Source organism: Heptranchias perlo, chromosome 25 (assembly GCF_035084215.1).
Source record: "Heptranchias perlo isolate sHepPer1 chromosome 25, sHepPer1.hap1, whole genome shotgun sequence".
In the NCBI taxonomy this organism is placed as follows: Eukaryota; Metazoa; Chordata; class Chondrichthyes; order Hexanchiformes; family Hexanchidae; genus Heptranchias; species Heptranchias perlo.
In genome coordinates this window covers 40166278-40595630 of record NC_090349.1, presented here as the reverse complement: position 1 = coordinate 40595630, position 429353 = coordinate 40166278, and the positions used below count along the sequence as shown (strand labels likewise).

Here is a 429353-nt window from a genome sequence, read left to right as displayed (position 1 = left end):
CTTTGAGGAAAGATTGAGTAGATTAGGCCTATACTTTCTGGAGTTTAGAAGAATGAGAGGTGATCTCATTGAAACATATAAGATTCTAAGAGGGCTTGACCGGGTAGGTGCTGAGAGGATGTTTCCCCTGGCTGGAGAGTCTAGGACTAGGAGATATAGTCTCAGGAAAAGGGGTCGGACATTTAGGACTGAGAAGAGGAGAAATTTCTTCAATCAGAAGGTCGTGAATATTTGGAATTCTCTACCCTAGAGGGCTGTGGATGCTCAGTCGTTGAGACTATTCAAGACTGAGATTGGTAGATTTTTGGACTCTAGGGGAATCAAGGGATATGGGGATCGGTTTGGAAAGTGGAGTTGAGGTCAAAGATCAGCCATGATCTGATTGTATGGCGAAGCAGGCTCGAGGGGCCTAATGGCCTACTCCTGCTCCCATTTCTTATGTTCTTAAGTCTGGATCCTATTGGAGACTTTACACTTTCTTTGGCCTCTGGTGTTACAACAGGTTCGTTTCCTGGGGTTAAAGTTCACTTTCACCTGCATCAGACAGGAAAAGGCCAGTCCATGCCCTTTCCCCTTTGCCCTTTCGATATGTTTGCTCAACAAATTCCTTCCCCTGAAAGAATTGTCTGGCGAGATGGATGAGCAATTGCCTCTCCCACCAAAAAAAATACTTGGCCGCTTGAGGTGCCCCTCCCCCTAACTCAGGATCTCTCCACTTTCCAACCGTACAACCAAATAGTCATGTTCTTCTGGAAAATGCATAGAGTGATACTGAATCCAATCCCAACACAGCTCAGCAAACCCCTCCATCCAGGAATTGGATAGTGCAGGAAATAGACAGGCCACCCATACCTTGTAACAGCTGAACCTCAATCCATACCTTGTATTGGTTTGACCTCAATCGCAAGGTTGTGGGTTCAAGACCCACTCCAGTAACTTCAGCTCATAATCCAGGCTGGCATTTCAGTGTAGAACCGAGGGAGTGCTGCGCTGTCGGAGGTGCCGTCTGTCAGACGAGATGTTAAACCGAAACCCCATTTGCCTTCGGTCGCCCGTCCTACTGACTGTCCATTTCTCTTGCACCTATTTGTGAAGTTCACGGGGATGTTTTCTTACATCAAAGGCGATGCGTAAATGCAAATTGTTGTTCTAAACAACCAGTCGGGGAACTGATGGAATCAGAGACCCACGAAAATGTGACCCCATGAATGTTTCAGATTAGGAGGGGTGACTGAAAGCTTGGTCTAAGAGATGGGTCTTAAGGAGGTCTTTAACGATGGAGAAATTAAGGAAGGGAGTTATTCCTCAGTTACAGTGCCCACATGTATTTTTTTCGTATCGTGACTGATGTTCGTTCTGAGCCCTGACTTTTGAGTGGGTGCCCTGTTCAGGAAAGAGCGTTTCAAGGTTGTGAAGGAGAACAATAGAGGACTGATTTTGCGCCAGTGTTGAAATGCCAAGTCTGAACAGGAAAGGGCATCGCTCTGGCACTGCCTGATGCCATCAGCTGGCACTGCAGCTCCGCGATGAGTGATCGGTGCTGCCGACAGACTCAGCTTTCTTATCCACCAAACAAGACCCTTTTCATTAACTCGGGAGTCATTGAGAATCAGACGGAGGAGCAGAAGTTTGCATTTCATCTCCTCGTCGGAACTGTCCGTGAGATCTGAAAGTTTCTCTGTACCTGAGAAGTGACCGTGAGCTGACCCCCTATATGCTTTAGGAAGGTTGTGTCACATTGGCACTGGAATGCAGTCTCTAATCTCCAATTCAAACCACACCTACACCCTTGACAAACAACAAATCCTTTCCTCTCAATGAACCGATTTTAATAATGGAATCTTGCATTTTTGTTGAGGTTGTGAGACGGAATGGCCTGCTTTAGAAATATGAAATCCCAGGTTTTGAAAGATTATTTAAAACACACACACCACATACCACACGCACTCTCTCTCTCTCGCCTTTGAGTCAGAAGGTCAAAGGTCATGGGTTCAAGCTCCAGAGACTTGAGCACAAAATCTAGGCTGTCACTTCAGTGCAGTACGGAGGGAGTGCTGCACTGTCGGAGGTGCCGTCTTTTGGGTGAGGCGTTAAACAGAGATCCTGCCTGCCCTCTCAGATGGGCACAAAAGGTCCCACGGCACTTTTTGAAGAGCGGGGGAGTTCTCCTGGTGTCCTGCCCAATATTTATCCCTCAACCGTCATCAGTAAAACAGATGATATGGCCATTATCTGGTTGCTGTTTTCGAAGACCTGACTGACTGCAAATTGGCTGCCGTGTTTTCCCTACATTACAACAATGACTAGAGAAACATTAACTGTAAAGCACTTTGGGACATCCTGAGATTGTGAAAGGCGCTATATAAATGCAAGTCTTTATTTTTCTTTTCCTATGGGGAAAGAGTGTGTGCACTTCATTGCGGCCAAACAGAATCTCTCTTTATGTGGATTTCTGAGTAGTTTGGCTTGCAAATTGTTAAACGTGACAATGGGTTTCTATGTGTATTATAGGCAAAAAAGGTGTTATACCAGTTCGATTTTATGTACTAATCTGAGTCTGCCTCCGTGAGAGAGAGTGTGTGTGTGTCTTACAGCTTTTAAATAAGAAATTCAGGCGGATTAACCAGCCTTTTTGGGAAAGCATTATACAGTCTTGGGGGGAAAAAAGTGAAGAAATTGCATATTCTGGTTACAACTGATCTAAATCACAGAATCCGTACAGTGAGGCGGTCGTGTGTCAACACCGCGGCTACAGATCAGACCGACTAGACGGTGGTGCCTCTGATAAACTTCTTGCTGTTTTGTTCTCCGATGTTGCCAACTCTTTTGCTCACTGAATTGAAAAGCCAGTGGGGGGTGGTCTCTCTGAAACACTGCGCTTTGAAAGATTTGCACTGAGTAATGCTATTGCTAGCTCGAGTGTATAATGTCGAGCCATGTCCCTGGGTCCAATTGGTCTACCCTTAACCTCAAGTGTTTACAGGAGTTTGACTAATTAAAACTGCGTCGTTTACCAGCACAGAGGACTGATAAGCTTTGCAGAACACATGCGCTCCAGCCTTTAGCTCAGCTCCCTCGAGGCAACTGCAGCAACCCCCCCCCAGTGTTAATTGTACTGATTTTTCGGAAAATGGGCACCGTGCCTATCCTGCACCAGCCTCTGCCGCACTTTTTCAAGGGCACAAATTCCCTCACTGCAGCAAACGTAGGAGTATTGCAGCACCGCGGATCTTCCACAGGGCACTGTACTGTCTCATTGTGAAGGACAGTGATGGCGAAAGGCGGTGACAGAAAGGGGGAGCAGAATTAGACAAGAGGCATTACCCCAAACATGAACAGTAGCTGAAGACATTTAGTCACAGTTTCAAGCAGTTCTCACTGGCACCCTTAAAAGAAAAATCAGAAAGCAGCACAATCTCCACTCTGAGATTCAGTTTATCTAAAAGGCTCACATTTATACCTTGCTTTTCCACGACCTCAGGACATCCCAAAGGGCTTTAAAGCCAATTAAGTACTTTTTTTGTCAGTGTAGTCACTGTTGTAATGTAGGAAACAAGGCAGCCAATTTGTGCACAGCAAGATCCCACAAACCGTAATGAGATAATGACCAGATAATCTGTTTGTAGGTGTCGGTTGAGAGATAAATATTGGCCAGGACACCGAGGGGAACTCCCCTGCTTTTCTTCGAAATAGTGGCCGTGGGACCTTTTACATCCACCTGAGACGTTGATGTAAATACTGGCAAATAAAATTAAGGAAAACCCAAAAATGTTTTATAAATAACATAAAGAGCAAGAGGATAACTAGGGCCTATTAGAGACCAAAAAGGTAACCTATGTGTGGAGGCGGAAGATGTGGGTATGGTTCTTAATGAATACTTTGCATCTGTCTTCACAAAAGAGAGGGAGACAATGCAGAGATTGTAGTTGAGGAGAAGTGTGAAATATTGGATGGGATAAACATAGTGAGAGAGGAAGTATTAAGGAGCTTAGCATCTTTGAAAGTGGATAAATCACCAGGCACGGATGAAATGTATCCCAGGCTATTAAAAGATGCAAGGGAGGAAATAGCAGAGGCTCTGACAATCATTTTACAATCCTCCATGGCTACAGGCATGGTGCCGGAGGATTGGAGGACTGCTAACGTTGTACTGTTGTTTAAAAAGGGAGAAAAGGATAGACCGAGTAATTACAGGCCAGTCAGCCTAACCTCGGTGGTGGGCAAATTATTGGAATCAATTCTGAGGGACAGTATAAACCATCATTTCAGACAGTCAACATGGATTTGTCAAGTGAAGGTCGTGTCTGATTAACTTGATTGAATTTTTTGAGAAGGTAACAAGGAGGGTCGATGAGGGTAGTGCGTTTGATGTAGTCTACATGGATTTTAGCAAGGCTTTTGACAAGGTCCCACGTGGCAGACTGGTCGAAAAAGTAAAAGCCCAAGGGATCCAAGGGAAAGTGGCCAATTGAATCCAAAATTGGCTCAGTGGCAGGAAGCAAAGGGTAATGGTCGACAGGTGTTTTTGTGTCTAGAAGGCTGTTTCCAGTGGAGTTCCTCAAGGCTCAGTACTAGGTCCCTTGCTTTTTGTGGTATATATTAATGATTTAGACTTAAATGTAGGGGACATGATGAAGAAGTTTGGAGATGATACAAAAATTGGCCGTGTGGTCAATGATAGTGAGGAGGAAAGCTGTAGACTGGAGGAAGATATCAATGGACTGGTCAGGTGGGCAGAAAAGTGGCAAATGGAATTCAATCTGGAGAAGTGTGAGGTAATGCATTTGGGGAGGTCAAACAAGGTAAGGGAATACACAATAAATGGGAGGGTACTGAGAGATGTAGAGGAAGAGAGGGACCTTGGAATGCATGTCCTCAGATCCCTGAAGGTAGCAGGACAGGTAGATAAGGTGGTTAAGAAGGCATACGGGATATTTTCCTTTATTAGCCGAAGCATAGAATATAAGAGCAAGGAGGTACTGCATACAGTTCTGATCACCACATTACAGGAAAGATGTGATTGCACTGGAAAGGGTACAGAGGAGCTTTACAAGGATGTTGCCAGGACTAGAGAATTTTAGCTATGAGGAAAGATTGAATAGGCTGGGGTTGTTTTCTTTGGAACAGAGGAGGCTGATGGGATATTTAATTGAGGTGTATAAAATTATGCGGGGCCTAGATAGAGTGGATAGGGAGGACCTATTTCCCTTAACAGAGGGGGCATAGATTTAAAGTAATTGGTAGAAGGATTAGAGGGGAGCTGAGGAAATGTTTTTTCACCCAGAGGGTGTTGGGGGTCCGGAACTCACTGCCTGAAAGGTTGGTAGAGGCAGAAATCCTCATCACATTTAAAAAGTACTTGGATATACACTTGAAGTGTCATAACCTACAAGGCTACGGACCAAGTGCTGGAAAGTGGGATTAGGCTGGGCAGCTCTATTTTGACCAGCACAGATATGATGGGCCAAATGGCCTCCTTCTGTGCCATAACATCTCATCAGAAAGACAGCACCTCAGACAATGCAGCACTCAGTGCTACACTGGAGTGTCGGCCTAGATTATTTGCTTAAATCTCTGGAGTGGGACTTGAACCTACAACCTTCTGACACAGAGGTGAGAGTCCTACCAACTGAGCCAAGGCTAACACTGGGAATTGGAGTATAATGTATATATTAATATAATTTATATGTTATCTATATTAGAATATATTATAGCTTTATAATATAGCTCTTTCAAAGAGCCAGCACAAGCATGATGGGCCGATTGGCCTCCTCCTGTGCTATTCCTACTATGATTATAAAATAGAATTTAGAAATTAGTTTTCATCATATGGTCCAAGTGCCAAGCAGGCATTTGCAAACTGTTCCTCGTTCTCACTGATTCGATTCATTGCCGATCAGTTTAATCTCAAACCCCACGTTTCCACTTGATTTATCAATGAAGTTGTAAAATGTGCAAGAAGCACGTGACGTGAGAGCTGAGGCGATTCCCCGCGGCCCTAAAGCCCCTCGTTCGTGAAACGAGGCTTATTGTTGCATTGGACGGGAAAAGGGATCAGAAACAAAAATAACAGGGAAATACAAAGAGCAAGGATGATCCCAATGCATTCATCTGCCTCCACTAACTGTGAATTGTGTTCCTCTGGGAGATCCAGAGCCGACCAGGGTCCTGCAAGCCTTTCTGTCCAGCCCTCAAGTATAAATTCAAAACTATAACTGGGAGCAGGAGGTCATTTAAGTTCAAATCCTGCACCCTTACTGTAGGTTTATTCATTGTATGTGTAGAAAACGCTGCTTCCGTGCAGCAGGTCTCGTCTTTAAGAGTTAGAGGGAATTCAGTCAGTCGGTTCTAAATGAGAATGTATCCAGTCCCCCTCTCAAAAAGCTACAAGATTTCCTACAAATCCGTTAAACTCGTCATTTTTGAGCTAATTTCTGCGCTCCATTGCGTCAGTTTCATTCTAGGGGGCAATAACGGGCGTTGAAATAGGTCTGAAATAGCTAGAAATGCAACAGAAAGAAAGAGTTTCACATTTCAGGTTGAAGATTTCCAGTATTCTCAGCCCTCTTTTTTCCCCCTCTTAATCTCGACCCAGTATTGAAAAGCAAAGCAGAATCCTACGGATACTGGAAATCTGAAACAGAAAATCCTAGAAAACACTCAAGGGGTCAGACAGCATCTGTGGAGAGAGAAAGAGAGTTAATGTTTTAGCTCGATGACTTTTCTTACATTGAAATATGGTGAAAGTTTGGCGGTTCAGATTCTAACTCTGACACTTTCCAGTACTTGCCAGTGAAATGCATCGTCAGCTTGAACAGGCTCGTCAGGCAGTTCGCTTCCTTTCTTGGCCCAGGAACAACAGATAGAAATAGGACAGCAGATCCAACCGAGTTTATACAATCTGGTCATTAAAATGATCTCTGAGACCATTTAAAACAAATGCAACTGTGAAACCCATAGGATTAAAGGGACTGTGGCAGCGTGGGTACGAAATTGGCTAAAGGACAGAAAGCAGAGAGTAGTGGTGAATGGTTGTTTCTCACACTGGAGGGAAGTATACAGTGGTGTCCCCCAGGAGTCGGTACTAGGACCACTGCTTTTATTGATACATATTAAAATAGTAACGATGGGCTGAATGGCCTCTTTGTGTGTTGTATGATTCTAAGTTGCAACTGATACAACGAGGAATAGTGGAGGGGAAACTTTGTAACAGCATCTGAAAACATTTAGTCATCTCAAACATACTTTATCAGGAAACAGTGTTACTGAGATACTGTGGGGACATGATTATCCCAGCTAGGGAAAAAAAGAAAGAATTACATTTATATAGCGCCGTTCATGACCTCGGGACATCCCAAAGCGCTTTGCTACCAATTAAATACTTATTTGAAGTGTAGTCACTGTTGTAATGTAGGAAACACAGCAGACAATTTGTGGACAGCGCACGTCAATGTGATTCTAATTAGTTACCCCTTTCAAAGAGCCGGCACAGGCAGGATGGACCGAATGGCCTTCTTCTGTGCTGTATGATTCTATGATTCCCTCTACCATGCATCCGCTCATAATCTAAACAATTCTGAGGGAGGTATTGTCAGCCATGCCATCCTCTGGGTGTGATGTTAAACTGAGATTACAACAGCCTATTCAGGTCAATGTTAAAGGCCCCGCTGTATTATTCGAAGAAGAGCAGTGAGTTCTCCCAGTGTCCTGACCAACACTCCTCCCTCAACCAACACCTATTATATATTAAAAAGAACAGATTTACTAGTCATTCGTGTTGCTTTTTGTGGGATATTGCTGGTGCAGAATTTCTATCGAAAGAGCTGGCGCACGCACGATGGGCCGAATGGCCTCCTTCTGTGCTGTCAGATTCTATGATTACAGTTTCTCACAAAATGAACATAGCTGATGTATTTGAGAACAACTTTGAAATACTCTATTATACAATAATAATAAAAAATCATATTACTGAAAAATCAAACGATTTATGAGACAAGAAAACGCAAGTCATTCCCCTACATTACAACTTCAAAAGTAATTCATTGGCTGCGAAGCGCTTTTGGGGCGTCCTGGGCTGGTGAAAGGCGCTACACAAATGCAAGTTCCAATCAAAGGGGGTCGAGATGCAAAATGAAACGCCAGGGGCGCTAGGACCAGAGGGGGAGCCTCATGTCAAAAGAAGGAGGGATAGAACAGCTCTATTCAGCGAATCCAGACTGCTGTCTGTCCGCATACACACACTCTCAGCGCGGATAATGTGCTCTACTGACCCCTGTGGCCCCAAGTCATTTCTTGTGGAGAGAAGAGCCCTCCCCGTTTGCTGAACGCTCACATTGTGCAACTTAACTGTCCCATCCCAACGTTTTGTGTCAACCTTGCATCCACATATATATAATATATATATTTAAAAACGGATTCAGCCACGGAGAACTTTCACCAACTTTATATGTGTAACAAAAAACTCGTGTGATTTTGTGTATATGTGTGTGTGAGGGAGGAGAGGGGGGGGGGGTTAAAAGAGATACGATGGGAAAGCTTGCAGTGACCAGGGGTTATTTGGCGTTGTATTGTGGTGCGTTCACACTGACGGTGTGTCTGAGAGGAGCGGTCGGCGGCTGTTTCGACAGGGAGAATCCCAAGTGCTGCACGGGCAGGAATAACGACTGTTGGGATTTGACGAGGAGACGGATGGTGTGTTACTGCGATGCCTACTGTCACAAAACAGCGGACTGCTGCGAAGATTACGACGCGGTGTGTCAGATTTCTGGTGAGTGATCCCACGTGCAATACAATTTTTAAAAATCCAGAGCAGACTGCTGCTAGGTGGGGCGTTTTGAGCTTTAGCTTGAGAGTGAAGGTTGCAGAGAGTTAAAATAGAGTCTGATTGTATTTCTGTTTTTGCATATTATTTTCATATATAAAAAATGACCGTTTGCGACTTTATAATTGCACTTGTAACAGCTGTGTGACTGTTAGTAATGATGTTTACATCCCTCATATTTCTGTCAAAACTTTTAATTACACTGCAGTTTTTTTTAATTAAGTGGAGTTTGTTGGTGCATGTTTTTTGGTGTAAGGTCGTTAAAATGTGGTATTGTTTGTGTGTGTTTGACGTAAGCTCAACTAATCTCAACTAAAAAATGGGAGAATGTCTGTCTGTTTTTCTCTTTAATTAACGACCTGGTAACTAAATTATGTTCTCGTATCGCACGTGTACCTGCAATTTTTGTTCATTGAATGATGTATTGAAAGCGGGGCCCGCTGAAAACAATAGAAAAAAAATCTGAAATGAAATTTATTTTACAAATGAGACATGTGCTCCTTTTTTAAAAAAATAATGTAACTTAAGACACGTTTACACACTCCACAGTTTGGGTTACAGGGGGTGGCTGTCGGTGCTTGGCTCCCTGCCTTTAAACTGTTCCCCCAGACCCGGCAGTAGATTGGTACACTCACACGTTATCATAGAATCTTATGGAGGAGGCCACTCGGCCCATCGTGCCTGTGCCAGCTCTTTGAAAAAGCTATCCACTTAGTTCCTCTCCCCATAGCCCTGCAACGTGTTCCTCTCCCCATAGCCCTGCAACGTGTTCCTTTTCAAGTATTGATCCAATTCCCTTTTGAAAGTTACTATTGAATCTACTTCCACCGCCCTTTCAGGCAGTGCGTTCCAGCCTACGGTGCATCCATACAGGGGCCAGCGAATTCAGAGAGAATCACTCCCAAATGAGAGTCGATTCACGCTGGCATGAACTCCATCTGAGTCCATGTGCGCAATGAAGTCCCTGATGCCACCATCCGCATGCACAAAATGGTTTAGTTAATGTTCAAACCACTGACATTTCGTTAACATTATCCCCCAAAAGGATAACTAATTGGGGGAATTAGCTGAGGGCTGAGTAACAGTTCTCGCTTCCCTATACCAATGGCATTCAGGCGTCACATTCTACAGCTCTCAATCCCCTCTGTCACCCTCCCTCTCCTTAAAACCTCCCTCGGCTCAGCATTCAGTTTCCCCTTACCTCGACTGTGAAGCGCTTTGGGGTGCTCTTTTTTTTTTCCTACTTTAAAGTTGGTACACAAATGCAAATTATTGTTTTAAATTATATCTGCCTGCAACAACCATATATTTAAAGTTCTATAAAGAGAAGTGTGAAAGAAATGCAAGAAAATAAAAACAAGGCTTGACTTTTGAAGTGAATCCGACCCTTTATAAACCTACACATCCTTGTCAATAGTCTGTGAGTGGTAATTATTGGGTTCTGCATAGCGACCTGACATAACTTTAAAAGAAGGCTTTCATCACCGAAAATCCGCTGCTGCAATTTGCTCACAAAACTCGAGTTTGTTCTGTGAAGATTTTTTTGTTGTATGTTTTGTTTTTTTAAAAAAAAATCAGTAGCTGGAATGTCGCGAACTTACCTCCTTTAACCCGGGTCAGACTGAGTGAAACTTACCAGGGTGAAATGTAAGAAGGGAGAGAAACAAATCAAAAGTGTGTTTTTTTTAAGTGAAAGAATCCAAACAGTTTTCCCGATGATAAATCTGAAGAATTGATGTTTTCATTGATTGGAAGATTTGTATTTTGAAAGACCCGCCCCTGTTTGATAGATTCGTGGCCGATATCTCATCATTAAAAAAAAACCATATGGGGGCGTTCTCTGTCTCCTCCCCCCTCACCCCAAGGGGAATGTCCATCGGAATCACAACTCCAATCCGTGCGTGGACATCGTTCGGGTTAAAACAGCCTGTAGAAATGTCCCTTTTTATTTAAAACAAAACGCTTGCCCAGAATTCAGGGAACTGAAATAACGCTGCATTATCCACGAAACATAATGAACCGCACCTATCAGTTGAGAAGGTGCATTAAGTTTTTTTTATTATAAGGCTCCTACATTTTAAGGCAACATATCACGAACTACACGGGTGGCTGCCTCCCCACGTTGTGTGTGTCAGTGAAAGTGGAGAGATTGACGGGGCGGTGGGTTGGTAGCAGCGTGTAGAGTCCCTCTCAATGATTAAACCCTCCGACTCTTTACTCGCAAATGCAAAAATCAGAGGAAGAAGAGTGAGGAGTAGAGTTTTTTCTGGTGCCGACACAATCTAGCTGCGTACCCTGTCCTCCTTGCAATTTGCCCTCCCCTGTACGCCTGTCCCCCTTTCGCAGAGGGCTCTTGAGTGTAAATGAGATCTGTCAGCACGCCCATCAAGTCTAAGTGCCGGAGGGCTGCCGTTCAATGGTCGTTAAAGTTCACTAGCCGGTCGCATTGTGCCGCCCTGTGGCGGTGTGAGTGGCGAGGTGTGAAATGGGGCCAATCTTGTTGTTTCATGCGCGGAGACCCAGACTAAATAGTAACACGTGGTGAGAGTGGCGCACGGTAGAGTGAACTGATAGAATGCACAGATGTGTGAGTGTGTGTGTGTGTGTGTGTGTGTGAGAGTTTTTGCTGTAGCCACTGGTTTCCAGCCCACATTAAATCATTACATCTGTTTCCCCTCATTTCATTGAGATTTTTGAGTTTTTTCCCCCTTAATATCATCGAAATGGCAAAAATCTTGAATTAAATCGTTCCTTGTTAGCGGGGAGTTTGCAGTTTTACCAGGCCTGCATTGTATCATGTGAGTAAAAGCGGGCTGCTGGCTTCTTAAAGCTTTAAATGAAACCCCCTAACCCCTATCTTTAATTGTAAACAATTTTACAACACCAAGTTATAGTCCAACAAATTTATTTTAAATTAAATTCCACAAGCTTTCGGAGGCGCCCGACGAAGGAGGAAGCCTCCGAAAGCTTGTGGAATTTAATTTAAAATAAATTTGTTGGACTATAACTTGGTGTTGTAAAATTGTTTACAATTGTCAACCCCAGTCCATCACCGGCATCTCCACATCATCCCTATCTTTAAGGAATTGAGGGGTGTTACAATCTAGCCCCCCCCCCAATGGGTTAAGGAGTGTTACATTTCCCTGTCACCCCCTGCCTGTAATAGGTTGAGGAGGTGACAAACTTGTCCCCACCACCCCCCCCCCCCCCCCGCCTGTAATGGGTTGAGGGGTGTTACAATCCTGTCGCCCCCCCTGCCTGAAATGGGTTGGGAAGGTAACAATCTTGTCGACCCCCCCCTGCCTGTAATGGGTTGAGGGTGTTACAATCCTGTTGGCCCCCCTGCCTGTAATGGGTTGAGGAAGTGACAATCTTGTTGCCCCCCCCCCCCATCGCCTGTAATGGGTTGAGGGGTGTTACAATCCTGCCACCACCCCCCCCCCCCCACCAGCCTATAATGGGTTGAGGGGTGTTACAATCCTATCGGCCCCCCTGCCTGTGACAATCTTGTCGCCTCCCTATTACTGGGAATGTCACCTGGCAGCTCTGTCTAATGGCCCAATGGTAAGTGCACTGGGCAATTGGGCTGTTCAGATTTCCTCTCACATTTCACCCACTCTTACACTGGCCCCTGACTGACCTCTCTCAATGCTGCTGTCCATCTGACCACTGGGGAGTGGTCAGCAGCAGTCAATGACGATGGACCTACCTTCCTTGGAGCTAGAAGTTGGAGCCCAGCACCTATTTTGTTCTTGGGTTGTGGATGAAACTGGCTCGGCCACATTTATTGCCCACCCCTAATTTGCCCTGAGAAGGTGGTGTTGGGCTACCTTCTTGAACCACTGCTGACCTTGTGGAGATGGTGTCAGGTAGTGAATTCCAGGACTTTGATCCAACAACAATGAAGGAACAGTGATACACGTCCAAGTCAGTGTGTGACTTGGAAGTGATGGTGTTCCCGTTACTTTGTTGCTGTCCTAGATTGTCGGTGGTGGAGGTTACAGGGCTGGGAGGTGTTGTTGAAATGAGCTTGGCGAGTTGCTGCAGTGCATCTTGTAGATCAACAACAAATTGCATCTACATAGCGCCGTTAACTTAGTAAAACGTCCCAAGGTGTTTCACGGGAGCGATTATCAGACAATATTTGACACCGAGCCACAAAAGGAGATATTAGGACAGGTGACCAAAAGCTTGGTCAAAGAGGTAGGTTTTAAGGAGCATCTTAAAGGAGGAGAGAGGGGTGGAGAGGGTCAGGAATGGAGATCATACATACTACAGCCACAGTGCCCTAAGAGTGGAAGAGGTGGGTATTGAGTCCAGCGGCAGAGGCTCTAATCAAGCAGCCTGCTCTGTACTGGATGGTGTTGAGCTTCTTGAGTGTTGCTATAGCAGCCATGCAAGCGAGTGATGAGTACACCATCGCCCTTTTGACTCAAGTCTTTGTAGATGGTGGTTGGTGTTTGAGTGGTCAGGTGGTGAGCCACTTGTTGCAGTGTATGCACCCTCTGCCCTGCTCTTGGTGCTGCCCAGGTCTGATCCCTGGTGTGCACTGAGTTAACCGAAACCAACCAGGGCAATAGGTGGGACACTACAATTGAACTCCATGCCCCTTGGCTCGGGAAAGAAAATTCAGCCGGGATTCCTGCTCCTTGATGGCTATACAGTGACCGCTGATTGAACAAAGCATGTGTGCGGACGTTGGACGAGAGGGGTTCGGTCTTGCTGCGATGCTTCCTACAGTTGAATAGCCTGCTGACGCTCACCACGTGAGGAGTGGTCGCTTGGGTGAATCAGAGGGGGACAAGCACCCATAATCTCCAAATCCAAGTACAAGTCAGGAGTAGAGGGATCCGGGGGTAGGGGGAGGGAACTGGAGGGTTGTCGAGAACTGGGCATGTCCCTGACTCTGCCTTCCCCCCCCCCCCCCCCCCCGATCAACAGCAGTTTGAGAAGGCCGGGTAACAGCAGCTGCCCCCCTGATGTTGCTGTTTAAATGCTGCATGGCTCACTGCAGTATAATTGAGACATTAGTGGCTGCAGCATCAAAGTGTGGAACGAATCCAATTAGCATTTTACAGCCCACGCTGGTCCGCTTATGTGAACAGAAATTTGAAATTCCCCAAACCAATATTATTTCTACACCTGTTGAGTTCGCTCTCATTAACCAAGTAACTTTAGCTGTAAATTCCTGTCAAGTGAATTCTTTTTTTTGTCTGGTTTCAAACTTATTTGGACACAGTCGCTTTCTCATATATGGTGTTGCAGGCGCACTGGTATTTCTAGAGTTTGCCACAGAACAGCAGCTTTGTTTTTAGTGTATGTTGCCTTCACCTGGGTGCTGGGCAGCACCTTTCCATTGGCCAAGCAGCCCGCTCCCAAATCTCTACCAGTGCCGCTTAAAGCTGCAGTGGTGAGTGATGAGCCTCTCTTCAGTTATTACACTCCCCAACTGTACCTTCACATAGGAAGCTTGGCTGGAGGGGATGATTAGCTATAGAAATGTCCCAAATTACTTCCATTTCACTTTAGTTCTGACGTTCCAATCTCGGTAAGTTCATTTGACATGGAGTTGACTTGTATCGATTCTTAGAAATGCTGGCTGCTAAAGTATATGAGAAATCCCGTTTTAACTGAATGATTTCACGATGTGTTGCACCCACAGGAGAGGAAGTTTCAAAGAAAGTTATGAGCTTAAATGCAATTGACCCCTTCGCAACTTATGTCACATCCATACAAAATCTGTAACTCCCAGTAACTGATGATGTGAGCAACATCTGTCAGTTGCACGAGTTGTCCTTTCCTCCTCTCCTCCCTTGACCCTCCTCCTAAAGGCATTTGACCCATGTTAGGGTACGGTTCTGCAGACACTTTCCACCCTCTGCTACCTTCACGAGAGAGCCTGGACAGCAGTGTGTTTAACTTCCGGGATGGAATCCTATCTTGTCCTCATCTGGGCATCAGGGGTTACTGATGCTAATCGTATTCTGCAGATCTACTCTCTACAAGAGGGGAAAAAATAAATCAGAGGATAAAAGCTCCGATCAGCAAAGTCGGTGTGCGAATGTCTAATGTGCTTATATGCCATTACTTTATGCTCTATTTTTATGCAAGCATTAACCTGTTTATTTTAAATGAATTAACATTTGTGTAAAAAGTGCACACAGGACAAGCATATTAAATATTAATACATTAATTGGAAGCTCTACCTCATAATCTCCACGCATTAACTGTCTAAAAGAAAAAAGGACTTGCATTTATATAGTGCCTTTCATGACCTCAGGACATCCCAATTACAGCCAATTAAATACTTTTGAAGTGCAGTCACTGTTATAATGTAGGAAACGCGGCAGCCAATTTGCGCACAGCAAGGTCCCACAAACAGCAATGTAATAATGACCAGATAATCTCTTTTAGTGATGTTGGTTGAGGGATAAATATTGCCCAGGACATTGGGGAGAACTCGTTTTCGAACAGTGTCATGGGATCTTTTACATCCACCTGAAAGGGCAGATGGGGCCTCGGTTTAACATCTCATCCGAAAGACTGCACGTCCGACACTCCCTCCGTACTGAACTGAAGTGCCTGCTTTATGTGCTCAAGTCTCTGGACTACTCTTGTCCATGTGCTACATGCCACCCCCACTCTGTCCTGGCAATCTGGTCCTCAAAATCCAGGGAGCGCAGCCCCATTTCTGCTCATATTTCTTCTTTGCTAACTTGTCCTGTTTGAATTTTGTGGGTGTGGAGTTTTGGAAATAGCTGTTTTAGCATTGTTGGCTCATTTGGCATTAAGGTCTGTTAGTATCAGCAGTTTGAGATTAATGGGAACATGGATTTAAACTTTATATTTGGCCTCTGAGGTTCCATGGGGAACACCTACACAGCACATGAAGACAAAAGCCTGGACACTGCTGCTCCAAGTATTGCTTGTGGGTTGGCAATTTTGCACTTGTAATCTGGCAATCACAGATTAAGTTTATTTTTAAAAAACATGTTCTATACATTTAAACATCTGGATCATGTTTCCTGTTAATTTTCTTTTCTCCATTGAGAACATACCCATTTCTATCAGCCTATCCCCTTAAGGACTTCAGTCAAGGAGATTGTTCTGATTACTCAGCACTGTCTAATGCATCAATGTCCTTCTGTAGATCGGGTGCTAAAAGTGAACACAATATTCCAAATGCAGTCTTACCAATGAGTAGCGAGATGGTTGGTTAATTTTAAGTAAACCACCACCTTTCCTCTTCAATTGTAAACAATTTTACAACACCAAGTTATAGTCCAGCAATTTTATTTTAAATTCACAAGCTTTCGGAGGCTTCCTCCTTCGTCAGGTGAACGATGTGAAAACCTGACGAAGGAGGTAGCCTCCGAAAGCTTGTGAATTTAAAATAAAATTGCTGGACTATAACTTGGTGTTGTAAAATTGTTTACAATTGTCAACCCCAGTCCATCACCGGCATCTCCACATCATTTCCTCTTCAAGGCTAGGCATGGTGTTATAGAGTGATGACTTGATGTAATTCCCCATATGATTTTATGCTTCTTATCCCATCGTTAATATCATAAAAATATTTATTAAATCTGCCAACTTTAAAATACATTCACTACAGTGTTATCTGCCAATAGCACAGTGGTAGCAATATGTTCAACATGCCTTGTGACATTTTTCTGCTAGATGCAGTACTTAGGGAGTACAAGATATTGTAAAACGGGTGAGAGCGAATCGGCAGCCCGTTTTACACCTCTCCCGATTTACCGGGGAAATAAAAATGGGGAGAGATGTAAAACGGGCTGCCGATTGGCTCACCCATTTTACACTATCGCACAAAGTCAAGATGTACCCCAGTCTATTTTAAGTAAAAACATTAAACACTGGAAATACGCAGCAGCTCAGTAAGGAGAAGAGACAGGCTACTGGTGTTTTGGGTGGGTAATCCTTCATCAGGGCCTTAGGAAAGAATGTAGGTCTTCAAAATGGCCACTGAATTACACGTGGGCATTCTGATCCAAGTACCCCCACCTTCTAACCCCACGTCACCTCAACGTGACACTTGGCCCTAACTCCTCATGCAGTGTCGCGGGAGATTGATTAGTGATATAATAGAAATTCTTATGCCTGTTGGTAATTCCTGTCAACTGTTTTCATTCTAGGTTCCTATGTCTACATGTATAATGGAAACTGTCTATGTAATCTTATGGGCGCCTCCACTGGCAGGAGGGTGTAAGTACAGCTTGACAAGTTTGGGAGGTTCCCTTATAATGGAGGGCATTAGAATTTATAATGGCAATATAAAAATACGGACAGAATGTATGAATTTAAAATAGTAGTTGAATTGTTTCTGGTGCCCTAGTCCAGTTAAAAGTTAGAGAAGAATTTATATCGCACCTTTCACGACCTCAGGATGTCCCAAAGCGCTTCAAAACCAATGAAGTACATTTGTAGTGTAATTGCTGTTATAATGTAGGAAATGCAGATGCCAATTTGCAGACAGCAAGGTCCCACAAACAGCAATGTGATAATGACCAGATCATCTGTTTTAGTGATGTTGGTCGAGGGATAAATATTGGCCAGGACAGTGAGGAGAACTCCTCTGCTCTTCTTCGAATAGTGCCATGGGGTCTTTTATATCTACCTGAGAAGGCAGACGGGGCCTTGGTTCATCTGAAAGACAGCACCTCTGACAGTGCAGCACTCCCTCAGTAGCGCAGTGGAGTGTCGGCCCAGATTTTGTGCTCAAGTCTCGAGTGGGACTTGAACCCATGACCTTCTGACTCAGAGGCGAGGGAGATTGACTGGTTAACATTAAAAAAAACTCTCATTTATCCTCAGTGCAACTGTATGTGAAAAACAAAAGGGTAATTGTCCACTCTCCCCATGATTCTCTGTAGAATTGCAACCTGTCTTTTGACCAAGCTGTTTGGAAACCACATTCAAGATATAAGCTACTCCTGTAACAAGATCATTAGCACATCTGTGTCTTAGTGTCATCCAAGACTTTGGTTAAATGATGTCATAACAGGAAAGAGTCCGTCATCCTTAAGTAAAACGAGATCCTATCTCTCAATCAAAACAGGACTGAGAATATGGTTTTTATACTTTCTCAAAGTTTATGTCTGCCATGTGAGACAGGGTAACGTTCTCACAATTTCATCTGGTTTCCTTCATGTGATACATAGCTAAATAAAGAATCGGCTCTAATCTTACAGACACCATCTTTTGAAACAATACCAAGTATGTTAAGATTAAACAGGGAAGTATTGTCAGTGGGCAATTGTTTACACAGCCTGGAATATCACCAATTTCATCAGGGTGCACAAGAAGGTTAGTCACAGTGTAAGGCATCATTTAACTGCATTCTTCCACCTTTCAAACTAAATAAACTCCAACTAGCAAAACCTGAAGATTTAAATTGGTATCCTCTGATAGCAATGCATATATGATAAAGCTGACAAACTTAATTACCATTTTGTCAATTCATAGTCATCCCTCCCAATACAATTTATGATACTTAATGGATGGCACTTTCTGTTTATGATATTTTTGTCTGATTTATGCCAGATAATATCAACTCGTGTATTGAAGTTTGCATTGTCTATGTGACTGTAGTTTCCTCTCTCATCAGGAACTTATTAATTTCAGATCAGTTTCAATTAATCAAAGTGACCGTCCAGCAATGTTCATATATTTGGGGTGATTTCCAGTTGGAGAGATCAATGCATTACCACAATAACATTTTTAAAAGAAAATAAAATTGATGGGGATCTGGGTGAGCAGAACACCCTGTCAGATCCAGCCCACTGGGATATATGTCTCCTCTGTCTGATGGTTGTGAGAGTCTTACACTGGTCTCAACCCAGTTCCGACTTAGCGGCCATGGGTGCACAGGAAAAAATCGTCACTGCCTCACTCGAAGAGGCTGACAGGTGTGGTAAATTGAAATGGCACAGTGTGTCGATTGCTGTCCTCTTCTGAGTTTTGGGGTGAAGACATGTTGTAGGTGTACAGTAGAGGGAGCTTCACTCTACTCTGAACCTGGCTGTCCCTGATGCGGTTGATTGAGGTTGACATTGATTTTAAAGAAGTGGAAAAGTACTCTATTCTACAGCACTCACTAATTGAATAGGATGAAATGGAGATTAAAAACCCTGCTATATTATGGATAAAACACAATCTTAACATATAATGAGTGACTGGACCAGTAGTGACTAAATTGACGCTATTCACAAATTGTGGGTCTGTTTAATAAAGCTAAATCAAAAAATACATTACAGCTTCCCAGTAGATCGTCAGTTTATTCATTGAGTAGTTATACCGAGGCCCCGTTTCCCCTCTCAGGTGGGTAAAAAGATCCCACGGCACTATTTTGAAGAAGAACAGGGGAGTTCTCCCCGATGCCCTGGGCAATATTTATCTGACAGCCAACATCACTAAAACAGATGATCTGGTCATTATCACATTGCTGTTTGTGGGATCTTGCTGTGTGCAAATTGGCTGCCGTCTTTCCTACATTACAACAGTGACTACACTTCAAAAACTTCATTGGCTGGAAAGCGCTTTGGGACGTCTGGAGGTCGTGAAAGGCGCTATATAAATGCAAGTCTTTCTTTACTTTTTAGCTGAGTTACATTGATCAGGGATTTCCCTCAGTTCAATCATTGATCTGCGCTGAGTTAGTTGAATTCAGTCAAGGCGTTAACATTAGCTTCTGGAATCTTGGTGTAAGTTTGCATTTGTGTGATTATCAGGTGAGGACATGGTCTGGCCCAGCTGTGGTACCTCATCTGGATCAATAGCCTATTAAAGCTCACTGTTGAGCTGTACATGAGGTCAGTTGGGTAAGATACCAAATGATGGCTGGTGCCCATGGAATCACATCCCTGTAAGGAGTCACTACCTTCAGGAGAGGAGAGGAGAGGAGAGGAGAGGAGAGGAGAGGAGAGGAGAGGAGAGGAAAGGATGGGAGAAAACTGGCCAGTGGAGAAAAATGGATGTGTTTCTCCTGAAGTCAGGAAGAACTTTGGAATTATGTAGAGTATATGGGCCTCGTGAGGACTCCTATTCTTTCATAAGCATGAACGGTCTCAAATTCCCTAGCACTATGGCTGTGAGTGAGTTGTGAAGGACTTTCCCCATGATTGAGTAAACAGTAGTAATGTGCCCTTTGTTAATGTTTAATTTAGTTAACGAACAAGGCTTTGAGCTTTAATATCATTCAATCCAGGGATGTGGGATTTCAGTTATGTAGAGAGAATCATAGAAGTTACAACATGGAAACAGGCCCTTCGGCCCAACATGTCCATGTCGCCCAGTTTATACCACTAAGCTAGTCCCAATTGCCTGCACTTGGCCCATATCCCTCGATACCCATCTTCCCCATGTAACTGTCCAAATGCTTTTTAAAAGACAAAATTGTACCCGCCTCTACTACTGCCTCTGGCAGCTCGTTCCAGACACTCACCACCCTTTGAGTGAAAAAATTGCCCCTCTGGATCCTTTTGTATCTCTCCCCTCTCACCTTAAATCTGTGCCCCCTCGTTATAGACTCCCCTACCTTTGGGAAAAGATTTTGACTATCGACCTTATCTATGCCCCTCATTATTTTATAGACTTCTATAAGATCACCCCTTAACCTCCTACTCTCCAGGGAATAAAGTCCCAGTCTGTCTAACCTCTCCCTGTAAGTCAAACCATCAAGTCCCGGTAGCATCCTAGTAAATCTTTTCTGCACTCTTTCTAGTTTAATAATATCCTTTCTATAATAGGGTGACCAGAACTGTACACAGTACTCCAAGTGTGGCCTCACCAATGCCCTGTACAACTTCAACAAGACATCCCAACTCCTGCATTCAATGTTCTGACCAATGAAACCAAGCATGCTGAATGCCTTCTTCACCACCCTATCCACCTGTGACTCCACTTTCAAGGAGCTATGAATCTGTACTCCTAGATCTCTTTGTTCTATAACTCTCCCCAACGCCCTACCATTAACGGAGTAGGTCCTGGCCCGATTCGATCTACCAAAATGCATCACCTCACATTTATCTAAATTAAACTCCATCTGCCATTCATCGGCCCACTGGCCCAATTTATCAAGATCCCGTTGCAATCCTAGATAACCTTCTTCACTGTCCACAATGCCACCAATCTTGGTGTCATCTGCAAACTTACTAACCATGCCTCCTAAATTCTCATCCAAATCATTAATATAAATAACAAATAACAGCGGACCCAGCACCGATCCCTGAGGCACACCGCTGGACACAGGCATCCAGTTTGAAAAACAACCCTCGACAACCACCCTCTGTCTTCTGTCGTCAAGCCAATTTTGTATCCAATTGGCTACCTCACCTTGGATCCCATGAGATTTAACCTTATGTAACAACCTACCATGCGGTACCTTGTCAAATTTAGAGATTAGAGAAGTTGGGATTGTTCTCCTTAGAGGAGATAAGGTTAAGGGGAGATTTGATAGAGGTGTTCAAAATCATGAAGGGTTTTCGATAGAGTAAATAAGGAGAAACTGTTGCCAGTGGCAGAAGGGTCGGTAACCAGAGGACACAGATGTAAAGTGATTGACAAAAGAACCAGAGATGACATGTGGAAAAAAAATTTATGCAGCGAGTTGTTATGATCTGGAATGCACTGCTTGAAAGGGCGGTGGAAGCAGATTCAATAATAACTTTCAAAAGCGAATTGGGTATATATTTGAAGGGCTATAGGGAAAGAGCAGGGGAGTGGGACTAATTGGATAGCACGTGCAAAGAGCTGGCACAAGCAGGATGGGCCGAATGGCCTCCTTCTGTACTGGATCAGTCTCTGATTCTACGATTCTATGAACACATGAAATGTGCCGAACATAGTGGATTCTACTACTAAAGGTGGAACGAAGGAGGCCAGAGTTGGAAGATTGGAGGGCATGGTGTTTGTATGTCAAGCTGCAGCAGATTGCAGAAGTAGGACGGGCAAAGCAGGGAAAGGATTTTTAGATGAGGATTTTGAATTGAGGAACTGGAAGCCAGTGATGGTTGGCAAGGAACAAGGGGGTTAGGGGAGGTGGAAGTTAGTGTGGAACAGGATGCAGACCCTGGAGTTTCCCATGCTCTTTTCAACCTTGGTGTGATGCCCTGCAATTCGCGTCATGGCCCTTTGCCTACATTCTCCGTTTAAACAGCTGCCCTTTGCAATATTGATCAAGCGATGATAGTTTCCTTCTAGTCAGTGTTTTGGGAATAAAGAGGATAATTTTACATGTCAATTACAAATGACAAAATTCATCCCAACTTGTCATGGTTTTGCAGCCAACATGGAATTTAGATGAAGTTAAAGGGAAATTTAATATATTTTGACTGTTTGACATGTAGTAGTTTGGTTACCAGGCAGTGGTTTGTGCCCTTTGGTGAGCACATTGAAGGCTATTTGTGTTGCACTAAATTATTCCAGATTCACATAGCAATGGGTAACATGTAGCAGGTTACAAACAAATAACTATGAGAATCTTTGCTCCACCTAGGGTTTGAATTTTCAAATGCAAGTCTAAGAGTAGACATTGTGGGATCACATCATGGAGTTCTCATGTGGATAGGAAATCGAATGCCCCCTTTCCGATGCTTCTAACCCTGTGGAGAGTTCCCGTATTCATGCCTTTTCCAATCGATGAATGGACATGGATCAGGAATTCCTGAGTATGCCTTAGCTATGGGATTTCCAATGCCAATGATAGCCTTTCAATATTGAGACACTCCCTCTGGAACAAACCCACTATTCTCTCCTCCTCAGTGAGAGGTTTCTGTTGGTGGAGTGCACCGCCTGTCCCACTCTGTGTCCTATGGCTAGTGCAAGCTTTGGCTTCAAACATTAGCGCCATGTGGTTTGAGACTGGGTAATTTGGCTGTTCTGCAGTGCATTCTCTCTCATCATGGCAGGTATGATACAATCCACATAGCCCTCTTACTTTCACTTGTACTACTTTTACTTGCAAACTTCATTCAGTGTGAGTACAATATTTTTTACATACAGAGTCGACACCACCTGTACCTGACTTGAATGTAGCGGACAATCACATATAGAGGATAAAACCTCAAATCCCATACCAATGCAATAGATTTTAATGGATAAATCCATTGCTTACAATGGATGGTAATGCCATTTTAATCAGAGAATTAGCTTTGGTTGTAAGAAAAAAAAATAACTTGCATTTATTTAGCGCTGTATCATCAGGACATCCCAAAGCGCCTCAAAACCATGAGTTATTACTTTGAAGTTCAGCCTCTGTTTTTATGTAAGCAAACCCAGCAGCTAATTTGCACACATCAAGGTCTGACATATATGACAATCAGTTAATCTATTTCTGGTGGTGTTGGTTGAGGGGGATGAATATTGGTCAGGACACCGGGAGAGTTCCCTGCTCTTCTTCGAATAGTGCCACGGGTACTTTTACATCCACCACAGAGGGTGGGCGGGGCCTCGGTTTAACATCTCATTCGAAAGACGGCACCTCCGACAATGCAGCACTCCCTCAGTACTGTATTAAAGGTTTGGCCTGGATTCTGTGCTCAAGTCTGGAAGTGGAGCTACCAACTGAGTCAAGCTGACACCTTAAAGTAATTCATTTATCTGATTTGGGAAAAGAAGTTTCGTACAATTACTGTAAAATTAGATAAGGACACCTTGGTGGTGGTGGTGGTGCCCTGCCTCCGTACTCCCCACCTCCTCCCCCGACCGTGATACCCTCCTCGAATACTTACCATGTGCCGGGGACCCTTCCCCTGGGCCTCCAGCTGCCCAATTTTAACAGCCAGGCAGCCACTTCCCGCCCGACCTCCCGGCCGTTTTGGCGTGTTATCGAGGCCCGAGTCTGCCTACAGCCGCTCGCTTTGCCGCTTTCCCGCCTGGGAGCTGCAATCGAGCCCTGTGTGTGCTGCTGCCATTTTGCCAGCGGGTTGTGACTAGCAGGGGTGTGGGGAAAGAGCAGGGGGGGAGTGGGACTAATTGGATAGCTCTTTCAAAGAGCCGGCACAGGCACGATGGGACGAATGACCTCCTTCTGTGCTGTAAGTTTCCAAAATGATGAAAAGCATTTATCTGAATTCTTGATAAGAAGCAAAATACACCCCAACAATCCTTAACTCTGAATTTAAAGAAGTTCTTACTGTGTCACTGTAAATTTTCCATTTCCCACACAAGCTATCTTTATAGTTTCTTTGATGGAGGTTGCCAATTTAGTGTTGAATCGTGGGCAGTGTTATGCATGGACCCATGCCAACTGCCAAGTCAGTTGATAGTCCAAATGCATTTCACTGAGGACCCTCACAGCTGGTGTACAGGAATTCTTTATTGGAATAGTGTTGGCTAGATTTGGACCCAGTACTGAAGAGAGTTTTCTATCCCCGTTCGCTGAGGTAAATTTATCGTAACTTTGAACAGAAATAATTCCTCGTATTGATTTCTGAGGTGAATTACAACACACAAATTTGCTTGGCTTTTCCCGCACCAAACCTCTTCGGTAGATGGACAGCAGGAGAGTTGGGATTTGGTTTCATCTTCCACCTCCTCCCACCCCCCCACCCCCCCAACCAAATTATCTGGATTGAGCCAAGCAAGAGTGACATTAACCAGCCAGGAATAAACCTGTCTAACATCCCAGCTGCCAGCTTCAGAGGGAAAAAAACCCTTCAATTTGGCACAATCCCATTTTCCCGCCCACTGGACTTGTGCCAAAAATAAGTACTCCATCTGATTTTCCATTTGAAACATTGCACTGACACAAAAGCCTGATAATGCTGTAGATCTGATGTGAAAAATTCAATGCAACATTAAGTTATACTTGGTATGTCAGCGTTGACTCAGTGGGTAGCACTCTCGCCTCTGAGTCAGAAGATTGTGGGTTCAAATCCCACTCCAGAGACTTGAGCACATAATCCAGGCTGACACTCCAGTGCAGTACTGAGGGAGTGCTGCACTGTCGGAGGTGCCGTCTTTCAGATGAGACGTTAAACTGAGGCCCCATTTGCCTGCTCAGGTGGATGTAAAAGATCCCATAGCACTATTTTGAAGAAGAGCAGAGGAGTTCTCCATGGTGTCCTGGCCAATATTTATCCCTCAATCAACATCACTAAAACAGATTATCTGGTCATTTATCTCATTGCTGTGTTTGGGAGCTTGCTGTGTGCAAATTGGCTGTCACATTTGTTACAGTGCAACAGTGACTACACTTAAAAGTACTTCATTGGCTGTGAAGTGCTTTGGGCCATTCTGAGGTTGTGAAAGGAGCTATAGAAATGCAAATTCTTTCTTTCTATACAGTGATTTGCAAGTGGATGTGGAAATGGCACTGTAGGGGTTTAACTTTTTTTTTGAAGTGAAGAGCTCCATATTTATTGAATTCTCGGTAATTTAATCTAACCCCAGAGATTCAGATGATGATATTCTGAAGTCCTCTTGAGTAGGTTATTATCACGCAATTTGTTGAGTGGAACCATTATCATGTATAGATTGATAAGATTTGGTGTAACTAATAATGTTTACATGCACAGATATAATTAAATGCAAAGTACAGTACACAAAATGAAATCTACAAGTGGCACCACCCTTGTACACTTTGGATTGTTTCTGTGATCTCTCCTGCATCTGATGTTTGAGGTTGAGGTTAAAGCAGAGGTCGTGAATGAGCCAGTGGACTTTCCTCACTCTTAAATTCCTGTCCCCTTGAGATAAAGTCCAACATTCCAATAACCTTTTTGATTATTTTTTCTACCTGTGCACTAGCTGTTAGTGATTTGTGTACCTGGACACCTTTGCTGTTCCACAGCTCCAAGTCTTTCACTATTAAGGATATATTCCAAGTAGATGACCTCACTCATCCCCACATTGAACTCCATCTGCTATAGTTTTGCCCACTCACTTAGTCTGTCTGAGTCCCTTTGTAACTTCCTCCTCCCATCCACACAACTCACTGTGCCTCCTAATGTAATGTCACCTTCAAACTTGGATATAAAACTCTCTCATCCTTTATCCAATTCATTGATATTTACGGTGAAAAGCTGAGGCCCCAGTACAGATCCATGGGGAACACTGCTGTGTCAACCTGAGAACGTTCCCTTTATGTCTACTCTCTGTCTCCCACCTCCCAATTATCTACTCATGGCCATTCACCTTAAAAAAGGGGCTTCAGTTTATCATCTCACCCGAAAGACAGTACCTCTGACAATGTAGCACTCCCTCAGTACTGAAGGGTCAGCTTGGATTCTGTACTCAAATCCTGGAGTGGGGCTTGGGAGGCAGGGAACCTTCTGACTCACAGGCAACAGTATCATCAACTGAGCCAGGCTGGAAGAAATGTCACATAGAAAACCTCGTCCAATCTTAATTGATTTTTTTTTGGTGATGACCTATACAAGATCAGAAACTCACTATGTATGGATTACTAGGTGCCAACCTCCAACCTATAATTCTGTGATGCAGTTTGTTTGGTATGACCAAATCCACTATGACACCAGACCTCTCCGCCCCACCTGGCTCTCCCCACCCCCAGTGTTGTAGTGCATGCTTGAAACACACTCAGATTGTGTAGATAATGTTGATTGCACGCATTTTTTTGGCCTGCAAGCCAGAAAATCCTCTTTGCAATGATCCCAGCCTACTGACCTGATTAATGACCGTTGATGCTGTCTCATGTCTCTGTATAGCTGGAAGGGTTCCTCAGCTGTTAAGCTTTCTGCTCTGAGTACTTGCACAGCACGGGATGTTATGAAGATGCAGTCATAACCGCCCTGGCTGTTCCAAGCGGACCCACAGATTGCTCTAATTCCCTAAACCACCAAGCAGGATGATGCATGTGCTTTTTGGCCAAACTCCCACAGATATGTAATGAGAAGATGGCTAAAGAGCATCCTACAAATTGTTACGCAATCAGATATTTCCACCATGCTGTATTGCTTAGACCTGGCGTGCACTGCGTTATATGGTAACCATCAAGGACAAGTTGAAATCTTCACATTTCATGTGAGATCCTATCAGGCCAGGTCAATGGTCACTAATGTCTTCTGGGCCTCATCTATATACATCTGTTGGGTCTTAAAAGAACTGGCAGGTTTACAGGTTAATGGGTACATTTTACCATTATGTTTGTTTGTTTTTAATGAGAGAAGATGAGGTAGAGAGAAGGAGGATTTCGACCAGACTGAGAGACAGAAGGAACAACAGGAACTCAGAAAAAGCTTGGGGCTAACTGATTACGCGCATACTTCTTAAGCTTTTTAGTTGAACGCAACTGAATCTAAAAGTACTTTATTGTCCACGGGCAGGCAGAAAGAACACAAATGTGCATTTAATATGGTGGGTACAGTGTAGGAGTATCGCAAGTATTCGCAGGCCAGTGATATCACAAAGGGGATCAGCCAGTGTGCCAGGGAAGTTGCCCAGGCTTTGGGCAGCAAAGGCACTGAGTATACTGATATCCTGGCCGAGTATCCCTGTTCCTTCAACATGCATCACCTGCTGCAAAAGGTGCTTTGGCGTTTGTCTAATCTGCATTTACATGGCACTAACGGAAGATTAATTTGAGATTCGCACCACATGCAAAAAAGAAAGACTTGCATTTATATAGCGCCTTTCACGACCTCCGGACATCCCAAAGCGCTTTACAGCCAATTAAGTGCTTTTAAAGTGTAGTCACAGTTGTGATGTAGGAAAGGGCAGCCAATTTGCACACAGCAAGGTCCCACAAACAGTAATGTGATAATGATCAGAAAGTCTGTTTTAGTGATGTTGGTCGAGGGATAAATAAGGACACCAGGGAGAATCCCCTTGTTACTCCCCGATATAGTGCCATGGGATCTTTTAGGCCCACCTGAGAGGGCAGATGGGGCCTTGGTTTAACGTCTCATCCGAAAGACGGCACCTCCGACACTGCAGCACTCCCTCAGTACTGCACTGGAGTGCCAGCAGTAGAGCTGAGGCCCTGTTCTAAAACAAATTTGTTTCAAAGAACCAAAAATTCCTGAAGTAAATTCCATAAAATAATCATTTGTATTTTCAACTGGCTAACCAAAGACACGTCAATCAAAAGACATCGTTATAAGATACAACTTCAGTAATACAATTTCCGGCATTGACTGTTCTATTTTAACCAAAACCTCAACTGAGTGGATGGAGTTTACACAAATGTTTAATTTTCTTTCGCGCATCAAAGAAGTAAAAAAGCCCATTGCTTTTTGCTGCAGTTGTTCTTGTCAATAGTTGACTTCAACAGCAAGGTCGAAGGTCATGCAAGAAGAAATTATAAACTGCTGGCTCGTGTCTCATCCCATTTGGGGAAAAAAAATTTCCATGGCAACCTTGAACAGCTGCACTCCCACTGCACTGAGTCCAGTCTCTTGAGAATCCAGAGTTAAGATAACGGCCGCCACCAAGCCACAGATTGTCAAAACTGTGTGTTAAATGAGCAACACATACAGACGTCGTATTGTGATGAGGTTTGCAAACCTTAACCTGCTCTGCTGGACAGCTTTGTTTAACCTAAATACACCCTCCACTCTTTAATGCTTGCCAACAATATCCCATTAAAGAATGGGTTCATTCAAAGATTTTTTTTTTGGTTGCGGGGGGGAAAGGAAGTGGTTTGTTCCAACTGGTGTATGATATGTGTAGATTGGTGGCATTGTCATCGTTCAGCTTCCTACGCAGAGGTCTTGATGTGTAGAAATTCAGTCAGAGAATGATTGTTACGTCTCCTATAAGGCAGGAGGTGTTCACTTTTTTTGAAGTGAGTGTAGATTGATAAGTACCATTTCGGACACCCCCTCACATGCTGCCCTGCTTTCCATTTTTATCCCACTCTTCTCCTTAAGGCATTGACTCTTACTGGGATATAGTTTAATCGTCAGGTGAAGCCTTCCAGTACTTCGTCCAACTGGTCATCCTTCAACACTTGGCCTAGGAGGTGGGTGCTAGCAGACTATTTGACCATGAAGGATATCGCACCCGACCACCACGCATTGTTTTAAATTCATTCTCGGGATGTGGGCGTCGCTGGCAAGGCCAGCATTTGTTGCCCATCCCTAGTTGCCCTTGAGAAGGTGGTGGTGAGCTGCCTTCTTGACCGCTGCAGTCCGCGTGGTGAAGGTTCTCCCACAGTGCAGTTTGGTGAGGAATTCCAGGGTTTTGACTCAGCGACATTGAAGGAACGGTGATATCTGTCCAAGTCGGGATGGTGTGTGACTAGGAGGGGAACTTGGAGGTGGTGTTGTTCCCATGCACTTACGGCCTTTGTCCTCCTAGGTGGGGGAGGCCGCGGGTTTGGGAGATGCTGTTGAAGCCTTGGAGCACCCTGAAGCAGGGTCACTGGATGGCAATCAAAAGAAGTGAGAATGTTGGCTGAATTTTTTTATTAAGCAGGGCCGGGGAAACCAGGTATAGTATCCCAACTGTTATTATGGCTCACCCTTGTCCTTTAATGGTGATTGACACTTGGGTGGCACTGCCATGGTAAACATTTGTAAACAATTTTACAACACCAAGTTATAGTCCAGCAATTTTATTTTAAATTCACAAGCTTTCGGAGGCTTCCTCCTTCCTCAGGTGAACGTTGTTGGAAATGAAATCCTCGAAATGAAATCGCATTTATAAATCACAGAACAATGCTTGGTGATTACAGACAGTTTTTTCAACCGCCCGTTGCCAAGGCAATCAGTGTGCAGACAGACAGGTGTTACCTGCCAGGTCTCACAGAATATACAAATCACCAAAAAAAAACAACAAACAAAAAAAAAACAGATAGAGAGGTAGAAACATAGAAAAGACAGCAACTGACCCGTTATATTAAAAACAGATAACATTTGTTCGCTGGTGGGGTAACGTGTAGCGTGACATGAACCCAAGATCCCGGTTGAGGCCGTCCTCATGGGTGCGGAACTTGGCTATCAATTTCTGCTCGACGATTGTCTCGATTGTCTCGAAGGCCGCCTTGGAGTACGCTTACCCGAAGGTCGGTGGCTGAATGTCCTTGACTGCTGAAATGTTAATTGCTGGACTATAACTTGGTGTTGTAAAATTGTTTACAATTGTCAACCCCAGTCCATCACCGGCATCTCCACATCATGGTAAACATTAGCCCACAATGATAGATAATTCCAATCTTTGGCTGTGTCAAAAGGAATTGGAAGGACGACATTCACTTTATGCACTGGGCACGTGAGACGCCAATAATCGGCCGTATCTATTTTGTCTGTAATTTCCAATACATTGAGGATTTTCATATTTAAATATTTCAGGCATCTAAATCTTTTAAACATCTGAAATGAGCTTAAAGTTTCTGAATCTGCTCCCCCAGTGACCATCTTGTGCTGTCGAACCACATTCTCAGTAATGCAACGGCCTTTTTACTTTTTAAAAACTCCCTATAATATAAATTTAGAACTGTGCTCAATCTGATCCAAAAATAAAGTGAGGGAGGAGAAAGGAGTTAAGAGAACAATTTAACATTGTCATACGATTTTACGCTTTTCCTTGATTTCCCTGCCAATATTTCTTACTGACAATTACCAAATGCTGTCTGAATGAGATTCTTTCTTCAGAAGGGATGCCAAACTTGTTTAATAGTACTTGGAACACGCTCCTGATTGATACCCTTTATCTTTATTCCAAACATACTCGATTTATTTGACATCTTCCAGAACTAAATAATGACACATTTGGCATTTTTTCACATTGAGACCGATAAACAGTTCCCTGCATTAACCAAAACACATATCACAAAAACCTTACAAGCTGTTCCGGGAGCTCTAATTGGATTCAGTTGGGCTGTTTACACAATAAGGCTTGTCACGCAAAATGAAAACTGGAAATGCAAATTTAAATGGCTTGGCATCAGAAAGAAAAAAGATAAGTTAGGGTTTCGGTTGCAGGTTTTGCATCGTAACAGGTGTGGACCAGTGTGGATAAGATCCTTCACCACCTCCGAGGGGAGACGTTACAACGAGACCTGTCTGCCTGTTCAGGCGGATATAAAAGATCCCAAGGCATTATTCGAAGAAGTGCAGGGGAGTTGTCCCCGGTGTTAGAACATAAGAACATAAGAAATAGGAACAGGAGTAGGCCAATCGGCCCCTCGAGCCTGCTCCGCCATTCAATAAGATCATGGCTGATCTGATCCTAACCTCAAATCTAAAGAACACAAGAAGTAGGAGCAGGACCCGGCCACTCAACCCCTGGGCCCGCTCCGCCACCCATAGGGCCTTGACCGATCCGAACTCAGCTTCATGTCCAATTTCCTGTTCTGGCAAACACTTATCCCTCAACCAATATCACCAAGCCGATTAACCAGCCATCTACCTCATTCGCTGTTTGCCAATCGCACAAAATTAATTAATTGATTATGAAGTGCTTTGAGACATCCTGAGGATGTGATAAGGTGCGATATAAATGCAAGTCTTTTTTTTTATGGGTCTAGCCAAATAAAGAGGGGAGGATAGCAGGTTAGGAAAGAAAGACTGGCATTTATATAGCGACTTTCAGTACCTCAGGTTGCCTTAAAGCGCTTTATAGCCAATGAAGTGCTTTTTTGAAATGTGGTCAGTGTTATAATGTAAGAGTTGAAATATCATATAAATAGATAGCTAATGGGTTTGATAGAATATTAATAGAATAAAATGTTGGAAAGAGGCGTGCTCTATATTTAGACCCTCTCAGACAGGTATTTGAAAAAACCTTGGAAAGATTAAAGGAGTGAGTCAGACATTGCTGCAAAAATGGAGGGAATAGGGAAAAAAAAGGACCACTTAAGATGCAATTGCTGTTCCTGCTTCTGCAGTCTTTGTATCTGTGTCGTTCGATTCCAATTTCTATCTTATCAAGTTTCACTCTTGCCTTTCGCATGCATTGCTGTCTGTTCATGTTTTTGCCGATTCTCTAATTAGCCTGTTTTATTGAAGGGTTTTCCAATGCGTCATTGTGTACACAGCATTACAATGGGAGCCTTGTCGGTTGGTTGGATGTTGTTTGTGTGGGTTCTCTGCATGGTATCAGTGTTACTGAGACCGGCAGCCCCGAGAGCAGCCTGACATCCAGACAATTGCATAACCACAGCTGAAGTGCGTCAGCCTCGCCAGAGTCGCTGCGAAAGTCGGGGATGTTGGACATCCTGAGGCAAGGGGTGGAATGTGACGTGCACTGCAGACACCTCAATTAGGGTTGCCAACTTTGGTTGGACGTTTTCCTGGAGGTTTCATCACATGATGTCCCGCCTCCAATCGACCTGCCAGGTCAAAGGGGCCGATTTTCGGATGGCAGAGTGGGTGCGTTGAGGGCCGGTGGGGAGGGCTCGTAAAATGGCGGAATCCCAGAGCGGTTTCGGAGCCCGGCTCCGACCCGCTGACTTCCGGGTTCCCCAGTGACGCGTTCGGGTGCGCGCGAAGCTCCCGAATGCGGGACTCCCTCCGGCAATTAAAGCCGGCAGGATGCTGCTTTACATAGTTGGGTAGATAGTTGAGGTACTTGAGAGACTTCACTGAGTGGAGATTTTGGCAGGGGTGCAATTTTGAAGGATCCTCGGCGTGTTTCCCGTGCTGTGGGGAACACTCCCTGTTGGAGCAGACGTGTTTCAGCCAGCAGCCAGTGGGAGATGCAAAGGATTATTTGACAGGTGGGGGGGAAAACGTCATTTATTGCAGCAGGGCACTCTGTCACTTCAGACAAAGTTTTGGCTGCATGACCTTTGTCTTTTTACTCAACAGTCTTAATTTATACCCTAAACTCTGCTGTGCAAACACATTTACCTACTTTGCGGACCCCCTCAAACACACGCCGTCAGGATGGGGGGGGCGCCATAGCTGCATTCATCACTCCACCCGAGGACGAGCAACATCACCAGCCTCGCCAGGCACACCGTCCACCTCCGCCACGTGGAGCTCCACAACACAGTGCTGTGCCACAGGCACCTGCACAACAGCACGGAGGGCAAAAACAGAGAGAGCGATGTCGCAGGAGGCACTACCCTCGCCACAGGGTCTAATCGATCGCACCCATATAGCAATACGAGCACCTCCACATGAGCCAGGACTGTTCATCAACAGGAAGGGCTCTCACTCCATCAACACTCAGCTCATCTGTGACCACCGCAAGAGATTCCTTCACGTGTGCGCCAGATACCCGGGCAGCTGCCACGATTCCTTCATCCTCCGGGAGTCCAACATCCCGCCCCTCTTCCACGCACCGAACACACGCAAGGGCTGGCTCCTCGAGGACAAGGGATACCCCCTGCACACGTGGCTCATGACCCCTCTGAGGAACCCCACCACCGAGCAACAGCGTCGATATAACGACAGCCACATCGTTACTACAGTTGAGCAGGTTATAGGGCTGCTCAAGAAGCACTTCAGGTGCCTTGATCATTCTGGGGGAGCGCTTCAATACGCACCAGACAGATTGGGAAGCATTAAGGTCGTCTGTTGTGCCCTGCACAACACGGCACAACAGAGAGGGGTGCCGCTGGAGGAGGCCCCATCCACATCTGCCACCCACATTGAGCAGGAGGAGGAGGACGAGGAGGAGGAGGCAGAGGAGGAGCAACCCATGGGCAGAACAGCGGCTCACCTGGCTGCTCGTGAGGCCAGGGAGTCACTGATATGTGAACGGTTCTCCTAACATCAGACAGTGTGAAGAGTCCAGTCCTCACCACCTGGACAGGGGAGCGGCCACACCAGCACCCTCCCCTGCCCCCTGCACAAAACAGACCTGCAACTCCACATACACCCACTGTAGAGTGACCCAATGGGTGGCATCAAGTGTGGGCGTTCATGGTGAACCTCATGAAAAGGCCTTGTTACACAAGCCAGTCAAGAATGGCCAAGATGTGGCAGTAATGGTGACAATAATAATATTTAATGCGCCATTAACAAAAATTAAATATAAATTAAAAGCATGACAAACCGACAAACACCCTTGTGCATCCCCTTTGTGCTCACAAAACTTTCGCTTTTTGCTTACGACTACTCCTACGTGTTGCATCCCCTGAGGCTGCAGCAGAGGTAGTGGCAGGTTACTCTTGTTCATGCCCTGACCGATTAGATGCTTTGGGCCTACACCCTCTGGGTTTCGGTGCCCGTGAGGGCCCCTCCAAAGACTGCTCCACCTGCACCTGTGCAGGGGCAGACTCAGCCACCTGGAGAGGAGGCAGCATTGCGGGTACTGGTTGAGAGGGGGGCAACGGGTGAGATGTGGGGGTGCTTTCGCCATCTTCCCTCCCCTGGGCTAGGCCCACACCACCCCTACCACTCTGCTGGACGACAGTTTGGAGGACATGTGTGACGCCTTGTAAGGTTAGTGCTAGTGTATCTGTCTGCCTGTTTAAGGCGGCAGAATGTTGTTCACCCTGAGTCCAAAGGGCCGTTGTCAGGGCCTCAATGGACTCATTGGTGAGCCGTGCTTGAAGCTTGATGGAGGCTAGGTTCCCTCCATCGCAGACATTCCCGCACTCACCCATGACACTATCTCAGAGATGCCCTCACATCCCTCTGACAGTATCTCAGAGATTCCCTCCCGTACCTATGCCACCATTCCACTCATACAGGAGATGGACTCTTCCATCCTCTGCGTGATTGTGGAGAGTGCGCGTGGCACCTGTTCCAGCACCTCGCAAATGTGCTGCTGCCCCTCGATCATTCTCCTTTTCATGGATGGCCCCCAGGGTTCAGCATCTGTGTCCAGCTGAGCAGAGCCTGGAGAAGAGTGCGTCCACCGATGCGGACTCTCCACAGCTGCCCCTGCCACCAGTGTCTGCTCGTGCTCACATATGTGGTGACTCACCATGTGCAACCCCAACTAAGTGAGGACGGGGACCCACCGAGGTGTGTGTATCTGCGCTGGTGGATGGCTCGCTCAGATGTGACGGTGCCCCCTCAGAGGCCAGCAGGTCCTTTGAGGAATCGCCCTCCACCGTCACGGCGGTCGCTGAAGGCCCTGTAAGAGAACAGAAGGCAATATTAAGCACGATGACAGATGTTGAGGTGCTGAAGATGGCAAGGCATGTTAACATCATTTGCTATTGTGAGTGCTGAATGTTAAAGTTCTGTCACCAGCCATTTGTCGGGTGGCAGTCTCGGCCTCCCCGATGGACAGGCACTCGAGGGTGCGGCTCACTTCAAGAGCCTCCTGCTCTGTGTCCGTGAGGATGACCTGATGTTGCGGCCCCCCTCCGGTGTTCGCCCTCTCCCGTGCATTCTGGGCTCTCTCCTCCTATAAGGGGAGAAAGTAGAGAGGTGTGAGTGAGGGATGGTGACGTGGCCAACCGCTGAATGCATTGGATTGGATGAGGCTGACCATGAAAGAGATGCATCAGAAGGTGAGTGTGAGACAGAGCCATGACATTGTATGAGGATTGGGTTGAGTGGTAGTGGTGGGATGAGTACTGGGGAGGTGAGTAAGTGCAGGTAAGTTGAGGATGAGCTTTGAGTGGGTGTGAGGAGTGATGTGATAGAGTAGTGTTGTACAGAATGAGTTGTGGGGTGGGGGCGGTGATGTGGAAGACGGAGTGTAGGAGAATGGCTTACCTGGTTAGGTCATTGAAACGCTTCCTGCACTGGATCCATGTGCGGGAGACGTGGCTGCTGCTGCTGACCTCCTCTGCCACCTCGAGCCAGGCCTTCTTGGTGGCAGAGACAGGCCACTTCCTCCCTTCTGCTGGGTAGAAAATATCCCCCCTCCTCCTCACCCCATCCAGTAAGACCTGGAGTGGGGCATCAGTAAATCTGGGAGCAGCCTTTCCCCTGGGCTGCTCCATTCTATAATTTTGGTTGTTTGCTGCAGGAGCAGCATTGGAGGAGTGCCCCTTTAAATAGGGCTCCTCCAGCTGACAGCCTGTGATGCGGGTGCGCAGTCCGCCCGCTGCGCAGGTTTCCGACGGGAAACCCGGAAGCCACGTTAAGTGGCTCCAATTTACCCGCGACCGCGTGGGGAACGGACGGATTTCACTGGGCGGGTTACCCGCACGCCCAGTCCCCCCCTCGCTGCCATCCCGCCTCCCTGGTAATATTGGGGCCAAAGGATCTTTTTTTCCCCAACTCCAATATTTTTTCATAACTAATAAACAATTGTTTAATTGCCCCTATGATTTTTCTCCCGGGTTTTGCTCGCAGCAGTGTCCGGGAGATTGATCTTTGATTTCTGGAGACTCCAGGACAATCCTGGAGGGTTGGGAACCCCTAAGCTCAATGAATGTAGAAATTGCAGATAAATGAGCTCCTGATGACATTGCGGAAATGCTTATGTTTTCAATTTTTTTTTTAGATATCCGTGGACGTTCTGGCAAATTATTTATAAATTCTTGCTAAAGCAGTGGGCTCCACAAGAGATTTCGGCTTCACGGCATTAATTTCAACTGTTTCCTCAAATTTCATTGAGTGTGAATCAAACTGAGGAGTGAGGGGGTTGTTTTAGCATCAACGTAACTAAGCTAGAGTGCCCTCCTTCCATGTCCTAGCCCTTAGCACGGCTGGAACTGTGTATGCATTTGAAGTACATGACTTGTGAGCTCACAACAACAACTTGCATTTATATAGCGCCTTTAATGTAGTAGAATATCCCAAGGCCCTTCACAGGAGCGATTAGCAGACAAAATTTGACACTGAGCCACATGAGGAGATATTAGGACAGGTGGCCATAAACTTGGTCGAAGAGGTAGGTTTTAAGGAGCATCTTAAAGGAGGAGAGAGAAGTGGAGAGGTTTAGGGAGGGAATTCCCGAGCTTAGGACCTAGGCAGCTGAAGGCACGGCCGCCGATGGTGGAGCGATGAAAATCAGGGATGTGCAAGAGGCAAGAATTGGAGGAGCGCAGAGATCTCGGAGGGTTGTAGGGCTGGAGGAGGTGACAGAGATAGGGAGGGGGCGAGGCCATGGAGGGATTTGAGAACAAGGATGAGAAACTTAAAATCGAGGTGTTCCCGGACCAGGAGCCAGTGTAGGTCAGCGAGCACAGGGGTGATGGGTGAACGGGACTTGGTGCGAGTTAGGATACGGGCAGAGAGTTTTGGATGAGCTCAAGTTTATGGAGGGAATTATTAGAATCTTCTCGCAATTGCAACCATTGGGATGAAAGGTGTTGGTCAGTAACTCATTCTGTACCTTCTCAGGATGAAATTCTTCCCAAACTCCAATCGTGACAGGGCTGGGTATTGCTGGCAGCTGCCTGAAATCCAGCAGTGTCGTTGAGTAACTAGTGTAGAGAACTGGTCTATGGAAGCTGAGACTAATATTTGTGCCACATTTACAATGGCTCCCACAATCGAGCACAACTAAACTGACTTTAAGACAATAAAGCTCCTCAACTAAAAATAGGGCCCCCCCCCTCAAAAGTATTTAACAAGACATCAAACCAACTGTGATATAAACCTGTGTGTTGCCCATTTGGTCTCATGACTTGATGTAATTCCGGCTGCAAAGAGGCTCCCTGGTGATTTTGAGGCCTCAGGCTTCATTTAAACGTGGCACGGTGAGCGACAGGGCCGTTAAGCAGGCTCGCTGAAGCCTCAAGATCAGGCCGGGTTGATCGCCAGCAAGATAAGTTATGAGGGGGTGGTGGGGGGCTCGCGATCACGGAGGCTGTGGGTCCCTGGGCGGCAGTGGCCCAGATTATTTTTCAACACTTAGTTTGGCTGGGCCTCTTCGCTTCCATCTCTCATGGAATTGGTCGGAGTGAGTACGATCCAGGCTCCGACCTAAAATGGCGACCGGGATCTTATTTACCTCATGGGACCCCGCGATTCCCGTATTAAAAGGGGCCTATTGCCTGGAGCAGGCGGGCACTTAGGCCCCTTTCAAAATGGCGGCGGTCGCATCACCGGCATTGATGGTGGCGGTAAGGCCACCCGCTCCATTTTGAGGCCGTGAACGCCGGGCGAGGGGGAGCGAAAAACGCACACGTGACTGCAAGGCAACGAAGCACCCTCGAGCAGACATTTTAGAGCGGAGCGGAATCCATCTTAACTCCGGGATTACCGCAGCTTTTTACACGTGTATGGCGCCCTCACAATTCCTGAACTTTACACCTTCCTATGTGACATCAAACCACAACAAACTCGTTATAAACAATCCTCCAGACTCAATTCACCAGCTGATGCCACACGCAGGATTTCACACCACAAGAGAATTAACTAATTACGTTAGAATCATAGAATCATAGAAGTTTATAATATGGAAACAGGCCCTTCGGCCCAACATGTCCATGTCGCCCAGTTTATACCATTAAGCTAGTCCCAGTTGCCTGCACTTGGCCCATATCCCTCTATACCCATCTTACCCATGTAACTATCCAAATGCTTTTTAAATGACAAAATTGTACCCGCCTCTACTACTGCCTCTGGCAGCTCGTTCCAGACACTCACCACCCTTTGAGTGAAAAAATTGCCCCTCTGGACCCTTTTGTATCTCTCCCCTCTCACCTTAAATCTATGCCCCCTCGTTATAGACTCCCCTACCTTTGGGAAAAGATTTTGACTATCTACCTTATCTATGCCCCTCATTATTTTATAGACTTCTATAAGATCACCCCTAAACCTCCTACTCTCCAGGGAAAAAAGTCTCAGTCTATCCAACCTCTCCCTATAAGTCAAACCATCAAGTCCCGGTAGCATCCTAGTAAATCTTTTCTGCACTCTTTCTAGTTTAATAATATCCTTTCTATAATAGGGTGACCAGAACTGTACACAGTATTCCAAGTGTGGCCTTGAAGTTGTACAAGACATTAGTAAGGCCACACTTGGAATACTGTGTACAGTTCTGGTCACCCTATTCTAGAAAGGATATTATTAAACTAGAAAGAGTGCAGAAAAGATTTACTAGGATGCTACCGGGACTTGATGGTTTGACTTATAGGGAGAGGTTGGATAGACTGAGACTTGATTAAGAAGATGAGGCCATTTTTTTTCTCTCGTCCCTTTGAAGTATTACTAACAATTAAAAATCTAGACCATAGCAACTTTCTCAATTAACTCTTGACTGCCCACTGCTGGTATTTTTCTTTACATATTAAAAAGAAATAGCACAAATTTCGCAGTTTGTGACAGGAATGCTTTTACCAAATTGGACACCCAGTGTCGCTGTCAGGAGATTGATGGCCTGTCTGGTATAACGTGGTTCGATGCAGAATAAAGCTCTTCCTACTCACAATGTCAGAAGAGCAGCCCCTAATGCACTCATGTCACGTTTTCTATTGCCCACACCGGCTACCCTGTGACTTATATGAATGAGACTGCCAGTTGGTGCAGGTCCTGAGCCTATGCCGACTAGGGACTGGGCTGAGAATGGTAAATCTCCTTGCCCATTAGGCCCTTACACCAGGTTTTAAACCCAGGTTTCAGAGATTAACAGAAACTGTGCTATTCCCACAGTGCCAACCAACAAATTTTGCTTTTGAGTTCATACCATAGTAGTATCATAGTAGGTACAGCCATTCAGCCCGTCGTCCTGTGCCGGCTCTTTGAAAGAGCTATCCAATTAGTCCCATTCCCCTGCTCTTTTCCCATAGCCCTGTAAATTTTTTCCCTTCAAGTATTTATCCAATTCCCTTTTGAAAGTTGCTATTGAATCTGCTTCCACCGCCCTTTCAGTCAGTACATTCCAGATCGTAACAACTCGCTGCGTTTAAAAAAAATGTTTCCTCATGTCGCCTCTGGATCTTTTGCCGATCACCTTAAATCTGTGTCCTCTGGTTACCAACTCTTCTGCCACTGGAAACAGTTTCTCCTTATTTACTCGGTCAAAACTGTTCATGATTTTGAACACCTCGATCAAATCTCCCCTTAACCTTCTCTGCTCTAAGGAGAACAACCCCAGCTTCTCCAGTCTCTTCACATAACTGAAGTCCCTCATCCCTGGCACCATTCCAGTAAATCCCTTCTGCACCCTCTCTAATGCCTTGTTAGCCTTCTAGAAGTGCAGTGCCCAGAATTGAACACAATACTCCAGCTGAGGCCTAACCAGTGTTTTGTAAAGGTTTAGCATAACTTCCTTGCTTTTGTACTCTAAGCCTCTATTAATAAAGCCCAGGATCCCATAGGCTTTTTTAACAGCCTTCTCAACTTGTCCTGCCACCTTCAAAGATTTGTGTATATGCACCCCCAGGTCTCCAGTTCTTGCATTCCCTTTAGAATTGTACCACTTAGTTTATTTTGCCTCTCCTCATTCATCCTATAAAAATGCATCACTTCACACTTCTCTGCGTTAAATTTCATCTGCCACGTGTCTGCCCATTTCACCTATGTCCTCCTGAAGTCTGTTACTACATTGTTTACTACATTTCCAAGTTTCATGTCATCTGCAAACTTTGAAATTATACCCTCTATACCCAAGTCCAGGTCAGTAATATATATCAAAAAGAGCAATGATCCTAATACCGATCCCTGGGGAACATCGCTGTATACTTCCCTCCAGTCTGAAAAACAACTGTTCACCACTACTCTCTGCATTCTGTACCGTAGCCAATTTTCTATCCACGCTGCCACTGTCCCTTTAATCCCATGGGCTTTAATTTTGCTAACAAGTCTACTCACTTGTACTCACAACCTGTCTATACTGGAGAGCAAATTATTTATGTTCAAATTAGACTTTGAAGTTTAGAAATTCTTGCCTTTCTCTGTTGGATGTTGGAGAGGGGAACTTAGTACAACAACAACTTGCATTTATATAGCACCTTTAACGTAGTAAAATGTCCCAAGGCACTACACAGGAGTGTTATCAGACGAAATTTGACACCGAGCCACATAAGGAGATATCAGGACAGGTGACCAAAAGCTTGGTCAAAGAGGTAGATTTTAAGGAGCATCTTAAAGGAGGCGAGAGAGGTTTAGGGAGGGAATTCCAAAGTTTAGGGCCTAGGCAGCTGAAGACACGGCCGCCAATGGTGGAGCGATTAAAATCGGGGATGCGCAAGAGGCAAGAATTGGAGGAGCGCAGAGATCTTGGAGGGGTGTAGGACTGGAGGAGATTAGAGATAGGGAGGAGCGAGGCCATGGAGAGATTTGAAAATAAGGATGAGAATGTTAAAATCTCATTTACAATATAGGTCAACAAGCACAGGGGTGATGGGTGAATGGGACTTGGTGCAAGTAGGATACAGACAGCAGAGTTTTGGATGAGCTTAAGTTTATGGAGGGTGGAAGATGGGAGGCCAGCCAGGAGAGCATTGGAATAGTCCTGTCTGGAGGCAACAAAGGCCATGGATGAGGGTTTCAGCAGCAGATGAGCTGAGGCAGGGGCGGAGAAGGGCGATGTTACGGAGGTGGAAGTAGGCGGTCTTGGTGATGGAGCGGATATGTCATCTCAGGGTCAAATAGGACGCCAAGGTTGCGAATGATCTGGTTCAGCCTCAGACAGCGGCCAGGAAAAGGGATGGAGTCGGTGGCTAGGGAACGGAGTTTGCGGCGGGGACCAAAAACAATGGCTTCGGTCTTCCCAATTTTAGTTGGAGGAAATTTTTGCTCATCCAGTACTGGATGTCGGACAAGCAATGTGACAAATTAGAGACAGTGGAGGGGTCGAGGGAAGTGGTTGTGAGGTAGAACTGGGTGTCATCAGCGTACATGTGGAACGCGATGTGTTTTCTGATGAGATGATGCCGCTGAGGGACAGATGGTTTTAAATAGAAACTCAAAAGTCAGCAACTTGTGTACATCAGGTAAGCAATTTAAAGTTGGCTTCTCTCCATCAAAATAAATTGTAATTAACTTTACCATTCTTCTGTGTCTGCGTCTGTTCTATATGAGTCTAGCAATTACTGTTTGCGATATTAGCAGTCTAGAGCTTAACATGCTCATTCTTTACTTGGCCATTTTAATGGATGCATTAACCCGCTTGTTTTAAGTGAGCTAATGGCTCTGTTGAAAAGCAGATGTCATACTGAAGTGTTCATCCAACCATCACCAGTTAGGGTCGCCAACCCTCCAGGATTGCCCTGGAGTCTCCAGGAATTAAAGGCTAATCTCCAGGGCACTGCTACAAGCAAACCCAGGAGAAAAATCATAGGGGCAATAAAAAATTGAGTATTTTTAAAAATGTTCTTTGGACACTTCTGTTTATTGGTTCGAAAAATATCAGATATGGGATTAAAGGCTGTTGACTGACAGTGAAGAATTATCCAATTGGGTAACGAAGAAGATAAGGCGATGGACATGTCCAGGAATATGTCCAACCAGAGTTGGCAACCCTATCACCATTAGTCATTTCTCACTTACGGAGGCAGATGACGATGACCTCCAGGGGAAGTAAGTGGAAGAAGTTAGTGAACTCGACAGTGTGAATGAACAGAATCATCGGTACAGACGCAGTCATTCATTGGCTCTAACTAAGCACGCTAACTCAGCTCTGTCCAGCATTACCTGCTTCAACCCAGTCCTTTCAGTGGTGCTGTCAGCACTGACTGATTAAACAGAGCCAGAAAAAAACAAAACGCATCCTAAAAGCACATCCTAATTTTCCATCGTTGTTTTAATTTAACAAGAAAGGAATTTAATAGAATTTAGTGATTTGTCCTTGCCGTAAAATCCGGGGAATCACTTTAATTTCAGGTCGCCTTGGCTCGGCTGGACGGAATGGTGAAGGGTCATCCTGATCCAACGACCAGACAAACCGTGCCAGACCGGAAAGGACCAGCTGGTCCATCCAGCCTTTCCCATACAGCCGTGATGTTCACAATGAAGACACTCCATTTTAAATTTTGTAATGTAATGTCTATTTATGCCATAAAAACGCATTCAACAAAACAGAAAATACAGAGAAGGCCTCAGTGAGGAGAAATGGGGGAAAAAAACTCACTTAAAGAATCGCAATAAAAAAACAGAAAAGTGACTTAGTTTCCTGCTGCGCCTAAAATTCTGGGCGCAATTTTACACCCGTTTTGAACCCGCTTAATTGCAGGAAATTTACGTGTAAGGCTCTTTAGTCTGGGGGCGGAGAATAATAATGAACCGAGATGCGTTCGGGCGCAGGGATCGATGGACGGGTATACAAGATCGAGGAAATTCGGGCGTAGCGTAATTATGTGCGTAACACACTTGCGCCTGAATTTCCTCGCTCTGTTACGCCCGTTTTTTTTGCATTATGCCCCAATTACGCATGTCTCTGGGCACAAATACACAGGAAATTCCACCCCGGGCAGTCTCTATCTGGTTACTACTGGGCAAGGGCCCGCAACATGAAACTTCCCCTCATTCAATGAATACTAAATTGGCGACCCAGGTTGGCAATGGAAAAATGCCACTCTGCTATAGGAGGTGGTGCTCTTCTGAGGTTGGGACTGTGGCTCACTATTGGGGCAGAGTAGAGGGAGCTTGATTCTGCATCTGACCATGCTACACCTGACCTAGGAGTGCTTGACGCAGTCATTGGAGGCCCAAGACCAGCTCTGAGCACTTACACCCCTCACTTTAAGGACAAAAAAAGGCCAGAATGCTTTTTTAAAAACAAACAATAATTCACCTGCAATTTTTTTAATGCATCCATATTTTGACTTGTAGAACCTCAAGTTTGATTCAATAATGAGGAGACAGTTCCCATATCAGCGATGAAGCTCCACGCAGTGGTTGGTTACAAAGTTTTTGTTCAAATTGGTTCCGTTGACTTGACTTAGCGGAAGTGGCCATTAACTGTCTGTGTGATGAGCAGACTTTTATCATTTACAGTTACACTGCGTGGGACAAATTAAGACGATGATTGAGCCTCTTTATGTTGTAATCGCTGCTGTTCCACTGCTGGGGCTGCAACACATGAAATTAATTCAATGTTGTATCCTGGAGGCGGTGGAGATGATGGGAATTGCTGTTGGCAATAGCAGGCCGAGCTGTCTTAATTCTCCGCTTACTTTCTCTGTTGGAGAATGAGACCTCGGTCAAGCTCGTAGTTTATGTGCAGTGCAGCTACAAGGGAGGACTTGTTCGTGTCTGTCTCATGACACGGCCGTTTTATAAAAGGACATTGGGGTCAGCTACACTGCAACTTGGAAAATGAGGAAGAAAATGGACAGCACATTGAGACAGTGCCTGCACCAACCATTTAAAAATCCCTATTCCTAGTGGGGAGGCCCAATCTCCAAAATAAGAGTGAGATAAGATAAGAACAGAAGAAATAGGAGCAGGAGCTGGCCGTACGGCCCCTCGAACCTGCTCCGCCATTCAATAAGATCATGGCTGATCTTCGACCTCAACTCCACTTTCCCGCCCGATCCTGAGATAGACTGAACATTGCTCAGTATCAGCTTAAGATGAAGCAGGAAAGTACAGTGGGGTAGATTTTGACTTTGTGCAATCGTGTAGAATGGGTGATAGCAAATCAGCAGCCAGTTCTACATCTCTCCTGATTTTAATTAGACTTCATTTGCTCCCATTGACTTCAGTCAAAAATCTATCCCAATGAGGTAAAAAAATTATCGTATAGGACAGAGACCATGAGTCTATGTGTTTATGCTGGCGGTGTTTCTCTTTTCCATTTCTGATTGACTTTTATCTTTCTTCTTCCCCCCACCTTTTATTTTTTGCTGGGTGCTTTATCTCTTTTTTTTCCCATTGTCCTATCTAATGTTCTTTATTTCTTTCTTTCTTATTGTGTTTGTTTTACATTATATAAGTGGATTGGATGGAATGTTGGCGCAGTGATGCTCATCGTATGTTCCAAGCCTTCTGTCTGATTATGGAGTGAGAGTTGCTGAGCTGAGGTTGGCGTCTCTTCATGGGATGGAGAGAAAATCAAACGGGAGTAGTCATCAACGAAAACTTGCATTTATATAGTGCCTTTAACGTAGCAAAATGTCCCAAAATGGTTCGCAGAGGCATTGTCAAAAAAGTAAACTGGACACCAAGTCAAAGAAGGAGATATAAGGAGGGGGTGACCAACCACTTGGTCAAAGAGATGTGTTTTAAGGAGGTCCCTAAAGGATGAGAGAGGTGTAGAGGTTTAGGGAGGCAATCCCAGAAAGTGGGGCCTTGTCAGCTGAAGGTACGGCTGCCAATGCTGGGGTGAAGGGAGGCACAAGAGGAATGGCGGGGTCATGGGAGGGCTGGAGGAGGTTACGGAGATAGGGAGGGGGCGAGGCCATGGAGGGATTTATGCACGAGGATGAGAACTTGAAATGTGAGGTTTGGGGAACCAGGAGTCAAGGTAGGTCAGTGAGGACAGGGACGATGGTGAGGGCTAGGGTACGGGCAGCAGAGTTTTGGTCATGCCTCGTATGAGCTGGCAAAGGAGGCCAGGCCCAGAGGTTCGGCAGTGGGCCACGGTCCACTCTTTCTGCACCAGAGAGGTAATTTTGAGAAGCTCTGCTCCTTAAAACCTACCTCTTTGACGAAGCTTTTGATCACCCCTCCTAATCTCTCCTCCTTTGGCCCAACATCCATGTTCCTCATACCTCTTGTGAAACGTTTTCTTAGGTCGTTCTTCCATGTTAAAGGCGCTATATGAATGCAAGTTGTTTGAGTGGAGCCTCACTAGACGGGAGCGTGGGTCTGCGTTAGCGCTGGAGTACGATCGGCCCAATTCTGTGGCCTTTGCTTCCATCCAGCGAGGCTCTAGCAAAATTCCCCCTTAGAAGCCTGAGTTCAGACCGACTGAACACTTGGGAAAATCTTAATTGCATTGTAAAAAAAACAATAAAAATATTTTAAAAACTAATAACTTTTGGTTTCCTTTAATAAATATTGTTTTTTTTCCTGTCTGTCTAACAACAACAACAACAACAACTTGCATTTATATATAACCTTCAACATAGTAAGACGTCCCAAGGCGCTTCACAGGAGCGATTATCAAACAGAATTTGACACCGAGCCACAAAAGGAGATATTAGGACAGGTGACCAAAAGCTTGGTCAAAGAGGTAGGTTTTAAGGAGCGTCTTAAAGGAGGGAGAGCGAGGCTTAGAGGTTTAGGGAGGTAATTCTAGACCTTAGGGCTGAGGCAGCTGAAGGCACGGCCGCCTAGCACACATAAGGGTCTCCTTGTAATGGAGATTTAGACTGAGGACAGACTCACTTGGGAGTAGACACAGACTCGAGAGCAGGAAAAGTTGAGGCCAGGACTTAAACTGCACCAGCATGTGACCAGCCACCGGAAACAGCCAGAAGAGGAGACGGTGGGAAGTGTAAAAGCAGAAGAATGTAGCTGATGATCCTGTGGAGGGAAAACTGGGATCCAGCTGCTTGAACTCGTTTAAAATAAACCACACGTCCAGGGCCCCTTGTCCCAGGATTTGTGATTCCCGGTGCTGAGCGTCAATCCGAAAGTCTCATGGAAGTGATTGACACATTTCCTGGGATAGTACTTGACGCTGGGACGTAATTCCTTCTATTTGACGCTGCTTAATTCCGCCACTTGACATGGAAATAGGAACAGACTGCTGGTCCCACGCTGAGAACGTTTGAGAACATCTAATAATTTTTTTATGTTTCCATGCACTTTTAATGTCTTGCTAAACAGAAGCCCTGGCATCTCCTGCAATGAGGGAGGGAAAGAGAACAAGAGGAGGCCAACCTGGGCAGTTGCGTCTGTGAGCACGTAACCTCAATATTAATTTCACCGAGGGCATATTCCGTATGCACTGATATTGGGGAACGTCAGCCGTGGCTCAGTGGGTCGCACTCTCGCTTCTGAGTCTGAAGGTCATGGGTTCAAGTCCCACTCCAGAGACTTGAGCACAAAATCCAGGCTGACACTTCGGTGCAGTGCTGAGGGAGTGCTGCACTGTCAGAGGTGCCGTCTTTTTGACGAGATGTTAAACCGAGGCCCCGCCTGCCCTCTCAGGTGACATAAAAGATCCCACAGCCACTATTTCGAAGATGAGCAGGGGAGTTCTCCCCGGTGTCCTAACCAATATATATCCATCAACCAACATCACTAAAACAGATTATCTGGTCGTTGCTGTTCGTGGGATCTTGCTGTGCGCAAATTGGCTGCCATGTTTCCCCGACATAACAACAGTGACTACACTTCAGAAGTACTTCATTGGCTGTAAAGCTGTTTTGGGATGTCCTGAGGTTGTGAAAGACTCCAGTCCTGAGGTGCTCCTAGACAGTTATTATGTGTAACCTGTAGGGTTTGTTCGATGCAAACCCTATATAACAAACAAAACAAAGACTGTGGGCATTTATTAAAAAACCACCCAGCATCTGGATTATGTTGATGGAAGAGAGGAAACCATGACTACTGGTAACAAATTGAAACAGATTAAATCCAGACCCACTCGTGGTTTTCAGAATTGATCCCCAAACCAAAATCCCGTAAACTGTTATGAGCCAGAACATCATGTAAAATGTGTGTCACAGCATTCAAAATATCGGTTTGATTTTGCAGTTCATGTGGATCTAGTGTTGCCAACCCTCCAGGATTGTCCTGGAGGCTCCAGTAATTGAAGATTAATCTCCAGGACGCCACTGGGAGCAAACCTTGAGAAAAATCATTGGCATTAAAAAGAATAATTTTCTTTTGACTCTTGTTTGTTTCTTAGTCATAAATATGTTGGAGTTGGGAAAGAAAAGGCTGTTTGACTGACAGTCAAGAATCATCCAATCCAATGAAGAATCTGTTCACTTTCCAATTGGCCGTGGGAAGGCAGGGCACCACGAGGATGGACATGTTGGGCAACCAATGGGGGGAGTGTGGGGGCGGAGCAGTTGGATGGAGGAGGTCATGTGATGAAACCTCCAGGAATACATCCAACCAGAGTTGGCGACCCTCAGTGGATCGACCAATCTGATGAGTAAATGCCCATCTTAGCACAAGTGATTCTCATATTCAGACAGATAAACTTAATAAACCTTTTCAATTGCTTGGACTATCTTTATATCATTACAATATACAGACAAGTGTTTATGATTTGTATTAATTATCTTATTTGCAAATGTAAATTCTGTTATTTGGATACCAGGCTCCAATACGATGAATAGTATTGGTGATTTTACGCAGTTTATGATCAACCTGATCCAGGGAATAGGGATGGAAGACCCTTTTCTCTGCAGGTACGGTTGTGATTACATTGCCCACTGTACTGGGGGGCACAAGTATAAACTCACAAACAGGTGTCTTCAATTGGATCAGGATCATTGCGTAAAACAAAAAAAAATTGGCAAAAGCATTTGTGCCGTAGAAAGGGAGAGTGGAGGTGTTTACGATGTATGTGTGATAATTAAAGAGGGACCAGTGTAGGTGCTTACGATATATGGGTGATAGAGTAAAGAGGGACCAGTGTAGGTGCTTACGATGTATGTGTGATAGAGTAAAGAGGGACCAGTGTAGGTACTTACGATATATGTGTGATAATGCGAAGAGGGATAGAACAGTCCAGCTTCTGTCAAGGTCGGTGTGAATGTGGTTTCATATTGGGCACAAACGGGTTAATATTGGGTTTTAATCCTTAACTTGGTGTCAGTTGACCAGCACTACTGGAAGTACCTCATCTCTCCTCTTTTCGACCCTATATCCCTCGACCCTATTCCTAGATTTCTCAATGAGAAAAATATTGTTGCAGTTAAAATAAAATCCCGTTATGGGCCTGAGCCTTTAAATCCTGGTGCATCTCATGCTCCAATTGCTTTGTGGCTGATGCTGTTTTGCTTGTAGATGCTTTCGCCTTATCTTTATGGTGTGTGTAGGGGGCCGTGTTTTACTAAGCGAATGTACGATAATGGCATGTTTGTGTCGTGCTCTCGATTTTTGTTTCCTCTGAAGTTATCTTGTGTTAAAACGCGAGAGCCAGTGCAACAGGATGTGAGGGGTCAGAGTTTGCATGTCTACACGGGGTGTTGGCTGTGGGAGGCATTCCCAGAGAGAGCACAATGTACCTGATTAGTGTGCTTGACCCATGCTGGGTGTAACAATACTCACCAATGTTTGGGTTATATCTCAGGTTGACGTGAATAGTTCTGTGATGAAATGTAGCCTTGAAACCGCTTATTGTCGTGGATCAAGGGTGTATTTGTGTGTGGTCTGTCCAGCTAATAGTTGAAAAGAAATCTTTTAACAGTATTACTTAGAGAAATTCAAGGCTAAATTAGCGCCAGGCTCTGCCAGTCGACAAGGCTCAGCGAGTGTAGCTGTAGTCACAAGGTCAGGACCAAGCGCCTTGAAGTGCAAACATATCAAAGCCAAATTTACATAGAATTACATGGAATTTACAGCACAGAAACAGGCCATTCGGCCCAACAGGTCCATGCCGGTGTTGGTGAGTTCCACATTCTAACCACTCTCTGGGTAAAGAAGTTTCTCTTGAATTCCCTATTGGATTTATTAGTGACTATCTTATATTTGTTGGCCCGTAGTTTTGGTCTCCCCCACAAGTGGAAACATTTAGATGCAATCAGCTTCTAATTTTTCTTCTTCTTAAGAAATTGGTATTTTCTTTAGCATGGAATAGGTACCAGGGCAGGTCTGTGTCAATACAGTGATGGCTGGCCCAACTCTGCCATTGGGTGTGCATCATTCACCCTGATTACTCCACCATGGCTTATGTATAAAGGTGTTTAAAAGTCAATATGCCACCCCCACCATTATTCCTGTAGTCTATTCCACTACCTTTATACAACAAAGACACTTTAATTTTCCAAACAGACACAGCAATTTTTCTTAAGGGACAGTGTGAGTCGTAACAACAACAACAACTTGCATTTACTTGGCGCGTTTAACATAGTAAAACGTCCCAAGACACTTCACAGGAGCGATTATCAAACAAAATTTAACACTGAGCAACATAAGGAGATATTAGGACAGGTGACCAAAAGCTTGGTCGAAGAGGTAGGTCTAAGGAGCATCTTAAAGGAGGAGGAGGAGAGAGAGTTAGAGAGACAGAGAGGTTTAGGGAGGGAATTCCAGAGCTTGGAAGATGGTGACACGGAATGAGAAGAGACCATTCAACACGTTCCTTCCACCGCTTCCTCACTGGTCCAAATTCAGATGACATGGATTTGACCTCTTCAACATTTTTTAAAGAAATAAATGGGGATACTGGGCAGAATACAGAGTCAGGACACTGTCCTTTCAACTCTGGTGCCTGGGTTCAAATTCAGGCCAAACTGATAGCGTGAAAGTTCTGGTAACCGCCAGGGTCCTAAGTGAAGTAGGACTTGGGCAATCTCAAGCCAGTTCCTAGTGGATATGAGTCAGTGTCAGGAAACTGAGGATGGCTCTTTAAGGAGATGGAAATGCTGCATTGGTGCAGTAGGGAATGAGATTAGAAGCTGAGGCAAAAGACGCATGCAGATGAACTTGAAAATATTCCAGTAATTGTACTGGATATTGACAAAGGTTAATATACAAAACATGGTTAATATACACAGTATCACTACTGAGCTAGCCAAATAAAATCGGTTTATTTCCAACTAACCGGCACTGCAGCAATGAGTCCAACAAGCAAGAGGAGAAGTGTCACAATCAGGAGCCCTGTGAGAACAACCCTAGCAACAGGTGGCATCCCAGCATCCCAAACATGGATAGATTGATAGCCCTGAGGATCATCTCTAGTTGAGATTGAGTCAGACCACTGTGTCATCATAGAATCATAGAATCTTACAGCACAGGAGACCATTCGGCCCATTGTGCCTGAGCCAGCTCTTTAAAAGAGCCTTCCAATTAGTTCCACTCCTCCCAGCTCTTACCCTGTAACCCTGCATATTTTCTCGCTTCAAGTATTCATCCAATTCCATCTCCAGGAGCTTCTCAGGTGAGTCGTAAAGGATGTAGCAAACCATGAACCTCTATCCTGGCAGTATATGTTCAATACAGCTGCCATTCTTGCAAGCAAGGCTGGGCCCCCTTTGATAGCCAAGTGGCATTTTGGGTTCAACTTACTTTAACATTTAATAGATTAGATCTATATCTCAGTAACCTCATCCAGCCCTACAACCCTCCGAGAACACTGCATTCCTCCAATTCTGGCCTCTTGTGCATCCCCCATTTCCTTTGCCCCACCATTGGTGGCCGTGCCTTCAGCTGCCTGGGCCCTAAGCTCTGGAATTCCTTCCCTAAACCTCTCTGCCTCTCCACCTCTCTCTCCTCTTTTAAGACGCTCCTTAACATCTACCTCTTTGATCAAGTTTTTGGTCACCTGTCCTAATGTCTCCTTCTTTGGCTCAGTGTCAATTTTGTTTTGACTGATTACGTTCCTGTGAAGCACCTTGGGACATTTTACTACTTTAAAAGGTGCTATATAATTGCAAGTTTTTGTTGTATATGTTTTAATAACTTGCATTTATATAGTGCCTTTAACACAGTAAAACGTTAAGGACAACTGGCTTAGAGATTCACTGTTGGGGTTAAGTAGAGGGCGCTTTCTGCATCTACATAATCTTTGACTTTGTCTGTGAGTGGTGCAGGCTGATACTTGACGCAAAAGTGAAAAAAGTTGATATGCACATCGTAAATAATCCCCTCCCCCAGTGTTACTTACAAAAGCAGAGAAGTTATGTTAAACTTGTATAGAACCTTGGTTAGACCACACTTGGAGTATTGTGCCCAGTTCTGGTCTCCATACTATAGAAAGGGTATAAAGGCATAAGAGAGGGTGCAAAAAAGATTCACATGGATGATACCAGAACTGAGAGGATATCCTTATCAGGAAAGGCTGAACAGGCTGGGGCTCTTTTCTTTAGATAAGAGAAGGCTGAGGGGTGACCTGATAGAGGTCTTTAAGGTAATGAAAGGGTAGACGTAGAGAAAATGTTTCCACTTCGGGGAAGTCCAAAACTAGAGGTCATAAATATAAAATAGTCGCTAATAAATCCAATAGGGAATTCAGGAGAAACTTCTTTACCCAGAGAGTGGCAAGAACATGGAACTCGCTACCTGAAGGAGTAGTTGAGGCAAATAATACAGATGCATTTAAGGGGAAGCTAGATAAGCACATGAAGGAGAAAGGGATAGAAGGATATGCTGTTAGGGTTAGATGAAGTAGGGAGGGAGGAGGCTCGTGTGGAGCATAAATGCCGGCATAGACAAGTTGGGTCGAATGACCTGTTTCTGTGCTTTAGACTCGATGTAACTTGATGTAACTCATTGTAATACTTGTTCCATTGTATTCATCAAAGACTTCAAGAAGGTTTTGTGTGAAAATAGTGATTTCAACACATGAGAAACCAAGAAAACTGATCAGTTAACTAACTGTTTCCTCACAGAGCATTGACCAGTCCTCTGCAAGTCAGCTGTACTTAAAAAAAAAAACAAATCTGAGGTGAACCCTAGAGTGACTGCACCCCCCATGACAGGGCTTTGGAACGGGATGCAGGTGACTGTTTGCAAATAATTGGGATATTGCGAAGCAGATCTGAAAGTTTCCTTGTGCAGCTGACGCCTAAATTCTCGCGGAATATTGGGGCTTCCTGAACTTGATCTGCGAATAATCCTGCTGCAGTATAATGGTTGACAGCTGCACAGCTAAATCAGAGAGGTAAATCATTCCCTTCTTCCTATAATCTGCAGGCTTTCCAAATCCTTCACCCAGCCATCGCTTCATCGATTTTCCTCATCTTTTCTTCCACTCTTTCCCGTGTAGGAGCTCTCCTGCTCTATGGGCCCCAGCCATTCACCCGAGTCCCTCAAGGAGAGGGGTAGCATTTTTAGCAGGGGCGTGAGTTGCTTTCATCCATAGTGTGCGGCCCAAGGCACCATGTAATAAACGCTGCTTGTTTCTTCCCAACACTTGGTTAACTTGGTCCTCACAGCAAATAGGCCGTTTCTATTAGCAGAACTAGGGGGGTAATTTTGACTTTGGGCGATAGTGTAAACTGGGCGATATTGATTCAGTGGAAATGAAAATGGGGAGATTATAACGGATGGTTGAATCAATATCACCAGTTTCACACTACCACCCAAAGTCAAAGTGACCCCCCCCCCTGCCCCAGTTTCCTGTTCACTGAAACCCACACCTTAATGCATGCCACGACTGGGATACCATGCCACATGACTACCGATTACCTGTTTACCATACATTATGCACTGGTGACCATGTGGAATGGCCACCACATTCTTCTCTCCACTCCGAAAGCCAGTAAATATTACATAGTCAGACCGTTATGCTTCAATTCTAATTAATAGTTCGACCCATTTGCCGGTAAAATTATTATGCAGAAATAGGAAAATGCAGCAAGTGACTAGCAGTACAACACTTGACTTACACAACACTTAAACTGTCCCAAAACAGTAAAGAGTTCAGAATTTTAGCAGTAGCTTTTAACTGAGCAAGGGGACACAACCTTAAAATTAGAGCTAGGCTGTTCAGGGGTGATGTGTGTTTATGATTAAAAGCGTTGATAGGGTAGATAGAGAGAAACTATTTCCTCTGGTGGGGGAGTCCACAACAAGGGGGCATAACCTTAAAATTGGAACTGGGTCATTCAGGGGTGATGTCAGGAAGCACTTCTTCACACAAAGAGTAGTGGAAATCTGGAACTCCCTCAAAAAGCTGCTGAGGCTGGGGGTCAATTGAAAAATTCAAAACTGCGATTGATAGTTTTTGTTAGGTAAGGGTATTAAGGGTTACGGAACCAAGGCGGATAGATGGAGTTAAGATACAGATCAGCCATGATCTAATTGAATGGCGGAACAGGCTTGAGGGGCTGAATGGCCTACTCCTGTTCCTAAGTTCCTCTGATATAATAATACTTGGCTGATGACTCCCTCTTGGCTGCCTCATATGGAATAGGCAGCATGAAGCAGGGAACTAAGGATCCCAGTTCTGCCGCCCAGTTATAAGTATGTCCTTTCTTTGAAGTTGGCTGCACTTAAGCAACCTGGAGCATCAGCAGTACAAAATATAATCCAATCACTACATGTAAAAGATCCCATGGCACTATTCGAAGAAGAGCAGGGGAGTTCTCCCCAGTGTCCTGGCCAATATTTATCCCTCAACCAACATCATTAAAATAGATTATCTGGTCATTATCATGTTGCTGTTTGTGGGACCTTACTGTGCATAAATTGGCTGCTGCGTTTCCTACATTACAACAGTGACTACACTTCAAAATACTTCATTGGCTGTGAACCACTTTGGGACATCCTGAGGTCATGAAAGGCGCTATATAAATGCAAGCTCTTTCTTTCTAACAAGGCTTATTCACACAAAAAATGTATGTACATCTTAGCACAAACTTATATACAGACTTAAATAAAATTGAAGTAAATGAGCCTCCCTCTAAGGCCACACCTTAATAACCAACAAGCTACAAAAGCCATTACTACATCAACAGCCAAGCAGCAACTAAAAGCACTGCTAATAATGACTGTCCTAATCATTCCTGGCCACTGGTATGGGCTTCTGTTAATCACGCAATGAAACATAGAGAACCCAAAAGCCCACTGGTCGCATGTTTACTTCTTGTTGAAGGAGCTTGGGGAATCATTGAGTAACCAGGGAGGTCCCAGCCTGCCATTACCCCAATACCTCAAGAGACAACATTCTGCCTGAAACCCCACACGCAACAGTTGCGCAACGATGCTACATAACCACCAATGATCCTTTTACTATGTGTTATACACCGTGACAGAGACAAGGGACAATCCTCACCAGGTAATGTTACCAAACTGTGCAGTTATGTAAAAATAGAGCTATGGATATGTGTCTGTAGGTGGCATGTAATGCAATCGGCAAGGAGATTGAACCTAAGGAAGCCTATAAACCTCCTAGATTCAATAACACCCTATAAAAAAATTCTAACCTACATTGATCATATTAATGCCATATTCATCCCACTTGTAGAATCCACTTGTGATTTTCATTATTTATGATATATGAGATCTTCTTGACTCATAGAACAGTTTGAAATACACCAGATCTCCCATATCCTCCATCACTTTCTCTGACAATTGTCCATCTGTTTGAATTTGCCAACCCCATCCACCTCCATTATCTCCCAGCGCAGCTGTTCTATAATATTCACCGTCCTCTGAGTAAAGCAGCTACATTTAAACAGTCTGTTCAGCTCTTTTCTGAGCCCGTTCCCTCTGAATTTGGATTGTACCTCAACAATTTCGTATGCCCTGCGCTTCATACCCTAGAAATGACTTGACGATATCAGTGGATATTATTTTAACGGAGTCTTGGAGATTCTTGTCGTTTGTGCTACAGCCTCGTCTCTAGATCCCCGAAAGCTTAACCTGCAGTGTCCCTTTAACCGCCTCCCCCGTCACTTGCGTGGCTTTGCGGAGGCGTTGCAGCTTGAACTCGGAGATGATGAGGAAATGCTTTGTTCGAAAAATATCTTTTTTTCCCTTTATTACCACAAATAGGCAAGGAGATGACTTAATTGAAAGCAGGTTTATCTGTCCTGGAAATTGCTTTTCTGGTGCGCTGCCAAGTTAAAAATAACTTGCAAAAGATTACTGATTAGTTGCGGTAAAAAGCATTCGGGACATAAACATATTCCTAGAGTGTCCTTGTTTAAAATTAATCAGGGAAAGAAACCATAGTGAAAAATGACTCTCTGAATGTCGACATTTTATTTACTTTTTTGAACTGCTAAACTTGTTCTGCACCTTTCTGAATCCTGCACACTATCAGAAAACATTGTATAGTGCCTGGAAAAAATGACTTGCGATAAATTCTAACATTCTGAAATGCAATTAGGACAATATATGAATCTTGGATGGGATACAAGAAAAAGCTTGTCCTTCAAGTCCTACTCCAGAGACCTGAGACATAACATGGGCTGACACTTCCAGTGCCGTTACTGAGGGAGTGCTGCACTGTCGGAGATGCCGTCTCTCGGATGAGACGTTAAACCGAGGCTCCGAATGTCCTTTCAAGTGAACATAAAAGATCCTGTGGCCACTATTTAAACAGGGGAGTTCTCCCCGGTGTCCTGGCCCATATTTATCCCTCAACCAACATCACCAGGTAACAGATAATCTCGTCAATTATCTCATTGCTGTTTGAGGGACCTTGCTGTGTGCAAATTGGTTGCCCTGTTTCGCTACATTACAGTGTAGGGAACAGTGACTACACTCCATAAAGAGTACTTCATCGGCTGTGGGAATGAATATCGGGCAGTTGCAAAGGTGGAAGTAATCAGTTTTGGTGATTGACAGGAAATGGAGCTCTGGTTGGAGAAGGATGCCAAGGTTCGGCATGATCTGATTCAGTCTGACCAAATGGGACAGTGGCAAGGAGCGACAATAATTCCCATTCATCACATTGCTGTTCACGGGATCTTGCTGTAGAAAATGGCGGCTGCGTTTGCCTCCATAATAACAGTGACTGCAAAATAATTTGATTGTATGTGAAGTACTTTGAGACGTGTGAGAGACATATTAAGGGGTCTTTCTTTATATCACAGCTCATTTAATCATTCATTCAGAAATGTAATCGAAAGAAACACTCTTAACAGGATTTTGAATTTAAATGTTGTGCCTGGGTGAATGATCCTACACAATGGAATTGAATGGGAAATGGTTGATCCAATGGACTCCATGCATAGATTCAGATTGTGCTAGGAACAGGTATGATTTATTCAGGGTCAATTAAATCTATTGGCTGATTTTGAGAACTACAGAGCAAAAATTCCAAGTCTTTGCTAACAGCCCGATGATTAACTTTTCTTTTCCTTAATAAAGTTATTGTACGACTATGAGATTGTCCTATTAACTGTTGTGGGATGTAGTAAAGTCTTACAGTTGTTCATTGATTGTCCTTGGAAACTCAGCATTTGTTTTCCGGAAGCCTTTATATCTGTACGGACAAGGGATGCAATGTTGGATCCTAGATATTATAGCACTGAAGACCATTTGCCTACGAGCTCCTCAATTAAAACTATCAACTCCAATCTGTTTCACCAAACCTTTTACAAAGATATGAAATTAATGTGCAGGAAAAGACCAACTGGTCCATCAAGCCTGGCCCACACCATGATGGCTGGAGCACATGACTAAACATTTCTTCCCTCTCCCACTCTCCTCCCATCCCCCTTAAAACCCCTCCCCTTCCCCCCCCCCCCCATGTAATCTCCTGGGAGAGGCAAAAAAAGTGAAAAAACCCAGGGCCAATAAGGGAAAAAAATACTCTGGAAAATTCCTCTCCAACCGCCTCAGGCGATCGAAACCAGTGCAGGAGATCACATGGACCAAGTATTAGAATATAAATAACATTTATATATTTCTTTTGAAATACTTATCCGATTCCCTTTTATGTCATGTTATTGTCTCTGCCTCAGTAACCACTTGTAGTAAAGCGTTCCTTATTATAATAACCCACTGTGAACACTTTTTTTTTTCTAATTTCCTCCTTTGTTGTTCTACCAATAATTCTGGGTCTGTGCTCTTATCGCATATCGACTTCTGAATGAGGATTTTGTTCCAATGAGGTAACATCATAAAGGCTGAAAGAGGCCATAGATTGAGCTGTCGGTTTATGGTCTCCATGGTTACGCAGACACTTGACAGTGAATCTTGAAGAGCCGAGGAGCCAAATATTGGCTCATATGTCAAGATTGGAGAAGGAGGAAAAACACTTCCAGTATGTTATTCGAAGGGTTTGGGGTTTATACGGAGATGTTTCCAGCGCCTGAATAAGATGTATCGCTTGTGCACAGAGAGAAAAAGCATTGGTTGTGGCTCATGAACAGACAAAACTGTAAGAGCTACTCATCAATGAGCTCCCAGCATAGCCCACTGCCTTTAAATTAAGTAAGCTACTTTTACATTATAATGATTTGGAAACTAGTAGATACCAGGGAGGGGGTGGGGGAAGGAATCTTTTTGGTCAGGATTTTACACAAGATTTGACTTGCGACAAAAAAGGTCTACTTCAAAAGGTGTGTCAGCAGCTCCGTTCATCAATTGACTGAAGCATGAACTCATGCACGGTGCCAGGTTGTGTAATTGCCAGCGTACCCAGCTGTTTTGTTTTTACTGATATCGATTCTTCATATCTTTATTGCCTCCTCTTTATCTCTTGGATTTGGAGCTCCCGGCATCATTTCCTCCCAGAAAAAAAAGGCTTCAAGTGGAATTTCCCAAACAGCTTTTTTAAATTAGCCGTTGAGATAGTTGTGTAGGAAAACAGGGAATGTTAGTTCCTCTGTGATTCGGCTGACGCAGAAACATTAACGTATTGTGAACCTTTCAACTCATGATTACACAATCATAGGAGGGAAATTCTTGATTGAAAGGCGTGACAGGTATCTGGACAGCGTGACCTTTGACATGGTTTAACCATGGCGCCCCAGCAGCTCAAAGAGTCCAGCCCTCAATTTCCCAATCAGAGCGTCGCAGCCAGAGTCTTGAATATGGGGTAATCTGAACTCCAGATTTGGAGAGTCCAAAATGTTACATCCGAATAAGACTTGGATTTCAAACCCGTCGCAGGTTTTGACACTGCCATCTGACACATTGTCTGCTTCAACAGCAACTTAGCCCAGAGGCTGAGGTTAAATCCAAACCCATTTTCTCAACTCATTCAAATGCTCTGTAACTTCCTCCAGCCCTACAACCCTCTGAGAACTTTGCGTTCCTCCAATTTTGGCCTCTTGCGCATCCCTGATTTCCTTTGCCCCGCCGTTGGCGGCCGTGCATTCAGCTGCCTAGGCCTTAAGATCTGGAATTTCCTTCCTAAATGTCTTCACCTCTCTACCTTTCTCTCTCTCTCCTTTTAAGATGCTCCTTAAAACCTACCTCTTTGACCAAGCTTTTGGTCACCTGTCCTAATATCTCCTTACGTAACTCGGTGTCTAATTTTGCCTGATCATGCTGATGAAACGCTCTGGGATATTTTACTACTTTAAAAGTTCTATATAAGTGCAAGTTGTTGTTGTTGCTGCTGTTGTAACCCTTCATCAGAACAGACTTTTTTCTTCTCGTTCACTAAAGGCAAATCTTTAATATATAAAAAAATATTAACTAAATACATTTTTATAAATCAACCACATTCAGCACAATTGTATTTTTACAATCAGAGAACATGCCCATAATAAATACGGCTATAATATATTTTTGAGATTCAACTTCGTAATACAGACATATAAAAGGTAACTTTCCGACTTTCTGCTACTGGTGGGGGAGCCTCACCCTCCTGGAGCACGTACCGGGAATTCTGCCGCGTACTGCACGCAATTTTTCAAACGTAGGAAATTACACCTCTCTTCTAACCTCGGTATTTGAAAATTTGCAAATCAAAAAGCTCTCTCTGTGAACTTCTTAAGTGTAACTGACTGCTAAGCTCTTCATCAATCTTGAGTTTATTCTCCGTTTGACTGGTCTTAAGAGATTTAGTGGGCCAGGGTTTTGAGGTCAAAGGACACTGATTCTTCAAAGTAGAGGTGAAAGGAAAAAAGTGAGTAATTGTTTTGGAGGTCAAGCATTCTCTTGTCTGTGGATGGACCAGATCTCAGGATTAGGAAATCCTGGGCTAATTATATAGACCGACCATATCATAAAGAGACGAGACAGATAGGGTGAGAGGGAGAAAGAGAGAGACCAAAAAAGAGGATAGAATATGATTTACAAGTACTCTTATTTTGCAACAAGACCTCATGCTGTATAACTAACAAAAATGTTCATGCTGTAATGCATGAAATATTTGTGAGAGGTTATTCAAAATCATATCAGTCTTGGAAAATTAATTCAATACTCAATCTTTTCTTCCGCAAATGGCAATTGATGCTAGCTCAATTGCTAAATTTAAATCTGAGATAGATAGCTTTTTGGCAATCAAAGGTATTAAGGGATATGGGCCAAAGGCAGGTATATGGAGTTAGATCACAGATCAGCCATGATCTTATCAAATGGCGGAGCAGGCATGAGGGGCTGAATGGCCTACTCCTGTTCCTATGTTCCTATGTTCTTACTGGGTTGGATTGAACCAAAGGACATCACATGTCCTCGAAGCCCAATAGAGATGACATCATCCATCTTGCACACTGCAGGTTAACCTGGTGATGCCTCCTTTAATATGGTACTTGCATGGTGGCAGGCTTGTTAACTGTAATGATCTTCCAGACCATCCAACAATTCGCCCAGCTCTTGGGCTACAAGCCTAGCTCTTCCATTGCATTTGGCAGCACTTCTTTTGGCACATAAACAATTCACTCTCTGTCTGTCATTCTCTCTTTCAGGCACCTTTCATGACCTCAGGAGTTCCCAAAGCACTTTATAACCAGTGAAGTACTTTTGAAGTGTAGTCACTGTTGTAATGTAGGAAATGGAGCAGCCAATTTGCGCACAGCAAGCTCCCACAAACAGCAATGAGATAATGACCAGATAATCACGTTGGTTGAGGGATAAACATTACCCAGGACATCGGGGAGAACTCCTCTTCTTTGAAATAGTGTCATGGGATCTTTTACATCCACCTGAGAGGGCAGACGAGGCCTCGGTTTAACATCGCATCCGAAAGACAGTACCTCCGACAGTGCAGCACTCCCTCAGTACCGCACTGGGGTGTCAGCCTGGATTTTGTGCTCAAGTCTCTGGAGTGGGAATTGAATCCACAACAGATGGTCGGAATGTTTACGGCAGTGTAGATCCCAATTTCTGATATGTGCTCTCGGCGGGCAAGATTCCCCGCTGGGAGTGCAAAGTCAGCAAATTATCCCTTAGAAGTTGTGTAGTGATTTCAATTCCCATTATGATATATTTTTTTAAAAAGTTCTTGCTCTCAGAGAATATCTAACTGAAATGAAAGAAGATAGAATCATACAGCACAGAAGGAGGCCATTTGGCCCATCGTGCCTGTGCCGGCTCTTTGAAAGAGCTATCCAATTAGTCCCACTCTCCTGCTCTTTCCCCATAGTCCTTTTCAAATACATATCCTATTCTCCTTTGAAAAGTTACTATTGAATCTGCTACCACAGCCCTTTCAGGCAGCGCATTCCAGATCATAACAACTCGCTGCGTTAAAAAAATTCTCTTCATCTCCCCACTTTGGTCCTTTAGCCGATTATTTTAAATCTGTGTCCTCTGGTTACTGATCCTCCTGCTAGTGGAAACAGTCCAAACCCCTCTTAATTTTGGGCATATTTACTAAATCTCCCCTTAACCTTCTCTGTTCTAAGGATGTGGAGATGCCGGTGATGGACTGGGGTTGACAATTGTAAACAATTTTACAACACCAAGTCATAGTCCAACAATAAACAAATAAAATTGTTGGACTATAACTTGGTGTTGTAAAATTGTTTACAACTGTTCTAAGGAGAACAACCCCAGCTTCTCCAGTCTCTCCACATCACTGAAGTCCCCCACCCCTGGCACCATTCTGGTCAATCTCCTCTGCACCCTCTGCCAGATGCTTATGTAAGGTAAGGGAGCCATAATTGGTGCAACTGTACTCTCACAAAGTATTTATATAACTCATAACCTTCAGAAAAAGGCTGGAAAAGTAAGTAATTGCATGAGTTTTGTCACAAACAATGAATCCTGATTGTTATGGAAACGGAGGCGAGGCTGTCATCAGATGTTTCTGAATAGTACTTTGTTGATCACAATCACGGATAACATTCACACTAAAAAAAATCCCCTCTGAGAACTCCTTGTGTAACTTTATTGAAGTCCAGCTTTGTTTGGCTCCCGTTCTAAAGATACATATCGTCGCAGCAAAATTATTAAAAGCAGATTTTAACGCTTTTTCGGTTCAGGTTCCCTCATCCTGTCCGGCAGGGCTTGAAGTTGGTGGATTGGGTCCTTTTCATTTATCTTGGAGGACTGCTGGGCGTCAGGCGGGTTGCCTCATTTAAACTTGGCATTGAAAAAAATCTAAGAGCCACGCGTGACGTAAAACAAGACTGTGAACATTGTGCACATGATTGTGAATTCTGAGTACCAACATTTGAGGTTCAGGACTTTTCTCCTTCTCTGTCACCGTGCGTGTTGGGTTTTGAGGAGAGGACAATATCCGCAGGTCTGACTGATATGCAAATATATAATTTAGGAAAGTAGGACCATTCTGCCCCTCGGGTCTGCTCTGCCATTCGATTAGATCAAGGCTAATTAACCTTAACTCTATTTTCCTGCCTTGCTCCATATCCCTTGATACCCTTGCCTATAAAAATCTATCAAGTTCAGTCTTTAAAGCTCCATTTGTCCTAGCATTCACACCCTTTTGTTAGGAGAGAAGATCTCTATTGCCCTTGTGTGAAATATTACCCTTTGTGTGAAAGTTCCTGTTAAAGAAAGACTGAAAGAACTTGCATTTCTATAGCACCTTTCACTACCTCAGAACGTCCCAAAGCACTTTACAGCCAATGAAGTAATTTTGAAGTCTAGTCAACAGTTAATGCTGTTATAGAGGTCATGTCCGATGACCACTGGGATTACACATGTGGCTTTTTATTGGTCGAGTATTATCCTGGAGCTTTTCATTCACAAAAGTAAAGTCCAAATTTCTAAACACAAGTGCCTGCTGGTGTGTAAATCATGTGCTTCAGGGCTGAGGACAGAACAGTCATGAGTGACGCAAAGGACAACAATGCTTACCCGTCAACTGGCAGGGGTGGTTTGGCTGCTCCACACTGAGGTGCATCACTGCCTCAAATAACCAGCATGGCAACACACGGCCTTAACAACAGCACCTTTTAAAATCAAAATTGGAACAATCTCAGAACGTGTTTTGTTCAACAACAACTTGCATTTATATAGCGCCGTTAATGTAGAAAAATGCCTCGAGGTGCTTCACGGAGCTAGAATCTGAGCACAAATTGAATCTGAGCCAAAGAAGGAGATATTAGGAAGGGTGACTAAAAGCTTGGGAAAAGAAATGGGTTTTAAGGAGGATCCTAAAGAAGGAGAGGGAGGCGGAGAGGTATAGGGAGGGAATTCCAGAGCTTAGGACGTAGAGGTCAGAGTCAGAGGAATGCAGAGATCTCGGAGGGTTGTACGGCTGGTGGAAGTTACAGAAATAGGAGGGGCAAGGCCATGGAGGGACTTAAACATGAGAATTTTAAATTTGAGGCATTGGGGAACAGGATGACAATAGAGATCAGTGAGCACAGGGGTGATGGGTGAGCGAGACTTGGTGTGGGATAGAAGACAGGCAGCAGAGATTTGGGTGAGCTGAAGTTTATAGGGGGTGGAGGATGGAAGGCCGGCCAGGAGAGCATTGGAATAGTCGAGTCTGGAGGTGACAAAGGCATGGATGGAGGTTTCCGCGGCAGATGGGCTGAGGTAGGGGCGGAGACGGGCGATGTTATGGAGGTGGAAGGAGACGGTTTTTGTGATGGAGAGGATGTGGGATTGGAAGCTGAGCTCAGGGTCAAATAGGAGGCCGAGGTTGCGAACAGTCTGGATCTGCCTGAGACAATGGCCAGGGAGGGGGATGGAATTGGTGGCGAGGGTACGGAGTTTGTGGCGGGGGCAGAAGACAATATCTTTAGTCTTCCCAATGTTCAACTGGAGGAAATTAAGGCTCATCCGAGACTGGATGCCGGACAAGCAATCTGACAACAGAGAGGCAGTGGAGTGGTCGAGAGGGGTGGTGGAGAAGGAGAGCTGGATGTCGTCAGCGTACATGTGGAAGCTGCCCAGATATCTTTAGAAGGTGTAGCTAAGCAGCATGTAGATGTGGAGGGGACCGAAGGATAGATCGTGGTTGGGGGACTCCAGAGGTAACAGCGCACGGCGGGAAGAGAAGCCATTGCTGGAGATGCTCTGGCTACGATTGGATAGCCAGGATGTGGAGATGCCGGTGATGGACTGGGGTTGACAATTGTAAACAATTTTACAAACACCAAGTTATAGTCCAACGATTTTTATTTGAAATCTACAAGCTTTCGGAGGCTTCCTCCTTCCTCAGGCACCTCCTTCCTCCTTACCTGAGGAAGGAGGAAGCCTCCGAAAGCTTGTAGATTTCAAATAAAAATCGTTGGACTATAACTTGGTGTTGTAAAATTGTTTACGATTGGATAGGTAGGAATGGAACCAAGTGAGAGCAGTCCCACTGAGCTGGACAATGGAGGGGGAGAATGGTTTGGTCGACCGTGTCAAAGGCTACAGAGAGGTTGAGAAGGATGAGGCGGGGAGTGCACCACGGTCACAGTCACAGAGGATGTTATTTGTGACTATGATTAAAACCATTTCAGTACTGTGACAGTGCAAAGAATTTTGTAACATATTTTTGGCTTCCGGTTAGAAATGAGTGTTGATGATAACAGTGGAGGAACGCCCAATACTTTCAGATGACATGCATTCCTCCGCTATTTAATGGAGGCTTTTAACCCAATTAAAGTAAAAACAGCAGGCTGAGGACAGCAGGATGAGGAGTGTAGAAGAGCATGCCAGGAGCAGCACCAGGCGAACCTAAAAATGAGGTGCCAACCTGGTGAAGCTACAACTCAGGACTACATGCATGCTAAACAGCGGAAGCAACATGCTATAGACAGAGCTAAGTGATTCCACAACCAACGGATCAGATCAAAGCTCTGCAGACCTGCCACATCCAGTCGTGAATGGTGGTGGACAATTAAACAACTAACGGGAGGAGGAGGCTCTGCAAACATCCCCATCCTCAATGATGGCGGAGTCCAGCACGTGAGTGCAAAAGACAAGGCTGAAGCGTTTGCAACCATCTTCAACCAGAAGTGCTGAGTGGATGATCCATCTCGGCCTCCTCCCGATATCCCCACCATCACAGAAGCCAGTCTTCAGCCAATTCGATTCACTCCACGTGATATCAAGAAACGGCTGAGTGCACTGGATACACCAAAGGCTATGGGGCCCAACAACATCCCGGCTGCAGTGCTGAAGACTTGTGCTCCAGAACTAGCCGTGCTTCTAGCCAAACTGTTCCAGTACAGCTACAACACTGGCATCTACCCGACAATGTGGAAAATTGCACGGGTATGTCCTGTCCACAAAAAGCAGGACAAATCCAATCCGGCCAATTACTGCCCCATCAGTCTACTCTCAATCATCAGCAAAGTGATGGAAGGTGTCATCGACAGTGCTATCAAGCGGCACTTACTCACCAATAATCTGCTCACCGATGCTCAGTTTGGGTTCCGCCAGGACCACTCGGCTCCAGACCTCGTTACAGCCTTGGTCCAAACATGGACAAAAGAGCTGAATTCCAGAGGTGAGGTGAGAGTGACTGCCCTTGACATCAAGGCAGCATTTGACCGAGTGTGGCACCAAGGAGCCCTAGTAAAATTGAAGTCAATGGGAATTAGGGGGAAAACTCTCCAGTGGCTGGAGTCATACCTAGCACAAAGGAAGATGGAAGTTGGAGGCCAATCATCTCAGCCCCAGGACATTGCTGCAGGAGTTCCTCAGAGCAGTGTCCTAGGCCCAACAATCTTTAGCTGCTTCACCAATGACCTTCCCTCCATCATAAGGTCAGAAATGGGGATGTTCGCTGATGATTGCACAGTATTCAGTTCCATTTGTAACCCTTCAGATAATGAAGCAGTCCGTGCCCACATGCAGCAAGACCTGGACAACATCCAGGCTTGGGCTGATAAGTGGCAAGTAACATTCGCGTCAGACAAGCGCCAGGCAATGACCATCTCCAACAAGAGAGAGTCTAACCACCTCCCCTTGACATTCAACGGCATTACCATCGCCGAATTCCCCACCATCAACATCCTGGGTGTCACCATTGACCAGAAACTTAACTGGACCAGCCATATAAATACTGTGGCTACAAGAGCAGGTCAGAGGCTGGGTATTCTGTGGCGAGTGACTCACCTCCTGACTCCACAAAGCCTTTCCACCATCTACAAGGCACAAGTCAGGAGTGTGATGGAATACTCTCCGCTTGCCTGGATGAGTGCAGCTCCAACAACACTCAAGAAGCTTGACACCATCCAGGACAAAGCAGCCCGCTTGATTGGCACCCCATCCACCACCCTAAACATTCACTCCCTTCACTGTGGCTGCAGTGTGTACCATCCACAGGATGCACTGCAGCAACTCGCCAAGGCTTCTTCGACAGCACCTCCCAAACCCGCGACCTCCACCACCTAGAAGGACAAGGTCAGCAGGTACATGGGAACAACACCACCTGCACGTTCCCCTCCAAGTCACACACCATCCCGACTTGGAAATATATCGCCGTTCCTTCATCGTCGCTGGGTCAAAATCCTGGAACTCCCTTCCTAACAGCATTGTGGGAGAACCTTCACCACACGGACTGCAGCGGTTCAAGAAGGCGGCTCACCACCACCTTCTCGAGGGCAATTAGAGATGGGCCATAAATGCTGGCCTTGCCAGCGACGCCCACATCCCATGAACAAAAAAAAAACTATTCTGAATGTGTTGTGTTCATCTGGCTGAACATCTCCAAGAGCAATTACTAACCATATATTTTTAAAATACATTTTTTGTTTCAGTAGCAAGTTCTGCCTGAGAGGAGTCATAAATGTGAAGCTTAATGACTGTGCAAGCGAGGTGGGCTGGGTGGGCTTGTTCTTCATTCCTCCTTAATGTTCTTGAGTCCAGATGAGAGTAAGCAGAGAACAAAACCCCACAATCCTAATTAGTAATCCATTCCTTTTGATGCATCTTTACCACTGATAACAACAACAAAGGAGACAGATAAAATGGAGAGGTGGATTTAAACAGTGTAGATAAACTTAATAGCCGTTCTGAAATGTCACTGATTTATGAAGCAATAGAACTACTGGAAGCTTGTTTTAGTATCTGATTGAGGCTGGAATTCCAGCCTGGAGGAGACTCCATGTAGTAACCTAGGGATTCTTAGCAAATGCCGATATCCCAAACCCCAGACATTCAAACAAGGGGCTCCGTGTTTGTTTTGTACCTAATAATTACACCAGCCCTGCAATACATTCCTTCACTGCTGCGCCATTTCCAGTTAAGCCTTTCAGTGGTAAGTTTGATGTAGTTATAACTTTACATCCAACTCGCAAATTTGATTCTATGATTTTCTTAGTTTTGAGGAGGCATCGGATGCCAGGATGATGAGTTGAAGATCCTAAAAATGGTACTCGCTCTGCCCTCAACCCTAATTTTCATCACTCCACTATTGGCCTTCCAGAGCCCAAAGCTCTGGAATTCCCTCCCTAAACCTCTACCTCTCCTCCTTTAAGACGCTCCTTAAAATCTATCTCTTTGACCAAGCTTTTGGTCACCTGTCCTAATATCTCCTTATGTGGCTCAGTGTCAAATTTTGTTTGCTAACGCTCCTGCGAAGCGCCTTGGGACGTTTTACTTTGTTAAAGGCGCTATATAAATGCGAGTTGTTGCTGAATTTTAGGAAGTCCTCCGGCTTTTTTCCCTTCCTCTCCTAATGGAGCTAACACCTGCCAGGGAATGGTTCCATAACTGCCACTTACCCTTTGGCACTTTGCCCAAATGCTAATATTCTAACCGTAAGATCAAAAAAAAGTTACAAAGATTCCTTGCACTGAACTGGCTTTAATGAAGGGCACAAATGACATTCTCTGTGATTATGGTGCACTCTCCCTCCCTTCTACAGCCTCTCTGTAGTCTTTGACATGGTTGACCACACCATTCTCCCCTCTGTTGTCAGCTCAGTGGGACTGCCCTTTTCCTCTGTTGGCAGGGTACTCACTGCCAAGACTGATACTGTACCCATCTATCTGACATGCACACTGTCCAGCAGGAGCACAATCCTTCCTCGGCAAGGGACACTAGTGCCTCAATTGTCTCCTCTAATTCAGCACAGACTAGGGATTGATCTGTAGCCCCTTGGTGAAGTTCATAGGCAGTAGATGATAGAGAAGATATTTGCATTTATATAATTCCTTCCAAATCCCAAAGTGCTTTACAGCCAATAATAGTGACTGTTGCTTTGCAGTTAGTTGGCACACCACAAGGTGCTGTGGGATAGTGCCATGGAATCCTTTACATCCACCTGAATAGGGCCTCGGTTTAATATCTCATCATGACATCTTCGACAGTGCAGCATTCCCTCAGTGTTTGCCTTGATTACACACTCAAGTCTCTGGAGTGGGATTTGAACCAATGACCTTCTGATTCAGAGGTGAGAGTGCTACCCACTGAGCCACACAGCTGATACTTAGCTGTGGGAGATTTAGGGCTTGATTTATTGTGCAGCAACTTCTTGACAGGGTTAGTCTAAAGCGTAGAGAGAGCCCAGTGACAGCAATGCTGGGCAAAAACAGGAGGTGATTAATTCATGAATTCCTCAGTCGGGATTTCTCGTGCTGTAACGTTAAAAATCAGTTTAGTTTTAGTTTTTTTTTATTCGTTCATGGGATGTGGGCGTCGCTGGCAAGGCCAGCATTTATTGCCCATCTCTAAGTGCCCTTGAGAAGGTGGTGGTGAGCCGCCTTCTTGAACCACTGCAGTCCGTGTGGTGACGGTTCTCCCACAGTGCTGTTAGGAAGGGAGTTCCAGGATTTTGACCCAGCGACGATGAAGGAACGGCGATATATTTCCAAGTCGGGATGGTGTGTGACTTGGAGGGGAACGTGCAGGTGGTGTTGTTTACATGTGCCTGCTGCCCTTGTCCTTCTCGGTGGTGGAGGTCGCGGGTTTGGGAGGTGCTGTTGACGAAGCCTTGGCAAGTTGCTGCAGTGCATCCTGTGGATGGTACACACTGCAGCCATGGTGCGCCGGTGGTGAAGGGAGTGAACGTTTAGGGTGGTGGATGGGATGCCAATCAAGTGGGCTGCTTTGTCCTGGATGGTGTCGAGCTTCTTGAGTGTTGTTGGAGCTGCACTCATCCAAGCAAGTGGAGAGTATTCCATCACACTCCTGACATGTACCTTGTAGATGGTGGAAAGGCTTTGTGGAGTCAGGAGGTGAGTCACTCGCCACAGAATACCCAGCCTCTGACCTGCTCTTGTAGCCACAGTATTTATATGGCTGGTCCAGTTAAGTTTCTGGTCAATGGTGACCCCCAGGATGTTGATGGTGGGGGATTTGGCGATGGTAATGCTGTTGAATGTCAAGGGGAGGTGGTTAGACTCTCTCTTGTTGGAGATGGTCATTGTCTGGCACGAATGTTACTTGCGACTTATCAGCCCAAGCCTGGATGTTGTCCAGGTCTTGCTGCATGCTGGACTTGCGGGACCTATGTAAACCTACCCTGTCGAGAAGGCAATGCAGTTAGGGAAGAAAATGACTAAAAATGTAATACAATTGAACAAAGAGGCGGTCAGCCCTCCAAGTGAACTGAGGTCATGTAATGTTTGCAACAACTTTTAAAATTGTGATAGGATGGAATCTTCTTTAAGATTTATTACAATCTCAGATACTAAGGGCAATTTTAACCTAACTCGCCAGGCGGGAAACCCATGGGATTGGGTGGAATGTCAGTTTTACACCCCGCCCAATATTAGTCTCCATTGATTTTGATGGAGAATAAAATCGGGCGGAGTGTAAACCCAGTGTTGCACCCGATCCTGTCTGTTTCCCGACGGGCGAGTTAGGTTAAAATTGCCTCCCATATGGTCATTAAGTACACACGGTACTTTCTCACACCGTGGGGGTCATTTTAACCTAGCCCACCCAGTGGGAATGAGGCTGGTTCAGGTCGAACACCCGGTTTACACCCCACCCGCCCAAAAGTGCGTAAAATCGGGCGAGGGTGTGAACGGGCACCCGATCCGAACCCGCCCCATTCCCACCCAACGGGTTAGGTTAAAATTGCTTTCCATCTCCCTGCAATGACCAGCAATGAGGATATAGTTAGATATGTACCGAAAAATTGAGAGGTTCATTCGTACACCAGAATCCAAACTTACAATATAGCCACTCACCCTCCCTCCCACTCAATCCCTGTAGATGCTGAGACCCTGTTTGTAGTTCCCACTGACCCATCAACAAACTCAGCACTGATCAGAGATAGAACTTTGGTGTTAGCCGTGGCGCAGTGGGTAGCACTCTCACCTCTGAGTCAGAAGGTTGTGGGTTCAAGTCCAACTCCTGCATATAATCTAGGCTGACACTCTTAGTGCAGTACTGAGGGAGTGCTGCACTGTCAGAGGTGCTGTCTTTCAGATGAGACATTAAACCAAGACCTATCTGCCCTCTCAGGTGGATGTAAAAGATCCCATGGCACGATTTGAAGAAGAGCAGTTGTATTCTACTGGTGTCCTGGCTGATATTTATTCCTCAACCAACCTCATTAAAAACAGATTATTCCATAATTTATCTTATTGCTGTTTGTGGGATCTTGCTGTGCGCAAATTGGTTGCCGCCTTTCCTACATTACAACAGTGGCTAAACTTCAAAAGTACTTAATTGCATGTGAAGCACTTTGGGACGTCCTGAGGTTGTGAAAGGCGCTATATAAATGCAATTCCTTTCTTTTCCTGGTCTGTGTTGCTCTGTACTACATGCACTGTACGGCAGTGCATTTACCTATCGAGTCAGCAGCGGCGAGCTCCTATGGAAACATCCTCTCTATAAAACCGTAGACGACCTTGCGCTGAAATGATGGCTTGATGCTGAGTTACCACAGAGCATCTGTTCTGGACTTGCCTTTTATACAGAATAAAAATCCTCCCGTCAAATAAATTACTTTGTGAGTACATCTGCTTGGATGAAGCATTTAGTAAGAGAGAAAACTTGGAAGTTAACAACAGGCTGCTCACAAAGTTGGATGTGTGTTGGGATGTTGCCTTGTGGTTTTACTCACATCGTTTTCAGTCAAGCCTCCATTGCCCGCACTGCTGTTATCCCCCAGCCCGATTATGTGCAGAATTTTTTGTGAGACATGGCTTTGTTGTACAGCTTCTTTTAACTTGGTGAATAAGACTACATAATATTTCTCTTCTTCCCTTCCTTCCCATGCCCAAGGTATTGCTGTGCTATCCATTAAAATGGACTTTTATGGTCCTGTAAAGTTCTATGTTCTCGTGGGCGATGGCACATATAGGGGGAAGGGAAGGGGTTAACTGTATAGTGATGCATCGTGAGTAAACATGGTCTACATAGGAACAAGAGTCAGCCCCTCAGGTCTGTACCGCCATTCAATTAGATCATGGCTGACCTATATCTTAACTCCAGCTATCCCCCTTGGTTCCGTTGTCCTTAATCCCCTTGCCTGACAAAAATCTATCAATCTCGGTTTTGAGATTTTCAATTGACCCCCAGCCTCAGCAGCTTTTTAGGGGAGAGAGTTCCATATTTCCACTCCCCTTTGTGTGAAGAATTGCTTCCTGACATCACTCCTGAACGGCCTGGCTCTAATATTAAGGTTATTCTCCCTTGTTCTGGACTCCCCCACCAGAAGGAAATAGTTTCTCCCTATCTCACCTATCAACTCCTTTGATCATCTAAAACACCTCAGTTAGATCATCCCTTAATCCTCTATACTCAAGGGGATACAAGCTTAGTCCATGCAACCTGTCCTCACAGTTTTAGCCCCGGTATCATACTGGTGAATCTGCTTGCTTGATTGCCTTAGTCGGTCAGGGAGGATTTTCCATTTTTATTCCTGAAATTGGTCACAGGTTTTATCTTTTTTGTGCCCCCCCCCCCACCCCGTACCACTAACTGTGGAGTTTGGTGGGTGAAGTTACACTGCCTAATGGGTAGGGCGAGCATCAGAGTGCTTGATGGCCCTTTCTCACCCTTCCTTTTCATATGTTCTCATACATCTAAGACCAACATCTGGGGAGTCTTAATTATCTGCCAATTTCCATTATCCACCAGGGAGGGAAGGGTTACATCGAGTTACATCGAAACTTCGGTATAGAAACAGGCCATTTGGCCCAACTGGTCTATGCTGGCATTTATGCTCCACACGAGCCTCCTCCCTGCCTATTTCATCTAACCCTATCAGGATACCCTTCTATTCCTTTCTCCCTCATATGTTCATCCAGCTTCTCCTTAAATGCATCCAAGCTATTCTCCTCAACTGCTCCTTGTGGTAGTGAGTTCCACATTCTCACCACTCTCTGGGTAAAGAAGTTTCTCCTGAATTCCCCATTGGATTTACTAGTGACTATTTTATATTTATGACCTCTAGTTTTGGAGTCCCCCACAAGTGGAAACATTTTCTCTGCGTCTACCCTATCGAACCCTTTCATTATCTTAAAGACCTCTATCAGGTTACCTCTCAGCCTTCTCTTTTCTAGAGAGAAGGAAAAAAAAAGGGCCATCTCATGGCAGATAATGGAGGTTCTACCATAAGCAGAAGAAGATAGATGTTTGTGTTTAGTGAGATGTTCCAGAGCTCACCCTGCAGCCTGTCTATCTGTAGAGGACAGATCTGATTTTTTTTTTTGTCCGTATGGATGAAGTTTCGTGGAACAAATAATTTGAGATACAAGCTCGGTGCCAAATTTTACATATGCCAAAGTTGTACCATTGCCAACAGTGACACACAGTGCGACTGACACACAATCTGATTAATATGAAGAACTGTGCACCATCCGCACAGAGTGATAAATGGCTGGAATAATTCACCAAATAAGGAAATAGAGGTAAATAAATTGGGGTTATTCAAAGCACAATTAGAAGTAGCAGTGAGTCAGACGATGTCAGGGAGGGATAGGCTTTAGTGGGCAGAACAGCTGTTTATCATCATTGACTTTTCTTACATTCTTAAATAGCATACGGAGTTTTCCCAGAGTTGAGACTCTTAAATCACCAGTGGGTAGAACGGGGATTGTCACTGTGACCTTTTGCTTATAATGATTTGCCCTGTCAATGTGAATGTGCACAAGCAATTTAAGGGGAAGCCATGCCTGCTGTCTCAACGGAAATATAAGCAACAGAGACACACAGTGAAAATAGTCTAGGCATACTGTGTGTGTGTATATATGTGTCTGTGTGTGCGTGTCTTCCTGTGTGCGTGTGTATCAGTGTGCTTGTGTGTCTTTCTGTGTGTGTGCCTGTCTGTGTATGTATGTGCATGCATGTGTTTGTCTGTGTGTTTATATATATATGTGCGTGTATGTCTGTCTGTGTGAGTCTGTCTGTGTGTGTGTAAATCTGTCTGTGTGTGTGTATGTGTCTGTCTGTGTATATATGTGCATGGATGTTTGTGTGTGTGTGTATGATTATATATGTGCTTGTGTCTGTGTGTGATATGTATGTACGTGTGTGTGTATATATATTTTATATATATATATATATATATATATATATATATATATCTATCATCATCTTAATAGAATCTTTACTTTAAAGATAGTCTAAACACCACTTTAACTCCAATTTATTTACTTCCCCAAGTATTCCAGCCCGTATACTGAGAGAAGGAGCATTATCTTACGATCAGGCTAAAATGACATCATTAGCAACAGGCTCCATGCGGTGTGGGGCCAGCCCAGCTTGTTTTTGAATTATTTGAGTGATTTTCTTTGCATTTAACCCATTGAGACTGCTGTCTGTTTCTGCACCATATTCAAAAATAATACAGGAGTCTGTCCCTTTTGTACCAATGTACCTGAGTCAGAAGGTCGGTGGTTCGAGTCCCACTCCAGAGACTTGAGTACACGACCTAGACTGACACTTCAATGCGGTACTGAGGGAGTGCTGCACTGTCGGAGATGCCATTTTTCAATTGAGATGTTAAACCGAGGCCCCGTCTGCCTGGTCAGATGGATATAAAAGATCCCATGGCAATATTTGAAGAAGAGCAGGGGAGTTCTCTCTGTGTCCTGTCCAACACAGGATAAAGGACCAAAAACTGGTCCTTTATCTTACATGTTCGTTTTGGAACCTGCTATGCACAAATCAGCTGGCACGTTTGTCTACATAACAGTGGCTACACTTTTTTTAAAAAAAGTAATTAATTGGCTGTGAAGTGCTTTGGAACGTTCCGAGGACATGAATGGTACAGTATAAATACAAGTTTATTCTATCATTCTTGCATGAAGTCAATCGAATAGTAAACATGAGTAAACTTTTAAACAAAGTCACAAAGACTGAGTGGTGTAGTGGGAGATACAATGAGCTTTCACATCTGGAACTTGGGTTTAAATACGGCCCAGATTGACAGTCTAAAAGTCTCCTCATTCCGCAGGCTGTAAGGGAGCTGCAGTAAATGAGACTGGGCAGCCAAGGTTTGGTTCCTACTGGTTATGGGTACAAAGCACAATAGTGCAACAGATTCAGCACTGAATTGGTAGGTTTCCCACCTGGTTCAACTCTCACATATCCAGTCGTAGAGAGAGGATCACCTGCAATGGCTTCTCTTCCCACCCCCCGCACCGTTACCTCTGGAGTCCCCCAAGCATCTATCCTTGGTCACCTCCTATTTCTCACCTATATCTCCAAAGAGATGACATCAGGTTCCAGTTGTACGCTGATGATATTAAGCTCTACCTCACTCTTGACCCCTCCACCGCCTCTGTGTTGTCAGCCTACTCGTCCGACATCCAGTCCTGGATAAGCCGCAATTTCCTCCAGTTGAGCATTAGGAAAACAGAGGCCGTTGTCTTCGGCCCCGCCACAGACTCCGTTCCCGAGCCATTCTGAGCTTATGGGGAGGGGGGGCTGCTGAGGCAAGTTGTCGGGCAGAGCAGAGGGAGTTTCAAGCTACATCTCACCTTTCGATGCCTGACGCAAGAGTGTTTGATGCCGCACTGGGTGCCTGACATGGAAAGTGCTCCGTTCCTAAGGCCTTATCATCTCTTACCTGGGGAGCACAAAAAAAAATTAAAAGGAGAATCTGGATAAATTTGACCTCAAGAGAAAAAGCTTCGGAGAAAAGCAAGTGGCCTAATGACCGGAATCTCCAAAGCTTCCTACTTTAAGCATTAAGAATATATATATATATATTTGCAACTGTGCTTTGTTAAAACTTAGAGACTCAGCAACATCTTGTGCTTAGCAAATCCACCGAAAGTGGGAATTAAGCATGACCCCTTAGTAAAATAAACATGTCTTTCTAAGTAAACAATAGGAGAGATCTCTGGTATCTGGCCAGGCAACTGTGAGCTCAGAAAAGTTGATCACCTTTCAGACGGAGGCTGTCGGGTTTTTTTTTACTGCTTTTGGGCCCACAGGATGACATCGTTACACTTTGGAGAAGTTTTTTTTTTAACCCTGCATCTCAAAGCAAAAGCAGTGTAGTTTTTCTGTTCGACATTCCCCTTATTAAAAATACACAGGAGGTGCTTGAGTCACTGGAGCCTTCAACTACACTTTGATTTCAATGATATTTAAGAGATAGAACTCGTCTGCCGAAAGTCGGGAATTGTGGGACATAACTAGGGTTACCAACCTTCCAGGATTGGCCTGGAGTCTCCAGGAATTGACAATTAATCTCCAGGACACTGCTACGAGCAAACCAGGGAGAAAAATCATAGAGGCAATAAAAAAATGTGTTTTTTCATTTTCTTTGAACACTTTCATTTATTAGTAATAAAAATATTGGGGATGGGGGGAGAAAAAGCTGTTTGACTGACAGTCAGGAATCATCCAATTGGATAATGAAGAGTCTGTTCGTTCTCCGATTGGTTGTTGGAAGGCGGGGGGCGTGCGAGGATGGACATGTCGGGCGACCAATGGCGGGAGAGTTGAGGGGGGGCGGGACAGGTGGAGGTGGAAGGTCATATGATCAAACCTCCGGGACTACGTCCAACCAGAGTTAGCAACCCTAGATGTAACTGGTAAAGACGTGAGCCAAAGCACGTGTCCTGAGGCTCAGATACTGTGTATTGATCACTTGAGGTCATCTCTCATGGTTTCTGACATCTGCTGATTGTGTTACTGCTTTGTAGTCTGCTGTTTATTATTAGTGGTGTGAATGGGAACTCGGTAATCCAGAATTCAGGAATTGACGAAGATTAATCCAGACAAGATGCTAAAATTGCAGCATTTCGTGTTTTTATTTCCGATTTCCAGTGTTTCAGAGTTCCTTTTATTCTCTCTCTCTCCCGCCCTCTGACTCTCTCTCAGTCCTCCTATCTCTCTCTCCTCCTCTTCATTTACTTTATTTTATTTTTCTTTCTCCCACTCTCCTCTCTCCCTCCTTCTTTCTCTCTCCCTCTCAGACCCTCTATCTCTATGCCCTCTCCTTCCTTTTCCTTTTTCTTTCTCTCTCCCCCTTTCTCCCTCTCAGTCTCCCTATCTCTATGTCCCCTCCTTTCTTTTCCTTTTTCTTTCTCTCTCTCTCCTTCTCTCTCTTCCTCCCTCCCTCTTTCCCTCTATCTCTGTCCCCTCTCCTTCCTTTTCTTTCTCTCCCCTCTTCCTCTCTCTCTTTCTCTCTCACTCCCTCTCCCTCTCTCCTCACCTCCTTCGGTTTCTAAGCAGGAACTGAGGTGGATTTATTAGCTACCTTTGCGCCTCAATTGTGGCCAATTTGTTTTTAAGCAACTCCCCAAAGGGAGGAAATATAACGCACTAATGTGGATGTCATTTGCTGATCATTAGTGAGGATTTGGCCTGCTTTGTTCTGAGGAACGGTAGACCCTGGTCGCTATGAGCCAAGAACAATATGCTGTACCAGTCTTAAGCGAAACGTGCAAAATAAAATTATAGTGGCGGAGACTTGACTGCACTAAAAAAGAGTAAATTGGGAGTGATTTAAAAATAAATAAATAGCTAACATAAGAGTTCTTCAGCGGTGGGGCCAGGGGGTCAGTTAACCAATTTCCCACACGAGGTAAATCTATTTGTCTGCAATGCAGACCTCTCAATTCCACTCGCCAAATCTGCCTAAAACATTCTGCTCCTTCATTTGAAAAATGCCTTGTGTAAATTGTTTAAAGATAACCCTGACTAATACAAATGGAGCTCACGGAGTTCCATTAAACATTTCATTTCTTCATGGGACTTCACTGAAGGCAAATTCCATGGCAACGTCTAGGAGCAGCCCCCGGACCCCAGGCTCTGGATCTGCTTATGGTCAGCATTGGTTGCTGTTAATGAAGCAAGGGACCTTGAGGCTCCCTTCTACCCAGAGTAACAAGAGCTCAATCGGACTCTTGTATAAATATTTAAACTGACGATTAAAGAGGTTAACTTCAAACAAACCGCAGAAGAGAAACATTTCCAAGATATCATGGTCCTGGTGTTGTGGGCTGTGAGACCTGGATAGGTAAATGTTCCTACGCATGGCCCGACCATATCTAGGAACACAGGAAGAGGAGTCAGCCCCTCGGGCCTGTTCCGCCATTCGATTAGATCATGGCTGATCTGTACCTTAACTCCCGCCTTGGTTCCGTAACCCTTAATACCCTTACCCAATAAAATCTATGAATCTCAGTTTTGAAATTTTCAATTGACCCCCAGCCTCAACAGCTTTTTCGGAGAGAGAGTTCCAGATTTCCACTCCCCTTTGTGTGAAGTGCTTCCTGACATCAGCCCTGAACGGCCTAGTTCTAATTTTAAGGTTATGCCTCCTTGTTCTGGACTCCCCCACCAGAAGGAAATAGTTTCTATCTATCTAGCTTATCAACTCCTTTAATCATCTTAAACACATATTAATGTTTTAATATGAGCTCATGATGTAAATCACATATCGGGACTGGTTTTTTTTTTATTCGTTCATGGGATGTGGGCGTCGCTGGCGAGGCCGGCATTTATTGCCCATCCCTAATTGCCCTCGAGAAGGTGGTGGTGAGCCGCCTTCTTGAACCGCTGCAGTCTGTGTGGTGACGGTTCTCCCACAGTGCTGTTTGGAAGGGAGTTCCAAGATTTTGACCCAGCGACGATGAAGGAACGGCGATATATTTCCAAGTCGGGATGGTGTGTGACTTGGAGGGGAACGTGCAGGTGGTGTTGATCCCATGTACCTGCTGCTCTTATGCATTGGTAATCACACCTTTGGGATCTGAGCTTTAATCCAGCCCAGTCTGATATGGTGAATGTCTCTAAGGGTCCTACATGTAGACAGGGTCCTACTTGGTCAATGCCAATCCATGGATCTGGTGCGGCACAAAACTGCCCCTAATTCAGTGTCCTTTAACAATCATACCCAGGATGGCTGGGGTAGAACATGGAACAACAATTGGTTCAGTAGGGAGTGATCTTCTGAGGTTGGGGATGAGGCACATTGTTGAGGTAGAGGGACCTTTCCACTGCATCTTGCAACCTGACCTAGCCGTGCTTGACGCTGACACTGGGTTGTTCAAAATGGGAAGTGTTCCATTCCGCAACACTTCAAAATCCCTCATTTCGTGGAGCACAACCATTCGCCAAATGAGAAAGAGTGTGGGCCTGAGTGTCACCAGACTCCCGGGAAAGAGCATAAATAGAAGGAACCCCCCTGGGAAAGAGCATAAACATCATTATCGGCCTTTACTCCATTTCCCTGGGATTCTTCCAGTCTCATAGGAACATTAGAAACAGGAATAGGTCATTCAGCCCCTCTAGCCTGCTCTGCCATTCAGTTAGACCATGGCTGATCTGCACCTCCATTCCATTTACCCACCTCCATATCCCCTGACGCCCTTACCTAATGCAAATCTATTGCTCTCAGTCTGGAAGCTCCAATTGTCCCACAGCATCCACAGCCTTGTGGGCGAGAGAGTTCCAGATTTCTACCCGCCAGAGCTATAGCAGGAGACCAGCAGAACCCCTTTGGAATTTCGGGGCCTGTGTCTATTTCTCTCACCCTCCACCCTCCCCCAACCCAATCTCCTCATATGACAATCATATTTACTGTAACGATATCAGAACTGAGACATTATACCTATCTGGAAAGACTCAACAGGCTGGGGTTCTTTTCTCTAGTAAAGTGAAGATTGAGGGGTGACTTGATCGAGGTCTTTAAGATTATGAAAGGGTTTGATAGGGTAGACGTAGCAAAGATGTTTCCCCCTGCAGGGGAGACCAGAACTAGGGGCCATAAACATAAGATAGTCACTAATAAATCCATTCAGGAATTCAGGAGAAACTTCTTTACCCAGAGAGTGGTTAGAATGTGGAACTCGCTACCACAGGGAGTAGTTGAGGTGAATAGCATAGAGGCATTTAAGGGGAAGCTAGATAAACACATGAGGGAGAAAGGAATAGAAGGATATGCTGATAGGATTAGATGAAGAGGGGTGGGAGGAGGCTCACGTGGAGCATAAACACTGGCATGGACCTGTTGGGCTGAATGGCCTGTTTCTGTGCTGTACATTCTATGTAATGTTTGTCAAGTCACTATCTCACCTCTTAGTATCGTTGATTTTCCGAAGCAAAAGATGAGCGGGTAGATTCACTTAAGTGACAGTCACAGAAGGAATCTGGTCTCAAAGGGAACGTAGGCTAGTGGCAGGGATACAACACTGTAGTGCTGATTCTCTGAGCCGTGCTCCCTTTGAGCATAGAATCTTACAGCACATAAGGAGGCCATTTGGCCCATCGTGCCTGTACCAGCTCTTTGAAAGAGCATCACTCCCCACTGGGAGCACAGCATCGGTGCAGTTTACCAGTAACTGTCTAAGTTTAAAATTCTCATTCTTGTTTTCAAATCCCTCCATGGCCTCGCCCCTCCCTATCTCCGTAACCTCCTCCAGCCCTACAACCCTCCGAGATCTCTGCGACCCTCCAATTCTGGCTTCTTGCGCATCCCCGATTTTAATCATTCCACCATTGGCGGACGTGCCTTCAGCTGACCAGGCCCTAAGCTCTGGGATTCCTGCTCTGGTGCATTCCTGCTCCTCCGGGGCCCACAAAAATAATTCAACTTTTAATTACTTTTGACCGGGCCTCTGCTCTTCCATCGCCTGTGGAATTGGTTGGGGTGTCCAGGGTCCGACCAGTTCCGACCTAAAATGGCAATGGGGGTCCTATCTACGTCATAGGACCCTGATTTCCATATCAAAAGGGACCTTTCGCCTGAAAAAGGCAGGCGCTTTGGACACCCGGCAGTAGGCCCCTTTCAAAATGGCTCCACCCGCATCGCTGGTGTTAAAGGGACGGGAAGGCTAGCGACTGTTACCGCCTCGTTAACGCCAGGCGAAGACAGTGAAAAATCATCTCCAATGTGTTCATTGTTGAACGGAGCACCAACTGAAGATATAATGTAGCTCCTTGCAAATGTTGTTTTTAGTTAGCTCTCAAACCCAAGGCTGGATTCAGCCTCCACCAGGTCCCAGGTGGTCCGTCATTAATTCTAGGCACCGTACCAGCCTGAGAACGATGACGGGAAGCATCTAAGGACTAAAAGTTTCCCAGAACGGCCATTTGTGAAATATAAAACAATGTGCACAAGTAAGCTTAAATGGACTTTCTTTTTAAAGGAATGTCAGACACTAGGGGGAAGAGGTAACCTCTGAATATTCTTTCGAGCAGCTTGTAGAAACGATAAAGGATTACTGAGGCACCTCTATGCCGTCTGGAACAGGACACGAGCGTATTTGAAAAACTTTTGTGCGCTGTGCCATTTCGGTGTGTTCAACCAAAACTGGGAGAGTCAGTCTGAGGGGCCACAGCTGTGACCCATTGCAGCAAAGTCTCACTGGTATTAAAGATTTCCTTAAACGTACTGTAATTCCCGTTTGCAACAATGGAAATATGTGTTCGGGAATAATTGCTGACAGTTTCTCGCACTTGAGGCCGATGTAAAGTAAACAGAATTAGCAAGTAAATGTCAAGTGAGAAATTAAACTGACGAAAGTCTTCTGTGCATGAGACTCAACTGAAGGCTGGGGAGGGCCAGCTTTGGATCCAGGATTATCGCTTATTTTGCCCTTGTATAGTTGAATTTTAAAAAGAATTGCCTTTGCACCCCCAAATGGTGCTCAACTTGGGAACTTGCCAATGGAGCCTAGGACAAAATCGGTATCTTTCCGTATTTTATTTCATTTTTTTTTAATGTGGTGTCAGATAGGGTAAATCCGATTTGGAAAAGGAATTGGCATCAATCAGCTGTGTCTCTGGGCGGACTCTGTCCTTCTGGGACAGTGGTAACCAGCTACACAATCAGACCTGGACCGCGTACTCAATGGGAAACATCTGTCCTAAATACGGTCTCATTGCCCATTGCTCAGGGACTAATTTAAGTCGAAAAGTTGCTTGGGGCGATTTGAAACGTTAACATGTGTGGATTGACAGATCTAAAAATAGATGATTTCTAACCTCCGATTGCTAAACCCTTTCGGGGAAATGTGTTGAGGAGGGCAGTGAGCCACTGTGGCCAGATTTTGTCACTCCCCTCATTCTGTTCGTTTACATCAAGCAAATGGCTACAACATGAAAGACATCCCATGGTACAAATCACAGCTCTGGTGCCTCAGCTTTCACATTATTTATTTCAAAACCTCCTGAGTCCTTCATTTGTTTTCTTCTTTCTCAGCTCTTCTATTCCCCCACCCCCACCCCTGCCCCTGCCTTTCTTCTCCTAGCCTTAGTTTCAGTGCTGCCACCCACCACTGGTGTGTTCCAGGTCGAACTCAATCCATTCAACTCCACCAGTGACACCACACTTAAGTCCATAACCATACGTTGCACTTAACATATTGAACCACTCCATTACAAAACAGTACGATCATCCCCACTCACCAAGAGAATGCCAAGGGAGATTTGCTTGTATTAACACTGGGTTATAAGGCTCCTGTGTTTATTATTGTGAATTATGTCTGCTGTACATAGGAACAGGAGTAGACCAATCAGCCCCTCGGGCCTGTTCCGCCATTCAGTTAGATCATGGCTGACCTGTATCTTAACTCCATCTACCCGCCTTGGTTCTGTAGCCCTTAATACCCTCGCCTAACAAAATTCTATCAATCTTAGTTTTGACATTTTCAATTGACCCCCAGCCTCAACAGCTTTTTGGGGGAGAGAGTTCCAGATTTCCACTCCCCTTTATGTGAAGAAGTGCTTCCTGACATCGCCCCTGAACGGTCTAGCTCTAATTTTAAGGTTCTGGACTCCCCCCACCAGAGGAAATAGTTTCTCTCTATCTACCCTATCAACTCATTTAATCATCTTAAACACCTCAATTACATCACCCCTTAATCTTCTGTACTCAAGGAAATACAAGCCTAGTCTCTGCAATTTGTCCTCATAATTTAAGCCTTTTAGCCCCTGTAATTATCTGTTTTGTCTGTTTTCCTACAGTGGATTGAAAATTAAATATTTGCGGGGTGGAATTACAACCTGCGATATTAGTACGTTAATACATCGTATAGCACAATTTCATAAGGTAGAGATTACTTGGCTGCGGAGGGGGTGGGGGAAGAGAAGTGTCCAGTCACAATGCTCCAGGCATCATGAGCGCGGGGCAGGCTTGATGGACCAGCTGGTCTTTTCCTGCCCGTATGTTCGACCCAGGGCAGTGCATTGGGCCGATGGGATGGGGTAAGACATTGGAGCGCCAAAGCATGGTCATGGACTAGTGGGATATGGGTTGGCTCCCCCTATTGCTCACTGCACACCATAGGTTAATAACTAGCTGAGTCTAGGCACTTCCCCATGAGTAGGGAGGGTAGAGAGTCATCCCTGGACTACATCTTCTAAGGGCAGATTTAGAGTGGAGAGGCCTGAGGAGAGATATCCACCCTCTATTCCACTTGCAGTCAGTCCAAAAGACCAGGGTATGAGAAGACAAAATACAGGGGCTTAACTCTAAACTGATTATTTTTTCAAAAAGTGGCCAAAATGCCAAAGGCACCACAAGAATTTTTAGCCTCGCCTCTCCCGGGATAGTTCACTCCATTTCCTGTGAAGCATAACATTTGTTCACCCTGGTCAAATCTTTGACATTTATCTGATCTTCACAGGGCTAAAGGGTCTCAGGAATAACAAAATAACACAGCATGTGTTGGGAAGGAACAGCAGGGGAAACAAAGCGACTGAACAAGGTAGATCTCTCCCCCCCACCTTCCGCCTCACCGTTCGGTGTCACTCCCCGCTGAATAATGGAAGTGTCCGTGTGTCAAGGTGGCCTTTAATATTACATTAGAAGTGCAGCTGCTTGGTCCCAGAGGAGTGAAAACCAATACCAGTTCAGAAGGAAATACTAAACAAAGAGCTTAACTGTTTCATTTGCTCCCTTTTTTAAATCAAGAGGTGATGCTTTCAGTGGCAACCATTCAGTGACAAGCTTAAGTTAAAGTTACTGACTGAAAGGGGCTGTGACAGTACTCCATTTTGGGCAGGAAATGTGTTGTTCTTTGTAACAAAGGGTTCTTTCAACAATCTTCAATCATATAGTTCCATGGATATATTTATTCACGAAAAGAAAGAAAGAACTTGCATTTATATAGTGCCCTTCACGATCTCAGGGCGTCCCAAAGCACTTTACAGCCAACAAATTACTTTCGAAGTTGGGCAACTCCTGCTTAAATAACGTTTAAATTCCCGATTTTAATCGCCGCACCATTGACGGCCGTGCCTTCAGCTGTCTAATCCCTAAACTCTGGAATTCCCTCCCTAAACCTCTCCCCCCTCTCTACCTCTCCCCCCTCCTTTAAGACGCACCTTAAAACCTACCTCTTCACCTATCTTAATATCTCCTTATGTGGCTCGATGTCAAATTTTGTCTGATTACCCTCCTGGGAAACACCAACGTTAAAGGCGCTATATAAATGCAAGTAGTTGTTGTTATATAGCACCTTTAACGTTGTAAAACATCCCAAGGTACTTCTCAGGAGCATAATCAGACAAAAATTGACACCGAGCCAAAGAAGGAGACATTCGGACAGGTGACCAAAAGCTTGGTCAAAGAGGTAGGTTTTAAGGAGCATCTTAAAGGAGGAGAGAGATGTGGTGAGGCAGATACGTTTCCTTTAAACGCCCTGGTACGTGTGCAGAAGAGGCGGCCTGTGATGTTTTATGAGGCAATTAAACACCCCCAGGAACAGCAATTCTTTTGTTGGCTGCACAAACAGTGCAAAACGCGGCCGACGGGCATCTACGGGGGATTGAGGGACTAGGACTGGGTTCATGGTGTATGTAAAGTAAAAAGGAAAGACTTGCATTTAAAATGCACCTTTCATGACCTCAGGACATCCCAAAGCACTTTACAGCCAATGTAACATGGGAATGTAATATCGGCTGCAGCATGTCTGAATGGGACAGGCTGGATGGACCAGTTGGTCTTGCCCATTTCGTGTCTTCATATGTCTGTGTATAACCTAGGCTGACACTTAAGTGGTGTAATGAGGGAGTGCTGCACTGTCAGTGGCGCCATCTTTTGAGTGAGGCATAAACTCAACGCCCTGTCTGCCCTCTCAGACGGACATAAAATATCCCACGGCAGCACCCAAAGAAGCACTGGGGAATTCTCCCAACTTCCTGACCAACATTCATCCCTCAACTAATACCACTTAGAAAACAGATGATCTGACCATTTAATTGGCTGCTGCATAATGTTTGGGATATCCTGATGTCGTGCAAGGTGCACTATAACTGTGAAAGGCATGATATAAATATTCCAGGGGGGCAATTTTAACCCCCAATAATGGGTGGGCTGGGGTTGGGTGGGTAATAAAAACAGTTGAATTCTTCAGCAGGACCACATCCCGACTCCAATACTCCCACTTCCGGGTTTAACCCCAGTCACGTTTGGATGCGCGCAACAGAAACCCGGAAGTCCCGTCCCTACTTAAAGCCGGCGGGCCGATACTTAAAGGGGCAATGTACCTCACTGCGATAGTTGAGGCACTTAATTATTTGTATATTAGAAATGTCAAACAAATTTACCCTTACCTGTTCAGGGTTTCCCATCGCTTCTGATTCACGTCAGGTGAAAGCAGGCGGGAAGGGCTGAATCCATGAGGTGAGGGCCTTTATTACACTGCTCGTGGGCCCGGAGGAGCAGGAGTGCTTCATCCAGGCCCAACAAGCTCACCTGGTGCGACAGGACGCCCCCCCACCCCCGCGACCGGCCGATCCTCCCCTCCCGATGCTGGACCCCCCGCCATGATATCAAGGCCCACTCGATATTGTCCACATCCCTCCACCTCCACAGTGGATGTCCAAAGGGACTTAGGGGTTCAGGTACATAGATCATTGAAGTGTCATGAACAGGTGCAGAAAATAATCAATAAGGCTAATGGAATGCTGGCCTTTATATCTAGAGGACTAGAGTACAAGGGGGCAGAAGTTATTCTGCAGCTATACAAAACCCTGGTTAGACCGCACCTGGGGTACTGTGAGCAGTTCTGGGCACCGCACCTTCGGAAGGACATATTGGCCTTGGAGGGAGTGCAGCGTAGGTTTACTAGAATGATACCCGGACTTCAAGGGTTAGGTTACGAGGAGAGATTACACAAATTGGGGTTGTATTCTCTAGAGTTTAGAAGGTTAAAGGGTGATCTGATCGAAGTTTATAAGATATTAAGGGGAACAGATAGGGTGGATAGAGAGAAACTATTTCCGCTGGTTGGGGATTTTAGGAGTAGGGGGCACAGTCTAAAAATTAGAGCCAGACCTTTCAGGAGTGAGATTAGAAAACATTTCTACACGCAAAGGGTGGTAGAAGTTTGGAACTCTCTTCCGCAAACGGCAATTGATACTAGCTCAATTGCTAAATTTAAATCTGAGATAGATAGCTTTTTGGCAACCAAAGGTATTAAGGGATACGGGCCAAAGGCAGGTATATGGAGCTAGATCACAGATCAGCCATGATCTTATCAAATGGCGGAACAGGCACGAGGGGCTGAATGGCCTACTCCTGATCCTATGTTCATATGTCCCCCCTTCATCCCTCCAATTTCTTCCAAGGCTCATGATCTCTCTCTCACTCTCTCTCCCTCCCCCCTCTGCGATTCGTGGTTCCTTTCCCCCTCCCCGACAGACGGCCAGCCTGTCAATCTGGCTGCCTGGTGCGTGGGAAACCCAGAAGCTCAAATACTCGCCTCCAATTGAGTTGCGATCGCAGATTGCGACGCACTCACTTGACTTCCGGGTTCCCCACGCGAATATCTACCCACGCGCTGGGTTCCTGGCTCCCAGCTAAAATCATGCCCCGGGTCTCAGTATAGTCCCAGCGATAATTCTGTTGTGTGGAACCTGTTGTGTAAAAGAAACTGGGGCCCTCATCTCTGCACCAAGTATGTCAGACATCGATCATCCACTGGCTCAAGTAAATCTGTTTTTGGAAATAACAAGCAAATCAACTAGCTTTTCACTGGTATCACCATGGCATGAGTGTTGCTGAAGTTAATGATGAGATTCAAGAGCAAGCTGCAGCTATTGAATGATTAATCCAAGCCATGGGGGCTTTGAGCACTGTCCCACAGTTAACAGCTGGGTCCTTACTGAGAGGGTGGGATACTGTTACAGGCCCCTCGGCCTTGGGAATGGAATGCCACAAGGGCATGCCTGTTAGGGTATAACCCTCATTATTTTACACAGGTTTTGCTGCTTTTCCTGGAGATTAACAGGTTTGATGTCCAGTTCCCATGGGATTGGAGCCGAGTACGGGCCATTTCAGCTCCACTCCGCAGGGCCACAAAGTGAAGTGAAAGTGTTTTTGTTCTGACTGACCTTGGCTGTTGGTGCTTACACTATCTACTGAGCTGCCCTCCACTCCCTGACCAAAAGGATGAGGCTGTTTCCAAGCCTCCGCCAATGCTGCTCTCCGCCCAGCCATTGGGTTGAGCGACTAAGGTTCCTCACCCTTTGGTTTATCTCTCCTCCCTCCTCCAGTTTTCTGCCCTTGACCCTTGCTGGCACTGACTCAAACCTGGGTGCAGATCTACAGGTGTTGCCCTGCCCTCTGACATAATTTAACCCACTAAGCCTCAGTATCATTCTGAAGAGATTTAGGGATGGAATTCCTGGACCTTCAATTCACCAGCTGAGCTGTGGTTGGGGTTTCTCCTCCCTATCTGGGGAAAGGCCCCCGGACTCCGCACTGACCCTGCACCTGAGACCGGACGTAACGGAGGAATCGCAACACGAAACATGCTCAGCGTGTACAGATTGCTCGCTGATCTACATTGGCTCCCGGTCCGGCAACACCTCGATTTTAAAATTCTCATCCTTGTTTTCAAATCCCTGCATGGCCTCGCCCCTCCCTATCTCTGTAACCTCCTCCAGCCCTACAGCCCTCCGAGATCTCTGCGCTCCTCCAATTCTCTCGCGCATCCCTGATTTCCTTCACTCCTCCATTGGCGGCCGTGCCTTTAGCTGCCTAGTCCCTAAGCTCTGGAATTCTCTCTCTAAACCTCTCCGCCTCTCTTACCTCTCTCTCCTCCTTTAAGACGCTCCTTAAAACCTACCTCTTTGACCAAGCTTTTGATCACCTGTCCTAAGATGTGGCTCGGTGCCAAATTTCGTCTGGTAACGCTCCTGTGAAGCGCCTTGGGACATTTTACTACATTAAAGGCGCTATATAAATGCAAATTATTGTTGTTGACTGATCAGTGACTGACAATGGCCACACATTGACCTCTACTTGAGATCGCTGATACGTTAGGTAAACCGAATCCAGCCGTACAGTTATGGAGAGGTCCCCAGCTCAGCAAGAAGGGAGAGTGGAGGAGGAGGGGGATTCATGGCCCAGTCTCTTGTGCATTGAAGCCTGTGGACAGATTGCACTCCCTCCTGATCTCTTTACTGGGGAGATGGAGTGTGTGCGAGACTCGAGGAAGGGGGGAGAACATACCGTCAAAAAATTAACCACGTCGCCAAAGATGCAACACCGCGTTTAATTGTAAGACCAATGTCCTGATCACTGCCTTTTTCCTGCCTGCAGCTATTGACTGTATAGTGGGTCCCTGGGGTGCCTGGACTGAGTGCAGTTCACTGTGCGGCATAGGGAGCAGAGACAGAGGTCGGCAAGTCACCATCCCCCCCAGAAATGGAGGAACGCCGTGTCCCGATTTGAAACAACGACGGGGTTGCTATGGACACAACCCTGACCGATGCCACTCGGTTAAAGGTACAGTACTGTTTTCCATCTAATGTTAGTCCTTTAACACAGTGAGCACCACTTTCAGGTTAACAGCAGAGTTTCTGCTGCCGATTTAATAAATGTTTACTAGGCTAGAGATGTGTACTCCACTGAGACCTGTCTAGAGACTGCCCATATAAAGAGAATGCCTTGTTAACCTCATAGAGACCACCCTAAAACATCTCAATTAGATAGAAACATAGAAAATAGGAGCAGGAGTAGGCCATTCGGCCCTTCGAGCCTGCTCCGCCATTCAATATGATCATGGCTGATCCTCTATCTCAATACCATATTCCCGCTCTCTCCCCATACCCCTTGATGCCTTTTGTGTCTAGTAATCTATCTAGCTCCTTCTTAAATATATTCAGTGACTTGGCCTCGACAGCCTTCTGTGGTAGAGAAATCCACAGGTTCACCACCCTCTGAGTGAAGAAATTTCTCCTCATCTCAGTCCTAAATCTCCTACCCCGTATCCTGAGACTGTGACACCTCGTTCTGACCGCCACCCCCCCCATCCTCCCTGCATCCAGTCTGTCTAGCCCTGTCAGAATTTTATAGGTTTCAATGAGATCCCCTCTCATTTTTCTAAACTCGAGTGAATACAGGCCGAGTCGACCCAATCTCTCCTCATACGACAGTCCTGCCATCCCAGGAATCAGTCTGGTGAACCTTCGCTGCACTCTCCCTATGGCCACCCCTTAATCTTCTGTACTCGAGGGAGTACAAGCCTAGTCTATGCAACCTGCCCTCATAATTTAACTCTGTTAGCCACCAGGAGTTAATAGTAGGAGGGAGTTTGTCCTGCACCCATTGACGACAAGGCCCATGTGAACAGCAGTGTGGTAACCCATCCAGCTGGGTTGTCAGACTTGGCAGAGCTACAGCTTTATGCTCTGTCCAGTGTGAAACTCGAGTGAAGGCAGCATGGCGAGGGTGGGAGTGGAGGGTCCACTCGGGATGGATGGGGGGGGGGGCGGTCCCAGTGGGGGGAGGGTCCCTCCTGCCTGATCCGTCGCCCTCCGATTTACTGCAGCTAATTTTTTCTCCAACTCCTGGAGAGGGAGCTGGTCGCTGGAACGAGGGGTGAGGCAATGCCGTCCCAATGACGGGGGGAGAGGGGAAACAGGAATGATATTCGGCCAGGAAGTCTCAGATCCCGAAGTAACTCAGGAATGTCGTGAAAGTGAAAAGGAACTTTAAAAACAAATAGGGGAACCGAGCACTATGTGATAGAGTCGCCTTTCAGTAAAGAGCAATAGAGTTTCCAACCGAGTAAGGGGAAGGAAAGGTGACATGATGATGAAGGGTTCAAATTCCAGGTGGATGCGGTAAGGATGTTCCCAAGGATGGGTGAAACTAGAACTAGGGGGCATAATCTTAGAATAAGGGGCTGCTCTTTCAAAACTGGGATGAGGAGAAACTTCTTCACTCAGAGGGTAGTAGGTCTGTGGAATTTGCTGCCCCAGGAAGCTGTGGAAGCTACATCATTAAATAAATTTAAAACAGAAATAGACAGTTTCCTAGAAGTAAAGGGAATTAGGGGTTACGGGGAGCGGGCAGGAAATTGGACATGAATTTCGATTTGAGGTTAGGATCAGATCAGCCATGATCTTATTGAATGGCGGAGCAGGCTCGAGGGGCCGATTGGCCTACTCCTGCTCCTATTTCTTATGTTCTTATGTACACGGTAAAAATAAGGAATAAAAAGAGAGGCAGCACTTCCAGACCCCAAAGTTAATCTCTCTCTCTTTTACCTTTCCAGTTACTGATGGACCTGCTGTGCTCTTCCGGCATTTTCTGTTTTTATTTCAAATGTTTCAGTTTCGTTTGAGTTAAACTAGACGAGGGAGAAGCTGGGGTTGTTCTCCATTGGAGCAGAGAAATTAAGGGGAGATTTAATAGAGGCGTTCAAAATCATGAAGGGTTAATCAGAGTAAATAAGGAGAAGCTGTTTCCTCTGGTGGCAGGGTCGGTAACCAGAGGACGCAGATTTAAGGTAATTGGTAAAAGAACCAGAGGCGACATGAAGAAAAAACATTTAACGCAGCGAGTTGTTATGATCTGGAACGCACTGCCTGAAAGGGCGGTGGAAGCAGATTCAATAGTAACTTTCAAAAGGGAATTGGATAAATACTTGAAGGGGAAACATTTGCAGGGCTATGGGAAAAGAGCAGGGGGAGTGGGACTAATTGGAAAGCTCTTTCAAAGAGCCGGCACAGGCACGATGGACCGAATGGCCTCCTTCTGTGCTGTAAGATTCTATGAAAAAAACGAGGAAGTCAGGCGGAGCTTTCCCACACAGAGTACTAGAGTTGTGGGCCGAAGATGCGGACAGTAGATGCGGGTTCGCTACAGAGTAGAGTTTCTGCAGCTATTGGATGGGAGGAGGAGGCAGGAAATTCGAGGCTGAGTGTTAGTGCTGAACTGCCATTTGTAGCGCACTGCCCAGTATCTTCCGACTGGGCTGCACCGGCTACAAGAAGCTGCAGCTGCTGGAGCGCGCAGGCCTCGTTAAGGCTTTGAAAATTATGCTTAATATCGAGCTTGGCTCATTGGTCTCACTCGCGCCTCCGAGTCCGAAGGCCATGGGTTCAAGTCCCACGCCAGGACTTGAGGACATAGTCCAGGCTGACACTCCTGGTGCAGTATTGAAGGAGCGCTGCACTGTCAGATGGTGCAGTCAGTCGTATGAGGAAATTAAGCTGAGGCCCCGTCTGCCCTCTCAGATAGACGTAAAAGATCCCACGGCACTTTGCAAAGAACAGCTGGGGGGTCCTCCTCAGTGTCCCGGCCAATATTTACCCCTTGACCAACACAGGTTACTTGATCGTTCACCTCGTCGCTGTTTGTGGGATCTTGCTGTGCACAAATTGGCTGCCGCGTTTCCCTACATAACAACAGTGACTGCACTTCAAAAGTAATTCATTGGCTGCGAAGTGCTTTGGTACGTCCTGAGGACGTGAAAGGTGTTATGTAAATGCAAATTCTTCCTATGTAAACGAGGGTGAGGGTTTCTTTTCCCTGCGCCCCTCCATTTTGCATGGTTAGATCCTGAAATGCAAAGTTCTCGCTGATCAATGGTATATAGCTCACTCCCTGGCCTCAAACCTGAGCTTTCTGAGGGTTTGCCTGCCGTGGTTTTCGGAGCGATGGTGGATTTCTGTTCTTTAGAACCGTCGGAGGTGACTAACAGGTTAAAAGTAAAAGTGTAATTGCCTCCTGGCACATTCTGAACTTAAATCTCTTTGCAGAGGTGGCTAAGATTTTGCCTGACTCGTACAAAAGGAACTTCAAAGATCCGTGGAAAAGGCCTCATATGATGGCAAAGGAGCAGAAACCAAGGTAACAACAGCTCAGCCGAGATCCAGGCTTTCAATATTTTGCCATCCTGGCCGTTGAAGAGACAACTAACTGGGGTCTTTTCTCATTATCGGCAACAACTGCATTTTCACACATGTCTGTTCAATTGTTGGAAAAGAAATCCAACAATGTTAAAATATTTTTTTTCTCTTTGCTTTTGTTTTTTTTTTAACAGAACAGTTTTTTTGCTGATGGCGTAATCAGGGGCCTTGTTTTGGTAGAGTCGCCTTGTCCTGCACTGTGGTGATAAACTAACGTCGTCAGTCTAAGAGGCTTTGATGATTGTGTTGCTTCAACTGTAGTTATTTGTTCTGGTCCTTTGCACAACCGGGCAGAAGGCAGTGTTGAGAGGAGAGTTGTGGCCCATCTGTCCATTGGTGATATGTCTTCAAAGTTTGTTACTCTATTTCTACTAGGCCGGAATCAAACTCTTCTTAAGAGTAACTAGCAGTTGATTTCTCTCTCTCTCTCTCTCTATATATATATATATATATATATATCTTGCTATCTCACTCTCTATTTGTCTCTCTCTCTATTTCTTTCTTTCTCATTCTTTTATTTTTATCATATAATTAAAAGTCTTGTTAATGCACACACTTCCTGCTGTCACGATTTTTGATATTTCCTATGTAAACATTCAGACTGGAAATTCTGTAAGTAAACAATTGCCTGTAATGATGTAGTTGCCGGCTCTGGCCAGTAGGTGATGCTGTGGGGCGATTTTTCTGAAGTCAGTCTCTCAACTTCCTCACCATCTTATATAAAATAAACTTGCATTCATCAACTGACCATGGTTAAATGCCTTGGGTAATTTACGTGCGTGTGTTGTATATTTTCTCTCTCTCTCTCTTACTATCAATCTCTCTATGTACAAAGTTTGATTCTTTTGACCCCGAGCCGGGAAGGGGGAGGTGGGGGGGTCAAATTGCGTACCCGGAGGTACGGGTTTCCCGGACGTCCTTACGACTTTGATGTAAAGACGTCTTTTTTTGTTTACCGTCCGACTGGCTGGCCTGATTGACAGGCTGGCCTCGGTCAGACAGGAGAGCAGCCAGAGAGGAGACGTGAAACGGTAAATCTTCAGGTAAGTCTTTGATTGTATGGATGGGGCGGGGGGGGGGCGCATGGGTGGACAAGGGGGCATGGGTGGGCACAGGGTTGCATGCAGGGCAAAGGGCACGTGGGCATAGGTGGGCATGGGGGCACAGGTGGGAAGGGAGGAGTCAGTCATGTGGGGAGGGATCAGAGGTCAGTCACGGGGGGGTTGTCGGGATCGGGTGTCATTGCGGGGGTCCGCGATCATTGGGTGTCGGGGTCAGGGGTCATCACGGGGGTCCTTGATCATTGGGGGGGTCAGAGATCGGGGGGGCGGGGTCCGTGATCGTGGTGGGGGGGGTCGTTGCACGTAGGCTTGTTGGGCCTGGGGAAAGCACTCCAGCTCCTCCGGGCCCACAAGCTGTACTATAAAGGCTCTTACCTTCAGTTTCGGGCCTTCTCACCTCCTTTCACGCGGCATGAAGGAGAAGGCCCAGGAATCCCGGCCCCCAGAGTTTGAAATTGCAAAATCTGTAAAAATGCAGGCCCGCAGCCTCCTTGAAAGGTTTAATGACCAACCTGCCTCCTGAGAGCGGGTTGGTTGCCCACCTCCTTGTACCGCCCGGGTGAAAACTGGAAATGGGTGGGTTGGGGGCGGGTCTGAAATGGTTGCATTTTTCAATGCCCCCCCCTTCCCCAACCCACCGTTTTTCAATGTTACAATTATGCCCTTTTTGAGTGTGACATCTGAAATATAACACACAGTTCACAAATTCTAGATTCCACATTTCAAACCATCACACATTGTTACAGGTACAAAGAAATTTTTTTCAAAAAATGTATAAAAAGAGAAAGAAAGCCAATCATTTCCTGCTGTTTTTTTTCTGTCGTTGTTAACCTGAGTTCTGCCCAAGGGCAGGGGTCAGAATTTATAAGCAACTGCCAATGTACAGAAATTCTACGCAGCAATTAGCCTCTCAGTGACCAGAGATGTGTCTATTTGGACCATTTCCCACAGGAAGTACTTGACCAGTGATTCACAGAGCTCGATCTTAGCAACTAATCATCACGATCATACTCCAGACCCCAGGCTACAACCATGAGCAATGCCACGGGAAATCAGCCAGTATTGCAGAAGGAACATTACAGAAACCTTTGGTAAGGGTGTGCAGTGGAACTCCACTCTGCTGTTTGATGTGATGGTGGTTGATGGGCTAATGCCTGATTTCCCTCATGGTGACACTCCAGTGCAGTACTGAAGGAGTGCTGTCGGAGGTGCCATCTCTCAGATGAGACGTTAAACTCGGGCCCCGCCTGCTCTCTCAGCTGCATGTAGAAGATCCCACGGCACTATTTGAAGAAGAGCCTGTTGGCCTGGGCAATATTTATCCCTCAACCAACACCCATTACTTGGTCATTCATCTCGTTGCTATTTGTGGGATCTTGCTGTGCGCAAATTGGCTGCGTGTTTCCTACATTACAACAGTGACTACACTTCAAAAGTACCTCACTGGCTGCAAAACGCTTTGGGACGTCCTGAGGTCGTGAAAGACGCTGCATGGATGCAAGTCATTTTTTCTTTCTTTCTCTAGCCCAGGGGATGCTGAGACTAATTTTAGCTGTCTCAACTACAGCTAAGATTAAGCAACTGAAGTTGCAACCCTGGGACATCCTGCCCTGTAGATGGAGTGCACCCGCAAGTCGGGCTTTCTGTATCACGTGGTGGAGAATATAAAGTATACGCAAGGGCAGGTTTTGTGAATTCATGCTCCCAGTGGAAATCGTGATCTGCCAAGAGTGCATATCGGGAATTTGGGTCCAAAGGTCCTTGTAGGATTTTCCGTTCATGAAAGGATAGAAAATCCTTTGGGACCTGTCGATCTTGGAGGTTCGAATTCCCAACCTGGTTTCCCAGCGGATAAAGATCCAGACCGGGAGCTGAAATTTATATAAAAATCGACTCTATAATGTCTTCCGGTCCTTGTCTCTGTGCCAAAGCAAAATCTGCTGAACGACTCGCTGTAAGCCGACTCTTCAAAGTCATCGAAGCTCGTAACTGGAGCCCAAGTTTTTCAGTTAATCTGCATTAAAACCTCACCCCCACCTTTACTGGGCTCCTGAGACGAAGAAAAGAAAGGGAAGCAGTTTGAAACAGATGAAAGCTTAACCTTCCCTGAGGTTTGTTGAGGGACGGAAATGTACAACATCTTTCACAGCATATGCCAAAGAGTTTATCCTATTATGTTACATCCGTCCTGCCGAGGCATTCCCCGGGCTAGTTCTGTGACGGCGAGGGCTTTTTTAAAAAAAAAGTTCTATTGATTCTGTCGGTACACCTGTTCCCAAACAGTTCCACCAAAGTGTGTCCCTGTGTCTCAGCCACACCAGATTCTCCCCCCCCCCCCCCCTCCGCCCCCGACAAACCATCGAAACTAATCAAAAAGCAAAATCCTGCCGATGCTGGCAATCTGAAATTCTTAAAAACACAGAAAATGCTGGAAGCACTCAGCGGGTCAGGCAGTATCTGTGGAGAGAGAAACAAACAAGAGTTAATGGTTGAGGTCGATGACCTTTTATCAGAGCTGGAAGATAGGAACAGGAGGAGGCCATTCAGCCCCTCGAGCCTGTTCCGCCATTCAGTTAGATCATGGCTGATCTGTCCCTTAACTCCATCTACCTGCCTTGTTTCCGATTTAATACCCTTGTCCGACAAAAATCTATCAATCTCAGTTTTGAAATTTACAATTGATCCAGCATTTGGAGATAAAAATGTTAAAAATAAACAAACACAGAGCCAGGGAAAAGTGAGGGGGTGGGGGTCAGGAAATTAATCTTTTCTTTTTAAGGTGCAGTAGTTTTGTTAACTCCCAGTGATATGCTGCTCAGAATAAATTACCGTAATTTTCCGCACATATATACATCATATATATATCTGCCCACCAAATGGTCCTGAGACCCGTTATCCACGAGCGCACGTTACAGATTTGCTGCGGTGCGTGCGGTCTCCCTGATTGGCGGGGCTGGCGGGCGAGGCACTCCCGCCAGCTGATCGTGGTCAGATACTCTGCGGATTGTAGGGCTGGCCCTCAGCAGTCTGGATGGATGCCAGGCTGGGAGGAAGCGCAGACCAGGAAAATGACCTCCTCTATACCAGGGCCACCTGTACACAGTGTGATTTACACACAGCAGCAGTCAGTGATTGCAGATGCCTTGTGCATATCCACCCGCGTCACAGCTGTGAAATTATTCAGTGCAGATATTGGCCTAATTGAAGTGGAGAGAGAGAAACTATTTCCTCCGGTGGGGGAGGCCAGAACGAGGGGGCATAACCTTAAAATTAGAGCTAGGCAGTTCATGGGTGATGTCAGGAAGCACTTCTTCACACAAAGGGGAGTGGAAATCTGGAACTCTCTCTCCCCCAAAATGCTGTTGAGGCTGGGAGTCAATTGAAAATGTCAAAATTGCGATTGATAGATTTCTGTTAGGCAAGGGCATTAAGGATTACGGAACTAAGGCACGGAGATGAAGTTAAGGTACAGATCATCAATGATCTAACTGAATGGCGGAACAGGCTCGAGGGGCTAAGTGGCCTACTCCTGTTCCCAGGATCCTACACAGGCTCAGTGTGTTGGTCTACAGACCAACTGCTGTGTTAAAATAACAGAGAAAGGAATTTCAAACAAATGCATTGACGATTGAAGCAGTGATATTCACAGGTAATTTTTTTTTATTCGTTCATGGGATGTGGGCATCGCTGGCGAGGCCGGCATTTATTGCTCATCCCTAATTGCCCTTGAGAAGGTGGTGGTGAGCCACCTTCTTCAACCGCTGCAGTCCGTGTGGTGACGGTTCTCCCACAGTGCTGTTAGGAAGGGAGTTCCAGGATTTTGACCCGGCGACGATGAAGGAACGGCGATATATTTCCAAGTCGGGATGGTGTGTGACTTGGAGGGGAATGTGCAGGTGGTGTTGTTCCCATGTACCTGCTGCTCTTGTCCTTCTAGGTGGTAGAGGTCGTGGGTTTGGGAGGTGCTGTCGAAGAAGCCTTGGCGAGTTGCTGCAGTGCATCCTGTGGATGGTACACACTGCAGCCACGGTGCGCCGGTGGTGAAGGGAGTGAATGTTTAGGGTGGTGGATGGGGTGCCAATCAAGCGGGCTGCTTTATCCTGGATGGTGTCGAGCTTCTTGAGTGTTGCTGGAGCTGCACTCATCCAGGCAAGTGGAGAGTATTCCATCACACTCCTGACTTGTGCCTTGTAGATGGTGGAAAGGCTTTGGGGAGTCAGGAGGTGAGTCACTCGCCTCTGACCTGCTCTTGTAGCCATAGTATTTATATGGCTGGTCCAGTTAAGTTTCTGGTCAGTGGTGACCCCCAGGATGTTGATGTTGGGGGACACACCTCTATAACTTTCCTCTATAACTTTCATGTCACACTATCTTTATTGTGATAAGGGACCCCCTGTATAAGACTTGCATTTCAGTAGTGACTTTCACAACCTCAGGTCGTCCCAAAACGCTTTACAGCCAATGAAGTACTTTTTGAAGTGTAGTTACTGTTGCAATGTAGGAAATGTGGCAACCAATTTGTTCACAGCAAGGTCCCACAAACAGCAATATGATAATGACCAGATAATCTCTCTTTAGTGATGTTGGTTGAGGGATAAATATTGGCCAAGACTCCCTCCGAATAGTGTCATGTGATCTTTTATGTCTACCTGAGAGGGCAGACAGGACCTCGAGTAAAAGTCTTATCTGAAAGGCGGCACCTCCAGCAGTGCAGCATTCCCTCAGTAGGAGTATCAGCCTAGATTATGGGCTCAAGTCTCTGGAGTGGGACTTGGAGCCACGACCTTCTGACTCAGTGGCTGACAGCTGTAAAGAAAAGTTTGAAGTGAATTATTGAACATATTATACAGAACCAGTAGATCTCCCCTGGACTTTGCCCGCAGGAAATCAGAACGAGGCGACTCTCAGCGTGTTCGTGACACTGTGGGTATAAGTCTGGGGATCGTCTGGAGCTTCTGAAGCTCCATCTAGTGGTAGACGTGTGCGGCCGAAGGCGTGACTGTGTCAGGCAACTTTATAATGGGGAAAAAAAAATCCTATCGAGACGCCACCTAGTGGCATGGTGATGCACAAACGAGGAGTATGTGGCCTGGATCGGAAATTTAATGGGCCAGATTTTGCTGTCAAAATAACGGTGGGGCTAATGGCGCTCGCTGATATTTACGTGCAAATGCTACGGCAGCTTCAGGCGAGGGGCAGATGCGCGGTTAAACACGGATTTCCAGACGTTGCTGTCCGAGATGCGGCGCTCCGTCGTTAGCTTCGCGAAAGCGGCACCTCGGCGTCTGCCTCACCATTCAAATTCGTAAAATAACATGAAGTCGCTGCATTAGCACAGTAGTTACGAACTGAACTCGCCACAGAAAGTTAAGTCTTGTCATTTCAAGCATAAGTAGCCTTTTAACAACGTGATAGTTGTTAATTACTGCCAATCAATCTCTCTGGTGCTGAAAATTAATTATTACAATTGTTGAGTCTCATTCCTTCAGGTTTTAATTGTTGGAGATTTTAAAATGTAAAACTTAAAATATAATTTATTTTTACTTTTCCTTTCTGTCATTTTTTTTTCTCTCCCCTTTAATCCAGTCTTTCTTTCCCTCTCTTTATTTCTCTTTCTGTACCCGATTTGACACTGAATTCACCCACTCGAATTTACACTTTCTCCTCAGTCTTTGCGCTGTTTATTTCACAATCCTTCAATCTGATCGGTTAAGAAGATACCCAGTTGCTTGCCCTGTTCACTCGCTGCGCAGATGCCGTTAGATGCCCTGCTACAGCAAAATTTAGTCCAATATATCGTAGATAAGAAATAGCTCTGAGTTTAATGAAGCTTCAGTTCAAACTTGAGCTTTATGCACAAACTTTATTTCATGCCATGCATTGGTCAATGATATAATTGCTGTTTTTGGCAGTCTAAAGGGACTAGATAATGAAGAACATGACAAACTGTTTCACCTTGACCGGAACAGTAGAACCAGAGGACACGGCCTGCGCTTGAAGGGGGTAAATCCAAAACTAATCCGGGGAAACATTATTTCAATGAACAAGTGGTCAATCTGTGGAACAGGCTTCCTGGGGAGATAGTGGAAGCAGTTAGTGTTGATTCATTCAAATGCAAATGAGCTAATCAGGAAATAATATTTTGGGATACTGTACATGGGTAATTTGAGACATGACGTGTGGTGAGTGTAACATGTTTGGGAGGAACAGGTGACTTTGGACCTGCGGTTCCCAAAGCTCTCCACCACTGGGGGTTTTCCTCACCTCATTTCTGGGTCTGTTGTAGACTCATTGACAGAGATTGATTGCTATGATTAGTCAACAACTCCATTATCGTTGTATCATGTGACTACCGGGATGGGAGAAGGCGAACTAGATGGACTGTGGTCTTTTTTTCATCTAGCAATTCACATGTTCCTATGAAGTTGCTTCTTTGATGTTGGATTACGAGTGAGGCAATCTTTTTTGTTTGTTTCTGAAGGAGGAGACGTCCATCATTTTCATCATGATGATGTAGGGGTTGAAATCTTGCTCTGTGATATTAGTAACAAACGGATTAACTTGTTTATATGAAATCTTGCTGTGTGATATTAATAGCAAACAGGTGAACATGTTAAAATCATCATTACAACAGAGGAAGTTTATCTATACAGATCACCACGTTTGTTACTGATATTAGCTCTGCAGTGAACAGTGTCGGTGTGAGTTACATCGTCACGCTGTGAAATTGCTCCCTAACTTTTTTACACTCTTGGCCATTAACGCCCATATCAATTTCAGGGAAATGTTACAAAACCTAATGTAACAACAGTTTCTTGGGAAAACTATTTCAAGGAATTTCCAATGTTTCTGAGGGATTTGTCGAATTCCAACAGTCTGTGAGGCCAAAATTGGGGAGCAGGTTGTTGAAGGGCAGTGGGGGGGGAGTTTGTTAGATTCCAGTCAGGATGAAAGAACTTCATACGACCTCCGATGACCTCAGTAATCATTAGGTTTCAATACACTTGACAGGGAGAGCAAGAACGGCAAGGTCAATTTGCAAACTATTCACACGCCACTGTGGTCCTTGTGACGTTGTTGAAATCTCGATGACAGGCGCCATGTGGCTCCTTGTGACCGTGTTCTTATCACGTTTCCTTACTACAGCCACAATTGCAGCAATAACATTGTGATAACATTGTCCTGTAGGGCATTAGGTCGCTGGAAAAGGAAGCAAATGATATCTTGGCTGAGATTAAATCCAGCTGCTCTTGTGTTTCATCCCATGGGACATTCAAAATCGGAATTAATCCATTCTCCCAACTAATAGCTGAATAATGCTTTAAAACGTGCCAGATGGGATTGCAGTTGGGCTAAAATAAAATCTCGAAGCAGTCCATGCACTGGGCTTTTTACCTCACCTAATTTGTTCGTCTCCGCTGGTGTCAGCCATGGCTCAGTGGTGGCACTCTTGCCCCTTTGAGTTAGAAGCTTGTGGGTTCAAGTCCCATTCGAGAGACCTGAGCTCTAGAGCAGTACTTGAGGGAGTGCTGCGCTGTCGGTAGTGCCGTCTTTCGGATGAGACGTTAAACTGAGACCCCATCTGCCCTCTCAGTTGGATGTAAAAGATACCCTAGCACTATTTTGAAGAAGAGCAGGAGAGTTCTCCCTGGTGTCCTGGCCAGTACTTATCCCTCAGTCAACATCACTAAACACAGATTATCTGGTCATTATCACATTGCTGTTTGTGGGATCTTGCTGTGTGCAAATTGGCTGCCACGTTTCCTACATTACAACAGTGACTACACTTCAAAAATACTTCATTGGCTGTAGTGCGTTGGGACATCCTGAGGTCGTGAAAGACGACATATAAATGCAAGTCTTTCTTTGGTATCATCTTAATGAATCTCTTCGGCACCATTTCCATGGCCTAAAGTAAAGCCCCCAAAACTGGACACAATATTCTAATTGCAGCCTATCCAAGGACTTGTACAGGCTCAGCATTACCAAGGTCGCTGCTCAGACACTGTCTGTGGAGAAGTGGTCTGATTTAGGTACATCCTGAGGCCAAGTATAGAGTATCATTGAGGTATGTTTCTGTAAATTGGTAGCTCCTTACTCTCTACTCCTGTTTTTATATTTATGGCAAATAAGGTTATAAAAACCAGCAGAAAACGACTGGCTTTCGTTCTTTCTGAAATATGCCTTTGACACTTTGAGGTGTGATGTTTGAAAAGTGACAGCCATACAGTAAATGCAAGACCTTTCTATCATAAATGGCGAGATGGCAACAGAATTGGGAGAGGGGCTTCAGAAACTTGCTCCACAACACTGCCTACTGGCCAGAGCCTGCAATTACATCGTTGCAGGCAATTGTTTACATACAGGATTTCCATTCTAAATGTTTACATAGGAAGTTTCAATGTTAAATATCGAGATAAAAGCGTGACCAGAAATTGTGACAACCGGAAGTTGGACAGGAAGTGTAGAGATACACAAGAGTTTTTTAAAATAAAGTATAGACATATGGTTGCACAAGATTTGATCATTGATCTTTCAGACTTGCTAGCAGATCTCTACAGGTTAGTACAGTATGTCACGCAGCGCCTTCCAGTACTGAGATGCTGTGACAAAGTCACTTTAACATTACAGACGAGATAGGCTAACCATGACACCAGGCAGTCTCCGTCCTCCCCGTACAAACCTAACATCAGCTTTAAATGTTTCCATTTTATAAATATCCAATATTACATAAGAGCATCATATCTGAAACTTGTTGGACATGATAATGGAGTGACCCCAATATCATATCTGATCAGTGATCCCCAGAAGATGTTTTATTGTGTACAGGTTGGATCTTCCATTTGTTTTTATGAACCACTTTCCCATTTTCCCCTTGTTCTCCAGTTCCCCGCCCCCCACCCCCTTCTCCTCCCCTGAAAGCTCTGACTGATTCTCAGGGTGGTTCCACAGATGCCAGGTGCTCTCCAGTACTTCACCCAAGTGCCTGTTCTTCACGTAAGAGCATAGACTCTGAAGCCCGGATTTTCTGCCGACCATTATTTTAACTGCCGGCATTAAAATAACGTTGATCGGAAAATACATGGGTGTCGGTGCACTGTTTGACTGAGGGGGGAATCACAGATAGTGATAAGGAGTGGGATCCCTGGCTCACCTCCCCCACTCCACCTTGACTCAGGAGTGATCAAGCCACTTGTTCCACTCTTACTACCTCTAGGGCTGGTATCAGCTAACTCAACACAGACTGTGTAATCGAAGCCAGAATCTTCCTTTTTGTTGACGTTTCATGCTCCCTACTGCCCATTGCCGTTGTCAAGCGAACTGTCAGGGGAGCAGTGCATTAAATATCAATGACCGCGCTTCATTAACTCAAGCCCATTTCACCAAATGTTCTCACTCCAAACACACAAGGGTCATGTTGCAACTTTATTTGCTAAGTTCGTACAATACCCTGTTTGTGCTGGAGATGTGTGGGCTGTTTACTGGGAACGTTTGGGGCCTGTAAAGTAAAGGCATATCAAACGTAATGAGTGCCAGACTCCCTTCACTCCCACTGTTAAAGTCCAGACACTTTGGTTCTGAATATGAGCTTGATGATATGTTCTGAAAGTTTTCTCACGTCACCTGAAGGTGGTTGTCTCCAGCTAACCCGTTTAAAAATACCAGTTTTTGCAACATTGGAAGTTAGTGCTATCTCAACGAATTAATAAAGGACCAGGGCAACCCGCCAAGGATGTTAACTGTTTCATAGCCTTGGTTTTCTGTATCCTTGGTAACCAGTTGTAGATTATTTCTTGATGAAATCTGACCTAATGAATCTCTCAGTCATTGACTCTCTTGTGTGTGGGTTCTCCACATGCCAGGGACATGAAACACATTCTTTGCCCAACAAAAAACTCATTTTGCCTCTCTCGATGCCTTAAATGGATGTAGAGAAGTTGCCAGTTGGGTTTTCACCAGGCTTTTTTAGGTAACTGTACCACTGGTTCAATCGCTGCTTCCCAGCCCCTGCAATGACCGAAGCTGATCAGATGTATGGTGGACCACTCAGCTTGTTCTCTAAATGGCTCCGTATTCAACAACAACAACTTGCAGGGACAGCCCTGTCTCCATAGCAGCCTTTTGCTGTCATGGAAGAGGAAGCAAAGGAAATTTACCAACGCAACTAACAGGCTGGGCAGGAGTGTGGGAGATCACTCCCATCAGCTTCAGAAAAATCCTTCTAATTGTGGGACAGTTGATAGGCTACTACATACTACATGTGATAACTGGTACCAGGGGATCAGTTGAAGCCTGTGGTCTAACTTTATTGTTTGGGAGACAGTTGTAAATTGCTTTGCTCTCACCGTTCATGACCTTATCTGGAGCTCTATAATATACATTGTGCAATAAAACCCAATATCAAGTCATGTACGGCACAGTATTAACTTCAGGTCAAGTCATGTACATATTGACATATGAGGAGGGCAAGAAAAGGCCAAAAGGCTCATGAATGCTGGTTGGGATGGGTGTTGTGGGAAATGGGAGTGTCACATTGGCATGAGAGGATGTGCTCAACTGTAGTTGGGGCTGAGACATATTGTTGGGACAGATACATGGAGGTACTGCATACCCTCCACCTCGCCCTGTTGCATCTGAGCTGAATGTATTTCTAGGATGCAGCACATCTTGAAGTTTGGATAACATTGAGAAGCATCCTGATATCTGAAGCCGCTTTAATCATTCCTGGATACTAGCTACGCCTGCCTTTTTGTGGAATATGTGGAACATTCCTTGTTCCAGTCCTACTCAGGTCCCCTCCCTCACCTCTTTTTCCGGTACACTGATGACTGTATTGGTGCTGCTTCCTGCTCTCACCCTGAACTGGAAAATTTCATCAGCTTTGCTTCCAATTTCCACCTTTCCACCTTTCCCTCGCCTTCACCTGGTCCATCTCCGACTCCTCTCTTCCCTTTCTCGACTTCTCTATCTCCATTTCTGGGGATAGGCTGTCAACCAATATCTATTATAAGCCCACCGACACCCACAGCTATCTTGATTACACTTCCTCCCATTCCGCTTCCTGTAAGGACTCTATTCCCTTCTCCCAGTTTCTCCGTCTCCGTCGCATCTGTTCCGACGATGTCACCTTCCACACCATTTGTCATCCTTTTTCCTCAACCGAGGATTCCCCTCCACTGTAGCTGACAGGGCCCTCGACTATTGTCCGTCCTATTTCCCGCACTTCTGCCCTCACCCCTTCCCTTTCCTCCCAGAACCACGATAGGGTCCCCCTTGTCCTCATCTTCCACCCCACCAGCCTCCACATTCAACGTATCATCCTCCACCATTTCCGCCACCTCCAGTGCGATCCCACCACCAAACACGTCTTCCCCTCCCCTCCCCTTTCAGCATTCCGAAGGGACCGCTCCCTCCGCGACACTCTGGTCCACTCTTCCATCACCCGCTCTCCTCCCCACGGCACCTTCCCGTGCGAGCGCAGGAGATGCAACACCTGCCCCTTTCACCTTCTCCCTTCCCACCGTCCAGGGCCCCAAACACTCCTTCCAGGTGAAACAGTGGTTTACTTGTACTTCTTTCAATTTAGTTATACTGTATTCACTATACAGTACAGTCTCCTCTACACTGGGGAGACCAAATGCAGATTGGGTGATCGCTTTGCTGACCACCTCCACTCAGTCCACAAGCATGACCCTGACCTGCGGGTCACTCGCCATTTTAATTCCCCGTCCCACTCCCACTCTGACCTCTCTGTCCTCGGCCTCTTACACTGTTCCAATGAAGCTCAACGGAAGCTCGAGGAACAGCACCTCATCTTTCCTTAAGGCACTTTACAACCTTCTGGACTCAATATTGATTTCAATAACTTCAGATCATAACCACTGCTCCCACTTATTCGGACAGCAGGTGCTGGTAATGGTTCTGCTGTTGCTATTCACAACTACTCTAGACCAATCTTTTGTTTCTTAACCTGTCCCATTACCACCCTCCTTGCCTTGCACCATCATCCCTTTTTTGTCATTTAATCACTCTTGTCCTCCACCCTATCACAGACCTTCCCTTTTGTTCTTTCCTCCCCTCCCCCCCCCCTTTCCCCGGCTCTGTATTTGCTAAAAAACTTTAACTCTTTAACATCTTCCAGTTCTGACGAAAGGTCTTCGACCTGAAACGTTAACTCTGTTTCTTTCTCCACAGATGCTGCCTCACTTGCTGAGCTTCTCCAGCATTTTCTGTTTTTATTATCCTGGATACTTGCTCTCTGTGTGCGTCAAGTCACCAACAACTTTAACTAGAACCCCGCGACCAAAATAATGACCAGGACGAAACGGCCACATAGAAGCAAAGACTAGACAGGTCTCCGAGGGGCTCGATGTATAAACAGCGGCTGGAAGCTTTTGGGTTCAACCTCTGGTCTGTGCTGATTTAGCTGATCTCTCCCAGGGCACCAGTTCACACGGTCATTTCAGATGATGTGGAGATGCCGGTGATGGACTGGGGTGGACAAATGTCAGGAATCTTACAACACCAGGTTATTGTCCAACAGTTTTATTTTAAAATCACAAGCTTTCGGAGATTATCCCCTTTCACCTGATGAAGGGGATAATCTCCGAAAGCTTGTGATTTTAAAATAAAATTGTTGGACTATAACCTGGTGTTGTAAGATTCCTTCCATCATTTCAGATGAGAACAGTCATTCGGCCCATCTTGGTCCATCCTACATTCCCCCCATTGCAGCATCAATTTTCAAAACAATTCCAGAGATCTGTCATCCATTTTGAGTACGGCCACCACATTAGCCTGTCTGGTAACTCCCCAGTGTCCAGTGATTCCCTCATAATAATGATGATCGGTGCCTCACAAATCTCCTCCCTAATCTCTGAGGCCTCTGGGGTAAAAACCATCTATTCCGGAGCCTTTTTAGCCTATCTAGGGCTTCCATCCTTTCTATATGGATGTCATTACTTTTGCTTTGGGGTGCTGCAGTTGCCTTCAGTGTCCCTGGATCAGATATGGGGGAAGAATTCCTGCTCCAGATCACTGTCCAGTGACCCTTGCTGGAAAGGGGAGCTGTGTGAATATTGAATGGGGACAGGATGCCCTTCAGTAGGCTGTTGGCACTTGCTGTCTCAGCTCACATATGGATGTCCAGTGATGCCTGACGTCTTATTACGTGAGCTCCTCTCTCTGTTCATCCTTCTTCCAGATGGATCTTGGTTCATTTCCCAGCGTAGTCTGAAAACAATTCAGAGTTTCCTGTCACAAGTTGATTGCTGACACATTGACCTTTACCAGTTTTTGAACACAAGTCCCAGATGTACATCTACGTGAGGCATCTGGCTGATCTAAATTCATTCCAAGGCTCAAAAACAAGTGTGTATAAAAAGCCACAATCTGTCCACTTAACAAAACAGTAGTACAAACCATTAATGTAGTTACTGAGAATCCACTAGATATAGTTATAAAGTACAGTACAGCCATTCTCCTCACCCTCAGCCTGCCAGCTATTGCTCTCAGTATCAGTACAGCAAGCTCCCGGGTTTTTCAGTCTCCATAATGCCCAGTCTCGTTCCAAGCGACACAGTCCACTTAGTCTGTTACGGTCCTGTTACAGGGACGTAATGCAGCTCCCACGTTATTACAGTCTTTTTACAGGGATGTAATGCAGCTCACACACTGTTGCAGTCCTGTTACAGGAGTGTTGTGCAGCTTCCATACTGTTACAGTCCCGTTACAGGAGTGTTGTGCAGCTCCCACACTGTTGCAAGGATGTAATGCAGCTCCCACACTGTTACAGTCCTGTTACAGGGATGTAATGCAACTTGCACACTGTTACAGTCCTGTTACAGGAATGTAATGTAGGCCCACCCCTACATTGTCACAGCTCTAACCTGAGAGTCGTTTCAGACAGTGAAGGCTCCTCTTGGTATTTTTAGGACACACTAGGTGCTGTCTTGGCTACACTGTACGTAACTTTATTCTGTTTATGTTTTGGGACGTGTAACCTTACCATAACCTCGCTCAGTCCCCTCAAATATGTGAGATTGGAACGTCCGGATTTCTTGCTATTTTCCATCATAAAACTGGAATAAATTGTAAACAGGAAATCAGATTACCCACTGATAATAAAATAAATGATGTGATTGCTCCCAGTGGTATGGTGTTAATTGCTGGGGATTCAGGCTGTGAGCAGTTTATAAATAATACCATAGAGACAACTGCTGAGCTGGACCTGTCCCAGTGCACAGGGGGAGTTTGTAAAATTACAGGTTGACTAACTTACCCTGGTCTGTGTTCTGAAAGGATTATCCCCAGATCTAAACTTACCTTTTGAAGTTGGATGTACGGTTTCTAAACCAACTTAAAAACAGCAGCTTCTACATAGAAGTTAGAACGTGGAAACAGGCCATTCGGCCCATCGGCCCATGTCGGTGTGTGCCCTCCACACAAGCAAATAGTCCTAATCACATTTACCTGCCATGTTCCCATTTCCCTTTTATTCCCCCTTTCCTTCGATCACCTACCTAACCTAGACTTAAATGTTGACGTGCTTCGATCACTAGCTCTGGGGGTGCATTCCACAGCTCACACAAAATGTTTCTTCTGCTCTCTATCTTAAATCTCTTGTAGCTAAGTTTCAGCCGTGGCACTCTCGCCTCGGAGTCCCACTCCAGAGACTTGAGCACAAAATCTAGGCTAACGCTCCAGTGCAGTACTGAGGGAGTTGCCGCATTGTCAGAGGTGGTGACTTTCGGATGAGACGTTAAACCGAAGCCCAGTCTCAGGGATGTAAAAGATCCCACAGCACTATTCGAAGAAGAGTAAGGGATTTTTTTATTCAGCCATCGCTACAAGTGAAGCCAAGTGGAAAACTCGGGCGCGAGTTCAGTGGGTCTGACAGGAGCAGATATTTCTCATACCCTGTCATTGGCCAGCAAAGATCTTCCATAGTTCTTGTACTGGAAAATGATGAATTTTAATAAGTGCTTTTGTAAGGTTTTATAATTTGTCTGAAGGTACCTTTTCCTCGCTGTGACGTTCTGGAGGTGGAACTAAGTTTTTTATTTCCTCAAGAGTTAGAAAGGTTTGGCTATTGCAGTATATGTATGGATATCTGCAAACTACCACATACCCGTCAGTCCAAACATGGGTATATTTCCCTTTAATTGTACAAACAGCTTCACTTGTGGTGTAATATTCAGCGAGTTCAGGGACGAGCAGAGAGATTTAGGGGTCCATGTACAGAAATCACTAAAGGCTAGCGGACAGGTACAAAAAATAATTCAAAAGGCTAATGGAATGTTGGCCTTTATCTCAAGAGGGCTGGAATACAAAGGGATGGAAGTTATCTTATAGCTCTACAGAGCTGTGATTAGACCCCATCTGGAGTACTGCATTCAGTTCTGGGCACCGCACCTCAGGAAGGATATATTGGCCTTGGAGGGGGTGCAGTGCAGATTCACCAGAATGATACCAAGATTAAAAGGGTTAAATTATGAGGACAGGGTACATAGTCTAGGCTTGTATTCCCTTGTGTATAGAAGATTAAGGGGTGATCTAATTGAGATGTTTAGATTAAAGATTTGATAGGATAGATAGAGAGAAACTATTTCCTCTGGTGGAGGAGTCCAGAACAAGGCAGCATAACCTTAAAATGACAGCTAGGCGGTTCAGGGGTGATGCTAGGAATCATTTCTTCACACATAGAGTAGTGGAAATCTAGAACTCTCTCCCTCAGAATGCTGTGGAGGCTGGGAGTCAATTGAAAATTTCAAAACTGAGATAGATAGATTTTTGTTGGGTAAGGGTATTAAGTGATATGGAGCATAGACGGATAAGTGGAGTTGAGATACAGATCAACCATGATCTAATTGAATGGCAGAACAGGCTCGAGAGGCTGAATGGCCTACCTATGTTCCGAAGAGTTTGTTCGTATGGGATCTGATTTCAATCTCTGTATCTCTGGGCAGTTGCGTCACTTCACCAGAAACCAAGAACCCACTGGGGGTAATTCTAACATTGAGCAGTGATGTAAAATGAGCCATATTGAATTAGCTGCTCATTTTACACCTGGCCCGATTTACTCCCCGGCCTGATTTACTCCCTGTCCAATTTTTACACCCAGCCCGATTTACTCCCTGTCCGATTTTTACACCTGGCCTGATTTACTCTCTGTCCGATTTTTACACCCGGCCCGATTTTTCCCTTCCATTGACTTCAATTGAAATGAAAACCGGGCTGGGTGTATAACGGACGACCAATTCAATATCGCCAATTTCATACCGTCGCCCAAAGTTAAAATTACCCCCTGTGAGTTCTGACAGAGGGTCGCATCAGAAATGTTAACCTACCTTTTCTTTTTCAGAAACTGACTGACCTGAGGTGTTTTTTCCAGCATTTTCTGTGGTTTTTTTTTTCACATTTCCAACACTGATGTTTATTTTAACCTCCATTTCTTGGACTCATAACTTTGAACATAGTAAGAAATTCTCTGAGAGTCAGCCGTCGTTGCTCTCAATTTCATAAGCTCTGCCCCCTGGAGGTTTGGATGTGTATTAACAAAACCTCAGCAGTGACTGACACTTTTTTTCATTCCTTCAACTTTCCCTCCATATTTCTGTCCTTATTCCTCCTATCCTGGAGTGTGTGATTTGGGGTTACGGTTCTGTATATCATTATGGTGTCTGGATAAACTATCAACAATAATAGGCAGCAATGGAGGTCATCAACTAAACAACTGGGCTTTTTTTCAAAATCAGTGCCATTTTGCAGGCTGTTATCTCATTAAACTGCAAATCCACAAACATAGGCATTTGTCTGTACACTACCCAGCCCTACTCAAAACCAAGTAGCTTTGATACGTGCCCATCCTACAACAGAATTACCTGTCCCTGACTCATTCAGTGCAGCAAAACCTACCTAAGCAGTCAAACTGGTGCAAAGGGCTGCCCTACCTTGGCCTCCGGAGCCCCCTGTGTTGGCAAAGCTCTCGTGCTGCCTGTGGCCTTCTCTCCTTAATCCGCACCTTGTCTAGTAGTCAATCCAAATGGCTAGGGCTGGATTCCTGGGGCTAGGGCTCTGATGGTTCTTGGCCAGTTTGAGATGACGCCAGGCAAAGACGTTCGTTCTCTGACTACTGGGGTTTTTTGTAACTTTCCAGTCAGGAGCCTCTTCTTTTATGACCTGGGGGGGGGGGGGTGGATGAGAAGCAGGAGGAAAGTCATGTTGGCCCCTGACCCCCTCCCCCCAACAACAAAGTTTGTTAAATTCTTTTCAAGCAAAGTCTTGTGGGGACAGTATACCTGGCCAACTCCTCTGGGGATCAGAGAGGCACGCCTTTAGTCCATCTCCCTTCTCCTTTGCATCAGAAGAGACAAGGGCAAGGTCAATGATTTGGATAGAGATCCTTCGTTATTTCTGATGAAGGGTTCCTACCCTGAACTTAACCTGTTTTCTATTTTATACGCTGATGGACCTCTGTGTACGCCCAGACATTCCTGTTTTCCTATTTATTCCCTCCCCTGCCCTCGAATGATTGCCACACTTTTGATGAAAGATCCTGCACTAATACACTCACTCATTCCCCCTCCTTTTGTCTCCCCCGACAGTTACTGTGCTTATTTCCGAATGAAGGAGGTGAGTGCCTCCTGCCGTCTTGGGCTCTGGACCAGTCACCTGTTTAGGGAGAAATACGTGTGCACTGAGTGCCAAGGAGAAGCCATGGGGAGCAGAGATCGGTGTGAAGGTGATGGGATGGAAGGAACCAGGTAGGAAGCAATGTGTCTGATGTTCATCATGATGCACTTTTAATTAAAGAAAGGGCAGTCTGTATTGGGTTCCTATAAACTAAAGATCTAGGGATTTTAATTGAAGATTTTTTTCATGAAACTGATGTTGAATGACTCTTGCACAAATTTCTGAAATTGTTGCCTTTATTTTATCAATACTATTTAACCAATGTTAAGACTTTTTGTCTTCAGTATTGGCTCTTTCACATTCTCCTCAGGGACTCTTACAATTCCAATTTCACTTTGTTCTGTCAAAACTGAGGTGTAGTACTTACTGAATATCCCTGCCATTCCTTCACTCTCAATTACAAGTTGCCCCCTATATCTCTAAGCTGTCTGACTTCTTTGACTACCTTTTTACCTTTTTTACTTCTATATGCTCATAAAAGGCCTTGCTATTTCCCCTAGATCGCCGGTCTTTTATGTACTCATTCTCAGCCTTCCTAATCTCCATTTTTGCTTCCCTCTAAACACTGTTTATATTATCCACCATATTTAACATAGGCCTCAGTTTAAAACCTTATTTTTGCGCTCATTTCCGTATTTATCCATTGTACCCCAGCCTTTGGCACACTGCATTTACTCTTAATCGGGATGTTTTTAACCTGTATCTATCCGTCTTGTATTTAAATATCTCACGCTGCCCACTGTTTGGTCTGCCAATTTTTCATTCAGTTAATCTGGACTGGATCTCATTTCACTCCACTGAAATTAGGTCATTTCCAGTCTAGCACTTTTATCTTGGACTCTTCCTTTTTTTAAAAAAAACTATTTTTAATGCGAAGCAATTAGTTTGTGGTCATTATTTTCCAAGTGTCCTCCTACCTTTAGGTCACTTCCTCATCCAGCTTTGTTCCCTGGAATCGGATCTAGCATTGATTAAGGAACGAGTCCTGGATGCAGTCTATGAGACCCACCCCTTTTGACCACAAACATTTATCTTTTCCCGGTCCACCTTAAGATAGATAAAGTCCCCATTATTAGGACTCTATTATTACTGCGAAACTCGCTCCAAATTTCCTACAAATCTCATCCTCAATTTCTTTCCAATTATGTGGTTATCTATAATATGGTAACAAATCTCTTATTACTTCTTAACTCAACCCAGACAGACTCTGTCTGATAAAAACTGATTCCTACAGCTGTAATCGTCAATTAACAAAGGCACCCCTCCTCATTTTTTGCCTTCTCTATCTCTTCTGAATATTTAGTTCCCAGCCCTGTCCAGGCTGAAGCCAAGGTCATAACAGCACATCCCTCCATTCTCATTAGTGCCTTTGTTTTGCACCATATGAATCATGTTACAAATTGGACTTCTTCCCATTTCTCATTTCATTTTCATTTGTGCTTAAAGCAAATGGCAGCTTTCATAGACGAGCCTGCGCTTTCTATGAACTGAAGCTTGACCTTCTACACAAAATATCTGGGATAGCATTGCCACAGGGTAAATAATGAACCCTTTCTACCATTGGGGTATGAACTTAAAATAATATAGCCCATCCACTGGATGCTACTCATCTCTCTGATCCAATGGAAAACACCATGCTTCCATGCAGTGTGGTTCAGGCTAAAATGATTAATTAGGTTTATTACAAAGTAAAATTATACCGAACAAAAATAGACCATCAGGTTAGACAGCAATACGTTACATAACTTTAAATGATTTTCTGAAACCAAATGGCAAATTGTTTCAAAATTCTTGAATACCTTTTCGCAGAATTCTTAAGTAATTCTTAAGTAATCATGGGCACGTCAATCTCTCTGCGTTCCAGCTCACAGCTTATGTGGATATAAAGACTAGTGTCACATAAACTGAAGCAAACAGCAGCTTTCATAGCAAATGTCAGTCTGCTGTACCTTGGGAGATACAACTGTCCATTAAAAAAAAAATCAGACAGAAGATGGCTTGCAAACTACATAGATTGAAAGCAATACTCTACTTTAACCAGGAGATAGTAACTCTGACACAATGTGCACTCAGCTAGCTTTTAAAACAAAACTTATTCATTGTCTCTTCTTGGATCTATAATATATAAAAAAAATCTTAGATCTGAAATATAAGGCGGGGGGGGGGGGGAAATGAGGAAAAAAATGTTTACGCAGTGAGTTGTTGCGATCTGGAATACACTGCCTGTGAAAGCGGTGGAAGCAAATTCAATAGCAACTTTCAAAAGGGAAATTGGATATATACTTGAAAAGGAGAAATTTGCAGGGTTATGGGGAAAGAGCAGAGAAGTGGGATGAATTGAATAGCTCTTTCAAAGAGTCAGCGCAGACACAATGGGCCGAATGGCCTCCTTCTGTGCCCTATGATTCTATCTGTGTGCTCTTCCTGTCAACATTTTCCTCATAAATTCCTATGTCCACATTTATAATGGAACCTGTTTAACACCGCAAAACAAGTTCTGAAATCCAAATCCTTGTGGTGTTCCCTCTGCATAGACTTGAAGCTAGCCACAGGAAACTGGGGAAAGGTTTGTGTAAGAAATGCTTTAATTTGGGAAATGGTGAACGGGGTAAATCCATTTGCTGTGGTTGAAAAAAACATTAGTGAAGTACATCATGTGCTGGAACATTAAACATGAGTGGGGCTGGAATGAACGACAGGACCTAAATACTCCAGGATGACCTGATTTCGATGCAGGAAAACACACTTGTCTCACTTGCCCAAATATGCCGGGGACCGTTCCGATTTGGGATCAACCAGTTTTCCCCACTGTCAAGGTGTCTCGGCCTTGCTGTTTTTGCTGTCTGCCATTCGCAGCCACTTCCACACTCCCATTATATCTATCTCCACCCCACTACCTCTAATGGTTGAGTCAGTCACACGCTAATGGAGGCAGATCTTACCCATAATGCTCAGCGGCAGCGAAACCACTCCATAAAGTATTAGGTTTGCAGACACTTCCCTGAGACTTTTTTTTTGCCACTTAAAATAATGGTGAATATGGGCAAGTTTAAATGAGGTCTTTGAGAAGGATGTCTCAAAAAACTGCCTTTCAGAAGTATCTGAAAATGGAAGAGAAGGAAGGCGCTTTATTAAAAAAAATAACTTTCTGCGCAAGAAGCAAAGCAAATACATTTCAATCGATGACAAACCAAACCCTGTTTGCATACCCAGTAAAAAAAAATGTGTAACTCAATACAGCCCCTGTTCACAAAGCGCCTGTCACAATTACCATGAGTGATGGAGAGGCTCTCTTCGGCTTCCTCGTGGTTTAAAAGGGGCTCTTTTCTAGCATAAACTATATTATTTACTCAGTTGACAAGTTACTGGAGGAGCAAAACTGAAGGCTGATCAAAGTAAGGGGTGGGACTACAGCCACTGACCAAACCCTGCTGTCGTCAGCCCATGTCTGCCTCGGGTACAGATAACAATTCCCATTCAGTCTTAATCTGTAATTCCACTTGGAACACAAAGTGCTCAGTATATAATGTAGGCATTGATCAGTGAACCATATCAAGGATTCTGAAGCAGGTCAGCATTTAATTTTATCCCGCTGTTTGTTTCTGCGTTTAATGATTACCACGTTAGTTGATGGAGATATGCTTGGTTCAGTTTTGCTGATGATACCGAACTAGGTGGGTTGCAAATAATATGGAACAAGTGGGTCAACTATAGATGGAAGTTGGGTTGGTGAATGACAGACATCACTTGACAGGGATAAATGCAAAGTGATGAGAAGGAGGAAGGGGAATAAACAATGGGAATATAAGCTAAACAGTGGTCTACAGGACACAATACAGGAGAGGGATCTGGCATATTTTACTGAAACCATCAGCAGAGTGAGAGGTAGTAGCAAACAAAGAATTGCTACAGGACTAGAGCATTGAATCCTGACTCAGATTTAGGCTGCATTTACACTTAAGCTAAACCGTTGCACATCAGTGCTACAGTTGCTTTGTAAACTACAAGGGCATGCTAGTGTACTGGTTATGTTACTAGGACTGGTAATCCAGAGGCCAGGACTAATAATCTCAAGAATGTGAGTTCAAATCCCATTATAGCAGTTTGAGAATTTGAATTCAGTTTTTTTTAAACAATCTGCAAAAGTGACCACGAAGCTGTTGGATTGTCGTAAAAACCCAACTGGTTCACAAATGTAACTTTGAGGAAGGAAACCTGCCGTCCTTACCCTATCAGGGCTTGTGTGACTCCAGTCCCACACCAACATGGTTGACTCTTAACTGCCCTCTGAAGTGGCCCAGGAAGCCACTCAGTTGTATCTTAGAGCAACTAAGGATGGGCAATAAATTCCAGTGATGCCCACATCCCGAGAATGAATTTTTTTTAAAAAAATGAACACTTAAAATAACTTCATGTTTGTGTTCCTGGTTTCTTAAAGTTATTTCTGTGGGGTTATTTTTTTTCCCCCCTCTCTAGAACATTCTGGACAGCTACCTCCATCCCAGGCTGCCAAGGATCGTGGGTGCGTGAATCTCTGCGCGGAAACTGCCGCTGTTCCCCGCAGTCACTGATCTTCGTTTAGTACGACTTTGGACGTGGCACGCAACCTCACAGAGAGACACAGAAAGTCATCTTTTGGGGCCTACAAGAGCGAGAGGATCCTGTGCAGACCCGTCGCCACTTTTGGACTCCTCATTTGACAATGAGATGAGAGAGAGAGAAATAAAATGGATGAAGGAGAGACTATATAATCTTGCTGCATGCTTTTTACCTCAGTATCCTTCTACGTAAACACGTGCAGAGACTTATATCCTCACGTCAGAACTATGACATTCTAGAAGCACAAAGAGAATGGCTAAGAACCTTCCAACCTTTTACCTCTGAAACTCTGCTGAAAGCTACCTCCATAAACACACCTGCGTTTATTAAAAAAAAACTACACACACACCAAAAAAAAATGTATTTTCCTTTTAACCGTTTTCTACTATTTGTCAAGTTATATTTTTTGTGGTCTATCCATATGCTATGTAACTAGGAACAGCAAAGATGGGAAATGTCTAGATACAAAGACTGAATATTATTTAAAATTACTTTTAAATAAATCCATTATCATTATGATACCGGCTGTATTAATTTTTTTTTCAGGCCTCACTCACGCCGCTATTCCAGTACGATACCTCAATGCTTCGGAGAGCCGGTCCTGTTGGGCTGACTCTGCTGACGGCTTGCTTGGACCCAAGAAACGGTAATTGCTGTCAGCGATATCAGCAGCTGAATGCTGAACTAGGGTCACCAATCCATCCAGAGGCAAACTTGGGGAGAAAAATCATGGAGGCATTAAAAGAAAATTGTGTGTGTTTTTTTCATTTCCTTTGAACGCTCATTGGCTATAAAAATATTGTAAGATTAAGGGGTGATTTGATCAAAGTTTTCAAGATATTAAAGGGGAACTGATAGGGTAAATAGAGAGAAACTATTTCCACTGGTTGGGGAGTCTAGGACTAGGGGACATAGCCTAAAAATTAGAGTCCGGACTTCCAAACCTGCGACCTCTACCACCTAGAAGGACAAGAGCAGCAGGACATGGGAACAACACCACCTGCACGTTCCCCTCCAAGTTACACAGCATCCCGACTTGGAAATATATCGTCGTTCCTTCATTGTCGCTGGGTCAAAATCCTGGAACTCCCTTCCAAACAGCACTGTGGGAGAACCTTCACCACACGGACTGCAGCGGTTCAAGAAGGCGGCTCACCACCACCTTCTCAAGGACAATTAGGGATGGGCAATAAATGCCGGCCTCGCCAGCGACGCCCACGTCCCATGAACGAATAAAAAAAAAATTAGGAAACATCTCTACACGCAAAGGATGGTAGAGGTTTGGAACTCTCTTCTGCAAACGGCAGTTGATGCTAGCTCAATTGTTAATTTTAAACCTGATATTGATAGATTTTTTGTTAACCAAAGATATTAAATGGTATGAGGCTAAGGCGGGTATATGAAGTTAGGTCACAGATCAGCCATGATCTCCTTGAATGTTGGACCAGGCTCGAGGGGCTGAATGGCCTACTCCTGTTCCTCTGTTGACCGGGTGGTTGGAGGTGGAGGTCATGTGACGTCCAACCAGAATTGGCGACCCCTATGCTGAACACATTTGTATAAAGTTGTTCTGTTCATCATTTTAAATGAATTAACTTCTCTTAAGATAGTAGAGGAACGTCATATGAACATATTAAGCACTTGCCTCTTAATATGGCCAAAAGTATTTTTCAAAAAAGTGCTCCGATTGGCTCAGTTTTCATTGAGGATGTTTGTGTGGCTCAGGGTATTCTCATGATCAAGGCAGTGCCACACAGTTCACAAACTGAATTGGTAGTCACCGAGTTCTCCTCATAGACTTGACAGGTCTATGGCCATTTTCTTCAAAATCAACAGCAGTTAAACTGAATATCGACAAATTATTAATGATCCCTTCAGGTTAAAATTCCTCTGAGCTGGCATCACGTTGAGAGGAAGTGGCTTCCCAGTGGAGACATTTGGGGGTAGATACTCGGGCATGCTCATTTTTGGGGAGCTTGGGGCATGATCCCTGTGCCTGAATGGTGAGGCCAGAGGTGCACCAGATATTGGGCCTCAGGCCTCGTTTTCATCAAGTCTGCGTGGTGCGAAAAGTGAATGAAGGACAGGCCGCTGCTAGAGTTGCAGCTGGTCCTCAGGTAAGTGAGGATTGAGTTGGGGGGGGATTGGAGGCTCGGGTGGAAGGAGATCGGGCAGGGGGATATCGGAGGTCAGGGAGGGCGTTCGGAGGCCGGGGCCTAGGGGGGCCTTGTCAGTGGCAAAGAAGGTGCGAACGGCCCTCAATTTCTACGGCTCTAGTTCTCTTCAGGCAGGCACATGGAACATCGGCCAAGGAGCTGTGAGGACCTCCATTCAACTGGTAACAGATGCCCTCTTCTGCAGAGTCCCTCACTTCATCAAATACGACCTGTCCCCTGCCCAGAACGGAGAGCGGAAGTATCCGATGAAAGGCCTTCGCCAACCAATCACACCATTCCAGCAAATTCCAGTCCACACGACTGTTTCTCCAGGGATACCTAAGACCTTCCTCCAGAGTTACCGTGGGAGATCAGGATAACACCGCTCCCCACCATTTAGAAATTCTTCCCCGAGACAAAGTGGGAAAAACTCCTGTTAAAATTTCCAGACTCACTGTTCAAAATTTGTCCAGTTCAAAATAGGATAGCCAACTACCCTTTGACCCCTGCAGACAATGGCACTAAAATGGAGAATGTCCAGACCTTCCTCACAGGCAGACGTTTGAATAACGTGTTAACTCTCCAACTGCCAACGACGACTCGCATAATTTGTTCAACCAAGAAAAGAACTGCGGGTATTTAGCAACGGAAGTGTTAAGTCAACTGTCATCAGAATTAGGGTTACTAGTGAAAAGGCCCATTTATTCCACTAGCCCCAGATAATTGAAGGTGTCAGCTGTGGTGCAGCGGGTAGCATTCTCGCTTCTGAGTCAGAGTGTTGTGGGTTCAAGTGTCACTCCAGAGACGCGAGCACGAAATCTAAGCTGACGCAGTACTGAGGGAGATGCTACACTGTCGGAGGTGCCATCTTTCGGATGAGACGTCAAACCGTCTGCCCTCTCAGGTGGACGTAAAAGATCCCATGGCATTATTTCGAAGACGAGCAGAGGAGTTCTCCCTGTGTCTCGGACAAAATTTATCCCTCAGCCAACATCACTAAAACAGATGATCTGGCCATTTATTTCATTGCTGCTTGAGGGACCTTGCTGTGCACAAATTGGCTGCCGCGTTGCCTACATTAAAACAGTGACTATGTTTAAAAGAAAAAGTACTTCATTGGCTTTGGGACGTCCTGAGGTCGTGAAAGGTGCTATATAAATGCAAGTTCTTTCTTTCTAAAAAAAATGCAGTTGAAATAAAAAAAATTCCAGTCATAACATAACTCTGGAGTCGGAGCAGACTGTGAAAAATCGCTGCGTTCATTGGAGCACAAAGCCTTTTCTTCTCACCAGTATCACCATGTCAGCGTTACCCTTTCTTTTCCTGTTATATACAACACTGGAGAAAGATTTGTGTCAGCCATGGCTGATGAACCTGGCTTAACCTTTCCTCGTAGCGAGTTCAGTTCAGGAAAGAGAGGGCGAGCCATCTTCTGGCTCCGTGCCTGATGGCTTCTGACAGCAGTGGATTCAGTGATTATCGCTGCTGAAAGGATCGGGGACATTCCAGTCCTCAAGGCCATTGTCGTATGACAGGCCCTGTTTGCTTTCACGAAGACAGTTAAGTTTAGGGTAAAGCTGCTTGGACTACTATAAAGCATGACACTGACTTCCGATTACAGCTTCATTTGGACGGTTTCATTAGACGAGCTGCATCTTTCAACAGAATTGGAGTTCCTTTCTTGATATCATCGACGGAAACCAATACAGTAAAACAGACATTGCTGTAATCAGAAATCCATGCTGAGTTCCGAATCAATTGGTTTTGAGTTGAAAATTGTGGTTTTTGTTTGTAAAATATAGACACAACTTGCATTTTTATAGCGCCTTTAACGTAGTAAAATGTCCCAAGGTGCTTCACAGGAGCGTTATCCGACAAAAAAATTGACACAGAGGCAAAGGAGGAGGCATTAGGACAGTTTGACCGTAACCTTGGTCAAAGAGCTAGGTTTTAAGGAGCATCTTAAAGAGAGGCGGAGGGGTTTAGGGAGGGAATTCCAGAGCTTAGGTCCTAGACAGCTGAAGGCACAGCCGCCAATGGTGGAGTGAGGAAAGGCGGAGTTGGAGGAACGCAGAATTCTCGGAGGGTTGTAGGGCTGGAGGAGGTTACAGAGATAGGGAGGGGAAAGGTCACGGAGGGATTTGAAAACACGGATGATCATTTTAAATTTGAGGTGTTGGTGGACCGGGAGTCAATATAGGTCAGTGAGCACAGGGGTGATGGGTGAATGGGACTTGGTGCGAGTTAGGATACAGACAGCAGAGTTTTCGATGAGCTCAAGTTTATGGGGGGGGGGGGGGGGGGAAGAGGAGATTGGAGGCTAGCCAGGAGAGCATTGAAATAGTCAAGTCTGGAGTTACCAAAAGCATGGATGAGCTACTGTACTCATATTTATCTGTACGTGCCTGTTTGTTGTATATACACATCTACAACTAAGATTACATTAACGGTGACATCTTGCCTGCACATTGTTCAATCACTACATTAATTCATTTGGCCTCTGACCCCTCAGTTAACTTAGACCTTGTATGAATAATCAGCAACTAAACATGGTTGCCTTTTAACAAAAAAAAATCACCATTTTAAAAAAATTTGTTCATGGGATGTCGGTGTCACTGGAATGGCCGCATTTATTGCTCATCCGTAGTTGTTCTCAGAAGGTCATGGTGGACCTTCTCCTTAAATTGGTGCTCCCACAATAGCGTTAAGGTAGAGAATTCCAGAATTTTGACTTATTGACAATAAGGAATTGACGATAGATGTCCAAGTCAGGATGGTGTGTGATTTGGCGGTTGGACTTGGCAGTGATGATATTGCTACCCTTATCCTTCTTGGTGGTAAAGGTCCCAGTGCAAGCAGAGGCTAGGAAACCAAGCTCAGTGAGTTGCTACAGTGCATCCCGTAGATAGCATGTAAAGCAGACACAGTATACTGGTGATGGAGGGGTTGGATATTGAGCTCAGCGACAGGGGCACTAATCAAACAAACTGCTTCACCTTGGTTGATGTTGAGCTTCGAGTTTTGCAGCTGCACCCATCCAGGCAAATGGCGAGTGTTCCATCACACTCCTGACTTGGAATATGCATAATTTATTTAGGGCAGGGATTGATACCTGGAAGTCCATGTATGTGCAGGTACCAACATCAAATAAATTTCATTCTGGCTCCACCATATCTAACAGTCCCCATGTACTGGAATATTGCGGGGGGTTTAGTGGACTGCGTAATATTCTGTTGTTTTTTTCCCCCTCTTATACCATCTTTTACTTTTCTTTCCCGCTTTGGGTGGCCCTGGCTCACATACCATTCCCTGAACACAGGGGACAGCAGTAATTGGACGCCCAGGCTTATGCTAATCCTGGTCTGAAATTGGCCATCTCTCAGTGACCATGCTGAAAGTTAGAAACTTACCACATGGTGAATTCATACATGCCAACTGCAAGCTCTTTAAGCCGTCAGTCAGCTTGTCAGCATTTTACAAGAGGGGGGGAAAAAATCAGCTCTTTTCACTGGTGTTGGAAGCTGTCACCATCAATCAATTAAATCATCTGGAAGGTGGAATTGGAGCTGGACAAAAGCAAATATGCTGGAAGGTGAAGCTGGACGTTACTTTCTCCCATTGTACGTGGTGCACAAACTTTTAAAATGAGTTATTAGTTTCTGGGTGTGTTTACTTAGTGTCTGTCCCCCCACAGAAGTTACACATAACAAATAAGTTGCTAAAATGCACTTTCTAAAAGGGTTTTATCTTGCTCAAAAGTGGCATGCCTGCCTAGTATCTTATGTAAAAATTTATTTTCTTCAATACTGGTTGCAGCTGTTCTTTTAAAGATAAGGTGGATGTTTCCTGGTGTGAATACTTAACTCTGATAATTCCTGTCACTGTATGATTGCTAAGTTTTGGAAGTAAATAGGGAATGAGTCAAAAATTAAAATGGTCTGGATAGCCCCAATTGAAAATCATTCTCATGCCTGCAGCACTCACAATCCCCTTGAGTAATTTCTAAATCACCACTGCTGCTAACTCTGCTTTTGTGTCCCACAATAAAAGTGATTGAATGTTGGATAGACCTGCAGCATAGATTATGCTACACCTGTGTCCCACTGCACCTTCAACCTAATTCCTGGTCTTCAGTATCAGGTCCACGTTCAGAGCTGTTTGCTTTTTCAGAACTGGTGGCCAGCTTTCTAGATTGGCATATATGTGAATTGCTGCACTGAACCTGCACCCTATTGCTCCAGTGTACATGACTTGAATTTAGATTTAGGACATAGTCTTATTCTTAACATTCTTTCCCGACTTCACCACAGGCAAATTGGGGCCTTCGTACATTGATTTTACACTCATACTGCAGTTTAGATTGAACCATAGGCAAATGTAGGCAGTCACTGACTCACTTTACAATAAAATCAGTGATGCTGTCATCGTCCTCAGCCAACAGAACTGAGCTTGTTTTGCAAACCCGGTGAAATAAGTTAGAAAGGTCATTTTCCAAGAATGTGCAGCATCACATTCCTAGCTTTTATTTTCCCCCACACCTAATAAATTGCAGAAACATACCTTTTTTTTTGGACCCAAAAGCAGTACACCAGAGAATATCGGCAGATAATGAAAACGGATGTGGAGACCGCTTTTAAAAAAAAACCGTACCACTGCCAGAAGCAACACTATGGAGAAATGAAGGATCAATGTTCCTGACCTAACTGCATAAATGTATATTTTTCAGTTTTATTAAATTTGGCTTGTACAAGTCCTAGGCCTCATGCTATCAGCAACCTGTCACTTACAATGGCCGACACTTCTACCCTGTGCTCAATCAGGGTGTGCCATGGGTGTATTAATCTTTGGCTGACAGGGATTGTTCTAATTTTTTTTTTTAAGTGTCTAGTTTTTAAAACAGTGAACTATTTGCATTCCATATGCCCAGCTTTGTGAAATATATGGCTTACAACGAGGGAGTTGTAAAAACAATTTTTAAAAAAAAACATGACATTGTACATGGGGAGTCCAGACCAAGGGTAATCTTCTGGTGAAATAGGGTTAGAGGGTGTGGGATAATTGGACCAGTCTCCATTTTCAAGACATACATTCTGCCTCTATATATATATATATATATATATATATATATAAAAAAAAAAATTGATTTTACATTATTTATAGTTAAATGGCAAAACTTACAGCAAATGGGAAGCAGGGAAATAATTGATTGAAGCATTGGCATTTCTCTGCAGTTTCAACTCGAGAGCTGGGAAATGCCAGACTGAGGCGCTTCAGTGCCACCACTGGCAGGGGGTGTAATTACAGCGTGACAAGTTTATCAATGCTGACATAGGCATTTATTACAGCAATTTTTAACTTCATCACAAAAGGCATCAATAGTACAAAAACAGGACATCGTAGCAGGCAACATCATGATAAAGGGAGATAAAGACATATCTTTAGTCTCTCCATAGTAATGGGGAGATGGCAACGACAAACAGCAGACAACCAAAATGGAATAGCGCATGATCGGTAGACAAATTTCAACAAGTACTCAGCTATGCTGTGTGCTTTTACGTTCAAGTTTCCTCCAGACTGACTTGCTGTTTTCCCCCCTCTACTATAACTAGCAATGATGTGGAGATGCCGGTGATGGACTGGGGTTGACAATTGTAAACAATTTTACAACACCAAGTTATAGTCCAACGATTTTATTTGAAATCAAAGCTTGTAGATTTCAAATAAAATCGTTGGACTATAACTTGGTGTTGTAAAATTGTTTACAATAACTAGAAATGGTTGACAGAAAGTGCATGCAGATGGTTTTGAATATATTAATGATTGTGAATGGCAGGACTGGTTGATTGGCTTTTGCATGTTAAACCTCAGACCTAATCCAGTTCAGAGATGGTTAAAAATCTCATCTCCCTGCTTGCACCATGGGTCATAAATGAAATGTGTTTGGGGCAATTTCAATCCAGGACCTAACAGTCATTAGTCCAGCTACTAGTCCACAGCACAAACTATCCACAATTCAGCACTAATTGGCAAATTTACTCACCGAAGTCATGGATGGTTGGTGCAGGAAATGGAAATGTGTCAGAGTTCAGGAGATGGTCTTCTGAAGCTTGGGTTAAGGTGTTGGGACAGAGTTGGGGAGAGTCTTGTTCTGCATCTATCATACACATTACCTGGGAGTGCTTGATCCTGTGACTGAAATGGATAAGTGTTATATTCCCCAACATCAACATCCCTCAAGTGCAAAAATTCACCAAAATATCAAATAGGAAAAGTATAAATTAGTAAACATGACACATGCAATGTCACAAACTATTTGGATTAGGTTTTGAAGTGTTAAGTATTTCCTCAAATGTGAAATCATGGGCATGAAGGCTGTTCAAAATTAATTCGAAACTTTGGTAATTTTGGTTTGACAAAGCCCTTCGTTAAAAATGAGATACATATTGCGACATCACCGAAGTCTGGTTTAGAATGACTAAATAAAAGTCTCTTTACTCTGCCCCAACAAGATGCTTTAACCCTAACCTCAAGAGCAGGCCCTATTACAACAGTGGGATTTTGTAACTTCCTACACCAGCCAGCCTTATACTTCCCTGAGTGAGCCTGAAACTGACTTGAGGGAAACAAAGACAGAGGTGCACAGAGAAAAAAAAATGATTAATTTTAAAAAGTTGTTTTCCCTCAAACAAGCAGAATACTGTGAATATATTTTAATCAATTGCCTAAGGGATGAGAACAATGAGTTGTTGAATCAAATTAATAAACTTCTGAATTTAGTTTGGGCAGCACACCTATAATCCAAACAAAGTCTTTATAGGAGGTAAAGTGACAGGTATGGTACTGACCCTGTTAATCTGTCCCTGTACAATATGCTGCCTAGAAAACTGGGTAAAGTCCCTCAAAGAGAGTGTGGGGGGTGGAGGAGATTAGGACAGAAATGCACAGCTGCTATTCTCCAAGGCCACCAACAGACTTAAGGAGAAACATTTGGTTGATTGTTAACAGAATTACTATGATCTGGGGTAGTCCCAACACTTGGGGCACAAAATGAATTTCCTGCTTTCCCTTAAACTCTGATCGAATGAAAAACATGGCAGAATAATGACAGCTTATAGTCATTTATCTCCTGCTCTGAACACCTGCATAAGTTCTGTATAAAACAAGCAGTGTAGTCATCAGTCACGGTGACATAACTGCAAGGGTTACTGCATCCTCTTTGGATTTATAATAGCAAAGCACACAAGTGCTCACTTGTATTAATATGCACACATGGGTTATCTATACAAATATTCAATCCTCTATCAAAAGACTGACTTGGGTTTGAACCTAGATTAAACAAGCACCTGTTTCAGAAACTCTACATTTCCTCAGGAGCATAGAGAACATGCTGAAAGTTTTTTTAAAATTTACTCCAGGTGAATAAAATGTATTAAAATTGTGACCCAGTAGCTTTTTGGGGGAACGTTAATGTAGGCAAGAGGTCTGAACTTAAGCTGGTCTTCACACCAACAAACTGTCTTATCTTCTCAAACTCTGGACGAGCACAGTAATTAAACATAGTGTTACTTTAAATTGTTGTTCTTCTCTGGCTTAAAATAGGATGTTTACATCTTTTAGAAGACATTTATCTTTTTTTAAAAAATAGAAGTTGAGCACCTCTGATAAATTGGGCGATCGACTTTACCAAGTTCTTAAGCAGAGCCAAATGCTGCAAAAAAATGTTTTATTCAATACAACTTGCATTTATCGAGCATCCATTACATATTTGCTCCTGAAATTGTGTTTTTAAAATGAAAACAAAATACACTGCTCAACACAGTACTAAACACAGCCATACAGATCAGGGAGGACCCAAGCTCAATTCAGTAGGTGTGGATTTTTGATCTCAGCCAATGCACCATTTGAGATGTTGCAGATCTGATTCACCTTTTCAACTGGGGGACAGGGGAGGAAGTAGAACAGCTAGGAATGGAAAAGTGCAGCACTGTGGATGTTAGGTGAAAAACTGATCAGGCTTCACGGTGATGGTCTCCACAGTCAAATAGACTGGTTTCTCACCAATGGAGTATCAGAGCAGCACTGATACCAATAGATCTGTACCTCAACAAGAGTCAGTGGCTTCAGCAGAGGATGGGGGAGAACTTGGGAAAAATCAAAATAAAAGCCCAAAGAACTAGTGATATTGTCATCATGTAAAGTTACCAAGGACAAGTTTTTGGAAAGCAGACTTCCTTAGATACAACAACTGGATTCTTGGCCAAACTACAAAGGGAAAAATCAGTTGCACTTTTGCCCTCTAGGACATCCACAGAAGAGGCCAACTGTATTCAGAATGAAACAGCATTAGTGAGGCCTACAAGCTTTTAAATTCACCAAACAGAACTTACGCAAGAACACACAAAACAGGAAGCAGTCTATCACATGGCTGATATTTTTCCATATTTATTACTACTCCATAGCAAGTTCTCATTTATATTATGTTCACAGATCAGTCTCAACAAAAAGTATTTAAATAATTGAGAAATTCAACCTACCTGGCAGAGAGAAAAAAAAAATACACTGCAGTTTCAATAGGTGATGCCCGCACCAGATTACATTTATAAAGACGAGAGAGAGGTTTTAAGGTTTTATTGCACAAGACAAAAGTTGTATCATTTCAAACTGGAAGTTCAAAAACAGGAAAGGTAGTAAAAAGTAAATATTTACAGTCCAGTAATAAATCAAACATTTCATTGGAGTGTAACATTCTTTCGTTCTTCAAAGTATTTATGCAGTAGGTTTGATACAATTAAAGCAGTGTCACATTATAAAGTTTTGACCAGGAACCCTATAGCTTGCATGACAAGAAATTTCCCCTTGTATATGTTGGTACAATATTCCATACAGGCTAGAACATTTGGCCTATTAAAATAATAGAAGGCACTCAATTAGCTGTATATAGCTTTATCATCTAAACACATATCTACTTGAACAGTATGTGAACGGCACCCTTCCCAGCTTGGCAAAGTGCTACACTATTATCAATCTAAACAATGTGTCCGAATGCATTAGCCGTCAAGGTTATAGACCCAAGATCTACAAGTCCTTCTAAATAGTCCAACATTTTGTAGAGGAACTAAAAGTCAGCACTTTTTCAAAATACTTCTGGTATTGCAGCACGCTTAATTAAGACTCCCCTCAAGTGTCTGGCTCAGATAAATATATGTAAAACAAAAACTGAGGTCAAACCAGTTTACCACGCGAGCAGTCAAATATATTTAGTTTGGATTGAGCGGCAAGTACTTTCAGGTTCTCAAATATTCACAATATTTCTTCAGAGAGTTGAAAAATCAATCAGCTGCTGATTAGATAAGCAGTGCCAACTCTTGCAAGTGGATGCTAGACCACACATGACACTATACAAGTGTACAGCTAACAAAATTTTCATTCATTTATCTGTGTTTTGTGTTTCAATGGTTTTTGAAATAAGCTTTAAAAAAATCCAACTAGGTTGTACAGATTCTCATGAAACCGATCCAATTTAAATAATGCATGTTTGGAGAAAAAATATGAAAAATAGTGGTTAGTTACCAATTTGGCTATTTAAACTACAATATGGTTATCACATTTACGCAATAAAATGTTCACAAAGAAATAAAAGCATTAAACGGTTGGAACAGGAATAAACCGCATTTAGTATTTGAAAATTATTCCTCAAAATTGATGAGATTAAAGTTTGCATACTTAGCTCTTCGATTAAAATTACTCCCAGCATTTTGTTCTTGCAAGTCCAAAGCAACTTTTAATTCTAAAATGATTTCTCTTAATCCATTTGATTCCCCAAAGACATTAAAGCTAATGAAGCTTTTGTGCTTAGTGAGGTTACTGCAGCCAAACAGAAATTTGCAGTTTTAAAAAAATCTTATTCCACCTTGTGCAATTCGGAACCTACCAATTATGTAAAGGTTCACAGAAGAGTGCTAACTGATTTTATACTAGAAGTGGTGATTTCTTTTTCTTTTTAAAGTGAGAATTTGGTGTTTTAAACAACTATTTCTAATCCCATACCAGCCATACAAACCACTGAAATTAAAAAAAAGGACAAGCATGTTGCATTCCCTTAATTGTTCATTTTTCTTTGAATGCAAATCTGAGCTACAGTACATCTTGAGATGGAACAGGTATTCTATGTAGCTTTATCAAATACAGAAACCATTTGAAATTCACTCCATTGCTAAATGGGTTTTGTGGGGTTCTCATGTTCTAGCAAGGGCCTACTGTATTCCCCATGCTACCAACTATTTCCAGATAGATTAATTTACCAGCGCAAACTTTTGAGCCCCACACAAAAAAAATCTACCACCTCCAGGGTGGGTTGTGCTTCGACCTCTTAACCCCAACCCTGACCCAATTTACAAAGGTTAATGGGTAATAGGCAGGTGTAATGAGTTTGCACAAATTCCCTTTGAAGGATAGGAAACAAATTTGTTGCGATGATAGAAAAATTGTGGAATCTTAAGGACAAAGATTTTGATCCCCGACTAGTTGCCTTAGTCAACTCTCCTGTTTCCGTTCACCCTTTTGTGAAGAACAGACTTTGTATTTACAGAATAAAGTATGCAGTGAGAAAATAATCTGCAATAAGAAACAAGAGTTTTTGAAAGGGATCCTTCATTCCTCAGTAGGCTGACACCTTGGCACTGGAGCTATAATAAGGCAGGTACAGAGCGGCCAAGTGGTTATAACCAACAATGTGGTCAGATTCACAGCATTTCAAAGTGCAACAGCTGCCCTGTTGAATGGTTAAATAGCAGCATCAATAGTGACCATGAAGTCCACAACCTTGATTATTCAGCCCTTTGGGTTGCACGATAGAAAAAACTTGAAGGGACAATGGCAAAAAAAAAACAAACCCCACAAAATGGCCTAGATGTTAAATGCACTCTCTGTTCATTGGTAAACAACATAAAATGGGAAGTGAGAAAGCCAGTATATTCTACAGAATAGCCAGTCTTCATTTAAAAGTGCATTCCGCAGTGAGCAAGTGACAAGGTACGCATCTATCCCCATACGGCATTTAGGATTGTGACAATTCAGTGAACATGTTTCCCTCTCCTTTTATAAATCTTCTCAAAATTATCTTAAAAGCACATTTTTCTTTACAAAAACAGTCCCCTTGAAATTTGCTCGGAGCTCAGTTAACAGCAGTCAGCAGGAATGCTTTCCCTGATTTAAGAAAATCCTGATTACACTACAGGAAAAATAAAAGATCAAATTAACAGCTTCAAGTGGACCTGGTCTGCGAAGATCTCCCTTGGTGGTGTCAGAGTACACCTACCTCATATGAGCAATGAGTTTTGTTGTGTTCAAATGTTTACATATACCACAGCTTGTGATTCTAAAAAGGGAACAAAGTACTTAACATTAAAAAAAAGGCAGTTTCCATCAACACATACAAAAATCCAACAGGTATGCTTTGATATGGATAACTACCATTAACTGATGCAAATGTATTTATTGGTGTTAGATATATTAATCTTCATAAAAGCTTTGTTTACAATTGATGGTACGCCATCAAAAGTCACAGATTACTTAATACACATATATGCACAGTATCTTCACAAAATAAGCTAATCACAGACTAGGAAACAATGAAGGGGGGTATGCTGATTTCAAAAGCAGCAGGCAATATCTAAACCAGCTAAATCTAGTGTCTGGACAACAGCACAGAACTGGAGGCTGGTGTTGCTGATTTTTCAATGATCTCATAAGGGCTGGTCCTAGCCCCATTCCATCAACAAAGCTACCACTAAGAGTATCGAAGCAAGTGTAGCAAAATGTGTCCAAGTTTTGTATTAGTAACAAAACACAAAGTTTAGATAACACACAATTTCTGTCTTCTATACAAATTGGCACAGATCTATTGGATTATTGAAAACTAAATTAAACAGAGTAGGTGTATTAATATTGCTGCTTATCTTTAACTCCTTTGTATATTACATCATATTAATCAGTATTTACTTCCTAATGACAATCTGAATGTAGATACCTAGGATACATAATTTAGAAAAAAAAAAATCAGGCCCCGTGGTAATACATTCAGAAACATTTCATTAATAATGGATTCAATTTCTTGGAAGGGGGTGGTTTGTGTATTTTCTCTTAAACCCTGCTCACAATCATCTGAATAAAAAAAAGTGTTATTTCTGTAAGATCGGTTACTTCTGAGATGAACGTAGAAAAAGAAAGACATTTGAAATCCAATGCGGCACTTTAAAGTTTGCGAATCTGTCGATCAGTTGCTATAATCTTAGAATTCACGTGTTCTGCCTTGGTTGTCAAGCGGTCAATGATGTCATCTTGGTCGCCAATTTCTGTCTGCAGGCCAATTGCCAGACCCTTCAGACGACCCAGGCCAGAGGAAATCTCATCTGTGATCAGAGGGAAGAGACAGATGGAACCACTGTTCATGCTTGGGCAACAGTCACTAGCAAAGGGGAACAAAACCCACAATTTCTCCCCCTTCGGGATGAAAAACCTATGATGCAGCATTTTTTTTTCAAAATTCAATTAAATTGCAAGTCAAAGTGCAATAAGAATGGAACAAAATGCAATTGCCACTGTACATACAGCATCTTGATTTGTGGGTAAAACATTCATTGTACAGAGGGTCATTTGAAAACAGGATTAAGTGGCACGCTAGCACAGTTAATGTAAAACACAGACTGGCATTCATATAGCACCATATCACATCATTTGAATGTTTCATACTATACTCGGAGTGCAGCGTAGGAAAACAGGGCAGCTTTACTGTACGAGCAAAACAAGATGATCAGTAAGTTAATGTTGCTTTCTTTTCCTTTTAGCTTGGAAGGCTGCACTGGGCAAGACATCTCTTGCTGGCAAGGAAACAAGTACCCTTCTCGGTACTTTCCTATAACAGTGTAGTCGAGACTGGGAGCTCAGGATGGGTACATAGAATTAGATGGAATGTGCAGCACAGAAACAAGCCATTCGGCCCAACAGGTCTGCGCCAGTATTTATGCTCCACACGAGCGTCCTCCTACCCCTCCTCATCTAATCCTATTTGCACAATCTTCTATTCCTTTCTCCCTCATGTGTTTATCTAGCTTCCCCTTAAATGCATCTATGTTATTTGCCTCAACTACTCCATGTGGTAGCAAGTTCCACATTCTCACCACTTTGGGTAAAGAAGTTTCTCCTAAATTCCCTACTGGATTTATTAATGGCTATTTTATATTTATGGCCTCTAGTTTTGGACTTCCCCACAAGTGGAAACATCTTCTCTACATAAGGCAAGGCAGGGCCACTGAAGCTTTAACCTGTGGAGCCACTTCCTGGTACCAAGTTATGGATCCCCAACTGATCCTTTGCACAGCAGGTTACGGTCTGTGCTGCAGAGACAACGCACTTGTTCACAGGGTGGAAGTGCAAAACATGGGCGGGTCACTACACAATTCCTAGCAGCTGCTTTCAGAACTGTATGGGGCCAGGAGTTTGTGCCCCACCCCCAGTTCATCACAGAGAGCAGAAGGGGAGAAAATATCTTAAATAGAGGGGCACTCAATCACTTCAAAAAAAAAATTCACAAACCATCGGAATTTGATACAGCAATACTCTTACAGACACAGAGCTTGAAATTAAAAGTACAGAAGCCTTGGACCAGTAGCTGATAAGTCTGCTGACATCAGCAAAGGTCAATTGGGGGGAAAAAAGGTCACTGATCATTAAAAATAGAAATTAAAAAGGATTGGTCATTTGGATCATTAGAATGCGCGTGTACACACACACAAAATGAAGGCACAATGGCAAGACTATATAGGCCAGCAATACCTTACCTAGATTGTTATCTATCTGCTCATGATAAGTACGAAGAATATCGTTCTTATGGTAACTGTTATTTTCTGCAGTAGTAGAACTGCTACTGGCCCCAAAACCTAAATGGAAGAGAAAAGAAAAATTAAGCTCACAAAAATCAAACCAAGACAAATTTTTACAGTTTCAGCAATTCAAAATTTTAGCCTAAGCTAATGTTCCGGAGACTGAATTTCTTTCCATATAAAACCTATGAATCATTTGTTACAAGATACTTTGGTTACATATACTGATTTTGCAGTTAACTTACAAAAGACTGTAATGACTCCCACGTATCTTTAAAAAAAAACAGGTTCAAAACAAGAGGGAAAAGTTCATTGCCACATGTTCTCTTTAGCCGGCATGGTTTAATCTCTATAGAATTCTCCCATTTGGCTGGTTGTTCAGACTTAATCTGCAGAAAGCACAGTTCAAGCTGAAAAGCACGGATGTCCCTGTTTCTCTCCCCCTCTTCAGTCCCCAAAATCCAAAACACGACACCCCATCCAGGGAATCCGCAAACTTTCCTGACTGAGGTGAGCAGGTTAATGTGACAGACAAGCGAAGTCTTGGCCCAAGGTATTTGGGTGCCAAGTACTCATCTGCCTCACAAGGATCCAAAAACATGACTTCTCTAGTTAAGATTCAATACTAGTCCCCATGACATGCAAATGGAGAGAAGGCGGCAAAAGGAAGTTTCTCAGAATGGAATTGTATGGGGAGCAGTATTCCACAGGGATTTTTGTTGAGTTACTCTTACTATAATACAGCTAATCTGGATTGAAGCAATATCAACATTTTCTGAAGACAGCAGAGGATAGATAGGTGGTAGATGCAGTTTAATATAGAAAAACCTGAAGAAATGTATTTTTGGAAGTAATAGGGAAAGGAAACAATGACAGTTTGAGTAGACAATCAAAAGGGAAAACAGAATCCTTGGTTTAATACTCCAAAAGCATAGAATAACAAAAGCGAGGAAATAATGTTGAACTTGTACAAGACCTTAGTTAGGCTGCAGTTAGGGTAACATTCACAGTTTTGAGTACTCCATTATAGCAAGGATATAAAAGCAATGGAAAAGGTGTCACAGATTCACTAGCAATTTACAAGAGATATGGGGCTACAGTTTTAAAGGGATACTTGAGAAGTTTTCCATTAAAGCTGAGAATTTTAACGGGTGACCTGATAGAGGTCTTCAAAAATGATGAAGGGTTATCATGTGTAAAGTTCAAGATTACAATGTTATTGGTGGAAAGAGTAAGGGGGCAAAAATTAAAAAGAGAGGCTTAAAAAAACATTTTTACACTTAACACCATCAGAATGTGTAAATCTCTGTCCCCAAATCATTATTGAAGCAGCGACCATAAATCCCAAGAGGGAATTAAATAGTTGCTTGAAAAACAAAGACCATTAAAAAGGGTCTGTAGACGTAGTTGGAGAGTGGGGTCAGACTAGATAGAGGAAAACATGTGCAGATTTGATAGGCCAAGTGGTGTTTCTGTACTGCAAGATTATTCTCCTGTACATACATAAATGAAAACTTTTTTAAAAATCACTCCAGTGATAGATAATATCGACCATTCTAATTGCAAAACACCTGAAGTAATTATAAGGCTGTAATGTAATGGCACGGTTCAGAGCAGAGAAAGCAAAGTAAGGAATTTCTTCACCGTACAGTTTTGAAGTGTGTGTGTGTGTGTGTGTGTGTGTGTGTGTGTGTGTGTGTGTGTTCCTTGATGCACAAGGATATTCACATATTAATAACTGCAATGTCCAATTTTTAAAGATTATAAAAGGGATTATGAGCCAATTTCTTATTCTGATAAAGAAATAGTCATCCCAACTAATTCAAGTATGAAGTTATGGCTCATTAAAGCTCCGCTCGTGATCAGTTTTCTTTGAAACTGCGGTATCAATTTCTTGATTTAATTAACCATAGCAAAATAAACACTTAACCCCCACATGGGTTAAACTCCAGTTAGAACATTACATTCCACAAACTAATGCATAAACTATGTACTCGGTGCAATTTAACATCTCCTGAAGTCGCTGATTCTGACTGGAATATAGCTCCCTGAGCACCAGCTGCCTTCAGTCAGTCATTCAATCTTCCTGCAAGCCAAACATGTGTGTTTGCAGGCAACACAAACACTAGGACCGGGTGGGAATCACAGCCAAGTCCAATCCTGTCCTCGCATTCTAGCATGGATCACTGGATAAGCAAGTCAGGAAAAGGGCACAGAGGCTGATGTTCCTTTGATCTAGTCCAGGAGTACTGAGGCTGACTGTAGCACTCCTAATGTGACCCTGGCTGAGATCATCAACTTAGTACAGATGCAAATTGAACTAGAGATCTTCTGGTGTAATTATAACTAACGTTGGTTAAAAATTAAAGAGATCTCTCGTGACAGCATCTCTTAGGACCACCTAATGAATCTAGTTTACATACCCAATTTTATAATTAGAATAGGCAAGATGTAGATATTTAATTCAAACTGAGTTTCTAAGTGTGGAACATATACTATATTATGTTGGTATGATGTGCATGGGTGCCATCTAGTGTTGTAAAACAAAAATTGCAGCAGCACAATCTTCAAGTTCGTTATACAAGAGTTTATAGTTTGGTAAATTAGAATAGTTACCTGGGAGTGAGTTACAAGACTGCAATCTAAATCAAGTAATCTATAAAAGCCAAACCATTACAGCAAAATCTACATGGTTTAGAACTCCCAAGATTAGATTAGTCTTGAGTCACTCCCAAGTGGCATGTATGGCAGGGTTTATTTTGAGGGGAAGTTCCTTTTAGACCATTTTGTATTGCTGTTGGATGCATGAATATTTCAAGTACTAGATGTGCAAGTATATTCCTATTATCCAGTGTTATCTAGTCTTACTGCATAGTAAGAGTCTATGAGAATTTAATACTGTCTAAATGTAACAACTGACAGTTAGCAGAAGAAATCACAAGTAGGACTAAGTAAATTATCAGTGGACAAGTCTCTTGCAGGTTTGCTTGGATTTCAACAACTACTTGCATTTATAGTAGTAAAACATCCCAAGGCGCTTCACAGGAGTGATTATCAAACAAAATTTTACACCGAGCCACAGAAGGAGATATCAGGACAGGTGACAAAAGCTTGGTCAAAGAGGTAAGTTTTAAGGAGCACCTTAAAGAAGGATAGAGGTAGAGAGGCTGAGAGACTTAGGGAGGGAATTCCAGAGTTTAGGACCTAGGCAGCTGGGCAAGGCAGTTAATGGTGGAGCGATGAAAATCCTTCCTGTAATAGATTCTCTTTTTGGGTGCCCCGAAAGGAATGTTAAAGGACTAATAGCTGAGTCAAAAGTCAATGTAAAGGAGGAACAAGTAGAATGGGTAATGTCACCACTGGTCAGTGAAAGAGAGAAGCCTAATGTTAAGGAAATGAAACAAATAGGGTTACTGGATGGTCCAAAGTTAAAAGGAAGCGGAGCTTCTGACTATGTCCTCTCAACCACCAAGATCACCTACTTCCACTTTCGTAACATCGCCAGTCTCTGCCTCAGCTCATCTGCTGCTGAAACCCTCATCCATGCCTTTGTTATGTCTAGACTCAATTATTCCAATGCTCTTCTGGCCAGCCTCCACCTTACCACCTCTAAACTTGAGCTCATCCAAAATTCTGCTGCCCATATCCTAACTCGCATCAAGACCTGTTCACCCTTCACACCTGTAGTTGCTGACCGACACTAGCTCCTGGTCCGGCAACGCCTCGATTTTAAAATCATCATCTTTGGTTTCAAATCCCTCCATGGCCTCACCCCTCCCTATCTCTAACACCTCCAGTCCTACAATTCTGGCTTCTTATGCATCCTGATTCCCATAGCTTTACCAATGGTGGCCATGCCTTCAGCTGCCGAGGCCCCAATCTTTGGAATTCCCTCCCTAAATGTCTCTCCTTCTTTAAGGCGCTCCTTAAAACCTACTTTTTTGACCAAGCTTTTGGTCGCCTGTCCTAATATCTGCTTATATGGCTTGGTCAAATTTTGTTTGATAATGCTCCCGTGAAGCGCCTTGGGAAACTTTACTAAATTAAAGATGCTACATAAATGGAAGTTGTTGCTGTACTAGAGGAAAGACTCTGCAAAGGAAATGACAGGCAAGAAGCTAAAACGAGATGAGACAAGGAAGCAGCAACAAGTCTCCAAAACTTGCTAAGAAAAGTGGATAACAGTGTGTCATAGCATGTCGAACACTCTACCTAGAGCTTCAGTTGCGCATATTGAGGAAAGGATAGAAGGACTACTGAAGGCATTCGGAGCAGCGCCAACGGTGGCGACCCACACAGGGTTTACAATCAGGAGGTGGGGTGGGTGGAGGAAAGGAGGTACAGAATTTGGGTGGCCTAGGAATCGATGTTGGGACCACTGCGCTTTCTAATTTACAATAACGTTTTGGATTCAGAGGCACTCAAGGATCACCTCAAAACTTAGAGGATATTTCTGGTGTCTGGCAAATGAAATGAGCTTGTTAGGAAAATAGGTGACATAAAAAAATGGATTCAGGATAAAGGGAATGATTTAGGAAAGATACACTGCAAGAACCACGCAACGAGCAATGGCATAGAGGCAGCTATGGTAAACCATTTAAGTTAAAACTGGACAGGGAAGGGCAGGGTGGTAACTGGATCCCATACGAGACTAATAAAAGAACGGATGCTAGCCAACAGATCAGCAGGAACTCAAGAACTTGCAGAAAGTGTCAGACACCGAAGGCAAAAAGGAGGAAAATCTTAGAGATACAGGAATGCTAGAATCATTTGCAACAAAATGTCTGAACTAGAGATTGTTGTAACAGCAGGGAACTACAATATAATAGGAATGATAGAAATATGGCATACCCCAGTAGATGGAGATGAGTAGGTTACAGAATTTCAGGAAATGTGGAATAGATAAGCTCTATATGCAAGCACACATGGTAAGTAAGGGAAATAGATTGTGTGAAAAGGGAAAAACTATCAAGTGAAATAGTCTGGCTGGAGGTGTCCCCTAGTGGCCCATGGAAGGCCCACTTAGTGGTGTACCTAGACTTCCGAAAAGCATTGGAAACCTTGTGAAAGGTTACTGTGGGGATTCAGGGCAAAACTTGAGATGGATAAGAAATTAGCTGAAGGGTGGAAAGCAACTGTTACTTGTTACACAATGTAAATTTATCAAATTCACAAATGATGCTGAAATAGGACAGGCAGTTGATTCAGAGGAATCAGCTCAGGAACTAAACAGGAGTTGGGCAAAATATGACAGGGGGCAGAACAATGACCGTATAAATTTAATATGGACAAGTATACCACACACAAGAAAAAAAGTGTTGCATAAGTACTTCACCAATGATGTTGAAATTATAAAGGGTGGAACTTGGAGATCTAGGGGCATTAGCAGACTCAATATTCAACATATCCAATGACGGTGGAGCAGCAAATACAGCAAAAGAACACTCAACTAGATAGCTAAAAACAGTACGATGTAGAGGAATGATGCTCAAACTGTATAGTGATCTGCTCAGATCACAGCACCTGTGTCTAGTTCTGGTCACTGAGGCACAAGGGAGATATTCAGACCTCACAGGCAGCTCAGAGAAGAGGCACAAGGCTGATCCCTACTCTCAGAGGGTCTGTGTTAGGAGGAATGACTGGAGAACTGTGGGGCTTTTCTACCATGAAAACAGATGATTGAGGTGATATTGTTGATATAGAAGATAACATATCATATGGAAAAATTAAATTCAATAAAATTACTTTGAACTAAACCATGAGCAGGATAAGGAGACAAAATTGGGATTGATGCCAGGAATTTATTTACACACAGACACAGAACAGATTTCCAAGTAAGATAGCAGATGAAACCCTGGAATCATTTAAGGGACAGAATTTGATTGGGGCAGGGTGGGTGGGGGAAGGATATTACAATGGAGAAAAAATAAATAAGCCAAGATGGACTAAAAAGTCTTCTCTCATTTGAACTTGTCCTATCAGTGGGATTAGCTGTGTACACTGAATTCCCCTGAAATCTCAGTCAAACAGACAATCAACAGTGTCTTAACCAGTAAAGCACCCATTGTCTTTCAAGGCTCTATTAGGTCCCATGCTACTTCTGCTGAACATTAATGATATTAACATGCTAGAAATTCCATCAGGGAACAAAGCTCATTCTGCCTGCAGGAGGACCTGACCTTCACAAGCCAAACCTCTATTCCATAGCCCTCTGTCTCTAGCCTGATGCGCAGTGGATACACAGAAGGTTTTGGAAAGGAAATTTAACAGATAACACGTTGACCATGAAAAGCACTAAAACCCACTCTGTTTTTACACTAAGTTATAAAGAGAGAATTGCCCATTTTAAGGTATGCGAGAAAATGAATACTTTAAAAAGGATTAATGCAATATATTGGATTTTGAAACAATCCTTTATCTTGCCATTCAAAATGAATTATTCTCCAATCTCACACAAATGTCTAACACCCTCAGTATCGTTCTCTTGCAATCTAGACAGACTTTCTTAAAACCAGTCCATTTATTCTTGGCTGCACAGTGTGCAGCAGTTTTTGCTCCCCATTCGTAGACAACGTTACTAAATGTTGCATAGCACAGATGCATTTAAGGGGAAGCTAGATAAACACACGAGGGACCACGGCATAGAAGGTTATGCTGATAGGGTTAAATGAAGAGGGGTGGGAGGAGGCTCATGTGGAGCATAAACATGGCATAGACCTGTTGGGCCGAATGGCCTATTTCTGTAATTCTATGCAAATGTCCACCCTCCAGTTTATTTATTAGACAGGGAGCCTCACTGCCGTCATCCATTGTCAAAACTGGTGATGGCTCAACTAATTTATCCAGTAACAGACATACAGAGCAGCAAGGTTGCAGGTTTGATCCTTTTACTGATCCATTTGCAGTTAGGTGACCTCAGCCAGAGTAGCAGAGTGTCCGAGGAGCAGGAGCAAGGAGGAAAAAAGAAAACCAAAGACATTAGGAGCTACCTCTGTTGGAAATGTGAGCGCAGATTTGGATCGGCCATCAATGCTCTCCTGTCAAATAACTGACAATCATCATCAGTTTACAAGGGGGTGAGGTACTGAAGGCAAACAGTACTCGTGCCTTCAGGAGGGGCAAGAGAAAACTGGAGGTGGCCGGGGAGAAAAAGAGTTACAGAAACAAAAAGATCGTTTGACAAATATTTGTGTGTAAGCCAAGTGCACTGACAAAACAGGAGGCTGGAACTGTATTTAATGGTTTGAGTGCTTGACCCCTTGGAACTTTAGGATTCTTATTTCCCCTTTAAATATGGCCTCATTACATGCACTTTCTTCATCAGTTAGTGCATCGCTGCTTTCCTAATATTCTTTAATCTAGTACAGAGTGCACTGACACATCCTTTAGTTTTTCCATTCATTGGTACTAAAACACAAACATCATATTATTGACGTAGAAATGATGCATCCAGATGTCAGCCAAGTGCCAGATATTATAAAATGTGCATCTCATGTCAGTCGGTGCTAGGGCAGATATTTGGAATGTAACCCCATCTAACTCTATAAATGAACGGAGTGCTCTCTAAAGTCATTGTATTTGTGCAAAAACTTACCTGACGTGTCTAGTTTCCTCAAGTTTGGATGGTTTGCTCGGTACTGATCTTCCTGTTGCTTACTTTTATCCAAAACGTCTTGCAATCTGCCACACAGAATAAAAAAAGGGACTTGCTTTAAATATTGAACTAGTTCATTAATGTAGGAAACCGCAATGTCCATCTATGTTGACTCGCTACAGGCTCTAGAACTAATATGGAAATTTTTTTTTGTTACTTTCTCAGACAGATTCTATTCTACACCCTATAATTTGTATTTAATGTATTTAAAACAATCTGGCCTTTTTTGATGGGGGTAAGGGGGAAAAAAAAATAAAGGCGGGCAGGACGAATTTTTTTAAAATATTCAATACAAGGTTGGGTGAATTTTACTGCCCGTAAAAGGTGAAGGTCATCAGAGCCAGGAATTAAACATTTTTCCATCTGGCATCAAATAATCCGAGGTTAGATAACAGGTAAACTTCCTGCTGCACTATCCTAACCTCAGAAGAGCACCAGTTCCTACATATGTTGTGCAAGATCCCCATATACTACACCAATCATCCGTACAGCCAGTCCGATTAAATCTATGGGTTGGGATGAAAGGAGACCTACAGTATTGAGGTGGAAATTGGGAATGGAGAAAAGCGATCTAATATCGTCAGGACATCCAGAAGATCATCCAAGTAAAGCTGGTGTACAAATTTAATTACAGACCCACTACTAGACTTGGGTGTAAACTTAAGACCTACTGAATTCAACAAACCCGAGCACACATGGGACCTCTTGCAGTGACTTGGTTACTAGCTTTCAATTATCAAACTAATGAAGTTCCGCTCACTGCAGAAGCCTAAATCAATAGATAGATAAAAATTGACATTTAAAACTCTAGTCTATATTTTCCTCTATTCACTGATAGTGAAAAGGTTGTACGAGTACAAAGGGAAGTTGATTTATACTCATACTAACATTTATACCAACAGGAGCTAAATAACATCCTCACATATACAAACCATAAAGCTTTAAACCATGGCTTTGTCGATATCTACTTCTCCACAATGTTTAATGTTGCTCTAACTCTTCTGTTTTACACTGTCTGGACAGTGGCTTTATAACAAAGTAATCAGATAAGTGAGTCTTCTGCAAGGGATCATTTTGAGTTGCAGTTGTATAGTTTTAATCACATTGCTCACTGTTCTGGATGGTGCCAAAACTGGATTATGGCCTTCATGTCTGAGCAAGTTTTGCTTAATATATGGGGAGTAGAATCCATTGCAATTATTGAAATTACACTCATGCAGGACAAAAAGAGGTGGCAATGCCTTAAAAATGTCTGAAGGAAAGCAAACCAGATACAAACCAAAACATACTCATCAATCATTAGCCTAATCATGATTTCTGCTGCCTTCAAAAGCACTTCCAATTTAATTTACATAACATAATATTTAAACAAATTTTATATTTTCAGCCTTGGGCTACACTGGAGGTGATTAAGCAGGAATGGGAAGAGAAGCCATTGCTGGAGATATGTTAGCTCCAATGGAGAGGCAGGAGTAGAGCCACACAAGAGCAGAAATGGATCATGGAAGAGAGGAGATGGAGGAGGAAGTCGTGGTTGGTCAAATTGAACACCATGGAGAGATCAAGGGGGTAAACGCATAGTGGTTGCAGCCTTGAAGAACACTGTTGGTAACCCTGTCTCCGTGCTGTTGTGACCACAGAGTTGAGAAGCGACAAGGATCTTGAAGAGGAAAGGGATGGGTAAGTTGGGTGAGGACTGAGGGTTGACCTTGGGAAACAGATATAACATGCTGGCAAATACAGGGAAGAAAATGGCTGCAGGGACACCTGGGATCTCCTTACAGGCACCTTAAGGTAAAGGACCCCCAGTCTGTTGATCTTTTTAAAATTAATGTCATAAAAGCAGAAATTATTGGTTCAGATGACATTCTCGATTGAAGAACAATTAGAATTAATCTTCTGCTCAAAAAAATGAATTAAGTGGACTACATGAGTGAGTACACATGTGCGTGTGAGCATGAGTGCACAAGGGTACTCACTTGGTCCGAGTTTGACTTTCGGATACTGGAGAGGCTTGTGGTTCAGAGTTCTTAGATTTGAAGTAGTTTGTAATGCCACCAAAGATGCTCTTGATGCTGTTGATGTGTCTCTGGCTAACTTTCAAATCCTGGTCCATTTTATCCATCATTTTATCTGCTCGCTTCAGTGCTTCACCTTGTCGTATTAGTTCCTGTGTAGAAAATAAAATAAATCTACAGTAGCTAATATTAGACATTTTATAAGAAGTTTGAATATGCTGCCCAGGGTGATGTAAATCTCATTAAATCTGAACTTTAAAAAGAGGAAGTTAATGATTTTAAAAATACACGGTATGTACCAGTAGAGTAGCAAAGAGCTCAAACAACCTACAAAAGCAGCAGCTGCAGCTTAGAGGGAGCCAGAAAAGTCACTGAAGGATAAACACACTCATGAGTAGCTTTGTTTCTCAGTTCACAAATGGAAGTAATGCACACCAGGTTTGTTGGTAAATGGAACCCTCCAGTCCAGTATCAAAATAACAAACATATTTCTTTAAAAAGTGGATAAACATTGTCAATTTGCTAAAATTCTAAACAGCATCAAAAGCATAGAGATGGATCCCAGTGTGATTTCCAATTTCAGAAAGATTGTGCTCAACAAACCTGATAGTTCTTTGAGTTGACAGATCTGGTGAATGGAGGAAATGCTGCGGATGTTGTGTATATGGACTTTGACAAGGTACCACATAGAAGACTAGTGGAGAAGATTAAGAGATATGGAATGAGAGAAAGGGTAGCAGATTGGATTAAAAACTGGTTATAAAGGGAGGAAACAGAAGAGTTAAAGGTAGTGGTTATAAGTGGGTAGCAGCCTCCCAAAGGGTTCTGTTCTGGATCTGCCTCTATTCACTGCATTCACCAACAATTTGGTTACTGGGCAAGAGGGTGTGGTGTCCAAATTTGCAGTCACCAGTAAAATAGATGGCGTAATACATAATTCTAGAGGATCAAAAGGATATTAACAAGATGGTGAAATGGGCAAAAAAAGAGATGGAATTCAATGTCAGTAAATGTGAGGTGGTACATTTTGGTTAAAAACAATAATTATACTTTGAATGGGGGAAGGTTAGGTGATGGGGAAAAGTGAAGGGATTTCAGGTTCACCAGGTCTTCAAATAGGAATCTCAAATGGATAAGCGCCATAAAAATAGCTGGACTTCATGGCAAGTGAAAAAGATCATAAAAGTTGAGATGTAATGGTGAATCCATATAAATCTTTCTAAGACCACAGTTTTGAGTACGGTGTGCCGTTTCAGCCACACTACAAGGCTATTGAGGCAGTAGAGAGGGTGCCGCACAGATTCACTAGGATGCTACCTGATATGAGGAATATAAAAATATGAAAACTTGAAAAATGGGGGCTGTTTTCATTAGAACAGAGAAAATTACAGGGTGATTTGATAGAGGTGTTTAAAATTAAAGGGATGGGACAGAGTAAATAGGATCAGACTGTCTCCAATGATTGAGTGGTCTAGAACAAGGGGACATAGACTTAAGATTGAATACAAGAGACTTAGGACAGAGAGCAGGACTTTTTTTTTTAAAAAAAAGGGTTGAGGGGCTGTGGAATGCACTACCAGGGTTAGTGATTCAAGCAGCGAGCATGTCAACATTTAAGAATAGTTTAGATGGATAATTGAAGGGGAAAGGAATAAAGGGATATGGGAACAGGATAGGCACATGGGATTAGGACTGCTCCTCGTGTAGAGGGTAAACACCAACACAGATTGGTTAGACTGAACGGCATGCTTCCGCGTTGCAATTTTTATGTAATTTATTGATTTGTCTATAAGCATACTAATCAAACTGTAATTAGCCTGTTAGTTTGGAGTTACAATTTTATACATACTGTATGTGCAAGAGTTGGGTGAACCAGATATTAACTGTTCCCTCATTTCTGTGACAGGTATATGAAAGCTGTAAGCCTGTACTCACAGTTGTATTGTATCCAGAAACAACTATATGGAAATATTAGCTGCACCCAAAGCTGGTTACACGTTACCTAGACAGCAGTATGTAAGTTTTTGTCCCAGCGACATTCCAATTTATGTTCTGAGCCCATCATCGGTAAATGACTGAACCAACATTAAAAGGATAACACTTCAATAGTAATCTACAAAATGCACTTAGCATTCCTTTACAGAGAAACACATGCTCGGCAAACAATTAAAAGGTACTGTTTCTCTGACCTTCAACTGTTCTTATATAGAGAGATATAGACTTTTTAGAAAGATGCACCCCATCTTATGATGGTTCTGTAAGCATGTTGAACATAGAATCATACAGCACAGAAGGCAGCCATTTGGCCCATCGTGCCTGTGCCAGCTCTTTGAAAGAGCTATCCAATTAGTCCCATTCCCCTGCTCTTTCCCCAGTGCCCTATATTTTTTTCCTTTTCAAGTATATATCCAATCCCCTTTTGAAAGTTACTATTGATTCTGCTTCCACCTCTTTTAGGCAGTGCATTCCAGAACATAACTCGCTGTGTAAAAATTATCCTCATTCCCTTCCCCCCCCCCCCCCCCCCCTTTCCTGGTTATTTTGCCAATTATCTTAAATCTATGTCCTCTGGTTCGCAACCCTCCTGCCAGTGAAAACAGTTTCTCATTTACTCTAACGAAGCCCTTCATAACTTTGGACACCTCTATTAAATCTCCCCTTAACCTTCTCTGCTCTAAGGAGAACAATGCCAGCTTCTCTACTCTCTCTCCACATAACTGAAGTCCCTCAATGTTAGATATGTATTTATAATGATTTCCTTGCTGTAAAGATATTTAGACTAATGCCTTTCAGATTTACATTTAAAGAGTCAATACACCTACAGAAATCTGAGAGATGGCCATTTGTAAATTATAACAGGACATTTTCACAGTAGACCACCAAATTATAGGGTACAATTGGTAAGTTAACCTAGGTTGGGAACTTTTTAAAAAGAAAAATGAAGAGCCCCATAATGTCAATACCCTCCACTGCTTGGTATAACTTCCAATATTCATTTGGACTTTATCTAATCAAAGGGTTTTGCTTATCTTTGCTAGCTTACGTGCAACGTACAGCACAGAAACAGGCCATTTGACCCAACTGGTCCCACACTACTTGATGTAGCCCTATCAGCATAACCTTCTGTCCCTTTCTCCCTCATGTGCTTATCTACCTTCTCCTGAAAGTCATGATGTGGAGATGCCGGTGATGGACTGGGGTTGACAATTGTAAACAATTTTACAATTGTCAGGAGGAAGCCTCCGAAAGCTTGTGAATTTAAAATAAAATTGCTGGACTATAACTTGGTGTTGTAAAATTGTTTACAATTCTCCTGAAAGGCTATTCACCTCAACTACTCCTTGTGGTAGTAAGTTCCATATTCTAACCACTCTCTGGGTAAAGAAGTTTCTTCTGAATTCCTTTTGGATTTATTAGTGACAATCCTATACTTACGGCCCCTAGTTTTGGACCCCCCCCCCACCACCTCCAAGTAGAAACATCTTCACTACATCTATCCTATCAAACGCCTTCATAACTTTAAAGACCTCTATCGGGTCACCCCTCAACCTTCCCTTTTCTAGAGAAAAGAGCCCCAGCCTGTTCAGCCTTTCCTGATTGTTATAAACCCTCAGTTCTGGTATCATTCATGTAAAAAAAAATTTTTGCACCTTCTCCAGTGCCTCTTGTAATATGGAGATATCAGAATTGTGTACAGAACTCTTAAGCTGTGTGAACTTTAATGGGATTCAGCACAGCAAGATCCCAGGAGACGATGAAGCTCAGTCAGTAAGTTTGTGAAGCCCATGGGATGGGTGGGGGGTGGGCTGGTAATTAAGGACAGGCCGTCACAGCCCCGGCTCTCACCTCCGCAGTCTCGGCGCCCACTTGCTCGGACTCGTAAATCAAGGCCACGCTGCGGCCGCTGCTCTGCACGGTTCGGTCGGCGCTCCTCATCACCTGCTGCCTCAGGTACCACTGCCGATTGTCCGCCTCGCTTCTCCCACTGCTCGCCTCGTCGTCCCACGGATCCTCGTCCGCGTTGTTGTCCCTCCGGCCGCCGAAGCCTCGGCCTTGGCCCTGGCCCTGCTGCTCCTCCTCTCCATCCTCCTCGGCGAAAGGGTTGTAGTGGTTGGGGTACGCCGACATATTTTCGGGCGGCCTACAAGACCGTAAATACCCTCGTTATTCGACCCGAGTTCAGCGACGACTAAACAGGACCGAAGATTCTCGGTTCCTCGGGAATCTGAAGTCACCTGACAACTGGTCGACGCCCGGCCCCTTCCATCTACTACGTCACCGCGCGTTATGTCATCAGACTGAAGCACGTCAGGGCGCGGCCATGATTGACGCTGGCAACCAGGACCGTCACGTGACCTGAAACCCTCCTTTATGTATGATATTATGATGTATAATTATGGATATGTATCCCAATCTCTGCACTTGGAATATTATGGTACTTAAAATAGAATCTAACACGATTTTTTTTGTCTGCTTTTTTGCAATGGGCCTGCTGCCAACTATGTTTAAAATATTAACATATGTTAACTCATAAACATATATCTAACAAAACGAATCATTACTCATAAAAGGTCCCATAGTGAACGTTTAACTGGAGATATATATTTATTTCTCTTTCAGATGCTGACGGATCTGCTGAGAAGTTTCAGATTTTCTCCTTTTGATCAATTCGACCTCAGGGTTTTTTTTTGTTGTTGTTGTTGTTTGTTATAAATTGCTGCTCCTTTCCCGCACGGGCAGATTGCGAGATTGGAGCTCTTTGGCGATCCGTAGAGTGTGGGAGGAGTCTCTCCGGGCTCGGGTTTGATTGGTTGCCGGCGGCTGGGCCAGTAAACATGGTGGACATGTCGGGGAAGGGGGCCGGCCGCGGCTTCTACTTCAACACCGTGTTAAGCTTGGCCCGCTCCCTGGCCGCCCAGAAACCCGCCTCCATCGACAAGGTGAGTATTTACCTCGGCGGCTTTCATTAAACGGCTTTTTTATTTAATTTTTTTTTACCTTAAGAAAAAAAAAGATAAACCGCGGCCTCTGTGAATCCGATCCCGGAACGCTCGAGCGGCGAGACCGCTTCCCAGGGGCTTGCGGGAGCTCCTGACAAACATCTCCTGAGACACAACTTGTAATTTAATGAGTGGAAATATTTTTTTTTTCTGTCCAGTTTGGTTTTTTTTTAGTTGTCATTGGGTTCCCCCCCCCCTCCCTCCAAATCCTATTCAGACCGCTTCCACACATATATTGTAAGGAATCTTACAACACCAGGTTATAGTCCAACAATTTTATTTTAAAATCACAAGCTTTCGGAGAGCTTGTGATTTTAAAATAAAATTGTTGGACTATAACCTGGTGTTGTAAGATTCCTTACATTTGTCCACCCCAGTCCATCACCGGCATCTCCACATCATGGACACATGTATTGTGATCTGCTTTGCTCTCCTCTTGCCGGTGCAATGCACTAATGGTTGTAAATCTGAATATTTACAGATGTTAAATTAATCATTGCGGGGTGCGCGTTAGTATGGAATGGAATGAAAAGAGCCACAAGGCTAATCCCCAGTGTTAGGGGGTCTTAGTTATCAGGAAAGACTGGAGAGATTAGGCTTCAGTCTTTTCTTTATTCGTTCATGGGATGTGGGCGTCGCTGGCGAGGCCAGCATTTATTGCCCATCCCTAATTGCCCTTGAGAAGGTGGTGGTGAGCCGCCGCCTTGAACCGCTGCTGTCCGTTTGGTGAAGGTTCTCCCACAGTGCTGTCAGGTAGGGGGATCCAGGATTTTGACTCAGCGACGATGAAGGAATGGTGATATATTTCCAAGTCTGGATGGTGTTGTTCCCATGTCCTTCTAGGTGGTAGAGGTCACAGGTTTGGGAGGTGCTGCCAAAGAAGCCTTGGCGAGTTGCTGCAGTGCATCCCTGTGGATGGTACACACTGCAGCCACAGAGCGCCGGTGGTGAAGTGAGTGAATGTTTAGGGTGGTGGTTGGGGTGCCAATGAAGCAGGCTGATTTGTCCTGGATGGTGTGGAGCTTCTTGAGTGTTGTTGGAGCTGCACTCATCCAGGCAAGTGGAGAATATTCCATCACACTCCGGACTTGTGCCTTGTAGATGGTGGAAAGGCTTTGGAGTCAGGAGGTGAGTCAATCGCCGCAGAATACCCAGCCTCTGACCTGATCTTATAGCCACAGTTTTTATGTGGCTGGTCCAGTTAAGTTTCTGGTCATTGGTGATCCCCAGGATGTTGATGGTGGAGGATTCGGTGATGGTAATGCCGTTGAATGTCAAGGGGAGGTGGTCATTGCCTGGCACTTGTCTGGTGCGAATGTTACTCGCCACTTATCAGCCCAAGCCTGGATGTTGTCCAGGTCGTGCTGCATGCAGGCACGGACTGCTTCATTATCTGAGGGTTTGCGAATGGAACTGAACACTATGCAACCATCAGCGAACATCCCCATTTCTGACCTTATGATGGAGGGAAGGTCATTGATGAAGCAGCTGAAGGTGGTGGAGCCTAGGACTCTGGAAAGGAGGTGTTTGAGAAGTTATCTTCTAGAAAGAAAAAGGTAAAGACTTGCATTTATATGGTGCTTTTCACAACCTCAGGACGTCCCAAAGTGCTTTACAGCCAATTAAGTACTTTGTAATGTAGGAAATGCAGTAGCCAATTTGCGCACAGCAAGGCCCCACAAACAGCAATGTGATAATGGCCAGATAATCTGTTTTAGTGATGTTGGTCGAGGGATAAATATTGGGCAGGACAGAGGGTCGAACTCCCCTGCTCTTCGAATAGCGCCAAGCAATCTTTTACATCCAACTGAGGGGGCAGACGGGGCTTCGGTTTAACGTCTCATCCGAAATACGGCACCTCTGAATGTGCAGTACTAGATTTTGTGCTCAGGTATAGAGGTATGCAAAATACTTAAGCAAATAGAAAAGGTAAATCGAGAATATTGTATTAAATTAAACTGGGAGTATAAGTGGGATCAGGTTCAAGCCAGTAAAAGGTAAATTTAAGACTGACATCTGGAAGGTCTTTCATGCAAAGAGTGATCAACACATGGAATATATTTCCAGATAGAGTAGTGGAGGTGAAAACCCTGGAATCATTTAAGAAACACTGGATGTTGCAATCGGGGTACTGTAGGGACTTTCTGGATGAATGAGCTCGGATGGGCAAATGATCTTCCTCGTCCATACTTATCTTGTGAAAATGTGTGGAGCACATTTTGAGATGTTTATTCTGGTAGATAATGGTCCCTTTAGTATTATTGTGATTGATCTGTTCCATTACTTTTTTTGTGATTTTATTTAGTTGAAATTGATTCAGAGATGCATTGTTTGGATTTGCGGATCCTTGTGCTTAGAGGTACCATTTTCATGTAAAGTGTTTTGTCGTGGGTTCTCTTCATGGCTCAAAAGCAGTCCAGTATGGACTGAGCCTTGGCTCTGTGGTAACATTCTCATCTATGAGTTAGAAGGGTTTGAGTTCAAACCCCACTCCGGTGACTTGAGCACATAATCTAGGGTGACACTTCTTGCAGTACTAAGGGATTGCAGCACTGATAAGACATTATACCTCTATCCTTTCAGGTGGATGTAAAAGTTATCCCATAGTGCTATTAAAAGAAGAATAGGGGAGTTCCTTCGTTGTCCTGGCCAACACGTATCCCTCAACCAACATCACGGAAAACAGATTATCAATTTATCTCGTTGTTTGTGGGATCTTGTGTGTAAACTGGCTTCTGCATTTCCCTACATCACAACAGTGACTACATTTCAAAAGTGCATAATTGGTGGTGAAGCGTTTTGGGGTGTACTAAATACAAATTTCTTTCTTTCTTGAGCCATACAGACTAGAAAGGTTCCAGGTTCGATTCCCTGTCTGTATGGAGGTAGCTAACCTCAATCAGGGCAGTGGTGGTGGGGAAACTGCATTTGGCATCGGTGATCTGGCGCTAGTAATGAAAACAATCCCGACCTGATTTACAACCCTCTTAGATTGACAATAGTAGGAAATACATTGGAGTCTTGTATAATGGAAGCAGCCAAGAAACATCTGAGAAGAATAAAAGCAGATTGAAGATATAGAAGAATTGCAGAGGATTCAGAGAGCAGTAACACCAACAATTCTATGTTTTAGATTTGTGACAGTACTATGAAGAGAGGCAAAAGAAAGCTAAATCTGTTCTTAGAAAAAGTGGGGAGGGGGGGAAAAGAGGATATGATTCAAGATTTTAAAATGATGGGAATAGTTCAGGAGGATATGGAGGAATATTTTGTACAAAACTGTGATAGAAGAACCAGAGTTCATGATTAAGTACTTAGAAAGCAGCAAGTTAAATTTTACAAAAATTCACCTCTTCGCGGGTAGTAATTGATTTATGGAATAGACTGCCATGTAGTGCAGTGAATACTGACTCTGTTTTAAATATAGAATCACAGAAATTTATGGCACAGAAGGAGGCCATTCGGCCCATCGAGTCTCTGCCAGCCGAAAAAGAGCCATCATGCCTAATCCCACTTTCCAGCACTTGGTCTGTGGCCCTGTAGGTTACGGCACTTCAAGTGCATATCCAAGTACTTTTTTAAATGTGATGGGGGTTTCTGCCTCTACCATCCTTTCAGACAGTGAGTTCCAGACCCCCACCACCCTCTTGGTGAAAAAATCCCCTCTAATCCTTCTACCAATTACTTTAAATCTATGCCCTGTGGTTATTGACCTCTCTGCTAAGGGAAATAGGTCCTTCCTATTCATTCTATCTAGGCCCCTCATAATTTTATACACCTCAATTAAATCTCCGCTCAGCCTCCTTTGTTCCAAAGAAAACAACCCCAGCCTATCCAATCTTTCCCCATAAATAAAATTCTCCAGTCCTGGCAACGTCCTTGTAAATCCCCTCTGTACCCTTTCTAATGCAATCACATCTTTCCTGTAAGGTGGTGACCAGAACTGTACGGAGCACTCAAGCTGTGGCCTAAATAGTGTTTTATACAGTTCTAGCATAACCTCCCTGCTCTTATTCTATGTCTATCTAAAGGGGAAGCAGATCAATTCCTAATTCAGCAAGATTTGGGAGAGGAAATAAGTGAGTGGATGAGTCCTGATAAAAGGACCCAGGTAATGAATAGTAAAAGTGATCTTTTCTTCCCGTATTCTTGGTTTTTTGTGATGTTTCTGGTAATACTTTGGATACAGGAAATCAGGAAATGATCTTTTCAGCCACAGATTTCATTTGGAAAATGAAACAAAAATAATCATTGCAGAAATAGAAGACCCATTATAAATACCCTTGAGATACAGTTTCCGTTCTGCAAATGAGCTGATGATGAGTAATTATTTATAGATTTTCACTAAAGAAAGTCTACTCATTACAATTAAAAAATCCTTAATCGTTATTGGGTTTCCAGAATTCTATATCATTTTATTAAAACCCATGAAAAGTTGCTAATAGGTGTCTGAATTTGAATTACCGAAAGCTGTAATAGTACTGGGCAGGAATAAATAGAGGATATGTGTCAGGCAGAAGTTAAGTAGGATGATTATCCTGTGAGCTGATGTCACTGTGTATGTACAGTAATTGCAGGTATGTTACGTATCAGACATTGAATAAATATTATGTTAGGACAGTTATTGAATAAAGGCTGTTTGCAACAAGTAACCAACGTGTTTTTATACCATAATAAACAAAAATATATAAATACAGTATAATTTTTGAAATATCAAAACTATAAGTAAATATTTTGAATTTATTACAGGATTAATGTGATATTGAAAATGTTGTGATGTGGAATAGATTTTGGATTAGGAATTGAAAATGAAATAAAACCAATGGCAGTCACTGTGCTCAAAGTAATTCATTATGTGAATTTATGCAATAAGGCACTATATAAATGGAAGTACTAAATGTACTCGTACAAGATTAGAAGTGTTTAGAGTTGAAAGTAGGGGCAAGGTCATGTTCTTTGAGTCATTGTAATGGTTGGTACTATAGCTTAATCTGGGAGTACAGTCTCTCCTCCTGGCCCACTTTTATTTTCCTGCCTCTTGTGGATTCTCCATTGTGGCTTGTCTCTTTCTGGCTCCTGGTCTCCCATATTCTTTTGCAAGCTCCTCATTTCCTCGCCCCTGTCAGATTGCACTGGTGGCAGTGAGTGGAACAAACACTGTGCATTAGAGGAAATTTCCCATTCTCTGTGGAATGGTGGTGATTGATGATACATCTTGTACATGCATCATAGACTTATCGAATCATTCAGCACAGAAGGAGGCCATTCAGCTCATCGTGCCATGCTGGCTCTTTGAAAGAGCTATCCAATTAATCCCACTTCCCTGCTCTTATAGCCCTGTAAATTTTTCCTTTTCAATTATTTATCCAATTCCCTTTTGAAAGTTACTGTTGAATTTGCTTCCACCACCCTTTCAGGCAGTGCATTCCAGATCATCATAACTCGCTGCGTAAAAAAATTTCTCCTTATCTTCCAGACCTTCCAGCTTTGAAAAAAAGTGGGGATGTCCTATACATGAGAATATTCAGTATTTCTGTTGCTTTATGTTCTTTGTTGAGACAAATAAGCTTGAATTAACTTTTTTTCTTACAGGTAGAAAAGTTATTATGCATGTCCCCTGTGGATTTCCATGGCATTTTTCAGCTGGATGAACGGCGCAGAGATGCTGTTATTGCTCTGGGGATTTTTCTGACTGAGTCAAACCTTCAGGTAAAAAGGATTTGTTCTGTAAATATTTTGATACGACTGGAATCTCCTGGAGTTCATGTGTTTGTACCCGGTAACAAATTCTATAATGAGCACTGAAGGGACTGGGGCATTTTAAATTGTTTGATTTGACCCAAGTCTTTGAATATGTCTTTTATTAGAATCCTCATCTTGGCCTTAATGTTACCTAAAAAGCACTTATGACCCAACTCCTGTCACTGTTGAAAAGTTGCTTTGGTTTGTTTTTTGGGAAAATTCTGTTTCATGTAAGTTGCATAAAAGTGTACATGTTATATTATGGACAAGTTATTTTTTACCCTGCTAAACTTTCCAAAAATGATTATACCTTTTAAAAATAGTAGTAAATTGCCAGTGACATTGCTCATGATCAGTGATGAATAGAAGTTGTTCTTGATAGTGATGGACATTGGAGAGACAAAAGAAATTCACCCCACAGCACCACCAAGTGCCAAAGCCTGAAATTACATCGTGACAGTTGACATAGGCAAATTGAATGAGAAACGGAAAATTGAATGAGAATCATTGACATAGAAATTTAACAATGATAAATATTAACATGAACGAGTGACCAAAAATAGTAAGAACAGGGTGGGGTGCTAAGCAAGAATTTTAATAATATATATTCTTGTGTTCGAATGTGCAAATTTATTTCCGAACTTTGCACCTGTCAAATTCTATTATTTTTGCATGTACGAGCCATTTGTGTAGCTGTGTAGTTAGTGCTGCTCCTGTCAGTGCATTTTGTCCAATGCTCAGGATGTGGGCCGAATCTTGTTAGATTTATATTGCCAATTATGCTCAACTTGGCTAAACTAACCCAGAATTGCATGTAATTCTCTAACTAACCTTGACTGTGTATCATTTTTGCCTAAGTTTTTGACAAAACTCAGCTTGTCCCTTGACTACAAACAACAATTGAATCTGGAATTCTAATTTTGACCTCCTCCTGTTGAGAAAAAATTGCTGAAATGATGGAGTTTTGTATCTGGAAGTCTTTGGCATGTTGTATAAATGACACTTTGATAATTGTATATTTTTATTATAAGCTGACCAGTCTGGACACATTTCAAACTTCCCATGCACTCTAGTTGGAAATTTTTGCGTAGTTAGATTTTAGTTTAAATCAAACATTGGATGCAATTGTGTATCTTAGCTGTGTAAAATATAAGTTATGTTACGTTTTACTGAAATAAAATGTGGCTGATTATATTTGAGAAAGTCGCTGCCTATGAATGATATTTCCCACATTAGAACCATAGAAGTTTACTGCACAGAAAGAGGCTATTTGGCCCAACTGCATCTTTGCCAGCTTTTTGTTAGAGCAAACTAAAGCTCATCCCACTCTTCTGTTCCCTCCTCATAGCCCTGTATCTTCCTCTGATGCAAGTATTTATCCAATTTTCCCCTTAGAAGATGCAATGATCTTTGCCTCAGCCACTCTCTGTGGCAAGTGTTCCATGTTCCAACAACCCTCTGCGTAAAGAAATTTTTACTAACCTTTTGTCTTAACTTGTTAACCTCTCATCACTGACTCCCCAGCCAGAGAAAATAGTCTTTCCCTATTCCCTCTATCAAAACCTTTCATAAATTTAAAATCCTCTATTCAGTCTACTCTCTGCTTCAGTCTCAACGCTGCAAATCTCCGCATAACTATAGTTTCTCATCCCAGGCATTGTTCTGCTGAATCTATGCCATATTCTTTCTATGGCTTTAATGCCCTTTCTATAATGGAGTGCCAAAAACTGCACCCAGGACTTTTTTACTGTTGTATTGTATATTGCATTTATTAAACCCAAAATGCTGTTGGCCTTTTTTATGGCTTTATCTATTCGCACTTGCACTTTGAGGGAATTATGTATTTGAGCCCTTGTGTCTCTCTGTTCATCCACACCCTTCAATGTATTTCCATTGAGTGTATAGTTGTATTCCATGTGTTTTTCTCCCCAAAAAATATTATCTCGCACTTACCCATATTAAATTGCCTGCCCATTCCACTGACCCACCTATGTCTTTCACTGTCCCCTTTAGGTTTTGCTAAACCTCCTGCTTCAGTGCCGTCAACTTGTGAAATAATTTGATTTGGTCAGATGTAACCAATTTGTTATTTTTCATAGCATAAAGAAACTGTGGTCCCTTACCTACTACGGCTTCTTAAGGGGTTACCGAAAGTCCATTGGATCGAAGACAGTTCAGGAAAGAAAAGTCGAGGTAATGGGATTTCATTTGTGTTACCTGTTACAATTGACAAAATTCAATGTTTGGAATACTACTTAATGTAAGCCCTGCCATGAATTTGTATACATAACAAGCTTGAAATATGAGAACTAACTTTTATATTCCTTTTTCAGTTTGGTTTGCACAGTAGGATTGTTTAAATGGAATAAGTAACTAGGTTAACATTTTAATATGATTCTAAATAATGGTACTAGCTCATCATAGCGGTAGTTATTTTTTTTATTGAATGCTAGTTAATCTCCCATGGAGTTGCACATGGGGAATCAAGACTATGTGTAGTCTTCAGGTGAAGTGGGATTGTGATCAAGAGAAATTGGAATGGGGTGTGCAGACGTAATTCAGTCCCCAATATAAGGTCATGCATTCTTTCTTTGTGTTTATATTCCCACTATAAATAGCTCCTATATCCACATTCATAATTACATCCTTGATATCCATCTGGCAGCTTTCCTGGTCATTTTTCTAGTAGCAGCCCACAAATTACTGAATTTTTGGAATTCATTTTCACAATTTTGCCATGCAGGGACTTGAACTCATGGGGCCCGAATTTAGCAGGCTTGCGGGTTCCCAGCGGGTGGTCCTCCGGGAGCGTGGTCAACACGCTCGGCGAAATTAGTGGGTTGCCCACGCGATCGTAGCAGGCAACCCACTAATAGGAATCAATTACCTGCTCCTCCGGGGTCCACGGCGCTGGCCTGCGCGTCGGTCGGGCTGCGCATGCGCAGTACGATCTGTCAGCTGGAGGCTCTCTAGTTAAAGGGGCAGTCCTCCACTGACAGATGCTGCAACCAATGGGACAAATTGCAGCATGGAGCAGCCCAGGGGGAAGGCTGCTCCCAGTTTAATGATGCCTCACCCCAGGTATCATCAGATGGGGTGAGGAGGAGGGGGAGGACACAGATCTTCCCCCCGGCGGGCGGGAGGAAGCGGTCTGCCTCTGCCACCAAGAAGGCCTGGCTCGAGGTGGCAGAGGGGGTCACCTGCGCCACCAACATATCGCCCACCTGCATACAGTGCAGGAGGCGCTGCAATGACCTAAGTAGGTCAGCCAAAGTGAGAACACGAAGTCTTTCCCCTACACTCCGTCTGCCACAACACTGCCCCCACCCCACATCTCCTTCGGCACCGCCAACACTATTCTGTCACATCACCCTTCATACCCACTCACACCCCATCCTCATCTTACCTCCACCTACTCACCTCGCCAGTACTCACCCTGCCACTAACACGCAACCCAATCCTCATACAGTCTCATTGCTCCATCCCATACTCACCCTCTCGTGCATCTCCCTCACGGCCAGCCTCACTCAACCTGCCACCACCTGTGCTGCAGCCACAGGGCATGCATCACATGTGCAGTAGGCAGCGTAAGGCAAACGTCTCGTCAGCATGAAGGGGGTGCACAAGGGTGTCTGAGGGTTTGTCATGGGTGTTACCCATATTGAATTTCAGAGCAACAAACAGCACACATTATATTGACACCACCACTGCCATGTCTCCGCGAATCCTGTCCGTTGTGTCCAATAATGCCCGCTCCTGGGTATCACTGAGGACCCACCACTGATGCCACCCATCGTGTTACTGCAGAGTAGGTGCAGGTGTATTTGCAGGGCTCGTCCGCACAGACGACTGAGAGACATCGGCGGTGTAGCCGGCTGCACCCTGGAAGGATGCGGAGGAGAAGGTGTGGAGGGCAGTGGTGACTTTGCCAGTGACAGGTAAGCAGTTGGTGCTGGGGCCAGCCAGGAGCAGCTCGGCATGAAAGACGCTGCAGATCTCCACGACTACATGTCGAGCGAATCTGCGCCTCCCTGTGCACTGCTGCTCGGAGAGGTCCGGGGAGCTGCGCCTCGGTCTGTGGACCCTGTGGCGAGGGTAGTGCCCTCTGCGACGCGTCTCTCTCTGCGGTAGCCCTCCCTCCTGCTGTGCAGGTGGGCGTGCAACAACACCGTGTTGGGGGGATCCACGTCTCTGCGGCGGACGGCGTGGACTGCGAGGCTGCTGGTGCTGGTCATGCTCTTCGTTCTCTGAGGGTCTCCACACACCACCCAACTGGCAGGTGTTGGTCTGAGGGGTTGTGCAGGGTAGGTGTGTGGGTCCTCGGACTGGGGCTGCGGTTTCGTGTCGGTCTGTCCTCTGGCTTGGCGGGGGGTGGTGGAGGGCAGGGGTTGCCCTGTGTGACGCGGTGGCCTCCTGCGTGGGTGAGGGCTGTCCCCCGTGGAGTGCACCTTGGCACCTGCCACAGGCTGCTGGCTGCAACACGCCTGGTTGGAGGGAGACTGTTTTCCCCCAGTGTGGGAAACTCACTGCCTTGAACCGAAAATCCCACACTTCCTCTTTTGACAGCTGCTTCAGCTCATTAACTGACCACAACGAGCAAGGTAAGTACTCTCGAGTGGAACCCCGCTGGCTTTAATTGCCTGCGGGATTCCCACCAGCGGGGCTTGCGCGCGCAGCCCCGCACGTCAGCGCGGTACCCGGAAGTGGCCGGGATTTCGTCGCGATCCGGTCACGTGACCGGATATCTGGATTTTCGGGGCCACCCCGCTGGGAACCCGCCGGAAACACGATCCTAAAATCGAGCCCCTGATCTCTGGGCTGTAGTCCAGTACCATAACCACTTGGCCACCGTACCCTTTTGGAACTTATAATGGAAAAGGTTGACAGGAAGTGTGTACAGGTGTCAGATTTTTTTATATCAGTGTGTATAATGTTCCTGTCTGCTTTTTTTCCACTGAAGTAGGTATTCTAGATGATGACAAGAACAGACAAAAATGCTGCATGGTAGAGCTCTGCTTTTAATGAGACAAACACAGCACTGGTCCATGGATTACCTGTTGCTAATACGTGGGACCCACAGTTGCTTGTGGCTGCTGTGCGAGAGATTGTGGCCCTCTTTCCTGAGGGATATTGAGTCTTGTAACACTTGTTCGTTGCACTGGAAATAGACCGCAGCTTTGGCTGGGCAAAGCTCTATGCTTCTATTGTAATAGAGGTTGCACAGGATGTGGTGAAAGCATGTGGTGGTGTTTCAGTTTGTCCACAAATAGGAAATGAATCAAAGAGGAGGATCCGTTGCTTTAATAAGCTGGTGTTATTTCTTAACCCGTTGATCTCTGAGGAATGCTTCTGTTTTCTGCAGTTTGAATGTGAAACCTGCAGAATTAATAATAGGTGTAGATACATTTATGAGCCTGAACGGTGCATGAACCATTTCTGTTTCCTTTGTACTGTCAGCTTGGCTCAATGATGGCGCTCTTGCCTCTGAGACAGAAGGTTGTGGGTTCCAGCCTCATCCAGGACTTGATCACATAATCCTGGCTGAATCTTCAATGCAGTACTGAGGTAGCACTGCACTGTCGGAGGTGCAGTCTTACAGATGATACGTTAAACTGAGGATCATCCACCTGTTAGGAGCATAGGAAAAGAAGTAGGAGTAGGCCATTCAGCCCCTTAAGCCACTTTGGAGCCATTCATGGCTAATCTGTATCTTAATCCATTTACCTGCCTTGGGTCCATAATCCTTAATACCCTTCCCTAACAAAAATCTATCAATCTCAGTTTTGAAATTTTCAATTGACTTTGCGTCTTCAGCTTTTTGGAAGAGCGATCGCTCCTTAATCTTCTATTCTCAAGGGAATACAAGCCTAGTCTATGCAATTTGTCCTCATAATTTATCCCTTTTAGCCCTGGTATCATTCTGTAAATCTACACTGCACCCCTTCCAAGGCCAACATATCCTTCCTGAGATGCGGTGCCCAGAACTGGTGCGCAATACTTCAGATGGGGTCTATCCAAAGCTCTGTACACCTGTAACATAACTTCCATCCCTTTGTAATCCAGCCCTCTTGAGATAAAGGCCAACATTCCATTAGCCTTTTGAATTATTTTTTGTACCTGTCCACTAGCTTTTAGTGATTTCTGTACTTGGACCCCTAAATCTCTCTGCTCGTCCACAGTTCCTAGCTCCTTGCCATTTAGAAAATACTCTGATCTATCTTTCTTGGGTCCAAAGTGGATGACCTCACACTTTCCCACATTGAATTCCACCTGTCACAATTTCTACTCCCCTCTACACTATTGACTGTGCCGCCTAACTTAGTCTCGTCAGCAAACTTAGATATACATCCCTCTATTCCTTCATCCATGTCATTTATAAATATAGTGAAAAGCTGAGGCCCCAGTACAGATCCCTGGGGGACACCACTAGTCACATTCTTCCAATTTGAGTACATACCTATTATCCCTAATCTCTGTCTCCAACCTCCTAACCAATTTCCTATCCAAGCCAATAGGTTGCCTCAAATTCTATGTGCTTTTATTTTTGTTCTCTTATGTGGAATCTTGTCGAATGCCTTCCGGAAATCCATAGACATTTCCTTATCTACCATGTTTACCTCCTCAGAAATTCAACTAGGTTCACTAGACGTGACTTTCCCCTTACAAATCCATGCTGGTTCTCTCTGATCAGGTCATATTTGTCCAAATGCTCAGTCACTCTGTCCCTAATGACAGCTATGCATTTCTCTAGTTTTGTATTGTTAGGATTTTTCCAATGCCTTAATTTTACTCTTGTGTGCTTGAGCATCAGAAAGCTTAATTGGAGTTTATTTCTGAGCTGCCCTATGCTAGAATTGTAACATAGTTTAGACCGGATAGTAACTAAGTACTTGTAATTCCCCTGTATTAACGACATGTTTAGCACAATGTTCTCTAATTAAGAGAGACGTGCAAAAATAAATCTCATTCCAAAGTAGTTACTTTAAACATCTGAGGGAGGGGGAACAGCCCCATCTTTGTTTACCAATTTTTAACCCCGGAGTATCTATTCTTTAAAAGGGTACTTTTGTTACTCAACATAGTTGGATCGAACCCTTACTGACTAAAAGGGACTTTAATCACTTGTAACTATTTAAAGATATTCCACACAGTTTCAGTAATAGGCTTTGGTGTTCTGTAAGAGGGGTAAGGACAATTCTTCTCCAATGTATTGTGGCAATAGTCATGGGAGGGGCTCAAAATTGAATAAAGACATAGGGAATTGGCCTTTCTATAAATGAGATTATATAATTGTATAATCCTTCCTTTAGACTAAACATCTGGCATCATCCAGCAAACATGAATTTTTGTAAACATTTATTTGGTTTCACAGTCCATCAGCAAGCTAAGGTTGCAAATTAGTATTGCAACTATCATTATTTTAATCATGTTCTAATCTTTGAAAACATTAGTACAGTAATGACAGTAATTGCAGTAAAGCAACATTGCGAATGGGAAAGAGTGTCTCAAGGAAATAATGTGCGGTGTAATGCCAAAATACTCAACCATGTATATATTACTCGGCACATGATTTTTTTTTGATTTTCATAATTGAGCAGCGTCAGACTTCACATGAGAAGAACAATTTTGATTGAAGTGGGTGGAAGAAAATTATGATCCTGTGATCATTTAAAATTGCACCAAGAGTTAGTATGTGTTGTATCTACTCTCCAGTCATAAGTCATAGAATCATAGAAGTTTACAACATGGAAACAGGCCCTTCGGCCCAACATGTCCATGTCGCCCAGTTTATACCACTAAGCTAGTCCCAGTTGCCTGCACTTGGCCCATATCCCTCTATACCCATCTTACCCATGTAACTGTCCAAATGCTTTTTAAAAGACAAAATTGTACCCGCCTCTACTACTGCCTCTGGCAGCTCGTTCCAGACACTCACCACCCTTTGAGTGAAAAAATTGCCCCTCTGGACCCTTTTGTATCTCTCCCCTCTCACCTTAAATCTATGTCCCCTCGTTATAGACTCCCCTACCTTTGGGAAAAGATTTTGACTATCTACCTTATCTATGCCCCTCATTATTTTATAGACTTGTATAAGATCACCCCTCAACCTCCTACTCTCCAGGGAAAAAAGTCCCAGTCTATCTAACCTCTCCCTATAAGTCAAACCATCAAGTCCCGGCAGCATCCTAGTAAATCTTTTCTGCACTTTCTAGTTTAATAATATCCTTTCTATAATAGGGTGACCAGAACTGTACACAGTATTCCAAGTGCGGCCTAACTAATGTCTTGTACAACTTCAACAAGACATCCCAACTCCTGTATTCAATGTTCTGACCAATCAAACCAAGCAAGCTGAATGCCTTCTTCACCACCCTATCCACCTGTAACTCCACTTTCAAGGAGCTATGAACCTGTACTCCTAGATCTCTTTGTTCTATAACTCTCCCCAACGCCCTACCATTAACGGAGTAGGTCCTGGCCCGATTCGATCTACCAAAATGCATCACCTCACATTTATCTAAATTAAACTCCATCTGCCATTCATCGGCCCACTGGCCCAATTTATCAAGATCCCGTTGCAATCCTAGATAACCTTCTTCACTGTCCACAATGCCACCAATCTTGGTGTCATCTGCAAACTTACTAACCATGCCTCCTAAATTCTCATCCAAATCATTAATATAAATAACAAATAACAGCGGACCCAGCACCGATCCCTGAGGCACACCGCTGGTCACAGGCCTCCAATTTGAAAAACAACCCTCTACACCCACCCTCTGTCTTCTGTCGTCAAGCCAATGTTGTATCCAATTGGCTACCTCACCTTTGATCCCATGAGATTTAACCTTATGTAACAACCTACCATGCGGTACCTTGTCAAAGGCTTTGCTAAAGTCCATGTGGACCACGTCTACTGCACAGCCCTCATCTATCTTTTTGGTTACCCCTTCAAAAAACTCAATCAAATTTGTGAGACATGATTTTCCTCTCACAAAACCATGCTGACTGTTCCTAATCAGTCCCTGCCTCTCCAAATGCCCGTAGATCCTGTCTCTCAGAATACCCTCTAACAACTTACCCACTACAGATGTCAGGCTCACCGGTCTGTAGTTCCCAGGCTTTTCCCTGCCGCCCTTCTTAAACAAAGGCACAACCTTTGCTACCCTCCAATCTTCAGGCACCTCACCTGTAGCGGTGGATGATTCAAATATCTCTGCTAGGGGACCCGCAATTTCCTCCCTAACCTCCCATAACGTCCTGGGATACATTTCATCAGGTCCCGGAGATTTATCTACCTTGATGCGCGTTAAGACTTCCAGCACCTCCCTCTCTGTAATATGTACACTCCTCAAGACATCACTATTTATTTCCCCAAGTTCCCTAACATCCATGCCTTTCTCAACCGTAAATACCGATGCGAAATATTCATTCAGGATCTCACCCATCTCTTGTGGTTCCGCACATAGATGACCTTGTTGATTCTTCAGAGGCCCTACTTTCTCCCTAGTTACTCTTTTGCCCTATGAATGGAAAGTAGACACAACACATACTAATCCTCAATGTTTGGCCAGATTGTGTTGTTCTTATGAAACTATAAACCAGTCCAAACTGTGCTTCTGTAGCTTGTAACACCATGATACTGATTTGAACTGAAGTTCAACGTGTAGCCTTTTTTGATATAAATGAAGAATTTGTCGCATTGTACCACCACGTTGGCATAACATATTGATGACTTATGAATGAAAAGTAGCTGAAGACACAGTTTAAATATTACAGTTCAGTGGGAGAGTGGGGTGGGGAGAAGAACTTTCAATTTTTTTTTTTTTTTTTATCTTGCAGGAAAGCTTCCTGTCGCCGAAAACTTCAGCTTCTGTTTGGTGACTCTACTTTTCGATGTGGCCCAGAGGGAAGCTCCGTTAAGGGTACAGGTGAGGGCACTGTTCTTGAAACCTCAGAAAAATTACTTTTGTTAGAAATGACTATAGTCTTGGTAACCAGTAACCAATTGGATTATGTGATGGTGCACACTTTTTTTAAAGAGTTCCAGTTAGAAATTGATGGCTATTACTGTTAAACAGTTCAATTGACACAAGCTACTTGTCAGAAAAAGACAACATTTTTTAGTTCTTTACTGTAATAAGTAAGATTAACACTTCACAATTCTAGTTGCATTTAATGGGGATGCCTGCCTTAAGAACTGTTTTGTCTTGTGGTCCTGTAATACTATTATGAATAACAATTTTGTTCACTGTAGATGTGGATAGTGTTTATTTCAATAATTAGAAACATGTATAATGAACTGATTAATTGCAGGAAGTAATTCTGTAGTACTTATTTCATTTGGAATAACCTCTTTATTACTTTATAAAATCCAATTTCTCATCCCAACCCATTTTTTACATAGCTGCTCCCCTCCTTTTAATTGACAGAGTAGGCAAACTGACTGTGTTGTGACTGAAATAATCTTAGACGACTGTTCACATGCCTGTCCACTATCACTGTAGTTAGTAGCTGCACTAATACAAAGCTTGTGTGTACTCAGCACTGATTATATGTGGCCAAAAGATTTCTGGTGTAATATTTGCTAATTGAATATGAATTGATGCCCAATGATAAGTGCTAGATGGGATGTTTCCCTGCAACACACTAGGCCATCCAGTAATGGCAGTTTATTGAGTTAGCTTTCTCTCTCCCCTATCGTGCCTCATTTCCACTTATCCTTTACCTTAGATTGGAATTCTTGAGTATTTTCTGATGCCAATGCTGTTCTGTATCAAAGTCACAAATGAAATTCAGCATTGCATTCAGCAACTGAATTCAGCAAAGGAGGACAAAGAGATTGATTAAGGGGGGGGGGGGGGGGAATAGAGAATGAGAGTAAACTAGCAGGGAACATAAAAACTGATTGTAAAAGCTTCAATAAGTATATCAAGAGAAAAAGATTAGTGAAGACAAATGTAGGTCCCTTACAGTCAGAAATTGGGGAAATTATAATGGGAAACCAAGAAATGACAGAACAATTAAACACATACTTTGGTTCTGTCTTCATAAAGGAGGACACAAATAACCTGGCAGAAATGTTAGGAAACCAAGGGTCTACTGAGAGGGAGGCACTGAAGGAAACCAGTATTAGTATTTTTTTAAAAATAGTGCTCGGGAAATTAATGGGGCTAAAGGCTGACAAATCCCCAGGGCCTGATAATCTACATCCCAGAGTACTAAAGGAAGTGGCCCTGGAAATAGTGGATGCATTGGTGATCATCTTCCAAAATTCTATAGACTCGAACAGTTCCTACAGATTGGAGGGTGGCAAATGTAACCCAACTATTTTAAAAAAGGAGGGAGAGAAAAAACAGGGAATTACAGACCAGTTAGCCTAACATCAGTAGTGGGGGAAAATGCTAGAGTCTATTATAAAAGATGTGATAACAGAACACTTGGAGGGCATTAACGGGATTGGACTAGGTCAGCATGGGTTTATGAAAGGGAAATCATGCTTAACAAATCTACTGGAGTTTTTTGAGGATGTAATTAGTAGAATAGATAGGGGAGAACCAGTGGATGTGGTGTATTTGGATTTTCAGACGGCTTTGATAAGGTCTCACACAAGAAGTTAGTGTGCAAAATTAAAACACATGGGATTGGGGGGAATATACTGGCATGGATTGAGAATTGGTTGACAGACAGGAAACAGAGAGTAAGAATAAACGGTTCTTTTTCCGGGTGGCAGGCAGTGATTAGTGGGGTACCACAGGGATCAGTGCTTGGGCCCCAGCTATTCACAATATATATCAATGATTTGGATGAGGGAACTAAATGTAACATTTCCAAGTTTGCAGATGACACAAAGCTTGGGTGGAATGTGAGTTGTGAGGAGGATGCAAAGTGGCTTCAATGTAATTTAGACAAGTTGGGTGAGTGGGTAAGAACATGGCAGCTGCAGTATAACGTGGATAAATGTGAGGTTATCCACTTTGGTTGTAAAAACAGAAAGGCAGATTATTATCTGAATGGTGATAGATTGGGAAAAGGGGAGGTGCAACAAGACCCGGGTGTCCTTGTACACCAGTCGCTGAAAGCGAGCATTCAGGTGCAGCAAGCAGTTAAGAAGGCAAATGGTATGTTGGCCTTCATTGCAAGAGGATTTGAGTACAGGAGCAGGGATGTCTTACTGCAGATATACAGGGCCTTGGTGAGACCACATCTGGAGTATTGTGTGCAGTTTTGGTCTCCTTATCTGAGGAAGGATGTCCTTGTCATGGAGGGAGTGCAACAACGATTTACCAGACTGATTCCTGGGATGGCAGGACTGACGTATGAGGAGAGATTGGGTCGACTAGGCCTATGTTCACTAGAGTTTAGAAGAATGAGAGATGATCTCATCGAAACATATAAAATTCTAACAGGACTAGACAGACTTGATGCAGGGAGGATGTTCCCGATAGCTGGGGAGTCCAGAACCAGGGGTCACAGTCTCAGGATACGGGATATGCCATTTAGAACCGAGATGAGGAGAAATTTCTTCACTCAGAGGGTAGTGAACCTGTGGAATTCTCTACTACTGAAGGCAGTGGAGGCCAAGTCATTAGATGTATTCAAGAAGGAGATAGGTATATTTCTTAATGCTAAAGGGATCAAGGGATATGGGGAAAAAGCGGGAACAGGGTACTGAGTTAGACGATCAGCCATGATCATTTTGAATGGCGGAGCAGGCCCGAAGGGCTGAATGGCCTACTCTTGCTCCTATTATCTATGTTTCTATGAAATCCTATGTGACTGACCATGGTAAACTACCCCTCATCCACCTTGACCTGTCTGCAGCCTTTGACACGGTTGGTCACACCATCCTCCTTCAATGCCACTCCACTGTCGTACAGCTGGGTGGGACTGCCCTCGCCTGGTTCCATCCCTATCTATCCAGTCATAACCAGAGAATCGCCTCCAATGGCTTCTCTTCCCGCTCCTGCACGATTATCTTCGGAGTCCCCCAAGGATCTATCCTTGGCCCCCTCCTATTTCTCATCTACATGCTGCCCCTCAATGACGTCATCCGAAAACACAGTGTCAGGTTCCACATGTACGCTGACGACACCCAGCTCTACCTCACCACTTCCTTTCTCAACCCCCCCCCACTGCCTCTGATTTGTCATGCTGCTTGTCTCGATTTTAAAATTCTCATCCTTGTTTTCAAATCCCTCCATGGCCTTGCCCTTCTCTATCTTTGTAACCTCCTTCAACCCTCCAAGATCTCTGCACTCCTCCAATTCTGGCCTCTTGTTCATCCCCAATTTTAATCGCTCCACCATTGGCGGCCATGCCTTCAGCTGCCTAAGCCCTAAGCTCTGCAATTCCCTCGCTAAACCTCTCTGCCTCTCTACCTTTCTCTCCTCCTTTAAGCTGCTCCTTAAAACCTGCATCTTTGACCAATCTCTCCATCACCTCTCCTTATGTGGCTCGGCGTCAAATTTTGTTTGATAATGCTTCTGCGAAGCGCCTTGGGACGTTTTACTACATTAAAGGCGCTGTATAAATGCAAGTTGTTGTTGCGTACTGTGAGACAAAATTAACGGCATCAGTTTTCCTTAAAGTGGAAAAGGCAGCTCCACCTCGCAGTTCAGCTGTAAGGACATAGATTGTGTTTTCAGAATGCATTGTCTAATTGTGATTTGCAATCTTTAATGCACAGATTTCAAAGTGTAAAATGAATCTATAAAATCCTTTTGTATTTACAACTCACTTTCAAATGAAAGAAGTAAGAACGTTTAGTAAACCTCTCAAATTTAGTTTTGCCATTTTTGATTTGTTTTAAAAAATAATTTTACAGATTCTGGAGGCTATACTGGATGTGATGGAAATGCTGTTGGGAATGTGTCTAACACCTCAGGCTCAGGATAAAGGTATTTATGTACTGCATTTAAATGCCCTCTGAAACACCAGACCTATAAGATCTGGGATGTGGCTTTTATGAAGAAATTACTAACCACAATTAACATGAAACAGTACACTGGAATGGAAAACTTGGATTCAGGAAAGTTCTTCTGTCTGACCTAGGATTCAATGATGAAAATAAAGATGAGGGTGTAAAAAGAAAATAAGAAATTTAGATAATATTTTTAATAAGATGGTGATAGGAATTCAACAAATTACCAGTGTGGGTGGTGGAACAGAAAACCAAGGCAGAATTTTTAAAAAAGGACTGGATGAATTCCTGTTAGGAGAGGGGATACAGGCGTATTAGTCCCAGAATCACAGGAAGGAAACTGATGGGTGATTTGAGAGGGTAGGCTAGATGGACCAATGGTCTCCTGCCCAAAATGTTACCATGTTATGTAAACTTGAGCAAATTACTGATAAACTGTAGAACGTTTCAGTACTGAGAACATGAGATACACAAGAGAAATGGCCCATGTGCTCCTCGTTTTTGCTCTGGAATTCCCCAGAGTCTGCTCACGCTGACAAGTGTGGCCTGCACTTGATTATCAGGCTCATGGTTTGCTTGTATCCACCCAGGTCACGAATATCTCACTTAAAATAGTCAAAAGCATTTCTATTCCTGCACCAAATTGCTGCATATCAGCAGTAGTCACTGAGCTTGTATCACTTACACTTGGGAAGTATTTCAGAGGTCAAAACCATGAGAAGTTCTAAGCTTTTATCAAATCTGACAGTTCCACTTTTCGCATGCTAAAGTTAATATGACAAGATTTCACTGAAATGTCCCAATTTTTTTTATTGAACTATTGCTGAAATACTAAGTACAAACGTCAGCAAGTTCCATACCTGCATTCTGTTGGTTTGCTCTGTATTAATAATAACTTTTGCCGTTCACAGAATACTTGTGCAGATACACAGTGCCATGCTTGATTGGAATTGGCAGAGCGTTTGGACGTTACAGTAACACAGATGAATCTCTTCTTTCAAAGCTGTTTCCCAAAATAGCACCACAATCACTCAAAGCTCCTAATGAGACAGATGGAATGAGGCGGCGGTCCTTCAATGATTTTCGATCAATCCTGCCCAGCTCCCTTCTGACCGTCTGCCAGTCTTGCGATAGCTTACGACACAAAACCAACAGTGCGACGAGCATCTCCCAGGTTAAAAAAAAGGCTACTTTGCTTTCTGATTATAATTAAATTTAGGTGGAGCAGGAAATGGTGTACACTTCAGAAACTTGGGAAGTATTTCAAGTTGCAAAAGTAAATTTTAAGCCTTTTTTTTACTATTTTCCTCCAAGTAACTTTTGTATTTTAGAAGAAAATAAAAATACTGATAAATTAACATCTATATTGGGAAAGAGAAGTTCTTTTCCCCTACAGAAATATAAGCAATAGCTTCTTTGCTGGCTCCATTGCTAAGTTCACTGCTTAATGTAGAACAAAAGCAATCATTTTAGTGCCCTAGGTCTGTGCTGTTACCCAGGGTGTTGGTGCAGTTGTTTCAATTCAGCACTGCATTTTGCAGTTTTTTGCGTATCTTCATTGTTTTTTTTTTAATACTGCAGGCAAGCCCTGAACGCATAACTGCAGTTCCTACTTCACCTGGACGGTCCACGTTGCAGTATTTTGAAGGTAAGACTTAATGCTGCAAAGATTGCATCAGCATTTTTTAACTAAAACCATGGCTATTTAAAATTTACTGAACCCTATCACCTATGTTGTAAAAGTACAATGGCAATGAATGTGAACATATACAGTCAGTATAATTCAAGATAAAATCACTGAGTATTTCAAAATGCACATGTTAATCAAGGACAGCCGATACAAATTTGTTAAAGGCAAGTCATGTTTGACAAATTGAGTTTTTTTTGTTGAAGAAGTCACCAATTGGATAGATAAAGGGTGTGCAGTGTAATGTATTGTATGGATTGTCAGAAGGCATTTGGTACTGTGTCTCAGGAGAATAAAATTCAGGTGCAGGTATAAGAGGAAAAATCACAGCATGAATAGAAAGTTAGTTAACAGACAGGAAGCAGAGAATTAGAGTAAATGGATGTTAGATTGGTTGTGCGTACTGTGCGTAGTTTTGGGTGCCCTATTGTAGTAAGGACATTAAAGCCGTGGAGAGTATTTGGTATAGCTTCAGCAGGATGATGCCAAGCATGGGAAACTATAGTTATTAGGAGAGATCTGAGTTATTGGCACTATTTCCATTGGAATGCAGAAGGCTAAGAGGATATTTAATAGAGGTTTTTAATATTGTGAAGCGTTTTGGTAAAGTGAGGAGGGAAAGGCTTTTTCCTCTGGTTGGGGAGTTAGTGACGGAGGGTCATGAATATAAAATTATAACTAGCAAAGAGCTAGCACGAACATGAATGGCTGCCTTCTGTACTGTAAACATTTATGTTACTTACCAAAAGAGTCATTCCTCTATGTGAATGCATTTTTCTTGCAACTGTGTTAAATGATTACATTGGGGTTTTTGTTTGGTGGGGGCGGGAAGCGGTTAGGTTAGCTTCTGTTCTGCTGGGTAATTAGGAATTGTTGCTTTTTGTGTTACAGGTTCGTACCTCCCCGATGGCAGTGCTTTGGACCCCCAATATTACTTTTCTACCATCAGCTCAAGTTTCTCCGTCTCCCCATTGTTCACTGGCTGCAGTACAAAGGAATTTCATATTCCACTAGAAAACCTCCGACAGCTACTTCAAATGGTGTGTACATTCTCGAAACCCATCTTTTTGTTCGAGCTTTCATACATCTCTCCTGCTATGGTCTACTCTCTGTATCTTTATCTCTTTCTATTTATGAAGCCTCTTATATATTTTTGTTAAAAGGATGAATAATTCTAGTTTTTTGGTACTGTATGAATGTACTCAGCTCAGCTATATATCTATATATTAAGTCTTGTATCTGCGCACACTTCCTGTTAACTTTTCCATTATAAATTCCTGTGTCAGTGTGTATAATGGAACCTGTCTATGTAAATTTGTCATGCTGTAACTGCACTCTTTCTACTACAGGCAGCTGGAGCATCACCACTGGTGGGAGGGTGTAATTACAGCGTGACAAATTTACATTGACAATTTCTAGTAGAAGTGTAGACATAGGAATTTATAAACATAAGGACAGAATTTATAACTTGAGAAGGGGGACTGAATTATGTCTGCAAACCCTCATCCAATTATTCCCTGGCTTCTAACACTGCTTCACCTGAATACTACTTTGTCCTGATTCCCCGTTTGCATGCCTCAGGAGATCAACAAGTAAATTTAATCTGCATGTCTACCTCGAGCACCAGAAGCAACAGTGTAAACTAGGAATTTCTTTAATTCTATTTTTTTACCTTTATTTTGGTTTTGTTGAAGGAACACTCGAGGGTAAGAGTCTGCGATGATCTTATCCTGGAGTTTACAGCTTAAAATCATCTACTTGATCAAGAGAAGAAAGAAAAACATCTATTTTAGATACAACAAGTGAATGTTTCTTTTTTGTTAATGACTGGACTTCAAGTTATAGGAAAGAAAAAGTCACAAAACTGTTCTATACTGCATAAACCCATGTATAATATTTGGATGCCATACCTGACCACCTTTTTAAACTGTGCACAAATTTCTATTTGATTGTAGAATTATTCAGTAGCCTCAGAATAAAGTGCCGAATAAACCAATGTAGTTCAATTAAGATTTTAAACAAAATGAAAACATCAAACAAGGGCCTTAGAGATGTTAGGAAATTTTCTCATCTGCTCTCAGACAAGTTGCCAACTTGTTTTTATGCTATTCTGGGTCTAGATTTCAAGAAAATACACCATTTTAGTCCATTTAGGCATGGATTGAGAATTGGTTAATAGACAGAAAGCAGAGAACAGGAATAAACGGGTCTTTTTCAGGTTGGCAGACTAGGTCGGAATGTGAGTTGAGGCAGATGCAAAGAGGCTTCAAGGGGATATAGACAGGCTAAGTGAGTGGGCAAGAACACGGCAGATGGAATATAATGTGGAAAAATGTGAAGTTATTCACTTTGGTAGGAAAAACAGAGATGCAGAGTATTTTTTAAATGGTGAGAGATTGGGAAATGTTGCTGTTCAAAGGGACCTGGGTGTCCTTGTACATGAGTCACTGAAAGCTAACATGCAGGTGGAGCAAGCAATTAGGAAGGCAAATGGTTTGTTGGCCTTTATTACAAGAGGATTTGAGTACAGGAGTAAAGATGTCTTGCTGCAATTATATAGGGCCTTGGTGAGACCGCACCTGGAGTATTGTGTACAATTTTGGTCTCCTTACCTAAGAAAGGATATACTTGCCATAGAGCGAGTGCAGTGAAGGTTCACCAGACTGATCCCTGAGATGGTGGGATTATCGTATGAGGAGAGATTGAGTAGGCCTGTATTCTCTAGAGTTTAGAAGATGATCTCATTGAAACATACAAAATTCTTACAGGACTCGACAGGGTAGATGCAGGGAGGATGTTTCCCCTGGCTGGGGAGTCTAGAACCAGGGGTCACAGTCTCAGAATAAAGGGTAGGCCATCTAGTACTGAGATGAGGAGAAATTTCTTCACTCAGAGGGTGGTGAATCTTTGGAATTTTCTACCCCAGAGGACTGTGGAGGCTCAGTCATTGAGTACATTTAAAATAGAGATCAATAGATTTCTAGATATTAAAGGCATCAAGGGATATGGAGATGGTGCAGGAAAATGGCAATGAGGTAGAAGATCAACCATGACCTTGTTGAATGGCCGAGCAGGCTCGAGGGGCCGGATGGTCTAGTCCAGCTCCTATTTCTTATGTTCTTAACTATTCTGATATCATGTACTTTGTAACAGTGCAATTGTGAAATATGGGAACCATTTTTTTTAATGATTCCTATTTGACTTGAACATTTTGAAGATCTTTTATATTAGCAGGGGGAGCTCTTGGATTCTTTTTATGGAAACATCTCCAGGGGTGTGCTCAGAGAACAATGGTAGTTTGTTTCTGGTCTAAGATGTGCCCTAAATGTTGGATTTCAGCTTTTCTAATAGAAAACAATTGATTTCCCCCACTGGTGACAGAGTTCTGTTCTTTGAGTTGCCCAATTCATTTTATGACTGAAGAGGTTTCTTTATTTTTTCGCCCTAGGTTAAACGGATCGTGGCTGAGTCAGTTTTGAAAACACTGGATGCAACGTTGACAGAGGTTACTGAGGTAAAGAGTCACACGTTGCTTTGGAATTGTACAGTTTACTACCGCTTTATTAATCCAGTTTAAAATTATTTTTAATTCAGGGTTGCCTAAAATGATAATGAGAGGAGAGCCAGGCTGCGCACTATCCTTTCATCTCTAGGAACTGGGTTCAAATCCGAACCAGAATGATGGGACAAAAGTCTCCCCTACCTGCTGATTGTTGGGGTCCTATGCCAAATTAGTTTGGGCAGTCTTAATCCATGTCCTAGTGGACTTGGGTCCATATCACCTTACTGCTCCTACTTGGCACTAAGGACTAGATTTCTGGCGATTCAGGGTCAGTGGCAGAAAATTTAGCTGAGATTAACCATCTCTAAAGGAGGTCACAGGATGCTGGAATAGAAAAATATCATGCGGGGTGCTGTTCTGAAATTGGGGGCCAAGGCACAATGCTTGGGCTGGGCAGAGCAGAGCATTCTGCAGCATCTCAAAACCAGTTTCTTCCGCAAGCTCATCCACATTCTGTTCCTGGCTGCCAGGGGTACAGACGAGGGACAGATGTGTCTGGCGGTCCTTGATACACGTTACTGGTGCAGAAAATCACATCAAGTGCCCAATACCTGGCAGTCGCAGACAGTGTGGCACTGGATTTTACCCTCCATTTTATGCCATGGTTTTCAACATCTAAATCATGATTTGTCAGCTGAATGTGATGGTTGCAGATCGATTCATTTACCTTCGGATTTTTCTGTGTTTCACCTGTGCTTCAGGTGTTTGGCTGGGATTTACTTTTTGCTCACTGCATTAGCTGACTATACTGATTGTAGATATAGCTGGAAAGTGGGAGCGAGCCACAGACTAAGTCCTAGCCACAGTATCTGAACTGCAGCAACAAAGCACAGAAAATACTTGCAAGGGGAAAACCCCACTATGCTTTCTGCAACTTAGAATCGCACAGCATTAGAACTGTGACTATTGCTGATCTGGGAGTGTGTGCCCGAAATGGAAAATCTATTCCCCAGCAATTGTTGATATTACCTTGATGAGTGCAAAATTCACCCAAAAAGAACCTGTCTCTTGCAGAAGGGGGTGATTTCTTTTGCATCTGTTAACAGTTTGGCGTACACTGGATAAGCCCATACCTGATGGAAGTGTTGAATTCCATTGTACTAGTCACATCGTTTTCTGTTTTATACAAATAATCATAGAAGTTGTGACCTGGAATGCACCGCCGGAAAGGGTGGTGAAAGCAGGTTCAATAGTAACTTTCAAAAGGGAATTGGATAAATACTTGAAAAGGAAAAGTTTGCAGGGCTATGGGGAAAGAGCAGGGGAGTGAGACTAAGTGGATAGCTCTTTCAAAAAGTGGGTACAGGCACGATGGGCTGAATGGCCTCCTTCTATGATGAGCATAAGTATGTCCCAATTCTTTTGACTGGATAATGTACAATATCTTCAGTCCATTTCCAAATATAATCTCTGCTACTAATTAATTTAAATGTTATGGAAAGAATCCTGACTGGAAATGTTGATTTTCAAAGATTCTAGCTAAATAGAATCAAAACATGTTTCATTTTCTGAAATGAACATAACCACGTTCTTTATATATATATTTTGATATTTAGGCAAATCCTAATTTGGATCTGTACTATCGAAACTTCAGTGATCCTCTTTATGTGGTGGTGTTTAAAATGTTGAGAGACACTTTGTATCACATGAAAGGTAAGCTTCTCTTGCCATTGGTATTATTTGTTAAATCTTTTTATTGAGTATCCTTGCAGACTGACTTGAATGAGTATACAAGAGACTTTCTGGAACTTCTCATAATCAGCCTGTTTTCTGCTGTATTTTCTGGCAATCAAGGTCTATTGTATGGGTGGATTTTGATTCACTCTTTTGAATGGGCTGATTTAGTCCCTGTTGGGGTTAAGGAAAGGCAAAGATAAGGAGGGTGGGTTAGGAGGGAAGTCACAGTTTCCATCCAGCATTAAAGGAATGCCAGCAAAAAATAATATACGCAGACAGGCATTTCTTCCATAGTCACCCAATCCCACAGCAAAAAGAATGCAGGACCCTAGAACCCTACTCCATCCTCCAGAGAGCGTGTGATCTGGATTCTGAGGCACAGTATCAGTTTATAATTCCCTGTGCAATTTGTTCTTTTTGAATTCCAAGGGAGATGTTAATATGAGAAGTACTGTTTATTTTATATTGGCTGATTTCCGCTATGGCATTGCTCATAGTGAATCAAAGAAGATGGTGTTTTATAATGTGGGTACTTTAAACAGTGACAGCTACCTTCTCTCCCAGTCCCTGCAGAGCAATTAGCCTGTAATGGACCTCAAGGTGTGCCCATTTAGAGAAATTAGACTTTTTCAACCAATTCTCACTAAAACAGATTATGTGGTCATGTATCCCATTGCTGTTTCTGGGACCTTGCTGTGCGCAAAAGTCGTGAAAGGTGCTATATTAATGCAAGTTCCTTCCTTCCTTCCACATTAAACACAACTCTACCATAGAAGAATAATACATTGAATTACATGTTATAACGCTTCTTTTGTTATAAAACAGCATGAAGTCTGCATTACCACAAGCAATGTACGCAAGATCCACTGATTATAAAGAACAATGTAGACGGCAGCATGTTTCAAGCACTTAATATATCTCTGAATTCAGATGACAATGATAAATCGTGCAAGCTTGTTCTTGCAGTTTAGAAAAGCTTGTGAAAGTTCTCTGTTGTAACACAAGCCAGCCTACCTTGTTATCCTAAACATAACCTCTAAATGCTGCAAATATAAAGCAGGAATGTGCTCATTGACCACCTAGAATTTACGATGTGTGAACAACGCCACATTCTCATTACTCATCAGAACCAAATTTAGAATTAATCTTTTTGAACTACAATAATAGAATCTTGTTAGGTTACTTACCATAGGGCACAGTTTGTTTATAGTGTGCAAATAAGTGAAAGGACGTAAATAACAATTCTTTTCATATGACTCTTTTAGAGGGGGAGCAGGTACAGGTGAAATTTAAAGAGAAATTGACATATTTGTCTCTGCATAAATTTTGAGCAACCCACACAGGGTATCAGGACCCTTTTGTACATTCCTGTTTGACAGTAGGTTGTTGCTGTAATTGGGAGAAATTATGCTTTTAAGAGCTTGGTTAAATTGAGTAGACAAAATCGCTTTCTTTAATGTGCAGTCAGCATACATCACTTTTGCCCCTACAGATCTACAGACTGCATTTGTGAAGGAGGTTAACGATTTTGTGCTCGAGCAGTTTAACAGTAGCCAGTCTGAACTGCAGAAGATCTTGCATGATATGGACTATTTCCATCATGAGTTTAACCCTCTGAAACTCAGGTGTCAAGCAAATGCAGCATGCGTGGACTTAATGGTGTGGGCTGTTAAGGACGAGCAAGGTAGAGAACATTTGAAGCAGTCTAGAAATCTAATGTTTTCTGTTTATTTTCTGTACAGTACTGATGCATTTTTTTCTCATTTGATTGGCTTGATCAAGTTGAAAATATAGACCAAGTTTTGTGTTGTGGCCACAGAAGGTTAAGTATTTGTACAGCTCCTTTTTTTTCCTGCTATCAATGCAGAATGGCATCTTTTTTTACTTTCCTTAAAGGACTCCCCTTACTGGGGAACATGTCCACAAGTGCTGGCAGCCCTTTATTACCTTGACTAATTTGGCCATTCTTCATGTGTGGACCTGGACACTCAAGTGTGGGTAAACCAATCAGCTATAGAGGGGAATCATAGCTGAGATCATAGAATCACAGAATAGAATCATAGAATAGTTACAGCACAGAAGGAGGCCAATTGACCCATTGAGCCCATGCCAGCTCTTTGTAAGAGCAATCCAGTTAGTCCTATTCTCCTGCTCTTTCCCCGTAGCCCTGCAATTTTTTTCCCTTCAAGTATTTATCCAATTCCTTTTTGAAAGCCACGATTGAATCTGCTTCCACCACGCTTTCAGGCAGCGCATTCCAGATCATAACTACTCGCTGCGTAAAAAAGTTTTTCCTCATGTCACCTTTGGTTCTTTTGCCAATCACCTTAAATCTGTGTCCTCTGGTTCTCGACCCTTCCACCAATAGGAGCAATTTCTCTTTCTTTAGTTTATCTTGACCCTTCATGATTTTGAACACTTCTATCAAATCTCCTCTCAACCTTCTCTGCTCTAAGGAGAACAATCGCATCTTCTCCAGTCTATCCACGTAATTGAAGTCCCTCATCCCTGGAATCATTCTAGTAAATCATTTCTGCACCCTCTGTAATACCTTCACATCCTTCTAAAGTGCAGTGCCCAGAATTGAACACAATATCCAGTTGTGGCCGAACCAGTGTTTTATAAAGGTTCAACATAACTTCTTTGCTTTTGTACTCTATGCCTCTATTTATAAAGCCCAGGATCCCGTATGTTTTTTTTAACTGCTTTCTCAACCTGTTCTGCCACCTTCAAAGAGTTGTGCACATATACACCCAGGTCTCTCTGTTCCTGCACCCTCTTTAGAATTGTACCATTTAGTTTATATTGCCTTTCTTCATTCTTCATGCCAAAATGTATCACTTCGCACTTCTCTGCATTAAATTTCATCAGCCATGTGTCCGCCCATTCCACCAGTCTGTCTATGTCCTCTTGAAGTCTATTACTATCCTCCTCACTGTTTACTTCCAAGTTTTGCGTCATCTGCAGACTTTGAAATTGTGCCCTGTACACCAACGTCCAAGTCATTAATATATATCAAAAAAAGCAGTAGTCTTAGTACCGACCCCTGTGGAACACCACTGTAAACCTTCCTCCAGTCCGGAAAACAACCATTCACCACTACTCTGTTTCCTGTCACTTAGCCAATTTCGTATCCATGCTGCCACTGGCTCTTTTATTCCACGGGCTTCAATTTTGCTGACAAGCCTATTATGTGGCACTTTATCAAGTGCCTTTTGAAAGTCCATATACACAACATCAACCGCTTTGCCCTCATCAACCCTCTCTGTTACCTCATCAAAAAACTCAAACAAGTTAATTAAACACAATTTGCCAAATCCGTGCTGGCTTTCATTTATTAATCCACACTTGTCCAAGTGACTATTAATTTTGTCCCAGATTATTGTTTCTAAAAGCTTCCCCACCACAAGGTTGAACTGACTTGCCTGTAGTTGCCGAGTTTATCCTTTCACCCTTTTTTGAACAAGGGTGTAACATTTGCAATTCTCCAGTCCTCTGCTATCACCCCCCCAGTCCTCTGGCACCACAGATCTATTCTATCTGCCACTTTCCAGCAGGGATTGTTGGATAAGCATCAGCAGGAGGGAAATCCTGGCTGATATTTTTTTCGTAGTGAATATTGACACAGTGGTGTCAGCCAATGAGTTGGAGGCAGGGCTGGACCTGAGAGTCTCCAAACTTGTGACCGAAACTACAGCAAACAGAGTCTCCCGATTACAGCAGGATTATTTCTCCAGCAAAATGCAGTGAGTGGAGGATAGTTACAAAATACAAATGATGTGTGTAAAATCAATCCCAGCCACTTACAGCAGTGCGGTCTCCAGGCTTGATTGAGGGGGCAGTAACCCAATCATCTCCATTCTGGCCAGGACATGTGGTGTCACTGTATACAGACGTTTTTTGTTTCTGCCAGAGATGCTGCGGCCGATTGGAACACTTTGCTGCTGCCTCGGCTGAGATCAGCTAACTCGGCACAATCCAGTGATCGAACATGACTCGGCACCACAGCATTCAGTGCAGTTACCAACCGAGTCATTGAGGAGCAGTTGGTAGTTATGACTTTTGACCTGAATTTAACATGAAAGAGAATATTTTGATTTATTGGCACCATCTTCCTTTTTGATGGGACGGGTTGAATTCCACTTCTCTATAGGCTTACTGAAGATTTATTTTACATGAAATTATAAAAGTAGTATCTTTTAATTTGTGTAACTTTTATATTGATTTAGTGAACAATTTGCTGATATCCTAAGATATAACAGGACTGTTTGTGAACAATTGTTTGGTTATTTATTTTTATTTTAAAGGTACAGATTTTTCAATGCAATTTATGGATTCTGTAATACTTGTGATGAGTATAAAACTATGATAGTAACATGCAGTAAAATACATGTCTTTAGTTACAATAGTGTGAAAAAGAGCAAATTCTGTTTCTTCAGATGTTTGTTTTGTTGAATTCTTTTAATGAAGGTGCGGAAAATCTCTGCTCAAAGCTTTCAGAGAAGTTGCAGTCCAAGACTTCAAGTAAAATCATTCTGTCCCACATGCCCCTACTGATTTGCTGCTTGCAGGTATGTATAAATTTTAAAAAATTAATATAAAGGATTTATATTTTTCGCTGTGCTTTCCTGTTAAGTGCCAGCTGGTAGCACTCTCACACCTAAAATCAAAAGGTGTTGGGGTCAAGCCCCCACGCCAGGGATTGGAGCACCTAATCTAGGCTGACACTTCACTGCAGTACTGAGGGAGAGATCCACTGTTGGAAGTGCTGCCTTTTGGATGCGACGTTAAACCGAGGCCCCGTTTCCCTGTAAAAGATCCAATAGCACTTTTTTCGAAGAAAAAGGAGTTCTCCCTGTGTCCTGGTCAACAATTATTCTTCAACCAACACTACCAAAACAGATTAGCTGGTCATTTATCTTGTTGCTGTTTGTGGGATCTTGCTGTGCAAATTGGTTGCAGTATTTGCCAACAGAAGCAACAGTGATTGCACTTCAAAAGTAGCTCATTGACTTTGGGATATGAAAGGCATTGTATAACTACAAATTATTTTTTGTATAAATACAAATTTTTCCTTTTCTACTACTCGTCTGTCTTCCTGTTTCAATTGAGGGTGGGGATGGAAATTTTATCCTAAATCTGCCACCAGCAGTCTCCGATTGGTTAATGGGAGGTGAATTTATATTTTTCTCTCTGGGTGAAATTGACAATTACCTGACTTTCCCGATGTGCAGTGGGAACCCTGGCCATCTTTTCTCCTCCCTAGCCTAGAAACCAGTTGTAATGTCCCATCTACTGACCTGGTTGAGATCAGTGAACTCAACCGACCATGAATCAAACGTGGGAATTTTGGCTGTCTTTGGATTAGCGCTGTACCAGGCAATTATTTACCCACTCAGCCATCCAGAGAGTCTGAAAGTGATTTATTAATTCATCATAAGATTGGTGCCACTTCCTGAAAAATATACATTCAGCCCTCTTAGTCTCCTTCCCTACAAGCCTCCCCCCCCCCCCCCCCCACTGCTGCCCCATGTTCCTAAGTCTCTGGCCTCTGCTGCATCCTCTCTTCCCTTCCCCCTCACCATTGCCAGCTGTGCCTTCAGCCACCTAGGCCCCACGCTCTGGAATTTCGTCCCTGAATCTCTCCTTGTTTCCGCCTCCCTCTCCTCCCATAACACTCTCCTTAAAACCCACCTCTTTGACCAAGCTTTTGGCCAACCCTCCTATTATCTTTTTCTTTGGCTCTGCATCTGTTTTTCAATTGCGCTTCTGTGAAGCGCTTTGGGGTGTTTTTCTATGTTAAAGTCACTACATAAATGCAAGTTATTGAAGAATAAAGTTCAGCTCATCTACATTGCATTTTATCAGTATCACAATTATGTTAATTGTGCAACTGATAATCTAATGACTAAAAACATTTTTCCTTGTTTTCTTTTAAAAGTGTGCTAGTTTCACTCTTTGTTTCAACATAAGCCTTTAAAATATATTCGTCAAGCTCTTGTAGTGGTGCACATGGGGAGTCAGGACAAGTGAAGTGGGGATAGAGAGTGGCTGATATCTGGACCAGGGCGTATAAATATAATTCAGTCCCCATTTTGAAGTCATACATTCTGTCTTTATTTTTATATAATACTCTGATTTGATAACTATAGTTAAATAGCAAATATTATGGTAATTTGGGAAGCAGATAAATAGAGTTGGTTGGAATATGAGTTTCTCTGCAGTACATTTGAGGAGCAAAGAGATGAAAAACTGGGGCACTACAGTGCAACCACTGGTGGGAGGGTATAATTACAATATGACAAGTTTACATAGTCAGTTTCCATTATAAATGTGAATAGGAATTTATAATGTGAAATGTGGATACACAAATATAATAATGTGACAACAGGAAGTAAGGTTTTGTAGACCGTAAGGGTGTATAGCTGCAAGATTTTTAATATAAGTGATACTACACTACACCCATAGGCACTGCCAAAGTGATCACACAAAAACATATTTTGCTGTTTTAACATGTTTAATGAATTGGCAGTGTGATAACCTTCCAATGCACTTGTTTTTAATGTGGTGTAAACAATTTTTAGAGAATGTAGTTTTAACTGAAAATTACATAGACTTCAGAAGCAGAAGCTTGAAGGGCAATCAATTTTTAAATGGTTTACTTTGCCTTTGAAGTTTTTTGCTTGCTGGAACCACCACACATTTGTGTGCATGTTTAGTGTTGCTTGCATTTTGCATTTCAAAGTATTTTCTTTCATCTGACCAGGGTCTGGGACATTTGTGTGAGCGATTCCCTGTCGCAGTTCATTCTGTCACAACATCGCTAAGAGATTTTTTGGTGATCCCTTCGCCAGTACTTGTCAAGGTGTACAAATACCACAGTCAGTATAATTCAGGTAACTGGATACTTAACACACTGCAGCTATAATCTGTTGCAAATTTGTGGAATGTTATAATGGCCTTCATAAACAAAGTACCTCAACGAGAAAATATTTCAACAAGGAAATTATTTTCATTGCCAGAAACATTTAGTGAAAACAGAGGGAAAAGGCCAGCCTAGAATGTCCTAAGCAACATGCAGTATGTAGTGGTGAAAATTGGTTCTTCATTTTGTTATACTCTATAATTTGGGATGAATATTTAAATACAGCAGACATTTTATTTGATGTTTAAGAATACAGAATTGCTATAAAAGGCACAGAAGGTTTGCTGAATAATGTACATGATCCATACTCCATTTCCTAAGAGACTTTTATACAATAATCTGTTAGTATTGTCTATAACAATGCACTTTTGTTCTTCTAAAGGTGGTACTGACATTAAGATAAGTGTAACAAATGAGCACTCAGAGGCAACAGTGTTACCCTCTAAGAAAAACCAGCCATCTATGTATGAACAGCTGAGGGACATTGCTATAGACAACATCTGCAGGTAAGAAAAACCCACGCCATCTATGCAGGAACGTTACTATAAAAAGAAAGAAAGAACTTGCATTTATATACCACCTATTATATCCATAGGATGTTCTAAAGTGTGTCACAACCAAGGAATTACATTTGCAATGTAGTCATTATGATGTAGGCAAGCACAACAGCCAATTTGCACTTACAGCATAAACAGCAGTGAAATGAATAATCAGTTAATCTGTTTTTGGTGGTGTTGGTTGAGAGGGAATGTTGGCCGGGACACTAGGAGAATTCCTCTTTGAATAATGACATGGGATTCTTTACGTCCACCTGACCAGATAAGGCCTCACTTTAATGTCTGATCCAAAGGATGACACCTCCAACAATGCAGCACTCCCTCAATACTGCACTGAAATAGCCACCTAAATTATGTGCCCAAGCCCTGGAGTGGGGCTTGAACCCACAGCTTTCTGATTCAGATACAAGAATGCTGCCAGCTGAGTCAAACTGACATTTGGATAACAAATTAGACAACATATTCCGTTCCCTATCTTAGCCCCGCCTCCATATCATTCTGCAACCTCTCTCCTATTTACTCCTCAGCACACATCAGGCATATCTCTTCTGAGACCCATCTCCTGCTCCCTTGATCCCCCTCCCCACCCAGCTCCTGTCCAACTATGTCCTCATCCCACTGCTAACTAAGATTGTAAATGGCTCCCTTAGCACAAACGGTTTCCTTCTGCGTCAAAACCACAGTCATTGACCCCTTCCTCAAAAAAAAATTACCTCAGTCCTTCTGCCCTCTCCAATTACAACCCATATCTAACCTCCCTTTCCTCACCCAAGTTTTTGAATGTGTCATCTCCAACTAGTTTTGTGTTCAACTCTCCCAAAACTTTTTTTGATTCCCTTCAGTCTGGCTTCTGCCCAGCCAACAGGATCAAGACCATCCTAGTCAAAACTACCAGTGACATCTTCTGTGCCTGCTACTGTGGCATGCTGTCCCTCTTTGTCCTCCTTAATCTCTTTGCTGTCAACCACTCCTTTCTCTGCCACCACCTTTCCTTCAAGGAAGGAAAAATAAAGTTGCAAGATGAGTTACTGGATAGGAATTTTGAACTAGGAGATTAAAGGGAAAAAAAATGAACTTGCATTTATGTAGTGCCTTTCACAACCTCAGGATGTCCCAAAGCATTTCGCAGCCAGTTAAATACTTTTGAAGTGTAGTCCTTGTTCTTATGTAAGCAAACGCAGCCACCAATTTGCATACAACAATGTCCCACAAACAGCAGTGAGATAATTTGTGAAGATAATCTGTATTTTTCTTTTAGTTGTGTTGGTGGTGGGATAAACTTTTAGCCACAACACCGGGAGGGCTCCCCTGCTCTTCTTCAACTTGTGCAATGGGATGGGAGGGCAGACTGGGCCTTAGTTTAACGTCTTATCTGAAAGATGGCACCTCTGACAGTGCGGCACTCTTGAGTTTAAACCTCAGTCTCGACTGGTACACTTGGATTTCTAATGGGAGTGAGGCTTGGGTGCTGTCTTTGGAAAGATTCACAGTTCTTTATACTTGTGAGGTTAGCTGTGTTAGTGTTAATTTTGGGGGCCAGATTAAAAAAGTGTTGTTGCTATGCTTACACTATTATTTTGCTGGTTAGGTGCCTTAAGGCAGGATCAGTTGCAGACCCAGTGATTGTGGAAGCATTCTTGGCCAGTCTATCCAATCGTCTGTACATATCCCAAGAGAATGATAAGTGAGTAACAACAAACTTCTTCTAATCTATTGTTCCAGTTATGGGCTAAACCATTAGATATGCCTTTTTTCATCTACATCTAGCTCAAAATCTGGAAACAAGTGGGTGCATATAGGCCACAAAAGTCCATTTATGAATACTGTCTGCAAATATACTTCATGAAAAAATATTTCTAGTGAAGCAAATCTCTCTAAATGTTTTTCTTTGAAGGGAAAATTTTATCAAGATTTTACAATGGTTGATATAGAACTTAACTCATTCTCTCCATGATAGATATATATATTTTTAAAAACATGCTTACTTGAATTTTCAGTATTAGAACAGGGATGTTATGTTTGGGTAACATGTTTGGTGTTGATATGGAAAATTCAGTGACTTAGAGAAAATTCCATTCTGACAGGTTGAGGAAATTCTGGCATCAACTGCAAGACCTACATAACTTTGTCTTTCTTTATTTTTACCTTTGTGTGTTTGAATCAATAGTACAACTGTGATTATCTGTTATAATGGAGGGACTTCTCCTGCCCAGCGGGTAATTGAAATTGGCAGATAATCGAGACGCCTGGCATCCCTGCTCCAACTGGTTTCATGAATGCACCCTATCTGCCCTAACCTGTAGTTGTCCCAGCTATGGATTAAAGAGCTGCACCAAATCCCCGACTAGACTCGAAGTTGCAGTTTAGTGTAGAAATGAACCTAAAAGACCCAATGCAAAGTGGCAATCCAATAGTTAAAAGACACGACTCTTTCAGAACTGAATCCCCCTCAATCTGATCTGAAGTTACAGCTGAGCAGTTACAAGATTTGACCTGACCTCAAGCCCTGACTCCTGCTCGTTTGGGTTATGGATAGTTGCAAACCAAAATAATTGGAGGGTGAATAATTTTTTTAAAATTTGTTCACGGGATGTTGGAGACGTTGGCAAGGTTGCATTTGTTGCCCTTCCTGATTGACCCAGAGAAGGCAGTGAGCTGCCTTCTTGAAACACTGCCGTTCTTGTGGTGATGTCGCTCCTACTGTATTTCAAATATTAGATATTAACCTCTGCATTCTATAAATATGCCTTGCCACAAGAACCTACACAATCCCAATTAGATTATAGGATTGTTTAAACATTTATCCCATGTGCTGCCTCTTGTATATTGTCTCTTGTATACTAGTGGAATTTCATGTCAAATAGCTGATGGTTATCGCCTTGGTAGATTAAGTGAATGTTAATTTTGCAGCTTGTGATTCAATAGTCAAATTTCATTTTACTGCCTTTTCTGGTTCCTTAGTTAATCTGTCTGACCTGAACTTGACTGTAAACACTTGTTTTTTTAAAGAGATTTTTATCTTGTGACCCTCTCCTGTTTCTGAACTGGTGTGAACACAAGTGTAATTAAAGAGGATCAGTGCAGAAAAATATTACATTGTGGCAAGAGGCTGTGGTTTCTGTAGATGTGCAAGGCATGTCCTGCTACTTCTTAGGGGCTTAACTACGAAAGTTTATTTGTGTAGAATTTTTTGCTGTAAGTGAGTGGTAATTTGAGTACGATGTTTTTTTTTCATTCAGTTAACTAAGTGAATTTGAACATTAGAATTTTATTATGACTGAGTCACTATTAATAAGTTGAAGCATGTTCAGTTTCTTCTTGGATTTATTTCGTGTTTTCTGCCTCAGGGATGCCCATCTGATTCCTGATCACACAATCCGTTCCCTCGGCCACATTGCTGTGGCATTGAGGGACACTCCAAAGGTGATGCAACCAATTCTGCAAATCCTGCAGCAGAAGTTCTGCCAGCCTCCATCCCAGCTAGATGTTCTTATTATCGATCAGCTGGGCTGCATGGTCATCACTGGGAATGTAAGTGAAATGGAGTGATTTGTCACAATAATTTGTACTGTAGCATAGTTATTAACAAATGAAGTCAAACAACCAGTGGAGGTGGTTTTCAAAATTAGCCTAGGCACTAGTTGAAGGTTGAAGTCTCTTGACATTCAGCGGTGTGGAGACCTAGGGGGTAATTTTCAACGTCAGCATCTGGGCGGTAAGTTATCAGAGCGGATCGATGGGAATAAAAAAGGGGCGGTTTCTTTAAGACGTGGATAATCCGCTCTGCCAATGTACTGCCCAGGCGGTGAAGTTGGAAATGCCCCCTCCCGCCCCCCCCCCCCCCCATCCTAATGTCAAATCCTCTCCTCAAAAAATAGATGGCTTTCTCTGACTGGTTTGTTCTACAAAATAATAAGGAAAAATGCATTCCAATAGTCTCACTGTGAGCCTATGACTGTTGTTACATAGAACTGCCCTAAATTATGGTAGCCTATGTTTGGAGAGAACCAAAATCTATCTACAAAAAATTGAGTCTGTCCATCTGTTGCTTTCCTACAATCTGATTGGACTTTTTGCAGAAGACAAAATGTTTTGTGATCTGAGTGGTCCATTAGTTGAAAGAAAGAACTTGGATTTATACAGTGCCTTTCACATCCTTGAAGTTCCAAAGCTTCACAAGGAGTTAATTACTACCTGAAGTGGAGTCACTGATGTTTTGTGGACAAATTTTTGAAGCCCCATTTTCTGCAATCTGATTCGTCCAACAGCTGAAGCTAGCAATGATGTCCTGTCTTCGACATTCTGATTGGTCTGCTAGCTGAATGTGAAGTAGTAATTTTTGTTCTCAATAACTAAAGGATGAATTATAAAAGTACTGCTGCACAAATATTTCTAACAGCAAATTAAAAAAATGATTTGTTTTATTTAATTTTCCTATAATTTTTCCAATATTCAACTTCTTCATCTCCCAAAAAACGTCTTTTTGTTGTTTAACGATTTCATCAGGTGAGATGGTGGCTTCTCATCTGCACCGTGCTTAACATATTGGGTGATAGTATCTGCAGCCCTCTTCATCAAACAGTATGTTTACAGTTTTCAATACAGTCAAGAGATCAATGCTGATTCGTTTCCATATGTATCGATTATTTGTTGCTTAATCCTTGTTCCTTAACCTAGTTTTACTTGTGCTTATTGACCGTTGTCCAAGAGAATAAGTTGGGGAGAGTCCATGAGCAGTGTAAATTGTATGTAGTTGGTTGGAAGGGAGCCAACATGTTTATCTTTCACATTCTTGACTTCAGTACTGTTCCTAGAGTTCCATATCTGGGCAATATTTCAGTTTAGGAACACTGAAATAAAGTATTTACTTTGGGAGACAGCAACAGGCTGACAAACTCTTGTTGCATTTTTACAGCAATATATTTACCAAGAAGTGTGGAACCTCTTTCAACAAATCAGTGTGAAAGCCAGTTCAGTTGTTTACTCAGCAACTAAAGATCACAAAGATCATGGCTACAGGTAGGGTTTGTGAAATATTGCTGCAAACATTGTGCAAAAAGTATTTTTTTTCCCATTTCATTCAGCTTGTCCTGTTGAGATTTTTAAAAAATCAATGGAAAGTTATAGCATACACCGTTAAATCTGAGAGTCTTCAATTTTAGCCACTTAGACTAAAACTTGGGAAAAGCTGAATTAACCTAAGCATCCAAACAGCCTATTTGTTGGCCAGTTTTTCTCCTCTCTTTAGGGCCTTGTGTCTTTCCCCATTCCCTGCCAAAAGATGGTGGACAGGTGACCTGCATCTGTATTTTTTGCCCCAAACATTCTTGAGCCAAGACCACCACCTCCCCCTGGCAAACTACCGGGAAGTACTGTCCTCTGCTCAGCACTTTATCCCGATGGTGTGCTGGAGATTGGAAACTCAGTGTTAGAAAATTGCAGAGCCATGTTTTTGTTATTTGTTCTTGGGACGTGGGCGACATTGGCAAGGCCACATTTATTGCCCATCCCTAGTTGCCCTGAGAAGGTGGTGGTGGGCCTTCCCTTTGAACTGCTTGTGGTGATGATGCTACAACAATGATGTTTGGTAGGGAATTCCAAGATATTGACCCAGCGATGATGAAGGAACAACGATATACGTCCAAGCCAGGACGACATGTGACTTGAAGGCGACGGAGTTCCCACAACATTGGTGTTCTTGTCCTTCTCGATGGTAGAGGTCAAAATAGCCCTGGTCCTACCACTTTGTTCAACAGTGACTAAGCCCATGGGCCATGAGTCCTGTGAATTGTGCCCCCGAAGCCCTGGCAACTTGTTCTATATTCACTTAATAGTTCTTAATTGTTGGTTTGTTCTGTTTGAATGTTGTGGGCTTAGAGATTTGGAAAAGACTGTTCTTGGTGCTGTTGCCTCATTGGTGGATAAATTCTAAATCAGAGCAACAAAACCTGTTAGTATCGGCAATTTGCGATCTATGCTTCATGTTGAAATGTACATGTAATGTTAATATATTGCACCTGTTTCTGTAATAGAAACGTAGCGATTTCACCATAGAACAGGGTCATTTGCCCCACTACATTCTGAATGGCCTCCTTCTCTCCTGTGATTTCTGTAATTCATTGACTTCAGTGTATAACTTGCTATGAGAAGCAACATTTTTCAAAAACACTTTATAAAATGTGTATATAATTGGGCTAATGAATATGATGTTTTCATGTAAATTGTCCTGACTGTTTGTTTGTTTTAGGCACTGTTCCCTGGCAGTTATCAATGCCCTCGCCAACATAGCGGCTAACCTGCAGGGGGAGCAACTAGTGGATGAACTTCTAGTCAATTTGCTCGAGCTTTTTGTACAGCTGGGTTTAGAAGGGAAAAGAGCCAGTGAAAGAGCGAGTGAAAAAGGTCCCGCTTTAAAGGTAAGCAGCAGGCTGCACCTCCCACAGAAATGGCTCCATTTAGAATAGTTATGGAAGATATCCTCGCACGATCTTTAAAGGCAGTTATTTGTACGTTTGTGTTAGAAAGCATTTTGTAACTAAGTTAAAGGGCATGTGCTTTGCTTTTAAAGGAGATATCAAAATGATCACTTGGATTGGCCTTTGGAATATCCCTGACAGTTATGATAATGTTGGAAACTTTATGATGTCTCATGTAGTCAGTAAAGTCTGGATTTGGCAGTGTGTGGGTGTTTATATACCTAGGCAAGACAACATTTTTGAGGTCTCTTGAGTTCCTTCTTTAGATAGCTGGAATTTTTAATCTTGCCAATGCAACAGGCTGCAGCATCATTCCCCTCTCCTTCTCCTACAAGAACTGTATCCAGTTCTAAGGACTCTGTACACTACTTTCCTTATACAACTTTACACCACAATAATTCAAGATGAGTTGATCGGTATGCAAAAATTGGAAGTTCTATTTATTTGTTGCCTTCGCTAAAACCAGTTTCTGTGTTTATTACAATTTAAAGCTTACGAAGATTAGAGAACGCTATGGTGTAGCTTTTGAAGTTGAAAACTGTTTCAGTTCATTCTTTCTATGACCATCCTACTAAATTTGAAAACTTAAGAAGTAGAAATCATCTTGTCAAACTTTTATTGGTTCTCTTTTGGGCTCCATTTCACAGAACAGGATGCAAGAACAATGATTTGAATGATTGATTAAAATATTTTTGCTATTAATTCTAAATTGCTTGACCTGACTCAGCGATTATATATCCAGTACTAATAATATGAAGTATTATTGCAACTGATGAATCATTAATCTATTTACTTAGTTAGCAACAAGATACGTGTCTTGCCACTGGTTGATGTCAGACTTTGTTCCTAAAATGTTGATGGTTTTTCTCAAAAGTCAAATTAAAAGAAAAGACATGTTTATCGTTTATCCTTGTCACAGTTCTCAGAAACGTACCAAATTGCTTCGCAATGAAATGATTCTTACGTAGGCACGTGCATCAGATAATTTCTCAGTTTAACGTCTCATCTGAAAGATGGTACCTTTGACAATGCAGTACTCCCTCAGTGCTGACTAAAATGTTAACCTGGATTATGTGCTCAAGTCCACGGCTGGGCTTGAACCCGCAATCAACCGACTCAGAATGCAATCAACTAAGCTAAACTGACATTTGATTAAGCTGTTTGAATGGAGAATACACATCCCACCTTCCACCCTCCGTAAACTTGAGCTCATCCAAAACTCTGCTGCCCATATCCGAGCTCACACCAAGTCCCGTTCACCCATCAACCCTGTGCTCTCTGACCTACATTGGCTCCCGGTCCGGCAACACCTCGATTTTTAAAATTCTCATCCTTGTTTTCAAATCTCTCTATTGCCTCGCCCCCTCCCTATCTCTGTAACCTCCTCCAGTCCTTCAATCCTCTGAGATCTCTGCTTCAAATCTGACCTCTTGCACATCCCCGATTTTAATCGCTCCACCATTGGAGGCTGTGCCTTTAGCTGCCTAGGCCCTAAGCTCTGGAATTCCCTCCCTAAACCTCTCCGCCTCTCTAACTCTCTCTCCTCCTTTAAGTCGATCCTTAAAACCTATCTCTGACCAAGCTTTTGGTCACCTGTCCTGATATCTCCTTATGTGGCTCGGTGTCAATTTTTCTCTGATAATGCTCCCGAGAAGCGTCTTGGGATGTTTTACCACATTAAAGGCGCTATATAAATGCAAGTTGTTGTTGCAAACCCAGGATCATGTTCCATGTTGAGTAACAAATGCTCGAGAGGCTCGGCATTGTGAGGAGAATGAATATTACTAATTTGGTCCTGTTGCTGTAACGCGGTGGTAATAATGGCTGCCTTTGAGTCAATTTGCATCACTTACTGTATTAATGTACAGTTGGAATGTGACACAGTACAAGTCTGCTGTACTAAACTGACGATAAACCATGTTGATTTTGTCATGATAAAAATAAATGTTAACAGACCCACTCTCTAAACAGTGAATGAAATAACTGATTTTGTTCAAAGTTTAAGATTCCAGGTTAATAATTAGCATCATGGCACTAAGTTCATCCATGGTGGGTTGGTTTTTTAAGTTTGCAAATGTTTTTATCTGATTTTACAGAAAAATGTTTTTCTTTGTTTTTTCTCAGAAAGTGGTAAGAATTTGAAATCCAAGATACAAGAAAAATCGCAATGTTGGAAATCTAAAATAAAAACAAAATGCTGGAAATTCATAGTGGGACAGTTAGCATCTAAAATAGTAAAGATAATAAACAGGTTAATGTTTTTGGATTTAACTCTTCGATATTTGAAAATCTTTTCCCTCCTAGTTGAAGGGTTAGGTCTAAGGCCTAGAAATTATGGCAACAGAAGAGCATATTGTATACATGTATTTTTAATAAAGGGAATCATCCACTTCCCACACCTCAGTAAAAGTAATCCAAACAAGTAACTAATGGACTTTAAACTATTTTCTTGTACTTTTTTGCCCCAGATAAAGCTGCTTTGTTTTTGAAACATAAATCCACAAAATAGTTTTTTTTCTTCTGTGCTAAGTGTAATGCAGCTAGTAAATTATCTGATGCCACAGTCCAGCTGATCATGAACATGGAATCTTACCATTTTGCTTCGACATAAGATTTCAACATCCACATACCCTTCCAATCAGAGAACTACAGCAATGCCTGCCTAACTTGACTGACTGTTGCTCCCTAAACATCTGGATCATGACTTTGTCCTTCCTAGATACATGCAAATGAATCTTTAAAAATAAACTGATCTTCCTACAGCTTGCATTGATTGCTATTTGCACTGTTTCTACCAGCAAGGAATCCAAGCATTTCTCTCAATTATTGTATTTGTCCATTTTTGGCATTCACCTGCATACCAACATTAACTGCACTTTAAAGCAATTCATTGTGAAGCACTTCAGAACACCCTGTGAGAAATGATGAAGCACTTTATAAATACAAGGTTGATCTTTCTTTGTGAGCTCAAGAATTATTTGAATGCAGTGAGTGTCAGTCACATTGGCCATAAGGAAAGGAAGAACTTGCATTTATATAGCGACTTTCATGACCAAGGGACGTCCTAAAGTGCTTTACAGCCAATTAAGTACTTTTTGACGTGTAGTTACTGTTGCAATAGAGGGAAATGCAGGAGCCAATTTGTGCACAACAAGCTCCCACAAGCAGCAGTTTGATACATGACCAGATAATATGTAGTTAGTGATGTTGCTTGAGAGGTAAATATTGGCCAGGACACCGGGAGAACTCATCTTTGAATAATGTCACCTGAGAGGGCAAATGGGGCCTTGGTTTAACATCTCATGCAAAAGACGGCAGTTCAGCACTGAAGTGTCAGCCTGGATTATGTCCTCAAGTCTAGGAGTGGAGCTTGAACTCATGACCTTCTGACTCAGAGGTGAGGTGTTACCACTGAGCCAAAGCTGACACCTCACTAATATGTCTGTGTTATTTCCCCTCTGCTGCAATTGTCACACTTCCACTAAGGCCTTCCTGCACGGACTCCCATCATCTGTGCTTTAGCCTCACACACAGTCTTTTCCCAACTCTGAATCATTCTTTCAGTGGTCCGGGTACTGTGCCTCACTCGTGCAACGCACTTTCCCTGCCCATTACCTTCCCTATAGAATCATAGAAGTTTACAACATGGAAACAGGCCCTTCGGCCCAACATGTCCATGTCGCCCAGTTTATACCACTAAGCTAGTCCCAGTTGCCTGCACTTGGCCCATATCCCTCTATACCCATCTTACCTATGTCGTGATACACGCTTTTACTTGTAAATGGAACACTTCACATTAGTTCAGGATTAGTTACTCCATCTTCCTGTCCGATGCCCAGTACGTTCCAGAAGAATGAATTCAAATTCCAAACAGTTTATTTTAAAATTGTGTTTTGCATTTAATTTTGGCTTCCTCATTTATGCCAGTTGCAGAAAAATCTTTTCTGTAACCATTCGTGATCAGTACTCTGGTATCTCCACCTTGTGTGCAGATTTTTTCAAGGAAGCTTCCAGGAAAATGCCTGCAATATGCAGTACAAATTAGAATGTGGGTGTTTCTTTGCAGTAGTAAAAGCTAGCCCTGTAGACCGGCTAGGCATCTAAACAAGCGTCTGTAATAAAGTTAAATCAAATGCACAAGTAAAGCAACTTGCTCTTGAGATATTTTGAGGTCCCTTTGCCTATTATTGTCTTTAGAGTCAGCGCAGGGGGGTCATGGAATTAGACAACCAATGCTGCCGTTTTAGCTTTCATTACTGTGAACTCCCTGTACTGATGATAAAGCTCCAGTTAGAGACATCCCTATTTTTGAAACTCAGAGGCGGGTCCAGCCTAAACTTGATTCACCACCTCAAAAAAACAATGCAATTGGAGCAGTTGTTTACTGCATTTAGTGACTGCTGGTCACCACGTGTTTCAGCCAGCCTTATTTAAACCTCCATTAAATATATCTGCTCAGAAATCCCCAGGACTTTATGGGTCGGAGTCCATTTGTGGTAATTTTAACTCAGCAGAACCATTACCCGCACTAGCTGACAGAAAAAATGGGAGCAATGGTTACGATCTGAAGTTATTGAAATCAGTGTTGAGTCCGGAACGTTGTAAAGCGCCTAAACGAAAGATGAGGTGCTGTTCCTCGTGCCCTGCACCCTATCACAGACCTTCCCTTTTGTTCTTTCCTCCCCTCCCACCCCCACCCCCCATCTTTCCCTGCTCTGTACTTGCTCAAAAACTTAAACTCTTAACATCTTCCAGTTCTGACAAAAGGTCTTTGACCTGAAACGTTAACTCTGTTTCTTTCTCCACAGATGCTGCCTCACTTGCTGAGCTTCTCCAGCATTTTCTGTTTTTATTTCAGATTTCCAGCATCTGCAGTATTGTGCTTTTGATACAATACGAAGCAACCTATTAAGGTCTTACCATCCACCTCCATATAGCGGGTAAATCATGTTGGCACCAACGCACCCGATATAACAGTGGGCACTGTACCACAAAATAGATGAATTGTGGAATATTTTGATAGTTATACAAGTAAGGGTCAGTAATAATTGAACATAACAGGTAGATGTCAAGATTCCATCTTGAGGCATCCTGAAATCCTTGAGATTTGTGAATCTGAAGACGTTACTTCACAGGAGTGCTTAGCTCAGTATCTCCAGCATTCTTTTTGACATTTAAACTGACTTCAGAATTGCCTTTCATGGGATGAAATCATGTAGGGACTAAGTGCCAGACATTCTGACTAGACACCAGGAAATACTGTGATAGCCTTCTTTGTGTTGCGTCCAAAGCTATAATACCATGCGATAACTACAGATGGCCCAGCTTTAACCTTTTCTCTGCAGGGTGCGAGCGCCTAAACTTGATTCACCACCTCAAAAAAAACAATGCAATCGGAGCAGTTGTTTACTGCATTTAGTGACTGCCGGTCACCACGTGTTTCAGCCTGCCTTATTTAAACTTCCATTAAATATATCTCTGCAAAGTTAACATTTATTACCAACGAGCAGCTTAAAATGAGCTTGAAACCAAAGCTGCCTTTCGAATTGACCATCTCGTCACTTTTATTAGCTTTTTAAAATGGCTAACCATTATATATCCCACAGGTTGGCTAAATTAGTCATCGTTGAAAGCATTATTTTCTTTGGTTGGTATGTTTGTAAAATTGGTGAGAAATATGTAGTGAAAAGTATGTTACAAACACATGGGTACTTTCATAGTTACTGTTATAGAGACTCATTTTTTTGAGGTTTCAACAATTTTTCTGAGACTTTAACGGAGCTTCAGCACATCCCAGGGAATATGTTTACGGTAACATTGTTAGGATAAGTTTATTTCAGACTGAAGCTGAAATTAGATATTGCCGATAACATGTTAAGAGAAAAGATGTATTCTTGAACAATACGTCAGTACTGATTGAAACTCCTTTGTTTCAGGCTTCAAGCAGTGCAGGCAATTTGGGGGTTCTTATTCCAGTCATTGCTGTGGTAAGTACCTTTTGAAAGTTTTCAACCAAAACCATGCATTTTATGTATAGTCATATTTTGATAGAAACTACATACCAATAAATGGGGCTAGGTTTTGGTTGTATCTATATATGAAAAGTATATTTAATTTTAATTATTACAAAAATTAGAATACATTAAAATGTCACATAATTAAACACCTCTTGAAACTTCCCTATTGTACTAGATTTGAGTCATTGAAAAACAAAGGCCAGCAGAAATTTGCACAAGAAAGCAGTATTTCCTAAGTATTGTGGTAATTGGGATAATAGAAGTGCTGTTGAAAAAGGAAATGATCTTCGGAGGCTGGGTTTGAGATGTCTTGTTGGAGCACTGTCTCAGCATCAATACTGGTGTATGCAACGTGAACCGATCAAGAAACACTACCAGCAATAAGCGCAACACAGAAAACCTGTGTCATTCAATGTGGTCTGCTATTTGCAATCAGAAGGAGCACCAAAAGCAATGGATGTTGCAAATAGCTGGAGAGTGTTTTTCTTATTTTAAGAAGAATGCTTTCTGCTGGAGCTGTTGCAGTAATGCTTCTCCATTTTGTAATTCTGCCTGAGCTGTTTTGGTATTTGCAGAGTTGATGGTTAGATTTTAGGTAGAAAGTCAATGTTTAATCTTGCAAAACAAGTAAAGAGCAAGAGTTACCGTTTTGTTTTGTAACTTTTGCCAGTCATTGACCTGGTGTAGCCATAGCACAAGATGGTGAGCAAACAGTTTCTAATCGTGCTTGTGAATTTATAATCCTGTTTAGTGAGGAAGGCTTTCAGCATTAAAAGGACTTTTACATAGCACCTTTCACAGGTCCATGGGTACATTTACATTTCAAGTTTAGCTTCTGTGCAAAGCAGTTTGAGCTTTGCACTGATGCTAAACACGTATAGTATAAATCCGGTGTTAAAGCCTAAACTGGCTCCAAAGTGAAACAGAGTGAGACTCCCTCCTCCAGAGAATCTCAGTCTGCTTTTCCTGGTGTTGGTTTGGGCCCTGACATCGGATTCAGGCATCATTTATGTAGGCCAATCTAGCACCCAATTTGCAAGCAGCAATGCAGTGATTGACATGTTAATCTGTTTTTGATCCATGTTGATTGGGCAGGATACCGGGAGAACACTCTGCTCTTCAAGTAGTGCCATGGGATCTTTTACATCCACCCAAACCACCAGAAGAATTGTCCTAGTCAAAGGACGGAACCTCCAATAACCCAGTGTTCCCTCCGTTCTACAAAGTATTGTCGGTCTACGTTATACAGTGAAACCCGAGTGTTGGGATTAAACCTAAAAAGTTAGGTATAGGCGATAGTTCAAGTAACTGGGTCAAGCCGACACCCTTGGGTGTAGTAGTTGAATGGATCGGATGAAAATATAACCTCTGGAGAAAAAAGTTGAAGGATAAGAATATGTTCTTTAAAAATTTGGTTTCATAGCCCCTTCCATGCAGCAATGCTCATTTGCTTACAGTTGTTGCATTCTTATACATTTGTGTTTATAAGATTTTATTTTAAAATCATTTTTTTGAAAAACTTTGCCCATTTATTGGCAGTTTTACCATTTTCTTTCGTCGGCCGTTAGTTGTTCTGCGGGTTTGTCACCCGACCTATGTACAGCAGACATTCCGTACGGTGCTCATATATGAGAAATAAGAAGGGTCTCTTGACAGCAAATTCATTCTGTGAGGAAAGGGGCATAAACCCAACTGTTGTCACAGATGCTGCTGTAGTTCCTTCTTCATTCACTGTTATTGATCCTTGGTGTTTGAACTGAAAGAATTGAAACATAAATGATCATGTTAATTACTGTGGATGGGGTGATCAGTTATCTCAACTCTAATCAGAACAAACTTGTATTTAAAACCTGGACAGAAGTACTTCAATCTTTCCAATTGTGGGTTTTAAGGCTGTGGGGTTGAGTTGTTGACTTTCGAGCCAAGAGCTTTCTTAAATTTGTAAATCTCTTCATCTATTTAAAACTTACCTGCCTTTCACCTAGAAACACAAGTTGTATTGAAACTGCAAACGCCACAAAAGCAAATCTTTTCCTTCATCCACAAGGCCCATCCCTGCCCCAAGGGAGCTGGTTTACATCCACTCGCAGGCCCTAACATGATTGCTTTCTAGCCCGGTATGTGAGAGGAAAACACCTCCTTGATGAAACTGCCTCCCCGGATGAGTGTGACTAGCCTAATCTGATGAGTGCTCCGATCTGATTACCCCAGCACTCCTGCAAGACTTATAGGCTACTGCCATCTGTGGCCATTTTATTAAGTCCGTACATTTGTGTTTGTGGTCCATGTGCACAAGGGGAAATATTACCAGGTTAATGCCCAGATTCTCCTGAGTTGATATTCCAGTAAAGTCTGCTTCTCCTCCGAAAGATAATGTCAATCCCAAAGTCTTCAAGTATGGTACCAGGTCATAGTGTTTCACCAGATTGAATCTGGGGAGCATAACTTTTCTTGTTCTTAAAAAAAAAAGAAAAATATTTATGTTTGAAAGTGATTTTAAACGAAATTGAAACACAGTTCACAGTTTTTATAGCAAGTTTCAGAGTGTGTCTGTCTGTCTTTCCTTTCTTATGATTTTTATGGCATTTTGATTACTTAAATGTTATTTGAAAAGGCACCTTAGAAAGAAACAAAAATCTGATTCAATATTTGTATAGGTGATTTCTAGAGATTATAGTCTTTTCGTATTAGCTGTCATTTTATTCTCTGCTCATCAAGGTGAGGGATAATAATGCTGGGGGTGGAACGAATCCTATTCCAAGCACGCAGTGTCAGCATTAAGCACTCCCAGGTCAGGTACAACAACAGATGCAGAATAAAGCTCCTCTCCTCTGCCCCAACAAATGCCATAAGCCCAGCCCTGAGTGGCATTTTTTTCCTATTTCCCACACCAGCCATCTTGTAGCTTCTTTGAATGAAATTGCCAGTGAGTGACAAATTATAGAAAGAAGAAAGAAAGACTTGCATTTACGTAGTGCCTTTCACAACCTCAGGACATCCTAAAGCGCTTTACAGTCAATGAAGTGTAATCACTGTTGTAATGTAGGCAACGTGGCAGCCAATTTGCGCACAGCAAGGTCCCACAAACAGCAATGAGATAATGACCAGATAATGTTGGTTGAGGGATAAATGTTGACCAGGACACTGGGGAGAACTCCCCTGTTATTCTTAGGAATCGAGACCATAGGATCTTTTACATCTACCTGAGAGGGCAGACAGGACCTCGATTTAACGTCTCATCTGAAAGATGACACCTCAGACAGTAAAGTACTCCCTCAGTGTTGCACTGGAGTGTCGGCTTGGATTATGTGCTCAAGTTGGGTTTGAACCCACAACTTTCTGACTCCAAGGCAAGAGTGCTACTAATGAGGCCCAGCTGACCCCTGTGAGAGTGTGCCTTGCAGCTCCTCTCGCCCTTTTTAAAAAAAAATCTTATTCGGGTCTGGTCACAAAACTGTCTTATTAAATGTTCACATTCCCTCTCTCTCTAAAAGAAAGACCGGCAAAGATCAACTACTCCATTCAGACATGGCACAGTCGACATGTACCATCAAGTCCTCATGTCACACATGCTCCTGGGAGAAGCAAAAAAAAATGCTTTAGACCGGTTTAGGAAGAGACTCGGGGAAATTCTTCTAACTCCTGCAGGCAATCAAGCAAGCTCCAGGAGACCGCAATAATTGATATCAATACTTATAGAGACCCCTTACCTAACTTCTATAACTTGAGCTGCCTGCGACTCTTTCGGAACTCATCCATCTCTTCCTTTTGAAGAACTTTAGTGAAACCATACTTATAGTACATTTGGTAATCTGTTTCTGAGGTCATTGACTCTCTTGGAACTATTTCTTAGCATCTAACTTAACTCTGTTTTCATATTTTATACTGATGCCCCTAATCTATTCATCCTTATCTAGCTCAAATAATATATCCACTTGAACAGAATCTATTCCCTTCATCCTTTTTAAAAAATCTCAATCATATCACCTTGAAGTCTACGTTTCTCCAGTGAAACAGCCTCCGTTCCCTTAGCCTTTCCTGATGGTTAAGAGCTCTAAGACTAGCTGTTATTTTGCTAGCCTCCTTTGGACCTTCTCCGGGGGCCTTGATATCCCATGCTATGTGAGAGGACCAAAATCGGACACAGTATTCTAGATGGGGCCTTATGTAAGGTGACTGTTGTATTTCTAGTTTTGCATTGTCCTAGTTATATGCCCTATCGCCCTATTCCCTTCGTTGATAGTCTTGCAACACTAGTTTTGGGTGTTCAGTGTTTCGTCAACTATGACCATACGTACTGCAGTGAATGGAATGCACGTGATGCCCTGCCATTCCTTAGATTTTGTCTTTTAGTGACAATATTGGATTAACTGCCTTCAGCAGCATTCTGCACAACCTAATTTCCTTGATGAAAAGCAATTCCGCTGCCCTTCTCCTGTCTTAACCAATTTAAAGTGACAATGTTATAAAATGTTCTAACTAGCTCCCTTGGTCAAAAAGTCCTGCTCTGCCAAAGTAAGCTCTGCCTGAAATTTCCCAAAATTAGGAAACAACGTTAAGAACAGCCCTTTCCAAATCCATAAAATTCAAACAGGACAAACCAACGAGTAAGAAATGTAGGTGCAAAATCCACAGGATGCATGGGCTTCGTGGCGCATGTTGCCAGGACTCACGGGCCATAGTTTTGGCACCCCTCGTATAGTGCCTCTCAGACTATTTAGCTTGTGATGTAGGACCTCATCATTCTAACTGTAACCCTAACCCTAATTAATTCTCTACTGAAAGTAATGGAACTGGATCTAATTTATTACAATTTCTATAAATTTTACAAGCCTAATTTGTATTGGGCGCAGATACACTTAATAAAAGGGGGTCTTTGTAGAAGTGAGTGTGCTGTCGATCACTGTTAAATCTATTGCACTTTACCCAGTCTTGTGTGCCTGTGCTCAACTTTTTTTCTATTTTACTGAAGTTCATCTCTCTTGGGACTCTAAAGTGTAAACAGTACGTGTTTGAGCGTACAAAATGTACCTGTTAGTCATACTGTTTAACCACTTCACCACCACCTCAGACGTCAGCTGTTTTTCAACGGTCCTCATGCCAGAGAATTTCCGGGGCACCACGATCAGCATACTGATGTTCCCCACGTACGGCAGCTGGAGAATGTCGCATTCAAGCTCGTGATCTGCAGCTGCCAGGAAGTTTCCTTTTGTTTGCATCATTGGCACTTTCACCGTCTCCTTTTCGTTCAGCCAGAACGAACCTTTGTATGTCTTTTCAGTGGGAAATTTAGTTTCCCAAGTCCCTGTTTGACCGGGGAAAATACAAAGGAAAAAAGCTGACAACTTCCTGGAAGGAATGTTACATTAGCAGCATCTTTACGTTTGAGCTCAGCGTTTCAGATTTTAGAATACCATTGCAATTTCCATATTGTTTGTAGAGAAGTTAGCTATGTAAAATTGAATATTATATAGTTTAAAGCTTAAATCTGTTTCCTCTACAAGTAATGTTAATAAAAATGCCTGAGTGATATGATTAGCTTTTATGGGCAATTAAATGCTTAATAATTGAACCATGATAATCAGGAATAGCATACTTTACGAGTTTAAAGTTTTGTTCCTTTTTAGAGAGTTCATGGCATTGTGCCACCTACTGCATGCAACATCTCAGTTTCAGAGCTCTTTTATTGCCCCTTTTGAAATCCTGAACAATTGGCTGACTTAGGAATACAAGAGTAGGCCATTCAGCCCCTCCAGCTTGTTCTGCCACTCCAGTAGATCATGGCTGCTCATTTCACTGGGGAAATCAAACTACCAAAGCACTGGGAATATCTGTCCTTTGCTTTAGGACAGTTGATTTGTTTGTTTTATTGGTTAATGGGCGGTTGGATAGTTGGGAGTGCAGTGAAATGCTGTGCGTTGGATTGGTCTTAGCCAATGGGCTACACTGGCTCCAGTCAGCCCCACTTAAAGGAGAGGAAGAGTACTTTCAACATAAAATATTCCTTTTCCCGATCTGTTTAATATGAAAAAAATAGTTTAAGCATTTCCTGGTATTTTAAATCATATTCAGATTTGTTATTTCTGTGCTGATGTGTGCCAAAGGTGCATCAGTGAGAGGCTCAATATGGAAACCAAGAAATTATCATTGGGCATATTCCCTGATGCAGATCGGGGAATTATTTTTATCAAAGTAAAATTAGGATTTGGATGGGTTTATTGTGAGCGCAGTGGTACTTGTGCATATTTGTATCTTTAAAAACTGGAATTTAACTAAGAAAAATTATGATTAGATTACTGTGCAGATATGAATGAAAAGTTGGGTTAGTATTTTTGGCATTATGATGAATGGAGTCTACTGTACCACCAAGTACAATGAGGTGAAGATACAGTTTCACTTTGAATTGAGAAGCCATGTGCTAGCTGAATTTATAACTAAATGAATTTACCTTTCAAGTACAAGCAGTTCAGAATCATGATTAGAGTCTGTGGATCTATCGTTTTTAAGGCTTCCTTAATCAGTCCTTTGGTGAGCTTCAAAATGCGTTGGTTTATTTTACTGATCAAAATAGGGTCGGAAAAATTGGCTGACTGAGGCTCAACAAAGTAATAGGTTTTCATATTTCGTGTGAAGTTGCCTAGAATCTGTGTGTCCTGCCGTACAAACAGGCCATTAACAGCCTGGAGAGTGTAACCAAAGTTATGGCGAAAGAGGCGGTGGGTAAGCCTGCGGAAGAGATTATGAACGGTCATTATGTCGTATTTTACACTTGCGTTTACAAAATCCGCAAAACCAAGTGCATGGAATAGCTGCTGATGGGTTTCATGTTTTGCGCCTAAAGAAACCATGCCCAGGGTGATTGAAATGCCGACAGGAGCTAGCAGTATGTTATCAGAATGATCAACAGCGTTCCTGATGCTTCTATAAAGACCAAAAGCAAAGTTTGCGTTGACGGTGTTCAAGCGTTGAATCCTGGTTTTGCCGTGGAATAGCTGAAGTAGTTTGGCTCTTTTGGCCGCGGGATCTGCAGGTTCAAGTTCCGTGTCGATTTCTGGTGCGCTTTCTATCTCGTCAATTTCATCAATGTAGTCATCATCCTCCTCTGCCAACAGTCTATCAAAATCCAGGTAGTCGTCCTCCTCCTCTCCTTCTGGAAGGAGATCTTGCGTTAAGGTATTATCTTTATGGAATTGTATTTGCATACTTTCAATGTCGGGATCTTCACTGTCCAAATTGGTTCGAGGCCTTAATGGTTCGCCTGTCGCCTTTGGGTTGAAGTGTTCATCTAAAGGCTTAACTCCACAAAACATAGGCACTGGAATTAGGTAGACACTCAGTATGAGGAGTAGGAATCTCATTTTACAGGCTTTGCTTCTGTTGGTGCCAAATAAAAAAAATTAAACATTCAGTTGAATAACGAGAATGGCTGCAAACAATAATCTATAGGTTGGTACGCCAATATATTTTATACTGCACTTAAGTGCTTCACCTGATACTGTAAGTATAGATTGTCTTAAGTATACTTCGCCCACACTGATTTATCTGTAGTGTAAAATATACCAAAACTTCTTGAGGAAATTGGTTGATTTTGGAAGTTATACCATACAGTAGTACAGTATTCTGATGCTGTCCATCTGACTTTTTTTGAATTGTGAAAAAGGTTTATAATTCTAAGGGTATAAAAATGTTTATTCTCTCAAACAGCTATGAATGACGTATCTATAATTATGTAATTTTTATCACACTTAATTATCTGGTTATAAACATTGTAATGGATAAAGAGAAAAATAAGTTTTTTTTAAAAATGCAGTCATAAAATCACAATTTAGTTTAGTGTTGTGCTAAAGTGCAGTGATAATTCCAACCGGCAAAAAATATATAATAATTTTATGTCTGCGTGCATTTCCTGTTCACAAAACCTTACTTTCTGTAACATTTGTCTCACTTTTGTGTCACCGTTTCCCATTATGAATTCCCATGTCTGCGTTTATAATGGAAACTACCTATATAAACTTGGTCATGTTTTAATTCTGTCTTACCAATAATGGTAGTGCTTGGCATCTCCCAGCTCTTCAGTCTGTACTGCAGAGAAACTCCTTTTCTCCAACCAACTTTACTTCTCTGCTTCCCAATTTGTTATGAATTTTGCTATTTAACTAAATAATAATGTAAAATCTAAGTATTACATAAACGTAAGAACAGAATGTATGCTTTTAAAATGGGGATTGAATTATGTCTGTGCGTCCTGGTTGATTTTTATCTTCCGCCTTCCAACCCTGCTTCACCTGCAGATTACACTAGCTTTTGACTCTCCGTATGCATCAGAGAGATTAACTTGTATTATTTTAAAATTGGTACATGGGCCACGCAGTCAATTGAAAACTGCTATGTAAACATTTACTGTGAAGATTCCAACGTTAAGTTGTCCACGCTTTTTATGTTTCCCTGTGACACCAGTAGGTGACACTCTAGTAAGATGCCCATAACAATTTATCACTTGCCTGTCACAGTTGACTGTCACATTCCCCATCACACCACGATCTAGTGCTATATTAGCACAGTGGTAGCACTCTCACCTCTTGAGTCAGAAGGTTATGGGTTCAAACCCCATTCCAGTGAGTTGAGTACATAATCTAGGATGATACTTTAGTGCGGTACTCTGAGTACTTCATTGCCATCTTTCAGATGAGACATTAAACTGCCGGTTCAGGTGGATGTAAAAGATCCCATGTCACTATTTTCAAAAAAAAAGCAGGGGATTCCTCTGGTGTCCTAGCCAACATTCATCCCTAAACCAATGCCACCTGGTCATTTATTTTCTTGCTGTGCATAATTGGTTGCTTACAAAACAAGTGACTACACTCCAAAGGTAATTGGTTGCCTCTGAAGTGCTTTGGGGATTCCCGAGGATGTGAAAGACACTGTATAAATGCAAGTTTGGTGTTTTTCTCTCTTTCTCTCCTTTCTTCCTGTCTTTTGCTTTCATTGTATGTCCATAGCTATACACACAATAGTCTTGCATCTTGCATGTGAAAGCATTGCACATGCAAAATTTGCATCACATTTGCACCTAATTGCCTCAAATATATTTGTAAAACAATTGAAACTGAACAAATAAGGAACCTACCAATAATCAAGTGGCATACTTAAAAAAAGCAATTAAAATATTAAAAAGGACAATGGAAAGGTTAGTCTTTTTGTTCTGGTCTCTTCTGATCTTGCAACTTTCAAAGGGAAGAACTGAGGGTTTTCTAGTAGTTGCTATTTTAGAGGCAAAAGTCATGTTGGCAACTTTAATTCTCCTAACGTCTGTTCGTCCTCCAAGCAAGCATATCCTCTGCAATTACTCTGTGACCATAAATGCACAGCCAAGTTAAACACAGCTTGATCTAGTTACAGGGTGGCAGTGCAGTGGAACATGTTACCCGGCTGGTGCGTGCATAGTGAAAGATGAAGAAATTTATCAAAGCAGTTTCAAATTTTTTTTCTTGTTTATTTGAGAGTTGAACCTTTGCTGGATTTTTTTTTAATCCACTGCATGGGCGTAGGGAATTCATGAGAAACCCCTATATACCCAAAGAGTGGAACGTGCCACTACAAGGAGTAGTTGAGGCAAATAGCATAGAGGAATTTAAGGGGAAGCTAGATAAACACATGAGGGAGAAAGGAATAGAAGGATATGCTGATAGGGTGAGATGAAGTAGGGAGGGAGGAAGCTCGTGTGGAGCATAAACACTGGCATAGACCAGTTGGGCCAAATGGCCCGTTTCTGTGCTGTAGTTTCGATGTAACTCGATGTAGTTTGGTTTTATTAGAGGATTAACAGCCAACAACTCCCGAGGACAAAAATTACATAGAATTCCATCGAATTTACAGCACAGAAACAGGCCATTCGGCCCAACTGGTCTATGCCGGTGTTTATGCTCCACACGAGCCTCCTCCCTAAGTAAAATGGAAATTGTGTTGATTTCTTTTTAAAATCTTATTGTTCTAATACTTTGCATACTCTATTTTAAAAAGTGAATCTGATTCTACTTACCAAATATACGAAAGGATTTGAGATCCCAATTGTGCACAAAAGAGCACTTTTCTAACTTAATCCTTGCTGTGAAATTCAAATATTTTTCAATTTTAATAACTGTTTGACTCCAATAATGTTCGCAGGTTCAATTATCAGGGCTATTGATTTTTTTAATATTTGTAATCTGAAATAAATTGGTCTTAATTAAAATGGGCTTACCTGCAGGCACTATGTAGAAGAGCAGTCTTGTACTGTTGAAATCTTCAGGCTGTATGTTTTTCCAAAAAACTCTGCACTTAAAGGTCTGCCCTGATGCCACTGTGTATTGAACCATGGAAAGCAAACAAGCCTAAATCAAACAGTTCAGGACATGTAACACTGTCACTGGATAAGACCTTTCCAATCAATCACTTCAAGTTGGCGTGTTAGGTGCACTGGCTCGCATCTTGTACTTGCACATGCTTAAGCATTGCGACTTGGCTGAGTGGCATAGGAACAGTTGGCCTCAGGACTTCTAATCTAGGGTGGCGAAATTCAGGCAAGGTTCCTGTTCCTGATCAGGTTCAATCACTCCTACTGGAAAGTTCTGCATTGGAATGTCGAGTGAGGACAGGATTGAGTTCCGTTGTGATGCCCCCTGCAGTTGAGCAGCCCATCAGTACTCACTGCCTTGGCCACTTGGGCAAACAACTGGAGGACAGGAGAGATGGGGAGACTATTGACCAAAAAAAAAAGTTCTTGAAAGAAGTGTAACCATACGATGATGTTCTAATTCGGTTACAGGGTTAATTGCTTATCACCGGTTTCAAGGCTACAGTTCATCAAACGTTTTTCATTAACTTTGTATGTAAAGCAGTTTAAAAGTGACTCAGTACATTTACAATCAGTGGATACACTGACTTTGCTTTGGAGTGCGCCCCGCAAAAAAAATATTCATATGGCCTCCTTTAAGTCACCCTGAAGTTAGTTGGCAGAAGTAAACTACTTGAAGTAGCTGCATTTACTGTAACATTCTACATCTGTAACACATGTGCTTCAAACACTGCAGCAAAATCTTTCCACATTAACCTAACACAGTAAAGTCTGATTGGGAAAGGCACTGTACACTGTTTATGTAATGAGGTGACTGTCTGGGTTGTAGAGTGGGCCCCATTAGTTTGGAAGTTAAGTGATGGACTGATTCAGAAGTGGCAGTAACAAATTCCAAATATATTTCAGGTAAAGTAAAGCTTGCAGCATCAACCACTTCAGAGGTAGTGAAGTAAGTCATTAATCTGAGCTGAAGAACAGAAAATGCTGGAAACACTCAGCAGGTCAGGCAGCAGCTGTGGAGAGAGAAACAGAGTTAATGTTTCAGGTCGCTGCCTTTTCATCAGAACTGGAAAATGTTAGAGATGAACAGCTTTTCAACAAGTAATGAGCCAGGATAAAGGGAGCGGGGGGGGGGGGGAGGGGGAGGGAGGAAAAGAACAGTGGTGAAGGTCTGTGATAGGGTGGAGGGCAGGAGTGATTAATTGACAAAAGGGATGATGGTGCAAGGCAAGGAGGGTGATAACGGGACAAATGAAGAAACAGAAGATGGGTCCAGAGACGGTGTAAATAGTTACAGCAGAATAGCAGAGGGAGGAGGAAAGCGTGGAAAATCTGGCAAATAGGAGAAGGCCCCCGTGGCCCGGGAATGTGGCAGAGAAAGGCAGGTAGACCCCAGGGGTGCTGACCACCCAGCCGGCCGTGTAACGATAGGAGATCACCACCCCAAGCACGAGCCCAAACCTCCACTCCCAGTGGCTCTGGTGCAGCCATCCTCCATTACCAGCACCTGCTCTCCGAGAGAAAATGGGAACGGTGATTGAGATCTACAATGGAGGATGGCTGCATGAGATAGGAATAGGAAAAAATACTGCAAGTTGGTTAAACCCTCAACTGAAACACGTTGCAGGATAAAAAACCTTCTCTTCGCCCTGCATCTTCTCCTCCCCAATGATACTTAAAAGAAATTAGAATGCTTCTGTAGAATCCCCAGTCTAATGCACTGCTTTTGCATTATAGAATGGATACATTATAGAATGAATACATTAAGATGATGAACGGACTAGTCTTTTTAGGAGTACTTGTTGAATGTGCTTCCTTTTTTAAAATTAAAAATAAAATTCCACAATGATTTCAAAAGGCCAATTTGCTTTCTTTCCTCTCTACGGGTCAATTCATCGTGCCTGTTCTGGGTACCTGCTGATGAAAGATAAGAGGGGCTGATTGAGAAGAAAAGATGTTTGTGTCGAAGGTTATTTTGGACTTGACACATAAATATTCCTGCCTGCTCAGTCAGCTTTGTTATCAGTGCACCCACTGTGAACTCCAGCTTGTTTGTGGGAGGTGAAGGCATGATAAATCAACCTCTGATCAGAATGTAATCAGCAGCTGACCTTGTGATCATCAGATAGATGTGCTCCTGGGCAGTGCTGCTGGCAAGGTAGTTATTCCCACAGTCACCACCTCCCACAGAAGAAATACCCCATTGCTGCACATGCTCTATCTTGCAGCTTGACCCAAAAATTGCCAGTATTGACCCTGTAAAGGATGTATTTTTTTTATATAGAAAAGAGAAGGATGAGGGGTGACCTAACAGAGGTCTTTAAAATTACAAAAAGGTTTGATAGGGTAATCGTAGAGAAAATGTTTCCGCTTGTGGGGGAATCTAAAACTAGGGGTCATAAATAGAAGATCGTCACTAATAAATCCAATAGGGAATTCAGGAGTAACTTCTTTACCCAGAGAATGGTTAGAATGTGGAACTCGCTACCACAAGGAGTAGTTGAGGCAAATAGCATAGGTGCATTTAAGGGGAAGCTGGATGAGCACATGAGGGAGAAAGGAATAGAAGGTTATGCTGATAGGTTTAGATGAAGCAGGGTGGGAGGAGGCTCATGTGGAGCATAAACACAGGTATAGACCAGTTGGGCCGAATGGCCTGTTTCTGTGCAGTAATTTCCATGTAATATATGTGTATTTAATCTTCTATGCAGATAGCCCCCATGGTGCTCCTTATGAGAGACCTTGCTTTAAATGGGGCTTCCACCTTTTGCCAAGTTCAAAGCCAGACACCAGGTAGGGATGGTGTTGGAGTCATGACTTGAACTTAGATGTTTAGTTGCTGATTAAAGTTAATTGAAGACCTTCAAAATCAATGCCTGTCCAGCATAAGAGACCACAGCAAGCAGGGCAAAAATTGACTTGTATTTTAAAAATCAATCTGGTTTACATTTTGGCAATTACCCAACTCTCCAGACTAGTTTCAAACCTTCTGAATGTTAAAATTTTCAAACGTGTTAAGACAAGTATATGTGTTGAAAGATAAATGAGCTTACAGCTGCTAATTATGTGACTTCTGTTTTCCAGCTGACCAGACGACTGCCACCAATCAAAGATGCTAAACCAAGGCTTCAGAAGCTGTTCCGGGACTTCTGGCTTTATTCTGTAGTGATGGGATTTGCTGTGGAAGGTTCAGGTACCCGAGAGAATGCTAAAATACTGGGATGTGGCATGTTTATTATTCCAAAAACGTTGTTCTTCCTAACTTTTAAGACTCGAATATTTGAAATTTCTGCTGTGGGCAATCACACAGGCTTCTCATCAACAAACAGATAAAGGGACATTAATGTAAAAGTCCCCTTGTGAATCCTTTAACATAGGTTTCCATGGTTTCTATGGTATTTGTTGCACTGTGGCTGATTTCAGGATTTGAACAGGGCTTAAAATGAATTAGCTTCAATATTAAGGACTTTTTGTAATGAAGCTTTCTGATAATACAGTGCAGATCTTAAAGACTTTGAAATATTTGTACCTCGTTTATGATTAGAAAGTCTTTTTGGCCATCAAGTCCATTCTTTTTAAAAGCATATGTCTGAATTATAAATAAGCGGTTCATGCTGATTAGAAGATTTCAGAATGTTATGTTAATTATTCTGCCTGTTGTACAGTTTGATTATGGGCAACATTGACAATTAGCAGTCCTTCATGTTGTTTCTTGTTGGAAGCTGTGATACCTCCATTCAGGCCTTACTGGCACTACTCCGGGTTCTTTTCATTGAAACCGATGCTTCCAACTGCTAGTAACTTGTTGGCTTTCTCCCTTACCGCAGGGCTGTGGCCAGAGGAGTGGTACGAGGGAGTGTGCGAAATAGCCACCAAGTCTCCACTGCTAACCTTTCCTGGAGGAGAGCCTTTACGCTCAGAACTGCAGTATAACTCCGCCCTGAAGAATGACACTGTTTCTCCAGTAAGAACACCCATTTTATTCCAGAGCCCGGAGCGTGCTGGTGTTAAGTGATGGCAATATTAGGATGAAGATTCATTCTTCAAAGTTTTCATTCTTGGCTGGGCTGCCGGACAGATGGTTCATGTGAATCCTGCCTGCTTATCGCTTATCCCACTAAGAGCCAGGATAAAATTTGGAGAACAAGTTGCCACACCTTCTAGTGGCAGCATGTCAAGGCCTTAGTGAAGGGGGCCAGTCAGTCTGAGATGGTGTGGGGTAGGAGAGGTTTAAAAGAGAGATTAGGTCTCAGTTGAAAATTCTGGGTGGGGAACTGATTTTATATGTGAGCCAAGGAAGTTCCACATGAAAGCCTCAGTGACAAACCAGCATCTGAGGAAAATGCAGTAAAAATAGCAGAAACGCATAAAAGGATGTTTTGGTGTCTTTGAATGTACCAGGTACTAATCCTTTGTCAGTTAACATGGCTAAAGTCAATTAACATGGTTAAGTCATAACTCCTTTAACATAATTTCATTTTAAAAAACAAAAAGAGTAACAATGCTGGACTACATCCAGATGTTTCAGATTGCCACTGATACAAGTCTTAAGAAATAATATGTTAGGAGTGTCCTTTATACCTTGCCTGCAACCCACTGTACCTTCTGCTCCCAGAACCCAGATTCTGTTGTGTAGTCAGAGAACATTTACTTAAATATCCGCTTATCACTTGAGGACAAAATATTGAGAAAGATGCCAATGGGGAAAAATAGCCTTAGCAAATGCTAATGAATGAATGGCTATGTATTTCCAGCATTTTCTGTTTTTAAGGATGACAATGATTCTGGTTGTCTTCCCGATTACATTACGCTGCTAGCTTTTCCCTCAAAGGTCAGATTCCCGAACCAATCTATCACTACCACAGATATGTCACTCTAAATTGCCGGACGCATGTCACACAAGAAATGACCGGCTATGATCAGCTCGGTTAGAATGCAAAACTGGAAGTAGACAGCATTGCTTTTTGCAGGAGGTAAACACTTTGTTGAACCCGTGGTTCCTTACGTCTGATTTAAAAATAACAACCAATGGAACATTCGAACTACAGGAGTTGTCGAATCCACAAGCTATTCTCTGCCTGCTGCCACCTCCAGCGAAGGAACTGAGGGGGATAATGATAGAACCAAGCCCTGCCTGTCATGGGGGCAGGGGAAAGACCTGATTCATGCATGGATACTATGATGTATCAAACTCTTCAAATTTTGTTTTTTGTGCTCATTTAAATTGAGGAATGTGAATGTTGGGGGAATGAAATACTTTTGCATTGAGAGTCAGCATTGAGCACACCCAGGTCTGGTACAGCAGGGGTTTTACTTGGTGCGTATTATGCTGCCATATTTCACTACAATAGTAACAGGAGTAGGCCTTTCAACCCCTCAAGCCAGTTCAGACAGTCAATAAGATCACGGCTGATCTGTATCCTAACTGCATCCACTCCGCCTTGGCTCCATATCCCTTAATACCCTTAGCTAGCAATCTATCGATCTCTGATTTGAAATTATTAATTGAGCATCTACTGCTTTTTGTGGGAGAGAGTTCCACACTTCTACCACCCTTTGTGTGAAGAAGTGTTTCCTAACTTCTCTCCTGAATGATCTGGCTCTGATTTTTAAGCGTATGTCCCCTTGTCCTAGACTCCCCCACCAGCAGAAAAAGTTTCCCTCTATCTACCCTAATCAGTTCCTTTCAAAAACCTTAATCAAATCATTCCTTAAAACTTCTATATTCCAGGGAATACAAGCCTAGTTTATTTAATATCTCTTTATAATTTAACCCTTGGAACCCTGGTAACATTCTGGTGAATCTGCGCTGCTCTTCCTCCAAAGCCAATATATCCTTTCTAAGATGCATTGCCCAGAACTGTACACAGTACTCCAGATGTGGTCTAACCAGGGCTTTGTATAGCTGTCGCAAAACTTCTTCCCCTTTATATTCTAGCCCTCCAGATATAAAGGCTAACATCCCATTAACGACTAGCATCTCTTTAAATTACTTATTTAGTTGATATTGAGAAATGTAGGATAACTAATTTTTTAAAATTATTTACCGTTATTAGGCTGAACTGAATGAATTGAGAAGCACCATCATAAATCTCCTGGATCCTCCTCCAGAGGTTTCTGCCCTCATTAATAAGCTGGATTTTGCAATGTCCACCTACCTACTCTCTGTGTATCGTCTGGAATATATGAGGTCTGAGAAACTTTATAGCTAAAAATGAACCCTTTCTATGGTTGCACTGCACAGTATAGCTGCTAATATGCTACATGTTGCTTTGCAGAGTATCCCGCTCTACGGACCAGGACCGTTTTCAAATTATGTTTCGATATTTGGAGGACAAAGCAATTCAGAAGGATAAAGCGGGTAAGCATTTGAAGTGTGGGAGATTATTAGGAATTCGGGTCTGCTAGCAGATATCTACTCTGGTTCAGTGGTGTCAGTTGCTTCCTTAAGTGGTCTGGTTGCCTGCTTCTTAAGGAAATTGTCTTCCACTGCCCTGTGTCTACTAGCGCGATAGTGGGACCTAGGAGTGTAACAATGAAACTCTCTCGTAATCTGGTTCAGATCTCAGTGTCTCACAGCACGTGCACTCCATCAATCTCTCTGTAGGCAGACTGAGTTAACACTAGGTGAGACAAAGTTTGGTTTGATTTCTAAGCTGTTTTATTTCACAGTAGACAAAACATAGAATTTACCTGAGTGTGATGAGAGACACTTGATACATTCAGTATAACTTTTGTTTGCGTGCTATTACAAAAATAAATTTTAAAAATGCATGCGCAAACCCACTTTGGTGGGCTCTTTACTTAACGTAAAAGCACAAATTCTCCCTGATCAGGGCAGAGTTCTTCCCTTGCAGCTTGCTGCTACCTCCCTTTTTGGTGTATTTCCTGATTTTTTTTTTTAAAAAGCCTAACCCCATGACCCACAGAGATCAAACACCAAGGTGCTCGATATCTTCCTGTATGATCAGACATTGTTAATGAATTGCCAAATGTTTGGTCTCTGAAAGAAAGCAATTTCCCATCTCGCTTATTAATTACCATTTGCCTGCTCATCATGAGGCTAGCTGATCTGGTTCCAATCCTCTGCCTGTGTTTGCTTTCTAGCAGAAACAGGATCAGGAATAGGGTTGTATGGGTGCACTACATTACCTTTTTAGGCAGTGTTTTCTTAGACTGGATTTTTTTTGCTGCCAGCTGTGCTCTCTAATCAAGTACTGCAAAAGCCTTTCCTACATTACAACAGTGACTACACTTCAAAAGCACTTCATTGGCCGTAAAGAGCTTTAAGATGTCCCGATGTTGTGAAAGGCACTGTATAAATGCAAGTCCTTTCTTTTATAGAGATTTAAAATGCTTTTGTACTTCGTTTCACAGGTATGATGCAATGTGTGGTTGCGGTAGCTGATAAAGTGTTTGATGTTTTCCTAGCTGTTATGGCAGACAAGGTACCGTGTGCTTTTTATTTAAATGGTTGTCTTCCATTTAAATCTGTTTGAAGTGTTTTTCAAATACCTATATTTATAAATCTTTATAAAGAATCACCTTGGTATTATCTCCTTCAGCCCAAGACTAAGGAAAATGAGGAAGAGCTGGAGAAACATGCCCAGTTCCTGTTGGTGAATTTCAACCACATCCACAAGAGGATTCGAAGGGTCGCTGACAAGTTCTTGTCAGGCTTGGTAGATAGGTAAGATATTTTAAATTAATTTTCTAAAAACTAGGGGCCATAAATATGAGATAGTCATTAATAAATCCAAAGGGAATTCAGGAGAAACTTCTTTATCCAGAGAGTGGTTAGAATGTAGAACCCGTTACCACAAGGAGTAGTTGAGGCGAATAGCACAGATGCATTTAAGGGAAAGCTGGATAAACACATGAGGGAGAAAGGAATAGAAGGTTATGGTGATAGGGTGAGATGAAGAGGGGTGGGAGGATGCTCGTGTGGAGCATAAATACTGGCACAGACCAGTTGGGCCGAATGGCCTTGTTCCATTGCTGTATGTTCTGTGTAATTCTATGAAGTATACAGCATTTTTAAAAAAAATGTATCAAACAATGCAATTTTTTAAAATAAGAATTGTACTGTTCCTTCCAAATTTGTTAGTAACAACTTCTGACCGTACTACTAGATCGCCCATGGTGTAGTCAAGGACGTGGGCTGAGAAGCAAAATTACCCAGGTTGCACAGGAAAATGTGACGGTTTTGTAAGTGTGAATCTGGAAACATAGGAACAGGAGGTGGCCATTCAGCCCCTCCAGCTTGTTCCACCATTCCAAACATGCCAACTCAGCCAGTCCTTATGCTTTGTGCCCCATAGGACGCTGCTGATATTTTTGACGTTTTCCCATGGCTTATGGGCATGTTGGACGTTAGCCAGATACAGAACTTTTAATTGTACGGATAAATTAGCAGAGTTTAATTTGTACAGGTTTGTTATCCCAAAAGGCTGGGACAATTAAACACCCAATGCAAAAGCAGTGATGTACTCCCTGGTGGTGCAATGTACAACTGCGGGATGTAAAGAGATAGTACTAATCTATAGTTACCTTCTCCTTTTAAAGTTACACGTTGTATTCGATTTTGTTGTTTGTAATTCCAGATTCCCACATTTGTTATGGAGTGGTACTGTCCTGAAGACTATGCTGGATATTCTTCAGACACTTTCCCTTTCCCTCAGTGCGGTAAGGACTAGTCATAATCGACAAAGTGCAATTGACAGAAGAACGTTCTCTCGACCGAGATAATCATATTAAATATATTCTGCCTTGCAGGACATCCATAAGGATCAGCCTTATTATGACATTCTAGATACCACTTACAGAATCACTGTTCCTGATACCTATGAAGCCAGAGAGGTAATGTTAGCTTTCACTATCAAAAACATAAATGTTTAACTGGGGCCAAAATGAAAAGTTTTAAAATGATATAATGTTTCAAAACTTTTTTCCTCCATTTAATGATTTGCTTTTCACTATCTGGCAACTCGTAACCTGTTTCAATTCACTTATCACACAGTAACTGGCTGCTCAGAGGCAGCAAGTTTGACGGTAAACCCTTTTTTTTTTCTCTCCTTTCCCCCTCCCTTCGTCCTTTCCCCCCTTCCCTCCATTAGAAAAGTGCATTGCCTTGGCTTAGAGATTCCCTGAAGCGTTGTCTAAGGTTATGAACTCACCAAACAACTTGCATTTATATAATCCCTTTAACATAGTAAAGTGTCCCAAGGGTGTTTCACAGGAATGTTATCGAACAAAATTTGACATCGAGCCATGTAAGGAGGTATTAGGAGAGAGAGGTTTTAAGGAACGTCTTAAAAGAGGCGAGAGGGGCGGAGAGGTTTATAGAAGGAATTCTAGAGATTAGGGCCAGAGCTGAAGGCAAGGCCGGTGGGGAGAAGGAAATTAGTTATGCACTAGAGGCCAGAATCGGAGGAACATAGAGTTCAAGGAGGGTTGTAGGGCTGGAGGAGGCTACAGAGATGGGGAGGGTCAAGGCCATGGAGGGATTTGAACACAAGGATGCGAATTTTAAAATCGAGGCATTGCTGGACTGGGAGCCAATGTAGGTTACCAAATGTAAAACCCTTAAGTACACTCGTCTCCCAAACTACGGACCGTGAAGCAAATGCAGTCCAACGAGCCCTGGCAGTCTGCCCCACAAAGCTCGGGCAGTTTGGTCCAATAGTCCTTGTATTTCCTATTTGCTGTTTTGCCCTGTTTGAATTTTGTGGGCCAGGACTTTTGGAAAGAGCTGTTCTTGGCGGGTAAATCCTAAATCAGTACACCAAGATAAGTTGTGTACGCATCGTGAGATATATGTAAGTTAATTGGAGCAATGACTTCAACTTCGTACAAGGCCCGCGAGGCTCCAAACTATATGCCTGAGCAGCCTACGAAGACGAAAACCTTAGACATTGCTAGGTGGCCTCACTTATACTTTGTATCATAAGGGTCTGTGCTACTGGCAACCCGTTCAGTATTCCCAGAAAGAATTAATCCGAATGCAGTCTGTTTGAAGCTACTGTATAACTAGTTCAACTAATCTGTAATAAATTTGCTACGTATGTCACTCTTTATTTGCCATGATGTGGAGATGCTGGTGATGGACTGGGGTTGACAAATGTAAGGAATCTTACAACACCAGGTTATAGTCCAACTGTTTTATTTGAAAATCACAAGCTTTCGGAGGCTTTCTCCTTCGTCCGGTGAAGTGTGGGAATCACTCACCTGACGAAGGAGAAAGCCTCCGAAAGCTTGTGATTTTCAAATAAAACAGTTGGACTATAACCCGGTGTTGTAAGATTCCTTACACTCCTTATTTGGGCAGTCAACATTCTGTTATGCCTCTAGGTGGCGTCTCAATAGGATTTTCTCATTATAAAGCAAGCTACCCAGTCACATCTGCAGTTGCGCACTTCTACCACTAGATGGAGAATTCATCCGCTCATGATGCCTATGTCTATACTTACAGCTGTAAACAATTTTACAACACCAAGTTATAGTCCAACAAATTTTATTTTAAATTCCACAAGCTTTCTCAGGCTTCCTCCTTCCTCAGGTGAACGGTGTGGAAACACTAATGCACTTTGAGGAAATTTCTCGAGAGATTCACTAATGTTTATGATGCTATATGCTGGTTTTCTGCTACATGGGACTACTGCTCGTTTTGATATATATTAATGCCCTGGACTTGGGTATGCAGGGCATAATTTCAAAGTTGGCAAATGACACGAAACTCGGAAATGTAGTAAACAGTGAGGAGGATAGTAATGGACTTCAGGAGGACGTAGACAGACTAGTGAAATGGGCAGTCACTCGGCAGATTAAATTTAACACCGAGAAGTGTGAAGTGATTCAATTTGGTAGGAAGAATGGGGAGAGGCCAATATAAACTAAATGGTACAATTTTAAAGGGGATGCAGGAGCAGGACCTGGGGGTGTACATACACAAGTCTTTGATGGTGGCAGGACAAGTTGAAAAGGGTGGTAAAAAGGCATACGGTATCCTTGGCTTAGCATAGAGTACAAAAGCAAGGAAGTTATGCTAAACCTTTATAAAACACTGGTTAGCCCCCAACTGGAGTATTAGAAATACATATAGAAATACATATAGAATCATACAGCACAGAAGGAGGCCATTCGGCCCATCGTGCCTATGCTGGCTCTTTGAAAGAGCTATCTAGTTAGTCCCACTCCCCTGCCCTTTTTTTATATATATATATATATATATATATATATACTGTGAATATATTATCTCACCATAAATTATTTAAAACGGTAAGACATCAGAGCACGCGAGCAAGGGCATAATGATCTTGCGGTTTTGAAATTACTCAAGTATCACATTCCCATCGGAAGCCTTTGTTAGTGATTTATGTGCCCCCACCCCACTGGCAGTGCCACAATTGATGTAACCAAATAGGAAATGGGGTGCATCAAAGGCAATAAATAGTTTTTCTCCCTCCCAGCTTTTCTATCATAATTCACAGTGCTTCAGACGTAGCCCAGACAGACACAACCCATTTATAAAAAAACACAATTAGGCATCGTCTCACAACTCGAATTCGTAAAGTGATTAGCGATAAATATATACAGCTTAAAAAAAAAGTTACCAGTAGCGGTCTCTGAATATCTCGCAACAACGCACAGGGTTAAATGTTTAAAGAAGTCTGAGATAGTGACTTTCCCTCCACCTTATTGATTGCTAACCTGGCTGGGCCTCCTATGGAACCCCGAAACTCTGACCTAGAGCTCGGCATGCCCCTTTTAACAGAAGAGGAAGGTTGCATGTGCAGAATAGGAATACTTTAATGAATCTGATATTGTGTCCCAATTCTGGGCACCACACTTTAGGAAGAATGTTAAGGCCTTAGAGAGAGTGCAGAGGAGATTTACTAGAATGGTACCAGGGATGAAAGACTTCAGTTACGTCTAGAAACTGGGGTGGTTCTCCTTAGAGCTGAGAAGGCTAAGGGGAGATTTGAAAGATATGAATAACTTATACAATTCAACCTAGTTAAGCCTAATAATTCAATGGATTTCCCCCCTCAGAGTATTGTTCGAGATTTTGCTGCACGATGTGGCGGGATCCTGCAGGAGGCGATGAAATGGGCTCCATCTGTCACCAAATCCCATCTTCAGGTAAACCGCCAGCACAGTTACTACAAAAGAAAATGAAAGCGCACGGAATTGGAGGCAGCCATGCAACGTTGGGTTGGAAATTGGTTGGGAGGTGGGAGACAGAGAGCAAGGGTAAAGGGTACGTACTCTTGATAGCGGGATGTGACTAGTGGTGTCCACCAGGAAAATCTGTACTGGGGCCTCAACTTTTCACCATATTTATCAATGACTTCGATGAATAGAAAGTTTGGATATCCAAGTTTGCAGATGACACTAAGTTGGGAGGCACAGTAAGTAGTGCAGACGGGAACGGGCCAAAGGGACATAGACCGATTAAGTGCGTGGGAAAAACTGCGGCAAATGGAGTTCATTGTGGGAAAGTGTGAGGTCATCCATTTTGGACCCAAGACAGTGTATTTTCTAAATGGTGAAAACTGTGAAGGAGCAAAGAGATTTGGGTGTCCATGCACACAAATCATTGAATGCTTGGACAGGCACAAAAAGCAATATTTCGAGGGGACTGGAATATGAAGGGGAAGAAGTTATGCTTCCGTTGCATCGATTCTTGGTCGGAGTACTACATTCAGTTTCGTGGGCACTGCATCTCAGGAAGGATGTATTGGTCTTGGATTGATACCAGGGGTTAAAAGGTTAAATTATGAGGACAGGTTGCATAAACTTGGCTTGTATCCTCTTGAGTATAGAAGATTGAGGGGTGATCTAATTGAGTTGTTTAAAATGATAAAAGGATTTGATAGGGTAGACGAAGAGAATCTATTTCCTCTGGTGATGGAATCTAGAATAAACAAGTATAATGTTAAATTTAGAGCCAGGCCATTCAGGGGTGAAATCAGGAAACACTTCTTCATCCAAAGGATAGTGGAAATCTGGAACACACTTCCCCCAAAAGACTGTGGATGCTCGGGGTTAATTGAAGCTTTTAAGACTGAGATTTTTCTTGGGTAAGGGTATCAAGGGATATGGATCAAAGGTGGGTAAATAGGGTTGAAGTGCAGATCATCCATGCTAATTGAATAGCGGAACAGGCTCGAGGGACTGAATGGCCATTTCTTTTCCTTTGAAATGGCCCCACCTTAATAAAGTGTATGATGCCATCTTGTGGAAAAGGGAGGAAAAGTGCTAACTTTTTCTGGTGTCGTTTCCAAATACTGTAAAATATTTTGATGCTTCTAATTTTAAAGAATCTAGGATTTTAGTCTGTTTATTATCCAGATGTTGTGTTTCTGGAATTATGCCATTCAGCTAATTTAAGTGCATGATTGTGAAAGAATGGTTTCCTGTACTTTTTGTTTTTCCAGGAATATTTGAATAAGCATCAGAACTGGGTATCTGGCTTGTCTCAGCACACTGGCCTCGCCATGGCTACCGAGAGTATCTTGAACTTTGCATGTTACAACAGACAGAACACTACACTGGGGGTATGTATTAGCAGGGACGGAATTGGTAATGAATGATATAGAATTGCACCTGATGATACAGGGGAAGAGCAGAGCAGTACTGTATGTAATACTGTTTGTTTTTGTTTCCTATTCTAATCCCTCTCCCATTCCTGATTTATCATTTGTTCCTTCGGTTTCCATTTATTAAGTGGGGTGGCCCACTGTGCTAATAGGCCAGGTGCCCAGTCATGGAGTCACCAATTCCATCAGACACCTACCCCACTCTGAGGTGAATCTAATCCAAATAAGACTGGAAGATCCTGCAGCCGGTACAGGCAATTGCGGGTGATGAATCAAATCTCTGAATACATCGCCATTCAATCACTGATTATGCATTGAGAATTAATATTTACAGTTATGAACTTTATTTAAAACAATAATACACTTGAATTAACTTTATTAATTATAGCAGCAACTGAGAGTGCATTTTTTTCCCTCCAATATCTGGCCAAATTGAAGTTTGCACCTACACTGCAAAGGTACAGCTATTGTCTACTTTTGAATTGTATTCGAGATATAATGTAATGAAGGGGTGTGTGCAGATTAGAATTCTGGTGCAGGTATCCTGGGCAAATACTTCATTTGTTTCTAAACAAAGAGAAACTGTTAAACCTCTGCCCCTGGGAAACCAGCAGTTCAGTCACTCCAGGCTGGCGTTGGGCATCTCCTGGTGGCAAATATCTGGGAGTGGGTTTGTCTTCCTAATCGCCCGGGTAGGAAAAGATATGTGGCATTTGGCATGGGAGTACGTGCCAACAAGACAACTGGTTTTAATTGTTCTCTACATGTATAGGCGGGATTCACAGAGACTCAGTTCCAATTAAATATTTGAGAAAAGAAGAACTTTATCTTGTGCTCAGAAATGTCCCAATGCACTTCACATACAATGAATTACTTTGACGTTCACTTGTGTTGACAAACGTGACAGTGCTTTTGTGAGCAGCAATGTCCCATAAACGTCAATATATGAATGCCCAGTGCTGGTGTTGGTTGAGGGAAGTCTGTTGGCCAGGACAACAGGAGAGCTCACTGCTCTTCATGGGAAGCAGTGCTCTTCTTCTCATGTACCATCTGGAACAGTTAGTCGGGGCTATGCTATGACGTCTCATTCGAGAGACAGCACCTCTGACAATGCAGCACTCCCTCAATCCTGCGCTGAAGTGTCAGCCTGGATTATGTGCTTAAAAGTTACTGGAGTGGGGCTTGAACGCGCACCTTCTGACTCAAAGGTGAGAGTGCAACACTGAGCCAAGCTGAAATGTACGTGGTCAGGAAAGCAACAACATTAATTTGTTTAGCCAGGTGAATCTTGCTGATTGTTGAGGAATAGGAATTATACATAGTTTTTTAGAATATCAGACCAGCAGTTTCAGTAATTCAAGTATCATTTAATGTTTCTTTTTATTTAAAACAAAAACTCTGAGAGACATGCTGAGTTTTGCTTTTTCAAGCCAGTGTTTTAGATTGAATGGCCAACAGTATTGCTTAAGTCAGGAATAAGGTTAAACATGCTGTGTCCCCATATTTTGTGCCCTTTATTAATAAAATATTCCTTTCTTTCAGTCTCCCCTTGTGCCAATCTTCAGCCAAAAAGTATGGAGATGGCCTGCTCCCCATCATTTCCCAAAGCTAATCCTAATCAGTTGCCAGCCATGGCTCCCATGATGACTCAGCGAGTTTATCCAGCGAGCCATGCAGATGAGGAAATTTACCCTTTTCAATCCCTAGCCAGTGCTGAATAGCTGACCTGAACTCAGGCACTCTCCAGCACCCCTAGGTTAAGGAGTAGAAAATTGCCCTGCTTCCCATTCCCTGATCATTCTTCGTTGAGAAACTGCACATTGGATGAAGAGCTGGGAATGCGATGCGACCCCTTCCCTGCGATCGAGGGCTTCCTAACAACTCACTGTTATGAGCCCATGTGAATAATGGTCAGTAGGGTGAGGTAGTGGGGGGCGATTGGTGGAATTGTACCCCAGCAACTATTAAAAGCCTACTTGGGGTGAGGGTGGGGGAGAAAATGTAATTAAAAATAAATCACCCCTTCAGCCTACGTCAGAGTTTTCGGTCCCCTTCATTCTCCTGTGGGAAGCTGCCAGCACAGATTGGGCTCCTCTGCTAAACAGTATAGCCGTGCTCATAAACGCACTATGGGGGAAATAGCTGTACACAGCCGCACATCCTACCACTCTGTCATGCTACAGATTGAAGCCCTGGTGTTTATTTTACTTTTTTCAATTAAATATGTTTGCTTGGCTTTTCCTTGTATGTTTTTTTTCCCATGAATTAGTCTTGTGACGTGGTTGTTCCTGTTTCTCGTATTCACGGGTGGTCCTGCACTGTGTGTAAGCCCTACCGCAGCCATCTTTCCCTGTTACCCAGGTTTGTTGTACCAATAGCCAACATCTTAGATTTGTTTTGTGTGAGTTTTAGCTTCTCATCTCTTTCACTGAAGCAAATTATCTACCGTAAAATCTGTGCTAATAGGTTTGGGCACATTGTAAGTTAATTTTTTTTTTAAAAGTTCAAATTCTACATTTTAATACGCCAGCCTTAAAGCAGGAGTATTGTTTAAAATGGGCATCCGCCTCATGCAAAAACCTGAATCCTAATTGTAATTGATTTGGAAAGAGGATCGTGACTTCACAAAGTTAACACATTAAGTGGTATTTTTATCTAATCAAGCACAATCTAAATGGAAGCTAAAAGATGAATTTTGGAAGCTGGAACATTAGTGAGTGCAATCTGGGTATATTAGGGTGGATTTCTGATTGTTCTGTAGATCTTTAGTGCTTAACTGTGACCTCGGGGTGAAATGGAACAGTTGGTCATGATCCAGTATTTGGAACATGAAAATCACCAGGAAGAACATCTTTTGATTGGGTTTGGAAACTTTCTAATTTCTACTAATCCTCAGATCCTATCTGAGTCAACTAGATTTTAGTGAAGCCTTTTATAACACACATGCTTTGGGTTATCTATGAAGAATTCCATTAGCATTGCTGTTTAGAAAATTTAATTTACTTCAAAATATTAAAATGTTGAATCCAAGAGTAGTGAGACTCATTGACAAGAAAAGCTGTTGCACAGATCAGGCCATTTACCTTGCTCTGTAACGTTCTCCTTTCTGAATTCAAAATATATGGATAGACTTGCACGTTGGGAACACTGGAAAGGAAGCTCTCTGTTGCCCCAGTTGCTTGTGCCATAAAGAGCAGAAGGCCCCAGGTTCAATCCCCAGTGTGTACCGAGTTAGCTGATCTCAGCAGCACTACTTTTGGCTTTAGCAGCCTCTGAGCTAAGGAGAGCTAAAATCAAGATTCCTGCTGCTGAAAAGTGGGACGTACGGTCGTGCAAATGTTGGGTGAGTACACAATCGAGCTTGGCCTTGAAGCCCTCCACTGTCTGTTAGCCTGCTGGCGCGCCTGGTTTAGGCTCACGTATGAGGAGTCGCCTCTTGAATGAGTGATACTGGAGGAGCCATACCTCAGCAAGAGTTAGCACCTTCATTAGATGGGGGGGAAGAGAATGGAAAAGAAAGAAGTATATTACGTGCCACTTCAGTTTGCCTTGTAACATTCTTCTTTACAAACTTAAATACAATTGGAAAGACTTGTTTAGTGAGTCCTTATTAAACTGAGTGCAGAAAATGTTCTGTGGAGAACAAATTGGCACGCTGTGAATCACGCAGCAGAAAATTATCCAAGGCTGATTTTCAGTGGACCGTGGAGCACAACAGGTGAATATCAGATATAATGCAGTGTTGCTTGAAAGTGGTTGCGGTTTCATTTCTAATGTCCTTCTGTAAATGGAATGTGTTATAAATTGCTTATTGTGTTTAACAGGTGGTGGTATAGAATGGTTTGAAATATTGTTCTCTGTGTAGCTATCTTTGAATGTGCTATTCTGTTGTCAACATTGCCGTCTGGTGATCAGCATTATTAACCTGTTAGAGAACCACCTGTGAAAGTGGGGCATGGTCTTGGGTTCGAGGTTATCTTTCGCCTGCATTTACATTTTACATTATTTGCTTACATTGTTAGGAAATATGCAAGATATCAATACAAGTGATTATAAAATATCAATATTGTAGGTGTTCATAAAATATCAATGCAGTAGGAGATTTATAAAATATCAATACTGTAAATGCTTATAAAATGTCGATATTGGAGTTTTAGAAAATATCGATTCTGTAGGCATTTATAAAATATTGATACTGCAGATGTTTTATAAAATATCAATACTGTAGATTCATAAAATATTGATACTGTAAGCCATTTATAAAATATTAATACTGTATGAGATTTATAAAATATTGATACTGCAAGTGTTTTATATGATGTAGGAGATTTATAAACTATCAATAGAAAGAACTTGCATTTATATAGCGCCTTTCATGCCCTCAGGATGTCCGAGAGCACTTCACGGCCAATTAATTATTTTTGTAGTCTGTTGTAAACAGGGACACTGTAGGAAATTTATAAAATATCAATATTATACCTCCTTTGCTGCTCGGCCCTACCAGGGCATGGGCCAGTACTGGGGTGCCTCCAGACCATGTAATTGGCCCGGGGCTGGACAGGTATGCGGGGGAGGGGTTGGAAAACCCACTCTATAGTGTAAATGCACCTCCGTGCTTGCACATGAAGAATCTGTATTCAGTTGGGCTACAGATACTTCGAGCAGAGGAGTGAAGAAAGTTGAAATGGGGAGGGGAATTGCAGAATATTCTAAGTGTGAAATGTAGGAAGCAGATCTTAATATTAATTCAATACAAGATAGTTTTACTTCTTCTCCTGCCCATATAACTTCTAATATTTTTATTATTAATGGATGGGTTTATAACCACTATCGACTGGTTTGGCATTAAGATTGACCGTTAAAAATAGAGCACCCAAAGTTCTGTAATTGGCCTTTGTTTATCTTATGAAATAGTTCATGCTTTAAGCATTTTGTAGAGGAATGCATTGATTTATTATTTTAAATGAGTTGCCATAATCAAGGGCCCGTTTTGTTTTGTAGACCTTAGTGTGCCAACTACGGTTAGTTTGCACACTGATACCTGGTCAGCTGTGAATTGGATTGAAACTGTTAACTTAGAATAGCTTTTAACACTTAAGTCTATCAAAAGTAGAATCTATCGTGTCCTTGGGTTGGATTTGATCCTTGGGTCCCTCAGTATTGCCGTGCTGTACCACTCATTGCTGAGGTGTTTGGGTAATGTCTGCTAATTCTGTCTCAGGAAAAAAAGGTATATAAACCTGTTGAAGATATAATTATTTGGTAATGAGCAAAATATTCAAAATAAACGAGTGTTGATTAGGGCTGTTTGGTATGAGCCGTTGACTCCCAGCCAGAGTCCCAAGTTTGCCTGTTGCTTCAACTTGCTTGGCTTAATCGAGTGATTTAGATCCACTAGTAGCCGGGTCGCAGCTTTTTCGTGCCGGGAGCATGATAATCGTCAAAGACAGTTAATGTGTGGCTCAGCCCCCTCCCCTATAAGTTTGTGCTTCCTGTTACCTGATCACAGAATAGCATTAACTTTAGTTGTGAGTAATAGCAGATATGGAAGCTGCAATCTCCAGAACTGTGATTTTTAAATATCAGAATTGTTTTTTATCTTGTGTAATTGTTGCAGGTGACTGAAACATAAAGAAACTGATATTTTCTCTTAAACAATTCTCCCTTCCACTGGTGATTGAAGCATTTTACAGCATAGGCTGCCCTGAACTGGTTGGATGAGGATGTGGTGGTGAGACAATGACTCTAATTATTTAATACTGTTATGAAATGGTATCAGGGTACCTTATTACCTCATTCTAAGTACTGATGTTGAATGAGAGTCAAATATTTTGATGAAACCTATTGGAAGTTGTAGATTAATAGCAGATATGTTATCTATAATCTCCAAAATGGATTGAATATCAGAATTATGTTTGTCTTGCAGAGTGTCACAGGAAACCAAAACTGATATTTTCTGTCTCTAAATAAATAAATTTCCCATCTACTGATTGAAGCATTTTACACCAAAAATGTTTTACATGTTCTGTGCATTAATCTGCAGGCTACTCAGCTAACTGAAAGGCCTGCTTGCGTGAAGAAAGACTACTCCAACTTTATGGCTTCTCTCAATCTACGTAATCGTTCTGCAGGAGAGGTAAATGCAGCTTTTTACGGTATTCCTTTGCCTTCTCTTTCTTTTGTTCCGGGACTTCAGAATCCGGAGCTGAGATGGACAAACTGCTTCATGCTCTCTGCCAATGCTGCACTGAAACCACTCATTAAGACCTGTGTGAGAGGAGCCCAAGCAAGTAAGAAAGAAAATGGTTGCATTTATATCATGCCTTATCATGGTTTCAAGATGTCCCAAAGTGCTTTACATATAATGAATTACTTTTTAAAGTGCATTCACTGTTGTTATGTAGGCAAACAGAGCAGCCAGTTGGCTGGGGCGCAGATCACCTTATGAAAGGTAAATAAAATACCAGGTAATATAAGCATGGTCAGTGTGGTCTCCTGGGCTAGTTTTCGAATGCCTAAGGGGGATCAGAGAGGAATTTTCCAGATTTTTCCCCCTTCATTGGCATTGAGGTTTTATTTTTTTTGCCTCTTCCAGTAGATTACATTTCTGGGTGGGTAGGAAGTATGGGGAAGGCTTGATGGACCAAATGGTCCTTTCCTGCCCATCCTTTTATATCCACCCGAGTGGGCAGATCTCATCGGAAAGACAGCGCCTTTGACAATGTGGCACTCCCATCAGCACTGTGCTGTATCAGGCTAGGATACGTGCTCAAGTTCTGGAGTGGGACTTGAATCCCACAGCCTTCTGACTCAAGAGAGTGCTAAAATTAAACCAAACTGACAGGCACATCCTTCTTGGAAACGTGTTGTGAGGATAGGAACAGGCTTGGCCGTTAAACACGTCCTCAGTCGAATATCCTGCTGGTGCCTGGTTTACACGTGAATAATGGCACTTTGCGAGGTATTGGAGGGTTAACATGCCCACGGAGCTATACCCTGACACAAGTCAGCACCTTCAGGAGAAAGGGTGAAAAAAAAAGTTTAGAACAAGTAAGAAAGGTAAAGTGAAACAAAAAAAGCAAAAATATTGTCCTTTAATACATTACTTTAATAGAATTGTCCCTTCGGTGGCTCAGAATTATTCTATAAAACCCGAGCAATGTTTCTGTTCCCTGTCATGGAACGTACATTTGTTAACCTGTTTAATATTTTGGGGTATTTCAGTATTTTCTCTCTCGACAGGTCGCAGGAATGATTCAGTTCTCTGAAGCAACTGGTCGGCAGTCTGACCTGAACAAAGTCATGATAAAACAGCTTAACGATGCACTGGAATCGGGTGGGAGTGAGGCCTACACACAGTCCATGTTCAAGCTTACAGCTTTGCTCATCAGCAGCAAAGGTAAGGGGTGTAGCTGTTACAATTTCTAACTGAAATAAAAATTATCTCACAAAAAGTATAGTCTGGTTCACACGAGGTACAATACAGAAGAACTATGTAATGTCTAATTTACTCTTTTATACATGATATAGGATGTGATGCTTATGCATTGACAGGACACGTACTATATTTTACAGTAATTTGGTGCTTTGTAATTGAATTGCAAAGAAATCAAAACAGTGAATTTATTGAAGGTTTAGAGGCACTAAACCAAAGTGTTAATGCCTTGTACCTCTGTGCCAGAGATCAACTCATTAACCTTTTACTTAAATCAAGCTTCTCCTTGTGGTGTCCTGTAGCACCTGAGGAGAAAACTGACAGCATCAAGCTTCACTGAGGCACTTTATAGTTAATTTTGCGCTCACCTTTCTACCTAAACTGTTCTGTAACAGGGTACAGAAAGAATCTGCAGTTGTTCTTGGCCAGTAATTTCTGACACTTGTAAAATTGGGGGTGGAATACAAAAAATAATAGTTAGCTTTGGAACATAGGAACAGGAGGAGGCCATTCAGCCACTCGAGCCTGTTCCTCCTTTCAATTAGATCACAGTTGATCCGTATCTTAACCCCATCTACCAGCCTAGGATCTGTAACCCTTAATACCCTTGCCTAACAAAACTCTATCAATCTCAGTTTTGAAAACAGCTTTTTGGGAAGAGAGTGTTCCAGATTTCCACTACCCTTAGTGTGAAGAGATGCTTTCTGACATCATCCTTGAATGGCCTAGCTCTAATTTTAAGGTTATACCCCCTTATTCTGGACTCCCTACCACAGTAAATAGTTTCTCTCTATTTACCCTATCTACTTCTTTAATCATCTTAAACACCTCAATTAGATCACCCCCTTAATCTTCTACACTCAAAGGAATACAAGCTTAGTCAATGCAAATTGTCCTCATAATTTAACCCTTTTAGCCCCGGAGAGGCTAAATCAAAAATAAGCTTTAAAATCTGGTATTTTTACTGGTACACAAGAAGAATTGGAGAAGGTTGCATTTTACCACGGTGAATATGGTCCAACAATCAGGAGTACTAGCTTTTCCCCCCCATAAATCAGCATGACGTTTCAAGCTAAGTACGATCATTTCTTATTAGTGTATCAATACAATAGATGAGATTGCAATAGTGATGTACTCCAAGCTCTGAGATTCAATTTGAGTAAATACTGACACTCAACAGGGTTTGTTATTACTTGTTTATTTACAAAGGAAGTCTGGATGGAGTTTTTTGACCAATAATTGCACCAGAATGTAGCACATCGGTTATAAACCTCCATATTTCTTGCTAACGTTTCTTACCACTTAACTCTCTCGCAGTCCGTTTCAAATTGAAATGAATAATTAGATTACACATTCATGGAAAGAGTTTTTTTTTTGTTTCTTTGCTGTCTTGCTACAGTTTGTGATCCTCAGCTCCTTCACCATCTGTGCTGGGCTCCTCTGCGGATGTTTACAGCATTGGGCGTAGAATCTGCCGTGGCTTGCTGGGAGTGGCTGCTGGCTGCAAAGAACGGTATAGAGGTGCCAGTAAGTATCATGCCTTCAATTTACATCCTTTTTAAAATTGAGTTGCAACAATTAAGCCTTTGAGGTGATGCCACTCACCACCTTCTAGACAACAAACATGCGTCTCTGTCTTCTTGCAAGAACTTTATAAAAACATTGCAAGAAGAAGGAACTCGTTGCTAAATTAAAAGCTGCACATTTATTAGTGCGCATTTATTGCACATATCCTGAGATGAACTGAAAGCTCAGAAAAGAATCTATAGCTGTTAGCCTGCTGTGCACTGACAATGTAGCTAATTCACAATGCAGAGAGGAAGATTTATTGAGTTGCCTTTGACTAGTCTTTTATGGTAATATTTCTGTTTTGACCTCAAACACCTCAGATTAGATAAACTTTTAAAATCCTATTTATCCCTTATCCATTTTATATGTATGTATGTATGTATGTATACATAGAATTTTTTAATGTCAGTAATAAGAATTATAAAGCCATTTAATTTCCTACAAAGTCTAGAACAAAAGTTTAATTTGAAATGCTGGTTTAAAAAGAAATTATATTTTGTCTGTGGCGGATAAGTTTTTTTTGACTGATAGTTAGAATAAAAGTTTGTTAGTGGAAGATTTGGAATTAAAATAACTTTCATAATTTATTTTAAAAATGTGTTACTAGCTCTCTAACTACATGGTAAATAAAGACACAGCCCACTCTAATAATTAGCTCTTACAGACCCGAAGGTCTTAGGTTTGATCTCAGCCACGACAGCCGGTGGGACAGATGCAGTTGGCCTTGGTGACCCAGGGTTAGTGAGGGGAAAGAGAGATCATCCACGAGTTGCTGATCCTGATTTCTCCAGTGACTCCTATTAGCAAGGGACCAGGATCAGCATCAAGCTGTGGTGCCCTCCACGGTCGTTACAGCAAGAGTCGGCAACTTTGGAGGAGAAAAGGGGGTGAACTTTATTTGTTTTCATTGTTACTGTCCATTTCTCTCTCTACTGTGGTTCGTAAACGTTTGTTTCAGGGGGGTCAGTGTGGAGCAGGTATGCTGGGTTGGCAACAGGAGCATCCCCTTCAGTGAGCTGGTACCACTCTTTGACCACCACATTTAGTTGGAGGCTTGTCCTCATTCCTCAGCACCCTGGCTGTCACAATTTACTTTACAGCTAAGTGAAAAGAATGTTTTGATCTTAAATACAATAGCCTTTTGATTCTGGTCGATTTATTGATGAGGGAGAATTTTCTATTTCGCTTCTTATCATTTGCAGTTTATGCGGGAAATGGTTGGAGCCTGGCAGATGACAGTGCAGCAGAAGTTTGGCCTTTTCTCAGAAGATAAAAAAGAAGCTGATCCTTTGGCAGCTTCTGAAGAGAGTCAGCCCGAACCCTGTCCCCCGGAAGTTACACCCCACCACATCTGGATAGAGGCAAGTGCAAGGCATTCCCTGACTCTTAATGAATGCAAGATGGGATTTGTAAATCATTTTGGGTAGCAAGCTGTCCTTGGGTACTACAGCACTTTCCACTTCTTCAGTATTCAGTACTACTTCAATTCAAGATTGTCTTAAAGATTTACTTAAAATAATTCCAGAATAATATAAAGCTTTTTGTTTTTTTCCAGATCTAAATGGCTAAATACAGTTAGCCTATTTTCTACAGTATCTAAAAGTGAAGACATAATAAATAGAACTGCATTAATACAACAACTTGTCACTCTGCAACATCTCAAAAGGCTTCACATATTGAAGTGCAGTGTTTTATAGGCAGACTTGCAGGAGACCAGTGGCTAACTTGAGCTTGCTGGTTAGTTATCCATAAGTTTGCCCTATAAGGGAAAGCCTGGTCAATATAGAACTAAAATTAGCTTATGGGTAAGGTTAAAGGGTGGTTCTCCTTGGTATGGCTGGAGAACCATTGCAAAACCATTGGTACAGCACAATTTCATTCAATTTTGAAACCTCTAGCCAAGTCCCGGCACAGACATGATTGGCCTCTTTCTATGCTATTAATTTCCATAGTTCTATGGTAGCCATAGCATCTAAGCATTTGTTATTGTTGATCTGTTTGAATATATAGATCTATAATGCCAATGGCACTGCGTCCTTTTGAGCACCACATTCCAGTTTCCCAAAGAAGTCCACTTTTGTGCCTCCCATCCAAAAGGGAAAACCATTGCAAAGAAATGTGTATATTGCATTGCATCCAATTAACTGATCTGGCTTTTATCTTATGATAACCACAAGTACATTTATTATATTTTTTCCATCTTTGCTTTAGTTCCTGGTGCAAAGGTTTGAGATTGCCAAGTACTGCAGTGCAGACCAGGTGGAGATCTTTGGCAATCTGCTGCAACGTTCTCTCTCACTAAATGTTGGAGCCTCAAAAGGGAGTATAAACAGACATGTGGCTGCCATTGGACCAAGATTCAAGTACGTGCAGTGCGACTACTGTGGAAATTGCATTAATGTACAAAACACTCATAATGCTGTCATGTTGTGCTTCAAATTTGCTCTCAAGTGAGAGGAAAGATCTTTTTATTGAAATCCTCTTCCTTAGTCTTCCCATGCACCATCCATGAATGAAAAAGCTGGATGTCCATTTCCAGGGTTTTGCTAATGCTGTGCTGAGCCTTGCTGCTAAGTGACATGGTTACAGCATTGGATAACTTACCCCGCAAAATGTTTTATTTCCCTCATTACTTCCCTCCTCGAGGAAGAGGAACCATCCTCTGCTTGCTACCTTCTAAAGCAGCATGGCTGAAAGTGGTAACTTGCCATATGGGACTGAGCCTACACCCTACTATTCTGGTACTATGCACTGATATCACTGCATAGCCTTGATGTGTCGTAAGTACTTTTGGGGTGATTAAAATTGTCTGGTAAAGGCTTTTTAAAATTCGTTCATGGGATGTGGGCATCGCTGGGAAGGCCAGCATTTATTGCCCATCCCTAATTGCCCTTGAGAAGGTGGTGGTGAGCCACCGCCTTGAACCGCTGCAGTCCGTGTGGTGAAGGTTCTCCCACAGTGATGTTGGGTAGGGAGTTCCAGGATTTTGACCCAGCGATAATGAAGGAACGGTGATATATTTCCAAGTCGGGATGGTGTGTGACTTGGAGGGGAACTTGCAGGTGGTGGTGTTCCCATGTGCCTGCTGCCCTTGTCCTTCTAGGTGGTAGAGGTCACGGGTTTGGGAGGTGCTGTCGAAGAAGCCTTGGCGAGTTGCTGCAGTGCATCCTGTAGATGGTACACACTGCAGCCACCGTGCGCGGTGGTGAAGGGAGTGAACATTTAGGGTGGTGGATGGGGTGCCAATCAAGCGGGCTGCTTTGTCCTGGATGGTGTGGAGCTTCTTGAGTGTTGTTGGAGCTGCACTCATCCAAGCAAGTGGAGAGTATTCCATCACACTCCTGACTTGTGCTTTGTAGATGGTGGAAAGGCTTTGGTGAGTCACTTGCCGCAGAATACCCAGCCTCTGACCTGCTTTTGTAGCCACGTTATTTATGTGGCCGGTCCAGTTAAGTTTCTGGTTGATGGTAAAAGGTTTAAAATAGAATCAACAAGCCACTAAGCTTCTCACATATCTAATTACTTTTACCTTTGCTAACTCTAGGCTGTTGACACTTGGCCTTGCCTTATTGCATGCTGATGTCATTTCCAATGCCACAATTCGAAATATACTGAGAGAGAAGGTCTATTCCACTGCCTTTGACTATTTTAGGTAAATATTGTTATATTGTTACAGTGCAATGTATTTATTTTCTGTGTAGTCACATAAAAGCATCTTAATTTAATATTTATAATTATTTTAGCGTTGCACCTAAATATCCAACGCAAGAGGAAAAGAGACTGCGGGAAGATATCAGTATTATGATCAAGTTTTGGACAGCCATGTTCTCCGATAAGAAGTACCTCACTGCAAACCAGCTTGTTCCTCCTGGTGAGATTGTTCTCCTTCCATTTTAATATCTAGTTTAAATGAATGAATGGAGGGAGGAAGGACTGAGCTCTGGTGTCATTTTTAGAATGTGCACAGCGGAGACCGGAAGGAGCACATCTAGCATAAGTAGATAAATGTGCAGAGGAAGTTTGGAGTTGGCTAGGGAATGGAGTTTTGAGAATGTGGCTAACTGGCAGGCTATCAGACATGGAGAAATTATTAACACAGATGAAAGACTGGAGAAAAGTTCATAGATTGCAGGGCAGTGGCCAGGGTATTTAAATGTACATTTATATACAAAATGTATTCACTTTCGAGTGCCGAAGATTTAAATTGAGAAATTTCATTACGTCGCTGCTGAAGTTTCTTTGAGATTAACTGAAATAGTACTGATATATATCATCCCCATCCAGAACCATGATAGGGTGACCCTTGACCTCACTTTCCACCCCACCAGCCTCCACATTCAACGTATCATCCTCCGCTACTTCCGTCATCTCCGGCGTGCTCCTACCACCAAACACATCTTCCCCTCCCCTCCCCTTTCACCATTCCGAAGGGACCGCTTCCTTCGCGACACCCTGGTCCACCCTTCCATCACCCGCTTTCCTCCTCACGGCAGTTTCCCGTGTGAGCACAGGAGATGCAACACCTGCCCTTTCACCTCTTCCCCACCGTCCCGGGCCCCAAACGCTCCTTCCAGGTAAAACAGCGGTTTGCTTGTACTACTTTCAATTTAGTGTACTGTATTCACTGCTCACAATGTGATCTCCTCTACATTGGGGAGACCAAATGCAGATTGGGTGATCGCTTTGCTGAACACCTCTGCTCAGTCCGCAAGCGTGACCCCGACCTGCCGGTCGCTTGCCATTTTAATTCGTGTCCCACTCCCACTCTGACCTCTCTGTCCTCGGCCTCTTACCCTGTTCCAATGAAGCTCAACGGAAGCTTGAGGAACAGCACCTCATCTTTTGTTTCGGCACTTTACAACCTTCCGGTCTCAACGGTGATTTCAATAACTTCAGATCATAACCACTGCTCCCAATTTTTTGTGGCACTGCAGCTGCTGATTATGGTTCTGCTGTTGCCGTTTACAGCTCCTGTAGACCCATCTTTTGTTTCTTAACCTGTCCTATTACTACCTTCCTTGCCTTGCACCATCATTCCTTTTTTGTCATTTAATCACTCTTGTCCTCTAACCTATCACACACCTTCCCTTTTGTCCTTTCCACCCCCCCCCCACCCCCTCCCTCCTTTCCCCGGCTCTTTACTTGCTTAAAAACTTTAACTCTTTAACATCTTCCAGTTCTGACGAAAGGTCTTCGACCTGAAACGTTAACTCTGTTTCTTTCTCCACAGATGCTTCCTGACTTGCTGAGCTTCTCCAGCATTTTCTGTTTTTATTACTGATATATATACTGTGTGTCTGGCTTCTTTCTATATTGGGTGAATTAATTACGTATTTATATAACCTTCCCTTTATGCTTCACTAAAATAAAGACTACATTGGAGTTTTAACTAAACTTTTAAGAAACTTCCTCTCATCAACAGTGACTTTAAGTGGGTTTAAAAAAAAATTGCACAGTGGTAGCATTGCATTTACTGATTGACCTGAATGTGGCTCTAAATTATTGCAGTGCAAAAAATGGCTAAACGCTTAGTCTAATTACAGGACCCAATAAAACATAGAACGCAAAAGGGTCATTGGGTGCGTCAAGGCCATTCCTTCTACAGATCATGTATCAAGGAATCTACCCAATCCATCTTATCTCCTGAGAAAAGTTCTGCACATTTCTCCCTACCCACGAAAATAAGCTGCGGAATTCCAACTTACATTATTCATCCTTGACCGGTTGCCTTTCTCGATCTATTTCCATGGTGCCAGCTGCTGGCCATTGTGTTCCACACAATATTTGATCATCTCTATCTGTACTCACTTTATAACCCTTAATCCTTCTTGGCCTTCAGCCGTCTAAGCCCCATGATCTGGAATTCCCTCCCTAAACCCCTCCACCTCTCAAACTCTGTCTCCTCCTTTAAGACCCTCCTTAAAACCCGAGCTTTTGTCACGCCAAAGGCATCCATTTTTTCCCTTGCTTCTCTGTAAAGTGTCGTGGGACATTTTTTTTCTATATTAAAAGCACTGTATAAGTGGACATTGTTGTTGATCAGATATTCAAAAAGCTCTTTCATCAAGATGTTAATAAATGCAACATGTCTTATCTCTGGGAGAAAAAAAATCCTTTGAATCTCAAAGTTTTTTGTCTTCTGTTTGTAGTCCAAGCCAACTAACCAACTTGCTTCTACACTATCCATTCCTGTAACGGTTTTTTAAAAATCTGGGTCATGCTTATTCTCAATCATCATGTCTCCAATGAAAAGTTCAGTTTTGTGAGTTTCCCTTCATAACTTAGAGGAAAATATAATGTAGGTGCAAGCAAATGATTTAGCCTTTAAGTACACTATCCATCTGCCATTCCTCGGGCCCTCCGTTTGTCCCAAAGCCCCATCAGTGCAATCAGTCTGTCTTGTACTTGTCTCCTGGCCAAGTAGCTTGGTGTCATCAATTCTGATAACATAACACTTGAATTATCTTCTTCAAAATCATTTATGAGTAGTGGCCACAGTGCAGAACCCAGAACAAATCTCTGTAGATTGGCTAGTTGCAAATTAAGTAGTAGATCAATATTACTTGTATTATCACTCTGTACTTTGGAATTGGTAATTTTAGTTAACAATGCCATTTAGCTGTTTTCCTCTCGTGATACTCTTGATGAATTTTAAAGTATTTCTACAGCCATCCTGAGCATTATATTTTTGTAAAGGAAGGAGATTTTTGTGAGGATCACATTTATTGTTTATGTCCGCTCCCTCCGCCCCTCTGCCCCCCATCTCGCTCCCTCCGCCCCTCTGCCCCCCATCTCGCTCCCTCCGCCCCTCGGCTCCCCCCCCCCCCCTTTTTTTCCTCAATTTCACTAAAGCAACATAATGGGGAAAAAAAGTACCTATAGGTTACTTCCTACAATACAGATTCCTGTATCACACACCAGAAGTAAGACTCTCTGCAGATTGCTTTCTTCTGGCAGCTTCCGTGTGGAGTGGAGAAACAAGGAAGAGAAAAGGAGAGACAATATGTTTTTTTTTAAAAAAAAAGTACCTGCAGGCTCAGAAAAGAGAAGACAGAAATTGAGGAGATACACAAGGGCAAGATAAGAAAGAGAAGAGGAAGGAAGGAATAGCAGGGAGAGAAATTGAAGCCTTGTTCTCCCCTATCGGGCCCATTGGTGTGTGCCACAGTTGGTTGCACCCTCTGCTGTTGAATCTAAACAAGTTGTGCATTTAACCAGCAAGTCAATCTTTTCATCAAGAAATTATTTTTTAACTGTAAATAATGATTTGTTCCTAATTTTCTTTCTTCCCCCCCCCCCCCCCCCCCCAAATTAACCATGGGGTAAAGACACTTTGTAGAATAGTATCCTAAAAGAAAAAAGGCCCATTCGAGTGACTTTTCTAACCCCCCCCCCCCCCCCCCACCCCGTCCCCCCCCCCCCCCCGATAATTTTGGCCAAAGGGCAGTGCGCATATTTCATATTTATCACCATTTTTGATGCTACTTTTAAGGTTTACTAATAAGGTTTAGGAATGACTCCATGCCTGGTGCTGTGGATGGCGATCGTTATTCTTCAGCTGTCACAAACACCGGCTTTTGTCTCCTTTCTTGAGTGCAGTAGGAGAAAGTCTCAAAACTTTCTGCCTTGGCAGCTTAATTAAGAAATTCTCCTCACAGCAAGGTCTGATTTTCAGAGGATAAACGGGAGATGTACTGGAAGAAGCTGAATAGCTACTTTTAACCCAAAGCTGCTAGTGCAGACCATTATGACGGTACTGTGGTGCTTAGTAATTGTCACCAGCAATCCATCCCAGCAGCTGCTAGAGGAAAGTGCCAGCACTGCAGTAAGAATGAACAAAATAATAGCTTCACATTGAAATGTGAGCTTCAGCTCTCCTGCTCATCCAATACAACTTCTGGTTGTACACCCTTTTGAATTCTGGTCAGAATTCACTTAGTATGTTGAGTTTTCTGAGGCTTTGGAGAATATCTCATTTGAAGCATGCATAATGAGCCAGTGTGGATACATAAATCTTGGTGAGCTCAAAGCACCCACAAGATGGTTAAGGGAGAATGGCCACTTCTCCACTGTCCTCATTCCCTACGTTTCCCAGTTGAGCTGGTCGTGAGCAGACCTTTGCTCAAACTCCAGCAGGGCTATCCAGTGAGTGACCGACTTGTGTTTCACAGTTTCTTCAGACTGTCTTTGCTTTCCCAGCCCGAGTCTGTCCTTGGTGGAGTCTCAGTTTGGTTTTGTGAGCATTACTGTCACGCTGCTTAACCCACTTGTGAGATCCACATTAATTGCTTGGGTGCCACGTCTGTTTCCGCTGCATACAGCTACAATACAGTATTGTAGTGGTTATGGTTACTAGACTAGCAACCAGAAGTTGAGTTCCAAGTCCCACCAAATTGTGGGTTTGCGCCAGGAAAATGATTATAAAAGCTGGTTGCCCGCATCCCAAGAGCAAATGAAAATAAATGACTATTATCTTGGCCAGATGTACTGAGAACCTTCATGATCAACCTGTCATTTGTGTAATTCTCTAAGAACTGTACTGTACACTGATGTGTATAAAAAAATAACCTATTATGTTATAGTCATTATACCTTTTCTAAATTAATTATCTATTGGTGCTTCCTTTGTTCGTCCAACAACAAATCTGGACAGCCTGCCTCTTCGTCTTGCAGTTTTTTATTGGGTTTTTAAAAAAATTATTATTGTCTTGCCTGTTCTCCATCCCCCATTTTTCTGCCTCCTTATGCATGTATAAATGCCAGTTCCATTCTCTAGTTGGGAGGGGAATGAACAGGAAACCTGTTAATTTTACCTGCTGTTCATCTCCTAGATCCAGTTCAAGAAGTGCATATAAGGAGGACCATTTGGTTCATCCATCTATATTTTATAAAAGTTTTGGGTCTACCCACAATGGCATTCAACTGTTTGTTAAATGAGTCTGGGGTTTTTGCTCCCGCTACCCTACTCCGAGATCTATTCCAAATGCTGATGATTCGTTGAAGAACATCTTTGGGACTTTGGTCCAAAATTTGACTTCCGCCAGTTTGAACTTGGGATCTCTTGACTGACTTTTGTGGTTTACCTTCAAGCTCTGGATTTACCTTTTCTATACCATTAATATCTTGTATGCATTTAGGTCCCCACTCATTTACCTCCTGAAGAGCCTAAGTTTCTCCAGTCTTTCATCATACTTGAATCCTCTTGTAGTTTCACTCTGCACTGCCATCATGGCCTTTATGTTCCCCTTGTGTCTTGGTGACCAAAACAGGCTACAGTCCTCGAGGTCAGGTCTGATTAGAGCAGTGTACATTTTCAGCATGATATCCTCTAATTTATGCTCCATCAATTTAGCAATACAATGCAACAACAGCTTATATAATTTCTCAAATTCTTCGAACTTCACTCTTTCATTTCGACGCCGTAGAATATGTGTGTTTCTTTGTTTTACCTCCATTGGAACCTCACACTTAGTATTTAGTTTAACTTGGTGCTGTTCCAACCCTATCCCAACTGAGAGGATAGTATCTAGTTCCTGTTGTAGATTCTTGGCTCCCTCATAAGAACCAACTCTCTCCCCGCCCCTGCCATTTAATTTTGTCCACGACCAATTTGCATTGATTTTCTGAATCCAAGTTCATGTGAGAAATTGAGCTCACTGAACTGATACTTGAGGCAATAGGAATAGCATCTCAGCCCTCATTTACCCTCCCTCCCTAAATGGTCTAGCTAAAATTGAGAATGCACCATTTGAAAAAGAGAGTTCGAGAACTGGGAGTCACTCGGTTCTGAGTATTACTTGCTTCAGTTAATGTTACACCGGCCATATTTTGCCTCCTATTTCCTGGTGTTGAGTGACTGAGTTGAGTTTGGTACTCAGGGTGTTGAGTTCAGTGATGGTAATGGCTGCTGCATATCAGCCCTGAATGGAGTCCTACATTCTGTCATCAGAATTCTGCTTTTGATTCCCATTATAAAGATTTCTGGATTCAGTTTTTGAAAGAAACTTTCACAAAAATGACACTATCTTTTAGAACCACACCAGAATGTGCTCCTAGTATCTGCTGCAATTGCAATGAAACATATATTGATGTACTTTTACAAGAAAACATTTTGGTATGTCCAGTTGAAATATGCCTCATCAAAAAATTAGATGTTATGAACCATCTCAAAGGTTCACTTGCACGGTGTGCTACTGAGCCAAATAGACCAAGAAGTTCTGATACCTGTTCTATGCTGAGTTAGATTATCTCAGCCAGATGCCAGCAGAGATACTACAATTGGGCTGAGCATTCCTGTCCAGGGAGGGCCTCCCCTCCTGACACAATCCAGTGAAGGAAAGTGTGTGTGTGTGTGTGGAAATCTGGTGAGGGCAGGGTACTATGAAGCCCTCAGGCTATTTGTTTATTGACGCTAGCTGCTTAGGCACACGTATAAAGATCAGCAACTTGGGCAAGGTATCCAGTGCCTGAGAGATTGTCTCCAACATAAATCAGTGACATTCGGAGAGAAGGGCAGAAGTTAATATTTTCTCTTGCTGCAAATGCAGTTACATTTGTGCAACCATAAGGCAATCATTGTACAGTGAAGATAGTTTTATGACCTCAAGACGGTGCTATTTAACAGACAGTGCTCAACTGCCATATAATAATGCTTTTCAATTGCTTGTGTTCTCTTGCCTGCAATTTTGTTTGAAAAAATTGTTGCAGTTTTATTGTGGTGCAAAGAAAAATATTGGGCATAAAGTTTACAAATGGAAAACTATTCTTCAGACAACCAGGATCCCTCTGTGAATAACCTGTCTGTTATAACTGTGGCTGATTCGCGGAACAATCTTGATGTTGCTGTTGGAACGCGACAGCAATCTGCACAAGGCTGGATCAATACGTACCCACTGTCCAGTGGAATGTCAACTATCTCCAAAAAATCAGGTGACGTTTACATTGGAAACATTTTACACTATATATATATATTGGCACTGCATTTCACCTAGTTACATTTCAGAGCATGAGTTTGGCTTTCCATGCTGTACGTGTGGCATTGTTGTTGCTTAGTATCTGCAGTTTGATTATTCTATCGCAGTCCATTTTGTATTGTGATCATATAACTTTTACAAGGATCTTTTGCAACTTCTGTGATGATCACTGCATGTACTGAGACCATTTAAGTACATTTTATTGTATGCTTGGACACTTGCTCCTTACCTCACCAGAGGTGACTGGAATTTTTTTAATTTTAAGCAAAAATTAATTTAACAGCTTATACGAAGTTAGCCAGAAGTACCTTAAAAGAAGCATATACTGTATGTAGGAAATCTCGGTCTGCGTCTGATAGACATTAACGTACGCTTCATAGTCTGAAGTTGTGTTTTGTTGGTGTTCAGGGCTGTACACAATATTCTTGAGTTGTTCTACATAACCTAATTAAAATGTTTTATTATTTCCAATCAGGCATGTCAAAGAAGACCAACCGAGGGACTCAGCTGCACAAGTACTACATGAAACGGCGCACACTTCTATTGTCTTTACTGGTGAGTTGGTTATCAAAGTAATTGAGAGAAAGCTGTCCTTTACACACTCTGCTTCATTGAGCCATTTCCTTTACGGTTGAATCACAGTTTTACAAACAGTAATGATGGGTCAGTAACTTAACACGTTCTCTCTGTTCTGATGTTTGTTTTTTTAAACATGGTTTTAATCCCTACTTTCAATTTTTATAGATAATAGGGTTCTGATAACGCCACATGTAAAATGTTTCAAGAACCCAGTTACCTGCTTTCACGAGATAATTACAGATGAGGAAGGCTACATGACCTATCTTGGTTCATTAATTGAGAATGACCCTAAAGAACCCCTCATTGCAACATTCAATTGGTTCTTAAATCACTTCTGAGTTTTTGCCTTCACTACTCTATCCAGGAATCTACTCCGTCTACTCCATGTGTTGAGCACTCTTTGTTTCTCTGTTATCAACCCTAAATTAGTCTTTTACTAGTTTCAACCTTTGGCCCCTTGTCCTATTGTTGCAATTTATTTGAAAGTAATTTTCCAGATTAACCTTTTCCATATGGTTAACAATCTTGTATACCTCTATAAGATCATCTCTCTGATGTCTGACATGAATTTCCTTTTTTTACTTTGCCCATTGTTACTGTTATTGAAGCAAAACTGATCAAATTTTGGGAAATAATATATGGTAATGCATTACACATCAAAAAGTTTTTATTTATTTATATATATATAGAAAATACATATATAACACACACAAACGTGCACACACACACCTATTTTATGAAATTTATAGTTATGGGAACAGGAGTAGGCTATTTAGCCCCTTGAACCTGTTCCGCCATTCAGTGAGATCGTGGCTGATCTATGACCTAACTCCATATACCCACCTTAGCCCCATATCCCTTAATACCTTCGGTTAACAAAAATCTATCCATCTCAGATTTAAAATTAACAATTAAGCTAGCATCAACTGCTGTTTGCGGAAGAGAGTTCCAAACTTCTACCACCCTTTGCGTGTAGAAGTGTTTCCTAATTTCACTCCTGAAAGTCCTGGCTCTAATTTTTAGGCTATGTACCCTAGTCCTAGACCCCCAACCAGCGGAAATAATTTCTCTTTATCTACCCTATCAGTTCCCCTTAATATCTTGAAAAGTTCGATCAAATCACGCCTGAATCTTTTAAATTCCAGGGAATACAGCCCTAGTTTGTGTAATCTCTCCTCGTAATTTAACCCTTAGAATCGAGGTATCATTCTAGTAAATCTACGCTGCACTCCCTCCAAAGCTAGTATCTCCTTCCTAAGGTGCGGTGCCCAGAACCGAACACAGTACTCCAGGTATGGACTAACCAGGGCTTTGTATAGCTGTAGTGGAACTTATACCCCCTTGTATTCTAGTCCTTTAGATATAAAGGCCAACATTCCACTCTTAATTCAAAGTTGCTTAATTCCAATTGTTGGATAGTTCAGTTTTCTTTTAGAATTAAAAATGGCTAAATTATCAGGAGGAGACCATATATTTTAGGCTCAATGCTGCCGGAGCATTCAGCAGGAATTAAAAGAAGCATCTAACTGTGATTTAATGTATCATTTCATCAAGAATGATTACTTTTTGCTTTCAATATTTAGGCAAGTGAAATAGAGCATCTCACTACATGGTATAACCCCCTCTCATCCCCTGAGTTGGCAATGGACCAGACCGGAGAAGCCAGCGTAGCAAATTGGCGGTCAAAGTACATCAGTCTGAATGAAAAGCAGTGGAAGGATAATGTAAATCTGGCCTGGAGCATCTCCCCTTACTTGGCCATAGAGCTACCTGCCAGGTAATTGGGCCAGATCGATTTAAACTTTGCATTACAATTTTACATTGTAGGTGTTAATTGGAAGCAGTATTGCTCCTGGATCCAAAGCTGCTTCTAAAACATTTTATATCAAAAGTCAACCAGTTTTACATTTACTGTAACTTTAATGTTTCCTTAAAATAGTGGCATTAGCTATGACCGTTTTATGTCTGCTATGTTACTGCTAAATACAGGTTTTCTATTTTGTTCATCCTCATACCATGGATATTGATCCAATGCTAGCGCAATCCAAATGTTTTCCTTTAAGTGCATATACGTAGTGCCATCATGTGGCTTTTCATTTGCATGGATCGAAACCTGCATGGTGCATAAAACACAATAAAAATTAAATTAAATAGCTTCCCTCAATGGATGGGCAATTTGATCCACTGGGAAGTTGAACCATGCAAGCCAGAAAGGTCCATCCACACTCTGCACTGAGTTCACTGATCTCTCAGTGGGAGCGCTGCAATTGCCCTCAGGGTCTCGTGGTTAGCGTTGGGGAGAATTTGGCCTTTGCTCCCATTCTTGAATGTTAATCCCCCCCCCACTCCTCCCTCCCCCCCCCCCCCCCCCAAACCTTGCTGTAAAAGAGTGTGCAGATGTTGGGTAAGACCAGGATTCGGTTCAACTGAGACATTCCCCCACCCACCCCTTGCAGTCAAATAGTTGCCGACTGGAGTCTTGCTTGTGAGGAATGGCAACTTGGGCAAGATACTAGAGGGGAACTGGCACTTATTGGAACCGTACAATAACAACTTGCGTTTATATCGCACCTTTAACGTAGTAAAACGTCCCACAGCGTTATCAAACAAAATTTGACACCTAGCCAAAGTGGATTCTAGAACATTTTATATAAAGCGTCAACCAGTTATACTTATACTGTAACTTGAATGTTGCCTTAAAATAGTGACGCTAGCAAGGAGTGAATGCCTTCAGCAAGAGAAGTTGGAAGAAAAAGAAATTAAATACCGTATGTCACTGACAGTGAGACTAAAACCAACACAATAAATTTGATGGGTTTTGCTCCTAAATTCTAAAATTGGTCTTTCCTAATTTGTACTTCCTTGTTACAATATTGTTCTTTTCAATCTTGGTTGGTATAGATTATGTAGGGAATAAAAGTATGGAGAATCATATGGGGTAGGATAAAGATCTCTTTAGTAGCAGTTTATTTGTTCTCCGGATGCGGACGATGTAGGCAAGGCTGCATTTATTGCTAATCCCTAGTTGTCCTCAGAAGCTGGTGCTGGGATTTCTCCTTGAGACATTGCAGTCCTTCTGGTGCTCGTGCTGTCACAGTGATGCTAGTTAGGGAATCCAGGATATTGATCCAGCGATGATGAAGGAACAGCGATACATGTCCAAGTCAGAATGGTGCGTGATGTGGAGCTGATGGTGTTGCCATGACATTGCTGCTCTTGTCCTTCTCGGTAATAGAGGTTTCAGGGGAGAGAGGTGCTTCCGTAACCTTGGTGAGTTGCTGCAGTGCGTCCTGTAAGCCAGTCATACTGCAGCCACAGTGGCGGAGGGGGTCCAATAGCAGAGGATCAAGCGCATTGCCCTGTCCTGGATGGTGTCAGCTTTTGGATTGTTCTTGCGGTTGCACCTCATCCAAGTTGTCACTGGTGACCTCCCAGTGTTCATTACTTGACTTATCCGGGTTTTATGGAAGTTATCTTCTATGTAACATTACATCTAGCATGCATCACACTAAATGTGAACATATAACTGTACAAGTACCAATGAGGAATGAGTAATCAGCAGAAACTGAGCAATGAAATCCTTCAATTTCTTTCAAATCTACCATTCACAAACCAGTAAATATCATTGAAACTGCTCCAGCTTATTCACAGACTTTACGACTACCACTTTCTTTTTCACTCAGGTCAGTGCATAAAGTGAAAAATAATATTTATAACAAGTATGTTATGGGGGTGGTGAGGGAAAAGAACTAAGTTAGTGATGAAGTTGGTTATATAATGTCAGTGATTATTTAATGTTGTAAATACTCGCAAGAAGTTTCTCCCGTAGAGGGCTGCCGTCTTGTCTGAACTCCGAACCTCGAGTTGGAATTTCACCTGGGCTTAAGCTTTTTGGATGCCAAGAAGTGTCTGCGTGTGTGTGTGTGCGTGTGCGTGCGCGCGTACACACGCACATGACCGGGCAGGCGGGGGAGAGAGAGAGAGAGAGAGTTCTGGCACCTGTGCAGAATTCTGTTGGGAGATATGTATCGTGGGAGTTGTTTTCACTGCGACAACTAAAGACAAAATTCACAAATAACAGATTTAAAATGTGAAATACACTGCCTGCCATTAAATAAAAATTCTGAGCTAACGGTGTTGTTTGGAATAGGGGTTTGTTTTGGTCTGCTGTTTGTGGCAGGGCCAGAGGGAGATGTTTATAGAATGCTCTATTCCTGACCTCTGATATTCAGGCCAGAGTCAAGTAGTCAGTCAGGTCAGTCCCAAAGACAAAGGACCATTAGTACAGACTCCGCCCTTTGGGGAGAAACCTCTTTGGGCAGCATCACACCAACAACAGCTTCCGTAAGAACAAAAAACTGTATGGGACGTGAGGCAGGTAAAAAGATATTTTCTATAATCATGCTCCAAATGAAACTTTGAGGAAAGAGGAAGGGAGAATTATACAAATAAAGTACTGTACCTGCATCTTAATAAAATACTACAAAACCACTGGGACAAACAGCAAAAGCACAAGTATTTTACAATGTAAGTAACTGGAAAGTAAGAGGTTTTGGGGGTTGGAGTACGAACAAAATTACTTGCACCATAAGCATGCTTTGCAAAGCAGTAGGTAAATAGTATTCCAAATGCTATATCTGTGAAACCTGTACCTCTAAGGCATGTAACGTTCTTCCGTCGGTCACGTGTTCTATTGCTTCAATAGCTTTGGTGCATTACAGCGAAAGGCAAACTGCTTTTGAGTTTAAGCTACAGCAAGACATGAGCACCAACATGACCACACTCCAGATCCCATACTGCCTCTGATCAGTGCCACCAGAGATCTAGCCTGTTTGAAGGATGAAGAATATTCCCCAAAGCTGAATGATCTTACCTCTTTTATTAATCAGTACATTAGACTTATTGAGTCTGACCTATCTTTGTCCAACATTTTGCTTCTGCCAGATTTAAAAACACTGAAGCCATAGGAGCAGAAGTAACTCGTCTGGTGAGACTGGATCCTGGAGCCGTTAGTGATGTCCCTGAAGCCATTCGGGTAAGAATATGGAGGTTAAATGAATCCCTCCTAAATAACTGTAAACAATTTTACAACACCAAGTTATAGTCCAGCAATTCACCTGAGGAAGGAGGAAGCCTCCGAAAGCTTGTGAATTTAAAATAAAATTGCTGGACTATAACTTGGTGTTGTAAAATTGTTTACAATTGTCAACCCCAGTCCATCACCGGCATCTCCACATCCAAAATAACTGTCCTTATTTGGCTTTTGTACAAAAACTTTAAAGATGTGAGCGGCAGAAAAATGGGAAACTGTTTCATTTGAAAATGTGCTAAATCCTGACTATTATTTCATGGAAAAAGATACAACAAAATTTATAAATACTTTTTACCTGGCATAATTAAATATCCGATGTGTCATTTTACTTGTCCTTTATATATTTCTATAAAGGCAAAGTTTTTCTTTCTGCTTTTTTGTACTGTTGATCGTTATCCAAAATATCAGCACCTGACACCTGAGATGCAAGTGACAAGTCTAACAGGACATTTTGTAAAGTAGAATTGGTTGATCAGCATGTTTCGGCAGTTCTTGTTGATAATTCTGACCAAGCTTTTCAGTCAACCGGATGAGAATGCCAAGAAGAATTCAGCAGCTAGCTGGGTGTGTTCACTTAGTTACATTTTGTTTGAGCAAGTAACGTAAAATAAAACTTGGATTTCAGGGACTGAAATGAGAGCACAGCATAATCTTCAGGAGCTGCCCAATGTGACCAAACATTTTTTTATGTTGATGTGGGAGTGAGGAAGGACATAAGCCTTTTGAAGCTCATGCATGTTGGGGATCATTGCTTTCAGAGGACGAATCAGCGTATGTTATATTTGACTATAATAGTTGAGCTCAAAGCTAGGTCAATCTTGGGAATGGGTAAGAAACTGGCAGAAGGATGAAAAACAATTTCCACAGGGATTCCTGAATCTCCCGCCATAACTCCGGCGGGAGATTGGCAGAAAGCCCGGCGGTTACGTCATTTCTCTGGGGTTTGTCGCCGATCTCCCGCCAACATTAGAGGAAGATTGGGAGAACCCCATGGACATTGCTGGTGAGGTGTTTATTGGAGGAGTTATGTCAGGGTTGGTGGGGGGGAGGGGGCTTATTAGTGGGTTCCCCAGCGCTGCGTTGGGAAATTAACATTTCTAATTTACATCAATGACCTGGAATCAGAAACTCAATGCAAATTAGTCAGATTAGCAGAGATACCAATCTAGGAGGGGGCCGTGGAATCCAAGGAGGCAGCTCAGAAATTGCAAAAGGTGTTGGATAAAATATGTAAGTGGGTAGAACAGTCGCAGTTGAAATTTAATTCAGACAAGCGCACATCGAAAGCAAAATGGGTGACACGTGTACTAAGAGACCTAGGAGTCTTACTCAACATGTCAAATCAATACAGAGCGGCAACTCAACAAAGCCAATAGAATGCTGAACTACATAACCAAAATAGTAGAATATAAGTTAGTGGAGGTAAAGAAAGAAATAACTTTCATTTATGTAGTACCTTTCATTTCCTAAGAACATCTCAGTCAGTGAAGTACTTTTGAAGTGCAGTCACCAGTTTGCCCACAGCAAGGTCTCACAAACAGTAACGAGATATGTAATCAGAGAATTTTTTTTTTAATGATGTTAGTTGAGGGATAAATGTTGACCAGGACACCAGGAAAACTCTTCTCTTCTTCAGATAGTGCCAGGCGATCTTTTACATCCACCTTGGAGGGGAGACACCCCAGGGTCTCAGTTTAATATCTCATCTAAAAGACGGCATCTCCGACAGTGCAGCACTCCCTCAGTACTGCACTGAGGTGTCAGCCTGGATTAAGTGTAGAAAAAAGTCAGAGGATTGAATTATGAGGAAAAGCTGGAGAAACTTGCACTGAGAGGAAGTGTCTGGTGATTTTGTCGAGGTACATAAGATAGCTAAGGGGATGGAAAAGATAAATCTGGAATATTATTTTAATTTAAACTGTGGGAACAGAAGTACAAATGAGTAAAATATAAATTTAAGACTGATATCGGGAAGTACCTTTTCACACCAAATGTTATCAGCACACAGAATGAACTTCCAGTTAGAATAACGGAAGCTAAATTCTACAATCAATTACAAAGCAATTGAATGCTGAAATGGGGGTGTGCAGGGTCTTTCTGGATGGATAAATTAAGAAGGGTGGAAAGGCCATTTTCCACATTAATTATGTTGTGATCTTGTGACAGAGAGGAAAAAAATTAGAATGTCCCCCTCAATATCTCGTGGAAAACAGCAAACAAAATATTAGTGAAAAGCTATTTGGTACAGATGTGATCATAATGAATGGCAAATGGGGAAAAAATGCATCCAACAATCCATCCGCTTACAAGCTTCCACTTCTGGAGTTCCTGAACCACTCTTCAGTAGTTAGTAAGATCTGGAGTTGTTGTAAGGCACAGTCTTGATTCTATAATCTTTGCTTTGACATATAGAAAGTTTAACAGGAACTTGTTCCTTTTTTGCTGACTTGCGCGGCGCTCAGTGAAAAGATCTGTCTTGACGTTCTGAGAGTTATTAATTAAAGAATACACATTTTATTTATAATGGAGAAAGTGATAGATTTATTACATACACAAATTAAACTGCAGTGAATTAGAGATGAGGTTTCAGGCAAGTTTGGGCAAGTTAAGTGGCCACAGCTAAACTACTGTTCGCAAAGTTAACCCCTTGCATATACTTTGGTTTGCATTATATTTACTTTTTTTGCATGTGATCAGTGTTTTTGCAATTGTGTAGTATTGAACAAACAATCAGAATAAAAAGTTAAACGTTACTCATCTGCTAGGTCTTATATTATTCTTATTTTGTGTACTTGTTTGATTCTGGGAGGCTTTCAAGATATTGGAAAGATGATGAAGTCAATAGTTGTATATGGCGATAAAGGGCTTTTTTTTGTCCAATTTTCTCCGTCCTCTCCTAACGGTTGCTGGTAGTCCTCTGGTGCCTCACCCAAGTGGCCATTGTTCACATATGAATCTTAATGAGTGTTGGCCGGCTATTTTATCTTAGTCCACCCAGTGTGCACACGTGCGCTTTCTGGAAGAAGTTATTTGCTAGTCATCAAGAGTGAGAATCGTGGCTGATGATTTTTTTCCCCTCTCCCAAGCCAGGGATAGTGAGACCAACTCAAGCATTATCAATTATACATCATAGCAATATAACCCTATTTCATCACCTACCTAATGTGTTGAAGGATTCTCAGAATCTATCAAGATCCTTTGCTCTCACGAAAGAGCTTAAACAATCTCTCAATCAGCCTACCCTTTTCCCTGACCGGTCCAGTAATGCAGCTCATCTCCTGGATCTTTTCCTTTCCTCCAATCCTAACTCTTGTGCTGATTGTCTTCTCACTGGTGGCCACTTCTAACAAATACCACTTTCCTGCCTTTTAGCTAACGCTCTGCCACAAATCCACACTCTGTCAATCAACTCAGCTTGTTTGACTCCATAAATCACCTCATTGACATGGTCTTTTGTTGCTTTTCAGCTGCTGGTCTTATTTTTCCAATCCCCAGCTAAAATTTCAGGCTTCATACTATTCCCCTTCCTCTAAAGAGTGGTTGAGAGGAAATAATTAGAACCTCAGGACCCGAGAACTCGAATTCCTCATCTTCCCCCATTCTTCCCTTTTCCTTTCCTTCCTACAACCTTCAGGCTTTTAAAATCTAAGCTTGATGTCACCTAATTACTACTTTCGGATTTATCTTGCCACTTGATTTATTCTTTTCAATCTTGGCGGTGTACTGCACGACGGACGTGGCTCTTCACGTTGCATCTCCGTTTTTTTTTTAAAAAGGATGTAATAAAGCTTTTGATTCATATAAGCCACGGAGAACTCGTACAATAGTACGGCTTGTTTATTTCTCGTTCATTACCACGGTCCTGTCATTCACATAAATTTCCTGATCATTGAGCACCATCATTAGAATTTTCCAAGTCATTTACTACTGTTTTTGCTGTTAATAAAGGAGTTTGTTTGCACATACTCCTGTAGGTCTGTTTAGCCTCTGGGATGCAAGGATCCCTGTGGTGCAATAGCTTCTCTTCTCTTCCATTAAGACCACATTAACCTGATTGCACATGTAGGAATTCATATGACAGGAGTGAGGTAAATAAGAACTTAACCATCTTCTCTGTTGTTAAACCTTTTGTGTATCTTAAAAGTTAGAACATTATGCTAATGCAGCATCTGATACAGATTTTTTTTTAAAAACGCCCTGAAATTAATGATTTTTATAAGCTTTTACTATATAACTTTTCATATATATGAATTTTAATTTTACTAGTGCTTTGCAGATGGCACAAATACCCCAAATTCTAATTCCTCCAAAAGTATTTTTTGGGCCAAAATCTGCTGAACTCGAATTGCTGGGAACCCCATCATCAAGTGGCATTTAGTCTACTGGTTGTCTCACTGCATGCTACACAGTCAGCAACACAGAACACTGAGCAATGCTTGCAAGTCAGACTGCTCAATCTCTAGTGACTTTGTGAAGTTGATTCAACAAACTTACCTTAGGCAGGGGTTGTTCAAACTGTAACCCATGGGCCGCATGCAATCCTAAGCTCTGGATATCTGGCCCTCGGCAGCTTACTTATATTTGCGCTGGTATTTCTTATTCCTTAAAATATTGGGATGCAGGGGAAGCCCAGTCAAAGAGAGAGGTTATTAGGTTTTTTGAAGGAGAGAGGATGTGGTAGGTTGGAGGGGCACGAGGGCAGGGATATAATGGCTAAAGGAGTAGCCATTGATGGTAGAGTAGGAGCAGTGGAAAACAAGGAGTCAGTCAGTGTTGGAGGAGCAGTGAGGTGCATGTTGGAACACACAGGTTGGAGGAGATGGTGGACATAGAATGGGGTGAAGATGTGAAAGGCAGCACAAGGATCAAAAGAATGTGGAAGACTAGTGGATATCTGTAGATACTATTTTGTACTGCATACTTTTTTTTTAAAGCAAATGTCTTATGGCTAAAGAATTTGTTTAAATAATGCAGCTATTAAACCCGTGACTAATCCCAGTGATTAACCGATCAAATGGTTAGATTTTGATAGAGTTGTTGACATCCAGATTTAGTTTTCTGTTTGTGGTTTAAATTTCTTCCCCCCCCCCCCCCCCTGCTATTTGTTTTGCAGCATTTGGTCACTTGGCACACAATTGACGCTGATGCCCCAGAGCTGAGCCATATTTTGTGTTGGGCACCTACGGATCCACCAACTGCCCTCTCTTACTTTTCAAGTTTATATCCGCCGCATCCACTGACTGCACAGTACGCTGTAAAAGTGCTGCGTTCGTTTCCTCCGGTAAGGAGCAATATAAAGGGGTGAAATACTTAATAAACTGTGACTTGTAGTATCTATAATGTATTAAAAGTCTTGCATGTCGCACACACTTTCACTAAGTATCACACTTGCATCCTGTAACACTTTCCTGTCGCACTTTCATGTCACACTTTGTTGATAACATTCCAATTGATATAAAACAGTGTATCCTCCAGCTCACAAGAGATAAGCTTGTAATATTTTAGGCAGTTGGCATTGTCCTTTTAACAGTGATTTGTTGCTTTTTTATGACTGAGCCAATGTGACATTTTGAAATATAATGGGTGCAAGTTAAATACAAGAATTTTAATTATAAAGATTGCATCTTAAGTGTTTATTTCACTTGTATCCAGTTAATACAGCAATAAAGCTGATCCTGACCTGTGAATAACCATTCCTACATTTGTTTCAGCCTCTGTCTGTGAGTAGAAATTCAAAGAGATGATGAGGCTGCAATTCTGGTGGATCAGTTGGTAGTCTGAGTTAAATATTGTTTTCAATCCTTATATGAAAAGAGTGCAGTACTTGCAGGCCCCTCCTTTCTTTGACACTGTTTCCACCCCCCCCCCCCCCCCCCCCACGAATGACCTTCATGCTTGGAAATATTTGTTTTTTAAGGGTGCTGGTAGCTCACCTCATTGGCCAATCTCGCTGAGTGAGCCTAGAAAGAACAAACTGGGACCATCCTGTCTGTGAGGCTCCTCGTCACACCGTGCGGTGATTTTGCTGATTAATCCTCGGGGGCTCTCACTGAACAGTCCATTTGAGATGACCGTAAGGATAACGACAAAATATAACATTAAATTTTAGTTACAAGATGCTTTTAAGCCGGCCACCTGTTTGCTCTGACTGAGATAAAAGTTTTTTAAAAATGGAAATCTGAAATCTTTTCACTGCTGAGACTGAGATTATCTTTGCATCAGATGGCTTTACAGCTTTTTTTAAAAATGTATTCACGGGCCATTAACTGCCTCATTGCAATAAAAGTCAGAATGCCTTATCTTGACATTTACCTGTCATCTGTCTCTTTCCCTCCCCCGCTACTCCCTCCCCCCCCGCCCCCCCCCCCCGGCCCGGCCCCCCTCCCGCCACTTCCGTTTTGTTCAGTCCTTGCTTATCTCCCAGTTCCAGTTCTAAGAAAGGAACTGGACCCGAAACATGATCCATCATTTCTCTTTACAGATGCTGATGGACCTGCTGTGTGTTTCCAGCATTCTGCTTTTTTGCTTGTTCTGTCAGTTGGAATGATGAGTGGCATGAGGAGCTGGGAAAACAATTAAAAAGGAATTATTGGAAGATATTAAAAGATTTATTTGAAGAGATTAAACAAAACCTTATCTCTGCCAGCCGTGTATTTTAACTGACCTGCTAACCACTGCCCCATATTTTTTTCCAAACAGGATGCAATTCTGTTTTATATTCCTCAAATTGTTCAAGCTCTCAGATATGACAAGGTAAGGAATACATTCACTTTATTTGGTTAAAGACAAAGGGCAAAGGATTTTGCCAGTTCATACTGGCATTTTGTTTTGCTACACATTGAGCTGACAGGTTCAGAAACTATTACTACAAACAACTCTGGCTAAGCACAGTAAACTGCTTAAAATGCCTGATTTTTTTTTTATCTGAATATTTAATACTTTTATACAGCATTTGAAAAATTATTCAAGTGCTGAATAAATGTAAATATATGTTATTAAATTGTGCTGGCCCCCAAATCCTGGGCAGACTTGCCACAGAACGTACATTCTCGTGCTGCGGACTTCGTTTGGGCTTGCCGCAGAAATTGGCCTGCGGGGGTCCTGTAGAATTCTAGGAGCCCTGCCAGGAGTGGGAGGGAATTCCAGCTGCAGGGTTGCTTTTCAAATGTGGACATGAGTTAATCATATCCAAAATATCATAATAAACACTCTTTTCCTTTGAACAAATTTTTTTAATGAACATTGATCTTCAGTTTTATGTATATAAAGCGTCATTGTCTCCCCTACAAGTATTGTTTGTACCGTTATGTCAGTCGTCAGAACTATGAGTACCACTTATCCCTATACTGTTTTTTATTTTCATTTGTTAGGTCTATTAACCGATGTTTGTTTTACACTATATTCTAGATGGGATATGTAAGGGAGTACATCTTGTGGGCAGCTGCCAAGTCACGGCTTTTAGGTCACCAATTTATTTGGAACATGAAAACCAATATATTCACTGATGAAGAAGGCAATCATAAGGACCGTAAGTATTACGGCAGTCGTACTGTATAATGGACAATGGTTGTGTATTCATTGCCCCATTCTTTACTCTACTGTGTCATTGAAGCTCTTCACTTCCTTTTGCTTAGGCATGACTTTTTAAAAAATTCATTCTGGAGATATAGGCGTCGCTGGCAAGGCCAGCATTTAATGCCCAGCCCTCGTTGCCCTTGAGATAGTGAGAAACTATTTTTTCTGGTGGGGAGAGTCCAGAACAAGGGGGCATAACATTAAAAGTAGAACTAGGCCGTTCAGGGGTGATGTCCGGAAACACTTCTTCACACAAAGGGTAGTGGAAATCTGGAAAACTCTTCCCCCAAAAAGCTGATGAGGCTGGGGGTTAATTGAAAATTTCAAAACTGAGATTGATAGATTTTTGTTGGGCAAGAGCAAGGCGGGTAGATGGAGTTAAGATACAGATTGGCCATGATCTAATTGAATGGTGGAACAGGCTCAAGGCTCCTGTCCCTATGTTCCTAGATGGTGGTGGTGAGCTGCAGTCCATGTGGAAATCCATGTTCAAGCCAAGACTGCTGAAATGTGTACTCTGTAAAGGGCAGTTTAAGTTTTTGTATACAGACTGAACAGGAGACTGCCAGGACCCTTTTAATAGCCAATGTGCATAGAAGGTTTCAAATCCCCAGTGATGATTAGTAAAACAGGTCCCTGGAGAAAAAGGCCAGAGGAGGAGCAGCAAGCACATCAGTGACATACTTTGTGCCCTGAAGCTGAAGTTCTCTCCTATCACCCTGAAAGGCTGAACAAACCGGGGCCCTTTTCTCTAGAAAAGAGAAGGCTGAGGGGTGACCTGATAGAGGTCTTTAAGATAATGAAAGGGTTTGATAGGATTGACGTAGAGAAAATGTTTCCACTCGTGGGGGGAGTCCAAAACTAGGGGCCATAAATATAAGATAGTCACTGATCAATCCAATCGGGAATTCAGGAGAAATTTCTTGACCCAAAGAGTTGTTAAAATGTGGAACTTGCGACCACAAGGAGTAATTGAGACAAATGGCATAGATGCATTAAAGAGGAAACTAGATAAGCACATGAGAGAGAAAGGAATGGAAGGTTATGCTGATAGGGTTAGATGAAGAAGGGTGGGAGAAGGCTCATGTGGAGCATAAACACCGGCATGGACCAGTTGGGCCGAAAGGCCTGTTTTTGTGCTGCAGACTCGATGTAACTGGTCCAGATCCTGATTTATTCTTTTTATAAATATTTGTTTTGAACAATCTATTATTTTAAGTCACTTGATTGGGATTTGTAAATCTAGAACCGAGTGAAAACCTTGATGCTATATTGTCTTTAGTATATATGTGCCTTTGCACTAATAACTGCCATAGTCTGTTGGCCAGAAAAGACTATTATGTAAAAGCACTGAAAATGGGTTTCTTGTCCAATGTGAACATAAGGAGCTGATAAACTTCAAGGGCATTGCGTTAATTAATTAAACAGCAATATTGAATGCAGCAAGGTAATGTGAAGTATTTCAATTTGCAGAAAATGTCGTACAGATTATTTTGAACAGATCAATTAGCTTAATGGGGGGTAATATGGTGACAGTCTGTTGGTGGACTAACTTCTTGCAGTATAGAATGGTAGAATACAAGATTCCATGCATGATTACTTGCACGGTAACTTTCCAGAGTCTCCATCATACTGTCTGAGTGGGGTAATGAATGAAGCAGAGCACACTCGAGAGTCCCTATGGCCTACTCCTGCTCCTATTTCTTATGTCTTCGACAAAACATTTGCTTCTAAAAGCATTTGAAAATTAGAGGGCAAGTTCCCCACAAGCCACTCTCACAGCCTGGGAGCAAATTGAAGAATGGTATTTGACAGCAGCCTGGGGAAAATATTGGTTGCTTGCTCTTTCTGCCTGTGAATGGTTTACAGTGTCAGCAGGTCTAAGGGAGAGGAGAGATCAAAAACAAAGAACAATGGGAATGGTTTCATATTTGTGAAGTATACTTTACCTGCCTGTTACATAAATTGCATAAGCTTAAATTGCATAAGGGGTAAATCTGACCATTTAGCTTCAGATTGGAACAAGCACCGTTTGAATCCAGGATTGACCCGATTTCTTAATTTAAAAACAAATGGATATTTTCTGTGTGTTTTCCTGGCAGCTGATATTGGTGAATTACTGGAGCAACTGATAGAGGAGATCACTGGTTCACTCTCTGGCCCAGCTAAGGACTTCTACCAGCGAGAGTATGACTTCTTCAACAAGATCACTAATGTTTCTGCTATCATCAAGTAAGATGGTAGTCTTCTCTACAATCCTCATAATTAGAGTTTGAATTTGGGTGGTATGAATATTGTATTACACATGCTGGTCAATAGAAACATTTTAGTTCCACGAGGACTATTGGCACTTTTTGCATCCACATTTTACTTTGTGTCCATCAGTCGAGAGGTCACGAAACTTACTGTAGGGTGCACTTGCGCTGCGCAAAAAAAAGGAGAGAGAATCACACTCAAGTTCACTGTGTGCATGGAAACCATGGGCAGGATTTTAAAAGGGAAAAACAAGTGGGTTGGGGGCGGGGGGACATTGAAAATTGCAACAATTTCAGACCCGCCCCCAACCCGCCCATTTCCGGTTTTCACCGGGGCAGGACGAGAGGCGGGCACCCAACCCGCTCTCAGGAGGCCGGTTGGTCACTCAAACCTTTCAAGGGGGCTCTGGGCCTCCGCTTTTTCAGGTTTTGCGCTTTCAACCTCTGGGGGCAGGGATTCCCGAGCCTTCTCCTTCACTCCACGTGAGAGGAGGTGAGAAGGCCCGAAGCTGCAGGTAAATGCCTTTATAGCACATTTTGTGGGCCCGGAGGAGCAGGAGTGCTTCCCCCAGGCACAACAAGCCTACCTGCAGCAAACCCCCCCCCCCCCCACCAGCCACAATGATCACGGACCCTGCGTTAACCCCTCCGCCCACCACCACCCCCCACCCCCAATCCATACAATCTAAGACTTATCTGAAGACTTATCTTTTCACGTCCTCTTCCTTGCTCTACTCCCGTCTGACTGAGGCCAGCCTGTCAATCAGTCTGGCCTGTTGGATGGGAAACCCTCAAAAAAACACGTCCTGGCCCATGTTATTGCTGCAATGAGAATATGATAAAAGTGAAACATTTTGTCTAAGATTTAGTACAGTATTGACTTCTTTAATTCTGTCATGGTTAATGGGCTAAAAATCAGTTCTCCTCCTCTTTTCCCCCCCCCCCCCCCAACCCTAGAAATCCTATCTTTAGTTGATCTGATACATTTGTTAAAAGACTTTGATCTGTTTGCCAATGCTTGAATTGCATGGGAGGGACCAAGCCATTTGATTAAAATGCAAACATCTTGTTCAAATATGTGTTTAATTTTTTGAATATTCACAGACAATTATTGGAATCTGCTTTGTCCCAGTAACTTTTTTGAAGGTAGTTATCAGCAACCACAACTTTTATTTATATAGCACCTTTAATGTAGTAAATCGTCCCAAGGCACTTAACCTGTTTTGTTTGAATTGGGAAGTTGTCTGAAGCCTTTGAGGACAAATAGTCAAGTCAGATTGCTTCCATAGATGGTGAGAAAAAGAAAGCAAGCAATATGTAAGGAATATTATTTACATCATAGTTCAGCGCAACAGTTGCAAACTGTTATTGCCTACTGCTTGAGCTAGCAAAGTTTAATAACTACTGTGAAAATATAATCTGTATTACTGTCTGGTTACTGTTTAATACATTTATTTGCCAGTTAAAGCTTAAGTCAAACGCTAATTATTCCTTCCAAAGATGAGGAGAATCACATGAGGGCACGTGGTAAAGCCTGTAGCTGAAATAAACTAACCGATAGGGCGAGACGAGGCTCGTGTGGAGCATAAACACCAGCATGGACCAGGTGGGCCAAATGGCCTGTTTCTGCACTGCAAATTCTATGTAATGTAAACTGAAGGGGGCTCTCTGTTTGATCCAGGGAGGTCCAATAGAAAGAGGGTCAATGTCCTACATGCCTCTAACCTCTGTTCTTGGAACCCATGTTCTTGGTTGCCAGATGCTATTGAAAGCATGAGGTTTGCCTGCTTTATATTGCGCTGTTGGTGATGAGAGTACCAGGTGCTGGCCACTGATGATGTGCTAACAGTGTAAACCGGTCTTAACTGTCATTGAGTCCATGCCACGGTCCTTTCACGCAGGTCTCACTACATTTTTTGTCAGTTAAAATTTCCCCCTCTCGTTATTTTTGGTTACCAGAATATGTGTGGTGAGCCTAAAAGTTAACTCTTTAAGGCTTGCCCTTGTGTCAGAAAATAGTGCAAAACCATAGCAATGTGTTTCCTCAAGCTACAAACCAGATATGAGGTCCCCAGATAGCTCAGCAAGTTTATCCAGTGAGTAGGTGATCCATATAGACCAGAGGTTCACTCCCCTGAGTGTCCACTGTTCCATTAGCAGAAATACTCATGGGTTATTAGCTTCTAGCGACAACTCTTATCTATCAGTCAAATTTGCCTATTTTTCTAACACAAAATAAATGCAGCCTAGTTCAGTGTGATGGCATATTAAATAATGCTGGTTGTGATTAGCTGCAATATTCAAACCTAGAAATATTTGTGACCTTGAAACGAATAGGAAGTAGTTTTTTAATGGTAGGATTTTCACTGCATGTTACTGTCAGTTGCAGAAATAAGTTCAATCTCGTTAGGAACTGAGTTTTGTGCAACAAAGTGGTTACAACACCTGTAATTTTTAAAAATGCTTCTTATGTAGCAGTAAAATCCATGAACATAAAAGGAAATTACAAACTTGCATTTACAAAATGGGTTTCCTGCTAAACCTATACGTTTTTAAACATTCTTTTTAAAAAAAAAATGGGTGGGGGAGCAAGAACTGAGATTCAAGTCCACATGACAAGTTTTATTGAAGCAGAGCAATCCGTGCATCTTGTTTACTTAAAACTAATCCCAGTTGCCTCGTTATGATTAGCTTGGCCTCATTACAGGTTGCTGTTTTTAATTGCCGTCTTGTGTAAATCACTAATTGCGAGTTACTGCATTAACTCTTTTTATTTCACCATTACATTTGACCTTTCAGTACGTTCCATCAGCCCTTCTCTGTAAATTAAATTTTATCTGTCGTATACCTGCATTGAGGAATTGGAAAAATTGCCCACTGTTCCACTGGTCAACTCTGTTTTGTACTGACGCTGCAGATATGGTGTGAAATCGGGAGCCAGGGTCCGACCCGAAGCCAGAGAAAGAGGAGTGAGAGTCCCTGGAAGAGGTGGTCTCACTCCACTTCACAGTCGTTTTTTAGTAACCTGATTTACACTGAAGTTGTGGAGTGCGGAGCCGAAAGGGCTTTGTGCTGACACTAAACTTGCAATGCGTATGCACCATCAGGTGCTTCACTGATGCAACTTAAGCAGCGGCAGAGCAGCAGCTTCGAAGCAGAGTTTCCCTAGAAAATGTTTACAAGCGCAGAGCCTGCCCGAACAGACCCTGAAATGGAGCGCTGCCTCTTTTTAAAAACAAAAATTGCAGGTGGTGTTCCAGTTCCTAACAAGTTATCCTCTTGACTGTGTGTGGCAGAAAGTGTAGATCATTTAAAATCTGATTAAAGATAGTTGATATTTACCAGGTTCCATCAGAAAGTGCAATATTCTTTGTTAACTCTTCTGTGAATGAGCAGCAGAATTACTGAGAACACTAAGTCTTAAGTGGAATTGTCCCTTACTTCTTTAGACCATATCCTAAAGGTGACGAGAGGAAGAAAGCTTGTCTGAAGGCCTTATCCGAGGTTAAGGTCCAGCCTGGTAAGAAAAAAGGTCCTTTTTCACAATGTGTTATCGGTACTCATTTTGTAAATGTGCCTCTATCATTAAAGTCGGACTGTTGCAATTTGGGGAATCTTTGTTCCAGAAGTCTCCGTTGTGCACCTAATTTATTTCTCCTATAAAATAAAGATACAATAATTGAAGGATGAACATCAAAGCATTGCACTGGTTTCTTTTGGTTTCAGGCTGTTACCTTCCCAGTAATCCAGAAGCTATTGTCTTGGACATCGACTATAAGTCAGGAACTCCCATGCAAAGGTGAATTTGATTTGTCTTTTAGAACTCATCTCTTCTATGCAGTAGATGACTTTTTTTGTGTGTCGAATAATTAATGCTTTATGAAATGTCTTAATTGCACTTTATTTTAATTTCTGTCACTTCTACAAATAGAGGTGGGGGGCGAAATCTGCAGTGTAACTTTTGTTAGTTCTTAAAATATCCTATCCTATCCTTTGCTGTTTAAATCCTTTATATAAACATGCATGTGTTTGCTTCTTCACACGCAGTGCTGCAAAAGCTCCCTACTTGGCAAAGTTTAAAGTAAAACGATGTGGAGTATCTGAGCTGGAAAGGGAAGGTCAGTAAAACCCATTTGTACTCTGGATATTGCACTTGTCACTCATTCTAAAATCTGCTTACAATAAGGATTTCCTGTTGGTATCTAATCAACTCCAGTTACTAAGTCCAGATAATCAAGAAACATAACGGGCAGGGTCAGTAGAGAAACAATCATGGGCCGGAAATTGCTCCCAGCGGTGAACGAACAAAACTCACTGCTCCATAGATTTATACTTACCCACAAACTTACTATACTGCGGGAACTTCCTCTAATGCAAACCTGAATAGAGCCCGGTGTTAACTCCAGCAAAGCTAGGACCCATGCGAGTGACGAGAGGATCTCGCTCTCCCCTCAAACAATCAGATTGCAGCATTATTGACAAGCCGCAAAGAGTCAAAACCAGGAAGTGGAAGCTACAACAGTGAAATCATTGTAAGGACAGTTAGAGACAGCGAAATAAAGAGAGTAAGAAATATCGAATTAAAAGAGACAGAAAGAAAAGGTTTTTAAAATGTCCAGCAACTATTAAAAATTGCAATGAATGAGACTCCACGTTTTTTTAATTTAATTTTCAGTGCCAGAGAGGTTGCTTGGCAATCATTAAGATTTACCACACTTTAAACTTAGTTTAGACCAGATATATTTGAGCGTACCTGTTTTGTAATGATATTAGTTAGTTTCCAGCTGGGCACGAGAGTAAGTTGGCGCTGCTCCATTGATTCTATTGATTGAAGCTGTCAGATCGCCGGCGAACCAGGAAGAACAAGTTCCGGATTTCTGTGTTTGACTGTGCACGTGCGGTCTCTGGAACTAGCTCTTCAATTTTGCCACTAATAATGGTGAGCGCTATTAGGCTTACATTATTTTCAAAGCAATTTCCGGCCCATTGCATTTTCCTTGTTGTTCAAATCTTGGAAATGTTTTTTTTAATTTATATCTCTGAAAATTCATCTCTATAAACTTTTAAAGCCAATCAATTGCAAGTACCTACCATTTGAAATCTTTTTACAATTGCAGAGGATACATTTTTTTTAAAATAACAATTGGCACATTGAAATTGGGTACCATCCAAACCAATAAACTTATTGCAACACCTGCAATCACTTAACATTCCTGGCTTGTAGTAATGTAGAGCAAGAAGTAAACTTTAGATGTATCTGCCAATTGCTCAGTTCAGTACTGAAGTCTGCATTGCTGGCTTGGTATGTAAGCCCATCTCTCAGTGCACCTGGGACTGTGCATTTCCCCAAAAGATTAAATATTAACGTGCAAATCTCACAGGCCACTCTTGCCCACCATCCAGTAGCTAATTTCAAGACTGGCATCCCCTCAGCTGGATATGTTGTACCTAATATGGAGGAATCCGAGAGTGGACTAACAACAAGGCCAGCTATTTTCCCCCAGTTGTTTTTTTTAAAGACAAGAATGGTATACTTTCATAGAATGGTATACTTTCATAGAATGGTATACTTTCATAGAATGGTATACTTTCATAGAATGGTATACTTTCATAGAATGGTATACTTTCATAGAATGGTATACTTTCATAGAATGGTATACTTTCATAGAATGGTATACTTTCATAGAATGGTATACTTTCATAGAATGGTATACTTTCATAGTATTTTATGTTTCACAGCACTGTCTCCAAGCACTTCATTATGTAATGACCTGCTTTGAAGTTCAATGACTGTAAACAAGGCAGCCATTTTGAAATCCCTCAAAGGACTAGATGAATGGCTGGATTACCTGCTTTTGATGGCGTTGGTTGAGGGGGAAATATTGGCCAAGACACCGGGAGAATTCCTTGCTGTTCTTTGAATGAAATCTGAAACAGGAAAATGCTAAGAGTTCAACATATTATCTGAAAGACAATATGACTCTGACATAGAGCATTCACCCAGTACAACACTGCAGTGTTAACCTATATTATTAGTTAGGCCACACTTGGAATACTGTGTACAGTTCTGGTCACCCTATTATAGAAAGGATATTATTAAACTAGAAAGAGTGCAGAAAAGATTTACTAGGATGCTACTGGGACTTGATGGTTTGACTTATAGGGAGAGGTTGGATAGACTGAGACTTTTTTCCCTGGAGAGTAGGCGGTTTAGGGGTGATCTTATAGAAGTCTATAAAATAATGAGGGGCATAGATAAGGTAGATAGTCATAATCTTTTCCCAAAGGTAGGGGAGTCTATAACGAGGGGGCATAGATTTAAGGTGAGAGGGGAGAGATACAAAAGGGTCCAGAGGGGCAATTTTTTCACTCAAAGGGTGGTGAGTGTCTGGAACGAGCTGCCAGAGGCAGTAGTAGAGGCGGGTACAATTTTGTCTTTTAAAAAGCATTTGGACAGTTACATGGGTAAGATGGGTATAGAGGGATATGGGCCAAGTGCAGGCAATTGGGACTAGCTTAGTGGTATAAACTGGGCGACATGGACATGTTGGGCCAAAGGGCCTGTTTCCATGTTGTAAACTTCTATGATTCTATGATTATCTGCTCAAATTATTGAATTGTGTTGCTTTTGTTTGTTGGGGGGTGGGGGAACAGAAAATGTGTTTTCAGTAGATTTTTTTTTTAAAAAGAAAAATCTAATTACAAATGCAGATTATCCTCAAATTTTAGTTGTCTCTGATATTAGGTTAGTGTTAAAAGCACTGATGATGATAGATAACTGGACCTGACCAGCAATGATTTAAGCTTGAACTTTACAGTGTTGATAATAAACATTTTCCAGCTTGGACAGTGTTTGAGATTACAAAATATTGTAACCTGAGGGACTGGTGTATTTCAACACTATTATTTGACCAAGCTTTGAGTCACAATCCCTAGTGTCTTCCTCTGGGCCTCAACCACCTGATTTCCTACTCTCTGCAGATTGTTTAGAGATATTTTCTATGTGAAATGCATTATATAAAAGCAAGTTGTTGTTTGAGTTCCCATAGTAACTATAACTAAAAAGGTTACAGAAGTGCAATCCATTATGCTCTAAATATAATTTCTCACAGTACATACTGTCCTCGATACAATTACAACTTGCATTTATATAGCGCCTTTAACGTAGTAAAACTTTCCAAGACGCTTCACAGGAGCGTTAACAGACATAATTTGACACCGAGTCACATAAGGAGATATTTAGGACAGGTGACCAAAAGCTTGGTCAGAGGTAGGTTTTAAGGAACATCTTCAAGGAGGAGAGAGAGGGTAGGGTGGGAATTCCAGTGCTTGAGGTCTAGACAGCTCAAGGCACGGCCGCCAATGGTGGGGCAAAGGAAATCTGAGATGCACAAGTGTCGGTCTTGGTGATGGAGAGGATATGGAAGCTCAGCTCAGCTCGGTCAAATAGGGCACCAAGCTTGCGAACAGTCTGGTTCAGGCTCAGACAGTGGCCAGGGACGGCTTTGTCACACGTAGTACGTCAGTGTGAGACCTATTTGTGAATACAGATAATTTAGCACATTCACAGCTCTTGTCGATGGTTAAGTTGCGGGGGACTCGATTGACCCTATAGTTGACCTCAGCATCTCTGGGCTAGGAAGGGGAAACATGAAGGAGGGTTCCTCGTCTTGATGTGCTATCCAACGACCCTTCTTGGCGAGGTCTTGTGTGTAAATGTTGGATGAGGACAGGATTGGCATGTCCACGTTGCACTCCACAGTTGAGTAGCCTGCAGACACACAGCTTAAAGGCTGGCCACCTGGGTGAGATAGCAGGGGAGCTGAGCTGCCAGTGCCTGTGGGAACTATACTGCACTGAGGCTCAGCACCTTCAGGAGAAACTGGTCAAAGATTTGTTAGTGTGTGTTCCAAACATGTTCAAAATTGAATAAATGGTCAAATATTGATCTGCTTTTTACCAAATGTTGTGCATGATTTTCATGCTTTAACCATATGTTATGAACCTAATAGGCAGGCTTAAATGTTGACTAGACATGTTAATACGGTGAGGAATAATGTATGGGAATATGATTTCCAGGTCTTCGCTGCTGTTCTGGCTGCACTGACGACAGTACTGAGAAAGATGATTCTGACAGGATTTGTTGGCAGGCAGCCATTTTTAAAGTTGGTGACGACTGCAGACAGGTAAACCCATTCACCCTGCATTTAATTTCTGTAATCATATCTCAGCCAACATATGATAAAGTTCACTCACAGGTCTGAAGTAATTAAAACAAGAGCTAGAGAACACTCAGTGGAATCTCCTGATGTTAGTTGGGGCTGGGATAAAAGCAATACACAACAACAACTTGCATTTATATAGTGCTTTTAATGTAGTAAAACACCCCAAATCAGGAGCATTATCGAACAAAATTTGACACCGAGCCACAAAGAGATATTAGAACAGACGACCAAAAGCTTGGTCAAAGAGGTAGGTTTAAGGAGCGACTTAAAGGAGGGGAGGCGGAGAGATTTAGGGAGGCAATTCTAGAGCTTAGGGCCCAGGCAGCTGAAGGCATGGCAGCCAATAGCCGAGCGAAGGAAATCGGGAATGCACAATAGGCCAGAATTGGAGGAGTGCAGAGATATTGAAGGATTGTCGGGTTTGGAAAAGGTTAGAGACTCAAACTAAATCTTATTTATGACCGCAACCCCAATAACTAAGTTGCTTGGGAAGACTGTGGCTGCAAGCCTCGTTCCTGGACCGGAGCACATAATCTAGGCTGACATTTCAGTGCAATACTGAGGGAGTGCTGCATTGTCAAAGGTGCCATCTTTCAAATGAACTACTGTCTGCCTGTTCAAGTGAACATTAAAGATCTCATGGCATTATTTGAAGAAGAGCAGGCAGTTCTTCCAATATACTGGCCAACATTCCTCCCCTCAACCAACACCATCAAAAACAGATTAACTGGTCATTCATCTCATTCACAGTTTGTGGGGCCTTGCTGTGCACAAATTGGCTGCCGCATTTGCCTACGTAACAGTGATGCACCTCAAAGTAATTAAGTTGTTGTGAAGCACTTTTGAACGACCCGACTACGTGAAAAGGGACGATATAAATCCAAGTTTGTTCATGTGTCCTTATTCTGTAGAAAATGAGATTAAAACTCGCCTCTGATTTGGAATTATAGTTTTCCCTCCTGCCCTAAAAGTTTTAGATCTGTACAGCCACTGGAGAATTGTTTTGTAGTGCTTTTCGGAGAGCTCCTAACTAAAATGAAGTGGGATAACACAGAAGTGTGAGATATGCATTCTCCATTTCCCCCTCTCCAACAATGAGCTGGACATTAAACTAAATCAAAAACTTTGCTTGGCCTCCCCCAGGAGGACAGTTCATCTACCCTTTTCATGATTCATTGATGGGGAGGCCATATTTTTCACATAAAACAAAACCTGACTGAGTGAGGGAGGCCAATGACTACGAAAAACCCCCGAAATGCAAGACCTTTGATGAATAAAAAATTCATAATTACAAACTGAGGCAAGTTTCAACTCCGTTTTTTCATGGGAGCTAAGTGTGGACTTGTTTAGCCTTCCCTGGATCTTTAAAGTAATTATGTTTCAATAGTAACTGTATCTTGAAAAAATGGCTTAAATTTTCATTATACAAGTTTTAGACAACTTAATGATAACCGATTCTGTGCTCAGTTTACTTGAAACACTTTGTTAGGTTAGTTTCTAACAGTTGCATGTGTGCTGATGTCTGGCTTTCAAAGTGTACTCACTGTGTATCTCTACAGGATATGTTGGCGTTACAGATCATTGGTCTTTTCAAGAACATTATTCAGCTTGTGGGTTTGGACCTGTTTGTCTTTCCCTACAGAGTAGTGGCTACAGCCCCAGGGGTATGTTCTGCATGATGGAATGATATTATAAATATTAATGTTGCTGTGATTATTCGATAAACTTAGTGGGATCCAGTTACATGCATATAAGTTGTAAACAGAAGGACAGCTATACCATTACTATGTAAAGAGCTAACCTTGGAGCACTGTGTCATATTCATGTGTCAGAATCACATATTTGGATTTGTTGAGATATAAAACTGGGAATCTTACCTCATAGAAGTGAGGTTATTTTTAAATTCAGACTAAATTTCCAGAAAATTGAGATTTCCTCATGGCGAATGTTAAGGAGAAATGTTTTCATCCAGAGGGTGGTGGAGGTCTGGAACTCACTGCCTGAAAGGGTGGTAGAGGCAGAAACCCTCATCGCATTTAAAGGGTACTTGGGTGTGCACTTGAGGTGCCGTAACCTACAAGGCTACAGACCAAGAGCCGGAAAGTGGGATTAGGCTGGATAGCTCTTTTTCGGCCGGCACAGACATGATGAGCTGAATGGCCTCCTCCTGTGCTGTAAATTTCTATGATTCCTGTCCATATCAGAGCCTTTGCTTAAACTGACTTTGAGTCTTTTTAGCAATTAACTTGTATGCTTAACTTTCTTTTCAATAATTTGCTGTTTTCAGTAAACTGGCTAAGTGCTGATCTGTTCTTTAGGCTTTACTGCAGTGTATTGTATTTCACAGTAATAGTTACGATGCCTGTAGTCTTACGGGCTGATGTTTATCATTGTGCATTACTAATAGGGAGTCATGAAAGCAGTGGACAGAAAATCAAGTGTAGCGCAGCCTCGGTTTCCTGATATAACCAGGTGGACGAATGAGACCGCCCGCCAGTAACAAGCATTTGTAAAATTAGCCCTATAGTGTTTACCGAGTAAAACAAATACTGTACTGGAATTGAGTTCTCAAATAGATATTAATTGGAAGCAAAATTCAAGTACGACATTTTTATTGGCAAATGGTTAATTTTTCAGTGTGGAGTTATTGAATGCATCCCTGACTGCAAGTCACGTGATCAGCTGGGCCGGCAAACTGATTTTGGAATGTACGATTACTTCAGGAACCAGTACGGAGATGAGTCAACTTTGGCATTCCAGAAGGTAAAGTAAGGGCCAATCAACCAAGAATACTGCTTGTAAATGGGAAGGAACAAACAGTTACAGATGATTGCTGCGAACCAAACAAACATTTAAATATGACTAGTCCCATTTGATCCAGCGCTATTAGAAAGGCAGTAATTGGTCACACTAGTGCATATCATCACTGCTATACACATTTGTGTAAAGGATTTCATATCATTTGGATTGCAACCTTGTATTGAAAAATTGAGAGATTTAAAAATGAATTTTGGGGGGCGGTGGAAGTGTGGAGAGTTCGTTCTGATTTCTGACGCTGTGATATCTAATTTAACGTGTACTTTGATTACTAAAGACAAGGAAGGAAAATTTGTTTTGACAAAATGTTCTAGCAGAAATATAAATCAGAATTAATTTATACAGCCAGGTATAGAAAATGCATGTAGCTGTATTTTTGAAAGCTCCAATACTAAGTTGACTTTACCTTTGATGTAATTAGTTGGCCTCACTCTGTTCTCTAGAAACTCCATGGAGCAGTGCAAAGTAGATGGAAAAATTACTGCCAGATAATAATGCTGGCTATAACATAGTTTATGCATTCTGCAGGCAGTCAAGATGTTTTTTCTAACCCCTGTGACTGTTCTGTGCAAAAGCAGCAAATGCACATCTCTGTTCTCTTAAGAATTTGGATCTTGACACACCAAGACTAAGGAAGTGATCAGTCGGTATTATAAACTGATGAGTAGATGTGTCCATCAGACTGCGGCCAAGGTTAATTTCTTAGCGCAAAGTAAGGCCTGAGTAGTTTTGCTAATAAACCATGCATATTCATTAATCATTTATTCTACAATGAACCTTTTTCTGTCTTTCCCAAAGGCACGGTATAATTTTATCCGCAGTATGGCTGCATACAGCCTCCTTCTCTTCTTGCTCCAAATCAAAGACCGACACAATGGGAACATCATGTTGGACAGGAAAGGTCATCTCATCCACATAGGTCAGTGCTCATCCTGCAAAACAGCGCAAAGTCTCTTCAGCATTAAAAGCTGAGTCAGTTGATTTCAGTGTGCCTCCGTCAAATCGCCAATGCTGGCCTCGTTTTCATTAGCTTCCGCTGGTGCTGTCGAATACCTTTTCAAATCTACAGTCCATGTACAGTCTCCAGTCTTCTTGTATGGTCTGCCTTTTAAAGCGTTTTTCACCCGTTTGCTGCTTATAAAATCTAAAATTAAATATAAAATGAGACTGTAATTCTCTGGATAAGTACAATCAGTGATACAAATACACACAAACTATAACTAATGCTCTGTAGAGATTCGGGGTGGGGAAGGAAAAGAAAATAGAAGTAGTCCTCTGTGACTGGACTGGGCAAAAGCACATCTCTGCTCGTTTAAAATTTTGAATCTTGACGCACCGAGACTAAGCAGATGATCAGCGGGTATTCATGTTTGTCATGTGTTGGCCTTAGTTTATTTTGTTTCTGGGTTGAGTAGGGTTACATTTTAAGAACACAATTGGGGAACATGAAAGGAGTATTTTCCCTTATTCCTCTCCTTAACCATTGTAATTGACAGGCATGTCCAGGGCAGATATAGCATAGATGAATGCAAAGTATATCTTCAGATTTCCCCAATAATACCTCATTACCAGAAGAACACCCCTTACTGCAGCAGCCTGACATTCCCATGTCCTACACAAGCCATCTTTGAAACCTGAGAGTGAAACTACTAATTTAATGCCATCTAATTCATAACTAAAGACAGTTTCTGTTGTATACTTGCTGTGGACCCATGCCCAGTTGAAACTGAGTTGAGATTGCTCAGATTTATTTAATGGAGGCTCTTTACAGCTGTCCAAGAGAGAGGACTTCATCATCCCATCTGTCTGGCCTGCTGTCACGTATTCTAACCTGTGGCCCCACCTTTGACATACACATTGCTCAAGTTCCTCATGGAGGTGACTGAATGTTCATTTAAAATTGTTGTTTTTTGCGTGCTGTCTTTGCAGAAAGTTTACTTTTGGGGCGGTGGGGGGGGGGGGGGGGGAGGGGAGAGTTATTGCAGCTTTTCTGAAGACAGAACTCAAAATTAGTGAAAGAAATATATTTTATTTCATGTATAGTCCAAATGAAGTGATTAAAGTAATGCCGTCTTTCTTTAAATACAGTGCATTTAGTCAAGACTGTATTGGAACTCTAAGGGAGTATTAACACTAGAGAGCAAATGGTGGGGGGGGTGGAGAGGGGAGAGGTACGGTTATTTGGGCTCTTCGGGGCAACAAGGATGCCTGATTTGCGCACGGTCCCGCAAACAGCAGTATGATAATGATAATCTGGTTCGGTAATGTTGGTTGAAGGCTAAATATTGGCCAGGACACCAGGGAGAACTCATCTGCTCTTCTTTGAAATAGTGCCACGGGGATCTTTTACACCCACCTGAGAGGGCAGACTGCCTCAGTTTAACATCTCATCCGACTGTGCAGCACTCCCTCAGTACAGCACAGCAGTATCACCCGAGACTATGTGTTCAAGTCTCTGGAGTGAGGCTTGAACCGGTGACCTTCTAACTCTTGGGCGAGAGTGTTACCAACTGAGCCAGGGCTGACACCTGACACTATTTTCACTAAATAAGTATTTACACTGCAACTGCAGAGTCTGTGCGAATGACATCACTGCAGTAATGGTGTAAATGTAGCCCGCACCCAACATCGTGGCCCGACCTGACACGAGCAAAGAGCTAGCAGACAAGCAGCAGGATGTTCTGTAAGGGGTATGGTTTTAGCTGGTTAAACACTAATGTACTGATGGGGCTCCCAAAAGCTTAGCCTCCAGCTAAACTTTCTGGATGTAGGTAAGAGGGCGTTTTCCTGATGGGAAGAGAGTATGCCGTTTACATAGGAACAGAAGGAGGCCATTTAGCCCCTCAAGCCTGTTCCGCCTTTCAATGAGATCTTGGCTGATCTATGACCTAATTCCATATACCCACTTTTGCTCCATATCCCTTAATATCTTTGGTTAACAAAAATCTATCAATCTCAGATTTAAAATTAACAATTGAGCTAGCATCAACTGCCGTTTGCGGAAGAGAGTTCCAAACTTCTACCACCCTTTGCGTGTAGAAGTGTTTCCTAACTTCACTCCTGAAAGTCCTGGCTCTAATTTTTAGGCTACGTCCCCTAGTCCTAGACTCCCCAACCAGCAGGAAAAGTTTCTCTCTATCTACCCTATCAGTTCCCCTTAACATCAGGTAAACAGAAACTCTTCCTGTGTGGATTTATCAGCAGTTTGGTTTGGAGAGTCCTCAAGAATAGTGATGGATTTCAGTACGTTTTTTTTTTTAAGACACCCGAGTGACCAAAATTGCTCATCAGCTGATGTCTATCTTGGAGAGAAACTCTGTGACTGTTGACTAAATCAAGCCTCGTGTGTTTTTTTGCAGATTTCGGTTTCATGTTTGAAAGCTCGCCAGGAGGCAATCTTGGCTGGGAGCCTGATATCAAGCTAACTGATGAGATGGTGATGATCATGGGAGGCAAGATGGAGGCCACGCCCTTTAAATGGTTCATGGAGATGTGCGTTAAGGGATACTTAGCGGTCAGGTAAGAACCCCGTCCGAAAACGGCAAGATTGTGTAGTTTTCACTTCAGAGTTATTAGATTTGAAAAATGTGGCACAATTGAAACAGTTGGCAATATTCACAAAATAAACCATCTCCTTTCACCTTTTTTAGTAGAGGTTTTGTATGTATAATGCTTGTCTTTTTTTATAGCTAATTCGGTCTGCAGAGTTTTTCAATCTTAAGCAATGATACCCCAGCCACTAAAGCTAAGGGTGCTCAACCTAAGAGGATCCATGGTATTCACCTAAATGGCCCACGGAGAGCTAGAGATTGGACACCCGCACTGAAGACATCAACATTTTGTGACAATTTAATGAAAGGCTGTACAAATGAATAATTAGGGTCTCTCTCGCGCAACTCTTAACCCTTCCTGGTTACCCACCACATTTTTTGCAGGACCATACCTCCTCTCACAACTTGCCAACAGCCATCGCCTCTTCTGTGGCATAAAGTGAGGCATAAATCAACCTCACAATCAAAAAGATTAAATTAATTTTATTAGTAAAGGGCAGGGAATGGACTAAGTGAATAGCTCTCTCTCTGTGAGCCAGCACATGCACGATGGGCCGAAGTGCCTCCTTCTGTGCTGTAAAATTCTGATTCTGGGAATTCAGGTTTGCCATGTGATGACAGACTACTTGATGATCCACTAATTATTGAGCGGGAATCAAAGATAAAATCTCTTTGCTTCAGTAGAAAATGTTTCTGTTCTAACGTGTAAATGTCTTGGTATATAATGTGAGGTCATCTGTGTGATTTCAAACTGAAACAATTCATCCTCCTCTGGTTGCTGCACACCTCCCTGATGGCTCAGCATGTTTAGGCAAAGAACAGCCGAGCTGTACGAATTAGGGGCATCTCAAGTTCGATCAGCCTGCACCGAATTAGCTGATCTGAGCTGAGGAGGTGGTAAAAGGATGATAGTTAGTTGGCCTCATTAACCCTGGGCTATTATGGGGAATACTGACCGGGCCCTTGATGCTGAGTGCTCTCCACTGACTCCTGCTGGAAGTGGACAGATTGGACTCTGTTTTAATCTATCCTACCCTAGCGACTGAATAGCCTATTGCCATCGTTGTTGAATAATAGGATTTGGTGACCTGGTACCCAAGCAACTATACCCAACCGAGAGCCAACGCATAGAGAAAATTGGAGCGAGAAATGACATAACAGGAAAAATTAACCTGATTTCAATCCCAGATAATGTTGAAATCTATTTAGTTTCTCGTGTAGGATAACAAATTTAATTAGAAAGAAGCCTGTGAAACTTTCCTGTGATCCCTCTTGGTTTATTCTGTTCTCACTTCATTTTCAATGTGTGAACCATTTGGAGCCTCTGATGACTGCTAACGCTCTCACTCTAGGCCTTACATGGATGCAGTGGTGTCACTCGTTACACTCATGCTGGATACGGGACTTCCTTGTTTCCGAGGGCAGACGATCAAGCTTCTTAAGTAAGAGCATGTAGTTTTTGTTGTACACTTTTAATATGATAAAACCTTTTAAACCTATCAAGTTTTGGAACTTGTAAGTATCTTAGAGATTCCCCATAACTTCTAGTAAAATGTTAATCCCATCTTATGCCCAATAGTGAGAATGTACTGTATGTCCTTTTAAATTCTTAAATAACAACAACTTGCATTTATATAGAACCTTTTAACATAGTAAAACGACCCAAGGTGCTTCACAGGAGCGATTATCAAACAAAATTTGACACTGGGCCACATTAGGAGATATTAGGACAGGTGACCAAAAGCTTGGTTAAAGAGGTAGGTTTTAAGGAGCGTCTTAAAGGAGGAGAGCGAGGTAGAGAGGCGGAGAGGTTTAGGGAGGGAATTCCAGAACTGGTGGAATGAAGAAAATCGGGGATGCGCAAGAGATCAGAATTGGAGGAGCACAGTGATCTCGGAGGGTTGTAGGGTTGGAGGAGGTTACAGAGATAGGGAGGACCGAGGCCATGGAGGGATTTGAAAACCAGGATGAGGATTTTAAAATCGTGGCGTTCCCAGACCGGGAACCATTGTAAGTCAGCGAGCACGGAGATGATGGGTGAATGGGACTCGCTGCGAGTTAGGATACAGGCAGCAGAGTTTTGGATGAGCTTAAGTTTATGGAGGGTGGAAGATGGGAGGCCGACCAGGAGAGCACTGGAATAGTCAAGTCTAGAGGTAACAAAGGCCACGAATGAGGGTTTCAGCAGCAGATGAGCTGAAGCAGGGACGGAGATGGGCGATGTAACGGAGGTGGAAGTAGGCGGTCTTGGTGATGGAGTGGATATGGGGTCGGAAGCTCAGCTCAGGGTCAAATAGGACACCGAGGCTGCGAACAGTCTGGTTCAGCCTCAGACAGTGGCCAGGGAGAGTGATGGAGTCGGCATTAATAAACCTGCTTTAAATCTATTGTTCAGTTGCCGTGTATGCGGTTTTTTAAAGCTACACATTTAACATTTTGCTATAATTTGAAATGACAGCACTTCAAATACCCAAAATCATTCCAACAAGTCTTAGATTTTTATTAACACTTTTCCTGCTGTTCTTCAGACAAAGATTCAACCCAAATGTGAGTGAGAGAGAGGCAGCAAACTTCATCATCAAAGTCATTCAGAACTGCTTCCTAAGCAACAGGTAGATGATTTATATTTTTCTGTTCTGCACATTCCTCTTCCTCTTGTTGAGCAATATTTCCCCAGTCGAGAGTGGGCTAGGTTCACTTGCTCCCCCATCGTTCTGCGGGAGAAGCACGTAGGTCCTGCAAAGCTCCAACGTGGCCGGACATCGGATGATGTTCATAATTAGTCATGGAATGCACCGTACACTTCCTCTGGGATGTGGGGAGGGAGAATAGTCACCTCAAGCCGCACTCACAAGGCTTCCAGCAGCTGACTGAAGATTGGAGTTGGCTGCGGCCTGGGTGAACGAAGGAAAATGATGCAAGAGACTCATGGTGAAGGTAAAATGTGCATTGAATGACATGCTGTAACTCTGTCATTACTTTTCAGGAGTAAAACATACGACATGATCCAGTACCTCCAGAACCAGATCCCATACTGATGACGAGCACGGACCATCTCTCCTGTCATTTCCTCAAAACAAAAAAAAAAGTGTGACCATGCTGTTATCACTACTGTATAATTCTTGCACTTTTCAGCCTCAGTTTGTTACCTGTCTGTAACGGCTGTATCTTAAACTGTATTTTTTGGGACCTCACAACAATCACTTGTTATAAAAGGATATTCAATCACTCTTTACGATTATAGAGCATAGAATGTGTGTCAAATCATAGTAGAAGCATTAATTGCACTATATGTGTTGTCTGTGAAGCTGGGATGATGAAATTTAAATATTAAAGTCGTACGTGGAGATTATTTTTCTGTAGTGTATGTAAATGTGTGATACAGATATGTTAAATCTATAATGTGAATAAAGCTGTTGAATTGGTTTGGTGTTGGTGTTGCATGCTGTCTTTAGTTTATGGCTCTTTCCTGAAGAGACAGAAAAAAATGATGTTCAGTCAAATTAATGCACCAACAATTGGCAAAGAAGCTCAGGGGAAAGATGAGTTTTTTTTACTCAATGAGTTATGATCTTTAAATGCACTGCCTGAAAGGATGGTGGGAGCAGATTCAATAGTAACTTTCAAAAGGGAACTGGCTCTCTATTTAAAAAGGAAACATATGCAGGGCAATGGGGAAAGAGCAGGGGCAGTGGAACTAATTGCAGAGCTCTTTCAGAGAGCCGGTACAGGCACGATGGGCCGAATGGCCTCCTCTTGTGCTGTATGATTCTATAACAATGTTGCCCAACGCACACCCAATACAGAGATGCAGATGGGCAGCTGCTAGTATTTTGACTTGCGACACATTTCCGTTTTGTTCAGTTATGGTCTGGGTTATCCGCTAGACATGGTATCACCTGCAGGGGCTCCTCCTCTCCTCCTCGTGGATTTCATACGGGATCCAAAAAGCTGTACTGATGTCCTTGACATTCTAAACTTCCCTGACATCTGAAGAAGGATCCCAGCTGCACATCAGATAGATTCTGCATCCTATTCCCCATTAGGGAAACTTCATTTTACTTTTCTAGCAGATCTGAATGTCACTCTTGTAATGGGACTACAACAATACTTTGTGAATATCTGATCCCTTCCATTGTTTAGCACCTACAAAGCAGCGAAATGCACTTCAAATCAATTAAAAACACAACTTCCCATTTTTTTGCGCACAGGCTAAAGAATTAAACCCAGATTTTAAAAGCGTTCGTTCCAGTGCAGCTACAGGGAGTGACACGGCTCAGGATAGCAATAATCTGCGGCTCAGTTGGTAGTGCACTCACCTCTGAGTCAGAAGGTCATGGGTTCAAGTCCATCTCCAGAGACTTGAGCATAAAATCTAGGCTGACTCTCTAGTGCAATACTGAGGGAGGGCTGCATTGTCAGAGATGCCATCTTTTGGATACCCTTTCTGGTAGATGTAAAAGATCCCACGGCACTATTTCGAAGAGGAGCAGGGGAGTTATCCCCGGTGTCCCGGCCAATATTTAACCCTCAACCAACGTCACTAAAACAGATTATCTGGTCGTTATCAAATTGCTGTTTGTGGGAGCTTGCTGTGTGCAAATTGGCTCCTATGTTACCTACATTATAACAGTGACTACAGTTCAAAAATACTTTATTGGTTGTAAAGTGCTATAGAAATGCAAGTCTTTCTTTCTCAAAACAGTTTTCTCTCTTGATTCTGTTGTCAAACCACATCAAAAAGAGATGGTGATCCTGAAATGGATCATTTTCTGTATCTCCTTGATCATTTCACCAATCTGATAGCAAGTAACAATCTGAATGCCTCCAACACGGTGACACGTTGTGGTGTCGAGCCCGATTTAATTATGTAACAAAAAAGTGAGGGAGAGACAGGGAGGAGAAAGAAGTCGTTTAAGGTAAACTGCCTGCACTTGTTAAAACTGTTCAGTTTTACAGTCTAATGAAATAAGCTCATAATGTGGCTGCAGAATAAAGAGATTCTACAAAAAGAAGCAAAGTCCTTGTCTAAACTTTCAGACAGGACCAGGAGACATAATTACACTCTGGTCTAGTTCTCTAATGAGGCACATTCCCCTTGTGATCTGCTTCAGCGCAGGGACCTATTGTGCTGTAATGAGCTTTGCTCTAATAATGTAATCCACCTCAGCTCTCAGAATAACTGTCAATATGGGTTCCATCAGCCAGCTGAAGCTTAAAGGCCATCATTAAGGCTTTGTGCCAACTTAATATTTACTAAAACAGGTTTTTCCTGATGCATTTAGGGCATTGCAGGTGTTAATATTGGCTGTTTACCATAACGCCAGTTGACTGCTCCAAGTCACAGGACAACTTGTTCCTTGTGTTGGGGTACAAGGAGCTGCAAAGAGTTCATTCTGTATGCAAACAGATTGATTTTAAATCACATTCAATAACCCCAATAACTGGTAGTGGAAATCTGGAACTCACTTCCCCCCAAAAAGCTTTTGAGGCTGGGGGATCAATTGAAAATTTAAAAACTGAGATTGATAGATTTTTGTTAGGCAAGGGTATTAAGGGTTACAGAACCAAGGTGAGTAGATGGGGTTAAGAGACAGATCAGCCATGATCTGATTGAATGGCAGAACAGATTCGAGGGGTTGAATGTCTTTCTGTTCCTATGTTCTTAAAGTGCTTTAAGCCAAAGTGTTAATCAAAGCAAGTTTCAACAGTGACAGCTGGAGTCTGCGGTTCAGACAACAGATGCTACATGTAATGCCAGTTATCTGACGGACAGTTTGTAAAATTTAAAAATAAGTGGAAATGTGCAGCACATCAGGCTGCATCTGAAAGGCGAGGATAGCAAAGTCAGCATACAGATCAGCCATGATCTCGTTGGATGGCGGGACAAGCTCGAGGGGCTGAATGGCCTACTGCTGTTCCTATGTTTTGCGCGCGCCCCCCCCCCCCCCCCCCCACTTCCTGACACGTTCACCTATCCTTTCAGATACTGGCAGACCCGCTGTACGTTTCCAGCATTGTGTCCTTTATTTCCGATTTCCAGCTTTGATGATCTTCTCTTTGCTAAAGTGACAACTGAGTAGTTTTCATTATATTTCTACACGAATATTCAACCCAAGTCAGACACGCGAGATTTAATGATTCAGAATACAGGCTGCAATGACTCCAGGTGCTCTCCAGATACTTCTGTCTTGCTCCCAATGTGAAGGGCTGCTTCCGCAGCTAAGCGGGGTGCTTCTTATAAACTAAAGCACAATCTTATGCGCAAAGTATTTTTTGGTGAACAAGGAACCAATCTATGAATCCCTCCACAACTCTACCTGTGCAACTTTCTCTGACCTTATGGCCCATCCCATGTCTTCTGGTCCAGTGACTGGCCACCTGTGTATCTCTTTCCCTGCTCCCACCCCTTCTCCTTTCTGCTCCACCTGCGGTGCTAGAGTATTCATTTGCCTCAGCCCTGCTTCTTGAAACACGATGAGAAACAGACAGAAGGAAGGAAGGAACATCGGAACAGGAGTAGGCCATTCAGCCCCTGGAGCCTGTTCCGCCATTCAATTAGATCAGGGTTGATGTGTGACCTGACCCCGTCTACTCGCCTTGGTTCTGTAACCCTTAATACCCTTGCCTAACAAAAATCTATCAATCTCAGTTTTGATATTTTCAATTGACCCCCCCCAGCCTCAACAGCTTTTTGGGGGAGAGAGTTCCAGATTTCCACTCCCCTTTGTGTGAAGAAAGAGAATCTCTCTCATCATGCGGCTATAGTGGCCAAATTAAAATGTTACACGGCTGACGCAGCTACAAGATCCCTTGGAGAAATGGATGCCTGAGGTTTCCTCCCATTGGCGGAAAGGTGGTCCTAACCACTGCCAACGTGAGACCACTGCCAGCCTTCCGCAGTTTTACTCCCAGAACCCGCATTAGCCGTGCAGGCCAGTTTGAAGGCCAAATAACCACCCTTCATTGGCTTATCTCTACCGGGTGAGAGGGACATACATATCTGGTGAACTCCTTAAAAAAGCTACAGCCAGTTAAAGGGTACAATCACTTCTCAGCGAGATGGCAGAAGGAGTGGCAGCCTTGTTGGGGATGGGGGCGTCAGGGTGAAACGTTCAGGAACGAACAATCCCTCAAAACTTTTTTACCGGCTTAACATATATATATATATATATATATAGATACGAAATGACATGAACTGATCCTACCTGACAAGTAAGTTAAGTGGGGATCATTAAATTTGATTTCTCGTTAACAAGCCTCCTAATTAGATCCCTTATCGTGTCAGGACTGATTTTGAGCCAATGAAACGCAGCTTCATTCAGGAAGGTTGCGAAACTCGAGTCGACAGTTTGTTTACACTGGGTGGTAAACTCGAATAAAGTGCTAATTCATCTGAGAAGCGTGCGGGGAATCGCGTCGGGCGAAAAGGCCTGGGGCGGTCCCCAGAGTCAGCTGTCATCACTGGTCCCAATCCCAAACCACACTGGAGCCAGCACGCTGATCAGGGACTCGGCATTTAATAATGACAAATTACTGCATTCTCATTGAATTTCCCTTCTGCACAACCACCTCTCAAAATAGCTCTTCTAGGTCACAGGTGTGTTGTGCTTGCCGTGAGTGTTTGTTTATTTACTTCCCCCTTTCCCTGTCCATTTTATATATTATATAATTTTTTTCCATTATATTTAAGGTAATCGGCAAAAGAATCGGGGTGGGATAAGGTGATTTTTTTTTTACGCAGCGAGTTGTGATGATCTGGAATGCACTGCCTGAGAAGGCGGTGGAAGCAGATTCAATAGTAACTTTCAAAAGGGAAATTGGATATATACTTGCAAAGGAAAAATTTGCAGGGTTATGGGGAAAGAGCAGGGGAGTGGGACTAATTGGACAGCTCTTTCAAAGAGTCACGATGGGCCGAATGGCCGTGTGTGCTGTAAGATTCCATGATTCTATATAGTTTAACAGCGCGCTGCAAGATTGGCTTAAATTTAAATACCCTTGAAACAAACATAAAGCAGAATAGTCAGAACCATCAATATTATATTTACATTGCTGATAATGTACAATCTAATGCTATGCATTTTAACATTTATTACTATTAATACCGATCGGCCCACACTCCATTCCGACTCCTGTAAAGCAGTTTATATTAAATACGCCTGGAGATGGCGCTCTTTGAAAATGTACTGAGAGAGAAACGTTTAAAAAGTTCACAAGAACTCTTAATAGTTCCAGTGGATAACTTGAAAAAATTGAACGAGATGTATCGGACTCTGAGTGATGCTTCAATCCAGATCATGAATTGAGGAATTTTATGATTTTTAAAAAAATTTACACGTGAAGTAATAATACCAGCACTAAATTAGCCAATCAAAACTGTAGACTATTAGAAAGAATTGCATTTATATAGCACCTTTCACCGCCTCAGGATGGCCCTAAGTGTTTTACAGCCAATGAAGTACTTTTTGAAGTGTAGTCACTGTTGAAATGTAGGAAATGCGGCAGCCGATTTGCGCACAGCAAGATCCCACGAACAGCAATGTGATAATGACCAGATAATCTGGGTTTTTTTAGGTGTTGTTTGAGGGATAAATATTGGCCATGACACTATTAAGTGAACAAACAAATGGATTATATCTGAAGCACTAATTAAGATGAGGATTCTATTTCCCTGTTAACTAAGCCTATAAATGGTTTAGACTTTTTTGAAGTTAAGACAACATTTCTGTGTTTGTATATTGTACGCAAGTCCTTAAATCTCAAATTCCAGCATTGTGTAATGTAGGTATTTTATTAACTGTTTAGTTACTTATATCACCACAACTCTGGTACAAAACCTACAACACTGATTTTCTGAAGGTTTACGTTATTAATGCAGAAATCAACATTTCTTAATTTGTAATCTTTGAATAAATGAGTGGAAAATGTAACGTTCTCACATTTTTAAATTTCGATCTAGAAATGCGACTGCAGTATATGCTGATTTCAAACCAGAAGACAAATTACAACCCATTTTAATTTGCGGACGGCGCTCGGGCTAAATTAATTAAGGGACGGGGATATCCTGCTAATTGTGATGTAGTTTTAAACGTTATAAAGGGAGAGATCAATATTTTCATCAGTGTCTCTCAATCTCCTCTATGCTGCTGTTTTATGCAGTAAAACCACGAATTAGAATGAGCCAGAAGGCAGGCATTTTGTGGCCACCCTTCCCATTTATGATGTCACATCAGTGGAAGCTTTACACAAAATGGCTGCTTCCAGTCTGCCTCCAACCAGCAGGTTCAAAGCAGGGGGAAAAATGTCAACAAAGGTTTTTTTTTTGTTAGATTGAAAAAACTAGGTGAAAGGTCCAGGCCCAGGCCCATGCCCATGGTGTAGGATACCATCAAGGTGGATTAGAGTAGATAGATGATGAGGTAAATCAAGAAGTAATGATTGGTTAGGTAACACCAGGGTTAGGTTTTGAGAGCCCATGGTGGCTTAGTTGATAAAGAGACTACCTGGTGTGGGACTGAGCCATACAGACCAGTAGGTCTAGGTTTGATCCCAGCTGGGATACCAATTAGTGTATTGTAATTTGACCTCAATGACCCTGGGCTAGGAAGTGCAAAGTCAGCCACAGTTCCCACTCCTGATCGCTAGGCAGTGAACCTTGCCGGAAACTACATATTTAGGTAACATAGGAGAGCTCGGTTTCGTCACGGGCAACCTGTGGTCCCTACGACTTGCTTAACCATAGGGCCATACAGCACAGAAAGAGGCCATTCAGCCCATCGTGCCTGTGTCAGCTCTTTGAAAGAGCTATCCAATTAGTTGCACTCCCACTGCTCTTTCCCCTGCATATTTATCCCCTTCAAGTATATAGCCAATTCCCCTTTGAAAGGTACCTTTGAAACTGCTTTCAGGCAGTGCATTCCAGATCATAACAACTCGCTGCGTAAAACAAATTCTCCTCATCCCCCCTCTGGTTCTTTTGACAATTATCTTAAATTTGTGTCCTCTGGTTACTGACCCTCCTGCCAGCGGAAGCAGTTTCTCCCTCTTTACTCTATCAAAACCCTTCATGATTAATTGCCTTCGGGAGTTGGAGAGGAATTTTTCACAAGAGTTTTTCTTCAATTGGCTGCAGGTTTTTATTTTTGCCTCTACCAGACAGACTAAGTAGAGGGAGGGAGGGGTGGTGTGCTGGCTACACCATCTACTGAAGGGGGTGAGCTTGATGGGTCTGGTGGTCTTTTCTCACCCTTCTTTTCATGTGTTTGTAGGAAACAAAAGAAGTAGAATATTTTAAAAACTGGCGCTCTGATGCGCGGCTTACATTTTAGAAATTCAAAACAGTCCACTCAAGATCGACACTGGATGGTAGCGCCCCTCGCTTTGCTCAACCTGGTAACAACTACAACTCCCAGAATGCACCAGCCTGCCTGAACTACAACTCCCAGAATGCAGTTCAGGTTGCCTTCCTTCTGAGACTGATGAAAACCACTACCTTTGATTTGGGGCTAGGTTGGAGGCGAGGAGGGTGTGGGGGTTGAACGGATTGCATAACACACCAGGATCTTTTCTAAGGACTGATAGCAAGATTGTGTGCTGTGCCATAACTTGCTATTTGTAAGGCTCACTCCCTCCCCTATGTCTAATATTGGAAACATAGAAACATAGAAAATAGGAGCAACAGTAGGCCATTTGGCCCTTCGGGCCTGCTCCGCCATTCAAAACGATCATGGCTGATCGTCTAACTCAGTACCCTGTTCCCACTTTTTTCCCATATCCCTTGATCTCTTTAGCGTTAAGAAATTAAGAAAGCCCTGGGAAGCCCTAAACAACAACAACTTGCATTTATATAGCACCATTAACGGAGTAAAACATTGCAAGGTGTTTCACAGGAGCGATTATCAAACAAAAATTGGCACCGAGTCACATAAGGAAATATTAGGACAGTTGACAGAGGTAGGTTTTAAGGAGTGTCTTAAAGGGGGAGAGGGAGGTAGAAAGGTTTAGGAAGGGAATTCCAGAGCTTAGGGCTTAGGCAGCTGAAGGCACGGCCGCCAATGGTGGAGCGATTAAAATCACGGATGCGCAAAAGGCCAGAATTGGAGGAGTGCAGAGATCATGGAGGGTTGTAGGGCTGGAGGAGGTTTACAGAGATAGGGAGGGGTGAGGCCACAGAGGGATTTGAAAGAAAGGATGAGAATTTTAAAATTGAGGCGTTTCTGGACCATGGGTTCAAATCCCACTCCAGAGACTTGAGCACAAAGTCCAGGCTGACACTCCAGTGCCAAATACTGAGGGAGTGCTGCACTGTTGGAGGTGCCATCTTTTGGATGTGATGTTAAACACCTATATTAGATCACCCCTTAATCTTCTATACTCAGGGGAATATAAGGCTAGTTTATCCAACCTGTTCTCATAACTTAACTCTTGTAATCCTGGTGAATCTGCACTACATCCTCTCCAAGGCCAGGAGACTGGGGAGAACTGCCCTGCTCGTCTTCGAAATCGTGCCATGGGATCTTTTACTCAGCTTTCGGCAGCAGTCACTGCAGAAGGTATGATCAAGGGCGGGTGGCCCTGACTGACCTTTCCCCCCTCTCCAGGGCACCGAGACCAATCGTAGCATCTCTACTGTAAGCCCAGACTAAGACCAGCCAACGCAGTACAGAAACAGGGAGCTGTGATTTGACACGGTTTAGAGTGCTGCATTCAGTTCAGGAGACCACACCTCAGGAAGGATATATTGGCCTTGGAGCGAACGTAGTGCAGATTCACTGGGATTAAAAGAGTTAAATTATGAGAACAGGTTGGATAGACTAGCCTTATATTCCCCCGAGTATAAAAGATTAAGGGATGATCTAATTGAGGTGTTTAAGATGATTAAAGGAGTTGATAGGGTAGATAGAGAGAAACTATTTCCTCTGGTGGGGGGAGTCCAGAACAAGGGGGCAGAACCTTAAAATTATTGCTAGGCCGTTCAGGGGTGATGTCAGGAAGCACTTCTTCACACAAAGGGGAGTGGAAATCTGGAACTCTCTCCCCCAAAAAGCTGTTGAGGTTGGGGGTCAATTAAAAAATTCAAAACTGAGATTGATAGAGTTTGGTTGGGTAAGGATATTAAGGGTTATGGAACCAAGACGAGTAGATGGGGTTAAGATACGGATCAGCCATGATCTAAATGATCGGCAGAATAGACTCGAGGGGCTGAATGGCCTACTCCTCTTCCTATGTTCCTATGAATCAACGTGACTTTCTTGATCAGTGGAGCAGAGCAACAAACCAAACAAGGGCGCTTACCCACTACACCATGGGGGATGGGTACCTGCTACTCTTATCATTTGATTATAGGCAATAATGAAGTTATATTCATCCCCGTAAAACCCACAATACTGCACCTCACTCAATTCCCCGGTTGGCTGACTTTAATTGACACAGGAAGGGCTCATCATACTCCAGCAGGAACAGTTTTGTACATATATTTACAGTATGTGCAACATGTCATTAATCAAGTGGCATTCTATGGACATAAAACTGGAAGTGCACAGTGTGAATGATTTATTTAACCATATGATCACAGCTTGGTATCAGCAGCATGGGCCAGTATGCTCAAATGTGCATCTACTTTTATTCCCTACAATCAGCTCATGCGGCAACAGCTGATTTGTCTCCCCAAGAGACTTTGCTCTCAAGGAATGGGAATATATTTATTTGTCCTTTATTCTTTTAGAATCAGCGACGTAATGATGCTGCTAACCCTCTCCTCTGGCTGTCCGTCACAGTCCCGGCACCGCCATGGCTGTTCGTCACTCTCCCGGCACCGCCATGGCTGTTCGTCACTCTCCCGGCACCGCCATGGCTGTTCGTCACTCTCCCGGCACCGCCATGGCTGTTCGTCACTCTCCCGGCACCGCCATGGCTGTTCGTCACTCTCCCGGCACTGCCATGGCTGTTCGTCACTCTCCCGGCACCGCCATGGCTGTTCGTCACTCTCCCGGCACCGCCATGGCTGTTCGTCACTCTCCCGGCACCGCCATGGCTGTTCGTCACTCTCCCGGCACCGCCATGGCTGTTCGTCACTCTCCCGGCATCTCCATGGCTGTTCGTCACTCTCCCGGCATCTCCATGGCTGTTCGTCACTCTCCCGGCACCGCCATGGCTGTTCGTCACTCTCCCGGCACCGCCATGGCTGCTCGTCACTCTCCCGGCATCTCCATGGCTGTTCGTCACTCTCCCGGCACCGCCATGGCTGTTCGTCACTCTCCCGGCTCTGCTGTGGATGCTCTGAATACTTTCCTGCACCTACTTGCAACTCTGCCTGTTCTTGCAGCTCTTCCGGGGCTTCTGGCTATTCTCCAGACTTGCCCATAACTGTCGGCTGCCCTCTTCACTCTCCCTCAGCTGCTGGCTGCTCTTTCCACTCTCCTGAGTGTGCTTGCTGCTCTCTTGTGCCTGCTAGCTGCTCCCTTTACTCATCCCAACTTCTGGCTGATCTGTCCACTCTCCTGTGCCTGCTCATCACCCTCCCAAACCCGATGGCTGCTCTCTTCACAGCTGCTGCCTGCTCGACCTGCTCCCCGACACCTTCTCACTATTTTCCCTGCTGCATCGTTGGCTAGTCCCACTCCTGGGCACTCCTTCGGAGTAGAGTGCAGTAGAACAACAACAACAACTTGCATTTATACGGCAAATTTAACGTAGTGAAACGTCCCAAGGCGCTTCACAGGAGCGATTATCAAACAAAATTTGACACCGAGCCACATAAGGAGATATTAGGACAAGTGACCAAAAGCTTGGTTTTAACGACTGTTTTAGGAGCATCTTAAAGGAGGAGAGAGAGGTTTAGGGAGGGAATTCCAGAGCTTAGGGCCTAGGCAGCTGAAGGCACGGCCGCCGATGGTGGAGCGATGGAAATCGGGGGATGTGCAAGAGGCCAGAATTGGAGGAGCGCAGAGATCTCAGAGGGTTGTAGGGCTGGAGGAGGTGACAGAGATAGGGAGGGGGCGAGGCCATGGAGGGATTTGAAACCAAGGATTAGAATTTTAAAATTGAGGTGTTCCCAGACTGGGAGCCAATGTAGGTCAACAGACATTTTGTAGTTCATTTAAAAGAACACACTGTTCTTTTGATTCCCCAATGTGACATTAGTATACCAGGAAATTAGACATCCTCCCTCCCTTTCTGCTTCTCTCTTCTGCAGTTGAAGTAACTCTAGTTCTCTCTTCCGACTCTGGCCTCTTGTGCATCCTCCGCTCCCTTTGACTCACCATTGGCGACTGCGACCTAGGCCCTAACTCTGGAATTCCCTCCCTTAAAACCCTCCCCCTCTCCACTTCCCGCTCCTCCCAAGACCTTCTTTAAAAGCCAACTCCTTGACCCAGCTTTTGGTCGCCCCTCCTAATATCTCCTTCTTTGGCTGGGCGTCCATTTTGTCAGATGACACCTCTGTGAAGTGTGTTTGGATCTTTTTAACGTTAATGGTGCTATATAAATGTTGTTCTTTTAGGAACTATTGCATGAATGATGGCGCTGAATTTCCACGGAGGGTTGTCCTAATCTCCTGTCACATAACTTCAGTTGGAGATTGGCAGAAACCCATCAGAGAAATCGCATAGATGGCTGCAAGTGTTAAAGTTATGACAAGAAGATCATGGAAAGCCCTGCACAAATTCAGATCCAATGTGCAATCAATTTGAGCAATCCTACTCCTGTTGTATTTAAATGATTTCTCTTGTGAGAATAGCACTACTTCTGGAATTGTGTTTTCATTCCATTATCACTTTAACTCAGCATAAAAAAAAGTTTTAATTTTTTTTGATTCATTCACGGGATGTGGACGTCGCTGGCAAGGCCGGCATTTATTGCCCGTCCCTTGTTGCCCCTTGAGAAGGTGGTGGTGGGCCTTCTTCTTGAACCGCTGCAGTCCGCGTGGTGAACGTGCTCCCACAGTGCTGTCAGGTAGAGAGTTCCAGGATTTTGACCCAGCGACGATGGAGGAGCGGCTGATGTATGTCCAAGGCGGGTTGGTGTGTGACTTGGAGGGGAACTTGGAGGTGATGGTGTTCCCATGCATTTGTTGCCCTTGTGTCAAATGTTATTGTTGAAGCACATTTCTGTAAGCTACCTGTAAGTGATTCCATGCTAACTGTCCCCTTAGGCACCTATATATTGTGCTAGTGTCACTGGGATCTCGGAGTGAGGGTTTTGTGCAGCTGAGGCTCAGCTAAGAACAGCGGCCCAGAAGGCCCACTAAAAATCGATCCTCCTGACAGTTTCACATTGAGCTTCAGAAACCTGCCGGCTGTCCCAGGTTTAGCTCAGTATAAATAAATCTTTACAATGTGTTGTGCTCCTGCCCATTTTTTTTTATCATACACCAAGTGCATCCCTGCTTTATGATGCTGAATTAAGATACTTTAGGTACAGTAGCCTAGTGGTTATGTCACAGGACTAATCATCCAGAGAACATAAGTTCAGATCCCACCAAGGCAGTTTGAGAATTTGAATTCAATTTTAAAAAGCTGGTATCAGTGAAAGTGACCATGAAGCTGTCAGACTGTCGTAAAAACCCAACTGGTTCACGAATGCCCTTTAGGGAAGGAAACCTGCCGTTCTTACCCGGTCCGGCCTCCTCATGTCTCCAGTCCCACAACAACTTGTCTGACTCTTAAATGCCCTCTAAAGTTGCCTAGCAAGTCCCTCGGTGGAATCAAACCTGCTACCTGGTGGTTCAAGAAGGCAGCTCACCACCACCTTCTCAAGGGCAATAAATGCCAGCCCTGCCAGCAATGCCCACATCCCGAGAACGAATCGGAAAAAAAAAACTCAGATAAACTGAGTCCAAAATATTTCTTTAGATTAAAAAGATTAACTAAATTAAAGATCTAGAATGGATCCAAATGCACACGTTTAAGATAAAATTTAAAATGTTCTTGGGGGTAGGGGTGGTGGAAAGAGAAGGAAGTCCATCTGGACCATCCGAGGAATTTGCACGATGATGTCCAAAGGAAAGTTGGGTGGGGGTGGGGGAAGCATTTGGAAGGAGTGTGTAGAGTTTTAAATTTTTCGCCTACGCCTCTGTCTGCTATGGGGCTGCTGCCAGATCGAGATTTAAATGTGTGGGAATTAAACTTTCCCTCCAGGCTTTTGGCTGTGTTTAAAGAACGAACTTGCATTTATACCAGCACCTTTCACAACCTCAGGCCATTCCAAAGCACTTTACAGCCAATGACGATTTTTTTTGAAGTTGTAATGTCGGAAACCCAATGTGATAATGACCAGATAATCTGCTTTAGTGATGTTGGTTGAGGGATAAATATTGGTCAGGACACCGGGGAGAACTCCCCTGCTCTTCTTTGAAATAATGCCGTGGGATCTTTTACGTCCACCTGAGAGGGCAGACGGGGCCTCGGTTTAACGTCTCATCCATAAGTCAGTACCTCCAACAGTGCAGCACTCCCTCAGTACTGCACCAGCCTGGATAATGTGATCGAGTCTCTGGAGTGGGAGAGTAGGAACTTGAACCTCATAACCTTCTAACTCAGAGGCAAGAGTGCAACACACTGAGCCACAGCTGACACCATGTTCCTAATAGAGCTTGGAAATTATTGCTAGCTTTTGAAGCATATATAAGTGCATTAAACATCTATCCAGCTCTCTCGAGTTCCCTGAGCTCCTCGGAGAATCTGTCCCCCCCACCACCACTCTGTATTTAATTATCCAACACGTGTAAAACCTGCCCGATCTCAGTAGTAGAGAACCAGTCCTTCTGCACCACCTCGGCCTGAACATAAATAATTTAAGATGCACTTAAAACAAAGAGGCGGTGGGGGTGGCAGCCCTGACACATGCAAAACATAACCTTGAGTGTGAACCAAATAGCCTAATTGGTAATTAGCGATTATAAGAATCATTCAAATATTTACAGCATGTCCCCAACAGACTGGTGATTATTCTTATCGCTGAATTCAGTGTTTCTACGGCCCCGTGCAATGTTAGAGACCGTTACAAGGTCGGGTCAGATTTGGGGGTAGTGGGGGCTTCCTACTAAAGGAGCTTCCTTCTTTATTTATCACAGTGCGCCCCAAAATTCTCCCCAAAATTGCAGCTGTTGAGATTCATGTTTGCTTTTCGAGGATGTTCAGTTTCAGAGCAATGCCCCCCAACCACATACTGAGCTCGATGTCTGATCTGACACTGGGTAATAATTGGTCCCACCACTGCAGCACAGAGGGAAGAATCTAGTTAAAGATCTAAACCTGCAACGAAATCAAGGGAACCATTTGAGTTAAAGCAGAGAGGGGCTGGGGGAGTGCAAGGTTATATACTGGAGGGGGGGGGGGGGAATGATGCATAAATTGTTTTATTTGAAAATGTCAGTTTTATTTTCATCCTGCAAAAATCTGGGAATCTTGGCAAACCTATTGCGACTTAATCAAGGGCAGAGCCGAATAAATAAGTCACTTTATTTCTTCCCGGGGACGACACAGGTGAAGTAGTCTCATTTTTCCCGTTAGACTCGTTGTGACCCATTAAATCCCTGATTTCTTTCAGTTTGGGAGCCTTCGGATTTACAGTTTGATTTTACAGGCTGCAGCCCTCAATCTCAGTAATGAACCTCCCGCACACCACTACCTTTTATGCAGGGCGTGAATCTCATGAATATATCATGAGATAACACCCTGTGTCTCTCTTTCTCACACACACACACACACACACGGCATAAATCAGCGACTGATATTAAGATGCAAGCAGAACAAAAGGCGGATGACACGAGCCAACTGCGAGCGGTAACTTTGCAAATCAGCTGCTCGGTCTCCCAGTTCAGGATTAGAGTGTAACAAATTATTCTGGACATTTGGAGAGCCTTCAGTAGTATTTGCCAAACAGAACTGTCAGGAGTTTGCAAGTGATTTATCGATTTCAAAGATGCACTCGTGTTTATCAGGGAAATGAAACAACCGCCTTGCAAAATGCAGCAATATCACAATATCGAGGGGGTCAATTAATAATCTAATTCGTGCAGCCAGTACCTCCCAGACCAGTGACATCAGGGCCTTTGCCTTCCCAGATGTAGAATGTTTTGCAAGCACCAGTGAGCTTTGGCTGCATTTTGAACTCATAAAGCCCATTTTATTTTAAGAAAAATATATCTTAAAACACCTGCATCTTTGCAGCAACGTAAAGTGCGCTGAGATCACCAAGTCGGAGGTCCTTTCTTTCTTAGGTGCAATTTGTTTCTACTGCAGTATTCTCCCCTCCCCCCTCCCGCTCCCACCCCCGCCCCGCCCCGCGCCCCCTTCCCGATGGTACTGACTCTTGCCCTCTTGCCCCTGGAAGCTTTGGGGTTATTCGCCCAAGTGGTTGTTCTTCATGAGAGCGTTGGCAAATTATTTGACAGTGGAGTGGGAGGGCTGGTTTAAGGTTGCCACCTCTCCAGTACTGACCTGGAGTCTCCAAGAATTGAAGATTAATCTTCTTGGACACTGCTCGTTAGAGGTGGGAGGTCATGTGATGTAACCTCCAGGAATACGTTTTCGCCGGAGTTGGCGGCCCGAAGGCGGCATTGTAGCTGAGGCCAAACCTGCCCTCACCCCGACATCCACACAAGCTCAGTTCCCGGCAGGGCTCAGGAGAGGCCCCCACACTTTGTTCCCCTCTCTCAGAGCCGGTTTCCTCCTCTGGCCATGTACACACAGGCCCCCCTCCCCACCTCCACCCCGGCCTGTGCAGACGGTGAACGGAGCTTTTAAGATGCGCTATAATAGAATGACTGGGGAGAAGGGTCGGATCGTGATAGGAGATGATAGGGTAGATAGAGAGAAACTATTTCCTCTGGTGGGGGAGAGTCCAGAACAAGGGGGGCAGAACCTTAAAATTAGAGCTAGGCCGTTCAGGGGTGATGTCAGGAAGCACTTCTTCACACAAAGGGGAGTGGAAATCTGGAACTCTCTCCCCCAAAAAGCTGTTGAGGCTGGGGGTCAATTAAAAATTTCAAAACTGAGATCGATAGATTTTTGTTAGGTAAAGGTATTAAGGGTAATGGAACCAAGGCAGGCAGATGGAGTTAAGATACAGATCAGCCATGATCTAATTGAATGGCGGAACAGGCTCGAGGGGCTGAATGGCCTCCTCCTGTTCTTATGAGGCTATGCTGCCTCTCTGAGGCCAACTGTGGCACCCATACTGCTGCCTCAGCTGAGATCAGGTAACTGCGCACAAGCCAAGGACTGAACCTAGGAACCTCTCGGACTGTACGATTAGAACCACACCAAACTAGACCTGTGCATCAGCCCATTGTGAGAGCTAAGGCCAAAAAAAGCCTCAAGTACTTCATGAACGCAGGTTTGTTTTAGAATTAATGTCAGTGCAATACACAAGCACCCCCCACTGTTAAAATTTGCCTACATTACAACAGTGACCACTTCAAAAAGGACTTCATTGGCTATCAAGTGCTTTGGGACGTCCTAAGGGCATGAAAAGTGCGTTAGAAATGCAAGTTCTTTCTTTTAAAATCTACTAACACCAGACTGGCTCCACCTGGCCTGTACCGATAATTACAAGCAGTTAAGATACTTTCACATAATTGGCTATCCTAGATACAGTAGGTAGGACAACAGCGGTCAAAGTTGAACATTAGGAGTGCACATGACTCTAAGTTGGTTTGAGAGCTGGGCTTGCATGACGCTGCAGGCAGAGAAAGCCCAAACTGTTGAAGATGTTCCATATACATCTATCCCTCCCCAAACCTCGTGAGAGTTGGGGCACGTTGATCGCCACGAATGGGAAGAGGCGTCCTGAACATCAGCAGCACCAGGCAGGGGAAGAAAGCCGAGGACGCAGGGACCCTTCCCCAGACAGTAGTAAAGGAAAAAACACCAATTGTCTGAGAACCCGTCCGTGGGTGCAGACCACCCGCAGGTTAGCAATAGTTAAGAAAAGGAAGTAGGTAGAGGGAAGGAGCACGCGTGCAGAATCAAGGGCCATGCATGCACACCGGAGAGATGCAGAAAAAAATGGTTTTAGAAGCCCAGGAAACAACATGAAATGACCTATTCACAGGCAAACTCCACAGGACGCTTTTGGCAGACTAACAGGCAGTAAAACATTATTGAAGGTACTTCTGGATATAAAATAGAATTCTACATGTAGTTTAATGCTGTTATTGCAAAATATGTAACTTTTGGATGTTTTTATTATGTTTAAAACCTTATTTTGGACATTAGAAATTTCAGTTACTGATAAAAAAAATGGCATTTAAAGGGCTTTGAAATTTTTATTTGACTGGTTAAATCGGTTCACCTTTTTTTATTCACAGGTTCTTCTGACTGGCCGTTTAGGATTGGTGGTTTTCATGAGTCTTTAGTAGTTCCTCATTGGTAATTTTCTAGCCACTTTCCTCGTTTTTGATTTGTACATTGCCTATCTCCTCCGTTCTGATATGCTGCTGTTTTACTTTGAGCCAATCAACAAAGTGCGATGCCAGACATGTGACAGTCACATGACAGGAAGTGAGTGCAGGCAGACCTTTCTTAATACATTACCAGCAGATCTCCCATGGTGTTGCTCACGGTGAGTTGGAGGATATGCTGTTTTATAACCATAGGGATTTAATCGAAAAAAGTGTGATGGGAAAGAGCTACAGGAAGCAAGTGTGACAGAGGAAGTGCAGTATTTATAATATATTGTAGATAGATTATTATTGATGGTAGCACAAAACATTGAACTACATTGAATTATGTTTTAGTAAAACATTAAGATTTTTGAATCAGTCTGTATTGGTGTTTATCCTCCACATGAGCAGTAGTTCTAATCCCATGTGCTCACCCTGTTCCCATATCCCTTTATTCCCCCTTCCTTCAACTACCTATCTAACCAAATATTAAAGACTGTGGGCCTGATTTTCCTATGAGTAGTGAATGAACAGTGCCCACCATTAGTTAGACTTGCACTTGCCCACAGACTTTTCATGGACTTTTGCACAGAAAGTTCCTCTCATCAGGCCCTCAATCCGACACGGTGCCCTCTACAGGGCATCTGGGACCTGTATGAACGGGGCAAGGAACTATGTATCTCCTTAATCAATCAGGTTGAAGCATCGTTAATAAGTAGCACAGAGACTGAACCAGGAAGTGTTAGTTACAATAGTGAATTCAATGTCAGATCAGGTACAGAAAGTGAAATGAAGAGAGGGAAAGAATTAAGAGACAGCGATAAAAGAGACAGAAAGAAAAAGTAAAAAAATAAAAATTATAAATTTATTTTTTTTAAATGTCCAACAATAATTAAAATCTGAAGAAATGAGACTCCACACTTGTAAAAGTACATTTTCAGTGCCAGAGAGGTTGTTTGGCAGTAATTAAGACTTACCACACCGTTAAAAGTGTGCTTAGATTTAAATTGACTTGCCGTACCTTTTTTCGGCGAGATTAGTTCGTATCCACAGGTCAGTGCAGGATCTTCGCACTGTTCCATCCATTTGAATGGGGAGGCAGCCAGTGAGATGTCTGGGCATCTGGTGCAGCAACCTCTGGATGTCCGCGTTTGATTGAGTCTGTGCGGTCGGCGGATGTTTGCTGTACCAGATGCACAGAGATAACGGTGAGCCCTTGTTAGCCTCGCTGTTATTTTCACAGGTCTCTGCTTCAATCACTATCTCTGGTAATGCATTCCACAGCCGTACAACTCTCTGTGTAAAATCGTTTCACCTGCTCTCTGCCCTAAATCTCTTACATTTAATATTATATCCACACCCCCCTGTTCTAGACCCCTCAATCACTGGGAACAATGTTTCTATCTACTCTGTCCCATCCCTTAATCATTTTAAACACCTCTATCAAATCGCCCCGTAATCTCCTCTGTTCAAATGAAAACGGTCCAGTATATATGTTACTAAAATGGCAGAGAGCATTTACTGATCCTTCTATATTTGGAAATATTTATACTATGCACTGTGATGCCAATCCGCCATGAAACGTGTCCCCGCAGGTTTTGTATATTGACACCTGCCCTTCCTCCCGGTATAGATCGATGGCAGTTTGACCCATGTGCAGAAACAGGCTATCTTTAGAGCAAGGACTTTCCTGTCCTCCTGTATTTAGCCGTGTAGAGTTACAAGCTCCTTTCAGTCTCATATTCTTAGGCTTTGAACTGTTTCTCGGCTGATTTTTTTTCTGTATCCTTATTCCGGAAGCAAAAAAATTAGCCAATGGTCAATTTGCCCTAAAATTCTCATCCAACAGCCAACTTCAATATACAAATTCACAGTACTAGCTATACATGTAGGTCTTTCATGGTAGTTCCTAGTGGGGACTAGCACTATATTGGCTGTAGTTCAACTACAATAAGAATTTGTTAAATAACTTTCTGACTACTTTATTGTAATTCATCCTCAGGATTTGGGTGTCGCTGGTCAGGCCGGCATTTATCACCCGTCCCTAATTGCCCTTGAGAAGGTGGTGGTGAGCCGCCTTCTTGAACCGCTGCAGTCCGTGTGGTGAAGGTTCTCCCACAGTGCTGTTAGGTCGGGAGTTGCAGGATTTTGACCCAGCGACGATGAAGGAACGGCTGCTATGTGTCCAAGTTGGGATGGTGTGTGACTTTGAGGGGAATGTACGGGCGATGGTGTTCCCATGCACCTGCTGTCCTTGTCCTTCTAAGTGGTGGAGATTGTGGGTTTGGAAAATGCTGTTGAAGAGGCCTTGGCGAGTTGCTGCAGTGCATCCTGTAGATAGTACACACTGCAGGCACAGTGCGCCGGTGGTGGAGGGAGTGAATGTTTAAGGTCCATAATGACACTGATCCCTGGATGAGTGGACAGTCGATCAGGTACAAGGCCCGTACAATTGCTGTTCTGTAACCACTTTATAAGATCACAAGATAATTACAGATGAGGAAGGCCATTTGGCTCATCTTGATTCATCCAACCAGAGAGATCCCATAGAAACATGGAAAATAGGAGCAGGAGGAGGCCATTCAGCCCTTCTAGGCTGCTCCGATATTCAATATGATCATGGCTGATCCTCTATTTCAATATCATATTCTCGCTCTCTCCCCATACCCCCTGATGCCTTTTGTGTCTAGAAATCTATCTAGCTCCTCCTTAAACATATTCAGTGACTTGGCCCCACTGCCTTCTGTGGTAGAGAATTCCACAGGTTCACCACCCTCTGCGTGAAGAAATTTCTCCTCATCACAGTCCTAAATCTCCTACCCTGTATCCTGAGACTGTGACCCCTCGTTCTGGACCCCCCAGCCAGGGGAAACATCCTCCCTGCCTCCAGTCTGTCTAGCCCTGTCAGAATTTCATACGTTTCAACGAGATCCCCTCTCATTCTTCTAAACTCGAGTGAATACAGGCCGAGTCGACTCAATCTCTCCTCATATGGCAGTCCTGCCATCCCAGGGATCAGTCTGGTGAACCTTCGCTGCACTCCCTCTATGGCAAGTATATCCTTTCTTAGGTAAGGAGACCAAAACTGCACACAATTCTCCAGGTGTGGTCTCACCAAGGCCCTGTATAACTGCAGTAAGACATCCTTGCTCTTGTACTCAAATCCTCTTGCAATGAAGGCCAACATACCATTTGCCTTCCTAACTGCTTGCTGCACCTGCATGTTTGCTTTCAGTGACTGGTGTACAAGAACACCCAGGTCCCTTTGTACATCAACATTCCCCAATCTATCACCATTTAAATAATACTCTGCCTTTCTGTTTTTCCTTCTGAAGTGGATAACTTTACATTTATCCACATTATACTGCATCTGCCATGTATTTGCCCACTCACTCAACTTGTCTAAATTGCCTTGAAGCCTCTTTGCATCCTCCTCACAACTCACGATCCCATCTAGTTTTGTGTCATCAGCAAACTTGGAAACACTACATTTGGTTCCCTCCTCCAAATCATTGATATATATTGTGAATAGCTGGGGCCCAAGCACTGATCCCTGCGGTACCCCACTAGTCGCTGCCTGCCACCCCGAAAAGACCCATTTATTCCTACTCTCTGTTTCCTGCCTGTTAACCAATTTTCAATCCATGCCAGTATATTACCCCCAATCCCATGTTCTTTAATTGTAGCATCCAATTGTTTTGTAAATGAGGCAAGGGTTTTTACCTCCACCAATCTCTCTGGAAGTTCATTCCACATATTGATCACTCTTTGTATTAAGAATTTCCAGGTATCTGTCCTAAAAGTACCCTCCTCTCGTTTGAACCTTTATCCCCTTGTTCTACTTCTGCAGTTTAATTTAAAATAATATTCTAGGTTAACTTTTTCTATACCCGTAACAATTTTGTATATCGCTATTAGATCACCTGCCAGATGCCTCCGTTCCAGGATGAAAAACCCAAGTATCTCCCATCTTTGCATAATTCAGACCTCTGACACTGGGGATCAGCCTTACGATTCTCCTGTGCACTGCCTCCACTGCTTGTTTCTTGGCGACCAGAACTGGACACAGTGTTCAAGGTGTGGTCTGACCAGAGCCCAACACAGTTTGATCTTGACCGTCTCTGACCTATATTCTACTCTTTTGACTCTGTGGTTCAACATCCTATTGGTTTTATTGATTGAGGATCTGTGCTGGTTGGACATGTTCGGTGTCGAGTCCACAAAGTCTCTTTCAACTTCATCCTTATCTATTTCAACACTATTCGTGGAGTATGTGTGCTGTCTGCTATTTCTTTCTAATTGTAGTACTTTACATTTCTCTGCATTAAATTTCATCTGCTGTTTTTCTGCCCACTTACACATCTTGTCCAAATCACTCTGCAATTTCTGAGTTGCCTCCTTCGATTCCACTGCCCCTCCAAGTTTGGTGTCATCTGCAAACTTGACCACTTTGAGTTTCTGGATGTTTATACAAATTAGAAACAGTAGTGGTCCCAGTATGGAGCCCTGAGGTGCTCGACTCAGTACTTCCCCTCCACTCTGATGTTACTCCTCTAACAAGTACTTGTTAATTCCCAGCCTTCTTAACTGTTCCCACAGTTTATCCTGAATGTCCATAGGTTTTCCAGTTAATAGTCTTTCATGTGGAACTTTATCAAAAGCTTTTTGGAAGTCAAGGTACACCACGACTTCCCACAGTCCACCTGTCTCAAAGAAATCGAGGAGGTTGGTCAGGCAGTTGCTTTCCCTTCTCAATCCATGTTGACTGGTGTTTACTAGATTGTTAATGTATAAGTTGTCCTCAAGTTTACTCCTGATAATCGATTCCACTATTTTACACGGAATGGTAGTAAGACTTCTGCAGCAATGGGCAATAGTGACGTACTATGTTTCCCATTCTCTCTCCCTTTGGGAAATAACAACCCTCTTCTCACTTCCCCACCTCCCCTGATTGCCCAGTGGGCACCTACCATGTGGGGATGGGTGGTGACAAACACATGTCCTGTCACAGCGGCACTTTTAAGTAATAGATTCCTCTCATGGTGCAAAGGCTGACTGACTGCATTTTGATCTCTTCCATGCCTTTTCGATGGGCCAGTGAAACTTGTTTCTTTCAATCCCTCAAAGACATGGATCCTGAAATTAAGTAACGCAATACTCATCATAGAATCATAGAATGATACAGCACATGCTCTTCTGGTCATTCTCCCATCTTCCACCCTCCATAACCTTGAGCTCATCCAAAACTCTGCTGCCCGTATCCTGACTAAATCTGTTCACCCATCACCCCTGTGCTCAATGACCTACATTGGCTCCCGGTCCGGTAATGCCTCGATTTTAAAATTCTCATCCTTGCGTTCAAATCCCTCCATGGCCTCGCTATCTCTGTAACCTCCTCCAGCCCTACAACCCTCCAAGATCTCTGCACTCCAATTCTGGTCTCTTGCGCATCCCCGATTTCCTTCACTCACCATTGGCGGCCGTGCCTTCAGCTACCTAGACCCTAAGCTCTGGAATTCCCTCCCTAAACCTCTCCACCTCTTTGCCTCTCTCTCCTCCTTTAAGTCACTTCTTAAAACTACCTCTTTGACCAAGTTTTCGGTCACCTGTCCTAATATCTCCCGATGTGGCTCAGTGTCAAATTTTGTTTGATAATGCTCCTGTGACGCCCCTTGGGATGTTTTACTACTTTAAAGGCGCTATATAAATGCAGGTTGTTGCAAAACCCTCCCAAACACCCCCTCCCCCATGACGTACTTGTTTGCTGGCCATCCCATTCTGATTCCACGATCTCTCCCAGCCCAAAATTCCACCTGCCTCCAAGCTGCCCTTTCCTCTGACTCTGGTCTTATTGTGCAATCCCCGCCCCCCCCCCCCCAGTCCCTTCGCCTCACCATTGATGGCACATCCTTAGGTGTCTTGCTCTTATTCTTTGGAACTCGCTCCCTAAAACTCTCCGACTCTCTCTCCACCTTTGAAGGTCTCCTCGAGACTCGTCTCTCTCGCCAAGCTCTTGGCCACCCCTCCTGAATCTCTCCCTTCCCGGCTCACCGTTCCTTCTCCTTGCAGCATGGGGGAGTTTTCCCCCCCTTACGTTAAAGGCGTTCCATAAATGCAAGTTGTTGATGGCCAAGGGAGCTTTGCACCAGATTGGTGGACCAGTTGCCCTGGTGATTTCCCCTTGTGCTCACGTGGCAGAGAATTGCAAAAAAAAAGAAGCCGAGGATTCCTGACTGACAGACTGGGGGGCTCCATCTCGAAAACCTTTGCAACTTCCAGCAGCAGCTGTTCTGTATTTAAGCCTCTTCCTGCTCCCTGCCACTGATACCAGGAACACTTCAAACCCACACACTGTAAATTTTCAAAAGAGCTTTCATATCTTGTCTGTGCAATTGTGTTTATTTATTATTAAAAGTTTTCAAGCTGTTATTGTATTTTTTTTTGTTTAACATTTAAACCCCCCCCCCCCAAGTCTCTCTTCCCCTTGGTTGGGAATCCGTGCCCCAGACGGAAGTCTATTTTAAATAGTACACAGCTTCAGATGTATGCGATCATCCCTCCCTTTCCTCAGTTCTTTTGGAACTGAAAATTCCCACGATTTGGGGCTTCGAGAACCTGAAAGAATAATAAACCAATGTGAATTGGGTCACGGAAAGTTTTGTTTGTGAAGTCGCTGGAGCTGGGGAAGAGGAGGTTCTGCTTTCAGGCCAGCTGTTTGACCATATTTGGGCAACTTGAAGGACCTCTGGTTGTCAACCAGCGCTACTGTGTAAGTTATGTAGTAGCACACTGCAATCCCTGTCTGTCAGCGAGTGATCCCCGGGTATGTCATCGAGTTTTTTTGTCCAATTATGTATCAGGAAGATGGCTGTGGTGTCAACCCCCTTGGTCAGTTGATGAATATGAGATTTTATTATACGCAAGATGGCCATAGGGTTGGGAAAGAGTCTTAAGAAACTCACTACACAGTACCACCTAGTGGCCAGACCCTGTAACTAAATAGTGACTGTTGACATAGCAATTTACAATGGTAAAGGTTGACAGAAATGCGTGACCAAGAATTGTGACATCAGTAGGTAAGATTTGTGGATAGGAAGTATGCCTCCTACACATAACTTTTAATAATGAATTGATATTTTCATAATTAACTGAGTAAAACTAAAAATATTTAAATAAATAACCTTGCATGATGTCTATCAGTGTACTGATTGTTAAATTTGACTGGTGGTTTGACAGCAATGCTCAAGTATATGGTTAAACCAATAAAAAACATAACAACTGCTATGGGTCCTGTCCATAGCCCCATCCCTAAGTAATTTTGGGGTCAGCAAAAGGTAGTTAACCAAGGTGAGGACAGGATCAGGAAGGACTTTGATTCTCCTCACCGCTCCTTTCCTCACCTCTCCTCTTTTCTCCTCTCCTCTTCTCCTCTCCCTCTTCCTCAGTTGAATAGTCTGCCAACTTTCATTGTCCAGGTGGCGTACACATTAAGAGTGGCCTCTTGTGTGACATGCCGGAGAGTCACTGACACTTCTGGAACTGAAGCCCCGCAAAAGTCAGTGCCTTGAGGAGGGGAACGGAGAAAATTGTGTGTGGGCGGGGGAAAGAAAAGTCCAACATAAAAAGGAGTGACTGCCTGGTTACTTCTTGTGATTAACTGAGTTAACAGGTTGTACCTGAATAACTACACCTTAGATACAAATCAGTAAAATGTCTGTTTTCAAGTATCTCACGGTGATTGTTACCAGATTGTGGGAGTACCTTCACCACACGGACTGCAGCGGTTCAAGAAGGCGGCTCACCACCACATTCTCAAGGGCAATTAGGGATGGGCAATAAATGCCGGCCTTGTCAGTGACACCACATCCCATGAAGGAATAAAAAAAATTCCGTTTGCGAGCCATTGTTGTTTCTGTGAATGTCATTATGTTCCGAATAAAAGGCAAAAAGGACCATTAGATAGTGAGAGAAAACTTTTCTCCAAGATTGAGGGGAACAAATTGTTTATTAATAGGATAGCACAGAATCCCTTGTACCATAAAATCCAGTGTATAAGTTGTCTCTTATTGTATTGTTGCTGCTTTGGCTCAGTTAACTGATCTGTAGGGAAGCTAAAATTGATCCTGGGCTAGGAAGATGGAAAATATAATCAGAGAGGATTCCCACTCTAGTGACCCATATAACCAGCGAGTGATCCATGTCACCATCCAGTGTCCCTACCACCATCCAGTGTCCCTACCACCATCCAGTGGTTTAACTTGAAATTGTGCTCAGAGTTAATCTTTACTATTCTACTTAGTATCTTATACACATTTGTAAGGAGCCCTCGCACATGCCTACTTTCGAGGTTAAAGAGTCCAATTGTTGGTAAACTTTCTTCATAACTCAGTTTTGTTGAATGCCACTCTGCAATGACTGGCCAGGGTTAGTGTAGTCTACCATCAATCCCAGGTCTCTTTCATCCTCTTCCCTAACTAGTTCAATACCATTCATTAAGTATATTCCCCATTTTTCCCCCAATGTATGTGATTTATCTGTATTAAATTTCATCTGCTATAGTTTCATCCACTTGCAAATGTAAATCTTTTTGTGATTCCTTGGCTGCTTCATCAGATTCTACTGCCCTCTCCCCCTCTACTCTAGCACCATCTGTGAATCTGACCTACTTGCATTGAGTTTCTGAATCCAGGCCATTGATGTAGATTAGAATCAGTAGGGGCTCCAGCACTGATCCCGAGGGCACTCCACGTAATACAATAGGTTGTCATCGTTCACCCAACTAGAGCCCGCTTCATCTTCTCTTTCAGCCAATTCATTATCATTGGCTAAAAGATAATGATTTAGCCAATGATAAATCCACATTTTAGCTAGAATATCCACTGCCTAAGCTTGTGCCTTTTATATGGAAGTTTTATCAAGGGCATTCTGGAGGTCTAGGTTTACTATACCATAGAGGATTCCAACATCCACTGGGTATGTCACTTTCTCAAGAAACTGAAAGAGACTGACCCCTTCAGACTTCCACTTTTTTCATATTCTCCTTAACTCCATAGTTTTGCCAGTTACTGATGCAAGGCCCATGGGACTATAATTACCCCAGTTTGGTCAAAGAGGTAGGTTTTAAGGAGGGTCATAAAGGAAGAGCAGGAGGTAGAGAAGTGGAGAGGTTTAGGGAGGGAACTCCAGAGCTTAGGGCCTAAGCGGCTGAAGACATGGTCGCCAATGATGGAGCAATGAAAATCGGGGATGCTCAAGAGGCCAGAATTGGAGGAGCGCAGTGATCTCAGAGGGTTGTAGGGTTGGAGAAGGTTACAGAGATTGGGAGGAGCGAGGCCATGGAGGAATTTGAACACAAGGATTTTAAAATCGAGGCATTGCTGGACCGGGAGCCAATAGTTCATCTTCATCTTCAAGCCCATTTGCATTCTTAAGGTAACTCAATTCTTTGCTACCCTTCTTGCTGTTATATAATACTGGGAGAATTTTGCACTGTCACATATTGTTTCCACAGCCAAGCTTATTTCTAGTTCCCTCTTCGCCCCCTCTGACAACTTATTTAACCTTTTTTTTAAGGTTCTTGTGTTCTATCCAGTGGCTTCCCTCACCTTTATCTCTATGGGCTTAGTAGAGTTTGATCTTCATACTTATATAAAAAAAGAAAGACTTGCATTTATATAGCGCCTTTCACGACCTCAGGACGTCCCAAAGCGCTTTACAGCCAATGAAGTACTTTTGAATTGTAGTCACTGTTGCAATGTAGGAATTACATTATTATTCTCATCTAACATGCCTCTTATTTCATTTCATACTGTCTTATTAATCCATTTAACATGTTTGCCTAATCTGCACTTACTAGACCTTGGTATATATTTAACCTAGTATGTCCTGAAAGGAAATGAATTCTTTCTCAACTGACATTTTTTGGAGTGCTTTTCCCTCATTGCTTTGGTTGACCTTTAAAAGATGTATCCCTGAGCACTTGAAACCGCTGCTAGTATACACGTAAAAAATATACTAACTATAGGATAGCACACGGAGGCATGTGAGGCCTGTTTCCTATAATTTTGTCTACTTCAATCAACTTCTGATCTTCTCTGTACCCAGAGGTGGGTTCCAATTAACATGGCAGACTACATTTTCTTGCCTTCGAGAAGCACAAATTTAATCCTGTGTACCTTTTGGGGCTGTCAATTTCATCCCTTTGTTAAATCAATTTTCTTTATTTAGGATCCTATTATTTGTGACCCTCAAAGAGTTAATGTAAACGAGTGCCTCGATTTGCAAATCGTCATTCATTCCCATTTTGCCTGAAGGGTTTTTTGTTTCATCAGTAACAGTGGATGGAGCAGGTGGCTTTGACAGTTCTCTTATTTTGCCTCCACCCCTCATTGTCCTTTCAGTTTATGTCAGCATCAATATTCATGAAGTGTTTAAGCGATACCAAATTTATTCATGTTCTGCTTCCTAGTCCAAAGGACATCCCGCAATACTCCCAACGAATGTTTTAATACCACGGAACCATATATCAGAGGTTTGTCCTTTTCAAAATATCCCCGAGGCAGTGTAGAGATACTCCAGTATTTTGCAACAAAAAAATATTCTTTTCCCACATCGCTTGATTAAAATTTATAAAATTCAGCTTTAAGCATGCAGAAATTGATAGCTCAGTTAGTAACTGAGCATACAGACCTGAAGGTCTCATGTTCAAAACCTGCTCTGTGCTGAGTAGAGCTGATCGAAACTGGGGAGACAGTACTGGAGATATTTTCCGCGGAGAGTGGAGGGGGAAATCGGCCAGGGATCCCACTCCTGATTACTCCTTTTATGCTGACAAGCTCAACACCATCCGAGATAAAGCTTGATCGGCAGCCCATCCACCACCTTAAATATTCACTCTCTCCACCACCGGCGCACCGTGGCTGCAGTGTGTACCATCTACAGGGTGCACTGCAGCAACGGGCTTTGACAGCACCTCCCAAACCCACAACCTCTACCACCTAGAGTGTGAAGGGCAGCAGGGACGTGGGAACAACACCACCTTCAAGTTCCCCTCCAAGCCACACACCATCCTGACTTGGAAATATATTGGTATTTCCTTCATCGTCGCTGGGTCAGAATCCTGGAACTCCCTACCTAACAGCACTGTGGGAGAACCGTCACCACATGGACTGCAACGGTTCAACAAGGCGGCTCACCACCACCTTCTCAAGGGCAATTAGGGATGGGCAATAAATGCCGGCCTTGCCAGCGACGCCCACATTCCAAGAATGTTTTTTAAGAAGTGTAATGTTGTTTGAGAACATGATTGGGTTTGTCTAGCCGCACACATGAATGGCCAGGAGGGAGTTGGTGCCTTCAGGAGAGGAGGGAACGAAACTGGATGGAAAATGTAATTTGTCACAGATCGCAAAGCAGCACATTTTGAAAACTAGGAGGGATTATTTAGTGTACAAAGGGTAAATTATAACTGAGCGGCAACCAATATAAAATGCAGCCACAACGCTTTAGAGCTGAAAACAGATGGGCAGAAATTGGCAATTGAAGATAGTGCTTCTCAATGAGGATCCCTTAATTAAAGAATTGTAGAATCTTACAGTGCCATAGTAGGTCATTCGGCCCATCGTGCCTGTGACAGCTCTTTGAAAGAGCTATCCAATCAGTCCCACTCCCCCTGCTCTTTCCCCATAGCCCTGCAAAAGTTTTCCTTTTCAAGTATATATCCAATCCTTTTTTGAAAATTACCATTGAATTAACTCCTACCAACCTTTCAGGCAATGCATTCCAGACAGAGATTTGCAAGGGTGAGAATTTTAAAATCGATGTGTTCCCGGACTGGGAGCCAATGTAGGCCGGCCAGCACAGGGGTGATGGGTGAATGGGACTTGTTGCGAGTTAGGATACGGGCAGCAGAGTTTTGGATGAGCTCAGGTTTATGGAGGGTGGAAAATGGAAGGCCGACCAGGAGAGCACTGGAATAGTCGAGTCTGGAGATAGCAAAAGCATGGAGGAGGGTTTCAGCAGCAGATGAGCTTAGGCAGGGGCGGAGATGGGCAATATTACGGAGGTGCAATTAGGCGGTCTTTGTGATGGAGTGGATATGGGGTCAGAAGCCCAGTTCAGGGTTAAATAGGATGCCAAGGTTGTGAACAGCCTGGTTCAGCCTGAGACAGGGGCCAGAGAGGAGGATTGAATCGGTGGCTAGGGAATGGAGTTTGTGATGGGGACCAAGGACGATGGCTTCAGTCTTCCCAATATTGGAGGAAATTTCTGCTTATCCAGCACTGGATGTCGGACGAGCAGTGTGACAAATCGGAGGCAGTGGAGGGGTCGAAAGAGGTGGTGGTGCTGAGCTAGTGGTGATGAGGTGGTGAGCTGGTGGTGGAGAGGTGGTGAGGTGGTGGTGGTGGTGAGGTGGTGGAGATGTGGTGAGATGGTGAGCTGGCGGTGGAGAGGTGGTGGTGATGTGGTGGTGGTGGAGATGTGGCGAGGTGGTGGTGAAGTGGTGAGATGGTGAGCTGGTAGTGGAGAGGTGGTGATGAGATGGTGAGCTGGTGGTGGTGAGGTGGTGGTGGAGAGGTGGTGAGATGGTGGTGGAGAGATGGTGGTGGTGGTGGAGGTGGTGAGCTGGTGGTAAGCTGGTGGTGGTGAGGTGTTGAGGTGGTGAGCTGGTGGTGGAGAGGTGGTGAGATGGTGATGGAGAGGTGGTGGTGGTGGTGAGGTGGAGGTGGAGGGGGTGAGGAGGTGATCTGGTGGTGGTGAGGCGGTGAGCTGGTGGTGGTGGTGGTGAGGTGGTGGAGATGTGGTGAGATGGTGAGCTGGTGGTGGAGAGGTGGTGGTGGTGGAGATCTGGTGCGGCGGTGGTGAAGTGGTGGTGGTGATGAGGTGGTGGAGATGTGGTGAGGTGGTGGTGAGGTGGTGAGGTGAAGTGGTGGAGATGTGGTGAGGTGGTGGTGAGGTGAGGTGGTGGAGATGTGGTGAGGTGAGGTGGTGGTGGTGGAGATGTGGTGGTGGTGGTGAGGTGAGGTGGTGGAGATTTGGTGAGGTGGTGGTGGTGAGGTGAGGTGGTGGTGGTGGAGATGTGGTGAGGTGAGGTGGTGGTGGTGGAGATGTGGTGAGGTGGTGGTGAGGTGAAGTGGTGGTGGTGGAGATGTGGTGAGGTGGTGGTGAGGTGAGGTGGTGGAGATGTGGTGAGGTGGTGGTGGTGAGGTGAGGTGGTGGTGGTGGAGATGTGGTGGTGGTGGTGAGGTGAGGTGGTGGTGGTGGAGATTTGGTGAGGTGGTGGTGGTGAGGTGAGGTGGTGGTGGTGGAGATGTGGTGAGGTGAGGTGGTGGTGGTGGAGATGTGGTGGTGGTGGTGAGGTGAGGTGGTGGTGGTGGAGATTTGGTGAGGTGGTGGTGGTGAGGTGAGGTGGTGGTGGTGGAGATGTGGTGAGGTGAGGTGGTGGTGGTGGAGATGTGGTGAGGTGGTGGTGAGGTGAAGTGGTGGTGGTGGAGATGTGGTGAGGTGGTGGTGAGGTGAGGTGGTGGAGATGTGGTGAGGTGGTGGTGGTGAAGTCTACACTGAAAGACTGAGGATGGTGTGCCTGGTGATTCTCAAAATGTGGAACAGGCAACCTGCCCGTTTCAGGCGGGGCCCTGGCCCCAACCAGTGGCTGCCTCCAGCTCAAATTGCGATCTGCCGCCCGACTCCAGATCTGTCATTTAGGCTTCCAGTCCTTGAACGCCTCAGTTTTAAAATTCTTATCATGTTCAAATCCTTCCATGGCCTCGCCTCCCCTCCCTCCCTCTGTAATCTCCTCCAGCCCTACAACTCTCCGAGAACTCTGCATTCCTCCAACTCTGGCCTCCTATCCTTCACTGCACCATTTGGCGGCCATGCCTTCAGCTGCCTAGTCCCTAAGCTCTGGAATTCCCTCCCCAAACCTCTCCACTCTCCACCTCTCCCTCCTCCTTCAAGACCCTCTTTAAAACTTAGCTCTTTGACCAAGCTTTTGGTCACCTGCCCAATTATCTCCTCCTTTGGCTCGGTGTCAATTTTTGTTCGATTACGCTCCTGAGAAGCGCCCTTTACTACATTAAGGGCGCTATATAAATGCAAGTTGTTGTTGTTGTCATTCCTGTCCGACTCTCCTGCCCTGATCTTGCTTCCCGCCTGTCTCTCTCTCTCAATTTTCTGCTTCCTCCCACCTGACTCAGCCAAGCTGCTGCTGCGTCACATCGATTTGAATCTCAACCTGTAAGAATGTCACGGACATCCAGAACCTGCTCTAAGGCCTGTGAACCTGCTCTAAGGTTGAAAGAACATCATTGAACGTGATAACGAACTGCAAGGGGTGATGAAAAGAAGAAACAGGGTTTTAAACAGTCACATCAGTGGTCATCTTTCCCCTTGTATAGAAAATCCTCATAATTTTGCTTGTGCATGTATTGATCCGAAATAGCATGGATCCCACCGATCAAAGGCCAACTCTAGGTGTGCTAATTCTGCAGATCACCTGAGGTAATCCAACAGGGTCTTTTGCATCTTTTAGCCACAAACTTCCATTTGTGTCCATGTTTTCTCACATAAACGGTGCACATGGATGTAATACATGCAGTCAGAATGCTACGTGATATTACATAGAATTTACAGCACAGAAACAGGCCATTTGGCCCAACTGGTCCATGCCTGTGTTTATGCTCCACACGAGCCTCCTCCCACCCCTCTTCATCTCACCCTATCAGCATAACCTGCTATTCCTTTCTCCCTCATGTGTTTAACTAGCTGCCCCTTAAATGTATCTGTGCTATTCGCCTCAACTACTCCATGTGGTAGCGAGTTCCACATTCTAACCACTCACTGGGTAAAGAAGTTTCTCCTGAATTCCCTGTCGGATTTATTAGTGACTATCTTTGCCAGCACAGGCATGATGGGCTGAATGGCCACTTTTGTGCTGTATCATTTTTATATTAATGGCCCCTAGTTTTGGTCTGATCACAAGTGGAAACAGCTTCTCTACGTCTATCCTTTCAAACCATTTCATAACTTTAAAGACATCTCTATCAGGTCATCCCTTGGCCTTCTTGTTTCGAGAGAAAAGAGCCCCAGCCTGCTCATTCTTTTCTGATAGGTATAACCTCTCAGTTCTGGTATCATCCTTGTAAATTTTTTTTTGCACCTTCTCCAGTGCCTCTAAATCCTTTTTATAATATGGAGACCAGAACTGTACCCAGTACTGCAAATGCGATCTAACCAAGGTTCGATACAAGTTCTCTGCTTTTCAATTTTATCCCTCTAGAAATGAACCCCAGTGCTCGGCTTGTTCTTTTTATTAACCTGTGTCGCTGCTTTTAGTGATTTGCGAATCTGTACCCCCTCGATCCCTTTTAGATACTTATAACACAGAGGCTTCACATGCAGAGTCGAGCGGACAATAGAGGCGGAATTCGCATTTGCAAGGAGAGCGGGGCTGAGAAAACCCATTAAGAGCAGCTGTCTGTCTGAGTATGCCATGTGGTGAAGGAGACAATTCTACAGGCCCTGTGTTCAACGGGGATCCTATTGGAGCCAGTTATGCCGTGGCCAGTTGAAGGAAGTGAGGAGGGAAGGGAAGGAAAGGACGGTCGGCAGAGAAAGAAAGCAATCATAGGTGGAAGTCTTAAAGGGAGAAAGGAAGATGGTGATCGAGCAGAAAACGGGGGCCTGTAAAACCAGAATGGGAACGGTTCAGTGCCAAGGAGGGGAGAGGAGTCGGTAACCGATAGCAACAAAGCAAATTGGATTCACATGGGAGCAAAAATATAAAAAGAAATGGGGAATTTGGAGGAACAAATTGAGGCAGCTTCCAGTATATTATTTTGCTAATAATAGATTAATAAAATATACAAGATTCACCATTTTACTCCTTTCCTATCCAATTCAGTGGGCTCAATGTATTATATTAATACTGACCTAAATCATTCATGGTGGACATGCAATGAAATATTTATGTTATATATACTCCAGAATCCTAGAAAATGCTCCAAATAAATGTCAAAGATCTTTATTTTGGGGGAGGGGGGCTGAAATTCAACCAAAACCCCTTAAGAAGTAAATTGCACACCTTCAGCGTGCTCTAGCTAGCTCTGGACATAATGGCGGGGCGGGGGGGTGCTCTTCAGTTGAGTTCATGCCAGCCCATGATTTCCCAGTCCATTGAAACGAATGGGACTGAGGAGGGGGGTTGTGGGGGACGGGGGGAGGGTTGTGGATTGACCCCACTGGTGTGAACGAGGGTCTCTGAGAGGGTCTTGTTGAGGTCCAGCCCAGAAAAAAATAATTTTGGAAGCGCTGGCTTCGTCTGCCTGGAAAAGTGGAATGTGCATTTAACACAGATTCACCAATAAATCTCCGCCTGCGACTGGGGCTGAATTTCCTTAATTACCAGTTTCAAAGTGCCCGTTCCAGTTCACCTGCTGGAAACAGACTGAGGACCGCAATTTATTGTGTGAAGTGCACAGTCAGTTTCTGGTCAAGCTCACAACCTGAAGAAGCAGAGGACTGCAGGAAGTTCAAGTTCGAGCAGAGTTCAAGATCGAAAAAGTGTTTTGTTTTGTGTGAACGATTGTCGGCCAGTTCGGGATCCCAGTTTCCCGGTTTCCTTCGAACCGTCAGCAACGATCAGTTAGCTGTTTTATGAAAAGGGTTAAACACCTGACCCGTTGTCATAGTAAATCAGATTTAACTGTCTTTTAAATTTAAAAAAAAAATCCCATCTCTCAAAATGGAAAATGTCCCTCACGACTTTGGATTAATTGAGAGAGAAAAAAAAATCGGCTGATTTTGGATTCTGGTCGCTTCAGATGCTGAACAAAATGGCAGTGGGCACATGTACATTCAAGCTTGGATACAATCTCTGTGAGGGGGTGGTGAGGAGAGGCACACATCATACCCAAAACTCTCTGCATTGGGCTGTGTCCTCCCTCCCCACCTCTTTGGGGGTAGATCTCGATTTTGTGCGACAGTATAAAACGGAGCGCAGCGAGTCGGCAGCCTGTATTACACCTCTCCCGATTTTTATTTCCGTTGATTTCAACGGAGTGATGGAAAAAGGGGGCTGCTGACTCCCTACCTCCCGTTTCACACTATCGCACAAAGCCAAGGTCTTGCCCCTTTGTGTTGTGCCGATAAAAATAACCTGCTCACGTGTGCAAACCTCCACAATCAGCGAGGGGAAATGTCGCAGCTGATCCAGGCAAATTATCACCATGGTGAAGGGTTAAACTTAGGAGAAAGAAGGGAAGTCAGGCTGGGATTTTCCACCCAAAGTGTGATGGAGATGTGGAATAAGTTACCAGAGATGGCCATTGAATTGGAATCAAGAGACAATTAGATGTGTTTTGGAGAGAGAGGGGATGTGTTGAGAGATATGGTGGATTGATCTATTAATAAGAGACAGTCTCATTGGGCTTAATAGTCTTTTCTTGTTCCTAAAAATACGAAAGTATTTCTGGTTCCTGCAGAGACACATTGATTGTGCCATTAGAAGTGTTTCATTGTCAGTTGCCGTAGAGATGGGCATTTTTAGTTATTTTGTTAATTTTTATTATCTTCGGCGGGTATACCTGGTCGGGTTAGCAGGGCTGCCCCATTGCCTTTGATCATACCGCCATGTATCTGACACGAGAGGGCCCAGGTTGGGCCTGGGGAACAGTCCCGAGTTTTTGTTGAAGACATACTTCTCGAAAACTGGGAGCCAGGGATGGTGATGGGGGTACAGGAGATGGTTGTCCTGAGGGGGGCTGATGGTTTTGGGTGGGAAGGGAAGGGGGGTGGGTAGTAGCTCAAATTCTGTTGCCCTGGGGCAGGAGTTATATTGTGAGTGATTCTCTGGTGTTCAATGATGGCAGATATTATGGCCCTGCTGGCCTGAAGAGGAGGGAAATGAGATGATATTTGGTTTTCTAGTCTCTGTTGTCAGTATCTATTCCAGTCTCTTTTGGTCTATTGAAGATTATTTCACCTCAATTTCAGATTTGAATTCAGGAGAATTTGGAGTCCCTGATAGCTCCTAGATAGATGCATACACTACTTGGTACAGACTCATACAGATTAGGAGGGTCCCAGGTATAGACCTCAGTCCATTCTGAGTTACTTGATAGCCAAGGCAGCATTGGGGGGGGGGGCACTAATAACCAGCCTGTGAATCCCTAGGCTAGGGAGGCGAGGAATCAGCCAGGATTCCCACTACTCAATTCCACCTACTGACCCTTGCTGGAAAGTGCATGCGTGTGAACAAGAACAGTCAAAGGACCTACTCACGCTCAATCGCTAGGCTGGCACATGAGGAATGGCCAATTGGGTAAAGCAACAATGGATCCGCTGGCACCAGGGAACATCTGGCCCAAAAACAATCCACTACATTTAGGAGAGGAGGTCAAATGGAAAATTGGAGGGGAGGGGGTTTAAAAATTCGGTGAATCGAAATTTCAAATACTGCGGGTGAACCTCAGTCCGGTCATATCTGAGCTACGGTTACCTAAATTAGTCCCACAACTTGGATTAAGTACCGGCAATCTGGTCTCCATATTACAACAAGGATATCGAGGCACTGGAGAAGGTGCAAAAAAGATTTACAAGGATGATACCAGAACTGAGAGGTTATAACTATCAGGAAAGGTTGAACAGCCTGGGGCTCTTTTCTCTAGAAAAGAGAAGGCTGAGGGGTGACCTGTTAGAGGTCTTTAAAATTATGAAGGAGTTTGATAGGGTAGACATAAAGAAGATGTTTCCACTTGTGAAGGAGACCAATACTAGGGGCTATAAACATAAGATAAATCCAATAGGAAATTCAGGAAAAACTTCTTTACCCAGCGAGTGGTTAGAATGTGGAACTTGCTACCACAAAGAGTAGTTGAGGCGAATAGCATAGATGCATTTAAGGGGAAGCTAGATAGGTACATGAGGGTGAAAGGAATAGAAGGATATGCTGATAGGGTTAGATGAAGTAGGGTGGGAGGAGGCTCGTGTGGAGCATAAACCCTGGCATAGACCAGTTGGGCCGAATGGCCTGTTTCTGTGCTGTGCATTCTATATAATTCTATGTAACTGTCCAAGCAAATCAAAAGTTCTTCACATCCCGCATGCAGCAAGACCTGGACAACATTCAGGCTTGGGCTGATAAGTGGCAAGTAACATTCGCGCCAGACAAGTGCCAGGCAATGACCATCTCCAACAAGAGAGAGTCTAACCACCTCCCCTTGACATTCAACAGCATTACCATCGCCGAATCCCCCACCATCAACATCCTGGGGGTCACCATTGACCAGAAGCTTAACTGTCCAGCCATATAAATACAGTGGCTACAAGAGCAGGTCAGAGGCTAGGTATTCTGCGGCGAGTGACTCACCTCCTGACTCCCCAAAGCCTTTCCACCATCTACAAGGCACAAGTCAGGAGTGTGATGGAATACTCTCCACTTGCCTGGATGAGTGCAGCTCCAACAACACTCAAGAAGCTCGACACCATCCAGGACAAAGCAGCCCACTTGATTGGCACCCCATCCACCACCCTAAACATTCACTCCCTTCACCACCGGCGCACTGTGGCTGCAGTGTGTTCCATCCACAGGATGCACTGCAGCAACTTGCCAAGGCTTCTTCGACAGCATCTCCCAAACCCACGACCTCTACCACCTAGAAAGACAAGAGCAGCAGGTACATGGGAACAACACCACCTGCACGTTCCCCTCCAAGTCACACACCATCCCGACTTGGAAATATATCGCCGTTCCTTCATCGTCACTGGGTCAAAATCCTGGAACTCCCTTTCTAACATCACTGTGGGAGAACCTTCACCACACGGACTGCAGTGGTTCAAGAAGGCGGCTCACCACCACCTTCTCAAGGGCAATTAGCGATGGGCAATAAATGCCGGCCTCACCAGCGACGCCCAAATCTCATGAACGAATAAAAATAATCTGCTTCAAATAATCCAACCTATACCAACCCAACATTAATTGAGCCTTGACTGAGAAGCACACCCAGGACTCGGCCAATGCCTCTCACCACTAGGAGGAGTAGGAGAGTTACTCATGGAGGGGAGGTGATTGGTCTCTGCTTCGTGCCATCCCCTAATGGCGCAACTTAGTAACAGGAACTCACTGTGTGGGATCTGTGGGCGTCAACCCACATTGTGCCACTTTGTGGTACAGAGTATTGATATGGGAACCCACTGTGCCGTTTTGTGGTCATGTCTGTGTTGAGTTCGTTGAACTCAGCTAGGGTGGCAGCAAAGATGTTAGAAATGGCCTCCGCACCGCCTGGGACTAGGGAAGAGGAACATCGCCCAGGATTCCTGCTCCTGTTCACAGTCTATTCACTACCTGAACAGACTATTTGCAAACTCAGCACAACTGTTCGACCCTGATCTGAGTTTCTGATCCTGTATCCTCTCCATTATAACAACAGCTTGCATTTATGTAGTGCCTTTAACATAGTAAAACGTCATCTGCATACATAACATTATCCTATCTGTTACTAAAACCTTCATCCATGCCTTTGTCACCTCCAAACTCAATTACTCCAATGCTCTCCGGTCCAGCCTACCATCCTCCACCCTCTATTAAGTTCAGCTCATCCAAAACTCTGCTGCCTGTATCCTATCCTGCATCAATTCTCACTCACCCGTCACTCCCGTCCTCTTTGACCTACATTGGTTCCAAGTCCCTCAAAGCCTCTAATTTAAAATTCTTATAGTCTTCAAATCTCTCCACAGCCTCGCCCTTTCCAGCTCTGTAACCTCCTCCAGCTTTACAACCCTCTCCCAAACCTTCCCTTCCTCTGGCTCCTGTCTCTCGTGCATGCCTCTCACCCCACCCTTGCTTCACCCCAGCAATGACTTCAGGCACCCAGGTCCCACATTCTGTAGTTCCCCTCCTAAACCTTCTAGACCTCTCCACCTCCCTCTCCTCCTTTAAAACCCTTCATTTTTTTTTGGAACACTTTCATTTATTAGTTATAAAATTATTGCCGATGGGAAGAAAGGTTGTTTGAATGACAGCCAAGAATCAACGATGAGTCTATTCACTTTCCAGTGGGCATTGGAAGGCGGGGCGCTACAAGGATTGACATGTCAAACGACCAATGGCGGGAGCATGGAGGTGGGGCAGTTGGAGGCAGGAAGTCATGTGATGAAGCTTCCACCTTCTGCCTTCCCCTTTCCTCCTTTCCATTCCCCTTCCCTTTCCTCCTTCCCCCTTTCTCCCTTTCGCCTTTCGCCTTCTGCCTTCCCCCTCCACCCTTCCCCCTCCACCTTCCTCCTTCCCCCTTCTGCCTTCCCTCCTTTCTCCTTCTGAAGGCATTACAAGGCTGCCTGCGATAGGAAATGAGATCTTGGGACCCCCCACCTTCTGACGATCCTATTTACCCTGTGGTCAGGGATCTGCAGTTTGTTTCAAATCCCTGCCCTCCCTCCCACTCCTTGCAAGTGCTGGGTACCAGTTCCAAGTGCAATAGGCAATTGGATCATTTAATCAACTCCATGTTTACATTCCAGCTTTAGCGTTGCAGTGAAGTGGAAACAGTATCTCCGTGTCTCAGTTGGTAGCATTCTCGTCTCTGAGTTAGAAGATCATGGGTTCAAATCCCACTCCAGAGACTTGAGCACAAAATCTAGGCTGACACTCCAGTGCAGTACTGAGAGAGTGCTGCACTGTCGGAGGTACCGTCTTTCGGATAAGATGTTAAACCAAGGCCCTGTCTGCCCTCTCAGGTGGACATAAAAGATCCCACGGCACTATTTTGAAGAAAAGCAGGGGGATTCTCCCTGGTGTCCTGGCCAATATTCATCCCTCAACCAACATCACTAAAAACAAATGATCTGGTTATTTATCTCATTGCTGTTTGTGGAATCTTGCTGTGCGCAAATTGACTGCTGCTTTTCTTTTATTCGTTCATGGGATGTGGGCGTCGCTGGCGAGGCCAGAATTTATTGCCCATCCCTAGAAGATGCTGCAGTCCGTGTGGTGACGGTTCTCCCACAGTGCTGTTAGGTAGAGGGTTCCAGGATTTTGACCCAGCGACGATGAAGGAACGGTAATATATTTCCAAGTCGGGATGGTGTGTGACTTGGAGGGGAACGTGCAGGTGGTGTTGTTCCCATGTGCCTGCTGCTCTTGTCCTTCTAGGTGGTAGAGGTCGCAGGTTTGGGAGGTGCTGTCGAAGAAGCCTTGGCGAGTTGCTGCAGTGCATCCTGTGGATGGTACACACTGCAGCCACAGTGCGCCGGTGGTGAAGGGAGTGAATGTTTAGGGTGGTGGATGGGGTGCCAATCAAGTGGGTTGCTTTGTCCTGGATCGTGTTGAGCTTCTTGAGTGTTGTTGGAGCTGCACTCATCCAGGCAAGTGGAGAGTATTCCATCACACTCCTGACTTGTGCCTTGTAGATGGTGGAAAGGTTTTCCCTACATTACAACAGTGACTGCCCTTCAAAAAGTACTTCATTGGCTGTAAAGCGCTTTGGGACATCCTGAGGTTGTAAAAAGGGCTACATAAATGCAAATTTTTCTTTTTTTTAAATATATTGCTATTGGATCACCTGCCAGATGCCTCCTTTTCAGGATGAAAAACTCAAGTATCTCCCATCTTTGCATAATTCAGACCTCTGACACTGGGGATCAGCCTTACGATTCTCCTGTGCACTGCCTCCACTGCTTGTTTCTTGGCGACCAGAACTGGACACAGTGTTCAAGATGTGGTCTGACCAGAGCCCAACACAGTTTGATCATGACCGTCTCTGACCAATATTCTACTCTTTTGACTCTGTGGTTCAACATCCTATTGGTTTTATTGATTGAGGATCTGTGCTGGTTGGACATGTTCGGTGTCGAGTCCACAAAGTCTCTTTCAACTTCATCCTTATCTATTTCAACACTATTCGTGGAGTATGTGTGCTGTCTGCTATTTCTTCCTACCCGAGGTCATGAAAGGCACTATATAAATGCAAGTTCTTTCTTTCCCTGCAACCCTTGGCGTGTCACAGCACCCTAAAACTGGCCAGAGTTCAGTTTAGCTCTGCTTTGAATGCCAAGACCACAGTTGTCACTTAAATACTCAACACCCCTTTCACTACTACAGGAAGGAAGCCTCATTGGAAAAGACATGAGTTGTTTACAGCATCTGATTGTTATGGTTTGTTCGTTGGGCTCGGGTGTGTGGGGGTTAGGGGAGGGAAGGGAGGGAATATTTTCTGTTATATAGTAGTTGCAAATCAGATTTTGTCCTGAATTTGCAGATGTTCTGAATTGAAATGCAGCCTGAATTGGTTCAAAAGTTGTTTACTCTGCTAAATGTAAGGAATCTTACAACACCAGGTTATAGTCCAACAAATTTATTTTAAAATCACAAGCTTTCGGAGATTATCCCCTTCGTCAGATGAATGAGTGAAAAGGTTCTCAAATTGCATATCTTATACTAGGCTGGGACAGCATCACACCAATCAAAAGGTGTCGTTGTTATTCAAACAGGCCAGTCACGGAGAACAGCACGTCCCAGTACACTGGATATACATTGTGTCAATTACACAGACAGGCAGAAAGAAACCCAAAATGGCAGAGAGAGAGAGAGAGAGAGAATATTAAAAAACATAATTTTTTCCCCCTTTTTGCTGGTGGGGTTACGTGTAGCGTGACATGAACCCAAGATCCCGGTTGAGGCCGTCCTCATGGGTGCGGAACTTGGCTATCAACTTCTGCTCGACGATTTTGCGTTGTCGTGTGTCTCGAAGGCCGCCTTAGAGAACGCTTACCCGAAGATCGGTGGCTGAATGTCCTTGACTGCTAAAGTGTTCCCCGACTGGGAGGGAACCCTCCTGTCTGGCGATTGTTGCGCGGTGTCCGTTCATCCGTTGTCGCAGTGTCTGCATGGTCTCGCCAATGTACCATGCTCCGGGGCATCCTTTCCTGCAACGTATGAGGTAGACAACGTTGGCCGAGTCACAGGAGTATGAAACATGTACCTGGTGGGTGGTGTCCTCTCGTGTGATGGTGGTATCTGTGTCGATGATCTGGCATGTCTTGCAGAGGTTACCGTGGCAGGGTTGTGTGGTGTCGTGGACGCTGTTCTCCTGAAAACTGGGTAACTTGCTGCGAACAATGGTCTGTTTGAGGTTGGGTGGCTGTTTAAAGGCGAGTAGTGGAGGCGTGGGGATGGCCTTAGCGAGGTGTTCGTCGTCATCGATGACATGTTGAAGGCTGCGGAGAACATGGTGTAGTTTCTCCGCTCCAGGGAAGTACTGGACGACGAAGGGTACTCTGTTGGTTGCGTCCCGTGTTTGTCTTCTGAGGAGGTCTATGCGATTCTTCGCTGTGGCCCGTCGGAACTGTCGATCGACAAGTCGAGCGTCATATCCCATTCTTACGAGGGCGTCTTTCAGCGTCTGTAGGTGTCCATCGCGTTCCTCCTCGTCTGAGCAGATCCTGTGTATTCGTAGGGCCTGTCCATAGGGGATGGCCTCTTTGACATGGTTGGGGTGGAAGCTGGAAAAGTGGAGCATCGTGAGGTTGTCCGTGGGCTTGCGGTAGAGTGAGGTGCTGAGGTGCCCGTCTTTGATGGAGATTTGTGTGTCCAAGAAAGAAACCGATTCTGAGGAGTAGTCCATGGTGAGTTTGATGGTGGGATGGAACTTGTTGATGTTATCGTGTGGTCTCTTCAGTGATTCTTCGCCGTGGGTCCATACTCTGCTAAAAATACACGTTATGACAAATTGAAGCTGTATGGACAAAATCAGGCTGCTTACACCTGCTTGGTTCAAACTCTGTGCTTGTTACCATTGTACAACACAACACACACGCTAATCATTTCATATTGGACATTGCGCGTCCTGTTCTGGGGACAAGGTACCATGTATAAAACAAAGGGAAATCAAATCGGCTTCCAATACATTGATCTGAAATGAATTCCACCGACAATTTAAACGCAATAAAGTGATCGTTTTGATTCAATCATTGTGTGTTATATTAGTGCATTTCCTGACTATGTAGTCATGGCAATGGCCTGAGGTCTTGCAGTTTGTCACCATGGAAATAGTGGCTGGCCGATAGTAGAACATACTGAAGATGCACTCTTATGATATCATGTTTACATGAAGGTCAGTGGATGAACTTGCTGGTCTACATCCAGGCACAGACACAGATAGAAAGACTTGCATTTATATAGCTCCTTTCATGACCTCAAGATGTCCCAAAGCGCTTTACAGCCAATAAAGTACTTTTTGAAGTGTAGTCACTATTGTAATGTAGGAAACGCGGCAGCCAATTTGAGCGCAGCAAGGTCCCACAAACAGCAATGAAATTAATGACCAGGTCATCTGTTTTAGGTGTTGGTTGAGGTATACATGCTGGCCAGGACACCAGGAGAACTCCCCTGCTCATCTTCAAATAATGGCATGGGATCTTTTAGGTCCACCCGAGAGCGCAGACGGGGCCTCGGTTTAACGTCTCATCCGAAAGGTGGCACCTCCGACAGTAAAGCACTCCCTCAGAATTATAAAGAATATGTTTATAAAAACTGCATTCATGAAGAAAGTACTTATAAAAATGTGTCTATAAACAGTGCAGTTATAAAGAACAAATTTATAAAGAGCGCCTTTACAAAGATTGAGTTGATAAAGAATATGTTTAGAAAGAACACATTTGTAAAGAGCACATATATAAAGTGTGTTGCTAAAGAATGTGTTTCTAAAGATTGTGTTTATAAAGAATATATTTATAAAGAGCACACTTATGAAGAATGTGTTTATAAATAATGCATTAATAAAGAACATGTAAAGAGTGTGCTTATAAACAACCTGTTTCTGAAAAAATGTGTTTATGATTTTGCAACAATTAGCAAACAGAAGAAATCGCCATTATCTACTACATACACATGTTCCACTGTTGTGGCATTAAATTGTCTCCATGATCTTTGAAGCATTACACACATATCTCTTTCTGTGATGATATTGCAGTATTTCTGCTGGCTCCAGTTTTTTGTAAGCCAGGGTCAAAGGTGAGAATCAATAACCACCAGCCTTGCTTTCATCAATTATTTCTCATTCTCAAATGATCAAGATATTATTACCAGTAACATTGAGAATAGAACCGAGGCAACTGTCTCTTCAGTCCATCTACTCCACCTTGGGTGTGCTCTCAAAGGTAATAGCAAAGTCATATGTTCAAACTTATAATAACACTTGCATTTATGTGGCACTCTTTCATTTGGAATAAACACATACTCTTTTTTTACACAGAGAGTTGTTATGATCTGGAACGTGCTGCCTTAAAGGGCGGTGGAAGCAGATTCAATAGTAACTTTCAAAAGGGAAGTGGATATATACTTAAAGAGGAAACATTTGCAAAGAGTAGGGGAGTGGGACTAATTGGATAACTCTTTCAAAAAGCCGGCACAGGCACGATGGGCCGAATGGCCTCCTTCTGTGCTGTATTATTCTTTTTTCGATATTGGTTGAGGGAGGAATGTTGGTCAGGATGGCAGGAGAACTCCTGTTGTTCTTCAAACCATGTCAGGAGATCTTTAGCTTCCAACTGGTCGGGCAGATGAAACCTCGACTTAACATCTCATCCAATGTACAGCACCTCTGACATCACGGCACTCCCTCCATACTGCACTGGAGTGTCCGCCAAGATGATGCACCAAAGATGCGGGAGAATGCTTAAACCCTAACTGTTTGACCTAAACACAAGAGTGCTACCAACAGAGACAAAACGGCACATGATTTACCTCATGAAGGCTTAGCTTGTACTATTGGCACAGCAAATGTCTGCTCTGCTGTGCATGTGTTAGTACTCACACATATTTTAGCAATGTCTCAGTCACCAGTACAGTTCAGAGCCGTGCAATTAAGGAAGGTCTCTGGTGTTTTCCGAGTTACTTGATTTCTGCTGGGTTGATAAAGAGGAGGTGCTGTAGTAGGCTTCAGTACCCCTAGGCTCTGGGGCAGACCACTCTGGACTGGTGACCAAAGACTCCTGCTGGAAAGCCTTTGTGTGTCGATACATCTGATGAGGACAGAATAAAGGATAGGTTCTGATATCTCCAAAATTCAAATAGCCCTACTGACACTCACTACCTAGTCTCACACATGAATTACATACAATGTACGGCCATTCGGCCCAACTGGTCTATGCCAGTGTTTATGCTCCACACGAGCCTCCTCCCATCCTACTTCATCTCACCCCATTCCTTTCTCCCTCAAGTGTTTATCTAGCTTCTCCTTAATTTCTTCCATGCTATTCGCCTCAACTACTCCATGTGGTAGTGAGCTCCACATTCTAACCACTCTCTGGGTAAAGAAGATTCTCTTGAATTCCCTATTGGATTTACTAATGACTATCATATATTTATGGCCCCTAGTTTTGGTCTCCCCACAAGTGGAAACATGAAGAATGGCTATTTGGGCAAGGTAGCAGAGGTTGGCCAACACCCATCAACGTGTACCCAAGCCTGAGTCAGCAGCTTCAGGACAGGAGAGGACTTCAGCAGATCCACACTCCACCACTAGGCCAAGAAAACAAAATCAGAGTCCACCAGTAGATCTCTGCCTAACCACCAAAGTCAAAAAGCAGCAAATAAACATTGCTTACCTCCATCACTGTGGCTCCAACTACTTGCCAACTAGTGGCTGCATATAGAAAATGATGGCCTATGTGGACTTTCAGCGTCTTGTTGGCTATCCTGAAAATGATGAGAAATTGATTGAAAGACTTAGCATGACCACAGTTACTCTCAAAGCTCACCAGGTTCTTGGAGTCTTAAGATAGATACAGATAAGGAAGGCCATCCATAAAGACCACACAATACCCCCATCATAGCAACCAACTGCTCAAAGTAGTTAAGGCTGGTGGTTCTCACAACTTTCAGCCTAGGATACTGAAGAAATTGGCTCAAACAATTGCGAGTCCTCTCATGGATATTTTTTAGGTTCACTGGATTCAGGCCAAATTCCAGAGGATTGGACAATAACAAATGTGACTCCCATCTTCAAAAAGGGGCCAGGGATGAACCATCATAATATAGACCTGTTGGAAAAGTGTTTGGAAGTATAATGAGGGATAATATAAGGGAGCAGCATATGCTAATCTGAAATGGTCATCATGGTTTTGGGAGTGGGAGGTCTTGCTTGACTAATTTATTGGATTTCTTTGAGGAGATGACAAACCAAATTGATAAGGGAGAGAGAGTGGATGTTGTCCACCTGAATTTCAGGAAGACATTTGATGTTGTCCCACATTATAGGCTAGTACATAAGGTCTAAGCCCAGGGAATGGGAATGTATTGGTAAATGGTTGGTATACAATGACTAGTATTGCATGGGCAGGTATCTGGTTGGCAGATGGAGTGCCATGAGGTTCAGTGTTGGGGCTGCTGTTGTTTATAATTTTTATAAGTGATTTAGTGGAAGAAATTGTGCCTGAAGTGTCGATATGTGCAAACAATATCAAACTGGGAGCAGTGGCAAATGATGAATATTAACGCGCACAAACTCAAAAGGAATTTGACAAGCTCGAACAGTGGGAGGGAAAAATGGCCGATGCAATTTAATACAGGGAAATGTAAGGCTATGCGATTTGGCAGAGGGAAGGTTGATGTGGATTATGTGCTAAATGGGAATACACTTGAGGTATCGGAACAGGAGAGAGATCTTGGGGTTTTAGTGGACAGGTCACTAAAACCATCAGCACCATGTTCCCAGGCTGTTAAAATAAAGCAAACAGAATGTTGGGGTGCATAGCAAGGGGTAGAAGATATAAATCCAGAGGGGTCATTTTAAAACTGTATTTGGTCCTGGTGAGGCCACATCTGGAGTAATGTGTGCAGTTTTGGTTTCCCTATTTCAAAAAAGGAAATTGAGTTATTAGAAGGGCCACAGAGAAGGGCTACAAGTGAGATCTCAGAACTTAAGGGAAATACGTATGAGGAGATATTGACTATCCCTGGTCTTTTCTCTCTTGAAAAAAGACTGAGAGGGCATATGATCGTCTTATTTAAAATTATTAAAAGTTTGGACAAATTGGATCCAAGTAAACTTTTCTGATGTGTAGAGAATTTAAGCACAAAGGGCCATATGTACAATTTAAGGACCACAAAAGAAAATAGGAAATGCAGGAGGAACTTTTTTAGTAAAAGGTGGTGAGTATGTGGAACAGATTACTTGCATGGATGGTGGAACGAGAAACCTTAATAGATTTCAAGAAGGAAGTAGACAAGTTCTTGTCAACAAATAGAATTCAGGGTTATTAGAAATGCACCCTGGGAATACTGTGGATAGGTGGGCTAGATGGACCGAAGGTCCCCTCTCGCCTGAAACTGTCACTGTGTAGAAGACTTTTGTCCCACCTCCTCGTCTAGAGTCCATTCCATGTGTTGGACATTCTTGATGTGAAGAAGTTCTTAACTTCAGTTACAGATTTGACCATTCAAACCTGTTCTGTTCGAAGCTGTGCCTCTTTGACCCAGGGTCACGGTCTAGATTGAGGTAGTCTACTGGATTTATGATTTCCGTACCATTCACTACCTTGTATATTTCTATAAGATCGCCTTACAGTCGCCTCCTTTCAAGGTTGATAAGCACAAGTTTCTTTACCCTCTCCTCGTAATTCGGTCCTCTGATGCCACAAATCAGCCTCGCGGGTAAACAAAAAGCAAAAAACTGCAGATGCTGGAACACTGAAAATAAAAACTAGAAAAAGCTGGAAATTCAAGGTAGGTCTGGCAACATCTGCGGAGAAACAGGAGTCAGTCAGTTGACGTTTCTGGTCTGAAGACGCTTCCTCGGGATTGAGTCCTAAACTGTCGATCGACTGGCTTCTGACTGTGAACAGCTGCGAGTCTTAGAGTCATAGAGTCATAGAGTTATACAGCACGGATAGAGGCCCTTCGGCCCATCGTGTCCACGCCGGCCATCAAGCCATGGTCAAGTAGCCCTGTGCCAGTCACTCTCCAGATTCACACATGAAGATGGTCAACTTTGATGGGGTACCAGAGGACACACAACCCATGAAGAGCCACCACCTCAGCACCTGCCACCATCTTCACCACCTCAGCACCTGCCACCATCTTTACCACCTCAGCACGTGCCGCCATCTCCGCCCCTCAGCACGTGCCCACCATCTTTACCACCTCAGCACGTGCCACCATCTTCACCACCTCAGCACCTGCCGCCATCTTCACCACCTCAGCACGTGCCGCCATCTCCAGCACCTCAGCACCTGCCACCATCTTCACCACCTCAGCACGTGCCGCCATCTCCGCCACCTCAGCGAGTCCACCATCTCCGCCCCTCAGCACGTGCCGCCATCTCCACCCCTCAGCACGTGCCGCCATCTCCACCCCTCAGCACGTGCCGCCATCTCCGCCCCTCAGCACGTGCCGCCATCTCCGCCCCTCAGCACGTGCCGCCATCTCCACCCCTCAGCACGTGCCGCCATCTCCACCCCTCAGCACGTGCCGCCATCTCCACCCCTCAGCACGTGCCGCCATCTCCACCCCTCAGCACGTGCCGCCATCTTCACCACCTCAGCACGTGCCGCCATCTCCAGCACCTCAGCACGTGCCGCCATCTCCGCCACCTCAGCACGTGCCACCATCTCCGCCACCTCAGCACGTGCCGCCATCTCCGCCACCTCAGCACGTGCCGCCATCTCAACCCCTCAGCACGTGCCGCCATCTCCAGTACCTCAGCACGTGCCGCCATCTCAACCCCTCAGCACGTGCCGCCATCTCCGCCACCTCAGCACGTGCCGCCATCTCAACCCCTCAGCACGTGCCGCCATCTCCAGTACCTCAGCACGTGCCGCCATCTCAACCCCTCAGCACGTGCCGCCATCTCCAGTACCTCAGCACGTGCCGCCATCTCCAGCACCTCAGCACGTGCCGCCATCTCAACCCCTCAGCACGTGCCGCCATCTCCAGCAAAGGAGTGGGTAAGGGTGGGGGGAGGGAGCAAATGGAAGAGATCACAAGCAGAAAAACAATCTATTGAGCAAAAATGCTTCTGAAAGTTATATAACAGAATCACACAGCTTTTTCCTATCTGCTTAATTACAGTTTGACCCCTCCAGTTTATCAGTTGCAGTTCTGGGTTTCTGGTATGCATGCACTACATTTAAAGCACTTATATGTGAAGTATAATTGCCCTTTAATCCCATTAAGTGGTCTGTTTGTCAGTCATTATGTTTTGAAAGTAATTCTTCATCTGGCAATGTTGTATCGTGTGTGCAGGGGAATGAATTGGGCCTTTATGTGATTTAAATGAGAGGGGGGGGGGATGTACAAATCAGGAAGGAGCAGGGTGCTGACCCTACAGTAACTAAGTAAATACGTCACCCAGCGATGTGTTTTATCTTCCTTGTCCTCGTTGCCAAGAAGCTTCGGAATGTTTTCCTAATCCCAAGCCAATCAATGACCAATGTAATGAGAACCACAATGGGCAACGTATGCTTTAAATTAATCCAGCTGCCGCAAATCTCGGTGGAAAATGAGCAGGAGCTGCAATGAAACCTTTGACTGTCTTCTCAAGCTTGTGTTTTTGGCCTCACCCCTTCCCTATCCCAGTGACCTCCTTTAGCGCTACCAACCCGCCGAGATCTCCACGCTACTCCAATTCTGGCCTCTTGTGCATCCCCAATTTTCATCGCTGCACCATTGGCAGCTGCCAAGGCCTTAAGTTCTGGAATACCCTCCCTAAACCTCTCCACCTCTCTACCTCTCCCTCCTCCTTTAAGATGCACTTTAAAACCTACCTCTTTGACCAAGCTTTTGGTCACCTGTCCTACCATCTCCTTATGTGGCTCAGTGTCAATTTTTGTCTGATAACTTTCCCAAGAAGTGTCTAGGGGCGTTTTACTACGTCAAAGGCATGATATAAATGCAAGTTGTTGTTGAAATATATTTATGTTACCTTTCCCCCCACCCCCAAAGGGCATCGACAGGCTAAGGTTCCATGGGGACTGTCAGCCCTGCGGTATCTCTCCCATGTGACCATTCTTCAAAGCCAGGGTTTTGGATTCCGGATGTAAATCACGAGCACAGAAGCAGAAAACCCTGACCCAAGTACTAGAAGAGTAGGAGAGCTTTGGAACTGTCAACGCAACAGGCAACAGATTGCATGGATGAGGGTTTCTGAAGCAGATGGGCTGAAGCAGGGGTGGAGATGGGCAATGTTATAGAGGTGGAATTAGGGGGTCTTTGTGATGGAGAGGACATGGAGTCGGAAGCTCAGCTCGGGGTCAAATAGAACGCCAAGGTTGCACACAGTTTGGTTCAACCTGAGGCAGTGGTCAGGGAGGGGAGATGGAATTGGTGTTGAGGAAACGGAGTTTGTGGCAGAGCCCAAGGACGATGGCTTTGGTCTTCCCAAGGTTTAGATGGAGGAAATTATGGTGCATCCAAGACTGGACAACACAGAGGCAGTGGAGGGGTTGGATACAAGGAAGTGATCGCAGGTGGCCATGTCTGTGAGTGAGGCCATTGGAGTACAGAGGGAACGTGAGATGGCAAAGTTGAGGGGTTGGCCGTGAATATGGGTAGGAGATTTTATGTGGAGAGAGAGGTTTAGGGAGGACAGGAGGGCAATGAAAACAGAGGAGAGAGGGCAAGATGGAGATTGAGGAAGAGGAGTGTATCAATGCAGAGGCCGAAGGAGGAAAGGCGGGAGGATATTTTAGTAACTTGGGGTGGGGCTTGGTGGGGGGTAGGTGGTGGCACTAGAAAATTAGGCTTTTGAATAAGAGATGAGAGGAGTGGAACAAGGTGAGGTTCTCAAAGGAGAAGGTATCGGAGGAGTAAGGGGAGACCATGGAGTGACACCTCCACCGTGGCAGTTTGGGAAAAGCATGTGGTGGAAAGTATAACCAGGTGGGGAGGTTTCAGCAAAGGCTAAGGTTTCACCATCTGTAAGCCAAGTTTCCTTCAAAGCCAAGGTGTCAGTGCGACCATCCATGACAAGGTAAAAGAAAGAAAGACGTTCATTTATATAGCACCTTTCACGACCTCAGGACATCCCAAAGCGCTTTACAGCCAATTAAGCACTTTTGATGTGTAGTCAATGTTGTAATGTAGGGAAAAGCGATTTGCGCACAGCAAGATCCCACAAACAGCAGTGAGATAAAGGACAAGATAATCTGATTTAGTGATGTTGGTTGAGGGATAAATATTGGCCAGGATAGTGCCATGGGATCTTTTACGTCCACCTGAGAGGGTAGATGGGGTCTCGGTTTAACATCTCATCCAAAAGACGGCACCTCCGACAGTGTAGCACTCCCTCAGTACTGCACTGCAGTGTCAGCCTGGATTATGTACTCAAGGAGCAGGACTTGAAGCCATGACCTTCTAGACTCAGAGGCGAGAGTGCTACCAACTGAGCTGAGGCTGACACAGAGGATAGTCAGGGCCTTGATCGTGAGTGAATGGACATTTTGGTGGGGAGATGTCGAGAGGGACGATGATTGTCCACTTTAATACCCTGCTGCCGCTCGCTGTCCAGACCAATGTATGAAGAATGGCCACTGTGATGAGGTAATAGGGCATTGTCAGTTCTCATAAAACTAAAGCATATCCCAGCACAAGTCAGTGCCGGGAGGAGAAAAACTAGGTAATTAGAAAGAAAAAAATGAACCCCAGCAGTGAAACGGTTAAACAATTAAACCCCTCGCCCTCCCCACAGTCCGGGCCCCGCTCTCTATCTGTACACTGCCGTCCTTTATTTATTGCTGACTTATAAATTCTGAAGGTGGCCAGTGTTTTATCTTTCAGTCAAATCCTAATAAAAAAAAATCAATACAATATTACCAAAGAAACCAGCTCTTAAAAGGTAAGCAATGAAATTGTAACTAAATAATAAATGTGTTCTTTCACGCTGGCTGCCTGAATTCATTTACGAAACAAATTGAACTGAAGACTGTAATATGTGAAATGAATGTAGCAGACGCTCCGTTCTCTTTAATACGGACACATGGTGCTCAAGTGATCCAGACCTGGAATAAGAGAGAGAGCGAGAGCAGTTTTAGAGGCCTGATTCAGTCAGCTGTAGGCTCTATCTCAGTATACAGCAATGCGATAAACCCAGTTACGGCCATTAATGGAGAATCTATTTACAAAAGTAAGCACCCACTGCTTTGAAATTTAAATTGCAACTCTTTAAGAACGGGAGACTCTATCTGGGATTGGCACTCGCTCCCTACCCAATCCGCTCACTCAATTCTTTATTAACTATCTGCTAATGCTTTTTAAATCCAGTCTATGTAGGTCAATGGGGACATTATCTGTCTCAAGCATCCAGGAAGTGCTGTTCAATATGGAGTATGCATGGATTCCCTGAGGGATAAGCTTTACACAGATGTCACATGGTGACAGAACAGGCTGTTCAGGTCAACCAAATACTCGATGGGGGGGTGGAAGAAACATTACAGCTGACAATATGTTTCTCAGGGGTTCTCTAGGGCGTGTATGTGTGTACATTATATATATGTGTTTATTTAAGTGGGAATATGTGTGGCTGGTTTGTATATATATATATACGGTACATGTGTGCATATACATTTATTTAACTGTGTATGTGTGTGTGGATGGGTATGTTTGGGTTTACGTGTATGGGTTTAAGTGTGTGGGTTTACGTGTGTGGGTGTGTGTGTGTGTGGATATGTGTGTGTGTGTGTGGGTTTACATGTGTGTGTGGGGGAGGGGTTTATGTGTGTGAGTGTGTGTGGGTTTACGTGTGTATGTGTGTGGGGGGAGTTTATGTGTGTGGGTATGTGTGGGTTTACGTGTGTGGGTGTGTGTGTGTGTGTGGGGTGGGTTTTGTATGTGGGTGTATGTGGGTTTACGTGTGTGTGTGTGTGTGTGTGTGTGGGTTTACATGTGTGTGTGTGGGTGTACGTGAACCAAAACCTCTTTTGTCTTTTGGTAGAATTTTATAGTGCGTCAGTACACTCCAGAGACCTGAGCACATAATCCAGGCCGCCTCTCCAGTGCAGTGCTGACTTTTGGATGAGACATTAAACCGAGGCCCCATCTGCCCTCTCAGGTGAACATAAAAGATCCCATGGCACTATTTCGAAGAAGAACAGGTGAGTTCTCCCCCAGTGTACTGGGCAATAATTATCCCTCAACCAACATCACTAATAACAGATTATCTGCTCATTATCACATTGCTGTTTATGGGATCTTGCTGTGCGCAAATTGGCTGCCCCGTTTCCTACATTACAACAGTGACTACACTTCAAACGTACTTCATTGGCTGCTTTGGGACACCCTGAGGTCGTGAAAGGCGCTATATAAATGCAAGATCGTGCCTTCTTTCTTTACACCCAATACCGTGCATCAAGTGTTGAGAGTTACATCCATTTATCAATAATTAGAAAATCCATTCTTTATCCTTATTCTCAAGCCCTTTTCTGAACTCTGTGCTCTGCGCTTTGAAACCAATGGAGACTGCGCTCGCTCGGAAGCCATTTTGCTCCAAACCAACATACTCGAATTGCGTGAAAGGGTTAAACTCTCAATCGCAGGCTTGAGCGTTTCCTTTAGAAATCCTGGTCTTTGTTTCCAAGGTAACCAGTGTATTAATACCAGTGAGTATAAGAAGAGCCTATAATCCCTGCACACTTGTGGATGGCGTTTCTATACCACCAACCCTCCCCACTCCCAACATGGAATCAGCCTCCCCTCTCATGAATAAAACTGTGCAGCACTGATATGATTAATATTCTGCATTTGTAAACACAAAAGATATGGGAGCTGACAGGTTCTACAGAAACCAGCCCATATTGGCTGTTACAGTATCAATTTTAGCAAAAGTACACAGCAGCAAAAATTGACATTTTAACAGATATTTTTAGGATGAAAATACAGTCATTTGTAAAGGGGAGTTAACGTTTTACTGATCAAATTATTTTGTTTTCAAAGGGAAAAGAAACAGCTTTTGCGAGGATGAGGAATCCAGGAGGGTGTCGTCTATTTCAGTGTCGTTATTAAGCTTCGGATGCAATAAGTGCTTTTATTTTATATATAATATATAATATTATGATGAAGCACTCTGTCCACATCTAAATGTTTTTATTAAACAAGCAAGGATGCAGCTTTCAGTTGTGGAAGTGTGACTGTGTGACACCACTTAGAACTAACTAGAAAACTAGCTGTGCTTTAAATGAGAATGAAGTACATGCTTTAACACAGTGGGGTGTCTCCAAAGCCTCTATTGAAAGTATATTAACTCGACTGGTGTTGAGTGGAATTGTGCGCATTCACCGTGATGTGGCATTGAGCAGCACATAATGGACAGAGTAATACGTTCTATGCAGATGTATCAAGTCCTTGCTTTACGATTTTAATCGGAACATGGGAATAGCATCTAAGCACGTGAATAAAAAAAGACTCGCATTTATACAGCGCCTTTCACGACCTCAAGACATCCCAAAGCACTTTACAGCCAATGAATCACTGTCGAAGTCTAGTCACTGTTGTAATGTAGGAAACGCGGCAGCCATTTTGCGCACAGCAAGGTCCCACAAGCAGCAATGTGATAATGAGCAGATAATCTGTTTTTTTAGTGATGTTGGTTGAGGGATAAATATTGGCCAGAACTCCCCTGCTCTTCTTTAAAATAGTTCCATGGGATCGTCTACATCCACCTGAGAGGCAGACATGGTTTAACGTCTCATCCAAAGGACAGTACCTCTGACAGTGCAGCACTCCCTCAGTACTGCATAGGAGTGTCAGCCTAGATTTTTTACTCAAGTCCCTGGAGCAGGACTTGAACCCACAACCTCCTGACTCAGAGGTGAGAGTGCTACCCTCTGAGCCGAATGCTTTATTTATTTTTAAAATATACTTTATTTCATAGAATTTAAAGATACACGCAGTTCAATGTAAAATCACAATTTCAAAGCAATACAATTCAAAACAATGCAATACGGATCGTACACAATACGATCCCCATATTACAGTTCAAACAGAGTACATATCTTATGCTATATGGTGTACAATACAAAAGTGGGGTGGCCTTACACGGTGGTCTTTCCCCATAGAGCCTTTGCATAAGCCGCACCTCGCTTCATTGCGTCCCGCAGCACGTATTCCTGGACCTTGGAGTGTGCCAGTCGGCAACACTCGGTCGTGGACAACTCCTTCAGCTGGAAGACCAGCAGGTTTCGGGCGGGCCAAAGGGCCTCCTTCACCGAGTTGATGGTCTTCCAGCAGCGGTTGATACCTGTCATGGTGTGCGCCTGTGAACAGCTCGTAGGTCACAGCGTCCTGTGATACTGAGCTGCTGGGGATGAACCGGGACAGATACCAACGCATCTCTCTCCACACCTTCTGCACGAAGGGGCAGTCCACCAGGGGGTGGACGACGGTCTTGTCCCCGTTGCAGCCTCGAGGGCAGCTCGTGGTGGCGCTGAGATTCGGTGCATGCAGGAAATGTTAATATTGGATAACTAAGTGCTGAACGATAGAATACTAGAGCCTGGTATTTGGGTGCTTTCAACCTTTATTGACAGAGATTCCCCTTTCACACAACACACCCTAGATAAGCTCTCCTTTAAAAAGGATACAAGTGAGTCCCCAATTGATACCCACCACCTGAATTCAATTAACACTAATTGATATAAATCATTCAATTAACAGGAAAGACCACACTGGAAGGGCCCTTCTCACCACCATCTGACCAAGTTACATCCTAGTGCCTGTTGGTCAGTTCCGGTGTCGAGACGTTCTGCCAAATTGCATTGACCGCCTGGTTGAGGAACTGCCCGATCAGATCCACCCTTTCCCTTCCCTGTAGGACCCCCGGAATGCCGACCACTGTCTGACGGCTTTATGGTCGAATGGTTTCCTCTTCAGGAACCTCTCCACCTGGCACAGGTGTTGGGCGACGGTCCAGCTGGACGGGACGTCCAGACCAAACCTTCTCGGTGTGGTGGACAGGTAGAATCTCAGCACATAATGACACTTGGTGTTTGCGTACTGGGGCTCTACACACATCCTGAGGCAGCCGCACACAAAGGCGGCCATCAGGATCAGGGTGGCATTAGGGACACCCTTCCCCCTTTGTCTGGGGGCTTGTACATGGTGGCCCTGTGGAAGTGGTCCACCTTGGGCCTCCAGACAAAGTGGAAGATAGCTCGGGTGACTGTGATGGCGGAGCGGCAGGGAACGGGCCAGGCCTGGGCCATGTAGAGCAACACAGTGAACACCTCTCACCTGATCACCAGGCTCTTGCCGGCCATGGAGAGGGAGCGACCCCCCGCCCCAACATACAACGCCTCTGCTTAGCCTTTGCGACCCTTTGCTCCTCCCAGTTCTTGGTGCAGGCCTGGGGTCCCCAAACCAGATCCCCTACACCTTCAGGTAGTCAGACCCTGACTCAGAGGAGAGAGTGCTACCCACTGACAAGCAGCCCTCAGGAGCTGGTTTCGTTGCCTGTCTCAGCAACCGGTTGCTGCTTGTTGTGGGGTCAAACCGTCTTATTCTGACTGTAGTTGGGCTGATCCCACAGTCTGCTTATCACAGGGAGCGATGCAGTATGTACATTGCTGGCCTGTGTGTCTCAACATTACAATGGACTGCAGTGGTTCAAGAAGGCAGCTCACCACCACCTTCTCAAGGGCAATTACTGGTGGGCAATAAATGCTGGCCTTGCTAGCGACGCCCATGAATGAATAAAAAAACATGACTACACTTCAAAAGTACTTCATTGGCTATAAGGCGTTTTGGGACATCCTGAGGTCATGAAGGCACTATACAAATGCTAGTCTTTTCTTTATTGGGTAAGGTGTGAGGGCAGAATGGGGAGGTCTGGAATGTAGCTTTGCGATAACTACACGTGCAACGTGCACGCACAAAATTTCTGTGCGACGCTGTGCCTCTGATGTAATGAGATGTTAATGAGGCAAATTAAGTACAGCAGTTCCCAAGCAGGTTATATTATAGAACCACTTAATGATATAAATGGAAGATATCAGTTGTTTGGAGGCTTTCTAGAAATCAAGCTCAACTTGCATTTGTGCACCACCTTGTGTGTGTGTGTGTGTGTGCATGTGTTTGTATTTTTGTGTGTGTATGTGTGTGTACATGTGTGTTTGTGTTTGTGTCTGTGTATGTGTGTATTTGTATTTTTGTGTGTGTATGTGTGTGTTTGTATTTTTGTGTGTATGTGTGAGTTTTTATTTTTGTGTATGTGTATGTTTGTATTTTTGTATGTGTGTTTGTATGTGTGTGTTTGTATTTTTTGTGTGTGTTTGTATGTGTGTGGGTGTGTGTGCTTGTATTTTTGTGTGTATATGTATGCATGTGTGTGTGTATGTAATTGTATTTTGTGTGTGTATGCGTGTGATTGTTATTTTGTGTGTAAGTGTGTGTGTTTGTGTATGTGTGTGTATGAATGTGTTTGTATTTTTGTGTATGTATGTGTGTGCTTGTATTTTTGTATGTGTATGTAAGTGTGTTTGTATTTTTTGTGTGTATATATGTGTGTGTTTGTATATTGTGTGTGTTTGTATTTGAATGTGTGTAAGTGTGTGTTTGAGTATGTGTGTGTGTGTGTGTGTGTGTGTGTGTACACGTGTCAATCTGAGGCTGCCAGCTCACCAGGGGAAGCCACATACCCAGGGTCTTCCCCTTGGCAGCATTCCCAGATCTCCTCATAATCGAAGCCATTCAGTGCCTTGCAGAAGTGTGGACGTGTTTACATGACTGGGGTCAGAGAACAGGCAACAACATGGCACTCTCCGCATCACGTGACTTCCCCCCCTCCCCCCCCCCCTGCTGTCTTCAGGGATTTCTCGTCGAGTGCTGCACTACATTAACACTGTTCCTTTTATGATGCTGTGCTTTGATCCCAGCCCGGGCTGAAATCTGAATACACCAGTGGATCGCTATGGCAACCGGCCAGTTACTGGGTGCATGATGAAGGGAAAAAGTCCACATGGTTCCAGTCTGCTGGGGAAACAGTTTACAGTGCTTATTGATGTACGCGCCGATGCCAAGTCTAACCCAGTCTCCTACTGCTCGTGGATAAAAGCGCCACGTGTCAGCCACGTGCTGGGACTGTGATTTTGAGAAGAATACAAAATAAAAATCCATCCCCCGCCCCACGATTGGACTTTCGACGGGATCAAAAAAAAATAAGAGATGTGTATTTCTCTTGAGGTTCAGCTCTACGAGCTGCGCATGTGCTGTTTTTTTTGTTTGATAGCTGCCCCTCCGAGCTCCCTGTCTGCCTGGTTATGGATGGAGCTCCCCGGTGTGTATCAGGAAATTAAAAATAGCCAGCGAGAGAGAGAGAGAGAGAGAGAGAGAGAGGTATTGACTGATGGAGGGGCTGGCTCGAATCCAGATGAAGACACTTCTGGCTTGGCCTTTATTCAAACCCTTGCACTAAAGACAGCAAGGTCAGGGAGAGTTTAGGACAGAGCGCGCATCAGTTAACCCTTTAAGGGCACTGTGCTGTGCAAATAGAGTTTAGGACAGAGCGCGCATCAGTTAACCCTTTAAGGGCACGGTGCTGTGCAAATAGAGTTTTGACAATTCCACGTTGCAAAAATATTATGCTATTGCAGTAAATATGGCTTCTAATAGAATGCTCCTGCTGAGCACTTGTTGAGGCCAATTTTCCCCCCCATCTCTCCTGTAGTCAACGATTCCTCACTGAAATCCAATTGAAATATTTTAATAAGAAGGAATTTGCATTTAAATAACGCCTTCCACGACCTCAAGACCTCCCAACAGGCTTTACAGCCAATGAGGTACTTTTTGAAATGTAGACACTGTGTGAAACATGGCAGTCAATTTATGCACAGCAAGATCCCACAAACAGCAATGAGATAAATGACCAGATAATCTGTTTTTAGTGATGTTGTTTGAGGGATAAATATTGGCCAGGACACCAGGGAGATCTCCCCTGCACTTCTTCGAAATAGTTCCTTGGGATCATTTACGTCCACCTGAAAGGGCAGGCTGGGATTAACTCCTTCAGTACTGCACTGAAGTGCCAGCCTAGATTTTGTGCTCGAGTCTTTGGAGCGGAGCGTGAACCCACAACCTTCCCACTAAGAGGAGAGAGTGCTACCAACTGAGTCAAGACATCCCTTGGGGTGGGGGAGAGGTGAACTGGGTGATGCAGTTGGTTAAAGATGGATCTTTCACCTCTGGGATCCAAGTTCTGACTCTATGGGTTCCATGCGAATTGAGTTTAGGTTGTGGTAAATCAGTTCCGTATGGGTACAGGTCCGCAATACAAAACCGCTCCAAATTAGCACTGAATTGTCAATGGCACGGAGAGAGACACCACAAGATGGCTGCATGGGGAGTGGAAAATATCTCTTGGTGAGGGGGGTGAATCGCATTCTTCTGAGGTTAGAGCTGAGGTGTTTGGCTGGGGTAGAGCAGAGAGAGCGTTACGCTCTCCCTCCAAATGCTATACCTCACCCGGCAGCACTTTGCAGCATTGCAACAGTGACTACACTTCAAAAGTACTTCATTTGCTGTGAAGCACTTTGGGACGTCCTGAGGTCGTGAAAGGCGCTGTATAAATGCAAGTTCCTTCTCCTTTCTTTGATGTGACCAAAAGGGAAATTATTTGATTTCCTTCATCTTGATGAGCACAAAACAAATCTTATTTTTTTATCCTCCTGTTTTTATCGAGCTTTCATTGAACTCTTGGCACAAAAAAAGAGGCCACAGTGAGGGCTCAGTAAGTAAATGCACCACCAAGTGTATTGAGACATGAACTAAGGTCCCGTTTTCAATCTGCAGACTGGGCGAAATTGGCTGATGTTCCCTGAGGCAGGAGTTGGGGAGAGAGATTTTTTTTTTATTCGTTCATGGGACGTGGGCGTCGCCGGCGAGGCCGGCATTTATTGCCCATCCCTAATTGCCCTTGAGAAGGTGGTGGTGAGCCGCCTTCTTGAACCGCTGCAGTCCGTGTGGTGATGGTTCTCCCACAGTGCTGTTAGGAAGGGAGTACCAGGATTTTGACCCAGCGACGATGAAGGAACGGCGATATATTTCCAAGTCGGGATGGTGTGTGACTTGGAGGGGAACGTGCAGGTGGTGTTGTTCCCATGTGCCTGCTGCTCTTGTCCTTCCAGGTGGTAGAGGTGGCGGGTTTGGGAGGTGCTGTCGAAGAAGCCTTGGCGAGTTGCTGCAGTGCATCCTGTGGATGGTACACACTGCAGCCACAGTGCGCCGGTGATGAAGGGAGTGAATGTTTAGGGTGGTGGATGGGGTGCCAATCAAGCGGGCTGCTTTATCTTGGATGGTGTCGAGCTTTTTGATTGTGCAACCAGGGTTAGGGAAAGGAACGGAAAAAGCAATCTGCTGCCGATCCCTGTCTGGTGACCACTGCTGGAGAGTGTACGCATGAGTACATCGGTGTGAGGACAGGATTGCAATTGTGAGGCTTCCTGTGGTACGGTAGCATAGTGGTTATGTTACTGGGCTAGTAATCCAGAGGCCTGGACTAAAATCCAGAGTCATGAGTTCAAATCCCGCCACGGCAGCTGGCGAATTTAAATTCAATTAATCAAATAAAATCTGGAATTAAAATACTAGTATCAGTAATGATGGCCATGAAACTACCGGATTGTCGTAAAAACCCATCTGGTTCACTAATGTCCTTCAGGGAAGGAAGCCTGCCGCCCTCACCCGGTCTGGCCTATATGTGACTCCAGACCCACAGCAATGTGGTTGATTCTTAATTGCCCTCTGAAATGGCCTAGCAAGCCACTCAGTTGTAAAATCTCGCTACGAAAAGTCATAAGAATAAAACCGGACGGACCACCCGGCATCGGACGACGAGGCACCGGACACGACAACGGCAAAACACCAAGCCCAGTCGACCCTGCAAGGTCCTCCTTACGAACATCTGGGGACTTGTGCCAAAATTGGGAGAGCTGTCCCACAGACTAGTCAAGCAGCAGCCTGACATAGCCATACTCACAGAATCATATCTTTCAGCCAACGTCCCAGACTCTTCCATCACCATCCCTGGGTATGTCCTGTCCCACCGGCAGGACAGACCCACCAGAGGTGGCGGTACAGTGATATACAGTCAGGAGGGAGTGGCCCTGGGAGTCCTCAACATTGACTCTGGACCCCATGAAATCTCATGGCATCAGGTCAAACATGGGCAAGGAAACCTCCTGCTGATTACCACCTACTGTCCTCCCTCAGCTGATGAATCAGTCCTCCTCCATGTTGAACACCACTTGGAGGAAGCACTGAGGGTAGCAAGGGCACAAAATGTACTCTGGGTGGGGGACTTCAATGTCCATCACCAAGAGTGGCTCGGTAGCACCACTACTGACCGAGCTGGCCGAGTCCTGAAGGACATAGCTGCTAGACTGGGCCTGCGGCAGGTGGTGAGCGAACCAACACGAGGGAAAAACTTACTTGACCTTGTCCTCACCAATCTACCTGTCGCAAATGCATCTGTCCATGACAGTATTGGTAGGAGTGACCACCGCACCGTCCTCGTGGAGATGAAGTCCCGTCTTCGCACTGAGGACACCATCCAACGTGTTGTGTGGCACTACCACCGTGCTGAATGGGATAGATTCAGAACAGATCGAGCAGCTCAAAACTGGGCCTCCATGAGGCGCTGTGGGCCATCAGCAGCAGCAGAATTGTATTCCAGCAAAATCTGTAACCTCATGGCCCGGCATATTCCTCACTCTACCATTACCAACAAGCCAGGGGATCAACCCTGGTTCAATGAGGAGTGTAGAAGAGCATGCCAGGAGCAGCACCAGGCGTACCTAAAAATGAGGTGCCAACCTGGTGAAGCTACAACTGAGGACCACATGCATGCTAAACAGCGGAAGCAACATGCTATAGACAGAGCTAAGCGATTCCACAACCAACGGATCAGATCAAAGCTCTGCAGTCCTGCCACATCCAGTCGTGAATGGTGGTGGACAATTAAACAACTAAAGGGAGGAGGAGGCTCTGCAAACATCCCCATTCTCAATGATGGCGGAGTCCAGCACGTGAGTGCAAAAGACAAGGCTGAAGCGTTTGCAGCCAGAAGTGCCGAGTGGATAATCCATCTCAGCCTCCTCCCGATATCCCCACCATCACGGAAGCCAGTCTTCGGCCAATTCGATTCACTCCACGTGATATCAAGAAACGGCTGAGTGCACTGGATACAGCAAAGGCTATGGGCCCCGACAACATCCCAGCTGTAGTGCTGAAGACTTGTGCTCCAGAACTAGCTGCGCCTCTAGCCAAGCTGTTCCAGTACAGCTACAACACTGGCATCCACCCGACAATGTGGAAAATTGCCCAGGTATGTCCCGTCCACAAAAAGCAGGACAAATCCAATCCGGCCAATTACCGCCCCATCAGTCTACTCTCAATCATCAGCAAAGTGATGGAAGGTGTCATCGACAGTGCTATCAAGCGGCACTTACTCACCAATAACCTGCTCACCGATGCTCAGTTTGGGTTCCGCCAGGACTACTCGTCTCCAGACCTCATTACAGCCTTGGTCCAAACATGGACAAAAGAGCTGAATTCCAGAGGTGAGGTGAGAGTGACTGCCCTTGACATCAAGGCAGCATTTGACCGAGTGTGGCACCAAGGAGGCCTAGTAAAATTGAAGTCAATGGGAATCAGGGGGAAAACTCTCCAGTGGCTGGAGTCATACGTAGCACAAAGGAAGATGGTAGTGGTTGTTGGAGGCCAAGCATCTCAGCCCCAGGGCATTGCTGCAGGAGTTCCTCAGGGCAGTGTCCTCGGCCCAACCATCTTCAGCTGCTTCATCAATGACCTTCCCTCCATCATAAGGTCAGAAATGGGGATGTTCGCTGATGACTGCACAGTGTTCAGTTCCATTCGCAACCCCTCAGATAATGAAGCAGTCCGAGCCCGCATGCAGCAAGACCTGGACAACATCCAGGCTTGGGCTCATAAGTGGCAAGTAACATTCGCGCCAGACAAGTGCCAGGCAATGATCATCTCCAACAAGAGAGAGTCTAACCACCTCCCCTTGACATTCAATGGCATAACCATCACCGAATCCCCCACCATCAACATCCTGGGGGTCACCATTGACCAGAAACTTAACTGGACCAGCCATATAAATACTGTGGCTACGAGAGCAGGTCAGAGGCTGGGTATTCTGCGGCGAGTGACTCACCTCCTGACTCCCCAAAGCCTTTCCACCATCTACAAGGCACAAGTCAGGAGTGTGATGGAATACTCTCCACTTGCCTGGATGAGTGCAGCTCCAACAACACTCAAGAAGCTCGACACCATCCAAGATAAAGCAGCCCGCTTGATTGGCACCTCATCCACCACCCTAAACATTCACTCCCTTCACCACCGGCGCACTGTGGCTGCAGTGTGCACCATCCACAGGATGCACTGCAGCAACTCGCCAAGGCTTCTTCGACAGCACCTCCCAAACCCGCGACCTCTACCACCTAGAAGGACAAGGGCAGCAGGCGCATGGGCACAACACCACCTGCACGTTCCCCTCCAAGTCACACACCATCCCGACTTGGAAATATATCGCCGTTCCTTCATTGTCGCTGGGTCAAAATCCTGGAACTCCCTTCCTAACAGCACTGTGGGAAAACCTTCACCACACGAGCTGCAGTGGTTCAAGAAGGCGGCTCACCACCACCTTCTCAAGGGCAATTAGAGATGGGCAATAAATGCTGGCCTCGCCGGTGACGCCCACATCCCATGAACGAATAATAAAAAAAGAATGGGGACCCAGTGGATTGGGGACCTTGTGGAATTGGGACCCAATGGATTGGGGATCCCATGGAATGAGGATCCCATGAAATGGGACCAGGTGGAATGGTGACCCTGTGGAATGGAGGTCCTGTGGAATGGGGACCCTCTGGAATGGGATCCCAGCAGGAGTCGGTGCCCTTCTGGAGAAGAGGGAAGAATAGTAAAAAAAAATACAGAGCGTGACCCCCATAGCATAGGAAAACACTCTCACAGGGAGAACAGACCAGAGCGAGGACTACAATATCTACAGCCCTGATTCTCCGACCTGCACTCCCGGTGAGAGGGAGTCTCCCCTGGGATTGCGAGATCCCCCAATATATCTGTAGCACAACTGATTGGTATCAAGCCGTTCAAATGTTACTTAAGGATCAAAATCAGAATCAAAATTCTCTTTTGAGAAAATGGAAACGAACCATATATCAATTCAGATTTATTGCAGGCTTAATGGATGATTGCATGACTGAATTCTTTAATGATGAATTGGCTTGGAAAGAGCTATGGATAGACATGATGTAATAGCAGCAATAATGCTACAAGCCTGTGATCAACTTATGAAGAGCCAACTGCTTGTGTAATTAACTTGGCCTCGCTTCAGTGTAGAAAAAAGAAGCAGGCATATCACAGCACATATATGACAAAAAAAAACTGGTGTCGGTAGTTTATAGCTGTACTGGTAGTTTAGCACATCATCAGTGTGCCTGGGGACAATGACGTGTCTCATACAGAGAACTGTAACCTACTTGTGTTGTTTTTTTCTGCAGTTGTTTACTATTTGTTTTTACCTTTCTGCTTTTCATCCTCCACCCTGATCACATCTGCTCCTGCCCACATTAACAAAGGAACACCATTGAGCAGACCGTTGGCCGTTTTATGGCCTCCCAGCATGCTCCGCACTGCTGTTGTCAATCAACAGAACTGTACATTCGATGTCTTCACCTGAGGTGATTTGTCGAAGCTCGTCACGGAACTCTGTTGCTGTAAACAATGCGTTGGAATGAACAGAACAGGATTTGGCTTTCAGTTCCACTCATATTTAATGGGCCAGGATCAAAAGCGGCCCACTAATGTAACCGCGCTAGTCACCGGGGCACCGACCGGCAAACATAACCGCACTGTCACCAGGAACACGATCCACAATCTATAACCACATCGTCATCACGGGCAACGACCGGCAAACATAACCGCACCATCACCACGGACAACAACCGGCAAATATAACCACATGGTCACCAGGAACACGATACACAATCTATAACCACACCGTCATCACGGACAACGACTGGCAAACATAACTGCACCATCACCACGGACAACAACCGGTAAATATAACCACACGGTCACCAGGAACACGATACACAATTTATAACCATAACATCACCAGGGACACCGACCAGCAAACGTAACTGCACTGTCACTAAGAACACGATCCACAATTTATAACCGCACCGTTACCACAGACAACAACCGGCAAATATAACCACACTGTCACCACGGACACTGACCGGCAAATATAACCACACCATCATCACAAACACCAACTGGCAAATATAACCACACGGTCACCACGGTCACTGACTGGCAAATATAACCGCACTGTCACCAGGGGCACCGACCGGCAAATATAACCACACTGTCATCAAGGGCACTGACCGGCAAATATAACCACACCATCACCAAGGGCACTGACCGGCAAATATAACCGCACCATCACCAGGGGCACTGACCGGCAAATATAACCACACCATTACCAAGGGCAGTGACCGGCAAAAACAACCACACCATCACCAGGGGCACTGACCGGCAAATATAACCACACCATTACCAAGGGCAGTGACCGGCAAAAACAACCACACCATCACCAGGGGCACTGACCGGCAAATATAACCACACTGTCACCTGTAACAGAACTATTCAACCATTGGGGACCCCAAGGCATAATCACACGATCACCAGAGCACCAGAGACACCAATACATAACCACACTGGCGCCAGAGCACCAAGGCCATTGAGCCACAAACACACAGGCAAGGGTGCCGGAGATGATGTTAGATCAGTAAGCAATAAGCACAGCTCCTCTATACTGAACACTTACATTGATGGGCAGTCAGCCTGACAACATGATGAAGAAGAATATTGCAATGTCTGTGCGTGTGACTTTTATTAGTGGCCTGAGTGAAGATTTCCTCTGTGCACGACTTGTAAGCTGCTCTTTATAAATGGGTTTATGATGTTGTTATAACAGCACGGAGATCGTACGTTGCGGAGGTTGGATCTTTTATTCTTTGCTGTTCCACACTCACTCAACTGGTTTGGGCAGGTTCTGTATTTAAGCAGAGCATCTCGATGACCTATTAACGGCTAGACAGGATGCAACAATCCCAGCAGAATCCTGAAGCAATATTACCATTAAATTGGACATCACCAAAGCCAATTCTCAACTGTTGCATGGAATCACTTTTTGGTGTACCAGCCGTATTATGTGAGTTTGTGTCAGCCGTGGCTCAGTGGGTAGCACTCTGGCCTCTGAGTCAGAAGGTTGTGGGTTCAAGTCCCACTCCAGAGACTTGAGCATATAATCTAGGCTGACATTCCCAGTGCAGTACTGAGGGAGTGCTGCACTGTCGGACTTTCTTTCAGATGAGACAATAAACCGAGGTCCCGTCTGCCTTCTCAGCTGGATGTAAAAGATCCTATGGCACTATTTTGAAGATGAGCAGGGGAGTTTTCCAGGTGTCCTGGCCAATATGTATCCCTCAACCAACACCACCAATCACATTATCTTATCTATCTCATTGCTGTTTCCTACATTAGAACAGTGATGACACTTCAGAAGTACTTAATTTGCCATAAAGCGCTATGGGACGTCCTGAGGTCATGAAAGGTGCGATATAAATGCAAGTTCTTTCTTTCTTTCTTTGAGTTGAGTGACTCTCTTCCAGCCATCATGGCCGACATGACTGGTCTTCGACAGGCCGCTGGCAAGGGGATAAAAGCAGATTTCACCCAATATTCTCAAACGTTCTTTCTCTCTGGAGTTGCAGGAGAGGGTACTTTGCATTGAAAGTACTTCCTTTATGGTAATATTCCCCTTTAATTAAACAGACGAGCCTTCGCTGTGGCTTTGATGCACTCTGCTAATGTTGAAAGACATTTTAAGACTAATTAAATTGGGGTGGAGAATCATCGTAGTCATATACAGGATAATAGATGTGTGCAGTGAGTTACTGGGCTGTAATTAAATTGAACAGTTATGAAGCTCAAGTGGTTTATAAACATCAGCAGAATCTTGAGATTTAATTACCACCTTATCCTCACCACCAGGCAGTTGTTATTTTAAAATATCAGATTGTCTGTAGGTTTCTTCTCCACTGTACGAGAGGCACTGAATGTTGCATGATGATGATTTCATTGACACTGGGAATCCAACATCTCACCCAACTCTCTATTATTCATGTGTTATACTTTAAAACGAGGAGGCACAGCAGTGTGAGAGGTTATATGTACACGGGTAAATAAACAACGTTAGATCAGATCCCAGAAGGAACTTCTTTCGCACAAAGGATATGTCTGGGTTAATCTACCAGGCAGGGTAATAGAGATGCAGATTTTGAGGCTATTCAAAATGCAATTGGATGCTAGGTTGAGGTGTTAGGGTACTAGAGTGGCTAGCTTCAGTGGATGAGTTAGGGTACTAGAGGAACTAACTTCAATGGAAGAGTTAGGGTACTAGAGCCGCTAGCTTCTATGGAAGAGTTAGGGTACTAGAGAGGCAAGCTTTAATGGATGAGTTAGGGTGCTAGAGCAGATAGCTTCAATGGACGAGTTAGGGTACTAGAGCGGCTAGCTTCAATGGAAGAGTTAGGGTACTAGAGGAGCTAGCCTCAATGGAAGAGTTCGGGTACTAGAGGAGCTAGCCTCAATGGACGAGTTAGGGTACTAGAGCAGCTAGCTTCAATGGAAGAGTTGGACTATTAGAGGAACCAGCTTCTATGGAAGAGTTAGGGTGCTGGGGGAACTAGCTTCAATGAAAGAGTTAGGATGCTTAGAGGAATGAGCTTCAATGGGATAATTAGGGTGCTAGAAGAATAAGCTTTGATAGGTTTCTTGTCATTTTCTAATGTCCTAAATGTGTGAACTGACACTGTGAGTGTTGACAGACTGTTCAACTATTGGGATGGGGGCAGGTATTACCGGAGCCAAGCCCCAATCTGTCCTCACCTGGTCTCTACTGGGCAACCCATTCAACAATTACGTCATCATTTTTGTTTTGCTTTACAATTTAGTGTAAAGGTGTAGAGTACAGTACATGCGGTGTGATGAAGGGCAAGAATAAGAAGGGAATAATGATAGTGGAACTGACAATGGCATCATATGTTTGGTAACGTTATTACTACAAGACCAGCTGCATGGATATGGCAGAGCTGGCAGATCATCAGGAATGTTTGTTCTGTAAGTAATGCAGCTTTTCTGATGCGTTCCGTCCTGTCCTCTAGAACTGGGGAGGCACCAAGCAAATTCTGGCAACAATGAAATGGTCAGGACAATTCCCAAAACAGTGCGCTCCAGATGTTAGTCAACATCGTATGATTGGCGTGCACCATTCACGCTGCGGCTTTGGTTTACGAAGGTCCGCGGCAGTCATTTTGAAATTGGCAGACAACCAGGTGAGGAGGGGAGAAAAGTAGGAAAAGTTTGAACTATTATAAAATTAAAATCTAGAGGGCGTATTATTTCTGTTCAGACTGCCCCTCCCCCCACACCCCCTCACACGACATAGTTCCTGGTCTGCTGACCTGACACAGACATCCTACTTTTCCAGTGGCAAATCATTTGGTTCGTATCGAGAACGCTCACCCATTAACCAAGGATGCAATTTGAGCACATCTGTAGCTGGTCTCCATATTACAAAAAGGATATCAAGGCACTAGGGAAGGTGCAAAAAAGATTTACAAGGATGATACCAGACTGAGAGGTTATACCTATCAGGAAAGGCTGAACAGGCTGGGGCTCTTTTCTCTAGAAAAGAGAAGGCTGAGGGGTGACCTGATAGAGATCTTTAAAATTATGAAGGGGTTTGATAGGGTAGACGTAGAGAAGGTGTTTCCACTTGTCGGGGAGACCAAAACTAGGGACCATAAATATAAGATAATCACTAATAAATCCAATAAGCAACTCAGGAGAAACTGCTTTACCCAGAGAGTGGTTAGAATGTGGAACTTGCTACCTCATGGAATAGTTGAAGCGAATAGCATCGATGCATTTAAGGGGAAGCTAGATAAACACATGAGGGAGAAAGGAATAGAAAGATATGCTGATAGGTTTAGATGAAGTAAGGTGGGAGGAAGTTCATGTGGAGCATAAACATCGGTATAGACCAGTTGGGTCGAATGGCCTATTTCTGTGCTGTAAATTCTATGTAATATTGCACCTATGCTTGAGAAAAGGAAAATTTGGCCAGTCTCATACTGATTTAACTAAATGAGTACTCTGCATCTGTCTTTACAAAGGAAGAAGATGCTGCCAAAGTCACAGTAAGTGAAAAGGTAGTTGAGATATTGGATGGGCTAAAAATTGATAAAAAGAAGTACAAGAAAGGCTGGCTGTACTTAAAGTAGATAAGACACCAGGTCCGGATGGGATGCATCCTATGTTGCTTAGGGAAGTAAGGGTGGACGTTGCGGAGGTACTGGCCATAATCTTCCAATCATCCTTAGATGCAGGGGTGGTGTCAGAGGACTGGAGAATTGCAAATGTTACACCCTTGTTCAAAAAAGGGTGTAAGGATAAACCCAGCAACTACAGGCCAGTCAGTTTAACCTCAGTGGTGGGGAAACTTTAAGAAATTATAATCTGGGACAAAATTAACAGTCACTTGGACGAGTGTGGATTGATTAGGGAAAGCCAGCATGGATTTGGCAAATCATGCTTAACTAACTTGATTGAGTTTTTTGATGAGGTAACAGAGAGGGTCGATGAGGGCAATGTGGTTGATGTGATGTATATGGATTTCCAAAAGGCGTTTGATAAAGTGCCGCATAATAGGCTTGTTATCAAAGTTGAAGCCCATGGAATAAAGGGGGCAATGGCAGCATGGATATGAAATTGACTAAGTAATAGGAAACAGAGTAGTGGTGAACGGTCATTTTTCAGACTGGAGAAAGGTATACAGTGGTGTTCCCCAGGGGTCAGTACTAGGACCATTGGTTTTCTTGATATATATTAATGACTTGGACTTGGGTGTACAGGGCACAATTTCAAAATTTGCAGATGACGCAAAGCTTGGAAGGATAGTGAACAGTGAGGAGGATAGTGATAGACTTCAAGAGGATATAGACAGGCTGGTGGAATGGGCGGGCACGTGGCAGATGAAATTCAACGCAGAAAAACGTGAAGTGATACATTTTGGTAGGAAGAATGAGGAGAGGCAATATAAACGAAATGGTACAATTCTAAAGGGGGTACAGGAACAGAGAGTCCTGGGGGTATATGTGCACAAATCGTTGGAGGTGACAGGGCGGGTTGAGAAAGCGGTTAAGAAAGCATACAGGATCCTGGGCTTTATAAATAGAGGCGTTGAGTACAAAAGCAAGGAGGTTATGATGAACCTTTATAAAACACTGGTTTGGCCACAACTGGAGTATTGTGTCCAGTTCTGGGCACCGCACTTCAGGAAAGATGTGAAGGCCTTAGAGAGAGTGCAGAAGAGATTTACTAGAATGATTCCGGGGATGAGGGACTTCAGTTACGTGGATAGACTGGAGAAGCTGGGATTGTTCTCCTTAGAGCAGAGAAGGTTGAGAGGAGATTTGATAGAGGTATTCAAATCTTGAAGGGTCTAGACAGAGTAGATAGAGAGAAACTGTTCCCATTGGCGGAGGGGTCAAGAACCAGAGGACGTAGATTTAAGGTAATTGGCAAAGGAACCAAAGGTGACATGAGGAAAAACCTTTTTACACAGCGAGTGGTTAGGATCTGGAATGCACTGCCTCAGGAGGAGGCAGATTCAATCGCGGCTTTCAAAAGGGAACTGGATAAGTACTTGAAGGGAAAAAATTTGCAGGGCTACGGGAATAGGGCGGGGGAGTGGGACTAGCTGGATTGCTCTTGCAGAGAGCCGGCACGGACTCGATGGGCCGAATGGCCTCCTTCCGTGCTGTAACCATTCAATGATTTCTATGCTCTCAAGAAGTAATCTCTTACAACTCCTTAAGCCTTTTCATAATACGTGTTCAATATTACCCGGATGAATTAACAAGGCTGTGCGATCTTTCCAGTAGTTTCATACTCCTGAGTCCATGAACCCTTTGTAGTCAGATTGGGTTTTGAAGTGGCCCACTATTCAATAGATGACTAAAAATGTTGAAAGGACTTTATAGCTATAAGATATCAAAGCGGAGTGATTTCATGAGATCAGAAAGGACAGAACTTACAATGTTATGTGTCAGTGGGCTGAGGTTTACAGGAGGCCCTGGGAGGACTGTTGGCAATTTAGGAGTAGGAAATCATTTTGTGGCATGGAAAAATGTATCTTTGAATATTCAGAGCTATAATTTCTGGAAACTATTTTGAGGTTTTTCTTTAAGAACCATAGAACATATTTAAAAACCCAGCAATTGGTTTTTACCCCAAATGGTTGAACTAGTTAGGTGCCCTGTCCAGAGTGACACTGAAATATACAGAACCAAGAAGTCCCAGGCTCAAACTCCAGTCTGTCCTGGGATAAGTCATCTCAGTGGGGTCGGTGGCCAGGGTGCTATAATTGGCCTCAGCACCCCTGGATTAGGGAGGGGTGGGGGTGTGGGAGGGGGTTGCGGGAATCCTGCTCCTGGTGTCAGCCGTGGCTCAGTGATAGTGGTCTCGTCCCGGAGTCTGACCTCAGAGGCTTGAGCCCAAAATCCAAGCTGATACTTCGGTGCAGTACTGAGGGAGTGCTGCGCTGTCAGAGGTGCCGTCTTTCAGCGGAGACATTAAAACTGAGGCCCCGTCTGCCCTCTCAGGTGGACGTAAAGGATCCCACGGCACTATTTGGAAGAACAGCAGGGGAGTTCTCCCTGGTGTCCTGGGCCAATATTTGTCCCTCAACCAAACATCACTAAAACAGATTATTTGGTCATTATCACATTGCTGCTTGTGGAAGCTTGCTGTGCGCAAATTGGCTGCCATATTCCCTACATTGCAACAGTGACTACACTCAAAAATTCAACATTGACTGTATCGTGCTTTGGGATGTCCTGAGGTCGCGAAAGGTGCTATTTTAATGCAAGTTTTTCTTTCTTCCTTCTTCTCAATAGTGTACCAAAGTGAACGTGTGATGCTGGAACAGCTAGTTTAGATATGGACTCCTAGAACAGCACCATCTGACTGTACAGGCTGAGCAATTACTGTGTACCTGCACAAGCCATCATGTGAACTGGGTGTAGTGTCTAAGCCAGCAAAAGACTCCTCCGAGTTAACCTTTCTAGTTTGGGAAGTTCGGCCTCTGACATCTGCTTGATGAACAAGGGAAGATAAAACGATAAAGGATTAAAGTTTTCTCTCTGTGCGCCAGCTGCACGTGAAAGGAATTTGAGCAGCCCCCGAGCCTCCTTCGTAGTAGGTGTGGGCCTACAGCGAAAAAAAAAACTCCTCACAGTTCAGCGCAAGTTAATGCTGAAGTTCGTTCAAAGAGGTCGTTAAGAACCATTTATGTGGAAAGTGGAAACTTAAATGAGACCCTTATGAGGCTCGAGGGTTTAAGGCAATCGATTGATTCAAAGGGAACTTTACTCTGCAACGAATTGTGGTGCACCTCAAAGCTGTGAGGTTTGGTAGAAAACCTAGTGCGTGTAGACACTGGACCGCTGGTGCAGTTCATTGCAGTGAGATGAAAGGTAGCTCCCTCTACTTCTCTCCATGAACATAGAAGGCCATCTTTGTACTTTATGTTTCAGTTCCACAACATCTGCCTTTAATAAATATACAACATCCCAAGACTGAACCAGTATAGTAAGTGAATAAATATTAATCAGAACTCAATAATGCAGTGATCCCAACATCGCAATCTTATTGCACATAAAAACAGAAAATGCTAGCAAAACACTCAGCAGGTCAGGCAGCATCTGTGGAGAGGGAATCAAGTGTTAACATTTCAGGACGATGACCTTTCATCAGAATTTTATTAAAGCTTTGTTGATTTTTCACTTTTAAATTAAAGCGAGATCCACAAGGATAGAAGGGAGGAAGGGAGCAAAGTCCATCTATCATTTCTCTCGAAAATAAATTGTTAAGAAAATCGCAAGTTGATCATACTGCCTCAAAACTTGTCGAATCATTGGGGGAGATTTTCCTGGCTGCAGGTTCAGGAACATTTGACCCCACTGACTATTGGAAAATCAAGCTGGTTCCTTCACAGAGGTCAGGGGTTAGGGTTAGGGTTACCAGGTTTTCCAATACTCCCTAGGCCCAAGTGACTCAGTGGGACCAGGGTTGCCAACCTCCAGGATTGTCCTGGAGTCTCCAGGGGGTGGGGGTGGTTGGACGCAGGAGGTCACGTGATGAAACCTCCAGGAAAATGTTTCCACTTGTGGGGGAGTCCAAAACTAGAGGTTATAAGTTCAAGATAGTCACTAATAAATGCAATAGGCAATTCAGGAGAAACTTCTTTACACAGAGAGTGGGAACTTCCTCCTCCACCCCCCCAACCACCTTCCTGGCAGCTCCCCCGCCCCCCGACATCACGGGGCCACGTTTGCGGACGAACGGAGATCCCACCCCAAGCAAGTTCCCTCCTCTCCCCCGGAAACTGGGAGCGGAGGCCGGGACCAGGTTTAGCTGGGCCCTTGGCCTAATTCACAGGCCTTCCCCTGCACTCTTGGTCGATCCATGCCGGGAATACGCTGGATAGATCCTACGGATTTTCGGGCCCGCGGTTCAAAACTCGGAATCAAGCGACCTGCTGCATTGTCAGAATTGTCACCCTGTGGATGAAATGTTAAACTGAGGCCCCACCTGGCTGTTCAGGTTAGATGTTACAGATCCAATGGGGACATATGAATGGACAGGACGGGAAAAGACCACTGCAGTCCTTCTGGACAGTCCCAGTGCCTAAGAGAAATATCATATCCCATGATAACTCTCATATTCCTTTATAAAGTTTTTCTCCGGATACTTACCCAACTTCCTCTATAATTTGTCGATGGAATTAGTCACCCCCCCCGCCCAAACCCCCGCCCCCCGCCTCATTGCCTCCCCTCGGCAGTCCATTCCATACCTTCATCACCCTTTGCGTAAAGTACTTTAGAATTTGTGCGATCGTGTAATACGGGCGATAGCAAACCGTTCTCCATCTCTCCCAATTTTCATTTCCACTGAAGTTTTGATAGAGCAGACAAGTTTCCACTGGCACTGATTTAAGATAATTGGCAAAAGAACCAAGGGGGGAGATGAAGAGAATTTTTTTTACGCAGCGATCTGGAACGCGCTGCCTGAGCAGGTGGTGGAAGCAGATTCAATAGTAACTTACAAAGGGGAATTGGATATATATTTAAAAAGGAAAAATTTGCAAGGTGATGGGGAAAGAGCAGGGGAGTGAGACTAATCGGTAGCTCTTTCAGAGAGCCGGCAAAACCAAGATGGGCCGAATGGCCTCCTTCTGTGCTATATGATTCTATGAAATCAAAATGGGAAGAGGTGTAAAATGGGCTGCCGATTCGTTGTCACCCGTCTTACACCAACGCACAAATTTGAAATGACCCTCGTTAAGACGAAACTAGTTATTCACCCTCTCTTTTCTAAGTTTGAGGCTGTGTTTTCTTATTCTAGAATGTGACTGTGAAACACATTGATTGGAAACACACAGCAGGGTCAGTCAGCATCTGTAAAGAGCAAAGATGGGTTAGTGTTGTTTTGGGTAAACTTTTGACAGAAGTTCTGTGTGTTTCCAGTATTTTCTGTTTTTATTTCGGATTTTCAATTTTTGCGGTCTTTGCTTTCCATTGAATATATCTTGATGGTTATCTGGTCCGTACACTTTAGACCCTTGAATAATTTAACAAATCGCCACTAACCTTTCTCCTCCAGTGCAGTCCCACCTTCTGCAGATCTCTTCATAACTCAGACGACTAATCCCAGCTCTCATTCTCGTTACCCTTTGCGGCTTCCTCGCCCACATCTGAATGTCTTTCTCATGTAACCGTGATCAGAACTGTACCAAGTACATCAGGTGAGGCAGAACCAGGGTCCTGTACAATCTCACAATTCCTTCCTGAGATTTCTGCTCTATTCCCCTGGCTACATATAGAATTAAATAAAATCTACAGCGGTAAAACAGGCCATTCGGCCCAACTGTTCCATGCCAGCGTTTATGCTCCACAAGAGTCTTCTCCCACCCCTCTTTGTCTCACCCTATCAGTATAACCTTCTATTCCTTTCTCCGTCATGTGTTTATCCAGCTTCCCCTTAACTGCACCTGTGCTACTCGCCTCAACTACTCCTTGTGGTTCCACATTCTAAACACCCTTTGCGTAAAGAAGTTTCTCCTGAATTGCCTATTGGATTTATTAGTGACTATCTGATATTTATGGCTCCTAGTTTTGGTCTCCCCCACAAGTGAAAACATTTTCTCTAAACACAAACCTTCTTTGCTCCCTTTACTACTGCTGCACACTGAGCCGATAACTGCAGTGATCGATCTATCCACCAGATCCCTCAAATCCCTCTCTTGTGTTAAAAAAGAACGATTTGCATTTATATAGCGCCTTTCATGATCTCAGGATGTCCCAAAGCGCTTTACAGCCGATGAGGTATTTTTGAAGTGTGGTCACTGTTGTAATGTAGGAAACACAGCAGCCAATTTGTGCACAGCAAGATCCCACAAACAGCAATGTGATAAGCACCAGATAATGTGTTTTTAGAGATGTTGGTTGAGGGATAAATATTGGCCAGGTGTTGTGTCCTATAGATCTGGGCCTTGATGTGGTGGCTCACTATTGTCCTGACTTTGGACTAATTTAGCTTATGTTGCTGTTGTTTATTATTCCTTCCCAATTCCATGGCATTATTCGAAGAAGAGCAGGAAGCTCTCCTGGTATCTTGGCCAACATTTCTCCTTCAAAAACACATTAACTTTTCATTCATCTCATTACTGTTTGTGGGATCTTGCTGTGTACAAGATGGCTACCACCTTGCCGACAAAACAACAGTCACTATGTTAGAACATAATCGGTTTTATGTAACTGCTGAGAGATGTGATAAGGCGCTGTATAAATGAAAATCTTTTTCTCCCCCAAGAATGCTGCAGCTTTAGAAATCCAGAATCATAGAAAGATACAGCACAGAAGGAGGCCATTCAGCCCATCGTGCCTGTGCCGGCTCTTTGAAAGAGCTGACCAATTAGTCCCACTCCCCTGCTCTTTCCCCATAGTCCTGAAGATTTTTCCTTCTCAAGTATTTATTCAATTCCCTTTCGAAAGTTACTGGTGAATCTGCTTCCACTGCCCTTTCAGGCAGTGCAATCCAACAACTTCTTAATCGTAGATTGGAAAAGTTCCCTCCTTCTAATGCAGCCCAAAACCGTCTAGACAATAATCTCCTCAGCTGAGACTCTTTAACTAACCCGTACTATCGGTGAATGTTGTGCAAAGCATGCTGGGGGGGGGTCACAAGGTCAAATAACTATAAACTTGCCGATTGTATGAGTCAAAAAAAAAACTAGACATTATGAGAGTTTGCTCCTCCCACCAGGCAGCACTTCTTTCAAGGCTGGGGGCCAGACCTGACGGATGGTGCGTCTGATACCCGATACCTAAAATTTATCTTTAAAGCCGCTTAGATATTTATCTAAACCTTCTTGAGATACCGCATGGTATGCAAGTGTTCTAGACGTCAGCTAGTTGGAAAGGAAGCTGGTGTACGGTAACTATTAGTTAAAATTCAGGATAAGAGTGAGTCACCACATCAAGGCCTAAACCTTCCTGCTGGCCATGAGTGCAACAGATGATTATTTAGTGCTTTTAATATTACTTGATGCTGATTGGAGTCTTGCAGGGATGTGGCTAGAGGTGGTCTTTACAGAAGGATACAATATATAATAGTGTGTGGAACGTACTGGAAGCTAAACAGTCGCAGTAAGGCAAGGGATCACAGGCTCATGAGGGCAAACTTAGGATTGAGTTCACATAATAGGGCCGATTTTAACTCCCGGATGGCAATCCAGCGTTTTCATCAGAGCCCTGACACGTTTTAACCGTCGAGGGGGGTGGAGGAGGTGGGGGTGGGGGACAGATTGGGGGAGGGGTGGTGGTGGTTGCGAAGATCAGGCCACCTGTTGGCATCAAAAGAAGGCTGCAAGGTGAGTTTGTAATAAGATCTTTCCAGTCTGAGCGGACAGTCCCCAACTCTAGTCAGCTATTAGGTAGCGATCGGGGGGGGGTGGGGTTATTGGGGGGTCGGGAACGGCCTGGGGCGGGGTGGGGGGGGGGTGGGAATTGGGAGCGGCGGCGAGCTTTCTTTAAATTTGGGATTGGGAGGGGCACTCCTGCACCTCCACATTCTGGTCAGTAAATTTGAGAAACTTACCTTGTAGCTCACAGGCGGTCCCCAAGGTCTGGTTTCACTGAGTGCAGCCGGTGCTGGCGCTGGCATTGGCGTGGGCACCCTCAGGACAAATCAATCTGGAATTGTCCTCAAACAGGCTGTTAGGACCCCTCATTTGCATATGCCCCGGAGGCCTATATTGTTTTCCCTTCACCGATATGGCGGGAGGCGCGCCACTGTCCAGAAACGCTCGCGTGCTTCCTGCCCGCCATATTGGGGACTTAGTAGGCCAAAGAACCAGAGGGGAGATGAGGAGAAATTTTTTTCACGCAATGAGTTGTTATGATCTGGAATGCACTGCCTGAAAGGGCGGTGGAAGCAGATTCAATAGTAACTTTCAAAAGAGAATTGGATAAATACTTGGAAAGGAAAAATATGCAGTGCTTTGGGGAAAGAGCAGGGAAGTGGGACTAATTGGATAGCTCTTTCAAAGAGCCGGCACAGGCATGATGGGCCAAATGGCCTCCTTCTGTGCTATATGATTCCAAGATTCTATGAAGAAGAGCAGGGAGTTCTCCTGGTGTACTGGCCAACGTTCATCCCTCAACCAATACCATCAAAAACAGATTATCTGGTCATTTATCTCATTGTTGCTTCTGGGATCTTGCTGTGCGCAAATTGGCTGTCATGTTTGCCTACATTACAACAGTGACTACACTTCAAAAGTACTTCATTGGCTGTGAGGCACCTTGGGATGTCCTGAGGGTGTGATAGGGGACCATAAAAGTACAAATTCTTTCCATCTAGCAGGGGTTGGCCTGAGAAAAGGAGCTCTGCGCGACAAAATTTATAGGCTCAGATGTTCTAACATCATGCATAAGACATTTGAAACGCCCGAGCACACATGGTATCAGTAGCCTCAACATGTGGGAACAGACATCTGTACTGAAAGGAAGGAATTAGACCAGACGGAAATGAGAAGCAGAGGGGCCTGATGTAATGTTTAACCCACTCAGAGCTGCACTGCTGATTCTCCCCTTCCCTGCTGAAAGTGCTGACTCTCACCGCGATATGATTCCACATCTCCTAAGCAGCCTTTCGTTACTTTGCCCAAGGCAGTGAGTCTGAGAGGGCTATTCCTTCATGAAGGGCATCACAGGCGAGGCTTCAGCCAAGGTCCACACACAAAATGTTTCACTGGATAAAGATCAGGAACTGAAACCCTCTGGGTGACTTTTCTCCTTCCTGTCCCAGGGCAATTGAGGCCAACTATGGCACCCCATAATACTGACGCAGATAAGATCAACTAACTCAATTAAAAAGAAAGAAGAACTTGCATTTATATAACGCTTTTCACAACCTCAGGACATGCAGCAAGACCTGGACAACATCCAGGCTTGGGCTGATAAGTGGCAAGTAACATTCGCGCCAGACAAGTGCCAGGCAATGACCATCTCCAACAAGAGAGAGTCTAACCACCTCCCCATGACATTCAACAGCATTATCATCGCCGAATCCCCCACAATCAACATCCTGAGGGTCACCATTGACCAGAAACTTAACTGGACCAGCCACATAAATACTGTGGCTACAAGAGCAGGTCAGAGGCTGGGTATTCTGCGGCGAGTGACTCACCTCCTGACTCCCCAAAGCCTTTCCACCGTCTACAAGGCACAAGTCAGGAGTGTGATGGAATACTCTCCACTTGCCTGGATGAGTGCAGCTCCAACAACACTCAAGAAGCTCGACACCATCCAGGACAAAGCAGCCCGCTTGATTGGCACCTCATCCATCACCCTAAACATTCACTCCCTTCACCACCGGTGCACAGTGGCTGCAGTGTGCACCATCCACAGGATGCACTGCAGCAACTCGCCAAGGCTTCTTCGACAGCACCTCCCAAACCCGCGACCTCTACCACCTAGAAGGACAAGGGCAGCAGGCACATGGGAACACCACCACCTGCACGTTCCCCTCCAAGTCACACACCATCCCGACTTGGAAATATATCGCCGTTCCTTCATTGTCGCTGGATCAAAATCCTGGAACTCCCTACCTAACAGCACTGTGGGAGAACCTTCACCACACGGACTGCAGCGGTTCAAGGCGGCGACTCACCACCACCTTCTCAAGGGTAATTAGGGATGGGCAATAAATGCCGGCCTCGCCAGCGACGCCCACATCCCATGAACAGATTTTAAAAAATCCCAAAGCACTTGACAGTCAATGAAATTTTTTTGAAGTGTAGTCACTGTTGTAATTTGGAAACTCGGCAGCCAATTTGTGCACAGCAAGGTCCCACAAACAGCAATGAGATAATGACCAGATCATCTGTTTTAGTTATGTTGTTTTTGGGATTAAAATTTGTCCAGGACACCAGGGAGAACTCCCCTGCAATTCTTTGAAATAGTGCCATGGGATCTTTTATCCTAAGAGGGAAGACAGAGCCTCAGTTTAACATCTCATCTGAAAGGCAGCACCTATGACAGTACAGCACCGAATTGCTAATCTTGTGCTGAAGTCTCTGAAATGGGCCTTGAACCCATGACCTTCATGACCCAACGGTAAGAGTGCTACCAACCAAGCCACGGCTGACACCGTAACTTAGCAACTTAGAAGTTTGGTGATAGATAGGCTTAAGATATAGAGTAAATGTAGCTGTCAGGCAGAGTATAAAAAAAGCAGATTTTAAAGCCAACACATTGAACGATGTGTTATGAACAAATCATATACTGCGTAAAATTGTTGAGTGAGACATCTTCAAGTACAGATTTGCTGTTTAGCCTTCCGTCAATGTAATGAAGTCAAAGAGTCTTTTTGATGTTTGACTGCCTCTGGGAATATTTTGATCCTGTTCATTCTTCTCTGTTTAGCTTCTTGGTCGCGACATTTCTCTTGTTGATAAAGTCACTGCAGAGTATTGAAGAGGTTTGTACCCATGAATAATGCCCATGACTAGGTGAAGGAGTGTCGCTCTGTCTATTAATGGTGACAGGAATTACTTACAGGAGTCACAGTCTCACCAACAGTTGGGACTCACTCACAAGTTCTGTGGACGATGTTTTTAATGGTCGCAATTCAAGCGTGAGATTAGAAAATGGAAGGGTCTTGGGGAAAGGAATCTGATTGTGGGACTTGCATTCTGAAGGAGTGGATTACACTAAGCAGGGGACGTCTTTGGTATTAGCGACTTATCTCCCAATATTCTGGGAGGTTTTTTTATCTTTGCAATTTTCTCGTTTTTTTAAAGCCTTTTTCCTGATGGGGCAGACTCCTCGCCGGGTTACCGATCTACAGGGGTCAGCAGTCCACCAGTAGCTCACCCGAGTGACCATTCTTCACATCTGAGGCTAGACGGAGACTTCATTTTCTAGAGGAAAGTCTAGACTATCGTGCGAACGATAAATTTGGGCAATGTCAGCAGCTAATAGAAAGCGAGCCTCCTGATTTTATTGTGACGCTTTCTTTATTTTTTGTTGCCAGTTTTGTTCCCTTCCTCTCCCGAAGGCCGTGTCTTCTTGCTGGGCCGACATTCCCCGGGGTGTTGGTCATCCTCCAGTTCCTCACCCGGGAGGCCATTGTTCATATGTGAAGTGTAGAGAGCGTTACAGTCAAGCCCAAACCTGTTACCACCCATTTCTGTACGTGCTCCCTTTCCAAGTGCTAGTGTGTCTCAGTAGGTAGCATTCACGCCTCTGAGGCAAGATGCTGTGCGTTCAAGTCCACCTCAGAGCTTGGGTACATGCTTTAGTCTGACAACTTGGTACTGAGGGAGTGCTGCCTTGTAGGAGTTGCCTTCTCTCAAATGAGACGTTAAACTGTGTGTTCAGATGGAGATGAAAGATCCCATTTAATTGTAACTGGCAAAAGAACCAGAGGGGAGATGAGGAGAAATTTTTTTCACGCAATGAGTTGTTATGATCTGGAATGCACTGCCTGAAAGGGCGGTGGAAGCAGATTCAATAGTAACTTTCAAAAGAGAATTGGATAAATACTTGGAAAGGAAAAATATGCAGTGCTTTGGGGAAAGAGCAGGGAAGTGGGACTAATTGGATAGCTCTTTCAAAGAGCCGGCACAGGCATGATGGGCCAAATGGCCTCCTTCTGTGCTATATGATTCCAAGATTCTATGAAGAAGAGCAGGGAGTTCTCCTGGTGTACTGGCCAACGTTCATCCCTCAACCAATACCATCAAAAACAGATTATCTGGTCATTTATCTCATTGTTGCTTCTGGGATCTTGCTGTGCGCAAATTGGCTGTCATGTTTGCCTACATTACAACAGTGACTACACTTCAAAAGTACTTCATTGGCTGTGAGGCACCTTGGGATGTCCTGAGGGTGTGATAGGGGACCATAAAAGTACAAATTCTTTCCATCTAGCAGGGGTTGGCTGGATAGTGATCCAATGGGAGAACGATATCTGCTGCCCCATCTGACAGCAGTCAACACAACACAGACCAGGCTTCGAATCTCAAACCTCCTTCATCTCTATGGATCAGCTATTCACTGGATAAACACGCGCAGTCACCGCAGAGGGTCCCTTAGTATCCTACATATGGGGAGGAGCAATTCTCAGGCTGTTTTATTTCGGTATGTAATTTTCTGTGTAATTCGAATCATTATTCCTATTTATGGTTTGTTTTGCATTTGTGGTACATTCTGCAACTACCTTTCGGTCAAATATATGGGGATTGGTTTCTTGTTTGTGGTGTGGTGAAAGAATTTGAGCTTCTACAGGATTTCTTGGACTTCCCAGGCTTGCGAGATTCTATTCTGTCTCCGCCTAATGGTACAAGATTATTTATAGGCTTCTGCTTAATCCTGTGTATTACCGAGGCACCAAATTTAAGAGCAGAAGACTTTTTGACATGGGAAAAGGCCTTTAAGCCCAAGAAGCCTGGCCCCTTTTTGATAGATCAACCCCATTTGCTCGCCTTCTCACTAAAGCCCTCAGTCCTTTCTATCTCCCACCTCATCTCTGTAACCTCCTCCAGCCCTGTATCCCAGCCCAAGCTCTTCCTTTCTCTGAATCTGGCATCTTGTGCATCTCCCCCTCCCTCTGCTGCACCATTGGTGGAAGAGCCTTGTTCCTACTCTTTGATGCACTCTCCCTAAACCCCTTCACTTTGGTACTTCTCTTCCTGCCTTTAAAAGCCTGCTCAGATCCTAATTTCAAGCATGGTTTCTATCCAAACTCTTCAAAGATTGCTGTGCACCTGCTTCCTCTCTGCGGAGCACCTTGGAGTGTTTTTCTACATTAAAGGTGCTACATCAATGCAAGTCATTCTTGTTATTTACCTCAAAGGAGAAGATAAAACAGTAGACGTTGAACAGGATAGAAACAAGGCTTATTATTGATAATGAAAGGTACAGGTTTCACAGATTTGTTATATACCCGCCATTTTACAAAGATTGCTTAAAATGCAAGTTACTTTGTTTGTTCTTCCCTGCCCCAAAAACTTCTTATTCTGTTATTTACATGATGTTCAAAGATATTTTTTCAGTCCCCCCTCATTTGTTGCCCTTGCTGAAGCTGTTGTTGGTGTGTTGTTGCCCAGGAGAGGTTTATCCCACTGTCAGGTCTTCAGTGACCCAGTGGTCGGTCCTTGCTCATAGTTCCCGCCTCCCGAGGTTAGGATCAAATTGCCTCATAAAAAGAAAGAACTTACATTTATATAGCACCTTTCCCAAACTCAGGACGTCCCAAAGTGCTTTTACAGCCAATGAAGTATTTTTGAAGTGTAGTCACACTGTTGTAATGTAGGAAACGCGGCAGCCAATTTGTGCTCAGCAAGATCCCATAAACAGCAATGAGATAATAACCAGATAATCTGTTGTTTGAGGGATAAATATCGGCCAGGACACTGGGGAGAACTGCCCTGCTGTTCTTCGATATAGTGCCGTGGGATCTTTTATGTCTACCTGAGAGGGCAGACAGCGCTTCGGTGTAACCTCTCATCCGAAGGATAGCAGGTGGACGTAAAAGATCCCATGGCACTATTTCAAAGAAGAGCCGGGGAGTTCTCCCCTCTGTCCTGACTGATATTTACCCCTCAACCAACGCCTCAAAACAGATGATCTGGTCACTATCACGTTACTGTTTGTGGGACCTTGCTTTGCACAAATTGGCTGCCGCGTTTCGAACATACGAACGTACGAATTAAGATCAGGAGTAGGCCATTCGGCCCCTCGAGCCTGCTCTGCCATTTGATAAGATCGTGGCTGATCTGATTGTGACCTCAACCCTACTTTCCCATCTACCTACTATAACCTTTGACTCCCTTGTTAATCAGGAATCTATCGAACTCAGCCCTAAAAATATTCAAAGACCCTACATTACAATAGTGACTACACTTCAAGAGTACTTCATTGGCTGCGAAGTGCTTTGGGAGGTCCTGAGGATGTGAAAGGCTCTATATGAATATAAATGCAAGTCTTTGAGGAAAATAACTTTTATAATGGATGTCTCCATGTCATGAAAAACAAAAGCAAAGTAGAAAAAAATAGCTGTCCATTTTTAAAAAGCTCGGCTTACATTTTAGAAATTTTATGGACAGCCCACTCAAAAAAAAACAGACAGTTTAGTTTACAAACCAGACAGGTGGCAACCTTTTAAACTACAGTGCAATGTTGCCTGTAGCACTTTAACAAGACTACAACTCCCTGCGTGTTCAACAGGGCCTCCATTCATGCATGGTGAATGAAAGGCTGATCTTCCTGTTGGCAAAATCTGCACAAGAATTGCCAGATTTCAGCGAAACTAGTCACTTTCAATTAAACTTTGTAAAACTAAATCAATCCGAAGCAAAAAGTTCTTGAGGCCTTGTAGCACCTGTGTGGACTTTCATCTCAATGGAATGCCCTGGAGTGATAGATTGTTTATGCCTGTCTCTCAGTGACACCCACCTGCCAACTAGAAAGAAAGAAATTCTCGCATTTATATAGCGCCTTTCGCAACCTCAGGACATCCCAGAGTGCTTTACAGCCAATTAAATACTTTTGAAGTGTAGTCACTGTTGTACTGGAGGGAAACACGGCAGCCGATTTGCGCACAGCAAGCTCCCACAAACAGAAAATGTGATAACGACCAGATAATCTGCTTTCAGGTGTTGGTTGAGAGATAAATATTGGCCAGGACACCGGGGTGAACTCTCCTGCTCTTTTTCGAAATAGTGCCGTGGGATCTTTTACATCCACCCGAGAGGGCAGACGGGGGCCAGCGGGCCATGGGTTCGAGTTCCGCTCCAGTGACTTGAGCACAAAATCCAGACTGGCACGCCCAGTGCAGTACGGAGGGAGAGCAGCACTGTCGGAGGTGCCGTCTTTCAGATGAGAGCTTAAACCGAGGCCCCGTCTGTCGACCGTGTGCGCGTATGTGTGTGTGTGAGTGTGTGTTTGTGGGGGTGCATTCACCCACTGAGCCACCCGGGAAAGCTCCACAATCTGTTTTAATCTGTTTTCGTTAGCTTGCGGATCACTTAGTGTTTTGATACTCACTGTCACCCCGCAGAGGACGTGAATAATTTGTGACGTGTTACTGTAGGCTACAACCACCTTTAAGGGGTAGCTCGATAAGTATATGAGGGAGAAAGGAATAGGAGGATAGAGTTAGATGGAATAGCGTGGGAGGAGGCTTGTGCGGAGCATGAACACCGGTGCATGGACCTGTTGGGCTGAATGGCCTGTTTCTGTGCTGTAAACTCGATTTCATTCACAACTAAGAAATGAGACGCAGTTGTTTAGCTGGAAATTCTGCCTCCCGAACACCTCCTGATGATTCATAATAGAAGGTGAAAAGCACATCCTCACTAAAACCCAATGACATCAAAAGAAATTAAACAACAATAAAAATATATCTGGTCAGCAGAAATGAATCCAATTTCAGTAGATGGGGGGGAAGTCGGGTTTTGTTTTTCAGTTTCTATTCACTTGCTGCCGTCTGCACACAATGGGGTGGGTATTCAGTTAGGTGAATTAAGTATTTATTGAAATGAATCTGCCATTTGATACCGAGAGTCGGTCATTCAGTTCAATTTGACTTCTATTCTGTGAGTGAAAGACAATCAGAGACCTAAAGCCGCTATTATTTCCGTATTTGCGCAAAAGGCTTTCAACTGCAGTGAAGCAGTCAGGTATGATTTTCGATATAAAGTGGAGATCACACAGGAAGTGCAAGCATCTCAATGCAATCATCTTGACTTCTGAGACTATAGCGTGACCTCACATCCACTGCATCCTGTTAGGTTCAAATATTCCCACTCTCTTCTCTGTCCTCCTGAAGGTGCCGATCCACCTGCGACAGACACCACAGATTCTCGCAATGAGACCAGAGTGTTAATAAATCTCTGGCAAGATCCCTTAACACTTGGCGAAAGCAGGCCAGCCGAAGGATTAAAACTCTGCACTGAACAAACTGTGAGGGCAATAATGTAAATTGAATTCCTTCTCGATATTTGTCTGTTTAAGTGCTCACTTCCCTCTTCCCGAATGCATGGGGATTGGACCGGTGGGAATGAATGTGGGTCAAACAAGACATATGGTTTCCATGGAAGCACTAATGATTATCATTGGCTCAGCAGTTTCTAAGCCAATATATATCTCATTAAATTTCAATGACTTTAACACAGTGTGAGCATGTAGTTCATATCTTATACATGGACCAATCTCAAAAAATCAGTGTGTACATACCGAGAAGTGGGGTGAAGTTGATTTATTTGAGACATCAATGTGGAATCACCTACTGTACAAACACAGGCTACTTTACTGGCACGTGTACTTTTAAGGAGGGGGCAGGGTAGGGAGCAGGACCGCAGATTGAGGACAGAATGAAATACTGCTGTAGATTGAGTTTGGGGGGGGCGAAGGGAGATCACCAGGGGGGCGTGTGCAGCGTGAATGCGCTGCGTGTACTATACGTTATTTTTTTCGAATTACACACGCCCAGTGTCCCAATGACTCGGCCTCTGACCTGCACAGGCCAATTAGAGCCCAGGTTTGATCGCCAATCTGTGCTGAGTTAGCTGATCTCAGCGGGGCAGGTGCTTTTAGCACAAGGAAAATTGATGAGGGTTCCCGCTCTTGACTGAGATCCAGGAATCCCCGCTGGAAGTGCATGTGGGCACTGGGTGAGGAGAAGATCAGGCTCGGCCGAGGTCTCCTCAGCAGTGATATAGCTTGCAAAACTCACTGATAACATAGGAACAGGAGTAGACCATTCAGCCCCTCCAGCCTGTTATAGAATCATAGAATCATAGAATGATACTGCACGGAAGGAGGCCATTCGTCCCGTTGTGCCTGTGCCGGTTCTTTGAAAGAGCTGTCCAATTTAGTCCCACACCCCAGCTTTTTCCCCATAACCCTGCAAATGAGCCCTCTTCAAGTACATGTCCAATTGCCTTTTGAAAGTTCCAATGGAATCTGCTTCCACCACCCCTTCAGGTGGTACATTCTAGATCTTAACAACCCCGTGTGTGAAAAGATTCCTCCTCATTTGCCCTCTAGTTCTTTTGCCATTCAATTAGATCATGGCTGATCTGTATCTTAACTCCATCTACCCGCCTTGGTTCCATATCCCTTAATACCCTTTCCTAACAAAAATCTATCGACCTTAGTTGTGAAATTTTCAATTGACCCCCGGCCTCAACAGCTTTTTGGGGGAGAGAGTTTCAGATTTCCACTACTCTTTGTGTGAAGAATTGCTTCCTGACGTCACCCCTGAATGGCCTAGCTCTAATTTTAAGGTTATGCCCCCTTTGTTCTGGACTACCCCCAGCAGAGGAAATAGTTTCTCTCGATCAGCTCCTTTAACCATCTTAAATACCTCGATTAGATCATCCCTTAATCATCTATACTTGAGGGTCTACAAGCCTAGTCTATGCAACCTGTCCTCATAATTTAATCCTTTTAGCCCAGTTAAGATTCACCACGTGAATAAAGGGCATTTGGACTACATGCAGGAGGGCAACTATGGTCATCGAACTGTAATCCAAGGTGGAGGGTAGGAAACAGGAGGAGACAGTTTGAAGAGTGAGACAGAAAGTTGTGAACATCCAATTTTAACTCCCCGAGTCACCTACAGTCCCTTTGCAACATAAATGCCCTTACAGTTTGGCAACAAACAGGAAATGTAACTCGTGCCATCTTCGGTGAAGTGTTTTGCGAATGGTCTAGGTAGAGCTGGCACGGGCTCGACGGGCCGAATGCCCTCCTTCTGTGCTGTAACCGTTCTATGATTCTATAATTCTAAGTATGCTCTTTGGTTTCAGCTGTGTATCTGCAGTGTTGCAGAATCATTACTTATTGATAGCTCTTGGAATGCTTGGGATTGTAAAGCTGCTAAGATATCTGAATTAGTTATCACTTGACAACTTTAGTTTCAGTATCTGCCACCCCAGATCAGGTAAAGCGAAAGTCAGGTGCGGAGTAAAGCTCCCTCCACTCTACCCCAACAATGTGCCGTGAACCCAACCTGAGGAGAGCATAGGAACAGGAGTCGGCCGTTTAGCTCCTCGAGCCTGTTCTGCCATTCAATCAAATCATGGCTGTTCTGTTCCTCAATTCCAATTGTCCGCCTTGGATCCATATCCCTTGACTCCATGTCAATTGAAAATTTCAAAACTGACATTGATAGATTTTTGTTAGGCAAGGGTATTAAGAGTTACGGAACCAAGGCGGGTAGATGGAGTTAAGCTACAGATCTAATTGAATGGCAGAACAGACTCGAGGGGCTGAATGGCCTACTCCCATTCCTGTGTTCCTATGTTCCTACCTTCTACTGCTCCAGTATGAATTCTTTCCACATCCTAAACTGGCCACGTTAATGTCTCAATGGCAGAGTTGCCCAAGTTTTTAGACATCATGGGACCTAAATGTGAATACTATCGCGCCTTAGGGCTACATATAAAGTTTAAAACCATGTTCCCATTAATTTGCATAAATCTTAAGTGACCAAAACTAGCAGATCTCGGTGTTCTAATCGAGATAATAGCACCAAGAACAACCTGAGCGGGAAGCAGCTGCTGGTGTCCAGAAAATGTTGTTTGATAGCACTCTTGTGAAGCACCTTGGGACGTTTTACTACATTAAAGGCGCTATATAAATGCAAAAGTTGTTGTTGTTGATGGTGGTTTGATATTCAAGTAAACCACTAAATTCAGTTGTGCGTCTTAACTGAACCAAAAATTATGTGATCAGGAGGCTTTATGTTGAGTAGTTCTGCCGATTCTTTTAGCTTCAGGCATGTCTACGGTTAGGGAAACAGGCTAGTTGTTTGCCTCAGAACATTTCAAGCCGCTGGGCCTATTTCACACTGCAAAGCCTGTGCCTCAGTAAAGGTTGGAAACTGAAGAGAACAAAGTCCGGTGAGCGTGAGAGACAGCGAGAGGTGAGAGCCCGAGACAACAATTTGCATTTATATAGTGCCTTTAACGTAGTAAAACGTCCCAAGGCACTTCACAGGAGCGTATTCAGATGCAAATTTGACACCGAGCCACATAAGGAGACGTTAGGACAGGCGAGAGGTAGGTATTAAGGAGATTCTTAAATGAAAGGAGGCAGGAGAGAAAGGCCTAAGAGGGGTAAAGAGAAAGGAAGAAAAAAGGGAAATAGAAGAAATGGGCTCGGTTCTGGAGCGGCAGCCAAAATGCGCAGGCGAATGGACACAGGGAAACTCAAGTAACATTGAATCATAGAATCAGACAGCACAGAAGTAGGCCATTGGGCCCATCATCCCATGCTGGCTCTTTGAAAGAGTTTTCCCAATTAGTCCTACACCCCTGCTCTTTCTCCACAGCCCTGCAATTCATTCCCCTTAAAGTATTAATACATAGGTAGACCTGGCAAAGATTAGGATAGATATGTCAGAGCAAAGGAGCCTCCCTAAGTAGCTGCGAGATCTGCTCTTATTGAGAAACCTAGGAGGAGGGGCAAGAGTCATAAGTGCAGGACGGCATCAAGGTGTTTTTTTTTAAAGTACAACAGACAGCATTGCCGAAAGTCACAATTTCAGACTTAAAGCCTTATCGATTTTGCACTGTTTTAGTGCGTGCAATTCACAGGGGTTGGAGGGGAGTCAGATCATTTGCCTTTCTCCCTTCTACCCCACAAGTTTCATGCATTAAACGAATAGTCCAAATCAATAAATCACTAACAAAATCACTCGGGTTGACTTCACGTGATGATGCCTGAAACGCAAGCCTGAAGAATGTAGGAAGAGGCACCGGTGGTGGGGGGAGGGAGGAAGGAAACCCTTAAGACGGTGATTATGAGATTTGATGTGGAGATGCCGGTGATGGACTGGGGTTGACAATTGTAAACAATTTTACAACACCAAGTTATTTTCACATCGTTCACCTGACGAAGGAGGAAGCCTCCGAAAGCTTGTGAATTTAAAATAAAATTGCTGGACTATAACTTGGTGTTGTAAAATTGTTTACAATTATGAGATTTGAGAGAGAGGGTGAGGTCGGAAGTCAGACAGCGAGAGGCTACAAAGGCAACAAAGTCAGGTGGAGGGAGGGTTACCAACTCTGGTTGGATGTATTCCAGGAGGTTTTGTCACATGACCCTCCCACCTCCAACCCCCCACCCCCCCCCCCACAACCTCCTGCCATTGGTCGCCCGACACGTCCATCTTCAGGAAGCCCCACCTTCCTGCACCAATTGGAAAGTGAACGCTCTCTTCATTAGGCAATTGGATGATTCTTGACTGTCAGTCAAAAAAGCCTTTCTTTTCCCCCATCTCCAATATTTTTACACCCAAACAAAATTGTTCAAAGAAAATGAAAAAAAAAACTCACAACTCTGATTTTTCCCAGAAGATTAATCTTTAATTCCTGGAGACTCCAGGGCAATCCTGGAAGGGTGGCAACCCCAGGTGGAGGCTCTACTACAGGGTTGCTGATGACACTCTAGTTGTCATGGGGCAATCCCGCACTATAAACGACTGTGTTCTTGTTGTCCAGCACAACCAATACTTCCTGGAACAGAGTCCTGCCTCGAACCAACTGGTGGCAGCTAAGGTATGGAACACAACCCTGCACCATGGTAAGCTGGCTCTGCCATTTTGGGGTCCATCCAAAGGCAGGCTGAGCCGCCATCGTGATGAGATTTCCCTCTGACACTGGGGAAGGTCAGTGGCCAGGCTGGCAAAGGCCCAAATAGGACTTTTGGGAACTTGCACGATGGGCCAAATGGCCTCCTTCTGTGCTGTATGATTCTATGAGATCTCTCTAATTGCGCCTGTGTGAGATTCATAACATGCACAGTATAGTGCTTTTATCAGTACATAGTGAAGTTTTACTTGGAGCCAGTGTACTTGGTCACATCCCTCTTAGTATGTCCTGCTTTGGCTCGGTGTCGACGCTTTTCTACATTAAAGGTGCTATATAAATACAAATTGTTGTTAGCATTGACCCTTGTTTGAAAATAGACATGTGGATGTTGGGCAAGGTATTGGACGAGCACAGCATCGAGCAACTTTGTGATTCCCCCCACAGCTGAATAGCATGCTGACACTCACTTCAAGAGCTCACACTTGAAGAATGACTGCTCGAGAGGACTGCCAGTGACTGTTTAAGTGTACTCCAGCATGAGTTAGCTTCCTTGAGGGGAGAAAAGAAAATTGGAAAAAAGAAACAAGATGCTGATGCCAAACCTTGATTTGTCCTTTGCTTTAAATGATAGCGGGAAGCTCCTGGAAGCAGATTATCTTTCCTTCCCTCCCTCACTGACCTGAATGCTTCAGTGGTGAGGAAACAAGGCTGCTGTAGCTGACAATGTGTGAACAGTAGAAAATAGTGTTAGTAGATCAATAAACCAGTGGTGTAGAGTTCTGGTTTGATGTGTCTCACAATGTTCTTGCTGTGAGTTGTATAAGATCAATAATACATGCTCATTTTTAAACATTCTCCTCTTTGTTTTTCCCCTCCTGTTCTGAAGGGGCCTCTCTCATTAGAACAATGCTGATTACAGGACGATGTGATAGAAGGGTTCAAAATTATGAGAGGACGGGTCACTCGCACTCTGACCTCTCCGTCCTCGGCCTCCAACACTGTTCCAATGAAGCTCAACGGAAGCTCGAGGAACAGCACCTCGTCTTTCGATTAGGCACTTTACAACCTTCTGGACTCAACATTAATTTCAATACCTTCAGATTATAACCACCGCTCCCATTTTTTGGAAACAATTTTACAACACCAAGTTATAGTCCAACAATTTTATTTGAAATTCACAAGCTTTCGGAGGCTTCCTCCTTCTCCACAACATTCACCTGAGGAAGGAGGAAGCCTCCGAAAGCTTGTGAATTTCAAATAAAATTGTTGGACTATAACTTGGTGTTGTAAAATTGTTTACAATTGTCAACCCCAGTCCATCACCGGCATTTCCACATCATGCCCATTTTTTGGGACAGCAGGTGCTGGCACTGGTTCTGATGTTGCCATTTACAGCTCCTCTAGACCCACCTTTTGTTTCTTTACTTGTCCCATTACCACCCTCCTTTTGCCTTGCACCATCGTCCTTTTTGTCATTTAATCACTCCCGTCCTCCACCCTGTCACAGACCGTCCCTTTTGTTTTTTCCTTCCTTCCCTCCCTCCCCTCCCCCCAACCCTTGCCTGACTTTGTACTTGCTTAAAAACTGTTAAATCTTTAACATCTTCCGGTTCTGACAAAAAATCATCGACCTGAAACGTTAACTCTGATTCTTTCTCCACAGATGCTGCCTGACATACTGAGTATTTCCAGCATTTCCTGTTTTTATTTCAGGTTTCCAGCATTTGCTTTAGATAGAAGCAGACGGTTTTCAGTAGTTGAAGGATCCAGAATGTGGGGCCATAGATACAAGACATTTAAAACAGAGAGCAAGAGAAACTTCGTCACACAGAGAGTCGTGAGGCTGTGGAGTTCACTTCCAAGTTTAGTGGTTGAGGCAGAAACTATGTCAACAATCAAGATTAGATTGGATAGGTGGATGAAGTAAAGGGGATAAAGGGATATGGGAACAGGGTGGGTAAATGCGATTAGAACTATTTGCTCACACAGAGGGCAAACACCGACACAGACTGGTTGGGCCAAATGGCCTGTGTCCATGTTATAACTTCTATGTATTATTCCACCTGTCTAATTTACCTTCTACCTTGCTTGCTTTCCTCCCTCCAATTCGGTTTGCAAGATGTTTATTTTTGTGTGCGTGTGTAAATTGTATTGCCATTGTATAATGCGTTAACTCGACCAGTTAGCATTACCTGGTTACACTGTCTACACACCTTCCTGCAATTTTGTCAATTTATTTTATATTTGTTTTTAGGATGTGGGCAGCATTGGGATTGGCAGGGTTGTAATTTATTGCCTGTCCATATAAGGTGATGGTGGGTCTTAAGCATCAACCATATAGTGGGACTGGAGTCATATGTAGGACATTAGAAAGTAAGAAAGAAAGACGTGCATTTATATAGCGCCTTTCACGACCTCCGGACATCCCAAAGTGCATTACAGCCAATTAATTTTTTTTAAGTGTAGTCACAGTTGTAATGTAGTAAACGGGTTAGCCAATATGCACACAGCAAGATCCCAAAAACAACAATGAGATAATGACCAGATCATCTGTTTTGAATGATTTTGGTTGAGGGATAAATATTGACCAGGACACCAGGGGGAACTCCTCTGCTTGTCTTCGAATAACACCATGGGATCTTTTATGTCCACCTGAGAGGGTAGACAGGGCCTCGGTTTAATTTCTCAAGCAAAAGACGGCACCCCTGACAGTGCAGCACTCCCTCAGTACTGCACTGAAGTTGGGTTATTATGATAATTCGGCAAATTTGATGGTCATTTTTTCCGGTGCCAGCTGCCAAATAACCAGATTTTTTGAATTCAGTTTTACAATTGAACTTACCTCTGGGTTACTAGTCCCGTACTATAACCTCCAGATGATATCATAAATTCCAGCCTTGAATAGCAGATCATATTGACACACAGTGTAGAGTTAATCTTGAACTTACTGAGTGACATTCCAGATAAGTGGCTGCAGTCGAGTTTTCAGAAGGGAATAGTTCTCTTCAAAAATTAGGATCAATGTAAAATCAATTAAGCCGTGTTCTGGTTTAGCACTGAGTTCATTTCAGGCTACATTTATGCTGCTACTTTTACATCAGTGCAACGTGGCTGTTTCACTTAGAAGACCAATTGAGTGGACTGAAACCCTGAGGTTTAATGCTCCCTCCTAAATCCTGCCTCCCACCGGTTTCATGTCCCAAAGGCTTACGTGCTTTTGATCTCTGCCCCGCACCATTCTGAGCAAAAATAAACACTAGTTCCCTCAGTGTAGCAGAAAAGTATTATCACCATGTTATGATTAAGGAAGTCTCTCATTCCTCTTGTGTACCAAATACACCATCCTACAGCTTCTTCCTCCTCCCTTTGATCTCACTGTGTTGAAACCAGAATTGATTCACACAGCACCCGAACGCTTGCTGACCAACATTGGCTCCTGGTCCATCAACGCCTCAATTCTCATCCTTGTGTTCAAATCCCTCCATGGCCTCGGCCCTCCCTATCTCTGTAACCTCCTCCAGCCCTACAACCCTCCAAGACCTCTATGTACTTCCAACACTGATCACTCGCGCATCCCCTGCTTCCTTCGCCCACCATTGGCAGCCGTGCCTTCAGACGTCTAGACCCTAAGCTCTGGAATTCCCACCCTAAAGCTCTCCTCCTTTAAGACTCTGCTTAAAACTTTCTTCTTTGACCAGGTGTTTGGCTACCTGTCCTAATGTCTCCCTCCTTGGCTGAGTGTCGATTTATATCTCATTACACTGCTGTGAAGCACCTCGGGATGTTTTACTATTGTTAAAGGTGCTGTATATATATGTAAGTTGATGAAGTTGATCACACTATCTCCTACTCTAACACATTCTATCTCAATCCTGTGGAACTCCTCACCTCTCTGAGTCTTTTTCATCCTATAATTTACAGGTTTTTAAGCCCCAAGCTTGACATCACCTCATCCATGTTTCTTGATTTACCTCATCTTGTCTCCTACTTTGACAAGCATGGATCCCGGCCAGGTACCTTATAATTGAAAAAAAGTGAGTGGAGAGAGAAGACTGATAAGATCTAACTTATTTCAACTTTACAATAAAACATTATAATCGCTTCTTAGCTTTAGCAATATGAAATAATTTTCAGTTTTAATGTCGTTAGTTAACAAATATGTGGGCAGGATTGCAAAACAATAATAAATTAACATCATGCTGCAGTTCTGTTTCTATAATATGATTGGCTGCAAACACTTATCTTGCTAACCGACATGTATTATCTTATTGGAACAATTTGTTTTATTTTGTTTCTCACTGTGTACTGCAGGTTGTTTCTTTGAATTGAGATGCACAATTTCCTGTTGGTTTTTACTCAGCTCTCATTTCATAATATCTCTTGATTTCCTTTGTCAGTGACTTGCTCTAAAGCAACCAAGGGTTTCATGAAGATCTGGAACCACTGCAGTACATTTATTTGCTAAATATCCCACTCCAGAGACTTGAGCACAAAATCTGGGCTGAGACTCCCAGTGCAGTACTGAGGGAGCGCTGCACCGACGGAGGTGCCGTCTTTCGGATGAGACGTTAAACGCCCTGTCTGCCCTCTCAGATGGACGTAAAAGGTCCCACTATTTGAAGAAGAGCAGGGGAGTTCTGCCCAGTGTCCTGGCCGATATTTATCCCTCAACTCGCATTAAAAAAAACCCAGATGATCTGGTCATTATCATATTACTGTTTTGTGGGATCTTGCTTTGCGTAAATTGGCTGCCGCGTTTCCCTATATTACAACAGTGACTACACTTCAAAAGTACATCATTGGCTGTAAAGCGCTTTGGGACATCCTGAGGTCGTGAAAGGCGTTATATAAAATGCAAGTTCTTTCTTTTACTGGTTCCAGGACCTGTACTAAGTTCCTGCAGGAAATATGTACAATCTGGGACCTCCACAAATAGGGCTCAAGGAGCTTTAATTCCAGACCCTTCTTTTTATCTTCCAGTTTTTCGCCTCTCCTTTCTTGAAGGAACTGACTGAGTCGCATGCTGGCTGCCCTCTCGACTGGCCATTGGAGAGCCTCAACAGTGAGCACTGACCGGCTGTTCCACCATGGGGGGAATCATAGCTGAGCCCCCATCCTGCCCTTACCTGACAGTCCATATGCTTGCACTTTTGAGCAGGAACCTTGGCTGATTTTTCCCCACCTAACCCAGGGGCACTATGGACTTTGTACATCTCATCGACTGCCCCAGCTGGGAAGTTCTAACAGCACCAACCCAGATGCTGAACCTAAGGTCTTCCTGGTATATATAATTTAGTAATCCACATTCTCTTTGTATATACCCACTTCACCATCTGCTGAACTGTCCCTGCCCTTTTATTACAAATAAATAAGGAAGGGAAGAACCTGCATTTATATGGCGCCTTTCACATCCTCAGGACGCCCCAAAGCGCTTCACAGCCAATGAAGTACCTTTGAAGTGTAATCACCATTGTACTGTAGGAGATGCGGCAGTCAATTTGCGCACAGCAAGATCCCACAAACAGCGATGAGATAATGGATCAGATCATTACTTTTAGTAATGGTGCTAAATAAGTGCTCTATTCCCTGGATTAGGACTATCCCAAGATCCCTGGAAAGCTGTTTTCAGTCTGGAGTTTGTTGTAACAGTTTCTGATATGAAACTCCAAATTCTACAATCACGTTTTAATTTTGTGAGTCACTACAGCATCGAGGTACTTTTCACACAGACGTACCGGGGACAATATGAGGAAGTGGAGATTCAGTGAAGGTCAATGGGGGGAAGGGAAAGAGGGGGGAGGGGGTGTTAGGGGGTGAGGGAGACTAGCAGAATGCTGTTTCATATAAATAAAATTGACAGCTTACTTGTCCAAATGCAAACAACCCTTCCTTTACTATGAGCCAAATACTGTATTTGTTACAATCCAGTATGAAACTCTCAATTAGACACCGTCAGGATCAAACATAACATGAGAGAACAAGCCGCTAGTTATTATTAAGCTTGAGTTGCCTGCACAAAAATGAGTTGTCACCGATGCTTTTATCTTAATAATAATATACATTCCAATAATAATTTGAACGTTATGGCTGAGTTTTAACATGAGGTAATCTTTAATGGCTCTTTTGTTGGCATACTGCAGTCTTGGCTCTCTGCTCTCTCTGGTCCAGTGACTGCACTGTTGCTCAGTTGGGTGTCAATGTGTGTTGTTTAACAAAATTGAAACAGAAGAAAAACGGGACAGGTTTTGAGATGGCGACACTCTAGGGAGCGAGAGAAAGTGGAATTATCGGAATTAAGCTGTGGGCAATATGGAAACAAAGGGCCGACTGTGAGAAGGGGGAACGGCAAGCTAACAATGGAGAACCAAATCCAGTAAGAATTAGGGGTTTCACAGGCAGGACGATGGAAGACTGGATGAGGAATAAATTGATTTAAAGAGGACAAACAAAGAGGAGAAAAAATGTTATTAGATTGAGACACTTAGAATTATAAGTTGGATGGTCTACCAGTATGTTTTTTTAATGCCATTTTGCTCCCCTTACCCTCTCCTGTCTGACTCTGCTGGGACATTCTTTCACAAGTAGCAGCTTCTCTCCGTCTTATTACTCTGGCCTAGATTCAGAAAGACCTGGGTGTCAGAGCTGAAAGGATACTACATTACGACTGTGACTACACTTGAAAAGTACTTCATTGGCTATAAAGCGCTTTGGGACGTCCTGAGATCGTGAAAGGTGCTTTAAAAATGCAAGTTCTTTCTTTCCTGAAAGCGAAAAAAATAATTTAGCTTGCATTTATATAGCGCCTCATCACACCTCTCAGGAAAGTCCCAAAGTGCATGAATTATTTTAATGTGCCGTCAGTGCCATTATGGCTGGCCTCCCATCTTCCACTCTCCATAATCCTGAGCACATTCAAAACTCTGCTGCCCGTACCCTAACGCACACCAAGTCCCGTTCTCCCATCACCCCCTGTGCTCGCTGACCTACATTGGCTTCCAATCCACCAACGCCTCAATTTTAAAATTTTCATCCTTGTGTTCAAATCCCTATCTCTGTAACCTCCTCCAGCCCCACAACCCTTTGAGAACTGTGTTCCTCCAACTCTGATCTCTTACACATCCCTCACTTCCTTCGCCCCTCCATTGGCAGCCACACCTTCAGCCATCTAGGCCGGAATCTCTGGAATTCCCTCCCCAAACCTTTTCACTTCTCTCTCTTCCTTTAAGACTCTGCTTGAATCCTACCACTTTGACTAAGCTTTCGGTCACCTATCTCCTTCCCTGGCTCCGTGGCAATTTTTGTCTGATAACGTTCCTGTGCAGTGCCTTGGGGCGTTTTACTATGTTAAAGCCGCTGTATCAATGCAAGTTGTTGTTGTTGACTTTGGCTGCTAGCTGACGGAACTGACAGTGAGCTAAATGATTTCTGTTTAAGCTCAGTGTAGTCAGGTATAAGTTGAATCTTGGCTCCAGTGCTAGTACAGAGCGGGAAATGCCAAAGGGCCTGTGTCATCAGGGCAATGGTGGAATGTTCCATTACCGTAAAGGTATTGTTGTAGCAGCCTGGCTGGGCCAGGAACTAATGAAACATTCCTACTGTGGCACAGGAAGAGTTAACTGTGGCACAGGAAGAGTTAATTGTGGCACGGGAAGAGTTAACTGTGGCACAGGAAGAGTTAATTGTGGCACGGGAAGAGTTAACTGTGGCACAGGAAGAGTTAATTGTGGCACGGGAAGAGTTAACTGTGGCACAGGAAGAGTTAATTGTGGCACGGGAAGAGTTAACTGTGGCACAGGAAGAGTTAATTGTGGCACAGGAAGAGTTAATTGTGGCACGGGAGGAGTTAACTGTGGCACAGGAGGAGTTCATTGTGGCACGGGAAGAGTTAAATGTGGCACAGGAGGAGTTAACTGTGGCACAGGAGGAGTTAATTGTGGCACGAGAAGAGTTAACTGTGGCACAGGAGGAGTTAATTGTGGCACGGGAGGAGTTAACTGTGGCACAGGAGGAGTTAATTGTGGCACGGGAAGAGTTAACTGTGGCACAGGAAGAGTTAATTGCGGCACGGGAAGAGTTAACTGTGGCACAGGAAGAGTTAATTGCGGCACAAGCAGATGTAACCAGCAGCCCTGAGACTGAAAACCACTGCCACTTGATGAAGAAGCCGATGATGTCGATGCCAGGGCCTTCAAAAGTTTTTTAAAATCTTTAGTACAAGCAGAAAGATCTCACACTGTTGAAGGGTTATTATTACTCCAGGGTTTTACTGGCTCAAACTCATTACTAAAATCCAGCTTCAAAACGGTCATAAAGCTGTCTTAAAAGCTTATTAAAAATATTAAACGTTTAGAGAAAAAAAAAATCGATGTAACATTTTGCAAAATTAGATTCAGCACAGACTGACAAATAAAAGCGATTCTAAAGCAGACAAAATACAGAGGCTTTGAAACTGCACAGTGCAAAGATTAGCATTCGTATTTTAAACCAGTTAATGCCTCTGTTAAACCAAGAAATTTAATACAAATGTTTTTACTGTTTTTACTAAGCTCCACTTAGCGTAATTCCCAGGCCTGAGTTATTTAACTCTCACCTCTGATTCAGAACGTTGTGGGTTTGAGCCCCACTCCAGAGACGTGAGCACGTAATCCAGGCCAACACTCCCTCAGTGCTGCACTGTCAGAGATGCCGTTATTCGGATGGGACGTTAAACCAAGGCCTTGTCTGACTGCTCAGGTGGACATGAAGGATCCAATGGAACGCTTTGAAGAAAAGCAAGGGGGCTTCTCCCAACATCCTGGGCAATATTTATCCCTTAATCAACATTAAAAAAAATGGATTAATTGGTAATTTATCTCATTTGTTGTTTAGTAAAATGGGTTGGTCACAGTTGGGTTGGGATGGCAGTTGAAACCATCCGGTGAGAAATCCAACCCACTAAATCTTTCCTTTTTGTTCCCAGGTGACTGTTTTGTTCTGTTTTCTTTGAAAATATTTAGACCTCTAGCAATACTGATATTTTTTCTAATTTTGTTTGGCATTAATTTTCGACATGTATTATTTATTATTGCAGCGAGTTGTTATGATCTGGAATGCATCGCCTGAAAGGACGGTGGAGGCAGATTCAATAGTAACTTTCAAAAGGGTATTGGATAAGTACTTGAAAAGGGGAAATTTGCAGGGGAACTGTGGGGAAAGAGCAGGAGGGAGTGGGACTAATCGGATCGCTCTTTCAAAGAGCCAGAATAGGCATGATGGGCCGAATGGCCTCCTATTTGTGCTGCAAGATTCTATGTTTCTAGGGTTCTATGATCTAATCTGAATGAAAGTCAGATTACTCATGGCTTCTGTGTTGTTATTGACAATTAAACATATTTTTAAATGTTTCATAAATGAATAAAATATCTCTTTAACAGATTAACGATATTAATTTGATGGATTTAATAGAGGTGTTCAAAATTATGCGAGGTTTTGATAGAGTAAATAAGAAACTGTTTTCACTGGTAGGAGGGTTGCTAATCAGAGGACACAGATTTAAGATAATTGGTAAAAGAACCGGAGGGGAAATGAGGAGAATTTTTTTTACGCAGCAAATTGTGATCTGGAACGCACTGCTTGAAAGGGAGGTGGAAGCAGATTCAATAGTAACTTTCAAAAGAGAATTGGAGATAAACTTGAGAAGGAAAAATGGAAAGAGCAGGGGGGAATATGGGTCTAATTGGATCACTCTTTCAAAGAGCCGGCACAGGCCCGATGGGCCAAATGGCCTCCTTCTGTGCTGTAAGACTCTATGGTTCTAGGGTTCTATGATCTAATCTGAATGAAAGTCAGGTTGTTCGTAGTTTCTATGTTGCTATTGACAACGAAACAGAGAAACTATGAACAGACGATTCTGCCTATCTCGTACTTTTCTCGGTCTGTCAAGTCTCACACTGCAGTTTTCTGCTCAGTTCAGTGCAGGTTCATTCCTGATCTTTCTGATTAGTTGGTACTGTTTGCAATAGCATCATTTCTGATTGCATTTAGTGATGGAACCAACCACATTCTATGAGAAAAAGAACTCTGGCCACTGTTAAAGTTAGACAGATAGATTATAACATTACTGAATGACTAGGTCTCAATTTTTTAAAAATTGATTTACATATTCTGAATGGCGTCTGCCATCATGGCCACTGACTGGCTTTCTGGCCTCATCAGGGTTTCGCTCACCCCAATTAGCGGGAGTTCTGCTGCAGATATAGGGCCACCCTACCCACATATAAAATAGTTTTATATTTGAAAAAAAAGTTTTTTTTGTCAGGGCTCATATAAAAATTGATAGTACAGGTAAAGTCTCAGTTTGGTTTAATTGGTAGCGTTCTCACCTCTGAGTCAGAAGTTTGTGGGTTCAATTCCTACTCCAGGACTTCAAGACGTAATCCAGGCAGATTTTGATGTGCGGTACTGGGCAGGAGTTTGGATTGCTGGAGGTCCTATTCTTCAGGTGAGATATGATATCAAGGCCCCGTCTGCCTGCTCAGGTGGATATTAAAGCTTGGATGCCCTTATTCGTAGAGCAGGAAATAGTCTTGGTGACCCTGCCAACATTCCTCCCTCAACCCACATCACCAAAAAAATCATTTATCTCATTGCTATTTGTGGGATCTTGATGTACACAAAATGGTTACCAATGTCCATGCACCGCAAAGCAAGGAAGTTAAGCTAAACCTTTAGAAATCACTGGTTAGGCCTCAGCTAGAGTATTGTGTCCAATTCTGGGCATCACACTTTAGGAAGGATGCCATGGCCTTGGAGAGGGTGCAGAGGTGATTTTCTACAATGGTATCAGGGATGAGGAGCTTCAATTATGTGGAGAGACTGGAGAAGCTGGGATTGTTCTTCTTACAGCAGAGAAGGTTAAGGGGAAAATTAATAGAGGCATTCAAAATCATGAAGGATTTTGATAGAGTAAATAAGGAGAATCAGTTTCCAGTGGCAGAAGGGTCAGTAACCAAAGGGCAAAATTTTAAGGTAATTGGCAAAAGAGCCAAAGATGATAAGAGGAGAATTTTTTTTATGCAGCGAGTTGTTATGATCTGGAATGCACTGCCTGAAAGGGTGGTGGAAGCAGTTTCAATAGTAACTTTCAAAATGGATGTGGGCCAATACTGCAGGGCTATGGGGAAAGAGCAGGGAAGTGGGGCTAATTGGGTAGCTCTTCCAAAGAACTGGCACAGGCATGATGGGCCGAATGTTCTTCTTCTATGCTGTGTGATTCTATGATTCTACATGCATCATTACAGGACAGCCTTTGCGCTTCAAAATCACTCATTGTATGTGGAGTGCTTCGGGAGATCCTGGGAGACGTGAAAAGGCTCTATATAAATGCAAATCCTTTCTTTTATTTAATATCATGTAGCACAGCAACTATCTGTAATACATTTTGAAAGAATTTGACAAACAATAGTTTTATAGTTTATGATTTCCTTACTTAAAGGGTGCTAGATGTTTGGAAGGATCTATCAGGTAAGGTAGTGGACTCATGGACATAAGGGGTCTTCAAGATCCAGTTGGATGTTAGGTTTGAGTTGAAGTACTAGAAGGATGGGCTTGATGGGCCAAATGGTCTTTTCTCATCCTAGACTTTTTTTTATGTGTTCTTCAGTAACTCACAGGATGTGAAGTACCTTGCGATGTATCAGAGAGATGTAATGAGGCAAGTTTTAAGTCTTTTTAAAAAAAGTTGCCAGATTACCATTTTTCCTCTAGTTTGTAGGCTGCATAAAATGATCTCCACAAACACACACCTCCTTAATATAATGTTAATCTTTATCACATGGGAAATAGCTGCTACTTAAGTTACTGAAATCAATTTCACTACTGTTTACCTCACAGGCCTTGCTTAGTCTTGGTCAAGCTCCTCAGAACATTCCAGTAAGATCATTTTACAGTGAACTGGCCATTTATTTTTAATGAGGGGCATCTTGGAAATGAATGATGTGGCTGAGACTGTGCCCAACTTAAGAGTAAAATGGCAAGAATTCAAAGTACTGCAAACGAGAAGCAAAACCTGAAATAAGGAAAATCTAGATTATTACAACCGTAATATGTTAATGTAGTCAAATTTATGTTCTTTGCAACTCTTACTATAAGACACTATGGTCATAAATCCTATGTACCAAATAAAGATTTCAAGTTTCAAGTACCTTAAAGTTTCTAGGTATATGACTCATGACCAAAATCTGTAGACACGGACTGTCGATAACCTTTCTGAATGACTCTTCAATCTACCAGCGATATGAATATAGTGCTCACAATTATTTCATCCACTGATTCATTGTGAACTTTCTGTTTTAAAGGCTTGTTACTTTTGAGATTACATGGAATGAACTGCTTGACTTGCATGCTTTAATGGAGGTGAGATATGTGCCTCAGGCAACCTAATTGCTGCACCCTAACCATTGGGCGGCCTAACTAAGTTTCTGCTGGTGCGATCTGGTTGGGAGGGTATTTTTGTGCTGATACATTGCACAAATGAAATTCAGACCTATAATAGGGTTACTGGAAGGAAGGGTGCAACTAACGATAAGTTTGAGTCAGTGAAGAGGTTTAATGGGATTTCACAATGCCTTCCTACAGTGTATCCCTATCAAAGAATGTCTTGAGATCATTTATCAATTCTCCCTCTTAGGATTAGTTCACCAGGTAACTAGCTTTCAAATTCAGTTTTATTTACCATATATATATATTATATAAAAGAACTTGTGTATAGCATATGGCACATTTTAAATGTGTCCACAGCACAAAATAAATCTGTCACGCTTTTCCAATTAATTCACATTTCCCAGGAACAAGTAAAAAAAAAACAATTTCCCTTTATCCGCTAGCGTCACTGTCTCTCCAACACATCTCTCACAGATCTCTACCTCCAACTCACGGTGAGCAACGGCCATTGCAGATCCATTAGTCTTCCGTTTGATTCTAAGTTTTCCTTTTAATTTCCTGAGCTCGCCTCTTTTTAATATGTTTTTCACTCCACTTCTCTCTACCTCCCAAGGTTGCAGCATGAATAGAGACGAGTGGGAACTCTTGGCCCATGTTAGCTCAAGTTTGGGCCTAATGCAGTGAGTGTTGGCACCATTTACCCAATCCTGTTCTTACCTGATTTCTCTCTCTCTCTCTCTATATCTATATCTATATCTATATATAGACATATACATATATATGTCCAGTCCCCACCATATATAGCAGGTGCTAATGCGGTTTGTCCGCTTTACGTGGTGGCTGGTAGAACCATCTGAATGCAGCTGCCCAAAGTTTCCACAGGTCAGGGAAGTCTCAGGTTCAATCCCTGATCTATGCGGAGTTAGCTGTTCTCAGTGGTAGGGATGATGCAGTGAGCTCCTAGGCGAGATGATTGAGTAACTCCCGCGTCAATCACGCCTGGAGACCAGGCCGCTGTAAGTGATGGATTGATTTTACGCACATAATTTGCATTATGTAACTATCCACCACTCACTGCATTTTACTGGTGAAATCGCCCTGCTTTTATCGGGAAGTGTTGCTGTTGTTTCAGTCATGATTTCTGTCTGCTGTAGTTCGTGGAGACTGTTTAAATAGACAATGTTTGTTGAGTAAATAGACTTTGTTTTGCAGTAAAATGTCCTGTTTGCTGTAGGTCCAGCAGTAAGTCCTGCCCCGCCTCCAACTCTTTGGCTGCCACAGTGGTGTCAATAGAAACTCTGCAAAAAAATGGGCAGAGAAGGTTCACTCGTACCACAGCCCCACCAAGGGGGACTGAATTGCAGCCATGACAGAGTTACCTATTAAAAGTAATAGAAGCAGGTGTTACTGGAACATTTCAAGCATTTCAAGCATGATATTGCCAATGTCATGACAGCATTACTAAATCACGACAACAGGAAATAGGCATAACAAACAGGAAGTCTCAGGAATTTTATATATATATAGATATGATGAGTTGGCATTTAAATAATGATTTCCAATCATGTCCATAAACTAAAGGCATTAATAATTTTTTTTTAAAAAATGTAAATTCTGGAAATCTGAAATAAAAATGGAAATCCACGTTAGTCAGCATCTGAAGGAGAACGATTGGTTAATGTATCAGGTGGAACCCCTTCATCAGCATTGAATTATTGTGTCCATTCTCTCAGTCTCTGTTCCCAGCAACATCTAGTCAATTTGTGTTGTACCTTCCTCGAACTTCGTCTTATTTTGGCAGAGAGTTCTGATGAAGGGTCCCACCTGAAATGTAAATATGTTTTTCCCTTGCCCCGCAGAATAAAGCGGGTAAGCAAAATATCAAACCGATGCCATGAATGGCAAATATAGTTTCACTTGTGCAAAAGGGATTTCCTAATTCACTTATGTCCATGGCTTTTTTTTTATTCGTTCATGGGATGTGGGCGTCGCTGGCAAGGCCGGCATTTATTGCCCATCCTTAATTGCCCTTGAGAAGATGGTGGTGAGCCGCCTTCTTGAACCGCTGCAGTCCGTGTGGTGAAGGTTCTCCCACAGTGCTGTTAGGAAGGGAGTTCCAGGATTTTGACCCAGCGACGATGAAGGAACGGCGATATATTTCCAAGTCGGGATGGTGTGTGACTTGGAGGGGAACGTGCAGGTGGTGGTGTTCCCATGTGCCTGCTGCCCTTGTCCTTCTAGGTGGTAGAGGTCGCGGGTTGTTAGGTCACACTCATGAACACACTCACTGTCACTGTTGCAGTAGCATTTATTTACAATATATAACAGTTTTAACAGATTTAAGAAAATTGGCAAAAGAAGCAGAGGGGAGACCAGGAGAATTTTTTTTTTACGCATCTGGAATGCGCTGCCTGAAAGGGTGGTGGAAGCAGATTCAATGGTAACTTTGAAAAGGGAATTGGATATATATTTGAAAAAGAAAAAAATTTGCAGGGCTATGGGGAAAGAGCAGGGGGAGTGGGACTAATTGGATAGCGCTTACAAAGAGCCAGCACAGGCACAATGGGCCGAATGGCCTCCTTCTGCACTGTACGATTCTAGAAAACATTAGGGGCTGGCCAAATAAAAGAGGGCACTGTTCATTTCACTTGCCAACACATTTAAAAGTTGTACAGGCAGATTAACAGACAGTACTCTCTTAGCCTCAGAATAACTTTAGAGGCTCTGCAGGGTCTAATTGAAACGGATGTTTCATATAGGAAACTGCCCTTCAATTCTTCCAGAGCAACATCCCACCCAACTTTTTCAGAGCAAGAAGAAGAAAAAAAATTTCGCTGCCGTCTATAATGGCAAAAAACGCTGCAAATAATCCTCTCTGAGAGATCCCAGCTGCCTCTGGGAGTTCAGGCCTCTGAAGCGCTGTGCAGACATGACCCCTGAGCAGCTGGGTTTATTTTTCGAGATCAGAGGAAGCAAATGCGACAGAGGTGTTTGTCACCATAGGCCGAGGTATTTTCAATTTTATACTAGGAGCAGAGCCAAAGACAACATTGCTGTACACCCTGACCCCCATTCAGTGATCAGCCTGCAGGCTTACAGGCCTAGACAGAACAGCACGTTATAAAAAAGTATATTTGTATCTTTGAAACCTGGGTAATATGAAGTATTTAAAATTACCAAAACAGATTTTTTTTTAAGCATCAAGTATCAAATTCTCCAACACCTGAGAGACCAGCTTTGTGTAAAAGGCAAGTAATGTCTCAAGATTGGCAACGAACGTTACACAGAGACTTCTTTGTTTAGACTCCAAAAATGGAAAAGAAGATGGCTCTTATATTATACGACCTAAGTAGGCCAGAGGAAGGGTGGGGGGAAGGTTTACATGCAACAGAACAGGTGAGTGACTTAATTGATAATGTACAATACCGTCAAACATTGTAAAAATGTTGAACTCTCATTTGGGGTTATATTTTATAGCAATTAATACATTCAAAAGGTGCTCCACCCAAACAGCTCGGTTGGCCTGTGTGGGTACTGAGCCAGTCAGAGAGATCCCAAGCTTGATTCCTAGTTTATGTTGAGTTAGCTGATGTTAACTCAGGCATCGGGGGTATGGATACTAAAAATAAATGGCAGGGTTGGGGGAAAAATCAACCAGGATCACCTGTTCCTGCTCACTGTCTAATGATGCCTGTTGGAAGGGCAGGATCAGCCTCACCTGTGAAACCCCCATGGTTGAATAGCTTGACATCACCCATTATACAGGGTGCGGTAGCATAGTGGTTATGTTACTGGACTAGTAATTCAGTGACCTGGACTAATAATCCGGAGTCATGAGTTCACAATCCCACCAATAACAGTTGGGGAATTTAAGTTCAATTAATTAAATAAAACCTGGAATTAAAGAAAAACTCGTATCAGTAATGGTGGCCATGAAACTACTGTAAAAACCCATTTGGTTCACTAATCCCCTTTAGGGAAGGAAACCTGCTGTCCTTACCCGGTCTGACCTATATGTGACTCCAGACCCACAGCAATGTGGTTGATTCTTAATTGGCCTCTGAAATGGCCTAGCAAGCCACTCAGTTGTCAAGAAGGCAGCTCACCACCACCTTCTCAAAGGCAATTAGGGGTGGGCAATAAATGCCAGCCTTGCCAGCAATGCCCAAAGCCCATGAACAAATAAAAATAAATCTAGGCTCCACATGACAATGGCCACTTGTGCAAGGTACCAGAGAGTGGCAGGTGCTGAAAGAACTTGTATTTTAGAATTGTAACTGTCATTCAAAATGCTGCTCCTCTCTGCTTGGTGGTGCATTTATAGGGGGGAGTGCACTCTTCCCAGGTAAGTTTAAATGTTTACGTTAAAATGGTGCATTTCGGTTAGTTTTAAACTCATCTCCACTTCACAATCATAGAAAGGCTACAGCACGGAAGGAGGTCATTCGGCCCTTCGAGTCCGTGCCGGCTCTATGCAAGAGCAATCCAGCTAGTCCCACTCCCCCATCCTATCCCTGTAGCCCTGCAATTTTTTTCCTTTCAAGTATTTATCCAGTTCCCTTTTGAAAGACACAATTGAATCTGCCTCAACCACACCCTCGGGCATTGCATTCCAGATCCTAATCAAGCACTGTGTAAAAAAGTTTTTCCTCATGTCACCTTTGGTTCTTTTACCAATCACCTTAAATCTATGTCCTCTGGTTCTTGACCCTTCTGCCAATGGGAACAGTTTCTCTCCATCTACTGTCTAGACCCTTCATGGTTTTGAACACCTCTATCAAATCTCCTCACAACCGTCTCTGTTCCAAGGGGAACAACCCCAGCTTCTCCAATCTTTTTTTTTATTCATTCATGGGATGTGGGCGTCGCTGGTGAGGCCGGCATTTATTGCCCATCCCTAGTTGCCCTTGAGAAGGTGGTGGTGAGCCGCCTTCTTGAACTGCTGCAGTCTGTGTGGTGAAGGTTACCCCACAGTGCTGTTAGGAAGGGGGCTCCAGGATTTTGACCCAGCGACGATGAAGGAACGACGATATATTTCCAAGACGGGATGGTGTGTAACTTGGAGGGGAACGTGCAGGTGGTGTTGTTCCCATGTGCCTGCTGCTCTTGTCCTTCTAGGTGGTAGAGGTTGCGGGTTTGGGAGGTGCTGTCAAAAAAGCCTTGGCGAGTTGCTGCAGTGCATCCTGTGGATGGTACACACTGCAGCCACAGTGCGCCGGTGGTGAAGGGAGTGAATGTTTAGGGTGGTGGATGGGGTGCCAATCAAGCGGGCTGCTTTGTCCTGGATGGTGTCGAGCTTCTTGAGTGTTGTTGGAGCTGCACTCATCCAGGCAAGTGGAGAGTATTCCATCACACTCCTGACTTGTGCCTTGTAGATGGTGGAAAGGCTTTGGGGAGTCAGGAGGTGAGTCACTCGCCACAGAATACCCAGCCTCTGACCTGCTCTTGTAGTCACAGTATTTATATGGCTGGTCCAGTTCAGTTTCTGGTCAATGGTGACCCCCAGGATGTTGATGGTGGGGGATTCGGCAATGGTAATGCCGTTGAATGTCAAGGGGAGGTGGTTAGACCCTCTCTTGTAGGAGATGGTCATTGCCTGGCACTTGTCTGGCGCGAATGTTACTTGCCACTTATCGGATGTTGTCCAGGTCTTGCTGTATGCGGGCTCGGACTGCTTCATTATCTGAGGGGTTGTGAATGGAACTGAACACTGTGCAATCATCAGCGAACATCCCCATTTCTGACCTTATGATGGAGGGAAGGTCATTGATGAAGCAACTGAAGATGGTTGGGCCAAGGACACTGCCCTGAGGAACTCCTGCAGCAAAGCCCTGGGGCTGAGATGATTGGCCTCCAACAACCACTACCATCTTCCTTTGTGCTAGGTATGACTCCAGCCACTGGAGAGTTTTCCCCCTGATTCCCATTGACTTCAATTTAACTAGGGCTCCTTGGTGCCACACTTGGTCAAATGCTGCCTTGATGTCAAGGGCAGTCACTCTCACCTCACCTCTGGAATTCAGCTCTTTTGTCCATGTTTGGACCAAGGCTGTAATGAGGTCTGGAGCCGAGTGGTCCTGGCGGAACCCAAACTGAGCATCAGTGAGCAGGTTATTGGTGAGTAAGTGCCGCTTGATAGCACTGTCGACGACACCTTCCATCACTTTGCTGATGATTGAGAGTAGACTGATGGGGCGGTAATTGGCCGGATTGGATTTGTCCTGCTTTTTGTGGACAGGACATACCTGGGCAATTTTCTACATTGTCGGGTAGATGCCAGTGTTGTAGCTGCACTGGAATCCATCCACGAAACTAAATTCCCTCATCCCTGGAATCATTCTAGTAAATCTTTTCTGCACCCTCTCTAAGGCCTTCACATCCTTCCTAAAGTGCAGTGCCCAGAACTGGACACAATACTCCAGTTGTAGTCGAAACAGTGTTTTAAAAAGGTTCATTGTGACTCCCTTGCTTTTGTACTCTATGCCTCTATTTATAAAGCCCAGGATGCCGTATGCTTTTTTATCTGCTTTCTCAACCTGCCCTGCCACCTTCAATGATTTGTGCACATATACCCCCAGATCTCTCTACACTTCCAAGTTTTGTGTGATCCGCACATTTGGAAATTGTGCCCTGTAAACCCGAGTCCAATCGATTGCTTTTCCCTTTTTTAGGATTAAAAATAAAAATGACATTTAGTTTTTCAACAGGCCAATCAGATACATTTTCCTAAAAGTACCACTCCCAATTTCCTCATCTCCTCAGCCCACAAAGTGTGCCCCCACCCCCCCGCCTCTCCTCTCTTTCTCCACCTGTCCAAGTGCTGCTCTCACCTTCTCCATCCTTGTCCCAAAAGCCCTGCTCCCAGCTTCTCTCTCTCTCTTCCTCCTTCCTCAAAGTGCTGAACTCAGCTTCTAACCCTCTTCCTTCACCACACGCTGGTTGGTCTCAGTTTCTCCCCAGCTCCACATTCGCCTTGCACCCGCCCCCAGCCCTCCCCCCCCCCCCCCACCCCGCCCCCGCTCCCCCACTTGTCAAGACCACTGCTCCCCCTTTCTCGCAAGCATTGCTCCTGAGGTCCAGCCTCTTGGCACCCCTGCTGTGGTTGGTGGCACTGGATGGGAATTCCTGATCTCGGAACTTATCCTGCCCACAGTGTACAGCACATCAACCGTAGCAGGAGAGCCAGCGGGTAGGAGCTTAAGAGCAGTACTTGGGGAAGGGGCCTCATCCACACTGACTTTGGTCCATTTTGTGTCTGCCAATGCAGACATATAGACTATGCCACCAGACCACTGACTGTCTGCATCAAGCATGAGTTGATGTTAACATGTTCAAACTGGTATTGCACAAAACGGTATTGCACAATTCAATTTCACAAGCAATTCATTATATCTGAAGTATTTTGGGACATCCTGAGAGATGTGACACTCTGCTCTATAAATGCAAGTTCTTTCTTTCAAACCTGTTCAGTCCGGCTTTTGTACTTGGCAGCAGGTGGGGTCCCATTATAAAGCGGTCAACCTTTTAATAATTTCTTGGAAGTTACAGTCCTTCCCTGTTGTCCTTCACATAGTCTTTGGATCAAAAGCCCGATTTTGAAAATAGAAGTCAATTTATTCCATTAACTTCTGATTATCACGTGGCAGCTTTAAGTTTTAGAGATACTGAGGTGTGCAATGGATCTTCATCAGCAGCAAAGCATCAGAACCCAAATATCAGCTTGACTTATTTGGTTGCGCTCTCACCTCTGAGTCCAAAGTTGCGGGTTGAAAGCTCATTCCAAGACTTGAACGTGTACTCTAGGCTGAAACTCTAGTGCAGCTTTGAGACACTACTGAATTGTCAGAGGTGACCTTCAAATAAGATGTTAAATCAAGCCCCTTATCTGTCTATTTGGATGGACATTAAACATCCCATAGTACCATCTGAAAGAAGATCAGAGAGTTGTCCTGATCAATAGTCTTTCCACATCCAACTGCACCAAAAATTATTAATCTCATAGCTCTTTTTGGGACCTTGTATGCAAAATGGCTGCTGTATAATAACATCACTAAATTTCAAAGTAATTCATTGTACCTGAAGCACTTTGGAACATCCTCAAAGATGTGATAGGGCACTCTATAAATGCAAATTCTTTCTTTTGAGCGAGGTGTGCCTGGATTTGAATTTGGCAGAACAATAACAACTTGTATTTACATAGTGCCTTTAATGTAGTAAAACGTCTCAAGGCACTTCACAGGAGCGAGCATCAAACAGAATTTAACACCAAGGAGATATTAGGACAGGTGACCAAAAACTTGGTCAAAGAGGTGGGATTTAAGGAGTGTCTTAAAGGAGGAGAGAGAGGTAGAGAGGAGGAGAGGTTTAGGGAGTAAATTCCAGTGCTTAGGGCCTAGGCAGCTGAAGGCACGGCCGCCAATAGTGGAGCGATGAAAATCGGGAATGTGCAAAAGGCCAGAATTGGAGGTACCCTAAGGTAGCTGTGAATTGGAAGAGCACAGAGATCTCGGAAGGTTGTAGGGCTGGAGAAGGTTACAGAGATAGGGAGGGGTTTGAAAACAAGGATGAGAATTTTAAATTCAAGGCATTGGTGGATCGGGAGCCAATGTAGGTCAGCGAGCACAGGGGTGATGGGTGAACGGGACTCGGTGCGAGTTTGGATACGGGCAGCAGAGTTTTGGATGAGCTCAAGTGAGAAGGTGGGAACCCATTCTAAATCGTTTAACTTTTATTGATTCCTTGAAAATTGCATTCCTTACCTGTTTGTAGGAATGTCACATACTTTTTGGATCAACACTCCTGATTTTCCCAATCAAATGCCATAAGGTTCAATTCTTCCTCCCTGTTTCGCCCGCTCTACAGACCAACCCTCAAGACTTCCTAAGGTAGGTGATTCCGACTGATGCTCAGGATTCCGTGAATCACTGCTGAAGGTTTCCACCCCTCCATTCTGAGCCAAACCATTGAGTCATTCCCCATCGGCAGTACCAGCAACAGGACTCCCTGAATCAGTAACCAAGGGGTTAATGTCCGAGGCGACATTTACTTATATTCGTTCTGATTAAGTGTAGATATTAAAAGTTAGCAAGTAGGATCTGCACACTGCAAGTGGTTGATTTGAGGAGCTGGCTCTTTAAGTGCGTCTTGTGTAGATAGGGGTACTTGCCGACCAGGTGTATCACTGGTGTCGTGGATCATTTCAAAGGAAATGAAAATCAGGAGGTTTCTGCAACAAGAGGCTGATCTACAACACTGGTTTTAGGCCCCAGGCAGCAAGTTGAAAATCTGTCCCGTAGGTCTTCAATAGTCACTTCAAAATGTCTGCTTTTTCTCACCCACTAGCCACAAATCCTCTAACGGCAGAAAGCATCATGTGCTAAAAACAGAAAATGCTGGAATGGGGGTGGTCTGAAATGGGGGGGGTCTCTGAAATGGGGGGTCTGTCTTTGTATTGGGGTGGTCTGAAGTTGGGGGTTCTGAAATGAGGGTCTCTAAAATAGGGGGTCTGAAATGGGGGGGTCTAAAATGGAGGGTTCCTCGGTTTCTCCTCTCCTCCACCCTCAGTTTCCCCTCTTCCCCACCCTCGGTTTCCCTTCTGCTCATGGTCAGACTCCTGCTTCTTGGAACTTCTCACACAACATCTGCTGGCACAAAACTACAAGTCTTTATAAGGTAAATGTAATTAAATTTCTAATAAAATTATTAGAACTAAAAGCTGACAAGTCCCTAGGTCCTGACGGACTTCATCCTAGGGTCTTAAAAGAAGTGGCTGCAGAGATAGTAGATGCATTGGTATTAATTTTCCAAAATTCCCTAGATTCTAGAAGGGTCCCATCAGATTGGAAAATAGCGAATGTAACTCCTCTACTCAAGAAAGGAGGGAGACAGAAAGCAGGAAACTACAGGCCAGTTAGCTTAACATTTGTCATAGGGAAAATGCTAGAATCTATTATTAAGCAGGTTAAAGCAGGGCACTTAAAAAATCTCAATGCAATCAGGCAGAGTCAACACGGCTTTGTGAAAGAGAAATCGTGTTTGGCTAATTTATTAGAGTTCTTTGAGGAAGTAACAACCAACGTGGATAAAGGGGATCCTGTGGATGTGGTGTACTTGGATTGCCAGAAGGCATTTGACAAGGTGCCACATCAAAGACTACTACACAAAATAAGAGCTCATGGTGTAGGGGGTAACATATTAGCATGGATAAAGAATTGGTTAGCCAACAGGAAACAGAGAGTAGGCATAAATGGGTCATTTTCAGGTTGGCAAGATGTAACAAGTGGAGTGCCACAGGGATCAGTGCTGGGGCCTCAGTTATTTACAATCTGTATCAATGACTTGGATGAAGGGACTGAATGTATGGTTGCTAAATTTGCTGATGACACAAAGGTAGGTAGGAAAGTAAGTTGTGAAGAGGACATAAGGAGTCTGCAAAGGGATGTAGGTAGGTTCAGTGAGTGGGCAAAAATTTGGCAGATGGAGTAAAACGTGGGAAAATGTGAACTTGTCCACATTGGCAGGCGGAATAGAAAAGCAGTATATTATTTAAATGGAGAGAGATTGCAGAACTCTGAGGTACAGAGGGATCTGGGTGTCCTAGTACATGAATCACAAAAAGTTAGTATGCAGGTACAGCAAGTGATTAGGAAGGCAAATGGAATGTTGTCATTTATTGCAAGGGGAATGGAATATAAAAGTAGAGATGTTATGCTACAGTTGTACAGAGCATTGGTGAGACCACATCTGGAATACTGTGTGCAGTTTTGGTCTCCTTATTTAAGAAAGGACATAATTGCTTTAGAGGCGGTTCAGAGACGGTTCACTCGACTGATTCCTGGGATGAGGGGGTTATCTTATGAGGAAAGGTTGGATAAGTTGGGCCTTTGTACATTGGAGTTTAGAAGAATGAGAGGTGATCTTATTGAAACATATAAGATCCTGAGAGGATTTGAAGGGGTAGATGCTGAGAGGATGTTTCCCCTTGTGGGAGAGACTAGAATAGGGGACACAGTTTAAAAATAAGGGGTCTCCCATTTAAGATGGAGACGAGGAGAAATTTTTTCTCCTCAGACCATGGAACTCCCTTCCCCAGAGAGCGGTGGAGGCAGGGTCATTGAATATTTTTAAGGCTGAGTTAGATAGATTCCTGATTAACAAGAGAGTCAAAGGTTATAGTAGGTAGAGGGGAAAGTAGGGTTGAGGTCACAATCAGATCAGCCATGATCTTATCAAACGACAGAGCAGGCTCGAGGGGCCGAATGGCCTACTCCTGCTCTTAATTCATGTGTTCGTAACATTTGTAGAAGTCATGTGATCAGATGCCATGTGATCAAATGTCAAATGATCAGATATCACGTGACCAGACATCACGTGGTCAGATGTCATGTGGTCAGCATGTCACGTGATCAAACCTCCAGGAATGCCTTCAACCAGATTTGGCAACTGTAGGTTTGACACTGCATGGAGTGTAACTCTAGCACGGCGTCAAATGGAGTTTATAAAGTGAGTTTCCCTTAGACTGGCTGAGGTTTTTTTTGTATTGGTTTAAGGGTTGGGGGCTTCTTCCTGTGCTCTCAAAAATTCTTCAAATGTACTGACCCAAACACGTGGACCCAGAGCTCTCTCCTAACCCCGAGGGTTTATGTTAGAGCCAGGCAAGACAAGCCTGGGTGGAACAATTCTGTGCCTACTGCTCTCAGAACCATAGTTACAGTATAAATGCAGCCCTAGACTAGACGTCAAGGCCCACATGATTAAAACCAAAAGTTGCTTCCAACTACCTCTTCCCTCAACGACGCATCTCTGGTCACGTAGTCTTTGCTCAGTTTCAACCACATGCCACCCTGGCTTCTCTTCTAGAAGTAATATCAGACCAAAATATTTACCCACACAGCTAAAGCACGATCTGATTACAGAAGTTGCGGTTTCCTGTTGCTATCTTGAGATGGTGTGAAACATAAACGCAGAGTATATTTTACTTTAAACCAGCATCGGTTTCACACAATCGGTCACTACCACTGCCGTCAGCCCTTTTGACCTCTGTTTCACCCAGCAGCCGGAGTTCACAGGAAACATGGAACATTATGGGCTGCTCAAATCCTTCAGCATGCGCTCTGAACATAATCAGTTCCAACAAAACCAAACCTTGTTTTAATAATTTATTTTCGCTAGAAAAGTTGAGTTATTCGTGGCTCGTCAAATGCCATGTTTTAAACTATTTGAAATGAATGCTTATTAACCGTGAACTGATGTGAAATCTCATATTGATGGACAGGCTCCAAGCTGAAAGGTTAACCAATCAGATGCTGGCAGAGTTACGTTGTATTTCTGCTAGGTTCTGTTTTTATTTCACATTTCCAGTCTCTGTAATTTTTTTTTAATCTCTGGAATTTCATGTCGTCTCCCTATGAGATATAAATAATTCATTTCTTTAACTTGTTTTCTTAAAGCTGTGTTTATTGGCCATCTCTAGTTGCCCCGAGAAGATGGTGGTGGGATTTCTTGCATTTGTTTGCATACTGAATATCCTGGCTGGTCTAGTTGTAATTTGTTATTATTTTAATTTGTTCTTGGGATGTGAGGCAGCATTTATTGCCCATTAAGAGTCAACCATGGGACTGGAGTCACAAGTAGGCCAGACTCAGTAGATTGGCAGTTTGCCTTTGCTGAAGGACATTAGTGAACCAGTTGGGGTTTTTTACAACAATCAAACAACTTTCCTGGTCATTTATTCTGAGGGCAGCTCACAAATTACCAGATTTATTGAATTCAGTTCCACAATTTTCCATGGTGGGACATGAACTCACAATCTCTGGGTCGGCTAGTCCATGTACCATAACTTCTACACTACGGAACCCATTGCACAGTTGGGCTTATGATTCTGTATCCAGGTGTCCATTCGGTCACAGGTGCCCAATTTGCAGGAAGCAAATGGTTGTGCAGTACTGATATTTTGTCTCTAGGTGTCTCTAGCATATGGCATCCTATACTATTGAGTAAATGTGTTATCGAACATTAATATTGAACTTTCACTGCCTGAACAGGCTATTTATTTGGAGTCGATTGATGTTTTCTGTGCTGTTGATGTGGAATATCCATCACTCTGGGGCCATAAATGGAATGCTTCCTGTAAGCAGGGGGAGGCGGGGAGGAGGCGTGATTTAGAATTTAGAGACAGGAGAAATTATAATGAGGAATCAGGAAATGGCAGATGTGTTAAACAAACATTTTGTATCTGTCTTCACAGTAGAAGACACAAAAAACATACCAGAAATAGTAGGGAACCAAGGGTCTAATGAGAGTGAGGAACTTAAAAATATCAGTAGAGAAAAAGTACTTGAGAAACTAATGGGACTAAAAGCTGATAAATTCCCTGGACCTGATGGCCTACATCCAAGGGTTCTAAAAGAGGTGGCTGCAGAGATAGTGGATGCATTGATTGTGATCTTCCAAAATTCCCCAGATTCTAAAACGGTCCCAGCGGATTGGAAGATAGCAAATGTTTTCCCGCTATTCAAGAAAGGAGGGAGAGAGAAAACAGGGAACTACAGGCCAGTTGACCTGACATCAGCCGTCGGGAAAATGCTGGAACCCATTATTAAGAAAGTGGGAACAGGGCACTTAGAAAATCATAATATGATTAGGCAGAGTCAACATGGTTTTATGAAAGGGAAATCGTGTTTGACAAATCTATTAGAGTTTTTTGAGGATGTAACTAGCAGGGTAGCTAAAGGGGAACCAATGGATATCATATATTTGGATTTTCAAAAGGCATTCGATAAGGTGCCACATAAAAGGTATGCCAGATAAGGGCTCATGGGGTTGGGGGTAACATAGAGGATTGGTTAACGAACAGAAAACAGAGAGTGGGGATAAATGGGTCATTTTCAGGTTGGCAGGCTGTAACTAATGGGGTGCCGCAAGGATCAGTGCTCGGGTCTCAGCTATTTACAATCTATATTAATGATTTAGATGAAGGGACTGAGTGTAATGTATCCAAGTTTGCTGACGATACAAATCTAGGTGGAAAAGTAAGCTGTGAGGAGGACACAAAGAGTCTGCAAAGGGATATAGACGGGTTAAATGAATGGGCAAGAATGTGGCAGATGGAATATAATGTGGGGAAATGTGAGGTTATTCACTTTAGTAGGAAGAATAGAAAAACAGAATTTTTTTTAATGGTGAGAAACTATTAAATGTTGGTGTTCAGAGAGATTTGGGTGTCCTCGTACAAGAAACACAAAAAGTTAGCATGCAGGTACAGCAAGCAATTAGGGAAGCAAATGGAATGTTGGCCTTTATTACAAGGGGGTTGAAGTACAAAAGTAAGGAAGTCTTGCTGCAATTGTACAGGGCTTTGGTGAGACCTCACCTGGAGTACTGTGTACAGTTTCAGTTTCCTTATCTAAGGAAGGATATACTTGCCTTAGAGGCGGTGCAACGATGGTTCACTAGATTAATTCCTGGGATGAGAGGGTTGTCCTATGAGGTGAGGTTGAGTAGAATGGGCCTATACTCTATGGAGTTTAGAAGAATGAGAAGTGATCTAATTGAAACATATAAGATTATGAGGGGGCTTGACAGGGTAGATGCTGAGAGGTTGTTTCCCCTGGCTGGAGAGTCTAGAACTTAAGGGCATAGTCTCAGGATAAGGGGTCGGCCATTTAAGACTGAGATGAGGAGGAATTTCTTCACTCAGTGGGTTTTGAATCTTTGGAATTCTGTACCTCAGAGGGCTGTGGATGTTGAGTCATTGAATATATTCAAGGCTGAGATAGATAGATTTCTGGACTCTAGGAGAATCAAGGGATATGGGGATCGGGCAAGAAAGTGGAGTTGAGGTCGAAGATCAGCCATGATCTGATTGAATGGTGGAGCAGGCTCGAGGGGCCATGTGGCCTACTCCTGCTCCTATTTCTTATGTTCTTATAATTCCATTGACTCTCTGCTCCTTTTCCAGCCTATGAGAGGTTCCGGCCATGGTGAGGGCGGGTGCATGCACGATATGCCTGCTCAAGAATGGGTGGGCATGTTACGATGCCATGCAGATGAAGACAGTATGTCCTGCAATGTCATTTCCTCCATTTGTGGCCTTGCGACGTCTGTGCTTCCCTGACTCCAGCGTTGCTAAGCGTCGTCAAGGAGGATTTTACAAGGCCGGTTTTGGCAATGCAATCAATTGCGGAGCAATCGATTACATTTCCGAAACTGGCAAAACTAGGAAGTAAGCATTTTAATTTACGGAGTGAGTATTGTCACCACTATGTCAGGCAATGAGTATATAAGATAGTCACTAATAAATCCAATAAAGAATTCAGGAGAAACTTCTTTACCCAGAGAGTGATTAGAATGTGGAACTCTCTACCACAAAGAGTAGCTGAGGCGAATATCATCGATGCATTTATGGGGAAGCTAGATAAACACATGAAGGAGAAAGGAATAGAAGGATATGGTGATAGTTAGATGAAAAAGGGTGGGAGTAGGCTCATGTGGAGCAAAAACACTGGCACAGACCAGTTGGGCCAAATGGCCTCATTCTGTGCTGTAAATTCTATGTAAGTTTTTGTGGTAGCCAAAGGAAGAGCCACAGTGAAAATGGTGCTGCTACAGGTTAGTACGAGAAACAGGTATTTTTTTGGTCATTTTTCCCCAGAAGGTGTTGTCCCCTTGCTAGTATTTGGTTCCAAGGCCTTCATTTGGAGTAGGAACCCGTGCTCATTCTCTCCTAAACTGGGGCTACTGAGGCCAATCGTGGAACCCCTAACGCTGCTCTGGCCTTTGAGCTTTCGTTTTTAGCGTCCTTGAGCTTGAAATTTCTGAGGTATCGCAATCGGCTGGTGTCTTGGTTCACCTCACATCAGGGAGTGGAGAGAAAAAGGCTCCATTCCTCCACTCGGATGAGTTTCTGTTCTGGTTGAGGCATTAATACTGGCCAGGACACCTGGGGGATCTCCCCTGCTCTTCTTCGAAATCGTGCCATGGGATGTTTTACGTCCAGCTGAAATGGCAGACAGGGCCTTGGTTTTAACGTCTCATCCAAAAGACGGTACCTGCGACAGTGCAGCACTCCCTCAGTACGGCACTGAAGTGTCAGCCTGGATTATACACTCAAGACTCTGGAGTAGGATTTGAACCCACAACTTTTCTGACTCGGAAGGAAGAATGCCACCCAGTGAGCCACAACTTGACACCTAAAGCGAATGTATAAAACCCATCATTTTACTAATCCGACCTTTTGCTGATGGTACTTGAAATGGAGAATATCGCTGGGTTACAGGGACATGTCCTATCGGTAAAAGATTGATAAAAATGCTTTAAAAAAAATGTCATTCCCTCCCCCACATCCCTTTTCCCAGAAGTGTGGCTGGAGTTCCGAAGATGTCTCCATCTGTGGCTAGGATGCAAAATTTATTTAAAACAGACTAAAATCAGCATCGCAATGAGCTGGGTTGTATTTCTTCCCTCGTTGACGCTGAAACGGCCTTTCGACCCACTCGTCTATGCAAATAGGAAGCTCGAGGGCACCAGCTTGAGAGCACGGTGCAAAAAGAAAGGTGGGTGAAGATCCTTCATCATCCTAACCTGCCAACAGCCTGTGAAAATAGAGGAAAACATTATCACTCAGCGAAAGGTCCATACCTTAGTGATTAGTCCGGTGCTTAAGCTTTAGTTATGTGAGTGGGCAAGAACTTGGCAGATGCAGTATAACAGTGGATAAATGTGAGGTTACCCACTTTGGTTGTAAAAACAGAAAGGCAGATTATTATCTGAATGGTGATAGATTGGGAAAAGGGGAGGTGCAACGAGACCTGGGTGTCCTTGTACACCAGTCGCTGAAAGCGAGCATTCAGGTGCAGCAAGCAGTTAGGAAGGCGAATGGTATGTTGGCCTTCATTGCAAGAGGATTTGAGTACAGGAGCAGGGATGTCTTACTGCAGTTATACAGGGCCTTGGTGAGACCACACCTGGAGTATTGTGTGCAGTTTTGGTCTCCTTATCTGAGGAAGGATGTCCTTGTCATGGAGGGAGTGCAACGAAGGTTTACCAGACTGATTCCTGGGATGGCAGGACTGACGTATGAGGAGAGATTGGGTTGTCTAGGCCTATATTCACTAGAGTTTAGAAGAATGAGAGGTGATCTCATCGAAACATATGAAATTCTAACAGGACTAGACAGACTAGATGCAAGGAGGATGTTCCCGATGGCTGGGGAGTCCAGAACCAGGGGTCACAGTCTCAGGATACGGGGTATGCCACTTAGAACCGAGATGAGGAGAAATTTCTTCACTCAGAGGGTGGTGAACCTGTGGAATTCTCTACCATAGAAGGCAGTGGAGGCCAAGTCATCAGATGTATTCAAGAAGGAGATAGATATATTTCTTAATGCTAAAGGAATCAAGGGATATGGGGAAAAAGCGGGAACAGGGTACTGAGTTAGACGATCAGCCATGATCATTTTGAATGGCGGAGCAAGCCTGAAGGGCCGAATGGCCTACTCTTGCTCCTATTTTCTATGTTTCTATGTATTCATTCACTTAATTCGTGAAAGGATATTAATGTTAATTATTACTCTTTGATTATTCTTTGACAATCATTAATACTCCCAGTACCAACAAGGTTTTTCTATCAATTTTCGCCCCTTTTTCTCCTGGAGGCGGTGACTCTTGCTGGGCTCCGATATCACAGGTGCTGGCGGCACTGCTGTACCTCACTCAAGTGGGCGTGCGTGAGCCTAAAACAACAACAACAACTTTCATTTATATCGTGCCTTCTAGCGTAGTCAAAGGTCCCAAAGTGTTTCACACGAGCGAAATCAAACAAAATTTGACACTGAGCCACATAAGGAGATATTAGGATATATAAAGGATGTGATAACAGGAGACTTAGAAAATATCAACGGGATTAGACAAAGTCAACATGGATTTATGAAAGGGAAATCATGTTTGACAAACTTACTGGGGTTTTTTGAGGATGTAACTGATAGAATAGATAAGGGAGAACCAGTGGATGTGCTTTATTTGGATTTTCAGAAGGCCCTTGATAAAGTCCCACATAAGAGGTTAGTGTGCAAAATTAAAACACATGTGATTGGGGGTAATATACTGGCATGGTTTGAAAATTGGTTAACAGACAGGAAACAGAGAGTAGGAATAAATGGGTCTTTTTTAGGGTGGCAGGCGGTGACTAGTGGGGTACCGCAGGGATCAGTGCTTGGGCCCCAGATATTCACAATATATATCAATGATTTGGATGAGGGAACCAAATGTAATATTTCCAAGTTCGCTAACGACACAAAACTAGGTGGGATCGTGAGCTGTGAGGAGGATGCAAAGAGGCTTCAAGGCGATTTAGACAAGTTGAGTGAGTGGGCAAATACATGGCAGATGCAGTATAATGTGGATAAATGTGAAGTTATCCACTTCAGAAGGAAAAACAGAAAGGCAGAGTATTATTTAAATGGTGATAGATTGGGGAATGTTGATGTACAAAGGGACCTGGGTGTCCTTGTACACCAATCACTGAAAGCAAATATGCAGGTGCAGCAAGCAGTTAGGAAGGCAAATGGTATGTTGGCCTTCATTGCAAGAGGATTTGAGTATAGGAGCAAGGATGTCTTACTGCAGTTATACAGGGCCTTGAAAAGACCACACCTGGAGTATTGTGTGCAGTTTTGTTCTCCTTACCTAAGAAAGGTTACACTTGCCATAGAGGGAGTGCAGCGAAGGTTCACCAGACTGATCCCTGGGATGGCAGGACTGTCGTATGAGGAGAGATTGGGTCGACTCGGCCTGTATTCACTCGAGTTTAGAAGAATGAGAGGGGATCTCATTGAAACTTATACATTTCTGACAGGGCTAGACAGTCTGGATGCAGGGAGGATGTTTCCCCTGGCTGGGTCCAGAACAAGGGGTCACAGTCTCAGGATACGGGGTAGGAGATTTAGGACTGAGATGAGGAGAAATTTCTTCACTCAGAGGGTGGTGAACCTGTGGATTTCTCTACCACAGAAGGCTGTGGAGGCCAAGTCACTGAATATATTTAAGAAGGAGCTAGATAGATTTCTAGACACAAAAGGCATCAAGGGGTATGAGGAGAGAGCGAGAATATGGTATTGAGATAGAGGATCAGCCATGACCATATTGAATGGTGGAGTAGGCTCGAAGGGCCGAATGGCCTACTCCTGCTCCTATTTTCTGTGTTTCTATGTTTTTATGTTAGGATAGGTGAGTAAATGCTCGTTTAAAGAGGCAGGTTTTAAGGAGCGTCTTAAAGGAGGAGAGAGCTCGAGAGAGGTATAAGGAGGGAATTCCAAGAGGAGAGAGAGATAGAGAAGTGGAGAGGTTTAGGGAGGGAATTCCAGAGCTTAGGGCCTAGGCAGCTTAAGGCACGGTTGCCAATGGTGGAGCAATAAAAATCGGGATAGCACAAGTGGCCAGAATTGGAGGAGTATAGAGATCTCGGAGGGTTGTAGGGCTGGAGGAGGTTAGAGAGATAGGGAGGGGCGTGGCCATGGAGGTATTAGTGTCGACAAGCTTCTGACCATTACCCACCCTGTTCCCATATCCCTTTATCCCCTTTTCCTTCATCCACCGAGCCAATCTAATCTTGATTGTTGGCATAGTTCCTGCCTCAACCACTAAACTTGGAAGTGAACTCCACAGCCTCCCGACTCTCTGTGTGAAGAAGTTTCTCTTGCTTTCTGTTCTAAATCTCTCATATTTAATCTTGTATCTATGGTTCCTTATTTTAGACCCATTAACTACTGGAAGCAATCTGCTTCTATCTAAACTGTCCCATCCTTCCATAGTTTGGAACATTTCTATGATAGCACCCTGCAATCTGCATTGTTCTAATGAGAAAAGCCCAATTTTTCGAGTCTTTCTTCATATTTTGTATTTCCTCATGACAGCATTCTAGTAAATCTACATTGTCCCCTGTCTAAAAGCCTCAATATCCTTCCTATAGTGTAGAGTCCAACACTGCACACAGATCTATACACCGAGGAACACTGTATCAATCCAAATTGTTATTGTTGGTATATTGTGGCATGCAGTAGGTATGAGGGGTGATTCGGTGATCAGGGAGATTCCTCCCAGGGGAAGTGGTCTTTGCCCGGAGTGCCATTGATTTATTGAGATGCAAACACTGGTCTGTGCTGGGTGCCAGATCACAGAATCACCCCTCCTGATGTCAGAAGACTGTAAAGTGCAGATTTGCCTTTTGAGCAAAGATTGCTTATAGAATGGGAATTCTGTCAAGTTGAGGGGCAGTTTTTTAAAATTCTTTCATGGGATGTGGGCGTGGCTGGTGAGGCCAGCATTTATTGCCCATCCCTGATTGCCCTTGAGAAGGTGGTGGTGAGCCGCCTTCTTGAACTGCTGCAGTCCATGTGGTGAATATTCTCCCACAGTGCTGTTAGGGAGTTCCAGGATTTTGACCCAGCGACGATGAAGGAACGGCAATATATTTCCAAGTCGGGATGTTGTGTGACTTGGAGGGGAACGTGCAGGTGGTGTTGTTCCCATGTGCCCACTGCTCTTGTCCTTCTAGGTGGTAGAGGTCACGGGTTTGGGAGGTGCTGTAGAAGAAGCCTTGGCGAGTTGCTGCAGTGCATCCTGTGGATGGTACACACTGCAACCACAATGCGCCAGTGGTGAAGGGAGTGAATGTTTAGGGTGGTGGATGGGGTGCAAATCAAGTGGGCTGCTTTGTCCTGGATGGTGTCGAGCTTCTTGAGTGTTGTTGGAGCTGCACTTATCCAGGCAAGTGGAGAGTATTCTATCACACTTCTGACTTATGCCTTGTAGATGGTGGAAAGGCTTTGGGGAGTCAGGAGGTGAATCACTTGCCGCAGAATACCCAGCCTCTGACCTGCTCTTGTAGCCACAGTATTTATATGGCTCGTCCAGTTAAGTTTCTGGTCAATGGTGACCCCAGTATGTTGATGGTGGGGGATTCGGCGATGGTAATGCCGTTGAATGTCAAGGGGAGGTAGTTAGACTCTCTCTTGTTGGAGATGGTCATTGCCTGGCACTTGTTTGGCGTGAATGTTACTTGCCACCTTTGAGCCCAAGCCTGGATGTTGTCCAGGTCTTGCTGCATGTGGGCACGGACTGCTTCATTATCTAAGGGGTTGCGAATGGAACTGAACACTGTGCAATCATCAGCAAACATCCCCATTTCTGACCTTATGATGGAGGGAAGGTCATTGATGAAGCAGCTGAAGATGGTTGGGCCTAGGACACTGCCCTGAGGAACTCCTGCAGCAATGTCCTGGGGCTGAGATAATTGGCCTCCAACAACCATTACCATCTTCCTTTGTGCTAGGTATGACTCCAGCCACTGGAGAGTTTTCCCCCTGATTCCCATTGACTTCAATTTTACTAGGAATCCTTGGCGCCACACTCGGTCAAATGCTGCCTTGATGTCAAGGGCAGTCACTCTCACCTCACCTTTGGAATTCAGCTCTTTTGTCCATGTTTGGACCAAGGCTGTAATGAGGTCTGGAGCTGAGTGGTCCTGGCGGAACCCAAACTGAGCATCGGTGAGCAGGTTATTGGTGAGTAAGTGTTGCTTGATAGCGCTGTCGACGACACCTTCCATCACTTTGCTGCTGATTGAGAGTAGACTGATGGGGCGGTAATTGGCCGGATTGGATTTGTCCTGCTTTTTGTGGACAGGACATACCTGGGCATAGTTGTGCTATGAAGACACTTTTATCTTATCTTTCTGGGCTCCCCAGTGTCTTGAACAGCAGAATTCTCAATTAACAGACTTGATTACAGCTAGAATCTCAAAGGAAATGAGCAACACAAGGTCTGATGCAGGTCTTTGTTTAATTTTACATCTCCCTGTCTCAGTACAACTGAGGTGAGATTTGTTTTGGTTATTTGAATGTGAGGTGATTTGGGTTTTTTTCCCCTCCGACCTCTTTGTTTCTGCTAATTTTTGTCCTCTCACAAACATGTTGACACCTCACTGGTTTGATGGGCATTCGTTTGCTCCTGCCAAAGTGTCCATTCATCATGTGTAGATAGCATCGGCAAGCTATTTTACTCTAGGGGAGCATATCAGCCAAGCCTGATCCCGTTCTCCCCAGACATCCATACAAGTGCACTTCCAGTGTGGGAAGCAATCAGGACAGGGAATGTGACCTGACTTTTACCTTCCCTAGCCCAGGGACACTGAGACCAATTTTAGCGTTCCGACTGTCATCCTGCCTGAGACCTGCTAACTTGGCACAGTCAGGGGATCGAACCTGGGACCTTACCAGTCCCCATATAGCTCTGCTACTCACCAACTGGGCCACTGGGGGAAGTCTGAAGTGTTGCTTTTAATAAAGAGAGTGTAAATTGTGCAATTGCCTTGCAGACAAAAAATCCAAGTCTCTGTTGATGTAATGGAGACTTACGGCTTGGGAGTGTAGAATGACAAGTTAATGAAACTGTCTTACGTTGTCACAGTACAAACCATGCATGTTGCCATACACTATTATGCTGATGAGCAGGTTTCCAGTGCCGATGTCAGTGCAGTTTTAGACCTGGTTTGTATATGCAAGTGGTTCTGAAATGTGAAGCATGTGGTGAAGGACAAATGCTGTAAAACACACGATCGCCAACTTCAAGTCACTAGCTTGTAAATGTCTTTTTATACAGAGCTCGTATATGTCTTTTTATATAGAGCTTGTATACATCTTTTTATACAGAGCTTGTATATGTCTTTTTATATGGAGCTTGTATATGTCTTTTTCATAGTATCATAGTAGGTACAGCACAGGAGGAGGCCAATCGGCCCATCGTGCCTGTGCCGGCTCGTTGAAAGAGCTATCCATTTAGTTCCATTCCCTTGCTCTTTCCTCATAGCCCTTTTTATAGAGAGAGTATATATGTCTTTTTATACAGAGATCATATATGTCTTTTTATAAAGAGCTTGTATATGACTTTTATACAGAGCTTGCATGTCTTTTTATACAGGGCTCGTATATGTCTTTTTGTAAAGTTGGGGTTATGCCTCAGTTTTACCCCCTTAAAAGTGATGATAAGACAGACCATCCCTCACAATAGGCTTTTACCATGTGCAGTAGTTATATCCTTGGAACCACAGAGTGGTAAGATGTAGTTTTGCATCCACAATTCACCACAGACTGGGTTCTGATCTGTGTGGTGTTGGTGTGGGAGCAGGTTGAGGGGTAATTTTATCTCCAGCATTTGGTGCAAAGGAAAGTTAAAAATGATATGATGCCAAATTGCATCAGTTTTTTCCCCGTTTTATTACGTCTCACGCCCACCCCTCACTTAAGATGGAAACAGTTCTCAGAGAGCCAACAGCACACTGGGATCTCTCCTTCACGTGTTCACCCTTCATGTGTGAGCACGAACAGGGTTTGGAGGATATTTGATTATTGGTGGGGTGTGTGTGTGATGGAATACTCTCCACTTGCCTGGATGAGTGCAGCTCCAACAACAATCAAGAAGCTCGACACCATCCAGGACAAAGCAGCCCGCTTGATTGGCACCCCATCCACCACCCTAAACATCCACTCCCTTCACCACCGGCGCACCGTGGCTGCAGTGTGCACCATCCACAGGATGCACTGCAGCAACTCGCCAAGGCTTCTTCGACAGCACCTCCCAAACCCACAACCTCTACCACCTAGAAGGACAAGGGCAGCAGGTGCATGGGAACAACACCACCTGCACGTTCCCCTCCAAGTCACTCATCGTCCTGACTTGGACATATATTGGCAGTTCCTTCATCATCGCTGGGTCAAAATCCTGGAACTCCCTTCCTAACGGCACTGTGGGAGAACCTTCACCACACGGACTGCAGCGGTTCAAGAAGGCGGCTCACCACCAACTTCTCAAGGGCAACGAGGGATGGGCAATAAATGCCGGCCTTGCCAGCGACGCCCACACCCCGAGAATTAATTTTAAAAAGCATCACAATCACATACACCCAACATCCACTTTTTGATAAGTATGCCTGAATAGCAGCTAGGACTGGGAACACTGCCTGAATTTCATGGCACCTGCCTGATGCTTCGGGACGCTAGCCAATATCTGGCTTCTCAGCACAGACTGGAGACTCAACCTGGGACCCAGGGGTGAGCTGGCTTCCTCGTAAGGGTGGGGAATAAAGGGGCCACCCGTAGCACAGTGCTGCGGAGCCATTCACGGAGCGACATTTGGGGAAGTCTCCCGAATTCCCATCTGGCCAGCCCACCCCTGCCTGGGACCTCCTGGTCTGTGTGGCTCAATGCTTGAGTGAGTGTTGCGTTACCACTGAGTCGTTAAGCTTCCTAATGACAGGGTAAATCGATGAACCCTGCAGTCCCGGTGGGGAGATGGGCTCTCAGGGACCGTGGGTCGCAGGTAGGACTGGAACATTTCAGCGCTGATTTTCCGACTTGCATTCCCTTCAAACGCTGCGTCTCCTCTGGGAGCGTGGGATCAGTGAATTTACCCTCATCATTTCATCATGTACTAACAATGGGATCTGACAAGGTTTTCACTGTAATCATAATTTCAATGCTACCTCTTTGTACTGAAAATAGCCGTTTGGATCAGCTGTTTCAGTAACACATTATCGACGTAAACATAGATGTAAGGAGGCCACGTCTTTTTAACCTAAATTTGTCTAAATTAGCATGTAGCAACCAGCAAGATAATGCTGCTGTCAGTAAATAGTGTTATAAAATCTCTACAAGTGCTAACTTGTTATCAGATTGCTGTATTGCAATTATTTCATGCATTCTATCCCTACGTGGTTCCTTCCTACACACAATGGATTGAAAGTTAAGGTCTATGAACGTGACGATTTAGTAAGGTTACAGTTAATGCTGTGTCCTTGGCCTGTCTTCCAAACCCCTTGTTAGATTTTGTGTGTTGCAATCTCCTTCAAGGTGCCAGTAACAATGTAGCGCAGTCTCATTCTACACTTGCTGGAGTGAGTTGTTATGAGAACATTGCAATGTGATGGCTTTGTGGTGGTTTTAGTCTAACAGGGCAAAGCAATATAGTCCCACCCGACATATTATCAGTCACAACTCATGGCCGTGCTGAACAGATTGAACAAAATTGGCCCAAACTCTCCCTCTCCCTCCCCTGAAGGTGCTGGTTGATGCTGGGGTCGGTTGAATGGGTGAGAACATAATTGGAAGTGGAGAAGATGTCATTTGGGCCATTAAAGTCAGCCCTCTAGTACTCCAACTCACCCAGCCTGGCACCCAACTGTATTTTGAACTTCCGTAATGTATTTGACTCCACTCCTTCAGTTGATAAATTACTGCAAACCTTTATCACCCTTACCGATGCCATTTAATACTTTATATACCTCAGTAAGGTGCCTTTACTCACCTTTCCACACAATAGAGCCTAAGTTTCAGTAATCTTCGTAGATCATTCCCTTTACAACTTGGCCTCATTCTTGTTGCTCTTCCCTGCACCTGCACAATGTATGAAACTCTCTTTTGAAGCATGACTACTAAAACTGTACACAGTTTGTTTTATCCCTCAACCAACATCACTAAAACAGATTATCTGGTCATTATCACACTGCTGTTTGTGGGAGCTTGCTGTGCGCAAATTGGCTGCCGTGTTTCATACATTACAGCAGTGACTACACTTCAAAAAAAGTACTTAATTGGCTGTAAAGCACTTTGGGCCATCCTGAGACTGTGACTATATAAATGCAAGTCTTTCTTTTTTCTTTGAAGTCACAAGTATATGGAATAAAATTGGGTAACTAGAAGCAACAATTGCAGTAGAAAAACATGACACCATTGCTTTAACTGAAACTCAGGCATGACTGGAAACTAAACATTGAAATCAAAAGAAAAACCCATAACTTCTAGAAATCTGAAACAAAAACAGAAAATATTGGAAATATGTTGCAGGTCAGTCAGCTTCTGTAAATAGAAATGATATTTTTTTTGGCTTCTGATGAAAGGTTAAAGACCCTAAACATCAATAACCTGAATTATTTTCTCTTCACAGACATTGGTTGCCTTGCTGTGTATTTCCATCATTTACTATTTCTTTATTTATTTAAACATCCTGGGATATAACATTTTTTTTTAGAAGAGATAGAGAAACCAAAAAGGGTGGGGTGGGGAATAATAAGCATTACTTATTAAGGAAGGAATTTTGACGTCAGGAAAGAAGGATATTGCAAGTAATGCTATCCAGACGGTTTTCCGTTCCCTTTATTGGACAGGAAATCGTGGGCTGGGGACTCTGATCACTATCTCTGTGGGAAGAAGTGGGTGTCCGTTACAGAGCGGCAAATACCTTTGAAAGAAATTGAAAAGGAAACCTGCAGACAATTCAGAGAGGTGGGTAGAGATAATAGTGAGGGAACTTGAACGATTGCTGCAGGAGTTCCTCAGGGCAATGTCCTAGGCCCAACCATCTTCAGCTGCTTCATCAATGACCTTCCCTCCATCATAAGGTCAGAAATGGGGATGTTCGCTGATGATTGCACAGTGTTCAGTTCCATTCGCAACCCCTCAAATAATGAAGCAGTCCGAGCCCGCATGCAGCAAGACCTGGACTACATCCAGGCTTGGGCTGATAAGTGGCAAGTAACATTCGTGCCAGATAAGTGCCAGGCAATGACCATCTCCAACAAGAGAGAGTCTAACCACCTCCCCCTGACATTCAACGGCATTACCATCACCGAATCCCCCACCATCAACATCCTGGGGGTCACCATTGACCAGAAAATTAACTGGACGAGCCATATAAATACTGTGGCTACGAGAGCAGGTCAGAGGCTGGGTATTCTGTGGCGAGTGACTCACCTCCTGACTCCCCAAAGCCTTTCCACCATCTACAAGGCACAAGTCAGGAGTGTGATGGAATACTCTCCACTTGCTTGGATGAGTGCAGCTCCAACAACACTCAAGAAGCTCGACACCATCCAAGATAAAGCAGCCCGCTTGATTGGCAGCCCATCCACCACACTAAACATTCACTCCCTTCACCACCGGCGCACTGTGGCTGCAGTGTGTACCATCCACAGGATGCACTGCAGCAACTCGCCAAGGCTTCTTCGACAGCACCTCCCAAACCCGCGACCTCTACCACCTAAAAGGACAAGAGCAGCAGGCACATGGGAACAACACCACCTGCACGTTCCCCTCCAAGTCACACACCATTCCGACTTGGAAATATATCGCCGTTCCTTCATTGTCGCTGGGTCAAAATCCTGGAACTCCCTTCCTAACAGCACTTTGTTTCTGAACCTTCACCACACGGACTGCAGCGGTTCAAGAAGGCGGTTCACCACCACCTTCTCGAGGGCAATTAGGGATGGGCAATAAATGCCGGCCTCGCCAGCGACGCCCACATCCCGTGAACGAATTTTAAAAAAGCCCTAAAAGGAAAGATCCAATACAGGTCTTGGTTCAGGCTAATGATCTAGAGTATGATGTGGAGATGCCAGTGATGGACTGGGGTGGACAAATGTAAGGAATCTTACAACACCAGGTTATAGTCCAACAGTTTTATTTGAAAATCACAAGCTTTCGGAGCTTACCTCCTTCGTCACCTGAGTATGTCAGCAATGTAAAGGTGAAAGAAAAATTAGGGCTTTAGGTTTAAAATAGAGCACAAAGTCAGAAACAAAGTTCATTGATTGGAGAAGAGCAAACGAAAAGTCTTTATTTGAATGGAGAAATACAACAAAATGCTGCGGTACAGAGGGATCTGGGTGTCCTCGTACATGAAACACAAAAAGTCAACATACAGGTGCAGCAGATAATCCGGAAGACAAATGGAATATTGGCCTTTATTTCTAGGGGGATGGAGTATAAAAGCAGGGATGTCATGCTACAAACGTACAGGGTGCTGGTGAGACCACGCCTGGAGTACTGCGTACAGTTCTGGTGCCCTTATTTAAGGAAAGACATATTTGCATTGGGGGCAGTTCAGAAAAGGTTCACTAAGTCGATTCGGGTATGGAAGGTTTGTCTTATGAGGAAAGATTGAACAGGTTGGGTCTATACTCATTGGAGTTTAGAAGAATGAGAGGAGACCTTATTGAAACATACAAGATTCTGAGGGGACTCGATAGGGTAGATGCTGAGAGGATGTTACCCCTCAGCATAGTCTCAGAATAAGAGGTCGCCTGTTTAAGACAGAAATGAGGAGCAATTTCTTCTCCCAGAGGGTCGTGAATCTTTGGAATTCTTTACCCCAAAAAGCTGTGGAGGCTGAGTCATTGAATACATTCCAGGCTGAGTTAGACACATTTTTGATCAGCAAGGGAGTCAAAGGATATGGGGAAAGGGCGGGAAAGTGGAGTTGAGGTAAAAATCAGATCAGCCATGATCTCATTGAAGGGCGGAGCAGGCTCGAGGGGCCGAATGGCCTACTCCTGCTCCTATCTCTTATGGTCTTATCCAGGATAAATCGGAGGGAAAGGTTAACTGGCAAAGCAATAGGGGAACAGTGGGGAAATATTTGAGATTAAAAAGCACAGCCTAGGAATATACATCTTAGGTCTGAGGATGAACGGTCAGATTAAATTAAAAATAGAAGCCAAGAAAAAGACAAATCTAAAACTGGTGACATAGAGAGTCATCGGAAATCAGTAATCTATCAACAGAAACAAAAAGAGCAATGAGAAGAGCTAAGAGGGAGTGTGATTAAAAAAAAACTTTCAGCCAAAGAGAAATATAGCACATTAGGCAAATGAGACTCATAATAAGAGGGTGTGGTAACTCAAGGGAGATTGTTATGATAGATAAGGAAACAGCAGATTTGTTGAACAAATTAACAACTCAGAAATGCTAGATACACTCAGTGGGTCAGTCCGTGGAGAGATCAGACGAGTTAACGTTCCAGGTCTGGACCCTTCAGGATCTGACCTGCTTGGGTTGTTTCCAGCATTTTCTGTTTTTGTTTCAAATTTCCAGCATCTGCAGTTTTTCTTTTCCCCTTTTAGATTGCTTTACAAATACTTTGCTTCATCGTTGGCAGAGGACAGTGAAGGGAGTCTTCAAAGGCTTCTGAATGAGGAAGAACAGCGAAGGACGGAAGGAAGTTAGTGAGGAAGTAGCAGAGGGACTAACCATGACATTCTTTAGAGGTAGGAGCTGTGCCAATGGACTGGAGGGTGGCAGATATCACACCGCTGTTCAAAAAGGGGTATGGGGATGAGTCAGGCAACAGTTGGGCCAATTAGCCTCACATCAGTAGTAGGAAAATGACTGGTGACCATGATCAGAGATAAAATAAATGAATACTTAGAAGCGCATGGACTGGAGAGATAGTTAAGATTGATTGGTGATGGTGAGGTCATATTTGACTAATCTTATAGAATTCTTTTTGAGACAGCAACAGAAAGTATAGATAGCAGGGATATAGTTTATATAGACTTGCAGAAAGCATTTGATAAAGCGTCACATGAGAAACTTGTTGAGAAAATTAGGGCCCTTGGCAAAAAAAGGTGATGGTTTGGATAGGGAGGTGGCTGGAACATAAGAACAGGAGTAGGCCAGTCAGCCTCTCGAGCCTGTTCCGCCATTCAATTAGATCATGGCTAATCTTTATCTTAACTCTATCTACCCACCTTGGTTCCGTTGCCTTTAATACCCTTGCCTAACAAAAATCAATCTCAGTTTTGAAAATTTTCAATTGACCCCCAGCCTCAACAGCTTTTTGGGGGAGAGAGTTCCAGATTTCCACTCCCCTTTGTGTGAAGAAGTGCTTCCTGACATCACCCCTGAACGTCTGAGCTCTAATTTTAAGATTACGCCCCTCTCGTTCTGGACTCTCCCAGCAGTGGAAAGGCAGTTAGCAAAGGGTTGTGGGAAATAAATGTTTCTGATCGTGGCGGGCAGTGACTCATGGGGTTTTTGGGACTCCTCTCTCTGCCCCAAAAACCTGTTGAGGCTGGGGGGTCAAGTGAAAATGTCAAAACTGAGATCAACAGATTTTTGTAAGATATTATGGGATATGGAATCAAGGTGGGTAAATGGAGTTGAGATACAGATCAGCCGTGATCTAATTGTATGGCAGAACGGTCTGGCCTTTATGTGACTCCAGACCCACAGCAATGTGGTTGATTCTTAATTGCCCTCTGAAATGGCCTAGCAAGCCACTCAGTTGTAAAATCTCGCTAAAAAAAAGTTACAATAAGAATAAAAGCGGACGGACCACCCGGCATCGGACCACTAGGCACCGGACAGGACAAAGACAAACCAAGCCCAGTCAACCCTGCAAAGTCCTCCTCACTAACATCTGGGGACTTGTGCCAAAATTGGGAGAGCTGTCCCACAGACTAGTCAAGCAGCAGCCTGACATAGCCATACTCACAGAATCATACCTTTCAGCCAACGTCCAGACTCTTCCATCACCATCCCTGGGTATGTCCTGTCCCACCGGCAGGACAGACCCACCAGAGGTGGCGGTACAGTGATATACAGTCAGGAGGGAGTGGCCCTGGGAGTCCTCAACATTGACTCTGGACCCCATGAAATCTCATGGCATCAGGTCAAACATGGGCAAGGAAACCTCCTGCTGATTACCACCTACCATCCTCCCTCAGCTGATGAATCAGGGTCCTCCTCCATGTTGAACACCACTTGGAGGAAGCACTGAGGGTAGCAAGGGCACAGAATGTACTCTGGGGGGGGGGGACGGTGGGGGACTTCAATGTCCATCACCAAGAGTGGCTTGGTAGCACCACTACTGACCGAGCTGGCCGAGTCCTGAAGGACATAGCTGCCAGACTGGGCCTGCGGCAGGTGGTGAGCGAACCAACACGAGGGAAAAACTTACTTGACCTCATCCTCACCAATCTACCGGTCGCAGATGCATCTGTCCATGACAGTATTGGTAGGAGTGACCACCGCACAGTCCTCCTGGAGATGAAGACCCGTCTTCGCACTGAGGACACCATCGAACGTGTTGTGTGGCACTATCACCGTGCTAAATGGGATAGATTCAGAACAGATCTAGCAGCTCAAAACTGGGCATCCATAAGGCGCTGTGGGCCATCAGCAGCAGCAGAATTGTACTCCAGCAAAATCTGTAACCTCATGGCCCGGCATATTCCTCACTCTACCATTACCAACAAGCCAGGGGATCAACCCTGGTTCAATGAGGAGTGTAGAAGAGCATGCCAGAAGCAGCACCAGACGTACCTAAAAATGAGGTGCCAACCTGGTGAAGCTGCAACTCAGGACTACATGCATGCTAAACAGCGGAAGCAACATGCTATAGACAGAGCTAAGCGATTCCACAACCAACGGATCAGATCAAAGCTCTGCAGTCCTGCCACATCCAGTCGTGAATGGTGGTGGACAATTAAACAACTAACGGGAGGAGGAGGCTCTATAAACATCCCCATCCTCAATGATGGCGGAGTCCAGCACGTGAGTGCAAAAGACAAGGCTGAAGCGTTTGCAACTATCTTCAGCCAGAAGTGCCGAGTGGATAATCCATCTCGGCCTCCTCCTGATATCCCCACCATCACAGAAGCCAGTCTTCAGCCAATTCAATTCACTCCATGTGACATCAATAAATGGCTGAGTGAACTGGATACAGCAAAGGCAATAGGCCCTGAAAACATCCCGGCTGTAGCGCTGAAGACTTGTGCTCCAGAACTAGCTGCACCTCTAGCCAAGTTGTTCCACTACAGCTACAACACTGGCATCTACCCGACAATGTGGAAAATTGCCCAGGTGTGTCCTGTCCACAAAAAGCAGGACAAATCCAATCCGGCCAATTACCGCCCCATCAGTCTACTCTCGATCATCAGCAAAGTGATGGAAGGTGTCGTCGACAGTGCTATCAAGCATTTGACTGAGTGTGGCACCAAGGAGCCCTAGTAAAATTGACGTCAATGGGAATCAGGGGGAAAACTCTCCAGTGGCTGGAGTCATACCAAGCACAAAGGAAGATGGTAGTGGTTGTTGGAGGCCAATCATCTCAGCCCCAGGACATTGCGGCAGAAGTTCCTCAGGGCAGTGTCCTCGGCCCAACCATCTTCAGCTGCTTCATCAATGACCTTCCCTCCATCATAAGGTCAGAAATGGGGATGTTCGCTGATGATTGCACAGTGTTCAGCTCCATTCGCAACCGCTCAGATGATGAAGCAGTCCGAGCCCACATGCAGCAAGACCTGGACAACATCCAGGCTTGGGCTGATAAGTGGCAAGTAACATTCACGCCAGACAAGTGCCAGGCAATGACCATCTCCAACAATGATGTGGAGATGCCGGTGATGGACTGGGGTTGACAAATGTAAAGAATCTTACAACACCAGGTTATAGTCCAACAATTTTATTTTGGTTAATAAAATTGTTGGACTATAACCTGGTGTTGTAAGATTCTTTACATCTCCAACAAGAGAGAGTCTAACCACCTCACCTTGACATTCAACGGCATTACCATCACCGAATCCTCCACCATCAACATCCTCGGGGTCACCATTGACCAGAAACTTAACCGGACCAGCCACATAAATACTGTGGCTACAAGAACAGGCCAGAGGCTGGGTATTCTGCGGCGAGTGACTCACCTCCTGACTCCCCAAAGCCTTTCCACCATCTACAAGGCACAAGTCAGGAGTGTGATGGAATACTCTCCACTTGCCTGGATGAGTGCAGCTCTAAATAACACTCAAGAAGCTCGACACCATCCAGGACAAAGTAGCCCGCTTGATTGGCACCCCATCCACCACCCTAAACAATCACTTCCTTCACCACCGGCGCACTGTGGCTGCAGTGTGTACCATCCGCAGGATGCACTGCAGCAACTCGCCAAGGCTTCTTCGACAGCACCTCCCAAACCCGCGACCTCTACCACCTAGAAGGACAAGTGCAGCAGGTACATGGGAACACCACCACCTGCACGTTCCCCTCCAAGTCACACACCATCCCGACTTGGAAATATATCGCCGTTCCTTCATCGTCGCTGGGTCAAAATCCTGGAACTCCCTACCTAACAGCACTGTGGGAGAACCTTCATCACACGGACTGCAGCGGTTCAAGAAGGCGGCTCACCACCACCTTCTCAAGGGCAATTAGGGATGGGCAATAAATACCGGCCTCACCAGCGACGCCCACATCCCATGAACGAATAAAAAAAAACAGGCTCGAGGGGCTAAATGGCCTACTCCAGTTCCTATGTTTCTATGTTCCTTAAAAAAAGAGTGGACATCAAAGTTTGTTGATGATCCCAAACTGGGAGGAGTATCAAAGTGCCAGGAAGAATGCAGGAGATTACAGGAGGGCTAATCAGGCTAGGAAGAGGGGCAGGTACTTGACAGGCAAATTTGAGGTGATACATTCTGGCAACAAGAATAGAGAATAGAAATATACCTTCAGTGGAAAATTTCTCAATGCAATGGAGGAGCAAAGAGATTTTCGTGTGCAGGTACTTAATTCATTAAAAGTGGTTGGAGGTGTAAAAAAGCCATTGAGAAGACAAATGAGATTTTGTGGTTTATATCCCAGGGACATTAAATACAAAAGCAAAGAAGTCCTGATATTCTGTACAAAACAATGGATGATAGGGATATATCTGCTTCTCCCAGTCTATGTGAAATTAAAGTCTTCCATTATAACCACACAGCTTTTGCAACAAGCTTCTCTGATCTCTGTATTTATGCATCCCTCTACTTTTTCACTGCTATCAGGAGGTCTGTAGACAACACCCGCCAAAGTCTTACACCTTTTTCTATTCCTTAATTCTACTCAGAGAGTTTCTGCTGCCTGTTCACCTGTACTGATATCGCTTCTGCCCTTTATCAAGATTGCTAGTACTCCTCCTTTGCCAATTTCCCTGTCCTTTCTAAAGATCTTTTAATCTGGAATATTTATCTCCCAGTCATGCCCAGTTTGTAACCAGGTCTCTGTGATGGCCACTACATCATACCTTTTAAGCTGGATTTGCGCTTCTAATTCGCTTGTTTTATTCCTTGTGCTATGTGCATTTGTGTATAGAACTCTTATTTGGACAACTGACCCTACCCTGCTCTTTTGCCCTAGTGCTGTTATTCTCACATTTTTTAACTTATCACACTTCTTAGAACATAAGAACGTAAGAAATAGGAGCAGGAGTAGGCCATACGGCCCCTCAAGCCTGCTCTGCCATTCAATCAGATCATGGCTGATCTTCGACCTCAACTCCACTTTCCTGCCCGATCCCCATATCCCTTGATTCCCTTAGAGACCAAAAGTCTATCTCAGCCTTGAATATACTCAATGACTCAGCATCCACAGCCCTCTGGGGTAGAGAATTCCAAAGATTCACAACCCCTCGAGTGAAGAAATTCCTCCTCACCTCAGTCTTAAATGGCCGACCCCATATCCTGCGACTATGCCCCCCTAGTTCTAGACTCTCCAGCCAGGGGTAACAACCTCTCAGCCTCTACCTTGTCAAGCTTGTTTTTCATCACTCCTGTTGTATTTTTATTAGTTATTTTGTTATTATTTCCAAATATTTTTTTCTGAACCTGAAGTATTTATAACACTGTTTATGGTCTGGACTTTGCTCTCCAATGGGCAGGCTACATCTGGAATACTGTGTGAAGTTTTGGGCTCCTCACTGCAGGAACGATACAAGAGCCAAGGGGAAAGTGCAACAGAGATTTACACGGGGATGAGAGGACTGAGTTACCGGGGGAGGCTCGGAGCTGCATGCTTTCAAACGGAGAAAATTGAAGGGAGATTTTGATAGAAGTGTTCAAAGCGATAAAAATAGACTAGGTAAATATAGGTTGTTTCCATTGGTAGGTAAATTAAAGACACAAGTCCACAATCTCAATATAAGCACTAGACACATAAAGGGCGACATTAGAAGAAATTTTCTCACGCAGAGGTATCGGGATGTGGAATGCTTTACCACAACTGGTGGTCGATGCTAAATTACAACCTTCAAAAGGTACTGGGTAATTACTTAAGGAAGAAGAATAAAAAAGGACTGGGGAGAAAGCAGGGCAATGTGACGGCGTAAAATTAGCCTGTGAGAGGGCTTTAATTCAATGCAGGAAAAGAGGACTGAATGGCCCCCTGTGGTACTAAAACGTCTATGCTTCTAAGTGTGGTCTGATCAATGCAGTCTAAAACCTCATCATAACCTCTGTAGATTTATGAGAGTAAATTTTTGTGAGGCGAGGCTCCCAGCATGGAGCCTTGCTCGAGGGGACCACACAGCTGACGATTGGGGCGTGGAGCTCAGAGTGCCCAATTCTTGGCAGTCCCAATTTCCCAGTTGTTCATTTTAAAAGGAAATGGAAAACCAGGAGTGCTGCGAACCAGGATCCCTGACCTCCATAGCTGATCCTCTGATCCGTACTTCAGATGACTGTACCAGAAGCCTTGCCTTGCGAAATTTACCCGAAACTGTACTGTTCTGGCTATATAATCCAATTTCAATTGGCTCTCCACATTGCCTCGATATCGATAATGATCTACTCCCAGGCATCTTTCTTGCTGGAAGTTCGAATAAACCATATATGTTTTTTGTAACAGTCTCAAAAAAATCGAGGAGGTTTGTCAAGCAGGACCTTTCACTGCATATCCTGTTCCATACCATCTTCTGGAGTGAGTCATAATTCTGTAATCATTCTAACATTTTTTTCACCTTGATCGCTTGTAATTCCATTATTTTATTCTGAATGTTGCAAGTATTCAGGTAAAGGCACCCAATACATCCTTTACTTTTAGTTATTTGAGGCTCTTTATGTTTCTTTACTATACCGAAATGTATTTTCTGTTTTATCTTACCATCCTCCAAGTTAGTTGTGGCTCAGTGGGTAGCATCTTGCCTCTGAGTCAGAAGGTTGTGCGTTCAAGTCCCATTCTGGAGACTTGAGCACAAAATCTAGGCTGACACTTTGGTACAATACTGAGGCAGCATTGCACTGTTGGAGGTGCCGTCTCTCAGATGAGGCATTAAACTGAGGCCCCGTCTGCCCTCTCAGGTGGATGTAAAAGGTCCCATGACACTATTCAAAGGATAGCAGTGGACCTCTCCCTGGTGTCCTGGCCAATATTTTTTCCCTTAACCAAAACCAAAAACAGATGATCTGGTCATTATCTCATTGCTGTTTGTGGGATCTTGCTGTGTGCAAATTGGCTGTGCATTGCCTACATTACAACAGTGACTACACTTCAAAAGTACTTAATTGGCTGTAAAGCACTTTGGGAAGTCCTGACTTTGTGAAATGCGCTATATAAATGCAAATTCTTTCTTTCAAGTATTGCTTTCTCATTGTCAAATTATCCCCCCATATCTAATTATTAAAAAGCTGTTATTTTTTTCATCTAGATTAGTAGCTCATCACTTTGTTTCTACTCCAGGTACCCCTGAGTATGCCAGAGGGTTATTTGAGGCCGGTAAGAGAAGGGGGATCATAGCCTAACTTGATCCCATTCTCACCCAATGATCACTCGTACACGCTCCGGCAATTAGGAGCAGGATCCCAGCCTGATTTTGCCCCTCCCTGGCCTATTTGCCACTGACACCCATGGTCGTGCCCCTACTGCTGCCTCAGCTGAGGTGGGCTAACTCGGCACAGACTAGGGATGATGCCTGGGATCTTCCTGGTCTATATTGCATCGTGCCACAACAAGCAGCCCTATTATCCACAAAGCCATTGAACGGGCTCACAGAACAGAATTATCAGCAACATCATAAGATGCAACACAAACATTTTACTAATGGCCTGAAACTGTTCAGCAGGAAAATTATGTATGCGTTCCAGTACGTGGGTCTCTGAAGTTGCAAGACCAGTGCTGTGAGGCTGCAGCAAAGGAAAATAGCATACTGAGGTCTATAGCGAGGACAATTCAATGTAAGACTAAAAGAACTTAGTGTCCTTGTACACGATTTTAGTTAGACCTCATCTGGAATACTTTTGGTCCCATCATATGGTGAGTGATATAAAGACCCTGGAAAAGGTTCAAAAGAAGGGCCAACAGAATGATCATTTGTTTAGAAGCCATTACTTATCGCAATAGGCTTGGAGAACGGGGTCTTTTTACTCTAGAAAAGCATTGGCTACAGGAAGAATTAACTGAAGGGTTTAAAATGGTGAAGGGACTGGACTGTGTCTGTGTGGACAGACTATTTGAACTAGATAGGTTAGGGAAAACAAGGGGTCATATGTATGGGCCACACAAGCATAGGACTAGGATAGAGGTCAGGAGGTTTCTCTTTATGCAGAAGGTTGTCGACACTTGGAACAAGTCACCGGCTCGAGTGGTGATGCAGATTGGTTGCGACATTTCAAAAGTGAGCTGGACGAGTTTCTTGCTGTGGCTAATATCACTGAATATAAAAGGTAGGTAGGACGTTGGGCTTGGACCTCATGTTCACTGTGTTCTCCTGGAACACATTCTGATCGCATATGTGGGCGGAGAGGAATTTCCCAGATGTTTATTCCTGGATAAAGTTCCATTCACCCATCACCCCTGTGCTCACTGACCTACATTGACTCCCGGTCCAGCAACGCCTTGATTTTAAAATTCCCTTCTATGTGTTTAAATCCCTCCATGGCCTTACCCCTCCCTATCTCTGTAACCTCCTCCAGCCCTACAACCCTTCGAGATCTCTGCGCTCCACCAATTCTTGCTTCTTGTGCATCCCCGATTTTAATCGCTCCACCATTGGTGGCCGTGCCTTCATGTGCCTAGGCCCTAAGCTGTGGAATTCCCTCCTTAAACCTTTCCGCCTCTCTACCTCCCTCTCCTCCTTTAAGACGCTCCTTAAAACCTACTTCTTTGACCTGTCCTAATATCTCCTTATGTGGCTCAGTACCAAATAGCACTCCTGTGAAGCGCCTTGGGATATTTTATTATGTTAAAGGTGCTCTATATATATGCAATTGTAAACAATTTTACAACACCAAGTTATAGTCCAGCAATTTTATTTTAAATTCACAAGCTTTCGGAGGCTTCCTCCTTCCTCAGGTGAACGAAATGAAATCCTCGAAATGAAATCGCATTTATAATTCACAGAACAATGCTTGGTGATTACAGACAGTTTTTTCAACTGCCCGTTGCCAAGGCAATCAGTGTGCAGACAGACAGGTGTTACCTGCAAGGTCTCAGAATATACAAATCACCAAAAAAAAAACAACAAACAAAAAAAAACAGAGATAGAGAGGTAGAAACATAGAAAAGACAGCAACTGACCTGTTATATTAAAAACATTTGTTCGCTGGTGGGGTAACGTGTAGCGTGACATGAACCCAAGATCCCGGTTGAGGCCGTCCTCATGGGTGCGGAACTTGGCTATCAATTTCTGCTCTACGATTTGGCGTTGTCGTGTGTCTCGAAGGCCGCCTTGGAGTATGCTTACCCGAAGGTCGGTGGATGAATGTCCATGACTGCTGAAGTGTTCCCCGACTGGGAGGGAACCCTCCTGTTTGGCGATTGTTGCGCGGTGTCCGTTCATCCGTTGTCGCAGCGTCTGCATGGTCTCGTCAATGTACCATGCTCTGGGGCATCCTTTCCTGCAACGTATGAGGTAGACAACGTTGGCCGAGTCACAGGAGTATGAACCATGCACCTGGTGGGTGGTGTCCTCTCGTGTGATGGTGGTATCTGTGTCGATGATCTGGCATGTCTTGCAAAGGTTACCGTGGCAGGGTTGTGTGGTGTCGTGGACGCTGTTCTCTTGAAAGCTAGGTAATTTGCTGCGAACGATGGTCTGTTTGAGGTTGGGTGGCTGTTTAAAGGCGAGTAGTGGAGGTGTGGGGATGGCCATAGCGAGGTGTTCGTCGTCATTGATGACATGTTGAAGGCTGCGGAGAACATGGCGTAGTTTCTCCGCTCCGGGGAAGTACTGGACGACAAAGGGTTCTCTGTTGGTTGCGTCCCGTGTTAGTCTCCTGAGGAGGTCTATGCGATTTTTTGCTGTGGCCCGTCGGGACTGTCGATCGATGAGTCGAGCGTCATATCCCGTTCTTACTAGGGCGTCTTTCAGCGTCTGTAGGTGTAATTTATTAAACAAATTGGCTGTTAGAGAAGACTTGATTTTTTTTTTCTCAATGAACCCAGTAAGGGTATGGCATTGAGTTGCCAACCCTCCAGGATTGTCCTGGGGTCTCCACAAATTGAAGATTTAGCTCCAGATCGCTGTTGTGAGCAAACCTGGAGAAAAACCATAGGGGCATTAAAAAAAAGTTGTGTTTTTTTTCATTTTCTGTTGATTAGTCATAAAAAATATTGGAGATGGGAAAAAGGCTGTTTGACTGACAGTCAAGAATCATCCAATTGGGTAATGAAGAGCCTTTTCGCTTTCCAATTGGCCGTGGGAAGGCGAGGCACCACGAGGATGGATGTGTCAGGTGACCAATGGCAGGAGTGTGAGGCCAGGGCAGTCGGAGGTGGGAGATCATGTGATGAAACCTCCAGGAACATGTCCAACCAGAGTTGGCAACCTCTAATCTAACAAAACATGTACTGTCCAGGACTCCATGATTTAATTGTCCTCCAATGCTTTTATTGGCATTGACTGGAGATGCGCCCTTGATGTGGTGTAAAACGCATTATTATTACAGTGGTAATAAAAACATATTTACAGCTTCAGTGCTGGCAGAACAGGAATTAACTTCACTGGTTTGGCTTTCCTTGTTTCTAGGGATTTGAGCTGTCTTAGTTCTTCTGCTCTGCACATTAATTCATTACGGGAACTGATTTTATCAACAGGAGATGAATCTGGGCATCGTGCCAGCTGCTGGCACACAGCTGTCCCCAGGCCCTCTCTTTCTTCAATTACACTCCATAATGATCTGTTCTTCATTAACAATAAAAGTGACAGTTTATACTAATTAAAATTAAATTAAGAGTTAAATTTCACCTCCTATAAACCCGTGACACTAAATAGTGTTCTAAAGATATTGGTACATAAATTAGATTTTTTTTAACTTAGACTTGTAATATGCTATAGTCAGTTATTGTGATACTTTTATTCCTCAGCCTTTTTATCATTACTTTAAGCAAGGTGTTAAAAAAATCCCATAATATTGCTGAATATTTGCTAGGCCTCTTTATTCTGCTCACTTACACCGAACAGGAGATTACATGGCGGGCTGCAGGGAGGGGAGGGGTGGGGGGAGAGGATGAGGGTGGTGGAGGTATGGAGGGGAGGGACAAAGTGTTTAGGCATGTTGCTCCGGCCATAATGGTGTGGGGCAGGCTTGATGGACCAGCTGGTCTTTTCCTGCCCGTCAGTTTCGTATGTTTGTAACGTCCTTTCCATGGCCCTGTGGTGTCTGTACATTGTGACCGAAATGTTTTCATCATGTACAAGTGCTCTGTGTGATTAAACAAATTGTGTTTGCATCTCCAGGAAATGTAAACACTTTGATGGAAATTCCCCTTCTCCTGTTCCCTCCATAAAAGTGTTTATTTATTTTATCGGAACAAGCTAGGTGAAGGGCCATGGCCCTTAGAAAAGAACAAGAAAGTCTCGTGTTTACATAGCATCTTTTCATGTCTCTCAAGTGATGTCTCACAGTACTTCACATGCAATGGAATACTCTAAGGTGCAGTGAACTGTTGTTCTGGAGGCAAACACGACAACCATTTTGTACAAAGCAAGACCCCACACATCCTGGTATGTCCAGTTAATCTGATTTGGTGGTGATTATTGAAGGCAAAATGCTAGAAAGAAAGAACTTGCATTTATATAGCGTCTTTCACAACCTCAGGGCACCCCAAACTGCTTCACAGCCAATGATGTATTAACACCTGTTTAAGGACCCTTGAAGTAATATTTAGATGAGGCCCGAGGCCCAATTTCGGGCAGGGGTCTGGCCTCTCCGTTCTGCCGCGCGCTGTTCGCCCAGACTAATTTCTACCCTAATCTGCTTTTTTTTTTGGCGGTATTGGTTGGAGGTTGAATGCTGGCCAGGACGCCAGGAGAACTCCCTGCTCTTCTTTCAACTGTGCTATGGGATCTTTTACATCTACCAGATGGGGCCTCAATTTAACATCAGTACTCAGTACTCCACTGAAGTGTCAGCCTACATTTCCCGCTCAAGCCCTGGAGTGGAGCGTGAACCTGTAACATTCCGAGTCAGGGACAAGAGTGCTACCAAGAGCCAAGCCGACACTTGAAGCGTCGTGTTGGGATCATGGAATGTTCCGGGCCAGTTGAACCACCAGTCACCTGGTCCTCTCAGTCCTCCATTTTATTAGCATTGTGCCAAAGAACACAGAGTTGATTGGCTTTGAAGGTGAAGGGATAATGGAATATAACCTCTCAGGTAAATCTTCCCGTGTTGTGTGCGTGGGCAGCATGCTGGAGCGTGTGTTGAGTTCAAAACATTGTTTTAGTTTTAGCTTCGCACTGACAGGAGCATGAGTGGTGGCCTAGGTAGTGTGCGAAACACTGTAAGACACAGCAAGTCAGATAACGGTGGGCAGGAAACAGTCAGGGTAGCAGCAGACATATCTTTACACCATGTTAAATATGATATTGGGGTCTATAATGGTAATTACCAGACGCAATTTTACTTGAAGCCCACCAGAAAGATAGTTTTTTTTCTATTTTAGTTTTCATAAATCAGCACTGGAATTTTTTTTGTCTGCCTGATCACTTCTTCTTTGCGACTATAAGATGAGATTTTGATGAAGTAAATAAGGAGAAGCTGTTTCTAGTGGCAGAAGGGTCGGTAACCAGATGTCAGTGATTTAAGGTAATTGGCAAAAAAACCAGAGACGACATGTGGGGAAAAATAATTTACGCAGCGAGTCGTTACGATCTGGAATGCACTGCCTGAAAGGGCGGTGGAAGCAGATTCAATAGTAACTTTCAAAAGGGAATTGGATAAATATTTGAAGGGGAAAAAAATTTGCAGGGCTATGGGGAAAGAGCAGGGGGAATGGGACTAATTGGATAGCTCTTTCAATGAGCCAGCACACGCACAATGGGCCGAGTGGCCTCCTTCTGTGCTGTATCATTCTATGATTCTAGGTATTGCAATGTGCTTGTCTACACCTTCTCTCCAGTTGCAGCACCCATTGCCCCTATGCATTCTCAACTCTAGTTCCTTTCCCTACTTCCTTTTCTTTTGCTCCACCTTGAGTCCTGCCATTCTCTCACTTAATGTCTTTTGCTACTCACTTAGACTCTTTACTGAGCTCCCTCTATCATTGTCTCCACTCTGCCTCTACCCTGACCCCTCTCTTTCATATAACGCTCTGTGCTATCAACAGTTTTCTGCACATAAACAGACTGAACATCTGGTGCTCCATGGAGACACAAAGGACGCATCATAAATTCATTAAAAGATGCGTTCGATCCTAACCCCACAACAATATGGGGTCATAAAAACACTTCTTTAAATTGGGCCAACATAGGGTTTTACTTAAAAACAGCTGAAATTGGATGTATAGTATAAACTTAATACAAGCAATTATCTGGATTATATCACAGTATATATTTAAATGTAAATTTAATACTTGGATGCATAGCATAAATTTAATCCAAGTCAAAGACTAGTCAGTAAACCACTGAAGATGTTACTGATGCACATTGTATGTGCCACATCGATCGTGGTTCTAACACCATTGATTCCCTTAAAAACTCTAGTACAGTCATTGAATTGTATAGCGCAGAAAGGGGCCATTCAGCCCATCATTCTTGTACTGGCTCTCTGAAAGAGCTAACCTCTTAGTCCCGTTCCTCTGCCCTTTCCATACCTGTTTAAATATTTAATGTTCAACTATTTATCCAATTCCCTTTTAAAAACCATTATGGTTTCTGCTACCACCATTGTTTCTGTTAGGGCATTCTACGTCCTGACGACCCTCTGTGTGAAAGAAATTCTCCAAACGGCTCAAAGAAACAATCCATTAGCAGTGCTTTATGGAGAAATAAACTGTTGCATGATACTCAAATACCAACTCACACTGTGATACAGGTTTATTTGGTTTTATTACTTTGTTGTCCCAAACATGAAGTAAATTCTCCTTCATGTATAATTCTGCATGGAACATCCCCACCTTTGAAGTGAGAGGGGATGCACCAGTTGCTCCCAAAAGTTGTACCTAGACATTAAGGAGGTGGGGCGGGGTCGAGAGATTGTTTTCATTATTCATTCTTGGGATGTGGGCGTTACTGGCAAGGCCGGCATTTATTGCTCATTCCTAGTTGCCCTTGAGAAGGTGGTGGTGAGCCTTCTTCTTGAACCGCTGCAGTCCGTGTGGTGAAGGTTCTCCCACAGTGCTGTTAGGTAGGGAGTTCCAGGATATTGACCCAGCAACGATGAAAGAACAAATGAAAACAAGTTAAGTCTCTCTACTCTAAAGCTGTTCCCTACTCCATTCCTCTCTGGCAAAATCAGGAACTCACTGTGTGGGCATTATGAGATACAAACATGACTGTTACTGCTCCATATTGACACAGATACCAATATGATAGGAACATAGGAACAGAAGTAGGCCATTCAGCCTCTCGAGCATGTTCCGCCATTCAGTTAGATCATGGCTGATCTGTATCTTAAGTCCATCTACCCGCCTTGGTTCTGTAACCCTTAATACCCTTGCCTAACTGAAATCTATCAATCTCAGTTTTGAAATTTTCAATTGACCCCCAGCCTCAACAGTTTTTTGGGGAGAGAGTTCCAGATTTCCACTACCCTTTGATAAGCCACCAGACTGCCCATTTATAAGTAAAACCTTACTTTTTGCCTTCCTATGTTATAGGATATATAGCTCATTGTTTTCAGTAGCAGGCCAATACCATCTTGGAAAAATGTATTCCCCCTCCCCTCAAAGGTGCTGACTCATATTAGGATACAGTTCCATGGGGTTCGGCCACCCTCCCGTACTTTGCTAACTGGTCATTCTTCATACAAACAGCAAGTACTGGCATGCTATTCTGCCATAAGGGGCTTTGCAATTCATTGTGACCTTGTCCTCCCCTGATGTCCACACTTGTACACTTGCCAGCAGAGGCCATGGGTAACAATCAGGAGTGCAAACCATGGCTGATTCTTCTCATCCCTAGCCCAATGGTGCTGAAGCCACTTCCCAGCGCCCCAGCAAAGATCAGCTGACTGAGCACACAGCCGGAATTGAAAGTGATACCTTCCTGAGCTGCGTAACTCAGTTGCGCACTGACCAACTCTGCCACTGGGGGATCTTCTCTGGAGAGGCTTATCCAGGAGACTGTCAAAACTGAGAGGCCTTTCAGAGTGGAGTCGAGTGGAAGATTAATAGAATTCTTGAGCAAGGAGTGGCAGCAGATTCTTCAGGTGACACATGGAAAAGTGCATCAAAGGCTGCAAGTTGAATGCTAAATTATGTATTGGGCAAACTGTAAAAGTGAGATCGCACCAGTCATTGAATTTTCTCTACGCAGGTCGTGTCGTATGATAAAGGAAATCTTCACACTCACTGCTAACCCTCAGCAACTAAATATTGTGCAGAAATAAAATACTGAATGTACTGGTTGTATCTTTTGTAAAGCACATCATGCTACTCAGTTTATTTTACATAAGCAAATTAGGCTGTGGTGAATACTATGATCTCGCTTTCTTGTAGTTTAACTATTTGCTGCAGTACAGTTTTCAGCAGAGTTTTCTTGTTGAACAACTACAGGAAATAAGTATCCTTCATCCTTTCTTTTCTCTCTTCATTTTTGAAGTTCTCTCCCCTTATGCTTGAGTTGACTCCTGCCAGCTCAAAGTCCGGCCACCCCCCGATATCTCACCCAACTGACCGTCGTTACGGGTGAGACTGGACAGTGAGGGTCAGTGGGCTGTTTCATTGTGGAGGGCATCACTGCCGAGCATGGTCCCACCCTCATCCAACATTCGGACACACACGTGCTTTGCAGCATGGCCACGGGATAGAGACTTCTAAAAATACGAACACAGGACAATGACAGACAGGAAAAGACCGTCTGCTTCATCCAGCCTGTCCCACACAACTGCGATGCCTTGTGCACCACAATGTACACACTCCCCATCCCACCCGAGATCCATCTGATCTCCTGGGAGAGGCGATAAACCAGATAAAAACCCAGGCCAATTAGGGAAGAATATCAGGGAAATTCCTCTCCTACTCTCTCTAGGTGATCAAAAACAAGTCCAGGAGGTCACTCTGGCCCTGATTAATGTCATACGGAACCCACCTTTTTGTGCGAGGTGATCTCCGCCCCAGCCAGAAACAGGTCCATCTCTCGCTTGAATGAATTCAGTGACTCTGCATTCACCTCACAAGCCAGCAGCCCGTTCTGAAATGGAATACTTCCAAAAAGCGCAATTTTGAATTTGCCTGTATACACCCAAGGAAAAACAAAATTGTAAATGAAACACGCAGCCCTCAAAACATAGAGCAAAGCAGCAGGACGGGGCGAAGTGAGGGAGCTGTCTTACAGGTACAAAGTAGACTGAGTCATGTTCTGTATGGAAATTTGGCCGACTACTATGGCTATACACTTAGCATTAAATATGTTGAAGACTTTAATAACAGTTAGCAATAGGTTGACCATCTTCTCAAGAAGGCAAGCACGAGCCTCAACATTTTACTCCCATCACAGGGGATGGTTCGCAATTCGATTTAAAACGGAACATTTACATAAGAACATAAGAAATAGGAGCAGGAGTAGGCCATACGGCCCCTCGAGCCTGCTCCGCCATTCAATAAGATCATGGCTGACCTTCGACCTCAACTCCACTTTCCCGCCCGGTCCCCATATCCCTTGATTCCCTTAAAATCCAAAAATCTATCGATCTCAGCCTTGAATATACTCAACGAACTCAGCATTCACGGTCCTTTGGGGTAGAGAATTCCAAAGATTCACAACCCTCTGAGTGCAGAAATTTTTCCTCATCTCAGTCCTAAATGGCCGACCCCTTATCCTGAGACTATGCCCCCTGGTTCTAGACTCTCTAGCCAGGGGAAACAGCCTCTCAAGATTCCTTGTCAAGCCCTCTTGGAATCTTATATGTTTCAATGAGATCACCTCTCATTCTTCTAAACTCCAGAGAGTATAGACCCATTCTATTCAATCTCTCCTCATAGGATAACCCTCTCATCCCAGGAATAGATCTAATGAAACTTCATTGCACCGCCTCTAAGGCAAGTATATCCTTCCTTAGGTAAGGAGACCAAAACTGTACACAGTTCTAATACACAGTTTGCTCAATGGTATAAATCCTTTCCTTGTTAGTGCTCTATCAACTACTAAGCATGATGCTCATATCATGAGGTTAACCAATAATTAATAGCGGCTCGGCTAGGTAGAAACCAAGGTGAAGTGAGGGGCCTTTATCTGCTGTTGGTCCCATAGGGAGGATCTGTCTGTTGGGCCAGCTCATGCTGGGAAATAGTCAGCATCATCTGAGCAGAGGCCGACTGCTCTGGAGGCTGCACGTGGGAGATGTAGTCCCTATGGCTGTCTGCAGTAAAAGATTCCGCGGCACTATTTGGAGAAGAGCAAGGGAGTTCACCCGATATCCTGGCCAATATTTAACCCTCAACCAACATCACTAAAATGGATTACCTTGTCGGTTGTCTAATTGCTGTGCGCAAATTGGCTGCCATATTTCCCTACATTACAACAGTACTTCATTGGCTGTGAAGTGCTTTGGGATGCCCTTTGTAGAATCATAGAATCACAGAATGGTTACAACACAGAAGGAGGCCGTTTGTCCCATTGAGCCCATGACGGCCCTTTGTAAGAGCAATCCAGTTAGTCCCATTCCCCCGCTCTTTCCCCGTAGCCCTGCAAATTTTTTCCCTTCATCTATTTATCCAATTCCTTTTGAAAGCCACAATTTAATCTGCTTCCACCACCCTTTCGGGCAGCGCATTCCAGATCATAACTACTTGCTGCATAAAAAGGTTTTTCCTCATGTCGTCTTTGGTTCTTTTGCCAATCACTTTAAATCTGAGTCCTCTGGTTCTCGACCCTGCCACCAATGGAAACAGTTTCTCTTTATTTACTTTATCTAAACCCTTCCTGATTTTGAACACCTCTATCAAATCTCCTCTCAACCTTCTCTGCTCTAAGGAGAACAATCCCAGCTTCTCCAGTCTATCCATGTAACTGAAGTCCCTCATCTCTGAAACCATTCTAGTAAATCTTTCCTGCACCCTCTCTAAGGCCTTCACATCCTCCCTAAAGTGCGATCCCCAGAATTGGACACAATACTCCAATTGTGGCCGGACCAGAGTTCTATAAAAGTTCAACACAACTTCCTTGCTTTTGTACTCTATGCCTCTATTTATAAAGCCTAGGACCCCGTATGCTTTTTTAACCACTTTCTCAACCTGTCCTGCCGCCTTCAAAGATTTGTACACATATATCCCCAGGTCTCTCTGTTCCTGCACCCCCTTTAGAATTTAGAATTGCCTCTCTTTATTCTTCCTGCCAAAATATATCACTTCACACTTCTCTGCATTAAATTTCATCTGCCATGTGTCCGCCCATTCCACCAGCCTGTCTATGTCCTCTTGAAGTCTATCACTATCCTCCTCACTGTTTACTACACTTCCAAGTTTTGTGTCATCTGCAAATTTTGAAATTGTGCCCTCTACACCCAAGTCCAAGTCATTAATATATATCAAAAAAAGCAGTGGTCCCAGTACCGACCCCTGTGGAACACCACTGTATACCTTCCTCCAGTCCGGAAATCAACCGTTCACCACTACTCTCTGTTTCCCGTCACTTAGCCAATTTCGTATCCACTGCCCCTTTTATTCCATGGGCTTCAATTTTGCTGACAAGCCTATTATGTGGCACTTTATCAAACACCTTTTGAAAGTTGATATACACAACATCAACCTCATTGCGTCATTAACCCTCTCTGTTACCTCATCAAAAAACTCAATCAAGTTAGTTAAACATGATTTGCCTCTAACAAATCCGCGCTGGCTTTCCTTTATTAATCCACACTTGTCCAAGTGACTGCTAATTTTGTCCAGCATTAATGTTTCTAAAAGCTTCCCCACCACCGAGGTTAAACTGATTTGCCTGGTTTATCCTTACACCCTTTTTTGAACAAGGGTGTAACGTTTGCAATTCTCCAGTCCTCTGGCACCACCTCCGTATCTATGGATGTTTGGAAGATTTTGGCCAGCGCCTCCGCAATTTCCATCCTTATTTCCCTCAGCAACCTAGGATGCATCCCATCCGGACCTGGTGACTTATCTACTTTAAGTACAGCCAGCCTTTCTAGTACCTCCTCTTTATCAATTTTTAGCCCATACAGTATCTCAACTACCTCCCCTTTTATTGTGACTTTGGCAGCATCTTCTTCCTTGGTAAAGACAGATGCAAAGTACTCATTTAGTACCTCAGCCATGTCCTCTGCCTCCATGTGTAGATCTCCTTTTTGGTCTCTGATCGGCCCCACCCCTCCTCTTACTACCCGTTTACTTTTTATATGACTATAGAAGATTTTTTGGATTCCCTTTTATGTTGGCCGCCAGTCTATTCTCATACTCTCTCTTTGCCCCTCTTATTTCCTTTTTCACTTCTCTGTACTTTCTATATTCAGCCTGGTTCTCACTTGTATTATCAACCTGACATCTATCATTCGCCCCCCTTTTCTGCTTCATCTTATTCTCTATCTCTTTTGTCATCCAGGGAGCTCTGGCTTTAGTTGCCCTATCTTTCCCCCTCACTGTACCCAAACCATCTCCTCTTTAAAGGCCACCCATTGTTCAATTACAGTTTTGCCTGCCAATCTTTGATTCCAATTTACCCGGGCCAGATCCGTTCTCAACCCACTGAAACTGGCCCTCCTCCAATTAAGTATTTTTACTCTAGATTGCTCCTTGTCCTTTTCCATAACTAATCTAAACCTTATGAAACTATGATCACTATTCCCTAAATGATCCCCCACTGACACTTTCCTCTTTGGGCCAGAAACATACTGATCAAGAAAGTTCTCCTGAACACACTTCAGAAATTCCTCCCCTTCTTTGCCCTGTACACTATTTCTATCCCAGTCTATATTAGGATAGTTGAAGTCCCCCATTATCACTACTCTGTAGTTCTTGCACCTCTCTACAATTTCCCTGCAAATTTGCTCCTCTATATCTTTTCCACAAGTTGGTGGCCTATGGAATACACCCAGTAGTGTAATGGCACCTCTATTGTTTCTTAACTCTAACCAAATGGATTCTGTCCTTGACCCTTCAAGGACATCCTCTCTCTCCAGCACTGCAATATTCTCCTTAATCAATACTGCCACCCCTCCTCCTTTTTTCCCTTCCCTATCTTTCCTGAACACCTTGTAACCAGGAATATTTAGCACCCAATCCTGCCCTTTTTTGAGCCAGGTCTCTGTTATCGCTACTACATCATATTCGCATGCGCCTGCAGCTCACCAACCTTATTTACCACGCTTCGTGTGTTTACACACATGGACTCTAAACCTATCTTAGACCTTCTCGTATTCTCTCTTAGTCTGATCCCACCTAATACTGTACTATTTCTTACTCTAGAGGTATCTGTCTCTCCTTTGTTTCTCCTTGCTAATGCTATATCCTGGCGCTATATAAATGTTTTTAAAATTTGTTCTCAGGATGCAGGCGTCGCTGGAAAGGCTGGAATTTATTGCCCATCCCTAGTTGCCCCTGAGAAGATGATGAAGGTTTTTATGATACAACTGAGTGGCTTGCAAGGCCACTTGGAAGGGCAATTAAGAGCCAACCATGCTGCAAGCTCTTTCTTTCTTAGCAGTTCACATAGTTGAGAATATTTACTCGTTAAGACCTAGAATGGTCAAAATCCTGCTGTGAATCACAAGAGATATGTATTTACTAATCAGAGGAAACGGGTCCAATTAGACAATGCAGATATTTTAAAAATTGCATTTGAAATTCTTTGCAGAAAGTATTAGAATTGACAGCTCCTGAACACATCGCTAGGTGTCAAAGTATTTTCCCTGCAAAATGAGTTGGCCTTTTCCCATTAACTTGGCATGTTTAAATACAATCAACCACAACAACAAAAACTTGCATTTATATAGCGCCTTTAACGTAGTAAAACGTCCCAAGGCACTTCACAGGAGCGATTATCAAACAAACAAAATTCAGCAGTTAAACAAGCAAGGCTTTCACTTAACTTTAGCATAAAGTTTGGAGGGTGGATTTTCTTTCGGGTTTCTGCTGGACACCCAACAGGCACGGTGTATTTGAGGTGTGCGGTGCCTGTGAGCGAAAGGCTTGCCCTCGAGTTTCCTAACCCCGGGCCACTTGCATCACCCAGTCACAGACCCTACAGTCCACAGGGCAAGCCCCTATGCCGGACTTCTTCAGGTAATCCTTCTGCTCGGGTGCCCATGATCAGAACAGCAGCAATCTGAGGCGGGAGGGCCAGGAACACCCCCTATTGCTAGGGTCGCCAACCCACCAGGATTTCCCTGGAGTCTCCAGGATTGCGAGCAACGCAGGAGCAAAATCATAGGAGCATTCAAAAAACTGTGTTTTTAAAAAATTTTCTTTGTGGTTGGACGTGTTGGGTAGACCAATTGAGGGAGCATGTGGGTGGAGCAGTGGAAGGTGGGATGGCATGTGTTGAATTTGAATGGTTGTGCTAGGTCTGTACCTACTCCAAGCATGGATCGGTTACCACCTATTGGGCATTCCCCAGACGCTGGGAAAAGGAAAATCTCCCTTTACAATTCTCAGTTCAGGACTATATAGGTCTAATGGAAGTTGGGCATGTGAGGCCTGTTTCTTCAAGCCCCTTTATTTTCTCTTTCATTACGCTTCTGCAAACAATCTTTTCTCCTCACTCGTTACCTTGTTTTCACTTACTCACAAAGACTGCTTACTTCCACCTCCGTAACATCATCCCTCTCCACCCCTGCCTCAGCTCAACTGCTGCTGAAACCCTCATCCATGCCTTTGTTATCTCTAGACTTGATTGTTCCAATGTTCTCCTGGCCCGGCCTCCCATCTTCCACCCTCCATAAACTTGAGCTCATCCAAAACTCTGCTGCCTGTATTCTAACTTGCACTAAGTTCCGTTCACCCATCACCCCTGTGCTCGCTGACCTACTTTGGCTTCCGGTCTGGGAACGCCTCGATTTTAAAATTCCCATCCATGGCCTCGCCCCTCCCTACCTCTGTAACCTCTTCCACCCTACAACCCTCCGAGATCTCTGCGCTCCTCCAATTCTGGCCTCATGTGCATCCTCTAATTTAATCGCTCCACCATTGGCGGCCGTACCTTCAGCTGCCTAGGCCCTAAGCTCTGGAATTCCCTTCCCAAACCTCTCCGCCTCTCTACTTCTCTCTCCTCCTTTAAGATGTTCCTTAAAACCTACTTCTTTGACCAAGCTTTTGGTCAGCTGTCCTAATATCTCCTAATGTGGCTCGGTGTCAACTTTTGTTTGATAACACTGTTATGAAACGCCTTGGGACATTTTGCTACTTTAAAGGTGCTATATAAATACAAGTTGTTATTGTTACATTCCTCTCTTGGACCATGCTGTTTTTTTTTGGCTCCATAGGCACTGGCAACCCTTTGCTGTGCCTATACCTTGCTGAAAAGGCCATTCTTCATGTGCGAGCCCAGTTGGGTTACGTCACAGTCAAGCCTGATTCCATCCTCAACAAATGTCCTCAGGCATCCACTTTCCATCAGAGGTTGGGTCTACACTTACCAGCTGGAGTTTAAAAATTCAATTTCAGCTACACAGGTGTTAATTTAATTTTTAAGATATGCATAATTGGTGACTGCAGGTAATGTACCTGCCAGCAATGAAAGGACATCAACAAATTTCAAATGTTAGTCGCAAATTTGAATGGCAGTATCACCGTGCTTTGTATGATTTAAGTGCACAATACAATGGTTCTTTTTCATTTAACAGTGAGCTTCTCTTCTGTGAATTTTCTACTTCTATCAGTCCCTTTCCTGCCGGTCTGAAGTCTCAAGATAAATAGTCCAGTAATGTCTGACTCTAAACATCTTATGGATCAGGGGCTTTTGTATGAGCTGTATAATATAACCTCTTACAGAAAGAAATAAAGACTTGCTTTTATAACGTGCCTTTCATGACCTCAGGACGTCCCAAAGCGCTTTACAGCCAATGAATTACTTTTGAAGTGTAGTCACTGTTGTAATGTAGGAAGCAGGGCAGTCAACTTGCACACACCAAGGTCCCACAAACAGCAATGAGATAATGACCAGATAATCTGTTTTTTGTGATATTGGTTGAGGGATAAATATTGGCCCAGGACACCGGAGAGAACTCCCCTGCTCTTCTTCGAAAGTGCCTGAGAGGGCAGAGGGAGTCTCGGGTTAATATCTCATCCAAAACACGGTTGTTGTTGTTCACATGTTCAAGGGCAGCTACAAGAAAGTAGGACTTGAAAATATTGTCCTGCCTGAAGACTCTCAGATGTATTTTACCAACAGACCTGGCATTGGCCAACATTACTAGCATATTTATTACCCATGGGATGTCAGAATTTGTGCCAGGTAGGCATTACTTCTTCCCTTAGGTTCACAGTTCTAGCCAAGTAAGTTCCTGCAACTGATATAATCAATGCAATTATTTTTAGACACCCAAGGGCTAGAATTTCCACCTATTGACTACAAATGAGCAAAAAAAAAAGCTAGCCATAAATTCTCATGCTAACTGGCTGGCCTTTTCCTTTTCCATGTTCCTTGATGACTTAAAAATCCTTTTTGAAGTGACGCACAAATGCTTTCATTACCAACTCCTTTTGTGTGTTGTTGACAGCAGCCATTTTGGAATTAGTCTTCTTCCCCATACCCACCATATTTATTTTTTTTCCCCAATTTTTCCTTCTTCTCTCGAAGGCACTGACTCTTGCTGGGGCCCAGTTCCACAGCAGCCCTTGTAGCACATAGGAACTGCTGGATAAATAAAGACCAAGCTCCATCTAGTTCGCCTTCTACCATCCCGATAATCGCATGATACAACGATAATGGAGTTATTGACTAATCATAGCAATTAATCTCTGTCAATTAGTTGACAACAGACCCAGAAATGAGGTGAGGAAAAGCCCCAGTGATGGAGAGCTTTGGGAACCATAGGTTCAAAGTCACCTGTTCCTCCCAAGCCTGTTACACTCACCACACGTCTTGTCTCAAATTACCCACATACCGTATCCCAAAATGTTATTTTCCAAAATAAATCTATCTAATTTGCATTTGAATGAATCAACACTAAGTCATTCCATCATCTCCCTCGGGAGTCTGTTCCACAGATTGACCACACGTTCACTGAAATATTGTTTTCGCAGATTAGTTTTGAATTCAAGCGCAGGCTGTGTCCTCGGGTTCTACTGCTCTGGACAAGGTGAAACAGCTAGTCATGGTCGACATTATCTGGTCCCTTTAGGCATCTTGTCCAAGTGGTCATTCTTCTCGTGCAAATCCAATAGTGAGTATTGGTGGGCTATTCCACAGAGGGCATCACAGTCAAGCACAACAACCACTTGCATTTATATAGCGCCTGTGACGTGGTAAAACGTCCCAAGGTGCTTCATAGGAGCATAATCAGACAACATTTGACAGCGAGCCACATAAAGAGATATTAGGACAGGTGACAAAAAGTACAATCCTGTCCTGACATCCATATTTTCATCCATTCCCATGAGGGGTGGGAACCCTGACTGATTTCACCCTCTTTCCCTGGGCCAAATGTAGCATCTAAATAGTTAGCCTGCCTGATATCACCTAACCCAGCATAAACCTTCTAGTGTGAAAAGCTCGGTACCCCACCAGGAAGTACAGAAATACTGATTATAATGTCAACTCAACAAATAGGAACCCGTGGCTACAGATGAGTGTAAAGATGACAGAAGTTTGAGCAGTGATGAAGCTCTTGCAGCTGTCATATACGTCAATCAATCGTGGCTCAGAGATACATATAAACACGGGTTTTATTGCAGCCATTAGTTTAATTACTTTCAACATTATTAGGTACAAAGTTACACCAGACATTACATTAGATCACGATTCGAGACAAAGGGTCAGGATTTTGTCATTACATTTTAATCCAGGCACTTTAAAGCATTGTGCATTCACCATTCTCACTTAAAGAATTTTAATTGGACTTACTGATTCTGTAGGTAACCGCCCAGAATAAAAGACACCCAAGGCAATGCGAGTGCACCATGTGTGGTAAGAAATAAAAACATTTTGTTAATGCTAATACAAGCGACAAGCAGCCATTAGGCACAAGCACAAACACAAATTAGACTTTGTTTCAGAACCCTCTTATCTGCCAATATTTATGCCACGTAATTTGAGACATTTCAGAGAGAGAGTGGGGTCGATTTTAACTCCCTCCACACCCAGCCCCGCCTGCGGGAACGATGTGGGGGCGAGGTTGGGGTTAAAATCGGCCCGAGTCCACATACCGGCCCGAGGTGGTACCGTTACCGCCCGGTGACAATTCACCTTCGTCGACTTTGAAACCGGCCGAGGGTCCTGCTTCATGTGGGCGGGAGGGGGGCCTCATTTAAATCTAATAGCCACGGCCCGATGATGGCTCTGCGCCGCTCGATCTTGAGTTGCCAATAGGGCAGTCGGTCTGGAAGAAAGGATTGTAAGCAACTCCTTCGAAGAAGAGAGGCAATAAAAAGATAAAAGCAGAAAGTGTTAGAAATGCACAGCCGGTGTGCCGAAAGCATTTAAAGCCATTTTCGGAGCAGAGATCGTTTGTTAAAAATTGCATTACCGGAATTCTGAGTGGATCCTGTTGTATTTTCAGCATTGCAAGATGGTTTACAGCCCATAGGGAAAAGTGAGGAGTGGGGGAGGAGGGGGGGATGGGGGAGGCCTGCTTACTTAAATCGGCAGCGGATGGCTGTTGAGCAAGGCATTGATATGTGCTGCAGTTGTGCTTTTGTTAACACTGTCCTGTCAGTGACTCTACCACACTCAAAACATAGTCAACTAGAACAGGTCAGGGGTTGAACTAACTGTTTGGCACCTTTATTCTCAATAACTACCTTGTACGTCGGGGCAGTGGCTTTGAGACAATGCAAAACATTTTGTAAAGATAGCATGAGCACAATGATGTTTTTTTTTAAGTTGGGTAGATTGTGCTTATTGCATCTTCGACCTTTTGAATGCATTTTTAAAATATAAATATCTGCTTCCTTTCTGGGTTCATTATTGTACTTCACTCATGAGTCATTTAGTGCAGAAGTCACCACGATACTGATGTCCGCTTTCTTTAGTAAACAATTTTACAACACCAAGTTATAGTCCAGCAATTTTATTTTAAATTCACTTTCTTTAGAATCATCCGCCTGGACGGGGACAAATTGACTGATTTCTCCAAAATGCAAACTAGCTAATAATATAAATTAGGATGTCAATTGCAACATAACCAGGAATGCTGTGTAATTCAGCACTTATGTCCAGACAAGTAATACCTTTGGAACGGGTCTGGATGATTTATAACCTTGTGTTTGTCATCAGTGCCATTCTTGATGTACTCTGGCCCCTCCTAATATTTCAAAAGGACCGGCAAGATATTGCTGTTCTCTGTTATAACTGGTCAGATCACTAATGCCTGCTGTGTAGAACTGTAAAAGCAAATGAGATTAGCTTGAATATTAGCAAAGGCCCCTGCTTAAGGCAGAATGGTTACTTGAGTGCACATGTATGTGACAAACTGCTCTGAAATTAGATCATGGGATACCAGCCTCTGAGCTCCTCTGAAATCCCACTCTCTATTCTACCCAAATAGGTTAAACCCTCCCCTAAAATAGCAGAGGACCGATTGCAGGAAAAAAAACTTGCATTTATATAGCGCCTTTCACCGCTATAGGCGGCCTAAAGTGCTTTACAACCACTGAAGTACTTTTGAAGTGTAATCAACTGTTGTAATGTAGGAGAAACAGCAGCCAATTTGTGCACAGCAAGATCCCACAAACAGCAATGAAATAAATGACCAGATCGTTTTCTACGAGCCCTACCCTCCACCCTATCAGACCCTCCTGGAAGCGTCAGCCTGGATTATGTGCTCATGTCCCTGGAATGGGACTTGGAAGACTTGATAAGCGTTCATAGTTTAGTATCCAATGGCGTAACAATGTGGGTAGAATGTGCTAATATTATTGTTTTTCTAGAATTAGTGCATTGGTTGTAATCCATTCAAATTCAGTAGAAATGTATAAAATGTGTTAGTTGGATTAATCGACATTATAAACAGACTTCTGAAGCAAAAGACAAATTTAATGTAGCTTAAAATAAATACATAATCCTGTATTTTTTACTCCTGTATCCAAAATTTGTTTGCATGGCAATTGTAATTGGACCATTTAGGAAACATTTATACTGCACAAATGGAATGAAGTACTTTTTGAAGTGTAATCATTGTTATAATGTAGGAAACATGGCAGGCAATTTGCATACAGCAAGATCCCACAAACAGCATGGAAATAATGACCAGATAATCTGTTTTTAGTGATGTTGGTTAAGGGATAAATATTGTCCAGGACACCGGGGAGAACTCCCCTGCTCTTCTTTGAAATAGTGGCGTGGGATCTTTTACATCCACCTGAGGGCAGACTGGGGGGGGGGGGGGGGCCTCAGTCTTAATGTCTCATTTGAAAGACGGCACCTCCGACTGTTCAGTACTCCCTCAGTACTGCAGTTGAGTGTCAGCCTGGGAAATGGAACTCTTCCCAATTCTGGGCATCAAGCAGGTCAGACATAGCGTAGTCAGATCCAGAGTAAAAATTCCCTCTAGTCTGTCTCAGCCCCAAGCTTAGACGAGCACCCCAAATTACACCAGTGTGACATTTTTTCCATTTGTTCCCACACCAGCCGTTCTGAGTGAGATTGACAATTACTTTGCAGATTAGAGAGTTTTAAACTATAGGCCTTTATTGACAGTCCAAACTCTTTCCACATAGGACTCTTACAGCCAGCAGACAGGGGACACTTTCATCCAATCAGTCCAGCGGTGAAAGGTCACTATCCAGTCCACTAGGCCACACAGTTCCCATACAAGTACTTCATTACAAAATCAAAACTTGTACTGCACAGCACCACGGACAGTCTGAAGATATTCAATATATAACCAACTTTACATTATGATGGGGGAAAGAAAAAGTGGCTCTTTTGGGATGAAGGGGTTGGGGACTGATCCTGGCTACTTATAAATTGCCAGTACAGCCATTACATAGAGACATTGGCAAGCTGGCAAAGCAAACACTGGGTCACTATCACCAGCCAGACTGGCCGATCAATTTTATTAACCAAATTTAAAACTCAGTCAGGAAACGCCAGGCCCGAAACAAAAGAAATATACTGCATTTATATAGCACCTTTAACGTCCCAAGGGGCTTCACAGGAGTAATCATCAAACAGAATTTGACATCAAGCCACATAAGGAGATATTAGGACAGGTGACCAAAAGCTTGGTCAAAGAGGTAGGTTTTAAGGAGCGTCTTAAAAGGAGAGAGGGATAGAAGGCGAAGAGGTTTGGGAGAGAATTCCAGAGCTTAGGGCCTAGGCAGCTGAAGGCATGGCCACCAATGGTGGAGTGATTAAAATCAGGGATGCATAAGAGGCAAGAATTGGAGGAGTGCAGAGATCTCGGAGGGTTGTAGGAGGTTACAGAGATAGGGACATATCTGAAAATGATAGGGAGGATTTTGGGACTGGTAAAAGGAGAGGAAGTCAAAAGGAGAGTAAGCTTGGCTGGGTGATATCACTCTCACCCAAGTCAGATGTTCAAAGCCCCACTGCAGGATTTGAGCACATAAAGTGGGCTGACACTTCAATTCAGTACTGAGGCATTATCTTTCAGATCAGACATTAAACAGATGGAACATGGATGTAACAGATCTCAAGGCACTATTCGATGAGCAGGGGAGTTTCCCCAGTGCCCTGACCAACACTTACCCCTCAACAATACCAGCAAAAAAAAACAAATCTACCATCATTCATTCATTTGCTGTTTGTGGGACCATACTGTGTGCAAATTGGCTGCCACATTTGCCCTAAAAAAAAGTGACTACACTTTAAAAATTATTTTTTGGCTACGGACACCCAGAGGACATGAAAAGGTGCAATATAAATGAGAGTCTGTTCTTTCAAAGACTGAATTTGGGGGTGAATGTTACAAAGTTACTAGTAACTTGCAGCAAGGTTGAGGGTGTAAAAAATGGTGATGAGTCGTTTGTACTCTAAACAGAGACTGAAGCAAATGCCGGAGTCCTTCAGTAGTGCTTTAAAAAGGAGACGGTCAATCAATAGCACTCAAATTGGACTGCTGCAAAAAACATGCTGATTCAAGCCCGCATCACTATCCAGCTCCCAAGGAAAAGAAAATCACACTCCACATGTCCTGGTGGTAACTGAATACCATCCAGTGACTGGGTCAGGGTAGAGCTAAGTGCAAGTGCTGAGAAAGCACATTGTAGGTGGATCAGCCCGATCTAAAGGGAATGCCATTGTTTGGTATGTGCTACCAGAGGACAAACATATTTTCCCCTATTGTTTTCTTAAAACTGGCCAAAAACAGGATGCTGAGCAGTTATAAAACACAGGCAGTACTGTTATGATAGGCACTGGAGAAAAAAAATAAGATTTTAAGCACCTATTGGGTTTTTTTTGGAATAATAGGTTCACCAGGATGATACCAGCAACAAGAAACTACAATTAAGAGGAGAGACTGGAGACATTGGGACTAATTCTGCTGCAGTGGAGAAGGCCAAGAGCAGATTTAAATCGAGGTTTTTAAAATGAAGAGTTACAATGACATGAATAGGAAAACACCATTTCCTCTGGTTGGGGAGTCAGTGACAAGGGGTC

The 429353-nt window shown here is 43.6% G+C and overlaps 4 protein-coding genes across 8 annotated transcripts; 2 read left to right on the top strand and 2 right to left on the bottom strand.

Annotated features, from left to right (window-relative positions):
* Positions 1-8263: 8263 nt before the first annotated feature.
* si:dkey-178e17.3 (somatomedin-B and thrombospondin type-1 domain-containing protein) lies at positions 8264-114719 on the top strand. 4 transcript variants are annotated; one of them, XM_068006101.1, is made up of 7 exons: positions 8621-8767; positions 16978-17047; positions 82323-82403; positions 87248-87433; positions 90697-90787; positions 109514-109672; positions 114078-114719. In XM_068006101.1, the coding sequence occupies exons 1-7, from the start codon at positions 8705-8707 to the stop codon at positions 114181-114183; spliced, it is 756 nt and encodes a 251-aa protein (XP_067862202.1). In that variant the 5' UTR covers positions 8621-8704; the 3' UTR covers positions 114184-114719. The 4 variants fall into 4 exon arrangements, with proteins under 4 accessions (XP_067862200.1, XP_067862201.1, XP_067862202.1 ...); XM_068006099.1 differs by lacking the exon at positions 16978-17047 and having other exon boundaries at positions 8264-8767; XM_068006102.1 differs by lacking the exon at positions 82323-82403.
* Positions 114720-124773: 10054 nt separating this feature from the next.
* Positions 124774-144166, bottom strand: snap29 (synaptosome associated protein 29). The gene is made up of 5 exons (XM_068006098.1): positions 143755-144166; positions 139870-140060; positions 137831-137916; positions 130195-130293; positions 124774-128766 (listed from the first exon to the last, which is right to left on the bottom strand). The coding sequence occupies exons 1-5, from the start codon at positions 144034-144036 to the stop codon at positions 128609-128611; spliced, it is 816 nt and encodes a 271-aa protein (XP_067862199.1). The 5' UTR covers positions 144037-144166; the 3' UTR covers positions 124774-128608.
* A 553-nt stretch (positions 144167-144719) lies between these two features.
* Positions 144720-268901, top strand: LOC137342254 (phosphatidylinositol 4-kinase alpha-like). The gene is made up of 55 exons (XM_068006094.1): positions 144720-144848; positions 150501-150617; positions 152750-152843; positions 160491-160579; positions 164476-164548; positions 165483-165745; positions 166153-166219; positions 167150-167298; positions 169707-169772; positions 171377-171473; positions 172990-173181; positions 175968-176068; positions 178264-178393; positions 178805-178928; positions 180568-180663; positions 182327-182510; positions 183895-183998; positions 185227-185395; positions 191392-191442; positions 204890-204998; positions 205633-205769; positions 207862-207995; positions 208084-208166; positions 209183-209253; positions 209371-209495; positions 210409-210490; positions 210581-210664; positions 213857-213946; positions 215245-215364; positions 221450-221542; positions 222649-222805; positions 224241-224368; positions 225613-225771; positions 226622-226773; positions 227955-228062; positions 228154-228281; positions 235180-235338; positions 235858-235937; positions 237545-237738; positions 240906-240996; positions 246167-246334; positions 247753-247806; positions 248461-248581; positions 250731-250860; positions 254333-254403; positions 254610-254682; positions 254931-255001; positions 258963-259069; positions 260668-260772; positions 261746-261871; positions 262724-262844; positions 265285-265444; positions 266829-266918; positions 268005-268088; positions 268463-268901. Exons 1-55 carry the CDS (start codon positions 144744-144746, stop codon positions 268512-268514), a joined length of 6288 nt encoding a protein of 2095 aa, XP_067862195.1. The 5' UTR covers positions 144720-144743; the 3' UTR covers positions 268515-268901.
* On the bottom strand, positions 189259-201756 carry serpind1 (serpin peptidase inhibitor, clade D (heparin cofactor), member 1). 2 transcript variants are annotated; one of them, XM_068006097.1, is made up of 6 exons: positions 201713-201756; positions 197921-198846; positions 196504-196777; positions 193781-193928; positions 193018-193228; positions 189259-189477 (listed from the first exon to the last, which is right to left on the bottom strand). In XM_068006097.1, exons 2-5 carry the CDS (start codon positions 198828-198830, stop codon positions 193037-193039), a joined length of 1524 nt encoding a protein of 507 aa, XP_067862198.1. In that variant the 5' UTR covers positions 198831-198846; positions 201713-201756; the 3' UTR covers positions 189259-189477; positions 193018-193036. The 2 variants fall into 2 exon arrangements, with proteins under 2 accessions (XP_067862198.1, XP_067862196.1); XM_068006095.1 differs by lacking the exon at positions 189259-189477 and having other exon boundaries at positions 192948-193228.
* Positions 268902-429353: the final 160452 nt, after the last annotated feature.

Excerpts from the sequence above, each read along its gene's own strand:
- snap29 (XM_068006098.1), bottom strand. The coding sequence starts at position 144,036 with ATGTCGGCGTACCCCAACCACTACAACCCTTTCGCCGAGGAGGATGGA. Across the intron at positions 140,061-143,754 it reads TGGGCGCCGAGACTGCGGAG|GAACTAATACGACAAGGTGA; the intron begins GTGAGAGCCGGG and ends TTTTCTACACAG. Across the intron at positions 137,917-139,869 it reads GAAAGTCAAACTCGGACCAA|ATTGCAAGACGTTTTGGATA; the intron begins GTGAGTACCCTT and ends TCTGTGTGGCAG.
- si:dkey-178e17.3 (XM_068006099.1), top strand. The coding sequence starts at position 8,527 with ATGGGAAAGCTTGCAGTGACCAGGGGTTATTTGGCGTTGTATTGTGGT. Across the intron at positions 8,768-82,322 it reads CGCGGTGTGTCAGATTTCTG|GGCTAAAGGGTCTCAGGAAT; the intron begins GTGAGTGATCCC and ends TGATCTTCACAG. Across the intron at positions 90,788-109,513 it reads GCAAAGGAGCAGAAACCAAG|TTACTGTGCTTATTTCCGAA; the intron begins GTAACAACAGCT and ends CTCCCCCGACAG.
- LOC137342254 (XM_068006094.1), top strand. The coding sequence starts at position 144,744 with ATGGTGGACATGTCGGGGAAGGGGGCCGGCCGCGGCTTCTACTTCAAC. Across the intron at positions 150,618-152,749 it reads TGACTGAGTCAAACCTTCAG|CATAAAGAAACTGTGGTCCC; the intron begins GTAAAAAGGATT and ends TATTTTTCATAG. Across the intron at positions 167,299-169,706 it reads TCCGACAGCTACTTCAAATG|GTTAAACGGATCGTGGCTGA; the intron begins GTGTGTACATTC and ends TTTTCGCCCTAG.
- serpind1 (XM_068006097.1), bottom strand. The coding sequence starts at position 198,830 with ATGAGATTCCTACTCCTCATACTGAGTGTCTACCTAATTCCAGTGCCT. Across the intron at positions 196,778-197,920 it reads GAACTGCTTGTACTTGAAAG|GGACTTGGGAAACTAAATTT; the intron begins GTAAATTCATTT and ends CCGGTCAAACAG. Across the intron at positions 193,929-196,503 it reads TTAAACAGTATGACTAACAG|AACAAGAAAAGTTATGCTCC; the intron begins GTACATTTTGTA and ends TTTTTTTTTAAG.